This window comes from Lissotriton vulgaris, chromosome 2_1 (assembly GCF_964263255.1).
Source record: "Lissotriton vulgaris chromosome 2_1, aLisVul1.2, whole genome shotgun sequence".
Taxonomy (NCBI): Eukaryota; Metazoa; Chordata; class Amphibia; order Caudata; family Salamandridae; genus Lissotriton; species Lissotriton vulgaris.
Genome location: NC_141687.1, coordinates 150736712 through 151313427, shown reverse-complemented (window position 1 = coordinate 151313427; position 576716 = coordinate 150736712). Strand labels below are relative to the sequence as shown.

General features: G+C 45.6%; 1 protein-coding gene across 5 annotated transcripts; it reads left to right on the top strand.

Moving 5' to 3' along the window:
- Nucleotides 1–161125: 161125 nt before the first annotated feature.
- Nucleotides 161126–546761, top strand: CLIP2 (CAP-Gly domain containing linker protein 2). 5 transcript variants are annotated; one of them, XM_086954599.1, is made up of 16 exons: nucleotides 161126–161345; nucleotides 239638–240176; nucleotides 267973–268097; nucleotides 310905–311118; nucleotides 313982–314179; nucleotides 322057–322160; nucleotides 346475–346535; nucleotides 372669–372773; nucleotides 383031–383975; nucleotides 444737–444794; nucleotides 448589–448672; nucleotides 481898–482054; nucleotides 509310–509469; nucleotides 525124–525309; nucleotides 526405–526467; nucleotides 545438–546761. In XM_086954599.1, exons 1-16 carry the CDS (start codon nucleotides 161231–161233, stop codon nucleotides 545447–545449), a joined length of 3126 nt encoding a protein of 1041 aa, XP_086810725.1. In that variant the 5' UTR covers nucleotides 161126–161230; the 3' UTR covers nucleotides 545450–546761. The 5 variants fall into 5 exon arrangements, 4 of the variants coding, with proteins under 4 accessions (XP_086810725.1, XP_086810727.1, XP_086810728.1 ...); XR_015308346.1 differs by lacking the exons at nucleotides 161126–161345; nucleotides 372669–372773 and adding an exon at nucleotides 239067–239343 and having other exon boundaries at nucleotides 545438–545839; nucleotides 545941–546748; XM_086954600.1 differs by lacking the exon at nucleotides 161126–161345 and adding an exon at nucleotides 239172–239343.
- Nucleotides 546762–576716: the final 29955 nt, after the last annotated feature.

Below are 576716 nucleotides of genomic sequence, written 5' to 3'. Positions count from 1 at the left end.
TGTGCACAAATACATCCATGCCAGCCAAGACAGAGCACCCTATAAGTACCAATAAGCATTAGCTTCTACCAACATGTACTTTAAAATAACATTAAAAAGTTTTGTATTTCCCTTTAATAACATGTGAATAACTTGTGGGACGTTTACACCGGATCAACACGTGAAAATGCCCTGGGAGTTCATAGAATGTCAAGCGCGTAGTTTTTGAGCGGTATAATAAAGTTCTCATCTTGAAAACGCTCTTATAAACATGCAAACTTCTGGCCCTCAACATTTGAGTTCGCGGAGTGTCAAGCTCGAAGACTCTGAGCGTAACAATAAAGTTTTAAACTTGAAACAACTTCTGTTCCTTTAAGCTGAAAGGAATAGAAACAAACGTCATGAGGCGCGATTCACGTGACCCGCGTTTGACGTTATCTCACACCGCGGCGCCCTGGTCCGATGTTCATTCGGGCCACGGAAGTGCAAACGATAGCAAAAAAGTAAGTGGGGTAGCAAGGCGGGAGTTTTGAGAGGCAATGCGATTGGGAGTGAGAAAGTCTAAGCAACGCGGACGTTGCGGGGAGATATTAACAGATTTCTCACTAATCCAATTACAGATTGCACGGCGTGAAGGAAACCCCTGGCGTATATGCCCATGACATGTGGATAAAAAGCACATTTTGTAAGTCCCAGGAGAGGTTGTTTTTCCTTCCATGATTTTAACTAATAACGGAGCTCTCACGGGTTCTGTTACGGTTAGTCTATTATTTTAAACAGCGTGCACTGCTATTACTAATAATTTTCTTTGTATGACCTGAGGCGTGTTTTTTTTCTACTGAATAGTTTGAATACTTTGCAGCCTCAGACGAATTGCTGCGACAATTACAGTCGCCGTAAATTCACTTTTTAACTCCTCAATAACAGTCGATTTGGTGCAATATGGCAATACCAAGAAGTGAAGAAAAGTCAATTTCTTGGCAACTTAAGCACCATATATGCTTGCATGAATAGTGTGCCACCATAATGGGTGTCAGCTGGTGAAGGCAAGGGTTTGGAAACACTGCCCTGTGATTTCTGTTACATGGTATAAATGTCATCATGTGATTAATATGTCTCTTGAATTACTGCTCTGCTTCCTCCCTACAGATAGAAGGCCCCAGTAAATTACTGACCGTGCCCCCACGGGTAAATCCGTGAGTAATTCACTACAATTTTTACAATTTTTTTTTCTTCACTTTTATATCCTTCCGGTTGGGTGCGCCTTAGCGCGTGCATACCGCCGGAGGATTACATTTACGGTCCTGACGAATGCTGAGCGATTGTGGCTCTTAAGCTGAAACATGTTGACCAATTTTTCAGAGGACTAAGGATTTTCATTTTAAAAAAACATACTTGTTAGTCCCAAATTCACCTGTTTTTAACTAATGCTGGTTGGACTATTAATAAAGTAGTTGACAGTCACAACTACGCATTTTTTAAGTTTTGCACTCATTTATCACTTTTGGTTTTTCATTGCATCAACACCCAAAAGAACCAGCTCCGCTGTAAACAGGCGTAGTAGCACACTGGGAATATATTCGGTCCTTCCAGTGGGAACCCAATGATGAAGCATGTCACCACCAGGTTGGTGAGTGAAGGTTCTTTTTATAATTAACCTTTGTGTTCCTTCACCAGGTTTAGCTATTTTTGGTTTTCTTGTTTTCTCATTGGTTTTCTCATTGAATTGCCACTTGAGGTGTTTTGTATTTATCACTCTTCCGTTGTTAACAAAAGGTTTTGTAGCAGCACCAGTTTCAGACTTGATGAAGCACAACCGGCTCCCCCAGGGGGGACGCCTAATAGGGACATGTATATTAAGTATGGTATTTCTTCTATCATGTACAGCACATTATGGAATAAATATACTAGTAAGGATCCTGAGTTGCATTGGCCTGTGCATGGGTCATTTGATTTACGAAAGATTAAGTATGTGGAATAATGTATGCTTAAGCGAAAGACTAGGCAAGATATGTTTGACTGTGTACGAATGTGGGAGAAAGAAGTGCATGAACAAATGTAGTGTGAACAGGCCTTGATCGAAAAAGAACAGCGAAAGAGCATTCATGCGAAAGCATTAGAAATGAAAAATAAAGAAATTAAAGAGAGAGAAGATAGGGAACGTCATTTACAGGTAACTGTCCAATATGCTGTTCGATGACCCCTCTATCCTATCCTTAATAAACCGTAAGATGATTTCTTGTTATTAGATCTTTCACTGCCTCCGTATGTTCTCCCTCCTGCTCCTCATGATTCAGATGCGGACTCTGCTTCAGAGCAAGAGAAAGCACAGGAAACTCATTGTTGGACTTGGCCCTTCTGGCAGGTTCATCCCTAATCTTTTTGCTTTTAATCTGTGATCTGTGCGAATGATTTTCTGGTCTATGCGCACTTTTTCCCTGTGTCCCAGAGTAAAGTGCGTGCATGTAATTAGACTGGCCTGCTCTCCCATAGGAATGCATGGGGAATGTCTGTGTCCCTGGTAGTTCCTGATGCGTGGGGAGTGCATGCTCGAATTTGGTATGTGCGAGCTCGTGAGAATGAATGCTTCGCAATGGTGTATGTGGCATGAGTGTGTCATGTGTAGAAATGCCACTTCTAGGACTTGGCATATTAATGTAAAATATGCCTGCCGTGTGATTGGCTGGAGCTGACTGGTGAGCCTGGCTCCAGGAAGGCTGGATGGGTCTGCCCGGCGGTGAGTGTGAGATTAGCATGTTGATGGCTTGGGAGGAGTGCACCTGGTCCCTGATGGGCCTGGACTTTCCCCACACAATGCTGGCTCCACCCCCTGTAGTGCGACTGATGACCCTAGCCCTGCCAGTGAATGAAATGGGTGGTTGAGCTATCAAGGGTACTTCAAAACCAGCTGCGACTGGTTTCCCCCAACCCTGCACCTACGGACAAAGGGTTTTACAGTATAAGAAGGGGCTGTGTCCCCATACAATTTGTTCTGCTTTGGATCCTTGCCAGAGGAGGCTGCTGCTGTTGCTGGGGCCAGGAGGACCGCCACTTGGCTGTCTCCCTGCCTGGAGACCCGGTGTGCTGGCTCTGGGCCCAGCCTTGACCCCCTGCCTGCCTAAAAGACTTTGTGCTGGGCCTTGTGCTTGGGGAGCGCCTTCCCCTTGTCCCCAGCGCTGGGAGCGCTTTATTTTCTGCCCTTTAGCGCTGGGAGCGCTTTTGCCTGCTTGAATAGCACTGAGCGCGCTTCTCTTTGTCCTGAAGCGCTTGAGAGCGCTTTTCTTTGCTTACAGCGCTTGGGGAGCGCTCTGAGTGTCCAGCCGGTGCCCACCCGGCATTCAAGGAGTCCTGCTGCGCTCGTTATTGATTTACGAGTGCCCACCTCGTTTTATTTAATCATTTAAAGCCGGTGCCTACCCGGCATTGCCCCGTGGTATTTTTATTATTCACAAGCCGGTGCCCACCCGGCATTGCCCGTGATCACCGCCGCAGCCCAGGAGCATCGAAAACCGTTGCCGGGCCGCTGCCTAGTACGACCCGGAAGTGACTGGTGGACCGGCCAATCGCTGCGCGGCCCCAGAGGCGAACCGGAAGTCCCGCCCCCGCAGCCGAGCAGCGAAGGGAGAAGCAGCCGGCTGTGTCCCCGAGGCTCCCGGGAGGAGAGGAGCCCCGCCCGCGGCACCGAAGCAACCCGCAGGAGAGCCGGTGAGTGCCGGAGGGCTGGGGCCTCCCAAGAGAACAGAGCGGCCCCGGTTGACAGCGGGCTGCTCCACCGAGTGGGGCAGTATTCTAGTCGCGAGCCTGCGAGGCTCTCCAGAGGCATCACTTGGTTCCGAGTCCCCCGTGAGGGACTCCAACAACCCCGCATTTTTGGATTAGGAGCCCCGAGGCTCCTGGGGGCAATTTGTTTATTTAGAGCCCGAGAGGCTCCCGCCCTAATTATATTTACGAGCCCCGAGGTTCGAGGGGGCATTTGTATTAGGAGCCCCGAGGCTCCTGGGCCCCGCATTTGTTCTTTGAGCCCGAGGGGCTCCAGCCACAGTTATTGTACGGGCCCGAGAGGCTCGAGTGCCATTTTTTATTGTTTAGAGCGCTGAAGCTCTTAAGTGCCAGTATATCTGCTTTGCGAGTCCTGAGAGGCTCAAGTGTGGTCAGAGGCCCCTAGGCTCCCACCCAGTGTTCCCTCACCTGTGTTCTTGAGCCCACGTGGCTCCAACATTGGCTATCTGTGATTTACAACAGTCCAGCACTTAGTGGACAGTTGCTACGTTTAGGCTTGGTGTTCTTGGCTGCCCGCGCAGCTTCCCTGACAATTTGGACTCAGGGCATTTCAGCCCTTGCGAGGCCAGTTGGCCTGAGGGACAGTTCTAGTGTGGTGCTATGTGCACCCTGCGCATTGTAATTTACTTGTGTATGTGATTCCTGCGCAAATGTTCTACCTGCATCTCTGAATGTGTTTTAATGCCTCATGTGCAATGTGTTTCATGTTTTATCCCCTTTGCTAAGAGTGACCTGCTTAGAGGATTGTTTATGTTCCATTACCTTTGCTAAAAGTGACCTGCTTAGGTATTCTATGTTTTATCCCCTTTGCTAAGAGTGACCTGCTTAGAGGATTGTTTATGTTATTACCTTTGCTAAAAGTGACCTGCTTAGGTATTCTATGTTTTATCCCCTTAGCTAAGAGTGACCTGCTTAGAGGATTGTTAATGTTATTACCTTTGCTAAATGTGACCTGCTTAGGTGATTGTTTAGGTTTCCTTCCCTTTGCTAAAAGTGACCTGCTTAGGTGATGGTATTCCTTCCTTAGGTCCTGATGATAAGGTCCTAGTTCCCTGCGTGATTTTCCTACAGTGTTTAGGGTTGCGTAGGAGGTATTTACTCTTTACCAGTGATTACTGGTTGTGTGCTGCATTTACTATTTTGGTACTACAGTCATTATATGTTTATGTACTAAGTGTTATACCTACAAGTATTATTTCTAACAAGTGCCTACCCCTGACAGTGGTCCATGTGGCCCTGTCCTGTACATATTCCCTTGTAAATTCTGCCCGTGCCTGTTGGCACATTGTAAAGTGTGTGTGTTATCTAATGTGTTTTTACTATAATACAAAGGCTATTTTTTTATATAACCTTGTGTGGAGTTTCCTTTGTGGTGGGCCTTGGGTGTTGTTGCTGGGTGCGCGCGCAAACGCTTTACACATGGCCTCCGAGATTAGCCTTGCTGCTCGCGTCACGTTACCTAGAGGGTGAGCAGGGGTTATCTTGGTGTGTAACTCCCTTGCCCTGACTTAGGAGTGGTGGTCTCTGACTGACTTTGGTGCGAGCCCTGGCCAGCCAGGGATCCTGTTTCTAACATTGGTGGCAAGCGGTGCGGATTGGACTTGCGTTTGCGCTGTACCACTGAGGTAATTGAAATTTTTATGGTCAAGTATGTCCCCTAACGTGTACCCCACCGTCTCCATGTACGTGCTTTAAGTACATGTAATTTCCCTCCATGACCGAATATGAAGACGCAAATACATTTGCGTCCAACGTCAACATGTCCTCTTTCAGATCCACCATGAATGGATCAATAATTCAGTTCCTAACCATACCATGCCAACGTCTTTATATGGTACACTTTTACGTTTTTCCTGGCTCAGCCGAGCTAGGCCCTGATTTCTGTCTCCGAGCCCTTTCTGCCTTCTGCCTCTGAAAGCTGCAGCATGAACACGTATCCCTGACCTCTGCCTTACTTCCTGCCAAGCGAAGCGGTGCCTGGCTCAACCTGGCCTGCCTGCCAAAACCGTATTTTGCCTTCAAGTTATGTGTTCAGCCTCCTCGAAAATACATTCCTGTCTAGTGATTTAGGTAAACATCTCCCCGGCTGCAGAGCAAAGAGCAAGTCTTCCTGCCTCCATGCAAGTAATTTACAGTTCCCGTTGCCATAGTAGGCCCATGGCCCTGCACGTAGACACGTAGACACATATGCACGCACTAGCATTCAGTATAGAATATCCTCTGCCCGAGAGACCTTTTACTCCAGATAATACATCCTCCAAACATAAGATACCAGATATGTTATAGGTCCAGGTCGTTCTGACATCCCAGACTTCTGTCTCCTCTACTAGTGTTGAAGTTCTCCCCAGTTACCACATCTATGTCACGTCATGCTAGCTGCGCGCGCATCCGCACTTACTGCTGATTCTGCAACTTTCTCTATGCACCCACCCACATGTGACGATTCCTGTGACGTTCCTCTGACATGTACAGTACACGCCTCCGTGTACGCCTATTACACGCCCTCTTTCACGCCTCCTGTTACGCACATGTGTTCTTATCTTCTTCTATTTCACCTGTTACGCCTACTGTATTGGATTCAATTATGTTACTTTACTATATATAATGTGTAATGTTAATAAAACGTTGACTATCCCTTCCCGAACCCTAGTGGTGACGGAACATGATCTCCAACCTCGAGGTTTTCTAATAAACCCCGTAAAACTCAGATACCACGGACTCTGCCTCTCATTTTTATGAGCTGTCTTGTACTGATAATTATACGGAAAAACTAACCAGGTAATTTTATTTACCACATAATTTGGCACCCGAATAGGGACCCCTCCCCCACCCCACGCGCCGGCGATGCGTCGCAGGCCTTGCCCCCTGCCACAGCCGTGACGGACACCTATGCGCATCTGCAGGTTTTCCTGTATCTCCCTCAGGCCTACGGAGGTGACTGAGACTGCGGTCGACATCCAGACGAGGCGGTGAGGAGTGCGGAGGATCCCGACCAGAGCCCAGCCGAGAGCAGCAGTGTCCGAGGTATCCAGAGGCCCACCTGTTCCGATGTGACGGGGCGCATGCGTAGTAGCAGTACCAGAGTCCAGTCCAGTCCGAGGCCTTCAAGTATTGCTCCCGGTGAGTACCGTTGCTAGGGACGCATCTAGACGGGTGCATTAGTTTGTGTCCGGTCAAGACAGGTCTGGGTACACAGTCCTGGTCCGTACGTGTTCACTTAGGTGAGCGCGGTATGACGTGTCTCTTTATGGGACCGGTCTGTACTGTTTAGCAGTGCATCTAGTAAATTCAGTAATTCAGCGATTCAAGATTCAAGCCTTCTAGCATTACTCTCACGTGATTCCAAGTATTGTGTTATATGTACTAGACAGTATCTATTCGAAACGTTTTAATGTGTTTCATGTCGTGGTATGAATGACTGTTTGCTTTTCATTGCCGTGTTTATTGTATTCGAGTCAAAGTAAAGATGCCGTTATTCTCGAAATTGCGTCAGATAGGAACTAGGAAAGGGATACTCGAAGAAGCAGTGCCTGTCCCACCTAGGGACACTCCAGGATATTTTATGTACCACAAGCACGGCTTAGACGCTGTGTTGTATTTAGATTTGTGGGTGGACTACACCAAGCATTTAGAAGAGCAGTTTAGATGGCCTGTCTCAGGGACATGGGATGCCGAGTGCATCATGAGAGTAGAAGAAGCATTATGGAAAAAGAAAGCCAGACAGTCTCAAAAAGATGCCATAGAATTGTGGCGTAAAGAATCGCATAGAAGAACAGAAAAAGCACTCAGAAAAGCAGATAGAAGTAGAGAAGAGTCCGAAAAAGCCAAAGAAAAAGAGTTACTAGAAGCAGGAGAGCAGGTCAGATCAGAACAATTAGACCGTAAAAGAAATGCGCTCATTACAGGCATGTATCCAGTTCTTGCCGAGGGCCTGCCTAAGGCCAACCTGGAAGTATCCAGTAACTTGCCACCACCATTGATCCCGACTAAAGTACGTCACCATAAGACCGCAGCAGATATTTTCCTTTCTTCCTATTTAGATGATGTAGCTCCCGCATATACCAACGTACCCGTACATCCTGCTAATAATAATCCGCCACAGCGTATTCCTGCTGATCAAGCCCAAGCCACGACCCCTCCACGTCAGCATTTTCCCGCACCTGTTATCACTTCCCCTACTGTTCCCCCCCCCTAATCCTTTTTCGACAGACGCAGCCCAAGGTGCAACCCCGCTACAGCCAGGTTATGCCCATGCATCCGCCTCAGGAGGTGCCACGGGAGGCCCCTATCACACCCCGCCACAAATACAGCGACTGACAATGAGAGAATTAGCTATGCTGCGTACCCCGAAAGCGACCCCAGCCGAAAAGCTTAAAGAATATCTTACAGATTGTAGATATGATTCAGTACCTGGCAAGACAGGACCCATGATGTTAGCATCGTTACGTTTAAGACGTGTTGCAGATTTTTTGGTCACACTACCAGGAATGTCCGAACAATTAGATAGGATATATCATTTTATTCAAACAGGAGAAGGCCCTGAATGTGTTCGTGAAGCCATGGCCTATCAGAAAGTTGATACACAAGCTTTAATATTACGGTTCTTGATTAATTGTTTGATAAGAGAACGAGATCGACCAGGTTATGATCAAGAAGAAATGAATGTATTGACTAAATGGAGTCAGAATATTGCAGATTGCAAGCATGACAGAGAGAAATGTATAGAGGCCATGTCTAGAAAAATCCGTAAAGAAATAGTAGCCATACATACCCGACAAAATGCCGAAAGGACAGCCGAGTCAGACGATAAAGATTCCTCAGAGGAGGAAGAACCAGAGAATACTACAGTAACTCAAGATATAGTAGCGTATGTAGGTAGAGCGAAACCTCCTAAACAGTACCCTTTAGGTAATCCTTTTGACAGACCCGTTCGTCTAGAAAGCAAGAAACGATACCTTTCCCCGATACCAGAGCAATGTTCTCTTGAACATATTTTCCAAGTTACTGACAAAATCCTGAAAGAAAGAATAGGTTATCACGAACTCACTACCTTACGTGATCAGGAGCTAGCCCGGTCAGCAGTCCAATGGGCCGAGGATGACAGTATATATAAGGATGAACTAGTAGTGCAAACGTTTTTAAGTCTTACTCCAGAAGAACAGCGACTAGCTGGTATATATATGACCCAACATCTCATTATCCAGTATGAAAACCATCAGTCTGATCCAGGTCCCCTGTATAATCTACTACAAGACTTACTCTTGAGAAGGTGGAGAGGCCTAGGTACCGATTTAATTGATATCATTTTAGAACAACGTCACAAATATAGTACGTTCCTGACTCCATGACTTGTTTCAGTTCCACCCCCAGTCAGACAGCCATATCACCTAGACAGACAGAATCCTCTACGAGAAGTACATCCAATTCGGAAGCCAGATGATACGCTTGAACGTGTATTTGTATACACTCCTTTGACTAAAATGGAATTATTGGAAATGAAGAAAATAGTGCCTTGTCACGATAAAGACCCTGCAGGGTTCCACCGTGAATTAAAAGACATGTTACTGATGGGCGATTACACATATTCAGACATTCTTAAAATGTTAAAAGTATTATTGCCAGAAGGGATTTATGAAAAACTGAAAGAGAAGGATTGGGAGGTGGGAGATAAAAAGATTAATTGGACCGAATTAGAAGATGAAGATAAAGGACGTACCCCAGGTTTAGGTCTTGGGGATAAAACCAAAGCATTACCAGGATTGTTAGTACAAGTTTTGCCTAGATTATTGACAGTTAAAAAGGAAGATTGGGATGCAATTTCAGCCTGCAAACAGAAACCAGACGAAGACACTAGTGATTTTTATTCTAGATTCGAGAAATGTTTTATTATTAACAGTGGCCTAAAAACAAGTAGCGAGTCATTCCCACATCTTTTCGTAACCAAATTGGTTGAGAATTCCTTACCCCAGGTTAAGAACAGAGTATTGAAAGTAGAAAGTACATGGCAAGCAAATACGCCTTCCCAAATGTTACAAATGTTACAGTACCACCAGAATAGAATCAGAGAGGAACACGATCATGAACAAAGACGCATGAAAGACACTAAAATGAAAGTATTAGTTGCCCAGTCTGTTCCAGCAGATGGTCAGAAGAGGGGTAACATGCAGAACACACAGACTAGTCATCCTACAGGTCCCGTTAAAGGAAATTGCAATTATTGCAAACAGCCAGGTCATTTTATTAGTGATTGTGCCGTTCTGAAACATAATATTGCTACAGGCAAAACGAAAGAAAGACCACGTCCGCCTAGACCAGAACATGTTCAACAGAATATTCAACAGAATCCGCAACCTGCTCCACAACGTGTTCAGCAACAGACCGTAGCGGTACCACAGCCCCAGCCCATTGCCGCAACACAACACGTTACACAACAGATGTACCAGTATGCACAGTCAGAGTATCCAGATTACCAACAGTATTCATGAAACAGCCTAGAGAGGGAAGTGGGTTTGCCTCTCATCGAGATTCCTGTAGATCAAGACGGTCCTTATGTACATAGTCAGGTATTAGGAAAAGACAGAACATTTTTGATTGACACAGGGGCCAGCAGAACTACCATTAGTCATGACGAGGTTCCAGGGGCACCCCTCTCAGGCTCACAGAATGTTTCCCTTGGATTTTCAGGAAAGCCTATTGTTAATGAAGTATCGAAACCAGTTCCCTTAGCAGTTGGTCCATTGTCTCGTACTACAGATTTATTGCTTACGAAGTCATGTCCCGAAAACTTGTTAGGTATTAAAACACTGAAAGCTCTAGGAGCTGTAATATGTTGTTCTCCGGAAGGAGTGAGATTGTTTTTACGTGACTTCAAGGGTCACTATGTGTTGAGAGATTTTGATCCCCGTTTACAGAATGTACCGCAGCATTTATGGGCACAAGGTCCGACTGATGTAGGTTGTATGCATATCACACCATATCGTGTCACACTCAAGCCAGGAGTTGTTCTGCCCAGAATTCGACAATACAAATTGCCACCCGAGGCTGTAACAGCCTTATTGAAAATCATTGACGAGCTCATTGCTCACGGAGTAGTTGTAGAAACTGACTCCAATATCTGTAATTCTCCAATCATTCCGATTCTCAAACGTACTGATCCAAATGAACCTCCTGTATATCGTCTAGTGATAGACCTCAGAGAGCTTAACAAATGTATCATACCTCAGTTCCCAGTGGTCCCAGATATTTCATCCCTATTGACTGCTATTGATTCCGAAGCGGTGTTCTTCACTGTAATTGACCTGAAGAATGCCTTCTTTAGTGTTCCTATTGATCCGGAAAGCCAGTACCTTTTCGGATTCAGTTTAAATGGCCGAAGCTTTAAATTTGCACGTGCACCTCAAGGGTTCACGGAAAGTCCGAGTATCTATAGCCAAGCACTGAAAAGACAACTTGACAGTATCCACATGCCTGCTAACACTGCCCTACTTCAGTATGTCGATGATCTATTGATCACCGCTCGAAGTGAACAAGAATGTGAACAAGCATCTCTGACAGTCCTATTTTTTCTGGCCGACAAGGGACACAAAGTGTCTCCTTCGAAGCTGCAATTCTGTGTTCAGCAAGTTGTGTACCTTGGTCACTTGCTGTCCAAGAGGGGGAGACAGCTTACACCTGACCGCATCCAGTTAATTGTACATATGCCACAACCCAAGACACAAAAGGAGGTACAGGCCTTCATAGGCCTCACCTCTTACTGTAGACAATGGATCCCTCAGTACGCATATCTAGCCAAGCCACTAATACAGTTGACAACCCAGGAGGCAGCGACATCGACTGTCCTCCCTTGGACTCAGGAACATACACATGCTTTTGACGATCTGAAGAAAGCCCTATGTCAAGCACCTGTTCTAGCGACACCTTGTTACAGCAAGCCTTTTACACTTTTTGTCACAGAGCGCGAAGGTACTGCATTGTCAGTACTCACCCAAGATCAAGCAGGTTCACACAAACCATGTGCTTATTTTTCTAGTACATTAGACCCAGTAGCCCAGGCTCTGCCTGCATGCTTGAAATCAGTTGCAGCAACAGCTCTAGCAATCAGACAAAGTGATTCCATAGTATTAGGACACCAATTGACAGTACAGGTTCCACATTCCGTGGAAGTTCTTTTGAACCGAACACAGACTCAGCACTTGACTATAGCACGACTGACAGGGTATGAATTGACGTTATTCCAGCCATACATAGAAATCAGACGCTGCAACACACTGAATCCTGCTACACTTTTACCGGTAAGCACAATAGACCCCTTAGCACATGACTGTGTGGAAGTCATTAACACCATGACGAAACCCAGACAAGACTTGACAGATATCGCATTACCAGACCCAGACCTGACACTTTATGTGGATGGTTCATGTATGAGAACAAGTACAGGAGAGTTGGTGGCCTCATATGCAGTGACCACTGAAACCGAAGTCATCGAAACACATCGTATTGACACCCTGTCTGCCCAAGCAGCAGAGCTCATCGCTCTGACCCAAGCCTGTATTCGAGCCAAGAACAAGAGAGTTAACATATACACAGATTCCCGTTATGCATTCGGAGTTGTACACGACTTCGGAGTCCTCTGGCAAGAGAGAGGTTTCTTAACTTCACACGGGGCCAAGATACAGCACGGACCCCTCATTCAAGCTCTGTTAGAAGCAATACATTTGCCTACAGCCATAGCCATCATGAAGTGTAAGGCACATACGAAAGTCACAGATACCATTTCCCAGGGTAACGACCTGGCAGATCGAACAGCCAAACATACAGCTCAGACTCATACTCAGACTGAAATGACAAAGACAGTAGTTCCAACACATTGCATGACAGTTAGGGATCCTGCACTAGATGTAATTGACATACAGACACATGCTACCTCAGACGAAATTATGAAATGGACAGAACTAGGAGGGATCCAGACAGAACAGGGATGGATGACGAAGGGAAAATCCATTTGGTTTCTCCCCGACTCTATGGTTCAAGTTATCATTAACACAGCACATAATCCTGCACATTTAGGAGAGAAAGCTATGTTAGACAGTATTCAAAACCTATGGTTCAATAAGCATTTACGAGCAGCAGCAAAACAGAAAGTGCGTACTTGCATGATCTGTTGTCAGTTCAACCCAGGCAAAGGCATTCCCGTAGAGCAAGGTGGATTTCATCCTCCTGATCACCCTTTTGAAGTCCTCCAGATGGATTATATCCAGATGGACCGTTGTCGAGGATTCAAGTACGTCCTCGTAGTTGTATGTGCACTTTCCCGATGGACAGAAGCATATCCAGTCCCAGATTACACTGCCCCGACCACTGCTAAGCAATTGGTTCGTGAATTCTTCCCGAGGTATGGTTTGCCTCGTGTCGTGTATTCAGATAACGGACAGCCATTCTCGTCCGAGCTCATGAAGCAAGTTTCCCTTTTGTTAGGTTATCAGTGGAAGTTCCACTGTGTTCGGCATCCCGAAGCAGCTGGACTAGTCGAGAGACACAATCAGACTCTGAAAACACGTCTTGCCAAGGTCTGTGCAGAAAAAGGAGTAGACTGGATAGTAGCCCTTCCAGTTGCTCCCTTCTATATGCGAATGGTAGCCCATTCTAGAACAGGGCTATCCCCGTATGAGGTGGTTTTTGGCCGGCCACCGAATATGTGGGGGACGCCTCTGCCTCGTAAATTAACTGATGTTGACAGTAACATGCTGACAGATTACCTTGCTTCCTTGATGTCTGCACTACAATCATGTCGTTCACAGGTCGCAGCAGCCTTTCCAGACAACACCGAGGTGAAGCCACACAAGATCGTCCCTGGTGACTACGTGTATATACGTAATTTTGACCGGTCGAGCCCTCTGGAGCCCCGTTGGAAGGAGACGAAGATCGTTCTGATGACAACAAGGACTGCTGTGAAACTAGAGGGAAGAAAAAATTGGCTCCACTCGAGCCATGTAAAAAAGTGCTATGGACTTCCGCCAAAAACTGATTCCCAGAACTCTCACATTCCCGAGACTGATACTAAACTCCCCCTGGTAGAGAAAACTCCGTCCCAGGAGTACAAATTAAAGTTGAGGTCTAGTAAGTCAGACAGTTTAATTGTTTAAGTCCCCCCTGGGTGAAGCGGTTAGACGGGTTCCTGACATGTACAAGCTAGACCCCCATAACGAGAGAGAGAGAGACAGGAGATCAAGAAACAGAAATATTGCAAGAATCTGCGAAGCAGATGTATCGTTACTTTAATTATCATGTTCTTTTTGAGTCTTACGATTATATGCCTAAGCTATGTGTTACATGTATATCTTCCTATACAAGCACACTCTTCTTTCAATGACACTGCAGACCACACCTTTAGTGATCTGCCTCCGCACGAGCTTTCTTACCGACTTGCACTGCGTAACAATTCTTTCATCCGTATGTTACATCATTCTCACCAGACCAGCAATGCTACTAATTGCTGGGTATGTGGCCGGCTCCCTCCCTACCAGAAATTGACGGGAGTTTTGCCTCTTTTTCCTTATCCGTTTACACATAATGGTTCATGTGGTGCATGATTTACATTGATGTCCTCGTTAGACAGTAAGTCCGATGTTTCCCAAGGTAATTGGATATGGGGAGATCTGAACACAGTTATGAATAAGGCATGTTTCCCTGACAAGGAGGGTCTTCCCCAAATGACAGGTACAGATCTAGAAAACGAAGTATATGGATTAGGTAATTTTACACTTAACCTCATGATTTTAAATGTCCAGTCAGAAACTAGTTCGAACTCACCTTCAATTACAGTTTTGCCAGTGAAAGGTGACCTATGCGTTAGAAAGAATGGTTCAGTACATTTAGGACACAGCAATTGTAATACAGTTATTGAATTCAGTGATAAAGGCAAGTCTACATTCAAAGCTTCCCGACATTCCTATTTCATTTGTGGCCATACAGCTTACATACGTTTACCTCCAGACTGGGATGGTACTTGTTATATTGCATTCCTATTGCCACCTATTTTTCTAGCCCCACCTGATTACCACAGAAATTCCCATCTCATTCATGTTAGACCCAAGAGAGATCTCCCAATTGTCGATTACACTGAAACAACATGGGAACAATACACAGATTTCAATAAAGGATTCTTTCCCTATTTAGGAACTGTCTCAAACAGTAAACTGATACGCAGATTAACCAGAACCCTTGAAGCCATAGTGAATGAAACTACTTTTGCCCTAGGTAACTTAACAGAAGAGCAGTCTGCTATGAGACTTGTCGTTCTTCAAAATCGTCTCGTCCTTGACGTCATCCTGGCAGATAGGGGCGGGGCTTGTAGAGTCATCGGATCCAGTTGTTGTGTTTTCATTCCAAATAATGCACCTTCAGTATATAGAGCCATAACTCGGCTCCACAAGATTGCTAGTCAGATACACCAGAATCCAGGCACCTGGACCTGGTCCGGTTGGCTCTGGAGCGTGTTGTCCGCCTGGGGATGGAAAGTCCTATCCTTCCTTGGAATAGCCCTACTCATAGTATTCAGTTGTTGCCTATGTCTTCAATGTGGGCCAGCGATATGCGGCTTGTGCGCCACATCATGTATTCCCCGTCCAAGTCCACGTTCTCGTGCTCGAATGAAAAAAGACGAGCAAATGATTTTATATGAACAGATAGATGGACTCATGAAAATAGATATATCCTGAAGGGTCCGTAGGGGACAAGGAGGGAATGAGGTAATTGAAATTTTTATGGTCAAGTATGTCCCCTAACGTGTACCCCACCGTCTCCATGTACGTGCTTTAAGTACATGTAATTTCCCTCCATGACCGAATATGAAGACGCAAATACATTTGCGTCCAACGTCAACATGTCCTCTTTCACATCCACCATGAATGGATCAATAATTCAGTTCCTAACCATACCATGCCAACGTCTTTATATGGTACACTTTTACATTTTTCCTGGCTCTGCCGAGCTAGGCCCTGATTTCTGTCTCCGAGCCCTTTCTGCCTTCTGCCTCTGAAAGCTGCAGCATGAACACGTATCCCTGACCTCTGCCTTACTTCCTGCCAAGCGAAGCGGTGCCTGGCTCAACCTGGCCTGCCTGCCAAAACCGTATTTTGCCTTCAAGTTATCTGTTCAGCCTCCTCGAAAATACATTCCTGTCTAGTGATTTAGGTAAACATCTCCCCGGCTGCAGAGCAAAGAGCAAGTCTTCCTGCCTCCATGCAAGTAATTTACAGTTCCCGTTGCCATAGTAGGCCCATGGCCCTGCACGTAGACACGTAGACACATATGTACGCACTAGCATTCAGTATAGAATAGCCTCTGCCCGAGAGACCTTTTACTCCAGATAATACATCCTCCAAACATAAGATACCAGATATGTTATAGGTCCAGGTCGTTCTGACATCCCAGACTTCTGTCTCCTCTACTAGTGTTGAAGTTCTCCCCAGTTACCACATCTATGTCACATCATGCTAGCTGAGCGCGCATCCGCACTTACTGCTGATTCTGCAACTTTCTCTATGCACCCACCCACATGTGACGATTCCTGTGACGTTCCTCTGACATGTACAGTACACGCCTCCGTGTACGCCTATTACACGCCCTCTTTCACGCCTCCTGTTACGCACATGTGTTCTTATCTTCTTCTATTTCACCTGTTACGCCTACTGTATTGGACTCAATTATGTTACTTTACTATATATAATGTGTAATGTTAATAAAACGTTGACTATCCCTTCCCGAACCCTAGTGGTGACGGAACATGATCTCCAACCTCGAGGTTTTCTAATAAACCCCGTAAAACTCAGATACCACGGACTCTGCCTCTCATTTTTATGAGCTGTCTTGTACTGATAATTATACGGAAAAACTAACCAGGTAATTTTATTTACCACACCACAGTTGCGACAGGCCGCACTACAAAACTCTACATTTTTAGATAACCACATTTTGGGGATTATTGTTTTTTAGGTGAAGATCAGTATTGCTTCTCCTGAAAGGTGTCATTTTGTATTTTGTCCAGTACCTTGTTCCCCGCCCTGCTCCCAGAGTTTGGTACCTGTGTCGCTTGTGGTCAGGTTGAGAAAATCAGGGGTGGTAGAAACTGCCTTACCGGTTCGAGGGGAGGGTTGTGTGTGAATGAGTGGTGTGTTACACTGGACAGTGGAGTGCAAGTTCTCTGAGATAGGAATCTTGCTGAATTTTGTTAACTGTGTACTCCTGTTTAGCTCAGACCCCCAGGTTCCCTGTGTCAAACTTTTCTTGAGAACGTCCTCCAAAATGGAGCCTGCTTTTGATCTCTGTGGTCTTTTTAGGTACAGTAGATTAGAGCTGGTCAGATTCTGTGAAAAGGGAGGCATAGAGGTGAGTGAGTTGGATACTCAGTCCCAGCTTAGGGACAGCCTGATTCTGTGGCAAAAGGATCAGTGGGACCTTGAGCACAGTGAGAGAGATAGGGCCCAGGCCGCACGCCATGAGGGTGGTGAGTCTGTGGGGAGCCCTGAAGAATGTGAGTTGTATGATGATGACAGTGGATGGGCACCAGCAGATAGTGAGGACCCCATAGATAGGGAGTCCCTTGCTGGGTCCAGTGTCAGTACCAGCGCCCCATCCCTTTCCCTGTCCCCAGAAGAGTGGTTGGATAGGAAGGAAGAGAGGGAGCATCAGCTAGCAAGGGAACAGCTCATGTTATAGCATGCCCAGTCTATGGCGCAGCTGGGTGTCAAGAAACAACAACTAGAGGTCGAGAGAGCCCTAGCGTGGGAGAGGATAGAGGTGGAGAGAAGGGCCATCATCCGTGAGAGAGCAGCCCTAGAAGATAGACTCTCCCCTGCGCACAGTTGTAATTGTCTGGATTCCCCAGGGAGGGTGGAGTCCAGTGGTGGCAGCGATTTAAATATCAGTATAGACAGTCCCACTCCCAGTTCCCCGAGTCTAGTGCCTGTTTCCCCAGAAGAGGAGTTCCGGTTGAAATTCAGAGGACTTAGGAAACTGTCTCACTAGTCTTGGGAAGAGTTTGTGGATGGCTGTCAAAGTGCACTGTCTGATTATTTAGAGGTTCACATGGGAGCTGAGCTTGCCAAGCTATTTGATCTGGTTCTAAGAGAGCAGGTGCTCAGTAGTTGTTCGCCAGAGTTGCGCCAACACCTGTTGGAATTTGGGTTGACTGATCCAGACACCCTTGCAGAGGAAGCAGATCGATGGGACAGTGCGAGAGGTTCTTTAAAATCACTAGTGAGTGATTCCAACAATAGTGGGTCAAGTTTCCTCCAACCCAGCGTGGTGGAGGAGGGTGAGAGTAGCCCAGCTAGGTCCCAGTATAGTGAGGAGGGTGTAGGGGCTTACTACCTGTCTCAGTGGAGCGGGAGTGAGTGTGAGACTGAGAGTCCCCAGATGCCCGAAGCCCTGCCTAAGAGCCTGGATGGTTTCTTTAGGGAACACCAGGGTGGGGACCTAAGCTTACCTGTTAGTTCACTTGAGGGAAATCTCCTAGTGTGTGGAGGACCTGGAGCATCTGTAAGCGGAGCTTCTATGGTTGTAGAGTCTGGCAGTACTGCTCCATTGGGGAGGGTACAGAAGTCCAGCGAAAAGAGTGATTGGGGGATAGGATATGAGTCCCCAGAAGTCCTGGAGTGCCAGGCAGTGATTCCACCGAAGGTTCTAGACCGGAGGTTGGAGGTCCAGGTCCAGGGTTTGCCTTACCTGAAGGGTGGGAATACTGTAATCAGTGTCCTGACCAGTTCTTTCTCCAGAGGTACCGCCCCGGTTGGGAGGGAGCAGGACTCTGGAAGGGGGTGCAGAGGGTGGGAGAGCCCACCTCTGACCCCGGTACCACCTGAGGGGTTAAACCCTAGGTTGGGAGAATGGTGTTTAGAGGGTACCCCTCGAAGGAGGAGGAGGAACCTTAGAAGAAGAGGTAAGGGGAGGAAAGCCTTCCCTGAGACTCCTGGTCCACCTAAGGTTGTAGACCCTAGACTGGAGAACCAGTGGCAGTCTAGCCCTGTCTTGCAGACAGGAAGAGTGGAAAATGGCTATTATGTGCCAGGGGTTACTACCCCCCACTTTGTGAGTAGGCAGGAACCAGTGGCACCTGGGTGGCCTAGGGCCTGGTCCTGGCCGACGGCAGCTGGAGAATACCAGTGGGGTAGCCCAGTTAGTCCCTACCATAGTTTTAGAAAGAACCCCAGGGGTTCACCGCGGCATAAAACAGGAGGGTGTCCCTGCAGTTGCGGGCCCGCGTCCGTATTTTATCGCCCCAAGCAGGAAGCCCATCACGGTGGTGATTGGTCTGCCCTGCGTTTTGGCTGGAAGGGGGTTGTGTTGGACTTAGCCCTTCTGGCAGGTTCACCCCTAATCTTTTTGCTTTTAATCTGTGATCTGTGCGAATGATTTTCTGGTCTGTGCGCACTTTTTCCCTGTGTCCCAGAGTAAAGTGCGTGCATGTAGTTAGACTGGCCTGCTCTCCCATAGGAATGCATGGGGAATGTCTGTGTCCCTGGTAGTTCCTGATACTTGGGGAGTGCATGCTCGAATTTGGTATGTGCAAGCTCGTGAGAATGAATGCTTCGCAATGGTGTATGTGGCATGAGTGTGTCATGTGTAGAAATGCCACTTCTAGGACTTGGCATATTAATGTAAAATATGCCTGCTGTGTGATTGGCTGGAGCTGACTGGTGAGCCTGGCTCCAGGAAGGCTTGATGGGTCTGCCCGGTGGTGAGTGTCAGATTAGCATGTTGATGGCTTGGGAGGAGTGCACCTGGTCCCTGATGGGCCTGGACTTTCCCCACACAATGCTGGCTCCACCCCCTGTAGTGCGACTGATGACCCTAGCCCTGCCAGTGAATGAAATGGGTGGTTGAGCTATCAAGGGTACTTCAAAACCAGCTCCGACTGGTTTCCCCCCACCCTGCACCTACAGACAAAGGGTTTTACAGTATAAGAAGGGGCTGTGTCCCCTTACAATTTGTTCTGCTTTGGATCCTTGCCAGAGGGGGCTGCTGCTGTTGCTGGGGCCAGGAGGACCGCCACTTGGCTGTCTCCCTGCCTGGAGACCCAGTGTGCTGGCTCTGGGCCCAGCCTTGCCCCCCTGCCTGCCTAAAAGACTTTGTGCTGGACCTTGTGCTTGGGGAGCACCTTCCCCTTGTCCCCAGCGCTGGGAGCGCTTTATTTTCTGCCCTTTAGCGCTGTGAGCGCTTTTGCCTGCCTGAATAGCGCTGAGCGCGCTTCTCTTTGTCCTGAAGCGCTTGAGAGCGCTTTTCTTTGCTTACAGCGCTTGGGGAGCACTCTGATTGTCCAGCCGGTGCCCACCCGGCATTCGAGGAGTCCTGCTGCACTCGTTATTGATTTACGAGTGCCCACCTTGTTTTATTTAATCATTTAAAGCCGGTGCCCACCCGGCATTGCCCCGTGGTATTTTTATTATTCACAAGCCGGTGCCCACCCGGCATTGCCCGTGATCACCACCGCAGCCCAGGGGCATCGAAAACCTTTGCCGGGCCACTGCCTAGTACGACCCAGAAGTGACTGGTGGACCGGCCAATCGCTGCGCCCCAGAGGCAAACCGGAAGTCCCGCCCCCGCAGCCGAGTAGCGAAGGGAGAAGCAGCGGGCCGTGTCCCCGAGGCTCCCAGGAGGAGAGGAGCCCCGCCCGCGGCACCGGAGCAACCCGCAGGAGAGCCGGTGAGTGCAGGAGGGCTGGGGCCTCCCAAGAGAACAGAGCGGCCCAGGTTGATAGCGGGCCGCTCCACCGAGTGGGGCAATATTCTAGTCGCGAGCCTGCGAGGCTCTCCAGAGGCATCACTTGGTTCCGAGTCCCCCGTGAGGGACTCCAACAACCCCGCATTTTTGGATTAGGAGACCCGAGGCTCCTGGGGGCAATTTGTTTATTTAGAGCCCGAGAGGCTCCCGCCCTATTTATATTTACGAGCCCCGAGGCTCGAGGGGGCATTTGTATTAGGAGCCCCGAGGCTCCTGGGCCCCGCATTTGTTCTTTGAGCCCGAGGGGCTCCAGCCACAGTTATTGTATGGGCCCGAGAGGCTCGAGTGCCATTTTTCATTGTTTAGAGCGCTGAAGCTCTTAAGTGCCAGCATATCTGCTTTGCGAGTCCTGAGAGGCTCAAGTGTGGTCGGAAGCCCCTAGGCTCCCACCCAGTGTTACCTCACCTGTGTTCTTGAGCCCACGTGGCTCCAACGTTGGCTATCTGTGATTCACAACTGTCCAGCACTTAGTGGACAGTTGCTACGTTTAGGCTTGGTGTTCTTGGCTGCCCGCGCAGCTTCCCTGACAATTTGGACTCAGGGCATTTCAGCCCTTGCGAGGCCAGTTGGCCTGAGGGACAGTTCTAGTGTGGTGCTATGTGCACCCTGCGCATTGTAATTTACTTGTGTATGTGATTCCTGCGCAAATGTTCTACCTGCACCTCTGAATGTGTTTTAATGCCTCATGTGCAATGTGTTTCATGTTTTATCCCCTTTACTAAGAGTGACCTGCTTAGAGGATTGTTTATGTTCCATTACCTTTGCTAAAAGTGACCTGCTTAGGTATTCTATGTTTTATCCCCTTTACTAAGAGTGACCTGCTTAGAGGATTGTTTATGTTATTACCTTTGCTAAATGTGACCTGCTTAGGTGATTGTTTAGGTTTCCTTCCCTTTGCTAAAAGTGACCTGCTTAGGTGATGGTATTCCTTCCTTAGGTCCTGATGATAAGGTCCTAGGGCCCGATGTAGGTAAATCCCATTTACCGATTTCGAAATACCGAATTTTACCGATTCGGAATTTCAAAATCGGTAAATGGGATGTAGGTCCCAACATCTGGATTCGTTACCGAATCCTTAACAATTCTTTAATTACCGATTCGGTAAATACCGAATCGGTAATGCCCATTCATTCCTTTGGGCTTTGAAGCCCATAGGAATGATTAGGCATTACCGATTCGGTATTTACCGAATCGGTAATTAAAGAATTCACAAGGGTGCAGGGGGTGTCACTTTGACACCCTCTAGCACCCCCAAAACGGGCATGTGTGCAATGTGGCACACAGACATGCCCTAAGGGCACGTCTGTCTGTCACATGGCACATGTGTACATGCATAGATGTGCATGTACACAGGAATCGGTATTTTACCATGGATTTGTATTCCATGGTAAAATACCGATTCTGTAAGCCATGTGCCAATAGAAAATTGGCTACCCACATAGCATTTTCGGTAATTTTACCGAATCAGTAAATATTACCGAATCGGTAAATATTACCGATTTGGTAATTATTACAGAATCGGTACTTATTACCGATTCGGTAATAATAACGAATCGGTAAAATTACCGATTTTGTGCACCTACATCTCCCTAGCCCTTTACCGATCGGAAACGGACGAAAATCGGTATTTTTGGCCGATTCCGATCGGTAAAGGGCTACCTACATCTGGCCCCTAGTTCCCTGCGTGATTTTCCTACAGTGTTTAGGGTTGCGTAGGAGGTATTTACTCTTTACCAGTGATTACTGGTTCTGTGCTGCATTTACTATTTTGGTACTACAGTCAGTATATGTTTATGTACTAAGTGTTATACCTACAAGTATTATTTCTAACAAGTGCCTACCCCTGACAGTGGTCCATGTGGCCCTGTCCTGTACATAATCCCTTGTAAATTCTGCCCGTGCCCGTTGGCACATTGTAAAGTGTGTGTGTTATCTAATGTGTTTTTACTATAATACAAAGGCTATTTTTTTATATAACCTTGTGTGGAGTTTCCTTTGTGGTGGGCCTTGGGTTTTGTTGCTGGGTGCGCGCGAAAACGCTTTACACATCGCCTCCGAGATTAGCCTTGCTGCTCGCGTCACGTTACCTAGAGGGTGAGCAGGGGTTATCTTGGTGTGTAACTCCCTTGCCCTGACTTAGGAGTGGTGGTCTCTGACTGACTTTGGCGCGAGCCCTGGCCAGCCAGGGATCCCAATTCTAACACTCATTCTATGTTGACAGCCGAACGTGCGGCTGATCTTAGATCCGCTGCTCGCAAAGCCGTTCGTAGTACTGCGCCTGCTTCTGAACTTATAGATAACATGAAAGGATGGCAGGAAAGGGAGCAAACATATTTCACTGAGGCATTTGCCGCAGAAGTCATTGAGAGGTTTAGGAAGCATTCTGAGGAGTTGGAGCCTGATGATATAGCAAATGACTGTAAGCAAATGTGTGATGGTCTTTTTGTCTTTTCCCAGGTGGCTGACTCAATCAGACGTTTGGTTAGACTGCGTGCTGAAGCAGTCCATTTGCGAGAAGAGAAAATGGCAGCAAGCGCAGCTGCACAATCATCCTTGACCAGCGTGACACAGGTTCTGCTTCTGGAACAGATAAGACTAGGATAGTTCATGCGAAACCTATGCTGGAAGCCGCACCTTTGTATGTTCATTCTATAGGCGAGGGAACACGTGATAATAAGGATTCCGCTGATGCAACAGGTTATTTCATTTATAATTGGGTTTCCACTCTTTGGAATAGAGCGAATGTTATGGCTCTTAAAGCTGCATTGCCTGATCCGCGGAAAAATCTAGCCGCATTTTATGAAGAAGTTGAGGGAGCACTTAGCTCTTGTACTATGACTCTGCCTGATATTGATATGTTTTTCAGATTGATATTACCCCCTGATATGTGGAGAACTGTTCGTAAAGTTGATAAACGTGCAACTTTTGGGGCGATATGGAAAGACATAGAACTAATGGATGTATAAAGGGAACCCGCACAGAACCATGTGAGTTAATTTTAGATCTTCCCGCAGCTATATTAGTTAAGTTAAAGACGATCTTGTAAGCAAAAAGCAGATGAATCGGTTTCTGACTTCTTTGCGTGTTTTGAGGAGGCATTCCACGATTTTAGTGGCCAATCATTGACAGATGACACGGGCAGGCATCTGTTTGTCGATAAATATGTCGCCATCCTGTTGCCAGGAATAGCTAGTCGCCTAAAGGCCAGTGAGAGTTCATGGACTACTTTCTCTTTTGACTATGGCTCACTATTACGAACGACAGGAGTTAGCAGTGAAGGGCAATGAGGATAAGAAGACTAAGGAGTTAAAAACAAAGGTGATGTTAGCTCAGGCTTATAGTCCACCTTCTAGAGGTAAAGATAGAGGTGGACATGGGTCCTATGGTCCATCTTTTCCTCCTTATACTCGTTTGACTTTGTCTGCTGACCAATGTGCGTACTGCAGGAAATTTGGACATTGGATTGCAGATTGTCCGGCATTGGCATTGCGTGCTCAGCAATATCCACGAGGACGGGGACAAATGAGAAATCGCTCAGGGTATTCAGGGCCTAGAGAAAGCACGGATGATTGTGCTAGATTTGATGCTAATACACGTGGACAGGATGGGTTTAATACTTTTGATAGACGGAATCAATATCAAATTTGAAAGATTATGCTTATGCAGAGGACTGCCTAGGATGGGGTAAGAAATCAGTCGAAGTTCCAGTGGATCAGAAGGGTCCCTATGTTACAGCACATGTTTTGGGTTCTACTGATCAGTTTCTGGTTGATACAGGAGCTACTTGTTGCGCCTTGTCTAAACAATTGGGTCCAAGGGCTCTCCTATCTGGCTTAACCATTACATCGATAGGTTTCGACGGAACACCTTCCCTTAGCCCATTGTCACAGCCACTTGCATTTCATGTTGACAAATTTACTGCTCCATGCCCATTTTTGCTTTCTCCACACACACGGGACAATATTGTGGGTCTTGATATGCTCAAATATTTCAGGCCTACGATACGATGTTCTCCAGAAGGTGTACGTGTTATTTTGAATGACAACTACCCCGTGATTGAGAGATCTTGTCTTGTTCAAGAGGATATTTTTTTAGCTTCACTCCCTAGTACTTTGTGGGCTACTTCAGACACCGATGTAGGGCAAATGGTTATTCCACCAGTACATATTATTGTCAAGGAGGGTGCTTCATTGCCACTTTTGCCTCATTACAAAATTTCTCAAGAAGGCGAAGAAGCACTTGTATGCATGATTTAATTCAAGTGGGGTTGTGGAAGAAGTTCCTTATAACATTTGCAACAGGCCTGTTCTTCCCATTTTGAAAAAAGACACTGACACTAGGATTTACAGATTCATCATTGATTTGCGAGAAGTTAATAAGATTGTAGTACCACAATACCCCGTGGTTTCTGACATAACGCCACTTCTTACCTTAGTTCCTCCGACAGCAACTACATATACTGTGATTGACCTTAAGAATGCTTTCTTTTCGATTCCTATTCATTCTGATAGCCGATATTTGTTCGGTTTCACTTTGAATAATTGATCGTACAGATTTTGTAGAATTCCTGAAGGGTACACTGAGAGTCCTAGCATTTACAGACAAGCATTGAAAAGACAACTTGATTCTTTCACTTTGTCTGAAGGAGTGGCTCTCATACAATATGTCGATGATATCTTGTTGGCAGCCGATACGCCTGAACAGTGTGAAAAATGTATTTTCTCTTTACTTTACTTTCTTGCTTTACATTACCATAAAGTGTCACGGAAGAAATTGCAATATTGTAGACCAGGGATCTCCAAACCGGTCCTGGAGGGCCGGATCTATGCCAGATTTTTGGGATATCCCCATTGAGATACATGTAGTTATTTTAAAAATCTGGCATGGATCCGGCCCTCCAGGACTGGTTTGGAGACCCCTGTTGTAGACCGAAGGTTACCTACTTAGGTCACCTTCTTTCTAAGGAGGGACGTGCACTTACACCAGAACGCATTCAAGCAATTTTAGGCACTCCAGTGCCTGCTACTCAGAAATATGTTTGTGCATTCATTGGTCTTACTTCGTTTTGTAGGCAATGGATATTAGTTTTTTCACACATTGTTAAACCCCTGTTAGCACTTTTGACCAAAGACACTCCAATGCTCCTTCCATGGATGACTGAATGTCAGAATGTCAAAATGCTTTGCATCAGTTACGTCAAGCTCTTTGCTCTGGACCAGTGTTAGGCGCTCCAGATTACACAAAGGCTTTTACACTTTATGTACATGAGACAGATGGGTGAGCATTGTCAGTTTTAGTGCAGACACATGGTGACAAACAGCGTCCCTGTGCATATTTTTCAGCGGTTCTTTATCCTGTTGCTCGTGCATTGCCTGGGTGTTTCCGTTCAGTTGCAGCAGCAGCTGTGCCCATACGTCAGAGTGAAGGGATAGTTTTGTCACATAAACCTTTGGTGCTAGTACCCCATGAGGTCGATGCCCTTTTGAATCAGAATAAAACGCAACACTTGACTAGTGCTCATTTGACAGGATATGAATTGACACTGCTGGCCCCTCACATTACCTTGATAATGTGTGCGATTCTGAACCCAGCTACTTTGTACCATATCCAGCGACTCAGACGCAGTCTCAGGAGTCTCATGATTGTATATTCGTTACTGAGGAACAGACAGTGGGTCGCGTCGATTTGCTAGATATGCCACTTTTAGGTGTAGATGGGGAATTTTGGGTTGATGGGACTTGTTTGAAGTTACCAGATGGCACGACATCAGCTGCATATGCAATTACGACACTTCAGACAGTAGTGGAGACAGCTCGTATACCACAGAAGTCGGCTAAAGCAGCTGAGCTATTAGCGTTGACACGTGCGTGTGAACTTAGCACTAACTTGCGTGTGAACATCTATACAGATAGCCGCTATGCTTTTGGAGTGGCCCATGATTTTGGCCTACTTTGGAAGGAAAGAGGCTTTCTTACGTCCCATGGGATGCAGATAATGCACAGAGAACTAGTGCATAATCTTCTGACTGCACTGACATATCCGAAGAAAATAGCTATTGTTAAGTGTAGCACGCACAAGAAAGTGAATGATAAGACAGGACAAGGCAATGCCTTTGCAGATCGCGTAGCTCATGAGACTGCGATGTAGCGAAGTACTACATCAATGTACGTAGTGAAGTCACAAGCTGAACGTTGGCATGATGCTAGACAAGAGGTGCTAGACATACAGAGGTCTGCTTTTGTGGAAGAACTTGAGCAATGGTCTATAGAGGGAATGTTGGATGATGAGGGCTGTTGGCGAAACAAAGAAATGAATATGTGGAAACTGCCTGTAACCTATTTACTATTATACAGAACAAGGGAACCCAAAGGAATTTTAGACAGGGACCTTGGGCAATTTCATGTTATAGAGAACAGTGGTCCCTATTCAGGGTGATAGATAACCATACACTAGAATAGAATGTATGTATTTTGTCCAGCCGGACAAGAATTTATTTTCATAGTATTTTCCAAAAGTAGTATCAAATAAAACATTCAAATGACAAGTGGGCACAGCCGTGACCCACAGAACACAAGACAGAACAATGAACACAGAATTGGCCAAAAGGCAAGCCAAAATGGGTCTGTACACTTGTACTTAGTATAGACAGACAAAAATTTATCATTTAACACCGTTGCACAATGTGTTATAGCTTGAGTCTGGTGCATAGGGTGTTTGGGTGTCGACGACGTTTCGATGCCAACATTAAATTTAAGGCATCATCTTCAGGACAAACAAATAATTCATTGCTGTCTTGATAATAATGTATCACACCTTTTTAACAATTCTTTACATACAAAAAAGGAAGACGCGGAACACCTTATTGAACTACAGCAGCCATCACCCTCGTGCACTCAAAGATTCACTCCCTTTCTCTCAGTTCCTGCGCTTAAGGCGGAATTGCTATTTTAAGGAAGACTATTTCAGTGAGGCCAAGACACTAAGCCATAAGCTTAGAGCCAGAGGTTATCCACGGAAATTAGTGCGCCATTCCCTCAAACGCGCCTGGTATTGCCCTAGGGAAACCCTCCTAGAACCCAAACCTAAGAAAATGCAGGAACGCCTAATTTGTGTCACCACATTTTCACCAGCATCACATGCCATCAAAAAGAGTATAGTCAAGCACTGGCCTGTGTTAAATGCTGGCCAACTGAATCTTGAACGCCCATTGTTCGCCTTTAAAAGGGCAAAAAACATTAAAGATCATCTAGTCCGGGCAGCCCTGCCCCAAACCCCCCAAAAAACAACTATCATCGATGCATGGGGGTTACCGACTCTTACAGGCCATGTGAAATGTGGTAGCTGCATATGTTGCGATTACACTGTTGAAGGAAAAACCTTTGAGCACGGAGCAATCAAATTTGAGAGAAAATATTTTTCTAACTGTAATTCAACAAATGTTGTGTATGCAATTTTCTGTCCTTGCAAAATGATCTACGTAGGCCAGACAAGCCAGAAAATCAAGCTTAGGATCGGACAGCATCGCAGCAGAATCCGGTGTAAAACGGCGAATGCACCCCTAGTGGAGCACTTCACGGACAATGGACATACTGAGAATGATCTCAAATGGACAATTATCACAGTGATCAAACCACCCCCAAGAGGGGCAGACATTTCACAATTACTCAACAAGGAAGAGCTCCATTGGATTCTGAGAACCAATAGCATCCACAGTGGCCTCAATCGCCTTGAAGACTGGACCTCCCTTTTATAAAGATGTCCCTTTTATAAAGATGTCTCTTGTAACATGTATTCAAGTCACAAACTGTGCCACTCTGCATGTACGTGCTCGTGTAATCACAATATAAGTCACTTACTCTGCACCTTTCCTGGGCAACCCACACCACCTTAAAATGGCCGCCTCCTTCCCATCCTTTTAGTCCCTCTTCGCTTTCTGCCGATAGTGTGCCTTAACCAGTCCCTCTTCACTTTCTGCCGATAGTGTGCCTTAACCAGCTCTGCCTAGGCAAACCGGCAGTCTCCATTGAAACTCCGAAGCAGATGCGGCGATACTGCCCACACTCACTGAAGTAAGTAGCATGGCCAGATCCCTTGGACACCACTTCTTTAGCATGGCGGGTTCATGCCTAAACCCATTTTTACCCCTCTCTGCTTCCAGGTAATGCGATCGTGCATTCTCCAACAGCTGGCACACAGCACCCAACAGGACTTTCTGCCATTAAGCAAACAGAATTGGTAATTTAATTTATTCTGTTTTACACTCAATTTCCGTGTCAACTCCACCCCTTCTTAAACTTAGAAACCTACACCTCTGCTTCTTGTTCATTTAGATCCCGCTGGTGCCACCAACCCCCAAAGTCCAGATGCTGAGCGCCCTTGCGCCTATAGTGAACTGTTGATTCTCTGCCACCTTAGGTAATTTGCCTATTGCCCTCTGGGTTTACCCAGGAGAATATTTCTTTCACTCTCGCACCGCGCCGTTTTTTGTTCCTCCTGACTCACTGGGAACACCTTGCTCATGATCAGGCACTGCGCCGGTTCGTCGTCTTTTAATATGCTGACTGGTTTTATCATACTCACTTGTCTTTTCTCCGTTGAATCACTGCAATAATTCACTATGTCATGACGAAGCTGTACTAAGCACCATGAATCAGCATCAATTCAACCAACTCCTTTTTAACGTCGTCACTGCGACACGCATTTCAATCCTCACTCAGTATAAACTAGAGAAATGTCACCACTTCTGCATGAAATTCAGTCCACACTGATCACGCAAATCCAAGCACCTAAGTCACAAACATTATGCTGAAAACATGCCTAGTATATTGTTGTCAAATGTGGTTAAAATTCTTCCTTTTCATTTTTATCCCCCCTTTTTTCTCCCCTTCTTCCTTTTTTGTATGTAAAGAATTGTTAAAAAGGTGTGATACATTATTATCAAGACAGCAATGCATTATTTGTTTTTCCTGAAGATGATGCCCTAAATTTAATGTTGGCATCGAAACGTCGTCGACACCCAAACACCCTATGCACCAGACTCAAGCTATAACACATTGTGCAACGGTGTTAAATGATTAATTTTTGTCTGTCTATACTAAGTACAAGTGTACAGACCCATTTTGGCTTGCCTGTTGGCCAATTCTGTGTTCATTGTTCTGTCTTGTGTTCTGTGGGTCACGGCTGTGCCCACTTGTCATTTGAATGTTTTATTTGATACTACTTTTGGAAAATACTATGAAAATAAATTCTTGTCCGGCTGGACAAAAGACATACATTCTATTCTAGTGTATGGTTATCTATCACACTGTATTCCCCCTGAATAGGGACCACTGTTCTCTATAACATGTAACCTATTTACAGCCTATGGTTCAGATGGCACATGGGCCGGCACATGTTGGAGCTTCAGCAATAACGAAATTGCTTACGCAAGTTTGGGAGCATCCAGAAATTGCCAGCACAGCTAAGAGAATAGTACAGTCCTGATTGATCTGTTGGCAGTACAATCCTGGTAAAGGGACATGGACTCCTACAGGAGGGTTTGCTAAACCAACTGCACCTTTTGAAGTTTTGCAAATGGATTATATCCAACTTGAACGTTGCAATAACTTGAAGTATGTTCTAGTGGTGGTATGTGCCTTCAGTAAACGGATAGCGGCGTACCCTACAAAGGATAATACAGCTCTTACTACAGCAAAGGTGCTTTTAAAGGAATTCTTCCCTAGATTTGGTGTTTGCAAACTTTTGTGGAGTGACAACGGACCTCATTTTATTGGGCAAGTTGTTGAGCATGTCCTGAAAGGATTAGGGATCAAACAGAAGTCCCATGCAGCCTTCCACCCACAATCAGCAGGATTAGTGGAGAGGTATAATGCTACTTTAAAGTTGAAATTAGCGAAAATACTGGCTTCCACGTCTTTGAAATGGCCTGATGCATTACCTTTGGCATTGTTGTCCATAAGATCGGTGCCACATTCACGATCTGGGCTAACACCATATGAGGTGGTATTTGGGAGACTGATGAACATTTGGGGAGTTCCTAAGCACGTCCCATACATGATGTACCATGTGTTCTGATGATCGACTACTTAGCACAGTTGGCTGATAGTTTGATTTCTATTCATCAACAGCTTCGAGAAGCTCTTCCGGACAGATCTGCTGGTGAGGCCCACAAACTCCGGCCTGGCGACCACGTGATGGTCAAGGCCTTCGAGAGGTCGAGCAGCTTGGAGCCGAGGTGGCGAGGACCGGAGCAGGTGCTCGTAGCGACGAGGACAGCGGTTCGAGTGACGAACAGGAAGAACTGGGTCCATAGCACTCACTGCAAGCGAGTGTTGCCTACCTTGGTGGAACCTGCTGTGCTGACTGACCATCAAGAGTTTCTGGAAACAGAGAAGGGCCATGCTATCTCACCTGACAAATCTGAGGGAGTCTTCCCGGACCACACGATCTCTGGAGTATCCCGATACCAGCTAAAACCGAGGAAAGAATCTGCAGTGTTGAAAAAGACTGGTTGAGCAACCGTCCTGGGTTGGTGAAACGGAGTGCTGATGTGGCAAGGGGGGGGGATCAGTCCTACATAGTGACACCCGTCTTGACCCTTGGTGAAGAAACCAACGATTGCCCAGGACATTAGAGCTCCAACGATTGTTTCAACGACGAAGTGATCATGTCTACAATGAGATCAACTGTTGCTATGATCTGTAATAAAAAGATCATTTGGGCTGTAGGGTGTGTTGTTGCTATGGTGGTTATAGCAGTGACAACCTGGCTTGTTGAGAGGGACAGCTTTTGATGGCCACTACTCCAGTACCAGTTGAGCATCATTACTTTACGCTTCCTTACCCTGAAGAAAAGCATCGACAATCCTACCTGAACAATACGTTTATTCAGATTTTGCATCACACTCACAAAGCCACAAATACTACCAACTGTTGGGTGTGTGGGATGATACCTGCTCACCAGAAGAAAGGAGGAACACATTTTATTCCTCTTCCTTTCTTGCATAATGGTTCTTGCCAAGCTTGGTTTGCACTTTTAATTGCTTCTGGAAAGGCGGCAAGTGTGTTATCCAGATGAAGATGGTAATTCACAAGCTGAAGGAACTAAATGGGAATGGGAAGAGTACCGACCTGTGAACTTTCCATGCCATATGTTGTCCCAAATATGAGAACTATTAAGAACAATGGACCATTTGGGATTTCTGTGACCAGACCTAAAGCAGACTTATGTATAGGAAGTGTTGGGAGAATTCCATTGGGGAGAAGTGAGTGTAATGTGGTTTTGACTATTGAAGGTGCCAATAACATTAGTTTTATATCGTCACATAATACCTATTTTGTCTGTGGTAATAAGGGATATTACCATCTACCTGCTGGAGGGTCTGGAATATGCTATGTGTCTTTTTTGTTGCCCCCTGTGTTTCTGGCACCTGCATTGTATCATCGAGACTTTAAGCTGTACAACAATATCTCTAAGAACAGATATAAGTGAACAATAAGTACTGATGAGGTGGACCAGACTGACACCACCTTGCAACAATACGTTGATTTCAATTTGGGCTTGTTTTTCTTTGTGGGTGCTGCATTAAACAGTAGAAAGATAAGACGATTGACTCGTGTTGTAGAAGCTGTGACCAATCAGACAGCTATGGCACTTGGGGACATTACAGAAGGGTTGCAAGGTGCAAGGATTGTAGCACTCCAAAATTGCATGGTTGTTGATGTGGTATTAGCGGATCGAGGTGGTGCATGTCTCATCATCGGCAATAGCTGCTGTGTCTCTATTCCTGACCACTCACCTTCAGTGTTTGATGCAATCTCTGAACTGCATAAGATCACTGCTGAAATTCTGGTGTGAACCTGGGCTTCTATGGGAATTCCCAAGGGCATATTATCAAGTCCCTTATCGGCGCTTTAGCTGCAGTTTCCAGCCGCTAAAGCAGCAATAATGTTATCGCTGGTCTTGATAATATGGCCCCACATGTCTACTTTGCTAAGTACATATGCTGGTTAAAATAGTATGTGATGGTAATTTAATTTAGGTGAAAGCATTAATAATAGGCACTTACTCCAACAAATAGATATTTAAATTCTTTATTTTAAGCATTGATAAGGGTGTGTTTATTTCAAATTGATAAGTGATAAGAATAAAAAATATGCATGACACCAAAACAAATGATATAACAACTGAAATTTGATAAAATACAGGAATTGCACTAGACAAGGGGAAATGTTGCATGGATAAATATGTTAACTGATTTAAATTTGGGACTGACATTGATTTTACAGGTATTTAAAAAGTCAATGTTGCACCGTGTCTAGTGCAATTTCTACATTATGTTTCATTTCACTTATCCCAATGATGTGTAATGCATGTGTTTTAAATTTGACAATTTACGCAATTTATTTAAACACACCTTTATGGCCACTTTTTTTTTTTTTATTGATGTCCTTTTTTGTGTAAGTGCCCATTTTTTTAAGGCAGCTTGTACCAAATTTAGAAATACAATGTAATCATACAGGTGTGTTTCTTTACATTTCTTAAACGTCAACATTACACACATACACATTACATATTGGTATGCTATTGCTTGTGAAAGATTTAAAAATGCATGAGTGCAGAGCAAATGTAATCATGTAAGTCAAAAAGAAACAGGTAGAAGAGGAGGTCACCTTTGAATACGGTCAAGACAGGGTTGACTTGCTTCGTCGTCAAGCAACAGCAGGAGAGGCAGGACATGGAAGATTGGGTCCATAGCAGAAAAGGAAGTGTGAAAGTGAGAAAATGTGAGTTTCTGACTTGTATCCCATCCAATCCGCCAACTCAGGTGTGAAGGTTTTGCCGCCACAGTTACGTTGGCGGCAGTGCTTAATTTGTAAACAATTAAGTGCCAGGGCCTTCATCAGGAGGTCACAGCAGCCTACACCATCCATTGGAGTGGAGGAGTGTGACTTAATGGTTAGAGCGGCAGACCCTGATGCAGAGTTCTGGCCAGGGACCAGGGTTCGATTCCCGCCTCGGCAGGGTCTCGGGCTCAATTTCCTCGGACCTGTTAATTCTCGCCTCGGTGCCTATTCTAATCACGGGCCCCACGCTGCAACTCTGGGCAATAGCTTGCTTAGCCTCCACACCGGCCCCAACAGCGCTAAGGATGCCTGGCTTCACCCTGGGGGTGCCCAGGAGTGGACACTTCACAGGGAAAGCCAGGAGGGGTTCCACAGCGGTATGAGTATCAGCGCCAGGGAGCCGTATAGGTGACACCGCAAGGTGACGTCTGGTGACAGTGCGCTCTATAAGTACCATGGCATTTACATTTACATTGCTCCTGCCAGTGCTGCCAATGGCAGCACCATACCAGCTACCAACCATCACACTCAGACTATTCGAGGCCCCTAAAGCTAGAAAATGATCATGGGCAGCAGGTAATAGTCATTTTTAATGTATATTGAATTAGTAAACAACTGTTTCTGTACTCACTCTAAATCAGACAAGCAGTCCACCATGTGGCAGACTGTCAAAAGTGCTGGTGCTCCCAATTAAGTGCTGGTGTCGAGCACCGGAAACAAACAGCTAAAATGAAGCAATGGGTGGCGGGAAGGCACATTGTGATTGGTCCAGCAGACAAAGAGGCTGTAGTCCCTCTGACAGATGCTTTTCCCTATGGGGCAGTGGTCGCGGTTGAGAAATTCTGACGGAGACAACGGCACTCCGACGGTCCCACCAGCAACTAAATAGAGCAGGTGGACTGCCAAGTAGGTGGACGGAAAAGTGATAGCGGGACCATTACCTCCAAGACCTCAATCAGGTCCTAAGTAATTTGCCAAGAATCACAAGATGTTGACCCCCTGCACCCACAAGACTTGACCTGGTACTTCAGCTTCAAAGGCGGATGCTTTCGTTTTATTTATTGAATTCTTCTCTACTCCGATGATCACCTGGTCTGTCAGGAGCTAGGCATTTAATTGTATCCCCAGTCAGTCACCACTGATAAGCTTGGAATTGAGCCGGCAGCTATTCCATTCTATCTCCTATGCAGTTTGACTTGCACGGTACAACCTTCCCGCTGTGTTCAAATTGCAAAGGAGGCGGGGCGGACAGTGAACCTGCAATACCAGGTCCTCAGGGTTTCATATGTTTTGCTCTGTGGTCGCCATTGTGCTACAAAACACCCATGAATTCTATTTTGCGACGAAACATCCACTTGCAATGGCTCATGCCTTCCAGGTGACGCTTTTCCCGAGGTTAATTATTTTGTTATTTTAATCACCCACCCAGTAACGGGCCGCCACTAATTTTAAAGGGGCACTTTTTCTTGACATCTGAAAGTTAATTAACTTTGTTGAAACTCGGGATGGTTTATAAAGTTGGCAAATGGCTGATGTAGTACCAAGATAGTATGGCCAGATGATAAACCTACAAACACTGCGGCATTTCACAAAAAAAAGGTAGGACTATAATTTTCCATTTCCTGAGCCCCACAGAATTACTTAAAACAGAAAATTCAGACAAGGTACTTATGTAAAAAAAAAACATAAATGCTACTGTTTCACAGAGTGCCATATGTATTAATTAAATTGATTTATGAAATGGCTGCTAACTAATCCTTCAGTCTAACACACAAAAGATCTCCTCCATGTGTGCAATTTGGCATGTTCTGATTTGAGTATCATTTGCTAGGACAGAGGATGACAACCCAGGACTTTTCCCTTAATTCCGGGACACCAGGTCACCCTTTAACACTTAGTAATTATTCTTTTGGACACAAACTTTTGTTGAATATTGTGCAGAATAATTTTATACAGACTGTTGACAACTTTGTTCGATAACGTAATCCCCGTGTCTGGGTTTATTCGCGCTTCCTGAGGTTGAGCAGTGAAACCTTACTTTGTTCGAATGTTTTACCACTCCTTACTACAATTTTGGGAGATAAGAAGAGAGGCTAGGTTTAAAATGGAAGCGTATGGCCTCATGGGAACGCTTCTTTCGTGTTTCCCAGCCCCAGTAAACACGCGGACACAGAGTGAGGTAGGGGAACGTTACTTTATTCTTTTTTCCCTCAGTGCAAACTGCCTCTTCCCTCTTGCCGCTCCTCCCCTTCCGCCATGCCTGACCGGGTAACAAATCGGGACAGGCAAAATGGCTGCTTCAGGGCCTTTGATGACGTGAATTTGTGCTTTGATTTTTTAACTTTTGTAGGTTAGTGTGGTACGAAATTGTCCAATGCATGGTAACAGTTCCCTGGACATCCACGTGTAGACCCGCACTGCTGCTGGTTCTAACTTCGGTTTTGGATTCATGCTCTGGTATTCGGTGGCGCAAATGTAGTTGAGTGACTCGCCTGTGTCCAAGACGAACTTCACAAAGTGATCGCCCATTTGGATGTGTAGTCGCGGGTACTTCTTCAGTCTTTCTGGGTCCGCTACCATGCATACAAACTCATCACTGTCCTGTGAAATGTGAGTAAGCGAAGACGATTCTCTGGATGTTGACCGCTGAGATCGATATGAACCGTGTGACTGTGTATTGGATCCGGGTGAGCTTTTCGAATGGTCTCTTCGATCACATGCAGCCCGTACATGGTGACGTGACCCTGTGTTCTGTTTAGTCTGTCTCGCTTCCATGCGACGGGTCTGATACGCAGCTTCAAAATGGTTGTCTTTCCCACAGCGGTGACACTGTTGTCCAATGGCTGGACACGGACCCGTGTGAGGGTAGTCTTTGCCGCATCTATAGCATTGTGAAGGTTGTCTACTGGAATGACTGTTCTGTCTCCCTCGGCGAGGTGATTTCACACGAGGCGGTCTTGTGACTCTTCCTGATGTGTGTCGATCTGGACGACGTCTTGTTTCTGTGTGAGAGTGCACTCAGAGGGCTTGCTCCTTTCTTTCAGGTTTGCTGGGCTCCATCTTCTTCACGTGCTCCTCGGCTTGATCGTTGATGCACGTGAGTTCTTCTATCTCATCTAGCGTGTAGTGTTTCTTCAGTAGTCGACGGCGTAGTGACTCAGATTGGCATCCATCAATGATGCGCAGGCGAAGAGCGTCTTCTGTGTTGAAGTTGTCAAATTCGTAGTGGCGGGTTAAGCACTTAAGGCGGGATATAAAGTCGCCCATGGGTTCATCTTGCTCCTGAGACGCAAGGTTGAATGTGTAGCGCTCATAATCTAGATTCCGCTTGGGAAGACATTTTTTGTTCAGGGCTTCTCTCACGCTCTCATATGACGCAGCATTCGCCGGCAGTAGGTCTTTGATAATTTGTCCTATATCTTTACCTACAAGATTGCGTAAAGCAATGAGATGTCTTCGAAATCTTTGAGCCAACGCTTCCACGCAGGGCCCATACTGTTTCCGGACGTCAGTGCCAGTGGTTCAGGAGGGCGTAGATATGATACTCCCATGAGTATCGGTCCAGGTGGCAAAGCATTATGTGCTGGGCCGGGCACGGCCTGCTGCTTGGAGTCAGGGTCTGACATTGTATTGTATTGTATTGTATTGTATGTTGTTCTTGTATAGCGCAACTGCCACCCTGCGGGTATCCTGGCGCTTTGAAAAGACAGAAGACCTAGTCAGATGGAAGCGGCAAATTGAAGACTAGGTGGGAGGGCGCCGTGATTTCAGACTTTGGCAAATAGCCACATCTTTAAGCTCTTTCTGAAGCCTATCAAGGAGTCAGCTTGCCTAATGTTCTAGGGCAGCTCATTCCACAGCCGAGACGCTGCTGTGCAGAAAGCGCTACCTCCCATCCTGGATCTTCTAACTCTGATAGTAGCTGCCAGGCCTAGGCTGGAGGAGCGCAGAGACCTAGTGGGCTTATACCAGGTGAGTATTTCCTGCAGTGGAAGGGGGCCCGTACTGTGTAGCGCTCTATAGACAATGCACAGAGATTTAAATGTGACTCTATCCTTTATTGGCAGCCAGTGTAAATCTCTCAACGCCATTGTAGTAGAGGAGCCGCGGGGTCTATTGAGTGCCAGTTTGCCGCTAGAGACTGGACTCTCTGGAGCCCCTGCAAGATGTATAAAGGGGAACCCAGATATAAGGAGTTGCAGTAATCCAGTCTGGCCAGAATTACACTCCTTACCACCAGCGGTCTAGTCTCGTCGGGTAGAAGGGGCAGAATCTGTCTAAGCGCTTTTAGCAGGCCATAGCAGACACTAATTGTTTTATTATTTTGCGATACCATTTGGAGGTTTTCGTCAAACAATACTCCCAAATTCCGCACGGTCTTGACTGGGATGCAGAGATCAGCTCACGGCGAGAGCCTAATCTCGCAAGGTAATTGCTGGCTCAATTTGGCCGTTGCGCAGTAGACTACCTCCGTTTTCCCCTCATTAAATTGGAGGGAGTTTGCATTAAGCCAACCGGAAACCCTACCCATGCATTTCTGAAAGGTGTCCATGGTCACCGCATGCTTCCCTTCCAGGGAAAACACCAATTGGGTATCGTCAGCATAGTTAATCAAATCGATCCCATAAGATTTTATAATAGGGATCAGGGGCTGCAGATATATATTAAAGAGGACAGGGCTGATCGACGAGCCCTGTGGACCAGGGACTTAGGGGAAGCAAACGGTGCCAAAGTCAATACCTGTTGTCTGCCCAACAGGTAGGATTGTAGCCATTTCAAGGCCTTACCCTTCACGCCCAGTTTCTCCAGCCTACTTAGTAGGACTGCATGGCTAACCGTGTCGAATGCGGCCGACATATCCAACAACACTAGTACTGATGAGTTGCCGTTGGCGGCACGCATTCGCAGTGTGTCCATCATGGTTGCCAATGCAGTTTCTGTCCCATGGCCTGGGCGGAATCCAAACTGATCCTTATCCAATAGGCAGTTATCTGGGAGTTACATTGGGGGTTACAGCATAGTTTCAGTGACTTCCGGTGTCTGTGAGGCTCAAATGTGACTTTGGTAGGCCTTGGGGACTCCTTTAGTGTGCCGCCTGACTTCAAGATGGCCGCTGAGTTGGAGCTAAGCTAGGTCAACGCAGCACGCCTGACCTCAAAATGGCCACTGACAGGGACTTAAGCATTCATATTGCAGTCTTCACAGGTCATTTTCAAGATGTATACACACTGCAGGCTTCACAGGGGGCCTTCTCATTTAGCGTACCTCTGCCTTCATGCGCTGATCTTTTGTGTGATTAGGCTCTGTCCTCAGTGTAGACCCTTCTTCAATTACGGGTGGCTGTGCTGACTGTTGCTTGTGTTTTGTTTTTTTTGGCTGGAGCGCTCCGCTTACACTTGCGGCAGCGCGCTTCGTTTTCCACTCTGTGAGGCTTCCTTTGACAGCTCGGGCACTCCGCTTTCACTGGCAGCAGCGCGGGCTTCCTCTGCGCTCGCACGCACCTCCTAACTTTGTTCTGGCGCTCTGCTTTCACTCGCGGTAGCGCATGCTCGTTTTGGCTTGCAGAAGGTGACGGTGGAGCGGGGGACTTCGTATCCCACCCTCGTCGCCAGTTTCGTATTACCCAGTCCCAGGAAACACGCGGACACCGAGTGAGGTAGGGGAACATTACTTTATTATTTTTTTCCCTCAGTGCGAACTGCCTCTTCCCTCTTGCTGTTCCTCCCCTTCCGCCGTGCCTGACCGGGGAACAAATCGGGACAGGCAAAATGGCGACATGGCAGCTGCTTCATCAACTGCGGAAGCCGGGGCATCTTCGTTTGCATTTAATTTGATCATTCTCTTTTGCAGGAATTCTATATTGGCAAATTGCAAGCGTCGTGGCACAAAAGGGGCACTTAATGTATTTATTAGTTATCTTGAAACCTTTTCCCTCTCACAAGGAAAGCCTAAATATAAATGTGATTTTGTTTACACCAACAATATTCTTTTCTCAAATTAAACACAAATTCATGTCAGTATATGTTGAGTGTATAGGTGTGATTAAGCCCATAAACTGTGCTCCCATGAAACTGTTCTCTCCATATCAATACATAATAGTGACGTATGTATTTATTACTTCTAATAGTAGCACCAGTGGTGTAACAAAGCTCCAGGGGGCCCCTTCAGCACAGTGCCTTGGCCTAAGAGCTCCTGAGTGAGTCTGGAGGGGGCCCCCTCCATATTTGCACTGGGCACCCATCAAATTTCGTTACACCACTGAGTAGCATATTTCGACCTTTTAGGTTTTGCCTGGCCATAATGTTCTCGTTGTCTCTGTGAGGGGCATTTTTACTATAAAGGGCTTGGAGCCTGCCCATTGGGTACCATCCATTCACTTCATTGTCACTCTTCTTTGCTGCCTCCTGATTGGCTGGCACATGCTGGCTTCACTTCCTCTTCTTATATAAGAATGGACCAACTTCTGTTTGATTGAGCTTGATTAGTGTCCTTTTGCTGTCCATCCACTGCTTCCACTGTGATTCAGGTACTGTTTTCTTTATTTGTTTCTTACTCTCCCGCCTTCCCTTCTGTGTGTTGTTTCTTCCCCTCCCATGCATAGGGGAGAGGAGTTGGCCTAAGGGCTAGAGCGGTTGACCTCGAATATAGGGAACTGGGTTCCAGTCTCGGCAATGACGCTGAACATCCTGTGATTCTGGGCAAATCACTTAATCTCCCTGTGCCTCACAAAAAATAAATGTGTCCTCATGAAATGCAACTTGTTCTATGTAAAGCGCTCTGATATCCGATTCAGGTCAAGTTTACGCTATATAAAACTCTGTAAAATAAAAATGTGTTCGAACGTTGCATGTAACACTCATCCATCCCAAACATCATAAGGAACAAAAAAGCTCTATATTGCGGCCAGCACTGGCCGCTTTTTGATGCTTTTTTATAGCACTTTAAGCCATGCTACACAGCAACAATTGCCTTAACCCGGGAAGTGTATGTGACATTTTGTTAAAGAGCACGTGTCTGTTGTGACGTGCTGCCTCTCTACAAATTATACATTAAGCGCCACTTTTCAAATTGTTTTAGGTAACTCATGAGTCCTGCGTATATTTTCTCCATTGACGTTTACTGTCCAGGCACAGCTCTGATAATATAGCTATTTCCATTCTTCAATTGGATTAGTATACAATGTTCCTCATGCACTGCAAATTTATAAGAACCCATTTGATTTTTACATATCTCTTTAAATATGAGAGCACGGCTCATTTTTGTTCGTACATTTTATAATAACTTGTTGTCAGTTCCCAAGTACTGTTGCAGTATTTCTTGCAGGTTCCATGCTCCATACATTACAAGCTGTGCTCTCCCAGATTGTGTGCTAACATCGTCCCAACATTTGGCAGATTAAAACCAAAGCAGCCCTCTAAAACTCATTTTACACATACTCTAACCAACTTGAGGTGCATTAACCCACTAAGCTATCTTACAGGGTTGTTGTGATTCTATCCATATATCTAACACTTTTTCCTCAATTAAAACAAACTATTTACATAGGTCAGTGATAGCAAGGAGCATGAAGGGGGCAGCAGGGCCTAAGCCCCCACTCTGCAGATGCTGCAGGCATTCTTCGCATATCAAGCCTCATGTAGAGCACAAAGGCAATTTCTAGGTTGGATATTAGAACTGCTGTCTTTCAACCAATTCAAGTTAGCGGGTCATTGTTGAGAACTTTCCAAGTTCAAGGGTAAAACACTTGCCTGTCCACCTGCCTTTAAAATAGGTGATTCGCTTTCCAACAGTGCTTCATTATTTGCAGTTTCGACTTCCGTGCAAGAATATCAGTGCACTAGTGACACACATGCTTGAGACATTATGCACTGAACGTTAGGTATACTGTCTATTGTTTATGCACGACCAGTTGTTGAGAAACGTGCCTTATGATGAACAAAACACTGACCTATGTTAAATGTGTGACATGTTTGACATGTTTATTTACTTCTCCTGATATAAAATATTGGTGTGCAATCGCAATACGTTATTTTAATTTTTCAGGAAGTGAAATGGCTGCCACAAGAATGAAAAGGAGGCGCATAGTATAAAATAAAAAATAAATAAAAGCGCTATGACGTGGCCAGTGCTGGTTGCATCATAGCGTAAGGGAAATATATCTTTATCTGAAAGTTGTAAAAGACGTGAGGGAGAAAGAAATTGACAATATGCGGGATAGCAAGCCCAATGGAAGCAGAGGCAATATCAAAGGAGTGCGGGGGACGGCAGCACTTGACACCAGAAATACTTATGAATGCTGGGGAAACTAATTTGCACCCTAAATCTCGAATACATTCCCTCCTCGATTTTGCCAAAAACAAAGCAGGACATTAAAAAGAATTTAACAAAACATTTTTCTGCAATTATTTTCCGATTTTTTTCACTCCAACCTGCTTTGCACAGTAAGAAAGCATGGTGTGGAACACCAGATAAAGCACACAATGTAACAAGCTGAGTAATGGTATCCATTATACGTGAAGCGATTGAGACTCAGCACTCCGGGAGAACAGGTCTCCCCGTCCAGACGTGCCATAGTGTCTCCTACCCGAGGCACCAGTGGTTTCATTTTCACTCTATTACCCATTTTTATTCATCGCCGTGATCCGGGTGAACCCACACCGGTGCACGCAATCTTTCATGTGCTACAAACCGACAGCCCTGAAGAGTCACATCTTCACACGGTGTGACGAAACACGTGTCGGCTGGTTTGTCTTCTTGTACTGATCAAGTTTGAAATATAAACACATTCCACATGGAAACATGATGTTGACAGTCGTTATTTATCAACGGACACCTGTATGAACATTTGGTTCACCTAATACGTGCGCACAGGACTTTGTTTCATTACTCTATTCTACACCGCTCTGCTCTGTTAACTGCACTCTGCGCCACTGCACTGTACACCATTCTAATCTACTCTGTGCCACTGCACTCTAGGCCACTCTATTCTACTCAGAACTACTCTACTCTACGTCACTGCACTCTACTCTGCACCACACTACTCTACACCACTCAATTGTATGCTGCTCCGCTCTGGGCCACTGCGCTCTGAGCCACTCTACTCTGCACCCCTCTACCCTATGCCACAGCACTCTACTCTGCACCACTTTATGCCACTGCACTGTACTGTATGCCACTCTGCACCAATCTATGCCACAGCATTCTACTCTGCGCCACTTTAGGCCACTGCACTCTACTGTACTCTGCATCACTCTACTCTACACTTCTGCTGTCTTTGTCACTGTACTTTACTCTACACCACTGCAATCTACGTCTACACTACTACTCTCTATGCCACTCTACTGTATGCAACTCCACGTCACTGTACTCTACTCCACTGAATTCTGCACCACTCTACCATGCACAACTCTACTCCGTACCACTCTACTCTACTCTACTGCACTCTACGCCACTCTACTTTGCTTTGCACCATTCTTCTCTATGTCACTGAACTCTATGCCATTGAACTCTATGCCACTGCACTCTATGCCATTGTACTTTATGCCACTGCACTCTATGCCACTCTACTATACCTCGCACCACTCTTCTGTGTTCCACTACACTCTATGTCACTGCACTTTAACCCACTGTGCATCACTCTACTCCATGCCTGCATTCTACGCCACTCTACTCTCTACTTTGCACCACTCTAATCCACTGCAATCTACCCCAGTGCACTACATGCCACTCTACTCTGCACCACCCTACTCTATACCACTGCATTCTATGGCCCCACTCTACTCTGCACCACACTACTCTATACCACTGCATTCTATGGCCCCACTCTACTCTGCACCACACTACTCTATACCACTGCATTCTATGGCCCCACTCTACTCTGCACCACACTACTCTATACCACTGCATTCTATGGCCCCACTCTACTCTGCACCACACTACTCTATACCACTGCATTCTATGGCACCACTCTACTCTGCACCACACTACTCTATACCACTGCATTCTATGGCACCACTCTACTCTGCACCACACTACTCTATACCACTGCATTCTATGGCACCACTCTACTCTGCACCACACTACTCTATACCACTGCATTCTATGGCCCCACTCTACTCTGCACCACACTACTCTATACCACTGCATTCTATGGCCCCACTCTACTCTGCACCACACTACTCTATACCACTGCATTCTATGGCCCCACTCTACTCTGCACCACACTACTCTATACCACTGCATTCTATGGCCCCACTCTACTCTGCACCACACTACTCTATACCACTGCATTCTATGGCCCCACTCTACTCTGCACCACACTACTCTATACCACTGCATTCTATGGCCCCACTCTACTCTGCACCACACTACTCTATACCACTGCATTCTATGGCCCCACTCTACTCTGCACCACACTACTCTATACCACTGCATTCTATGGCCCCACTCTACTCTGCACCACACTACTCTATACCACTGCATTCTATGGCCCCACTCTACTCTGCACCACACTACTCTATACCACTGCATTCTATGGCCCCACTCTACTCTGCACCACACTACTCTATACCACTGCATTCTATGGCCCCACTCTACTCTGCACCACACTACTCTATACCACTGCATTCTATGGCCCCACTCTACTCTGCACCACACTACTCTATACCACTGCATTCTATGGCCCCACTCTACTCTGCACCACACTACTCTATACCACTGCATTCTATGGCCCCACTCTACTCTGCACCACACTACTCTATACCACTGCATTCTATGGCCCCACTCTACTCTGCACCACACTACTCTATACCACTGCATTCTATGGCCCCACTCTACTCTGCACCACACTACTCTATACCACTGCATTCTATGGCCCCACTCTACTCTGCACCACACTACTCTATACCACTGCATTCTATGGCCCCACTCTACTCTGCACCACACTACTCTATACCACTGCATTCTATGGCCCCACTCTACTCTGCACCACACTACTCTATACCACTGCATTCTATGGCACCACTCTACTCTGCACCACACTACTCTATGCAACACCACTCCACATAATGCCACTCTACTCCACTCCATTCAACGCCATGCCAGTCTAGTCTACTCTACTCCACTCTACGCCATTCCACTTTACTCCACTCCACTGTATGTCACTCCATTCTAGTCTACTCTTCTCCACGCCACTCCCCCCACGCTGCTGTACAACATGGCTAAAAGACATTGGAAAAGTCAATGGCATTTGTGTAGGCGAAAACTATTGACTTTGCCAATGCTTGCTTATATAATAAAGGCTGATTTTGCTCTCAGGATCAAGGGAGCTCTCTAGTAAGAATGCTTCAAACTTGAGGCTCTGTGCTTAGAACGGTCTGATGTATGGGGTCCGGTGAAACCAGCGTATGGAAGCCAGGATGTGATGTGGAGGGCGCGAAACAATGTTCAAAGCGTGCAGTGGAGATATGTTTCACATACTCACAATGGGGGCTTGGGTGGAATGCGAAACTTGGAGCTCTCCCCTTTGGGCTCTTCAAGTGGGTGGTGTGTCAAATAGCCAGGCCATGGGTTATTAGTGGAGGATCATGAGGGGTCCTTTTTCTAGGTAGGTGTTGGTGAGGTTTGCCTGCATGCAAAGATTTTAAGTATATTTTAGGCCTAGGTATAATTAGAACAATTACTGAGAGTGAGAGAGTGAAAGTGGTGGTTAAAGCGCTATTAGTTTTTAGCAGTAGCGGACCGTCCATATGGGCTGAGGGGCCACGCCCTTCACCTTTTCCTGGCAAGAAGAGAGTGTCTGTCAAGCTGAACAAAGGTCAGCCTGACAGACACTGTTCTTGTTCAGGTCAGGCAGCCAGAAGCTAGGACATGAGCTAAATGCACAAGCTCCGAGCTGAGCTTTGCCAGGCTTTCCCTGTGGGCGTGACCTCTTTCGTTTTGCAAAACTGCCTCGAGGACCTTCCCCTTATGACGAGGGGGGGCGTCACTGATTGCCTCGGACCTTGACACTACAGCTTAATGGCCTGAACTGCCCGGTGCTGAGTGTCAATCAATGATAACTCACCACAGAGTAGGCTGGGGTCAGCAGTCTCACTGACCCTATCCCACTCTGTGATGGATGAGTGACTGTGCCTTCCCTCATTTGCTGGCTTTAGGTCAGCCAGTGAGGGAAGGCAGCAGCCATGTTCTTCAGCACCGTGCGATAGAGTAGAGAAGATTGGAGTGGCATGGCATAGAATGGGGTGGAGTAGAGTGGAGTGGAGTACAGTGGCTTGGAGTGTCGCAGAGTGAAGTGACGTGGAGTGAAGTGCTGTAAGTAGGCTGGTGTAGAGGGGAGTAGAGTGCAGTTGTGTGGAGTATAGTGGTGCAGAGAAGAGTGGCATGGAGTACAGTGGCTTGGAGTGTCGCAGAGTGAAGTGACGTGGAGTGAAGTGCTGTAAGTAGGCTGGTGTAGAGGGGAGTAGAGTGCAGTTGTGTGGAGTATAGTGGTGCAGAGAAGAGTGGCATGGAGTACAGTGGCTTGGAGTGTCGCAGAGTGAAGTGACGTGGAGTGAAGTGCTGTAAGTAGGCTGGTGTAGAGGGGAGTAGAGTGCAGTTATGTGGAGTATAGTGGTGCAGAGAAGAGTGGCATGGAGTACAGTGGCTTGGAGTGTCGCAGAGTGAAGTGACGTGGAGTGAAGTGCTGTAAGTAGGCTGGTGTAGAGGGGAGTAGAGTGCAGTTGTGTGGAGTATAGTGGTGCAGAGAAGAGTGGCATGGAGTACAGTGGCTTGGAGTGTCGCAGAGTGAAGTGACGTGGAGTGAAGTGCTGTAAGTAGGCTGGTGTAGAGGGGAGTAGAGTGCAGTTGTGTGGAGTATAGTGGTGCAGAGAAGAGTGGCATGGAGTACAGTGGCTTGGAGTGTCGCAGAGTGAAGTGACGTGGAGTGAAGTGCTGTAAGTAGGCTGGTGTAGAGGGCAGCAGAGTAGAGTGCAGTTGTGTAGAGTATAGTGGTGCAGAGAAGAGTGGCATGGAGTACAGTGGCTTGGAGTGTCGCAGAGTGAAGTGACGTGGAGTGAAGTGCTGTAAGTAGGCTGGTGTAGAGGGGAGTAGAGTGCAGTTGTGTGGAGTATAGTGGTGCAGAGAAGAGTGGCATGGAGTACAGTGTTGCAGAGTAAAATAGATAGGCTTATACTACAGTGACATAGAGTCAATGTTATAGAGCAGAGTTATGTAGAGTGCAGTGGAGTAGAGTGCAGTGGTGCAGAGGAGAGTGGCATAGAGTGCTGTAGAGTAGAGTGGTGCAGAGTAGAGTTCAGTAGTGTAGAGTGCAGTGGAGTAGAGTGCAGTGGTGCAGAGGAGAGTGGCATAGAGTGCTGTAGAGCAGAGTGGTGCAGAGTAGAGTGGTAAAGAGTGCAGTAAAATAGAGTGTCATAGAGTAGAGTAGTGCACAGTACAGTAGCATAGAGTGCAGTGGTGCAGAGTAGAGTGGGTGGGGACGAGGAGCTGCATTAAACTGAAGAGGAGGCAGGGAGGGCCCAACAAGTGACACGCTCAGCCGTCGAAATGTTAATTTGAGAAGTCGTTGGGGTAAGGGGAGCGTTGTAACACCCCCGACCCCCTAGATTAACTATGATGGAGTTCAGAAGATGAACAAGCAGCAAAGATGCCTTTAAAATGTGTTTTTATCTTGTGTTTTATCATTTGTGTTCAAAAACAGAAGTCAAATGCAGTCAATGTCATCTGACAAATTGTTTCTTATTCTTTTATAAGGGTGATTGGTGTTTACTTTTCTTTCACTGGGAGGTTAGAATTTTTTTTAAAGTGAACTACCTGACAATCTGGATGACATACAGGGACTATTAAAGGAAAGGTGGTGGGATGTTGGTTTCTTTCTAACACACAACAAAATTACCTTAAAATAAAAAAGATACTGAAGCAGATAAAACTCTTCAAGTTTCAACCTAATAAATAATGCATAGAGTTGCCATGGTATGCCAAAGGTACGACCACAGTAGCCGAAGTTGTATGTTATCATAGTCAAGCAGCACAGCTGCCACATTGCCATGTTCAGTCTCAAATTCCCAGACACAATCATCTTGATGACATAGCATCTCCTGCCTAGGCATAACATCTTAAACCAACATCAGTGAAGCTTTGGCTAAGGCATAACTAAAGCTTGTCCAAGAGGAGGCAACAGGGCTCAGGTGGCCCTCCAGGGTCGCAGAGACCACTGTTACAACTGATTGGCACCGGGATGGTAAGAACAAATTGTGCCTTGGCGTATACACACACACACACGTCTCTGTGACGCACAGCTATTGGTGTTAATTGTTTCTTGCCTGAACTTATGACCTGTCATTTCACTGCTTTTTAGGTCTCCCCTAGGCAGCGCATGTGCTGCCTCGAGACATGTTGTTTCCCCTGTGTGGGCTTTGAGCACGCCCCTTGCATGCCATTTGTTCCTGTGTGTGCAGTTCAAATTCCTTTCTTTTCTTTGGCTAATTGTTCACATTTGTTCCTTCTTTCCGTGGGTGGTTATTGCCCCTGGCGACTGCCCCTGTTACATGTATTATTGCTCATTTATCTATTTCTGTTTGCTCCCTGCACTCGTTTTCTGTTTTCTTTCTTTTGCTCTTTTGATAGGTACGTGGAGAACCATCCTGGAGACTCAAACCTGGTTCCTAGTTCCAAAGTCGGCAGCTCTACATATTACACCACGTCCTCTCTGCAAAACTTGATTTTCTTTCAAAATGCCTCCTTGTGTGACCATGACTCCTGGCATGTGCAGTTTTTTCCATGTACTTTACTCGCACTGAAGAGAAAGAAGCCTCTAGTCTTGATATAAATTAACTGAAAACTGCTGATAACATAGGTCTGGTTTTCAGGAAGCATTTCCCGTAGCTGCTCACCTTCAGTAATCAACTGATATCCCTATGTGGGAAGGAACATATGTTTTCCAGAAGCATTGGTCTTTTTTGTTTACGAGGGCCTTGTTGTAACACAGCTATCTGAAAACCCCCTGGCTTCATGTTGCTGATGCTGTAACCAGAAAATGGGCTCGCTGGGGGTAATTTTGGCGCTTCATGTTAGTAATAATGCGTTGATATTACATTGACGATGAGGTGCTGTGTCAGAGTGCATCATTTGTTTACCTACTTTTGTAAATAAAACTTTGCATCTGAGAATAACCCATTGTGCCTCTGGGCACTTTCCAACATTGCTGGCAGGATAATATGGGCAGGGTTTGAGAGCAAACAAAGCTCTCATGATCTCACATTCCCCACAACAAACTGACTCCAAAAACTAGTGCGGCATGCCTCCAACAGATCCAGGTTGATTCTGTGCTCGCTCTATTGAGCTGCTCCTCTCCTCTTCCAGCCTCAGAGGGGATCACACTTCCCAGATTGTACACTCTTCCAGTCCCACAAGGCCTCACACACCCCAATGTGTTTACTACACCCAATGCAAACTATATATTCACAAGATGTTTGTTCAACTGTTGCAATGGGGCACAGGTATAATTAGCATGTCACACCGAGCGAACATATTTCCTATTGCACTGTTGTACGTGTGATTCGCAATTAAATGTTACAGCCACTTCTTCTGTGTGTTTGAAGTAGATGCCCCCGCACAGGGAGGTGGGCACATGAAATCATACAAAATAGAGCACTGGTGCCCATTTTCAGCAAATGAGGTAGCCACACCACTCTTGTAACTTATCACCCTCAGCTGGTGTGGAGGCGATGCACGACGGAATGGTGATTTTAAAGGACTGCAGTGAAAAGGGAGCTCGATGCATCCAATACCTTAAGAAGTGCTATCTTCACCCACAGAGCATGCATTACTGGGCACCATGCTGCTGGAAATATAGCATTTTGCTATGCTTATGTTAAAAGGTCTCTATCGACTAATCTGCTTAATTTCAGGAGAAATTGAGGCAACAAAAGCATGTGAAACCCGGCTACAAGTTTGTCAAAATGTTTACATTGTTTATAGTTGGTAAATCTTTTACATTTATTATGAAGTTAATTTACTGTTACTAGAAATGCCACATGCCACTCCATCTCAGCATCAGCACAGCACCACCTCCCCATCAGTGCATCACCACCAGTGCAGCACCACTTCAGTGCAGCACCACCTCAGCACCAATTCAGCATCACTTCAGCACCACCGCACCAGCTTGGCACCAGCACAGCACCACCTCTGCACCAGTGCAGTACCACCTCTCTACCAGCTTAGCACTACCTCAGCATCAGTGCAGCACCACCACCTCAGCATCTGTGCAGCACCTGCACAGCATCACTCAACACCACCTCAGCACCACCACATCATTCCTTGGCTTCACTCAACATCACCAGCACAGCACCAACTCAGTACCAGAGCAGCCCCAACACAGCATCAGAACAGCACTACCTCAGCATAAACGCAGCACTACTTCAGCATTAGAGCAGCACCACCTCAGCACCAGTGCAGTATTACCTGAGCACCAGCACAGGACCACCAACACATTACTCCACACCACCTCACTATTATTCAGCGCCACCTGAGCACAAGCACACTAAAACCTCAGCACCACCTCAGCACAGGATCAGTGCAGCACCAGCACAGCATCAGCGCAGCACCACCTCACCATCAGCACGGCACTGCATCAGCATAGCACCACTTAAGCACCACCACAGCACCATCTCAGCATCAGCACAGCACCACCTCTTCATCAGTGCACCACCACCACTGCAGCACCAACTTATCATCAGAGCAGCACCGCCTTGGCACCAGGGAAGCACCTTCTCAGCATCACTGCACCAACACCGCCTTACCTAAGTACCAGCGGGACCCCACCTCAGCAGCAACTCAGAACCAACGCAGCACCACTTCAGAATCAGCGCAGCACCACCTCAGCATCAGCGCAGCATCACCGCAGCACAGAACCAACTCAGCATCACTCAACAACATCTGAGCACCAGCTCAGCACTGCATGAGCACCAGCGTAGTACCACCACCTCAGCATGACTCAGTCACTTTTACGCATCACCTGTGCACAAACCCATGACCACCTCAGCAAGCCCTCGGTATCACTCAACACCACCTCAGCACCAGCACAGCACCACCTCAGCACCAGCACAGCACCATCTCAGCATCAGCACAGCAACACCTCAGCATCAGTGCACCAGCGCAGCCCTAACTCAGCACCAGCGTAGCCCCATCCCAGCAGAAACTCCATTCCACTTCAGAAACAGTGCAGCACCACTTCAGCACAGCATCAACTCAGCATCACTCGGCACCACCTTAGCACCAGCTCCACACCACCCAAGCACCATCGCAGCACCACCACCTGAGCAAAACTCAGCACACCACAGCAGGAAGACAGTGCCACGCGAAGGGAGGCCGAGGGACTGTATGGGGGTTGGCCCCCTTCAGCTTTCATTATGCCACAGCATGGAGCACTTTTAGTATGCATCTGAGCACTGTTATTCTCCGAACTCTAGGTTTTAGTTTTGTTTTAGGCAATATTTAAAACAAGCATTGGCGTAGGGAAAGTGTTGGGGGCAATTGTTACCACAGCTGAATTGTTCAAAGGTGGCGGTTTCCCTGTTGTTTAGGTTGTGCATCTAGCTAAAAACTATTTGTTTCAGCTTAAAGGTTTGGACTTATTGAAAAAAATGTAGAAAGATTTTAAGAAGATTAAGCATTTGTGGTCAGTGACCTTGATTTTAGGGACTGGGTCGATTCCCATGGAAATATGGATTAGGGACCTTAGAAGCAGGCAGCGAGAAATAGAGCCCGTAGGAGGGTAAATTGCAAAATGAGGAATTTCTATAGGAAGGAAAGGTTTGGTAGAGTGAGACACAGTGAAATTCTCTTTTAGGTTGAGCTCTATTTCAGGGATGATGGAGTAGTACACTTGTCCTTCATGAGCGTGGGACGTTAACTCTTGGAAAAGTGTGATGTGCTTGCAGCCCTGTTGGAAGATAAATATTGGGTGTGGAGGGAGGGACAGAAAAACTCTTTCTAGAGAGTTTTTCTGAATGGCAGGTTGGTAGGTTTTATCTGTAGGTTACTAACAGTGGTTGGTCTCACTAGGAGTCGGGCGGTCCAGCTGGGGCGAGGAAGGGTTGTGGATTTGAGGGGAGCTGTGATATTCAGAATTTAAGCACAATTTGTTTGTAAACTTTTTGGCCTAGGGTAGAAGGAGAGGTAATTACAGAGCTTGACTTAGAAGAAGGATTGCTGTGTTATTGGGGTGTTTGATAGCGGGATGTTGTACAGCATTTACTTGATGTATAGAGGTTGTCAGTCTGTAAGGCATTTGCCAGGAGTTATGTGATACACACTTTTTTCATGAAAGTGTCCTTTCTTACCCAAGAGGTGTTGTGGTTCTTTGTGTAGAGCCGTCTTGCGTGATTTCAGACACAAGGACACAGTTACTGGCCCAGAATTACTTTTTGGTCACAGGCCTAAACTCGGATTAGAGTCCAAGTCTGTACTTTTCAAGGTTATAAGTTTATCCACTAATTTGCATCTGAATATTCTTACATCATCAGTAAGCTTTATTATAGCCTTATAGCCCGCCGTAGAGTGCTATACCGGCTATTAAAGGCCCTCTCCAGCGTTAAAGGCACGAGCCAAAGGCGAGGGCCTTTAACAAGGGAGAGGGACTTTAATAGCCGTTATAGCCCAGCTACGAAGGGCTATAAGGCTATTAGAACAGTCTGCCACTAGAGGGCAGAACGTTTTAACAAAAAAAAAAAAGCCTTTTGGGAGCGTGAGGGGATAGGAATCCCCTCAAGCTCCCTGTAGCTTTTGCTCACAGCCAGAGCTGGAATTGGAATGTTGGAGCCAGGCACGGCCCGTGCAGGGCGTTATACCGGGGCGGTGACGTCAGGAAGGGGAGGGTCAGGGTGGGGGGTTGTAAAGTGCGGGAAATGGACCATTACAGGTAAGTACCGGGGGGAAAAAAACGAATTTCGTATCCCACGCTGCATCACCAAATGTGATGCAGCGGGAGCAACGAAATTCGTTTTTGTTTTTTTCGGTACTTACCTGTAATGGTCCATTTCCCGCACTTTACAACCCCCCACCCTGACCTTCCCCTTCCTGACGTCACCGCCCCGGTATAACGCCCTCCACGGGCCGTGCCTGGTTGGAGCATTGGAATGTTGGAGCTCCAGGCTTATACCAGCCATTATAAGCCCGGAACTCTCCATTGTTTTCAATGGAGCTCCCAACATTTTAATGTTCTAATCATTTTTAATTGCCATTCTTATTCGGAATTCCATTTTTGTCAGGAGAGATGTGAGGCAAACATTTTGAAAACTGCTAATTCCGTGCTAATTACCATAACATTTACATGATTCTATATATCTTGACTGGTAAAAATGTGGGGCAAAAAATGGATGATGTAACAAGGATGCTTACTGAAAACTATTCAGGCGTGTTATTGGTTTAAACAGTAAAATGAAGACATTTATCGTTCTCAGCCCTCCCTCGTAGATTCTTCGGAAGGGCAGCGACGTAAACCACAAGATAAATCACAAGTGACTGTAAAACAGCTGGAAAAATGCTCCTCCTTTCCCTGCTGCTGCCTTCTCCCGGATTCCTCTTTTGTCTCATCACTCAGAGGAGCAGTGTAGGGACCAGCAGGCGGAGCCCGGTCCCAGGCAAGGAGGCGGAGCCCGGGCCAGAACTGTCCCAGGAGGAGAGAGAGGCAGGGCCCGGCCCCTGGCACCGCACAGACTGCGAGGACTGGATCGGCTGCAGCCGGAGGACAGGGCTGCATCACCCGTGGGAATACGGCAGGACTGCATCTCGGCCTGGGGACCACGCGTGCATCCGCAGGGCGGAGGATTGGTTGCGTCTGCAGGCTGCATGCACCGCAGCCGGGGTTCAAGGCAGCATTTGTAGGGGTGCTGGCTGCATCTTTATCTGCAGGGGGCACAGACTGGCTGCATCCTCAGGGATTAGAAACCTCCTTGGCTGGAAACCGGCGCGACATAGCCTGGAGTGAATGGGCGCTCTGCATCAGTCAGACCTGGATTCTGGGGGCGCATCTTGAGGGCCGAGTGTGCGCCATCCCAGGGACTTGGATAGCAGCGGAGCTTCTTCAGGGCGTGGACGCCTGTCTGCGCCGGAAGGAGGTGGGGAGCAGCAGGCTGCGTCCCCGGGGGTGTCCGATCCGCGCTACGTTCCCTCCCCACCCTCCAGCCGGGAGGGAGTGGCTCTGGAGCAGTGGAGCGCCGGAAGCCGCCTGGATGCTGAGCATCGGATCCGAGGTGAGGCAGCAGGCGGGCAGGTGTGTCTGAGCACGGGGCGGGGAGGGAAGGTGAGGGCGCCCGTGGCCTGGCGCCTGAGAGGCTGCAACAAAGGGGAGAGCGTGGAGAGACGGAGGGTGGAGGTCGCGAGGCAGGGTGGAGCAAGAGAAGGAGGGTGGAGGAACGAAGGCAAGGACGGTGGAAGACTCAAGGTAAGGAGGGAGGGTGGAGAAAGAGAAGAACGTGGGATTTAAGCAGTGAAGGGCTAACGACGGTGTGAAGACTGATGGAGCGCAGGAGGTGGCGAGGAAGGACGGATTAAGGGAGGGATCGATCGTTACAGCACTGAGGGAAGGGCCGGGGGATGAATGGGCCATTGATGAGAGGCGAGCGGGCCACGCACGGGTGGAGCGAGGCCGAAGGAAGACACATGAATGAAGCCATTGGAGGATGATGGCAAACCAAGGAATTGCATGGACCATGGAAGCTGGAGGGACCCCGGACCAGGGAGTGGGGGACATCCAGGATGGGCGGTTGCACAGCCCCAGTGTAAGGAGGGTCGAGGACCCAAAGGAAGGGAGTTTAGATGGACTGAGTAAGGGAAGACGTAGAGCAGAAGCGAAGGGAGGGTCCGATGTAAAGGACAGTCCAGTGGGGCGATGACCAATGATGGAGGGATGAATGGACCAGTGATGGAAGGATGAATGGACCAGTGATGGAAGGATGAGGATTCCAGTGATGGAAGGATGAAGCAGAATGAATGGACCAGGGATGGAAGGATGAATTGACCAGTGATGAAAGAATGAAGAAGGATAAATGGACCAGGGATGGAAGGATGAATGGACCAGTGATGAAAGAATGAAGAAGGATAAATGGACCAGGGATGGAAGGATGAATGGACCAGTGATGGAAGGATGAAGCAGAATGAATGGACCACTGATGGAAGGATGAATTGACCAGTGATGAAAGAATGAAGAAGGATAAATGGACCAGGGATGGAAGGATGAATGGACCAGTGATGAAAGAATGAAGATGGATAAATGGACCAGGGATGGAAGGATGAATGGACCAGTGATGAAAGAATGAAGAAGGATAAATGGACCAGTGATGGAAGGATGAAGCAGAATGAATGGACCAGTGATGGAAGGATGAATGGACCAGTGATGGATGAAGCAGAATGAATGGACCAGTGATTGAAGGACGAAAGGACCAGTGATTGAAGAATGAGGATTCCTATGAAGGATGTAGGATAAGTGGAGGAGGCAGGGATATGCCATAAAAGGAAAGATGAATGACCAAAGACGGGGAGACGGCGTGACCAAGGAAAGGGAGGATGTATGTAAAAAGGAATAATGACTACGGGAGTGAGGCCTTCAGGCAAGGTAGAAATGAGGTACCAGGAGGACGGAGGCAGAAGACACCATGGGATCGAGCAATGGAGGCATCAAGGAAAAGATGTGATGCGATCATGAATACGAGGTGCATGGACCAAGATTGACTAGAGCAAGGGAAATAAAGATAGTGGTTCCAAGGGAAGAGTTGGTGGATGGACCAAGAGAAGTAATGATGGAGGGACTGAGTCAAGGCAAGATGGAGAAACTAAAGAGAAAGGAGAATGCAGGTACCATGGCTGCGTGAACCAAGGAAGGATGGAGGTGGCGGGACTGAGAGGAGAAAAGATGAAATGGGCCAAGAATTAACGACCCTGGGAAGGGGAATAGAGGGAGCATGCAAGCAGGAAGAAAGTGCCAGTCAACGGGAGGAAGAATCTACCAGGGAAGGGAGGATTACAAGAGTATGATAGGAAGGATGGAGAGAACAAGAGAGGAGCATGATGCGATTCACCGAAGAAGGACAAAAAGACCAAGGGAAGGCGATTATAGGAAGAAAAAAAGGATGATGGAGTGACCAAGAGAAGGAGGTGGATGACCACGGAAAGAAGGTGTAAAGGCCCTGGAAAGAAGAGTGGACAGAACAAGTATAGAAGGATGACCAGGTAAAGGATATAAACATGGCAAAATTGTGTAAAGGATTTTTCGGGGGGACGAAACAAAGCAAGATTTATGGACCAAGGTAAAGAGGTAACGAAAGGAAAGAAGATAGAAAGAGCAAGTGAATGAGCTGGGTTAATGAGCGAAGGCTGGTGTACCAGTCAAAGGAAAGAAGGGAATGGAATGAAGTAAAGTAGGATGGAGGGTCAAAAGGAAGGAGGAATGAGGGACCACAGGAATTCGAAAGATGGGAGCACGGGAAGGAGGAACCATACAAAGGGAAAATCGCTGTATCAAGGGAAGGAGGGTGGAGGGACCAACGCAAATATGGGGAACGGTCTAAGAAAAGAAGTATGGATGGAGATAAGGGACAGTGGATGAATGGACCAAGGGCAGAGATCAGATTGCAGCAATAGAAAGTAAAAAGAGAGGGCAAAGAAAACAGGAAAGAAGGACCAAGGAAAGAAGGGCGGATGGAAATAAGGGCAGGAGGATGTAGCAAGGAAAGGAAGAGGTAGATGACAGAGGGTCCAAGAGAAGGAGAGTGTGTGGATCAAGGGAAAGAGGATGAATCAACCAGGGTGCAGGCAAGAGTCTGGAGACTACAAAGAGCTGAAGATGGAGTTACCAAAGGAAGGAAGGCTTGGTCGATCACAGGCAGAGAGATGGTCCAAAGGATGGATTATGGAGGGACCTCCATATGGGTTAATGGGCAGGGCGAAGGGCATTGAATCACGGACAGTGAGTGAGGGAGAGAGGATTAACAGAGAGGTATGAGGGAGGGACAATGGCTGACAGAACCAAGGGAGAAAGAATTGCACGAGAAGGCAAGAAGGCTATACCCTGGGGTCCATGTGCATTTCCAGCCCAGCCCGTTTGTCAGTCTCTGAGGTTTTCATTCAGTCTTGTTGTCAATCAGTGTTTTATCCACCTACTCCCATCTTGCAATACTTATCAGTGCTGCTGATTCAGGGGGTGGGTTACGGCTTGTGCATAAGCACTACGTACTTCTGATGTGTTGGATGCATCCTGTGGAGAGGTCAAGGCCTCGGTTCAGAGCAGGAATGGACTCACCTCCCCGCCTGTGGCTTGTGTATCGCCTTCCAGCGGCTGCAGGAGGCGCTGACTCCCAGGGTACACTGCATGGCTAGCGCTGCTGGTGAAGGCGCCAGGGCTGGACACGGTGCTCAGGACTCTCTTGCGTGTGTCACGCCATTCATTTCCAGTGATGCACTCTGAGTCAAATTACACCCTGCCAGCTCCCCTGCTCTGGGCCTAGTGCCACGTGATGCCATCATCAGCCCTAGGGTCGTCTGATGTCATTTCTAGTGAAGTCATCATTGTACTAAGCGCTGACTTGAAACGTCAGCCTCTTTTCAGTCACCGCGTGTTGGCACTGAGGCTTAAGTGCTTCACTCACGAATCCGAATTCACGAAGAGAAACCGAATACCCGTTCCTGCTGTGTGCCTCGCATCGTCACCCGCTTCATGGGGGTAGTAAGCGCTATATCAATGTAATACAATACAGCACTGCACTCTTCTCACCTCACGCGCCAGCACAGGCCTTGCATTCTATCCCCTGCTACATGCTATATGTACCCATTCTCTGCTACGTGCTTTGTATGTTATCCCCTCTGTACAATCCTTGCATCACCCATTCCCTAAAGCTGCTTTACATCACACGCACAGCATGCTTCTATCCCCATTCCCATCTGCCTGCTTTATGTTTCATGCTTTACAGTCCCTATGCCCAGTGCTTGCTTTTCTTCTCATTCTCTACTACATACTTTGCATCACCCATTCACTACTGCTTACTTTTCATCCTGTCTCCTATGCATGCTTAGCATCACCCATTCACCACTGCTTGCTTTTCATCCTGTCTCCTATGCATGCTTAGCATCACCCATTCACCACTGCTTGCTTTTCATCCTGTCTCCTATGCATGCTTAGCATCACCCATTCACCACTGCTTGCTTTTCATCCTGTCTCCTATGCATGCTTAGCATCACCCATTCACCACTGCTTGCTTTTCATCCTGTCTCCTATGCATGCTTAGCATCACCCATTCACCACTGCTTGCTTTTCATCCTGTCTCCTATGCATGCTTAGCATCACCCATTCACCACTGCTTGCTTTTCATCCTGTCTCCTATGCATGCTTAGCATCACCCATTCACCACTGCTTGCTTTTCATCCTGTCTCCTATGCATGCTTAGCATCACCCATTCACCACTGCTTGCCTTTCATCCTGTCTCCTATGCATGCTTAGCATCACCCATTCACCACTGCTTGCTTTTCATCCTGTCTCCTATGCATGCTTAGCATCACCCATTCACCACTGCTTGCTTTTCATCCTGTCTCCTATGCATGCTTAGCATCACCCATTCACCACTGCTTGCTTTTCATCCTGTCTCCTATGCATGCTTAGCATCACCCATTCACCACTGCTTGCTTTTCATCCTGTCTCCTATGCATGCTTAGCATCACCCATTCACCACTGCTTGCTTTTCATCCTGTCTCCTATGCATGCTTAGCATCACTCATTCACCACTGCTTGCTTTTCATCCTGTCTCCTATGCATGCTTAGCATCACCCATTCACCACTGCTTGCTTTTCATCCTGTCTCCTATGCATGCTTAGCATCACCCATTCACCACTGCTTGCTTTTCATCCTGTCTCCTATGCATGCTTAGCATCACCCATTCACCACTGCTTGCTTTTCATCCTGTCTCCTATGCATGCTTAGCATCACCCATTCACCACTGCTTACTTTTCATCCTGTCTCCTATGCATGCTTAGCATCACCCATTCACCACTGCTTGCTTTTCATCCTGTCTCCTATGCATGCTTAGCATCACCCATTCACCACTGCTTGCTTTTCATCCTGTCTCCTATGCATGCTTAGCATCACCCATTCACCACTGCTTGCTTTTCATCCTGTCTCCTATGCATGCTTAGCATCACCCATTCACCACTGCTTGCTTTTCATCCTGTCTCCTATGCATGCTTAGCATCACTCATTCACCACTGTTTACTTTTCATACTGTCCTCACTCCATGCTTCGTATCAACCATTCACCACTGCTTGCTTGTCATCCTGTCCCTACTGCCTGCTTTGCATCAACCGCTCACCACTGCTTGCTTTTCATCCTGACCCACTGCAGGCTTGGCACCTCCATGTTCTACTGCCTGCTTTTCCTCTTGGTCTGTCCAGCATACTTTGTACCTCCACTGCCTACTGCTTATTTTGTACCCCCTTGTGTATGACCTTTGTAGTAGTGTGTGTCTGGAGGGGAAGGAAGGTATGCTGTCTGGTGTCCCCTGCAGCACTCCGCTGAGCCCCAGCTAGGTTTGCGCTCCATGAGCACCCTCACACACGGGAAGGTGGCCTTCCCGCCTCGCATGTGCCCAAACCTCGAAGCTGTGTTTAGGAATTGTGCTACATTCATGATAGGTGTAAACAGATTTCAAATATCAGAGCATGTCCTCGTGATGTGAATATACTTTCTTACAATGCGGATTCTTGCTTGAGATAAATCATGAGTTTGCCAGGATGGTGCTGGGGCTGTGTTGTCAGAGATGTAAACATAGAGCTGCTTTGGCCAGCAGTCTAATTAACATGCGAGACAGACAGACGTTTACAATGTAGACTTTTGGTGCTATCCAGCAATATTTGAACATTTTTATAGGGCCCTTGAAAATTGCAAATATGTTCTTGCAAACGCAGAATCGCTGTTAGCTGTTGTGTTTTTTTGTTCTTTGAGCACCTGCCTGTTTGCAGCTGGTAACACGCTGGCATCTGTTTTTTAGTTCTTTTATTCCTTTTAATTGCGTCTGTTTAATCGCCACATTTGTTTGATGTGGATAGTAATTTGTGTGTTGGGTGCTTCTATTTTCAGTGCACTTGGTTATTTTCGGTGTTGGGTTGCTGTTAGTTGTCGTTATCTATAAGAGTTTTCTTCCAGATTTTGGGTGGTGTATTGTAGTGGTGTTTCATAATGCTTTATATTGAGGATGAACCTGGGTAGATCCACACTTTATGAAGCTGGTCTTGGCCTGGGTGGAGTGCCAGGGATAGGGTCAAAATATTTTCTGCTTCCTTCTCAACCTGATCCTCGTTGCCCTGCACTTCTATCTCACGCTATTTCAGTGTGTGGCTGGTTGAAATGTCTGTGAGATTCTCTTCCACTTTATAATTGCCGTGTTTTGTCGTGTGTCTGTCTGGTTTAGCATTACGCTGTGGTTCACGTGGCTGAATTTTGGTTGTGGTTGGTTGACATCAACAACTCATGGTCCCATAATAGTGCCCTTTTTGATGTGGGTCCAGTATTTCTCCCTTATGTCCCGGGCTAAGGTCTTGAGGCTATCCTCCCATGTGTTTAGCTTTCAGTTCCAGTGCTGGTTGGTGTTATTGTTTCTGAAAGTTCTTTTCTAGGTTCTTGGATTTTGTGATCTATAATGTGACTGGCTGGAGTACATTTATGGTCTAATTATGAGTTGGGCTATTTCATTGGAGCTATAACTCTGGGTGAAATAACCCAATTCCTCGTTACAAGTTTGTTCTGTAAGGCCTGTATGTATGGGGTCCGAAAATACCTCACTGTTAATTTCGGGCTCTGAAAGTAGGGCCTGTAAGACTTGCTGCAGGCAGCAGCATTGCTCACTTCTTGCAGCAGTCCAGAGCGAGTAGCTAATGCCCTCACCTCACCCCTTACCACCACCAGCGGTCTTGCAGGGTCTTTCCGCCTGCAATGAGCAAGTATGCATTTTTTTCATCAGAGTGAGGAAAAACTGTTGTTAAAGCACCCAGTAAATCTAGGTTCCATCAGTTATTCACCTCTTCAGGGAAAAAAACTCGTAATGGTCGGACTTTGCTTCAGAGATACCGGCCGGCAATTTAAATGGCGACCTTCTGATATCTCTGGAGTGAAGTCCGGCCATCTTGTAATGAGCGCTTTAACCTGAAGCTGGAAGGAATCTTCAGTAACTGAAGCAGAAGTCTGGTTGGAGTTGGTTCAACTCGGTTGGCAACAAGAGGCCCTGCTCTGTGGATGCTGTTTGTGGATCTTGGTAGTTCTCGCTTCCCCCCACCCTGCGTCATGATAATGGCCCTTCCCAGCATTTCCGTTGCATTAATTCTGATTGGTTAGTGCTTATTAGTAGCCCACTCTGTCAGTCTGGAGTGTTGTACTTCGACGTGATTGATGGCTGCTTCTGAATAAACCACTGAGAGTCCTGATTAAGTACCTCAGTGCTCCAGCATGAAATGGTAGTTAATGGACCAGGAAGTGCAGAATTGGTAAATGTTTTCAATGGATGATGATGGCTTGAGAAAATCCATTGTATTAGTTCAGAAATTATACAATCAAACACCCCAGGGATGCGGTCTAATTAAAGTGTGCCCTGACTGGGATACCCTGAAGTCAATTCCTCTAAAGCCAAGTTTCAGTTATTGTTTATATTTTCTCTCTCGTCTATTTTCTTTTTACTTTCAAATTTTTATATTTTCAGCTTTACCCTACAATCTTTAAGCTTTAAACGTGTTCAGTTCTTTCTTGCTTTCTTACTTTCACAGTTTTTCAGTTTTTTTTTCTTTCTTCGTTTCTTTCTTGTTTTTATCTTTTTTTGCAGTTGCACAGTCTATGTTACATCTACTTCCAACAGTGTTCTGTTACAAAGAGGTATCTTCACTCCCAGGGCCAAAACCGGGATTGCTCCAGGTGGCATTGTAAGGGGCTGGCTGCTTTCCTACACATTTACTAAATGTTTTGATTCAGTAGGACTCTCTCAGGCCAAAAGAATGGTGTGTACAGCCAAGCAGCTGGTGTGGGTCACCATCAGGATTATGCCAAAGGAGCTTGAAATGTATTTGTTTGAGGAGTCTTTTTTCCAGCAATGTTGTAGGTAAGACTGTACGAGTGTGTGCGTGCGCGGGAACACACACACGCACACACACACACACATACACACATATTCAGTGATGAGTCGTAAGTCTTAAGAAGAAGAACTAATCAAATACTGAGTGATTTTTTTAGTTAATGGTCAAAAGGGGGACTTTCAAAGGCTGTTGACAAATGGTGAGTGCTGGCAGCTTAAGCAGGCAGGGAGTAGACCCTACTGGGGAAAAAGACCAGAATCCAGTCAGAAGGTGGTTTGGGGTGGCAAGAATGTATGGATTGGTGGATCATCATAGACTGTGGCTGTACATCAGGGGTGTATCAGGTGCCTTGACACGGGTCAGTTTCAAGACCATGGGTAATACTTTGCAAACGTTTTGTGTCTTACGGGCATGCAGTCTGTGTGCTGTTGATAGTGGTGATATGAGTGTGTCTAGGGAAATTGAAGAGGGTTTGGGTGGCGAAGTTGATGACCCCTTCCTAGGGGAGTGGTAGTGCCAGGTGGACTTGCTAAAAGGCTGTTGCAAAATATTGGTAAATGATAAGTCTAATGATGAAGACTTTGGCTCAGTGGAAGACCATACAATAAAGAAAGGGCATCTGCCATTAAGAACTTTTGGTGACTGGGTAATGTAAACATATAGCACAAAATCAATTTATTCGCTTTATTGAAACTGGCGCATAGACACTTTTACTTTCGCCAGAAGCAATTGCTTCAAACGTACGCAATTTAAATTTTTCGTAGGCACAATTTTAACATTTTGGTGACTTTGTAGCAAACACATTTCATAACATTCTGCATAAAACAAAATCATTTTTATCATACAAGTTTTTATGGGTGAATCATCCTTAAATTTATCCGATCAATTATACTGCATAATTTGTTATTACTCATGTAAAACATCTTTCTCCTTCAATGACACATCATTTCAATACTCTGTGTCCTATTCATTATTTGAACAAATACATTTCTCACTTTTGTCAAATTCCCCCTATTACTATGCAAGAGGCTCTAACTGTGGCGTGTCCTCACACATTTTCAAAGAGAACTGCATGTTAACAAAAGTCTCTTGAACACCACTTAAGGTGCAAATGACCCAGTTCATTGTATTTTAGTTCATGATTTTGTGGTCAGATAGTATTTTATGCACTCATCAGTTATCTTACCTATGCTGGGCCTTTGAACATCCGGGGTTGGACACATGAATATACGAGTCCATGATCATGTCCAGGATTCTTTATGCATTAAGACCTGTTGTCCATGCTTTACAAATGTAGAGCAATTTGAATGTATTCTCTAAAGCACACCAGAACATTTATATCCGCTTACACCTAGCATGCTTGGAATGAAGAGGAGGATTCAGGATTCATTAAAGATATTTGAGTGCCCATGAAATTAAAACAAAGTCTTGCCCATTAAATTCTTGGGCCTCACACAAACAACTGACTTTGTTACAAAACAACATTTTTGTTTGGGTTCATTGTTATTTATTAAACTACCTGCCAATCTGTTACGGACTGAAGGAATTTTTTTACGGCGCTTAGATCGAGGCTTTGTCTCTGAATGATGCTGGGACCAAGGATGCTGTGGAGCCAGAAATGTAAAATGAAAAGGGTCTTATATTCCTGTTTCTCTGGGCACTTGGTAAGAACCAAGATATTATCCCTATACCTCCTTTTCCTTTCCCATGAGTCCTTAATATTTACCTTTCATTCTAGGCCCAGAGTCTCTTTTCACAAGTATGGCAAATATTCCTTTCTGGCTCTGTTTCTTAGGTCCAGGGACCTGTATAATAGTCTTTGCCTGGCAGAAGTTCCTTCTCACACCCTTTGTAGACCTACATACGAAGTAAAAAAAATGCTTCTATAAGTTAACCTCCAGGGTCTGCTGCTCTCCTTTTTGTCTCCCTTCCTCTTCCGGGTTTACATATCCCACCTAGGGGTTGCCCCCTCCCCTTCTCTCCGTGCTCTGATTCTAATAGGGTCTGGCAAGGAAAAGGTGTGGTCCGTGACGAGTGGTGCTGGGGGTACACAGATGCATGCTGGGCAGACTCGGTGACCCTGCCCCCTTTACAACAGAGTTCCAGCCTTCCTGGGAACTGGGGATTTGAAATGGTGTCTGCTGTGTTGTGTATCTGCGTTGCTGGGCCCCAGCGGTCCTCTGTTTGCCGCAATGTACCCTACTAATTTAGTTCCCTAACCAACCTGTAGTTGCTGTCAGACCTTCCACACCAACCTGCAGCATGCCCCCATCCCAGATACATGTTCATGGCATACGCTATAACTCTACTACGATGGGGTTTCACTATTCTTGGTACTCCTTTCACTGGTTTGTTGTCTCTTCAGCGCCTCACCTTGTGACATACCCTTCCCCATTTGTACTGACAGTTAAAATGAAAAAATATGACAAACAAGATAGTTTTGCAAGGCTTCTATGGTCCACATGATTGCTAATTAGTCCTGCACCATTGCATAAGCTATATCATGTGCCAATAACTTGCAAGTAAGTGACAGCCCTGGATGTTACCCATCCTCACTCTCTTGGGATAGTACAGTCCCAAGGCCTGTACCAGAGGCATCTGCTTGGAGCCGAAAGGGTGGTGAGAAGTCTGGACAGAGCAACACAGAGAACTCTAATGTCAGATTCTGTAGAAAAACAAAAGAGGCTTCCTGGAAAGGGCCCCACTCAGTCTGGTTTGGCAGAGTGATTTTTTTAGTGGAGTAGTTATGGGCGAAGTTGAGGATTAACGTATGCAAAAATCTCAAAAATGCTCCATCGTCCTTCCTTGTCTGGGCCTGAGGTTCACTGCCAAGGGCTACTGTTTTTTTCTACTTGACACTTTAGCAGACCACTCCCTATAGTCTGTACCAAGTACTTAACTTAAAAAATTGCTTTGACACATGCAAGTTTAACAGTTAACCCCGTTTTAACCCGACCGGAAAGAACAGCTTCCATATATTGAAGAAGATTTTGCCACTCTGTGCTGAGGAAGAGTCCATCATCCAAGTATGCAGCTAAGTATTCTTGATGGGATGCCTGAATTTAGTTAATCAGTCTCTGAAATGTAGCATTCGCTCCATGGAGTATTTTAAACTGAAACAGACCCTGTGAAGTGGAGAATGCTCTTTTATGTTTATCTTCTTGTTGTAAGGGCACCTGCCAGTATCCCTTTGTCAAGTCTAATGTACTAATAAACTTGACTTTGCCCAGCCTCCCAAATAAGTCATCAACTTGGAGCATGGGGTAGGCACCAAATGAAGAGATATTATCCACCTGCCTAAAGCCTTTACAGAATCGCATAGTCCTATTTGCCTTTGGTGCCAGTACAATTAGAGAAGTCCATTCACTCTTGGAAGGTTCAATGATGTGAAGGTAAAGCATTCACTCTACTTCCTGTTGCACCACTTGCCTTCTGGCCTCTGGAATGCACTACAGACGGATACAAATGTTTACCTTGGGAGAGGTACTCATAGCCTGTTTTACCAGATGGATCTTCCCTGGAATGTTTGGCAAAACCTGCCCCACCTTCTGCATCAATTGTTCAAGATCATTTATCCTTCTCTGGCATATTAGCTCCATGAGGGCTTTTCAGGTAGCCCTTTCTCATTCAGGGAAGATGTCATCTTTTTGAGGATTATCTGTCCTCAGTATTGCCATAATGCCATTTACCGTGGTCCCTCCCATACCCTCAGTAGGTTAATATTATGTAGCTGACAATCTTTGTTCAGGATGTTGCACTTTATAGTAGACAGGCCCTTCTTTCTCGATCATCTTGTGTGGGCCATGCTGTTTTGCCAGCAACTTATTTACAGACGTCAGAAATGACACCAACACTTTGCCCCTTGGGTGTAACATGCAGAATCAAGTTCCTTGATTGTAATAGTTCTCCTGTCGATTCTGAGCCTTACAGAGATTTTCATTTGCCACTTTTCTACCTCAGGCTGTTTTTAGCTGATGAGGAGTGGGTTCACCTGTCACAGAGGTCCACTGAACAGAAAGCCAGCATCTCATGATTCTTGCAGTTATGCAGTTTCCCCAGGTTCGAAGTATACAGATTAGGTTGTATTTGAACATTAGCCGGTGATGATCCTCTCTCCACCTGTGCACAAGCACCAGCACTAAAGTCATGTAAAGGACATCCATCATCAGTTCCCCTATCTCTCCTGCTATAGGTGTCTTACTTAATAAGTCTGTTTGCAGAGAGTTACATAATTGTATCAATTTTGTCATTCAGTGTCCGAGAGCAGTCCTGCTAGAAGTGTCCATCCAGCCAAGCGTATTTGTTCCAGAAGACTTTGTATGCTTGTGTGATATACTGCTTCACTGGTAGGGTGGAGGAGTGCTTTACAAGGTAACAGGGTCCAGCTAACAAGTGACCTGGTGAACTTTGCAATAGCTGTAAAACCAGGAATACATTTGTTTGAGGTGGTGCTTGCATAGTGGTACATTATGTGAATTTGCAGTTACAGCAGTTGACACTCAATTAGAATTACACACTACTGTATAAATAGAAAATAGTGAAGGGGGTCCCAGCTTGTTGTTTTTAGGGCATCTTCATAAATTGCATTTACACGTACTGCTGTCTGTTTTGTACATACACCCACAACATGGATACACTCGTAGGGGCGATGAAGGCCAATTTACCCCGTAAAGGATGTCTTCACCACTGTTAAACTCAATGGTCCTAGTTGTGAAGTGTAGATCTTGGCAGTGACCACCATTCAGATGTTTCTAACTATAGTTATACTCTGTTTTCTTTTGTCCCAGGAAGTGTTGGCAAGAATTCAAAATGGATACCTAATTTTGAAAATGTTTGCCCCTTTTAGTGTCAATAAAAGGCCTGAATGGGTCAGGATTATGACCATGAAAATGCAGTTTGTACTTGAGGAGAAGTGTGCATGTACAAATGGGACTCGTGGAGTGGAAGTATAGAAAACAATCATTGCCAATAGATCTGGCTTGCTTTTTGAGCCCTGACTAAAGGTCTTGTTTGGTGGACAGGATACCTCATTACAAACTTTGTAGATGTCCTTTCTGCCATAATACAAGTGCATTATAGCCAATGGCATTTGAATTATATGGCAGGGGAGCACCAAATTATGCAGCAGCGTTGACTAAATTATGTGTCAAGCAAAGGCAAATTTTGCGGCATAATGCGCCACATTTTTTGATAATATTACTACATTTATTTGCATTTTTTAGGTTTCGTTGTGCCTGAGAAATCTATTATTTTAATATCAACTTAAAAGAGACTTACATCCCGCCTCCTTTCTTTCCAGGCCTTTTATTGGTTCCTATGCATGCCACTTACCTTTCCTCCATTTCTATTGGCTGTAGCATATTATCCTGCATTTACCAATGCTTGTTCCTCATCTGCTTCTCAGTTTCCCGCCACCGAAATACTGTTAACATCCGCTTTGCTGGTTCTATATTTTCATAAAGTTTGGCCTTTTACTATTTCAGCATATTTATATTACAATTTATCACCTGAGGGGTTAAGTGATTTGCATAGAATCACAGGATGTTATGCGGAGCCGACTCGAACCGGGTTCCCCAGTTATCAAATCAGCAGCTTTGGCTACTGTGCCACATACTCCCCACTCCCGTGTTATCTGTGAGGGAGCTCTTTCCTTCTCCCGGACGATGATTGATGAGAACAGCTCTTTATTCATTACATTGGCGAAACCGATGCATTACGAATGCTTGTTACACATGTAATACTGTTTGGGCAAAGGTTTCACCTCATTAGTACCAGTTTAATAACCAAGTACAGAAAAAAACAACTGTAAAATGAACATCTAATCCTGGCAACGGGCCTTCCACGGTGTCCGAACACACGTCGCCATATTTTTTGTAACGTTTGATCCGTTTAAGCTACAAACTATATATTTTTTGTTAAAATCTGCAGCAGATGATGGATTATGTGGCACATTCATAATTGTGCAAACAAAGCTGCATAATTGAATAATTCCATAGTATCACATCCGCCATACTGTAAATAAGGTCCTATGACAATAAAAACAAGCATTGGCAAAGCCAATAGGTCTGGCGTTGGCCTCCAACTTTTTTGCTTTGTCACTGTTTGTTTTGTTATGCCATGGTTTTTGTAAAATGTTACTGATGGGGAAGCTGCTGGGCCATCATCAGTCTCCAAAAATATTGGATAAGAGGAAACTGGCACTTCAGGGATCTACTTTGTGTGTGGGTGTGCTTCTTTGGAAAGGACAGAATCCCGTCACTCACAGTGAAGCTAGCCAATGGGTGAAGTGGGGGAGCCCTTGTACCCAGAATCGGACTGGGCCAGAAAAAAGGTTTGGGCACCAAAATAAAAGTAGCCCCCATTATTGAATTAGAAAATTAACAACTTGGCTCATGTTTGGAAATTGAGGCTGTTTTAAACGTCTAAAGACATGTTGTAAATGTGTTTTTGCGAGTTATGGAAGACTGCATGGATTTGAGCTTGCTGCAGTCAACGTTTGTTTTAATATCAGAGAAATTGATAGTAAAAACCGTCCCAGCAGAGCATAAAACAGGCCTACACACAGCCAAAAAACAACAGCCCACACACTGCCCTGTGAAACGGCTTATCAGGCACTTTGCGATTGCCCTATGGGACAGTGCGACCCTGCTTGCACCATGCTGTAGTGGATGTAAGAAAAATATGAATTACACAGGGGGCTTGTAGAAAGCACCTGTAAGTAAGCATATTATACATAACATTATAGCAAAATCAAAAGGACTTGGCTAATACCAGACCTAATAATGCTTGCTGGATTTAAAAATACCATATAAACTAAACTGAGGTACATGTTTCAGTCTGCTTTTGAGATGTTGAATAGTTCTTCACGTGCTGAAATCCAAGCTCTGTGTAGTAGGTGGATTGATACACCAAACAGCCAACAACATGAAGTGAGAGGGAAAAATACTCTTCTGTGCAGAGCAAAGCCCACTCTATAAACATTTTATAGAACTGGTAACAAAAGGTTTTGCTGGGAGCTGCACCGTCAGGCACGAACTGAAAGGTAAATATTTTTCTAATTTATCAGGGTTTTTCAATACCAGTACGAAAGTAGTAAAATAAGGTTGCTTGCTTTTTGAATAACGTTTTTTTATTGATCTCCTTCTAATAAGTATGTAATATTGATTGTATAATATGAGTATCTTATTGCAGCTCTGTAATTAGGTGCACTGCATGGTGAAAAATCGAAAATGTTGTCTTTAGTAGAGGAAGGTGCTAGGTTACTAATGGGTGCCCTTTTTGACTTTGGTTTGTTTTTCGTGCTAGGTTTTGTAGTTTGTTGGTTTAAGCCTGACCGGCCAAGTATCTTAGATGGTTTCAGCCTCTGAACATCCACCCATCTTCTCCCTACAGGACCATCCTACCCAGACCGTTCTTTCATAGTCTTTAGGAGTCCAAACGTAAAGGACTAGATTTGGAACCAAAAGCAGCCCTTGCAAAATTTTTCAAACCATTCACTTTCTCCCCTTTCTGTTTTTCTATCCATCCATTCTCTGTCTCTCTTCTCTCCACTCCCACTCTTTGATCTCTTTCCATCCTCTTTTTTTCTTCCACACTTTTTCCTTCTCTTCTCTCTTTTCCTCTCTTCTCTCTCTCCTCCTTTCCCTTGCTCTCTCTCCCTCTCTCCCCCATCCTATGCCTGCGTCCATAAAGTCCAATGAGCTACAGAGAGAGACGAAAGGAACCAGCAGCAGCCTTCAAACAAGCATCAGCAACGCCAGTTGGTTTGGTGCTGGCTGCCTGCCTTTTGGTCTTGTCAATGCTTGTTTTGTTTTATCATGGCCTTTGTAAAATATTATTGTTGGGGCAGCAGCTAGGCACTCCTCAATACTAAACTCAAATGTTAATTGAGTTTAGTATATTTCAAAAAGTGCTTTAGCAGTCGCAGAGTTTTCAGTGTGTGTGTATGCGTGTGTGCGTGTATATATGATAGGTGAAAATGTCAGTGTAAACATGACATTTTAAAGTAAAAACATCCTATGAAATTCACCTGTTATAATTATTTCAAGTAACTATAACTCACGCTCCAGCCATGCATTCCAACCTCCCGCTGTGCACGGCTTGAGGTTGGCTGCAGGCCCTGCACCCAACCCTTCCGCTGGCAGCCAAGTCCTGGGATCGTATAAAGGCAATGCAGATAGGCCATTTGTGACAACTCCCCCTGCAGCTGGCCAACCCCCTGCAGCCAGCCACATTCCCCTCTCCCCTGGCCTGCAAACCGTGCACGTCCAAAAGGCAAGGGGTTTCACCACAGGGCCTAACTTTCAGCTGTGCAAGATATGGGGCCTAACCCCCTTGTCCCAGCCGACCACCGCCACGCAAAGCCTTCGGCCTGTGGATTGGCTGTATGTCCTGGCCTTTGGCAGTGCACGGCTGGATGTTGGTCTCATTGTTTGTTTGATTTAATAAATGCTTGGTGACATTTTCACCTAACTATAACATTACTCTAACCTTAGTTTTTTCCATTGAATTTCTGAGGATTTTATTTTTTTATTGCAAAACATACCTAACTAAGGGTGGAACATCATTCTCTGTTGAAGTAGCCAAACTATGGAAATCGCTGCCCACAATTATAAAATTCACTAAAAACCATCTCAGCTTCAGAAGATAAGCAAAGAGCTGGCTCTTCCTTTCATGACAACTGTACACACAACAGTGTACAACAGCAGTATACTCAGACAAACTATGTGTCTCTCGGTATGGAGATGAGGTTATCGTTATACATGTGTCATTGTACATTGAACTATGCTCCCTGTTCTTAGCAGATACATTTATATAAGGGGAAAAGGGTATATCACTTCTCAACATACATGTGTATAGCAGGCTATTTCAAAATTGCTGCTTCTATGTACATTTAGGTGCATATAAAGGGGTTTATACCTGCTACTAAAACTCTAAGAAATGTCACATGCATAGATATGTATAGCTATTTGAAAACATTTGCATATATAACTACAAGATAAAGGTGTACATCAGACCATGTAAAAGATTACTGTTTCTATGTGCATGCGGATATTCATATAGAGCAGTTTACTCCACTAAAACTTTACTGTGTAATGTGCAAGGCTAATCTCAGTTTTGATATTAAAAAAAATACTCCCTTCAACCTTTGTCCTATCCCCCCTCTCTCAGCCTTATAGCGAATCTTTCTGACTATTATGAACTGCACAACATCCTTCTCATACAACCTCCTCCTTTTTAGGTTGAGCCTAGCACAGCGCGCATGCGCTGCTCTAGGAGATGACCTCTTGGAATCACTCTGGACTTCGAGCAAGCTTGTGCATGTTGTAGAGGCATTTTATTGGCCTTTGGGTGTGGCTTTCAAAAATGAAAGCACACAATTGGCCAAAGGCGGCTTTTAGTCCCACCTTTTCTTAAAATGTTGACGCCTACGACATCCACCTTGCGGTTACGAGCAGCGGCACGCAGTGTGCCATCTGTTGAGTGTTATATTTCAAAGATTGTTTTTGGTCTGCTTCGCGCGGCCGCGCTTGTGTAAACCTCCTCCGATACCCCTTCCTTCCCTCCCCCAGCTCCTTTGAGACGGGAGGAGACGAGCTTGTTTTCGTGTTGCAGGCTCTCCACACTTTCACTCGCTCGCCCTGCGCGAGTTTGATGCAGGTTCCGGCTATTGTGAGATGTTTAGTTTTAAAACCATAGAAACCATAAAGAAAGGACACATTTCTGAAAGTGTGTTACTCCTTTCTAACAAACATCGTGATATTGTGCAAACTGCTTCTCCCTGTTGCATCTTACCTTTTAACGCCTTATCCTCTCGGAGCCCGCTCCTTCTCTCAGCCCCATGCCCCCTTCACAATCTGTCCACCCATGTCTCCCTTTCTTTCAGTCTACGCTGCCTCTTACTGGCCCATTCTATCCTTTCTGACCCACTTTCTCCTTTAATTTTAAACAACGCCCCCAGGGTGGATGATGTCGAAGGAAGGAATGCTGCGCACCAAAACTAAACACATTATGTAAAACGGTACCATTTAAATGTCTGCTAAAAATGTAGCAAACAAAAGGCTTGTGATAGCAAAAAACATTGTGGCAAAGTTGAATGTCATACACTTACATACTTAGAAACCATTCAGAATGGACACATTTCTGCAAGTGTGTTACTCCTTTCTACACCCATGGTGGCGCCAAGGTACATCTTCGTCTCTCGGTGCCCACTACTTCTCTCTGCCCCTTGTCCCCTTCACACTCTGTCCTCCCATGTCTCCCTTTCTTTCAGCCTACGCTGTCCCTTACTGCCCCGTTCTCGCCTTTCCGACCCACTTTCTCCTTTAATTTTGACCAATGCCCCCAGAGTGGATGATGTTGAAAGAAGGAACGCTGCGCACCAAAAATAAAGACATTGTGTAAAATGGTACCATTTGAAGGTCTGTGTAGTAAATGTCCTCTCCACTGTTCTAGATATTTTGCCTATTGTGTTCTCTATTCTGTTCTTATTTCATAAGGGAAGAGGATGTGTAGTAAATGTCCTCTCCACTGTTCTCCTCTGGATAGACTGTACTATGACATCTGTGACATCATAGAATGCCTGGGTGACTCTCTGGCTCACAGTGTCTCTCTCTACCTGTCTGTGGCAGTTGGTCAACTCAGGCTGAGCAGCTAACAGCTGGCTCCTGGTGGGGTTTTACTTCTGTACTTATCTTGACCCATTTATCTTACTTGGAAGGAACCTACAATAAAGGATCTTAACCTACACAGTTGGACTGTGCATCTTCCTTTACCACAGTCTGCTAAAAATGTAGCAAACAAAAGGCATGTGATAGCAAAAACATTGTGGCAAAGCTGAATGTCATACACGTACGTACTTAGAAACCATTCAGAATGGACACATTTCTGCAAGTGTGTTACTCCTTTCTACACCCATAGTGGCGCCAAGGTACACTTTCCAGGCATACACTTAACTTTCACCAGCTTAACATAGGGGCGTAATATAGGCCCCTGCAGTGGGCTTCATTTAAGCTGGTATCTACATGGGCAAATATTTTTTTTTAAACTGATACTTTGTAGAAAATATATAAAGGCGCATTCTTAAAGAAACACTGAACATCCTGGCTGTTATTTCTAACAAGGCACAACTTTAAGAAGGATGTAATCACGTCCTCGGGTGCTTCCTCGCGCTTAAATTAAATTGTTGGTGTGACAACTCTTACCAGGAAGCAGACCATCGCTGCCAAGGTAACAGCAGTCAGACAAAGCACTCCTCCCCCACTCCCAAAATATGTCTCTGCAGTAAACGTTATCTCCCTTCATTTTCTCCTCACCTGCTTCCTTTTAATGTTTCCCTATCTCCCTCCCACTCACTCCTCTACAAAATATATGTTGCAAAAGCGTAAATGTTTTGGGTATGTTAATGTGCACTAACGGTTCATATCCTTAAAACGCCAATGCCAAAATCATTCAACTGTAAGGTGCCTACTATCAAAATAAAGGACACACAGCATTAAACTATGTATTTTTTTATTGTCAAATTACCAAATGCTCTTTCAAACTGCATTATCCAAATACACAGGAACAGTCCAGAAATCAAGCACAATTTACTCTACAGGAGGTCTACAAATGAGCCGCTGTTTACCAGGCGATTCTACAACATCGCCTAAACATATTGGCAAAGCCAATAGGTCTGGCAAAACACTTATAAGGTCCCAAAGGCGAGTCCCATTGGCTATGCCAATGCTTGTTATCCATGTTACCCACCTAAAAGGGAAACACGACCACCACTTACAAAAACAAAATAGAGCTTCTCCTTTCAAATCCATTACCATCAATCTGTCCCTATTCTAAACTGTACTAAATTTAACAAGAAATCAAGAGAACAATCCTAATACACAACACTTATTACTAATCTACTAACTATTGAACTCTAATTTTGGGTTCCAGAGTAGTGTGCTAATCACCACAAAGTGCTTCAATGCCTAGTCAGGAATAGGAAGCGCTATATAAATACAATTTACAATTACAATAGGTCACTTTTAACCTTTGTTTTTTCAGTGAATGTCCATATTTTTTTTTTTAACTCAAGGTAAGATTTTACCACCATACTTAACTATGCCACCTCTGAACAGTGCCGGGCCTTTGGCCGTGCACACATGAAATTGGCTGAACGACTCTTCACCCAATACCTTGAGCCCCAAGCGCACCCAGCCGCAATGGACACCAATCACCCCCCTTTTAAAAAAAAATTGCTATCCCTATTCCGTTGTGCTATCTCATTTTGGACTCCCGTTGGAGACTAAAAAGCCAGCCGTCGCTCCCTCAGGACTCTCGCAGGATCGCAGCACCATTAAAAAAACTTTTCTTTAACCCCTCCCCTGCTGGTGACGAAACCACTCCGTCATCAGCCGCGGTCGCGCTGTGCTGATGACGGAGCGGTTCCGTCACGGCCCGCTCGGAACGCCTGCGCGGCGAGGATTCCGCGCCTGCGCTGAACGTTCTATTGAGCGGGCGGGGCCGTGAAGGAACCGCTCGGTCATGAGCACAGCGCAACCGCGGCTGGTGACGGAGCGGTTCCGTCACCAGCATGCGCCCGCCGCTCTTCCGCCCCGCCCCCTTAGCCCTGCGGTGGAATAGCCGCCGCAGTGAAGGGGTTAAATTTCCCCCCCCCCTTCAAGTTCCAAGCAGTCAGGTTACCATTCCACCTTTACTTATTTTTATTTTCAGGACACAGGGACTGAGTCCCCGTGAAATTACATACTGTGGGTGTGCAACAAAGTGACTTTGGTGAGAAGCAAAGATAAACCTACCCTGAAATGGTTAAAAGGACCACCAAGTAAAGGAAAAAGTACAGCGCCCAGCCCTGCATCACTAACAATCACCAGCAAAAAGAAAATCATTCTAGACTGTTCCTTTCTTTGACGTCAGCTTGAGTTTTGAGACATTCTGACATGGTCCACTGGATGGCCCCTTCAGTGTAAATGAGATGCCACAGTTTTTAGATTCTTTCACTCCCAGGTAATGTTGAGATTGATGACCGCTTAGAGGCAATTGTTATTTTTTTTTTTTTGTCCTCATTACGCAACAGTTAAAAGTAAGGAGTTTTCAGGGACCTTTCTCAACTTCGTGGCACCCCTGAGAAAAGAGACCCCTTACGTCCGTACACTTATAAGGAGGAGGATTGTTGTATCGTAGTAGGTTGAGCTAGCCATATTTGCTACTCTTGCAAGCCTTCCTCGACATTGTTGCGATAGCGTAATCATTGGACAGTTTACAGAGGAAGTAGTGGGAAATCCAGGAATGTTACCACCATGTTACATGCACATTATATATATACAGCTCCATTTAATTCACCTCTTATGATATTCTTCCCACAAGTCCCAGAATTTATATTTTTTAGAGGCATATTTCTTATTTTTATCTAGGTTAAACACTTTCAAAACTGAAGCCAGCCATTCGTTATAAGTGGGGGGAACAGGAATTATCCATTTTACACAAATCTCCCTCCTTGCCAAAAGAATCAGTATGAAAATTAAGTTCTCTTGAGCTTTAGTAAAAGGTCTTCCTACATTCATACTTGAGACCCCAAAGATAACTAGGTCCATACTTACAGAAAGTTGTCTTCCAAATACCCCTTCTAAGGTAATACCCACTTCTTTCCAGAAGGCGTCCAGGCTGGGACAACGCCAGAACATATGTAAGTCATCAGCCATCTGTAAACCACACTTTGGGCAGCTCTTCACTGTGGCCCCGTTCAGTTTGGATAATCTTTTCGGTGTCCAGTAGGCTCTGTGTACAGTGAGCAAATGATTTCTTTTGAGAGCAGCAGACGTTACAATTGACCAGCATATGCTCATAGATACTTGCCATGCATTACTTGTATCCAGCGTCGGCAGATCTTTTCCCCAGATATTTTCTGGAATTCGGAAGTCTTCCTCCCCAGCCGAGATTAGAGCCCAGTACCAGAAGGAAATTTCTTTCAGAAATGGTTTAGACGTCTGCATCTTTATCTCCAGGGTGGTGTTACCTTTTCTAGTTTCTTTGAGGGACTTACTCCAACTCAGTAGTTGGTAATATTTGAATTTCGAAAGAGTGGAGTTTGTGCATTGAGATAATATATCCCAATCAAGAAGTTTATTTTGAAACAGGAGCTGTCCCCATTCCGTTATTCCTGCTGATCTTAGCGGTATCGCTAAACTGTCTTTAAGGCAGTCTGGTGTGATCTGAGAATCCCAGATCGGGGCCTTATCACTATAAAAGGGGATATCCACTGTAGATCTAATACAGTACCATAGTCTAGCGGCTGATTTCAGGACCTTCAATTTAATTTTTTTAAAGAACTTCGGATGACCGAATTTGTAGAGAAAGTGGCTGGTATTATTTGTTAAAATTCGTAGGAATAATGGATAGTTTTCATAAGGACCCAACAACACTCTACTACTTTTAAATTGAAAGGCCCTGCAGTATTCTAGTAAATCTGGGCTTGCTATACCTCCTTGCTCTTTAGATCTTCTTAATTTACGCCATGCGATTCTTGGTTTTTTAGAAGACCATATGAAACTGGATAGGTCTCCCTGCATCTTTTTTATCTTTTCTCTATTGAACTCGAGCGGGATAGCGTTAAAAATAAAGGTGAATTTTGGTAAGACTGCCATTTTTATGATGTTCGATTTACCCAGGAATGTTAAGGGCAGAGCTCTCCAGACCTTCAGTAACTTTTTTACCTCAATCTCTACCCTATGAAAATGTATTTGGGTAATTCTATCAATCTCCTTTACCAGATCAATACCCAGGTATCTTATTTTTTCTTTACTAAAGGGGGATACAACATTTTCATTCCAGCTTACAGTTTCAGTTTTTGTTTGATTCATCTGATAACCAGATATCCTCCCAAAGTTTATTAAGGTCTCTTCTGTTGTTTTAAGAGCCTCTTCTAGGTCTGAAGTGAAGATCATGAGGTCGTCTGCATATAAAGCAACTTTCTTGTGCCACCCTTGATAGCAAAATGGGGAGATTGAAGGGAGATTCCTAAGGTATTCTGCAATCGGCTCAATATAGAAATTAAAAAGCAGGGGGGAGAGGGGGCATCCCTGGCGTGTACCTCTACCTATTTGGATGTTGTTAGTTAGGTGACCATTAATTAGTATTTTGGCTCTGGGCGAGTTGTAAATATTTTCCACGACTTTTATGATGTTATCCCCCAGTTTAAATTTCTTTAATACCTCACTTAGGTAGGACCAGTTTACCCTGTCAAACGCTTTAGCAGCGTCAATCGTAATTATTGATAGTGGGATTTTCTCTACAATAGCGATATCAATTGCCCCGATCAACTCATGTGTCAGATCCTGAAGATGCCTTCCTGCCATGAAGCCCTTTTGATTAGAGTTTATTAGTGACCCCGCTATTTTCCCTAATCTTTTTGCCAGGATTTGAGTAAAGATCTTATAGTCACAATTTAGGATGGATATTGGGCGATAGGATTCGCATTTTTTTGGGTTTTTACCTGGTTTCAAGATAATAGAAATGGTAGCATCGTTCCATGACTCCGGGATTTTAACGTTGTTTATAAAAATCTTGTTAAATAGTATTGTTAATTGGGGAGCCAGCTTATCTTTTAGCTTTATATAGAATTCATTTGGGAGGGCATCAGGACCTGCAGCTTTTCCTCTTTTTAGTTTTTTTATCGCTTGGACAACCTCCTCTGGTTTTATTTCACTATTTAAAGTTTCTTTTTCCTCTGGGGTTAAGACTGGAATATTTTGTGCTTGTAGAAAATTGGTTATTTCCTCAATTTTTGGATTACAGTCCTCAGTGTAGAGGTTGGTAAAAAAGACCGAGAATTCTTCTTTTATTACTTTCTCTTCAAACCCATTTTGAGAGCTGTCTGTTGGATCTATACAATTTATTTTATTTCTGGCTTGGTCTGTTTTAAGCTTCCACGCGAGCATCTTCCCGCAGCCCTCTCCATACTCATAATGGGCAAGTTTACTGCTTTCCCATCTTTCCCTAATTTTGCCTTCTAGTAATGTCGATAATTTTTCCTTCAATTTGAGCCTTTCCTTAATTAAGTCTTGACTTCTTGGGGGTGAAGTGTCTATCAAGATCTGTCGGTCCAGTGCTTTTATATTCTCTTCTATTTTCTGGATCTCTTTTTTTGCGTCTCTTGATTTATGAATGGCCAAGCCACAGAGCTTGCCCCTTGTTACAGCCTTATATGCGTCCCAGACCACTTGGGGAGAAGCACTCCCATTATTGTCTTGGAAATATAGTTCTGTCTCCTGTGTAAGTTGGGCAATTGTTATGGGGTCTAGGAGGACAGAACGATCCAGAGTCCATCTCGGTATTGTTATATCGTCATTTATTTTTAGCATCATTTGGACAGCCGAGTGGTCTGAGAGATGAGCGGGAAGGTGGATCAGTTTATGAGTATTTTCTACTAGCCCCTGATCTATTAAAAAATAGTCAATTCTTGATTGTATACCAAGCTTTTTATTATTAAAGGTAAACCTGTCCTGTTTGGTGCCCTTCACATTCCATACATCAATTAGGTTTAGATCTCTTTTATATATTCCCAACCATTCCCTCATTTTAGGCAGCCTGTCCTGTTTTCCTTTTGGGAGCCGATCTGTATTTGGATTTAAAATTATATTAAAGTCTCCGCCTAGAATCACAGGAAAATTTACCGAAATCAAATGGGAGTATGATGATTGTAATGGGGTAGGATCATCTATGTTAGGGCCATAATACCCGGCTAAAATAAAGGTGTTATTAAGTATGCTAATCTTAGCTAGCGCCCATCTCCCCTTAGGGTCTGTCTCGGATGATAAGATTCTTGCCTTCAGGGATTTTTTTATGAGGATAACAACCCCTTTTGTGACGCACTGTTGGTCAGTACAAAGATAATCCTCAACCCAGTGAAGAGTTTTACTGATCTCTTCCCATTCTTTTTTAAGTAGGTGTGTTTCTTGTAAAATTAAGATTTCGCTATCGGCAGATTTTAGATATTCAAAGATTTTCCTTCTTCTGCTCTTAGTTCTTAGCCCATTAACATTCCAGGTGGTTATTTTTATATTCTTCAGGTTTTTTCCCATCTCGCTCTGTAAAGTGTGTGGCATCCATTATTAATCAATTGGTTCCTGATTATCTCCTTTGCTTTGCGATGAGGACTTTTTTTTAAATTTTTCCCTATTTTGCTCCCAACCCCCATGTGCTCCTCCCCCTCCTCCCCTCTTAAAAGTGCTGAAAACCACTTGTGGTTGTGGTTATATAAGATAAACGCAAAAAAGAAAAGAAAAAAGGAGGGATGGGGAGACACATACCCTCCCTGGGAAAGCCTCCCTTTCCTTTGGGCCTTAATTATAGCCCTCTTTGAGCCCCGTGCCTGCATTCAAAAAAGGTAATTAAGGATGCTAGTGTTGTAAGTATGTCTTAATACTAGTTTTCATTGCTTCATTTTAGGTATATACCTTCCAGAACAAGTATATTCAGGCTAGGAATGGGATTGGGATTGAATTTGAATTTGATCCCGCATCTGTACTAGAAGATTATCAACTTCTAGAGGATCTTTAATGTTATACATCTTATTCCTCCACATAATCCTGAGTGAAGCCGGGAACTTCATTTGGACTGTAGCCCCGAGTGATTTTAATTCGGGCATTTTTTGACCCAGCTCCCATTGCCTGTCTTGTGTCACTTTTGCAATGTCAGATCGGATCCTAAAAGACCAGTCATCCCTGTTGTATGCTCCACATGTTAGAGCTTCACTCAGGATCCTCTCTTTGATGTTGTAAGATCTAAAATTCACCAGAATCTTTCTTGGATTCTTTCTCTCCTTAGGTTTCCCAAAAGGATCACGGTGTACCCGCTGAATGTCATTTTCCAGGTCTAGGGTTTTACTCCATGGAAAATAATCCTCTATTAGCGATATTATAAATTTCTTTATATCTGACCCTTCTCGTCCTTCCAGCACGTTAAGAATTCTCAAGTTAGATCTTCTAGACTGATTTTCCAAGGCTTCCAGCTTTTCCTCCATACTTTTGTCCTTTGCTTTTAAGTCTCTAATATTTCGTTCTGATGCTTCCACCCTCTTAGTCAGACCCACAGCTACAGCTTCCACTGTGGAGACTCTCTCATTTAACGCCAATAACTTTGAGTCCAAAGATTCGAATCTATCATGGAGTTTGATTTGGTTTTCCTCTGATATCTTAAATCTGGATGTCATCTCTGCAAACATTTTTTCCATTAGGACCTCCATACTGTTACTAGGTTCACAGTGAGTTTTGTCAGATTTAGAGTTAATGTTAGTTATAGCTGAGAAGTTGGCGTCAGGGGATGCGGTGTTTATAGCATTCTCCAAAGCAGGAGGCATAGTTGGACAGCTAGGGATAGATACAGTTCCAGAAGAGTCTTGAGGTGTACTTATTGTTTGACTCAGGGTCTGGCTGGAAGGAGGCCTCGAGATCAGATCCTGAGATTGGATTGTCGTCTGTGGTACCTCATGATCCTGATTCTCTAACTCCCTCATTGAGATCTCTGCCAAAAAGTTGCTTGGGTCACTTATGTCCCCCGTTAGTGGCTGAGATATCACTGGTGAGGCAGGCTTTTCCATTACAGATATAGAATGGACTTTGTCCTGCACTTTAAAATAAGACCTCAAGGAGGGTGTAATTTTTGTTGCCGATTTTCTTCTCTTTTCAGCTACTTCCAGCCTCCCTTCTGGCGCTCCTTTCTTATTTAATGGTATCCCTTTATCTATTTTAGGGGCTTTACGCGAAACCCTCTTTGTGATTCGCAGAACTACAGGTTGTTTAAGAGCCAGAGGAGCTGATTTTTTGAGAAATTGCCTGTTCCTTAAGCAGTAAGTGGACTTTTCCTGCTGAACCGGATCAAGTTCAGTTTCGGGTTTAGCCGCCAGATCCGAATTATCTACTTTATCTACTATGGTGTCAATTTTACCTATAGCACTGAAACTAGCTAAAACCCGTGTCTGCTTTGATAGTTCAGGGATTACTGGGGGTGAGGAAACACAAACTGTGCTATCTTTCTGTCCCTCCACTTTTACTCCACCCAACCTCCTTATAGTGATATGTTGTAATTGTAGATGTAAGTAGTGTGGCAATATATTGCTCTCACAAGCTCCCACCAGATAATTCACCAGGAACAGGTAGTCAGGGCCGTTTAGTTTATACAGGCTTCCCAAAACTGGCATGTCAGTTACAGACAGTGTGCTATTGAACTGAGGCTAGTATATTTTAACCAATGACTCTGTGGAAGGGAAATGCGTAATTCTCCTGTTACTTTGCTGAGCCTCAGAACTGGAGAACCCCCCTGGGAAGTGTGCCCGACATCTAAACACTTCTATCCCCCCCGCCTTAACTCTAACACAGAATGAGAACCGGCTCACTGCTTTCCTGCAGTTTCGCCGCGCTTGCAGAGCAGCCTCCCACTTTCCGGCGTCTGTGTTTGTGTTGAGCGCCGAAACGCTGATGAGCAGGCTCGGTTTCCCGGTACTCGCTGCTACGACAGCGGGGGCTGGGGGAGGATCTTGGGCACGATCTTTGGGGCTGACCGGGGTCAGCATGGAGAGTTGAGACCTTATCCAGCAAAGGCAATTACACAGCAGGTAGGAAACAGGCTATTTAAAGCACTTGCGGTGCTCCGTGAAAAAGCCGAGAAAAAAAATAAAGATCCGCAATTTCCGCTAAGCTGAGTTAAGAAGCAGGACCACCGCTAAGTACTACACTTAGTACCTTTACGCTCACACTGCTGCTTGAACGACCCTCAACCAAGCAACGCTGATGCCGTCGGTAGTAGCAGCCGCTACCCGAATACTGAAAGGTACTGGATCCCACCAATTAGAAGGAAGCAGAGACGGCACACCAGGAAACCTTGCACAAAATCCCTTTATTGTGCACCCGTTAACCCAAGACGACGCGTTTCGGCGTAAGCCTTTTTCAAGTAACCGCCATTTTGTTTTTTGCCACATTTATAGTCCCACAACTATTTTTGTAAACAATAGACATACAAGAAATACTTCAAGGTAAACCATTAAAAATGAAAGATTAAATCTAACAAATTATATTTCATTGTGTCCACAATTCAACATTCATTGTAAGTAAGTTGATGTTTGTGTATCGGTGTGGGAAGTGGACGATATTTGCTTGCCCGACTGCCAAATTGCGTGGTGGTCATAATACAAGTTGACTGTGTGCCCTGCCGGGAACGTTAGCTAATTAATGTATTAAGCGACTGGGACCTACATACCCAGAGATCGAGGTAAATATTCCTCGTAATGTGTGCTATCGCTGGCATGAAAACCGCTCAGTATCATGGGATATGTAGTCTGATACAGCGGATCGGGACCTTATGGTCCCGAGAAAATATATGGGAGCTCCCTGATTTCGGATGCGTGGTGGGTAACACCAGGCAGGGCTGTGTCGTAGAGGAGAGCTCCCCTCGTGATTAGACCATCATGAGAAATAAGGCAGGGGGTCTATGGGCGGTAAAGGTCAAGGTATGAGTGCTATAATCTAGGATGAGTGTACAGTGAGAAATATCGATCCAAATGCATGTGTATATACAGTGAGAATTTAAAGAAAAACATAAAATTAAAATTAAGTGACAACCAACTCAAATTTAAATCCATTATCCTGAGTATGGGGTCATATTCCTACGTCCAGATATTAGTGCAATACATACAATTCAAACAGTGGGTATACTGCCGTACAGTCCCCCAATTCCTAGAGGCTGAGCCACCCCACTCATTGTCTTACGCATATCAAAACATAGGAAATATTATACATAAAACGTGCAATAGTGTAACTCACAAATCATTCATCACAACGCGGGTATACTTCTGCTTAGTCCTGCACAGTTCTAGGAGCCTATATGGGATGCCAATTCCTCCCCATAATTGAGTCCTTTTGGGGCCTTACTCTCCATATCAATGATTTTTCTGGACTCTCTAATCCTAAGCTGCGTTTCACGGTCCCCACCTCTGATGGTTCTAGGTATCTTATCTATTCCATAGAATCTGAGACTGCCATTATTGCTGTCATGTTTTTCCTCATAATGGCGAGCCATGGGATAATTATGGTCTTTATTCGAAATGGCACGGAGGTGCTGCAGAATCCTGATTTTAAGTGGATGCTTGGTGCTTCCCACGTACTGGAGCCCACATGGGCATTCCAGTACGTAGATGGCAAAATCAGTATTACAATTAATGGGTTGACTGATAGTACGTGTTTGGCCTGTACCCGTTTTATAGTTTTTACAGGATTTCCCATTACGGTCACATTTACAGCTCCCACATGTGGTGAAACCATTTGGGATTGGGGGCCATTTCGTATTCTTTTCCTCGTTGGGATAGCTACGAACTAGTTTATCTTTTAGGGATCGCGCCCTTCGGTACGTTATCTGTGGTCTATTGCCCACTAGTTCCCCCACTATGGGGTCCGATGTTACTATGTTCCAGTTGGCTCGCATTATTCGTTCCAAGGCCCAGGCTCCCCTACTGTAGTTAGTAATCATTCTGGGTGGATTGGGTCGGGTGCTATTCTCCAATTCTTTCCTTCTGGAGTCACTTCTAGATGTTCTAAAGAGGACTTCCTCCTGTTTCAAACCTCGGACTTTGGTCTGAGCACTGGTTAGTACCTCCTCATCATATCCCCTTTGGGTGAACCGTTCAATCATGGCCTTTTGTTCCAGATGGAAATCTTCATCAGGAAACTAAAATTGATGAAAATATATGCAACGCGCTCCAGCGAGGTTTGAAACAGGAGGAAGTCCTCTTTAGAACATCTAGAAGTGACTCCAGAAGGAAAGAATTGGAGAATAGCACCCGACCCAATCCACCCAGAATGATTACTAACTACAGTAGGGGAGCCTGGGCCTTGGAACGAATAATGCGAGCCAACTGGAACATAGTAACATCGGACCCCATAGTGGGGGAACTAGTGGGCAATAGACCACAGATAACGTACCGAAGGGCGCGATCCCTAAAAGATAAACTAGTTCGTAGCTATCCCAACGAGGAAAAGAATACGAAATGGCCCCCAATCCCAAATGGTTTCACCACATGTGGGAGCTGTAAATGTGACCGTAATGGGAAATCCTGTAAAAACTATAAAACGGGTACAGGCCAAACACGTACTATCAGTCAACCCATTAATTGTAATACTGATTTTGCCATCTACGTACTGGAATGCCCATGTGGGCTCCAGTACGTGGGAAGCACCAAGCATCCACTTAAAATCAGGATTCTGCAGCACCTCCGTGCCATTTCGAATAAAGACCATAATTATCCCATGGCTCGCCATTATGAGGAAAAACATGACAGCAATAATGGCAGTCTCAGATTCTATGGAATAGATAAGATACCTAGAACCATCAGAGGTGGGGACCGTGAAACGCAGCTTAGGATTAGAGAGTCCAGAAAAATCATTGATATGGAGAGTAAGGCCCCAAAAGGACTCAATTATGGGGAGGAATTGGCATCCCATATAGGCTCCTAGAACTGTGCAGGACTAAGCAGAAGTATACCCGCGTTGTGATGAATGATTTGTGAGTTACACTATTGCACGTTTTATGTATAATATTTCCTATGTTTTGATATGCGTAAGACAATGAGTGGGGTGGCTCAGCCTCTAGGAATTGGGGGACTGTACGGCAGTATACCCACTGTTTGAATTGTATGTATTGCACTAATATCTGGACGTAGGAATATGACCCCATACTCAGGATAATGGATTTAAATTTGAGTTGGTTGTCACTTAATTTTAATTTTATGCTTTTCTTTAAATTCTCACTGTATATACACATGCATTTGGATCGATATTTCTCACTGTACACTCATCCTAGATTATAGCACTCATACCTTGACCTTTACCGCCCATAGACCCCCTGCCTTATTTCTCATGATGGTCTAATCACGAGGGGAGCTCTCCTCTACGACACAGCCCTGCCTGGTGTTACCCACCACGCATCCGAAATCAGGGAGCTCCCATATATTTTCTCGGGACCATAAGGTCCCGATCCGCTGTATCAGACTACATATCCCATGATACTGAGCGGTTTTCATGCCAGCGATAGCACACATTACGAGGAATATTTACCTCGATCTCTGGGTATGTAGGTCCCAGTCGCTTAATACATTAATTAGCTAACGTTCCCGGCAGGGCACACAGTCAACTTGTATTATGACCACCACGCAATTTGGCAGTCGGGCAAGCAAATATCGTCCACTTCCCACACTGATACACAAACATCAACTTACTTACAATGAATGTTGAATTGTGGACACAATGAAATATAATTTGTTAGATTTAATCTTTCATTTTTAATGGTTTACCTTGAAGTATTTCTTGTATGTCTATTGTTTACAAAAATAGTTGTGGGACTATAAATGTGGCAAAAAACAAAATGGCGGTTACTTGAAAAAGGCTTACGCCGAAACGCTTCGTCTTGGGTTAACGGGTGCACAATAAAGGGATTTTGTGCAAGGTTTCCTGGTGTGCCGTCTCTGCTTCCTTTCACTTAGTACCTTTAGTACGCCGTGATTATACTGCAATACCTAGACATCATATTTTATGAGCATCCTCACCGCACAGTACCGCGCGTGGAGCTCAGGCACGGAGTTCCCGACCGGTCTCAACAGCCGGCCGCCATCTTTCCACCAAATGCCTTCTTACCCCGCTTAGAGGCAATTATTACTAATAGCCCTACTGCTAATGATAATAATAATCATAGTAAAAATAATAATTCCATCAATAATAATGGTATTATTGTTGTATATTATGCATATTCAATACACATCCGTATACCTGTATGTATAACAATATCTTATTATATAATATATGTTTTACTATATTATTATTATGCAGTGGCAGAATAATCGTCCTCCTGATAAAATGTGTGCACAGCGACAGCCATAGTGGCCTCACATCCCACTCTTTGATTCGAAACCTGTAAATCGCACTTCTCTTCATACATGAACATTGTTCATGCGCGAGCCGGGGAGGCAGCGCGAGACTCGATTATACGCGACATCGTGGTCTGTCAGATCTGCTCTGTGCACCATGTCTTGCTGTATAATTAAAAAAAGAAACAAGGCGGTGTTGTGGAGATATTCATCTTTCAAGATACTTTCTGAAATCTAATTAAGGGAAGCAGATTGCTCGACATGTGTGAACCAACAAGCAATACAAACACAGACAGCAAGGTGAGAAACTCCAGAGGAGCGGTGGGGTAATGACTGACTACCCAGTGATAGGGATGGGATGTTTTTTATGAACAAATCACAAGCAATGGCAGGGTTTTAGTATGTGTTTTTCTATTGTATCTGAAATTGTGCACCAGAGATGGGTGTGGAACCAGGACCAGTGAAACAATTCTAATTATATAGCTTGATGGATGGCGCACCGTCACTATGGGCACTTTTTTTCACACTGACTATAATCAGGGCCACTAAAAATATCTGATTATGTGGCTGTGGCATTTTCAGCATGATTATAGATTTGCCGCATTTGCCACATACACCATCATCTGCGGCATATTCTGCTGATTTGAACAAAAATACATTTTGTTTAGAGCTAAAACGGATCAAAGGTTACTAATATTGCATCAATCTGTGTTGCTGAGCAGTAGAAGACCCTATGCAAAGGTTGACTGGTCATCTTTCAGTTGCTTATTACTGTATTTAGATGTTAAACTGATACTAATGGGATGAAACCTTTGCCAAGACTGTGTTCAGTGCTTAAATTGAGCCAGCGGTTTCCAGTGCTGGGCACCAGCACATAATTCTTAATACCGGCACTTATGACAGCTTGCCACATGGTGGTGCTGTTTGTCTAATTTAGAGACAAGAACAATGTTGTAAATAAGTAAACAACAACAGTTGTTTATTAATACAATATACTTAAAAAATGACTAATACCTGCCGCCATAGCCATTTTCATAGTTTTGGGCGGCCTGGAATAGTTAGAAGTGTTACATTTATAAGAGTGTGATGGTTAATAGTTGTGATGTTACTGTGATCGGCAGTGACAATGTCTTGCAAACAAAGTTGCCTCCTGATGAGGGACCTGCCACTTTTTACAACTAAGCACTGAATGTGCTAGCATGAAAAATGACAAAAATATAAAGTAATAGTATAAAAAAATACGTGCTGCAATATGTCACGTACGTTGCCTTTTCTTACTGCATAATTTAGACAACCCTACCGTATAATTTGGTCCTTCCCTGCCACATAATTCCAGTGACCCTGACTAAAATTCACTTGTAATATGGCGAACAAGACATCTGCTGCATTTAAGTCAGAGTACTCAATCCCTCAAACTCTAAATTAACGCCCAATGTTTGGTTTACTACAATTTGCATGCGTGTACATTGCTATGGTTAATACCTGGGTCCAGCAAATGTACGCATGATCTGAACAAAATAGAGCAATGAGGAAGTTAGTGCATTAGAAAGCCAGAAGGGACACTGACTAACCAACAAAGACAGCAGCACACACACTGAAAGAGGCAGACAGGCACACTCACACTTACATATATATACAAACACATATACATCTCCAAGTACCATACCTGCACTGCCCAGTGGTAGACAAGCACAGAAATGTACAGATATGCACAAACCCAAATACATCTTCCCCTAGCACATATACATGCACACGCTAACAGAGGCAGAGATTCACACTTACAGATATACATGAACACGGATGTATGACGTTACAATGCATACTTTTACAATGTCTACCTTTACAACGCTTTTTTACACCGCAACATCCATTACAACGCATTCCATTACAACGCATACCATTACAACAAATTCTTTGAAACTACCTTTACAACGCATTCCACTACAACGCATACTACATTTACAACGCATACCATTACAACGCATAACATTACATTGCATGTAAGGTAAGTATTGGATAGTGTAGGGGTAAAAATTACTATTCTAACTCCTGGGGGTGCAACAGTAGGGTAAGCGTTGGATAGTGTAGGGGTTAAAATTACTATTCTAACTCCAGGGGGTGCAACAGTAGGGTAACTGTTGGATAGTGTAGGGGTACAAATTACTATTCTAACTCCAGGGGGTGCAACAGTAGGGTAAGTGTTGGATAGTGTAAGGGTACTATGTGTTGTAATGCTATGCGTTGTAATGGTATGCGTTGCAATGACTGCGTTGTAATGGCATGCGTTGTAGTGGTGTGCGTTGTAGTGTCATGCGTTGTAATGGTTGCGTTGAAAATGCATGCGTTGTAATGAATGTTGCGTTGTAAAAGTTTCGTTGTAATGGTAGTGCGTCTTAAAAGTTGCGTTGTAAAGGTTGTTTCCCCATGAACACATATACAACCCCATGCCACACGCACTCTGAGAGACAGACATGCTCAGACAAATCCAGATATAAATAAACACCTATGCATATGCAGCTCGCCATACCATACACACAATCTAAGAGGCAGATATGCACAATCACCGAGTTATTAATATATACAAACAGAAATAGATCTCCTCTTACCCCATGAACACTGACAAATGCAGACATATGCAGACACACAACTGCAAAAACACATATACATCTCCCCATACCATACACGCACTCACAGAAGTAGAAACATAAACACACACAAACGTACAGAAACATACACCTGCATACCCACCATATTAAGCCACATTAACCCATGAATGCTCAGAAACAGACCCACAATATTACAGAAACAAACACCATCATACTTAACATACAATATAGTACATGGGATTCTGAATTCCCTGTTTACAAAGCTGCTTCTCATTTCTTTATAATAGGCGACGTGGCACCTCAGCTGTACTAACATGTTACCGGTGAATTCTGACATCATAGTGCCTGCTGTTAGAGCCAGCAGTGGAGGATAAAGGCCGGTCAGGCCATGGCGCATAATTAAAGCCGATGTTTAAATAATGAAAACTTTTCTAGCTTTAAAGTGAGAATGCAGAAAGAAAGTATACATTCTTTTTGCAGTCCTATGATAATTATTGAAAAGTCCGAAACTTTCTGCACATTCAATCCTGTGTATTTTTTTTCCAAAAAAGTGACTTGTATTAAACTGATTATATCTTTTTGCAACAAGTATCTAACAGTTTTTTTTTAGTTGAATTTTGCACTAGAAGTTCTTTTTTTAAGTCGACCCTAGCAGCGCGCATGCGCTGCTCTGCTGGGCATGGTGTTTTCAGTATGTGGAGTTTCATTTTGCCCCTCACTGCTGAATTGGTTACGTGAGCGTTCTTCCAAAAAGCTTGCTTTAGGTGGTTTATTACCGCTATTTGTCCCACCTTCTTCTGTGTTACTCCTCCCCTGGTGTACTGGCCTATTACTGGTATCCTTCCTTTGGAATGTTTTTCCTTTGGTCTTTGCGCACTACTTCGTGCTTTGTTGCACATTGCAGCAGTCTTTTGGTGGATTCGCGCAGTGCCCACTTTATGGATTTTTGGCTTTAACATTTAAATACTCAGCGCAGCACCTGTTATGTGGTCTTATCTCTGACTTCAACATGTCATGATTTTCCCCATCCCTTAACCCCATGCCACTTCAGCCATCCCTACTTCCTTTACGTATGCATCTGTGAGGCAGCAAGAGGCCCAGGCAGGCCCTCAGCCTCGGATCACTTTCAGTTTCCATCACAGCTTTGCTCTTGGTTCAACTTGTTTCTTTAGGAGACCAGACCCCATAAAACAATATATATTGATCCGTTTACAGAGCACGGACCGTGTTTTGTGGTTGTAAATAAGGCTCTGTTTTTGCTAGAAACAAAGGGCCAGATGTAGGTGGCCCAATACCGGTCGGTAACGGCCGAAATTACCGAATTTCAGCTGTTACCGACCGGTATTTGGCATTTGGAATGTAGGTGGCATGATTGTAGGATTCGATATTTTACCGAATTGGTAATTTAAGGAATCGGTAAATTACAGAATTCTTAACATACCGATTCGGTAAATTACCGAATCCGTAATGTAGGGAGCACTCAAGTTAGTGCTTTAGTGCTGAGTTAAGGATTCGTTATTTACCACCAACTACAAGTTGGTGGTAAATATCGAAAACCTTACAAAAAGCTAACTTTTTGCTTTTACAACAGTGCGATGTGGCTGGCATACATGTAAATGTAAATGTATTTGAGCTTATATAGCGCACAGCTACCCGCAGTGGGTTTCACGGCGCTTGCTTAGGGAACCCGTCCTGGTATTCCCCTGTGAGATAACCCCGGAAGGGTATCCACAAGGTGAAAGCCAGGCATCCCGCCGCGAGGGGCCGTTGTGGAGATTAAGCAAGCTATTGCCCAGAGTCGCAGAGTGTGAACAGGTGAGTCGAGAAGGCACCGGAGCGAGAATTATCGAGTCCGTGGAATTTTTAGCCCAAGACCCGCCGAGGCGGGGACTTGAACCCTGGTCCAGGGCCGATCTCAGCTTCCGGGTCTGCCGCCTCTAACCCCTGAGCCACACTTCTCCACACATGCCAGGGCATGTATGTGTGCTACATGTGCACACATGCACAATTCAGGGGTGCAACAGGGTGTCAATGTGACACCCTGCCACCCTTGAATATGTGCCCTCTATTACCGATTCGGTATTTACTGGATCGGTAATAGTGAATGGCTTCCCATTCGTTCCTATGGTCCTCCAGGCTCATAGGAATTAATGGGAATTCCTGAATCGTTAAATACCAATTGATTCTTAATTACCGAATCCTACCGATTCGGTAAAATTTACCGAATAATTATCTACACCCATTCACCTAATCCTAAATACCGAATCGGTAAAATTCGGTATTTAAGAATAGCTAAATAGAGATTACCTACATATGGCCCAAAATGTTTTTGTTAAAATGTGCAGCTTATGCTGAAGTTGATTGTGTGTAAAGGAGGCAAAACCATAATTAAGCGATACGGCCACAGACTCGCATAATTCCATTGGCCACAAACAGATCTGTAAACCAAGGCGACTCTTGACCAAGTTACCTGCATCCAGCACCATTACAGTTTATGCGCCCATACTTTAATTGCCATTTTTTTATTAAATCCGTTTCAACCATACTTTCAGGGCATATATACCTTTTGCCCTTAAATTCACTGTCTACATTGATGTATTCACCAGTAACTCACGTTCTGAATAGCATCCCTCATCAAATATCCTCTCCATTTGCTTCCCCCCCCATCCTCATACAATTCAGTTGATCCTCTTGAAAATGTTGTCAAACATGCTTAGCGTAAAATGTACAGCACATATGATCTTCGGGCTAACGTTCTTAAGCATCTCTGGTGCATGTAGATGCAGTTCCTTGTAAAGTACCCTAAAATCTATTGGTCAAGCCGCGCTACAGAAAAAAGCTGTAAATGTTATGTTATGTTATGTTATGTTATTGGCTTTTATACCGCGCACAGCTGCCCCAGCAAAGGGGCGTCCTGGCGCCAAGAAAGGTCAACACAACATCACACAGCGCATAAAGGGAGATCAGAAACATAAGTTAAAAAAGAAAAGTTTTGATGGCATGTCTGAATTGCAGTAAATCCTCCATAGCTCGGATTTCACTGGGAAGAGAGTTCCACAGTTTGGCCGCCACTACCCTGAAGGAGCGGCCACCCATCCTGCACAGCAAAAAACGTGGAACAACAGACAAATTCTGACCCATCGATCTCAAGGATCGAGAAGGAACATAAGGGGTCAGTAAATTCGTCAAGATCGGTGGAGCCATACCTTTCAAAATTTTAAAAGCTAGGCAAAGCACCTTAAACTCGATCCGACGAGCGACAGGCAGCCAATGGAGCGATTGCAGTGCTCTAGACGTAGGGCAACGACGGGGCAATCCCAGAACCGCTCTTGCGGCCGCATTCTGCACACGTTGCAGCCGCATGAGTTCTGCCTTGTTCGCACCTGCAAGTAAGACACTGGCATAGTCTATCCTGGATAGGATCGAGGCCTGGACTACCAGCTGTCTAGTGGCGGCGTCAAAAAATTTGAGCACCGGCCTGATACCCCTAAGTATGCCAAAACAGGAGGCAGCCACCCTCTTAGTTTGGCAGATGAAGCTCAGTGTAGGGTCCAACCATACCCCGAGGTTTTTTATCTCTATGGCAGGAGAAGGTATCGTTCCTAACTCAGGGGGCCACCAGTTGTCGTTCCACCATCCAGGTTGCTTTCCCACCACCATCACCTCAGTCTTCTTTGCGTTCAGTTGGAGACAGTTTAAGTTCATCCAATTTGCCACCGCACGTAGCCCCTCACAGAAATTGCGGGCGTCCACAGCTGAGTCTCCACTTAGTGTGACCGCCAGCTGCGTGTCATCCGCATAGGACACCATTGTCAGGCCCCAGCGTTTGACTACCGCAGCCAGCGGACTCACGTATAGGTTAAAAAGAGTGGGGCTCAAGGATGAGCCCTGTGGGACTCCCAAGGTGAGCGGGTGGGAGGTGGATTTGCCAGGTGGTATCGCTACCTGAAAGGATCTGTTGGTAAGGAAGGAGCGGAACCACCCTAGCGCCGTGCCCCTAACCCCAGCTTCCACTAACCTCCGCAAAAGTATCTCGTGGGACACCGTATCGAAGGCGGCACTCAGGTCTAACAACAGGAGTGCCGCTGTTCGTCCGGTGTCCAGCACGGAGCGCAGATGTTCAACCATGTATAACAAGGCGGTCTCCGTGCTGTGGCCTGCACGAAATCCATTTTGCGTGGGATCCAGGATGTTAGCTTTGGCAAGATGGTCGGCCAGGATCCTATTCACGTGGGCTTCGGTGATTTTAGCAGGCCACGGTAGCAGAGAAATGGGGCGATAGTTTTCAGGTTTTACAGGATCTAGGGTAGGCTTTTTTAGGATGGGAGTAACTACCGCTTGCTTCCACTTGGTGGGCACCACCCCTGAAGTCAAAGACGTGTTAATAAGGGCCAGCAAGGGAGGACGACATATCGCCTGCATGTTTTTGAACTGAGTCGGAATAAGAGGATCTGCTGGGGAGCCGGATTTGATTTTTTGGCTCAATAGATCGAAACCCTCCTCAGAAAGGGGGGCCAGCAAATCCAAAGTCGGAGTATTGTCCTTTATACCGACATCCAAGTCCAATAGATGCCCGGTAGTTGGGAAGGTGCGGTAGATGGTAAGCACCTTTTGAACAAAGAAGGAGGCCAGGCTCTCACAATGAGAGTCTGTACAGATTTCAGCAGCAGAGGCCCTCTTAGTCGTCAACTCTTTTAGAACCTTAAAGATAAGTTTAGAGGGGTTAGGGCAGTCCCGGAACTCCTGCGCATAATATGCAGCACGCGTTCGGCAGACCGCTCTATGGTATGCCTTGGACCGAGTGAGATAGCAGGATTTGCTCACGGGATCATAGGCTTTTCTCCATTGCCTTTCCGCTTGCCTGCACTCTCTCTTAAGACACGCCAGAGTCTCATCATACCACGGACTATGCGCCTTAGTGCGGCACTTGGAACGAACCAAGGGGATAAGGGAGTCTAAGGCCGTTTCAATCCAAGCGCAGAAGGAGTCATACCCTCCATCGACATCCGAGAGGATAGGTAAGGGAGTCTTTCCAAGTAGAGAGTAAAACTCATCTAGTTTTAATTTACTCCACTGGCGAGAGAAAGAGGTTTTGTTCTGTGCCACAAATATAGGGTCTGCCACAGGAATAGCTGCCTTCACCAGCATATGATCAGTCCATATCAGCGGGACGGCTGGATACATAATTATATCCTCTAGGGTAGTGAAGAACGGGTCCAGTGTATGACCACCTGAATGAGTAGGGGATAGCACTTTTTGTAGGAGCTGCAAGGCTTCTAAGTCGGCTAGGCAGCTCTTAATAGCAGGTTGGGATGTACAATCAAAATGCAGATTGAGATCACCAACCACATTAAAATTAGCGCAGCCAAGCGCTTCTATGCTAATAACGTCCGGGAGAGCGGCTCTAAAGGCCGCATCGCAGCCCGGAGGCCGGTAAATTAGAAGACCTGAGAAGCTGTAGCAAGGGGAAAAAGAAATTCTAAAGCGGGCACATTCGCAGCCCAAGATTTTTAATTCTTTCCATTCGAAAGGGAAACAACGTTTCACTGCCATTGCAATGCCACCCCCTCTAGAGCCGCGGTTGAGAGTGGCCACAGTGTATTCTGGGGGAAAAGCAAGATTTAGGATCGCGATGTCAGCGTCCTGAAGCCAGGTTTCGGTGATAAAGAACACATCTGGGGAATCGTTAGTCACAATATCTAAGATCTCTGCCTGATGTTTGACCAGAGATCTGACATTTAGACTGTATATACTCACAGTATTCACCCCAGAAGCGTTATTCAGCCGGGCGGAGGCCTCTAAGGAGCGGCAGCGAGAAGAGGAGGGCAGACACCAACAGCAGTGGGAGCACCTATAAGGACCCCTTAGCGGCGATACAGGCGGAAGAGAACAGATGGGAACTTGCTTCCGTAACGCCAATAGATCTAATCTACCATACCTGACAGGAGGGGAAGCCATGGCGGAGGAGAGTACTCTGCCGCACGCCGCACTTCCTTAGCGCTGACGGTCGCAGACGGGCAGACTCTGGCTCGACTCAGGCGCGAGTCAGGCGCTACCGCTGCGCGTCACCGCTGCGCGAAGGAAGTGAGCTTTAAATGCCGCCTCACCTGGGCTCCCAACGGAGCACTAGAGCGCTGCAACAAGTGGCGCGCTGAGAACCAGCACCCCCAGTATGGCGGCCAAGCGTCACCAGTAAGGGATGTTGGGAACACAGAAAACTCCGCTCTAGAAGCGGTGGGGGGCCCAATTTATCGTGCAAGTATGTGGACAATCATTCAGCAATTAAAAACACAGGTAAGCTTTAAATAACTGAGAACCACAAAAAACGAAGAGGTTTTAAAATATCAAATAGCGCTGCACGCGAATTATGCAGAGGTCGAGGAGCGCGCTAGCAAATGCGCGTTAGACTTTCCTAAGAACGCGCTGCACTCTACGCTCGCCTTAAATGCCGCCTCACCTGGGCTCCCAACGGAGCACTAGAGCGCTGCAACAAGTGGCGCGCTGAGAACCAGCACCCCCAGTATGGCGGCCAAGCGTCACCAGTAAGGGATGTTGGGAACACAGAAAACTCCGCTCTAGAAGCGGTGGGGGGCCCAATTTATCGTGCAAGTATGTGGACAATCATTCAGCAATTAAAAACACAGGTAAGCTTTAAATAACTGAGAACCACAAAAAACGAAGAGGTTTTAAAATATCAAATAGCGCTGCACGCGAATTATGCAGAGGTCGAGGAGCGCGCTAGCAAATGCGCGTTAGACTTTCCTAAGAACGCGCTGCACTCTACGCTCGCCTTAAATGCCGCCTCACCTGGGCTCCCAACGGAGCACTAGAGCGCTGCAACAAGTGGCGCGCTGAGAACCAGCACCCCCAGTATGGCGGCCAAGCGTCACCAGTAAGGGATGTTGGGAACACAGAAAACTCCGCTCTAGAAGCGGGGGGGGGCCCAATTTATCGTGCAAGTATGTGGACAATCATTCAGCAATTAAAAACACAGGTAAGCTTTAAATAACTGAGAACCACAAAAAACGAAGAGGTTTTAAAATATCAAATAGCGCTGCACGCGAATTATGCAGAGGTCGAGGAGCGCGCTAGCAAATGCAAAATAAATAAATAAAGAACATGAAGGGTGCGGAGGGTGTAGCATGGCTTAAATGGTGGTACCGGACGTATGTGCGCCCTTGGTTAAAGGTCATGACAGGAAGTGTTACTCAAAATAGAGCATGAGAAGCACACGTGTGACAAGTGCCAGTTTAAATGTTAATGGGTAGATGGCTGACGTGGCATGCGCACATACTGCTTTACCGGTATGTATGTGGTGAAGCTGCCTAGGCTCCAATATATGCACTCAGGATGTTTGAGGATAAGCTTCAGTGTAAACTGCAAGCATGCAAATGGGCAGCATATTGGCACCTCAATCCTATAGCAAATGCTCATAAACGTCAGAAACTTGCATCAATGCCTGTGTGCATGTGCACAGAGGGAACAGTCTTTTGAGCAGTGTACCCTGACTGGAGACATTCTCTGTTTTTGTCTGTTGCAGGTCACACGTCGAGACAATATATATTTTCCTGCAATAAACCTTTTAATTACTGTCTGAAACACGTTTTAAATAATGCGTTTGTTGCTGGAAGTGTCTCTTACCTGCATTGCTTGGTACGCTGTGCTTTTACGGTAACTAAAGGCAGTTGGCGAAGGTTACACATGAATAAATCTTGTGAACCCTTCATTTGTAATGCGTCTGACAACACTTTTCACATTATTTAAAGGTGCTAGTGTTTATTTATATGTAGTTTACCTCTGTGTGCCTTTTTTAATACCTTCTTACAGGCAGAACCCAACTCTCAGCTCTTGTTGATGAAATAATACACTGTTTTAATTCCTTCCCTTACAAGTCTAAAAAAATACTTTGTGCACATTTACATTGTCATAATTGTCCATAGCTTGGTGTAGTGTGCTTCTCACAAGGCTATGCATCTGAGGACTTCACACAGCATTGGTAAATACTGCACAGATGCTGTAGTGCATTATGATATGTCACATGCAAACGATGTTTCCTTCTACTCTTTTACATTCTATGATTGGGTGCTCCCTCAAAAACCTTTCCTCCCTCTATGGTACTAAAACTTTGTATGAAAAATTGACCTTGACTTAAAACTCAAAAAGGTTTCTTTCTCCTTTCTTTCTTTTGAATGACCGTCTCTTGACAAACAGATGCTTTTTTTTGTAAAAGCGCCCCATAATGCGCTTTCACTTTGATGGCGGCTCCGCCCCTTTCTTTAGACGAGCTGAGTCTATAGAAAAGGGCGCGGCCGCCATTAAAGTGAAAGCGCAGCATGGAGCACTTTTACCAAAAAAAAGCATTTGCAATTCAATAGTTCTCGCATTTGCTAGAGTTTAAGCTTTTGGCATTGCACACATGACAATGCCTTTTATGTTTTAAAAACAACACATAAATAAAAGGTATTGTCATTTACAATGCAAATATTTCAAACTCTCGTAAAAGCTAGACCTATTGCATTGCAAATGGTTGTTTATTCTTCATGTTTGCAAATATGCTTTCTATTTCATATGAAAGAGCTACACACCAAGGATTTAAGTGGTTTATGGGAAAGATGATGATGAGACAATGTATTGCAAAGAATAAAGTAGTCCCTGATATACATGATTATAATATTGCAAATTCCCTCGGAGTTCCATAACCTTACAACCCGCTCCCAAATTTCAACATTCAGTGACATAATGAACATGGTGAACATTTTCTGTGATGGTGATTGCTCTTTGGCAGGGCCGGACTGAGAACAGAAACCGGCCCTGGCAAACTGCTCAGCTGGCCCCCCTGGGGGCAGGGGGAGTGCAGGTGAGCAGTTTGCGACGGCCGGTTTCGGACGATTTTGTTACCGGGGGCCGACATTGCCGACCCCCGTAACAAAAACGGTCCCTCAGGGGCCCAAAACCGGCCCCCACCCTAGCGGCCTACCGGGGAAACGCCCGGTGCCCGCTATGGCCAGTCCGGCACTGCTCTATGGAGTGCTGTTTGTTTCACAACTCTCAAACATGCAAATACCCTTAACCTTACTGGAAACTCACCTCTCGCAGAAAGTGTTTAATGTCCGGCATAATTCAAGCATTTACTTCCATTTAGTAAACTATTCAAGGTGAGATGTGCTTTGGAGATGCTTCTGGCGCCCTTACCTATGAATTGTGACTATTCCTTGCAAATTTTCAGAGCAAAACGAAATATCCTGTTTTTTATATGGTGCTTAATACTGAAGTGTCAGTCTTTTCCAGTGCTCCATCGTTTGGTAGATAAGGCACCATTGGTAAGATCATACAATTTAATAAAGTGGGAAATCCACATATCATCCCTTAATTTTGGGAAGCCCGTCCTCTAATAGCTAACCAGTGGCAGCTCCTCCACTAAGGCGGAGGAGGAGCGTCACTCCACTGTCAGGAGCAGCAAAGAAAGTAAAAAATATTCAATGATAATAACGGAACGTTATTATCATTTACTTTTTCCTCCTGCTGCAGCAGTGCGCGAGGGGCGGGCGGAGTCCTAGAACAATCGTGTGCACAATGACTGTTTAGTATGCCCTCTCGGGCCACCCAAAACCGTCATGAGCACTTCCCTGTTCTCCATGTAGGTTGCATTACAGCCCAATTGGAGACCATGCCCACCCCTGAATCCCCTGCTGAGCGCTGTAACAAAGGCACTCAGACCAATCACAACGCTGCATTGCAAGAACTGAAGGTGTTCGTCCATCCTATGCATTGCTAGGTAAGCTATGCAAAGTACTTTAAAGGTGATCTTTCTAGCAGCTATGAAGCTGTTTAGGGAAAATAGGTCATCAATACGTTTTTCGGAAATGTGCATTAATACATTGCATTTATTTCTCAACCTGTAAAATGCCGCACACTCTCTTTAATTGTGGTGGTTTTATGTTCCCACCCTTGAAACAAACTTACGTACACCTTGTGTGTAAATGTTTCTGAATAACAACAAAGTTCTGACTATGGTCCTATCTAGGCATATTGCTTGGAGACCACCCTCTCTTGGTAAAGCCTATGTTTACAGCCCTCACACCAAGTTTATACCAGAGGAAAAACACATTAGGAAAATTCACTATCCTAGCCAATATTCCCCAGTTTTTTTTTTGTTTTTTTTTGTTTGGAAAACCTTTATTAATACTTCAACCGGTTACAAATATGGGCCTACAACCACCGGGGCCAGCCGCTAATCAGTTTCATCACAGCAAGTCAGTTAGGACAAGACTCGGCCTCCCGGGAAGAGAATGTACCACAACTTCAATTAAAACTGGCTATAGAACATAACATGCGAGTGACAGGATTCTAAAGGCTCCATTTTACAATATAAAAATAGAAGGATCAGGTGCCATACAATATCACAAAGTCGCATAAAGGGTGGGCAAAATAGTAGGATTTCCACAATTAGATCGATCTCATTTAAGACAGTGGCGCTAAGGCATACAATTCAGGATAAACAAGCATCCAATCACAGTTCGCACCAGTTAAGCGCCCGCCCAATGATACTGAAATACTGTGAAAAGTATAGGCACAGATAAAAAAGTCGATAATTGACAGAAGAATGAACCCACTGCGCTGACCCGAAAAGGGAAGAAATGAAAGAAAAGGCAAGGAAGGATACGAAAGAGAAAAAAAAGGCCATAGAAACAATAAAGAAAAACAAAATTCCCCTCCCCCAACCCCCCACCCTGCACCCCTGCAGACGACTACGGCCTACCCCCCTATCAGCGTGCCTGTCGCCCCAAATAATTGAAACTCGAAATATAGGAAGAACAAAGAGAAAGAAAGAAGAACCAAACCCCTACCCTAAAAGTAGAAATGGAGGAGGGCTATATCATACGCATTCCCGGACTCTCCCCACCGCCTTAACTAAGAATCCCCCACAAAGCTGACACAATCGAGCAGACCACAATAGAAAAGTACACCGGAGGAAACTATAAACCCCGCCCCGGTCTCTGTTAACCTAGTAAAGCAATCCTGTTACCGATGAAACCATAGTGTGAAACCCCAAACAACAGCCTCAGCCTTGGCCCCGTCGATCAAATTTGCTGATTCCCTCCGATAAGTGGAGCCCCATCGTCAAATTGTCAAAATATATACAGAAGTTGCCGAAATATGGTCTGTTAGATGGAGAAAGGATGGCAAATCCCAAAGTAAACGGCCGGTTCCAACGATGCCCCTCCCCGACTCCAAGGCCAGGCACTGTCCCATCCGCCATCTTGATGGACCAGCTGGGAAGGGGGTGCGACACAATCCAAGACAGTTCACAGTTCCGACCAAAAGTTTCCAGAATGGGAACAGCAGTTAAATGTTCCGCCGGCTGCGAAACCAAAGATTCCGACCATATAGTTGAAACGCCGATCTCAGCATGTTCGAGCAGTTCCACTTCTGTAGGGGCAGGCACAGCTCCAAGCACCGGGTCCGAATGCACCGCTAGGGTGTCTGTCAGGAGGTGAGCTGGCCGCCGGGTCCCGGGCAACGAGTCAGGGTCCGGTCCCGACCCTCTAAGTCCATCCGCTGCCGACATCAAATTCCAGACCTGGGCCTCCATAGTCACCTGAAGTGCCTCGAGGGCTGCCAACACTGACCGCAATGACGGGCCGCACTTAGCCCGTTCCGCCGGGTTCCGCATAACGTCAGGCATAGTGATCCCCACGGAGAGTCGCCTTCCCCGGGGTAAGATTAGTCGGAGCAGGAATGAACCGTGAGGGACAGATCGTCAACATGCGTTAGTGCGCGCTAAGTCTCCAACCCAAAGGCACCGGCGATGCAAACGCTAGGCCTCCGGGTCAGGGACCCCCGCCACACCGCCTCGGGCATCACTCGTCTCCTCACCTCCGATACGGTACAAGCAGCAGATCGGCAGCAAAGCAATCCAAAAGATGTCGAAAGTGCCATGGACCGGACCCTGCCACCCTCACCGGTCCACTGTTGTTCAACTAGGACACGGCTGGACCAGCACTCGAGACCCCGGCTTCCAAACTGGGTTAGGCCTCAAATCAAACCTCGACATTACTCCACTCCACAATGTCAGAAAAGTCTCGGGATCGCTCCATCGGACTGCAAATTAGTTCATATACACGGATATGGGGCGGGAAATTAGGATAAATGACAGGATCTTCGAGCGAAAGACGGAGGTCAGCGGAGCCGGGAGACTATGCGGCCATCTTGCTTGCTGTCGTAGCTCCTCCCCCCAATATTCCCCAGTTTTAAGTATTATTTCCAGTTTAAAAAAATTCTACATATACTGACCGCGGCTGAGGACTAGCAAATTCCAATTGCAGATTAACTTTACATTTAGAAGTGCAAAGCGTTTTTGAATATGGCCCAGTGTGGTCAAAACAGTAAGGTTCATCATGGGTTTAGTGATGGACTGTTGATTTTTGGTATGACCCAGACATCGCTGATTGGGCTTTGCAAGAGTTCTTACCCTAAGACTTCCTAGGTAGCAATGCATGGGTTTTGGACCAAGTGTACTGACTTAAAACATATGAGTATTAGCCGCGCCCTGTGCAGGTAAGAGTGGTGGGTCGGATGGGGGGGGATTTCGATGATGACGAAGGAAAATTGAATAAATAATTATTTAATTCTCCCTAATCATTGTCTGTTGGAATCTCCCTCCCACCTGGCCCCACCGCTATTACCTGCTAAGGCTGCGGCTGATGAGTATCATGATTACCTATTGACGTCAGCGGAATCCGTGAGAGGAGCCAAGACTGAGATTGTTTGCAGGTGTCAGTGAGACAAACACTGGTGAATTGCTTTTTTTGTTGTTGAGAGTTTTATATAGCGCGAACTAGACCCGATACATCGGGTATCAGAGCTCTTTACATGAGTACCAGTTTTATTACAGAAGGACGCATTCATTTTTGTTAGGCACGGGGAGATTAAGTGATTTGCCCAGAATGACACTTGAGTGTACTTGCCAACAGTCTGTGACCAAAAAGAGTTAGGATACTTCGGGGTTTAAAACCACCTACTGGGGATAGCACCGGAAATGATATCACCTGACTTTAGGCCCCAGGATGACGTGACAGGAAATCGCTTCATACGAAGTGATTGATAGTCTCTGCCCAAAAAGAATGGAGCCATCAGGAGAGCCAGTGTGTTTTAACTGAGCACCATCTTTGGTGTTAACATTGTCACAGTCAGGGAGGCAATAAACCTGGGTTCTAACAATGTTTTCCTCATTCAGGCAAGATGTGTGATACTGTGAAAGGGTGTGCAAAATGTGCTCTTACGTAATAACATAACATTTTTGCAAAATTATTTATGTGAATTGCAAAACCAGCATTTAGTGCCATATTTTTGCGCAAAATCTGCATTAATTTTTTATATGAAGACGCATTTTGCATTAGGATATTACAGAATTTTACTATATGCATGCGGAAGGCCAGACAGCTGTGTGGAATTGGAGTCTGAGCTTCAACTTACAATAGGTACCCACTTATTTTATACACTTTATCAAAGAACATATGTCACACAATATACATAACTGATACATCTTCTCAAGCACAACACTATATTAAAAAGTTAGATTATTTTTAAAAACAGCGATCACGTGTTCTAAAAAATGTGAATGTGCACTTTTTAGCTGTGTATTTGCGGTACTGCTCGTACTACCAGGTGTCCTCGACTTGTTTCTTTGAAGTCTGGCATTGCTCTACTCCCTACATGACTGCCACTCTGCAAGGCCTAATCGCCTGCCTATTCTGTGCCTCAGCACTACCATATATACATATTTTCGTAAACACTTGTTCTAACAAAGCGGCCTGTAGTTTATTTATTTATTTTTATTTATAAAGTTTTATATAGCGTGAACTTGATACCGAAGGATATCAGAGCGCGTTACAATTTGAGGCAATTAAATAACTTCCCACCCTATTCCCCTATAAACCCACATCCCACTATGGAACTAAAAATGCAAAATTAGAACAACAAAATTTAATAACTATAGTTAATTTATGGAAGTGATGTGCAGACCCGTGGTTGAAATCGCATTTCTGGTGATAGTGTTCTATTCTTGCTCTGCCTATTTATATTTCTCTATTCTACAGAAGCTCACATCTACGTCTCTCTCCCCGGGACCTGGCTCCATTTTGTGTAGCCTCTCTATTCTATTACTACAGACAATTTAGGACTCTATATTTTCTTTAATACGTACATCTGCACGCCACTTTCTGCTAATCCTTGCATTGACCTGTATGGGCCTTCTTCATTTTCTGCATTCATTATAATTCAAGCCTAATGCAAAAAGTACTGACTGCTGGTGTAATAGAAATTTCACCCAGGCGTAATCCTGTACAGATCAGTTAATCTCCCTGTGTTTCATTTAGCTTATCTGCAGATTGTGGGAGCACCTACAACATAATGTGATATATTAAAAATAATAATTAGCCTTTTATTCGGGGTCTGCAGGGTGTTCACCAACGCATGTGAGATCATATTTCAGACCACTTCCTACCTACTTCGAATGCCAGCCCTTTAATTTAAACTGCTTTCTCTACAGCCAAACAAGAAATGAAAACACTTAACAGCAAAACCATCAGAGCCACATTCCTGAAACAAAACAACATCGTATAGTTTGATTTTGGCTAAAATAAACCCCTCCCTTGTGGGATTAGGTTTTGAATGGTCGGTCTTTTTTAAATTACCATTCCTGCAGTTTACCTGTCAAATGGTCCCATATCAAAAAGGACAGATCTTCTTGGGAGGTGGAAGGCTCATGTTTGCTAATTCTATGTCAGGACCGGAGGCTTCAGATTATGCTATATCTTCCTTCGCTTTATTAACATAAAGACTCCACAGCAACTTAGGAAAATATATATAACAGTGAACAAAAAATGCTTTAAGGCCTAAAGCATTTGACGGAACGTTTAACAGATCAAAAACAACAACTCCCAAGAGTCTCTTATATAATGCCAGTCCATAGTCCTTCCACTCTGTCCATCCCCGCTATAAAACCGGCCTTCTCTTCCTCTTCCTCCTCTTTCTTCGCTGCTCCCGCAGCCAGATAAGTGCTTTTCATGTTTCCTTTATGAGATTTACTGGTTGTATTGTATGTACGATCGTTGGGGACTCGCCCCATGGTGTTTCCATTTCAGAGTCCCCGGTCGCGGGAACGTTCTACCGTTCCTACGCGGTATTTCTTTCCCATTTGTGTGCGGTGACTAAGAAAGCCGCCAGGGGGCGGCCACACGTCTCGCCGACTCTTTGGCGCGCCTCCGCAGTTACAGGAGCCGCGCTGAGGAGTCTGCCTGCACAGGAGCCAGCCCTCGCGTATCCCTCTGACACCTGGTGCTCCGGGTCTGTAACCACTATTTCTGACGCCCCGCTGGGGTCTGTATTGCGGCGCTGACCACGTGAAACGCCTTCGGGCGCATTTTGTGCACCTCCTTGGTTGTGTGTGGCTTGGCGCGCTTGAGGGGTACGGAGGCTCGGTCCCGGCGAGGAGAGTCCGCGTGGTGGGGGGTCGGTGCAGCCCTACCTGCCACGTCCGTTGGCCCACAAAGTGATCGCAGTCCGTTGGTCTGCCCATACTCGAGGAATATCTCGATTAACACCCTCCTGGGTGCCTTTAGAGCTACTCCTGTGCTTCAGGATGGAAGGAGAGTACGAGGAAGAACCCTATTCCTACCTACAGGACGACGAATTCTACCAGGCGGTGGATAGCTCCATTTACCGCTGCATGACGGAGGTGGTAGGGCCTATGGAGGACCGCCTCTCCGCCCGCATTGTGGAGGAATGCGCGAAGCTTGCGTCCGCGCATGTGCCTCCGGCTCCCGAACTCCCGGGGACATCTGGCGGATTGCCGCCCGCACCGAAGAAGCCCTGCAGGGAAGGCCCGTCCTCGGAGGCCCAAGGAGTGGACAGGGGCGCGTTTGAGCGTCTCTGGGACGCCTTTTTGGCGAAGGCAACGGCTGTGCCCCCTGCCCCCTTGGCGGACCCTGGTGCTTCGGGGGACGTCTCGACAGCCCCTGCTTCCCCTGTATTCGACTCACCGGACACTGATGACGACGGGGAGGCGGTCCGCTCTTGGCTCCCGTCGTCCTCGGCCAAGGAACTGCCACGGGATGAGTCAGGCATGTTAGATCCGGACGAGATCGTCCACCCACGCTCCGCGGCTTGGACACCGGGGGAGACGGTGGCGAAATTCGTAGCAGGTCGGCTACGCAAGCCGTTGGAGAAAGAGGCAAGAGGTTGTCTGCGTGGAGAGTGCCCTCGACCAACTTTGGAGGGTAAGGTGGCCATGACTCCCGAGTTGGACACCAAAATGGCCACCTTCTTGGCGAAGTTTATGAAAGATCCCAGGAAAGGTATCGATCGGTCCTGGCGATCCTGCCAGGACAAGCTGCTGGATGCAGTGGGGCCTGCCACGAAGATCCTCGACATGGCGGAGGAGGCGAAGGCTAATGGCACCGTCATTTCCCCGGAGGTGCTTTCCAATTGGGCCCAAAGGGTTATTGTATTCCTAGGCAACGCCAATTGCGCCCTATCTACTGAACGGCGGCGTTCCCTTTTGATTAAATTGGACCCGAAGTTGGGGGATCTGGCCTCGTCGGAGGCGGGTGCAGTGGCCCAGGGAGGCCTCTTCGGCGAGCCCTTTATCAGGGAGCTGGGCAAGTTCGTGAACACGTTCACGTCGCTGGACAAGGCGCAGTCCAGCATTAAACGGGTGTTTCACCAACGTTTCTCCGGAGAGGCTGGTCGCGGTAGGGGCCGCGCGACCGGCCGTGGCCAGCAAGCCAACAATAAGGGACAAGGCTCCGGCAGAGGCCAGTACCAGACCTCGGCAAACTTTAATAACTTCTACGCCACCAGAGGGCAACGCTTCGGCGGCAGAGGGTTCAAGAAGAATTTTGGACAAGGAAATGCCTCCGGTGAGTGTACTTTGTTTAGATCAAGTTCCGATTGGAGGGAGGTTGGCAACCTTTTACGGGGAGTGGGAGTTGCTCACTGCCGACGCTTGGGTCTTGCAAACCGTACGTGGGTTCCACATAGAGTTCTACGACCAACCCACGCAAGCGGTGCCCCCACGTCCAATGGTGTTTTCAGAGTCCGACGCGCGGTTGATAGACGGAGAGGTCTCGGAACTGCTCCGCAAAGGGGCCATCCGCCTATCAACGCGCCATCCCAACGGTTTCCTCAGCAATGTCTTCTTAGTGGACAAGACAGATGGGGGCAAGAGACCTGTGATCAATCTCAAAGAATTCAACGGGTGGTTGATCTATCGACATTTCAAGATGGAGGGTATCCACCTCCTTCGAGACGTATTCCTCCCTCGGGATTGGATGGTGAGACTGGATCTCAAGGACGCCTATCTGGTCGTCCCCATCCACCCGCCGCATCGTCGCTTCCTACAGTTCCTATGGAACGACAGGGTGTTCCAGTTCCAGTTCACCGCACTGCCGTTCGGTCTGTCGTCGGCCCCCTGGTGCTTTACGAAGGTGCTCCATCCGGTGGTGGAGTTTCTCAGGGGTCAGGGGGTTCGGATGTTGGTGTACTTGGACGACATCCTCCTCATGGGGCAGTGCCCGGAGGTGTTGGCGGGCCAGCTTCGGCAGGCCGTGCACCTTCTTAAGAAACTGGGGTTCATGATCAACGGCTCCAAATCGGTTTTGGTTCCCACTCAGAAGATTACCTTCCTGGGTTTCGTGGTGGACTCGGTACAGGCGGTCTTGAGCCTGCCGGGTCGGAAAGTCACGAAAATACGACACCTGCTTCGGCAGACGATCTCCAAAGATCGCACTTCTTTGCGCCATATCGCCAAGGTGGTAGGGCTTCTGTCGTCCTCCATCCAAGCGATTTTTCCGGGGCCCCTGCACTACAGGGCGCTCCAACATCTCAAGGCTCAGCATCTACGACGTGGGATGAGCTACGATCAGTGGGTTCCTCTCACGGACGAAGTGAAGGAGGAAATGTCTTGGTGGCTGTCTGACATGGAGGGGTGGAATGGTCGGGCGATCTTCGGATCGGCCCCGGATCTAGTCATAGAGTCCGATGCCAGCAGGTCGGGCTGGGGCGCCCGGTGCGGGGATTTCTCCACCGGCGGCGCCTGGTCTTCAGAAGAACAACAATTGCATATCAACTGTTTGGAACTCCTGGCGGTCTCCTTCGCAGTCCGTTGTTGGACCAAGGATTCGGTCAAAGCCTGTGTCCTACTGCGGATGGACAACGTTTCGGCGGTTCGTTATGTGAACCATCTAGGGGGTCCTCGTTCCCGCGCTCTGGCGGATTTGGTGAAGGACTTCTGGGACTACTGCCTGTCGAGACATATAGGGGTGACGGCTGAGTACCGGCCGGGTCAGGCCAATCAAGTAGCGAATTGGCATTCCAGGCACCTCAGGGATGCCAGTCAGTGGAAACTGGATCCGGAGGTCTTCCGGTGGTTACAAACACTCAGGGGTCCTTTTTCGGTGGACCTGTTTGCGTCCCGTCTCGACCACCAGCTGCCGCGTTTTTTCAGCTGGAGGCCGGACCCTCTGGCGGAAGCCACGGATGCCTTTCTACAGGACTGGAGTCGGGAAAGACCGTTTGCGTTTCCCCCGTTCTCCATGATAGTGCGGACGGCGGCCCAAGTACGCCGCCAAGGAGCGGAGTTGGTGTTGGTTACACCGCTCTGGAGGTCTCAAGTGTGGTTTCCGGTTCTTCTGGAACTTTCTTGGGATTTTCCAATCCTACTCCCCCTGTTTCCTCTGCTCCTGACAAATCCGGATCGGGAACCGCATCCCCTCATCACGCAGAGCTCTCTCCGCCTCATGGCATGGAGGCTCTCAGGAGACGCTGGTCGCTCCCAGGCCTTTCGGGGTCTGCTGAGCACTTGCTCTCCAAAGCCTGGGCCGATAGTACGACGAAGCGCTACAGATTCGCTTGGCTTAAGTGGATGCGTTGGTGTCTACGAAGGGATTTGGATCCCTTGGTCGCGGACCTCGTTCCCGTGCTGAATTTCCTGGCTCATCTAGCCGACAAGGGCTTGGCCTACAGAACGATCAATGCGATTCGATCGGCAATTTCGGCAGGCCATGATAACATCGATGGCCACCCGGTAGGGGAACATCCTTTTGTTTGTCGGCTTCTGCGGGCTATTCGCCTCGCCTTGCCCCCTGAACCCAGGTACTCCGTCTTTTGGGACGTCAATTTGGTTCTCAACCTGTTCCTGTCCTGGCCGGCCAATTCCTACTTGTCGCTAAAGGAACTCTCGGCAAAGTTGGCCATGTTGTTATGTTTGGTTTCTTGTAGACGCGTATCTGACGTGCGCGCGCTGGATATATCTGCACGCATTTTTTCCCCGGATGGGGTTACTTTTACCGTGGGCCGACGCACCAAAACGTCGTCGCGATCCATTTCCTATCCAGCTTTTCTAGACACTCCTAAGTTGTGTGTTGTGCAATGCCTCAAAGCATACGAAGACCTGACCTTGGAATTGCGCCCCCCGGGCGAGCGTCAGTTGTTGATTGCCCTGCGGAAGCCACACAAAGCTGTCTCCTCCCCCACTATTGCTCGGTGGGTGCGTTGGGTCATGCAAGAAGCGGGCATCAATACGACTCTTTTTGGAGCACACTCTGCCAGAGGAGCCATGACCTCTAAGGCGTTTTCGGTGGGTGCTCGCTTGGAGGATCTAATGCGAGCTGCGGATTGGTCCTCGGATTCCACCTTTAAGAGGTTTTATTTTAAGCCTGTGGTGATTTGGCCCAGTTGGTGGTAAGTAAGCTTTGAACTAGCATAATCTGAAGCCTCCGGTCCTGACATAGAATCGAAATTTGCCTAGCTTATGTAACGGTAAGTTTCAATTCTATTAAGGACACGGAGGCGAGGATTATCCCACCCAGGCTACACAGTAGTTTCTCTACCCACCCGTATGGCAGTAAGTAAAGCGTTTTCCTTTACATTGTCTGTACTGTAATAGTCACTAACTGCTCCTCGCCTTATTGTTGCATTCCTGGGCCACCTCGCTTACGCTGTCCCCTTTTTTTCGACAGGCAACGAGGGTGCTAAGCAGGATCAATGAGGTGTATGCGTGATCTGCGCGAAGAAAGAGGAGGAAGAGGAAGAGAAGGCCGGTTTTATAGCGGTGATGGACAGAGTGGAAGGACTATGGACTGGCATTATATAAGAGACTCTTGGGAGTTGTTGTTTTTGATCTGTTAAACGTTCCGTCAAATGCTTTAGGCCTTAAAGCATTTTTTGTTCACTGTTATATATATTTTCCTAAGCTGCTGTGGAGTCTTTATGTTAATAAAGCGAAGGAAGATATAGCATAATCCCCGCCTCCGTGTCCTTAATAGAATTGAAACTTACCGTTACATAAGCTAGGCAAATTTCGATTCTTTTATATCGCGACTATGCTATAGAATGGATTACCGAGAATTTTTCTGCTCTTCTTCGACTGGTCTTCTACAGAAGGATAAGCATATCCCAACCGTGCTTACTATCACCTTTCTTCTCTGAACAAGCACTGGCAAAAACCGGTGGTGCTCGCCTATGGTACCTATTTGCTTTGGCAATGATTTTTCGCCTTGGGCTGTGGCGGGGGATGAGGCAACACAGAGGAAGTGAGGGAAGGTGGGCGAGAAGGATGCTGGTGGGGGAGCGAAGGACACAGGATGACAACAATGAGGAAGCACATGGACAACAGAGGTTGGGGGATGGTGAAGCATGGATAGCAGAGGATTGGCAGGTGGTGATGAAGAAGCACATGGACAACAGGGGGGATGACAGAGCACCTGGATAATGCAGGGTGCATATGGGGAAGCAAATGGCCAATAGTGGGTTTCTCGATTGGCATTGGGTTTGGGGGCTACTGCTTGCACACAGATCACTGCAGGGGATGTATTAGCTGGTGACATAGCTTACATACTATCAATGTATTGCAGAGACCCTGCTATATAAAGAGCACAGCTGACATATGCATTTGGACTATAACAAAAATATAAAAGGTTTAGATTTTGCATTTTCTCTCTATATGTATACAACTGAAGTTACTGAATTTCTAAGGTTGTAATATAGTTTGTACAAAATGTGAATTTGGTGCACACTTCTTAAATTGGGCGACATGTGAATGTAATAATAGAAGGTGTTTTCTCTACGAAAGGGTGCTGCTTCACTGAGGAAATATTAGGGACCTGTATACTGTGCACATTCTTTTTCTTAGCATCAAACCAGTGCTTAATTTGAGCCGGTGGTGTCCGGTGTTCAGCACCATCAAGTCAGAGATTTTATATATATAGCGCGCTACATACCCGGAGGGTCTCAAGGCGCTTGAAGAGGGGTGGGGAGTTACTTGTCGAATATCCAAGTTTTAAGTTGTTTTCTGAATGCTAGATGGTTCTGAGTGAGACGAAGGTGAGTGGGGAGTGAGTTCCAGGTTTTAGCTGCGAGGTAGGAGAAGGATCTACCTCCCATGGTGGTTTTATTGATGCGAGGTACGGTAGCAAGGGCTTGGTTGGAGGATCGTAGCTGGCGGGAGGGGGTGTAGAAGGAAAGTCGTGTGTTGAGGCATTCGGGTCCAAGTTCGTAAAGTGCTTTGTGTGCGTGGGTTAGGAGGCGGAAAGTAATCCTCTTATTGACGGGGAGCCAGTGGAGGTTTTTCAGGTGACTAGAGATGTGGTCTTTACGCGGGATGTCTAGTATGAGTCTGGCTGATGCGTTCTGGATGCGTTGGAGTTTTTTCTGGAGTTTTGCGGTGATACCGGCGTATAGGGTGTTTCCGTAGTCCAGGCGGCTTGTAACTAGAGAATGGGTGACCGTTTTTCTGGTGTCGGTGGGGACCCAGCGAAATGTTTTTTTGAGCATGCGAAGAATATTGAAGCAGGATGATGAAACGGCGTTGCTTGTCTGTTCATAGAGAGTGAGGAGTCCAGGATGACGCCCAGGTTCCGTGCGTGGTCCGTCGGGATGGGTGCTTTTCCGAGGGCCTCTGGCCACCAAGAGTCATCCCAGGCGGAGGGGGAGGTACCTAAGATGAGGACTTCTGTTTTTTCTGAGTTCAGTTTCAGACGGCTGTGCTTCATCCACTCGGCTACTTCTTTCATTCCTTCATGTAGGTTGGTTTTGGCGGTGTTAGGGTCTTTGGTGAGTGATAGGATCAGTTGAGTGTCATCCGCGTAGGAAATGATGTTGAGGTTGTGTTGGCGTGCGATGGCCGCGAGGGGGCTCGCTCATGTATACGTTGAAGAGGGTGGGACTGAGTGAGGACCCTTGGGGTACGCCGCAGATGACTTCAGTGGCCTCTGAGTTGAATGGTGGGAGGCGGACTCTCTGGGTTCTTCCGGTGAGGAACGAGGTGATCCATTCCAGTGCTTTTCCTTGGATTCCGATGTTTCTGAGGCGCTGTAGAAGGGTGCTATGGCAGACTGTGTCGAAGGCTGCGGAGAGGTCGAGGAGGATGAGGGCGACTGTGTCTCCATTGTCCAGTAGAGTTCGAATGTCGTCTGTTGCTGCGATGAGGGCGGTCTCCGTGCTGTGTTTGGCTCGGAAGCCGGACTGTGAGGAGTCGAGGGATTTGTTGGTTTCGAGGAAGGTGGCGAGCTGGTTGTTGACGGCTTTCTCGATGACTTTGGCCGGGAATGAAAGGAAGGGAGATGGGGCGGTAGTTTTTGAGTTCGGTGGGCTCCGCTGTGGGTTTTTTCAGAAGGGCGCTAAGTTCTGCATGTTGCCAGCTTTCTGGGAAGGTGGCGGAGTTGAGGGAACAGTTGATGACGTCTCGGAGGTGTGGTGCTATGATGGAGTCTGCTTTGTTGAAGATGTGGTGGGGGCAGGGGTCTGTGGGGGATCCTGAGTGGATGGAGTTCATCAGGCGGATGGTGTCCTCAGTGGAGATTGGGTTCCAGTCATTAAGGATATTCAAGGGGGGTGAAGGTCCTGCAGAAGGTTGGGTGGGTTGGTCTCCGGGTCGGTTGTCGAAGCTGTTGTGGATGTCTGCGATTTTGTTGTGGAAAAACGAAGCTAGGGAGTCGCAAAGGGTTTGAGAGGGTGTGATGTCGTTGGAGTTGGCTGAGGGGTTGGTGAATTCTTTGACGATGTTGAATAATTCCTTGCTGTTGTGGGCGTTGTTGTCTAGTCGGTCTTTGAATGCGGCTTTCTTAGCAGATCGGATTAGTTGGTGGTGTATGCGGGTGGCGTTTTTGAAGGCGTCCCTGGTGCTGGTGTTTGGGTCTTTTTTCCAGGCCTTCTCGAGGGAGCGGCAGAGTTTCTTCGATTTCGTAAGATCATCGTTGAACCAGGAGGCGTTTTTGCTGCCTAGTTTGATTTGACGTTTTTTCAGCGGTGCTAGGATGTCGGCGCTGTTGGATAGCCATTGGGTGAGGTTAATGGCTGCTTGGTCGGGGTTTGAGGAGTGGGCCGGGGGGTTTTGAAGAAGCGATGAGGAGATCTGGTCGATGGTGATTTTGTTCCAGTTTCTTCGCAGAGTAGGTTGAGGATGGTTGTGAGTTGTGGTCTTATTGTAGATAAAGTGTACGCAGCTGTGGTCCGTCCAGTGGAGAGTAGTGGTGTGACTGAAGGAGACATGCTTGCTGGAGGTGAAGATAGGGTTGAGTGTGTGACCTGCGATGTGGGTGGGCGTAGTGACAAGTTGTTTGAGTCCGAGGTTGGCGAGATTGTCCAGGAGGGAGGTGGCGTTGCTGTCATTCCTCTTTTCCAGGTGAAAGTTGAGGTCTCCCAGCAGGATGTATTCCTCGGAGGGGAGGGCGTGTGGGGTGATAAAGTCAGTGATAACGTCGCTGAATTGTGCCCGGGGTCCTGGAGGTCGGTAGAGGAGTGTGCCTCTGAGTGTGGTCTTGGGGTCGGTGTGGATCTGGAAGTGAAGGTGTTCGGCGTTGGTAAGGTTGACGTATGAGCTGGATGAGATGCGGATGGAGTTCTTATGGACGATGGCGATGCCTCCTCCTGTATGGTCGGTGCTGTCCTTAACAACATCGGCACTTATGACAGCCTTCCACATGATGGCACTGTTGTGTAATTTTGAGGGAAGAACAACAACAGTTGTTTATTAGTTTAATATACATTCAAAACGATGAATACATGCCGCTCAAGCCGTTCGTATAGCTTTGTAGGCCTCGAATAGCCTGAATTGTCACCCCTGTAGGAGTGTGATGATTGATATAGTTACTGAACCTGACTGCACTTGCGGGGGCAAAGGGTGGTTCAATCTGCAGTGGCCTCCTGATGAGGGCCCTGGCACCTACTTTTTTAGGTCGAGCACACCTACCCTCAATGCGTGAGCATTGAAGGTGTCTGCTTCAGACCTATTGTGGCCCGTATTTAGGAATGTGGACAGCTACCAGACGCGCGCTTTGACGAGGTCAGATTTCACCTCGGGAGCGAGCGTCTGATAGCTGCGCATGCGCGGTGCAAAGCCCTTGCTCACACACAGACACAGGCAGCCCCCACCCCTCTGCATGCACGCACGCACACACACACACACACACAGGCGCGCGCATGCACACGCAGGCATACGGCACACATACAGGCACACAATCCCCTACCTCGCATTCTCTCTCAATCACACACAGTCACGCATGCGCACACACATTCCCTCGCGTGCACACGCACACACGCGCGCACACACTCCCCCCCCCTCCCCCCAAACCCCCCCCCAGGCATACACACAGGCACGCACGCACTTCACATCAGCCCTGGGCCCCACTCACCGACTGCGCTCTTCCGGCGGGTCTCCTCACGGCGCGACGCGTCTCCTCATCTAAATCGGGGCTCCCTCAGGTCAGAGGAGCCCCGCAACAGGCGCCACACTCCTCCTTCTCCCCGGCCCCCTACTGGGGACCCGGGCTACCCCGGACGGCAGGGCGCTCCATGCGCCGGCAGCTCGCGGACCTCGGGAGGCGGGACTTCAGGTCGGCCGCGAGCGGATTGGCCGGCCGGCCAAGAGCTTCCGGGTCGCCGCGGGCAGCGCGGGGGCGCCCTATAATATTTTTGTTTTGTTGCTGGCTTGTCTAGAAAGACGCTACAACCTCGTGCAAAGCGCTGCTGCCAGCTGGTTATTAGTAAAGTAGCTGCCATGTCAGGAAAGGACTGCGGAAATGAGCTCGTGTTTTTTAACAAACTCGGCGGCATTGTAGAACTGGGGCTCAAACCTTGAATACGAAGTAAAATTGTTGTAGTAACTGAATATCTATGTTTTAGACATTTACCAAGCATTTACAATTGAAAAACTTTTTTTGCATTTTCCTGTTTTCTAATATTCACATATCATTACGTTTATTCCATTAAGCGCAACATTAACACATTCATATTCAATGCACATATCTGATTTAAGTTCTTAATTAATTCTGCTACTTATTTTACTTTACGATTTAAATTAAACATGGATTGTTTGCGCAAAAAGATCTCGGATTATTGTAAAGTCCTCATGCCGATCCCAGCGTAAGTGAGACATGGCGTCTAGAGCTGAGAGAGGAGCCTAACTGCAATCCGCGGGGAATCTTCGCCATCCTGTCTAGAAAGCATCCGGTTTTATTTTTCAAAAGAACAAGATCATTCTCCCAGCCAGTACCTTCCATGTTGAGGAACTTGTTTGGGTTTTTGTTCTGCAGGAGTTTGGAGTGAAACAGGGCTATGGCTGTCCGTATTAACGTGGCTTCGGTCTCCGTGCCTCTTTGTTATCGCAATTGCTCTGATTGGTTGGTTGTTTATTCTCGGCATCGCTTTTTGTACTTCTCCCGTTATTCCAAAAAAAAAACACAGCACTGCACAAGGACACCTTTGAATTCATTATGAGCTTTATTTGAATTCTGAGCAGCGAAAAGTACTGAATTTTAAGCCTACAAAAAAGTATAGCAACATGCCTGCTTCACATTTTTACATTTTCTCTCTTTCATTCTCCAGTTAATCCCTAAAAATGGTGCGCTACTCACTTGTTTATAGAGGGGACAGACCGCACCTCATGCAGTTTCCAGAGTATGCACCGGGTCTCAGTGGTTGGCAGGGGCTCTTCGTTTGAGCTGGCCCAATCCAAGTGCCATGAATTGGCAGATGAGGTGCTTGCTAACAAGTTTAAGCTTGTTCTCTCTGCCTTCTTCCCCCTCCCTCCCGCTGTCTCCTTCGTCCCTGTCTCTCATCCCTCTCTCTTGCACTCTCCCTCTTGTCGGCGCTCTGTCTCTATCCTCTCTCTATCTCTCTGTACCTTCTCCCTTTCTCTCCCTCTGTCTCCCCTTTCTTTTCCTCTCCATTCTCTCTTGCTGCTGAACCACCCCCTCTCCTCGGTCTCTCGGCGATGCTCCGTCTCCCTGCCTCTCTTGCCGCCCTGCCGGTCTCCTCTACAGCCGGCTGTCTTTGGCAGGTTACATGATCCTCCCCCGACAGTATTGTAATCATATACACTTGGAATTCAGAAACGCTTTCAGGGGTTTTGCTTAAGTCATAACAGTGTGCTGAATTATTTTTGTAAATGTGTGTTTTGAGAATTTGAGGGGAAGAAGCGTGTTTGCAGTGGCATAGGGCAGGAAAAAGAGCGCGTTAGCACCCAATCAAATAGGTTATCGTATGTATTGAGAGGCGCTCTCACTAACTCGCAAAGTCGATATCCCACAACTAGCAGAGGTTTCGTGCTGAAGCTGAACACAGGTTAACTTTGTTTCTTTTATTTGAGCAAACTATATGCTCATCCCACTATAATGGCAACCATCCTTCTTTCCACGTTTTTCTATATCCCCACCGAATCTGGCAATGATGACTACTTTTATGGCTCTAAATCCCGTCCTTCTTCCATGGTGTTGTTCCTTCTGCCCCCCCGCCTCAAATTCTCATCTACGCTTTCTTCATGCTCACCATGATCTTCCTCCTCTGATCACATGCGCTCTTTTAACCTTTGTTCTTCCTTCCCTCCCCCTCTCAACACGTCTTCCTTCCCTAGTTCGCCTCATCACCCCAACCCTCTGCTTGTCACCCTTTCCAAAATACCACGAGCTGCCCTGACCAACCAGGCAGGTCTCATTTGCAAAGCTCATTTTCGAGATAAAGTTAGCAATTAATTATGTTTTCACTTTTGAAAAGTGGTGACCACGCACGGACCGTGCATATTTCAGACATACAATTCAAATGAAATGGCCGCTCCCAGGTTTTAACTATATTACAGGATTAGTTTTAAAGTTTATTTTATGTCAATAAATATTTTTTCACTGAACTACAAACTACGGGTATTTTGGACCAATGGATGGAGGGTATGCATTTCTAAGGGGAGACATGGAGCGGATGGGCACCAAGGATGTCGTGTTACAATCCAGTGCATTCTGGGAGTAAAAGTGCAGAGGCATTGCGGTTCATATAACTGACCTAAATAACAGGAAAACATGGTCTATAAAAGAACATAGTTGTTAAGTTCTCAGTTTGCTTATGTGACATTTCCCTATTGGCAGAGCTTTAAGTGGGATGAAAAAACTGCGGGGTATGGTCCTGTACCTCACCTGCAATTACAAACCCAAAAAGCCTCATAGGGATCCAGACTGCTACTGAGAACCTGTTTCAGTGAACTCACTCAGCTCTGAGCTCTCCTCTCTTAATGGCGGGATACCAAATACCCCCATATCAGCCGCTCCAATCATAGTGAGATGAACGCTGAACCAAACTCCTCAGTTTTCAGCATTTCCTGATCATTATCCGAGAATAACGGTGAGCGCGCGGTTGACATCAAATCAAATGATATGGATTGACTTAATTTCCTTTTCATTTTTCTCTTCTCGAAAGGCTGTGTGTTCAAGCTCTAAGATAAGAGTTTAGTGAGGTCTGCTATCTTCCTTTGCGTGAGGAATTTCATCAGGACCGGCTTTAGCAGACAGAGATAAAGAGGTATTGTCACCAAGGCCCGCAGCTTCATCCGGCACAAGATGGCTGCTATCAAGAGAGGAAGCAATCTGAAAGTGCTACTGATTGTCTGTAATTCATAATGTTCTGAAATAACCTTTTAGTCCTCTGTCAAACATCAGGCGAGGGCCTGTAACCAGGGTGAGGGCCTTTAACAACCGGTAGAACCAGAGAAGGGCTATCGGCTATTAGAGCATCCCCCCTCTGAGGGTGTATTCTGAATTATTCAGGGAGAAGCAGAAAGGAAACATTGAATGTTGGAGCCGCAGACATGTACATCCATTGTTGGCCCTGAGCCACTCTTCAATGGAGCTCTCATCTATGCATTGTGCTAATAAGCAGTATATCAAACGGATATATGATGATACAACGCATGTTATTACAACGCATGCTTTTACATCGCATTTTTTACAACGCAAACACTTTTACAACGCATGTATTTACAACGCATGTTTTTACAACGCAGGTACCTTTACAACGCATACCATTACAACGTAAGTATTGGTAAATATATATTAATTTTATAATCGTAAATTAATTGAAAAAAATATAATTTAATGTAATTTAATTTAAATGTAATTTTAATTTATTTTTACCCTGTACCCCTGCACCCCAAAAACCCAAAACTGACCCTCAACCCCAAAAATACCCCTTTACCCAAAAACCCAAAACTGACCCTGAACCCCAAAAATACCCCTTTACCCAAAAACCCAAAACTGACCCTGAACCCCAAAAATACCCCTTTACCCAAAAACTAAAAACTGACCCTGAACCCCAAAAATACCCCTTTACCCAAAAACTAAAAACTGACCCTGAACCCCAAAAATACCCCTTTACCCAAAAACTAAAAACTGACCCTGAACCCCAAAAATACCCCTTTACCCAAAAACTAAAAACTGACCCTGAACCCCAAAAATACCCCTTTACCCTAAAACTAAAAACTGACCCTGAACCCTAAAAATACCCCTTTACCCAAAAACTAAAAACTGACCCTGAACCCCAAAAATACTCCTTTACCCAAAAACTAAAAACTGACCCTGAACCCCAAAAATACCCCTTTACCCAAAAACTAAAAACTGACCCTGAACCCTAAAAATACCCCTTTACCCAAAAACTAAAAACTGACCCTGAACCCCAAAAATACCCCTTTACCCAAAAACTAAAAACTGACCCTGAACCACAAAAATACCCCTTTACCCAAAAACTAAAAACTGACCCTGAACCCCCAAAATACCCCTTTACTCAAAAACTAAAAACTGACCCTGAACCCCAAAAATACCCCTTTACCCAAAAACCCAAAACTGACCCTGAACCCTAAAAATACCCCTTTACCCCAAACATATAACATTTAAAATATAATTATATACTTACCAATACTTACGTTGTAATGGTATGCGTTGTAAAGGTACCTGCGTTGTAAAAACATGCGTTGTAAATACATGCGTTGTAAAAGTTTTTGCGTTGTAAAAGTTCCGTTGTAATGGTATGTCGTTGTAAAAGTTGCGTTGTAAGTGATGTTTCCCTATCAAACAACGGGCAGGACTCACCAACCAGATTTGTTCTCTCCATGCACAAATTTTCTGTTTTGTTACAATGTTTTTAACCCGTTTAGCGCGTCGAACATTCCGCCCCAGTGCGGACGTTCGATCGCGCTAACGGGATTCGGACGTCCAACGGTCGTGCGCAGCACCAGCGAGGTAGTGCACGCGACGACCGTTGGACGTTCGAAGCACGGAAGGGGTTAATAGACCATTGTCAACAGTTCCTTGTTGCTGTGACGTGTTTACCGGGCTAATGTTTTCCACAACGGAGCGTGCTCTGATGTGCTGTTAGGGTTCATGACACTGCATCTTACCCATGAATTTGTGTGTTTGTAAGCTTATTTTCACATTTATTCCTAATCCTTAAAGTATTTGTTCCTGTCACTTTTATGTGTTCCTTGCTCCCATTGTATCATATTCCAAGGTGATTCTGTGTATTGGAGAGGTGTGGCTCACTGGTTAGAGGCGGCAGACCCGGAGGCTGAGAACGGCCCGGGACCAGGGTTCGATTCCCGACGCGGCAGGGTCGAGGACCAGGGTCAGCGGACTGATAATTCTCGCCTCGGTGCCCACTTTGGGCAGTGATCACACTCGGTAACTCTGGGCATTAAGCTTGCCTCATCTCTACAACGGCCCCCCACAGACGCCGGGGATGCCTGGCTTCACCTTGGAGATACCCAGCATGGGACCATCTCACAGGGAAAGCCAGGACGGGTTCCCCAGCGGTCATTCGCGCCAGGATACTCCGGTAGTAATTGAGCGCGCTACAAAACACCTTACATTTACATTTATTTATTGGGCCTTGTTCTGTATTTATTCCCTTACAGCTAAATTCTTGGTTGTGGACCTATTACTATGTGGGACTGATCATGCGACCAGTAACCAACCTGTATGAGCTGTGGAGATGGAATGCTTGTTAAGTTATTGCCTTTGTCAATAGGGTCTGATTTGCTTATCTGTGTTTTCATACCAGTAGTCTCACTGCTGTGGTACGGTGCTGAGTTGGATGTGGATATCTTTCCTCCTTATATGGCAGAACGTGACCTATCCCGCGGTCTCCCGCTGGTTCAGTGATGCTAGCCACATGTTCTAAAAGAGTGCATCTTGATTTCCACTCTCTTTCCCTCCTACATGCTGTGCCTTATTGGTGTTGTACTTTGTGCAGCTGTGGATGAAGGTGTCATGATGTGGTGTATTATGGTGAGTTACATTGTAGCAAGGTGTGGTGCAACATATTGAGGTGTTGTATGATCTAGTGTTATACAGTGGGGTACACTGTGATGTAGCATGGTATGAAGAAGGTGATGGATGGTGCAGATATGTTTGTTGTGAAGTGGTAGAGAACAGTGTAGTAAGGTGTGCTGTGGTAGGGCATGACATGATGTGCTGTGGTAGTCAGCAGTTTAGTGTGGTATATTGTAGCAAGGTACAGGTTATATGTTGCAGTGTAATATGAGAGGGTGTGTAGTGTATTATTGTGTGTTATGTGTGAATGGTGATGTCTTGTAGAAAGTGGTGTCCTGTGATGGTGTTTCATGTGTGAGGATGTGACTTTCGTAAATAAGATGGTTCATTGTGAAGCGGTCTTGGGTGTGATGTGGAAGTCTATGTTGTGGAGCAGGGATATTGTGTCATGTGGTTATTTTGTCTGGTTTATTTTATGTGTTGTGCCATGCGCTGTAGGTGTTATGATATTGAATGGGATGGTCTTTTCTGATGTGTCTAGTTGTGTGGGGTGTGAGAAGTGGTGCAGCATGTGGTGTGGTGGTGTGTGGTCATGTATGATGTAATATGGAGGGCTGTAGTCTGATATATTTTGCAATAATCTGTTTCCAGATGGTGTGGTGTACTGCACAGTGGAGAGGGAACTATAAACTGTCTTAGGGAAGATGGCTGGCAAAGTGCAGACTGCTAAGAGAAAGACAGAGTGCATCACAGTTTGCAGGATTGACTTAATTGATCCCCTGGTGTTAGCTGTTCCCTTGCACTAAGTGGCACCACCTAGAACTCCAGTTCATGGAGTCTTGATTCCAGGACAAGGACTTGACTCATGATGGCTCAGTGAGCAGTGAGTTAACTCTTGCTGCTGACATTGGCTGTGGCGTGTAGGTCATGCAATGGAATCCTGGCAAAGCCTCCATCTTTCCGAGTGACATTAAAGTGATAGTACACAATGCCCGAAGTTTGGTATAAAGCGCTATATAAAAACAAGTTGTTTCTATTTGAGGCCAAGATACCAATTAATAAATTAGAGTGGAATTTGTGCAATCAGAGAGCTGGAGAAAATTGATGATGCTTGTAGCAGACCTTCCTTTGATTGAGAAGACTGCACCAAAGACATCCAAATAATTTGTCATGTCATTGGCATTCGTATTGCACACCATCTTGCCATGATATGTACTGGCAGCGTTTCAATACAATGTGATCTAAACTCCACACTGCGCATGTAAGTCGCGTCTGAAATGTTATTACAAGACACCTAAAAACAACTTGAGACTATGTTGAGGAGGAGGGACATGATCCTCTGCCAATTGCACTTGGCCAAAAAGGCTTTGAAGGGCAACTCAAAAGAAAATATTAATTATTAATTAACTGAAGAACCTGGTATTATCTAAACAGGCCAGCATTAGCAGAAATGTTGGACGTTAGTGGTCGATTTTATTTGCGACATATGGCACATGGATCCTACCTCCGGGCATCTGATGGCAGCACCCACAAAGCCTGTAAGCTCTTCATGTCTGATGAAGAACCCATGTACAGTTCAGATGTAATGTGACTCAACACATATGAATGACCACAGTATATACAGCAAGAGACAGGACACGTCTTCAAGAGATGGGTCAAGGAGGATATGTGGCCTCGTGCCTAAGATCATGAGGTTGGAACCTTGATACAAGGTTTCTAATCCTTTTCTTCAGCCCCAGACCAAAAATCTAGAGGCCTAATTTGCAAAGGTAAATTTGTTTGGAAACACAGGTTTCCAACCAAAATGTATCTTATTTACCCAAGATAGAAATTCACAAATGTTTCCTAGCAGGTGTAAATGCATTTACTAGTGCAGATTTCTATGCCATGAATATGAAGAAATCCTCAGTAGTAAATCCCAATCAAGGGCTATGGATTGAGTATTCCTAGGCGGGGTTTGCCTTCGAAGATTGGGAAAACCCACAACATATATGCTTGTGGATGTGCACAAAGTGCACATGAACCATTTCCACCCTGGAGTAATCTTCCTCTCAGGATGGAAAGGTTAGCAGATCATCCCCAGACATTTGGGGGTCGTGGGGGGGGACTCCACGCATGGGGAATAGGAGCATTTGGGAAAGGTCTCATGAATTTCCCAGCAGAAGCTTTTCCAGCCTCTTGGAAATTTTCATGAATAGCAAAACACGGAACAATACGTCAATGTGCACATGAAAATCTCAGCCCCATCCATATTTTAACTTTGTTGCTTTACAAGTCATTGGGTGTTCATTCCTGGGCAAATTACTCCAGCTCGCGGTATCAAATGATATATAAAGGTATTGTAAAAAAAGAAATGAAAAGCGTTCACTGCTCCAGTCCTACGAAGAACCCTACGACCACCCTTGAATCCAGGCAGGCAACGTCCTGTTGAATTAATTTCATCGGTGAGGCTAGAACATTTAATATCCTAGTGGAAGCATGTAAAACACAAGTGTAATTATTTTTCTCTTTGTATTTTACAAATACTGTGTTCGCTTGTGAAGGGCAGACGTGTAAACGCTGTGACTGAGACCACAGTGCACCCCTCGCCTGCCAGCAGCATCTGTTTTGCCTCATTTCGCTCCTTCGAGAGCCTGTGTTATCTGTCATTTTTACTATCTCTGAAACAATGCGCCAGTGCTTAAAATAGATGCTTTGGTCTATGAGTGCTCTCACTTGTGAACTGCTGTGAAAGAAAGGCGAATGCCATTAACATATGTTTTTAAGAACCTTCCACCTTGTTAGTAGTCAGGCATCTATTTATGTTCTGCATGCAAACCATGACCAGAGTTTTCAAATGATTGAGTATGACCTTGCCATGCAGAACCAGCCCCTGCAAAGGGCACAGAGTTTAGGATGTCAGAAATCATGAAAGCCAAGCGGCTTTTGTGGAACCATGTTTGACAGCCGGAGCATGAAGGTCAAGCGGCTTTTGTGGAACCATGTTTGACAGCCGGAGCATGAAGGTCAAGCGGCTTTTGTGGAACCATGTTTGACAGCAAGAGAATGAAGACCAAGCAGCTTTTGTGGAACCTTGTTTGACCGCCAGGGCATGAATGGCAATCGGCTTTTGTGGAACCATGTTTGACAGCCGGAGAATGAAGGCCAAGCAGCTTTTGTGGAACCATGTTTGACAGTCGGAACATGAAAGGCCAAGCAGCTTTTGCGGAACCACGTTTGACCGCCAGAGCATGAAGGCCAAGCGGCTTTTGTGAAACCATGTTTGACAGCCGGAGCATGAAAGGCTAAGCAGCTTTTGCGGAACCATGTTTGACAGCCGGAGCATGAAAGGCCAAGCAGCTTTTGTGGAACCATGTTTGACAGCCGGAGCATGAAAGGCCAAGCAGCTTTTGTGGAACCATGTTTGACAGCCGGAGCATGGAGGCCAAGCGGCTTTTGTGGAACCATGTTTGACAGCTGGAGCATGAAAGGCCAAGCAGCTTTTGTGGAACCATCTTTGACAGCCGGTGCATGAAGGCCAAGCGGCTTTTGTGGAACCATGTTTGACAGCCGGAGCATGAAAGGCCAAGCAGCATTTGTGGAACAATGTTTGACAGCCGGAGCATGAAAGGCCAAGCAGCTTTTGTGGAACCATGTTTGACAGCCGGAGCATGAAGGCCAAGCGGCTTTTGTGGAACCACGTTTGACCGCCAGAGCATGAAGGCCAAGCGGCTTTTGTGGAACCATGTTTGACAGCAAGAGAATGAAGACCAAGCAGCTTTTGTGGAACCTTGTTTGACCGCCAGGGCATGAATGGCAATCGGCTTTTGTGGAACCATGTTTGACAGCCGGAGAATGAAGGCCAAGCAGCTTTTGTGGAACCATGTTTGACAGTCGGAACATGAAAGGCCAAGCAGCTTTTGCGGAACCACGTTTGACCGCCAGAGCATGAAGGCCAAGCGGCTTTTGTGGAACCATGTTTGACAGCCGGAGCATGAAAGGCTAAGCAGCTTTTGCGGAACCATGTTTGACAGCCGGAGCATGAAAGGCCAAGCAGCTTTTGTGGAACCATGTTTGACAGCCGGAGCATGAAAGGCCAAGCAGCTTTTGTGGAACCATGTTTGACAGCCGGAGCATGGAGGCCAAGCGGCTTTTGTGGAACCATGTTTGACAGCTGGAGCATGAAAGGCCAAGCAGCTTTTGTGGAACCATCTTTGACAGCCGGTGCATGAAGGCCAAGCGGCTTTTGTGGAACCATGTTTGTCAGCCGGAGCATGAAAGGCCAAGCAGCATTTGTGGAACAATGTTTGACAGCCGGAGCATGAAAGGCCAAGCAGCTTTTGTGGAACCATGTTTGACAGCCGGAGCATGAAAGGCCAAGCAGCTTTTGTGGAACAATGTTTGACAGCCGGAGCATGAAAGGCCAAGCAGCTTTTGTGGTACCATGTTTGACAGCCGGAGCATGAAAGGCCAAGCGGCTTTTGTGGAACCATGTTTGACAGCCAGAGAATGAAGGCCTAGCAGCTTTTGTGGAACCATGTTTGACCGACAGAGCATGAAGGCCAAGCGGCTTTTGTAGAACCATGTTTGACAGCCGGAGCATGAAAAGCAAAGCAGCTTTTGTGGAACAATGTTTGACAGCCGGAGCATGAAAGGCCAAGCAGCTTTTGTGGAACCATGTTTGACAGCCGGAGCATGAAAGGCCAAGCAGCTTTTGTGGAACCATGTTTGACAGCCGGTGCATGAAAGGACAAGCAGCTTTTGTGGAACCTTGTTTGATAGCCGGAGCATGAAGGCCAAGCAGCTATTGTGGAACCATGTTTGACAGCCAGAGAATGAAGGCCAAGCAGCTTTTGTGGCACCATGTTTGACAGCCGGAGCATGAAGGCCAAGCGGCTTTTGTGGAACCATGTTTGACAGCTGGAGCAGGAAAGGCCAAGCAGCTTTTGTGGAACCATGTTTGACAGCCGGTGCATGAAGGCCAAGCGGCTTTTGTGGAACCATGTTTGACAGCCGGAGCATGAAAGGCCAAGCAGCATTTGTGGAACAATGTTTGACAGCCGGAGCATGAAAGGCCAAGCAGCTTTTGTGGAACCATGTTTGACAGCCAGAGCATGAAAGGCCAAGCAGCTTTTGTGGAACAATGTTTGACAGCCGGAGCATGAAAGGCCAAGCAGCTTTTGTGGAACCATGTTTGACAGCCGGAGCATGAAAGGCCAAGCAGCTTTTGTGGAGCCATGTTTGACAGCCAGAGAATGAAGGCCTAGCAGCTTTTGTGGAACCACGTTTGACCGCCAGAGCATGAAGGCCAAGCGGCTTTTGTAGAACCATGTTTGACAGCCGGAGCATGAAAAGCAAAGCAGCTTTTGTGGAACAATGTTTGACAGCCGGAGCATGAAAGGCCAAGCAGCTTTTGTGGAACCATGTTTGACAGCCGGTGGATGAAAGGACAAGCAGCTTTTGTGGAACCACGTTTGACAGCCGGAGCATAAAGGCCAAGCAGCTTTTGTGGAACCATGTTTGACAGCCGGAGCATGAAGGCCAAGCAGCTTTTGTGGAACCACGTTTGACAGCCGGAGCATGAAGGCCAAGCAGCTTTTGTGGAACCACGTTTGACAGCCGGAGCATGAAGGCCAAGCAGCTTTTGTGGAACCATGTTTGACAGCCGTAGCATGAAGGCCAAGCAGCTTTTGTTGAACCATGTTTGACATCCAGGAAGCAACCCTGCTATACAGCAGCAGGGACCTCACATGCAGATTGTGTTTATGAGGTTTGACAATAGACACCTGATAAGATCATGAAAAGTGGGTTAAATTCAGAAATTTTAACCCCAAATGAATGCTAGATTCACCCGCTAGTGTAAGTGACATCGCACATTTAGTGTATGTATATGGTATTTCTATAGTACGAACATAGCCAAAAGGCGACAGAGCTTTGTACATGGTCAAAGACGCGCATAAAGTCAATGAGTAATAGGAAGGGAAGAGGTCATGTGGACGGTTAATGCATTGTGTGTAGTGTTCTATAATGAAGTGAGTCTTCAACTGTTTCCTCAATTGGAGCCAGAATCAAACAGGCATAATAGACATATTATTATGCAGCTGTTTACTGCCGTAGGCACCTCGCTTATAGACATAGTAGACAGACTATTATGCCTATACCAAGGCCTGTTATAGGCGTAAACAGACCACTGTCTCTAATATGTCCATCAAGTGTAGGCTAGGTAGTTGCCCTGTAGTACACCGAATATGTCTGTGAAGGGTACTCCTGCCATAGGCATAGTAATATGGCTATAACACATATAAATCTGCTATCCCAGTATAAAACCTGTTTCTCATTTCCTTACTACAGACAAGTTGTGACGTCTCTAGTCATCAGCAATAACGTAAGTGTCACAGCTGGTGGGTTATGAATGGGGTGGGGCCCAAAAGCACCATCCAGCACTCTGCCTTCGGCTTTGCCATCCCTCAGGCTACACGTTGACATCGCACCAAGCAGACATGCATACACACACAGTTGCAGGCACGCACATAGACATTCACGCACAAATACACGTGCTCTCAGTACACAAACTTTAAAACATGAAAACGTACCTGCGGCAGGCCCAAGACTTCTGACTTCCCATCTGTCTCCATCAGCCAGAGAGAGACCCACCCAATCCGAAGCTGGAATAGGGTTGAAGGTACCGATATAGAGATGTTTTTCCTTGTTCCAGATTCTGATAGGGTAAGAGGGCATGTGATGGACACACCCTGTAGCTCCATTATCTGACATGCTGAATGCGTAACGTTAGTGCAGCATAACAGATATGCATTGTGTATGTGTAAGGCTGGACTGTAAAAGCTCCTGCCTGACCATGCGTAATACAGCTAGTGGAGCCGTCTTCTGCTGGCAAGGTAATATTACAGCTTTTACTTGCAAACAAATGATCCGTGACATTGCTTGTTTTCATATAAAAGCCGTAATATGTCGAGCAGTCGTGGCAGGGGGGGGGGGGGGGGGGGGTAGTGAGTCAACGGCAAGGCATCCCCTAAGGGAAACTGCTACTGGTAAGTGATCAACTGTAATAATTTATTATAGTTGAACAGTGAAAAGCCAGGCCTGTTTTTCTAAAATGAACAGTGATTTATGGAAAGGAGAGGTTTATGGCTTTATTATTTGCACACTATAGTTCTTTACAGGAAAGAAAGAATCTCTCTGCATGTTATTGCTCATTCTGATATGGATCAAGAGTAAGGGGGGACTAGGAGCTTGTTATGGCCAGGGCTGGACTGGGAACAGAAACCGGCCCTGGCAAACTGCTCAGCTGGCCCCCCCTGTGGTGAGGGGGAGTGCAGCCGAGCAGTTTGCGACGGCCGGTTTCTGTCGATTTTGTTACAGGGGGCCGATATTGCCGACCCCCCCGTAACAAAAACGGGCCCCACAGGCCCAAAACCGGCCCCCACCCTAGTGGCCTACCGGGTAAACGCCCGGTGCCCACTATTGCCAGTCCGTCCCTGGTTATGGTCCAGTACTCGTGCTCCATGTAGTAATATAGAACCAAATGGTGGGTAGCTGTTCTTGTATGGACACTATTGTTGTCCACGGAGAAAGAAAAGAAGAAACAGAGGAGGCTAGGTCTAAACCTCACGGAGTGGAGACAAGCACAAATCTTGTCTCTTGTGGCCCTCACACATCCCGAGGGATGTCATGCTTCATTATTGGGCGTTGCTCCTCGTCGGGCCGGCGCTGCAGTGCTCTAGGGGTCCCCTGAAGGGTCGCTTTTGCGGAGATCTTTTGGTAATGCCGTATGATGAGTGAGGATGTGAGATTGAGGGTTCGTAAGAAAGGGTGAGTGATTGAGTAAATGATTAAAACTGGCTAGGGGATACCGAAAAAACTAGTTCAATGTGTGGGTTCCCCTGACAGTTTAAAAAACCCGTAGGTTGTGTGTTACTGCCTAGGCTGTAATGTGCCTCAGTAACTATTCGGTCGACATGTTTCACGATCTTCAGTGGTCGTAACCATCCGTGGCGCTTCCTCAGGAACAATAAAGTGGATAGGATATTCACAAGGAGGACCGCCATTCTCTCTACAGTAGGGGTCTTCACCCATTCACATTTTACACTTTTTTATCCAACTTACTAGTCCTGGATCACCTACATCAGTGGTGCACCACTCAAAGATGCTGGTCTCAGTACTGTGTCTCTGCAAAGGCCATCTCCATCCTGGCTGTCCTCCTCTCTCAAAGCAGCATTTCATTATTTCCCTTCTCCCACAATTCATCTGGATTTACTTTCTGAACCCTCACAAAGTAAGCTTCTCTATTTCCGGTCAGGCTTGAGTCGAGGTAGGAGGAGGTTGGTCATCAGAGGGAGAGAGCACAGTATCTGCTGTTCTGCTAGACAGTTGTGTTCAGGGCCGAACTGGCTGCAGCGGGCATTGGTTGTTTGCTCGGGAGGCTGAAAGGGTGGAGGCCGGTTTTGGAGCGGTGGCGGACAGTTTTGCGGCCATGCTGCAATGTCGGCCCCCAGTAACAAAAGCAGCAGTGCTGGAGGCCGGATTTGTTACGCAGCAGTGGTTCACACTTGCACACCGGCCGATCCGACCAAACTGCCAGCGCTGCTTTGGGTTCCCAGTCCAGCCCTGGTTGTATTTCAGACAAATGCTTTCCATGGTTCTTGGTGGCCTGCCATAATGCTGCATGCAAGTAGCAAACATTTTGTTGACAGACATAGATTTGTCCATGTGATCGCCGTCTAATCAAACAAAGATGCTGCCTTATTTTTACTCTGACGCAGTCACATTTAAAACGGTAAACATGGTGTGGGCATGCAGACACTATAGTTTTAAATGTACATATTGAGTTTCCTTTTAATGTCTTCATAAAACAGGAACAACTCTAAGGGGTTATGATTGGACAACTATAGTAGAATAATTATGTTAAAGCGAGTTAATGTCCAAGGTTAATCTCCTGACCTCAAAACCAACAACCAGTATCCTCTTAACTAGATTTCGGTAAAATTATAATTCTGCTTACAAGATGGCTGTGGGACATTGCCTCACGAGGGTTGGACTCTCAGAGCTGATGCAGAAATAAAGACCAAATACGACCTCTCGTGCCAAAGGGGCATTTGCTTCTTCACATCATGTACAGGAAACAAGCACTTAAGCATCAAATCCTGGAAGTCATCCAGACTACTGGCACCTGTCCAAGAGCTAAGTGAATGCTATTAAAATCGTAGCAACATTATCAGGGTATTCGTCTTTAGGAAGAGCCCGCCGACTCCAAGCGCTGAAAGTTAGCTGGAGCGTGGATGGTCAAAAGGTGACATATGTGCTTCTGCTTGTAAGGCAAACTACTAATTATGGATCGGTTCTTCAAAAACTCTTGCTTCCATGTATACGGTTTGCCTGGTAATGTAGCGGGGATTCAATTCTAGTTAAAATCAGACCAAAATCCATCTGAGTTATCATGCGGTTTAGTCATCCATAAGTATGAAACTCCAACAACATGAAACAGACTAAGAATTATTTTTACCTTTATCTCGTTGGAGCAACAGACCTGTCTTAAAACCTGATTTTTCGCTCAATATACCTTTTAAAAATTTTCTCTAAAATGTTTTTTAAATGGTCAAATTAAGATTTGTAGAAACTTTATTTTTAATTTGTGTCAAATGTATACTTTAAAAAAAATATGTTGGCAAACTGCAAGCAAACTTTATTAAATACTTCCTGGTATGAAAAAGTGAAAAATAGATCCACATTTTTATACGGTTGTCAAGTAAAATATTACAGAAAATAAGAACACAAGACAAATGCGTTTTTCAGCCAACTTGCTACAAGATGGCTCCCCTCACTCTAGCCAGTGTTTGTTGTGATAAATAGTCTCGTGCTGACCTCAGTAAGCATTTCGCTCAAAGCCCAATTTATAAGCGCCAGCCCGGTCCGCTTACCTTGTATGAGCCAGTTAAATGCATTTGTAACAGCATAGGGCGGGGTATAAGTGGAAAAAACGGTTGACATTCTTTTACTGGTGCTACTTAAAATGTACGCTGTGTTTGAGGCGTCGAAATTGCAAGTCGCGTACTTGGCTATACCCCAAGCTATCTGCTGGCAGATGCAGAAATTATTTTGCTGGGTCTAAATATGCAATTAGATTGCTGGTGATAATGCTTGTCTATGTGCGTGCTGAAAGGCTTTCTATGCAATTGAGTCATTTGGCTGCTTCAAGTTAATTGTATGGAATATTTTATTCTTGTTTGTGTGGTTTTATTCAGCAAGAATTAAATAAAGAAAAAACATTTAGTGACATTTTAAACACATTCTTGCCATAGTATTACACATTATATGTTGAGTACCACCGAAAAAGCATTTTTTGATTTGCTAATAACTTTGGTGTTGTTTGACGAATCTTCACAAAATTCTCCCCAAAAAAAGTCTATCCAGGTCAGCTCCTATCCTTAAAGTTTGGGGGGATTCGTCAAGCGGGGGCTGAGAAAAAAGGGGGGGTCACAAAACGCGTTTTACCCATGTTAATTTTCATAGGAAATTTTGAGACAGGCTACAGCACGAATTGCTGAACGGAATTACACCAAATTTTGCAAAAAGGTAGCACTTGGTTCAGAAAACGACCTTATTTTAAATGGTGTACATCCGTTCAGTAGTTTTTGAGAAATTCAAAAAATAAGAGTCAAAAAATCAATTTCCCATAGGAAATTTTAGCCAAGGATACAGCCGAACTGCTAAACAGAATTACACCAAATTTGCCAAAAAGGTAGAGCTTGGTTCAGAAAGCGACCTTATTTTAAATGGTGTACATCCGTTCAGTAGTTTTTGAGAAATTCAAAAAATAAGAGTCAAAAAATCAATTTCCCATAGGAAATTTTAGCCAAGGATACAGCCGAACTGCTAAACAGAATTACACCAAATTTGCCAAAAAGGTAGAGCTTGGTTCAGAAAGCGACTTTTTTTTTAAAAAAAAAGTGTAAATCCATTCAGTAGTTGCTGAGAAATTCAAAAAATAAAAATATTGATATCTAGAGGCGCGGTGGATCCGCACACCCTCCCGACCAAGAGCTTTATTCTATTTGGCTGTCAACACTCCAAATCAGGAAGTGTTGTCAGCCATCTTGTGACTCGTTATAACCGAGTCACAAGAAAAGAGAAAAACAAATGTGAAAAACAAGAATAGGAGCAGAGTAGAAACACCCTGACACCCTAGGCCTGCTCAGAGGGTCCCAGAAGGAGGCCCAGGGCCGAAAAACCCTTTTTTCTATAAAAAAAAAAAAAGTCGAATTTGTGCTGGGTGCGCAAGTCCGGATGAAAAATGGCACTGAAAAAAATGTGTGAGGGGCCCCAATCCCCCCCACACTGCCCGGGGACTGCCACCTCCCCGGGGCTTGATTTATGAGTTGCGGGGGCACGCAGCCCCAGGGACCGCCATCCCCGGGGCTAATTTTTAAATGTGCACCCACCCCGGGTACCGCCACCTCTGGGGACTTTATTAATTATTTGCGGGGGCACACTGCCCCTGCCTTGCCCCGGGGACCGCCACCCCCGGGGCTTTATAATGAATATAAAGTAACCTGTATGGGGGCTCAAGCCCCCCCACACGTCTCGGGGACCATAGGGAGGGGGAGCCCATCATGGCCCTGGGGACCGCCACCCCCAGGGTGGGCTCCGGCAGTGTCCCGGGGTCCCCACCCCGGGACACTGCTGTTTGCTTTGGCAGGGCGGGAGCTATGGTTTGGGTTTTGAAAGCGAGAACAGGAGACCTAGCCCACCAGGTACCTCTAGTAAGCGCCAGGGAGCTGCCTTGCAGAGAGGTGATCCAAGGCCATGCCTCCTTTTTACACACTCTGCAACACAGCTCTGTGGTGCTTACTGGAGGTAGCTGGTGAGCTAGTTGGCCCCCAGGGACCCTCAGGACTCAAGGGGACTTAATCCCTCAATTTACAACGCACAAGGGGGTGCGTTTGCACAGTGGTGCAGGGAGGGGGCGTGGCCTGATGTGACAAGTGTGCAAACGTGTCCTGTGGCGCGTTTTAAGTTGGGGAATTAAGTCCCCTTGAATCCTGAGGGTTGTTGGGGGCTAACTAGCCCATCAGTTGCAGGGACCCTCTGGATTCAAGGGGAATTAATCCCTAAAATTAAAACCTGCCAGGAGGTGCGTTTGCACAGTGGTGAAGGGAGGGGGCGGGGCCTGATGTGACATGTGTGCAATCACTCTACCAAAACCCAGCACTCATAAATTCACCATGCATTCTCCTTGCAGCACTCTAATCATCCAGTCACTACCCATGCACTCATGCAATGCCCCATGCACTAACTCATGCACTGCTACAACATCCTGAGCAGTACCCATTCAGTCCAGTCATTGCCCTGTCACTACCCATGCACTCCTCCAATCACCCAGCGAGCACCATGTACTTATCCAATCACTCCGACAAAACCCAGGCACTTATAAATTCACCATGCACTCTCCTTCCAGTACTCTAATCTTCGAGTCAGCACCCATGTACTCATGCAGTGACCCAGGCACTAACACATGCACTGCTACAATCCCCCGTGCACTACCCATGCAGACCTCTAGCCACCTTTACAGTACTGCTTCACTCCTCCAATTACCCAGGTTGTTCCCATGCACTCCAGAAATCCCTCTGTTACTACCCATGTACTCCTCCAATCACCCATCCAGCATCATGTACTTAGCCAATCACTCCGCCAAAACCCAAGCAGTTATAAAATCCCCATGCACTGTCCTTGCAGCACTCTATTCATTCAATCACTACCCATGTACTCATGCAATGACCCGGGCACTAACTCATGGCAAATACAGAGGAGGTTATGCTCATTACAGGGGTACCCCAACGCATAGTGTTTCCTAGTGTATGTAGGTGTTTTCACTGTATTCTAAGTGTCTTTTAGCATAGCACTGGCTCCGGTCCTGGTTCGTCAGAGTCAGTTACCACCAGTACCCGTCACTAAAAATTTAAGGGCACAGGAGGACTTTCTGTTCCTCTGTTGGTTCTTTCTGCACATCTCTGGCTTCTTCCTGAACTTTTCTTGGTCTTTCTGGATGTCTTTCTGCATTTGTCCTGCTTCTTGCTGTGCTTTTCTTCCTCTTTCTTCACATGTTCTAACTTTGTAGGAACAGTAAGAAATTAGCATTTTAAAAACCATTGAAATTCACTGAAAATAACCATGGATTTCAGGTACGTTATAGTTAGAAATTAGCATTCAAAAAAACATTGAAATTCACTGAAGAAAACACGTTATCGTTATAAATTAGCATTTGAAAAACCTTAGAAATTCACTGAAAAACCCATAGGTTTCAGGGACGTTATAGTTAGTTGGACATTTCACTCGTACAAAACCATAGAAACTCCCCCGTTGTAGTTAGTTCAGCTAACTATAACTCGCGCCCCTGCAATGCACTGCTGATCACTGATGACATCACTGATGACATCATCCACGTGATAATACGATGCACCTCCTCACACCCTAATATAACCTTTGATACACCCATTCTAAAATGCAGACTACCATTTTTGAAACCATAGACACACCAATACCAGTTACTACATGCCCACTCACTGATTCTTAGGTCTACGCACACATCCACTCATACACCCATACAATCACTCATACATACAGTCTCTCATCAATACAAAACTATCATATGCACTAATGCACCTATACAGACACTCACACACCGCCACTCATCCATGGAGTTACTCACACACCTAGTCAGTCATGCAAAGAGTCAATCACACTCCCATTTCCTCACCTATACAGTTATACACATACCACCTCACTTATTCAAACATATACTAACACATACTTACTCTCTTATACAATCACTGATACAAGCACACTCATCGATACAGCCACTCTCACAGTCACTGACTCTCACGTATAGTCATTTATATACTCCAAGTCTTATATACACTGCCTTTTACATCTGTAGTTACTTGGACATGTACCACTGAGACATCCAATCTCTCACCAACACACCCATACACACACTCACCAGCCCATACAGCTGTTTCTACATGCACTCTTGAACCCATACACCCCGTGACTCAACCACTCGCACATATATGCACAGAGTGAGACATCTCCCACACAGACACTCAGTCTCCCATACAAATACTCAGGCAAAAACCCATAAAGACACTCATGTAGTTACTGACCAACATATGCAGCAGCTCACCCAACAACAGACATACTGATACACACATTCAGACAGTTTAGTCACTAACTCATGCATTCAGTAAGGCACATTTAATCACTCACTTATACCATCAGTCACGCACATATTAAATTCTCCATCCAGACACTTATACACCCACTCATTCTTCAATACACCTTGACATATATATAAAACATATTTAAACTTTTGAGAAACACAGTCCCTGGATGATGTCATCAGTGATGTGATTTGAGATGTCATCAGTGATGTTATCAGTGATGCCACTGACCATGATATGAATGATGTAATATGTGACGTCATCTGCAGGGCATTGCAGGGGCGCGAGTTATATTGCTCAGTTTGGTTGGCTGGTGGAAGCAGTTGGCGTGACTGCTATACAGGGGCGGCTCCTCCACATGGGCAGAGGAGCGTCGCCCCACTGCTTTCTCGCATTTCACCTAGAACACCTCTTGTAGGCTGACAGTGATAGTTGGTCACCTTGGTTCCTAGGTAGCTGGCACAGGATGTCACTCTTTAGAAACCTTCCTCTGTTGCTCTCTTCATAGCAATATTGGGCGACAAGAGAAACTGGACTTTTTGTCTTTAGGTTCTGCTGAGAGAGTAGCCAATGCCTCTAATCACACAGAGCAAGTGACACAAGCAAACATCACCCTCCCTAGAAGAGTTTCCTTTACTCTTTTATCACCCTTTCATCCACCAATCCGTACATCTAACTTTTCACCCTTTCAGCTATACATTTCAATCTATCTATCCATCTGTCCATCCCTTCACCTTTCCACCCACCAATGAATCCACCCACAAACCCAACCATACTTTCTTCCATCTACCAGTCCAGTCATCTTTCTTTTCTCTCTACCATATATCTATATCTATAGATGTATATATCTATATATATATATTATACAGTGGCCTTTTTTGTGTTGTTAATAACTTTGGTGCTGTTTGGGGAATCTCCATGAAACTTTTCAAATAGGTGCTACATTTTAACTAGTTTGTGCATGGAAAGTTTCAGGGTGATCCATCAAGCAGGGGCAGAGAAAAAAGGGAGGGCCCCAAAACTCAAAATCACCATGCATTTTCAAAAGACTTCTTAAGACCAGTCTGCAGCAAAAACTGTGTTACAGAATTAAACCAAATTTGACAGGAAGCAAGATCTTGGTACACAGATTGTGCTTTTTGGTCATTTGGAATGCATCCGTGCAGTAGTTTTTGAGATACTAAGGTTATAAAATATAGATATCTGGACGGTTGGGTTTGATATACTCTCGCGAGATTTAAAAAAAAAATAGAGCATTCTGATTGGGCCAGGAAGCTTTTTTCCATTGGGACAATGCACTCCCGCTGGAGTCAGACTCCTGCAGGAGAAAGTACTCTGATTGGCTGTCACCAACGTGAGAAAAAAAATTCTGGCAGCCATTCTATATTTAATGAGCTCTGTTGTCTGGCTTAGCGCTTAGATATCCTAGGGATGATTCGTTTTTCATTCATTCGTTACAAGACTCTGGAACTTAGTCCCCTGTCCTGAACATGTAAAAAAATATATATAAGGTGGCTGGGTAGGCATACCCTGAGCATCTAGACCCCATTGGGGGAACCCCAACTGGGACCACCAAAAATATAATCTGCAAAAATTGCTGCGATCAGGATCGTAAAAAAACTAAATTGTGGCTGGAACCGCTTTGTTTTATTAATGGAAGGAAGGTACGCTGAAATTATTGTATATGGGGAGGTGGAATGCGCAGCCGCCCTCCCAAAGCCATCAACGACCCTGGGGATCCCCCCTACCCCCGGTCCAAAATTATTGTATATGGGGAAAGGGGATGTGCAGTTCACCCCAGGCTGTAATTATTAAATATGTGGGTGAAGGGCCACGTGGCACCTGTCCCTGAGCCATCACAGGCCCGGAGGAGCACACCCTAGGGACGAAATATATCAATTATGGGGAGGAGGCCCCAGCAACCCCCCCCCCCCTTCTTGGGCCACTAAACTCAGTAAAAGGGAGGAGCATTTTTTTATCTCCTGCCAAGTGGATGCAAACACAAAGTCTGCTGCCAGCCAGCTACAGCTTTAAAAATGTTTGATCTGTTTCTGATGCTGTACTGCTGACATTGCCCACCATAAAAGATCCTCACTATCCGAAGGAGGCCTCAGGCACCCAAGAGAGCCTGAAGCCCACTCTACTGTTCACCAAATGATTGGAGGTGGGCTGCTGAAGAATCAAGCTGGATTACTGTCAGTATTCGTGTATATTTGCTTGGCCCTTTACTCTTTACCAGAGACAGAAGCCGGCTGTCCAAGAGAATGACCGCTATATGTGCAGGCGTGATGGTGATATCTCTCCATGGTGAACACACCACTCCCTTCACTGAGCTATTATTTTTATTTGTTTAATTTTACTTCCTTGACATTGTACAATGTGACAATCCCTCATGTGGTTGACCGGCCAGCTAGTGGGGTTGTGTGAGCTTTGAGGGCTGCTTCATGTGCTCCTGGGCTAGTAATCCTGTGTCCATCTCGACAATTTAGTGTCCGCGTGCCTTCCCGGTGTCTGCAAAGTGAACACCTACAAATGTTGAAACACACTTGCCTTCCCTTGCTGGAGCTGTGAGCACTGTTTTTAGCATTTTATTTACTCTCCTTTGTACTGTTTATATGTACTAAAAACGTTATGGTCTCCAACCTTAATCACTGTCAATGAGATAAAAAGTAGCTCATTTTGAAGCGCAGATTGGGACCCTCCATTTGAGGTTCTTCAACATCAGTCGTTTGACAACTTTGTGTTTCGTATCTAACAGTGGTGGTTCAGGGTCTTTCCTTACCAGGTGTGATCCAAGTTTTGTGAAACTTTAGAACTTTGAAATATTATGTAGGGTGTTAAGCAAGTTGCCCTTGGTTCATTGCTATAGGGTGATTACCATATTTGATTTGTGATTTCAATATTTTATTTGAAATTACCGGTGTCTTCATGAGATTGCTTTTCTTATTGACGGCCACAGGATCTTTTGTGGTATTATCTTATCCCATCTAGTGTTGTGTTTAATATTGAGTTCTATATATTCTCACTATTTATATGATTGTTTTCACTGTAAGTTGATTGTTTGCCCCAGACACCCCTCTTGGGTTAAGGTGTGGCTTCTCGCCCTCGTCTACGTAGATAGTCAACAGTGGCTTAGAAGAGATCTATTTTCTTTTGCGAATGTGGAGGTCATCAAGATCTAGTGGGCGCCCACCAGCCCTGTGAGTTAGCTGGGGTCTTTGCTTCCCCAGTCCCACCCCTTCTTCCGCACCCGCCACTGGACTGCCCACCATATTGAGAGATCCATGCCCGTCTGGACGGTATTTCTGTGTCTACAATAAAACCACTGATAAAGCTGAGGCACTGAAGGGACAGCTGAATGCCAAGCAGGTGCCATGTTTTTTTGTCCACTTGACATCTTTTTTTGTTCTTCCTAAATTCCCACCTTGTGACTTTGCTTAAGAAAGACAAGCAGTCAACTCCCCTGATGAACAGAGAGTTTTCTCCTTCCATGTCAGGGATAGCGGACCAGGGCAGTGAAGATCAGAGGCTCCTGCCACGGTTACCCCACACTCCCACCAGGTCAAGGGTTTTCCGTTGATAGACCCACCTGATGGTCAACAATTGGAAACCTGGGGATTATTCCAACTCTAAATTAGACGAGGGACGGCGTATTTAGCAGGGCAGGATCACTGCATATATATGGCAGAGCCCCAATTCTGCCAAAGTCTAAATACCTCCTTGCAGAGACCTTTTAAGGCATGGGCAAGGTGGACTCTAGCCCATGGCCCTAGCCTTGCTGGAGGGCCCTTTTTGGAGTTAGCTCTGTTCTGCAGAGATTCTTCCCCTGATGACCTTGAGCAATTCGTAAACAAATTATGTTAAATACCGTTTTTAATGTGGATGATGAGTGAGAGTCTATTAGGAACATTTTGAAGAGAAATGATGTGTTTATGTTTCATGTAACAGTGATAAAAAAAATCTTTTCGATCAAAGCAGAAACTCACATATGAGAAATGGGAGGGCGTCACAGAAATGAATTGCAGTAATATTAGTGAGCTCCTGCTGTGTTAAATATTGGAAACACAAGCCACATTCCCTGAATATTAGATGTAAACACATTTAAAATGTGGACGAGGGTGCCTGTGCACTGTCAGTGACCTGCCTAAAGAGGGTATGAAAAAGCTGAAATTGGGTCATAAATTCAAATCCTTTTTGAACAGGGGCCAGACTCCGGGCCCCTAAAATATTTAAGATGTGTCTGCTCCCTTGATATCTTGATCAATGGTGTCTAGAGATCTTTTGCTTTTTTTCCTTTGAAAGAGCCCTGTGGTTCTCCATGGAAACATTTATTTTGCATAAGATCTTTCACAGCTAAAAATATTATGTTTTCATTAATATTGCACTGATGGAAAGTCAATAGCAGCTGTGTCTGTATCAGATGCAGAAAGACTGAAAAAATTGAGTGACATGATAGTTCCTGATAGAGACAGAAAGGAGCATCCATTGATGCATGGTCTGGACGCCCCATCCACAAATTCAAATGTATCTGAACTGGCTGTTAGTTTTACAGTTTGGGGCTTTCCATCGGGCCTCTTGCAGGGATCCGAGGCGATCCGCCAGAGTTCCCTCTCGCCTGCTCGTGCTATTGTGGGGTGCTCTGGCCTGCTTACAATCGCTGCCTTGTTCTGTGATTCAGAAACTACATCAGTGACTGGGTTTCTGAAATCCACTGAGACTTCCTTTGAACGAGGTCGATTAACCCAGACCAAATTTTCATATAATCCAAATTCAAATGTAAATTGATTTTATTACACAGGTCCATTTGGCCTTGTAATTAGGCCAGCAGTGGCAGCTTGTAATTCTTACCAATAGTCGGGCGGCCACAGGTGGTCACACGCACACACACACTCACTTCCACCCATCCACTCACAAATGCACACACATATTCACACCCACCCACCTACCAACAAGCACACTCACACCCAACCATTCACAAGCGCACATACTCAGACCCACCATTCACAAGTTGATACATGCACACACTTGCAATCACCCATCCACACACAATGAAATACACATGCATTCACACTTACACGCATGTACCCAAACATTAAGAAGAAGCACTTACTGGGTTGCTGCAGTGATGGCAGGACCAGTGGCTGCAGGAAAGGGGAGGAGATGGCAGCACTGGAAGGAACTGGACGCTTCTGGAGGAAAAGTAAAACTGCAAGATCTCACCGCCTCCTCTCCTTAGCTAGCCTTGTCATGGGTCAACCAATGAGAAGAGGGCCTTCCCTAACTCCTCACAAAGTGGCGTGGGGCCAGTGAGACATGCTGCCCCACTCCACTCAGTGATGAAGTTTCTTTGATAGAAATTAAGGGATGAGCACTTCAGAAATTGAACCTCAAGTACCCAGGGCAGACTCTACTGGTGGCCTTACAGAGCTTTGCTGGGCTGAAGAGGTAACTGCCCTCAGGGGCGTGAAATCTTCAGCCCAGCAAAGCATAGCTCAGCGTGCCAGGCACCTGCGCATTAGCACATGTAAAGCGCCTGGCTGCCTGACCCTGACATGGTTAGTGTCTGTCAGCCTGACCTTCAAACACTCTGACAGACACTCCTCATGCTTTGGAAAATGGAGAGAGGTGGAGCTCCACCACCCATGATGACGAGCCGCCCCGTATGTCGGGACTGCAGGAGCACCTCAAATAACATATTAAAATAAACGGAAATATTTACAAAGTTATTTGAAAGTAAGTATGATACTTAGCAATGACATGAATTATATAAATAACACCGTTACTGACCCAGGGGTAAGAGCAGGGCGTGGGTAGTCAACATGCCAACCGGAGCTTCTTTTAAGAACGGGGCCGCTCAAGTTCGCTTAGTGTGGAACCTCCCCACCACAAGCTGCCAGAAGGTGGGTTCAGTGTCAGGGGCTGGGCGGGTTGATAGTATCTGTGGCAACATTTCCACCCCACTAACAGTGAGGGAACCTCCTACCTCAGCCCCGACTGCCTATGCAGCCGCAATTCTCAACTGTAATATCTAGTGTTGACTCATTAGGGAACAGGGTTCATGTGCACCAATTTCGGAGCAGTGTTCTTTTAATGTTTAAGCTGCATCTGGAAAATTGAGATTCCTCTGATATAAATAAATTAATCATATGATTTGTCACACATATTGGCTTCATTTAGTGCAGTTGACGCTGTGATGTGGTCAATTAACGCGCTAATTTTGAATAATCGCTTTGGTGAATTGCAGCAAATACTAATCTGAAATGTGTGCTATCACTGGCATTTGTGAGCTAACAAGAGGACTCGGCATATGGCAGGCATGGGGCTAATTAGGGGCTATGAATATTACACCATGTTTTCAGTCAAATATATCTACTATGGCCTCTCCTCACAAGGGTCCTCTCTGTAATGAGGTGGATGGCTGGGAGCGGGGGGCTTGTTTATACCAGATGCTCTTTGCGACTTACTGGAAGCATTTTTGTGCCAAATGCACCGGGTGGCTTGCTGCCTTTTTCTTCATTTCCCCGGATAGTATTCCTCCTAAATATTTAATGAAGAGGGGGGCGGATGCTTGAGCTTAGAGATGAGATAAGTGTACAGATACATTCACCCTTTTACAGGTTTATTACAGAAAAAGCGAGCAGCTCAATCGAAAACCCATATGTATGAAAACTAGAGAATTGTGCCTGCCAAGTGTCAGCTTTAATGTTGGGCTTTGATTTTGTGGAAGAATACTGATGGCTCTATCAGCAGTTTTATAGAATGCACTCATTGTTTGTTCTAGCTGCAGCTGGATTGCATTGTAGAGGCCTTATCACTTTTTTTTTTAACAAATAACTCATGTACAGTGTAATGTTTTATAAATATTAGCCTTAAGGTTCCTTTCCTCCTTAGTTTAAATCCTATATTACTGTCTCTACGCTCTATCTTAATGTTTTATGATGGCTACGACCACAATCATGGCACTTAGATACACTAATGCTCTTAATATGCACCTTTCACATGTCATCAGTTACCAAGTGTAAGAACCGAATTCTGATTCCTGACATCATCCTTAGGAATGGTTTATCTTGGATCACCTCATTGCCCTAGGAACAAGTCTACACCTTCGTAGAGATCCTCTAGAGTTGAATAGCAGCACTTGTAGGACCCGCCCACTGAGCTAAATGGAGAGCTCCAAGTTATGGGTGTAAAGAGAACAATCGATGGACAGAACACGGATAATGTCAAACATTCATCCCCAGTACAGAGATCTGAGTCTGAATCCATCGCATTTATCCTCCCGATGCCATTCCAGTTTGGACCCAGGCATATGCAAATCAGTCTTGACTCTGCTCCCTATGGGAACAGTCCAGCCCGAACTGCCAGGCCAGGTCCCACCTGGACTGGAAACAAGCATCCTGGTGTAACGAAACTTGAGGGAGCCCCCCTGGAAGGTACATGGAGGGCCCCCCTCCAGACCCAATCAGGAGCTCTCCAGCCAGAGTATTATGCTGAGGGGGCTCCCTGTCGCTAGCCCCCCCTCCCTCCCCCCAGCCATGTGGGGCGTGTGTTACAGCACTGCATCCTGGCACTGGTTTTAGGGTATCACCACTCATCAGCCAGGTTAGCTTGACTCCAGTGGCATGGCAAGCATGGGACCCACGTCCATTATTTGTTTTTTAAGCTTTTGTTGCCCTAAGTGGGAAGGGTATACCCAGAAGTGGGTTCCCTGCTCACTGTGCTCCTGTATTGTTTTTTTTTACAAATTAAGCACCTTTTACCTCTACAATAAAATGCATCAGTGCAGCTGACATTGGCATTTTCAATGGAAGAGAGCTGGCTGAATGAAATGTATCGCTTGAAGGACTGAGCAGAGACAGACCCTTCTTGAGGGATGACAGTCCCAAGGTGCGAGCTGCTAGACTGCTGGTACCAGATCAGGACTGGAAAGGATTACATGGGTTCTTCAATTTCTTGTCTCTAAGGAACCGCAAAAAACATGGGCCTGGCGGAAATCTTATCTTGGCCCACCATATGCATGAGGCCACCATCGAACCTTCCTCCTAGGGACACAGCACCTCGATCTTCTGGTCTTCATCTCGATTAAGGTCTAAGGAGGGAATGCTTTCAGATCCAATGAAGTTTTGGAAGCAGCTAAATCATATTGCATCAATGGTCAGACTTACACGCAGACCCAGAGCGCTAAGAATGCTTCCTGTTCGCACTAAGAGCTCATTATTTGGACTCAAAGGTTCTCCCAGCAGTGCAGAGTTTGGAGGCTGCCACATCCCCAGAGGAACACAAGGGCATCACTCTTCAAGGTGGGAGCTGCCTTATCTGAGGTACTTACCCATGAGAGCAAAGTCAGTGCCTGCACTACAAATACTGGAACAGGGAAACCATACAACATGCTAGAAACATAGGAGGCTCTTGTGAAGTATCGGGTATCTAAAAAGATTATACCTTCCACATACTCCAAGAGAGAAGTGGCCGCTCAGTCCTTCGTATATGTATCCTCGAGTCAGAGGATGTTTAATGGAGCAGAGATGTTTCCACTCATCAGTGGCACTTCTTCTTTATGTATGGCCAATCCAGAACGTCCTCACTCTATGGCTAAACGCCAACCTTTTCCGGGGTGTACAAACTGAGAACGTGCCCTGTCTGATTGACATTTTTAGGGACACCAGATTTTCCAGAAGACTGGCAACCCCCTAACATGGGGGCAAGGGGTTGGAGTGTTTACAACTTTCTCCATATTAAAGAGTATCTTTGTTCTTGCCACTGCGTACCTCACCTCAGGAAAATTGGTAATGCCCGCCCCCTAGCATCCTGAGCATAGCACAACACCCCAGTTCCTGGTCGAGTGAAGAAAGATGCTGTGAGCTGGGGCTGAGCAGCATCCCTAAGCATGTTCTGCATGTACTGTCGTTAGCTAGTGCCTATAGCACAGCCTTGGCCAACGTCATTAGGTGGGCATATGCGCTATTACATGCGGAAGACGATTCTTTGAGAGGTCTAATAAAGCACGAAACCTTTAAGATCAGAACAAATGATTATATTTTAATGAACATGCTGCGATAGCTATGGAGTACCACAAATGGTCTATGACACTTTCATTGCCTTGGTCACGCGCACACTTATTTTGAGAACATATGACTATGCCTAAATTTTGACCTAGACATTGCACATTGTTCTCAGCTATTACAGTGTAGGTCTTTCACAGCCACTCTATAGTATAAGACATACCAAAAATATTTGAGGTTTACTCTAGAACACTGCGTTCGACGCTGCATTATTATGCTTCATTTAAGGATTTTTCTGCTAAATGCCTAAACTAAACACTTGAACGAATCAAGTGATAAGGCGGGATTGTGCAAGCTATGTAGAGGAGGAGTACAAGCTATAGACCATGTGTATATAGACCATATCTGCCCCAGTATCGCCCTGGTAGAAGCTAAGCATCGTTTTTTAAAACCTATATGTTTTACAGATATTCTATTCACAATCACTGATCTGATCGCCTTAATTAGTTCAGCTCCAAATTAATTTGTTATAATTTATATACATTTTTAAAATCTTTTTTATCAGTGTTTTAAAAATAAATGATATATATCGCTTTTACATTTACAATAATGTATTGAATTTGTAAACATTTAAATTGTTGATCTCTGAAGAGGTCTAATCAATAAGATTGTCATTGAAATATTGAGATGGAAATGAACTGCAGTTACTCCGCAGTGCTGGTGTGTCTGCCAGTCTGTAAGCCAATTACCAGACAGAGGGGCTGTGCCACGGGTGTCCTCGAAGGAGCTGCCAGCAGCCAGCCCCGGCAGCATGGACACGTTGGTAGGCCTGGCTTCCCGTGCTCTGGGTCTGCTGCTGAGCTCCACTGAGAGTCTGCGGGGGGTGGGACTTCAGCAGCACCAAATCAAGTTTGCTGTTTTCCATAACTTGCTTCATTCTCCGTAAACTCCCTCGTCCGTGCCTGATTTTTTGCCCACCCTGTCGCGTCTCCAGTATCGTGCCTACCCTTATTGATTTCCACCACTTTCATCACTTTACAGTTTGTGCCCGATTATCTACCCTCCATGTTTCTGTTTACCCCTGACACCGACTCCTGTTGGATGTCTGCAATCCTCTCATCTTTCCTCCCCTTATGCAGTTCTCCATACTCTCCTAGAAGGGGAAACAGCCATTATAACGCAACTAAAACAACGCACTACCATTACAATGAAACTTTTACAAAGCAGGATCCATTACAACGCATGCCATTACAACGCAGCTGCTATTACAACGCATGCCATTACAACGTAAGTATGGGTAACTTTTTATTTAAATTTTAACCCCTACAGCATCCAACACTTACCCTACTATTATGCCCCCCTGGAGTTAGAATAGTAATTTTAACCCCCTACACCAGAGGTATTCAAACTTTTCCAGGTTGAGCCCCCCCCAGCTGAATTCCCCCAGATGTTGGGCCCCCCCACCACCCGACCGAAACCTCGGGAATCCGGCACACCACATGATCGACTGCAACGCGCACACCACGGGCCATATCCGGCAAACAATGCTCAACACAACAAGAGTGCCTAGCAAACTGCAGGCCTGTGAGTGGGTGTGGCGAAACGACAGAGGCGTATCACACAGCTCAAAACACAATCCTCCAAGGCAAAGGAAGTCATCACAACCCTCCCCATCCATCATGTACACATTGTCATCCACCAACTCCCCCACCATTCATTCCTTCCCTCCATCTGTGCCCCATCCACATCCAAACCCCTTCAACCACTTGCAAACCCATCCACCGTCCATCCCTCCATCCATCATCTCACCCATCCATCCCTCCATCCACCCCCTCACCCATCCATACATCATCCATCCATCCATCCCTTCACCCAATCCATCCCCTCAGCAATCCATCCACTCTTCCACCCATCCATCCAACCACTCACCCCTTCACCCAAGCTATCCTCCCACTCATCCATCCACTCCTCCATTCATTCATCCATCCATCCACTCCTCCATTCATCCATCCATCCACTCCTCCATTAATCCATCCACTCTTCCACCCATCCAACCAACCACCCATCCATCCAACCACCCACCCTCTCACCCATCCAGCCATCCCCCCACCCACTCATCCATCCACCCAGTCACTCATCCGTCCACACACTCAACCCCCCACTCATCCATCCACCCACCCATCCATCCCTCCCGCTCTCCACCCTTCCCCCACTCATGCATGCACTCTCTGACCCATCCATCTCCATGCTCCTCTCCTCACCCATCTATGCACACACCTGCCCATCCACTCTGCCAATCATTCATCCATGTCCTCACTCATCCATCCATCCATCCTCCCCCTCTCTCTCCATTCCCCCCTCACCCGCCCACCCATCCCTCCATCCACCCTTCACCCATCCACCCACTCATCCATCCACTCATCCACTCATGAATCCATCCATTGACCTCTCACCCACCCCTTCACTCCTCCATACATCCCCCGTCCATCCACCCTCCTCAATCACCCATCCATCCCCACATCCACCCCTTCACTCATCCATCCATCCATTCACCCCTTCACCCATCAACACATCAATACATCCATCCATCACCTCTCTCATCCATCCACCCACCGACTCATCCACCATCCACCCCCCCCCATCCATCCATCCACCATTTCACTGATCCATCCACCATTTCACTGATCCATCCATCCCTCCACCCATCCATCTACCCTTCCAACCATACACATAGCCATCCACTCCCTTCCATCCCTCCACTCATGCATCCATCCTCTCTCCCACCATCCATCCACCCCTTCACCTATCCATCCATCCCCTCACTCATCCATCCACCCCCCCACCCATACATCCACCATGTCACCCACACATCCACCATTCCACCCATCACTCCACCCATACATCCACCACTCCACCCATACATCTATTCACCCACATGGCAACATAACGGACGTCTGGTGGCCGGCTCCACCCGACATCCCTCGCTCTCCCTCTAGCTGCCTCTGTCTCCCTCGCTCTCCTTATGTCTCCCTCCCTCACTCTCCCTCGCTCTCCCTCACTCTGCCTCCCTCGCTCTCCCTCTGTCTGCCTGTCTCCCTCCCTCGCTCTCCCTCTGTCTGCATGTCTCCCTCCCTCGCTCTCCCTCTGTCTGCATGTCTCCTTCCCTCACTCTCCCTGTCTGCCTCTGTCTCCCTCGCTCTCCCTCTGTCTGCCTCTGTCTCCCTCCCTCGCTCTCCCTCTTTCTGCCTGTCTCCCTCCCTCGCTCTCCCTCTGTCTGCCTGTCTCCCTCCCTCGCTCTCCATCGCTCTCCCTCTAGCTGCCTCTGTCTCCCTCGCTCTCCCTATGTTTCCCTCGCTCTCTCCCACTCTGCCTCCCACGCTCTTCCTCTGTCTCCCTCGCTCTCCCTCTGTCTCCCTCGCTCTCCCTTGCTCTCTCCCACTCTGCCTCCCTCGCTCTTCCTCTGTCTCCCTCGCTCTCTCTCTGTCTCCCTCGCTCTCCCTCTGTCTCCCTCGCTCTCTCCCACTCTGTCTCCCTCGCTCTTCCTCAGTCTCCCTCGCTCTCCCTCTGTCTCCCTCACTCTCCCTCACTCTGCCTCCCTCGCTCTCCCTCTGTCTGCCTGTCTCCCTCGCTCTCCCTCTGTCTGCATGTCTCCCTCCCTCACTCTCCCTCGCTCTCCCTGTCTGCCTCAGTCTCCCTCGCTCTCCCTCTGTCAGCCTCTGTCTCCCTCCCTAGCTCCTCCTCTGTCTGCCTGTCTCCCTCCCTCGCTCTCCCTCTGTCTGTCTGTCTCTGTCTCCTTCCTCCCTCCCTCTCCCTCTTCATCTCACCATGCCTGTGTGTGCCCGGGCTGACACAGCTTCTGGGCACACACGCACTCAGCCAGCCAGCCGCACCCGAGCACTTCACACCTCTTTAAGAGACCATTCGCATGCTAATGAGCTTTGTTCAGCTCTTAGGCCCCTGCAGCCCCACTCTGACGGAAATCGCCCGCCCTCACAGAGAGTCTCTGCATCGCGCTGCACAAAGGGAAGATCGGAGTGGAGCGCGCGCCCCCCCTGGGATGGTGCCGGGCCCCCCCAGGGGGGCGCGCCCCACAGTTTGAAGAACCCTGCCCTACACTATCAAACACTTACCCTACTATTACACCCCCCTGGAGTTAGAATAGTAATTTTAACCCCTACACTATCCAACACTTACACTACTATTACATTCCCATTAATAAAAAAAAAAAAAACGTACCCATACTTACGTTGGAATGGCATGCGTTGTAATAGCAGCTGCGTTGTAAGGTCATGCGTTGTAGTGGCATGCGTTGTAATGGATCCTGCGTTGTAAAAGTTTTGTTTTAATGGTATGCGTTGTGAATGTATGCGTTGTAACGTCATACATCCCCTAGAAGTCAGTTTCCTATTCCCTATATTTTCCACATCCCAAGTACATCTCATTTCCAGGCAATGTATTAATAATCTACCTGTGCGCTATATCTCAACATTTTTGGCACTTACTCCTTTTTGTGTCTTTTTTATCTCTTCAGCCCAAAAAGTGATGAGTGGGATGCTTAGATTATTCCCAGCCACTGATAACCCTTTGACTGCATTCCATTCCATCATTTTCAGCTGTGTGTACCATTAAAGCCATGGACTAAACATTTACAAATTAGTCCTGTATTTTTCCCAGAAGGGACAACAGTACATCCCGAACTGCTAGACCATGTGTCCTCTGAATGCTGCATAAACAAAGCCACCTATGCAAAATCAAATGACATTGAAAAGGCAGGCAGGGGGCTGCTCCCTAGTACTCAGTGCCTTATCACTACTTGGCAATCTCATGCCACAATCTTTGTTGATTTTGCAGCAGATATACAGCTTCTGTGGTGACATCATCTACTTAATAAACCCCTTCAAGGAACCGATGACCTCCACTCTGTACAAAATGAGTTTCTAATTATGAATTCTCAAGGCCTGCCAATTTTTAGCCAATGCATTTGGCTCTGGAGTCAATATGATTTGATTCTCTTGTCTGAGCGTAAAATACTTGATCAATCTCAGAATTTATTTTTAGAAATTAGGAAGTGATTTTAGAGAACAATACAGTGCTGCAGTTGAAAACAAAGCTGTGTCATCAAGAGCATGGAGGTGTTTCTGCTCAGACAGCACACCACCAGTTGTCTTTCATGGGCTGTGTCGTGTGTTCCTATGCCAACTACCAGAAATGAGGCCTGTGTATATTCCTCTCCATGTAAGGGAACCCAGCACCATAATTATTTATAAAGAAACCTTAGCAAAGCAAATCTGGCTTGAAGGTTGAGGTGTAAAAAGTAGCCTGCAGAACTGAAGAAACAAAATAAAGACTGGGTGCTTTCTGTATATGATGCATTTACGAAATAAAGAAGGTAATGATTCTGTGTTGAGATGTAAAATAGTCCCACATGCATTGCAGTGCTAGCACTCATTGGAGGAGTAATAATACACCAATCGGCCAATAGCACGAAGTGAGACTGCTGTAGTCCTCTGCACCCAGCCAAAGCTCATTCATTCCATGTGTATTATATAGAGTTGTAAACAATGGATTTTACAGGCAGCTGTGCTGTCAAGTCAGACCTAATGAGTCTCAAGCCGTACCCTGCCACACTTCAAAGTCAATGCACCCGTAGGGGGCTGTCAGGTGTACGTCTAGCCCTCACACACGTTTTTAAACAATAATTCACTGCAGAATTAATGCGAGCAGGCAGGTTAACTCGTTGACTGCCGTTACGAACTGCAGCATTTTAGCTGAGTATTATTTTTGCAAACAAGCAAAGCCTCACCCACCCACCTTGGGCTTAAGCTAACTTCAAAATGAGAAATTCTAAGGTGGCGTGGAACCCGCAGGGACGCGTGTTGTGTATTTCTTCTCACATGAGCTTGGGAGAGTAATGATCTTCGTTTGTATCAAAGGAGCATCTGCAAAGCCTTCTGAGAGTAGAAATATAGATCTTGCTGCAGAGGCAGCCACACCCACATCAGAATCAAGAGGTGGAAATGAGGAATGCCTGGCCTACAAGGGGGTTTCTAGAGTCAGAGGCAGTGCTTAATTTGAGCTGGGGGTTTCTGATGCTCGGTACCAGAACTTAATTGGCAGCACGAGCTCTAGCAAAAGTCCACCACATGGTGGCGCTGTCTGTTTAACTCTGAAAGGAGCACAGCAACTGTAATTATTAAGTCAATATACATTGAAAATGAATAACACCAGGCTCTCTTGCCATTAGTATAGCCTTAGTCTGTTGTCAGACTTGTAGGAGTGGTTAGTAGCTATGTTGGGCCTGTCGCTGGCAGGGCATGGATGGTGCAGGCTGCAGTGGCCTTCCGAGCAGGACCCTGGCACTTAAATTTTTACAAATTAAACACTGCAGAAAGGACCCTGAAGCTGAAGGACTGAATGCAGCATGATTCCCTCCCATCAGGCCGGCACTTCTTCAAGGCGTGGTAAGGCAGCTGTCTTACAGCGCCGCCTACTGGCAGTGTTAGATTACTGCCAAAGACTAGCAAAATTGCCCTTTTCAGAATATTTTGGAATGCTACAGCAGGCAAAATGGTACTTTGACCTCCTGCATTTTGTGAGGAATGCCTTCTCTAATCATCTTAGAACAGTTGGTTGTGTTGCATTTAGATGAATGAACAAATGTAGACTCTAAGGGCAAGATGTACTATTGACTGCTTGAAAAATACTTGTCGCAATTACAACTGGTATTTTTACGAGTAAATAATTCTCCAAAACAATCTATGTACAACTAGGCAGGCTCAGAAAATCCGGATTTAGAGTGGGTCTCAATTTGACCTACCTTGTTAATATTCACGTGCTAGCTTTCAAATTGCAACTCACACTGATTGGAGGCCATCACAGGGATGGTGGCCAGATTTTGTCAGGAAACCACAATGTATTGATTGCCTTTCAGAAAAGCAAAGTTTTTTTGTAAATGTAGCTCATTATTCTTTAAAGGAAATAGGGCTGTGTTTAATGAGAAAAGTTTATTTTTGTGTTTGTTCGACATTCGCAATTGGCCCTATGAGCACTGCCTATTTCCCAATAAGCAGTTTTTTAAAATTCACAAAGGGGAAGAGGCTACCACCCAACTTGGGAATCGTTAAAATGTAAAAGTTTTACGACCAGATTTCAGTCCCAAAACATTGATAGATATACCGATATTGTAGTTGGGAAGGGACTCCTACATCACGCCCCTCCCAGATGCTGAACCACTATCCATTCGGAATACAATTTTAGGAGTCTGAAAACCTTTCCCGACTCCTAAAATAGCATTAGTGCAAAACAAGAGCATTTTAACAGTGTAAAACACTAAACCGCAGTATTTAGAGCCCTTATAGTGCTTTGTACATCCGGCCCATAGTCCACTCACTCAACAGAGTACACTGCCTCTATGAGCTGATCAATAGCACTCAATCACACTTAACAACTCCGAAGAGCATTGGCTTACGCTCTTTGTTTAGAGCTATGAAACTAGATGTAGGCCTAAGGGGGACAAGAGAGTACGTTCCCTTCTAGAGCCACCAGTGTCTTCTGTCCAACCTCTGCCCCAGAGGTTTGTTTTACATGCGCAGAAACATGGTCGCTTCTCTCGCTACTCATGTTATTCCGTTGATGCTGGAGTTAAACTATGGATGCTTGTGTTCGGTTCAGGATGCGGGGGGGTTTCTAGGTGCTGTTGTCTACTCTGGGTGCAAGTGTTCTGCTTCAGGTGCAGGATTTCTATTAATCGTGATGGAGTTCCACTCTAGTTCTAGTCTAGCGTTTGGGGTTTCTGTTTAATGCCGGCCCTCGGCTCTTGATGTTGATTTGTTTTGCTCCTGATACGGAAATCCTTTTCTGGATCCTGACATTGTTCTCCAGAGGTTGGAATTCCACTTTGGATTCTGGAGTTTCGTAGTAGGTGCTGGAGTTCCACTCTGAATGCTGGTTTCGTCTGTGGGTGTTAGCGCCGTACTCTGGATGATGAGGTATTACTCTGGATGCTGGACTTTGGTATTTCACCCTACGTGAGCTGTTCTCTCTGGAAATTGTTGTAGTGTTCTGGTTGCTGGTGTTCTGCTCTGGAGGCTGGTGTTCCACTCTGGATATCAGTGTTTTTTTCCCCTGGATCCTGGTGTTCTTCTCTGGAAGCTGATAATCTGCTCTGGATGCTGGAAATCACTGTGTATGCAATGCCGGAGATCACTCTGAATGCAATGCTGGAGATCACTCTGTATGTGATGCTGGAGATCACTCTGGATGCTGGATTGTTTCTGTATGCTGGAATTGCTCTCTGGATGCTGGTGTTCATCCCTGGAAGCTGGTACTCTGCTCTGGATGTTGGGGATCACTGTATGCAATGCCAGAGATCACTCTGGATGCTGGAATTGTTCTCTGGATGCTGGTGTTCATCCCTGGAAGCTGGTACTCTGCTCTGGATGCTGGAGATCACTCTGTATGCAATGCCGGAGATCACTCTGTATGCGATGCAGGCGATCACTCTAGATGCGGGAATTTCTCTCTGGATGCTGGTGTTCATCCCTGGAAGCTGGTACCCTGCTCAGGAGGCTGGAGATCACTCTGTATGTGATGCCGGAGATCACTCTGTATGCAGTGCCGGAGATCACTCTGTATGCAATGCCGGAGATCACACTGGGTAATGGAATTGTTCTCTGGATGTTGGTGTTCTCATGTGGAAGCTGGTACCCTGCTCTGGATGCTGGAGATCACTCTGTATGCGATGCTGGAGATCACTCTGGATGCTGGAATTACTCACTGGATGCTGGTGTTGTGAAAGGCAGCGAGTATTTTAAAACCCTCAATGCTGCCCGGTGCTGGGTTTCACCTCTAATTCACTTTGGGTTCGCTATCAAAATAATGAGGCAAGCACTGGAAACTGGAAGAAAAGAAAAAGGTTTATTTCTCATGAGGAGATCACGTCAACTGAAGACACCGGGATATCTGAGGGAGGTGTTCTGCTCATAACTCCTTTAGCTCTTCCGTTTATACAGGTTTGACACAATGCATTTGTTTTATCAACATGGTTACGCAAGCTTGGAGTCCCCGCCCCGGGCAGGTTGCCACACAAGCCCAACAGTAATTCTCTTCCCACCCAGGTCAAATAGACAATCTTATCTTGCAGCTGGACCCTGCTTCAGGGTATTAAACATGCAAGACCGGCCAGATCTAAGAGTCCGTTCTGTTGATAAAAACAGGTCCCATTGTTAGTAAAAACAAGTCTTGCTGTTTGCAGTGCAATAAATCATGTTTGCAAGGGTCTTTTTGGTATTTGGAACCTGTTTGTGTAACTAGGTGCAGTGAGAGGTAAAGTGTCTAAGGGTTTGCCTGTAAACAGAGATGAGAGGAAAAACGAGTTTATGGCAGCAAGTGGCGCTGAGGGTTGTCGGGGCAATAGAGTTTATAGCCCCCAGCACACATACCAGGTCGGTCAGAGGGATGCTAGTAAGGGCAGGGGGAAACAAAGATGACCAACAGAGTACAAAATGGCTGCAATAGATTAAAATGACTGCAGCGTATGTGCACATAGAAATTTCCACCAGACAAGATGGCCCAGGTAATGTTCACGATTGTCATTTCGCTTTTAACTGTGTTTATCCCTGGAAGCTGGTACTCTGCTCTGGATGCTGGTGACACTCTGTATGCGATGCCGGAGATCACTCTGGATGCTGGAATTGTTCTCTGGATGCTGGTGTTCATCCCTGGAAGCTGGTACTCTGCTCTAGATGCTGGAGATCAATCTGTATGCGATGTCTGGAGATCACTCTGTATGCAATGCAGTAGATCACTCTGGATGCTGAAATTGCTCTCTGGATGCTGGTGTTCATCCCTGGAAGCTGGTACTCTGCTCTGGATGCTGGCGACACTCTGTATGTGATGTTGGAGAACACTCTGGATGCTGCATTGTTCCTGGATGCTGGAATTGTTCTCTGGATGCTGGTGTTCATCCCTGGAAGCTGGTACTCTGCTCTGGATGCTGGTGATCACTCTGTATGTGATGCTGGAGATCACTCTGTATGCTGGAATTCTTCTCTCGATGCTGGTGTTCATCTATGGAAGCTGGAGCTCACTCTGTATGCGATGCCGGAGATCACTCTGTATGCGATGCAAGAGATCATGCTGGATGCTGGAATTGTTCTCTGGAGGCTGGTGTTCTCATGTGGAAGCTGGTACTCTGCTCTGGATGCTGGAAATCATTCTGTATGCGATGCTGGACATCACTCTGGATGCTGGAATTGCTCTCTGGATGCTGATGTTCATCCCTGGAAGCTGCTACTCTGCTCTGGATGCTGGCGATCACTGTATGTGATGCCGGAGATCACTCTGGATGCTGGAATTGTTCTCTGGGTGCTGGTGTTCTCATGTGGAAGCTAGTACCCTGCTCTGGATGCTTGCGATCACTCTGTATGCGATGCAGAAGATCACTCTGGATGCTGGAATTGCACTCTGGATGCTGGTGTTCATCCCCGGAAGCTGGTAGTCTGCTCTGGATGCTAGTGTCACTCTGTATGCGATGCAGGAGATCTCTCTGGATGCTGGAATTGCTCTCTGGATGCTGGTGTTCATCCCTGGAAGCTGGTACTCCGCTCAGGATGCTGGAGATCACTCTGTATGCGATGCCTAGATCACTCTGTATGCGTTGCAGGAGATCATGCTAGATAATGGAATTGTTCTTTGGAATCTGGTGTTCTCATGTGAAAGCCGGTACCCTGCTTTGGATGCTGGAGATCCCTCTGTATGCAATGCTGGAGATCACTCTGGATGCTGGAATTGCTCTCTGGATGCTGGTGTTCATCCCTGGAAGCTGGTACTCTGCTCTGGATGCTGCCGTCAATCTGTATGTGATGCCGGAGATCACTCAGGATGCTGGAAGTGTTCTCTGGATGCTGGTGTTCATCCTTGGAAGCTGGTTCTCTGCTCTGGATGCTGGAGATCACTCTGTATGCAATGCCGGAGATCACTCTTTATGCAATGCTGGAGATCACTCTGTATGCAATGCCGGAGATCACTCTTTATGCAATGCTGAAGATCACTCTTTATGCAATGCTGAAGATCACTCTGTATGCAATGCTGGAGATCACTCTGTATGCGATGCTGGAGATCACTCTGGATGCTGGAATTGTTCTCTGGATGCTGGTGTTCATCCCTGGAAGCTGGAACTCTGCTCTGGATACTGGAGATCACTCTGGATGTGATGCTAGAGATCACTCTGTATGCGATGCAGGAGATCACACTGGATGCTGGAATTGCTCTCTGGATGCTAGTGTTCTCATGTGGAAGCTGGAACCCTGCTCTAGATGCTAGAGATCACTCTGTATGCGATGCCGGAGACCACTCTGTATGTGATGCAGGAGATCACACTGGATGCTGGAATTGCTCTCTGGATGCTAGTGTTCTCATGTGGAAGCTGGTACTCTGCTCTAGATGCTGGAGATCACTCTGTATGGGATGCCAGAGATCACTCTGGATATTGAAACTGTTCTCTGGATACTGGTGTTCATCCCTGTAAGCTGGTACTCTGCTCTGGATGCTGGTGACACTCTGTATGCGAGGACGGAGATCACTCTGGATGCTGGAATTGTTCTCTGGATGCTGGTGTTCATCCCTAGAAGCTGGTACTCTGCTCTAGATGTTGGAGATCACTCTGTATGCGATGCCGGAAATCAATCTGTATGCGATGCAGGAGATCATGCTGGATGCTGGAATTGTTCTCCGGATGCTGGTGTTCATCCCTGTAAGCTGGTACCCTGCTCTGGATGCTGGAGATCACTCTGTATGCGATGTCAGAGATCACTCTGGATGCTGGAATTGTTCTCTGGATGCTGGTGTTCATCCCTGGAAGCTGGTACTCTGCTCCGGATGCTGGTGTCACTCTGTATGTGATGCCGGAGATCACTCTGTATGCTGGAATTGTTCTCTTGTGTTCTTACCTGGAAGCTGTTACTCTGCTCTGGATGCTGGTGTCACTCTGTATGTGATGCTGGAGATCACTCTGGCTGCTGAAATTGTTCTCTAGTTGCTGGATATCACTTTGTATGAGATGCTGGAGATCACTCTGGATGCTGGAATTGTTCTCTGGTTGCTGGATATCACTCTGTATGAGATGCTGGAGATCACTCTGGATGCTGGAATTGTTCTCTGGTTGCTGGTGCTCTGCTCTGGATGCTGGAGATCACTCTGGATGCTGTAATTGTTCTATTGATGCTGGATATCATTCTGTATAAGATGCTGGATATCATTCTGTATGAGTTGCTGGAGATCACTCTGGTTGCTGGAATTGTTCTCTGGTTGCTGGTTTTCTGCTCTGGGTTCTGAAGTGGACAGCTGGGTTTAGCCCTGGGTGCTAGAGCTCACTTTGGGTGCGGTGGTTCTTTCCTGGATGTTTGGTGACGTTGCTACGCTTTGAACTGCTGTAGCTCTGATCTGGATGCAGAAGTCTGGTGAATTCCTCTCTGAATTGCTGCTGTTTTTCTCTAGATCCTTGTTTTGTACTCTGGAAGAAGCTATTGTCTTCTGGCTTTCAGCTCTTGATGCTGTGGTTTCACTCTGTTTGCTGGGGAACAGGTGCATTTTCAACTATACGTGCAGGTGTAGGTCAGGTGTGCTGCTGTGAGTCACAGAATCACTGTGTGCTAACATTTACTCCCCCAGATGGACTTTACGACCATCTTAATCTGCAAGTAGGGCCTGTCTTCCATAGTCGTAAATTCAGGGTCAGTGGTGGGAACCTGGATATTCCCTTTGGAGGGTAGTGTAGCGGGCATTTGGAACATATCAAATACCCTCAAAGTGTATTGGTTTAACAGTGCATCTGTCGCCTGATCAACTGAAAATACCTTTTGGTAGTATTTCAACTATGTTGGTTGCACTGAGTACGAATTGTGACTGGACAAACTTTGTGTACTTCCACTGAAAAGGAGTGCTTCTCTTGCAGTTTTTGCTTTGTGGCAAAGGTTGTGCTCAACGGAGCAGGCCAAATAGCTGATCAAGGCTATAGGTCTGTGCTGTATTATGAAAAGCTACGATAAAGGCAGTATACCTTGCTTATGCATGGTATATGCATTCGTAAGAGCCAGTAAGCCTTTAAGGGTGGAGTATCCTTATAATATGATAAAGTCATAGAATGCATTGGTTTTGGTGTTGATTACCCCCCGTGACAAATCCTAAGTGGTTGAAGAATTGCACTTTAAAAATCTTTGTTATGCCATTTTAGGAAGGGTTGTATATTGTTTTGCCAGACGTCATTTTGTACATGTATGTAAAGGTATTACTACTGAGAGAGAGCCTTTGGTTCCCCCAATTGTTAATTTCCTTTACTAATGAGTTTGATTGGTCAGAAGGTGTGTACTTCTGCTGGAAAAGAGTGCTTGTGTTGCACTTTTTGCCTCGTGCGAAAGCTTATGCTTACCAGAGCAGGACTCAGTTGGTTACAGGAACAAGCCACTGACCTAGACTACAGGCCTGCTTGTTTTATAATGGAAAACCATAAGACGAAGGCAGCCGCCTGACTGCGTATTGTAAAAATCGCATACGAACACTATTAGGCTTTTGAGAGGGGTTTGTCATTACACTTTCTTAAAGCTTGTAGACAGGCATTTTTTTACAGGTAATTACACTTATTACCATTATAGGGAAGGGTGTTAGTTACCCCTCCTCCACCTTTGATAAACACTTCGAGTTGAAGGTTTGCAGTGTGATAATCCTCGTTACGCCCTTTACACAAGGGTTGTCTATTGTTTTGCCAATCGTAATTTTTTATGCATTTATAATTCTATCACTGTTCCTAATGGTTGCCTTGTTATGTGCAGTCTAGAGACCTCCGTTTATTATGACAACAAGTCTTTGATGATGGCTATAGGATTGATTGGTTAATTGGAAAAAAGCATGTAAAATACCATAGGTCTGATTGGTTAATAATAAAAGGTTCCGACAAAGGCCTGACCTCCTTATTTTGAAATGCATAATGTATTAAAGCCAATATTACATAAAAAGGGTAAACCAAATGGTACTGGGGCCTGGGTGAATAATGGTGCAATGTATAGTGGCCCCATTAATTAAGGCAAAACTACGTTTTGTAGATTAGAATCATATGATTAAAGGATAATCTGCAACAATGATTATGTCAGAAGCAAATGTTATTTAATCACATTGCCACATGAAAATTATTATTTTGCATTTAGAAAATTGATAATTTCATATATACACAAGGTGCCCAGCAGGACAGAGAAATAGGGGGATGGGTGAGTGAATTTGAAGTGAGGATGGTGTTCATGGTAAAGCAGGGAAAAAAGGGTGAAATCATAAGCCATTTTACAAACAAAATCGGGCTTATACTAATAAGCCAATGCTTCATGAACTTGCATACACGTAAAAAATCCCTATGCCCCGATTGTGAAACACAATAAATACAGTCTTGTTTCAAGGGCTAGCTGCAAGCAAGAGAAATGTCGACGTTTCGACCCCGAAATCTCAACGTAGGTTGATTAACACCTTACACAGGGGTCTTCATCAGGACAGTGGTGGGGAGGAGGGCACCAAAATCCTTCAATGAGGACAATGTAGATATAGGGCCAAGTAGCTCCTACGTGTAGAGTACGACAGCAACCCTCAATAATGCGGAACAAGTGTCCCTTCTAAGCGTAAATCATAACTAATGTTCGTTTCCTAGTAAACCATAAAGCTGCTCAATAGGATTCAGTCTCAAGTATCTGCTATAGATCATGTGGATCGTGTGGAGATAAGTTCAATATAGTGTCGCGATCTTCGGTGCGCAATGCAACAAAGTAATCCCTGGAACATTCAGAGACGGCCACATCAGCGAGTAGCGACTTGAGCACCGCTTGATTACGCTTGATTACTTTGTTGCATTGAGCACCGAAGATGATTTTGGGGTCGAAACATCGACATTTCTCTTCCTTGCAGCTAGCCCTTGAAACAACAGAGACTGTATTTATTGTGTTTCACGATTGGGGCATAGTGATTTTTAACGTGTATGCAAATTCATGAAGCATTGGCTTATTACTATAAGCCCGATTTTGTTTGTAAAATGGCTTATGATTTCACCCTTTTTTCCATGCTTTTCCCATGACCACCATCCTCACTTCAAATTCACTCACCCATCCCCCTATTTCTCTGTCCTGCTGGGCACCTTTTGTATGTATGACATTATCAATTTTCTAAATGCAAAAGAATAATGTTCATGTGGCAATGTGATTAAATAAGATTTGCTTCTGACATAATCATTGTTGCAGATTATCCTTTAATCATATGATTCTAATCTACAACATTTAGTTTTTCCTTAATTACTGGGGCCACTATGTATTAAAGCCAATAGGCCTTTAATGGACGTTTGCATTACACTGTTGAAGGCTTTAAACGTATACATGCATTTTGTTACATTAATCTCACTTATTAACTTATTAAGCAAGGGTTTTGATGTTGGCTCCCCGCCTTGAATAAACGCTTTGAGGGAGAAGGTTAGTACTGTGGTGCTGCGTGTTGGATCTTGTTAAGGGGCGAAGGGTCTACCATGCCCTTGTAATAAACATAAAACAACTCTACATGCATACAAATACATACAGTCATGTTCTTTGGACCAGCCCTCTTTTTTCTATTCAAGCGTCATTCTCATTCTGCTTCTTCATGGCAGCAGACTGCATGGGGTTGAACGGGCTTCCCACACATAGGCTGGCTGAAATCCCATACCCCTCTTAGTTTTAACAAAGTAGGTAGCTACAGGAATAAAATACCCAGAGTAGACTACACTAACTTTTTTTAGAATCACCACACGCCACGCTCACTACTTCACCGCTAGGGCCTCTCACACTCACTCAAACATCGGCCATGGAATAAAAGATCTCCAACAAAGTGTAGCACTGAGTGCTACCCGTCAGGCATTGCAGCGCCGGCTTGACGCAGGAGCAGGAAGCCGATGATGACACGAAGCAATCGGTTGGGAATGTGACAGTAGCCGCAGAACCAACCTGTTGTGTGAGGTTTCCCTAATTCCGACAAGGGACACCCGCCCCTGACTTCCAGATACAACCACCTTTCAGAGAGAGGAAGATAGTCCACTCTTCATTACATATATACCACCTCCAGGGGAACTTTGTGCAATTGTTTGGAATATAGCTCATTGGGACGTGCACACTGGACCCCTATAAATATTGTCCCCTTCCTGTCCCTCTTTTGTTGTTAACTAAGCAGACTGCATGGGGGCATGATTCAGCCCAATTCTTCCATTGGCTCTATTGCCCTCTGAGTAAAGGCATTTGTCCTAATCATATGTGCACATCCGCCTGAAAATTAGTGCATTCCATTGACTAGTGCTCAATCCTTGAGATTTCCATGTTTTAACTCTTATAAGATCCCACTCAATTTGTGTGTTCTACTTTTATTGTGAGTGTCCCGCAGCTCTTCAGACAGTACTACTGGACTGGCTATTTTCTAATTGTATCATCTGTAGGGTATCCTCGTTTCATGCTTCCAAGATGGTCACCAAGTTTAGAAGCATTATGCTGGCCACCATGGCTTAGTACAGCAGTCGTGAACTATACACTTTAGTATTGGAAGATGGCTGCCCAGTGCGATGTTTACTGAGCAGCTACCATGTAACGCTATTGTGCATAGTACATTATTTTGTTACTGCTCAAAGATACCCACACCTTGCTTCTAAATATTTCAGCTGCGCTGGGATTTTAAAACAATGATACACTGTGCACAACACCATTACAAAATGATCACTCGCTAAAATATTTACTTTTCTTTTTGTATTTCAGGCATGTGCCTGCCAAGTTTAGTTGATGGCATATTTTGTTTTCTACTTTTATTATTTTACTTCTGTATGCTTGAGGGATTTTGTGTGTCTGTTTTATTGCTGATGGGTAAATAGGTAAATGCAAGAAGGAGTCAGTGGGTGGAATAGCATTCGGCTGCTAGGCTGGTGCTTAAACTCCCCAGAAGATCTTCAGCCTCCTCCGCCCTGAGAACCCTCCACTGGTTGCCCTTGCACAAAAGGATCCTATTCAAGATCCTAACCGTGGCTTTCCGGGCATTCAACCATATTGGTCCCAAGTACCTAGTCAAACGCTATCCCCACTACAACCCACACAGGACCCTGAGATCCTCCAACAACAACCTTCTAACACTAGCTAAGTTTAACCTAAAAACCAAAGGGGGTAAAACCCTTACCCACCTATCCTCCAAAGCATGGAACGCCATGCCCCAGCATCTGAGATCCCTGACAAAGGAATGCCTATTCAGGAAACAACTGAAAACATGGATCTTCAGCTTATCGGACGAGTATGTGCGGGACACCATCTAATCCTGCCTAATTCTCTCCCTTCCGCCCACCTTCCAGTTAGCGCCAGGATGCTTCTTCCGAAGCGACAGTCGCGCTTTATAAATACCGTTTCCAATTCCAATTCCAATATATGTCTGAGTGCAAAAATGAGTGAGAATGCATACATAATGGTATATTCTGTGCCTGAACTCATCAGTGACTGAAGAGACACTTTCAGTTATAAACCAGACCTCCTGGCGTTGCCAATGCTTTTTTATAGGGTGAGCTCAATCCATGAGCGCTGTACATAAAACAGGAGGCAACGTCATAGGAAATGTAGAGTTGCAGAGCACAGCTCATGGGAGCTGTAGTGTACTGCAGTACGTGGCACAGGGAGCTAAATCCTACACGTGCAGGTAAATTACCAAATTAACTTGTGCACTTGGTGTAGATGGGAGGTCAAAGTGGCCCTGGCGGAGACATCATGGCCTAGAAGTCACACCAGGTGTGGGCAGTGGACACCTAAGCCACCGAGCTATGTTGCTGCCGGATTATAAAAGAGTAGCTGCGGATTGCAGGGGCTGCGGATTGCAGGGGCTGCTCCCAGCTCTTGGGTAACGAGGGCGAGGAGCAGTGGATTGGTGGAGGGGGCTCAGGCAAGTGGTGAGAGTGCAAGTATGCATCTCCGTCGCATAGGAGTCCATGACTACGAGTATGGTGTGAGCATTTACATCACTCAAGGCAAAAGAGAAAATTGCCTCCTGCAGCATGCCAATCATTTTCTGTGCCTTTTGCAGTGATTTGGCACAACCACTAGATGGTGCTGTAATACATCCACCTCACCTTGCCTTAAGAAAAGCACCAACCCTACATAATGTGGGAGGTTGCAGGTGATCATATGTCTTTCTGTTTTTGGAGAAGTGACCCTGGGTGTGGTGGGCAGTAGGACACATCAGTACCTTTGTCTTTTGGTTAGGATTGAATGTGGATCATGAGGTGTACATTGGTAATGCAGGTAGAGTTTGGTATTTTCACATTGCCCTGTGGCTCCACTCCTCCTTCCATTGCTGGTCCCTGGGGGCAGTGCGGGGTGGGAGTGGGGTCACCTTGCACTCATATTCAATATCAATCTGAAATTCTTGCATCCGTTCACATTTTGGTGGGAGCTTACTTTTGACACATTTTGATGTCCTCGACATGTTTCGGTGCCTCATCATATTTTGCTGCCCGTGCCCTTACACTATTGGTGGTAGATTCTTTGCTGACACAGTCCTCAAAGTGTGGTGCCAGGTCCTTGCCTTTTTTCGCTTCCACTTGGAGCTGGAAATCCATCTGTACAAGCAAAACTTCATCACCGAGAAACATCACTCTATCCTTTCCACATAGTTTCACCACAGTCAAACCACTGCCTTTACCACTCAACTGTCTGTTACCTTTCCCATCTCCATTCCCCTCTACGCTAGACATTTTTGAGTTTTTAGAGTCCAGGTACTAGTCTTTCGCTCCAGAGGAGAAAGCAATGTTTGGGTCTCTGTGCATTTGAGAAATCAGCGCATATCTTAGCCTCTCCAGGGGGTAAGAGAAGTGGATGAAGAAATGCTTGGTAAATGGAGTCAACAAGTTCAGATGATGGATCATTTTCTAAATACATTGCTACTGAGAATCTTTTCAATGAATGCATTACTGGAATGCTGTCTTCTGAAAGATAATAATTTCCATTTAGAAACTGTGTAATAGAATCTAGGGGGTGCTGCAGCACCTGCAGCCCCCTCTACTTCCAGCTCCAATGGCCGTTGGCTCATGTACGCGCGTTCCATTGCTATGTGGTTAGGTTCATGCTATATAAAGAATATACATATTGCTCTATGTACAGCAGCAGTCTTCCCGTCAGAGATGCTGCTGACAACATCTCTGTTATGATTTTGATCATCTGTGTCTATAGATTTCTGTACAATGCAGTCAGTGCGCTAAGCTGCGCCTAGAGGCAGTTCTCTGTAAATGTGATTCCTACTCATTCTTCTTATCCATCTTCCTCAGGTCTACGACTATGGAGGAGCACATGCGGCACGCGGAAGTCTGATGCGGTGACCCCACCGGATATCTGCAGAGATCCACCTGCACGCTTGACCATCACATAGGCCCAACGATGCTGAAGCCGAGCGGGCTTAAGATCCCCGGAAGGGGGAGCGCCAAACACTCGAGCCCCGCAGGGCGGTCCTCATCGGGGACTGCAGCAACAGCCAACACCGCCTCCAAAGATGGTGAGTGTTGGGCAGTGGGATGCACCTTATTTATTTAAATTTAACTATTTTTGCATTTTCCAAAAGCTCAAACATTACCCAAAGGCATTAGAGTGCTTTACAATAAACAAAGAGCATTATACTTGGCCCGGATTTACAAAGTAACAGTTTACAAAAAACACAGATCATCACATAAGGCACAGAATTTCAAGTGTTCATGGGGTAGCATGCGCTGCAGCAGTGAATAGGTTGGTAACTGGTGCAATGTTCCGGGCAGGGTCTAATTGAATGGAGCTCGTGTAGCAAATCTCAAGGTCTAAGCCATAGTGGTGAGAGAGCATGTTTCCACTGGGAGAGGCTAGCTAAGGTGTCTTTAGCTACAATGCTTTTGAAGGAGAAGGGCGTTCAGCTCTGTTTTGAAGATCGCCATCAAGGTGGTGGTGCATAGGTTAGGAGTTCCATATTTTGCCGCGTTTCCTGAGAAAAACTGTGCCATGAGGCATTCCTTTAAAGGCTGGGGGTCCTGGCACCAGTAGTTTGGCATTTCACAATGGTCTAGAGTCTGTAGGTATGTTGGCCGCCAGGTAACAGGAGTGGATGTGTGTAGGACCTTATGGGTGATACATGCAGTCTTGTATATGGCCATGGATTCAATGGGCAGCCAGCGGAGAGTGACCAGCATAAGTGTGATGTTTAATTCCTTTTGCCCCCCTAGATAAAACGCACTGCCAAATGTAGATTTGATTTCAGCGGGGTCACTTGGAGTAAAATACTTAGTACTGCTTTGAAGGCAACAGTAGGCAGCAATGCACGGGGGGGGGGGGTTCTCGGTACACGTGCACTGTGGCTGCAAAAGACATGCTTTTTTTGAAGAAACATGCATACAGACAAATGTGCTAGCTAGCCACGCACGAGAGCCCCCGTTCCATAGTGTGCGTATTGTAGGAATGTATTTCCATGTTACCTGTTAAAGCGCTCCACTGCCGCGCGCCTGGGTCAACGCTGCACAAACCACTAATGGTGCATAAGTTGGCACACCTGTGTGCTGCAGGGTATGATGTCGCCGTTAGATCAGTACACACTGGAGTGGCGCGTGAGGGACCTGAAAGACTGTCCCGGGTTGGGCACAAACGCCAAAAACGATAAAGAATATTATTTTTTCTCTACACTTTGTGGCTCATATTCTTCTCACTGATCTTCTACTACTGTTGTCTCAAATATGTCTTTATTTCTTTATTTTTAACGTCAATCTTTGTAGAACTGTGCTCACTAAAGGGTGCTTTTTTAGTGAATTGCTTTTAATAGTAACTTGTTTGTGTGCTATACAATATATCGCAGGTGTTACCATTAATCCAATGTAATGGGCCTCAATGTATCGAACTTGGAAGGATGAAAGCCTGAATCGGTCTTGCCGGAATTTCAATTTCAATTCTTGTCTTGTAGGTCACACCAGATATCAGCAGAACATAGCACTTAAAGCCGACTCATTTTGACCCTTGGTGGACCTTTGGGGGGTGCTGGAGAGCAAAGATTCACAACCCTTTGTTGGTCTGGGATTGCTCTGAAGGTGGGCAAGAAGCTTGAGCCAGGCTCGAGCCAGATGCCTGGCTCTGGCTGAGTTTATGGACCTCTCGGGCCGTCGAGACCGAAACGAGCTGAGCCTTGATGTGGCCTCTGTCTGCCACTGACCTGACCCTAGAATTAATGCCCCAAGAATTAATGGCAAAGCATTAACTTTTAATGTCAAAGGAGAGAAGAATGTGGTACCCATTCAGTGGCTGAACTGCACAATGTGAAACAAGAAAACCTGCAATCAAACCCAGCGTGCCCTCTTGACCAAATTTTGTGGCCCAAACAAATATTTTATTTCACCGAGCCTCCTTTTTCTTCATTATCATATATCGGGGCACCTTAAATGTGTGAGTTCAATTTGTTTGCTGTACAAAAACCTCTTATGTTTGATTTAATAGACTGATATTGCTCCGTGGCCACGCGGCAAACTATCAGTTTTAATGTCTGCCTCTCAGTGGGATGTGACGTAATCTGAGGTGCTAAGGTGAAGCAATTCCACGTGATAAAGAACTACACTTTTTGAATTTTGAAGAGAATTTATCATATATTTACTCAATCTTTGTTGCATTTTTTACATGTAAACATTTGTATGGCTTGGCTGGTGCTCTTCGAGCTTAGTCAGGCTCTTGGCTCGGCTCTGGCCTGTTCTGCTCATGTGTTGGCTCCATCATCCTCCGTTTGCTCCTTCCACGGCCAGACATCGTGGGATACTGGCGGCCACGCGAGGACCTACCACCTGAGGTTTGTGTGAGGGGGTGGATTGTGTGGACCCTGTGTTCGAATGGAAAAGATTGTTTATGGGCGAGGAGGTGCCTGGCAAAGCACCAGGGGGTGTGGGGCGTTGGACCCATCTCTGTGGTTACCTGTGTGTATTGCTACGGCTTGTTTGCACTGCCTCCTCTGTATAAGGCTGTGAGTGTTTGCTAAACATCTCTGCTGTCTGGGGCCGCACTCTTTACACTTCCTTTGTATGGCGTAATTCATTTTTTTAGGCAGTGCCGTAGCAAGGTCAGGTGGTACCCGGGGCGGAAAATGTATTGTCATCCCTGGCTTGACAAAACGGCAAAAATATGTGTTTTAAACACATTATTGCATCTTCTCAGTGATGACACCGCGGGCAGCCAGCACCCACCTTCCTACGCCACTGTTTTTAGGGAGAAAACCCTTCTGGTGAATTCCTTTCTGTGCTTTGGCAGTGATCAGTGGTAGAAGTGGGTGGGATCGGAAGGGCACGACGTGCCTGTTGTGAATCGTTCAAGAAGTTCACGCGTGGTGTAAATCCAAGTAGTTTATTTGCAGAGATAGGACAGCTTTAACATCCACAGTCAGCAGGACATCTCCAACTGTAAATCCAAGTAGTTTATTTGCAGAGATAGGACAGCTTTAACATCCACAGTCAGCAGGACATCTCCAACTGATCATACCTATTCACCACATTCTACATTACATGCTAAACATTCTACATGACCTATGATCATTCCAAGAATGATCTAATACTAGAATATAACAGTGCCCCTAGTTTTTAAATTTGACACAGTCCGTTCCCCTACTTCTGTATTTTAAAAATGCGTCCCAAGACGGCAGGAATGGTCCGAATTTAAACAATATTGTGCGATCGTCCAGCCCTGTGCTTTGCACATTAATTATGGCGTCTACAGTGGCCACAACCTCCTCCCTCTCATCCTCTGTACCTGGGGACAGGGGCCTGGAAAGCAACACTGTAGGCGTAATTAACCAGCACTCGAAAACGGCAACCTTTGGTGGCCGCTAGAGTGCTATTTACACCTAATTTAGCGAGGAGGCCCCTGCCTGCCCCCACTCTGACCTATACAATGGTCAGATCAGGATGCATTTTAGGCATCACACTTGCCCTCGTCTGCCCTTTATTTTCGGCCTCTGATGACCCCACAAAGAAAGGAAAAGCACTCCATGTAGAATTCCTGGCAGACAATGCCCAAACCTAGGCGCTTTAAAAAACAAGCATTTACAATGCAATAGGTCTCACATTTTCTAAACTTTGACCTATTGGTATTGTAAATGACAACACCTTATTGCACGTTTTTTTAAACATACATAAAAGGCATTGTCATTTACAATGCCAATAGCTCAAAATCTCGCGAATGCAAGACCTATTGTATTGCAAATACTTGTTGAAGTTTGTTTGATAAAATCTGCAAGTTTTGGATTATGTGTTGTCGAGGTCAACTACATTACTACTCAATCCAGTTCATTTTTTCTGGCTCGTGGAAGTGTGTGATTGTGCTGGTGTGGAGATTTCCCTCATAATTATGAAAAATAATTGGCCATCTCCTGCATAATATACAGCTCTGACCGAAAACAATTTTGTTTCTAGCTCGAGCCGATGTGAGATTCGTAAAAGAAAGCACCCAATGTGATGTCGCAAAGTGTTAGACATTTTGTAAAGCTTACCCAATCAACTTTAGTTACTGATTGCAGCATTCGAATTATATTACACTGGTAATAACGAATTGAAATTTACACCCTGGCCGTATTCATTAGTGTTAAAATAACATCATGGTAAACTAATAATGTCACAGGATGCTCTGTGTTATACCACATAGTTTGTCATTTTAATTTAGACAAGTATACTTTATAACCCGGATATCCTTTACCCTTTTACGGTGCTGTATCACCATAAGTCAGATGAGTGACATCTTCTGCTGTCCTTCTGGGACACGCACTGCTTTCATATTGCATCTTTGTCACGGTTTGTGACACTCATAGTCACCCTCACTTGCTTAGGGAGACCAGCAATAGCCGGTAAATATATATACTGAAAGGTGGGCCCACCGGGGAATAATGGTAACTATTCCAGCTGCATTAGTATAAGCAATACATGCATTCTGGGATCTGTGGTGCTAACATTAGCACTGCAAATTGGGTCTTCTTGTAAGTCTGTAGCGCATGGTGTCTGAGTTTAAATATGGTGTATCCATTGGTTGTATTAAATAACGTTATAAACTGTTACTGGTCAGTCAGTAAAATGCCAAACATTCAAAAAATTGGTATGTTTTGCTCTTTTTAGCCACACCTCTGACTCCGCCCACTGTCCCAATCCTCTGGTTATTTCCGCCTCCTGGTGCTCCATCCAGTTCCCCTACTTATTTTTTCCCACTTCGACCACTGGCAGTGATTCTTTTCCTCCACTATCCTGTCAGTTGCAGGTCCCGAACAAACTTCTCTTGAGATCTGTTTTCACATGAACCCTCGACCAAGGGTGAACCCTGGCCTTTGTATTGCTGCATTCAGGGCACGAGTCGGGGTACCACGCGGGTGGACGGCATCCCCCCACTTATTTCCGAGGGTTTTTCAGGGTGGACGCCATCCACCCTGCTAAATCAAAACCGCGTCCAACATTAAAAAAACGGGAGCGCGGCGCGCACAAAGAAAATAAAGCATTTCCGGGTGGGCGAGTGGCTGGCTGAATCCTGAAGTTACCAAGCACGCCGCTGGTCACCTCACCCCTGCCATTTGTCCGTAATTTTAACCGGGCACAGCTTGCCCCCACCTCCCTTCTTGACTCCGATGCTGTATGAAAGCTCAGATCCCCAGCAGGACCCTCGAGGCACAGCGGAATGGCAACCCTCACACCTTCAGCCCTTGATGAGCTGTTAAGAGGTGCTTGAAGGTGACAGAGGGGGGGCGGCAGCTTCGGAGCAGGAGGCATCCATTCACACGCAAACAACCCTGAATGCGTCTTGTATCTGCTATTTAGAAGGGGGCTCACACACAGGGCCGGACTGGGAACTGAAAGCAGCCCTGGCAAATTTTAAGACCAGCCCCCGTCCGGCGCGTAGCAGACCAGCCCCCGTCCAGCGTGAATATTTAACTTCAATATTTAGTTTTTGCTCCCTCGTTGATTTTAAATCCCCCGTGTCTTCCCTCCTACTACCTCCTGTATGCCTCTTATGTATTTAGGCTACTATAAATTGCAGGTCTGTCTGTCTTAATCTCTCTTTATTTTAAACCATATTCCAGCAACCATTTGCTTCTCCCATGAATCATCACACCTGAGTCATAAATGTCCCACAAGTAAATGCGGAATGGGTTATTTGAGAGCACAGGACTAATCCAAATTCCCAATCGACTGACCACCTGCTGACCACTAACTTTGGGCTCTGATTGGTAGCGTGTTACTCGTCATAGAGTACTTCAGAGCCTCATCATCAGGGGTAGTACTACTCACTCTTCGATGGTTTCGTCACTGCACAGAGTTTCGTGGTAAGGCTGACTAGGAGTCTCCAGCATTAGCACACCAGGACAGCTCGGGCAGTCTGACGCCTCCACCAGGGAAGAGACTGTCGAACACCCCCACTCCAGAGACCAGCAGAGAGTGCACCCCCAGTATCCAGACGGAGAATGGGCTGTCCGACTCCTCCACCTGTGAATGACAGCTCAGGGCTGACACCTGTATCTATGTGGAGGTGCGCCGCCTGGGCACCTGTCGGTGTGCCCAGGAGCACACTGTGCGCCGCCACCACCTGTGAGGGGAGCACAATCCAGTGACTCGAACTCTGGCCCGACAGCACCTGTGGTCAGACACGCCCTAGGGTCTCCCCATCCTTCCTAGTGAAAGAGGGAGGCGGGGCCTCGCACTGCCCCCCTCATGCACTCCCACGGCCGGCATCGTGTCCCGAGCCTGCCTCTGCGTGAGAAAGAGCCGAGCAAGAGGAAAGTGAATTAACTCTTGCATCGCTGCAGGCCCCCAAGCATAGAGCTGAAGAGGGGCTGACACAGGAGACTGACCATAGATAGGCACCGAGGGCCTTTGTTTCTGTAAGGCAACGCGGCCTGTCTACGCTCGGACTGGGAGAACCCTTCACCTCCCCACGGATGTGTGGTGATTTGGGGTTCACTGCGGCACCTCAACCCCCTATGGAAGGCAGCCAAGAACTGCCCTTTTAATGACACCAACTGGCATTCCTGCCCTGATAATGACCGCACCGGGACTGTAAACGTTCGACAGATGCCCAAAGAGCTCCCATTAGCGGATAAAATGCGGAGTTATGGAATATGACCCTGAGGCAATTGGCCTTTCGTTTAATAAACCACAATAAATAACACTTCCCACAGAAATAAGGTCGACTCTGCCGGGTCTCTGTCATCCGGTGATATTTTCTGATTGCATTATAAATATTTACTTAACCTGGGAAATGCGTGTGTGCCCAGGGGCGTTTTCAGGGCCATATTGCATTTGCATTCAGGACAACACCGGACAGTGTTCGCATTTGAAGCACTATTTGTACCTTGCCTCGCTGCTCAGACTCAGTTTTGGGAAGTTTGAAATGGGAAACACGTAGGTCTAACTGACCGCTGGTATTGTGACTTCCCCTCACAGCAAGAGCAGATCAGATAGCCTTATCGATTACTGGTGAGTGGACAGGGCAATGCATATTGTGACAGTCACAGCAGGCAGAGAGCTGAATTACTTACTAGGACAGCCCTGGTTGTGCGCAAAGAATGTCAATAAAATAATATATGGCAATAAGTATCGTGGCCTAATATATCATTATAAAGATATGTCCCATTGAATGTAGATTTTCTAATATTAACTACGAAGGGGTGATGCCAGTAGTGGCTGGCAGGCAATGACACTGCCCCCTTGGTACTGCCACTGCTGCTCACGTAAGACAACCACAAGAGCCAAACATTAGTGACACGTAAATTGAAAACACCCTTTCCAGACAGCCCACTTCACGAAGAGGCCACACACACATCCATCCACACGCGCACACACACGTTCATCGACACAAGAAGCCTGAACTCCAGCCACTTCGAATCACTGTTTGTTCTAAGTCGAGTCTCCCCTCAATATGAATCGCATATCCAGACGCTGACTCCTTGCTGGCTGGGCCTAGCTAGTAAGTGTCACGTAGGGGCTGCCTAGGCCGTGGTAGGCCCGTCCGACACTATTGCCAGGCAGGCGTGCGCAGAGTTGAAATGACGGGGCTGACAGACAGTAGGAGCACTGTCGGAAGAGACGACCCGACCCCGGACGACTAGTTGGCTCACCATACCATGCAATGCAACCAGGCCTGCATGCAACAACAAACCACAAGTCCTCTGTCCTGTCCACCTCCGCTCCGTCGTCCACTGCCACCAGGGCCTGCCTGGTCAAGTTAGCGCTGGAGATTGGAGAAGCAAGCTGCTTGCTTCTTTACTTTCTCGGGGGGCTGCGCTGGGCGGGCAGAAATTCAAACTGCGTCAAAGCAACACTCACCTCACTCAGGCGACGCCGGCGCCCGTCGGACGGTCAGTGAGGTCACGGTCGGACGGTCGGTGGGCGACACAGGGGGGTCGGGCTAGGCCTAGGCGGCGCCGGGCTAGTAGCCAGCAGGACACTAGAATAAAATTAATTTATGGGCCTGGCGGGACGTGTGCGCACCGACTGGCTGCAGGCTGCTCACTCCTCTCGTCAGTCACGCGCACTAAATTGCCAATGCGCATGCGGGAGGAGGAGAAATTACACCAGCCGCACCCTAGTGAGGCGCGCAGACGCGGCAGAGGAGGGAGGGGGCAGGCATAATTCTGCGTGCTACGCACAGGCACCTCCCCCATCCTCCTCTATTCTGTATTTGTTTACTACTATTAGGCGGCTAAGTAAAGCGGTTACGGACGGGGTCCGTGGACCGTGATGGACCCGACTTAGTTACTGTGGGGGGGGGGGGGGGGGGGGGGGGGAGTGTCTTTCGTGCAGGCAGAGGCAGGCAGGCCTGCTGCCTGCAATGCAAATTATACGCGAGTGCGCACTGCCGGGCTGCCGGCCACTGCCGATTTAAAGCCTGTGACCACACGCTGTGCCGCCGCGGGGGCAAAACCGGCCCCCAGACACAAAACCGGCCCCCTTTTCGTAAAAACCGGCCCCCAAAACCCTCCAGCCGACCGGGGGATTGCCCGGTGCCCAGAAGCGCCAGTCCGGGCCTGCTCACACATTCCATTTCTACCCAGGGCCCCAAACATCCTAGACTCGGCCAGATTACACCCCCGATTACACAGAGGCAGCATCTGCTTCTCTTCACAGAGCTTAATTACTGTCACTAATTTGTAAGCAAACCTCGGTTCTTCAGACATGCATAATGTAATACAATAAAGAAATGGCACAATCGCACCCACACTGATTAACAAAGTATGGAGGACAATCAGTTCTCTTAGAGTATCTCCTGTTGTATTGTGCAGGAGGGGGCGAGAAGCCCAAGATACTAGAATACTGCATGCCCACCCCTGTGCCCACCCTGGTGGATCACGTTCCCTCTCCTGTGATGACTCCTGCTCCTGTCCCCCCATGTTGTGGCTCCAGTCCACCCCCGCCTGTGATGGCTCTTGTCCCCCCCTGCGGTGGATCCTGTCTCCGCTTTGGGTGGCTTCTGTCCCAGTCCTGGAACGGCCCCTGCAGCGAGGGTGAAGTTCTTGATGGACCTCTTCTCAAAAGGGCTCAGCTCAAAATTAATATGGAAAGGTGGGCGTGTAAGTAAGTGAAGGGATGTGTGAATGGCTGGATGAATTAGTGAAAGGGTGAATGGATGAATGAAAGATTGAATAAATGGATAATGAGAGAGGATACATGGATTGACGAGTAAGGGGAAGGATGGAGAGAAAATGTAAATAGCTGGATGTATGGGTGGAAGGGTAGCTGGGTGATTGATGAGGGGGAAGATGGATGAGGGGAAGGATGAGGGATGGAGGGGAAGGATGGATGGATGAGGGAAAGGATAAATGGATGAGGGGCAGGATGGATGGATGGATGGAGGGGAAGGATGGATGGATGGAGGGGAAGGATGGATGGATGAAGGGCAGGATAAATGGATGGGTGAGGGGAAGGATGGATGAAAGGAAGGATGGATGAGGGGAAGGATGAAGGATGGATGGATGAGGGGCAGGATAAATGGATGGGATGGATGGATGGGTGAGGGGAAGGATAATGGATGAGGAGAAGGATGGATGGATGGATGGATGGAGGGGAAGGATGGATGGATGAGGGGCAGGATACATGGATGGGATGGATGGATGGGTGAGGGGAAGGATGGATGAAAGGAAGGATGGATGAGGGGAAGGATGAAGGATGGATGGATGAGGGGCAGGATAAATGGATGGGATGGATGGATGGATGATGAGGGAAAAGGATGGATGGATGATGTGGGGAAGGATGGATGGATGATGAGGGGATGGATGGATGGATGATGAGGGGAAGGACAGATGGATGGATGGATGGATGATGGGTGGGTGAAAGGATGGATGGATGGAGAGTGGGTGAAGGGATGGATGGATGGATGATGGGTGGGTGAAAGGATGGATGGAGAGTGGGTGAAGGGATGGATGGATGGATAAGTGGGTGGGTGAAAGGATGGATGGATGATGAGTGGATGGGTGAAAGGATGGATGGATCAATGATGAGTGGGTGGATGAAAGGATGGATGGATGAGTGGGTGGGTGGATGGTGGGTGGGTGAAAGGATGGATCAGTGGATTGGATGGTGGGTGGGTGAAAGGATGGATGAGTGGGTGGGTGGATGGTGGGTGGATGATGGGGGGTAGGTGGATGAGTGAAATGATGGATGGATCGATGGATTGATAAGTGCAAGGGTGAATGAATGGACATATGAGTGAAAGGGTGGGTGTAAGGATGGATGAGTGAGTGAAAGGGAGGGTAGATGGACAAAAGGATGAATAGATGTGTGAAGGAGTGAAATGATAGATGGATGAGTGAAAGGGGCAATGGATGGATTCATGAGTGGATGAGTAGATGGATGGATGGGTGGGTGGATAGATGGATGGAAGGAAGGCTAAGTGAAAGGGTCGATGGAGAGAGAAAGGGAAGATGGATGGATGACTAAAAGAGTGGATGGGTGGAAGGATTAGTAAGTGAAAGGATGGCTGGATTGGTGAAAGGGTAAATGGCTGAATGGATGAGTGAATGGATGGATGGGATGAAGAGTGGATGGATAAGTGTACAGATGGATAGGGTGAAAGGGTGGATGGATGGATGGATAATTGAGGATGAGTGAAAGGATGGATGAGGGGATGGAAGAAGGGATGGATGAGTGAAATGATAGATGGAAGGATACATGATGGATAGGTTTTCAAATGGTTGAATATCTTTGGAAATGGCTGGGCTTACTTATATACTATTGCGCGACCTCTGATGTGTCTGTAAAACGTACCTATTGTCCTAAAGTTTTGTCCTGAATTTTGACCTCCTGTCCTGAATTTGTGTCCTGAATTTTGACCCTTTGTCCTGAATTTTTACACTCACCGTCCTGAATTTGCACCAATGCCAGTTGGTCACCCTAATTCTTTGTGCGGTAGAACCGAGGCTCTTTAACACAGCAGCATGAGAGTTACGAGAGAGAAACCTGGCAGAGTGCTGCCAAAGAGCTCTCCCACTCAGAATATTTCATTATTCAAGTGATCGTGAACAATTAAGGGTAAACTGAGATGTGGGCGAGTATTTTCAATCCGGTGGATTGCTTCTAGCAAAAGGGCAATACGAGCAGTGTGGGAGTCATAATGTCTGAAATAACAGATGAACAGAGTATCAGGCTTTAACTGTAAGTGTGCACCTTGCATTTTTTTTATCTCATGGTCACAGTGTATTATACTTGTTAATAAATGTAAATGTCGTGTTCTAGGTAGCGTAATAAATTTTATAGTTTTGATAATCACTATTGTAGTTTCTAGTATGTGCTTTTCTTCGGCTTTTTTCAACACACTAATTCTACTTTTGTTCATGGTCCCATGTTTTAGTACGCCTAACTTACAGCACTTAATGGTTTGACTAATGTAGTTGTACGCCAAACTTCATCCACATTTGGGCTGCTAATTCCTCCATACAGGGACCTTAAGTCACAGGCTTAAGTACCAAGCAGCTTCAATTGTTAAATCTTGCAATATATGCAAACGATAGATCTGCCTTACAGGCGATGTCACTTCCTGTTGTGATGTTACTTCCTGTCGTGATGTCACTTCCTGTCGTGATGTCACTTCCTGACGTGATGTCACTTCCTGCCGTGATGTCACTTCCTGTGACCACGCCTACCTTGGAGAGTCCCCCCACTTCTTTTTTTAGGACTTGTGCCCTGGCTGCATTGGACAACACGTTCACAAACTCACAACAGGGTTGTGCGCTACCCAGACTAGTTCACCACAGGGTTAGTTCTCCGATCTAAATGACACTTAATATTCCACGTTTCAGTTGTGAGTCACATTACACGAGGTCATGTTTACGTACGTGATTTGACCATTATCGCAAGATGTTGAAGCGACGCCGGGACTCGGTCCTGGTTCACCAGATCCAAAGTCAGTTGCTCTGGCCGTTAGGCCACATCTCTTCGTGCAGAGTTGTGTCTCGGTGTGTTACTCAGCATGGCCCGTGCATTGCTGCCCGGAACACCCTTGAGAGAACGGCGCCCCCGGCTCTGTATCTAAGATTTGGCCCCCCGAGAGCCTGCACGTGTGCTCTGAAAGGATGTCACTCACCATTCATGGTGAAAGCGCATTAGTGCCATGCTCACCGCATCCCTGGCGCGGGAACCTCTGCGCACCACTCGCAGCCTCTTAATTTTATTTGAAAAAATAAGGGATCGGGGCGGGTGGTGCTCTATAGAAATGTCTTCAGCCAGTTTCCGCCTGAAATAACTCATATTTTTTAGGGCTGATGAAATAAAGGCCATTTTCGGAGATCTGAAAGGAGTTATAGTAGAAAAGAATCATCATTTTTGGCATCGTTCATGTGCACGTGGGCGGGTGTCAACCGTCTGCGGTTAATGCTCTGATTCTTTCCAGTCAGGCTGGGGTTCATTCCAGGGCGGAAGTGCTTCCTGGTGTAACTGAGCCAAGGCCTCTCTGGCGGGGATTCCCGCCTATCACCACGCCTGTCACGTGACTCCCCGGGGCGGCACTACGCGTTTACCAGCAAGGATGGAGTCTGGTTGGAAAGCTGTAAACTTGTGTTCTAATCTGCACATGACCAGACGTGTGATCTGAGGAAGAACACACCGCCTTGCAGACCATCGCCCTGGTCCTGTCTTACATTCCTAATTGTGAGGGGGGGCCCCCCACCGTGCACAGCCAGTGTCATTGTCACCAACCCAATTTACGCTTTGCTCATTTTAGAATTATTACATTCTAATACCCAGGCATTTCTAACTGTTAATACCCAGGCCCCCCACCTTTTCTCCTCCACTTTGCTATCCATTGCTCTCCACTTGCCCCAGGAAGGGCTGTTTTTTCCTGCCTCCCTGTGGAGACAGACTCCCACGATTCTACTATGCTGGCGGGACTCGTTCATGGAATTAGAATGAATTTCATCACTGATTTGCATTTTGTAAGTTTAGGGGACAGTTCGGAGTCGTCCAGAGTGGTATCTCCGATATGAAGCCCCTCTTCGTGGCCCATTGTTCCCGCAGCCGAAGTTATCAGATGTGGGCCCTGTTTTCTGGGGTGCTGGGGTGCAAATGTTTAGTCATATCCAGGCCCGGCCAATTATTGGGGGTACATGCCCAGCTCGGCGCCCCCTACCTCCACCACCTCCCCAGAAGGGAGCCTGGGTGGCTCCCCCAGCAGCCCCAGAGTCTGCCCTGCCTCCTCACACTGTCCCAATCCTTCAACACCTGCCTCTCAACCTGATGTACCACTGACCCTCCTTTACCACTGACCCTCCTTTACCACTGACCCTCCTTTACCACTGACTCAGAGCTGTAAGTAATTTATAGCAGGAAAGTCCCCAAATTCGAGGATAATCCTAAAAAGTATCAAGTAATCACAAATCTGCACGGTTATTCCCAATTCTAGGGACTCAAACAAATTGCGGGGTTCAAGGGTGCAAGTGCGACCATAATCGTTGATTCAATCCCCCGTAATTTTGCCCCCCTGCACTTTAAAAACTCCCAACAGGGACTCTGTCTACTTTGGATCTAAAAGACTATTACCTTCAAGTTCCAGTGCATTCTCCACTTCACATGAGAGGAACACTGTCATCCGCCTCCAGGAATTTACAAAACTATAATCTCATTGTGGCTAGTGACAATTTGTTGTTCATAGGATCCGAGTTAGTGAGCGAACTCATGACTTCGAAAACTCAGAGTCAACACTCATGCCAGGGATTGTGTAACCTCAAACAGTAGCGCAACCCCAATCTCTTTAAAGGATACATTTCAGAGGGGCATGGCCTCTCTTGAAACATTTCAGAGGGGCATGGCCTCTCTTGATACACTTCAGAGGGGCATGGCCTCTCTTGATACACTTCAGAGGGACAAGACCTCTCTTAACACACTTCAGAGGGGCATGGCCTCTCTTGATACACTTCAGAGGGACAAGACCTCTCTTAACACACTTCAGAGGGGCATGGCCTCTCTTGATACACTTCAGAGGGACAAGACCTCTCTTAACACACTTCAGAGGGGCATGGCCTCTCTTGATACACTTCAGAGGGGCATGGCCTCTCTTGATACACTTCAGAGGGGCATGGCCTCTCTTGATACACTTCAGAGGGGCATGGCCTCTCTTGATACACTTCAGAGGGGCATGGCCTCTCTTGATACATTTCAGAGGGGCATGGCCTCTCTTGATACAATTCAGAGGGACAAGACCTCTCTTAACACACTTCAGAGGGGCATGGCCTCTCTTGATACACTTCAGAGGGACAAGACCTCTCTTAACACACTTCAGAGGGGCATGGCCTCTCTTGATACACTTCAGAGGGGCATGGCCTCTCTTGATACACTTCAGAGGGGCATGGCCTCTCTTGATACACTTCAGAGGGGCATGGCCTCTCTTGATACACTTCAGAGGGGCATGGCCTCTCTTGATACATTTCAGAGGGGCATGGCCTCTCTTGATACACTTCAGAGGGGCCTGGCCTCTCTTGATACACTTCAGAGGGGCATGGCCTCTCTTGATACATTTCAGAGGGGCATGGCCTCTCTTGATACATTTCAGAGGGGCATGGCCTCTCTTGATACACTTCAGAGGGGCATGGCCTCTCTTGATACATTTCAGAGGGGCATGGCCTCTCTTGATACATTTCAGAGGGGCATGGCCTCTCTTGATACACTTCAGAGGGGCATGGCCTCTCTTGATACACTTCAGAGGGGCATGGCCTCTCTTGATACATTTCAGAGGGGCATGGCCTCTCTTAACACACTTCAGAGGGGCATGGCCTCTCTTGATACATTTCAGAGGGGCATGGCCTCTCTTGATACGCTTCAGAGGGGCATGGCCTCTCTTGATACACTTCAGAGGGGCATGGCCTCTCTTGATACACTTCAGAGGGGCATGGCCTCTCTTGATACATTTCAGAGGGGCATGGCCTCTCTTAACACACTTCGGTGGGCAATGGCTTCTCTTGATACACTTCACAGGGGCATGACCTCTCTTCATACACTTCAGATGGCAATGGCATCTCTTGGTACACTTCAGAGGGCAATAGCCTCTCTTGGTACCCTTCCTAGGGACATGACATGTATTGCTTCACTACAGAGGGAAACTGCTTCTCTTGACACACTTCAGAGGGCAACAACCTCTCTTCGTACACTTCATAGGGCAATGGCTTTTCTTGGTACACTTCAGGGGACAATGGTCTCTCTTGGTACACTTTTGAGGGAAATGACCTCTCTTCAAACACTTAAGATGGCAATGACCTCTCTTGGTACACTCCGGAGGGAAATTACCTCTCTTCAAACATTTTAGAGGGCCATGACCTCTCTTCATACAATTCAGAGGGCATTGGCCTCTCTTCATACACTTAAGATGGCAATGACCTCTCTTGGTACACTACAGAGGGCAATGGCCTCTCTTGGTACACTACAGAGGGCAATGGCCTCTCCTGGTACACTTCAGTCAGCAATGCCTCTCTTGGTACACTACGGAGGGCAATGGCCTCTCTTGGTACACTACAGAGGGCAATGGCCTCTCCTGGTACACTTCAGTCAGCAATGCCTCTCTTGGTACACTACAGAGGGCAATGGCCTCTCCTGGTACACTTCAGTCAGCAATGCCTCTCTTGGTACACTACAGAGGGCAATGGCCTCTCTTGGTACACTACAGAGGGCAATGGCCTCTCCTGGTACACTTCAGTCAGCAATGCCTCTCTTGGTACACTACGGAGGGCAATGGCCTCTCTTGGTACACTACAGAGGGCAATGGCCTCTCCTGGTACACTTCAGTCAGCAATGCCTCTCTTGGTACACTACAGAGGGCAATGGCCTCTCTTGGTACACTACAGAGGGCAATGGCCTCTCCTGGTACACTTCAGTCAGCAATGCCTCTCTTGGTACACTACGGAGGGCAATGGCCTCTCTTGGTACACTACAGAGGGCAATGGCCTCTCCTGGTACACTTCAGTCAGCAATGCCTCTCTTGGTACACTACGGAGGGCAATGGCCTCTCTTGGTACACTACAGAGGGCAATGGCCTCTCCTGGTACACTTCAGTCAGCAATGCCTCTCTTGGTACACTACAGAGGGCAATGGCCTCTCTTGGTACACTACAGAGGGCAATGGCCTCTCCTGGTACATTTCAGTCAGCAATGCCTCTCTTGGTACACTACAGAGGGCAATGGCCTCTCTTGGTACACTACAGAGGGCAATGGCCTCTCCTGGTACACTTCAGTCAGCAATGCCTCTCTTGGTACACTACGGAGGGCAATGGCCTCTCTTGGTACACTACGGAGGGCAATGGCCTCTCCTGGTACACTTCAGTCAGCAATGCCTCTCTTGGTACACTACGGAGGGCAATGGCCTCTCTTGGTACACTACGGAGGGCAATGGCCTGGCTTAATACACTTTAGAGGGGCACGGCCTCTCTTAATGGAACTGTATCCCTCTGTTTACTCTGCTTTGACTTTGGTTCCTGGTACTGATTCTAGAATGTAAGCGGGATTCAATGCATCCACCCTTAAACCCACCTGGCCCAAAGAATAACAGATAGACCCCCTTGAAAACATTGAAGTGCCCACCTACTCTGGGAAGTAAGACAGCCGCAGCCTGGGTACAGTCAACAGTAGTACAATTAGCCGCACACCAGTCTTTTGGGAACTACATCTGGTTCCAGTGCAAGTACACTTGTATGGCCATTTTGGATGGCACAAGGTTCAAGGGCCTGTGACAAGAAACCAACCGGACGTGATCAAGAAAATCTAATAATTGGGCGGCTGATAGACCTGGGAGTACTGATATTGGCCACCGACAACAGTAAGGACAAAGCTGGGATTAATGAATCCCCTTTAGGCGAAGGGTCCGAAGGTATAAATGTGCTTATCATGGGGACCTCTGTGCTAGCAAGATGCAGTCAACAGCTCAGGACTTCCACCAGCTACTTATCTGATTTCCCAGCCCAGGGTGTGAAGTCAAACTCATTATCAAGTTATTTAATGTCAACTGCAAGGTGCACATAGGCTTTCCTGCAGCACAGATGGGGTCAGATAGGGGTCACCCTTCTCATCCTCATAACTACAGTGGGTGAATCTTGCCCAGAGCCCTAACAGCGATGTGCAGCATTAGATGCGATGCATTGACAGCTTCCTGAACAGTGTCTGGAGTCGTGCATTCCAACAAGAACTCACACCGGACTCACATACAACGCGCTCTGCACTTGGCTGGCGTGAAGGCCTCCTAAAGATGCCATCAAGCGTCTCCTTCCGCAGGTAGGCAGGGCAGGATCGTCGCTGGCCATTTACTGCAGTGCTCTGGTCAGGATGTTGGGCCAGGCTTTTTCCTAGCCGGGGGGGGAGGGGGTTGCAGTCAGTATATGCTTTTGTATTGCACAACAGTCCTCTTCTACTACAATTGCATGGAGTTATGTCCTGAATGATGAGAAATTGTGCATCTAAGTACAGGCCGGGAGACCCAGTACTTAAGCTCAGCTTTGACTAGTAGGGTCATCTGCAACCTTTGAATGTGAGGGCTCTCCCAATCCCAGAGGAGCATAAACATGCACAAATTCACATAAATCCCCAACAGGACGGATGAAAAGAATCCCAGTTACTAGGAATTGAACAGACCGTTTACCTGGGGGAGGCCACTGGACATGTCGCCCAGAAGGACACTGGTAAAGCAGCTTGTCCCTTCATTATGATCACTGATACCACCGTCATTCTCTCATAGCCCACCAGAGTGGCCATAACTACCCTCTTAAAGCGGGGTGCAATTTGGGTGCCTGCTTGACCTTGAACCTAGCTGTGGGGTCCCTAGAATGGGGTTCTCCTCTGTGACTTGCAGGATTGTCTAGAGTGAAAGCTGTCTTTCACTCCAGGAGATAATAAAAGGTCAGTGCAACAAAGCTGTCTGTAGCCATGTGGGTGACTCTGTACCAACCATGGCCATGCCTGACATCTGTAAGGCTGCCACTTGGACTACCCCACATTCTTTATTCTTCATTGGTTGGAGCTGGTGGTTTTATAAGGTCATTCTGTCTCGGTGCAGGACTGCACCAACAAAGGGTGTGTGTTGCATAACACTCTGCCATATTTTTTGTTGTGTGGATGTCACCAGATTTTTATAGCTTGCTATATATTCAAAGTTAGGCCTGTGACAAGTAAAATAGAATAAGGTGAAAAGGTGGGCGGACTACAGGGGCCTGTGGCTGGAGCCTCCAACACCAACGGAAGGTGTGGAGGGGCAGGTGTGATGGGTATGTAGAGGCAAAGATGTATATATTGATACACATATGCTTAACCTGTACAGTATTGGAGAGACGTTGTGCAAAGGGAGGGAGGGGGAGGGAAGGGTTAGGGAAGTTGGGGAACAGGGCGGGAGGTTGAAGGGGGGAATTTTCTTACAGTCAAATGAATCGCTGCTTATGATGTACTGCAATTGTTACAGCTCCTCCGGGGTCCTGTGTCTTCTATGCGATTTCTCAATAAAAAGAGTTTTGAAAAAAAAATAGAACAAGGTGATGATGTCGATGTTACTACTGGCAATCTTTAACACTCTGATTCCACATCCTCTGCGTTACAATCCTGCAAAACTCCTGTTCATGCCTCCCTGGAGGGGGCTTCTGAATATCAAAGGAGGGAGCTGTGTGCAGAAATTGAGACAATACTATGCTCGGATATTATAAGTGAGAAATTCTAAAATTAACACATTTTACTCTGAGGACAATAGCTTTGCTTGTCCAGCTGGTTGGTGAGAGCCTGCACAGTTACAACAGTGATGAGGAAACATGAATTCGGAGTAATTAATATTTTGGGGACGTAAACAGGATGCACCATCTTCCTATGCTCTGACTAGTGCATAGCAATAGGTTACTGTCATTATACATGGTACACTTTTATAGATACTGGGGCGGATTTCATAACAGGATATCTTCCCCTGGAACTGGAGGTGAACTTAAGTACCGAGGTGTTTACAGCCCAGCGCTCCTGTCTCATATGGTTTAGATTCTGCCATTTATGAGCAGACCAAGTCCCTCTTGAGACTCCATGCGACTGGCTGACCTCAACTCTGACTCATGCTTTTCTCTGATCAACAGCAGCAAGGGCAGTCAGTTACAGGAAATGGCCATTACTGCTGTGCATAACATCACAGGAAATGTACTGAAACTATTCTTGCAACCAATTGAGACTGGTGCCTGGAATCCCTGCCAAATTCCATCTGCTGCTAGGACACAAATCCAAGATGTGTAAAACCGGTTTTAGTCTTTATGGCCATAGAGCACATGCTGGTTAGTACTGCTGACAGGAAAAACATACCCGAGGCCTTATTCACGAAAGTATTTTGGAGTACCTACATTAGTACTCCTGTAATACTTTTACATGCTTTTGTGAAGTGGCCACACAACTTCTAAACTTGGAATATTTAGAGATCATTCATATAAAAGACTGCATCTTGTTGTGCTTTTGCAGTTTTGCTACTAGGTGTTGAAAGTTTCTGGCTGATTTATGCACACTTGTAGAATCAGTGGCGGCCAGTATGGCTCACGGGTGGGGGCAGGCGCGTCTCGGCGGAAGGGGATTCAGGGGGTCGCAACTCCAGGAGAGAGTGAGCATAACAAAAAAATAACTTACCTTGGCGACGGGTTCCTGCCTCTGACTTCAGGAACAAGAAGCAGACAGCCTGGCTCTCTCCCCTAAGCCAATCACAAAGCTGTAATGCAGTATTGTGATTGGTCTGAGGGCCACAACATGGCGTTCAGCCAGGAGCTGGAGGGGTGGGCATGTTCTATATGCAGGCTATAATGCAACTTGCATGGAGAATGGGTAAAGTGCGCATGGCTTGTGTGGGCGGCATGAGAGGGCCCACCAAACAGTCACTGCACACTTAAGAGTGGGCAAACCACTCCTCTCTTGCCCTCCTCCGAGAGCAGAGCAGCACACCCTCCCACAACGCAGCACAAACATAAAATGATAACTGGAAGTTATTATCATATTATGTTTTTGCTTCTCACGCTGCTTGAAAGTAGTTGGGCGAGGCCTCTCTGATATAACGGAAGAGCTGCCACTGTGTAGAATACGTCAGGCAGTACACCTGTAGTACCACTTCCCGTGCTCATAAATGTCAAGTCAAGTCAAGTCAAAGGATTTATATAGCGCGCTACATACCCAGAGGGTCTCAAGGCGCTTGAGGAAGGGAGGGGAATTACTTATTAAATATCCAAGTTTTTAGTTGCTTTCTGAATGCTGGGTGGTTCTGAGTGAGACGAAGGTGAGTGGGGAGTGAGTTCCAGGTTTTAGCAGCCAGGTAGGAGAAGGATCTACCTCCCATGGTGGTTTTATTGATGCAAGGTACGGTAGCAAGGGCTTGGTTGGAGGAGCGTAGCTGGCGGGAGGGGGTGTAGAAGGAGAGTCGTGTGTTGAGGCAATCAGGTCCAAGTTCGTAAAGTGCTTTGTGTGCGTGGGTTAGGAGGCGGAAAGTAATCCTCTTATTGAGGGGGAGCCAGTGGAGTTTTTTCAGGTGACTGGAGATGTGGTCTGTACGCGGAATGTCTAGTATGAGTCTGGCTGATGCGTTCTGGATGCGTTGGAGTTTTTTCTGGAGTTTTGCGGTGGTACCGGCGTATAGGGTGTTTCCGTAGTCCAGGCGGCTTGTGACCAGTGCATGGGTGACCGTTTTTCTGGTTTTGGTGGGGATCCAGCGAAATGTTTTTTTGAGCATGCGAAGAATATTGAAGCAAGAAGATGAGACGGCGCTGACCTGTCTGGACATCGAGAGTGAGGAGTCTAGGATGACGCCCAGGTTCCGTGCGTGATCCGTCGGGATGGGTGCTTTTCCAAGGGCCTCTGGCCACCAGGAGTCATCCCAGGCGGAGGGGGAGGTTCCTAAGATAAGGACTTCTGTTTTGTCTGAGTTAAGTTTCAGACGGCTATGCTTCATCCACTCGGCTACTTCTTTCATTGCTTCATGTAGGTTGGTTTTGGCGGTGTTAGGGTCTTTGGTGAGTGAGAGGATCAGTTGGGTGTCATCAGCGTAGGAGATGATGTTGAGGTTGTGTTGGCGTGCGATGGCTGCGAGGGGGCTCATGTATACATTGAAGAGGGTGGGGCTGAGTGAGGATCCTTGTGGTACGCCGCAGATGACTTCAGTGGCCTCTGACTTGAATGGTGGGAGGCGGACTCTCTGGGTTCTTCCGGTGAGGAACGAGGTGATACATTCCAGTGCTTTTCCTTGGATTCCGATGTTTCTGAGGCGCTGTAGGAGGGTGCTATGGCAGACTGTGTCGAAGGCTGCGGAAAGGTCGAGGAGGATGAGGGCGACTGTGTCTCCATTGTCCAGTAGAGTTCGAATGTCGTCTGTTGCGGCGATGAGGGCGGTCTCCGTGCTGTGTTTGGCTCGGAAGCCGGACTGTGAGGGGTCGAATGCTGTTATTAATCAGCCCGTTTGTGCTCACCCGCACCTGATTTTCTATTTGGGTGCAGCACCCTTGAGCCCCTCATAACAGGGGTTTGTGAGGCCATCTAGACATAGTGCTTGTTGGTAGGAATTCAACACAGAACTACATACCGAGTAACTACTCCAGAGTTTTTACTAGTGGAAAGTAAAGAAGCCCAAATAGTGTTCACTTCGTTGTTTCACCTGCACTGTATGGAACAGTGCGTGTTGCCATACTGCTCCGAAAGCGGAAATAATAGCGTCACACTTACGTCAGTAAGTAACTGGGGCGGAGGGATGCTGTAGAGAGAGGACATACTTAAGGGGGTGGTAATAGAGGGTGAGTCTGGTTCTTTGGGGGCTCTGTACCTGTAACTAAAACTCTGCACAAATAATTGTGTAAAAATGCAAGGAAATGTTTTTTTCTTTAAGTTATTGCCATTTTATGGGTGTAATATGCTAAATCTGCTTTATTTCCACGCATTATGTCAGCGGTTATGTAACCAATCACTGCTTACATTACGCTCAGCAGACCCTTCTAAATGATAGTCAGCGGGCCATTATTGTTTCTTAATGACCTGCCCTTGACACAGCAGTCACCCGGCCAGGGCACAAGTCCTAAAGGAAGAAGTGGGGGGTTGCTGACATCACGACAGGAAATGACGTCATGAAAGGTGGCTTGCACTCAGTTGCAGTTTATAGTTATCGAGCTCCCAAATATGTGGGGGGGACTCCGTCCACACGCGTGGTACCCCGACTCGAGCCCTGCACCCGGCCCTGCCTGTCCCTCCTTGCCCAAAGAACCACTCAGCTGATCGAGGATTTGAGCGGTATGAGGTAAAGCAGCAAAGTGTTGAACTCCCGCCTGCCAGCGAGCTGGGAGGTATTTTTACATCCGGAGTCTGGGAAGTGATTGTCAGATGTCAGGTTTGTGTGCTCAGCCTGACCTCGGCGGAAGCTCTGTTAATCCCCGCTTCGAATCAGCAAATGCCATTAGAATGTAAACCGGTCCAGAGAGGAGCCCCGAGTGAGTGGAGGGGTGTGTGCGGGCCTTGCTGAGGCTGGCAGTAATCACTGTGAGGGGAGGGCAGTGCGGGCCTCCCTGTGGCTGGGTGTGGTGCAGGCAGGGATGATCCGGGGATATGAAGGGCTACATGGGCAGTGCTTAATTTGTAAAAACAAAAATAAGTTCCAGGGCTCTCTTCAGGATGCCACTGCAACTTGCTTCTCCCATTGCCCTTGCCAACGCTACCAACACAGCTACTAGTGCAACACCCCAAAAGGGTATGCAACGGTTACCACGCATATTTTACAACGCGGTACCGTTACAACGCTACTTTTACCACGCAGGTCGTTACAACGAAATGCGCTGGGGGGCGCTCCAGGATAGTAAATACTTTAATTTACTATCCAACTCCTATCCCTAGAGTCCACGGGGACTAGAGTTGGAATAGTAAATTAAATAATTTACTATCCAGTGCCCCTCCACGCAAGTCGTTGTAACGACTTGCGTGGTAAAAGTAGCGTTGTAACGGTACGCGTTGTGAAAGTACGCGTGGTACCGTCATACATCCCCCCAAAAGCTATTCCCATTGCAGCAAAGATCTGCAACAGCCCCCCCCCCAAACACTTTCGGACCATCACCTCAGATCCAGAACTCTGATTGGCCCTTAAGACCTGTGCAAACAAACTCAGTGAGTGAAGGGCTGTGCATGCCTGTGTGATTGCAAGCATACAGTGTGTGTGTGTGACTGGCAGTGCATCAGTATAGCCTTAGCAGCTCTTAAGGGGGCTATGAGAGAACAGTTACATAAGCCTAAGTGACGGAATCAAAGCTTGTGAGTGAAAGGCTTCTCAAGTCAGTGTGCCGGAAATGAAACACTATGAGTGAAGGCCTGTGCTGGACTGGGGATAGCAAGGAAACACAATGAGCGAAGAGCTCTACAGGCCTCAGTGACTGGAAGCAAACAATGAATGAATCAATCAATCAATCATTTGTAAACGCACTACATACCCACGAGGGTCCCAAGGCGCTGGAGGGGGGGAGGCCGCTACTGATCGAACAGCCAGGTCTTGAGTATCCTTCGTAGGCTCAGTGGGAGGCTGTTCCATGTCTTGGCGGCGAGGTGGGAGAAGGATCTCCTACTGGTGGTTGTTCTTCGGATGCGCGGGACAGTGGCAAGTGAGAGGTTGGAGGAGCGTAGCTGGCGGTTTGGGATGTAGAAGGAGAGCCGTTTGTTGAGGTAGTCCGAGCCGGTCTTGTGGAGTGCCTTGTGTGCGTGGGTGAGGAGCTTGAAGGATATCCTCTTGTTGACGGGGAGCCAGTGCAGGTTTCTCAGGTGGGGGGTGATGTGGCTGTGGTGTGGTACGTCGAGGATCAGTCGTGCAGAGGCGTTTTGGATGCGTTGTAGTGGTTTGATGAGCTTGGTCGGGGCTCACGCGTAGAGGGCGTTTCCGTAGTCGAGTCTGCTGCTGATGAGGGCCTGGGTGACTGTCTTTCTTGTATCTGTCGAGATCCATCTGTAGATCTTGCGGAGCATGCGGAGGGTGTTGAAGCAGAAGGAGAAGACGGCATTGACTTGCTTGGTCATTGAGAGCGTTGAGTTGAGGATGATTCCCAGGTTGTGGGCTGCCCCCAGTTCCGTCAGCCACCAGGAGTTGTCCCAGGCTGAAGGGTTGGAGCCGATGACCTCCTTCTTGTCCGATTCGGCTTCAGAAGGTGGTCTTCATCCAGTCGGCGACGGCTTTCATTCCTTCGTGGAGGTTGGCTTTGGCAGTGATGGGGTCCTTGGTGAGGGAGAGGATCAGCTGAGTGTCGTCGGCGTAGGAGATTATGTTGAGGTCGTGCAGTCGGGCTACGTGTGCGAGCAGGACCATGTAACTGTTCAACAGTGTCGGGCTGAGGGAGGATCCCTGGGGTACGCCACAGATTATCTTGGAGGCTTTGGAATGGAATGGGAGGAGGTGGACACTCTGGGTACTGCCTGAGAGGAAGGAGGTGGTCCAATCCAGAGCCTTGTCTCGGATCCCTGCGGTGTGGAGGCATGCACGTAGTGTGCGGTGACAGACGGTGTCGAAGGCGGGAAAAAAGTAATGGGGTCTCGCCGTTGTCCAGCAGGGTCCTGATGTCATCAGTGGCGGCGAAGAAGGCAGCCTTGGTGCTGTGGTTGCTGCAGAACCCTGACTGGGAAGGGTTCACGGTTCTGTTTTGTTCGAGGTATCGGCTTAGCTGTCTGTTGACATGTTTCTCGATTACCTTGGCCAGGAAGGGGAGCAGAGAGATTAGCCAGAAGTTCTTGAGGTCTCTTGGTTAGCCTTAGGTTTTTTGAGTAGGGCGTTGATCTCAGCGTGTTTCCAGATCTCTGGGAAGGTCGTGGTCTTGAGTTAGAGATTGATGACGTTGCGCAGGTGGGGTGCAATGGAGCTGCTTGCTCTGTTGAAGACGTGGTGCGGGAATGGGTCTGTCGGAGAGCTGGAGTGGATAGTGCGCATGGTCTTGATTGTATAATCGATGCTCATGCTGGCCCAGGCTAGCAGGGGGTCGTGGTCGGTGGTGTGCGGAGGGTCTGTTGTGTTGCTATCTGTTGGAACTGTCTGGGTGTTGAAGCTGTCGTGGATGTCTGCTATCTTGCGATGGAAGAAGGTGGCGAGGGCGAGGGCTTGCGACGGCGGGATGTCGTTGGTGTTGGAGCTGGGGTTGGAGAGTTCCTTCACGATGTTGAAGAGCTCCTTGCTATTGTGTGCGTTGTTGTCGAGTAGGTCTTTGAAGGAGGTCCTCTTGGCCGCCCTGATGAGGTGGTGGTGGTTGGTGATGGCGTCCTTGTGTGCTGCGTGGCTGTCCGAAGTTTGTTCACTGTGCCATTTCTTCTCTAGTTTCCGGCAGGCTTGCTTGGATGCTAGGAGTTCTGGGGTGAACCAGCTGGCCCTCTTGCTGGTGTCTCTGTGTGGGTGTTTCTTCAGCGGGGCGAGGGTGTTGGCGCTGTCCTCGATCCAGCGTCTGAGGCTGTGGGAAGCGTCGTCGGTGTTAGAGGGTTTGGTGGGTGGGCTGAGAGCGAGGTTTGCGTGTAGTTGGTCTTCAGTGATTTTGCTCCAGCAGGAGCGGGGGATCTGTTGGGTGCAGTGGTGTGTGGTGGGTTTCTGGAAGGCGAAGTGGATGCTGCGGTGATCGGTCCAGAGGAGTTCAGTGGTGTGGCTGACGGAGACGTGCGGGCTTGCGGAGAGGACGGGGTCGAGCATGTCGCCGGCGGAGTGGGTGGGCGTTGTGATGAGTTTCTTCAGTCCGAGGTTGGCGAGGTTATCGATCAGGGTTGTGGAGTTGTTGTCGTTGTTGTTCTCAAGGTGAAAGTTTTTTTATTTTTTTTATTATTTTATTTATTGGCATATCAACAGGTTACAATCAATTGGCAAAAACGCTGACACCCGTATCAGAAGAATAATATTGTACCATTGTAGCATGTGTGCATTACTCGTAGCAACATCGATATCCTCTGTCTGGCATACGTTGCAATCCCCCACACATCAAGTCCCCACAGTGAAGGTAACATAAATATTATCAGTACGTATCCCTCATGCATCTCCACCCACATCCAACCCTTCAGCCCGTTGTCACAAAAAATGCAATCAGTAACATGTATAGTAGCATAACAATCAATAGTGGTAAGCATCGAATATTGTCGATACTCAAACACACACACACATCGTTGGTATCAGTCCATTTAGTATGTCAATTATGTCACCGCCCCATCGCGCTGTGGTGTGTGTTCCCGCACACTCCCCGTCTCCAAATCTGAGCGTGTGTCTCCAGAGTCACCAGTGTCCTTCACATACCTCCTATCCAGATACAATGCCCAGTAGTTCTTTGGCCGATTACGAGGGGGTAATAACTTACTGTATAATCCTGTTTGTGTGCAACAGTATAACATGTCCCGAGACCATCTGGCCAGCGTCGGGACAGCCCTCTCATCCAGGTGAGCGCTACGCAGCGCTTGGCCACAAGGAAGGCAATATCCACCAGTCTGTGAAGTTCGGGCGCAATATCTTTGGAGTATCCTAGCAATGCAAGCAGCAGTGATGGGGACATCGACAGGTCAGTGACCCTGTTCACCTCGGTGTAAACCGCGTGCCAAAAATCTGCGATCTTCGGGCAGAGCCAGGCGAGGTGTAAAAAATCTACGGATTGCGCTGTGCACCTTTCACAGTTGGGAGAATCACGCAGTCCATATCGGTACAAACGCTCAGGGGAATAGTACACCCTATTAAGGAATTTAAAATGCAATAGCCGGTGTCGGCCGTTAAGGGATACCCTCCTAACGTTACTGCAACAATATCTCCACTTGTCCTCAGGGAGATCAATCTCTAGATCCATCTGCCACGCTAATCTGGGTTTTGCGTAATGTGTGGTTTTCTCCGCCAGTGTGTCACGATAGACTCGCGATATTAGATGAGCTGGAGACTTAGCTGTGACTACATATTCGTACGCCAGTATCGTTGGAGGTTCTTCCATATCCTCCCCAAGCAAGTCCCTAAGTGCGAGCCTCACCCTATGGTACTGGAACCGAGCTAGAGGTGGAGCGCTTGGTCCGTCTCTTATGTCCACCTCTTACCATGTGCGAACCGTGACATTAAGGAATAGATCTCCCATGGTGGTTAAATTTAGTTTTGCGAGTGATGACAGGACACCCCTGTCTGTACATGGACCTAGCCATGAGCACCATTCCAGTCTGGCCCCCGGGGCATACAGAAGCGAGCAAGCCTGTGCATCCATAAGATGGTGCCAGGCGTGCGTCATTGCGTTTAAAAATTCTAATAATCCCGTACGTCGATCTCGGGGCTGAGCCATGAGTGCCGGCAACGGAGTAGGATCAGCTACTATTCCTTCAATAAGTATGTGGGGGGCGTTAGCAGGATCATGCATCCAGCCATACGTGTAGGTGCCCTGTGCAGCACGATAATATAATTCTAGATCAGGAGCATGCAGTCCCCCGTCCTCATAAGGACGTATAAGGATATCCCATGCCACTCTGGGTTGCTTCCCAGCCCAAACCAGTCGCAATACCAGAGTATGCAATTGTTTAAAAAATGCACCAGACAATACAATGGGGATATTGCTAAAAAGAAATAGGAAACGGGGGAGTACGATCATTTTCAGCAGTGCTATGCGGCCCATTAAGGAGAGAGGAAGATTAATCCATTTTTCTACATTGTCTTCCAATTTGGAGAGAGCTACACCATAATTTTCTCGTAGGACCACCTCCGCGTCCGTGTGGAGCCTTCTCAAGGTGAAAGTTCAGGTCTCCGAGGAGGATGTAGTCGGTGGAGGTCAGGGCGTGCGTGCTGATCAAGTCGGAGATGAAGTCGCTGAAATGGGGACGGGGTCAGGGGGGTCGGTAGACGAGGGTGCCTCCTAGGGTGGAGTTAGGGTCTGTGTGGATCTGGAAATGAATGTGTTCGGCGGTGCTGAGCGCGTCGTCTGTGCTAGTCGAGACCCTGATGCTGTTCTTGTGGACGATGGCGATTCCTCCTCCAACTCCATTGGTGCGGTCTCTGTGGGTGATCTTGTAGCCGTCTGGGATAGATATGGCGATGTCGGTGCGGAGGAGTCGTTAAACCAGGTCTTTGTCAGGAAGGCGGCGTCCGGTGATGTTGTGTCGAGCAGGTCCCAGAGATCGATGGCATGCTTGCGTGCCGAGCGGGTGTTCAGTAGTATGCATCGGAGGTGGTTGGGGTCTTTCTTGGCGGGTGGTTCGTCAGCTCTGAGGCTGATGTAGCTGCAGTTACAGCAGTTGAAGGGGCCGTGTGCGTTTCGGGACGGCCTTGAAGCAGCTGTGGCTCCGTCCGGAGTTGAGAGCGTGCAGAGTGCTGGAGTCCTAGTGGCGGCGGTCATTGTGGCGGGTGCGGGGGCCAGGGGTTCTGAACTGGGCTGTACAAGCCTGTATTTCTCATTCAGTCACTGTGATTTAAGGGCTGTGCAGGCCTGGAAGTGCAAAGATATACAGTGAGTGAAGGGTTGTCTAGGCCTGGGGACTGCAATCAAACTCAGCGAGTGAAGGGCTGTGCACGCCTGTGTGAGTGCAAGTATACAGTGCATGACTGGGGAGTGCAAGGAAACACAATGAACAGTTCTGGGGAGCAGATTCCGTAAGCAAAGGGCTGCCCAGGCGTGGAGAGTGCAAAAAAGACACAGTGAATTAGGTGCTGTGTGGTCCTAGTAACTGTAAATAAACACAGTAAATGAAGGGCTGTGCAGGCCTGGGAAGTGCAAACGCAGTGAGTGAAGCGCTATGGAGACCAGTGTGATTGAACAGTGACACAGTGTGTGAAGCGCTATGGAGACCAGTGTGATTGAACTGTGACACAGTGTGTGAAGCGCTATGGAGACCAGTGTGATTGAAGGCCAACACAGGGAGTGAATGCCTATAGAGACCTGTGCGACTGAAGGCCGATACAGGGAGTGAAGCATTATGGAGTCCAGTATTATTGAATGCCGACGCATTGATTGAAGCGCTATAGAGTCCACGGTGATTAGACGCCCACACAGCAGGTGAAGACCTTTGGAGTCCTGTGTGATTGAAAGCCGACACAGGGAGTCCAAACAAACATAGTGAGAAGAGGGCTGTGCATAGGAAGCGGAAGTAAACTCAGGAAGTGAGGAGCTGCATAGACATGGATTTCTGGCAACAATCACAGTGAATGAAGGGTTGTGCAGGCCTAGGTGACTCTAAGCAAATACAGTGAGAGATAGGCAGTGTACGCCTGGGTGACAAGAAGCAATAAAGAAATAAGAAATAAGGAAACAAAAAGTTTGACTGAAGGACTGCAAAGGCCTGGATTGATGGATAGTCTGTCAAGGCCCAGGTGACTGGAATCAGTCACTCAGACAAAAGCTTGAAGTATGATGGATGGTGAACAACATGCTCAGTCGATGAAATGGGTGAATAATATTTAAGTATTAATATGTTGGTGATCTGAAGCAGCGGGTAAGTGGTTTGGTGCCCTAAAAATCGCCAGAGGTATCATACCTATGTACCACTACTGCCAACTAGTGATGACACAGTATTGCACAGCATGGCAGTGTTTAGATGCAGCAAGGGGCAGGATGAAAAATCTTTGGGTCGTGAGCATCAAGATTGTTAGAGAAACCAAAAGAGGAGAGGGTCCGCAGATAGAGGGTTGGTCAGTGACCTAAAAGAGCAGACTATGTGTCACTGGAACCAAGCAACATTCGACTCAAGAGCCCCAGTCAGGGCGAAACCGGTCTTGGGTTGCTTGTGTGCGGTTCAGAGAAGACCTGGCTTGGCAGTTCAGGCTGGACTGTTTCTATTCGAGCATGGTTGAGACTCATTTGCATGTGGCTGGGTTTAATCCGAGGTGGCACTGTAGGCAAAAGAACGATGTGTTGGAATGCTACCAGAGCTATTGAAAGTATCCCCCCATCACATTTTGTGTGCTTAATTTAAAGCCATAAGTGGCCAAGGTTATGTCCAGACATGGATCCCATGCTCACTTTTCTACTGGAACTAAGCGGCAGCCGACTGAAGAGCTCCAATCAGGGCAAAACCGGTCTTGGGTTGTTTGTGTTTCGGTTCAGAGAGGACCTGGGAGCCTGGCAGTCTGAGATGGACTGTTCCTATTGGAGGCAGGACGAGACTGATTTACATATGGCTGGGTCTAATTTTAGGTGGCGTGGTGAGCAAAAGAACGATGGGTTGGAATGCTACCCCGATCGACTGTCCATCTTGTATTTGTTCCTCCCTTGGGGCATAGTCTTTTACCATCTCCCTGATTGGCTGACTTCTATGCTTCACTTTTAGGGAACTACTTTTTTCTTTTTAGTTAAGCCCTGTATGAGAGTGCATGCATTTTCCAGCTCTCTCATCTTCTCTGCCACTCAAGTGCTCCTTTTGTCCCCTATGCCTCTCTTGTGTACTTCTTACCCTTGGCATCCCCTTGCTCTCTGTGTTGTTAACTGGTCTTGCTGCAAATGTCCCCAGCTCGTAAAACTAACTCATTGACTAACCAATGCGGACCATCCCTCATGTCTGGGTGTGAAGAGAAGGAAACTCAAGAACACCTTCGAGCAGCACATAATCCTAAATGGTACATCACTTTTTCTTTCATTTGCTGAATGAGTAATCACAGACACTGCATTTCAACACTCGCTCGTAGTCAGCTGCACCCAAGTCTGCAACTCTGCTCTATACATCAAGGTGAAATTCTGCCTTTTCACCACTTTCTCCATATGCTGTTATTATTCCTGATGCTCTTGCAGAAAACAACCAAAAGACAGAAGAGCTCATTACAGTTCCCTGGAAGATAGATTCTGCATGGAGGTTTCCCTGTCTCTTTTCCTTGTTAACCAGATGTAGACAAAGCTATAATTCACCGCAGTTAATTTGTGATGAAATTGTCCTCACAGCAAGAACTCTTCAAACAACAGGGCCTATGTCTCCAATTAAAACAAACCTCAATGCCTAGTTCCAAACTGCTTGCAGCTCATATCAGCTTCTAAGTGTCTTATCACAGGGCTTCACTTCCCCTTTTACACAGATATCTTCATCCCTTGACACCACTGCTATCCTCTCAGAAGCTGAAGGTCCTTGTGACCCTGGGCAGAGGGACAGGCCAATGCTCGCTTATATCTTTTCCATTTTTCACTCTTACCTGATATCGTTTGCACTAACTCTGTGCCACAGCAATGCACTGCAATGATCACCCTGGACCGCCAGATGAAGGCTTTGGAAGGTTCACAACTTTTCCATAAATGCTCACTGCTCGTTGTACCAAGCGGGAAGCTCCGGCAATGTTAAAGTGAGCAAATGTGTGCTTATATCATATTCATAATTGCATCCTCACCGTGAACCTCTTTCAACCTTAAAACAGCTGCTGTGCAGCAAATAAGACACCTTTTTGTTCAGGCTAAGAGATAGCTTTATTTTTTGCCACCCTAATGTTTTCAAAATGTTCATTCATAAAAATACACGTTTTCATACAGTGGCTTTTGTTCAGTCCTCTTCATCCATTGGTCTGTTTAAGTGGCACTGGCCTTCACATTTTGCTTCTGCCCACCACAATATACAGCATGGAGTAATGGGTCTGCCTTCTTCAGCATTGGCTCTTTTCACTAGCTATGCAGCACATTAGCCTGGGTGCTGAAACGTCTACTGTTCTTTAACATGGAGGGAAAGTAAGCACCAAACTGCGTGATACCCCAGATATGGGAACACATGGAGAGAAATATTGCCTTTCCGAGGGAAATGGTATAGTCCAAAGCTCTGTTTTTAATATAAAAGCAAGGCCTTCGGTGGTCATATCACTGAAAATACAAGATTTGAAAAAAATATTATTGTCTACGGGTGCTCATGGAAGACAATTTCTATGGACTGGAATCTAGAGACTGCTAAAGTGATTCTGGTATTTTACTGACCTCTGCTGGTCGTTTTCTATCAAGAAAGTTAAATAGAGGCAGTTGCCAGAAAAATGAAAAAAAGAAAGTCCCTCAGTAGAAAGCACTTCTGGTATTTTGCTGACCTCTGCTTGTCATTTTCTATCAAGACAGTTAAATAGAGGCAGTTGAACAGAAAAAAGTATCCAAGCAGAAGCAGGCAAGTCCTAGGGCTGATCTCCAGAGCCCACAAAGTACATACGCATAGAAGTATATACTAAAGTATATACTAAAATATATACAAGAGGTCTCAAATGCTCGACCTAAAAAACTGCTTTATTTAAAAAGTAGTCCCAGACATGGTGGTCTGCTGACCTCGTCAGCCACCATCCCTGGGAATGCTTGCCATTCCCAATGGGGTTGCAAATTGCACTTGCCTCATGAATATTGATGAGGCATGAATTTTGCGACCCAATTGTGAATAGCTAAAAGTGTCTCCGACACTGTTGTTCATTGCATTTTGCGAGTCGCAAAGCAACGCAATTTGCGAGTTGCAAAATGTAAGGGTCATACATCGGCCCATAGTCACTTTGGGGCTGGAGCTGAGTAGGTAAAGAACTGAAAGAGCGCCCCCAGCTTCTCAGGTTGAACAAAGGTTGCCTCCCAGCTCCTTGATGGCAGGACTCAGTGATTCTAGCCATGGCTTATCTTTTACAAAAAATTGTTATCTGTGTGTTGATCTGTTAGGTTTAATGGAAGAAGACTAAGTCTAAGACTACAACTCCCAGAATACTTTAGGCTGTCAAATGAAACCTTAATATGGGTGACATGGTGCGCTGTTGACATAAAGCATGGTATTAAATCTATCTCTGACCCTATCTTTCCAATCCTGAGCTTTTGTTTACCAAGTTCATAAATCAGTGCATTCTGGGGCGTGTATATCTTTCACTTATGTAGCACTAACCTATCTACGAAGCAACAGAGCACCGAACACAGTGGGTGTTTTGCAGAGTGAATCTTTTCTGGATTTAAATGCTGTGCATTATTCTGCCATTTTGGGCGTTTTACTGCAGAAGAAGACAATGAGGATTGGTGTATGGGGGGGGACTACAGCATAAAGGGCATACTTTACAGTCAAGAGGAAAGGTGCTTGTTGAGGGCTTCAGGGGGGGTTGGATGAACATGGGGGGAGAAAGAAGTGTGAGGGCATTGTCTGGGAAAGGTTGGGAGGGGGAACTGGGAGAGTCCCTCCCTCCATTTCATCACCAACACTGTTTCCAGTCCTTTGTGTGACAACCCAATGCATTCTGGGTGTTGTGGACTGAGTGGCTTCCACTGAACGAATCAGACTTAGGTACCTGAAATCAATGATTCGTAGGTGAAAAGCCCAGGACTGGAAAAGGTTTCCGTGATAACCTGGAGCGACATAGCCACCCTAGTGGGAACACTTTGGGGTGGCCTGGCATCCAGGACAATACTGTGTGGTAAGGTATGGCTTGAAGAGTTGTCTTGAGGAGGAACTCTAGGCTTGGTTTGGTCCAGTTGAAAAACATTGGACCGACACACCCGATAGAGATGAATTGCAAGGAAAAACTTGGTGTTACTCTGTAAAACAAGTTTGTGTTGACATCCCGAGGTCTGTGTTTACATTCCTGTGGGCTGGGAGGGACCGTGGGAGAACTGACAGGCGCCCGCGGATCTGGGTCTGAGCAATGCGTTGCTCCTGGACTAGCAATGTTATGCAACTACTGGCGGTCCTAGTGGCTGTGGAGGTGTTCATGGATTTCTCAGTGGAAGAAAGGGCTCGTTGGATGTTTGCTTCCTAAAAGTAAAATTTAGATTTTTCCGCGCTGTGGTGGATTTTCCTTGGAAGCTCCTGCGCAGCCTGCCATCGCCTGTTCTGCAGGGGCAGGGATGCATTTTCGGAATTGGTCGCGTGGGAAATCACTGATGGCTCATTTTACACTTAATTTCCTGGTCATCGTGACAAATCTGTTTTGGGCCAATGTCGGCGTGAAACAGAAATCATTCATCGACCCTCCATTCACAGAGCCACTGCGAAATGTCTGCATTATTGCTGTCTATAAGCAGAAGCGCAGAATGGATGTCATGGGGCCTGGTGCAGGCAAGGGAAATTGCCCCTCTGACTGCTGCTGGTGTAGTAAAATACAATAATTGTGAGGGTACAGTGGTTCCCTTAGAGATCTGGGCCCCGGTGTACTGCACCCGCTGCACCAATGTTAGAGACGCACCCTGTCTATAAGGCATCTCGTGAGCACTGCACTTTTCTTGCAGTTTGCCAACACACATGTTAAACGGCGTCAGTGTTTCTTTTTGTATTAAACCTTTATCACTAATATACCATTTTTAATTCTTTATTTATTTATGATTTATTATCAGCAAAGGTTAAGAGTGGTAACGCACAGTCAGTGAACATTTAAAGAACCACATGTGACTTGTCAAAATATCCCAAATACAATGTTCATACAGCATAGAATAAGGGCTAAAATGTCAAAAGAGGCTCTTAATTAAGAGTGTGAACCTTAAGGACATCAGTGCACTCCACAGTGATACTCAAGGTAGGCCCGGGGGCCGCATGCGGCCCTCCTGACTTGAACATGCGGCCCCCTGGTGAACTGCGTTGAGTTTTAACGGGGTTGACCCGTAAAACTACCCGACCTGGGTCAAAATAGCAGTACGTTCACAGAGTAGTCGTGGTAGTTACTATAAGTTTAAACATGTAAGGACAAATGATACACCACAAAAACAATTCTGATTATATTCGACATAAAGAAGGATATTTAATATCATAGGTGATACATTCACAAAATGCTCTTATCAATCAAAGCATCAGTATTGCACCATGTATCAACATAAATGTAATCCTATTGAATATACTATTTATATTTACAGTGCTCATAGTCTGATAGAGGGAAAGAAGGTATTTAGGGTCGTGGGGGTGAGTAGATGAGTGAGGGACAGGGTAAAGGTATAGTGACATTAGCACTATTGCAATTATATACAATAAAACCTTCACAGCCTAGTATTGGTCCATAGTTCCCCTATATCCATAACACATAAGTACATGTTAATTAGTCTGTTCAGTTCCTATGGGTTTGGGGGTGTATGGTAGTCTACGTTTCGACCCCTGTTGAAAGGAGGGTGGCTTGTTCCTCAGTGTGGGGTCTTCGTCAGTACGCGGTTGTGTAAGGAGCACTTGTGGGAGGATGAGGCAATAGATGGATGATCCTATTGGGCACTGGATGGCTCCTGAAGATTTTTGCTCATCAACTCTTATACGGGGTAATCACTCTCCTGATGGGCGTCGCACGCGGTCAACGAAACAGGGTCTCTCTCGAGTAGAAGCTGGGACTGGCAAAGCCCTGGTGAACAGCAGCACTAGGATGCTGTTTACTCGACTCAGCACTAACATTAACACAATCTTTAGAAAATCGGCAAACATGTATGTAAAGGTTCATTGCAGTTAAAGAAAGGATGTAACTAGGGTGCCCTAAAGCAGATTACATTTAGGAATACATTCATTTTCAAAGACCTCTTGCAGTAAAAATATGTTAAAGTCTTGTCAAAATTCACAAAGTGTATTCATATCTGCCAACTTACTAATGACTTTCACAGTGTGAGATGGGGGAGGCCTTGGAGGGGGCGGGGTCTCATGCTGAGAGTTAACTAAGAGGTACTCTGCCACTCAACAAGCCCCCATTTCCCCCCCCGCCCCCAAAAAACGAAGGGACATTGAGGCTGTCGCCGATGGGATGTTTTTACACCTGTTAATGGAGTTGTCAGGTCTGGTGTATCTCATTAACACGCAGAACAGTTCCATTTTAGTAACTCAGATTATATAAGTGCATTGCGAAGTATTTTCTTTAAAAGTGATAGTTTAAAAACATGAATTTTGTAAAATTCATGCTCTCCTCTTCCCCCACACCCAGCCAACAATATCAAATAGGGAACTTAGAAGGCAAGTGAATTGTCGCATGCACTCTCTGTGTGGCCGGGGTTGCTATTATACATGGACAACATTTTAGTTTATTAAATCAAACACTAGAGAAGGGTTTGTATAGGGCACGTCCTAAAGTCATACACCTCGAGGTGCTTTTATATGTGATAATTAAGAAAAATGCATTTGTGCAATTCAATCCAGCCACTGGATGTACATGATAGCCTTCCCCTACATCCAGCTTACACCCCCCCTCTTCCCAACTAATCACAAACCTTTCCCATCTTACCCCCCGGCCACCATCCTGCTAGTATCAGTGTGGCCCTCGGTCACACCACAGACCAAACTTTTTGCCCCCAGGAGAAATGTTTGAAGGTACTCATGCTCTAGATGTACCAAATGCTAACAGAGGGAATACAGAATTCATAGACGCATGTAATTAGTCCATATCCTAAGCATAAATAGCACAGTGGACACCTCTTTGCTACACACGTCCCTTCACAATACTTAACCTGCAGTCCTGTACATGAACCCCACCCCGTCTCCAGCCAAATCCAAAACTGTGCCTAGGGTTCTGCATGGGATCCCTGGACAAAAAAGTATTTTTGAGGAGATTGGTTATTGCTGTCTGGTCTTATACATGAGCACATGACCAACTTTAAGTACCATTCCCTGAGCCAGTCGGCTCTCACAGAAAGCATCACAGACTTCCACCCCCTCAGAATGCACATCTTAGCCTCCACCAAAGCTGTTGCACACCATCCCCACCAATGTGGGATCTTCACAGGAATCTCCAGTAACTCCTATAACATTGCCCCTGGAACCAGTGAGGGGAAGTTATACGCACAGGTGGATTTAATTTCCTCATGTACGAAAAACCAGTATCGGACCAACAAATGACTTTACTAAAGAACATGTAGAGTGTCCTCCCTCATGAGCACTTCGCCAAAAGATCCAGATCAAATTAAATGGCGCATGCGCTGGGGTGTCCGGTGCCACCATGAAGGACCTCAAGACAGGTTTCAATCTTGCCTGTTTTGAACCCTTCTTTCATATGATGGTCTAGGATAGAAGTCGGCTGCTTCTCTATTTAAACTCATGAGAACCTCTACTGCTCCAGTCACCTGAGTGCAGTAGCTGTGGGGACTGAAAATAAGGAATCAATGATTGTCCCTCAAAGTCAATAGACCACCTCACTAAGTTGACTTCATGTTTTGAAAGATCTGCTCCAACAAAAACAGTCAACCTCCTAAGTTTGGTGTTCCTCCACAGGGGATCCTCTGCGTGTAAATATAGCTGAATTGTAAACAAGAATTCTATGCACTGCACGCCACCATTGCTTGTTGGAATTGAGTACAGAGTGGCACGTCCCTTCCAATCCTCTGATCTCCCCATATGGAGTTGCACTGAGATTAGACATTTTTCTTCCACCATCCAAGTAGGAACATTTCCCTTTGGATGGAATACGGTAGCTAGAAATGAGAGCCCAAGTGGCAGATAATAACATAACGTGTATTTGTAAAGCACACGTACACCCCAATGAGGTCTCTTGGCGCAGAACAGCATGTTTATTGTTACTTAACTCAATGGTACTCATTATATCGACCTCAGACAGATGGATGAAAGGCAGAGTGGACCCACCGGGATTTGAACCTGTGACCATGAGGTCGAACACTGCTGCTGTAGTGGATGCATTAGTCCACTGAGCCACCAGACCCAGGTCTGCATTTGAGGTAATTGCAGACCGCCAGGTTTAAGCACAGAGCTTAGATATTTTAAGTCTTGGTCTAGCCTCATTCCAACTAAATCGTTTGATGGCGGAATCTGTATCTCACAGTTGGGTCCTGTGGATAACTTTAGCCAGCATTCCACAAACACACTCAAACCTGGTCTCATGATTTATTTCATTTATTCAATTTAATTTTAATCACCTCCACTTTTGTGCCACGTATGTGCTTTTTAATGTTATTTTCGACTTAAGTAACCACTCTTAGAATGTTAACAAATGCATGTATCTAACACAACTTAATTAAAAACAGTAAAAGAACAGCGCTATTTTGAATGGAAAGATCGATTTAGAAAAAGTAAAATGCATTGTTTAGATAATGAACTGTTGGATGGGGTGACAAAAAGCTCCTATATTTTTACCCACCACATTCATAATCCAGGGGGGTAATAAGACTTACAAATATCAGGTGTGGTGAAGGTTTAAATCCGCCGGAATTGAGCTAAGTGCACATCCTTTGCAATTTGTGAAGTTGTAAAAGTCGAGCGCTTCAGCACTTTCACCTGGCACTAGACATTTCCAATGGATAAACTTTATGGGCGCAATCTTAATCAAGTAACAAGTCATTTTGTCTCCCAAAACCTACTTTTCTCCAAAGTTACGTTCACAACTAAAAAGTTCAATTCTCCTTATAAAAAGTAGATTTATTTATTGTTTGACATGCTTCAGGTGAGTAAGTGCATACCAGTCAGACATTTGTCGAATGGGAAAGTCTGGTCAGTGGGATAGTTTGCTTAGGATCAGGTCAGTACAAAGGTAGGAAGATGTGAACTTTGTTTTGTAGCCTTATACCACGTTTAACTGTGAAGACGGTTATATCCATATATCCATTTTCATAGGTGCTTTTATTAAGGCACCTTGCCGAAGATGGTGATTGGCTCAATGGAGTCATTTGTTAATTTGTGGGGCTGTCTTAATGTGAATGGCCCTGCCTAAATAGGGCAAGGATATGCAAAATTCTTCCCTTTTGGGTCTCCCCTTTGTTGCCACAACAATGATCCAACCATCTTTATCTTGATGAAATACTGTTCCAACCATCTATATTTTTTAAAACAAGGATATGAGATGAGAGAGATGCATAGAGCAGGAGAGACAAAGAGAGACAACAAAAAAAGTAAAATAAAAAAGAAATTAGACAATACAGTATAGGAGATTTACATTATAAATAGTGCTGCACATCTATAATTTGTCTATAAAGTTAAACTGGTAAGATAATGTCTGCAAAATAATACTGAATGGCCGAATCCATTCCATGACAATGTTTACAGTTTATTGCAACATTACAAATGACACTACAGAAACTCATGTTGTTAACATTTTGTATTGAACTAGATTAGTAGGTGATATCCTGCCACGGGGCACTTTCCTGATGTAGATCACAGGGTTCAAAGCGCCCTCTGTTATTCATTATTATCAGTCCGTCATCCATTGCTTATTGAAACACTGTTTTTGATGCAATGATTAAGCTCTCCTTTGTGCTTCCTAAAACATCAGAGTAGTGGTATTACTTGTGGAGGGAAAGTGAAAGGGTTTGATAACTTATAGCGATGAAACAATGGCCAATTTTATAGGTACAAAGAACGTTTCATGTTACAACAGAAATGATTCTTGAGCAAAGCTTGTTTGTACAAGATGCGGTGTTTGTTGAACATTCTAACTTCCGTTCAACGTTAGGTCCCAGAAGTCATCTGAATCACCCCCATTTTTCATCTCTGCCTTATGTTCATGGTTAAAGGGTTCCTCGCTTGTCCATATTAACAGGTAGGGGTTTGCTTCTAACAGTGACCCATCTATAACTCCACACTATAGTAAATTTGAGAATTCTTCTCTTTTGAACAGCTGTAGACAAAATGGATCCTGTCTATGCTGTCCTCAGAGTAGAAGCCAGTGTTATCCTTGACTTTGCCATTGTCCGCTAATGCCCTCTCCTTGAGATTGCCCAAAAACAGAAGGTGATACATGTTTCAGCTAGATTTATGTACAGTGTGAAAAACTAGGATTGAACATCTTTGGGGCACCATTAGTTTTCTGAAGTGAAATCAAGCCCCTCTAGTTGTCTTCAGATGTCTCCATAGTAACACTCCTCGCTACTTGATTTACAGCATTCTCTACGTACAGGAGGTGTTGACTCTACTTTTCTGGAAAGGGCTGGAAGTGCCTTCGTTATGGTAATGTCCGTTGGGTCCCCAGGTTTCGCCCATCTTCTTCTCCATGTTGCTGGTGTGATGCTTCAGGGACCGTCAGGACCCGGAGTGGAATATGTGTGTTCCCACCTGATCACACACTCCCAACAAAGATTGATTGATTCTGAGCGAGCTACTGGAGTGATCACAAGATGTTCTGCCAGAAGCTTTTTGCATTGATTGCTTTTAAAAATGTGGTTATTCTTTTTTCACTGTTACTTTATGCTTGTACTGGCTCTTGTGTCGTCTTTTGCCACTGGCTCTGCCGAGGTCAGGCACACCACTGTCAATAGAACGTATAAAGGTGAAATGTATACAAAAAATAGTTAAAATAGAAATTATTTGTGTATCTTCAAAATTATCATGGTGTAAAACTCAAACACAAGCTTTCTAGAAGAGACAAAATTTACGAGCACTGCATGTAGGGAGAACAGTAAGTCAGAGTGTGACATGTGGGCCTCGGAGGAAACCCACCGTAGGAAGGATCAGGGTTGGAGATGATGCTGGGGAAGTCTTGGAGGTCTTCTTCTGAAAGAAGAGTATGAAGGATTATTAGTTCAGAGAGCAGGAGGAGTGGGATTCGAGTTCTAGGGGGGCCGGGATATGGTCCTTCGGGTGCCAGAGCATCGTATGTACGCACTCTCGGGTGCTACAATCTGGTTTAAGCAAACCGAGACGTCAGGTCCACACACATTCGATAACCGTATACATATATAGACGAGACGCGTTGAATATCAAGCGCTTTCATTGGCATTAAATTCTGACCGGTGCAAAAGCGTCTCTTCATTGAGAAATGTGCCTGAATCCTCCTGTGTTGACAGAAGAGGAGTACAGAGACAGCACATCAGCTGATGGCTAGGTGTTAACGCGCGTGCACCTGCAGCCGCGCTCTCTCTTAACTGACTCCCACATGACTGGAGGGCTATTCCCAGAGCCAACCCTCTTTCAAAGTGTTTCTAGTCAGTAATTGGAATCAGACTGTGTGCTGTAGCTGGAAAGCGTGTGAGATGCCTTGGGGGGCTGTGCAGTCAATACCCCCTTGCACTTCTGCATTCTCCCTTTAAGCTTCACATGTTAAATTTAGACTTATGTTCAGCCGGAGGGGAAATTGATTGGGGGGGAGGGGTGCATCCAATTTATATTCTACATGCTGAATGGCATTTGCTAATCCCAGCCCACCTTTGATGACATGCTGAGTAACCATGGGCAAGTAATGAAGCGAGTTGACGCTGTGCTCCAGGCCTGTAAGGTGATTGCTGGGTGGTTTTTGGTAATTATGGTTGACAAAAAGCCCACCTATGATGCAGAGTAAAAAGGAAGCTTTGTTACCTTTTACATTTATACCACACAGTGCCACTGCAAGACCTTCAACACATGCAAAGCCCTTCAGTTCAGGTCAGGAGTTAATGTGAAGGCAGCAGAAGAAACAATGTCAACTGGTGGGATCAGATTTAGGAAAACCAAAAAAAGGCAATTTGGCTAAGAACAAAGAAAATCAGAATTGAGAAGAACAAAGAACAGGGTGATGGAAGTTCCCTGTGGGAGAACTTATTCTAGATTGATAGAAGAGCTAAGGAACACTCCTTCAGTCCAGAATCAAGATATTGCATTCTGATGTCTCACGCTCATTTACTCATCTTTGTGTTTATTTCTCTTTTCCTCTGGTCACTCTTTCACTCATCCTTAAAACCTGATTTCCATAGTAGTCATGCAGGGATAAAGCCAAATAAGAAATTAGCAATATGTTGAAGCATACAGATAAAGTGAAAGAAATATGAATCAGTTTACCAATATAAACTTATAATGCAGGGCCCATTTTGCAACATCACAGAATGTATCCTTTTGGAAATTGATACCGCAGCAGGAGCTTCAAGGTACATTAAGAAGAGGTTGCACTCCAAACATAACTCACAATATTGCTGCTGGTTTTATATTTAAAATGAGGCCTCTTCTTTATAAGAAGCAGCAAGCTAAAATATTCCCTTGCCATATTTTCGTCTTGCGATGCATTATTTTTTTTGGTTCAAGAACAGTTGCCATTCCAAGAAATGAAGATAAGTAAATTCAGCACTTCTTTCCAGGGGTGTGCTCTGCACGGCAGTAGTGTGAGGGGACGGGTGGCATTAAGTGCCTAGAAACTCCTTATGCTCTTCGGTGAGAGGCTTGGGCAAGTTGAGAGCAACTGTATTTGATGCATATGTAAGCACATTAGATAAGTATCCTTTGGCACACATTTACTGGATTAAAAACCGCTATCCTGATCAATGCTTATGATTATCAAAAGAGGATCCCTGAGAAAAGGAATAATTTGTTACCTGTAATCCTAGTTCTCTCTCAGAAGAATCTCCGTTGAAATCCTGAACTACCCTCTTTTCTACCAGATGAAGGAGATACATTAAGTTTTACTCTCACTTGGTACTTGGTGCATCTAAAAGAACTAGATAAACTGCCACCTGCAGGGCATGATGGGTCACTTGAGGTCAGGGTGCCTTAAAGGCGCAGCATTCTTTTGCAATTGTTTGAATGCTGTTGCATATGCAGCTAAATTGCTCTATCGTTCCCTATCATTCACTTTTAAAGAAAGAAAAAAGAGGTTGTGAAGGATATTTTAAAGAGTCATTTTTGCTTACATTCAGTGACTTTTAAAGGGCTGTTGGTTTTTTTTCTTCCATCTTTTACATGACATTTTAGGAATTGGCAAAATAGCCTGTCTTAAGGCTGCAAACAATTTATTGTGTTGTACCTCCTGGCCTTTCTGAAGTAAGGTGTAGATACGGTAAAACAATGTGACTTTGAAAGAAGTGCCCTGAGGGTCTACGCACCTGGGCGGGACTATTCTGTGCTTGTGATTATCCACGGAGATCCCTTGAGAGAGAATGGGAAAAAAAGATACAACCAGCTTCCTCGAACAATGTACACAGGATCTGGATCAACCCCCTGCATCCAATGCGACTGGCACAACCCTGCTCCCATTGAGGAAAGACTAGAGCTTAAGACAAGCCTCCTTAAGAACACTGAATCTCAACACATTACATAGGTCATCTCCTGTCTCAGAACCCACCAGTCAAAGGCACCTGCTAGAAGAGGAAGTCGGTGGGGCAGCGAGGGGAAAAAAAAAAATAAAAACTTAACTGTAGCTTTACATCTGCCACCTCTTCGCCTCTGACGATGCTCACACAGCCTTCCAGACCCACCTGCGCCAATCCAGATGCTACTGTCCTGCTGGCATTACCTAGCATGAGGGAAGCGCAGGGATTGAGTGGAGCAGGTTGGTTCCACACTCCAGCAGGACTGGAAGCCTGTGCTCCTTAGCCCTGCTGATATCTCCAAGCAACAGCCTGGAGATATTCAAGTGCGCATGTCAGTTTGGCTGTCCTAAGACTGCCGGCCGCTTGGGTGCTAGTAGAAAAACAAATATTTGCAAAGCAATAGGTCCCATAATTGCGAGAGTTTACGCTATTGCATTGCCAATAGCTTAAACTCTCGTTAATGCAAGACCTATTGTATTGCAAATGCTTGTTTATCTTTGTGTATTTTTGCCCTGGAGACACAAGACAAGGTGGTTCCCTTATACATAAACAATTAAAAGCATGATTTTCAGAAAGACATTTTAGTTGGCATGCTCAGGTTTGCTGCGAATGGCGCATTCAACTCTTTGCAAATGTGTTCTATTCACAAAGCAGTATTTCAATCCATGGATAGTGTGGAATGGAAATTACAGGGAATTTATCATGTGACTCAATTGTGTATATCCTTTTACTAGTGAGGTGACTTTCCTTCTAATAAGAAGCATATCTTAAACATTGTACTCCTGATGTTTAAATTGCTTACATCTCAAAAATGTACACCCCATGTAGCATTTCTTTTGTAAACGATATTGAGGACACAATCTTTCTGTCAGTGATATTTTTTATAACGATGGTCTGACATATAACCTTAACAAAAATGGTATAAGATATAAGCATTCTTCTCTTGCTTGCCCCCTCCTTAGGTTTATAATAATACCTAAATCTTAGGGTGAGTTTTGACATGACTTAGTCTAAGCAGCAGACCTTCAAGGAGTCTTACTTCTGGCCTGGCTTTTGTCACCAACTATTTCCATAACAGATCAACACACAATGGTGGGGTTGAACCTAATTTCACTGTGTACTATATTACGAGTTTTTCAAACTGCTTTAGGTAATGAATTTAAAATGTAAATTGTTTAACACATATTCTTTTGGGTGTAATATATGGCACTCCTGTAACAATTTTGCTTCAGATTATGCAGTAAAGTTGGACATTCCTACCTTTATATTTTACGCCTGTTTTCATTTCGAATTTTGAAGTTTTACTTTTTCTTTTATAAATGCTTATTACATTGCATTACAAATACTAGAATGCAAGTGATCTGAAAGAATTAAAGTAATAAAAATTAAAAATATCACTGTGATTCTATTCTGTTCTATTCTATTTTATTTTATTCTTATTTGTAGAGAGCATGGCTACCCCAAACGGGGTTTCCCAGCGCTAGCGGAAACAGAAAGCAAACAGAGTAGAAAACCAGAAAAGCCAGGTCGTCAGCAGCTTTCTAAATATTGCTTGGGAATTGCATAGGTGAAGATCTAGCGGAAGGGAGTCCATAGCTTTGATCCTGGAACGGCAAACGAACGCCAACTATGTCTTGCCAGTCCAACTCTGGGAATATTAGCAAGATTGTGTCTAGCGCACAGCTCTCGCCTAGATGATTAAGGGTGGACCAGTGATCGTACATATAGTGGGCCAGCATCATGCATAGCTTTATGCATTTAGCATAGTGCCTTGAGTGGAATACGTTTGGCTATCGGAAACCAGTGTAATAGTCTGAGGTGATGGGAGACGGATTCAAATGCCGGATTATGGCATAAGAGATGGGCCACCGCATTCTTTCTGGACAGTCTGAAGCTGCTAAAATTGGAAAATTAGTAGCACCCAGATATAGAACATTGCCCTAATCTAGTCTGGATGCAACCAAAGCCTGTACAGTTGTTATTTGAGTAGCAAACAGTTAGAGCCATAAAGCTTTCCATTGGAATGGCGTTGAGTAGAGTAGAGTGTGGTACATTATGGTAAAGTGGAGTGGAATAGAAAGTCGTAGAGTTGAGTGGCATAGAGTAGTGTACAGTGGATTGGCATATAGTGCAGTAGAGGAGTACAGTGGAGTAGTGTCTTATAGAGTAGAGTATATTTACTTGGGTGGACTGGCATAGAGGGAATTCTGTTTGGTGTTGTAGAGTGGAGTGGAGTGGAGTATCCTAAGGTGGTATAGTGTAAAATAGAGTGCTGTACACTGGCATTGACAGAAGTACAGTGTTATATAGTGGAGTATAGTGTGCTACAGTGGAGGGGCGTAGACTATTGTTGAGTGGAGTATAGTGTTGTTGAGAGGAGTACGGTGGATTGCCATGGAGTGGAGTTGAGTAGAGTGGAATGGCTTTGAATGGAGTAGCATATGGCGAAGTGGCACAGAGTGTTATAGGGTAGAGTGGAGTTACGTACAGTGGAGTAGCGTAGAATATAGTGTCATAGAATAGAGTGGCATATAGAGGAGTAACGTTGACTGTAGTGGCATCAAGTGGAGTGGCGTACAGTGGAATAGAGCAGAGTGGAGTGGCGCACAGGGTAGCGGCATTGAGTGGAGTGGCATACAGTGGAATAGTGTACAGTAGAGTAGAATACATTGAAATAGCGTAGAGTTGAGTGGTGTACAGTGGAATGGTGTATACTGGAGTGGCGTACCGTGAGGTGGCGTAGATTGGATTAGCAAACAGGGGAGTGACATAGAGTAGAGTAGCGTACAGTAGAATAGGGTAGAGTAGAGTGGGGTAGAGTGGATTGGTATAGAGTTAAATAGCATATAGTGAAGTGGCATAGAGTGTGGTGGAGTACAGTAGAGTTGAGTACAGAGGAGTGGCATACAGAAGACTATCATACAGTGGAGTTACAAAGAGTAGAGTGGTGTTAAGTGGAGTGTGGTACAATATAGTGGCATATAGTGGAGTAGCTTACAGTGGAATAGCGTACAGTAAAGTGGCATACAGTGGAGTAGCGTTGAGAGGAGTGGCCTACAGTGGAGGTGTGTAATGTGGAATAGTGTAGAGTGATTGGCGTACAGTGTAGTGGCATACAGTAGTTATGTAGACTGGAGTGGCGCACAATGGGGTGGAATACAATGGAATAGAATACAGTGGAGTGGTTTACAGTGTAAGTGGCGTAGAATGGAGTGTGGTAAAATGGACTGGCATAGAGTGGAGTGGCATGAAGTGGAATGGCATAGATTGGAGTGGTGTAGAGAGGACTGGCATAGAGTGGAGTGAGGTACTCTGTTGTGGCGTACAGTGGAATAGCAAAGAGTGGAGTGGCGTACAGTGGAATACTGTACAGTGGAAGCGGGTAGAGTTGATCCCTGAGCCACACTTGTGGAGAAGTGTGGCTCAGGGGTTAGAGGCGGCAGACCCAGAAGCTGAGATCGGCCCTGGACCAGGGTTCAATTCCCCGCCCCGACGGGGGTTGGGCTCAATAATTCCACGGACTCGATAATTCTCGCTCCGGTGCCTACTCGACTCATGGGTTCACACTCTGCGACTCTGGGCAATAGCTTGCTTAATCTCCACAACGGCCCCACGCGGCGGGATGCCTGGCTTTCACCTTGTGGATACCCTGCCGGGGTATCTCACAGGGGAATACCAGGAAGGGTTCCCTAAGCAAGCGCATAGATGCCTGCGATGTGGGCGATTTGCGCTATATAAATACATTTACATTTACATTGGCTACAGTGGTGTGGTGTACAGTGGAGTGGCGTACAGGGAAGTGAGTGGCAGTGTGGGGGTGTACAGTGGACTAGCATAGATGCAGTGATGTAGAGTGGAGTGGTGTACAGTGGAGTGAAATACTGTAGAGTGGAGTATTGAAGCGTGCGAGTGGGGTATAGTGTAGTGGGGTAGACTGTAGCGGTGTACATTGTAATAACGTACTGTGGAGTGGTGTAAAGTGGAGTGTTGTAGGGTGGAGTGGCGTACATTGGAATAGCGTAGAGTGAAGTGAGGCATAGTGGAGTGCCATGTAGTGTAATAGCTTAGAATGAAGTAGTGTAGAATGGAGTGTCATACAGTGGAATGGCATAAAGTGTAGTAGCATAGAGTGGAGTGGCGTAGAGTGAAGTAGCATTGAATAGAGCGGTCTATTAGTGTACAGTAGATTGTCGTAGAGTGAGTGGCATACAGTGGCGTGAAGTACAGTGGAGTAGCGTACCGTGGAGTGGTGTACACTAGAGTGGAATACTGTGTAGTGTCATAGAGCAGAATAGCATAGAATGTAGTGTCGGAGACTGGAGTAGTGTACAGTGTAATAGTGTAGACTGGAGTAGCAAAACAGTGGAGGCATAATGGGAGTGGCGTAGACTGGTGTGTCGTAGAACAGAGTGGCGTAGACAGTAATAGCATAAAGTGAACTGGGGTAGAGTGGAGTGGCATTCAGTAGACTAGCGAAGAGTGGAGTGGCATATAGTGAAGTGATGTAGAGTGGAATGGCGTAGAGTGTAATAGTGGAATGTAGTAGCTGAAACAAATGCGTGACAGTGGGTGAACGGATGTAGATGTAATGTAGTAAGGATGTAGATTATGATGAGTAAATAGTAATTTTTTGTAGTATGTGTAAATGGTGTTAGTAGTGTTAAAGTTAAAAGTGTTAAAATACTTAGTTATATATTGTGCCACGGCATGCGCGGAATATGCGGTAAGTTTGCGGTATAATGCAGTACATGCTGATGAGAAGGCAGTATATGATTTGTTAATGGCTGTACAAAACATAAAAGGCAGTCATGTTGTTTTCAGCACACTTTCGCTATGTACTGCATTCTACGTTTCGCTACGTTCTAGGTTAGGGTCTTACTATAAGTAAGCAGTACATTTTCTTGTTGTGCCCTACCTATTACCACTTTATGGAAGTGGTAATAGGTAGGGAAATGTATTAATATGTTTCTCTATATTTTTACAGCACTTTACAGAGCAGTGCTTTTTTTTTCTTAAAGCTTGTAAGTATTTTATTTATTTATTTGGCGGATATCACTGCGCTGTCTTGCATACACATGGTGGGGTATATTGGGGGCCTTCAGCTGAACATACTTGCATCATAGGAAAAAGCTGGGTTTTTCGTTTTTCCTAAAAGTTACATAGTCCTCAGTAAGACGTAGGTCTTGGGGTAATTCGTTCTAGTGTTTAGCCGCAAGGTATGGGAAGGAGCAGCCTCCTGCTCTTACTTTCTTTATACATCTGGGCCTGGCTAGTGCTTAGTGTCGTGATGTTAAGCACCTCGTGGGAACGTAGAATTCAATTTTATTCTGGAGAATTCTAGGACCAAGGTTATGCAGTGCCTTGTGCCCATGACTCAGGAGCTTAAATCTTGCTCTTTGGCGCATAGGTAGCCAGTGGAGCTCTTTCATGCATGCAAACGCTGAACTAAATCTGCTCTTTTTACACACAAGCTTAGCAGCCGCGTTTTGCAGCACTTGTGGGCGTGAGAAAATATAGTCTGCCATGCCCACATTTTTTTGTAAACCTTTTTATTGGATTTTCACATGCTACATGTCATACAGTAATCGGCTTGATCATTTCTGTAGTACAAAGTAACAATATCAGCCCTATGTCAAGGGTAGCGTAATAAGCGGACATAAAGTGGATTCGGGGGTCTGTCATGCCCACATACAGTGCACTTCCATAATCTAATCTGCTGATGAGTAATACCTGTCTAATCATCCTTCTATGTTCTAGTGGGATCCACAGAAAAAGCCTTCTTAGGAGCTCTAAAATCGCAAAACCTCTTCCACACAGAACCCGCACATGAGTCTGCATGGACACGGTGTTGTCGATGGTTATACCCAAGTTTTTTGCCAATTGTTTGGGTGCTGGAGCATCTCCCAGGGATTGTGGCCACCAAGTGGCATCCCGGATTAAATTGTCTCCTCTGAAAAGCAGTATTTCTGATTTACCTGCATTTAGCTTAAGGCAGTGTTCGGACGTCCAGGTTGCCATCTCTGAGAGGCAGGTATTTAACTTTACTTTATCATCAGCTGTGTGTCATCCGCATAGGAGCAGATGCTGAAGCCCCAGTTCCTGCTTATCAATGCCAGAGATGACACATAGGCATTAAAAAGTGTTGGACTCAAGAAGACCCCTTGGGGAACACCACAGCTGATGTTTTTTGGTTTCGAGGAGAACTGGCCCATTTGTACCATCTGAGTTCTATTCCTCAAAAAAAGCACTGAAGAGCTTTGGCGGTGATGCCCTATTCATGGAGAATTTCCAAGAGGAGATTGTGTGAGAACGCGTGGAACGCCGCCGAGAGGTCCAATAGGATCAGGGTAACAGCATTTCCTTGATCAGTCAGTGATCTTATGTCGTCTAGGAGAGTGGCCTCTGTACTGTTAGTGGCTCTAAAGCCAGTCGGAGAACAGTCCAGTAGTTTGTTAGCCTCTAGGTAGTTGGACAGTTGTCTGTTCACCAGTTTTTTTCTAAGACCTTAGAGAGGTATGGAAGCTGAGAAATGGGCCGGTAGTTCTCTGGGTTATGAACATTTGTTCCGGCTTTCTTCAGCAGAGGAGTCACTACAGCCTGTTTCCATATTTCTGTATTTAAGTATATATTTAAGTTGGTGTGTGACAGAAGGGCATATTATTGATGTGATCTGGGAAAATATGAAGTGGGGGCATGGGTCGAGAGGGGATCCTGATTTTACTTCCAGCATGGCTATCTCAATCTCTAGTTCTGTAAGAGGGGAGAAGTTGCCCATCTGTATTGTGACCTCTGGATGTGGGGGGTAGGTGTTCCCAGTTCGTGAGTTGCAGTTCTCGTTTATCCGTTGTAGTGCAATAATTTTTAGGCATTACTGCCGTGCTCTGTAGACTTTTTTTTAAAGAATGAAATACATTAAAAAAATTGAAAATACACTGTAGTACACTATATTTGTGAACTATGGTGCAGTACAGTGTATTTTCAATTTTTTATCAAATGTATTTTAATTGTTTTATAATAAGTACCCCAGTATGTCCTAGGAAGAAATACTTACCTATATCTAGGGGCCTAATGAGGACCACAGCCAAAGTGTACACCCCTTGACCAATCCCGCAAAATTTTCCATTTTTCGCCAATGTAATAATGCCATAGGTCTAAAAGGTTTGTGGAGATTCGTTAAACGGGGGCAAAGTTATTTGGGAACAAAGTTGTATAAAAAAGATGACCTACCAGGTAAGGTGAAAAGAGACGCACGCTCATCTGGTTCAAATAATAGGGCTTACAGATAAAGCCTCGCCATGCTCCTGAAACAGATTAGAGACAGTGATACCAATAAGTAGCCAGAAAGGCCCATGTCGTTGATGTGGAACGGAAGAAGAAGGCTGTTCATGCTCAGCCCATTGGGCTGGTCTGACAGATGGGCTGTTTTTATGCAATGTGTGGGCCTGTGTTATGGTTGGCTGGGCCAATTTGTGCTGTGGATTTGTCTGATATTACTACAAACATTGTCCTCAGCATAAAGAAATGTATCCCCTCATACCTTGCAAAATACCCGTACAGCGCATCTTTACAAGTTAAAAAGTAGCCTGGTTTGTAAATGTGGGCCACTATTTTAGATATCTGATTTGCCAAATGTGGCTCTTTTATTTTGGTGCCCAGGCTTATTTTTTGTCCCTGCCTTTACAACTCTGTTCTTTTAAGGCTTTGTCATCTTTTGAGACATATTCCTTTGGGACAGATTCGATACACCCTGCTCTTACTAAAAGGTCGACCTAGTTCTTCATCACTTGTTCTGCATAGCTCTGTCCCTCTGCCCACATATCTCTGTATGTACCCAAACCCAGAGCACTCTAAGACGCTGGCCATCAGTTGGCACAGGGTTTAGAAGTCTGTCCAAGATGGCCACGTCTCAGCCAGGGGCAGCCGATAGATTATCATTTTTCTTTCCTGTCACACACACTTTAGAGAAAGAAATGTAAGTCTCTTACATACACTTCAAGGATAGCTCAGCGAGTTTAACACCTGATGTTTAAACGTGCATTGATTTGTTAGAGGTGAGTTTGATGTATAGCAAAGCCTACTCACACTTTCATACTTCTGATGTCAGTAAATTGAATACCTTTTAATTGAGTAAAAATAAACCCCGTTATTTATGGGACATATAAAGACTTAGGGCCATATGTATCTAGCCTTTTTCCCATTTGCAAACGGGCCGATTCTCACAATCGGCCTGTTTGCTAATTGGAAAAAGACTTTTGGGATGTACCATCCCAAAAGTCCATCCCAAAATAGAGAATTGCAAAATTTGCGATTCTCTATTTTGCTAATGCAATTAAGAAATTGCAAATTTCGATTCCTTAAATTCAATTCTGGAAACACCAGAAAGTTGATATTTGATTGCAAATTACCACCAACTTCAAGTTGGTGGAAATTTGCGATTTTCTTTCAAAAAGCACTTTTTTTATTTTTTTTAAGTGCCATATGTCACACATACATGCCCTAATGGCATGTATGTGCGTAAAAGGTGCACACATGCATATTTCAGGGGTGCAACGGGGTGTCCTTTTGGCACCCTTGCAACCTTGAAATTGCATTCTCAATTTGCGATTCTCTAATTGGTAATCGCAAATTGAGAATGTCTTCCTATTCATTCCTATGGGTCTCCTAGCCCATAGGAATGAATGGGAAGGTATTCCTTAATTGCGAATCTCAATTTGCGATTCGCAAATAAGGAATTTGTAGGGTTCGCGAAATGTTTAGCAAATCCTACATATGTTGTATTTTGCGATTCTCTAATTGCGATTCACTAAAAATCGAAATTTTAGAATCGCAAAACTCTTTTTTGATACGTATGGCCCCAGAAGTGTAATATGCTGTAGGAAAACAGCTAGTATCCATTGATTTGATAAGGCATTGTGTTGGAATTCTGCCTGGAAACGTTGTTCTCTTATAAAGAATTTACCTTCCCCACTATGCTCATGTACTGTTCAAACGCACACGAGCCAGTCCTCTTCGGCCCCCTCAGATTGTGGCTCACTTCAAGGGCCAAATGTATGAAAATGTTTTGCATTCACAAACGGCGCAATTCAGTGAAATCAGCAGTTTGCGAATGCAAAATAGCCTTTTGTGCTGTAGGAAACGCTTTGTGGTAGCAATTTGAGGTAATCACAAAAATTGTCATTAACTAAAATTACGACTACAAATAGGGAATTGCAAATTGCGATTCCCTGAGCACCTATATGAAGCATTTTCCAAATACAATTGGTGCATTTAGGAAAATGGAATTAACATTGACTTCAAGTTGATAGTAACCTGTGCAAACTTTGAAAAATGAACAGAACCTCATTTTTCAAAGTGCAAGTAGCACACACATGCCACTTGGGCATGTGTGCGCTTTAAATGTATATCCTTTATTTGTGGTGCTTCAAAAGTGCCTTAGGCCCCGGGCACTCTTGGCTTTGCATGACTAATTTGGGATTAGCAAATAGGTAATCGCAAAGTAACCTGAAGGAAGGACTGTAGTAATATTACCTAATAGTAATTTGCTATTTACCAAATCGCTATTAGGTAATATGAAGAATCCCAAAATCTTTGGCGATTCTTTACATACATAGAATTTTGCGATTACCAAATAGCGATTCTGTGAAAAGGTCTATTTGGTAATCACAAAATCCTTATTTATTACATGTGGCCTCTAGTCTCCACGTCGCCCCACCCCCACTCCCCCATCACTCTGGATACTTCCTGCTATCTACGAACCCCAGGAGTATGGGCTGTCAATGGTGCAGCAGGTGCAGCGGCACTGAGGCAGAGGGCTGTGACGGGCCCTCTGAACCCCAGTTATTGATGTATTTTCTGCCCAACAGTAACATTTGGGCCACATTTGCTAGCATTAGGGCCCATTGGAGCCTTGCTAAGCCACTGCCCACCCCCTCTTCGTTTCAGTACCCCTTCCTCTGTACTGTAAGTGTAAGCCTGTGTGTAGGATATGAATCTGAAATTTACACGTCTATTGTTTTTAATGTATGCATCGGTATTTGGCCCCAGATGGGGAAAGCGCCAAGTGAGATTGGAGAGTGGCGTTTTTCAGCTGGTCTCGGGTTAGACCTCCAGCACGCGGAGTGTCGCAGTCAAAGAGCAGCCTGTCTGTCTCCACAATCAGAGGAAAGAAGAAAACGTCACCGGATCGAAAGCACTCAGCACTCGCACATTCCAGGAGCCCAGGCGGCGGCCCAGCTTTGGCCAGGACAAGAGATCTTTCATGAAAGAGTTCTTGCTTTCCCAAAAATGTGGCGAGGCAATGAGCAAGCTGCCGCTGGGGACTTGGCACTTTGTTCAAAAAGGTCATAAGAACTGCATTAAAATATTACATCTTTGTAGAAGCAATATACCGAGATTTAGTAGCCAGATTTGTACTTGCAGGCCACCAGAGCGGATCACTGGCTTGTAGAGAAGTAGGAATTTTCAATATAGACGAGTGGCCCTGGCCAGGGCTCTTTCAGTGGCCTTTCTAGCTGCTAACGCAGAGGAAACCAGAATATTAGATCGCCATTAGGTGCTGCGTCAAGCTTTATATCAGTAGGGTTTGCAGCAACATGGCTGTCATTTTAGTGTTCTTCGTTATGTCCACCAGAGCCCTGCGCTAAAGAGGGTGAAGGCTCTCTTTATATACCAGACAACCTGAGAATGCACATAGGGGAACACGGAAAGTCAACCCTGCTGGTACCCAACCAGTAAACTCAGGATTAAAGATAAATCTCTCAACCAGGTGCTCAGTTCCCCGAGCTGTTTAGCATCCTCATGACACTCTCTATCTATGTCTCTAACCAGTGGTATAGGTGGGAGTGCAGACTGATGCCAGGTTGGTGTAGCCCCCTTTCCATTTTAGGTGTCGCCAGAGAGACCGCATGTGCCATTGCTTGCAAGGCATTGTTAACAAAAAGGGTGGTTTGGGCCCGCTCATTGCTTACCATTTGTTGGCTTCATTGTTACTCATATATGCTAGTTACTGATTGGTCCACATGTGCCGGTTTCACTTTCTCTTTGTTTGTTTCTCTTCTCCCTTCTGTAGAGCATGGACCAAGTACTGAGATTAGTGTCTATCTGTTGCTCGCGTTGGGATGGAGTTTTTTTTTTTTTACTTTCAGCCTTGCTGGTGTACAACAAGACTTAAAAAAAAGCTTTAAACAACAGATCTCGCACAGGTGAGACGTATTAACTTTGCCAATGCTTGTTTAAAATGTTTTCCGTGATGCATAGTGGGCTCTCTGTCCCAGTGGACAGACAGATTGTGGTAAATCCGTCAATCTGCCCATCTATGGCAGAGATTAAATCAGCTCGGATAGCTGAATTCAAAGTTCTCTCCTGACCGGAACCCATTGACCACAATGAGAAAATTGCGCTCAGATAGAGGCAAGTGCTTGTCGAATCCATGATTTGGTAGACATCAGCAGTCGCCCCATCCATACTACCAATTTCTCAGCCCGGAACTGGAAGAGAGACAATCTTGTGGAACTTCAATCTATACTAGCTTCCACAGTCCCTCCGACCTCTGCCTTGGTGACCCGCCAGGCTTCTCTTCTTGAACAATGGCTGCTGTCTGCCTGCAATATTGTCGCCCCGCTGAAAACTATAAAAACCATGCGCCCCCATGACGCCCAGCGGTGGTTTACGGATCAACTAAAGCTGGATAAACTAGCTTTACGCCAGGCTGAGCGCCGCTGGAGGCGTAATTATGATCAACAACTCAAAATTGAGTTTGTGGATTGCCTGAAAGCCTATAAAAAATCTATCTTGCTGGCTAAGACACCCTAATTTTCCCTAAAAATTATGGAGTCTGCCTCTAAGGCAAAGGATATCTTCTCCATAGTAAATGAGCTCTCTCTGCCAGACCGTGTTACTCCCCAACCCCAACCGACACAAGCTCTGTGCGATTCCCTCAATTCCTATTTCTTTGACAAAATCATCACCATTAAGAAAAATATCCCCTCGCCTTCATCCTCTTCTCCTCCTCCTTTACCTGCCAAAAATCCCCGTTGTCTGGATGTTTTTCCTCCCATTTCCCTCACTGAGTTTTATTCGCTACTACACAAAGTGAGCTCCGACTCCCCCAATGATTGCTGCCCTCCCCAAATCCTTAAGGAAATCTTTCTGGCTTGCCCTGACCCTCCACTGGCACTACTTAACAACTTGTTGGCTACTGGGGTGGTCCCGCACTCCTTTAAACAGGCAGTAGTGATACCAATACTAAAAAAGACCAACGCTGACCCTACGGTCTTGAGCAACTATAGGCCCATCTCCCTTCTTCCCTATTTAGGTAAAATTCTGGAGACGTATGTCACTCGCTGCCTGAGTGCTTTTATTGAGAGCTCGTCTTTTTTAGATGCCCAGCAAGCCGGTTTCCGGCCGCTCCATTCTACCGAGGCGGTCATTGTGGCTGTGATGGATGCCTTGAGAAAGGGCGCCGACAATAACATCTCCCAGGCACTTGTCCTATTGGATTTGTCGGCGGCCTTTGACACGGTCGATCATACAATATTGATCGACCGTGTCAATAATGCCGGCATCCAGGGCGTAGCTCTCGATTGGGTCAGATCTTTTTTGGATAAGCGATCCCAGGCAGTGCACCTGTCTACCTTCTCCGCTTCTTACTCCCCCCTATCTTGCGGAGTCCCACAGGGCTCCGCCCTATCTCCTTTGTTATTTAATCTTTACATGCAGCCCCTAATAGCCTCTCTCCGCAAATCCTCGGCTACAATCTTTAATTATGCGGATGATCTGCAGCTAATTTTTCCTATTGACACTTCCCTATCCTCTTGCACTAGCTTCCAAACTACCATGCTTGATATATCGGAATGGATGTATCACAGTCAGCTTAAATTAAATCCTACTAAGACCGAGCTTGTGTTGGTAGGCGGGTCAGCCAACCCAAGGAATGCCAGCTTTTGGCCTCCCTCACTAGGGTCTCCACCTTGCCCCGTCAACTCAGTGAAGAGCCTTGGCGTAGTCATTTCTGGTGATTTATCCATGATGCCTCAGATAAATGCTGTCACGTCATCCTGCTTTTTCCATCTGCGTAGGATACGTAAGATCAGTAGGTTCCTCACCAGAGATGCACTTATACTTGTCATCATGGCTCTTGTTACGTCCAGAATTGACTTTGCCAACACTCTGTATGTGGGAATCCCTGCTTACCAGCTCCACAGGCTGCAGCTGGTGCAAAATCAGGCAGCACGCCTAGTTCACTATCAGCCTAAATACCAGCACGTTTCGCCGCTGTTGCGGAGCCTGCACTGGCTCCCGGTGGCTAAGCGTTGCACCTTTAAACTTGGTTGTACAATATTCAAAGCTCTGTATGATCAAGCTCCTGCCTTCATCTCTTCTAGTCTGAAGCGATATGTGTCCCTGAGAGATCTCTGCTCCACCTCACACAATCTTCTAGTCATTCCTAAAATCAAACGCAAAAAGCACGGTGGTCTCTGTTTTTCCTCTCTGGCCCCCAAAATCTGGAATTCCCTCCCGACTGCTTTCCGACACTGCCCTACCTATGATTGCTTTCGTAGGATGTTGAAACCCTTCCTCTTTCAGTCAGCGTTCGAGTAACCCCCGTTCCTGCCCTTCAAATTTGTTATGAGCGCCATGAAACCGTCTGGTGACCGAGCGCGGTACAAATAATTTTAACATAACATAACACATGAAATAACACACATTTCTGGCATTCTCTAAGCCTGCAGTACTCTGTGCACTGAGCCACTGCTGATTCGAAACAAGAAGAAGACATCAGCACATTGCTAAAGCACGTAAGAGCTCATAGCAATGAACTATGTACTTGACACCCCAAAGGGATGGGCAAGAAAAAAGAGGGAGTAAAAGACTAGGGTGGCAGCGTGCTGAGGAGACCCCGAGCAGAATCTGCTGAAGTACACAAGGACACTGTTCATTCACAATTTCTGAGCAATCTGACTGGTCAACACCCATCAGAATGCGCACGGTCCACATCACAGGTGAACGGTAAAGGTTTGATCGCCTTAGAGCTGATGCCACGGTGTTTGTTGCCATTAGTGCTTTACTCCGAGGCCATCATGAATCCTACTTTGCTACCTCTCACGTGCTGTAAGAGGCTCTTACATTATGTATTGTATCAGTGGGCAATGGTGCACCATGTTATGCTTGTTTTTGGCGGGAAGAATTTAAGACTGTTGTTAAATAGAGAGCCTTGATCAGGGATAGAACCATCTTTACAGGGTAATCAGAGCCTTAAGCAGGCCTGGGATGAGCCCTGACAAACTGAAAACGGACATTGAGGCAGGGCCCTGTTTGGCCCTCAATTTCTGCCCTTCATTGGCTGCTGAAGGAAAAAATGTGGAAAGTGCACCCCTCTCACACCCCCAAGGTTCAAACCAACATCAATGGAAGTCCCTTTTGTGACATGAGATGAAGCAGCGCGGTGTATTCTGTTGTTTCTCTTTGGTGCCCCAGGGCTTCAGATACTATTTCATCCCAGTTGAATAACCCAGTTATCCCTTTGCACACTTGACTCTCCAAGGTTAGCGATAGGAAACAGTGTAGGGGCCCTTATTTTTAAATTTACTGCGTCAATTGTTGTACTGCTGATGGACCAGGATCATGCGGCTGATATAAACTTTTGAATACATATCTTCTTGGCTGCTGGTGTGGATTACTCTTTGTCCAGTAAGACTCTCTTCATGCACAAAATTATTTTGCAGGTGCTGCACCCTCTGTTACATGGGCCACGCCTCCTATGGAGTACTCATAGATACGCTTCGTAGACCACACTCCTCAGAGCCCCTCCGCCACCACTGTTTCATCCCATTCAAAGCACTGGCGTAAGTAACCAGCACATACATGAGCAGTGTAGCTTCTGCACTGCTGACCTGTAACCATTACAAACATGAGCAGTGTAGCTGCTGCACTACTGCCCTGTAACCAGTACATACATGAGGAGTACCTGTAACCAGCACATACATGAACAGTGTAGCTGCTGCACTGCTGACCTGTAACCAGCACATGCATGAGCAGTGTAGCTGTTGCACTGCTGACCTTTAACCAGCACATACATGAGGAGTGTAGCAGCTGACTTGTAACGAGCAATACATGAGTAGTGTAGCTGCTGACCTGTAACCAGCACATACATGAGCAGTGTAGCTGCTGCACTGCTGCCCTGTAACCAGCACATACATGAGCAGTGTAGCTGCTGACCTGTAACGAGCACATACATGAGCAGTGTAGCTGCTGACCTGTAACCAGCACATACACGAGCAGTGTAGCTGCTGACCTGTAACCAGCACATACACGAGCAGTGTAGCTGCTGCATTGCTGACCTTGGACCACCTGCAATATTCCAGAGGATGTCGCCATTACACGCCCCGGTTCCATTTGGAGCTTGTTGTTTTGCAGCGCATATTTATCCTCCTCTGTCACCGGCAGTTGTTGGCTGCGTGGCCGCGAGGCTGCTTCTCATTGGTGGTGATGTATGAGGCCGCGCGGAGGTGGGCAGGTTCATGTTGCACCTGCAGGGCTTGGAACAGGGGAGCTGTCTGGGCTCGCGCGGGCGCTGACGGATTGGGCGCGCGGCGCACGCAGCGTGAGGGTAGAGGGTGAGCTGGGGCAGAAGAGATGATAAAATATTAATAGGCAGATATGCCTACAGGCGGACCTGTGATAAATGTGGAGCTGTTTACAGTCACGTGACAGCTTTAAATAAATAGCTGATGATTGAGCACGTGGTGAATTACACGGTAAAGGCGCTGTAAGGATTTGGCGCCTGCAGTGACGTACTTTGTTTTGTTTGTGGGTTACGCTGAATGGATGGACTTAGTTTTATACGGTGATACTCATGCATAAAATATGCATGCAAAGTACCCAACATCATGGACATTACTGACTTTAGCTAAAGGCATTCTGAAATTCTGGAAGGCACCCACATATGTTAGACATGCTTTGATTGGACACAAATGTCGCCGTGTCTTTAATGAAATGCAGGGATTGAGCTCTAGCCAAGATCTGAAAAACTATGGTCCAGAACGCGATATTTCAGACTGCAGGTTTGCAGGTGACAGCCAAGAGCGACAGAATGATGGAAGGGGAATGAGAGCGCCCCGCCCTTGTATGAAGAGGGGGAGGCGGGGCGTGCCTTCAGTTAGCCCTTGCTGGATGGATATGAATGTATTTTTGTATGCCGTGTGATGAGGGGAGGATCTCATATAGTATTGCACGTGACCAGCTCAGTAACTCAGTGCTTTATTTGTAAAATAATAAATGACAGGGTCCCAATCCAGAAGGCTACTGTAGCTTCCACCACCCATCGCCCCAGTCATTGCTGCAAAAAACAACTAGTAACCATCTCTCTCGCCTGCAAGTGTGACAGTTCAGATTATTTCAGGACCCCAAAGATAAAGGAATGCCTGGGGAGGCAGGCATAAGTAATTTTTTAATGTATATTGTATTCATAAACAACCATCGTTCTACTCAACTCTAAATTAGATGAGCAGCGCCTCCATGTGGCAGACTGTCCTAAATGCTGTGTTGACAATTAAGTGCCCGTGCTGAGCACCGAAAACCACCCCTCAAATTAAGCAGTAGCTCAGTTTATCATCTGCAGAACTTTAGGATTAAAACAAGCGAGTTTCCCTACCTGGCAAGCGCAGTTACACACAGTGCACCTCTATGGACATCAGCACTGAGTCTACCCGGAAGTACCAGGGCACGCCCTGCACACCAGACAGCCATGCACTGGGGTATGCGGGATAGGATAAAACTAAGCAAGCCCTGCCTCCAGACATCACACAATGTGCTGGGATTGACTGCTTGACAGTGACTTTTCCCAATTGGGGCACGCTGTATAATATTGCATTTTTTTTGTCTTAACCCTTGCGAGTCCAAGAGCGTTTTTTGGGTTGTTGAGTAAGTAGCTACCCGGTATGTATCATTTATACGGTTATTCATACCGACCAGGTACTAACAGTAGAAGTAAGGAGTAGGGTGGAATATATGTAGATTGAAGGTATTCAGAGGAAGATAATATAATTTTACATCTATGTCCTAAATGTGAGGGAAAATTGACAGCCAGGGCCATTCAGCCAGCCAAGTTACTTGCGTGTCATAGCACTTGGAGACCCCATATTTTGTCTCCATCTTTATCCTTTCCTATTGTTCTAAATGGTAATATCGAAGCGCAGGTACTTTCTGAACCTCATCACCTTCACGTTTTGTTTGGCAGTGTGTGAAAGTAAAAACTGTCCATTTGTCTGCCCACTCTAAACAGGGCGGACGGACAAATAGCCAAACCTTACAACTCCTGGTCCGTCGGAGGAGTATGTCAGCGGTGGAGACGGAACAGTCTGCGTCACTGGCATCCTTATGTTCCACCGGATTCTAAAAAAAAGGCAGGCAAAGCTTCAGTTTCGCACAGAAGGTACTCTGTTCCATAGACTTGAATTGGTTAAATCTCAGGGAGGCTTTGTTGATGGGATGTGTCTAATCTTGTCAGTGGCTTTTGGGTTCTGTTTGTGGGGAATCCGTAGAGACAGCTCACCGTAGGGTCAGCTGACTGCTTTAAAGTATACGTTCTATATCCAAAAGCCTTTTACCTACTGCACCATCATTAAATGGTTATTATAAGTCCAAGGTTTCTGGGAAAAGCATGGAGCGTCGCCATTTCTGTTTGCAGCCAAAGTGACATAGTGTTTTTCTTTTTTTCTGCTGGCAGGCAAAGCAAATGAAAAACACAACCTTGGTAAGTCTCAAATGTGGGTAGTGTGTGTTTGTGTGAAGGGACCAAACTAGCAAGTAGCTACTTCTCGTTTCCATAGTTACAGGGGGTCGATGCATTTGCCTTTTTGGCAACCGCCCAGCAAGTTTCACCCACAGTGACATTAGGGACGTGGAGATACAATTCTGTCAAGAGTGGAAGGAAATGTTTGCTTGTGAATTTCTTTTTTCTCATTTATGTGAAGTTCCTGTGGTACAAGCAGGGGGTTGTGGGTCCCCCAGCACTGCAGCCCGGCAGCACCAGCGTGTAACAGGGTCTCAGCAGCAGAGCTTTCAAAGCATGGGTCGCGTTTCGATGAAAAGCCGCGAGGACAAAGGCCCGGCAGAGGGAGGGCGAGTCGGTGCTTGGCTGCACCAGTTTGTCAGCGCGGGAATTCACACAATATGGGCCTTTCACGACCAGAGTTCCCAGCGTTCAAGATCTGTATAGGCGCCTGTGTTTAGGCCTCCCTAGAAAAAGATGTGTTGTAATGTCATGCAACTATCACATTTTGTGCGCGCCCCCACGTGCAAAACCCTTCCGCAAGTCAAAGCAGATCCTTATGGCGACCCCTGCTCGTGGTACTGAAAAAGGGCAAACATGGTATTTGAAAGAGTTTAGGAGTGCTACAGCAAGGACATTTCTGTTCTTCCTGGAGTGCTGAACATTCTCAGACCATCTAATTGTGCACACGTCCGCACTCCAGTGCTTAATTTGTGAAATGAGACCGGTGCCCAAACATTTACTAAGAAGCGCACTGCGGACGCTGCTGTCAACGTGCCGAATACCAAGGCTGTCTAGTCTTTATTCCACTTCATGCCTTTTTCATCTTCCCCCATACACTCCCTGCCCCTTTATCTCACTCTTCCAGGCTTATTTTCAACCCTGGAGACTCCTTTGTCACTCTCTTTTTCCATTATTGCCTCACCCACCCCAGACATGTTAGATTCCCTTTGGTACTCCAACCGTTTACTTTCATCTTCCCCTTCTATAATGATGCTCATATTCTTTATGGTGTGTAAACAGTTGCAGTGTATTACATAGTAAAACATGCTAGGTCGTAAATCATCGCAAGACATCTGTCAGTTGGATGAACCATGCCTTACACATATCGTATATGTAGATATATTGATACTATTATTGAATTATCGTGAATCATATCATTATGTGGTCATAAGTCATTTGGGTTTATTCTTTGCTCCTTCCTTTATCATCAAGTTAGTCCACCATGCGGCCGACAGCATTTTATTCAAGGTCCCATTGTTTTCAAGCGGCACAGCTTCTAGGCTTCCTCTTGAGACTGACATCCAGCGTTCATGGCTCTTTGGCTGTGCTTGGGATGCAAGTGCCGTGTCCACCGAGCTCTAACCTTTGCTGGCCTTTAGCTCCCGCCACCAAGAGTCCCTGCCGCGAGGCATCCCAAGGACCCTGTTCAAGCTGCTTTTCTTCCTGGCCTGCCATGTTATTTTTGACATTCACTGATGCTATCTCCGGCTGCCCCTAACTTGCTGACACCTCTGTCGCTGTAATGCCCACATTTTTAGGTCGAAGGCCTAAAAGGCTGCGCTTGCGCAGTCTTAGGCCGGAGACTTAATGAGTCTGAGTAGCGCCGAAGGCCCCGCCTCCGTGCCCCATCTCTCCTTCATTGGCTGGCTTCCTAAACGGAGGCCAGCCATTGGAGGAGAGATGAGTCACTCCAAACAAGCCCCGTCCTTTTCGGATTTGGGGGCGTAATTTTTGATGTTCTTTAGACAGTGACGTTGCCTGTCACTCAGAACATCAAAACCACGCCCCCAAATCGGAAAAAAATTTCGGAGTTGCTGGCGCCATTTTGGTTCACCGGTTGAGAAGTCCGCATCTCTGCTTTCCTTCCCTCCCCGGTCAATCCGGTGTAGTTCGGGGTCATATTTCCATGCCCCTGGCTCACTTCGGTTCCCTGCGATCCCCCTTCCAAGTTCCCTTCTGCCCAACCCGAGAGCATGCCCCTGGCTCACTTCTGTTCCCTGCGATCCCCCTTCCAAGTTCCCTTCTGCCCAACCCGAGAGCATGCACGGCGAGAAGCACAAGTACTGCAGCGCCGCCATTTCAGCGAGGGTGAGGAACAATTACAAGGTGAGTTCTGTGTGTCGGGAATGTAGTGACTGGGGTCGTGAAGGAGTTATTTGCAGTCTGTCTTCCGTTTTTTGTGCCTCTGTGTTCCACTGTCTGTGCTCCGGTTTGTGTGCCTCTGTGCTCCCCTGTCTGTGTTCCGGTTTGTGTGCCTCTGTGCTCCCCTGTCCGTGATCCTGTTTTTGTGTTGCTCTCCTGACCCCCCCCCCTCACCGCTGCAACTGGGCCTGGATGCCCGCCCAACCCGCCTCAACAGCCCGGAGCCCTCACATGGAGCACAGCGGGGTTCCGGGGTTTAATTAAAAAAAAAACAACGGGGGTCTCGAGCACACCACCACAAATGGGTCCGGAGCCCCCACCAGCAAAAACCCTCACAGAACCACCAGAGCTCCGCATGGAGCACAGGGGCACCTGTGGGGATTCAATTATTTTTTTTAAACCAGCGACGCTCGGGCTTTGTATTTTTTCTTTGTCCCTCTGAGACCCCAGTATTGCGGAGGTCTTTCTGCCCCTCCCGCTGCCATGAAGATGTCCGCTATGGAGGCTCGTGACCCAGGGACCGAAGCACTGGGGTCGTGAAGGAGTTATTTGCAGTCTGTCTTCCGTTTTTTGTGCCTCTGTGTTCCACTGTCTGTGCTCCGGTTTGTGTGCCTCTGTGCTCCCCTGTCTGTGTTCCGGTTTGTGTGCCTCTGTGCTCCCCTGTCCGTGATCCTGTTTTTGTGTTGCTCTCCTGACCCCCCCCCCTCACCGCTCCAACTGGGCCTGGATGCCCGCCCAACCCGCCTCAACAGCCCGGAGCCCTCACATGGAGCACAGCGGGGTTCCGGGGTTTAATTAAAAAAAAAACAACGGGGGTCTCGAGCACACCACCACAAATGGGTCCGGAGCCCCCACCAGCAAAAACCCTCACAGAACCACCAAAGCTCCGCATGGAGCACAGGGGCACCTGTGGGGATTCAATTATTTTTTTTAAACCAGCGACGCTCGGGCTTTGTATTTTTTCTTTGTCCCTCTGAGACCCCAGTATTGCGGAGATCTTTCTGTCCCTCCCACCCCCACCCCCCCCCTTCCTCCCGCTGCCATGAAGATGTCCGCTATGGAGGCTCGTGACCCAGGGACCGAAGCCACTTCATCTTTCGCCATTTTGGAATCTTTACCCGACTGGCCAGGCTCACCACATTTTGGCAGCAGCAGCTTTCAAACTCCGGCGCTGCCACCCATTCCTTCCGCTTTTGAGTGAGGAAATCCAGATCCTCATGCAGCCACTGATCTCCCAGGTCGCTCCCGCAGCCATTGATTCTCCCCGGGCCCTGCCTTTTCCTATAACCCTTTAGTCCACCCCTGTGTCTTTGTTCACCTGCTCGTTACACCCCTGGTGTGTGCCAGCTGCATGTAAACGCTGCTTCAATGCCCTCTGCACAGTTATCTGCTAAAACAATTGTTGCAACCCATGTCCATGCTCTTTAGGGGCCCCTTGCCGCAACTTTCACATTCTGTGAGCACCTTTACTTTGTGCCCCAGTGTGTATGTTTTCCCTACATCCGTCTGTGGTCTCCCCGTCTATACCAGCAGCTCCAATTTTTGCGCCAAATCCCCTGTCCTCCCTCGCTTGCTGACAGGATGTAAACGCTGCTTCAATGCCCTCTGCACAGTTATCTGCTAAAACAATTGTTGCAACCCATGTCCATGCTCTTTAGGGGCCCCTTGCCGCAACTTTCACATTCTGTGAGCACCTTTACTTTGTGCCCCAGTGTGTATGTTTTCCCTACATCCGTCTGTGGTCTCCCCGTCTATACCAGCAGCTCCAATTTTTGCGCCAAATCCCCTGTCCTCCCTCGCTTGCTGACAGGACTCTGAAGCACTACAAGGCTCAGTCACTGAATAAATAGTCGGTGACTGCAGTTGAGCTTGCTCTACGTTATCCAGCCACCTTCATGCTCGTGGTTGTTCAGAGTTTGTGTTTGCAGTTCATACTTGATGTGGTTGCACCCCCTCACAGTTTTAACATTGCTCCAGCTGCAATAACCAGTAGCGGACTTTTTTTTTCTTTTGCCTTTCACGCGGACTGTTACATTTTCACATGTGACTGCAATTATTTAATACACTGGTGCTTGTTACTTGCAGGGAGATAATTCTCGAGGTTGGGCAGGGACGAAAAGGATTTGTTTTGAAACTATTAGCATTCTGCCCCTGAGGAATCCGTGGGTGCATTGTTGTGTCTCTGTGTGTGTGGGGGGGCTTTGTGTGTGTGGGGGGGGGCTTTGTGTGTGTGGGTAGGGCTCTGTGTGTGTGGGTAGGGCTCTGTGTGTGTGGGTAGTGCTCTGTGTGTGGGTAGGGCTCTGTGTGTGTTTGGGTGGCTCTGTGTGTGTGTGGGTGCCTCTGTGTGTGTGGCTTTTTGTGTGTGTGGCTCTGTGCCCGCGAATAATCTCTAGTACTCTCTAATGCTCACCCATTGCCATTGTAAATGACAATACCATTTATTTATGTTTTTAAAAAAAATGTCATGAGCAATGCCAATAGCTCTACCTTTAATAATGCCGAGACCATTGCATTGTAAATGCTTGTTTGGTACGGTGAGTGGGACAATGATTCAGGCAACAGTGCCCCTGCTTTTTTGAGCCTACCCCAGCTCCACCCCTTGGTCCCCTATTGGCCTATTCAAAGCACAGTGGCCAATGCCGTGCATGCATTTTCCCGGGCTTCAGCCCACCAGTTTCCCGTTCTCTGGGTGGGTAAGTTACAGTCCCTTCTAGGGACCGCTTTGATTCACTGGCCCACAAATTTTCACTTTTTTTTATCCCTTTTCTGACTGACTTTCTGTCTTAATCAGGGTCAGATTTCAATGATGAAAAATAAATTCTGATCCCAAAAAAAAGAGTGACAGAGCAACCACCGGCTCAAATTAATCAGGTGCACTCACATACATCAGTGCTTTATCCTATTTCGTTAGGATTGTATTAGCATCCTCTAGGTGCCGGATATCGACATTTTGGGTGAAACAATACTATCCACTATTGGCACAGGCAATCATATCATGTTTAGGACATTTAAATGTGACCGGTATACTAGAACTGAGACATATCCCATCTGTCCCCCCCTCAGACCCATCTTCATAGTCCTCATGGTCATCACAGGCCTCCTTCGCCACTGTGGAACCGCTCATCCTCTTGTTCTTTCTTGGACCTACTGTTCCATATTGTATCTACTTCTTGGACATGCAGGGCATTTCCTACGCCTGTAGGGTCTAGAGATCCTACTGACTAGGTTGAGCATGCATTGGAGGGGCCTTATCATTCCTCATTTCCACCCCGGATGGAGCAGGCTGTGGATCAGTGAGCCACTGCGGCTCCTATGGCCACGTCAGGGTGGCAGTAGCCACGTTGCTCTTGTCTTAGAGGCGAGGTGGGTCACGCTTCACGGTTCTGAGCCGGCACTGCTGCAAAAGAACCCAGTGGGTTTAGGGAGGAGGCTGGTGGTGACTGGTGATGGGGTGGTCCCTGCTGATGTTTATTTAAGCGAAGGAGGTCCACGAACTCTCTCCCCGGCCCGCTTACCTAACAGAGGTTGAGGAGGTAGCACAAGCAGCTGGAGGCACACACACCGCAGCTGCTCGTATCGCTGAGGGGGTCACCTGTGGATTCCCAGAATCGACTGTCATCCTTGTTGCCAGGTCTCTGGGGTGGTTTGATCAAGCCTCCATGCGCCCCACTTAAGACCCTCAGGGCCACAGTCCCGGTGAGCGGGGGAAACTCAAGGTGATGGAAAACGTGTCTGCCATCTTGGCCACTGCGGCCACGCCCCTCCCCCCAGGCCATTTTATAATGTCATCTCCTCGTGGGTACAGCATTAAACACTTTTAAGACTTATACGTTTGATGGTCTAGTTTTCCTTCCCTTATTCCATCAGATATGTTATACCCCTTCTACAGTAAACTAAATCTAAAGGAAAACTAATGTAATGCAACACTTACGGATTTCTCAGCAAACTACCTTCTCCCAACGAATTCTATTCATAGGGTGTGGTTGACATAAGCCTAGAGAATCTAAAAATATACTTCTTCAGCGAGAAATAAACAGGATGGATGTGGGTGTAACATTTGCCAAAAAACCTGTCTGTACAATGTTCATTGGTCCCACCTCCACTTTTTTGTTTTGTGTACAATTTTCAATCCATTCATGTTCCATAAGTTCATGAACTGATAGTGTTACTTGTAGCAGATCGCCTCGCACACTAGGGCTGTTGACATGCTCAGGTAGCACTCACGACTCTTCAACATTTCATACCTGTATAAATATAAGGTATATCTTTCTTCCCTACAAATCAACTTGTCATCCTGTCCAGCATCTGCTCTGTACACCTAATACCAGGAACAACAATGCCCCGTCAATCATGAACCTGAATTCTGCCTTTGACCCTCCTCGCCCCCCACCATTAATGACAGGATAAGCGAATGCCTTGTCTGGCACTGAGGGGATTATGGTAGTGCATCTGGACAGGGCACTATGCGCTACAAACATGCTGCTATATATAGGTGTTCACAGTTTAATTTCAGGCAACCTCACATCTGGGCTCTTGAGATGTGATTGAGTTGTGATTTGAGATGTCATGTGCCTGGTATATGACACTGGAATTCCATATAAGAGCTGATTTGGACGAAAAGGCTTGAAAAATGTACACAAGTGTACTGAAGACTAGTAAAGTAGGCAACTGAATTGAAATTTGGACATCCAAGCCCAAAGCACTACACTGTAGTTTGGTAGGTGAGGAATAGTAAGTAGTTCACTTTTAGCACGCTTTTAAATAAATGCAACAAACAAGCTGTTCCCAGATTTTTCCAGCAGTTCTGATAATCTAGTTTTACAATTTGATATTCCCTTCTTTCCTATCATTTTGATCAACTCTATTACATCTTCCTTCTACTTCCTTTAAATCCTGCCGCCAGCATGCCCTTTCTTTCTGTGTACTACCAATGTGGCATACAGCGTGACCAAGAAAGCACTATGAAGGGGGTTATTGTCTCAAAGATATCGATCACAAAAGTGTCGTTTCTCTGTACACATAATACAAGTACAAAAATGTAGGGAAAAAATATCGGTTTGCACTGATATAAAAAAATATGTATTATGTATATATATATGTATACCGGCGATATCGAGGAGCTGCTGCCAGATGGCGGACTAGGACTTTCCTGGTGAGAGGCGTCCGCGCTGTCCTTCGCCTCCATCCTCGATGACATTTGGATATGAGGGCTTGGAAGTAGGGGACCCAAGGGCATTTGTTGCAGCACCTTCGGGGGTTATTATTTTCCCTGTGGCACATCGGATACCAACGAAATGCACGACGGGATCAGCAGTCCGAGGTAGAGGCTACTGTGACGTCATCGAAAGTATGTGCTGCAGCTGGGCCTTTCATTATTCAATGGGAGGAGCTCGATATTAACTTGAGGAAACAACCTTTCACGAACTGCGGCATCTGAAGAGGCTTGACGCCGAAACCGGTCATTCCGACTTTTGCTTAAATAAATGCCCTGAATGAACTCCGCTGTGTCCCTTCCCTTTTTCAACCGAGAGAAGATTTCTGACATATATATGTATATATGTATTTTAAATAAATAAAATCTAAATATTTTAACATATAACATTAATATAATGTAAACTAAATATGCTTAAATAATATTTACAAAAATATATAAATATTTACTCATTTATACAAACACACACACATATTTCCAAGTGTTTATGTTTATATACACATATATAATGTAAAACTATTTTCAAAAATATTATTTTTAACTTATCATTTTATAATTGTTTTTTAAATTGACCAATATAACAATTATATATATATATATATATATATATATATATATATATATATATATATATACACACACATATATAATGTATATATATATTTTACCTACAGATAAAAATAAAAAGTACAACAAATAAATTGCAACTTTAAAAAAAATCCCTATTTAATTGTACATAAAAAGAAAATAATCTATACAAATATGTCTTAATAAAAAGATATTTAAAATGTGCATAAAGTTATATACATATAAAATGTTTAAATTAAATACACAAACACATAGGGGCCGATTTCTATTCGGTAATTCAATCGTACGTCCGAGTCGAATCCGTAGCCCTTTCCGTACGACTCCTACAATTCCGTCCGAATCGCGTTGTACGATTCGTTTGAAAAATATACGATCGAATCATTGCGAACCGTACGAAAAGCAAAGGAAAATCCGTACGACACGGACTCTCACAGTGAACTGTACGAATCATAAACATGCTGTACGACCCGACAAGTGCGATCCGGACCGGGGAATGAGAACGCGATTCGTATGAAAAACGTCGCGTATGAGCGATTCGTACGGAGAGCCACACAATCACATACGCACCGTACCCCTGTAGTCATGGGGTGTACACACCGTACCCCTGCAATCATGGGTTTGTACGCACTGTACCCCTACGTACCATACCCCTACGCACTGTACCCCTGCAATCATGGGTGTACGCACCATACCCCTACACACTGTACCCCTACGTACAGTACCCCTGCAATCATGGGGTGTACGCACCGTACCTCTATGCACCGTACACTACGCACCGTACCCCTGCAATCATGGGGGGTACGCACTATACCCCTATGCACCGTACCCCGATGCACCGTACCCCTGCAATCATATGGTGTACCCACCGTACCCCTACGCACCTTACCCCTATGCACCGTACCCCTGCTATCATGGGGTGTACGCACCATAGCCCTATGCACTGTACCCCTACGCACCGTACCCCTCCAATCATGGGGTGTACGCACCGTACCCGGTGGGGGGGTCTATTTCGTACGCGGTTCGAGTCGAAATCTGCTTTTCCAGACGTTTTGAGCTCCCGTAGAAAAAGAGTCGTACGGAGTGTTGACGAGATGAATCATACTTGCTGGGTCGGAAAATGCTGCTTCGATCCGTACGGACATCGCGTACTGCGTGTTCTGAATGCGATTCGTACAGATTTTTAAGTCGGATGGTCTTTCGTACGATTCGTACGGAGAACTGCTTAGGGTCTGAATCGTACTTCATCGTACGTACGAGAACGTTTAAGGGTACGATTCTTATGGGAAATATGCTCCGTACGGCTATTTGTAAGGGATTTTACCGAATCGGAATTGGCCCCTTAATAATAATATGTATTCAAACAATATTAATAAGAGAATTAACCTATATAAGTAATAAATATACTATTCAAATTCCAATTTATACAACAGTAGAGAAAGCATTAAACTCATGAGGGTAACATTTACTATTTCAACTCCAGTCAGTGCAACAGTAGGAAAAGTATTGGACTATTATTATTATTACTCGGGGGGTAAACGTAACTATTCCCAGTCTCTGCAACAGTAGGGAAAGCGTTGTACTCCGGAGGATTAAATGTACTATTCTCACTCCAATCTGTGCAACAGGAGAGGAAGCGTTGGACTCAGGAGGGGTCAAATTTACTATTCCCACTCCAGTGGGTGAAATAGTAGGGAAAGCGTTGGAGTCAGGAAGGGTAAAATGTAATATTCCCACTCCAGTTGATGCAACAAGCGGCAAGCTTTATTTGCTTTAATAGCAGGTCACCTAGGGTCCTGGCAAGATGTGATAAATATGCCAATACTTTGAGAAATCAACTCTATCAAGCAAAAATGACAGCTCCTCAGCTGAAACAAAGACAGCCTTAATTCCATCTTTTTCCCTGCCCCCATGTAAGAACTAGGTGGGCATTATGTCTAGTACTGTAATCTATTTTGTTACTTGATTAGCCCAAGAGTTACAGTTTTATTTGCTTAAACAAGATTTTAATGGCTTGTGTACTTTAACAAGGCTGAAACAAAATAATTAAGAACATTGGAACAGCAGGATTAGGTAATTAAAGCACAAAGGCACTTTAGAACAATGGCGGGAACACTGCTGCTGCGTGTGCATTTGTTACTGGGGGCCGATTTTGCAGCACTGCTGCAAAACCTGCGCCCAGTAACAAAAACAGCCCCCACCGGCCCAAATCCTTCCGTCCCACAGGGAAAATGCCCAGTGCCCGCTACGGCCAGTCCGGCCCTGCAGAAGAAGCTTATGTCTTCCTAGCGTGCCATTTAATATCACAATTTCACCCTTTTCTCTCACCCTCGCGGTGTGACTTAGAATACAGGGCTTACAACAGAGCTCATGACCGTGCCTCATGGTGAGTACCTGGGGGGGTCATTATGATGGCGGTGAACCTGCCACTGACAGGCTGTCTGTGGCGGGTTCACCGCCATCGTGAGGCCTTTTTCCGCCCGCCATATTATGATGGTGGGCGGTACAGTGGCGGTCAGAAACACCAACCGCCACATATCCGACAGGCTCCTTGAGCCCGCCGGTGCTTTGGAGGCCCTCAGCATGTAATGCATGCCGGCGGTGCCTAGCAGCACTGTCGGTCAGATAGGGATGCTGGCTCTCCATCAGCCTTTCCATGGCAGTTCACCCGCCATGGAAAGGCTGTCGGGGATGGCCTTTAGGGGCCCGGTGTGAATGAGACATTAGTGCATCTGCCCAAAAACGCCTGAACATCACACGTGCAATGGCACACATGGCCATCACTTAGGCGCTGTTTCTCTAGGCATCACATTGAGAATCAGTCTCAAGCACCTGTCAGGCAGCCAGGTGAGAAGTGCACGAAGCAGACCGGGAGCACACAAGAAGATGAGGTGTCAGGATCCCAAGGGGTCTTCTGATGGCCAGGGTAAATCCTGCTTAAATGTAAGGAAACTCCTCCCTGTGTGCAGGGATGGGATTCCATATTCTAGCAGTAGCACTGGCTATTCTAGCAGTAGCAGCGCCCCGGCCCCCCACCCCCCAGCGCTTTGAGACCCTCACGGGTGAGTAGTGCGCTTTACAAATGTTCTGATTGATTGATTGATAGGCATTCTCAGACTTTGGCAGGAAATGGTGCTGCCAAGTGCAAGCAGGCAGTCACTGCTCTGCTGTAGGCTAGTAGTGGAAGGGTGGTAAGAGACACGCCCCATGGTACAGCTTCTCCCTTGGCTGTGGCCTGAGCAGTGCCCTGGTTTTCAGAGTATATCCAAGAGGCAGTGTGGGAAACACTGCACCATTCCACTAGCAGACTCTGGAAAGCTGTGCATGAATAACTTCCGGCACGGTGCCTGTGTGCTTCCTACCTATACCTAGCGCCACTGGAATTATGGGGTAGGGGCGCACCAAATTATGTGGCAAGGTTTACTAAATTATGCAGCAATAAAACTCACATTATATGGCGTAATGTGGCACATTTTGTTTTTGTATTACCTCGTTATTTTGGCATTTTTACACATTAACAATTTCTGAGTAAAGTTGTCACCTCATTAGTACCGCTTTGACACTCAAATACATAAATAAGGAACAGAAAGGTGACCAGTGAATCTCGGCGAAGGGACTTCCACTGTACAACAACACGTGTTGCAGCGTTTTTGGTAACTTTTGATCCGTTTAAGCTAAATATAATTTTTTTACCGAAGCCTGCTAATTATGCAGCAGACAATGGATTATGTGGCAAATGCGGTAAATCTACGAATATGTGGCAACTGTACTGGCCGTAAAACAGCACAATTCTAGTGGCCCTGCCTTTACTGAATAAAACATTTTGGTCTCTGCTGAAATGGACACCGAGTATATGGAGCACATTGACAGTGTCAAACCCATTAGCATGACCAAAGATGGGTGTTCTGACCCCTAGACAGAGTAAGGGACCTCTTCTGCCCAGAGTCTGCAGAGTCCTGCCTGGCTGGATGGCATAGGTGGTATCTATCACACGAACCAGGATGGGCTGACGGATGCCCCATAAGAGACCGCAATCTGGTTTCATAGTTAAAGGGAACCTGAGCCCCAAAACACAGGCGGGTGCTGGGAGTGAGTTTGCAAAACTAACCTTTTGCGTGGGGACCATTGTTCCTATAGGTTGAACTGATTAACCATGTTCTTTCTACCTTATTCAATATAAGTAGACCCTGTAACTTAGATCAGAGATTTCTCTTTTCACTTCTCTCAGCTGTACTGCAGCATCTGATCGGATTGGTTTTACCCTGGTTTATAAGAATGCTGTGGCAATCAGTTTTAAACAAACCCAAGCAGTGTTGGGCTTTGGCCTACTTACCAGCATCACCCTGCTGAGACACAGTTTGACATCTTAAACAAGATTTACGTCACACTGACGAGCTAAGTGGCGGCTGTTCCTTTGTCCAAATATAGTGCTTCACTGTGTCTTTCTTGAGTGAACTGCGAGCAGTCTAATGGCATACATGAAAAGGTATTCTGTAAGAAGGTCAAGGTGGAAGATCTTTTTCAGGTACCCTGTTGGTTTAGGAATGAAGGGATAGGCCTTCAGTGCCTGAGGCTTTTCAGAAGAGTCTTCATCAACTTCCAACACTCTCTCTGCCAGCTGTGCCAGCTGTGTCAGGGTCTTTACCTTTTGGTGGTACATGAAGGACCTGTCACCAGCAGGGGCGGCCCTTCCATTTAAGGGGAGGAGCGTCGCCCCACTGGTTAAAATGCCCCTCCATGCCCCAGAATTAAAACATAAATGGTAGTTGGTTCATTACCATTTCATCTTTCAAAATAACCCCATCCTGGCTCTCGCGTCAAGACGTGGTGGGGCTGCTGCTGAGTGACAGCAGGAGGGTGGCGGGGGGGCGGGGGGCTGCCTCACCACTTTAGTGTGGATGTCTTTTTGGCTGGCCGGCCTGCTACAACCAGCCAAACATGCGGCCCCCGAAACCTCTTACCCAGCTGTGTTAAGACATCTGGGTTAGAGTAAGTGCAGGGCTTCAGTGTCCTTGGGAGCAGCGAGTAAGACTGCTCCCTCCATTCAGGGTGCTGCTCTCACAGCATGAGAGCAGCACCAGGATTGGTTAAGGCACTTCTCAAGGGCTTGCGGTGCAGGAGGAAGAAGGGGTCAGACGTGACACAGGTAAGTGTATTTTATTTTTTATTTTCACCCACCAGCCATTTGCCCGCCCACCACACCCCATACATGCCAGCTGCCACTGGTCACCAGTGACATGAAAGTGCTTTTCGTTCTGCTGCGTTCCACACAGCTCTGGCGGTCTTGGGCTTGCACGTTCAAGTGACGGCTATCGGATCGTCATGGGCATTCGCATTCCGTCTGTCTGTTCCTCTCTGTGCTATTGTTGCAATGATCTGTGGCTGTCATCAGAAGGGGGTACCATGTGACACACTGACTCTCTTCAGCTGCAGAAGGGTCTCAAGGCTCTTTACTCCCAGTGGACTGCAGGCACCATCATCCTACCTCCCAGGCTGCTCTTCATAGCTGTGGATTTGTCAGCACCAGTATTTACAACTCTATGAACTGCTTCATTTTTAACTATTTTAGGTATTTTGTTAGATCTGCCGTCAGTCACAAGGTATTGATTTCAGTAAAATTATAATAAACGTACTTACAGGGACTGTCCGCCGGTCCACTTCATCCATCGGTCTGTTATTGTGTCATTAGTATTCTTTCATTCTGACCACCAAAGCTTGAAGCGATGCGTGAGCCCACTTCAGCCATTGGCTAATTTCACTGTTGGTGACTGCATCACAAGGAGCACATTCACACACAAAGTAGTTCCCTTTAGGTGTCAAGGACTACTTTGGTAATGTGGTCTTTTTGAGGCCAAACTTTACTGTCAAATTAATTGCAGGCAGCATAAGCCCTTCTCCAACTTTTAATGTCGAGCATCAGCTGGGTGGCGGAGTAGCTCGTACTGGCCATCTTCTCTACAGAAATTCATTGAGCAGGTGCCCACTCCTCTGCTGAACTACCATTACAGCTAGCATTTACAAAACCATTAGGTCTGGGTTTAATATGCTAATGTACGCAGTGTTAGGACATTTGAGTGAGTCACGCTGGTTGCAAAGTAGTCCCTCAGGCAGTTCAATACAAGCTCTCAAGTGAAGAGGGAAGGATACAACCAAACTGACAACAATATTAGATAAGAGATGGATAATCCACTGGGTTGACAAAGCCTTAAGGCATTCGCTGAAAGAGGCTGGTTGAAGAAAGCCAGTGGCTGAAATCTTCTATCTTCCTTTTCAACCCAAATAACAGACTCATATGTCCACCGCTCAAATTAATTTCATACTTCCCTATACTAATTCACCAGGAATTCTTTTTGGGTTCCAGAGTAGCATGCTACTTGCCTTCAAGCACTCTGAAGCCTCAACAGGGGTATTAAGCTCTATATAAATGCAATTCTAGTTACAATAGCTGCTACGGTCCCCTCGCCATCTGGGCTACAGCACTGCTCTTTCATTTCTGATGAGTCTGCACCCTTTTTCCATGTCTGGAGCTGCAGGCATGGCGATAAATGTCAAAGTCTCACAATGAAAAATCTGCTGGTCGGTTTCAAACCCCTGCAAGCCATTTACAAAATGGTAAAATCTGTGTCTATCAAGAAGTGTGAGTTTTGCAGCAAAAACCCTGTGCTGCTGGTCTGGACTGTCTCGAGTTACATCTGCCATGATTCATGTGTTCATGGCAGGTGTAATTCTGCCATACGGTTTGTTCATTTGCTTATTAGAAACATTTTACCTGGATTCTCGACATTTTACACTGGATTAGACTCACAGTTTAATCTGTACAAATAAATAGGTGCCGGGCCCTGATTCATTCTAGGAGCCCATCACCTGCACGGCGGAATGCCAAGGTTGCCAGATAACACCTGACCTAGTTGTAATTTAGATCCTTTCCACTTGGTACTTTCCACCTCCCCTTCTCCCTTGTGTACTTTAGAATGTTCCTACAGTTTGTTCTGAACCTTGCCTTAGAATGTTGAGAAGGTTCTTGCGAGGCAAGCAGGTTGTGGAGCAGTGGAGACGACCAATAAAGAGGCGTGGTGCAGCGGCCAGGGCTGCTGACTTCGGAGCACAGGGTTCACGGTTCGATCTTCGGCTCCGGTGGCAGCTCAGCTCGGCACCATGTTACTCTGGGCAACAGCTCACTTAATTTCCATGACGGCCCCCAGCGCCTTGAGACCGGTAAGGGTGAGTAGATCGCACTTTACAAATACGGATTTACATAAAGCCTATTTCTAGTATCCAGTTTGGAGTCAGTTTCTTCTTGGCACCCACCTACGGCACCTACTTTACAACACTGGCAACGTTTTGGCTTGTGAAAGGGGGCATGTCTGTCTGTTCTCCACTCTTTCTTCCACCATCCTACACTTCCCGTCATTTGATCTCACTCTTGGTTCGTTCCATCTCTTCTTTTTACCTTTGTTACTGGTTTCCAGTGTTTCTCTGCCACTTTCTTTCTCCCTTCTCCACCTTTCTCTGTTTTGCTCTGAGTCAAAGTCTGATGATGAAAAATTAGTGCAAATCTCCAAAACTAAGTTCTGTTGTCCACCACCTGCAACCACCAGCACCACATAAGTACATCAATCCTGTTTGTTTCCATCATGCTCAGTGTTCTACGGAAGGCCAGGTATTATTCCTGATGTTCTAGTAGCTGTTGCTTTGGTGCATTCTGTTGTATTGTCCCATCTTTGTGCCACTTTCATACCCCTCATGAATGCCTCAGAGCACTTTTCACCTTCCAAGAAGATGATTAAATAGCTGCTCTGTTTGCTAGTATTGTTGTAGCGTGATGTTCATAGCTGCATTTCAGCATGAGGTGAAAAAGGAAGTGAGGCTAATGCAGCGCATAATTTGTGCGGGTGGTTAATTGACGGTTGTCATCACCGGTGCTGTGCTTGTGACAGTCTGCCATAAGGTGGCGCTGTCTGGCTAATTTAGAGAGGCCCACAACAGTGAAATATTAATTTAATATACACTGAAGATGACTATTACCTGCCGCCTAAGCCATTTCTTCATTTTGGGGGCCGGCATTAGTCCGCATTATCGAACTTGTCGGAGTGTGATATCCGTAGTTGTGTTGTTACTATCATTGCAAACACAAACAGATGTCATTGGCAGCATGGCAGGGGCAATTTGTAGTGCAAGCTGCAGTGACCTCCTGGGGAGAACCATGGCACTAGTTTTTTTTTTTTTTTTTTTTACAAATTAAGTACTGGGATAATGCTGATGGCCAGTGGTGGGCTGCAGATGAGGCATGGAAGTGAACTGGGTATGTCCATTATTGTGTTTCATCTTCACTGATCACTCTCCCTTCTCTCGACTTGTCTACTACTTTGTCATAATATAACCCGTGGCGGGAGAACAGACCAGTATGTACACAATAGGAGCCTAAAAGAAAGTTGTTTTCAAGAGTACATCGGGCATACCTTCTGAGTTGAGTGGGGGTGGACGACAAGCCAAGCACATGCCTCCTTCCTATGGCTTGCGCCGCTTCCAGGGAAGGTGTAAGAGTCAGGCGCGGTAGCTGTAATTGCTGTGTTCCTGCAGGCCAGGCCTGCTGCCCTTCCTTCTGTATAATCATGGCTGCCAAGGTTTCAGATTGCTATGTGTGACATTTCCATAATTTCAGTGTAATTATGAGTGATATTTGAATGACTATGGTGTTGCCCATGATGATGGCTGGAGTGAATGCATAATGTCCGGGTATCCCCATTAGAAGCATTTGCATGCACCTACTCAATATATGTATGTATGTGATATTTATATAGAGAGGGCGCTGTACAGATTCCAAGGCAAAGACACAGTCCAGATGTGATCTAGAGCAGTACCTCAGTTCTAAGAGCAACAGTGGACTGTTAACGTGACGTGGACTAGGATTGGGGTGGTCCTGGTAGGTACAGGGATGTCGCCCCAGGACATTTCCATAATGAGTTATCATCGTAAAAACATTGTCATGGCTCAGCTTTCGTGGGCCAACGTTGGACATGCCATGCTGTCTTCCCGGAGACATCGGGTGCCACAGATGAAAGCAGCTTGACGCTTAGCTAAAGGCGGAGGCATTCTTTGTAGTGTGGCCTTTCTCGGCTCCCGTGAGACGGGCCATCGAGGGTCTGGCAGCATCCAGCTGCGGCGCAGGGCGGGGCAGGCGCGAATGGGAAAGGGATCCTGCCCAGATGTGCACATGCTGCAGGCACTGCCAGCGTAAAGCAGCGGTTGCCGTTGCCATGGAGATGGAGAGAGGACTAGGGAAGAGGAAGTGAGGGGGGGGCGGAGGAGGGGCGAGGTTCATATGAAGTTAATTTGCAGGCCGGGCCGGCGAGTGATGTGGCAGCGGGGATGTGCGCTTCTGCCGGCCGCCTCTCACCCCGGACGGTAGCCCCGATGGCGAGCTGGTAGTGTGCCCTCAGGCTGCTGCGCTAGCCAGCCTCCCCGGAGCACTGTTAGCCCCCGAACCCCTCAAACCCAAAGGCAATGAAAAGACCATGGAGACGGCGGCGGCACAAATGTCCAAATTGCTCAGTGTTGGGAAAGTCAAGATCACAGTTGGTAAGTTCTTTGGCAACTGTGAAAAGCTGCAGGGTGGCGATTATATTTTGTAATATTTTGTGTAGTTCCTTTTTTTAATCAACACTACTTTTGTTCCACGTCCAGTTCCATTAATTTGCCTCAGTACACAAGTCATTACTTTCTACAACTGCTGCTGGGTGTGTTGGCAGCTTGCGAGATAACCACAACCCTTGTGTTTTTGTAAATAAATAATGTGTATTTCTGCTGCTCACTTGTTCCTCTCAGGGTTCACTTCCTCTTTTCATTCTTCCCTTTTATTCTCTCCAATAACAGGATCTCCTCTGCACAAACAGAATTCGACGTCATCGCTCAGCGCTGAGAAGTCAACCTCGAAGTACACAGAAGTGGGCGACGAGTTTGTGGGAGACTTCTTGGTTGGCGAACGCGTATGGGTGAACGGGGTCAAGCCGGGTGTGATCCACTATTTGGGAGAGACGCAGTTTGCACCGGGCCAGTGGGCTGGCGTGGTACTGGATGACCTGGTTGGCAAGAACGATGGGTCGGTGGGTGGTGTGCGGTACTTCGAGTGCCAGCCTCTCCAAGGGATTTTCACGCGGCCTTCCAAGCTGACCCGGCAGCTCACCACCGAAGGCTCAGGGAGCGATGCCTTGTCTGTAGAGTCTCTGACCACCCAGAACTTGTCATTACTTTCTGGTACTGCCACTCCTCCCCTCACCACTAGGATTGTCCCTTTGAGGGATTGTGTACTCAACAGCTCCATGAAGACTGGAAATGAATCTGGATCCAACCTTTCGGACAGCGGGTCTGTGAAGAAAGGGGACAAGGACTTGCGCATGGGTGACCGTGTCTTGGTAAGTCTAGCAGAGTCACAGGAAGCCACAAATTGTATTGTTTGTTTGTAAATTGTGGATGCTTTTCTTCAAGATTACTGCTCTGTAAGTCTGCTGTTAGATGTTTATGTTTGTTTGCTATTTCGGTCTCTAAACTGTTGGATGAAGGCTCTACATGTGAAGTCAACTGAAGACTACTTTTTAGCGACAATTACCTAAGTAGTGCACCATTTGTCGATGTCCTTTTAAGTAAATCGTCAACATTACCACTTTTCTGCATAACAATGTCACTTCGCTCACGCACCCAGTTTTTGCGTCAGTTCCTCCGTTTCCTTTCTCCCTCTCTTTTCATCTTTACTTTCTTCCATCTCCCTCTGTTCCTTGATCCTCTGCCACCTTTATCCAACAAGGTCTTAGAGCAGTCAAATGTCACCAAAAGGCCGCATTTTAGTGCTGCACCTAACACTGTGATATGGAACAGCCTTTAGAGGGGTGGTAAAAAAACACAGAAAAAGGCGCATCTTGCTGTGTCTGGCCAAAGTTTCAAGCCCAATGCCTAAATCTTACTTTTCATGACCATTTAGTCCAAAGGAGCCGGTGCCATAAGATGACAGGTGGTGTCCGACTCTGTTGGCACAAACCAAGATTCCTGTTGGCATCTCTTGGTGTAGATGAGTCTGAAGCCTCTTGGTGTCACTCTGACAAGGCTCCGTGAGTTCAGCTGCAGCTGCTGACGCCTGCGTGAGACCTACATGGCAGATTCAATGAAGTCTTTAATGCTTCTGAGGTCGTTAAACTGTTCCAGTGAGTTGGACAATCACACCAGCAGTTATGTAATGCAACAGAATAGCAATAGCAATCACTATATAAAAGTTATTCTTGGGATCTTCTTTACGGACTTTTCTTTGTCCCTTGAGGTTTGTTCATGGCATGAACCTCTGGCACTGCACTCAAGAAACATGCACCTTTCATGTCTGACAATGCGATCAAGGTGAATAACCATTTTGTTTGTAAGTGGATATGTGCACTCGTGGAACCAAAATATACTGTGCTGGGCCACATCAAGTGAGTTCTTGTGAGTACTGCTAAAACTGGTGTGATACACCACGGTTGCTGCTGCAACTTCTTCCCCTGAAAGAGAAGTAGTTGAAGATATGATGCAGCCAACTGCCTCTTCACCTCCGCTTACATAGGAACGACCGCATGTGAGAGGACAGACACTGGTCATGTAAAATCATAGTGAGCAGAAATGTGAGATATTCAAGGAGCAAAGAATTGAATTAAATTCATGGAAAGTAGAACAATGATATGTGGATACTAAGCACAATGGTTAGAAATGTCATCTGAACAAAACTTTGAGGAATTCACACCAAGAAGAGTACTTAAAAATCAGCTCCAAGTGGAACAGTGAGACTTGTTGCTTGATATTAAATTCTCAACACTTAGCTCTCTATAAATGCTCTACTCCTCAAAATTATTCAATAGAAATCGGTCTCACCACCATACATACCAGTCCAAACATATCCAAGTGTGTTTCAAATATGACCTTAACCTAGGCATATTGGGCTTAAGAATCTGTACATCATGTGTGTCAGCTCTGGGAGCAAGGTCATCGCCAGAGGTCCTGACCGTCAGAGCGCGTTATCGGTGATCCTGGCCCAGAGTCTGTCAAAGCTACTCCTATCAGGGTTACTATTCATCAACGTTGCTGGCTTGATAACTCTGCCCATAAGTGTCTCTGTCCCAAAGATCATGCCAGTCACTGTCCTTGAGAGCCTGCACATCCCACCCACTGGTCCACAGGTCATGCTCCGCACCACGGCTGCTGGAAGACAGTTAGACAGCGGTACAGAAATCTGTACAAGTGCCACATCATGCATATCGATGAATTTCATGTCATTAAACAATGCCGCCCAATCAGTTATACTGTGACATTAATAAAAAATGATCATTAATTCATTTTGCTACCTTAATGAATACAGCTGCCAAGTCTTGCATTCACCCATTTCTGACATTTCTGCTTCCCTTGTGCTTATGTGTGCCATTTCAGTGTCTTATATGTAACACTTTGAGAGATATGTCCATGTAATGAGCAAAATATCTGAAATGATGCCCATTTGTGCAGTGTAATGGCCAAGAACCTACCTTAAAACAAGCTCACGAAGCAACGTGCACTATGCAAAAAGACTCAGGCTGGGCAGCAACAGTCACAGCACAATGGGAGGCTTGTCTGACATCTCAATGGCTTGTCTCTCTCTTCCCAGCTCACTACACTCAGACAAAGAAGCCGAGCTGGCTAATTCATATTTATTAGGTAGATCTTTCTGTGACCCCCTGCGATTTGGTAAATTTGTGAACTGACCTCTTTGTACATAGGTCGGTTTGCAAAATCAGATTCCATTCGCAAAAAGTCTGTGCACAATTTGCAGCCCGTTTTAGTAAGCGCGGTCTCTGTACATCACGCCGTCAGTTCTCTCGAGCAGAAGACGTCACTCCAGGTGCCTGGATACCCTCTCGGGTAATTAGTGCGCTGTACAAATCAACATAACATAAGAGATCACACTCAGAGGTGTCACTACTGTAACACATCTTGCTGACACAGACTATCTTATCTCGAGGGTAACCGTACTGTCCAGTACAGCTAGAGCGAGCCATAGGGGTCATCAACCCATCATACCTTCACTCAGATGTCAAGTAAGTAGTTGTAGAAGCGCTGGCCTGCGCGCTCGGCTGTGTTTGCTCAGCAGTTCTGTGAATGTCACACATTTGCATGACGAAAGCCAATCCGCGAGGCGATGCAGCGAAATGACCCATATGTGAGAGTCTAACACTTAATACTTGGCACTTTGCCAGGGGAGAGTGGATTATGTCTCATATGAATGTCATCCGATTGCTATTGCAGCATAAGCATGTCAAAGTAAGCTCAGTGAGCTGAGTGCTGAAATCTCTGTGTGATCTGCAGTTCGATAAGAAGCACACCTCAACCTCTGAGGCCGATAATGACAACCATTAAATTGGGTTACAGTAACACCTGTGAATTACAGCTCTTAGAAACGGCAAACCTGTGTTATTAAGTGCTAGATAAAGCTGACTGATGGCAGTGTTGGGCATTTGCTCCGGATTATGCCGCACAGAGGTCGAGGGAAGAAGAGGGGAAGGCAGTACTTTGATTGATTAATTGATTGATTGATTGATTGATTGATGAGTAAGATGTTAGAGAGGAAGATGCTTTCGTGGTGGTAGCCTTCTGGAATGGGATGTGGTGATGGGAGCAGCACACCAGGGTTGAAGAGGGCTGGATCTCGGTTTGAGGGGTGAAAAGAGTTTAAGAGTATAGAGAAGCACTGAAGTACAGGGTGAGAAAATTGACACACTAGTAATGAATCCAAAAGAGACGAAGTTAGGACAGAAGCTCTGTTATTAATATTTAGATTAATTGATTAGTTAAATAACTCTTGGTTTCATGCTATGGGATTGCTTTTGTTCAAGGAGGATGTGTTGTGTCTTCCCTCTTTGGACATTTGGACACATTAAGAGTTTGTGTTGAGTCAAGAGATCACACTTTGCTGAGTGTCTGGGCAGATTTAACTCCCCTACATGTCTAGGGTGTCACTCCGTGCAGCTTCGCCGTTGTTGATATTTACCTTTGTACAATTATATATGGATTAGGCTGTGAGTGCAAGGGGGGCAACAAAGCTTCAGGTGGGGGACAGTAAGAATTTGTGCCCACGAAAGATGTGTAGAGGTTTCTTCAACAGAGAAATGAATGAGATATTTTCAATTTGTTTGAATAAGTCCATGAGATTCATGATGTATTTATCATCCGCTTTCAACGCGGCTATACGCATACAATGCCGTTTTAGATGCTGACGTGCAGATGTGATGTAAGTTTTGACCACACTGCCCTCAGCCCCCTGTAAGCAGTATATGCAGAGTCACTGTTGGACATTCAGAGAGACGGAGCAGTTCAATTGTAATGGAAGAAACCATGATGCCCTTGCTGGGGGGCAACCTGTGTATGCACACATGCACCCCACCACTCTCACAAGGGCTGGCTTTGATCCTGGCATGTGGACTCACCTTCCCCCAAAACATGCTGTACTCTGGAAGTGATTGGTGACCCTTGTTGGCATCTGTGATAATAGCTCCTCTTGTTTCTATGTGATCACCTGCGACGCAGGGCTATCTTTGCAAAGCCCCGAGTACTAACTTGTTAAGTTTGGGAACCCTAAGGGCAGGCATTAGATCTTCTTGCTCTGTAAAGCCACGAGGGTGGATGCAGCGGGTGGCGCTACGGGACCGTGCAGTCTGGGACGTGGACCTGACAACACCCCTAGAGGATGGGGACTGGGCGCGTGATTGTGAACTCACGCAATCAGTTTCTTGCTATGCTTGATTCGAGCTAATACATTACTTTTTTACACCGCACTTACGGAACCCCCGTGACCCTTCATCACATGTCCCACGCCGGCATCGATGGCTGCCCACCCCTCGCTGTAGAACCCAGGGAGCGGGTTCCCTCTGCTTGGCCTGGGGCTGCCGAGCTGTGCAGCACTTTTGCCACCAGGTGGTGGCGCACTATGCGAGTCTCTTCCCTGTGGATGGTGATGATCCCTTGGTGTTGCTTGTTAGGATACATCACAAGGCCCAGAGGTCGTACGATGGCCTATCATTTATGCAGTTAACATTGGTGCTCTCCAGGCGTAGGGTGGCCACCACGTGGATGGGACAGAGGGCTCCAGAGGTGGCTCACTGGCGCAGGGATGTGGCGGAATGGACGCTATCTGATCTGAGGAGCACCGCATGAAGTGGGACAGGAATGGTGACAAGGTTGGGGTGGATCTCATTGAAGGGCGGGGTTTGTGTGACACGCTCTTGGGTCCCGATTCAACAGTGACAAGTGGTGTTGGTGGTGGTTCTGATGACTGTGGGTTCTTCTCTGCCTGTTACAGCTGAACAGGCTCCATGAGGAGGGTGCGGATGTGCATGTTGAGTTTTTGGCATGCAGCGACTGCCAACTGTTTTGCATTTTTATTGGCCCTGATATTGATTCGATATGTCACCGTCTGTTGTTCTCTGGATGGCAGTCTCGTGCTCCGGCAACTGTGTCCTGTACTTGTTACCTTCACCACTATAATGTGCTGTTGTATAAAAACTGAAAAATAAGGTTGAAAAAAAAAGTTTGGGAAACCTATGACTTAGAGCTTATGAGGAAAAGCGAGCCCTCCGCGGGAGGCAGGGTCAGGCAGCATCTGTCAGAGAATGCAGGGACCCAGTCGCGTCTAAGAAGGTGTTCCATGCTGAGCAGTCCCTATGCAGGCAGACGCCCTATCATACACCATGTCGTTTGATGATCACCCCCGTCTTCACCGTCTCCTGATTTGCAAGCTTTCTCCTTTCCTGCTGCTTCCCTTCTGTAATGCCTTTCAATCGTTTTTAGGTCTCGGCTAAAAGACGCGCGTAAGCGCGTCTCCGCCGAGATCTTATGTCAGCGAGTAGCAGTCCCAGGAGACAGTCCTGGCCACGCGCATCCTTCCAGGCAATTTGTAACTGGAACGCGCGCTGTGGCCAGGCGCTGTCTCCTGGGAAGCGCAAGCACCACACACGCATGCGCATACACACACACACGCGCCCATGCACGCACGCACATACATACATACAGAGACACCACCCCTGACTCATACACACGCGCGCGCACACACACAAGTGCACCGAGGCCCCCCCTCCCCCTCCCCCGCCGTCACCGTCGCGCACATACATACACACACACACACGACCATACACACACACAAGTGCACCAATCGCGCTCCAGACCCCCCTCCCACTCCCCCGCCGTCACCGTCGCGCACATACATACACACACACACACACGAGCATACACACACACAAGTGCACCAATCGCACTCCAGAACTTACCTTACCTCAGCACGCGGCGCCCAACCTCCTGCTGGCGCGGCCCCGGGGCTCTACACCGCTCACAGGAGCCCCGGGCCGCGAGACGCTACGACTCCGCCTGCCTCCTCTTCCGGTGTGAACGTGGCCCCGCCCCCGTCACAGGCGACCGTGCCTGACTTCCGGGGCGGCCGCGAGTTCAATGAAATGCAATAAATACCATAAATGCAATTGTATTCAATAGCTGATTAATAGGTTTTCCAAGCCCTCACCTAACGGTGTTTAAACAGGATTTAAATTAATGCTTACAATTCTGCCCGGAGCATCCTGCTCCTGCTTCATTCTAAGAACAAAGTTACCATAACTCCTTGCTAAGCAAAGCTCAGCAGTTGTATGCACCCGTGTTTCATCTGCCAACAATTTACATGTTTAAATTATGAATGGTTGAGTATGCAATCATCCCCTTTTGCACAACACAAATACAACACAGGCAACGTTCCAGGGATTCGCTGTTAGTTCTCAAAATGGACACTGATGAAAGACGCTTTGTTTACATCACCCATTGATTGAACTCATGCAAGAAAATCGCTTGCCGTACTGCCAAATTCTGTCTCTCTCTCGTTGAACCCGCATCAACATTTTGGATTAAAGCATACCGTGAATTCCAACAGCCCTCAAGCCAACGTGCGATAGAATGTGAACGTTTATATTCAAACATATTCAGAAGGACGCGACCACAGAGTTAAAAACAAGCATTGGAAAAGCCAATAGGTCTCGTCTACATAAGGTATTGGGTTTGTCAATGCTTGGTGGTGGTGAGTGGTGAGTGCAGAGTGGTGAGTGCAGAGTGGTGAGTGCAGAGTGGTGAGGGCAGAGTGGTGAGTGCAGAGTGGTGAGTGCAGAGTGGTGAGGGCAGAGTGGTGAGTGCAGAGTGGTGAGTGCAGAGTGGTGAGTGCAGAGTGCAGAGTGGTGAGTGCAGAGTGGTGAGTGCAGAGTGGTGAGTGCAGAGTGGTGAGTGCAGAGTGCAGAGTGGTGAGTGCAGAGTGGTGAGTGGTGAGTGCAGAGTGCAGAGTGGTGAGTGCAGAGTGGTGAGTGCAGAGTGGTGAGTGCAGAGTGGTGAGTGGTGAGTGGTGAGTGCAGAGTGGTGAGTGCAGAGTGGTGAGTGCAGAGTGGTGAGTGCAGAGTGCAGAGTGGTGAGTGGTGAGTGGTGAGTGGTGAGTGGTGAGTGGTGAGTGCAGAGTGGTGAGTGCAGAGTGGCGAGTGCAGAGTGGCGAGTGCAGAGTGGCGAGTGCAGAGTGCAGAGTGGCGAGTGGTGAGTGGTGAGTGGTGAGTGCAGAGTGGTGAGTGGTGAGTGCAGAGTGGTGAGTGCAGAGTGCAGAGTGCAGAGTGCAGAGTGGTGAGGGGTGAGTGCAGAGTGGTGAGTGCAGAGTGGTGAGTGCAGAGTGGTGAGTGGTGAGTGGTGAGTGGTGAGTGGTGAGTGCAGAGTGGTGAGTGCAGAGTGGTGAGTGCAGAGTGGCGAGTGCAGAGTGGCGAGTGCAGAGTGGCGAGTGCAGAGTGGCGAGTGCAGAGTGCAGAGTGGCGAGTGGTGAGTGCAGAGTGGTGAGTGGTGAGTGCAGAGTGGTGAGTGCAGAGTGCAGAGTGCAGAGTGGTGAGGGGTGAGTGCAGAGTGGTGAGTGCAGAGTGGTGAGTGCAGAGTGGTGAGTGGTGAGTGCAGAGTGCAGAGTGGTGAGTGCAGAGTGGTGAGTGGTGAGTGCAGAGTGGTGAGTGGTGAGTGCAGAGTGGTGAGTGCAGAGTGGTGAGTGCAGAGTGGCGAGTGCAGAGTGGCGAGTGCAGAGTGGTGAGTGCAGAGTGCAGAGTGGTGAGTGCAGAGTGGTGAGTGCAGAGTGGCGAGTGCAGAGTGGCGAGTGCAGAGTGGCGAGTGCAGAGTGGCGAGTGCAGAGTGGCGAGTGCAGAGTGGCGAGTGCAGAGTGCAGAGTGGCGAGTGCAGAGTGGCGAGTGCAGAGTGGCGAGTGTGCAGAGTGGCGAGTGTGCAGAGTGGCGAGTGTGCAGAGTGGCGAGTGTGCAGAGTGGCGAGTGTGCAGAGTGGCGAGTGTGCAGAGTGGCGAGTGTGCAGAGTGGAGAGTGTGCAGAGTGGCGAGTGTGCAGAGTGGCGAGTGTGCAGAGTGGCAAGTGTGCAGAGTGAGTGTGCAGAGTGAGTGTGCAGAGCAGTGAGTGCAGAGTGGTGAGTGTGCAGAGTGAGTGTGCAGAGCAGTGAGTGCAGAGCAAGTGTGCAGAGCATTGTGTGCTGTTGAGTGCAGAGTGCTGTGTATTGGCAATGTTAATGACAATGGCCATTTATTTTTGATTTAAAGAAAAAAAAAGAAATGTCATGAGCAATGCCAATAGCTCTACCTTTAATGATGCCGAGACCATTGCATTGCAAATGCTTGTTTTCAAAGTTATCGTCCCAATCCGAAGCATCCATCGCAGCCATTTCTGCTGACGTCCTGCAGCCTCTTCGATTCCCAGCCCGTGACACTCAATTCAGGGTGATGCTTCTCCACAACTCACTGCTCTCCCATTCCCTGTAACACCATCCTTTTAGCCCTGTACCAGATTGTGGCACCCTGACAACTGCTCTAGGAAGGGACATAGGGCCAGATATATGAGCCTGTTTTACGGTTGCAAACGCTCTGATTCAAAATTTCCGCAAAATAGTTTTTTTCTATGAATCACTTACATTTTATAAGCGGATACCATTTTTATGGATTACAACGCCTACCGATTGGCTATTTGGAAGGGGTTGTCACTTCCAAACACCGAGATGTATCAATGTTTTGCATAAAAAAATGTAAAAGTTACTAACTCCAAAGTTGGGATTGCCCCCCCATATATTTATTTATTTTTAAACTTTTATACAGCGAGAACAAGACCATGTGGCGTATCAGAGCGCTTTACAGATTGGCAGTTACGAAGGTACAGGAAGCGAAAATCAATACTCAACCAGACAAGAAACAAACATAACAGATCATAACAATCATAAGTCTTTGATAAAGACAAGTCTAATCTAATAAGTCTTAGAGCTCCCAGAGTGGTCAAGTTTTTGTGCAAGATATATTCAGGTGTTGAAATGTAAAGCTTTGTGGGTCATGCATGCAATTTTTAGAAGTATCCTGGTTATCTCAGCCCTTGTCTTCCTAGCCTAAAACTGAAATATGGAGGGAGCCGTTGTGGTGCAAATTCAGATACAATAGCTGCAGATAGCTTTGGACTGAGCTATCTGGTTATCTGTATCTGTGGTCTGTTGGAACATTTACTTAAACACTGCCCCACCTGGCTCCTTGCTCTGCTAGTCTAGTAGTGTGTGTAAAAATGCTACACCCTGCATAACAATTCGTTTTTAGGTCTGGCTTTAGCCAAGACCTCTTGATTTTACTAAAATTATATATAATATTGTTACTAATAGGGGCTCAGCCCTCTTCAAACATTGTTTTATTTTTTATTTTTTCATTCACATTTTCTACAGCATACAGCATTGAACAATAGATCATTCCACTTCACGTAGATTGGCGAATTTCAGCCCTTTCACTAGGAGCACATCCACACACAAAGTAGTTCCATTCATTGCCAGCGACTACTATGACAATCTGTGCCAGACCTATTATCTTTACCAATATTCATATAGTATAAAGTTGAAAGGCTAATCTGCACCATCGTGGCCGGTAGACCGGGCTTACCGGATAACTCATCTTAGTGTTCTGATTGGCTCCCTTACTTCTGGACCACAGGAAGGTCCTACAAGCTCAAGCAGACTGTGGATGACGCCTATCCGGTGCAAAAAATCACGCTCTTGGACCAGTTTCAGTTTATTGTTATTAGTTAATAAAAAACATCACAATACAAGTTAAATACATATAAAAGAAATCCTTTTTAAATAATAAATTTTCTTAAAAACAATGATTAATATTGGTGCAACACAGGAAAATATCTTGGACCTATTAAAATGGAATGTAATAAAATTCATTCTAGACCATTAATCCCTTTGTGCTGCTTTTTATCACCTGCATGTTTTCTTGGCCTTCTTAGGTCTTCTTAAGCCCTCAGTCATTTTCTTGAATCATTTTCCTGAACTTCTACCACTGTCTTCCCAGATCTTCGTAAGCCCTCTCCTAAAACAGAGTTCTCTGGCACTTTCTCTGAATTCATGAGGCCACTTCCTTCCCCATAAACGCATACACTGCCATTGCCATGCGCCTTGAAGTGCCCCTAAAAGAGTTATGACCCTACCTGTGTGTATATGTTTAATCACATGTTTAAGATGCACAGGAATGGCCCTACACCCTGAGGCAGAGTGTCTGTGCACAGCATGTCATCACAGTCACTGTTTCCAATTCTGGGCTATTGGTAGACAAACAAATATGTTCTGATTCATGCAACCTTAGCTCACTTCCACTGCCCTGGTTCGACTAAGGCCTCCGATTCAAACGATTTGGCTGTGAAAAGCCTTGAACTGGAAACAGCATCCGTGATAATGTAGAGAGAGTGGCTAACCGGAAGTCAGGCAGCCACCATTCCCCGCCCAAGTTCTGCATAATTATTAGTTAGAGCCTGCATTACCAGCACTGCCAGCGCCCAATACTTTTATAACTGCTCTCACATGTCCCTCTGATTCGTTTCCAATTCTTCAATCTCTTTGAAGAGCGGTGTAATTTGCACGCCATGATTTGTTTTATAATCCCTTTCTGTACTAAGATTTAAATATGCCATCTCCTGTCATAAGGCGATAGACTGATGTAATGTGCCACCTTCCTTGCCCAGCTTTAATGTATCGCCCACAAAGAAGGGGAAAAATCTGCATGAGTACCTCCTTTCTTTTATGTTGGACGAGCTCGAGACGTGCTCCAAGAACCCTCCTCTCCAAAGGAATGCATGGCCTCGTGAGGCAACCGCTCTTTCTTAAGGCAGTGTAAACATGATGGTGGCATTTTCCCAGTCAGTAAACATTAATTGCCGTTGGCATCACACAGCAGATGAGGGATGTATCTATGCGAATATTTCATGATTAGGCGGCTTTATTTCACATGTAGTAATTGTTTGAAAACCCCTTCATATGTATTGCCACATTAGCTAGATGATAATTAACAATCCCTCTTAGGATGCAACTAATTAGACATGTACATACGTTAAAAGGGTGCAAATACAGGCAAGGATTAAATACTTAGCTTCATCACAGCCTCCGGCAAAATGGCAATCGAAGAGAAGGCTCTGTTTCATGTTCAGAGGAGGCATGCGGCTATGTCTCCTCTGTTGCATGGCAGGGCATTTTAAATCTGGCGTTGTACCATTTATTTATTTTTGTTGGGAGTTTTATACAGCGCAAACTCGACCCGAAGCTATCAGGGCTCTTTACATGACCACCAGTTGGGTTACAGAAGGACACATTCATTTTGTTTGTCACGGAGAGATAGAGGGCCATATGTATCAAGCCTTTTTCCCGTTCGCAAACGGGTCGATTCTCAGAATCTGTCCATTTGCGAATGGGAAAAAACCTTTGGGGATGTATCATCCATAGAGTCCATCGCAAAATAGAGAATCGCAAAATTTGCGGTTCTCTATTTTGTGAATGCAATTAAGGAATTGCAAATTGCGATTCCTTAAATGCAATTCTGGAAGCACCAGAAATTTGCTATTAGGTCTTAAGGAATCGCAAATAACCACCAACTTCAAGTTGGTGGTAAGTTGCGATTTTCTTGAAACAAGCACTTTATTGCTTTTTAGGTCTCGCCTGAGCTTGCGCATGCGCTGCTCTGGTGAGACTTTTAGTTGCTGGGCTTCAAAAAGCCGACCACAGCTTTTTGTGAGGTGTAGAGCGTGGGGTTATACGCACAAGCGCGCGCGCCTCGCTCCACCTCTCCGTCTTGCGCTTCAACGCTCCTCACCCTCCCCACCACAGAGCGCGTCTCAGGGCTGCCCCTCTTTTTGTTGCTTGTTTTAGCTTACCGCACGCCACCTTTCCGCTCTTTTTCCTTTACTTCATTTCTGCACGCCCCCTTTCCGCTCTTTTCCCTTTACTTAAATTTTATTCCCTCCCTTCACTCCTTCTTCTTTCCCACATCTCCTTCCCCTTCTTTCAACTCCTTTCCCATCCTTTGCCTCCCGCGTCTTCTCTAATATTTCTTTCCTTGTTCTAGTCCTCTTTCCCTCGCCTCTGTTCCTTTGCCTTCCTTAGGCTTCGCCCGCCACCTTGTTCACTCTGCTCGGAGCCTCGGACGGTCTGTGGCGCGGGCCTCCCTCGCAGGGTCCGAGCTCCTGGTAAAGGAATTTGTGAGCAGCACTGTGCTCAGAATACCAATGCGATGCTGCGTTCTAGGTGCAGTGGACAGCCTCACAGGGAAGGTCCCGCTGCTCCTGGTGCAGCCTCCACCCCGGGAGGCACGAGACGCCGCTCACCACAAGGGCTTGATTTTCACAAGCATATTACTATAATCTGCTTTATTGAGCCTCGGGTGTCTCCCCCTTCCAGTCGTCTGCAGTCTAAATTATAAGGGAGATCCAGGACAACCGACAGTACGGGAAAACACAGCTTCAAGTACAGTACGGCACGTGGGAAGAAAACCAAAAGAATGCATTTTGTGATTGAGCATTTCTTGCCGCAGGTGTTGTACTATTTTATTTTTGCAATTTTATATAGCGCGGACATGGCCTGAAGGCACCAGAGCGCGTTACAGCAGTAGCATGATACAAGGGTACAGCAAATAACAGTTACAATAATAACGTTCAGGCATATGGCGGGATATAATACAAAAACTCTCTGTAAATGCGGTAATTGACACTATGAGGTAGTCGGGTCGTAAAACAATACAAGCATTGGCATAGCCAATAGGTCTCACCTTTGGGACCTTATTATTGTTTAGCCATGCAACACTTGATGTTGTTGCACCAAAGATATTGTGTTGGATAACTAAACATTTATAAGGACCCAAAGGCGAGACCTATTGGCTATGCCAATGCTTGTTTCAAAGTGCCATTTGGCGCACATACATGCCCTTAGGGCTGGCATGTATGTGCTCAAAATGTACACACATGCATATTTCAGGGGTGGAACAGAGTGTCCTTTTGGCACCCTTGCAACCTTGAAATTGCATTCTCAATTTGCGATTCTCTAATTGGTAATCACAAATTGAGAATGTCTTCCCATTCATTCCTATGGGCCTCCTAGCCCATAGGAATGAGCGGGAAGGTATTCCTTATTTGCGAATCTCAATTTGCAATTCGCAAATAAGGAATATGTAGGATTTGCAAAATTTTCAGCAAATCCTACATACAGTACATTTTGTGATTCTTTAATTGCGATTCACTAAAAATTGCAATTTGAGAATCGCAAAACTCTATTTTGATACATATGGCACGAAGTGATTTTCCCAGAATCACAGGTTGTTGAGCGTCCCTGCCGAAACTTGAACCAGGTTTCCCCATCTTCTAGGTGGGCAGCTCTAGCCGTTTCGCCACATCCTCAATGCATGTTTATCCTAGACAACTCAATAGTGATGCTCGATACTGGGAATCGCAAAGTCTCCTTTGTCATATGGTAGGGTCATGATGTCCCAGGACATTCTAGGTTGTTTCGTTGCCCGTATAAATTTAATTAAAATTGGGCATATTGTCCCAAAAACTCTTCTGTCCGTGGAATAGATATATTTGTGAAACAATACTGCAGCTGCTGTAAGAATACCATTATAACCACTGCAGTTCTAGCAGCCAAGGACAGTGGAAGAAATCGCCACCTCTCAGCTTTCTCTTGTATTTTCGCCATCACTGCTCCCACAGTATGCTTTCTTAAAACTTCACACGGTTTGCCCAAGCTAAATTAGCAATTTTTGCCGTCTCTGCACCCACAGTGTGCGTTCTTAAAACTTCACACGGATTGCATAAGCTAAATTTGCAAATTGTTCGGAAACACAATGGTTAAAACAAGCATTTGCAATGCAATAGGTCTCGCATTTGCGAGAATAGGTAAGCTATTGGCATTGTAAATGACAGTGCCTTTTATTTATCTGCTTTGATAATTAGCACACAAATAAAAGGCATTATCATTTACAATGCCAATAGCTCAAACTCTTGTGAATGCCAGACCTATTTAATTTCAAAGAACGGCCATCATTCTTCCGGGCTGTTCGGAAAGTCAAAGCGCACATGGCATGCTGAATGCTGCAGGAAAGCATGAATTGCCTGAAGTAGGAGACAGTCATTATAGAAAATAGTGCTTACAGACTAAATAAGCCATACCATGTAACAGCTGAAGTAATAGGGCCAGTCCTCATGGAAAGTTACAAATGAAGACAAGGCGGTACTAAGGAGGGACTAACAAGCCTATTAACAAATCAGAAGCCAGCATTTACAAAGGACAGTGGCACAAGCTCCAACATTGCAACACTAATAAACACATATGAAGTACTGAATATTAAGAATGTTTGTTGTTCTTGAAGAGTAAACTGTGTGGTACCAGATCTCTCTTCTTTAATAATAAAAAAAATAAAATTGGAAGTCAAAAAGCTTTTGTACTCATGCCTCTGGATAGTGGTAATGCCTTACTCCATAGCTCTCCTGCTCTACTCCACCTGGCACTCTTCGGGGGCATCGTACATCCTGCAACACGTCTCATCCAGGGGGTGAAGAAATACGATCACATCACACCTACCCTAATGGATCGTCTTTAGCTCCACTTGCCAGCCTGCATCATCTTCAAAAATATCTGCATCATTTACAAAGCCATCACAGCCAGAACCCCCCACTTATCTTTCAGACAAGCTCACCATCTGTGGTGGTTCTCAGCACATTCGCAGCCAGGACACCATCAGACTGCAAACTAAAAAGTGTAAAATAGGAAAAAACAAACAAACAGGCCTTTTCTATCTATGCACACAGGATCTGGAACAACATCCCTGTATCCTTCTGGACTGCCCAACGTTCCTCCAATATAGGAAAGAGACTTAAAAGCTTACCCCTTTAAAGAACACTACATCACTTTACGTTAACTGTCCACAACTCGGTTTCCTCTCCTATTACTCGCCAACTTTAAGATTGCCTTTGATTATGTACAGCGCTTCACTGGCTTTTGCTAGGTTCACGCTATAGAAATAGCAAATACATACATACACATTTAATTAGATTTTTTGTCAAAACCTGTTCTGAACGATGTAGCGGCCCAAAAGTAGATTTTCAGTTTTATTACAAAACTACTTAAGGAATTGAAGCCTATTACATATTTATGAATGCACATCATCATTTAAAATGAAGACATACTGTTTTAAAAATGTAGACCAACCAATTAAAATTAAATGTAGGCTAAATCATGTTACATTCTGAAAATTCATGAAGATACCATACAAATATGTTTAATGTAACATGTATGTGTATTTTGGTCCCGCCTGCTGGGGCTTCATACCATGAGTATATCTTGGTCAAAGGTAGGGAAACTAATGCCTGGACAGTCACTGATTCAATATTTAATATTACTCTGAGCCTAACTGCATTATTGCTGTAGGATTTGTCAGTTGGTGGTTTGCTTGGTGGGTCATTTGTTCGGCCTCAGGGTGCAGATTGTTGTCTGCTTGTAGTGTGCTCCGTTGGTCCTGTATCCCTTCTTAATGTGTAGATTGACTCTGTTGGCTGTGTGCTCGGGTCATGTGTTCAGTTTTAGCACAGATTATTGCTTTGTGCGTGGGTACTCACTGAGTGTGCAGAATGGTGCCTACTGGCTGTGCCCTCTGTGGGTCCTGAGTTTAGATTCAGTGTGCAGATGATTGTCTTCTGGTTGTGTTCCCACTGTCAGGGTTCTGCCTCACTGTGCAGATTGTTGTCTGCTGGTTGTGATCTCATTGTCAGAGTTCTGCCTCAGTGTGCACATTATTGTCTGCTGGTTGTTTTCTCATTGTCAGGGTTATGCTTCAGTGTGCTGATTATTGTCTGCTCACTATCTGGGTTATGCCTCAGTGTGTAGATTGTTGTCTGCTGGTTGTGTTGTCATTGCCCGGGTTCTGCCTCACTGTGCAGATTGTTGTCTGCTGGTTGTCTGCTCTTTATCTGGATTCTGCCTCAGTGTGCAGAGGATTGTCTGCTAGTTGTTTTCTCATTGGCATGTTTGTACCTCAGTGTGCAGATTGTTGTCTGCTGGTTGTCTGCTCATTGTCAGGATTCTGCCTCATTGTGCAGATGATTGTCTGATGATTGTGATCTCATTGTCAGGGTTCTGCCTCAGTGTGCTGATGATTGTCTGCTGGTTGTTAGCTCATTTGCATGGTTCTACCTCTGTGTGCAGATTGTTCTCTGCTGCTTGTCTGCTCATTGTCCGGGTTCTGCTTCAGTGTGCAGATTGTCTGATGGTTGTTTTCTCATTGTCAGGGTAATGCTTCAGTGTGCAGATGATTGTCTGCTGGTTGTCTGCTCATTGTCAGGTTCCTGCCTCATTGTGCAGATGATTGTCTGATGATTGTGATCTCATTGTCAGGGTTCTACTTAGTGTGCTGATGATTGTCTGCTGGTTGTTAGCTCTTGGCATGGGTATACCTGTCTGTGCAGATTGTTGTCTGCTGGTTGTCTGCTCATTTTTCACAGTTCTGCCTCAGTGTGCAGATGGTTGTCTGTTGGTTGTGATCTAATTGTCAGGGTTCTGCCTCAGTGTGCAGATGATTGTCTGTTGGTTGTGATCTCATTGTCAGGCTTCTGCCTTAGTGTGCAGATGATTGTCTTTTGGTTGTGATCTCATTGTCAGTGTGCAAATGTTTGTCTGCTGGTTGTGATCTCATTGTCAGGTTTCTGCCTCAGTGTGCAGATGATTGTCTGTTGGTTGTGATCTCATTGTCAGGCTTCTGCCTTAGTGTGCAGATGATTGTCTGCTGGTTGTGATCTCATTGTCAGAGTTCTGCCTCAGTGTGAAGATGATTGTCTGCTGGTTGTGATCTCAATGTGTTGTCTGATTTTGTGTGCTCAGTGTACTTTCTTCTGTTCAGTGTGCAGACTGTAGCCTGCTGCTGGTGTGTTCAGTAGCTCTAACATTCAATGTAAGATGTAGTGATGGGGTATTCTCCAAGTCTAGGCATAGCGTTCTCCCTGTCTCAGAAGCTTTCACCCTTGTCCCATAGGTTGCATGTTCCTGACAGTATCTCCTCAATAAGTTCCTCATGTGGTGCTTGTCTGGAAGTCAGTCACCTCTACAACCTTCAAGAACAGCAGAGACTTTAATTTGCCTCTTCTTTTTCATCTACTCCAGGTACCCAGATTGCTCGTTTTAGAACCTGTGCTATGTGACAGGAGCATCTTTTCAATAAAATCATATAAGTAGTCAGAAGTGTAATCACATGCCTTATGACCCCAGTCACAGTATAGGAAGTGACATCAGAGATTCTTAATGCGAATGAGCGACAGGCGACAGGAGCCATACTCCTTATTTTTTTTAAATTAAAAACAGAATTGCTGAAATCAGCAAGTGTAATACCCTTTTGACTGAAAATGTATATCGCAATCTCACCATCGTTTTGTATCAGTTTATTGCAATATGTAGGGTATATCTCAATCCTCTTTTACCATAAGGACCTAATTGCATTATGCTCACCTGACAAGCCCTGCATGCAGTGTGGGCGCTTACGACGTAAACATTAAAGGGGCCAGTTAATGAGGAGAAAAAAACTGTTCTCTTTACCCAGTGCTGCATCGATAACAATCACCAACAACAGACTTTCTATAACTTTACTTTGTTTGATTACGTCAATTTCGTCTTTGAGACCTCTTGTGCCATCATTCACCGAATAGCCCGTTAGTGAAGCAGCCATTTACAAATAGGCAATGCTCGGTCCCTTTAACTCTGCGTCCCACAGCTTCCCCGTTCCTAAACCCTTTCCCACCCCCCTACAGTACCTGCCTCCAGGAGTTCTCCTGGTTAAGTAATAGATCTACTGCTCCTTGTCATCCTGGGAGGATCCTGTCGCGAGTTGCAGAATAGTAATTAACAACCAATTACTGCAAAGTGTGCACACTCTACCGCTCGCTCCTCTTTCCGCCATTACAGTATTGAATGACGCGACCCAAGGCGCGATAACAGCACGTACGACACCAAAACACTTCACATATAGATATCACTACAAAGCAAATACAAACAATACCATTCCAAGCATCTACTCCCTCAAAGTTTAGCGGGCTACTCACCCAAAAATGCTCTCCGGGACTTTGTACGGCTATCAAGCTGGACCTAGTGGCTAGTTGTACCAATGCACCCACTGCAGAGATAAGTATATGAGCTCTGGTCATAGATTGAAATACTAGCAGTGCTTTAAATGGGCCGGTACTGTCCAGTACGGAGTACCAGCACTTTTCTTTTTTGAGAGGGAGACTACCAGCCCTTCTCAAGAGAAAATACAATACTTTTAATTGGAGAGTACCGGCACTTCTCAGAAACAAGCAGGTACTCTATACCAGAGTACCTGCAGTTAATTTTTAGGTCTCGCCTGAGCCAGCGCGCATGAGCTGCTCTGCAAGGCTTTTAGTAAGGGCTTTAAACTGGAAACAAACGCTTGTGCGTGTGCTTTTTGTTTTATCTCCCGCTATTGGCCTTTGAGTGCGTCTTTGTAAGAAAGACAACACACAATTAGCCCAAGACGGGTGCATGTCCTGCCTTCTCTGTCCCCTGGTCTTGGGTGCTCGGGAGCAAGCAGCAGCCTGGTGCCAGCTGCATACCTTGCATTCCTGGTAGTGTGCGCGTACCATGCTTGTTTAAATTGTTCCCAGCACGTTACATGTTTTTGCATGTTTACAAAACGTTGCTTTACTTTCTCCTTCCAGGATGTTGCTTCCGGGCTTTGGCTTTAGATGGACAGTGCTTGCTTGTTTTATTAATGATTTCCTGCACAGATGTGTTTTTACATGTTTTCGAAATATCTCTTTTCTTCCAGACTGTCGCGTTAGATTAACAGTGCCAGTTTGTTTAATTTTTGCTTTCCTCCCGTCGATTTCAGGTTTACTTCACTTTCCTTTAAATATACTGTGGCCATGTCACATTGGAGGAGTTATTTAGAGTAGCCAATAATTTCCCGTCCGCACTACTGTTCCTCCAATTAGAAGCATAGCAGCTGACATTGTGAAAAATAGCTACATGTTTTACTCTCATAAAGATTAAACTTGCCAATATAAAGTACTTGGCAGTGAAAGTGGAGCTTTTTCCCTTCCATTCGCCTCTTGGTTGACACCTTTCACCTCCTAGTTGCTTGCTTTCATTTTGTCGCTGCTGCCTTTCACATTGGGTTTGTCATGCTGCTGGTGTTCCACTGTCGCTCCTTAAACATCTGCAGCTACTCGTAGGTAAGTATCTGCATTGTCCCATCCAAAATTACCCACTCCTCTCACTGCCTGTTTTTTAACCTTCGCCTCACGGCACATGACACTCGTACACACATTCTTACTCCCTAGAAGGTCAGACTCTCAAAAAGCACTCTCCCCCCGCCCCCATGATTAACACACTAAACAAACAAATGCATGCACACCTCGACATAGACACAGCTAGCTCTAGCACTATAAAAAGAGAATGTTCTGAGCACAACAATTTGTGTTAGAAGCACAAAGCCGGTGATTCTGCGTAGGAGTACTCTCTGCTGCTTCAGCTTCGAACACTTTTTTTGGTGACTCTTCTTGTCCGTGATTAAGGACTTTTTCATACAGAGGTGTAAATACTTGCCCAAATGTGAACTTATTATATATGAAATACGGAGAATTTGTTATTTGGACGTGGATGTACATTTTATTAGCCCTGGCGAAGTCAGAGATGCATAAGCATCAGGACTGACGAAACACGTGTTGGCTACGGGTATATGTGATTTGAAGAGGATTCTGAATGTCAAGAATAAAGATCACCATGGATTTGGAGTATTGATTGGACTTTGATTTTGTGACACACGAATTGTTGTGCTCAGAACATTCTCTTTTTGTTTGCTATTGGACTAACCTGTTAGTTCTTTTCTGGGGGTATGAGTGGCTGTCCCTGTTCTTGGAGCACACAACATAAATAGCTTGAGCCTGACTAAAGGGAACAACTGACTACTAATTTGGGCACAAGTAGCCTTGCCACTAATCATCTTTTGGTCTAGCTAGCACTATATCCTGTGATGATGAGTAGGAAGCTGTTTTTGATAGTACTGCTTTGTGGTGCCACCAGATATTTACAAAGCATGTAAATGTATGGTCCACTGACAATAAATCACACCGATCGCATCATCTCTCCAATAGTCATGTCCTTAACTGTTCAGCCAAAAACAACTCATTGATTTCTGAGTATGTGTAAAACCATTAAGGTAACCGTATTTGTCCTGCCTACATTTCACATGCTTTACTTAATCCTAAATTTCATATAAGTGTTCGATTTTCTCCAGGGTGTTGTTATTTTCTTTTAACAGTCAGCATATATTACTCTTGTGTCCCCTTCCTCATAACTTATTTCCAATTTTCTAGTTTTCCAGCGCAGCGAGATCATACAAATAAGAATAGGGCTATGCAAATATCATCACTCAACTGCATACCCCAAAAGACTAAATTTAAAAAATCGGAATTATTTCTTTTGCAGACTCAGTTTTAAAAAATGTGGATCACTCTGCCTGTGGCAGGTAGATTATTCATGTTCAGGGCACACAGAGTGTGCGCCGTAGGGCAGATTAGCCATCCAATAGAAGCCTGGCATACCGCAAGAGCAGTAAGCAAAGCGGGGCAGCGGCCTTAGGGAAGGCTTCGATCCCCCACTGCTCCGACGTGCATAGCCTGTCTATGAGACGTGAAAGCAGAGGGCACATCGCACTCTGGGGTAAGGTTTACACAGTTTATGGCAAAAACTCCTTTAAACGATTGTTGTGTGCAGTACGGGCTTACAAGGGTTTGAAACATTAGTCTCATAAACTCATTACCGGGTTAAAACGTGACCCTATCTCCAGAACTGTCATGCCTTTTGTTATCTCTCATAATTTCATATCAATTGCCTGATTTGGTATATCATATTTTGCTATTTGCCCCTCATTCTTGACCTGATGTACCTCATAACCATATTTTGTTTGTTCTGATTTTCATTACGTTTGATATTGTGCCATGTTTAACAATACAAATGTATAGTACATTCTACCTGCCTATCCTACATGCGTTATGTACTACTGTAACATGCAACCGGTTTGTTTGTCCTTTGTCATAAAAAACAATAAGGTTTTTTAAATAAAAAAAAAGTGAAGACTATTCGGAGATAAAGGCAGGCCATGGTTGCCTGATTTGGTATATCATATTTTGCTATTTGCCCCTCATTCTTGACCTGATGTACCTCATAACCATATTTTGTTTGTTCTGATTTTCATTACGTTTGATATTGTGCCATGTATAACAATACAAATGTATAGTACATTCTACCTGCCTATCCTACATGCATTATGTGCTACTATAACATGCAACCGTTTTGTTTGTCCTTTGTCATAAAAACCAATAAAGTTTTTTAAAAATAAGAAAAAAGTGAAGACTATTCGGAGATAAATCAATACAAAAGGGGGTGGTGATGGACGGAGCGTCTTCACCAATCAAGCACTCACACCCAGTCAACAGATCTGGGTTTAATCCATCACCGTTCTTTAGCCCACTATGCCACCACAGTTCAGACATGGCCATATGCAAATCAGTCTGACCCTGTGCCTCATGGGAACAGTCCAGCCCGAACTGCCAAGCCATGCCTTCCATGACCGGATTCAAGCTTCCTAGGACCGGTTTCTGGCATTACAGCCGTCTTCAGCCAGGCTTGCTTGAATCCAGTGGCAAAGTGAGCAAGGGACTCACGTCTGAGCATACCCTGCCACACTTATGGCGAACAAAGCGGGACAAAAGGGGGTGGTGATGGACGGAGCGTCTGAACCAATCAAACACTCACACCCAGTCAACAGATCTGGGTTTTATCCATCACCGTTCTTTAACCCACTCTGCCACCCCAGTTCAGACATGGCCATATGCAATTCAGTCTGACCCTGTGCCTCATGGTTTGGTATATCATATTTTGCTATTTACCCTTCATTCTTGACCTGATGTACCTCATAACCATATTTTGTTCATTCTGATTTTCATTACGTTTGATATTGTGCCATGTATAATAATACAAATGTATAGAACATTCAACCTGCCTATCCTACATGCGTTATGTACAACTGTAACATGCTAACGTTTTGTTTGTCCTTTGTCATAAAAACCAATAACGTTTTTTAAATAAAAAAAAAGTGAAGACTATTCGGAGACAAAGGCAGGCCATGGTGCAGCTGCAGCCCATTGTTAACTGATGAAGGGCCAACGAATCACGGGTTCTCTTTGGTACATATATGAAGTCAAAGGAACTAGCATCTCTTGAGACGGTGATAGGTGGAGGAAGGAGAGGAAAATGAGCAGATCTAAACATTCACCTTCCTCTGTACCAGTTACCCTTCCCCGGGTATGTGAAAAGAGCCAGATTCACAGCACTTAGTGGATGAAGTCATGGCTAAGGCGCTGGCAGCAGGCAAAGCATTGAGAAGAGATGAAAACCAAACCACAAGAGGGAACATGAGTTCTCCTCTTCCTGTTCTGTTTCTCTAAAGGAGGCAGACCCTTTTACCAGGGGAAGGTTTATCACCTCCATGTCTGTCTTCCTCACTGCAGTCTAGTGTGAATATAAGGACTCCCTGTTAGTAATTAACGTTCCCAAAGCAGGGAAAATGCAATCGTCAATATGAGAAATCCCTAGTTACTTCCTACCAGCCCACTAACTAAGTGTTTGGGTTTCCATTGGACTGAACCATGGGAACTTTGCCAATGGTTAAAACAATGTTGCGTGTATCTTTTGTTTTTGCTTCTGTCATACTGCTTGCATCTCCCCTTTTAATAAAAGAGTATTTCTTGAGGAGATTAAAGTTTTTTTTTGATAGAAAGGCACAGCAAAGACTAACCAGTCCTGTATACTACCGTGCTTTATTGGTTGTCTCCTTCAGTAGCACAGATTCGTGTATTTCTTTTGGGCTGAATAGTTGCACTAAGCGCTTTGCTCATTGCATATCGATATTTCCTCGAAGGGTTGTCTGATATTTCAGTGGGCAGTTTCAGTGGATTGTAGGCCCTATGTGTGGTGCACTATTACAGGCAGACTGTAGACTAGTTTTATGTACAGAACATGATTAATTATTGAAGCTTGGATTGACAAATTATCAATTCACTTTTCTGATTTTGCATAATTGCTTTCATCATCTAATCTGATGTTAATATGTTCAGACTATAATATAGTACATTTAAATACTAATAGTTGATTTTATGACAAAGTGTGTCTCTATGCATTTAGAATATGTTGCTTGTGATGCTTTACATATTTTATGGAAATAGTTTAATTAATTAACAGTAAGTGACTTAACTCTGAGTAGCGTCTATCTACTTTGATCGGTTTGGTGGAGTTTGGCTTGAGGTCCACCGGGCCTGCTTCTAAATCTTCTTTTCCAGCCACAGAATCTCATCTCACTGCTCTTATGTGAGGATCACCAAGTAATTATAGCCCTTAGTCATTACTTTTATTATCTGTTTTCGTTTATTCTGATATGCTTCTCCCTGTTACTGGCAGTATTTTTATTTCCTACGAAAGTATACACGAAGAGTAAATAGCCAATAGGTCTCGCCTTTGGGACCTTATAAGTGTTTAGCTATGCAACAGTTGATGTTGTTGCACCAAGGATATTGTGCTGGATAACTAAACACTTCTAAGGTCCCAAAGGAGAGACCTATTGGCTTTCAATGCTTGTTTCCATTTCAAGCAGTGATTACTGGAGTGTCCATCCCTCCGAGGACGACAAAATGAGAAGCATTGATTTGCGCAGCAATAAACACCAGTTATGTCTGTGCTAAGATACCCATGTAGATGTGCTTTGTAATTGCAGTTCTGTTATGAAGTGCTAAACCCAATGCAGTACAACAGAAGAAAAACAATGAGACATGCCATAAGCTTTACCAGGTCACGTAAATCGAACTAGACGCTGAAGTTGTGTTCTTCAACTTCAACTTCAAACTTTGCCTACTGGTGGCGCCCTGGGCGGCGACACACTAGTATTGGCTTAATGTAGCACCGGCTCTGCTACGAACGTATAACGTCAACTTAAGCGGCACCGCCTCTGAGCCAATCCCAGCTGCAGGGAGGTGCCTTGTGTGCAAGTAAATACATGGAAGTGGCTAGAGAGAAGACACAAATGTGACGCTATCACGTCCCTTCCTTCACTCCGGACTAAGGGCCAGGCATATGGTGGTGGCAAGCCTGGCAAGACCACCCCCTAAGGAAACACCCTAATCTACTTGTGCTTTTTTATGGCTCTCCCAGATCCAGAATCCTTTTCCTTACATCCTAATATGTGTCCAAGAATGAATTTCTTTCTGCTGCACAGAGCTTTGTGAGATCGAAACCCGCCAATATACGCATTTTTGGCTTTATCTTTCTTAAATCATTAATTCACGAGTTGAAGATTTTATACCCCACTAAGTTGTGATTTTTGTAAAACGCGCTCCACTGATGTAATTCAGTATTTTTTGAGGCTTTATCGTATCAGTGTTGCAGAGTGCAGTTGAATAGAGTGCAGTGGTGTAGAGTGCAGTTGAATAGAGTGCAGTGGTGTAGAGTGCAGTTGAATAGAGTGCAGTGGTGTAGAGTGCAGTTGAATAGAGTGCAGTGGTGTAGAGTGCAGTTGAATAGAGTGCAGTGGTGTAGAGTGCAGTTGAATAGAGTGCAGTGGTGTAGAGTGCAGTTGAATAGAGTGCAGTGGTGTAGAGTGCAGTTGAATAGAGTGCAGTGGTGTAGAGTGCAGTCGAATAGAGTGGAGTGTTGTAGAGTGGAGTGGTGCAGAGTAGAGTGGAATGGAGCAGAGTGGAGTGATGTAGAGTGCAGTGGCGAAAGAGTGCTGTGGTGCATAGTATAGTGGAGTAGATTGCACTTGCATAGAGTAGAGTGATTGGTATTTAGGTCTGCACAATTGTAATCTTCACCCCATAAAACATTTTTTTCAAATTAATATGTGCGCGTGTGTTGCGGTGGATGTGTATTTGGCTGCGTGTATATTTATTTTCATTGTGTACAAGGGGTAAGGAAAGAAAGGAGGTGCCTTGAGTAAGTCATGATGCCCTTCTCTTTCCACAACAATATTTGACAGTTAAGAGCAAATTATTCTTAGCATATGCACAATACATAATCATGTTTTTTGTTTTCGGCGTTGAAGTTGTAAACAAGGATATTTATTTGATTTTTCAAATAACACATACCATTAGTTCCAATTACAGTTGTGTGATGTGTGTATGTATTTCGAATGTTAGTCTGTTGTGGTTCCAATCATGAATCTTAACATATATTAACAACTTTACTGTTTTTTAAATCTTAAATCTAACCATAATGTACGTTTTGTCAGAGAATTTGGTGGCAAACTAAATACCTAATACAAAGCATATGAGTTGCATACCTATCTACATAGGATCTGTTCCTCCAATATATGTCAATTTATAAATACATATATTCATGGCCATTATGCCATAAGGCAGTGTAAGTCACCAAGCTCTACTTAGTGGTGTTGTTAAGTTATTGCATAAAGAGTGCCCCAAGAGGCAGAATTATGCATGAAAACCTTCTCACTGTTCCTTCCTACATACGTGTATATAGGCTCACACGCAGTCATAAGTGTAAATGTGTTAAGTGCAATAAACCCACATTTTAACAGTGTATTTTTCAGTGATCCTGGATGTAGTGGAAACACAACTCTGTGGCTTAGAATTAAGTGTGGCTGTCTGGGACTACAGTCATATGACGGTATTTTCCTCTGTTATTACAGGATTGCACACTGGAGGTTTTCAAAGTCTGTAAATAGCCTCTGACCTTTACCTAGCATATTTTCTGTCCTGTCTTCCAGTTTATTGAATCTTTTCATATCATGCATGCATTCCTCGTCATATTTGACTTTGTTTTGTATATTAGGCGCATAATGTACATGCATAGCGTGCAGCTGCTGGTAAATGGTAAAACTCATTCATAAAACATTCAGTGAATGGAATGGACGTGCTCCCCACCTGAGGCAGCAGTGCAGCATAAATTATGTTTAGCAGAGTCCTAAAGCAGAGGCAAGTAATGTGCCTCAGACTAGAGTGCTCTGCAGAACGGCTGTAAATCACATCTTGCTGATGTGATAACAGCCCACAGCACATATCTGAATGTACGTAAAGCCCCCTGCCCAGGGCAGGAAGGGAGTGGCCTACATTAGCTATACTGGCATGAAAGGAAGTACAGGTAAAAGCTGCCCTATAGACCTCAACCGGCTGCACGTGTACTCACAGTAAACCCAAGAACAATGCCACGCCGACCAATTACACATCGAATGCCACGCAATAGTTTTCCACTACGCTAAAAACGCGATTTCGACCAATTTGCAATTCTTAAGATGGCGCGAAAACATTTTGATACCCTTTATCAGCCTATCAGATTTCTTGACCCATTCAAAAGTGATTGACAGGAATCACAATTTTAAGACTTGTGATTTTACTATCCAACTCAGTGGTGCTCTTTGTATCGACTTAGGAAGGATAAGAAACCTGGCTAAGGATCAGGTCCTGTGCACTGGAGATAACATTGTGTCGAATTTCATCTGCACGTTGTGTGGCGAAGAGAAACGAGTATTAATTGTGCAATTCTTGGAAGATCTAAAAAATTTTTTTTAAAAAAGGATCAAGAGCTGTTGTCCTTTAGTTGACTGTAACACCAGCACAACATTTCCAATAATGAATTCATAATTAGTGTTATAGTGAACTTAGTTTTATGAATTTAACAGTGTCCTTGACTCTCTGATTTCAGGATGCGGGATGAACCCGATGATGAATACGCAAATCTTTTGAGACACTAATTTATTGAGTGCCCAACTGTATCTGATTGAGGTGTTTCCATCTCAGTTTACTCCCACACCAATTCAAATATATGAGTTTACTCCCATATTATGCCCAGCACAATAAGTGACTCCTTCCCGTGTGGAGGGCTGGATTTGTTTTTTAAATAAATCTTATATATAAGGTGGACTGGAAAATAAATACACCTGAGGCTCTTGAGTGTAACTCCACACTAATAATATAAATGAGAGCTGGTTGAGCATCTTCCTCTGACTTAGAACTACCCAACAACAGCAGTGGTCCTTCATTTCTGAGATTTCACGTCTCCAGATTGTACCATAGTAATACACGCGGGGTCTAGCGGAACAGTCCCACAGCTCCAGAACTGGCCACCAGTGCACGTGGTATCTGCTGGCTTCGCTTCCTCTGATCCAGACTTAAATACAGCACTAGAGCAACAAACACATCAGAAGGTCTGTCAATATCCACACAGAAACAGCACCAAAAAGTATGGCCTACTTGCATTCTAGGACTTCTCATCTCAGTTTGACTTCTGATTTCTTCATTTTCCAGAGGAGGTTGAAAACTTGGCTTTTATCTCACTATTTGTTTTCTCTTGAGTTATGGAGTCTAACTGGTCTACGGTCTAGCGCCGGAATGTCCCTTCGGGATGATTGAGCACTCTACAAATACCATAAATAAATAAATAGGACACACAGATGAGATAAATATTCCTATCTGTGCTGCCTTCATCTTATGCATTCAACGCTACCATCTCCTCCACCTTCTCACCCCCTCGATTTACACCCTCCACCTCTGACTGAGCTGGTGTCCATAGTGCTGACTTTCTGGTTTTTATGTTCTCGAGCTGTTTACTATTAAGAAACAGAGCATGACTCTTTGTGATGGTTCACATTGATGTAGATCTGATATTGACCAAAACATTGCTTCGTAAATGGAAAACATTACCATATAAAATCTGCTTCCGTGTCAGGCATTTTTTCTGAGCCTCTAACCTTGTTGCCTGCAGGTTGGGGGAACGAAGACAGGAGTTGTGCGCTACGTTGGCGAGACGGATTTTGCCAAGGGGGAATGGTGCGGAGTGGAGCTTGACGAGCCTCTGGGGAAGAACGATGGAGCAGTGGCTGGGACAAGGTAATATATATACCCTGATTTAAAATAATTCATCAATATTCCAAAGATTAAGTTGCCTGTACCCTTATGCTACCTTGTGGCTGCCCTGATGGACAGTGACCTAAACCTAGTAAACACTAGACATTTAAACTCTTAAAATTACTTCATCTCCTTGTTGTTCTGCTGCATCTGTAAGTCTCAATACATTTTGTCATTGGACTGTTTTGTGCAGTCAGTCCTTTTGTGAACCCTCACCACATCCACAGAGTAATCAGCATTTTATTATTTAGAAGCGGTTGTCAAATTCATTTGTGTCAGGTTATGTTATGTTGAAATGTTATGATTATTTTATGATATTTATACAGTGTGCACCCTTTAGGCTATCATGGACCCATAGAAGTGTAACAACATGCTTGTAGTATCAGAAAGATTTGTTTGTTAAGTAAATTACATGATAAAGGCGTCGAGAAAATCTGGGTTTTAACACCAATATGAAATGCTTGGTGGTCTTTTATGGACAGAGAAAGGGAGGATGTTCCAGTATATTGCAACTTCATAAGAGAAGGGCCGACCGCCTAGACTCACCTCCTATTCGTGACTTCTTGAAGGACACACTCATTTCAAACTCCTCAAACACGCATTCAAGGCACGATAACACCTTAAGCCCCATCTACCCAGACAGTCACATCTCCTTCTATACCACCCACATACCTCCACTCTGCAGGACTCCTACTCGCACGCATTCCACGCATACACAGAAGAAGATCAGGAGGACGCGCGTTCTCTTCCATCGCTCTTAAAGGTGGAACGGCCTCCCACTCCACGTCAGAGTCTCCGTCTCTGTTCTTGAATTCTGCAAAAAGCTGAAGACCTGGCTCTTCATTGAACCAACCTACCCTAGGCAGGGCTAGGCACACACACCTGCTCACCGCCAGGATACCCCCGCGGGCGATAGTGCACTTTACAAATACACATAACATAACATCAGCAAAGAGAAGATGACGGGCGAATTTGGCTTGTAACAGTTGGACATATCAGAGCCTGAGCTTATGAAAGGCAGAGTGGACGGGTCTAAGTCTGCTCATTATTGTATGTTTGAACAAAGGAGTCTGTGTCCTGGTGCTGTGTGTGCTTCAGGGGAGGCGTCTGTCACGAGTCACCTCATAATATAGAGCACTTTTTCAAACAATAACTCGTAATGTTTCCTGCCCAATACTAGATGTCAGGAGCATGCATAGCATGTGCATCTACAGGTCTCCTTGTGGTTACCTCAGAGTGCTTTGCAGCTACCGTCTACGCAAGGTGCAAGGTGAATGGGAGAGTCCAATCGGTGAAAGGAGTGTCTCAGCCCTATATTCTTCCATCGCTACTGCTTGCGGAGTGAAGTGTTGTTCACTGCTCTCTGGAACACTTCAGTCCTCAGGTCTTTGCTGAAGCAGACATAGTTTGATTATATCCTGAGACTTGGGTTCAGCGAGTTATAGAGTCTGGGTCCCTGCACCTTGGAGTCCCAGAGAAGGTCTTCCAGGTGAGTTCCATTTGACGGCTTTTCTTAGGATGAGGTATGCCAGAGTCTCAAGTCGGTGAGCCAGGTCTTCTTTGCCCGGAGAGTCAGTGGCCCTCCTACCACAGTAAGCCTTTTCACGATACAAAGTAGGTGAACCCTTATTGTTGTGTCTAGTGGGAGCTGATCAAGGGATTTCAAGGCTGTTTTTATGTGCTTGCTCAGGTGCATCTTGACCGCTTGGTTTTGGAGCCTTTTCATTCTTGTGATGAGTTGCCTGATGAGCCCAGTGGAAATAAGATTCAAAGGTTCAAGTGAGTCATTCTCATCAGATGATAACTGTGCTTCATTCCTTTATACCAAACATCTGCATATTCTAATGGGAATCTAAATACTTTACATTTATGTAGTCTAATAGTAATCTCCTGTTTAATAGTAATTGCCTACCTCATGCAGCATCATTGAGCGAGATCTTTCCCATAAATTCTTCACTAACTTCGATTAACCACATGGAGCATCTGTAGCATCAATGATGACCTTCCGTAAAAGTCTGAAAACGTGGTTGTTCACGAACTAAACAGGGGGTTTAGGCTAGAGGAGCTATCATTATAGCACCAGGATACCGTTCAGTAACAGCGCGCTCTACAAATGTTATAAATAAATAAATAATTAAATAATGTTATACTTTGGATGCTAATTTTCTTATTCTTTATCTTTTTTTTGTTATTGATCTCCGTTTTCCACAATATCAACTCTGCTTCAAAATAATCGCCTTTTTTACATTGAGAGGTTCGTCGATGAGCTGAGAGCTTTGGCCAACGGTATGAACCAAGGCCTTTGTGTTTGTGCCTCCACCAAAGAATCCAGTATTCCCTCTTCTTGCCAACATTTTTAATCTTTGAAGTGATCTGGCAGGGCTAGAACCTATATCTCATACCATAAGTCTGTCATATATACAAGGAGCTAAACATTGAGGGCACTTTTTAAAATAATTTCGCATAGTAAACAAACATGCAGTTTTTAATGATATTGATCATACTGTGTATCAGGTCTAAAAGGACACAACATGAGTCCGCTGCAGGTCCTCTGAAGAAACCTGACTTAGAATATAGGGCCAGGAAGGAACTTGGCCCAGAGGAAGGGTCTAGATTCAGCATCATCTCCGGATCCTCTGACCACGCCTCTGTCATTACCAGCCAGATGCGGAAGAGATGTGGGACCTTTTCCAGCAGCACAAAGGAGACCAGTCAGGTTTCTCTTTGGGAAGTAGCAGAGACCTCCCAGAACCGTAGAGGATCTCTTAGGACAACTATACAGACTGCATGTTTGTGAGTCTCCCTTTCTCCTGCTCCATAGACATGTCTAGGGCATTGTACAGGGAGCGGCTGCGCTTACCATTCCAATGCAGACTCTGACCAGCCAACAGCCTACCAGCATGTACATCCCCGACACTGACTGCTGGACCAGCTTACAGTATTCAATAATAGAAGCAGCCTGCAGCCAGCCATGTGGGCCACCCCAAGGACAGCTTTGGTTCCTACAAATCAGTGTTGGACGCTATTAGGGAAAGCATTATCGTTGCCCAACTCAGTCAGGAGATTCGTCAGCACAGTGTGCGCTTCCCAGGGTGAGCAGAGGAGGCTCCAATGTTGTGCTTTCAAAATGACAGTTTAAACAGATGTTTGAGCATGATTCACCCCTGCTTGGAATGGATAGCACGCTGTTCTTTTGGCCTCAGTCAGACTCAGTGCACAGGCAATGCTGACTGTTTTAAAGATGTCATCTGCAGCCAAAAATTCCAAACTGATGTGCACAACATCTGTTCACAGCTGCACTGGGTCCCACACATATTTGTGAATAGTGGGCTGGTTTGCTTTCTGGAAACGAGAATCCACTGTATGTACCTTCAGCAGTTAGGGCTGTACATCAGTCTGCGGGTCGCAGCGGGTATTGTGAAGTTTGACAGAGGCCCACTGCTCCACACTGGTGCTTTCCAGAGGGCTGTGGCTGTCTGCGCGCCTTCCTGTTGTCCCAGATGCCATGAATTGCACTAATCCCTCGGACTGAGAATGTGCCTTCGCAGCCCTTTCTCGCTGCCAGCCTGTGCCTCTGCCAGCTGGATACCACAACATGGCTGCGTTTAGAAACAGACACAGCAGCCATGAGTCACGCTTAGGCAGGGCTTTACGGAAAAGCGGCCACTCGGTTTGTCAGTGCGGGTGAAAATAGAATGTATTACCCGGGGAACTACTGAGTTTTGACCTCTAAAACAAAGCATGTTTTTTATGTTAAATCCTTCGATTGCTACAGCGCAGATGCCGAAGACGCGAAAGCCCCGATTGTAGTTTTCTGATGTGCACTTTCAATGCTCTTCCTTTACGCACGGTTATTGGCTCCTAGCAGGAGTGACGTCACGCGCCCTTTGACGCATGAAAACCTCACAGAATTGACCTCCTGGGCCACTCACCTGCAGCCCCTCATATAGCCTCCTATTGGCTGCTGAGAGCCCGAGAGAAGGTGTGATAACTACAAAAAGTAGTGGTTTCTGTTCATGCAACAAGAGCAATGCCAGGAGTACCGGTGGGCACGCGCCACCCTTAGCTTTGCTCCAGTGCTTACTTTGGAAAAAAAGAATTGCAGGTGCTAAAAAGTTTGCCAAGGAGGCCACAGCTCACTTCTTCGTCCCCACTTTCAACACACTCACTGCCTCAGTCTCTATCTTCTAACCTTGATCTATTGTCTGTCCCCTACGTCTTTGCTCTAAGAGTCTATCTTCTCACCTCTCTAATTGTTTTCTATCATCTTTGTCACACCTGGTGTGCTACCTTATTCCCTGCTTATCTGATTTGCCCTCTATTCATTCTAGCCCTGCCCTTTTTAGGTCTCGCCTGTCGATGCGCATGCGCATCGAGCAAGCGAGAGTATTGCGACTTATCCACTCTTTATCCACACTGCAAGGAATCGTGGCGATTCCTTGCAGTGCCCGTGACTTTTAAGGTCAATGCGCATGCGCATTGAGCTTATGCGCATGCGCATTGACCTTAAAAGCGCGTGCGCGTGCACGTCCGTCTTTGTTTACCCGCTCCGCCCCCTCCCCTTCCCGCCGTGTCGCATTTCTCCTCCCCCTCCCCTCTCTTCCTTCCGTCTAACGCCGTCTAACTTCCTTCCGCGTAACACCGCCGCAACGGTCACATCACTCGTCTCACTGGTTCTTCTCCTGTAAACATGGCTGTTAATCTTGGCTGGATGGGATAAGGAAGATGGCCCTTTGCTTGAAATCAACTGCGGCAGCATAGCCTGCTTTCCAGCCTGCCTCAGCCACTCTCAGGCCCCAACCCCTTGCCCCTCCCAGCTCCGACTCCTGTCCAGGTCTTACTCTCCACTCTCACTTCCCTTTTTTCCACATCTGTGCTTCCCTCCCTCCCCCTCGGTCTGAATCAGACCAGGCTGGATTATTTGCCACCCCCTCTCCCCCCAGAAACCGACAAAGGGTTGTTCTCCCACAGCGTGTGTCCAACTCTACAGCTGCCAGACAGAGCCATGCCACAATTTCATGGAATCCGGGGGTCAGAGGTAAGCGGAGAGCTTCAGATCGCACTCTACTAGTAAACGCCAAATAACACGGTACCCCGCAACACTAAACAGCCACCAGCCCAGGCACAATACCACTGCTATAGCGCACCAAAAATTAACATACTGTGCTACACTAGCAAGCCCTGGCTCACTTACATGAACGCAACACTAATCATCCACCTAAATGCGTGAAACACCACTAGTCACTATAAAACAATTAAAAACAAACAGTGGTGAGAGCAGCAGCAGAAAAAGTACACTTGCCCTAAACATGATCCAGCTCAAACCACCAAATATGAGACTCTGGTCTGTGATAGAATCCTGGAGATAACCAACCCCTTGCCCCTCCCAGCTCCGACTCCTGTCCAGGTCTTACTCTCCACTCTCACTTCCCTTTTTTCCACATCTGTGCTTCCCTCCCTCCCCCTCGGTCTGAATCAGACCAGGCTGGATTATTTGCCACCCCCTCCCCCCCAGAAACCGACAAAGGGTTGTTCTCCCACAGCGTGTGTCCAACTCTACAGCTGCCAGACAGAGCCATGCCACAATTTCATGGAATCCGGGGGTCAGAGGTAAGCGGAGAGCTTCAGATCGCACTCTACTAGTAAACGCCAAATAACACGGTACCCCGCAACACTAAACAGCCACCAGCCCAGGCACAATACCACTGCTATAGCGCACCAAAAATTAACATACTGTGCTACACTAGCAAGCCCTGGCTCACTTACATGAACGCAACACTAATCATCCACCTAAATGCGTGAAACACCACTAGTCACTATAAAACAATTAAAAACAAACAGTGGTGAGAGCAGCAGCAGAAAAAGTACACTTGCCCTAAACATGATCCAGCTCAAACCACCAAATATGAGACTCTGGTCTGTGATAGAATCCTGGAGATAACCGATCTCGGACAGTGATAAAAAGGTCTAACTAATGGCAAAAAGTTCAGTATGCAAATCTGTACACCATGGACTACCAGAGCACAGTATACATTGTATCACAGCACATGACTTCACTTTTTTATTTAAGTACATTTTGTATCACGGGGAGGTTCTACATGTGACTTTATTCAATAGTAGTTTACTGAAAGGATGATACAGAAAGGAAGTGGCAGACTTTATTTTCACATACGAGTAAGTTTTGTTTCAGGGAAGAGAGGCCACGAGCGCCTTATCCACGCAAAGAAAAAGTCTAAGCAGGGCCTAGCTCACGATACATAGTATTTCTACAGAAGACAAACAAATCTCTCTTCTCTACACGCATTGCGAGATAAAGTTTCTTCTGTAAAATAAAGACCATCCTCTGTAAACCATAGGTATGGTAATTACTCCTGAACAATTTTCTCAGTTATGTCAAATGATGTAACATTCTTCTTTTTGCAGCCTAACCAGAATATAAAAGTGACGATCATGTGACTCGCATACAATTGTTGACCTTTTCCCCTCAAACTCACCCTAACTTCCTTCCTTTTATTACTCTCTCTTTCAACATCTCTTCCAACCTTCCTCCATAAATAATTCCTTCAGATTCACCCTTCCTTAATTTTTCTCTCCGTATTCCCTCATTCCTCTCTTTCTCACTGACCTCCTTAATCCTCTTATTAAAGACTAGAATCTTTTAGGTTATATATATAAGGTAACAAAAATACTCATTACATTTTTTAAGCCACACTTCTCTACAACATAGCTTAAAAACATTGGCAAAGCCAATAGCTCTGGCTAAACAATTATAAAAGGTACAAAGGTGAGACCTGTTGGCTATGCCAATGCTTGCTTTTATCTACTTCAAATGTCGGGTTTCTGTCCTGAAAATATGCTACAACTTTCACGTCTTTAACTAGCATGCACTCAACCCTCTGGAAAATAGCAAATGCCCTCACCAATCTTAACGGCATGCTTTTGTATCAAAAGGTTCCTCAGGGGGGTCCAAATTCTTGAGGAACTCTATCTGCAGCTACTTGCTCTACATATCGAAAACAAAGAGGCTGCTCTTGTGGTTACCAATATGTGTACAGTGTTTTACAGTGGGTAGCAATTCATCCAGATGTTTCAGCTAAGGTCAAGTAACTCCACAAACATTCTTAACAAGCTACTTGGCTTGTGCTGCAAAATAAAAGGTTTCGGTCTGAATCAGACCAGGCTGGATTATTTGCCACCCCCTCCCCCCCCAGAAACCGACAAAGGGTTGTTCTCCCACAGCGTGTGTCCAACTCTACAGCTGCCAGACAGAGCCATGCCACAATTTCATGGAATCCGGGGGTCAGAGGTAAGCGGAGAGCTTCAGATCGCACTCTACTAGTAAACGCCAAATAACACGGTACCCCGCAACACTAAACAGCCACCAGCCCAGGCACAATACCACTGCTATAGCGCACCAAAAATTAACATACTGTGCTACACTAGCAAGCCCTGGCTCACTTAGATGAACGCAACACTAATCATCCACCTAAATGCGTGAAACACCACTAGTCACTATAAAACAATTAAAAACAAACAGTGGTGAGAGCAGCAGCAGAAAAAGTACACTTGCCCTAAAAATGATCCAGCTCAAACCACCAAATATGAGACTCTGGTCTGTGATAGAATCCTGGAGATAACCGATCTCGGACAGTGATAAAAAGGTCTAACTAATGGCAAAAAGTTCAGTATGCAAATCTGTACACCATGGACTACCAGAGCACAGTATACATTGTATCACAGCACATGACTTCACACCCCCGCTCCGCCCCCTCCCCTGCCTGCCGCGTCGCATTTGTCAAAACTGGTGAGTCTATGTCTGTGACAGGAGGAGCCACGTCGTCTGTGTGTCTTTGTACCCACAGGTGTCCAGAAGTTTGGCCATGTTGCTTTTATGTCCTCGGAACCAAGGCCTGCTTCGATTCAGAGATGCTCGATCCCAAGTGTTTCTTCGGAGCCAATGCGGGGTTAAAGTTTGTTTGGTAGCTTTCGGTGCCGATGTGGCACGGTGGGGAAAGTGTTTGCAAGATTTTCTTGGCACGTGAGTGAGCGCAACACTTCAAAGTCAGTCACATCAGCAGATGTTACGGGCACCCGGAGCTCACAGCCACTCTCTCTGCCTGCCCGCTCTCCACTCCATCAGGCAGCCAGCTTCAGGAGAGCAATCTGCGGGGTGCCGCCATTTTGTATAGGGTAAAGGCTCAGGCGCCAGCATCTAAAAGTTATATTTAAACAGCCCCCTCTCGCAGCAATTGTGTACTTGCAATGTGTAGATCTGGCGCTCGAGGCAGCGCGGTCCGCCAGCCCCAGGCACCTTTGCGTGCTTTGGTTCGTTCTCCGCAGTTTCCCACAGCTGCGGCCTTCAGTCTCGCTTTCCGCCTCGGGCTCGATTTTAGCAGCGAGATAATGGTGCTCGGCTGCGGCTGGTTCAGTGTCTCCCAATCGGGTCCCACCTTCCTCCGGATCTCGCCCAGCGGGACACTTTTCGCTCCGTTGTTTTTCGTTCGTGTGGCCACCAAAGCTTACCCCACCGTGTAGAGTGAACAGCACGCCAGTTACAGCTTGTATTGCAGGATAAATTAAGAGGATTAATCCCCCGGTCGGCGGAGCTCGCTCACATGGCGGCCATCTCGCAGCTCGGCTAGCCACGCCCCCCCCAATGAATCCCCGAACTTAGTGGAGAAAAAGTGAATCACCCTCACACCCTCAACCCTTCACCCTCAACCTCTCACTCACCCTCACTCACCCTCACTCACCCTCAACACCTCAGCCTCACCCTCACTCACCCTCACTCACCCTCAACCCCTCACACTCACTCACCCTCACCCTCACTCACCCTCAACTCCTCACCCTCACTCACCCTCACCCTCACCCACACTCACCCTCCCTCAACCCCTCACCCTCACTCACCCTCAACCCCTCACCCTCACCCTCAAACCTTCACCCTCAACCCCTCACTCACCCTCACTCTCACTCACCCTCACTCAGCCTCAACTACTCTCACTCACCCTCAGCCCCTCGCCCTAACTCACCCTCACTCACCCTCAACACCTCACTCACCCTCACCCTCACTCACCCTCAACCTCAACCCCTCACCCTCAACCTCAACCCCTCACCCTCACTCACCCTCACTCTCACTCACCCTCAACCCCTCACCCTCACTCACCCTCACTCATCCTCAACCCCTCACCCTCACTCACCCTCACCCACCCTCACCCTCAACCCCTCACCCTCACACAGTGCAATAGGTCTCAGACCATTTCAGTTAGAGCTTTAAGAAATGTTTATGGCTTTTTTTATTTGTAATTCTTTAGCATTGGCTACAGGAAACAAAAATGCTAAACATTTACAAAAAAAACCCATAAACAATTCTAAAAGCACTAACTCTAATGGTGCGAGACCTATTGCATTTCCAATGCTTGTTCCTCTTCACTTTTATCCATGCTCTGCTCTCTCTCCCCTCGATCTTGGCTCTTAACAACCACTCTTTTAGCAGTGATTAGCTGTGTCTCCATTTTGTCATTTGTCTGCTTTTTTTTATATGTTAACCAGTGCAGTATAACAGGGTTATTTGCAGAACTGGCAGCTGCTCGAGCACAGCAGGTTATGTCACTACTAGTGCTGCCTGTAATTAGTAGGTCCAGGGATGGCGACGGCATTGGCATCCACTGCTCAGCTTGCTGTAACACTGCCTTCTACAGCACAGGCGTTGTCCCCAGCCGTAATGCTGCCAATACCGGTAAGTATGGCTGTGGTGCCTACTGGACTCATGCACGCTCAGCAATTACCATGCTAGGGTGCAGCGCACAGATTCTACAGGTGACGCCATGGCGCACAAAAGTTGTGTTGGGCCAAAGCAGCATCGAGCACATTGAGGATAGCAGCAATGCAGGGCTGCAGGATATGCTACTCTGGCTACACAGCAAGTGGAAAGTCCACACTTACTTTCGTTTATTCTTCCTCAAGAGCCCTCACTCCCAAGTTCCAAATGCGCTCTTGCAGCTTCCTTGCCTCAACTCCGTCTTGAGCCTGCCTCCAGCTACAATTATCCAATGGTAGGCTTAGGCTCAGGCAGTGGCATGGTGCAGCAGGCTCTGGGAATAGAATGCAAGACATAGGTTGTTGATGACTTCTTGGATTTGTGATTGGCGAGATGACATCATCACTAACCTGGTGTTACACAATCATGCCTGTCTGGACAGGTGTATGCTGGCCTGTCTATGAACATTGCCAGCCAGAAACCATGCAATGTATGTTATGCAATGTATGTAATTCTTTTTATTTTGAATTTGAACAATTAATATTGAGACCACCACCTGCAGGGTCAGAAATTTAAGCCCGGCCCTGTGAAAGAAGTGCAGGTGCTTAGCACCTGAAAGCTCCTACTCAAATTAAGCACTTCTTTGCTCTTGCAGCATGAAATGAACTGCTGTCGTATCCTTGATTGCTCTTACTGACTTTGTCATTTTTTGGAAGTCATTAATAAAAGCTCTTGACCATGAAGGTTGCAAATGTATAAAGATGTGATATTGAATAAACTGCGACCTTTTAAGGCACCAAAAGCACGTTGTCAGTGGTGATTTAAGGTTTATCAGGAACGCAGTTTAGTTGGAAGCGGGAAGGAAAGTGGGGGGGCGATTTGCCACCTGGAGGGGGTTAAACGCCATGTGAACTATCCTTGGGTAAGCAGGAAAGCGAGTGCTTCCCCAAACTCTCAGTGAGGTGAGGGAACCGGGAGCTGGGTGGATATGCAATGCAGTTATTAGGTCGAGCCTAGCGCAGAGCACATGTGCTGCTCTATGGGAGGCTTTTTAGAGCACTCCAAACTTCCCCGAAACTTCTCCATGTGGGTCTGACAACTCCCACACATTCTATTGGCCTTTGCGTGTGGCTTTCAATAATGAAAGCACGTAAGTGGCCAAAGGCAGGTGCATGTCCCACCTCTTCTCTAAATGTTCACTCCCACAGCCTTCGGGTCTCGGGAGCGAGCAGCGGCGCGCAGGATGAAGCTGCATTCCTCTCTCATCGTGGCTCATGCTACTAATTAAACACAACACAGTCGCTTTCACTTTCGCGGCCGCGCTTGTTTTTTTCAACATCAACTGTGTTTTCAGACCCCTCCCGCCTTCCCAAAACACCCTGGTAAAGCGCCTTTATTTATTTAACATCACAAGCGCTTTCAGACCCCTCCCGCCTCCCAACACAGCATGGCGAAGCGCCTTTATTTATTTAATATTACCGTCACTTTCACTTTGGCCCCGTCTGCTTAGAGAGGTTAGATGTTAAGTCTGAGTCTAAGGTAAATTTCAGAAATAAGGTGGGGCAAATACACATGTTTGGTGTGGGTTATGTAATGTCAGGCTATTATGTTCAACTGTTTGCTGATTTATGGCAGACTGGACTGAGGTCTTGTGGAGGGTTACTCGATTAATCTGGGGTTGAGGGAGGGAAAAGTCTTGTACTCATTTCAAACCATAAGATGCCCACTTTCGTTCATTTGATTTGTACCCTTCTTAAGTATTCTAAGGCAATAATCAAAATGAATATTTTTATATAGCTTTTAATTTTGAGCTTCTGTTTCTGTGTGCTGCAAATATGTGTTTTATATTACCCAATTGTGTACTCCATTTTCCCGACCTCTTACGGATATAAGGCTAAACAAGGCTCTAGACTAAAATCTCATACTAATTGCCCCCTATCTGGGAAACATCTGAAACACACACACTGCAGAACCTCCAGTTATTAATGTCTGCTAAGCCTCCTAGACTTTCATTCTCTCTGCCATGCTAGTTCCATTAAGATACCTCAGTGGGTTAATATGTCTACTGCAGATACTCATGTGCCAAACTTCAGCTTATTAAGGTACGTAATAATCCTAGTTGTTATTGAAACACTGTAAATAAATAGCAATCATGTCATTTAGTAATTCTGCCTCTCTGATATGAATTGGTTTCAGGTCTTTACAAGTGTGTCAATGCCTTATGTATTGCGACCAAAGAGTGCACTCACGTGGAAAATGATGCACAGCACTGGCAAACCTCTTTGCTCAAAAAGTGTCATTTTGTGAAATGTATTTCTAATTTCATGAAAAATATTAAGCTGTTTTGCATACTCATAGGGAATCGTAAAAAAGCATGTTTTCTCTTTAACCCTCCTGGCAAGTTTTGCCCATAGTTCACAAAACTGCAGATACTCTGCTGGAATGTATAGGAGCATGGACAAGTGAAGTGTGTGACCAGTAGTCATCATTTCAAGGTCTTTAATTCACAATGTTTAGGTCCTGATCCAAGCTCAGGAACCTCTGTGAAATATTTCAAACCTGCTGCAAACAGGTCTGTTGAGTTCCACCTGCACCATGGAGAGGTGTGGCGCCGCGGCCAGTGTGACTGACTCCGGAATCTGGGGATCACGGTTCGATCCCTAGGGCCGGTGGCAGATTAGCCCAGCACCATGTGACTCTGGGTAATAGCTTGCTTAAACTTCCCGACGGCCCCAGCTCCTAGAGACCCTAACGGGTTATGGTTCGCGCTTTACAAATGTGCACCTATGCACCAGTTGTTTCTTATTTAATGTACAATCTCACTACATAAAAACCATTGGACGATGTACACTTTTCTTCCTTAAATAATAACTTTACTGCTACAAAAAAAGGAAAAAAACATTTTCATTTAAAAAGCCAATAGCTCTAACTTCCACAAATGCGAGACCTATTACATTGCAAATGCTTGTTTATGGCAAATCCACCTTGTTGGACAGCTCATAATTGCATCCTGAATTACTTGACTTAATCTTCTCTGTCTTGTTATCACGTCTTCTCCTTTGTACAAGAGTGGCACTTGATACCAGAGGTAATATAATGTTTGCACATCACGTGAACAACATCACACGTTCTGATAACATGCAGGTGCTGTAGTGTAGTTCCTATTTTCCCAATAGGCTCTGCGAATTGGAATAACATAAACGATAGTTTAGACGTAGGACTAAGGTCGACTAGGTCTCTATTGAATATGTTAGACTTAATTTAGGTTTGCCAGCTAGCTCAGAGGTCGCTAGAAACTTTATCGAATGAACAGGGAGGAGTGAACTTCCCTGTTCAGACAAGAAGGGATTCAGCTTCTGACAACCGCATAAACATGACAACTTTGCTCCCCCAGAATAAGGAGTATATCTCCAGAGTCGTGTGAAAACAATAGATAGCTATTTCACTCAGTCAATTGTGCATACTTAGTTTCACCAGAGTGCAGAGAAATAGAGAGACGGGCGTTTTCAATAAAAGGTGTTATTTATTGAGCAGTCTTCTTTCTCATGCAAGAGAAATGAATTGCCACAATTGCAATACTTGTTATAAAATAAAGTGCGTACAGTAAAAAGAGTATTATGAAATAATACTGTAAAAGCATTGATATGGTTTCTGAGCCATATGATACTTAAAAGGTATAAAATATATACAGTTACATACAATGATAATAGTTTGACTAAACGTACTCAACTGGTGCTTCTAAATACGCCTACCCCGGTGTACCTAACCTAAACCTAGTACGTGGGAGGGAGTAAATGAGCTGCAGTTTAAGTTAAGTTAGTTTTAGCCAAGAATCTGACTCAAGAATTCTCTACGGGTCTATTCAGCTCCGTACCTTGGTCTTAGAATGGAGGAGGTCAGGTCTTGTATCTCGCTCTCAGGGCTCGATCTCCCAGTAACCCGCAAGGGTGACTGGAAACACTGGAGCTGGATTTTCTCGGCAGGAGAAAAAGACAGCGTCTTTCTCAGTGCGTCAAATGGGAGGGACGGCTTCCTTCGGCACTCGCATCAGCTGGGCTTCGGATAAGTAGATAGCCGCTCTGCTCCACACCACCGTGTATTGCTTAAGGCAAACACTGGTATATTTATACCTGGAAGTTGCCGTGTTTGACGTAAGGTTGGACATAAGACGTCAATAAAAGATGTCACTAAGAACTGGCCGTTCTTTCAGTGCTCGCAGGAGTTCTAGGACAAACAAAAGCATGGGGAATTCCCAGGTTGCTGGAGGTTTGGTTTGTTGAAAGAACTCGTTGTGCTCTCTAGGAGTCTAAGGAAGTAGCCTTGCCGTATTTGGTTTGCATTGGCTATTACTAAATATGGATTTGATTCTTATGCCTTTATAAGGGTATGATTTGTTATAACCACACAAGGGCATAAATCGGGAATATTTAATTAGGGTCATGGATAAGATCACAACACCCACTCCACGTACAATGTCCATCATTACTAAATACTAAGCAATATATAAACATATAGGTAAGCATGTGTTTTTCAGCCCACCCCAAAATACATCAAATGCATTTGAAATGGTATAGATACACGAAAAACGAGTATTATACTGTACGCTTTCAAGCAGTGGTATCATTCAGATAATGTAAATATAAATATCAGCTGAACGAATTGCGAAAATTGCATTTCTGAAATGGCTCTTAATACAGAAGAGAAGGTCGAGACCATTTCATCACATATTTATACAATATTGTAAGTGTGCTAGAGGCTGATTCAAAATATTGTCTGTAGAGTCTCTAGGAATAGAAGCTCTGTTCTCTAAGAATAGTTCTACTTTAAGCAGAGTATCTTCTGCCAAAGAAAAGTAAATATTTTGAAAGTTGGGAAAAATGTTGCTTTCAAGGGAAAAAATAGTTCCAAGTGTTTTCAGCAGTGTTGTTTATAAAAACTGAAGGCCGAATTCAGAGTTCAGGGAACGCTGTGTTATCGCTATTTCAATTGTTATTCTCATTGTTAGGAGAGAACATTACCTCAGATAGACCAGCAAAAAACGCGTCTACCACAGTAGGTGAAAGTTGGGCTAACTCTGAAAAGGTTGAAATAGTGCATATATGAGATGCATTGCCATCATCGGTGTCTAGATCAGCAATGTTCACAGAAGGTTGTACCTGTGTGCTGCCGCTTTCATCTCGTACTTCACCGCCACCTGATCATAATGGTGAAGTCTCAACGAATGCTGTCCTCAGAATCGGTAGCCGCTGGGGACAACACGTTGCGTGAGTCGTTACCGGACAAAGCAAAGCGTCGACATACATTGGTACTGTTGATGGCAGTGTAAGACAGACGTCTAACACGCATTCTTCTCCGCATAGCAGACATCGAAGCACAGGTAAGATGCAATTTTGCCAGATCGGTCTGAATGAAAGAAACCAGGTTGTATTCAGATCTCTTAGCCGGGCCAATCCGAGGATTTTAGTGATACGGTCTCGGTATCTTATTGCTAGGATCGTTTCTTCCATCGTAGCCTGAGTTTTGTCTGTGACTTGGCTTGCCATATCGGAGCAGAAGGAACAAAAATAAAATTCCTGCTACTAGTCCCAAAATAAGAGGCAGGCCACCGAAAAGAGAGTGCACAAAATTCGGGAAGATGTCCAGAACCGTTTCAAAAGGTATTAACAGTCCTGAAAATATTGTCTTAAATACATGTCCGATGCCACTGGTCTCTGACATGTTTAAAATTTGGCTTAACATTTCTACGAAATGCACTGGCAGTTTGTCGATAATAGGGTATGTATCTCTGCCGCTGTCCTTGCAGCTTGAAGGTCATACGTCTCTTTGGACGAGGTTAAAGGCACAGTTGTCTGTAAAAGAATAGACTTCATTCTGTTTAAAGTATCAATTCGAATAGAAGAGATATTCACAGAAGGCCACAATGCCGCCTCCATGTCTGGATTGCTGTTTGGATACAATACTTGCATACAACAAATAACCCTGGAAGTAACACTTACGAGATAGGGTTTTCCTGGCATCATGCCACAACAGCTGTGGTCACTTAATATAACGTAGCTACCGTTGGAAAGATGTCTGAAAAATGGCTCTATCTGTGTAGCCGGGGTACCGTGCAGATGACATGAAAGGTTTTTTCATGAACCTTTGCAAGATCCATGCTTATACCTTCGCATAGGAGTGTACCGCTCAGTGATGTTTTACAATTAGTACCACTAAGAAATACCTCTTTCTTGCCCCCACTCCAACATCTATGTGTAAAAGGTAAATTCCAGGTTGATTTGATGTATTCTTTACCCAACCTTTCATACAGGCCTGCTGGTATATACTCTTATAGAATCAACAAACCAAGGAGCCGGACAGTATGACTTATTAGCAACAAATGCCCATGGGGAAAGGCTGGGTCCTGTCCCTGACCGGCCTGGACCACTCTTATAGAATCAACAAACCAAGGAGCCGGACAGTATGACTTATTAGCAACAAATGCCCACGGACAGTATGACTTATTAGCAACAAATGCCCACGGACAGTATGACTTATTAGCAACAAATGTCCACGGACAGTATGACTTATTAGCAACAAATGCCCATCGGACAGTATGACTTATTAGCAACAAATGCCCATCGGACAGTATGACTTATTAGCAACAAATGCCCATCGGACAGTATGACCTATTAGCAACAAATGCCCATCGGACAGTATGACTTATTAGCAACAAATGCCCAGGTATATACTCTTAGCAGTATTGAAACTGAAAAGTCGTTATCGGGATTGTAATGGTGCCATGTATTATCCATTCAATGACAGGTCTTTCTGACATTGTCAATGGTAGTCTCTCAAGTTTTTCAATGCTTAGCACCGTATAGTCTGCTCCTTTCTGTGCCAACGAGATTTGTCTATCAGTAAGGTTAAAGATAGAAAATAATAACGTTATGTTGATTAGACGCCATGGCACGTGACCTGAACGCAGGTTTTGTAACGTCCAGCCTAGCTGTACAATAGAACGCAATTGGGACTGACCATGTTGTAACATTATCATATCCTGTTCTATTATATCAATAGTAGATGATACAATGCTGTCCAGTGAATAGATTCTGGAGGACAGAGTCGTTAACCCATTGTCCACTACAGAAAGCGTTTTTTCCAAATTAATACGATCAATTTCTCGTATTTTTTCAGCAGTTTCAATTTGATTTAATTTCCAAGCTTCATTGTATGCTGCGTATATACCGGCGTATATGAAACGTTTTTGACGCTGTTTGCGAGGTCCCAGTAGGAAATCTCGCAAGTCAGCACCTTCTTTAAGTAAAGTTAAGTGTTGCTTAATTGTTGGAAGTGTGGATCTCTGTAGCCACTCGAGGCATAGTTTTCCTACACTGTATGTTGTAACTATCCCTGGATGTTGTTTCTGGGAATATCTTGGGTCTGGCCTGTTCTGTTTGAATCCCCCGTATTTTGTTCAGGAATCTATCATGACAGTTATTAGTGTCTGTGGGCCAGATCAACCATTTGTTCCAGTTAGGAAGTGTTCTGTTTTGTTTTAAAATATAGGCCACGTCTAACCCCTCATCTGTAGTGGTGTTTCTATCAGGCATTGGCTTTGGTATAGACGGGTTGTTTAAATCTTTTATCGTGGCTAAACCAAGACAGGTTGTTTGCTGAATTGTGTCATTCAGGAACATTATTTATTCTGGGATCATGTAGGCCATGAACAACGCTTCTACACCTTGTACCTGCCATTTTTTTGTTCCCCAGATGGTTTTTGTCTCAATGTTGTTTTTCCAAAATTCAAAACCAAATGAAGACATTTTCTCATAAAATTTTTCAGAATAAATCAGTTTAGTGTTTGTCAACATGTTTTTCACTCCTGTCTTATTTAACATTGTAAAATAGAATGTTTCAGGATCAGTGACATTAAACCCCGAGAAGTATGGGAATTTCTCATAAAATGTTTTTGAGCTGCCTTTTGGCGGGGTTGACAATGTTCCTATTGATTATAACTGAAAGTATTTCTAGGATTTGCAGATTTATGCAGATAATGATGCCCAAAGTGGTTGAAACAGTACATTTCTTCATAATTCGACGAACCCTGTAAATAATCATGTGCTGTAAATTTTGCTGACATTTCTAAAACTGACATCATATTATTAATATTTTCGAAGTCCCAATCATCAGAGAAACTACTAGGTGATACAAAGTCAGTTAAAGAAATCTTAAATTGGTGTGGATATTTCAAAAGCTCAACTGGGCCATACATTTCATAGTCAGTTTTGTCCCATGCTATACCACCAGGTATAGGGATGGCTGTGATGTTCACTGATGACAGTTCTCTTTTTTTGATGTGTGATGATCTGTGTGGTTTCAGGACCAAGTTGATGTTCTGGCTTGCTGTGTCCATTGTACTATATTTTCCATCAATAAATCTACCCAAACTTAAAACCAAGATGAGCCGTAGAAGGAGGAAAAGTACGCCTAACACAATCCATATTTTAATCCATTGTAAAGTTAGATATGTTTCTCTGAGTTGTTGAAAGAGTTCTGTGATTTTTTCTTTGAATGTTTTTGTTACTGGCTTGTCTCCATGTTCGCTTGGATCATCGGAAAAGTCATCAAAGTTGATAAAGTAGCCTGATGCAGTTCTGTCAATTGGTGGGATTGCTTCCGGATTTCCATTGATCTTTGCATTTTCTTTTGTTACATTTGTATAGTCCGAGGCTACATCGTTGTAGACTGGTGTTTCTTGTTGAACTGTTGCAATTTGGGTTTCAAGAGGCACAAGTTCCATGGCTTTGTTGCATAGTCCTTTTTTAATTACTGCAGGTTTGTCAAATGTGATTAATCTCTCAGTTTGAACCTCTTGGATTGTAGCAAGATTTGGTCTTCTGCTATTTCTTGGGAGTCCACTGGGCCTACTACTTGTTATTGGCCACATGACTGTGGTTTCACCAGGTCGATTGATACAATTCGGTTCTCCTTTTTTCCAGCAAGGGGCGGTAGTACAACTGATCTTGTTCCGCTGACAGCTAAGACAGGTACTGCTTTTCTGTAAGAAGGCCCAAATTCCTTCTTCACCGCGATATTTTCTCTGACCAGATCCCCAATCTTTGGAATCCAGACGGGTCTTGCTGGGACAGGTGGTTTTTCTTCAGAGGTTGTTGGCTTTAGCTTTTCGTTACTCAGACTTTTTCTTGCTTCATTTAAGTCCTGTAAAACAGCCAAACGATCTTTGATATCAAAGGCTTTTTGTTGCACCACTGAAGTCTGACAATCCAAGTCCTGAATGATCATTCTGGTACCAAATAAAAGTTCATACGGACTGATACCTCCTGAAGAATTTCTTGGCATATTATTAAGACTACGTTGGACACTTATTAGATGTTTGACCCACCCATCACCCAAACCTAATACCCTCGCTGTTATAGATTGCTTTATGTCCCGGTTTTTTCTCTCCACTACCACATTTCCCTCGGGATGGAATGGTCTAGAATACCGCAATGCAATGCCCATGCTGGCCATGGCCTCCTTGTAAGCCTGAGAGCTAAACGCAGGACCCTGGTCAGAATGTAGCATGCCAATTACGTATGTGCCGATAAAGAATCGCAAATCTTTTATAACAGTTCTGGCGTCAGCCGAGCGCTGGGGCCACATCCAAATGAATCTTGTCTTAATTTTTATGGGACCGCATTTGTCCGGTCGGACGTTTGCGCATAGATAGCCTGATGCTGTCTAATAGTGGTGTCTGGGCTGGTGTCTGGTCCGGTTCACAACTGTGATCTCTGTTGCAGTCCTCACAATTCATTGCAAATTTATACATTTCTACGCCCATCCCCGGCCACCAGTATTGTGATTGTAATTCTATTAGAGATTTCAGGATCTCTTGGTGCCTCAGACCCAATCTCATGTGTGCTTCTTGTATCAAGAAGACTCTCCCGTTCGTGTTTGGAATTACTCTATCCCCTACTCCAGGGATTTGAGCAAACGGAACGGAGTTTGCATCAATTATGTATGTATTGCCGAGTGGATAGTTTAGAGGTAACGCCGCATAATTGCCTTCCATTGAGGCATTTACAGCAAGCAGCGTTTCACCATCTATTTGTTTTTTCGTACGCTTTTTTGTAGCTACGGAAGCCGAGTGATCAGCTGCCGCTGTGGCTCTGTCAGCCAATGAATTCCCTGCAACGTGAACGCCATCACGTTGAAGACTCTGCGTATGTATCACGTGAGTCTTTTGTAGTTCTTTCTGCAAAACAACTACTTGGTCCCATAGTTTTTTATGCTTTATTGTGGCACCTGTCTCATCTTTGTAACCATTTTTTTTCCAGGTCTGCATGGAATTATTGTAAGATAGGACGCAGTAATGCAAATCACACACTATTAGTGTCTGGAATTCGCGATCAGCATTTTCAAGTGCCATCTTTAGAGATCTTATTTCAGCTCGCTGAGCTGTACAGTTTCTGAGAGATTCAGTTTTAGTGACCATTGAGCTGAATTTACCTAGGCGCCAGCGACCTTTAACAATCGCACACGCTGCATTGTTAATCTGTTTTCCCACAATGTAATGTTGTGCAAATCTGTCCGTGTAGATTACACAGGTGTACTGTTCTAGAGGCAGAATTTCGATCGGCAGAGGACATTCATTTTCATATTCCAGATATTCTAGTTTTTTCATTTTCGGATCAAATGCGTGTGTCACGTCTTCTGTTGCAAGAGAAGTTTCCTATTTTATCCATTTTGGATCTAGAGCTTTAGCATTAGGATTGCCTGGTATTATTACGGCCTCAAGGGCTGATACTGCTGTTAAAACAGATATCCTCTTCCCTTGGGCTAGGGCTCTTTCTTTTGCTACAGCAGTTTGAACCGCAGTTAGAATTTTTTCAGTTGAACTGAATTTCATTTCAGCTTGTGTGTACAAATGTGAATTGTAAGCTATTGGTACCGTTTCTCCCTCATTAGAGGTCAGGTATGTGAATCTGCATCTTCCTGGGATGACTCGGATTACAAGGTGGAGTTCATTTGCGCGTGTTTGCAGTTTTGTTTTAGTTAACATATCTATCTGTAATGATCTTACAATTTCTGTGTGTTTTTGAGTCCAATTAATTGGTTTAAAATCAGGTTTTATTAGTTCGTAGAGAGGTTTAACCCTCTCTGCATAATTTAGAATGTATGTTCTTCCGAAATTCAGGAAACCTGGTTTTGATTGTAAGTTTTTCAGCGTTTTTGGAGCTTGGAGTACTGCACACTTCTCTAAGAAGTTGTCTGCCAGGCTTTTGCCTTCACTTGATAATTCATATCCTAAAAATAAGAAAGTTAGATGGGCAATTCGTGATTTTTTAAAGTTAAATTTGTACCCTTCAGCTGTGAACCCAAGAATTATGGTGTTCACTCTTTTCAAGTGAGTCTCCAGGTCATCGTCTGTAAGATAGATGTCATCGACATAAGATAATGCCTCATCATCATACATTTGTAGTAACTCTGTTACCCTTGCTGAAAATAATCCGGGGCTGTTCTTGAATCCCTGTGGGAGATGACAAAATTGTTTTTGGGTCCCCATACTGGAGAAAGCGGTCAAATATCTGCTTTCATGTGCTATGTTTTGACAGAAGAAACCATTTGAAATATCTAATGTTGTTTTATATTTTTTGCGCACGATGTTATTCATTAGTGCTGCACTGTGTGAATTTTGCACTGCAAAAGTTTTACAGCAGGAGTTTAGATGTCTGTAGTCCAAAACTAGAAGATATGAATCGTCTGGCTTGGAGACGGGAAACAAAGGATTGTTCACTTGTGAGGTGCATGTTTCAATCACCCCCTGATATTCAAGTTGTTCTAAAATTTCTTTTACTTGTTTTTTAGCTTCTTGCTTAACAGGATACTGCCTCTGTGCAGTAGGTTGATTTTTTAACTGGATTTTATGGTGAGGAGAATCCTCATCCCATCCTTCATGATTTTTATTTAATGCAAGGGCTTGGGCCACTGCCCATTTTCTAGCAAGTGTGTATTTTTTATGAATTGGAATGTGATTTGAGAAGGCAGGCATAATCATTTCTTCACCATGTGGGCACTCCCTGACAAACTCTGGTGGCCAGTCTTTCTCTGCTAGAAGGATATCATAGCCTTTAGATAGATTCTCCCAAAAGAGACTTTTTATTTTCCTAGTTTTATCTCCCTCTATACGTAATGTTATTTCATATAGTTTATGGGGCATGCTCAATCGGGTGTCTGCAGTTTCCACTTGAAAGTATTAATTCGTGTCCACTGTCTCCAGAAGATTCCTCAGGATCTTGCGAGCTATGCTCACTTCTGCTGCGCTGTCTAGCATTGTCTGGGCCCACTCTCCGTTTTTCAGTTGTGTCCTCAGAATTCTCTGCATGTTTTATTTTAATACTCGCTACCTTCTTTCTTGGAAATTGTAATTTTTTACTTTGATGAGCAGGTTCCCTGTCTTTGGACTTGACATGCTCTTCTTTGCGTTCTGACCGTCCTCTTCTTTCCAATATCTTTGATGAAGTCTGAAAAGATCGAGAGAAACGTGTATCAATATTTTGATATCTGTCAGGTTTTCTCAAATTGTCCCTATTTCTAAGGTTGTATCTTTTTTCAGAGGGCTCCCTTTGGGGAGACTTGCCCCCCCCCCCGTTCTGGAGATTTATCTCTTCCTCTGGTCTGAAACAGTTTTTCTCTCTGGTCTGAAACAGTTTTTCTCTGGGAGTGGTTTGTTTGTTACCCTCCCACTTCTTATTTTGAGAATTGAGATTATTTTTAATAAAAGTTTTTTGAGGATTTTCAATTAGTTGATTTAGTAGGTAGGTTGTACCATCAATTGTTAATTGAACTAAATCCCTATATGCTCTTGTTAATTCTTTTATTTTAACTAAGAGTTCTTCGCTTGACATTTCTTTAATGTCGGGATCTGGTGTGTAGCTGGCTAGAACCGGCCATGTGGCTCCTGGTCTACCTAGTGGACCGAGCCTGGTAATGTGATTTTTATGTTTTAGAGCGCCATTACACCAGAGCAGGTGCTCTTGGTATGTTAGTGGAATTTCATCTTCCTCGAAAGGAGAGTATTACGCTGGAGATTCCGCTATTTTGTAGTAGTGGAATTCATGTGTTATAGCATTTGCTGCTGGAAAATTTATCCAAGAATAGAATACCTCTGTCTGCCGAAATTCATGTGCCTCTACCACAAATATGACTGTACCACCTCTTGATGATACTCCATTTTCTATAAGTTTTATAGTTATGGTTTTTCTTATATTTACCGGGATGAGTATTGCATCCAGGTCGTTATCTCGGACAAGTGTGTGTCGTCCGCTGCGAGTTGAACTGCCAAAGCAGCTCTCTCCCTTTCGTACTCACTCTCTGTCATTTTACTGACCGAATGTTTTGCAGAGCAATTTTTGAGGAAACAAAGATTAGGTGCACAATATTTTGGAACACTGTATCCTTCAACGTTGACTATACCGTAAACTAATACATAGGATTCTCATCCTACTAAGTTTCGGCGGATATTTTAACCTTTCACCCACTCCAGACGTCTATTGGAGTTTTTACGGGAAAAAGGGGTCTGTGTGAAAAAGCAAGACTGAGTTACTCTAGCATCTTGCGTTAGATTATCGCCTTACCAAACGTTGGGCGCCATGTAGTGTAGTTCCTATTTTCCGAATAGGTTCTTCGCATTGGAATAACATAAACGATAGTTTAGACGTAGGACTGCGGTCGACTAGGTCTCTATTGAATATGTTAGACTTAATTTAGGTTAATTTAGGTCGTGTGAAAACAATAGATAGCTATTTCACTCAGTAAATTGTGCATACTTAGTTTCACCAGAGTGCAGAGAAATAGAGAGACGGGCGTTTTCAATAAAAGGTGTTATTTATTGATTTATTGAGCCGTCTTCTTTCTCATGCAAGAGAAATGAATTGCCACAATTGCAATACTTGTTGTAAAGTAAAGTGCGTACAGTAAAAGGAGTATTATGAAATAATACTGTAAAAGCATTGATATGGTTTCTGAGCCATATGATACTTAAAAGGTATAAAATATATACAGTTACATACAATGATAATAGTTTGACTAAACGTACTCAACTTGTGCTTCTAAATACGCCTACCCCAGTGTATCTAACCTAAGCCTAGTACGTGGGAGGGAGTAAATGAGGTGCAGTTTAAGTTAAGTTAGTTTTAGCCAAGAATCTGACTCAAGAATTCTCTAAGTGTCTAATCAGCTCCGTACCTTGGTCTTAGAATGGAGGAGGTCTTGTATTTCGCTCTCAGGACTCGATCTCCCAGTAATCTGCAAGGGTGACTGGAAACACTGGAGCTGGATTTTCTCTGCAGGAGAAAAAGACAGCGTCTTTCTCAGTGCGTCAAATGGGAGGGACGGCTTCCTTCGGCACTCGCATCAGCTGGGCTTCGGATAAGTAGATAGCCGCTCTGCTCCACACCACCGTGTCTTGCTTAAGGCAAACGCTGGTATATTTATACCTGGAAGGTGCCGTGTTTGACGTAAGGTTGAACATAAGATGTCAATAAAAGATGTCACTAAGAACTGGCCGTTCTTTCAGTGCTCGCAGGAGTTCTAGGACAAATCCAAACAAAAGCATGGGGAATTCCCAGGTTGCTGGAGGTTTGGTTTGTTGAAAGAACTCGTTGTGCTCTCTAGGAGTCTAAGGAAGTAGCCTTGCCGTATTTGGTTTGCATTGGCTATTACTAAATATGGATTTGATTCTTATGCCTTTATAAGGGTATGATTTGTTATAACCACACAAGGGCATAAATCGCGAATATTTAATTAAGGTCCTAGATAAGATCACAACAGTGCACTTACAGGTTGATAATGACTCTCAACAAGGTAAGGTTATATCTCTGCCCACTGAAGGTCAACAACAATAGTGGATGGGATTGTAGTTATAATAGTAGATGAGACAGAGGTCAAATCGCTCCTTGCGTTGAAGAACCTGCTTCTTAATTCTGTGTGTAACCTGTACGCCAAAGGTTTGAATCCCTGTTAGGTTTGGTGTAGTATTAATAAAGTGCTACGGACACCCCAGCCGGGTTCTTGGCTCTTTGTCACTAAAACAAGCATAAACATAACCTATGCTAAACACAACCTGTGCGTTGGTTGCAAAGACACAGGTTTTTTAGGATTTTCTGAAATGATTAGTCAGGAGTACAGGCTGAAAGGAGTTGGGAGTTCAAGAAAATGAGGGGGGGTGTTCTATTTTATATACACTGTTGTGATATGTGGAGGCAGAGTTAAAAATAGTAAATTGATACTTACCCTTATATTCTTACCTTAAAATTCACAGTGGTAGCCGAGAGCCTTGATTTAATATTTTTGTAGGTCAATGTGTAAAACTCATTATATTGTTGTGCAACAAGTGGGGCCTTTCACCAAGAAGGAACACCTGCTCTTTCATTTTATCTAGAGTCATAGAACAACAAGTATAACTGTATGGTCCCAGGGCCGAGTGCTAACAAGAACATAACAGTAAATCATATCCTTCAGAAAAACGGAGGAGAGGCCAAACATGCACACATTACATAAGCATTTACAGGAAGTTAATGCATGGTTTGGTACAGGGCTGCAAAATGGTTAAATATGTTAGCCCTCCAAATAAGGGGGCCAGAAATATGGGACCATTTATAACTGATGTGCAAGGTACCTGGAAATACCAAAGTAGTGAAAACAGAAAACAGTGTAGAAAAGGCAGGTCTACATTGTTCTCATTAGTTGTAGTTGGTAAAGCTAACAGGAGATCACCACTGTGAATTTGGGGAGGTATGGTCAGGTTGATGTAAAGCATTATCCCCAGATTCCTTACCATCTTCACAGTGCTTAATTTAAGCCTGTGATGTCCAGTGCTCGGCATCCGCATTTAATTGGCAACACCGGCACTTATGGCAGTCTGCCACATGGTGGCGCTGTTTGTTTTATTTAGAGATGAGCACAACAGAAGTTGTTTACTAATTCAATATGAATTAAAATGACTAATCCCTGCCACCCAAGCGACTCATAGCTTTGGGGGCCTAGAATAGTCTGAAGTTCCACAGTTGAAGGAGTGTGATATCCGTAGGTGTGTTTGTACTGTCACCAGCAGCGCAGGCCGGAGCAATGGGTGGTGTAAGCTGCAGAGGCCTCCTGACAACAACTCCTTGCACTTATTGTTTGACAAATTAAGTACTGCTTCTTCACCAGAGTGGGACAAGTTCTGTAGTTCTAGGTGCAAAAGTTGTAGCTCCACAGCTGGGTCCTGCCACCACCAACCATTACTTTAGTCTTATCCCCTCCCCCAAGATTTGACCAGGAGAGAAAGATAAAATGACAATAAACCTAGTTTATTTTCATTTTACTGTTCAATTGTTGCCACTGTTGGTGGGGTTGTGGGGGAGGGGCGGTGCCTCTCCGCCATAGTGGAGGAGCCGCCGCTGCTATTCACCCACAAGCAAGTGAGGTGCAAACCTTATAAACCCAGCCATGGTATAAGCTCTGTTGAAACTCTACAACTGCGGAGAAATTGACAGGAATAAATAATTATGTATTAAACCGTCTTATATGGGCTCTGATATCCACCCAAGAGAGGTGCTACCCCAGTCCAATAAAGTGGATGGAGTTAATGTACCAAAGAGAGAATAGGAGACAGAGAATCAAGGAATGATGTCAGAGAGGTGAAACTGGGCTGGTTTTTTAACCCTAGCCCACTTCGAGACCCTAAGAAGCCAAAACAGGGAAGACACTAAAGGAAGTCGATGTTCACCTCTCGCTAGCTGTCCTGAAGGGAAAGCAGACTAGGAATGCAGATGTGCACTGCTTGAGACCAGGTTTTGTATAGTAAAACATTTCTAGAGTCACATGCTGTGCATTATTCCGCCATCTAGTAGCTAGGTCAGTATTTCTTTTTTTTATTTGTTTTCATGCATGTTGTTGAACTCCATTTGGTGTTATGTCCTTTCGTTTGTACTGGCAGATGGAAGCCCTTGAATGTGGCCGCCATCTTCAGATAATTTTTTCTGGTGTTGGGCCTGGAAGCAAAACAAAGGAGTTCCGCTTTTGGGTCTGGAAGCAAAACTGAGGATTTGAGAGGATCAGAGAGTTTGATCAATGGATCGCTGAAGGAAAGATTAAATGACTGAGGAAGAGTTACGAAAACATGAAAAACTTGAGGTTAAATTCCAAAATGATAGTTTTTTACCCAAAAAACACAGCTGGAGAGATGACTGTATCGGAGAAGGTGCCACCAGGTACTCATGGCCATCGAGGTAGATGGAGAACACTCCCTTTAGATTTTGTCCAAGATGCCATCACATATTTACACAAAAGGATTCCTACAGGATTCCTGCAACCTGTGCCTACCAAAGGACTGTAGCGCCGAGCGCTGAAAAAAATCATTGACCTAGAGAGGCTGCAAGTAGTGAAGATGGTATAAATAAATACCAGCAGATAACACACATGCAGAAAGGTTGAGATAGTAGCATGTTTATAATATGCACATTAGACCTTGACATTGGTCAGGCAGACCACATAGGTTATTTGTAGAGTGGTATTAGGGATCAACTGCTTTGCACCTGAAGAAAATCCTTGGGGAAGGCTTTGAAACATGTAGACCAGGGAGGAAACAGCCCATTATAGCATACATTCCTCCTTTCCTCTTTTTACTAATACTAGCTACAGGGAGTAATAAAATATAGTTTCCACGCAGCCAGGTATTTTTTAACTTATTTCATTGCTTCTGACCCTTCCACTCTCACACCAACACATACAATCACCTTACTAACAAGTGCTCCCACGTCTCCGTTGGTCGCAGCATGCCCCATCCCGTTGCGGGGCGAGAAGAACCCGACGATGAAGCATGCCACCAAGGGACCTTTTGGTGGGTGAGGGTTACTTTAACACAACATATTGTTTTCCTATTTATCCTTAGCAAAACCTATTGTTTGCTAACACTCACTTTAGAACAGTTACTGGAAGAATAGCATTTTCTATTTCTGAAGGATGGACTTTCTTTGTTTTTTTCTCAAAGCAGCCATAGACACAGCACATACATTGAGATGGCAGATGTGCATGGGGACAATATTAAGGAGGCATGCCTGGCTCTGAGTCTCAAGTCAGAAATATAGGCCTCAGTCAGAAATATGCCCCTCAAGGTGGACCACCTGTTTGGCTCTACAGTGGATGAGGCCCTGCAACACATAAAAAAGAACACTGAAACAGCAAAGTCAATGGGAGACTTGGTATTCCCTGGGTCTTTTAAGAGAGCACTGCAATAACTAGAAGTCCATCGAACACAAGCGTTTTCCAGCCAACCACCTCCCAAACATCCTTCACTCAAGCAAGCAGCCAACATAGTGCAGTACACCACAGCAGCCCTTTCAGGGCAGAATAAAGGAATGAGGATATACCCTGAAAGTCACATACTCCATAGCAAAGTGACTCAGTCAAGCTGCAACTACAGCACAAAACACCAGTGGGGAACAAAATAAGGGGATACCTCCACAAATGGGAAGCGGGCAATCATCTCAGATTAATGTATGCTGAATGTTATAGGATACAGATATTGTATCAAATTGCCCAAAAACCACCAAAAGAGCACCAAGATCAAAGAATCACATCAGGGAGGGATTATCCAGCCTGCAGCAACAAGTAACAGAACCTTTGTTAAAACAAGCCATTGAATAGGCCAATAAACGAGAGATCAACCAAGGGGTATTCTCGGGGTACTTTCTGTTACCAAAACCAGGATCAGTCCTATAATCGGTATTAGCCTGCTCGCTGCTAAAGGGATACATTAAGACGCACTGGTTAATGATGACTACGCTACAAGAGGTCATATGGCTTCTAAAGAAAGGGGACTACATGGCCACCATAGACTTCAGGGATGCCTCCCTGCACATACCGATGACTCTCAAGCACAAGACATTCCTCAGATTCACTACAGACAATGTACTTTATCAGTTCAAGGTATTACCCTATGGGGTAAATCAACACTCAGGGTCTTCACAAAGTGTATGGTTGTAGTAGCAGCACATTAAGGATGTCTGGATGACTGGTTGGTAAATGTGAACTAGCAAGCCCAATGCCAGAAGAACATTCAGACAGTGATAACAATCCACAAGCTGGGCTTCTCCATAAATGGAAAAGATTCATTGTTAGGCCTGGAGCAAGAGAAAGTGTTCCTTAGCACAACACTAAACTTGAAAGAGGCAAAGGCGCTCCCAGTCCCTACGAGAGCCCTAGCATTGAGCAAGCAAACATCCCTGTACCAGAAGGGGCAGTCTCTGACAGTGAGAACAGTAGTGATATTAATGGGCATGCTGGCGTCCTGTGTAGCACTCATTTAACATCCCAGATTACACATGAGCCCGACCCAAGAATGGTTACAGAACAAATGATCGCAGGCCACCAGGAATGGGTAGGATCTAATGGTTGTTACGCAGGCAGGAAGGAAAGAAATGCAATGGTGGAAAATGAAAATTACCATAGACAGACTCATCAAATTAAAAACTCCCTCAGTGACCGTTACCACGGATGCGCAGGGTGGAGATTACATATTCGAAAACTGAAAATCAGAGGTTCGCGGAGCCAAATGGAGGCTGTGAAGCACATAAAAGCGTTGGACTTAAGACAGTCTAAACTGGCCTAGGACATCTGTAGCTGAGTCATGCAGAGACACAGAACACTGATAGCTGTACATCTGCGTGGTGTACAAAACATAGAGACAGACAGGCTAAGCAGGCAATACTTGCCTTGCAAGATTATGAATTGAAACTGCAAGTGCTGCACAAAATGCTGAAACTTCACATTCTGATATACTCTGTAAAGTTGGGCCCTAGGCCCACATGGTGGAAGGAATCATGACACAGGACACCAGTTAGGGGATAGCAGATCTGGCCTAGAGCACGTGCGCTCAGGGTCTTTTATTACCAGCGTCACCTGACCCAGTGACGTCTGTGGTGGGTGGGTGTTTAGTGTAGGGTTACACTGCAACAACTAGAATGTGTCCTGGCAGGACACTACATTCCTCCCCAACTTTAATGAAAGGAAAAAGCGAAAGTCCAACCTGCAAGAAAACAGAACAATGACATTTGATAGCCCCAACAGATCTTCTTCAGGCGATCAGCTGGGAGAATGTTGAAAGTTCCAAAACTATAAAATCAGTCAGATGAGCTTCACCTCGGCGGTGTACTTCAGATCATCCGTGTCTTGCTGTGTTGACGCTTATATACAGTGTTCATCACTTGGAGCATTGGGAGCAGGATGGGTGTGACCCTTGAGGGGTCTCGCAGGTGTTCCAAGTCCAGTGGATGACAACGCTTGTTGGTTGTAGGAGACGACTATGTCACGAGGGGTCTTTCTTTGGATTTGCTGATCTTGATGCCTTCACATCTCTGTCCGGCCAAGTAACTTCCGACTTGCCTTCCTTGCCAGACTCCTCTCTCACTGGAGCCTCGAAGACTGGCCTCTCCTGCTTGGACTCTTCTCTCACTAGAGACGCTGGGAGGACCCTCTTGCCGGACACGATGGGACCGGGTGGACCGTGCGGGCTTCGCATGAGCCGCGCAAAGGCGTCGCTGCCGAACTGCCAACGGACTCACCGCCAAGTCTCTCATGATGTCCTCGGGGGTGTTGATGTCATCCGCCAGGATGGTCTTGCCGTTAGGACATGGGTTCAGTGTCTTCAACAGACCGTTTCTCGGTGCCAGGTGATTACCTGGGGCCTTCATGCTTCCTGTTGCCTGTCGTGGAGCTGCCGCTGCTGCACCTCTCCCATCCGGATTCCTCTCTCACAGGATATGCGGCCGAGGCCCTTGTCCCCTGGACCGCCACTTGATCGCGTTGGCTGTACGGGTCGCTGCCGAACTTCGGACATGGCCACAGTCGAGTCTTGTGTAGTCCACAAGGGTGGATTGTCTAGTGCTCGGGTATGCTCTGCTTCGGCAAGCTTCAGGTTCACGGGGCACCCATGCAGTTCTTCAGTGGTTGGTCTCCTCGAATGCAGGTTGTAGGGATTACTGGGATCCACACGGATGTTGCGATGCTCCTTGGACAGCACCGATGTTCCTGTGTGCTGTGGTTCTCTCTCCTCCTCTGTGGAGTGATGTTGTGTTACTCCATTCCTTCTCTCCGTTCACTTTCTCGACGCGGTCAGGTCTTCTCTCTTGCTTTCTCATGCTAACCAGGATTCTCCATGTAGCGGGCCCTCTACATGTCGTCCCCGTGGTCTTGTCCATGTGGTAGGACACTGTCTTCACTTGGCTTGGAGACTAGACCTGTCGTCGTATCTTCTCTGTTGCTGCTTTTCTTTCCTTGGTGACCATACTGGGTGGTCGGTTTTCATCTTGGGCATGAGTTGTCATGCTGTGCTGTTTTCTTTGTGGTCGCTACTCACTGTCACTGTGTTTTGGCGTTGGCGCGCTTTGTCTGCGCGGAGGAGGGTTGCGTCACCGCTCCTGGTGCAACTCTGGTGCATGCTGCCATGTGTGCTGACGATGGCGCTCCGGTTGCTGCGAGACATCGCTGTCTCTGTTGGGGACCTTTGTGTGCTGTCCCGTGGCGTTGGCGTGTCGCTGTGTAGCGTCACTTTGGCGCTCTTGATTCCTGGCACGTTCCGGCGCAGTGCTGCGCAGTCCTGGCGTGCGGGTGTGGAGTTCTTCGACGCCTGTTGCGAGTCGTTGGGTACTTGCTGCTTTGGCTGTTGTCAGGGACTTGCTGCTTTGGACCATTGGCGGGAGTGGTTGATGCAGCGGTGAACACCTGTGGCCACAAGGCGTCGCTGCTCTCTCCGTCGTTTGATCTCGGCGCTCGTTTTCCCTGGACGTTCTTCTAGTGCTTGGCAGGCGTTTCCTCCAGACGTTCTGTCAGTGCTTGGATGCTTGGTGAGGCGTTCGTGCCTCTTTCCCACGTCGCGCTGGAAGTGGCATCTGCAGACCTTTTGCTGGTGTGTGTGGGTGTCTTCTGCGTGGTTGCGCACTTACTTGCTGCTTGTAAGTAGATTCTCCTTGTGCTATTGCGCAGTTACTTTGTGCGTCTGTTTTCTGGGTGCACTACTGTGCTTCAGTGGAGGTGCCCTGATTCTCTTGCTGTGGGTCGCCGCAGCCTGAGATTGCTTCTGTGGCAGAATGCTGGTGGCTCTTGACACTGTGCATAGCTACAGTCCTAGGGTGACTGACTTTGTGCAATGCTTGTTGCAGTTCCTTGTTAATGCAGGTGCACTTTTCCTTCTGGCCACTGGGTGGCAGTGATGCCTGCTTTCTCCTTGCTCACGACTGTCTTCCCTTGTTGGGCACTCTATTGTCTCCCCTCTCGGTGCACAGGGGGCTGGAGCTGCTGCCTTCCAGGTAAGTCCGAGCCCTTTATTTGTTTACTGGTGGGGGGCAGGAGGCATAGGCATAGGCATGTGTAGGGCACTGCTCCGATTGCTCACAGGGAGGGGCACATGGTTTGATGCTTGCCGGGTGCACCGGCACTTTCATTGGATATCCCTGGGGCACATTTGAACTCGGCAGCGCTGGTTGTTCCTGTTGCTCTCCCCTCGCTGCAGGCCCCTTCAGGTCCCGGGCTGAGGAAGGGGGGGTGCTTTGATGGCCGCGGGCAGTCTCTTGTGGCTCTCCCCGCCGCCGTAGCCTTACTTTCTTCACGCGGTGCGGTGGGGGAGGGGGTCGACGTCCGCTGGTTAGGCTGCACAGAGGGGGTTTTCAATGCTCGTACCTGCTGCGGGTAGGGCGCTATTCTTCCTCGCTTCTCTCTCTCCCGCAGCCGCTTCAATTGCAGCACGGCTGTGACCGGAGACACTGGGCCCCTTATGGGGCTGCACACACTTCGCGGCGGCCGGCGGTGCTGTAGTCCGGCCCCGCTTTCTCCCTGTTGAAGGCTCCGTGTGTTGGGCAGGGCTCCACTTTGTTTGCTTGGCGCCCGTTAGCTCTCTGCACGCTGCGGGCACTTCCTTTGAACATTCACCCCGCCGCCTTCACTCACACACGCGGCGGGGCAGGGGACGCCTCAGGCAGGCCGCGGGTGGGCTCCGCTGGTACTGCTTTCATAATGTTCATTGGGGGGCACACTCACGCCCGGCGAGGCGCGCTGGTCATGCGGGTGGGCTCCGCTTCGGTTACTAAGCGCCTGGCAGCTCCCCTCGCGCTGCGGGCGCTTTCCGGCAGTCTTTCACCCCTCCGCCGCACTTCACACACGCGGCGGGGGAAGGGCGCTGCAGGCAGGCTGCGGGTGGGCTCCGCGAGTCCTGCTTATACTTTGGGCATTGTTCATGGACGTCCCTTCACCCCTGGGGCTCACCTTCGGCCGGCGGGCCTGATGCTTTGTCGCGGTCGTGACGGGTGGGCTCCGTCCGGCCGGTGCACCTCTCCGGTGGGGGTCTCCGCCTCGCGGCCGTCGCAGGTGGGCACTGGGCGGTCCGCTCGGCACCGGTGGGTCACTGTGTTGCGGCCGATGCGGGTAGGCTCCGCACGGCTCTCTCTTCGCCCCAGGCAGGGGCTCAGTCGCGGCCGACGCGGGTAGGCTCCGGTCGGTCCGCTCTTGAAGGCTGGTGCGGTGGGCCTCACGGTCGCTGCAGGCTGCGGGGCTCCGACGTGCCCACCGGCTTCTCGGCGCTGCTGCGCCCTGCTACAGGGGGTGCCCTGCAGGCGGGCAGCTCTCTCCCCCTTTTCTCAGGATGTTTTGGCAGTGGCACGCGTGGCTTCACTACCGGCCTCGTCGCCAATGTAAAGTTGGGCCCTAGGCCCACATGGTGGAAGGAATCATGACACAGGACACCAGTTAGGGGATAGCAGATCTGGCCTAGAGCACGTGCGCTCAGGGTCTTTTATTACCAGCGTCACCTGACCCAGTGACGTCTGTGGTGGGTGGGTGTTTAGTGTAGGGTTACACTGCAACAACTAGAATGTGTCCTGGCAGGACACTACATACTCGTCACCAGTCCCTGGGGAATGTCTGATCAATAGTCTAGTCATGAAATTTGCATTACTTTTCTTCTAATAGCTCTGATACCATCAGTGATAAAGAAGTGGAAGCAGTCACCAATGTCTCTGATCTTAATAGCAGTACAATGGCAAGACAAACGTGGGTCTCAGACCTACTGGAGGTCTCGCTGGTGCTATACTAAAGCTGTCGCTCTCACAAGACCTACAGCCAGTGCAGGAGAAACATATGCCTCCTGGAGCCAGCCACTCTCAACCTGGCAGCTTTCTCTTGAAGACTTAGAATTCAGACACCTGGGTCTCCCACAGAGAAGCACTGAGGGCCAGAGGGAAACCAGAACACCAAGCACAAGAAAGCCTTATACTGCAAAGTGGAACAGATATGTTCACTGATGCGACAGGGCAGGGGTCATTGACAATAGCACACAGGACAGTACAGGCATTAGGTACCTGACTTACTTGCTATATGATATCCTCTCCTACATGTCACTTAAGGTCCATCCTGCAGCCATGGTGTCATACACCTGGGAGCACATAGAGAGCGGCTTCTTCACTACACGAGTCGTTAAAAGTTTCTTAAAGGGAGGAAAGTGGACAGGACCACCATGGCCAGCACTCGCAACCATGAAGTATCTAAGCATGGTGCTCACACATCTAATGAATGAACCCTTTGAGCCAATGCAAAAGGTAGGACTCAAATACTTAACGCTATAACAGCTTCCTTGAGAGGCATCACATCTCTGGTAGAGTCAGTGAGCTGCAATCTCTCACGAGACAGGAACCCCGCTTTTCAGGTACACAAGAACAGTGTGGTTATGAGAGCAAACCTACGGTCCTTCCCCAAGGTAATCTCACACTTCCATGTTACCCAAGCTATCCAGCTGCCAGGTTTCTTCCAGCAGCTGAAGGCACGCACAGCAAGAGCATTGCACATATTAGATTGATGTAGGGCTGTCATTTACGGCCTTCAGGGAATTAAAGGAATCCGAAAAAGGAGCCAGTTTTTTATTTCCTTTGCACCAGCAAACAGAGACTTAGGACTGTCCAAGGAGACCATTGCAAAATGGATAGTACAGACAATCCAAACATGCTACAAAAAACAGAAGTGGGACTACAGGAGAAACTGAGAGGCCACTCCACGAGGAATGTTTGCTATCACAAACTCATTTTAACCCAACCTGCCAAAGGAAAGGGATTTCACTACAAAATCAACGCCCCGCATGTGAATCCAGAAAAGACGCTGCAAAACGAAATGGTTACCTATACGAGAAGTTTTGAAATTTGAAGAATTTTTTGTTTCTTCACTGAAATAGAGTGTTTTTAGCTAAAATAATTGATGGACTTGAATACAGAAAAAGCAGGAAGCCGTAGGACTGAAGTGGCCACAAGGAGAATCTGAAGATGGCGATCACACTTAGGGGCGTTTGGGAGTACTTCTACCATCACAAGGGGAAGGTCATGCCACCAAGTAGTGCTCAACGATTTCCACTTCAAAAAGAAAGAATTGTGGATCCAACCATCAGATTGTGGAATAATGCACAGCATGTGAATCCAGAACATTTCCAAGCTGCAAAACTACAACTACAGTTTTAATGACCAATTAGTGATGAGACTCCCTCGAATGTCCAATCCTCCAGGGTCAAATGGCCTGAGAAATTAGGGCACTTCTGTAGAGGTTACAGCTAACCAGACCCACACTAGGTAGAGCCCCTTAGTAAGTATGTTCAGAGCACCAATGGGAAAACTGCAGATCCAGTCCAAAATGGAAAAAGAAAGTGCAACAAAAATAATGAAAGAAAAAAGACTACATGAAGGAGAGGCAGGAAGCAAGTAGTAATCGTAGAAAGCAGATCCAGAATGCTGATAGTGATCCAAAATTAAAAAATATGGTGCACAAAAAAGAAAAGAATTGGAAAGATAAAGACATTCTTTATGGTCACAGGACACCCGAGTTATTTGCAATACCCATAAAATGTAAAGTTGCAGTTACCCCTCTCGTATTTCAAGTGGATGTATGACGTTACCACGCATACTTTAACAACGCATACCATTACAACGCAATTTTTTTTGCATTTAAAATTATATACTTACCTATACTTACGTTGTAATGGCATGCATTGTAATAGCATCTGTGATGTAATGTCATGTTATGCGTTGTAAAGGCATTCGTTGTAAAGGACCCTGCGTTGTAGTGGTTGCGTTGTAAAAGTAGTCCGTTGTAATAGTTGCGTTGTAACGGTTGTTTCCCATTTCAAGTAGGCACGCAGAAAGTTATGTAAAATGCATTAAACTAAGTTCACTGTGTTTTAACACATTTTTTTAAACTTGGTTAAATTTGCAAAGGAAGAAATTGCCGTAAACTAAACGCAGTCATTATACCTTCATGAAGTGAAGATGTGCACTCCATCCACTCTTGCTGGCAAAAACTAAAACTTTTCCTGCCTCTAATTTTTAAGCATGATTACTCTGTGCTTAATTTGAGCCGGTGGTTTCTGGTGCTTGGCACCGGCACTTAATTCTCAACACTAGGACTTATGATAGGCTGCCACATGGAGGCGCTGTATATCTAATTTAGAGATGAGTTGTTCATTTGTTCAATATACAGCAAAAATGACTAATACCTGCCACCCAAGTCATTCTTATAGCATTGGGGGCATGGAATAGACTGAATTGCCGCACTTGTAGGAGTGTGAGGGTTAGTAGTTATGTTCGTACTAACACTGGCAGGGGCAATAGGTGTCGTTAGCTGCAGCTGCCTCCTGACGAGGGCCTTGGCACATATTTTTTATTTTATTTTACAAATTAAGCACTGTGTTTATTATCCTTTCGCTTTCAAAATATCTAAAACTGACAGATGCCTACGAGGATGTAACACAACGGGTACATACGCTGTGGGGAGAAACAGCATTTACAACGTGAGCTGAGCCATGCGTGCCGTTTCAATGCAAGCGAAACAGTACTTGCCTGAACTACACTTATGCCTTAACCACACATATGCATGGTTAAAAAAAAAGAGTACTGCGATTTGCCTCAAAATTTGTCTCCTGCCGCATAATTTAATGAACCCTGCCGCATAATTAGCTGCTCTACTGGCCCATAATTCCAGTGGCCCTGGCTGAAGGTCCTAAGACTGCGTATGCCTGTGATATCAGAGATTATACCCTGTTATAAAGTACATATAGGTCATGAGGGAATTTCCTTTCGCTAATGTTTGTCTCTTCCCCTCTACTCCTTGACCTTAAAGTAATCTTGAGAGGGGGTCCCCATCCTTATCTATTTGGTCCAAAGACTGCGAACATCAGTGCAGTAACAATGAGCTCCAGTAGGCCAGGTCCCTGAGGGTGGAGCTACAGAATAGCACACTTGAATCAGGGTTCAGCGGTGTCATGACTACCCACACCGTCAATTGGCTGTAGCGAGTCATCCAGCGACATATTGCTGTTACTTGAAGGAACAATTTAGATGCAACCACTGCGAGGCAGGAGAGAGATACACGCCCAGCTTCTTTGCGTGACAGTCTCCGTCCTTGCGGGGATGCGGCGGCATGACCTAAACATCGTCACCCTAACCCGAGAAGCGTGACATTTGGCAGGGCCGAGGGGTAACAGGTTTCTAAGAGTGACCCTGGACTGTTACTGCATCAAGATGTGGTGTCCTTTCAATAGTGTCATCGTCTCTTTCCTAATTTGGAGCAGGGTTCATAGGGCCGAGTTACATTACTAGCCTCGATGGTTCATCGCATCAGTACCGAAACAGCACAGGTGTCTTCCGATGTTTCTTCCTGCAATGGAGCCCTCTGGTGGCAAGTCCGAAGAGACATTCTTGGACTAAGGACAAGCTGCCTTCATACCCAGTGTAAAGAAAGCATACCTTAGAATCGATACAGGCAGCTACAAATAGCAAACCTCGCGGTGAAGTGGGCGCAGTCTCCCGTGGAGCAGGTGTGATTCACTGCGCAACAGTAAACGGAAGGTCCTGGAAAGACAATCCTGACCCCAGCTCGGTGTGCTTTCCGCCTTTCCAGGGACAGGGCTGCCATGGCAACGCGACCTGAAGCGTCACTGCCGGCGCCGGCGACAGAGCCACAGGGCAGCCGGTGCAGGAAGAGACTGACAGAATATGATATCGGGAGCTGATTTTAAATGGATTCACGAATTAAATTATGGGATGCAAGATGAGACAGGAAGTGTTAATAATGTATGACAAACTGCAAGTGACATTGTTGTGCTAAGGACATTAAGACATCGAGATTGTGTCTATCCGATGTGTTGGGTTGAAAGCCCCCTGAATGCTTGGTAAAGATATGCCGTTCCTCCTGTAGCCATATTCTGACTACCTTATATATATTTTTTCTTGTGCACTCCGTAATTATGCAGGCCCACTGGATGACGTTTTGGTGATATCAGCTCGACACCAGCTTTTTATTTAGAGTGTCCTCAAGTCATGCTAATCAGTGACTGGTGGTGGTGGCAGAACCACTTTCGGTCCAGGCGCACCGATAGTTGTGGTTTCTTGTGGTTAGGTTGGCTATTTCTATCTCGGGCATACTATCAAGGCCTTTCCTGCCTCCTCTTCCCTCCTGAAACCTGTGCACCTGGTGGAAGGTGGAAGCACAACACCCACTTTCCTTTGTCCAGAGTAGGATTCATCTGCCTGGTGGAGAGGTGTGGTGCTGCGGCTAGGACAGCTGACTTCAGAGCACAGGGTTTATGGTTCGATCCCCGGCTCCGGCAGCACCATGTGACTCTGGACCATAGGTCACTTAATATCCATGATGGCCCCCAGTGCCTTGAGACCCGTAAGGGTGAGGAGTTTGTGCTTTACAAATACACATTTAAAACTCCCCAATGTTCCAGCTCCATTGTCCACCTTCCATGGTCAGGGCCGGACTGGGAACCACAACCGCCCCTGGCAAAGGGCTTGGCCGCCCCCATCTCCATTCGGGGGGGATGGAGGTGCCGCCGAGCTCTTTGCCGGGGCCGGTTTTCGGCCGATTTAAAAATGGCCCTGTAACAAAAACGGTCCCAAGGGGCCCAAAACCGGCCCCCACCCGTGCGGCCCACCGGGGGATTGCCCGGTGCCTGCTATGGCCAGTCCAGCCCTGTCCATGGTGCTGGGAGCAAAAGCAGAGCGGAGTATGAGACCCACACGCTTCACACCTTGGACCAGAGAGGACTGGGCCCTGAGACGCCTGTACGGGATACTGCACATTACCAAATGTAAGCCGGAAGAGGATGCAGTGCTCCTGTCATTAGATGCCCATATGGCATTCGATAGTATTGCATGGCCGTACCTCTTTGCATTGTTGTAGCATTTTAGTTTCAGTCCTAGGTTTTGTGCTTGGGTTCGGCTCCTCTATATGAACCCTCTGGCCAAGGTGAGGGTGAGCGGAGTGGTGTCTAGACAGGTGGCGCTCTACAAGGATACGAGACAGGGGTCTCAGCTCTCTCCCATGCTCTTCGCTATTGCGTTGGAGCCCCTGGCGGCATGGGCCAGAGGAGACCCACTGATAAGAATCTCTTTGGGGGCGGGGATGGGAGGACGCAATATATTTATGTGCTACGAAGCACTGGTCCTCAATAAATCACATACTCCATATATTCCAGTCATTCAGTAGTTATTCCGGCTGTCAAATACATTTGGTTAAGTCCGTCGTATTTGTACTGCCCAGAGATACGCCGACCCTGCCGGCCTGTGGGAGAGCTCTCTCAGTTAAACACACATTTAAATATGTAGGCATTATGGTCTCCATTGCCAAATTTATGACCTTTAATTTATTTCCCCAGCTGTACAGGTTACGTAGGGATGTTTCGCATTGAAGAACATTACCACTCTCATTGATGAGGAGAGTGGCCCTTTTTAAAATGATGGTGCTTTCGTGCCTACAATACGTCTTTCAGAAAGCCCCATACAAGATACCTCTAGACTTTTTTCGTAGGGTTGACACTGAAATAAGGAAGCTCTTGTGGAACGGGGGAAACTCAAGGATAGCTCTTCACAAGCTACAGCGAAAAGTGTTTGACAGAGGACTGGCTGCCCGAGGATGCTTGTTTCTAGTCCAGGGAAGACCTTACCTGGCAGTTCGGGCTGGACAGTTCCCATGAGGAGCAGGGTCAAGACTGATTTGCATATGGCTGGGTCCCAAATGGGGTGGTGAAGTGAGCAAAAGAACGATGGATTTAACCCAGATCTCTTGACTGGGGGTGGGTGTTTGAAAAGTTTCAGCACTCTGTCCATCATCTTGTTGTTGTGTTTCTTAATTCTTGCAATGCCATTCTTCAGTCATTCAATGTCATGAAAAAACATATTCATGCATATTGTTGTCTGTGCACTGGTGAAAACTGATTACCTGGTGCTACGTGTAGAGAGTGATGGTTATTAGTGTGAGAAGGGAGTCCTGGGGTCAGTGCATGTGGCAGGGATTGAATTAGACCTGGTGGAGTCTCCTTGCACCAGTAGAGCTCTGTTCTTCAGGGAGGGTGGCAAATGCTTATAGGCCATTTCAGGATGGGCGGGATATAATCGGTTTTGAGAGTGCTAGGAAATAGTCCTTGGTTTAGTGTTGATAATGTTCACTAGAAGTGCCAAGACTTCCTCAGAAATCTCCTTCACAGATGGGTAATGGTCTCAGCGTGGCATGTGGCTTGAGGGATTGAAGGGGCACTACCAAGTCATCAGCAAAGAGACCGACAAACGTGGAACACGTGGGAGTGAAGTGTTGCTGTAGTTTGTTAATAATGTCCTTGAAATTTTGATTATATCAAACAGGTCCTTGCTTCTTCTGAACGATTCACTGATGATGGTTTTGTGTCGGCCATGGCGTTGTCTGCTCAGCCATCATCCTGTTGACCGCAGTCATAACTCATTCTGCACATAGCCGCTGCCCACACTGTTGCAGAGCTTCAAAGCTTTCCCCTGTCTGCCTCCTGCAGTTGTCACATTGCATGTCCACCCTACACATCGCCTGTCCCTCAGCTATCACACTGCCCTCTCCATGCATCAGCTTGTCTGTACTTGCAGCTATCTCGCTTCGTGCCTCGTCTATTACCTTGTTTGCTATCTCAGCTATCACATGGTCTGTCCAACCTTCACCTTGTCTGCCTCTGCAGCTGTCATTGCCTCATACATCATCTTGTCTGCCTTCTCAGCTCTCACACCGTTGCCTCTCCATCACTTTGCTTACCATCTCAATTACCTGTCTGCCAAGCACATTGCCATTTATGTCACTCTGTCTGTCCCCAAGAGTTCCCTCCATCTGCCAGGTACATCATCCTCTATATCTCCATGGACCACCTTCTGTCTCTGCCCCTAGTGATTTTCGACTCTGCTCAGTCGTCACTGAATCTGCGTCCTCACCCTAACCCTGTATAACAGTTACCCACCTGTCTTCCCCATCCATCACACTCTCCCCTCAGTCACGATGTTCGCCCCCCACAGTTGTCTCCATCACTGCCTACTAGCCATCACATCCTCTTACCTTGTCCCCACCAATCATCACTGTCTCTGCCTCCCAGCCATTGCAGTCTGTCCTCCAACCGTCATTCTCTGCACTCCTCCCTCCGGTCCTGCCTAGCCAACACCTGGCCACCACTATTCTGTCCCAGTTATCAGTATCTCTCCTATTCCATTAACTATTTGCTCCCTAACCCTGGCTGTGATGCCAAGATGGCCCAGACAGTAAGAGTGACTCTCCATGGGACTGATGAATTAGACAGAAGGGGGGCACACCTTAGAATTCATTTATCTCTCAACACCAACGCATCTGGATCTATTTGTTTTTCCATTTGTACTCCTATTGCCTTTGAAAAGTTTCAGGGAATATTGCAAGCGTGAAAAAAACGTGTCAGCAAAGGTTCTAATAATGTGCAGGTAAATAAAACAAGAACATTATGATAGATTTGTTCTGCATTCTACCTTTAAAAAAAAAAAAAAAGACAAGAGGTTTTTGTGTTTTAGGGCCAGTTGTATGATGGTTTTTAGCGTACACAAACGGTTCTTAGACCCGTTTGAGCATGGTAAAAACCATGAGCCCATGTACAAAAAGTATTTTGCGACTCGCAAAATACTGTTTTGCGACTCGGTATTTGGATGGGGCGTTCCCATCCAAATAGCGATTCCATAGCCATGTAGGAATGTTTTGCGACTGCTATTGCTGTAGCAAAACACTCCCAAATGACCACCTACTTCAAGAAGGTGGTAATGCGTTCGCAAACGGGAAGGGGCTAACAGGGGACCCCTTACCCATTGCAAATGCATGCAAAATTATTTTTTAAGGGCAGGCAATGGTTCCAAGGACCACTGCCTGCCCTTAAAAAAAGAAACGAAAACGTTTCATATTTTGTTTTTTAATGCATCTCGTTTTCCTTGAAGGGAAATGGGCTGCAGGCCACCGTCCCTGGCAGGGCCAGACATTCCAAATGGGGTCGCAAAATGCGAGTGGCTCATTAATATTCGTGAGCCTTGCATTTTGCGACCCCATTGGAAATCGCAAACAGTGTCCAAGACACTGTTGTACATTCCAAATAGCGAGTCGCAAAAGCGATGCAATTTTCGAGTCGCTATTTGGCAGATCGCACATCTGGCTCTTAGCTACTAACTAGGCAGGTGCAATTAAGTGGCAGTAAAAACGCAAAAACATACATTTCCAAGTCAATTAAGAGTCGAGTGTAAATCCCTTTCGAGGTTGAGATTTCAGCACTAAACACATACATCATTTGTATTTCTGATGGGCAAGTATCAGATGCAGGTCATCCAAAGGCCTCTGCAACTCCTTGAATTTCTTAGCCATCAACCTCTCTGGCACCAGATACATCTTCTTACCCGTCATCTCAGCCTCCTAGCCTTCATTCCGTACCCTGCAATTAGCAATCTGTCCACCATCCATCACTGTTTGTGGAAACCCTCACCATTACTTCCCCCGTCATCACTTACTACCTTCTAGATATCACACACGCGTCCCATAGCCTTTGCGCTCTCTGCCTGGTTCCACCCACGTCCTATCTCCTAGGCGTTGCGCTTCCTAACCCACTGCCACAAAGAATGTTTCTGATCCTCAAGCTACCCTCCTGAAGATAGTGCCCTTCATGTATTCCATTTCTTTTTCCTTTTCAGGTATTTTCAGTGTCCACCAAAGTTTGGCCTCTTTGCACCGATCCACAAAGTGATCCGAATTGGATTCCCTTCAACCAGTCCAGCCAAAGCCAAGAAGAGCAAGCGAATGGCCATGGGAGTGTCCGCGCTCACTCACAGCCCCAGCAGCTCCTCCATCAGCTCTGTCAGCTCAGTGGCATCGTCAGTGGGCGGTCGGCCCAGCCGGAGTGGGCTAGTGAGTGAACATTCAATATTACTCAAGCCTCGAACATTGCACATTCCCTCTGCTCCTTGTTCTTCGGTGTAGATATTGTGATTTAGACCAATGGTTCCTCCCTTGAAGATATGGTGAGGTCCCCAAACAATACCCACAATGTGACTGCCAGTCTGAGCACTCAAACAAACCACCTCACCAGAGCCAAGGGCCTAAACCCCCCACCTCATCCCACACACATTTGAATGGTAAGGTGTTCATCAGTTGCAGGGGCTGCATTGCTAAGCCCTTGGTTCATCTAGATGCAGATACAGGTTGCTATGTGATACGTGAAAGGCTGTGACGCAATGCTAGACATTTGGGGTACAAGATGTTGATATGTGATAGGAAATCCACACTCACTCCAATAAAAGTAAGTGTTTATTACAAAATCATAGAGATGCGTGCTGCATTGTGTATTGTTAACACACATCGTAATGAGTCAAATTGGCAGAAATCTGGCACTTGGCAGGCAATTTGTTTCAACCAAACGTCGGCCAATGTTAGAGAAAAAGAAAAATAAAGGGGCAAAATGAAATTATGACAAAGATTAGGCAAACAAGGATATTATTTAAAAGGCTTCCTACGAAGGTTAAAGTAAGACAGAAATCCTGTTTGACAGCATCCCTGCAACCCCAATCTTGAAAGGCGATCCCTTACGTACACAGTGCACTCCAGGTAATACCCACTGCACATGGTTCAAATGGCTGGCTGACAGTCCTATGTGTGATTATTAATCACAGGATAGGACATAGAGGGTATTAACTTACATTAGACAGTGTTGCAATACTACAATGGCAAGAAGTGGAATGGACCGAGACCACATATGACCCCTTTCAGGACTTCCCTACCGACATCTCTTAGCTGTCTGTTGTCGACAGACCTGTTATGCACCATACGTAAACTTACAGTGAACTTTGGGCCAGCCCATTGCTTACCATTGCTTGACTTTCTTGTTAATATTCATGTACTTGATGTTTATTTGATGGCTTTTCATCTTCTTTTTATGTGTGTCCTTCCTTTGAAAATTAGCTTATTCACCAACCTTTTGATTAAATCCCTTAAATCCTTCTAGTGCCTGTATTCAAAGAACTACTTCATTCTTTTAGGCGCACGCATGCATGGTAACACCCATGTGCGCTTACTTTGGGCCTGATTACAAGATTTAGCTTTTTGGAAGTGGGCAGCACACCACCACCATGCTCCTCCACCGCCAAAACTCACTGTCGTCCGCCCATCAGATTACGAGTATTTCTGTGGTGTAGCGCTTGGGCGGCATGGTGGTCCCACGGCAGTGCAGTTTAAAGGCTCACAGTGAGCCTTAAATTGCACCGCCGTGGGACCACGAGTGCACGTTCCTGTACAAGAAGGAAAGCACCATATTGTGCATTCCTTCCCATGCAGGAACTGGGGGTGAAAGCTACAGGGGGCCACAACATGCACCCTTGTGCGCAGGGGCAAGAGCCTCTCCGCAGCAGTCTCATGCAGGAAGAACCTCATGAGACTGCTGGCAGTGATGAAAGTCGTAATATGCTTATTGCTTAGCGATGCTTCATGGCACCACTAAGCAGATTTTGTTGTGGTGCAATGGTGGTCCTACTGCCATAGGTGTAATTCGGTGGTCGGACTGCTGGTGCAGCGGTGGCCAGACCGCCACAGTGAGCTTGGCGGTCCTCGGACCACCAAACTGATAATCAGCCCCTTTATCACACTGGGCCGCAGTAGCATCATGACCCATATGCGCACATTTGTCATGATCCATGCTTGCTCAAATGTCATTGTATTTTACTTTTTAGAGACGCTGCAGCATCGGTAAGAAATACTTCTTTTTGCTGATGTTAAATAAACTCCTCACAGAATGTTGGCAGAACAATAAGTTAATAAATAGAAGAGCCCTATTAGCCTTGCCAACGTTTTTTCCACATGTCCATGCCATTCCCATTACTTGGCTGGTGTAGAATGGAGACTTTCAATTGCCCACCAAGCAGTACAACCCCAGTCACAATCAGCAAGACTGATGCAGTAAAAGTGCTGAATGTTTTTTCATATTTTCACTCAGGATGATCCTAATTAATTCTGTGGCTTTAATTTTTGGGGTACACAGGGAAACATTGCCAGTTCTCAGCAGGAGGGTGTGTTCACAATTACACCATGTGGGTTAGTTGAGCAGAGCCAGACCACTGCACTGGTTATGAGTTTATGAGTACCCTGGCCATACTACTAAAAGCAGCCGGACCAGACTCTTCATCAGTTCTGGTCTGTGTCGGCGCCATGATGCTCCTTGGAGTGACAGTCGCGCGGTATAAAAATCAACTTACATTACATTACATTACATTACATTATGGGGTAACAACACCATTTTCTTTTCTGTCAAGCCTCTCTACTCTGGCTTCGGAGTTGAGGTCAGTAGGGTAGGGATGAGGAATACGGTTAAGACATGGAGTAGAAGACCGTATTCTGGCTACCTCTTTGAATACTTGCTCTGGTGTCAAGTCTAGCATTACATTTCCCCCCAAATAACATAAAACACTTACTAATATCTATCTAATGACTAACAAAGGTGAACATTGGACCACTTGCTGAAACGTGATTTATCCAAAACTGAGTTCTTGCCGATCAACAAAACATCCGCCAACTACCTGGTCAAGGATGTCTCTCACAAATCTCAGTCCATGGCATCTCTCCAGCCCTAATCCAACAAAACATAACCCTCCTACTTTACACTAGAACATAGCTTCACTGCTCCACCTAGTACCAGTCCTAAATACAAATATATTGAAAGTAAGCATGTGATGCCGAGTGATTGTGTATGGAAGCCAATCAGTGTGCTCAATGCTTCATCTAGTTGACAGAGACCTCGTCCCGCTATGCCCGGAAGATCTCTGGCACGACGGCCCTGCAGGAAGCACTGAAGGAGAAGCAGCAGCACATCGAACAGCTTCTAGCCGAGCGAGACTTGGAGCGAGCAGAGGTTGCCAAGGCCACGAGCCACATCTGTGAGGTGGAAAAGGAGCTTTCCATCCTGAGAGCCCAGCATGAACAGGTGAGCTTGGTTAACCTAAGGCATACGCAGCATAAGTAGATGTGCGGGCATCCCAAAGACCGTAGCATGAACAGGTGAGCTTGTTTAGCCTAAGACATGAGCAGCATTAGTAAGTGTGTGTGGGCATCCCAAAGACCGTAGCATGAACAGGTGAGCTTGTTTCGCCTAAGGCATACGCAGCATAAGTAGGTGGGTGTGCATCCCAAAGACCATTGCATGAACAGGTGAGCTTGTTTCGCCTAAGGCATACGCAGCATAAGTAGGTGTGCGAGCATCCCAAAGAGCATAGCATGAACAGGTGAGCTTGTTTAGCCTAAGGCATTCGCAGCATAAGTAGGTGTGCGGGCATCCCAAACAGCATAGCATGAACAGGTGAGCTTGTTTAGCCTAAGGCACACACAACATAAGTAGGTGTGTGTGCATCCCAAAGACCATTGCATGAACAGGTGAGCTTGTTTCGCCTAAGGCATACGCAGCATAAGTAGGTGTGTGGGCATCCCAAAGACCGTAGCATGAACAGGTGAGCATGTTTTGCCTAAAGCATACTCAGCATAAGTAGGTGTGTGGGCATCCCAAAGACCGTAGCATGAACAGGTGAGCTTGTTTCGCCTAAGGCATACGCAGCATAAGTAGGTGTGTGTGCATCCCAAAGACCATTGCATGAACAGGTGAGCTTGTTTCGCCTAAGGCATACGCAGCATAAGTAGGTGTGCGGGCATCCCAAGGAGCATAGCATGAACAGGTGAGCTTGTTTAGCCTAAGGCATACGCAGCATAAGTAGGTGTGCGGGCATCCCAAACAGCATAGCATGAACAGGTGAGCTTGTTTAGCCTAAGGCACACACAGCATAAGTAGGTGTGTGGGCAACCCAAAGACCGTAGCATGAACAGGTGAGCTTGTTTAGCCTAAGGCATACACAGCATAAGTAGGTGTGTTGGCATCCCAAAGACCGTAGCATGAACAGGTGAGCTTGTTTAGTCTAAGGCATAAGCAGAATAAGTAGGTGTGCTGCCATCCCAAAGACCATTGCATGAACAGGTGAGCTTGTTTCCCCTAAGGCAAACGCAGCATAAGTAGGTGTGCGGGCATCCCAAAGAGCATAGCAGGAACAGGTGAGCTTGTTTAGCCTAAGGCATACGCAGCATAAGTAGGTGTGCGGGCATACCAAAGAGCATAGCATGAACAGGTGAGCTTGTTTAGTCTAAGGCACACACAGCATAAGTAGGTGTGTGGGCATCCCAAAGACCGTAGCATGAACAGGTGAGCTTGTCTAGCCTAAGGCATACGCAGCATAAGTAGGTGTGTGAACATCCCAAAGACCGTAGCATGAACAGGTGAGCTTCTTTAGTCTAAGGCATAAGCAGAATAAGTAGGTGTGCTGCCATCCCAAAGACTGCTGCATGAACAGGTGAGCTTGTTTCGCCTAAGGCATACGCAGCATAAGTAGGTGTGTGGGCATCCCAAAGACCGTAGTATGAACAGGTGAGTTTCTTTAGTCTAAGGCATAAGCAGAATAAGTAGGTGTGCTGCCATCCCAAAGACCGTTGCATGAACAGGTGAGCTTGTTTCGCCTAAGGCATACGCAGCATAAGTAGGTATGCGGGCATCCCAAAGACCATTGCATGAACAGGTGAGCTTGTTTCGCCTAAGGCATACGCAGCATAAGTAGGTGTGCGGGCATCCCAAAGACCGTAGCATGAACAGTTGAGCTTGTTTAGCCTAAGACATGAGCAGCATTAGTAAGTGTGCAGGCATCCCGAAGACCATAGCATGAACAGGTGAGCTTGTTTCGCCTAAGGCATACGCAGCATAAGTAGGTGTGTGTGCATCCCAAAGACCATTGCATGAACAGGGGAGCTTGTTTCGCCTAAGGCATACGCAGCATAAGTAAGTGTGCGGGCATCCCAAAGAGCATAGCATGAACAGGTGAGCTTGTTTAGCCTAAGGCATACGCAGCATAAGTTGGTGTGTGGGCATTCCAAAGACCGTAGCATGAACAGGTGAGCTTGTTTAGTCTAAGGCATAAGCAGAATAAGTAGGTGTGCTGCCATCCCAAAGACCATTGCATGAACAGGTGAGCTTGTTTCGCCTAAGGCATACGCAGCATAAGTAGGTGTGCAGGCATCCCAAAGAGCATAGCATGAACAGGTGAGCTTGTTTAGCCTAAGGCATACGCAGCATAAGTAGGTGTGCGGGCATTCCAAAGAGCATAGCATGAACAGGTGAGCTTGTTTAGCCTAAGGCACACACAGCATAAGTAAATGTGTGGGCATCCCAAAGACCGTAGCATGAACAGGTGAGCTTGTTTAGCCTAAGGCATACGCAGCATAAGTAGGTGTGTGGACATCCCAAAGACCGTAGCATGAACAGGTGAGCTTCTTTAGTCTAAGGCATAAGCAGAATAAGTAGGTGTGCTGCCATCCCAAAGACCGTTGCATGAACAGGTGAGCTTGTTTCGCCTAAGGCATACGCAGCATAAGTAGGTGTGTGGGCATCCCAAAGACCGTAGTATGAACAGGTGAGCTTCTTTAGTCTAAGGCATAAGCAGAATAAGTAGGTGTGCTGCCATCCCAAAGACCGTTGCATGAACAGGTGAGCTTGTTTCGCCTAAGGCTTACGCAGCATAAGTAGGTATGCGGGCATCCCAAAGACCATTGCATGAACAGGTGAGATTGCTATCTTAAGAACACAGTATGAACAGGTGGGCTAGCATCTGGAGGATGCAGCATGATTAGCTGAGGTTATTATTCCAAAGATACATTACGAACGGGTGAGCTTACTGTCTTAAGTCCACAGCAGGAATAGGTTAAATGACGTTCCAAGGACATAGCATGAACAGGTGAGATTTGTGTCTTGAGAGCAAGGCATGACTAGATGAGCATATCCTTCTCAAGATACACCGTGAAAAGACAAGCTTGCTTTCTTAAGGAAACAGCATGCACAGGTGACCTAGTGTCCAGAGGACTCAGCACTAATGAGATACAGCATGGACAGGTGACCTAGTGTCCAGAGGGCTCAGCACTAATGAGATACAGCATGGACAGGTGACCTAGTGTCCATAGGACTCAGCACTAATGAGATACAGCATGCACAGGTGACCTAGTGTCCATAGGACTCAGCACTAATGAGATACAGCATGCACAGGTGACCTAGTGTCCATAGGACTCAGCACTAATGAGATACAGCATGCACAGGTGACCTAGTGTCCATAGGACTCAGCACTAATGAGATACAGCATGCGCAGGTGACCTAGTGTCCATAGGACTCAGCACTAATGAGATACAGCATGGACAGGTGACCTAGTGTCCGGAGGACTCAGCACTAATGAGATACAGCATGGACAGTGACCTAGTGTCCAGAGGGCTCAACACTAATGAGATACAGCATGCACAGGTGGCCTAGTGTCCAGAGGGCTCAGCACTAATGAGATACAGCATGCACATGTGACCTAGTGTCCAGAGGGCTCAGCACTAATGAGATACAGCATGGACAGGTGACCTAGTGTCCAGAGGGCTCAGCACTAATGAGAAAGAGCATGCACAGGTGACCTAGTGTACAGAGGACTCGGCACTAATGAGATACAGCATGGACAGTGATCTAGTGTCCAGAGTGCTCAGCACTAATGAGATACAACATGTGCAGGTGACCTAGTGTCCAGAGGTCTCAGCACTAATGAGATACAGCATGGACAGGTGACCTAGTGTCCAGAGGACTCAGCACTAATGAGATACAGCATGCACAGTGGCCTAGTGTCCAGAGTGCTCAGCACTAATGAGATACAGCATGCACAGTGACCTAATGTCCAGAGGACTCAGCACTAATGAGATACAGCATGGACAGGTGACCTAGTGTCCAGAGGACTCAGCACTAATGAGATACAGCATGCGCAGGTGACCTAGTGTCCAGAGGACTCAGCACTAATGAGATACAGCATGGACAGCGACCTAGTGTCCAGAGTACTCAGCACTAATGAGATACAGCATGCGCAGGTGACCTAGTGTCCAGAGGACTCAGCACTAATGAGATACAGCATGGACAGGTGACCTAGTGTCCAGAGGACTCAGCACTAATGAGATACAGCATGGACAGGTGACCTAGTGTCCAGAGGACTCGGCACTAATGAGATACAGCATGGACAGGTGACCTAGTGTCCAGAGGACTCGGCACTAATGAGATACAACATGGACAGGTGAATTAGTGTCCAGAGGGCTCAGCACTAATGAGATACAGCATGGACAGGTGACCTAGTGTCCAGAGGACTCAGAACTAATGAGATACAGCATGGACAGGTGACCTAGTGTCCAAAGGACTCAGCACTAATGAGATACAGCATGCACAGGTGACCTAGTGTCCAGAGGACTCGGCACTAATGAGATACAGCATGGACAGGTGACCTAGTGTCCAGAGGACTCGGCACTAATGAGATACAGCATGGACAGGTGACCTAGTGTCCAGAGGACTCGGCACTAATGAGATACAGCATGCACAGTGACCTAGTGTCCAGAGTGCTCAGCACTAGTGAGATACAGCATGCAAAGGTGACCTAGTGTCCAGAGGACACGGCACTAATGAGACACAGCATGCACAGGTGCTCTAGTGTCCAGAGAACTCAGCACTAATGAGATACAGCCTGGACAGGTGACCTAGTGTCCAGAGGACTCAGCACTAATGAGATACAGCATGGACAGCGACCTAGTGTCCAGAGTACTCAGCACTAATGAGATACAGCATGCGCAGGTGACCTAGTGTCCAGAGGACTCAGCACTAATGAGATACAGCATGGACAGGTGACCTAGTGTCCGGAGGACTCAGCACTAATGAGATACAGCATGGACAGTGACCTAGTGTCCAGAGGGCTCAGCACTAATGAGATACAGCATGCACAGGTGACCTAGTGTCCAGAGGGCTCAGCACTAATGAGATACAGCATGGACAGGTGACCTAGTGTCCAGAGGGCTCAGCACTAATGAGATACAGCATGCACAGGTGACCTAGTGTACAGAGGACTCAGCACTAATGAGATACAGCATGGACAGTGACCTAGTGTCCAGAGTGCTCAGCACTAATGAGATACAATATGCGCAGGTGACCTAGTGTCCAGAGGACTCAGCACTAATGAGATACAGCATGGACAGGTGACCTAGTGTCCATAGGACTCAGCACTAATGAGATACAGCATGGACAGGTGACCTAGTGTCCGGAGGACTCAGCACTAATGAGATACAGCATGGACAGCAACCTAGTGTCCAGAGCACTCAGCACTAATGAGATACAACATGCGCAGGTGACCTAGTGTCCAGAGGACTCAGCACTAATGAGATACAGCATGGACAGGTGACCTAGTGTCCAGAGGACTCAGCACTAATGAGATACAGCATGGACAGGTGACCTAGTGTCCAGAGGACTCGGCACTAATGACATACAGCATGGACAGGTGACCTAGTGTCCAGAGGGCTCAGCACTAATGAGATACAGCATGCACAGGTGACCTAGTGTCCAGAGGACTCGGCACTAATGAGATACAGCATGCGCAGGTGACCTAGTGTCCAGAGGACTCAGCACTAATGAGATACAGCATGGACAGGTGACCTAGTGTCCAAAGGACTCAGCACTAATGAGATACAGCATGCACAGTGACCTAATGTCCAGAGGGCTCAGCACTAATGAGATACAGCATGGACAGGTGACCTAGTGTCCAGAGGACTCAGCACTAATGAGATACAGCATGGACAGGTGACCTAGTGTCCAGAGGACTCGGCACTAATGAGATACAGCATGGACAGGTGACCTAGAGTCCAGAGGACTCGGCACTAATGAGATACAGCATGCACAGTGACCTAGTGTCCAGAGCGCTCAGCACTAGTGAGATACAGCATGCAAAGGTGACCTAGTGTCCAGAGGACTCAGCACTAATGAGATACAGCATGCAAAGGTGACCTAGTGTCCAGAGGACTCGGCACTAATGACATACAGCATGGACAGGTGACCTAATGTCCAGAGGACTCAGCACTAATGGGATACAGCCTGGAAAGGTGACCGAGTGTCCAGAGGACTTGGCACTAATGAGATACAGCATGCACAGTGACCTAGTGTCCAGAGGACTCGGCACTAATGAGATACAGCATGGACAGGTGACCTAGTGTCCAGAGGACTCGGCACTAATGAGATACAGCATGGACAGGTGACCTAGTGTCCAGAGGACTCAGCACTAATGAGATACAGCATGGACAGGTGACCTAGTGTCCAGAGGACTCAGCACTAATGGGATACAGCCTGGAAAGGTGACTGAGTGTCCAGAGGACTTGGCACTAATGAGATACAGCATGCACAGTGACCTAGTGTCCAGAGGACTCGGCACTAATGAGATACAGCATGGACAGTGACCTAGTGTCCAGAGGGAGATACAGCATGGACAGTGACCTAGTGTCCAGAGGGCTCAGCACTAATGAGATACAGCATGGACAGTGACCTAGTGTCCAGAGGGCTCAGCACTAATGAGATACAGCATGGACAGGTGACCTAGTGTCCAGAGGGCTCAGCACTAATGAGATACAGCATGCACAGTGACCTAGTGTCCAGAGGGCTCAGCACTAATGAGATACAGCATGGACAGGTGACCTAGTGTCCAGAGGGCTCAGCACTAATGAGATACAGCATGCACAGTGACCTAGTGTCCAGAGGGCTCAGCACTAATGAGCTACAGCATGGACAGGTGACCTAGTGTCCAGAGGGCTCAGCACTAATGAGATACAGCATGCGCAGGTGACCTAGTGTCCAGAGGACTCAGCACTAATGGGATACAGCCTGGAAAGGTGACTGAGTGTCCAGAGGACTTGGCACTAATGAGATACAGCATGCACAGTGACCTAGTGTCCAGAGGACTCGGCACTAATGAGATACAGCATGGACAGTGACCTAGTGTCCAGAGGGAGATACAGCATGGACAGTGACCTAGTGTCCAGAGGGCTCAGCACTAATGAGATACAGCATGGACAGGTGACCTAGTGTCCAGAGGACTCAGCACTAATGGGATACAGCCTGGAAAGGTGACTGAGTGTCCAGAGGACTTGGCACTAATGAGATACAGCATGCACAGTGACCTAGTGTCCAGAGGACTCGGCACTAATGAGATACAGCATGGACAGTGACCTAGTGTCCAGAGGGAGATACAGCATGGACAGTGACCTAGTGTCCAGAGGGCTCAGCACTAATGAGATACAGCATGGACAGTGACCTAGTGTCCAGAGGGCTCAGCACTAATGAGATACAGCATGGACAGGTGACCTAGTGTCCAGAGGGCTCAGCACTAATGAGATACAGCATGCACAGTGACCTAGTGTCCAGAGGGCTCAGCACTAATGAGCTACAGCATGGACAGGTGACCTAGTGTCCAGAGGGCTCAGCACTAATGAGATACAGCATGCACAGGTAGGCTGGCATGCTGGGGGCTCAGCATTAGATGTGAGCCTTATATTCTAAGGACGCAGCACAAACAGGTGGTCTGAGAACACAGCATGAATAGGTACACTTGACAGCATGCTGTGCTGACAGCATAGCAGAACAGTTTATCAACCATCATGTGCAGATGAGTGGTTTAGTGGAATAAGCATGAGCCAGCCTGAAAAGCATCCTAAGGACTCAGCACAGGAAGGTGAAACCAATAGATGCATCTTGCAAAAGACATTGACATTGCCGTACAGGGTACCTCCTGTGTCAGTAAGGCCATCAGATGTACCAGAATGTTTGTAAGAATATGCAGAGGCATGTTTGTGGAATGATCTTAGCAAACAACGGTCCATAATGAGGCCAGTGAGAGCTAGCAATTACACTTCCATCTGCTCGGTGGAGCTAACCCTGCTTTAATGCTTTACTTGCAGTACGTCAGCGAAACAGACGGAAATCTGCAGCGGGCTCGGGCGATGGTGGATGGCACACACAAGGAAAAGCTGGAGCTGCTCAACCAGTTGGAGGAAGAGAAAAGGTAATCCCTCTGAGGCCAACAATTCTATAACTTCACAGGTGCCATCTATGTAACTTGGAGATGTGTCTGTTGTCAAGGTACCTATATGTAGATTTAACACTAGCTAACCTATATTAACTTTACCTTCAGGAGATTTGTGTAGCGGATGTTCTGGCCATTTTTTTGTAGCACAATATTTCAGACTCAATATTCTACGGTTTCCCTGCTGTGGGTCTTACAGCACCATTATGAAACATAAAGCAATGTGTTGTAAACGATTAAACAACACAGGAACTATAAATTGAAGCAGGACTATCACAGGATATGACTGTTGGTGTTTGGCCGGGAATCAAGCAACCATAATTCTAATTACGTCCCAGTATTCTCCGTTGGCTTTATCCATTTCCCCAGTGCCAGCCTGCTCTTGTATACACGCCTGGTTGCCTTATCTTCGAGTTGTGGTTTGCAGTGCGCTTTCACTCTTATCTTTAGCATCAAACTGTCTTGCCTTCCTGTGTGAAATCTTCATCTCTTTGCATCTGAGGGAATGCAGATTATGGCACACTGGCAGTGTCATAACAGGAAGCATCTGCTTGGTGTAGAACGTATTCACAGAAATGCCTTTTTTATGAAGCATAGGATTAAGTTCTCCTGAAGACTATTCAGTTTGCTGCATGCACTGTACATGTCAACCCACTCACTCTCTCACTCACACTTGGTCACTCACTCATTCACTTACTACTCACGCATTCACAAACTCCTCACTCACTGCTTATTCACTTCGCCAATGACCCCGTAGCTTGATAAAAAGTGCTTTCACGTTGGGTTCTTAATGGCAAGTTTTATGCAGATCTGGAAAGTGATGGGTGGGCATTGGGTGATGGGCAAGACAAATTTGGGGTCATAAAACTGCCATATGCAACTTTTATTCCCATTGGATTCTTTACTCCTTGAGACAGAATAATAGAATTTCACCATATTTAGTTGAATGAAGGTAGAACTTTACTGAAGGAAGTGCCTTTGCTTCGTTTGGTATACATCTATTTAGTAGTTGTCAGGTCAATTCTGCATGAGCATATGCTAGTACAGGGGTCTCCAACCTTTTCTGTAAGGAGAGCGACTTCTGAGCAGTGAAAATCATCATGAGCTACTGAAGGTCATGTGACACGCACATTGTTACCAGGCACCCACTCACCCAGTTTCTTTGACTTCAAAACTAATTTCCATGGAGCCTGATACTATGGTTTGAGCCAAATACTGTGACTGGGAGTACTAGGATAGGGCTGCCATGTGCGTCAGTGAGTGCATGGTCTTTGGTGATGTATGAACATGTGTGGGAATGAATGGGATATATGTGGATGGTTGGCTGAGAGCCTGTGTAGTATGTACTTGTGGCACAGGAAATACCTTTCGCCATATGTGGCAGTGTCACATGTACAACACAAACATACAACTTAAAAAAATGGGATACATTTAAAGTGCTTTAAATTTTTCTGCAAAAATGTTCATAATTAGGAAAAAAAATTCTGCACTTGTAACATTATTCTGCACTTTAAATTTCTCCCATTTAAAAAAGATGGCCGTATTTTTCAGCTACAAATATGGCATTGTGTCTACCAGCCACTGGGTGCAAGATGCCTACTGTGTGTAAATGTGACACTGAAATAGGAGAAAGTTATACCGAAGAGTTGACTTTATGTTTATATGCATTACATAAATCTCCTTATTTTTATTTTCTACCATGTCAAAACATCTTTACAAACAACAGACATAGTGGCCTGTAGACATAGTGCCATATTGCCATATTTATAATAGGAAAATAGTCATTTGATTAAACATTAGGATTTAATTGGTTTACATTTAAAGTAGAGAAAACATGAAGACAGAGGGGCATATTATCAAGCCTGTGCGCTAAAATTATTGCCGCTTTATCGGCCGAAAACGGCTGATAAAGCGGCGATAATGGGCTTGATAATATGCTCTGTGGAATTCCAATCGAAGCCCATGTTAGATGTCTTCACACCTAACATGTGCTTCGATTGGAATTCCATAGAGCATATTATCAAGCCCATTATCGCCGCATTATCGGCCGTTTTCGGCCGATAAAGCGGCGATAATTTAAGCGCACAGGCTTGATAATATGCCCCAATGTTTCATAGATACATTTTACTTCACTTTACATTTCTCCCATTAAAGGAGAAAAAAATGCTGTATTTTTTTTTTTAAATATGGCACTGTGCCTACCAGCCACTGGGAGCAAGATGCCTGCTCTTTGTAAACGTGACATTTTTAGGAGGGAGAAAATGAAAATGAAAATGAAGAGTTAACTTAATCATTAACGTACATCTTCATTTTAATTTTCTCTCATTTAAAGGCATTCGAAATATCATTTTGTTCTTATACTCCAATATTAAGTTGAGAAGACTGTTTTTTAAAGAGTTAAATGCCCCAGTGCTTTAGTACTGAACCTCTGTGAACCCACATGGGCCCTGAATCTGAGTGTAACACTGCTCATTATCAGGCTCTGCTATCTGCAGCCTGATAAAAATGTAAAATAAACATATCCTTTCCTTAACTTTAAAAGGAAAATGCAGCAATCATTTATTGGATTTCTTAGTTAAAAATGAACTTAGGGCTGGGAGCTAATCTGCAGGGTTCGGTGAGACCTGCACTAGCACATGATCGGTTGCCTACGAGACCTTTGTGTTCAATAATGGGATGGGAACCCTCCCATTGCTTACCATTCTTTGGCATCATTGACTCCCTTATTTGCTGCCATGTGATTGGGCAGCACTTGCCATATATCACTTTTTTCTTTCTGTGGTGCAGAGACCAAGCACAAATTTATTTGGTTTTATCAGTCCCTCCGCTGTTCATCTGCTGCTGTGAGTCAGGTACTATTTATTTTATCCTTCCCACCCCTGTCTGTTTTCCTTTTATCCCTCCCTTCCACCCTGTCTGTTTTCCTTTTGTCCCTCCCTTCCACCCTGTCTGTTTTGCTTTTATCCATTCATTCCCCCTCTGTCCGTTTTGGTTGTATCCCTGCCTGCCACCCAGTCCATTTTACTTTTATTAATCTCTCCCACCCCTGTCCGCTTTGCTTTTATCCCTCCCACCCCTGTCTGCTTTGCTTTTATCCCTCCCACCCCTGTCCGCTTTGCTTTTATCCCTCCCACCCCTGTCCGCTTTGCTTTTATCCCTCCCACCCCTGTCCGCTTTGCTTTTATCCCTCCCACCCCTGTCCGCTTTGCTTTTATCCTTCCCACCCCTGTCTGTTTTCCTTTTGCCCCTCCCTTCCACCCTGTCTGTTTTGCTTTTATCCCTTCCTTCCACCTCTGTCCGTTTTGCTTGTATCCCTGCCTGCCACCCCCGTCCATTTTACTTTTATTAATCCCTCCCACCCCTGTCCGCTTTGCTTTTATCCCTCCCACCCCTGTCCGCTTTGCTTTTATCCCTCCCACCCCTGTCCGCTTTGCTTTTATCCCTCCCACCCCTATCCGCTTTGCTTTTAACCTTCCCACCCCTGTCTGTTTTCCTTTTACCCCTCCCTTCCAGCCTGTCTGTTTTGCTTTTATCCCTTCCTTCCACCTCTGTCCATTTTGATTGTATCCCTGCCTGCCACCCCGTCCATTTTACTTTTATTAATCCCTCCCACCCCTGTCCGCTTTGCTTTTATCCCTCCCACCCCTGTCCGCTTTGCTTTTATCCCTCCCACCCCTGTCCACTTTGCTTTTATCCCTCCCACCCCTGTCCGCTTTGCTTTTGTCCCTCCCACCCCTGTCCGCTTTGCTTTTATCCTTCCCACCTCTGTCTGTTTTCCTTTTGCCCCTCCCTTCCACCCTGTCTGTTTTGCTTTTATCCCTTCCTTCCACCTCTGTCCATTTTGCTTGTATCCCTGCCTGCCACCCCCGTCCATTTTACTTTTATTAATCCCTCCCACCCCTATCCGCTTTGCTTTTATCCCTCCCGCCCTTGTCCGTTTTACATTTATCCCTCCCTCCCACCCACACATCGTTCTGCTTTTACCCTGACTCTCCAACCTACCCACCCATCCCTGTTTCTTCTGCCAATGCTTGTTATCTTTGCATTGCTGCTCTTTATGGTGCCAGTATTGTAAGAACCTCAGGGCACCGTTAAGGTTGTGAAGCAGCTTGTGGGTGTTTTAATACAACTGTTTTGTTTTCACTCACATTGTTACATAATGGATTACTTTCACTGCCATCCTGACTTAATCTGAGCTGAGAAGCTTTGAAAGGGCCGTGCTCGGCCGGGAGAACATGGCAGGTTAAGAAAATGTAATCAGAACAGGTGGTTGTGCTTGACAAGCAGCTAACTCGGGGCAAAATACAGATTTTTCAGCTGGAAACGGGTTGTAGATACGTTTGGGTACAGCAACGTTGTTACAATTTGGAAATGGTAGCGCTTTATGCGGGGCTGGTTATATGCACTTCTGCTACAAGGCATGTCTGTCTGTTTCCTACTTCGGGAAGAGGTATTGATTACGCGTTTAGCCTTCTTGATCTCGCCAAATATTGTTGTCGTTTTAATAACAAAATGCTTTTTTCATAGTTGCGGATTTTTGGCCGTCGTTTGGGCTCTATGTGTATTTTGTTATGTTTGTGGGCTCTGTTGGAACAGCCATGCCTGCGTGTTTCCCATTCATGGGTTTGACTGATGCTATATGCTTAGCCGAGTTTGCCCTTTATTTATCTGGGGACCGCCTGTCATGTCTTTGTTTTATTATAAAACAGCGCAAGACTTAAAAATGCCTATAATTTGGTAGCATGGAAAAGCGAAGTGTTGTCTTTGGTCATTTAATAAAGGTCCCCCGCAACGAATGGTCACATATTTGCAATGGCCTCCCTAAGGAAATTATAGCTCATCCAGAGATGGGCGCCGTATTTTTTCACATCTAGCAAGAGTCCTCAATTGCATATTTACTGCTCAGCATAGCCCGACTGCCTCTCCACTGTTTGTTCATTTCGTCATCTCATCTATGCCACATGTTCCATTTAGTGGATGATGTAGTGTCCTGCTGGACACAGTCTAGTTGTTCTTATGATGCAACCTACACTTTACACCCACCTACCACTGGTGTCACGAGTCAGGTGACCCAGTCAATAAAGGGGGCGGAGCGCACATGCTCTTGGCCCATTAACTAGCAGAGTATCCTGGTTGCCGTGTCTCCATGCTTTAGCTTAATGAAGGCCTAGGGCCCGACACGACAGATGACAGCACCGAGCGCAGCACGACTCTGAGTGAACCACACCATAATGTGTGCAGCGCTCCATGTCCCTGGTTTTTAAGATGTTAAAATAAATGCACTGGCTTTCTTTGTAGCGCTGCCTGGGCAGAGCGGCAATTCGCTAAGTAACAGCTAAATTGGCTAAAAATGCAGACCTATTACTTTTGTGAATGCAGTCATTATGCATCAACTCTGTACTTATGCATGCACTTGTACATCGATTCATCTAGTCATTAACTTATTGTTGCACTTACCCATACAGAATACCACACCCAAATTCAACAGTAAATGAAGGCATTTCAGCTATTGGCCAAAAATATTGGCTTTGCCAATGCTTGTGTAAAAAAAAAAAAGGCCCAACATATTGGCTTTGCCAATGCCTGCTGACAACTTTGGTATTAAAAGGATGCTCTGGTTGGGCATGAAAAGGTTAAAATTTAAAACTATCTTGAACTTTGATTTTGCAGATCCTCCGCAGAATTTACCATAAATTCGCAAATCCAGCTCATAAATAAAGGTGCATTCATTGCAGATTTGTGAATCCACTGTCAGATTTGAGTTATAATTGGATGGCCATCAATTAACATTTCTGTTATAGCCAAATATTCAATGTTCACATACATATATATATATGTATATATACATATACATATACATATATCTAGTTATATCTATCTATCTATCTACATCCGTGTGTGTGTGTGTGTGTATATATATCCAATTACTATTGCGACCTCATACCTAACATATAGTGGAAAATGTTAGACTGGGAGGGAGTCAAATTTACTAACCTCACTCTAAGCTAAATCACATTTGGGAAAGTGTTGGAATTTGAATGTTGTAACTAGTCACACAAAATTCAAATGCACAGTCTACTAAAAATAATACTTTGGAGGAACCCTTTTTACTTTATTAGAAAAAATAAATTAATTTCAAATGATAAATTGTAAAGGATTAACAAAACAAATACATTCAACCTCTTTTAATTAATTATTAATATAATTTTAAATAAATGTATTTAAATGGTTAAAACACATACACCAAAAATCTATAACACAAAAAAGATATTTGTTGCAATGATCAAATTAAAACAAAATTACATTTATTTTGATAATCAATTTTATTGGCATTTTTGGAAAAACAAAGAAAAACAGCAGCAACAACATAGACGTAGTACCATTCAGTCACAGTAAATAATGCAATATAGTTACAAGAGATTCCCCCAATCTGTTCGTATGGATTCTGCTTCCACCCGTACGGCGGAACAAAATTAATTAAATGCAAGTTTGGGAAAATAAAAAAAAACATATTACAACAGCATCATATTTTCCACCCAAAAAAATATACGTTAGTGAAATAAATGTATTTCTAAGTACATTTTACAAATAAAACAAACATTTTAACCTAAATATCAAGAAACAAAAATTGTTTAGGAAAACGTTATTATTACCCATCTGTGGACGGAGAGGCTGTGTATGGGTGCAGTGAGGAGCAAACAGCTGTGAAGCATTGCTGTCGGCGGCCGAATTGGGGGACACATGTAGAAAGTTTAAAAAACATAGACTCAGTCTGGGGGAGACAAGTGGCAGGATTGCTGCGGACTGCAGCACCCAGCGATGCACGTGCGGCACAGATTCAATCAGGGGCAAAACTACAGCTGAAGAGCGCTACTGGAGATACAATACGGTCGCCCCCAGGGTATTATAGGTGTGACGCAGAGCGAGAGTACCCCAGATTATGGTGAATAGAACAAAAGAAAACACCCTGCCTAGGGATATAATGGCCCTAACTGGAGGGTCCAACAGATATATAAAAAGGGGTGATTAACCTAGAAGTTGACACTGCACACAACAAACACAAGGTCAATCCAAGTAGACTCTACAGAACATATTAGAAAAATATATGTTTTTATTTTTTTTGAGGTTACAAAAATATAAAAAGTGAATTGTGCTTTAGTTTCACGTGATACATTTAGAGCATAAAAAAGAAATACACTGATATGGGGACAACAGCGGAAGGGGAAATAGTACTACATTAAGACCTACCCAGTACCAGCCACACTTCAACCACACTATCACACTTACTTATATGTATTCTCACTCTATCTCATATTCTACCATTCAACTTTCATTCTTCCATTCATCCTTCTAATCCTGGCGTGTGCAACACATAGATGGTGAGTATGTTGCATGGATCGGGATGTTAGTCCAGGCAGATGGCTTTTACTACGGGTCCTGATGTAATTAGGACAAAGAACCGTATTCCTGGAGACACAAGCCGACGCGCGTTTCGGTGACAGGCCGATGAGGCCACACCTTCGTCAGGGCTAGGGGCAGTATACTGGGAGGGACACAAGTATAAAATCTGTATATTTTTCTATTAGGGGGAACCACAGGCGTATGGTTGGATCTGCTGCACTGGGAGGCTAATATTTTTAACTTTCATTGACTGGACTCCAGAAATATTGATCCTGAAACGTCTTGAGATAATGAACTCAAGTGATAGCAGGAACAGGCTAAATTTTCAGGCACAGGGGGTTAATAATTTCCAGACCACTCCCTGGATATGTCACTAATCAAGAGGCAATATCCAGCGAGATTCTGATCGAGAGCAGGACGATTTGAGAGGCGATATCCGGGTTCTATATTTCCGATGGTTTAGGACGGCACGCTGCAATCAGTTAAAGTTTCGGGAAAGCCGGTGCGCACATCAGTACTGTATTTTCTACCACACTGAAGGATGGGTCGCTCAAATTCCTTCCAAGAGTAGACAAGCGTTTTTCAATAGAGTTCCGCCGACTTCTCCACTCGGCTTACTGCCCCGAAGGAAGACGGGTCGGTGAGGTGCCTTCAAAACGAGGACCGTCTTCTTCAAATGGGGTTCCGCCGACTGCACCGGTCGGCCTGCTACGGGAGACAGAAGTGTGGCTGGTACTGGGTAGGTCTTAATGTAGTACTATTTCCCCTTCTGCTGTTGTCCCCATATCAGTGTATGTCTTTTTTATGCTCTAAATGTATCACGTGAAACTAAAGCACAATTCACTTTTTATATTTTTGTTACCTCAAAAAAAATAAAAACATATATTTTTCTAATATGTTCTGTAGAGTCTACTTGGATTGACCTTGTGTTTGTTGTGTGCAGTGTCAACTTCTAGGTTAATCACCCCTTTTTATATATCTGTTGGACCCTCCAGTTAGGGCCATTATATCCCTAGGCAGGGTGTTTTCTTTTGTTCTATTCACAGTTGTTTTCCCCCCTATGGCCTGCCTATATCTTTAAGTAACCCACGGGGAACCCCCTTCTTTTGTTCATACCCCAGATTATGGAGCTGTGGGTTGAGTGTGGGGACCCCCAGTTGGTGTCTGTTAATTGCCCCCTATACAAACAGCCACATCATTTGTGCCTAAGAGCAGCAGCAGTAAGGAGCGGCTGCGGAGCAGACAATGAGCGGCAAGGGGTCCCGCACGAACCAGCAGGGCAAGCTGGATAAGTTTGCCTACACTAAGGACTTCCCCCGTTACCAGAACGTAAAGGGCCAGGAGCTAAAGGCACGGAAGAGGAGGATGGCTCCAAGGTGATGCTAGATGATGTAATGGCGGCCTTATGTAATGGTTTCAGGCTTGTTCCGCAGGAGCGTCAGGAACTTGGAGAGTAGTCCTCAGTCGTCCCCTACGGCCCTCCGACTCTATCAGACTCTAGAGTATCGGATGGCACGCCAGGGGAAAACAGGGAAACAAAACCAAGAAAGGTTGGGGAAGAAGATAGCAGATCCTAAATGTTGCACCTCAGCGTGGATTCTGGATGAGGAGGCAGGCTGTAAGGGAAGGATAAGGTTACAACCTATACTCTACTCCAAGCTTGTGTATATCTCCAATACATATGTGTCACCTACCACAGTAATAGTCGGAGCTTTGGAATAGCAATGGTGGGTAATTCTGGTGTTGACTCCCTGTGCAATAAAAAGACATAGATTATAACATTCTACCCCAAATTTATGTTAGTATGTATAAGAAGATATTCTGTAAATCTCACCACGCTGTTTTGAGGAATGCTTGGCTTGTACCTCACCCTATTCCAAGTTATAATGTGCTTGCACGAGTCTTTCGTCTGACGTATGTACAAAGTGTAATCTGCCAAAAGTGTCACAACCTTGTTACATCCATCAATAACCACAAACAAGAATATAAGAAAGGCAGCGCTACGCGCTGTTACCGTGATTTTGATAGCTGAGAAGCACAACACACCAAACACTGGTCCACGCAAGTGCCCCAAAAGAAGGATTATAGCAAACTGCCAAAGGGAAGGCTGAAGAGGGTGGTTCACCCAACGGGGGACATCTCCGGCCAGTGAACCTGATACGAATGTGCAGTAAGCAGCACCCGGCCGGGCGACGGGGAAAGACCCGGCCGCCGGGCGGAGCACCAGGATAGGGGAAAAAAGAAATGATGCGAACGAACACGAATTACAGCAAACGTGTTCTAAGGAAGCCTCGAAGGAATCACCAAGTGCCCCAAACAAAACGCGGTAAATTAGAACCGCCAGAGATTGTATGGGAAACGGTGGAGCAGATCACCGGCACGTAGGATGGAACGCTCAGGGCCGGAAACACCAGAAACAAAACCGGAAGTCAGGCAAACGCCACAGGGACGGAAGAACAGGAAGTGAGCCAAACGCTAGAACGCAAAGCGGCGTTCTGGTGAATCGGTGTGCCTTAAATAGAAACCAAGACAACCAGCGTTTAAAGGAACACCAGGCGCCTCGATTGGGACCTCGGGGCATGACACCTTACACTAGGTACAGACCACGGACGGCTCCATTTCGACGGATGTCACGTTCCTGCGAGCGGATTTTTAAAAAAGGTGGAACAGGTGACGACGTCTCTCACTAAAGATACTACGCTTTTGATCAAGAAAGTAACACAATTGGAGGCCGACAACAAGCGTATGGCGGCAAGGCTGGACGACCAAGAAGGACGCTCCCGCCGAAATGATGTTTGAATTACGGGGTTTCCAGAGCCTGAAGGGGGCCCGCTATGGACCTCTACATCAAAGAACTCATAAAGGGCCGACTGCAGCCTAAAGGACTCTCTGCCTTCTTTTCCGTGGAACGGGCGCATAGGGTACCAGGTAGCAGGCCGAAACCTGAAGCTCCACCAAGACCGGTACTGGCCCGCATATTCAACCTCCGGGATAGAGATGCCATATGATCTCCTTCTTCCCGGACTATAAGGCGACAGTCGCCGCACGCCGCAGAAGTTTCTTTGAGGTCAAAAAGGCACTGAGAGCCCGTGAGCTACTGTATTCCATGCTCTTTCCGGCAAAACTCCGTGTGGTGGCAGATGGCAAAACTTGGTTTTTTGAAACGCTGGAAGAGGCCCACGACTGGCTTGAGGGATGGCGACCGGGGTAGAGGTCCGGACGAGCACAAAGGAGACGACGACGGCTTGGGAGAGAAGGTGATCCTGATGACTTTGAATAAGGAGAGGAAGAGGCAGAACAACTGAATAAGGACTCCGGAGAGTGAGATCTTCTGGGACTACCCATTCCAAATAAGGAGGGTACAAACTGCTGTGTGTTCTGGCCCACCTCAATATTGTGAATACGATGAAAGTATTGATGGCTAAAGACTCTGGGGTAGGGGGAAGAAGTGGTCTTCCTCGGACTTCCCGCTCCTGAACATGCAAGTAGCGTATCGGGGATTGGGTTCTAAGCACTCTGCTGAGTTGGGGTGGCGGGCAGTTTTGGGTCCGCATGGCAAATTGGTAATTTTATTGTTATGTATGGAGATGGTTATACAATACTAGCTCACACAGTGAAGCACTCACATTCAATTATGGGACAAGTCACTAGCTTTAATAGGTCCGCTGGGCATAGAAATGGGAGACAAAACGCAGGTTGAATCAGCTGTGGGCCCCAACACCACGGTACCATCCCTTTCCATACTCACGTGGAATGTACGAGGCCTGGGTGATAAAATAAAGCGTGGTCTAGCTCTGCACTGCAACAAAAGGGGTGGCCCAGCAGTGGTACTTCTGCAGGAGACACATCTCACAGGCACGTCAAGCAAAGCAATGGACAGGTGGGGAAATAAAATGATGGTACATTCCGAATTCACGTCTGGCTCCAGAGGGGTGGGGATATTGGTAAAGAAGCAGTTCCCTTTGATAATAAAAGAAGTTAAGTCCGATGGGTCAGGGAGATTCACCGCCATAGTTACACAGTGGGAGGGGAGGCCCTTAAATATAGTGTCGGTCTACATCCCCCCAGCATTGCACGAGGTGGCCTTCCCGGATCTAAGTGTGTTCTTACTTGGGTTACCGGCGGGGGAGCTGCTTATTGGTGGAGACTTTAACGCGGTTTCGAATGACTCCCTAGATAGGTTCCCTCTGAGGGTGGGTGCCTTGGGAGTATCGCGACTGGGGAGTTTTATGGACGCAATGGGCCGTACAGATTTTATGGAGAAGACACCACCCCACAGACCGCCAATTCACATATCACTCCAGTGTCCATAATAGCCTAACACGAATAGACAGTTTCCTGGGTTCGCTGGGTAGCCTTCAAAATGATTACACTATAGAAATTAGACCCCGGGGCATCTTCGATCATTACCCACTGCTGCTCAGATATACCTATCACCACCAGAAGCGGCGCCGGATCTATCCGATACGCCCTGGTTATTTACAAATTCCCAAGGTCAGAAGAGCGCTCAAGAAGGCAACGAGCCATTACTTTCAACAAAAATTCGGGATCCGTTGCTTTCTCCACCACTCTCTGGGAAGCGTTTAAGACAATCATCAGAGGACAGGCCATAGCTTCCATCACAGCACAGAAACGGGAGGGGCAGCTGGAACTGCAGAATCTAGAGTCCGAAATGCACATTGCAGAGGCCCAACACACTAGAGACCCAACCCCTGACACATCCCACAACTTGCCCCTTAAGCAGCGACACCATAGAGAACACTCAACAAAAATGACCAGACAGCAGCTGGCAGCCACGCGACAAAAAGTATATGACATCGGCAACAAGGCCAGGAAGTTACTGGCGTGGCTAGATAAGCAGGAGAAGAGTGATAGATGGATAGCACAGCTTTGCACATGGGGGGATAACCATCAACGGATCCGCACACAATAGTGCACACACTGGCGCAACACTTTCAGACAGTATACTCGTCGGACTCGGCGATGTCAGTAGAGGAGGCTCTGACTTATGTGCAAGACCTCGCCATGCCCAAGACCGCTCGTGTCTGCCCATGTATTGTGTACAGTGAGTAGCAACAATTTTTGAACTAGTATTACTACTCTCCTGGAACCTAAAGTGTACCCAGCGTGTGCGAGCATCTTAAATCACCATCTGTCCATTGCCTTACAAGTAGTGCCCACCAAGTGCATTTCCTGGAGGAGCACAGCATCCAGGAAGTGACGTTAATGTATTACAGTACAACGCCATGCTTGATTTTGTCTCCCTGCCGTTAACATTCTAGTACAGAAAACGCGCCATTCTCTCCTCAGGTGCCATAAGCGTAAATTAATCATGACCATAGTGATCCTTCCCACAACTCCCGATGTGCCCCTCCGGCAGGATAGTCTGTTTCTGATGCACCATTACACAACAGAGCCATCTTCGGGTTGTAGCACCCAAAACAGAGCCACAAAGAAGTGTGAGTAGTCTGCACTTGGCTATCAACAGCCACATCATCGTGATCAGGAAGAAAGACAAAAGGGTGTCCTCTTCTAAATGACCACAATCTAAACAACAAGGAATGCAGCCCCACCCTTCACCCCCACTATCTACCAAATGGCATTATTTAGACTAATCTGCAGCCCTTGGCTGCAAAAGGTGAATGTGTCTCTCCTCTTCTCTACTTCAGTGTCTGGTTCCCTCCCTACAGTCAAATGAATTTCAGTAATACACTTCTACAATCTGCGAAAGTGACCCCTTCTCCATCTTGTGCACATGAACACGTCAGGGATCTCCAAAATCGAGCCTGCAGACTGGTTCGCTTAGACACACACTATGTGTAAAATTCGCAGATGATACACATTAATACAACCCCACATGCACTAGCATGTTTGCACAAGTATCCTCGTTAGCTTGTGGCAGTGGAACATTACACCGGTGGGCGGGTAAGCCACCACTCCCAGGACCCAGGTAAAAAGTGCTGGGTATACTATAGGATTACTAAAAGAAGGTATGCTGCCACTACCTCTCTGCCTAATAGAACCTGTGACAGGGACAGACGTCCACTGTCACATGGAGTGCATGTTTGATGTACCCCTCTAGGTCCACGACAGGTGTCTTCATGTCAAGGAACATGCCTAAGACTTCATGCGCATGCTAGATTAGCATGATCCTGGGGAGAGAAATCCAAAAAACATGAGGGCAGGATACCTGCCTGTGCACCCTCAAGGGAACATTCCATTCCTAGCATTGACAAAAAACACATTGAAATACAAATTAGGAAATTATAATATTAAGAAAGTAACTGCTAACAGAGCATTACGGAAGATGTGCAACAAATGAACAGATAAACAACCAGCACCAGAATGCACTCGGCGGGTATCATTGACCATGCTTTACAAACAGCCAGACTTCTTGTATGCAGCCAACTAATATAAAATATATATGAGTGTAGATTTATATACACACACAAAAGCACATGGTATAGATGTTTTACTGTGAACTGTGTCCAGAGCTGGGAGGATGCTGATGTAATTAGAAATTCCTTACTGTTTAGAGTGTGGGTGGCTTGTTCACATAACTTCATATATACACACTCTAATATGCCACGCTTCATCTTTAATCTCCCATATGCTTTGACATTAATCTTAAGGGCTGTTTATTCATACTTGCACTAAACTCAGACCCAGAGTCACCAAACACTGTCAGTTCAGATCATCCTTAGGCTTAGCAACCACATCCTGACAGCGAGATGGCTTGTGAATTCTAAACTCAGCCCTTCAGCCGGTGGGTCCTGTTATTGTCTAATCGGAGCAGTTGAAATCGACATTGTGGGTTTAATGCGGTAGCTGTAGTCATGTTTACTAGTTCATGATGAACTTAGCCTACCTTCAGTGTAGGATTCATCACATGTTCTCCAGACAGCCTGGGGGTCTGCTGAAAAAGAGCATTGACTCACTATCTACACACTGGTTGGACATCCAAAGAAACTGCTACATTCTTTATTTATTTATTTTTATTAATAGTGCTCTCAGACATGCAGTTCACATAATGCAAAAGTTAAAAACAAGGATCATAAACACATTCAATCATTATGCAGTTAAAGATGTATAAAAGGCAGTGGGATTGAGGAACAGTCAGAGTTAGATAGTGTAAGAGAGACCTTCAAATATTAGTAACTAAGGGCATCATTACGGACAAAGTCCGCCCGCCACCGTAACGGTATGCGAGACCGTCCGCCAGGGGTGCGGCGGTCCTGTACCTGCAATTATGATACCACTGTAGCGGTGGCATCCCTTACTCCCAGCATTGTGCATTGGCATGCATAAGGTGGCAGGCACTGCGCGGTGCCTGCCACCTTTTCCATGGTAATGAAGGGGGGTACCATAGGTACCCTCCCATGTGCACCACCCATCCCCCAACATCCTGGGGGCCCGCTACAAGCCCTCAACAGCGAAGACCTCATGCGTTTCCAACGCCACGATGGAAAGGCTCTTCTCCCCCCTCATCGTAATATGGATGGCGGTCTCGACACCGCCACCATGTTGTTGCAGTTTTCCACCCGGGCGACGTGTCAACCGGCGGAAAAGCAGCAGGCGGTCTTTACGTCCGCCGCGGACCCCTCAGCCATCCTAATGTGGCAGGGGGTTAATTGCCTGTTCTCCTCCCCTAGACTTGAGATCACTCCGATCCCAGGCCTAGCTAATACTGTCTCTCTCTTCAGTCTTAACCCTCTTGTGTTGTATTTATTTGTGTGTATTTTCTAGTCCTTCATGGCAGAAAAGGACACCTTAGCCTTTTCTGAAGACCATCTAAAAGATCTCTTGAGCAACCCACCGGTTTTTTCCTCAGTGACCCTCAGTGTCTCGGCCACTTCGCAGAACGAGACAGATAAATTACTCAGGTTGAGAAAAAAACAGATCAGAACAGACCTACATGGTCATTTTCTCTTGCAACATTTAAGGGAAGGCACGATCCCGGGTGGTCTCCAAATTAAGAACATCCCAGTCATCTTTACGGAAGACCCCATATTTAAAAAAGGTTTCAGTCAAATAGAAACGAAATGCAGTAGGGACCTTATGGTCCTTACTGTCGAGACTGCTGTTAGAATTTCCAGACAAGAACTTGAACAAATAGCCCAACTTGAGTCGGAGATCCTTGGCAATCCTGCGATAGTTGACGCCAAGGCTTTAATAGAGAAAGTTACCAAAGAGATACAAGACTTCAAAGACTATAGTGTGACCCAGAAAACCAATCAGTTCGAAAAGGATAAAAAGAACTTCTCCCTTGAAAACGTTTATCCCTTTTTACAAACTGATTTTTACACCAAACCAGATTCTAGGCGCTTCTTATCAGGGAACAGGGGTAGATCACGCAATCAGTTTATAACTTTCTCAGACACTTCATCTTCAGGTGGAGAAAGTGACAACAGTGGGAATAGTGGCAATAGTGGCCAGAACAGAAACCGAAAATGGAATCGGAACCAACAACAACAACAGACCAATGCCCAAAATCCTTTTTTAGGGAGAGGCCAAACACGCCAGAGAGCGAAAGTCCAATGGGAAATGAGAACCAGGCGTCAGCACTACCAGAATTAGTATCACCCATTTTTAACCTGTCACCTAAAATACTAACTGTAGCAGAAGAGAGCGTTCTTTCCAAGGGACTCTCTTTTGTACCTTCTAAACGCACTGACTTTACCCGAATGAAGACTGAGTTCATCGAGTTTTGCCGCAAATTAAGACTGGCTACCTTCTTTTCTGATAATCCAAGTACCGCCACTCCGGAAGTTACGGGGCTCCGTAACAAATCAGGTTTTTGTCCTCCAGGGCATAAAATTCCCAAGGAGATACTAGTCTTTGAAAAAACTGTACTATCTGCTATCTCGGCCATGGAATCACAAAAATCATTTGTGAAGTTCAACACTTCACTAGAAGAAAAGAAAGCTCTCACAGAGTTAAGGAATGATCCCACTATCACTATAAAGCAAGCCGATAAGGGCGGAGCTATAGTGATGTGGGACACTGCCAACTATAATGAGGAAGTTCTCAGACAACTGAACGATCAAGAATGTTACAAGAAAATTCAGAAAGATCCTACATCTGAATTACAGAACCATTTGTTCTCTATCATCAAGGAAGGCTATGACCAGGGCTTTGTAGGCCCCAAAGAACTGGATTTCTTGCAGAAGAAACACCCTAAGACACCCTTATTTTATATCTTGCCAAAGATACATAAGGATGCCAATAAACCCCCGGGAAGACCCATTGTAGCAGGCTGCAATTCACTATTGGAGCCTGTCGCCAAATATGTAGATGTGTTCTTGAAAGAGTTCATGAGCTTAGTAAAATCGTATCTTCAAGACACGACGGACTTTATCAATAAACTTGAGCCCGTAGAATTTTGTAAGGACAGGGACATAATGGTCACCCTTGATGTCAATGCCCTTTACACCCAGATACCTCAGGATGAAGCCATAGCAGTCCTGACACATTTTTTGGAGCTAAGAACACAACCAGTACAGGTTCCGACCAAATTTTTGATCAATCTGGCATCCTTTGCCTTAAAAAAGAATTATTTTTGTTTTGGGAATGAATTCTACTACCAAATAAAAGGTGTAGCCATGGGATGTCCCTTTGCCCCTGAATTGGCTATTCTTTTTATGGCCCTCTACGAGGACACTTTCATTTATAACAACAACCCCTTTAAGGATCTCATTGGAGCGTGGCTACGCTTCATTGACGATGTTTTTATGGTATGGAAGGGCACCGAGACAGAACTGGATAGCTTTTACAACTGGCTGAACGCACGCACAAGGGATATAAAATTCAGCATATCTTCGTCCAGAGAAAAAATAGCTTTTTTGGACGTTGAGGTCTTTCCCAATGAAGGAAAATTATCTACATCGCTCTTTGTGAAGCCAACAGATAGGAATAAAGCCCTCCTGTTTTCGAGCAATCACCCTAGGAGTCTACGGGAGAACCTACCCCTGGGGCAGTTCCTTCGGATCCGAAGGAACTGTGCCCGCAATGAGGATTACAAACACCATGCAAGCAACCTAGTGACCAAGCTATGTGATCGTGGCTATCCCAGAAAACTGGTCTCAAACTGTATGAAAAGAGCTAGGTGGACTCCGAGGGAGACCCTATTGGAGAGACGCATTAAGCCTAAACTTAAACGCCAAGTGTGTGTGACCACGTTCTGTCCCAACGCCAACCAGTTAAAGAAGGTGATAAATCAGAACTGGCACCTCGTAAAAAATCTTGAGGAATGCCTAAGGGAACCCCCCCTGTTTGCTTTCAAAAAAGATAAAAGCATTGCCAATTTTGTGGTAAGAGCAGCCATCCCCAAACCAACCCCCCCCACCATCAGACAAATGATGGGACTCAATCCGATCACAGGGCACCACAAATGTGGCACCTGTGTATGCTGCGAATCCACGATAGAGGGATCTCTGTTCCAGCACAGAGGTATCTCATGGAAACACGAAACCCACAGCAATTGTAAATCTAAATACGTAGTCTACGGAATCCTGTGCCCCTGTGGACTCCTGTACATCGGGAAAACCAATCAAGAGGCAAGACAAAGGATTTCTCAGCACAAATCCAGATTAAAAAATCGGGTCGAAACAGCTCCATTGGTAAATCACTGGAACAGATTGGGGCACCAGATCAAGGACTTGCAATGGACAATAATTTCCAAGGTTGAGCGCGACCCCAGAGGAGGTGACTGGGATGCCAGACTCTCCAAAAGGGAAGCACTCTTAATTGTGAAGTTCAACACGGCCGTGACTGGCCTTAATGAACTATCAGAACTATATAAACTCTGATGTCCCTGGCTATCCGCTGTCCTCCATAGTCCGCCTTACTTGATGTCACCCTTCATAAAAAAAGCAAGCTGTCCTCAATACCTGGGTTGCACACGTCTCAGTACCACCACCCCCCTGTCAATTGCCTTTCCCAGCGCCCCTGCGCCAGAGAGTAGTGTCCCGTGTACCCTTGCCAGCCTTCCGCGCATGCGCCATAGATTAGCGCCGCTTCGGGACCTCGCTACATTAACGGCCCCTCCTTTGGACTCGCCATCCACTGCGCATGCGCGAAGGATCAGCGCTACGGAGACGCCGACCGACTCGAGGTTACCAATCTCCTCAGGTTTGTTAAATTTCCCCCGCTAGGAGTAACTTTCTACTTGTTACATCCCCACGCTCAAGCACCTTGGTGAATCTCTTTTTATCAACTCTTCCCCAGGAGTTCTTAAAACATTCCAGCATCCGTCCTAATTCAAAGTGAGACGCCGTGCTGTCTGAGCATCAAGCTCCACCGATAGAGGTAGGAGTTGTATAATTACCTAGACAGTTACCCAAAACCTCCTAGGAGGCGTTCAATTCCTTATGTTCCGCCCTTTTACCTCCCTAGATACTTCTCACCCCGTCGGTTCCACCTAGAGTTCCCCATCCTTGAAAATATCCACCCGGCCCGTTGGTAAAAACAAGGTAAGAACTTGCCCAGCTGAGAGCATTTTCTGGCTACTTGCTCTGCATCTAGGCTAACCGTTGCCCTTCACCCCCCAGTGTAACTTCGCCACCCCCCAGTGAGCGCGACCGCCTGCATCCCAGTGTTCTACACCCGTGAAGTGGCCTTGCAGACCAGTAGGGTAAGCTGAGTGAGAGAATGGGTTCCATTGCTTATAATTTCCCGCTAGTGGTCTTGTCATCTAAGATATTCCATTTTTCTTTTTAGATAAACTCCATGGCCCTGATGAGAGTCCCTTCATTGTATAGGACTCGAAACGCGTAGGCCCCTTGCAGAGTGCTGCTCTCCTTAAACTGCAAATTCAAACAACTGTGAATTCCGATACCCTGAACATGTATATATACAATGTGTGACATCATCTAAGTTGTTGATGATTAATTTCCAATTTTTGTATATATGTATAGATATATGATACATCACAGATGAATATTGTATGAGCAGCCTTTGTTTCTTTGTCTTTCTTTTTCTAATTTTTTTTTTTTCCAATTTTTGTCTCGTCATTTTTCTTTGTAATCATTCTGAAATTTTGTGTACATATGGATGCCTGATTTTGTATGCTTGTGATATGGATGACTAGGTGAATGAGTGCTGTATAAATATTGGTGTAGTTTTGTAAAAAATGTACTAAAGTGTTTAAAAATTCCCTTTTGAAAATAATTGAATAAACTGCTATTAACTAGCAACAACGTAGGTTGGAATCTGTTTTTCTAACTTATGAACAAAACCTTCAGGTTAAATCAACATCTCAGTTCTGGCATATCTTTTGGTCTATTATGTTTAAATGCTCAGCCTAACTGATGTAGAGCAAACTCTCCTTTGTTCTTTGAGGGGGTTATTCATGGCAGGATGGCAGGCAGATCCGCCCGCCATCCTAATGGGCCTCTAAGTCTGTGAGGTCAAAGAGGATTCACCATTTGTTCAATTTGAGTTATATATAGTCTTTCTTCTCATCTAACTTGTTGTCTGTTACCTCAACTACAACTGTGGATGGGGTTCTTCCGGTCCTTTGGGCCCCTCAAGTTGATTGCAGCTTCTTTTTTGTATACAGTGGGTTCGTTTGTTAATTTTATAGCTTTTCTTTAAAAAGTCCTCAAAAAAAGAGGTGACTCCGAGGAATGTCCGTATTCTATTACAATATTAGCAAAACCTTGTATATATTGTTTGTAATGCCACTCTGTGGCATCAGGAGACATTGGCTAAACATAACAATTCCTGATTACAGACTAAGCTTATTCTTACTGCTTTATCTCTCAGAATAGGGATGGGGGTCAACATGGGCATGCCAATTTAACCTATCAAGTAGGTTTTCAAATGTTATCTTTGTTGTTGTTATTTTCCGTTTTCTATTACAGCTGGAACGTTGCATCTAAAAGCATATAACATAAAAATGGCTAACAAAGCAGACAGTGGGATGGGAGGTGTTAAGAATAGGAACTGGAGGACAAGGGCTCAGTTTAGACTCATAATTTAATATGGGGTTGCTGGTTAGCAGGAATAATATTCCTTTACTAATAAACTCTATAGATTCTTATAAATGTTGAGTTCTGAGGTCAGCCTGTAGTTAGGGAGTAGGGAGGTCCAGGTAGAAGTTCAGTTGAATCTAAAGGTATGTCTGTTGGTCCTGTTTTATATTTTTTTATTTTAGGCTTTGAAGATAGGACACTTTTTCAGATTTTGGATGCCTTTTAGATTGAAGGAAATTGCTTGTAGTTAGAATCGACCAAATATCTAGAATGCTCAATGAAAGATGCTCCTTATATTTAAACCTGTTCTCAGTGGAAGCCACTGCAGTTGCTTCACAAAGCATGTGGACAGTACTTGCATGTCCTAATAGTTTAGCGTTTTTACATAGCTTTTTGTACCACAGTATAAGAGGTTGGCACAGAGAACAATGGTTTAACTAGCTGAAACATGAAAAGTACCAATTGCTTAAAATACTGCAATATACTAAGTTTGTCTGTCTTAAATAGCCTGCTTTCAATAGTAGACATATCTTTGTCCTCAGTGTTCACCTGGCATTTATCATGTATAGTGATGTTTCATGCCTGATGTGTCTACATGCTACTGTCACTTGTCACCATACCATCCGTGATCTCTTGCCTTTCATGCACTCTTTCCAGGATAGAGTCATACCCTGATCATTAACTGTCTCATTTCTTCCAAGCCCTTATCATCTAGGGTCCCCTGCGTTCCATGTCATTATCATCTGTGATCCGTTGTCCTCAATGTTACTGTCATCAGTGAATAGCTGTCATCCATGTCATTATCATCTGTGATCTCCTGCCTTCCATGTCACTATCTTCTGTGTCTCATGTGTCCCATGTCCTTAACATCCTTCATTCCTTGTATTTCATGTCCTTATGTTCTGTGGTCTTCTATCGTCCCTGCACGTATCATCTAGGCTTCCATGTTTTTCTTGCCCTTATGTACGGTTCCCTATATTCTATATGCATATCATTTGTTGTCTCCTGTTTTCCATGTTCTTATCACCCGTGATTTCCTGTCTACCATGACCTTATCATCCATGATCCCGTGTCTTCTATGGTCTTTCATGTACTTATACAAATTTGGTCCCATACCTTCTATATTCTTATCCTCTGTGATCTCCTGATTTACAAGTCTTTACCATCTGTGATTCCTTTTTTCCATGTTCTTATCTGTTCTCCCGTCTTCCATCTCCTTGACATCTGTGTTCCCATGTTCTCCACGTCCTTATCATCTGTGGTTCCATGTATTCCATGTCCTTATTATATATGTTCTCATGTCATCCATACCTTAACAGCTGTGTTTCATGACCCCCATGCCTTTTTCTTCTGCGATCCCATGCTTTCCATACTCTTATTTTTCATGTTCTTATCCCCTGTCTTCCATGCCCTTACTGCCTGTGCTATCCTGTGATTTCATGGTTTCAGTAGACTTCTCATTTGCAGCCTGCTAATGTGCTCATACTCTAACTACTTGTAGTTAGCGCACACCACCCACTCTCGTGTCTTCAGTGCTTACTAATGTGCCATCTAGTGTCTTCTAAGTCCACGTCATCTTCGGACTAGTGTCTTCGTAATCTTCAGGCTGGCCCTTATTATATACCGGCTATTTTCTTTAGTTCCTTTCTATCTGCAAAGTATTCTCCGGCATGATCCCTCTCGTCCAAACTTCTATAAGGGCAAGTAGTAAATCTCCCAATCATGTCACCTCAATGCACGATTGAGTTTATATCAAACGTAGAGGCCATTGACACAGTGATGCTTGTGAAGTTCAACTGATTGGATTAACTCTGAGAGCATTTACATGTAAGGCTGGAGAGGGGAAGCCTAATTGGTATCATGCAAATCTTGGGGAGAGGGGACAACCAGCGAAGACGTTCTGTTCTGTGTGCCTTACCTTTATCTTGTTGACTGTGATTAGACAAGAGGGGCGGAACACATTCAAGGCCAATGCTACCCCTCTGGCCAACTTAATCATTGAGTTCAATATGTTTAAGATTAATTCTGCTAAGATAGATTTTGCAAGCGTAGATTATAGGTGCATCTGGAACTCTCATGCAAAGCACCTTTTCAAATGTATTGGTCTTTAGCCGAGTGTGTTTAAAGGAATCTAATAGATTGAACTTGTAGAGTGGGCACAGACTTTCTCTCTACATGTGAATAAAAATGGCAAATGTAAGTTTAATTGTATTTATATAGCACTTTCTACCCTGACGAGGCGTTGTGGTGGTTTTCGGCGAGTAGAACGCTTCTCTGGAACCCAAAAGGATAAGTGGTGGATTAGTATAGGGAAACATGAGTTCATTTGAGTAGTGGGCATGTGAGTATGTTAGGTGGATTACATAGGATAATGGAGGGATAGAAGAGGGAAGAGTCTACTTGGGAGATCATAGTAGTAAGATGAGGTTTGAGATGAGTGAAAAGGAAAGCTGGAGGAGGGAAGAATCTCTAGAAAGGGGTTAGGGAGATCATAGTAGTAAAATGAGGTTTGGGATGAGTCAAAGGAGGGATACATGCGGGAAGAATTTAGAAAGGGTTATTTTGGAGATTATAGTAGTAGAATGAGGTTTGGGAAGTCGTGGATTAGCGAGAGTGAAACTTTTTTTCTTTCTTTGACAGAAGTAGTAACTATATAGATACAAGTCTACATAGAAAGGGTATAAATGTATGAGGATGATAATTTTGCTTTGCTAGGAGCAGGACCAGGTCAAGGATTTTAGTATAAGGCCTCTGGAGTTTTGAGCGAGGGAGTAAGCCTAGCAGTACCTCCTTGTGGGTATTCATCAGCTTTCGGCCCATCGTGTTGGGTAATAATTCGAGAGTTAACAACCCAGTAAGTATAAAGTGATGGACAAACCCAAAGGTTGTGGAGCAGGTCTGTGTTGGAAGTGAACTACAGGAACATGTAGGTGCAGCTCCTGGGAACGTTGTATTAATTTTGGCAGGTTTAAGGTAGGCCTGAAACTGGACATTAAATTGGATGTATCTGAAGCAGGAAATTAGAAATACTTTGTGGGCATACTCTAGCACATTGGCCCAGTCAGATTCATGTAGTGACTTAGTCAGATCCGCCTTCCAGGCGGTCCGAAGAGCAGCCCTGGATCTATTTTCCTGTTGTAGAAAAGCACTGCAAAACCATTTTATCAATTTGCCACGTGTTCCTTTATCTAGTGTCCAATATTTTTCATGCGGTTGAGGTACCAGGTGAAGAATGAAGTAGAGGGTGTTAAGTGTTTGCCTAAATTGCGTGTACTTGAAAAATTGACCCGGGAGAAAATTGTATATGCCTTAAGTGTTTACCAGTGACAAATAAATCCCACCAAGTTATGAGTACCACAGCCTGTCATAGGGGGAGCTGTCCTGGACGCAATTAATCTGTATGAGTAAAGAGGACGAGGAAGGGGATAGGCAGGGCACATTAGTAAGCTTACGGGTTCTGGCAGGGCAACATAAGACCGTACGGAACAGCCCAGCAGGTCTTTGATCAGAACAAGTGATGGGCAATAATTAATAATGCAGCAGTCCATTCTTAAAGTCATTAAGGGGAAATCCGGTTTCATGCAGGGAATGCCCGGGAAAGCAGCGAGCCACCCAATGGAGCTGCACAGTTAAGTAATAACGAACACTGGGCTACCTTATTACACTTAATAAGTGATAACCTCAGTTTGGGAACTGATAGAGAAATGCTTCTTCCACTCATTTGAATTGCAATTGAAAATCATCTTTAAAGGTAAATTCGGATTTTAAGTTACTAATCTGGAAATGCCACTTATAGAAAGTTCAAAAACAAGCAAGTGATGGTGCCAGTCGAAGAAGCTGTGATATGACTTTCAATGTACCATGCCTGATGACGCCCATTGGCCAGCAGCAGTTTCACGCTGTCTCTTCTGATTGCAGGAAGGTGGAAGACCTGCAGTTCCGAGTAGAAGAAGAATCCATTACAAAGGGTGATCTTGAGGTAAGGCCTGCCTCTGCCTGCTCTCTCCTTGGGGGATCCATTGTTGGATATGCCTCTGGTTGCATCCTTTTTTACCCTGGGAATTCATTCTGGCTAGAGATTGCTTTGTTGGGAGGGAAGATGCCTTAAGGTGAATGCCTCACACATCTAAACCAAAGGAATTTGTTGGCAGTTGAGGAATGTTACAACAGTGTATTATATAAAGCAAAACCTTACACCCAGAAGGGTACCACCTACCATGTAAGATTGACATATGGCAAGACATTCTGTAGTTAATGTAGAAGAACAGGATGGATTGTATACTATAATATAAATAGCCCAATGTACAACTTGTAATTTACTTTTTTATACTTATTTATTTTAATTTTATATATTCCTCTGGGACCTACTGAAAAATCAAATGTTTCTAGGTTCTTAACTAAGCGTAATTATAAAAAGCAAGCTGAAAAGATACATATACACTGTCTGTCACAGTGATAGCTGAAACAATAAATTGTGACAGCTTCTTCAAAGCTCTTGAGGGAAGGTTTATTTTTATGCGTTGAGTGGATGGATGGTTTCCACTTCCATGGGTCTATCACTGAGGATCAGCTGCCACCTTTCAACTGCAGCAGAGTTTTCAGAATCTTCACAAGCCATAGAATAGATGATCTCGGACTTCTGGAAGTGCAGACTCTAATGACGTCCTGTTGCATATACTGTGGGTCTAAACTGTTGAATCACGTATAGGCCAGACACAAAGCTTTTGTCTCGATCCACTTCTCCGCAACCAGTGAGGATCTAAGACCTTCAAGGACGTACTCTGACTTCTTGAGGGGGGCTGAATCGTTTTGCACTAATGTGGTCTGGCAAGTTGATCTTGGGGAGACGGCCTAATGTGGCTTGACCAATATTGAGTTTAACATTTACAAATGCCACAATAATAATTCGGTGGTGTGTCCTCACAATATGGGGATTGTTTGACTTAATTTCTTAAGGTCTATGTGAGAATTTGTTGCAAACATATTTTTAAGAATTCTGATGTTACATCAAGCAGCATATTTGTCTCTTTTGGTACTGTGTCTATTTCAGGTGGGTTGACATCCAGCATCCCAAAGCTGGAGAGTACCAGAGGCAGATACTGCAGGGGCAGGAGGCGAGGAGCTCTCCTTCCAGAGCTGGCGGGATATTGGACATATTAAAAACCAGAACTACATGGGCAGGGGGTGGGAGCAGCTCAAGGAACAGCGAGACAGACGAGCAAAACAAACACAATATCACTCACTAGGTGTGAGATGTAGGCTTTGGCACACAGTCACACTCAGTGGATGTGAGTCTCACTTTTTTTGAGCACTCACTCATGACTTGTGCATATCACTTCTTGGAGCACATTCTCATCCATTTCCTTTTGTATCCCTCCCCTCCCCACCCTTAGTACACAGGTACACTATTTTAGTGTGGCACCCAATCCTTGGAGTACAGTCTCAATAAGTGGGTCTCACAGGGTCTCCCATCAGGTGTGAGTCTCACTTTTTAAAGCCTGTTTTGCTCATTGAGTGTGTGTTTCATGACTTACTATCAATCATTCAAAGGGAACCGCACCCCAAGGTTCACCATGGCCAAATCAACTCCAGCAGCCTCTCCACCGAGCTAGCCTCCCTCTATTTAGTTGGTAACAGTATATTTTGTATGTATAGCTCCCCACACAGAATGCACTCTGCTTCTGAGTACTGCAATAATAGAATATACAATTACCTAAATACATGGTAATTATGTTATCAACTTAGGAAGGATGAAAGGGTAAGTCAGCCCTAAAAGTATTTGTGTTTCACATGTGTCAAACATTCCTCTGCATGGAGCACTCAATTGGCGGCCAGCTCATTGACCTCAGATTAACTATTCCAGCAAATGCCATGAACACAGAAGTACGGTTCTAATGCATTCCCAATATTTAACAAGTTTTGGCAAAACCAATGTGTGGCTTGCAGTTTGTATCTTGACAGAAACTGTTTTTTAAAAAAGCCTACTGTACTTTAAAAACAAAACAAAATTGATTGCTTTTTAGGGCACCCATGAGCTAAAATGTATAGTGTGATGACTAAGTACATTTTTGAGATGTAAAATAGTCCCTCACATAGCAGAGTAGCATGGGGTGAGGGAGAAGTACTCCCCTGGACGGAGCGAAAGCCCACTTTATATATGTTTTAAAAAGTTAATACCAATATGTTGGTTGACAGCTGTGCTGTCAAGTCAGATCTATAAATCCCACATATTGAATATGATGGACACAAGTCATCTATTTAAATATTATTATTATTATTATTATTATTATTGCAGTTTTATGTAGCGCGTAGTTACCTTGGGGCATCCCAGCGCTTTTTAGAACAGAAGGTAATGGTCGTGGACACTCAAGGACAGCAGTTGGCAAAAAGATAAGTTTTCAACTGCTTGCGAAAACGAAGGAGGCCAGTTTCAGCACGCAAACTTAAGGGGAGTGAATTCCAGAGCACGGCAACATTCACAGAAAATCTTCTTCTATCATAGTGCAGGTCGATATTTTGCATTTTTTATTAGGTCTCACCCAAGACAGCGCATGCACTATTTGTTGCATGACATATTTGTATCTTACAGTGGGTTTAGAGCCCACCCATTGTTTACCATTGGTTGGCCTCATTGTTACTCTCATTTGCTGGATTCTTATTCAATAGCAGTATGTACTTTCATTCCTCTTCTTGTGTTTGTTCCACCCCTGGAGCATGGACGCATTTGTATGTCCTACCACCGCTCACTTTTTTAGGCGCTACTTTTGTCTTTTTATTGAAGCACTCTATGAGAATCATGTTTTTTTATGCTGTCTTCCTCGTGTGCTTCTCCTCCTGCCGTGCTCTGTGTTTCTCAGTAGCCCCTGTGTGCTTTTCTCCCACCACGTTACCTTCCTGACTATGTGCTCACTCCTTGCCAGCTCCACGTTGCTGTCTTTTGCACGTTAGATCCCCCCACCTACGCCCTCATGTTGTTTCCCCACCTGCTCCCCCATGTGGCTACTGCTCCTCTTCCCACGTGTTGCTCCTGCCCCCACCAGTGCAGCCCATGTTTCTTCTGACCGCGTTGCTTCCCCTGACCCCTTTAAAATACTACTCTCCACTGACGCCCCGTCTTGCTTTCATCCCTCGTAGCCCACGTTGCTTCTGCTCTTTTGCGCTTCCCCCAGGTTTGCTTCCCTCACCCACTTTGAAAAAAAGAACGCTTTTGCATGTTTTTTTTCCTTTTAATTTTAGATCCAACTAGGATCGGTAACTAAAAAAGAAAACAAAGCATCCATGCAATTTTGTAGGTGCATACAAGTGTTTTGCACGTGCCTACAAATTGTTGCGGCCTGTCTCTGCAAAGGTTTTTCTTTTAACATTCCTTAGCCATGCATCAGAGCATCGACGATCGGGGAACCTGTGCTGCATGGCTTAAACCATTGGCAAACCATTGGCTCTCAAAGGCGATCCCTATTGGCTTTGCCAATGCTTGTTCCAATTTATTCTCCTTTCTTCCTTTGCAGCGCAGATGCAACTGCGCCTCAGTGAAAAGCTCTCATGCAGCAAATCTTCTGAATTGCCCGGTCAGGTCTCCTACTATCTGGGCTCAGCGACTCTCGGCCTTCTGAAGCCTGGTACTTTCTAAGAGAGAAAAAACTGTTTCCACCAGAGCAGATATTAGGAACATCGTTCTGGAATCAGAGAACCCAAGTTTGTATCCTTGAATCATCCATCTTCTGGCAGGAAAAGTCAGTGTGAGATTCACCTGTCCATGAAGTAGAAGACATTGACAGGTACAAAAGGTTGATTATCTCTTACCACAGGTCCATGTTAGATTCTGGGACAACTCTTACTGAGAATCTAATATCCTTAATATAATATTGGCAAAGCTCGCTTTAGGAAGCTAGTGCAGTACTGAAAATATTCAATCACTGTTAAATCCTGGCTGTAAGCTGTATGAAATTGCTTCCTCTCGGCTTCCAGTATAAATTCACCCCTTATCATGGGATATGCAACCCGGGAGAAGAGCGAATATGTTTATGCTTGTAAATGAAGCAGATCTATTTTACGCTGACGCAGGAATTTTTCATTTCGTACTCCAACGTGGCTGTACATTACTGGAAGAGGGGGGCCGCAGGCAAGAGTCTCCGGCTCATTGAGCATTCATTACTGCATTAATGCTGGATCATTGGAATCAAACGAGAGGCTGCAGATAGCGGAGTCTGCCCTGTGCGCTGCTTCTGGCCCTGTCCTGGGAGCAGCCGTGCAGCATTAAGCTTATTATGAGGCCATGATCCTATGATGCAAGCTCTCTGGCCCTTAGCAGATGGAACTATGTACTTGTGGAAACAAACACCACATTCACAGCTAAAACGCAGTGAAGAACATTGCATGCGTGCAAGTATTATGCTGTGTTTACTGGTGCAGAGGACTATCCAGTTTCATGTTGTATGAAATTTACAATAGGTGCGACAATGAGCATATTAGTGCTGGTGGATGCTGTCATACGTCCTAGGCTAAGTATCTTTAGTGCTGATGCTATGTATTCTTGATTAGGTCTCCTGCTTCCAAGTCTCATCATTGATAATATAATCTGCATGGACTCAAAAGGTCAAGTTGCCATATTGCATAGTGCTGTCCAAGGCGCTATGCTGCCAAGTCAGTTAAATGTTGATATATGCGTATTTACCCCATGCTTGATATCCCATGTTGATATATTACGCTAGAGATCTCATATTTTCCGGTATCTTGCTGCCAATATATTCTGTCATTAATCCAATACTGCAAAGTCACTTCATTTCCAGTATATACTGATCCCATGATGTCATGGCTCTTCATTGCTAGTATAGTCTATCATCAATACCATTGATTGCTGGCATACTCGGCCATAGACCTCATGCTGCCACATCTCTTCGCTCCTGGTATATTCTAACATCTGAAAGAAACACATTAGTTAGATTCCTTACCTTAGAATATCCCCAGGGGTCAGACTGGATCCGGAAAGTTTTTCGTCAGCAGTACCCCTGCGCGTCGGTAGGCGTCATCTGTGGCTCTGCGTCCGTCGTCGGCATCGTGATCGCCGGGATGACGTCATCGGAGTACTTCTTTTTTCCGTGCCAGCAATCGCAGATTCGGGAAGAGCTAGTACCCTTAGTCACTTTTTGACTAACTTTTTGGTCTATTTTGACTAACTCCTGGTGCCGGTAGGGATGTCTGAATTTAAACCGTGCGATGCCTGTCACTGTCTGATGTCGGTGACTGACCCCCACCGCCTGTGTCTCTACTGTCTCGGGGCCACCACGAAGACAAGTCGTGCCCGAGTGCCGGGCCTTGACCTCGAAAGCTAGGCGGGAGCGGTCCAGTAAGCTTCTTGAGCTCCGGCAGTCAGCTCCGTGCCGCTCGAGGTCCCGGTCGAGGAGGAAGTCGAGGGACCGGTCGCGGAGCCGCAGCCATCACCGCTCGTCGAGCCATCACCACTCGTCGGGCTCTAAGTCCTCCGGTAAGTCGAGGCATGGAAAGAAGAAGTCGAAGAGGCAACACCGCTTTTGTGACTCCCCTCGCCAGTCGCGCGACTCGGCCAAGGGTTCGGGTGGCAACACCCAAGCGGCTCCTCCGGAGCCGCAGGAGTCGTGTCCAGCCCCACACCCTCCGGTCCCTGGGCTTAATGCGACTTAGGGCAAGATTCGAGATTTCCTCGTGGCCATGAGGACTCTCTTTCCGCCGTCGAGGCCTGTCGGTGCGCCTTTGGGCCCCGCGGATCCGACTGGGGGTCCTAGCCTGCCGGCGGCTTCGGCCCTGGCGTCGTTGGTGACTTCGGTCCCAGCGCCGCAGGACCCACCGGGATCCAGGCCTGGGTCTCGGTCGACAGCAGTTAAACTCACGACTCCTCTGCTGGCGCCGACCCCTACGGTGCCATTCCCGTCGCCGTCCTCAGACGACGCCGTCCCCGGTTTCAGCCCCGGTTCGGGTCCGACGTCAGAGCGGCGCTGCTCGGCGCCGTCTCCGACATCGATGGGTGAGGCCTTCACCTGCCACCCGGCTCCGTCCTTTATGCCTTTCTATCAGGACACGGATGAAGGGGAGGACTGGGAGGGGTCTGAGGACCCTCTGGAACAGCAGTGCCAGTTAAGTCAGGACTGGGCAGATGAGCTGGGGAAGGCCAGTGATCTTAACACCTCACCGGACACTGGTTTCATCTCTCCTCTCTCCATGGCTACGGAGGAGGGTGCTACATATAGCGTGGTGTTGTGCAAGGCAGCCAAGGCCTTGGCTCTTGAGCTACCTGCTGCGGCTGTGAGGACTAATCTCCTCAGCGAGGTGCTTCAACCGCCAGTAAGCTCTTCAGAGCCTAAGCTGCCATTCAATGAGGCCCTCACCGACGTTCTGATGGGTCCAGGGCACTTGGTCCAGGCCCTCCACAGTGCCCCCTGTGGATCTGAATGTGGCCCGACACCACCACCCGGCTACGGGCGACCCCTGCTTTCTGTCCGTACATCCCACCACCGAGAGTCTAGTGATCCAGCCTCTATGTCCCAGACCGCATTTCCGTCCACTTCCCCCGATCGGGAATCCAAAGGGCTTGACCAGTTTGGGAAGAAACTGTTCTCAGTTAGCTTGGGGTTGCGGTCTATTAACACTGCATGCCTTTTGGGCCGTTACACCCACTCTCTGTGGGATGCGGTTGCGGACGGGCTGCCTCAGTGTCTGTAAGAGGCCCGGACATGGCTCGCTCAGGCTCTTGCTGAGGGGCGAGATGCGGCACAATATTCCATCAGATGTGGACTTGATACCACAGACTCACTGGGCAGAGCGATTTCCACGACGATGGTGAGCTGTCGCCACGCCTGGCTGAGGTCTCCAAATTTTTCGGGGGATGTCCAGAACACGCTCATGGACATGCCGTTCGATGGCCGTCGCCTTTTTGGCAACAAGGCAGACCGTGTGCTTGAGCGTTTCAAGGACTCCAGGGCTACAGCCAATTCCTTGGGCCTGTCGGGCCAGCGCCAGCAGACTTCTGCTTTTCGTCCCTTTCGTGGCCAAGGTAGGGGCATCCCCACACGTTCGTGCAGCCACAGGCCGCAGAACCAACCTCAACACGGTCGCGGACGTGCTAACCGCCGTGGCAGTGCAGGGGGACAGCGGCCCGGTCAGTCCACATCCACCACCGCAGCATCCGCCTCAAGTTCCAGTGGGCACAGCATCAGGCAACCTAGTCCGTGCTTTCAGGCCCATTCAACGCCAGTGGGGGGCAGGGTTTGCCATCACCTCCTCCACTGGCATTCATCACTTCGGACAGGTGAGTGCTGCAAATTGTCTGAAGGTGCTACCCCCTCCCTTTCGAGTCGACCCCTCCAGCCATGCCACCGCAGTACCACTGTATGTCGGGGGATCACATGTGACTTCTGCAGGAGGAAGTTACGGCCCTCTTGGCCAAGGGGGCCATCGAGTGCGTTCCTGGGCCAGAAGTGGGACGTGGTTGCTACTCCCACTACTTTCTGGTTCCCAAGAAGGGCAAAGGGGGCCTGCGCCCTATCTTGGACTTCCGGAGCGTGAGTGGCTTCCTCCGGAAGGAGAAGTTCAAGATACTGACTTTAGCTCAGTCCTGGCTGCCCTGGACCTTGGAGACTGGATGGTTGCGTTGGACTTACAGGATGCATATTTCCACATCCCTGTCCTGCCAGCCCACCGGCGCTACCCGCGGTTCACAGTAGGCCATGAGCACTTTCAGTTTACCGTGCTCCTCGTCAACCTCACCACCCCCCTTCGGGTGTTCACAAAAGTGATGGCGGTGGTCGCAGCTCATCTGCACAGATTAGACGTTCCAGTCTTCCCCTATCTCGACGACTGGTTGTTGAAGGCGGGCTCGCCCCAGACATTTGTCTCCCACCTCCAGACTACAGCCGATCTCCTGCACTCGCTGGGGTTCTCCATCAACATGCCAAAGTCACACCTGGGCCCCTCTCAGAAGCTCCTCTTCATCGGAGCGGTTCTGGACTCGGATTCGGGATATTCAGGCTCTGATTCCGATCTTTCGGCCTTTATCCCGAGTTACAGTCAGGCTGACGCTGTGGCTCCTGGGGCTGATGGCCTCCTGCATCCAGCTGGTACATCACGCCAGGTGGCAACAGCAGGCTCTGAAGTGGGACCTAAAGTTCCAGTGGGCACAGCATCAGGGCAACCTGTCCGACCACGTCCTGATCTCAGAGGGCACTACGAATCAGCTGCAGTGGTGGCTCACGGACCGCGATTGGGTCAGTGGCAGATTCATCTCCCTTCCCCAACCAGAGCACACAGTGGTGATGGATGCGTCCCTCCTGAGATGGGGGGGCCACATGAGAGGGGTGGAGATCAGAGGCCCATATCAATCTTGCACTGAAGGCATTCCTTCCCTCTGTCCGGGGAAGTGTAGTGCAGGTGTTCACAGACAACACCACCGCCATGTGGTACTGCAACAAACAAGGCAGGGTGGGTTCGTGGACCCTTTGTCAGGAAGCTCTGCGCCTCTGGACATGGCTGGAACACCAGGGCTTCATCTGGTGGTTCAACACCTGGCAGGTTCCCCGAACACAAGGGCGTACGAACTCAGCCGCCGGTGCATGATGGATCACGAGTGGCGTCTGAACTTGGACGTGGCGCAAGGTCTCTTTAAGCAGTGGGAAGAGCCTTGGTTAGGTCTATTCGCCACCGAAGAGAACGCGCAATGTCATCAGTTCTGTGCGTTGGAATTTCCAAGACGGCACTCGCTCTGCGATGCTTTTTGTCACAAGTGGAGTTGCGGTCTGTTGTACGCCTTTCCGCCTATACCACTTCTGCCCAGAGTGCTGAAGTAGATCAGGCGCGATCGGGCCCAAGTCATCCTTGTGGCTCAGGACTGGGCACGAAGATACTGGTATCCCGAGATACTCAGTATGTCAGTCGATCCCGCGATTCGTCTGCCTCATCAGGAGGACCTTGTGTCGCAGCAACAGGGGACAGTCCTCCACCTGAACCTGTCCAGTCTCCACCTACATGCATGGGGATTGAGCGGCGACAGTTGAGGCCATTTGACTTGATGTCCTGAAGTCTGTGATGTAATTCTGGCAGCCAAGTATCCCTCCACAAAAACAGTATACGCCTGCAGGTGGAACAAAAATGTGGCATGGTGCACAGCAAAGGCTGTGGATCCCCTTTCCGCCCCTCTTTCTGAGGTTCTTCTCTTTCTTCTTTCTCTGGCCCAGCAGAACTCTGCTCTGGGCACCATCAAGGAATATCTTTCAGCTGTTTCCGCCTTCTTGAGGCTTCCTGAGAGTGGCGGTGTGTCCATTGGGGTCGTTGGGGCGTTGCCCCCCCGATGACCATCACGAAGTTGCCACCAGCTTCCATGGAACTGAGAAACAAAGTCTTGTTGTGATGATTCTATCACCACAACAGTGTTTTTTTATTTGATTTCGGATGCGTTCCCTGCAGGCCGCTGCCGGGACACGCCTGACTGCAGGCGGACGCGGACAGCGATGAGGGGGGCGGGGCTGTGGCAGCTCTGCTTGAGTGACAGACTCAGCGCGGCTGCAGCAGTGGTGCGCATGTCCATTTTTGGGCTGGTCATTTTAATGGCCAGCCTGGACATGCGCACACTACTGCCTTCCCACAGAGCGACTGGTGAGAGAGAGGGACAGGGTGCTTTGCTTTGGACGGGGCAGTAATTAACCCTGCTCTTAGCCAATCCTGGCACTGCAAGCAGCGTCAGGTTTGGCTAAGACACCGCGCTGACTGAGCCTTTGGGCAGGCTTGCCACAGATTGGGTTCCACACGTGGGTGGTGCACTGCCGCACTGGTATGGCCAATCACTGTGGCTATTTGAGATGCCTTGCTGTAGTGATTGCCCATTTCGTTCCTGGTACTTTGCAGCGCAGCAGTCACATCGCCGCGCCACCACACGACACCACACAGACGACGGACAGAGTCGACCTCGGGCCGGTGTCTTCACTGCTGCTTGTGGTGGTTGGCTCGTGTGTATCGTGAGGTGAATTGTGTGGTGCCACTTTAGAAGGTGCGAATATTGGCCGGTCCTTGCTTTAGAAGTGAATGTCTTCTTTTGTCACTGTCCACTCTCTTGCTTGTCCCGAGTCATGGAGGTAGTAATTCGAGGAAGGTACTTTTTTCTTTTTTTTTGTTGCTGTCCCCCACACCCCCAACCTTCCACCTTGATTGCCGGCCGTGACTGAACATGGGCCTTGTTGTCAGTGTGCCTGCTTCCCAGTGGGGGATGTAGATGTGCGCGTCAACTCCTCGATCTGCAAGTGTAAAGGGTGCCAAGTTCGGATGTGTGTTATCTTTGGTTTTTGTTTGTTGCACCAGTCTGCATTCTTCTGTGCCTCTGTTCATGGGTGCCTGTTTGTGTGTGGTTTCGTTTTGTGGGTCCTTGTTTTCGTCCGTGGAGTTTGGCACAAACCGGGCATGTGTATATTTGGGTACAGAAATGAAAACGGAGCAGTTTGGAGCCTTCTGTCTTTCTGCAGTGTTGTGTAGAGGTCTGTGAGCTGTCTCCCGTATGGGAAGTTCAACAACTGTGGGATTGGAGGTGCATGCGGTGCGCAGGTGTATTCTGTGTTTTTCAGCACAAAGAGATGGAGAATATGCCTGGCGTTTATTGTGTGATGGGCAATGGGGCTGGACCGAGATTTGTGGGGTGTTCAGTCGAGGCGGACAGTTTTGGGGTGCACTTTGCCTAGGGTGGCTTGCTCCTGGACCGCCAGATGCGGGGAGTTGAGTGACAATTGAAGAACTTTTCCTTGCTCTTACCAAACCATGTGGTGGATGGACAAGCAAACACAGAGAGGCAGACTCCAGTGGGGAGAGGTGGCAGGGGCATCATGTTGGCGGTGGTCGGAGCACGTGTGAGCTCTCTCTCTGCCTTCTCCCTCTTGGATGTCACATTCCTTCTTCCCTTTGGAGGGTGGGGTGCTGACAGGTGCTCTATTTGTGGTGGGGGTCACGGGTGAGGTGGGACGGGTGGATGGGCGCCCGTCTTCGAACTGTGGCTGGGCTGGAAGCGTTTTTCTGGCTGATTGATGGAACCACTTGAAGGTACACATTTGTTCTTTTTCAGATGCATTGTAAGGGACCTACCAGCTATGATGTAAAGTGTGAGCTTTTGAAGATGGTTACCTAAAAACGGGGTTTCCTTAAGACACATATTTGTTCTTTTTGAGGGGTATTGTAAGGGAGCTGCCAGTTAAGGTGTGTGAAGTGTGTGCTTTTGAAGGACCGTGGCATTATAAACGGAACTGCACTTACTGAGTGCAGTCTGCAGAGAATCTATATTTTGGAGACACTTTTTATCTTGAAACTTTTTGTGTGTTCTGTAGCGGCCTATTTTATAATGTGTGCAATGCAAGTTCGAAGCTTTTTATGATGTACGGTGGTTATACTAAATGCGCAATTACCCACATTGTTGTCATGTGAAATCTCCTTGTTGATGTCATGGCTACACTCACAGCTGCATTGGTAACCTTCTTGCTTTCTCACATTTGCTTGAAAATGAAACATTTGCCCGCTCTTTTTTCGAAGTTTTCTCGGTTGTTTGCCACATTGAACTCAGCCACAGCTTTTGCGCCGCACCATGTTTAAATGTCACCAGCCGCCACTGCTTCCTGATCAGCCTTCTCTTTTCAAGTCCCCTATTGTGAATAGATTCTTGAAAGGCATCACACATATGTTCCCTCCTGTTCCTTTCGTGATGCCTCAGTTGGACTTGAACCTTGCTCTCACTTATCTGATGTGTGCTCCCTTTGAGCCACTTCATAATTGTCCTCTTCGTCTTCTGATGCTCAAAACTGCTTTCCTGGTTGCTATCACCCTGCCAGAAGAGTGAGTGAGCTCCAGGCTCTTTCCTCTAAACCTCCTTTCCTTGCAGTCCATCCCTACAAGGTTGTTCTGAGGACTCGTCCTTCTTTTCTGCCCAAGGTTGTTACTGCCTTTCACATCGGCCAGTCCATTACCTTGCCCACCTTATTTCCGCCTCCGCATCCCTTAAAAGAGGAAGAGAGGCTCCATAGTCTGGACCCAAAACATGCCTCTTCTTTTACCTCAACCGCACACAACAGTTCCGGGTGGACGACCAACTCTTTGTTGGCTACGTGGGCGCTAAGAAGGGACGGGCGGTGCACAAGCGGACCATCTCTCGGTGGGTCGTTTTGTGCATCAAGGTCTGTTATTCCTTGGCTAAAAAGGAGCCTCCTGTGGGGCTGCATGCTCATTCTACTCGGGCCATAGCGACTACTACTGCCCTGGATCGGGGAGTCCCTTTGCAGGACATTTGTCAGGCAGCTACGTGGGCTTCGCTGCACACGTTTGCCAAGCACTACTGTCTGGACAGCCAAGTCCGGAGAGACGGCTTCTTTGGCCGTTCGGTTCTCCAGGACTTCCTGGTGTGATCTTGGTTCGCAGGGCCACCACCGGGGTTGGTATTGCTGGGGTATCTATTCTAAGGTAAGGAATCTAACTAACGTGTTTCTTTCAGATGCCCAAGTTACTTACCTTCGGTAACGATATATCTGTAATAAACATTAGTTAGTTAGATTCCTTACCACCCCACCCATCCTCCCTGTTCTGTGAACCGATATCTAGGGTTAAGGTATCTCCCTTTGAGGGCCCTAGTTTCATGGCCCCAGTGTCGGTTTCTGCGTGGCTCTGCGTTCCTGGCGCGGAAAGCTATGTATAGAACTGACGTCAGCGCGCGAGGGCGGCGTCTAAGTACTCTGACGACGTCATCCCGGCGATCAGGACACCGACGACGGACGCGGAGCCGCAGACGACGCCTACTGACGAGCAGGGGTACTGCTGACGAAAAACTTTCCAGATCCAGTCTGACGCCTAGGGATATTCTAAGGTAAGGAATCTAACTAACTAATGTTTCTTACAGATATATCGTTACCGAAGGTAAGTAGCTTGTGCAACGATCCCATTCATTTCTGGCATAAACTGCCATAGATCCCATGCAGCCGCAGCTCTTAATTGCTAGTATAGTCCATCCTCAATCCCATTCATTGCTGGCAAACTCTGCCATAGATCCCATGCTGCCATGGCTCTTCACTGCTGGTATAGTTGATCATCGATCCCATTCATTGCTGGCATACTCTGCCATAGATCTCATGCTGCAGCATCTCTTCATTTCTGGTTTAGTCTATAATCGATCCCATTCATTGCTGGCATACTCTACCATAGATCCCATGCTGCTGCGGCTCTTCATTTCTGGTTTAGTCTAACATCGATCCCATTCATTGCTGGCATACTCTGCCATAGATCTCATGCTGCAGCATCTCTTCATTGCTGGTTTAGTCTATCATCAATCCCATTCATTGCTGGCATACTCTGCCATAGATCCCATGCTGCTGCGGCTCTTCATTGTTGGTTTAGTCTATCATCGATCCCATTCATTGCTGGCATACTCTGCCATAGATCCCATGCTGCTGCGGCTCTTCCTTGTTGGTTTAGTCCATCATCGATACCATTCATTGCTGGCATACTCTGCCATAGATCTCATGCTGCAACATCTTTCCATTGTTGGTTTAGTCTATCATCGATACCATTAATTGCTGGGATACTCTGCCATAGATCCCAAGCTGCTGCAGCTCTTCATTGTTGGTGTAGTCTATCATCGATCCCATTCATTGCTGGCATACTCTGCCATAGATCCCATGCTGCTGCAGCTCTTCATTTGTGGTTTAGTCTGTCATCGATCCCATTCATTGCTCATACTCTGCCATAGATCCCATGCTGCTGCAGCTCTTCATTGTTGGTTTAGTCTATCATCGATCCCATTCATTGCTCATACTCTGCCTTAGATCCCATGCTGCTGCGGCTCTTCATTGTTGGTTTAGGCTATCATCGATCCCATTCATTGCTGGCATACTCTGCCATAGATCCCATGCTGCTGCGGCTCTTCGTTGTTGGTTTAGTCTATCATCGATCCCATTCATTGCTGGCATACTCTGACATAGATCCCATGCTGTTGTGGCTCTTCGTTGTTGGTTTAGTCTATCATCGATTCCATTCATTGCTGGCAAACTCAGCCATATATCCCATGCTGCCATGGCTCTTCACTGCTTGTATAATCTGTCATTGATCCCAATCCTCGCTTGCATACTCTGCTATAGATCCCATGCTGCTGCGGCTCTTCATTGTTGGTTTAGTCTATCATCGATCCCATTCATTGCTGGCATACTCTGCCATAGAGCCCATGCTGCTGCGGCTCTTAGTTGTTGGCTTAGTGCTGCCAAGTCACTTACTTGTTGATATATGAGTATATACCCCATGCTTGATATCCCATGCTTTAAGGGCCCAATTTATAATTAAGCAGTCGGCCGTCCTTGCCCAGGGCGACGGACTAATTGACTCCGTCACCCTGCTAGAGGTCTCGACTGCCAAATTAAGAAATGTCCGTTAAGGCTGCTCATGTGAATGCATTAACATTTTGTCATATGGCTTGGTCAAATCTGACTGAGCTATACGACCAAGTTTCCACAGTTTTATTTATTTTCAAAAACAAAACCCCAAAATAGCATTTTGTTTCTAAAAATAAAAAAAAATCCCTCCCTCTCCATGGGAGACAACTTACATGGCGAGGGGAGCATTTTTGGTCTTTTACTGCCCCATACCATTAGGGTTTTTCTGGTGTTGATGGGCAGTAAAAATATAGTTATATGTCCACCCATGCAAATTCGGTAGGCGGACATATAGCCAAATCTCTGATGGCCCTTATTACATCAGGCCGTCTGGGTTGTTCGGCCACGGTAGGGACGAAGTAGTCTCCACTGTGGCTAATCAATGGCCAGCCTGTTTCTGAATTCAGTGGGCATACCATTAAGTTGGCATTCAGCATACTCCGTCGCCATTGCAACAGAGTATGCTTACAATCAACATATAAATTGGGCCTTAAGTCAGTTGAGCACTTTGGTGCCCCTGTGATTGCTGCTGTGGATGTTGTACCTTGACTTAACTACCAGTGTAGGTTGCCACAAATCCCGGGCATGCTTTAAGTCACTTCACTGCTTTTAAATGCAACTATGGATCTCATGTTTTAAGTCACTTCAGTGCCTCTGTATGACATCATTGATCCCGTTCTTTAGTTCACTCCAGTGTCCTAAATCGCTTTCTATCCCTCCGCTATCCTTCTGAATCCAAATAACTGACTAACATATCCACCACTCAAATTACTTTCATATTTCAGTATACTAATTCAACACTTATCCTTAATGGGTTCTAGAATAGCGTGCTACTAGCCGAAAAAGCACTGTGACGCCTTGTATGGGGTAGTAAGAGATATATAAATGCAATTACAATACAATACAATACTACTCATGCTTTGTCACTTTAATGCCTCCTATTGCTGCCATACATGCTGTGCTTTTACTTCAGTAGATTTGTATACTGCCTTAAATTAAGCCACTTATGTGCCTGTATATGACATTCTGAATCCCATGCAGTAAGTGACTTTAGTGTCTCTCTACATATAATAGATCTAGTGCTTTAAGTCACTTAAGTGCCTGTGTATGCCCCTCTGGGCCCTATGATTTAAGTTACTTTGTTGCCTCTGTACAATATGATAAATCCCATGCTTCTAGTCACTTTGTTGCCTGTATAAGCTGCCACAGATCCCGTGCTTTAAGCACTTCAGTACCTATTTATACAGCTGTGGATCCCATTTCCTCAGTACAATATCATACATAAGTTGCTATCCATCTTGTGCTTTAAGTCTTTTGTTTATCACAGATCTCATGCTGTAAATCACCTCATTGTCTGTGTAGTTTATCACAGATCTCATGCTGCAAGTCACCTCAGTGCCGTGTACTTTATCACAGATCTCATGCTATAACTTACCTCATTGTCTGTGTAGTTTATCACATATCTCATGCTGTAAACCACCTCAGTGCCGTGTACTTTATCACAGATCTCATGCTGTAAGTCACCTCAGTGTCTGTGTAGTTTATCACAGATCTCATGTTGTAACCACCTCAGTGCCTGTGTAGTTTATCACAGATCTCATGCTGTAAATAAATCGCCTCAGTGTCTGTGTAGTTTATCACAGATATCATATTGTAAATCACCTCATTGTCTATGTAGTTTATCACAGATATCATATTGTAAATCACCTCAGTGCCTGTGTAGTTTATCACAGATCTCATGCTGTAAATCACCTTAGTGTCTGTGTATTTTATCTCAGATATCATACTGTAAATCACCTCAGTGCCTGTGTAGTTTATGAAAGTTCTCATACTGTAAGTCACTTCAGTGCCTGTGTGGTTTATCACAGATCCCATGCTGAAAGTCACCTTCATGCCTGTGAGTTTATTAAAGAATCTATGCTGTAAGAAGTCATTTCTTTGCCTGTGTAAGCTTTTAGGCTGGCAAAGATCTTGTGCTTTCGGTCAATTCTAACAGTTTAAGTGAAATTTCCACTCCCACAGTGTTCATTTTGAACTGGAGTTCCACTTATGGCCACTTCCTTCTCACTGAAGGACGCGAGAGAGGCTCCTCTTGGTAGTTACACAGCCTAAACCAAAATCTGTGTCTGATCTGCTCAAATCTATGATTGGGAGGAGATATATGATTTATCCCTCCTTTTTAGAAAGAACACTTAAGTCTCATAATTCAGGAGTAATTTAGGGGTGTAAGAAAAAGATATAAATTATTGTGTCTCCTTTGGTCATGGTGGGGCTATTAATTGTCAACGAGCAATTAAGATTTTAAACAAACGTGTGGAGGTCCAATTCAGAACAGTGCCTTTTGAAAAGTCGAAATGTACTCGCATAGTAGGTACATTTTCTACTTTACAGGTATTCAAAAAGGGTTTCAGTGGCATTCCTGGCAAGCTGAGACTGTTGCAAATTACCAGGAGTACATTTGTATGAATTTGCATAAACAGAATTGTACTTCTGTACATTTCCACATGCAAAAATATGACATTGCATTTGCACTTTTTAACTTTTTTTGTTTCTCCACCTGGGTAGTAAATTTTCATGTGCGAAGTGCCATGTTTACACCCACATCCATTTTCTAGAGCAGTGCTTTTTAGGTCTCGCTGAGCCAGCGTGCATGCGCTGCTCAGAGAGACATTTAGTAGGTGAGTTTTCAAAGTGCTACTGGCTGGCCTAGCGCTGGCGTTCACGCACGCAGCCTCCATCTGTCTCCACCGTCACGGGTCATTAAGTTGCTTGTTTTTATTTCCTGTGCTTTCCCCTCTCCCTCTGTCCGATCACTTTCACGGCGATCACTTTCACTTTTGCCGCTTGCCTACCTTCTCCCCCTCCCTCCCTCCCTCTTTATTCTTGCAATTGAACCACAAGCAAACGGACTGTAATATTCACCTCACTACGGGTTTGTTACCTGACGAGTTGTGTTCCATGCCTCGTAAATCTTTCTGTCCCAAACTACTGCCTAAATTATCTTGTGCATTTTCCACATTTAAAAAAAAATCTATTTACCACTCGGTGTGCCAGCAGAATTTGTTTCCATTGTCTCACATACCCAACATTGAATTAAGATACTGGTTTAATTTTACAACAATAAAAATGTTCCTCGCATTTTTGTGTACGGCCTCGTGTTAATCAAAAAGTCACATCGCTTTCCAGACATATTTTCCAGAAGAAACTGCAAATCATTATGTTTAACACATTTGCATTTCTATCCGAGGCCTACGGCCTGACAAGGAGAGTATAAAAGCATTTCTTCGTTTCTTCTTTTAGTTCGCTCCTCTCACGCTTGAGCTAGATTGCTAGAAGACACCACAGCGATGGGCCGGTTAAAAGCAACCTTTCAGGAACGGCAGTTTAGAAGTATTATAGGGACGTATTGTCACACTCTCTCTAACACACTCTCTCGCACGCAAACTTTTTTACACTCTCTAACACACACTTTTTCACACTCTTACACACACACACACACTTTTTCACACTCACACACACACACTTTTTCACACTTCCACACATACACACACACTTTTTCACGCTCTCGCACACACTCTTTCTCACACTCACACTTTCTCAGACTCGCACACACGCACTTTTTCACATTCTCTCACACACTTTCTCTCACACACACACTTTCTCACACACACACACAATTTCTCTCACACACACACACACTTATAAAGTGAAGTAAGAGTCACATTGGAGAACACTTAATGCAGAGGTTTTGTTTCATCTCGTGGACCAACTCTAATGCCTCCTACTTTTGTTTTAGGCTTGATCTAGGACAAGTCTTGAGGTGGATTGTGCACGGCCTGAATCTATATTTAACACAGTTGTTAAATCTTTCTGTTGCCTCAGGGCATACCTGTGTGAAAGAGACAAGCATTGGCATAGCCAATAGGTCTCGCCTTTGGGACCTTAAAGTGTTTAGCCATGCAGAAGTTGATGTTGTTGCACCAAGGATATTGTGCTGCATAGCTAAATACTTATAAGGTCCCAAAGGCGAGACCTATTGGCTATGCGCATGCTTGTTCCTTTTAACCCTGAAAATGAATGTCTTATCCTTGATACAAATCTATGTGAGTTTTAAAGTGGGATACTACCTGCAAGCACTTTGTAAATACCCACTAACTTGATGTATTGAGGATGTTCAGCAGTCTTTAAATGTAGATCCACTTTGAAATGCTCACAGACTTGCCCCTAACACCACATTTGCTCTCACGGAAATTTCACCTCATTGGTGGATATTCCACATAAGTCTCATTTATTAATCATGAATATAAAAGCAGGTTAGTATAAAAATTATATTTATCAACAGGAAAGCTTTTGTTGGGCCAAACCGAACATTGACATAAAACATGTTTCTATGGGCTGCTACTGTTAATACTCATCAAGATAAAATATTGTCTGACAGGACCACCTTATTTATAATAATAACTCTGGGACTTATTTAGGCTGGACTGTGTTCCACCGGAACAACAGAGGATGTACTTAGGTGAACATATATCATTATAGGTAAAATATGAAAGCTCCTGGGAAAGTACAAGAGCACAATGATTAAACTGTAAAATAAATCACACTGGTAACAGGGTAGTATCAAAGAGCCATTGTTTACACAGGGCGTGGCCTAACGTCGATGGACTGAGTAGCTCAAAACAGAGCTCCTCGCGGCGAGCATGATCCAGCGACATCCCGACCCCCCACAGAACTGTGGGGGCTCCAATTGGGGGCTGAACTGTGTTGAAGGGGGGCTCGAGCGATCAGTGGGTGCTTGCCAGCTCTGCTGCCTGGAATCCATTATGACCAGCTTGTGTTCCCGAGCCCCAAGATGGTGGAGCCCAGGAGATCCGAAAGAGCGTGGCGTAGGAAGCCAGCACACTCTGAGAACCGAAAGCTGGGCTACCTCAAGACTAGGAACTGGTGAATCCGGACGGCGCAGAGAAATGCTGAAGCAGTGACGGCAGTACAGATAGGTTGCCTGGCCTGACCTTCACCCAAACGCAGACGAGGAGGTGAGCCGTGGACTTGAAGCGACCGACCGCGCGGCGAGACGCTGCTGCTGGAGCGAGCCGCTGGGTGGGGGCAACTGAGCCGGCCTGGGCCTCCTGGAAATCGGGCGCAGGGGAAAAATAATGAGGGGCGGCCCTGAACTGCTGCGGACAGCGCTGAGGCACCAGTGAGCCTGCAGGGACCTGGAGGGTGGTGAGCAGCCAATAACTGACTGTTGTGGACTCACCGCTAATGCCGTACGACCATTGGTGCACAGACCTATACAGAGACAGGGATTGGCAGCCAGCGCTGGCCCGGCACCTGAAATCGAGCTGAGACGGGACCGACCCCCGGGCAGGTGGAAGCGCGAGAAGCCGGCCGCGAGGAACCGCTTGCTGAGCGGCGGTTGTTGTTAGCGCAAGGAGGAGAGGCCCCTATTACACGCAGAGAAGGCTTGGTGGCGGGGGAGGACTGCACTGCATGCACCTACGCCACTCTTGTACAGCCCCTGATCAGAGACGAAGGCGGGTTGCCATGGGGTGATGAGTAGGGGCCCCTGCCTGTGCGAGGAGGAAGACTGGGCCTTCCAGTCTCGTGCAGGCGACTGAGGCCCCTGCTTGATGTGATCTGGGGGAGAGGTCCTGGGCCGTGGACTCCCTGCAGTATCGGCCCACCTAGCACACCTACGGATAGAGGCCTGACTCGAAACTTGAGAGGAAAACTTGAGGTGAGACTCTCACATTGCCCTGGGGGAGTGGCTACTGGGCGCAATGCTGACTGGAAAAACGGGAATTCACCTTTCTGAGGGGGACCAGAATGAGTTTCTGACCAGGAGGGGGCCTGTGCGGCTAGACAGCGCTTCCTGACTAGGTAGTGCGGACCTTTTCAGACTGCCACCCTGAGGGAGCTAGGGCTTGGAGAGCTGGGCCATCTCTAGCCTGTGGGGGCCAGAAAATAGGAGAGCAAAGTGAACAAGGCAGGACGACGGCGTCCTCGTCAGGTGCAGGGCTGCGGGGTGCCCTCGCACGATCAGTGCAGTGGCCAGCTATCGGACCCCACAACAGGCTAGCAGGTCCCAGAGCGAACCTGAGAAAGATCCTGTGTGCAGCACGGACAGTGACGGCGGAGAGCTTTGCCTGTTTAAAGCTGCGCAGGCCCTGCATCGGGACGCCCAGAGCGGAAGTAGCCTCCATGACGTACTTATTGACTGGGGACTTGGAACTCCGCTTCATTGACCCCATCAGAGCACGTACTTGACGCTGAACCCTCAGAAACACTGGGCAAGCCCGCTAAACGAAGACTTAGACCAGCCCAAGAAATCGACACCGGCAACATCTGGAGCAGCTGCGCCAACAACCTCGGAGGCTGGCGCCGCACGGGCGCTCCAGGATATACTCCACACTATTATGGCCTCTAGAGAGGCCCTGGAACACAAAATTGATACAATCAGCACAGATCTCAACCTGTTGATGGATGACCACAGGAAGCTAGCGGCAAAGGTGTCCGGCAATGAACGCACATTAGCAGATATTTCTCTGGCTATAGCTGCAATGAAGAAGCAGCTGGAGATTGTAGAGGTTAAGGTGTGGACACTTGAAACGAGGGTGGAGGCGCTGAAAAACACTCCCGCCACAATAACATTCTGATCATAAGCCTTCCCGAGAAAATTAAAGGAGCAAACGCAGCGCAATACCTGGAGGAGTGGTTATGCACAAGTTGGACCCTGAGGGTTTCACGGTTTTCTAAGCCCTTGGGAGAGCTCACAGAGATCCAGCCAGACTTCCACCTCCAGGGGCTCTTCCGCGACCCATGATTGTGCGGCTCCTGCACGATAGGGATTGGGACTCAATCCTAGCAATGGCCCTCAAGAAAGGGACCTGAAGGTAGCTAATGTAACGGTGCAGATCTTCCCGGACTTCTCAAAAGAGGTCCAACAACAGAGGGCATCCTACCAAGAGGTTGAAAAGAAATTGCAGCAGCTGGATCTTTAGTACTCCATGGTCTTCCCGGCGAGGCTGAGAGTGGTGTCCTCGGACGGTGTGCGATTCTTTCAGACACCGCAAGAAACGTAGGACTGGGTGAACCAAGGCCCAGCACGAAGGATCGTGAGCGAGAGTGCCTGCGCAGAACTTCCAGACATGTACGTCACCTACACGAAGTAACAGTAACATCTCGGGCTGAGCCTAGATTAGAATGGCAAAGAGCGATGACAGTAGTGGCACAAATAAGCGGGGGCCAGATAGAACAGGATACATCAGAACAAGAGTTGCTCCACCAGGACTCTGAGCCAGACCCGGAATTGCATACTTCCTGGATGTCAAGCTTGGAGATGCCTAGGATCACACCGCGCACTGCAGATTATATAACTGAACTCGTATACCTACATGTTGGCTTAAGGGGCTTGCCGACAGGTGATTTGACAGTAGCGAGTAAATGTACCTGTCGTAGTTTCACAAAGTTCATAACACATTCAAATACCATGGACCAGTAAAATGCTGCGTGTGGATTTTTACCCATTCAGCCTGTTTAAAAGCTAGGAACTTGCACAAATCTGGTCTTTTTAGCTTTTTACTTTAGTGTTAGATGGTAAATTATATAGAAGAATATCTGCAGGCGTTATCATGATGAGCAGATTTTCCATCATGAATCTATTATAGACTGACATGCTGTGCATACTCCTGACAGCTATTGGATGAATCAGGAGTAGATTTAAAGGTTTTGAAGAAAGATGTTATAGTACTTACAACAGGATTGTCTATAATCAGACTTCCTTTGATGGTGATCGTGACCTCTGAAGCTCCTCCTATTTGATACCATCTTACATGTTTATGTCTGTATACACATTTGGTTCAGAATCCGGCAGGACAGAGATTGTGGCTTCTAAGACACCCCTGGAATATTTGTGTCTGATGACTGCAAATCAGTGGCTTGTGGCTGCTGTGGAAAGACTGTAGGCACTAAGGCATAGTTGTGCATTTAGAGTCAGGTCATTTTATTATGAAATGCTTATTTATTCTCTGTTATATTCTAAATTCTGCCACGTACAATCATACATTGATAACTGGACATGTGCACTGCAGGAGATGAAAATGTACTGGCAACAAAATATGTGAAGTAGTTCTGTCTCATCAGTGTGGACAGTCGACCTTTAGCCCTAGAGTGGGTAAAGGAAGAGAAACCAAATCTTAATTCAGCATCTCTAAGCTAAAAAGAAAGGCCTTAAATAAGAAGGTCCAAGGAGAGATTCTCTCTGGTGTTCTTTCAAGCCTGTAGTCTTCAAGGATGCAACAAAAAAGAGTACCTCCTTTAAGAAGGCAGCTACTGAATGGTGTTGCAATATATGTCAAAGCCCAAGCAGGCATCATCAAACAAAACAACTTTCTAGAAGGACTAGGTAAAGAGAACTGTTTTTGTCTCTACGGTGGATGGCTCCTTTGTTCTTTCATTGATGTCAATACGGTAAAAGACTACATTTGTGACTACTGTATGTTCATTGGCAAGATTAACAGAGTATTTTATTTACTCATAATAATGAGTATTGACATCAATGAAAGAACAACGGGTGTATGCCACTGTTGCGGTGGCAGACATTAACTTGTGGTCATCTGTATTTGTCGTAATATTGCTACCGCAGTAAATGAGGCGCATGGTGAATGTGTGGATAGGAAAATCGAAGTTACAGCCTTCTCATCCAGTAATAAGAAATTAACAACTTAGGAGTAACCGATTTTAAGCACTAAATATTCGAACAAGCAGCTATTCTGTATTGTAGCTTTTTTGAGTGAGCTATAAATCAATTGCTTAATTTTTGTGATTAGATATTTCTGTTGTAAAGCAAACTCGTCTGTGTGCTGACAATAAATAGTTGTTGACTGTACTAACTGAATGTGAGCATCTTAGGTCTTTCATAGACTGTCTCTGCTAGCCATCCTAACATCATGATCACAGCGCTGCTCAGTAACGCACTCAAATTGGACGGTCTTTAACACCCTTCCTGCTGACTACCAGCCAGATCTTATCCCTTCAGTCTAATCCCCTCGTTCATAATGACTTTAATCAGTGGTGAATCTATTACACCACTTTAGAAGATCATGAAAATGTGCCATACCCAAGGAATTTTCCACATACCATTCTTGTAAATGATCAGTGAGAAGGCGGGTCCATCCAGCTGCCAAACATGATCAATTACAACACAGTACTTCAAGACTGGTCATCTGGATTCAGGCTACGATTTATCAAAGAGATGGTAAATATTCAAGTAACTAATGGTAAATTCAGGGTTTTAAGTGGGATGAAAAAACCGGGGGGTCTCTCATAGAGGCGTGGCCGATGTAATTAAGGGCGTGGCTAAAAACACTTAAGTTAAAAATCTGTACTTAGCATAGTGTGCTGCCCCACTGGTATTTTGGTGCGTCTGCCTATTCATCCAGATATATAACACAACAAGTAATATTACACCTACAACAAGCCAGGACTATTGGCTTTGTTAAAGGTTGTAAACTGCACAAGATACATAAGCTACAACTATGACTTTGTTGTACATATTATTGAAAATGATTCAGCTCTTGTGGCCGAGGTTGTGGCGTAAGGCTAGAGCTGCCGACTTTTGAACTGAGAAAGCAGGTTCAAGCCTAACGTCCACTCAACATTTTGTGATTCGAAAAATGAATATGTCCTTCTGTAAGATAACTACTGCTCGTGTAAAACCTCCAAGTTTGCACAACATAAAACTGACAAACGAGACTCTTCGAAGTTACGTCAAAAGCAGTGACTTGTTTTTCTATTACAGTTACTTTTTTCTTTTTCTTCACCCTGAGGGTAAAAATGGGGAGCCCGAAAGGGACCCGTCTCGGCACCTGACCGTGGTCTCCTCATCCTGCAAATCCTGTCTGCAACCTTATACTGTCAGTCACTAAGCCCAACTCAACATCCTTGTCTTAAACATTTTTGAACTCAAGAATATATCCAATGAATCCAGAAGAGTTTCTCCAGGTACAAGCTTGTCTCCTAAGCCTTTGGCATTCTCCAACGCTCTATCTACATGCTCTTGAACGTCAATATGGAGCCTCTCGGTGGACAAGAATTTTAAGATCCAGGAGAATGTTGACAATACTTAGTTCTACCTGTAGTCCTCCTCTATGCATTATATTGGATTCTTGAAGGATTGCCATGCCATAAGTTAAACCTAGATATTTAAACCAAGGTATAGAAGACTTCCCTCATACGCAGTCCTATGAAGATATAACTTGTGTTCATCACCAGTTATGGCAAACTACACGTGCAGAGTTGGTCAACAGAGATGAACGTTGATAGATTTGTAATTCATCATGCTAGCCAAATCCCACAACCTCTACATATGGACCCAAATTCAGGTTCACTGAATGCAAGATTAGAATCACTTACAACAAACTCCTTCTATTCTTTGTTGAGGACTGGCACTTCAGAACTTTCTTCCACATTCTGGTCCTGTCCCGTCTCACTGGAGGCAGTTCCATTAAAGCTGATATGCCAGAGGCACACCATGCACCACTGAAGAGCTTCCTTCATGATGTGACTGCAATTCGACTGCTCACAGGTCTCTGAAAGGTACAATAGCACCACCCCTATAATCACCGAGCTCATCCAAACCCTCAGTCCACTCACATCACCTTACACATCTACTGCAACATCTACAAGATGGATGACTCAGCATCTCAGGCTTCCAGGCAAGTAAGATCAATATTTACAGTGGGTCTCTCAACATCTACAGCAGCATCAGGCTAGACCTGAGATATAAAAATGTAGGAAGGAGTCAAAGAGATAAGGATTATTTTCCTACTACACACATGTCATTCTAACCCCATACAGATTCAGCAGGCACACTCCCTCCCCCATCTCTGAAAGTAGCTACAGACCTATCTCTTCAAATAATACCCAGCAGTTATCAGATATCTTTGAAGAGAACTGTCGCTTTCTCTCAATTTTTCTCGTTGTCCCCATACCTTTCTTACAACCTTCTCTTGCTTTTCTTTTATTATGGCCCTTTCATTTTCCACCAGTCTCTGCACAATGCTAAGATGCTTAACAGGTAGGATCCCCTTAATAAGCACCAAATACATGCATGCATTAGCAATCATTAAAGAGAATCAAATTTCCTCTTATTGAAGTCAACAGTTGATTAAGAAGAGGACCTGTGTTATTCATTGTTCAAACTTGATTCTTAGTACGTTCAACGCTAAGGCCTACTCTTTTGTAGGATTGCACTTATTTCTAGTTATATAAATAATGTTGGACGAAGACTGATTTTCAGTAGGACAGGTGATTTATAGGGACTGTCATGGGGAGGTGGCACATTTCAAATGGTAGGGAGGGGTGTTCAAAGGTTTGCGCAAATTGAGGCATCAACTACAAAAAAGAAAATCATGTTCCATCTTATTGCTGAGCCTTTGGGGTGCGCAGCACCTTTCTTTGTGGACTTTGTCATTCATGATGGTTTGAACTGGATTCCTGGTATTGAGAAGTAAAACTTGGCTGACCATTGTTTTTGTAGTTCGAATTTACGTCTGTGTTTTACGAACGATCCCAGAAACAGCGTTTAGTAACCCTCTCTCCTTTTGTCTCCTTTCATTTGAACTGCCTGTTTTGTGTGTAGACCTGAGATGATGTTGCAGTCTCTTCTCTGTTTTCTGATCTCTTTTCCCCTATGTGCACAGACTCAGACGCAGTTGGAGCATGCCCGCATTCGGGAGCTCGAGCAAAACCTGCTGTTTGAAAAGGCAAATGCCACAAAGCTTCTAAAAGAACTAGAGGACAACATGGTAAATGGCGAGTCGTGCCCTCAGCCTCCGGAACCGGTTGCCTGCCTACTGCTTTCATGCCCGAGCCTTGTCTTTTTAGGTTTTGAGTTGCCATTTTTGTTGCTCATTTTTTAGCACTTTTTGGCTGCTATGATTTTTACTTTGCATTCACTCCTTAAAAGAGGAGCACCTTATACTTTACCCTGCTTCCTGTGGTGGCTTTTATTTATTAATCTTGCATTTCGCTCACGGGTCGTGACATTATCCATTTCCACTCTTCATGGCATGAATCTGCAGAAATGTGTATTGTCAAACAAGTGCGCAACAACCCGAGGTTTTCTCAATTCAGTTGGTGTACAGCTGTGAATTGAGATACAAATTGCTATCTACAGACCACACTTCTACATCAAAGCACTTAGGTGAGAAGGTATTCTGAACCAGGTAGCACCAAGAAGTTCTATCTATGGTATTGATAACTTTAGACCACCAACTCACATATGTACACCCGACCGATTAACACACACATGTAGGCACACACCAGAAATACAAGAATACATACACACACACACAACGTACAGATGCTCGTATGCAGACACTAACATCCTGATGTAGAGTTTTCCAGATGAGTCACCACGTCACAAAGTTGACAGATATCCTGTCTGCGTTATAACATGTGTCATGGGATGTAATACAGTTGTAATAAGGCGCACGGGATATCCATCACGTTTTTGATGGAATAGCCTGCCTGCCAAATGTTTAATCAGGCATAAACATATCCGAAATGCAGCATATATCTATTACATTTGCAATATTCATGCAGATAAAACACACCAGATGTGCAGGTACTCTCACAAATTTCAAGACATACACAAAACATCCTTGCTCAAGTTCATGCGCATGCATGCTCAAGATAAGTGCCAGTGTGCGAGCGCACACAGACAGGCAGACATGCATGCACGCCTCCTCATTTACTCACATACAGTAAGCAAGCAATTACTCACAAGTTCAGATATGCACTGCAAGCAGAGATTCCAAATAAACACACATAACCACACACTAGATATGCGTGCGTGTGAATACACACATATGCACACATGCCAAACACACAGCCTCACTCACGAAGATAAGAAACAAACATGCACACACAAATATACAGACGTACATACATACCATGCATTCAATGTCTAACAAACACAAGCACATGCATACACTCACACACACAGATGCACAGGCCATCAGCAGACAGACAGACACCATGCACAAACACACCAGACCTAAATTGATGCATATGCGCACATGCAAAGACGCCTTAGATATCAAGCATTCATATGCTAGTATATACACACACATATCAGATATGCAAGCAGACACATGCACATGCATGTATGCACACCACAAATAACTGACATATTCTCTAACATAGACTTGCACACACTTTTCATTTCAATCGTCATACACACACACACTTACCTTCCTTTGCTCCTGTCTGACTAAATGTGGCTATTGTTTTAGGGACAAAATATAATTCTAGAGCAGAACATTTCTAGTAACTATCCCCAAGTAAGTTTCCTTCTCACCTAAGGCGAGGGAGACATGTGCACAACGTACGTTTAATGCAACATTCACTCCATATTTACCTGTGTAGATTGTGTTGATCTTTCTGAATTTGACCTTTACGAGTCACAGAGCCTATATTTGACTTGTTACTGGGAGCAGCATCTCTGCAGCTTCGACACCTTGACATTTCCATTTATATCATTCTAGGGGGTGAAACTGTGCTAATGAATTTAACATTTCCTCTGTGCATGTTACTGGACATCATTAGTTCATTGATTTTAGAGTCATATTCATTGAGCGTGATCCACCATCATATAACATTTCCAAGGTATTGTGAAGTATAGCTGGACATATTTTCTTCTGGAGAGGGGCCCAAAGAGATACTTTTATTAGTTTCCAACTACTTGTGCCGAAAAGAGTACCCGCCTTTTCAAAGTACCCCATCCTCTAGTCTAGATATCATGCAGCATCTTAGAAGTCAGAAATATGTGCCCATATTTAGAGTTTTCTGGTCGAACCATTATTAAAAAGTTCATTGATACCCAGAAAGAATTGGTAATGTATGACTGCCTCACAAAGTCATTATCAACAGAATATTTTTACTTTAGTTATTCACTGCTCTGATGTGAGAGAAGTGAAAAACTAAAGTGTGGTTTACGATGTCAAACTATTTTAAAGAAAAGCCCTCTAATCTGGCTTTGCTGGCTGATGTTAAAGGAGGCCTAGCTCCACCTACGACAAAATGTCATAGCCTCTTAAAAGAAAATGCATTTTATCCTCAAGACATGCACAGAAGAAACAAGGAAACAGCAATTAATTTTAAATACAAAATGTAAAAAATGTCAAATGTTTTACTAACATCTCAAAAGGGTGAATAATTTAAAATGAAAAAGCTGCTGTTTCTAAAAATGTAAATATTACTTCATTATACATTTTATACCTTAAACAGATACAACAAAAGCGTGTTGTTGATTACTGTATAGTGCACTAACGCATAACATAAACTTGTCGATAGCTACTTGTCAATAAGACTGATATTTTTTACCTCAAGGTTCTGTGTGACTTGATAGACAAGTCAAGCTTAAGTCTCATTTTCTCTTGGAAGCCATTTGGCTGACAGCTGCTAGTCTAGAATTCTACAGTTCTGCTGGTTTTCAGAGGTACTTGTGTAAAGACACAAATAGGCTCAACGTAAACTGCATTATACCAGCAACCTTGCATAAATTGTATTTTGCCTCTTAGTGTTGTCTCCATGTTCAGATCAATGAGTGGGTCATCATTTAGCAACAAATGCCCTCTAAATTACACATGAAGAACAAGTTACTTACCTTCGTTAACAATCTATCTGTAATAGAATTAGGTTAGTTATAGATTTCTTACCTTAAAATTACCTTCAGGTGACTTTCTGGATCCGGAGAATATTTTCTTAGCAGTACCCCTGTGCGTTGGTAGGTGGCGTCAGTCAACTCTGCATCCTTCGTCGGGGTCGTGTTCGCCGGGATAACGTTGCAGTGACTATATAGCCGCTGCCCCTAAGCGCTGAAGTTAGTTTTGAGACGACTTTCCATGCTAGAAGCACTGACCACTGGTGTGCTAAAACTAGGGCCCTGCAAGGGAGTCCCTGTCCCTAGAAGTCAGTTCAGAGAGCAGGGAGGATGGGTGGGGCGGTAAGGAATCTATAACTAACCTATGTCTCTTACTTAAACATCGTTACCAAAGATAAGTAACTTGTTTATCTGAAAGAGACAGTTAGATATAGATTCCTTACCTTAGAATATATATCCAAGCAATACCATCCCTGGAGGAGGGACTGCGATCAAGTTCACACCAGAAAGTCCTGGAGGACAGAACAGGCAAAATAGCCGTCCCTGCGGACTTGGGTGTCCAGGCAGTAATGTCTGGTGAACGTGTGCAAGGATGCCTACATGGCTGCCTGACAGATGTCAAGGAGTGGAACTCCACGTGCAAGAGCAGTGGTGGCATCCGTAGCTTTGGTGGAATGAGCTCAGAGCCCCACTGGAGGTTCCTTTTTTGCAAAAGCGAAACAGATTTTAATACAAAGGACAAATCATCTAGAAATGGTACGCGTTTGAACCGTCCCACCTTTCTAGGCACCCACATAACCAAAGAAGTGTTGATCATCCACCCGGAAATCTTTTGTGTGATCAAGGTAGAAGGACAGCGCACATTTAGGGTCCAGACGGTGGAGTCTCTCCTCAACCTTGGAGGGGCGCTAAGAAGAAAGAGCTTGAAGCTCACTCACCCTGCAAGCAGAGGTGATGGCAACAAGGAAAGCTCTCTTCAGAGTGAGGAACCTAAGAGTTGTGAAGAGGCTCGAAGGGGGCGCACATAAGATAAGTTAAGATGAGGTTCAAGTCCCACTGGGGCATTACGAAAGGAGATTGAGGAAAGAGATGAGTAATGCCCTTAAAGAATCTATTTACAATAGGGGACTTGAATAAAGACGGCTGTTCTGGTAGCCGAAGAAAAGCAGAGATGGCCGCAAGATAGCCTTTAAGAGTGCCCAGGGCAGAGCCCTGCTGGGCCAAAGATAGTGTATACAAAAGAACCTCAGACAGAGGGGCAGAAGGGGATTCACAGCCTTTGCTGTGCACCATGCCACAGATTTATTCAATTGACAGGCATATACCGTTTTAGTGGAAGGACACCTTACTGCCAAGATGACATTACAGACTTCGAATGGAAGGTCATAAGCTGTCAACTATGGCTGCTCAATCTCCACGCAAGGAGGGGGAGGCTGGACAGGTTCAAGTGAAGGACCCTCCCCTGCTGCTGCGACTGAAGATCCTCTCGAAGAGGCATTCTGAATGTAGGATCGATGGCCATGCTCAGGAGCTCGGGGTACCAGACTCTTCGTGCCCAGTCCGGGGCCACAAGAATAATTTGGGCCCGGTCACTCTTGATCTTCTTCAACACTGGCGGAAAGGCGTACAGGAGGTCACATTTCCACTCGCAACGAAAAGTGTCTCAGAGTGAGTGCTGCCTTGGAAACACCAAGTTGGCAGAATTGCTGACATTGCACATTCTCTTCAGTGGCGAACAGATCTAACCAAGACTCTCCTCACTGCTGAAAGAGACCTTGGACCACCTCCAAGTGTAAAGCCCATTCGTAATCTACCAGGCACCAGCAGCTGAGTTCGTCCGCCATGGCGTTCAGAGAACTTGCCAGGTGTTGAACCACCAGGGTCATGCTCTGATTTTCCAGCCATGTCCAGAGACGAAGAGCCTCTTGACATAGGGTCCATGAACCCACCCCGCCCTGATTGTTGCAGTACCACCTGGCGGTGTAGTTTCCCTGAACACCTGCACCAGATTCTCCTTTAGAGAGGGAAGGAATGTCTTCTGTGCCAGGCGGATCACCTGGAGCTCCAGAAGGATACTCCAGAAGGATGATATAGAATCCAGTCTCCACCGGAGACCAGACTCCTCTGATATCCACCTCTGCCAGATGGCCGCCGCATCCCAGGAGTGACGCATCTGTCACCACTGTAACATCTGGTTGGGGAACAGGAGGGATCTGCCTCTGACCAAAGCTTGGTTTGTTAGCCACGACTGCATTGTTGTGCAGTCCTCTGTCCGATATCTGGACATAGTCAGAAATATTCTTCTGATGCTGCATCCACAGGAACTTTAGGTACCACTGCAGAGCCTGCATATCCCATCTGGCATGATCTACCAGTAGGATGAAGGAGGCCATGAGGTCCAACAGCCTCAGGTTCATTCGCAACGAAATCTGGGATAGAGGCTGAAACATCGGTATCATAGCCCAATTATCCTGGACTCGTTGCTCGAGAGGATAGGCCCGAAACTGCACTGTTTTCAGAACAGCTCTGAGAAAGGGACCGTCTGGGAGGGAGTCAGGTTTGACTCCGGCACGTTGATAGTGAACCCCAGCAAATGCAGGAGGTCTGCCGTAGTCTGGAGGTGGGAGATAACAGCCTGGGGCGAGCCGCCTTCAACAGCCAGTTGTCGAGATAGGGGAAGACTGGTACCCCTAATTTGCGGTGAACTGAAAATGCTCGTGACCTCCCGTGAACTGCAGGTAACGTCTGTGGTCTGGCAGGATGGGGATGTGAAAATAGGCGTCCTGCAAGTCCAGCGCCACCATCTAGTCTCCAGGTTCGAGGGCAGACAGGACCTGAGCCAAGGTTCCCATTTTGAACTTCTCCTTCCGGAGGTAGCGGTTGAGGGTCCTGAGGTCCAGGATAGGACACAGGCCTTTGTCCTTCTTGGGCACCAGAAAGTAGCGGGAGTAGGAACCATGACCTACTTCTGGCGTAGGAACCCTCTCGATAGCTCCCTTGGCCAAGAGAGCTGAGACTTCTTGGCGGAGAAGCACCAAATGATCCTCCGACATACGGTCGAGGATAGTCTTGAAGGGAAGGGTGTAGCCCCTTTGGACTTTCTCCAAAACCCACATGTCCGACGTGATGTTTTGCCAGTGGGGGAGGTCATGGTGTATCCTGCCACCCGCTGGCATTTGGTGGCCCTCAAGGGTCGGACTACGTAGGTTTGGAGGCCGCTGCAGGGGGAAAAGAGTGGACTGGCCCACCAGCCGGCTCCCAAACCCACATCGCTGGGTCCCACATCTTCGGCCACAAAGAGGCTGGGCAGCTTGCGTGAACTGGTGGCTGGACTGGGCCAGACGAGGTGGGGCGCCCCTTCCTCAGCCACAGAAGGGGTGAAAAGTAGACTGAGGTGGGCGGGATGATGCTGCAAGGCCCAAGGATCTGCTGCAGCTCGAGAATCCTTAAAGTGATCCAGCGCCGAGTCTGCCTTGTCGCCAAAAAGGCAACGGCCATCAAAGGGCATGTCCAGCAAAGTTGACAGGACATCCCCCGAAATGCCAGACATCCTCAGTCAGGCGTAGTGCCGAAGGGCTACCAACGTAGCAATTGTTCTGCCTAGTGATTCAGTGGTATCCAATCCACATCTTATTGTGAATTTTGCTGTGACTCTCCCATCCGCCACTGCCTGGGACAGGACGGCCCGGGCCTCTACTGGGCACTGAGGCAGCACCTCAGCAACCATATTAATGATGGTATGGGAGTATCTGCCCAAGAGGCACGCTGTATTCATGGACTGCAGTGCCAAGCTGGAGGAAGAAAATGTGTGCTTCCCAAGATGATCAAGCTTCTTGGATTCGCTATCTGGAAGAGCAGAAGGGAATGCGCCCTTGATGATGAGGCTTGGACTACCAAGCTCTTGTGGGAAGGGTGTTAGTTGAGGAAAACTGGGTCGCCCAGAGCTGGGCAGTGGCGGCGGGTAATCGTCCATTCCACAGGAGCCCCTGTGCTGGACTTGGACCAGGTGCCCAGAAGGACGTCAGTGAGGGCTTCATTGAATGGCAAAAGGGGTTCGGAGGAGGTTGCCACCGGTTGAAGCACCTCTGTCAGGAGGTTAGTCCTGACTGCCACTGAAGGGAGCTCCAGGCTCAGGGTCTCAGCTGCCCTTCACACCACCACAGCATAAGACGCTCTCTCCTCCGTAGCCATGGTAGGGGGAGAAAGCATGCCAAGGTCTGGGGAAGTATCCAGACCACTGGTGTCAACCAGGTCCTCTATCCTGCCCGGCTCTTCAAGCTGGTCTGTTAAAGGGTCAGGTGACCCCTCCCAATCCTCATCACTACCTTCTGGCCCATAGGGAAACCTCACCACCTCCTGGTCCATAGGGAACACCAATGATGAAAAGGGAAACAAAAGTACCCTCCGGCGTTGGTCGACCTCGATCCGACTCCGGTTCCATCACAGGGGTGAGGTTAGAGATGGCGTCGGTCAGGGGTACGACTGGCGCCGGGGGCGTTGTCGCCGGTATCGGCACCGGGAAAGGTCGTCCGTCGTCGTTCCAGATCCAGGCCTGGATCCTCACGTATCCTCTGGTGTTCCTGCCCAGAGCCACCGGCATCAAAGTCCAGGACCCTCAACTGGCTCCGTAGGGCCCGAAGGCATGCAGGCGGAGTCGGGCTTCCCAAAGATAGAGTGGAGGGCTTCGTAAAATACACAAAGCTGGGCAGGGGATGTTTTGGCTCCTGGAAATGGAGGGAGGTGCAGAGTCGTCCCAGACGTAGGCACCGGAGACACATCCTTTGAGCGACGGCACTCTGGGTCCCACGTCGTGTTAGCCGACTGACGGGGAGAAGGCGAAGAGTGCTGGTGCTTCTTCGCCTTCTTCTTGTGCTTTGATTTACCAGAAGACTTGGAGGACTTGGAGTGTGTTGCGGTGTGGAGGCTCCGCAACTGGTCTCGAGACCTTCCTCTCGAGACTGACCGAGAATGACGCAGAGCCGACTGTAGGGCCTCCAAGAGCTTTCGGGTCCGCTCCCACAAAGACCTTGGATTCATGGCCCGGCAGTCGGAGCACGACTTGATCGTGGTTGCACTCCAGACAACAGAGGCACACGTGGTACGGATCCGTCACAGTCATCCGTCTATAACAGGCGTCGCAGGGCTTGAAACCGGTCCGACGTTAGGATATCCCTAACAAACCAGGAGCTGAAGACTCAAAAAAGAAGTTGACAAAAGTTGAAAAAAAGCTTAGTCAAAAAGAGACTAAAGGGGTAGCTCGCTCTGGATTCACACTAGTCTGGCGCGAAAAAAGAAAGAACTGACATCAGCGTGAAGGGGCGGCGTCTAAATAGGCACTGCGATGTCATCCTGGCGAACACGATGACAGACGCGGAGTCGAGCAACGCCACCTACCAACGCGCACGGGTACTGCTAAAAAAGAATTCTCCAGATCCAGTCAGACACCTGGGGGTAATTCTAAGGTAAGTAATCTATAACTAACTGTCTCTATCAGATTTATATTTTAAGATTGACTTCTGATATCATTATAAGGGTTTTCAAATATATGAAAAGAGAACTGAGTCAGCAGCTGGAAGTGTAAATGTTTTGGGCTTTATCTGCTGTTGGCTCTGAAGCATCGTCTAAACTCTTGTGAAAATATAATCAGTGCGAGTGATCCACCGGGCCAATTCTGCCTCAGCCCCTCAGCGTCTCTTTAAACTTGCCAATCCTGTTGCTTCTTGGATGGCATGGAGACCCCTGACGAGAAAGCCCATGATTGTCATGTAACATGCATTTACAGGTACTGCCAGAGGTGGCAACTGCTGAAATATCCTGGAGATTCAGAACAGGCCATGAAATCCTTATTTCTACTTTCTTCATGCACTTAAAGATCTTGACCTACCTGGGATACCTCAGATGTCTAGTAATACAGGCTGCTAACAAAATTAAGCATTAGTACCCACTGCTCGGAGGGCCTTAACTACTATTAATTGCCTGCCCACAGGTATGTGCCTGAGCTGAAGGCGAGAGTGCATAATGAGGGGAAGTAAAGTAAATAGTTTTTAAAGCCTAAGTATGTGGGCAATGAGGTTATTGGCTCTAATCCCCATATTCTCAAATTAAAATAGACCAATGGGTAACTGCCCCTGTCTGCTCTAGGTCTCTGCTGCATGCTCTCACTGAACTTAGAATGCAAGTAAGCCTGTAGGGGCCTACAGAGGAGGATGGCGATGACAGAGCACAAGTAGGCACTGTTGTCGACATACTTTCAGGCAACCCGCCACTTAATCGGGCGGGCAGACCGTGAGTTTGGCAGAGAGGGTATTTTGTCACCGTTGTAACAGAGTAACCTCTCCACCAATCTCTAAATCACCTCCTAGGTTCTTAGTGCCATTATTATAAGCAATCCGATTGCTGAGCAAACTCAGGATTCTATTCAAGGTGCTAATAATAAGAAATAAATTAAGCCATATTCCTATATAACTCTTGCAGCCTCACATTTGCAGTTTCCTATCGCTGTAGTAGGCAGGTCTTACTACTACCCATCTCAGTAAAGCTCAACTTATCAACCTCAAAAGGATGGAAGTATGGCCTGGTGCTGGCAGAGACCTTAACACGTGACTCGCAGGCTGGAGTGTGAGCCCAGCAGTGAATGACTGTATTCTGTCGTCCACAGGACTTTGCCATATTTTAAAAAAAGCAAGATGTTCTTGAATTTGTATTTGATTGCTTGTAACAGCAAAAGTGAACTTTTGGTTGGGTATTTTTAAGGTCTCTAATAAAAAGCTCTCTCTTACATTTTATTGTATGCAGTCATATATACAGGCCCTGCCTGGTGATCCACTTTTTGAACAATAGGGTTTTCACCTACAGACACTTCTGGAGCAACGACTTTACTCCTTCTACGTCTTCTATTCAGAACCATGGTTAATACCTTCTGATTAAAAACAGGGTTACCAATGTCACTGTGTTTTATCTTAAAATATACCAGCTGCCCTCACAAAGCCAGGCCTCCACCAAAAAATGTATGCACCGTAAATCATCATGACTGACAATCTGCTAAAATTCATCTAGTTCTTTTGTTGCTAACACACCTAAACTAATGCATGTCAAGTATGTTTTTCACTGAAACACGTAGACTTGGGAATACCAAGGTACAGATGTGATATTATAAAGAAAATATAAACTGATTTAAATTCCTCATGCCATTTTCAATAAATGGAAATCGAATTACATACTGTAAAAAATATAAGGATATCAAAATGTGAAAAATATATGTTGCCTAATATATCTTTGCAAATCTAAATCAACTTTTCTGGGCAGGTTTCCATTTTACTGCTTTACATATCAAGCTCAAAAGACACTTGTGCATTGGAAAGAAAAGAAACTCATTTTGACATTTGTGTTTTTTTAGTTGACAACAGTAGCAGAGAAGTCAAGAATCGTTCAATTGGAAGAGGAATTGAGCCTGCGGCGGGTTGAGATCGAAGATCTTCAGCAGTGTCTTAGGAACACCAATCTGTCCGAGATCCCGGAACACAACCTTGGACTGCAGACAGAGGCCCTTCGCTTGAGAGACCAGCTGCTGTCCGTCAGCAAGGATCACCAGTCTGAGGTCGTCCAGCAAAGGGAGAAATATGAGAATACACTAAAGAAACAGCAACAAGATCTGGATAAGCTGAGAGCGACCAATGAGAAATACACCCAGGAAATCACTGAACTGAAAAAGAAGCTTGAGCAGGCCACGAAGGAGAACATGGGGATGATGGACAACTGGAAGTTCAAGTTGGACAGCTTGGTGACTGATCACCAGAAATCTTTGGAGGATCTTAAGGGCTCCCTGAACACAAGCCCAGACTCCCAAGAGAAGGAGATGGTTGAGTTGAGGGCAACACTAGAGAGTAGCAAATTGGAACATCAGCTGGAGCTTGAGAGCTTAAAAGCCAAGCACGATATTGAGATGGCAGTTCACATTAAAGAGAAAGAGACCCTAAAGGTGAAACTGCAAGAAGCCATGGATGCAGCAGAGGAAATTAACAACAACTGGAAGACGCAAGTGGAAGCAAAGAGTAATCAACACCTGATAGAGCTCCAAGACACCAAGGACAAATACCGAGATGCATCATTAAGGATTCATGAGCTTGAAAAGCTCACAAGTGAATACAAGGACCAGGCGCAAGCTATTTCTTTCCTGAAAGAGAAAATTACTCTGGCTGAGAAAAAAGCACTTGACTATGAGGCCCTCCAGAAGGCAGAAGCTCAGAGCAAGCATGAGGTTCAGCGACTTCAGGAGAAGGTCCTGGTCTTGGAAAACAAGCTGCAATCCATGGAGTCTCCCCATGTGCCTCAACATGCCAACGTAAGTATCTCACACTTTATATTCACATTGCTCTATCATGCAGGCGTCTATTTTCTAGAATAAAATTAATTCAGAAGAGGTAGTTGTGGCTTAATCTGAATTCATTCAGTCAGAAAAGCACACAGTTTGTCTCAATAGGCATGCAATCTAATTTATAACCCCATTTTGTTCTTTGCATATCTTATGTTATTTTTTGTGTGTACTCTAAGTAAAAACACTAAATGAAGGGAACTAAAATAATAATGATATTAAACAAAACGTTCTTATATTCAGTCCTTCCCTAACTCACCTCAAGCACAACAATTTGATGTTACAGTACCTTTGTAAATGTATCTCAGGTCCTCATATTAATCAGTTGTGAACTGATACTGTATCTTTTTTTTCTGTTTTGTGCACACTTGTCAGCCAGTTTTTTTCGAAGAAAATGCTCTCTCGAAGACCTTTTTTTAAATTATCTGGTATAAATCAGTTGTGAACTGACTATGTCTACCTTTTTTTGTCATGTGCACACTTGTGAGTCAGTCTTTAAAGATTATAATTTACATTTATCGAAGAGTATGAATATGGTGATCATCACTGCATTTCTGTTTCAAATTGTAGTAAACATGCCTACCCCTTTGGAATCACAAAAGTTGAAATATTTGTTCAAGAGGGTCTGTGGCAATTAGGAGGGCGGGAAGAGAGGATATTCTAATTTTGATGCAAATTCACCTATAAAGGTTTTAATTTGCTTTTGCTTGGAGATCAATGGAGGTCACCATCTGATGCGTTTTGATGTGAAGAACATGTCTCTGTGCTTTCATTTGAAGCAGACGCTTTAAGTTAAATGCATTTGTTTTCTAGTTTGCTGTGTAAATCAAGTGTGTTAACTTTCATCTGGTGATTTTTAACTTATAACCACCCAATTTCAAATTGACTTCTCGCATTCGACCATTGTTCAGCCCTGTAGAAGATCCGTTTATTGGGCCAAAACACTGCTTTAGTACACGCAGACTGTAGCAGCATAAAACAGTCATGCATATGTACGTCTGGCAACCTGTTGTGAAACAACCTCATTTCTCTGTTGTGGCTCCATGTAATTATATCTACAGTGTAGCATCTCTATTCACGTTTTGTTACTTGCAAAATATATCTTTTTCATGCCAAATATTTTTTACACCCTTTCAAGTCTTAGGCCTGATTGAGATGTTTGCGGACGGGTTACTCCGTCACAACAGTGACGGATATCCCGTCCGGAATATAAATCCCATTACAGCCTATGACTATGGGATTTATATTTCGGCGGACGGGATATTTGTAACCGTTGTGACAGAGTATCCCATCCGCCAACATCTAATTCAGGCCCTACAGCTACTATAAGTTCAACCACAGTCTCTGGTAAGAAGTTCACATTAGAGTAATACGCTTGCTTCTATTTTTGTTCCATGGTTCATGTGAAATACTTGGGACACCTTCAGGCTACTGTACCATACCTTTTTTTAAATCTGCAATTTTAAATCACACCATTTCATAGAAGTTTCTTGGCGTTGACCCTCTCAAAGCCAAATTGCTGAGATTAGGTGTCTTATCATTTTTTTTCTGATGTGGAGTTGTTGAATCCTATACAGAGTGTGGCCTTTTTTAAGGCTTTTCCTCGAGTTGAGTGGTTGTAGACTGCATGGTAAAGAATAGACTATTTCACTGGATTGCCTTTTCATTGAATTTGTTTTATATCTATACTTTTGCCTTGTATTGGTGTGTTTTTTTTAGGACCAGAGTGATAAATTGTTTGTTTTTTAAACCCATATGTCATTCTGGCCATTGTCATTTGTCACGTCTGAAGTTTCCTTCCTGTTGTAGCATTTCAGTTATGCTTTCAGTTTCAAGAAAGGAAGTTGTTTCTTCCACTCTGATATAAAGAACCTGCAGCCCAACTATATGCATTTTACTATTCCAGTTCAAATGTATCCATTTTAAATTGTAACATCAGAGTTATACAAAAATGCATACTAACCCTGCACCACCCCCTTCAAAATACTTGCTTTCAGTGAAAGCGTTTTCAGAAACATGGGCTCATAATACATTCTCTAAATTATTAAGAGAAACTAAATTTTATAGACAGGTGAGCGGAAAGTATACTATTTGTAGTGTGCTATAAGAACAAAATTCCTATCATCTTCAACTTCCCAGTTTCAAAAGTAACTCTTAAAGAAGGAGGCTTTCGGCAGGCATGGGGATACTGACAGACGCCCACAAGTGCCACCGCTTTCCTCAAGACGGATTCCCGCACTTTGAGTTTTCAAGATACGTAAAACACCATTGCGATTCCATCAGTTGGTGGCAGAATATATATACTCTCTATGAATGTACAGCACAGAGACAAGCTTCAAAGCTACGGTTACAGTTAATTAACGCATTGCAGATCCACAGGTTCTTGGGCAGGATTGTGGACATACACACAGCAAGACCCTACCAACACCAAGAGGGAGCAGTCAGCCCCCCCCCTGCGCGCTGAAGGACCTGCCTTGCCCCATAAACCTCCAATTTCTCCTCCCCTGTATGCGCCCCAAGCTGTGTGAAAAATTGACCCTTGTCACTCTCTTTTACCTGCACTGAACAGGAAGCAGATGGGAGCGGGGTCGCTGGGGGTTGGGGGCGCAGGTGGCGGGGCAAATAGGGCATCCGAGGCAGAGATGGCAGGTGTCAGGCAGCTACCATGCTAAATGGTCTTGTATCACAAGTGGGGGACCGTCATGAGACCGATTTCCAAGATTACCACCCCCCACAATAAAGACATAACCTTCAAATGATACCACACAGACAACTGTACTGGCGTTAGAGAAATGTCTACATTTTCAGGCCGTATTTATTAGACCTCATAAAAACAACATTAAAATTCATCAGTTGTCTTAATACTGCATATCATTTCTGTATACTTAAAATAGAACATTAATCTAGAATTTTTTTACTTTAACCAACATTTTTTCCCATTCCATCAGGAGTCATGATTGACCACCCCACGGTTCCTCAATGCATCATTTACAGAGCACACTCTCCACCCTTGTAAGCTGTGAGGACTAGGACCAACCGAAGACCTGGCCCCTAGAAAGAACCATGCCAGACCAACCCAATGAAGGGACACCCTCTGGCACCCAATCGGGGCGATGCAGCTGGGCAACCGGGCCATACCTTGGCCCCCTGGCGTGGCCAGCATCCCCCCCCCTCTCACGAGGTGCACAGGCCCGGACTGGCCGTTGAGGGCACGGTTCTGGTTCCCAGTCCGGCCGTGGAGGTGCATTACGGGGTACCTTCCAGGGCCAGGGCCAATTGCAGTAGCAGATGCCCTCTGCCCTTCACCAGTGACCATGTCACCCCTGCCCCGGTTATTCAAAAAATCAACAATCTCTTGAATCCGCCTGAACTTAATTTGTGATGCCCCACGTTGGCAACCCGCTTTTTGGTCAAAAACATGACTCCTTAACCGCCACAGGAATAGTGGTTTACCGACCAACTATTACTCCTCCTAAGTGTGGCTACCTAGAGCTGTGAGAAATGCTGCATCGCGAAGGCCACCAAATTTTCCACAAAAAGTTCATTACCTTGACCAGACAAGTGGACCACGTCCTCGTGAAAAGATGCTTCCCCCCGCAGGGAACCATGTGAAATTGTCTTTAAACGTGTTGTGTTCAATAATTGTTTCACTCTGCTGTTCAAATGCCTGACAGATTCATTCAAGCCCTTCACAGACACCAAATTTCCTAACTCTCCTTGAAGAGAAGATGCTATAGTTGCATCTGGGAACCTCTTAGCCAACCAAGCGATTTCAACCAGTCGTGCTCACCGGCGGGAAGTAAGCCACCAAGATGCAGCCACCGTCGGCTGCTGGCCCCAACCGGTCAATACTGGCCCCCACCTGTCTTAAGGGCCTTTGAGGTGAGTGCTGAGACCCTCTGCCCATTCTCTTAACATCATTTATACTACTCTCTGCTGACACATTCAGACCATTATTCCCTGCAATGTTGAGTTGCCATTTGACCAGTATTTTACCTGTCTGGCCCGTATTTTCATGACAAGAGAAGCCAAAACTGAGGAGAAGCATTAAAACACGGTATCCTTAGGTCTGGTGTTAGCCAAGACCTTCTGATTTGAGTGACGTCATGCTGTCCTTTCATAAACAGGTCATCCACACACAAAGTCAGTCAGTCAGTCAGTCAGTCAAGAGGTCTTTATTTCGATTTGTATCATAAATGACAAATATACATCGAGCATAAAGTACATTTCATAATTATTAAAAAAATGTTTTTTTTTAAAAACCATAAATACTGTACACATTAAAACCTGAGATAAAAGAGTTTTGAATATCACACCGAAAAGACACATGACTCAATACATAAGAAAGAGAACAACTCTTAAAAGGAAAGTGTTTAAGACATCATCTAACCCACAAACATTACTTAAAATATGACTCAAGGACTCAGATTCCGTTATCTTAAAGACCAGGCCCAGCTAGCGAACTTTGACACACCAATGACAATATAGGCGGAAGTATCCGATTTCAATATCCTACATGCAGTACTTGCAGATCTAGTGCCCAATGAACAACATACAGGTCTTAACCAGACTCGTCTGGGTAGTGAGTACATTGGACAACAAAATAAGAAGTGATCAATAGTTTCTACTTCCTTTAGACAAAAGGGGCATTTATCACTACTTTCTGGATTCCAAGAGTGTGTTAACCCACGTAGGGGGAGTGAGCCCACTCTCAGTTGGTGATACAATTTTCGATCGAGTGGTTTAGTTATAATGTCCCAGTAGTCTTCATAGCTCAGAACTTCCTTGTTAACTAGGAAGGCCGAGGTCATAGAGGACCCCCACACAGTAGATAGTCTCTTCTCCTTGATCCTTCTCCAATACAATTCTTTGAAGATTTTCTTGGGTGGGAAATTTGCACTGGCTGGATCTACCCACAGAGCCTCCAATCCCATATCCAGCAATGGCGATCTAACAGCGGATAACCAGGGAACCCTAGAAGCCCCCTGTAATCCCTTTAACTCCAAAGTGGCCTCGGCATACATGGACAGTTCCGGTGTAGTCCACCAGCGCCGCCAGAACGCCAGTGGTCTATACCGTACCACATCCTCTATCAGGTTACATCCCAAGTCAAACAATAGAGGGAGGCAAGGAGTAGATTGGGGCAGACCTATAGCTGTTCTGAGGAATTTGTTCTGTGCCACCTTCAGTCTAGATAAGTCGCAAAAGCCCCACAGTTCAGCTCCGTATAAAATAGAAGGTAAAAGTTTTGAGCCATAAATTTTAATCAGTGGGGCCAGGGGTTTAGTAAGTGAGCTGGAATGCTCCTTCAGTAAAGCCCCTCCAAGCTGGGCATGTTTAAGGGACAAGAGGTCAAGCTGAGGTTTCCAGCTTAGATTTTCGCTCAGGGTGACACCCAAGTATTTAAAGACCTCTGTTTGATCCAGGATAACCCCACTCATTTTAACCTTGGATTTAACAGCTCTGGGGCCCCGAAGGACCATAAATTTGGTCTTTCCAACATTCACCTCTAGCTCATGTTCGCTGCAAAAAAGCTCAAAACGGGACAAAGCAAGCTGTAAGCCCTGCCTCGTTTTAGAAATTATGAGCGTGTCATCAGCGAACATGAGCAAGGGTACTTTCATACCGGCAAGGGAGGGCGCATCGGTCGGGAAGTTAGAAAAATAGTTTGTCACCCCATTAATAAACAGGGAGAACAGGGTGGTTGCTAATACGCAGCCCTGTCTAATCCCTTTAGCGACCGCAAATCTATCTGTCACCTCTCTCGACTTGCCCCATCTCACTTTGGCATAGGTATTCGCTTGTAGGTTCATACGTAATGCCACTTGCTCTCTTGGCATGCCCAACTCCAGTAAGACTTCCCACAGCTTAGACCTGGGTACTAGGTCGAAAGCAGACCTGAGATCCACAAAGGCCGCAAAAAGTAGGCCCCCCCAATAGTACCACTTTCCAGTATAAAAGCATAAACCTAAATACCTGTTCAATGGTCCCCATATGCGGGCGAATGCCTGCCTGTAATGGCGATAGAATATCAAAATCCGACATCCAACACAGAATACGGTCCAAGAGAAAGCGTGCCACAATTTTTTGAACCACATCGATAAGGCTAATTGGTGGATTGTTAGCCGGAGCGGAGCGGTCGCCTTTCTTATAAATTGGGAAGATCTCAGCACCCAACCATGAATCGGGAACCCCTGCTCCTTTCGCAAGGGCATTAGCAATATTGTCAGGTAAGGGACCCAAAGGTCGTGGTCCTGTTTAAAGATGTCCTCCGGAATAGAATCAGGACCCGGTGCCCACCCGCGTAGCTAGGGGGGGGCGGGGGGGCGGTCCGCCCCAGGCGGCACCTTTTTTGAGGCGGCCGGCACTCACTCCTGGACTGAGGAGGCCCGGCCGAAGGCCGAAGGCAAGCCCGTGCGTTGCGGCCGCGGTCGCGGATGTAGAACAACACTGACACCTGTTTGAGTCACGGTGACTGTGACAGCCATCCAGCCAGCTCTTCTCTGCTTTATCTGCGTACAATTGAATAAATAAATCATCATGTCGGTGGGTTCCGAACTTCCGAAATTGAATAAATCACGTCAATTACGTCATAGCTGTGTATGTTGGGGGCCCCCACCTCCCAGCCTCGCTCACAGGGCCGTCAATCAGTGGTAGCGTGCGCGGTGCGCTGCGTGCGCGCAGCCGCAACCAATGACGGCCCTGTAACAGCCCTCTCGCCGCCGCGTAAACCAGCCAACGCTGCGCGCTCACCTCACTGCCCCTCCCGTCGTGTCGAAGAGTGTGGAGACGACCACCACCATTCTTTTTGCCTGGCCTGGCCCTGCTCAGCTGCCATGTGTGTTGCTCAGCTTTACAGTACTCAGTACTGTCTCTCTGTATGTGGGCTGTGGCTGCGGGCGGCCGGCACTCAGCGCGACGACAGAGACAGACCTAAAATAATTCATTGAGGTGAGACTGGAGAGAGTCGGGTCGGAGTCGAGTCCAGCCAGATGGGGGCCCGGGGCAGACATACCAGGGTGGTGGGGCTATGATGCATAGCTCGCTGCCAAGGTTTCAAATCGCTATGTGTGACTTCATAATTTCATTGTAATTATTATGATGAGTGATGTTACGAATGACCATTAATCCACTTCATCTTAATGCAATCAAAAGAAAAACCTGAGGCCTGTTGTGTCAAAGATCCTTTATTTGACTTTACTTGGTCTCTAGAATTTGATTTCGTGCCATCACCAATGTAGGCGGGCACAATCTTTTATTTGAACTAATTTTCAGAAAGTGGCCTCATTGTTGAGTATTTCAAGCTGTCTCTTATTGATCCAAGCCATCTGTCGATGGCATATTTAAATATGCTGTTAATAACATGTACAAACCCTTTAGGCAGTATACAGTTGCAAAATTCAAATTAAGTTTGGACTAAAGAAATTTGATTATCTGACATACTATTGTGTATCCTTGCCTGGCTCCTAATGAAGGATCACGTTATTTTTCAGATTATATGTATCATCTGAAAAGCATTTAGTAGATTGAAAGGCAGAAATTACACAAGTCTGTTAGAACTTTGGGTTCGTCCACAGGCCCTAAATTCATCTGTTCCAAGTAGGCATGTTCTTCGTTGGGTGGAAGGATGCTGAGAGTGATAGGTGTCGACCTTTGGATTGCTTTACGCATTGACCTGGGGCACACAACATATTTTTATTGGTTTAAAAAGAAATTGAAATTGTAGTTATTGAATTTTGGCACTTGATTGGTATGTATGTTTTTTTGCTACGATTTTTTTAAAAGTTTTTGTAATTTTTATCGAATCGTGAATATCGATTATTTTTTTGTTTTTGATTTTTTTAATGTATGCTCAGACCTTTATGTTCGCCTTAAAGCTGAACTTATTGCGGCAATGTTCTATGCTCTCGAATAAAACTGCTACTAATGTCCTACTACCACACATATGGAACTACATTCTACTTTGTGGCAATAGCCACAGATTACATTCAGTTTGGGTGGGAATGTACTGGCATGATTGCTTGCTGTGGCACAGCAGAGCCATTGCAGTTTTTCATGTGTTTGATTCCTGTGGTGTATGCGCTCTGGCTACTTATTGATATGTAAATAGTTGCTTGATATTATTTATATTTAGATGAATTACGTTTCTGACTTGTACTTGCTTGGAAGCGGAATGGTGAAACTAGATGATGGCTCTGTTTAGCTTCTAGTGAACAGATGCTCAGGTAATGTAAAACATAATGATAGTAGGCTCCTCACCAAAGGTCAGGTGCAGTGGACAGTGGATATGCAAATGAGGATGCCATACTGTTAGATGGATAAAAAGTAAGACACACACACACATGCCTTTGGCGATCAGCATTTCTGTGCGCTGGGCAAAGGTTGTTCAGAATAACTCCGTTTTCAATCAGGATAAACATGTTCCACAGCTTTGTCCCTGGAACCGCCTTGTTTTAGTCTCTTGAAGGTTTTGGTGAATGATCTAAGGTGTTTTAACTAATCTGGGGTTCCAGGTTATGGTCTAAAGAGGAGAAGATTTGGTCTTGTAAGGACTCCACGCAAAACTGGGCGTGGGGGAATTTGATAGGAGAGAAGCATACAGGAGAGAGCAGAAAGCGAGCTAAGAGAAACAGAGAGCGTGGGAGGGTGGGGATTTGGAGACCTGGAAAACACATGCATTGTCATGGATTTCTTAAAGACATCTTTCAAGTGCTCACCGTCCTTCCCCCCCCCCCCCCCCCCCCTCCGGGGGCGGCAATCTGAGGGGTAGCCCCGGGCGCCACAAGCTCTAGCTACGCCCCTGCCGGTGCCTTACCACTCGGTATAGCCTTTAAGACCTCACACAAAGTAGTTTCATCTGTGCTAGGGATTACTTTGGCAATGTGTGCTTTGGCCTTTGTGAGACCAAAATAATATTTTTGCTTTTAGCCAATGCTCTTTTTTTTTAGATTGATAAAGGCCCCGCAGCTTCCCAGCAATAAAGTTTTGCATTAACCCGCGACTGAGAGGGGATTAGACGGGTTCATGACTAGAGAACAACCAGTCTACAAGGCACACGAAAATATGGCGAACATGGACGGACTATAGAGGAAACAGCATTACGAGCCGAATGCCGGGCCCCGGGGAAAGCAGAGTCGCAGACTAGTCTTTCCCCGGGGTCTTTCGCGCAGGGGATAGTCCAGGCAGGGGAAGGGGAGGAGCTAGGGGGTGGGTACTTAAGCGCGGGGGAGGAAGGGATCTTCCTCTTTTCCGCGCCTGGCACCATCGGGAGGGAGCTCGAAAAGACCGCCCACCCACCCGGCAGTTAGAGGTGGTTCTTGGGTTGGCTTTGTTGTGTTGCCAGTTTAGGCCAGAGCTGCGGTAGGCAGGTTCCGAAGGGATAGGGGGTCAAGAGCGGGCATACCCATCCCTTGGGGGGGGAGACTTGGTCAGGACGGATCGAAGTTGGTTTGAAGTTGGCAATGGCTGGGGGCTGGAAGGGTGATTGACGGCAAGTGGAGGGTGTTTGGAGCCGCTAGGGCTCAGTATTGACATGAATGATTGAAACGAATGGGGGGGATGTATGAGTGGGGTGTTTTCTGTTATTGTTTACTGTTCTATTGTTATGCGCAGTTCTGGTCTAATAAATGGCCTTTTACGCCTATAACTGCGTGGTCTGTTTATTGCGCGAGTTCCCACACCACGAACACCGACAATGCAGTCCGAACATACATGGTTTGGGGGCTGAAACCCACAACCCGTGCACAAATTACATATGCAAAGGCTGGGGCGTGGGGTAGGGAATCAGGGTGGGAGAGTTGGAGAACATGGCAACTCTGTTGCATTGTTGATATGCTGTATCTTGTTACAGCTACTACCAAAAACAATAAAACGTGTTATAAAAAAGTTTTGCATGAACCATGATAAAACAAGCATTGACAAAGCCAAAAGGTTGACAGCCAACGCCCGATCGATTGCCTTTGCCCTCGATATATAAACTGAAAACAACACAAACGAGATGAAAGCGAGTCAGAATAATTTTAATGATGTCGTCACTATTCCTAATGGCTTTAGAGAAAACAGATGAAGAACTGATTTTTAAAAAATAGAGACTCTTACACAAACGTATACAGTTGCCAACTCCTGACACTCCCTGAGAACAACAGCACGTGCAAACTGCTGTATTTTTCTCAGGGAAAGTTGACAACAACTCTACTACTATATCATGTGATCCTCCCACTCCAACGCCCCCCTTCCAGGCATTTCCCAGAACACCCCACTCTATGAATCGTATGTTGCTGAAACACCTCTTTTCGGCGTCTGAAAAGCACAAATCAACACTCTGCTGCCACCTACTGTCAGACACCCGTCATTGAATGCCCTGACTGCCGTGAAATGAACAAAACTCTGGATTTAATTTTCCACACTCGTAACTATCACTACAAGCACCAAGCAAAATTATCTGGAGGAACAAAACAATACACAGTTTCTCAAACACCCACATAATTATAATCGAAATCAAAGTAATAATTGCAATGCTGCAACAAACATACCTATAAATAGTTCAGAAACACAAGTAAAAGTATAAAAAGTACAGAGCACAGCAAGATGCTGTTTCAGATGTTTAGAAATAGGTGGCGGGCAGTGTCGGAGTGGCTTATAGGGCACTCAGCCAGTGCCTCATGGGCTGGTCTAACAAGCCAGTGTGTGGGGCATTTTTTGGCTGCCAATAGGCACATTGCCTGCAGCAAGCCCAGCCAAATGCATACTCTCTCCCTTACGGTAACTGTATTTATGTGGCGTTTACTACCCCTGACGAGGCATCGAAGCGCTTTCCTTGCAAAACACCTATACAGCATGTCTTAAGTTCAAAACTGACTCCGATTTGCAAACGTGGGCCCCCACTTTAGCTCTGTTATTCGCTAAAGGGGAGGGACACTTTTATTTTGATGCCAGGACGACACTGGTGGGACCAAAAATAAGACAGACAGTTTCCCAATGAAGACAGTAATGTAAACAACAGCACGTGCTTCCATTCGTTGCCTCCCTTGGTTTTCAGTCCACTATTCTATGCATGTATTTCAAATATAGTCAGAATGGGCCAACATGTGCTTTAAAAGGTGGCCACGCTCGGGTAAGAAGACCAAAGTTATATAGGCCTTCCAAATAAAAGGCCTTGGTTCTAGGAGTTGATGTGTTGCCTTAAGTAGGAAAAATCTATCGCCAGCACCCTAATATATTTATGCAGTGCTACAACAATTGTATTTGCGCTTCAGTTTAACTCTATAATGTCATTTTGAATTAATGTCTTGCTCTGCATATTGTTTAGTGTGGCACAATTCTGATTTTCCGTTTATTGCATTTCAAAAGGGCAGTGTTCTTTCCATTTTCCATTCAGATATATTTTCTTGGTTCCTTTTGTAGGCATTGCTAAGGGAAAGATACTAGGACGTTTTTTCCCCAAAATTAAGAGAAGCAAAAATCAGAACAAGAGAGGAGTGGTGGCTCTTTTATGGCGGTGTGACGCTGCTCATACCTAGGTCATGGCTAGGAGAAGCTGTGTCCAAATGTAAATGTGCTGTTCGCTGTTAAAACCATTGCCTCTGTGATGGGGAGTCAGCCAGAAGCAGGAAGCTTACACCAAAGACCTATTAGATAATGCGCAGGTCACAGATTAGCAAAGGCTTTGTGCAGGGAGCCCGGAAGGCTAATGATAAAGAAGATAATTTGAAAAGATTAAGGCGCCCTCAAGATGTCATTAGTATCAGGCAAATCACAGTGGTGTTAAGAGTCTGCTCGCATTTACGGTAATTATCGAACATGTCACACTTGTTAACCATGAAAGCGCTGGTGCACGTATGCTACACGTGCCCTTCTGTTGCAAGTCTCAACGCCTTTTAAAATGTACGAAGCACACTGCATTTTTCGGATGATACGCTGTTAAGCCACAATATGGATGCTGCCTCAGCAGCGCGTGCTGGTGGTGTCCACTCCTTCTTAATTAATACCCAAATTACTAACGCCGTGCTGAAAGAAGGTGCAAGTTAAATCAGTGCAGGTTGGATCACTTCCATTTGGCGCAGTCCGTGGTGCCTTCGGGATGACGGGCCTCTCCAATTTCCTGGCATCATAAAATGGCAGAACGTTGCCATTTTGACAAAGATGCGAACGATGCCTCTTTGTTTTGCTTTATGGATCTAACCGAGGAAGACATGTTCTCGCCGTCTCTGAGCACAAGGCTACGTGGCTGCACCGGCATCAGGACTATTCATGAGGGGAGTTAGCTACGGATTCTTGTAATGGCGTTCTTTGGCTAACACCAGCATAGCATACGCCCCTCTATTATAATTAAGGCTCCCTGTTTTCCATTTTTACGGATTTTACAGATAAATACAGACAGAAAACAATGGGCTTTCTGTCTGCATTAATTTTTTTAAATGGATAAATACAGAAAATTTGCTTCTTTTAAGTGACCTTTCGTGCTGTCTTTCATGAATTATAGCCCAACAGCTGAGCAGATGGACAGCATGGGAAATTAAAAAACAGGATACAATGTCTTTAACCCGTTGCGTGCTAATGACGAGCTGAGCTCGTCATGAGGCATGGTTGAGCTGCACTCATGACGAGCTGAGCTCGCCACGGCCGTTGGAACGTTGCACACATGGATAATTTCCCCGCTGTGCTGAACGTTCGAAAAACGGGTGCGGCAGTAACAAGCTCAGCTCGTCATGAGTGCAGCTCCGCTGTGCCTCATGACGAGCTGAGCTCGTCACCAGCACGGTGGCGCCACGCGCGGCCCCCCTCCCCCGCACAGGAGGTGAAATACCCCCTCAGGGAAGGGGGTAAATAACTGCATTTTCCAACATACATTTGTGGTATAATGCTAATATTTGCCAGTGTATGTACTGTTATGTAATATTTGGCAACTTAAATAGCTAAAATACAACAGACATCAAAGTATGAGTGCGCATCTATCATTTAAATAAATATGGAAATGTACAGTTTTACACCTACATTTATATGCAAAACACAAAATAAATATGAAAAACAAAACCTGTGCACACACAATATAAATAATCACAATTAATATCTTATTAGTGTTCTTTGAAGCAATGAAGAAGGGCAGTCGGTATATGTTGCACTTGTATTTATTACGCCAGCCGACACGTGCTTCATTGGAGTGGAGTACACTCCAAATCTTCAGGGCTAAATCCTAATGGATAGGGTAGTTAATCCCCCACAACTGGTGATAATTCCGACCTAGTCAGGGTGTCGGTAGATTGTTCAGTGAAATGGCCAGGAGAGTCCAGGTGCGCTGTGACGTTAATCCAAAATGAATGGTCTTATGGCGTTAGTAGGCCAGGACAGCCATGCACCCATCGCCAGACGTAGTACGCCGTTAGGAGCAGCGGGACAGCTCATGAGGGAACTATCCGGAACACAGCTCCCATTGAGGCAGCGGTTCCCGTTTTGACAAGTCACAAGACCAATTTTGTGAGATCAAGTTACATAATTACTATCGGACACTTGGACAGCTTTTTCACATTTTGTTCAACCAACAATCAGCAGTTCCGCCCTCATCTGTCCTGGCCTACTAACGGCACAAGACCATTCATTTTGGACTAACGCCACAGCTCACCTGGACTCTCCTGGCCATATCACTGAACAATCTACCGACACCCTGACTGGGGCGTAATTACCACCAGTCGTGGGGGATTAACTACCCTCTCCATTAGCATTTAGCCCTGAAGATTTGGAGTGTACTCCACCCCAATGAAACACATGTCGGCTGGAGCAATAAATACAAGTGCAACATATACCGACTGCCCTTCTTCATTGCTTCAAAGAACACTAATAAGATATTAATTGTGATTATTTATATTGTGTGTGCACAGGTTTTGTTTTTCAAGTTGTAGATGTATGCCCGGTAATGCATTGTCAAGGAGTTGTTAGGATCACCCCTTTCCGAGTAGCACCACATTAACCGAACGAGTCTAACTAACCCAGCCAATCATCCAGTGGAGCGCAACTATTCCCTTTAACTAAGTGCCCTTGTCATGGTAAAAACAAAATAAATATGGATAAATACAGATGAAATGACCCAATAATAAATATGGATAAATACAGACGGAAATGTTACAAAAATAAATACCATATAACCGGGAGCCCTAATTATAATTCACCCCAATAGTGTTGTTTGAATGGGATTGTGCCTCTTTAGACAGCGAATACTATTAAAAGGGGACCATGGACCCATTCTATGTCTTTCAACCACTCACCTGTAGTAGCCCCTTCTCCTTATCCAATGCTTAATTTACATTTAGAAAAAACCTGCAGAGGCCCAAAGTTTGTCTTGGGGGCCTTACCGACAAACGCTGCCGACTATGAAGGCTCCCTAGTCTTGATTCCATCGATTGACTCTTCCACTGGCAAAAATTAATCTCTGTCCTCTCCCAACACAAATAATATACCCCCACTGCACTATCCATCTAATTGGCATCTACACTTGTGGAACTCATATGGGTTTTTGCAGCACAAATCTATTCTGGATTAGCATACAGTGCATTATAGTACAATCTAGTGGTTGGCTCTGGATCAGTCTATTTTCTCTTCACTTTTTTTACTTGGGTGTCAGCATTGACCACTTGGTGCTCTGAAACAGAAAGGGGTGGGAGCACACTGCTTCACCTCCCAGCACAGTTCTCCCCTTAGCATTATGGTAAATGCAGTGCATGTTACATGCTTACTTGAAATTTTACTGGAGTATTTCACCAAAGTTGGTGCAGGTTAGCTCTGTAAATCTCTAGACACGTGTTTCTGGCTATCATCCGTCATCAGTGGAGATAAAAACAAATTTAATCTGGACTTGCTGAGCAGGCTGCCACAATCCTTTCAGGTCTCAGTACCTCTCACAGGCACACAGGTGCATCTCCACAAGCTTTTCAGCTCAAGGGAGCCTTTTCAAACAGAAAGGGGTGAGAGCACACTGCTTCATCTCCCAGCACAGTTCGCCCCTTAGCATTATGGTAAATGCAGTTCACCGTACATGCTTACTTGAAATTTTACTGGAGTATTCCACCAAAGTTGGTGCAGGTTAGTGCTGTAAATCTCTACATACGTGTTTCAGGATATCATCCGTCATCAGTAGAGATCAAAACAAATTTAATCTGGGGTTGCTGAGCAGGCTGCCACAATCCTTTGAGGTCTCAGTACCTCGCGCAGGTGCATCTCCACAAGTGTCTCAGCTCAATGCCCCAAGGGAGCCTTTTCAAACAAAAAGGGCTGGGAGCACACTGCTGACCTCACAGCACAGTTTGCCCCATAGCATTCTGGTACATGCAGTTCATGGTACATGCTTACTTGAAATTTTACTGGAGTATTCCACCAAAGTTGGTGCTGGTTAGTGCTGTAAATCTCTAGACACATGTTTCTGGATATCATCCGTCATCAGTAGAGATAAAAACTAATTTAATCTGGGGTTGCTGAGCAGGCTGCCACAATCCCTCAGGTCTCAGTACCTCTCACAGGCGCACAGATGCATCTCCACAAGCTCGTCAGCTCAATGGCTCAAGGGAGCCTTTTCAAACAAAAAGGGGTGGGAGCACACCACTACACCTCCCAGCACAGTTCGCCCCTTAGCATTATGGTAAATGCAGTTCATCGTACATGCTTACTTGAAATTTTACTGGAGTATTCCACCAAAGTTGGTGCAGGTTAGTGCTGTAAATCTCTAGACACGTGTTTCTGGATATCATCCGTCATCTGTAGAGGTAAAAACTAATTGAATCTATCTGGGGTTGCTGAGCAGGCTTCAGCAATCTTTCAGGTCTCAGTACATCTCACCCCTTCCTGTTTGAAAAGGTTCCCTTGAGCCATTGAGCTGACGAACTTGTGGAGTTGCAACTCAGCAACCCCAGATTAAATTAGCAATAGTAAGTTACGCAAGTGGTGTAATAGGTGGAAGTTTCTTCCAAACATCAGTCATTAAGAGATTTTTGGAATGTGCAAAGAGCCTGGCACCAATGGGATGAGCACCCACACCAATGTGGAACCTTCTTGACATTAAAGACGCCCTTTTTGGTGGCTCTCAAGTCCCTACCACGAGTGAGCGAAATGGAAACACTCACAGTGCAAAAGCCTTATCTAGAAATCCACAAAGACAGAGTGGTAATGTGAACAAATCCTCACTTCCTTCCAAAGGAGGTCTCATCCTTCCACATATAACAAACCATACAGCTACTAGTTTTTTCCAGCAAACAAAATCTTGAGCAGATCAAGCTTTTCACACTCTAGGCTTCAGAAGAGACATTATGTATTACATACAGGAAGAAAAACTATCAGGAAGAGAAAACATTTTTGTTTCATTTGCTTGGACCTCAAAAGGCTCACCAGTAAGCAAAGAGGCTAGCAAGATGGATAGTCCAGAGTCTGGACTCCAGACAATACAAAAATTTGATACGGTAGCAGGAGTTATCAAGGAAAGAAAACCAAGAACACAGTCCACAAAAACAGAAGGGAGCTACACTAGCCTTCATCACTGATACTTCCATTACTGACATTTGTGGTGTGGTCGCATGGTCCTCCACACACTCCTTTACCAAACACTATTGTGTAGAAATCCAGGCACACAAGAAAGTTCAGGTGGGAAAGAAAGTACTAAAAACCCTGTTCTCAAATACAAACTCATTGTGACCCAACCTCCCAAGAGGACTCAAGCCCTTACAAAGTCAATGCACAGCATGTGAATTCGGAAAAAATTCACTTTGCAAAACAAAATGATAATTTACCTGTAGGATTAGTTTTGGAGTATGAAGAATTTTCTGGATTCACATGCAATCCTTCCTCCTCCTCACAAGATGAGAAATATTTACTGTGGGGGAGAGGATGGAAGACTTTATACCAAGGGAAGAAGTCACAGCAGCTCGCGAATAGTTTTTAAGAAATGGAAACCATGCAGTGGGACTTCAAGGGAGTACACTATTGTCATTTAAGGACTGGTTGACTCTGACTCCCACGTAAAATAAAAAGAAAAGAAAATCAAAAGAGTCTAACCCAGACTCAACCAACAGATGGCAGAATAATGCTCCCCAAACTCTTAAGCTTGCATCTGTCTCTAAAACAAAGCTCGTAGCACAACCAAAAATGGCACAGCAATTTCACACCTGTATATTTTCCAACCACCAAAGCAATTCCTCCCTTGCTTCTGAACTCAGTAATATCCTGTCTCCATACCAAAACCCATTCTTCAGTGCTTCTCCTTTCAACCTTTGCAAAGCACAATAATGTCATGTTCATATACAAATTGCTTGGATGGAGGAAGATAACAGTCCAATAATACGAGCCAGATCTTTTAGGATTAAAGCATTCTTTTTCAAAACTTGAGAAATCTCTTTCCTTATCAGCTTCATTTTTCCCTCTGGAAGTTCCAAAAAGCAACCTGCCAGTATTTATCGGGAACCCTTAAAATTCCAAACTCTGAGTGAGCAACAAAATAGATTTTCCCCTGTTCACTATAAATCCTAACTGCTCCATCATGCCCTTTACAGTTTGAAATCTCTCATCAAATCGTTTATGTTTTGGGACATAATTAAAATGTCATCTAAATATTCAATCAAACGTATTCCTCTCTCCTGCAAATAAGCTGCCACTACTCTCATCACCTTGGTAAAACACCACGGTGCTGATGAAAGTCCGAACAGGAGGGACTGAAACTGATACAACTGAGCTCTCCAACGAAACTGTAAATATTTTTGACTCCCTTTCTCCATTGGAATAGTGAAAGACACATCCTTTAAATCTAATTCCACTAACTAGTCATTTTTTAACAACAAATCCCTGAGACAATGTATGCCTTCCATCTTTAAATGACTGTATACTAAATATTTGTTCAATTCCCTGAAAATGATCACTGGTCTCCATCCTTTGTCCTTTTTCACCAAAGGAAATCGTACTAACAAAGAATTTCTCTGACACTTACAAGCATAGGATTGCTCCGTTTTGAAGCATTGCCTCTATCTCTAAGTCTACTATTGTTAGTAATTTGTCTACTACAGGTAATTCTCTTGGCTCTTTCTTTGGAATTGGCTGACTCAAAAACTCGATCATATAAACTTTGACTGTCTGCAATACCCAGCGACCCTGAGTTAATTTCTCCCATTGACTTATAAAATCCCTCAAATGACCCATTGCTCTTCCTAGGGTTGAACTAATATTAATCTCCATACTCACCATGGATTCCAGTAGATTGTCCTCGGCTACGGAAAAAAACGGCCTATACTCGTCCTTCCGGTTCTTCCTTGATTCGGTAAGAAAACCTGCGTGGTCTGAAATCCTCTCCCTCTGTATTGAGAGTAGTACTGAGACCTTTGCATGCCCCGGCTAGTATTGGGTCCCCTTCTTCTGGGCCGCCAAAAATTCCACTTTCAAATACCTTCCTCATATTTGGCTGAGCCTTATCCAAAGCTGGAAAAGGGGTTATTTGCGCAGACTTTTAACTAGCCCTTCTCCAAGAGTAACCCTTTAGCATCTTTGCTGGGTTCTCTCTGCGCCATATCTCCTAACTTAGGGCGTTTCTTCATAAGAAGTGCTTTTCTTATCTCTGTAAGCTATCTAGTATTAGCATTTCCCAGTAGCACCACAGCCCTCTGGCTCCAACCTTTCTGCAGCTCTAAATCAATAGGCATTTCATTTGCATGTGTATCCTCAACCATATCCATAATACCAGCAATAGGCCCCATCACATTCAAGACCTTGTCTTGACAGATCTTTAATGTATGCTATAGACCCGTTCTTGGATCCCTACCTAGTTTAAATTGAAAACAAATTAGTCACATTCTTCTCCTTGCAGATCTAAAATGTGCTCATCCCACTCTTTTTTATTTTTAGTTCTTGTACTTCCATTAGCCACAAGGCTTTCATCTCTTTTTGTGCCTCGATGGACACCTTTCCTTTGTCTATGCCAATCTATGCATCCCTCCAAGGGCACCTCTCTTCCTGATGGAATTTAAACCACTTTTCCCTCTTTTAGTCATAACTAAGTCCTCCACATGTTTCGTTTTTTTCAATCTCTTTCGCTTATACTTACTGATTTGTCATCCTCCTCGGACAACGAAAAAAAATCCTCAGCTGAATCCATTCCAATCCTTCTCCTCTAACGTAATATATTAGTCGCAGACTCCTGAACCTTACTCTTCATCTCCTGCTGAATTATCCTTCCAACCATATCCTCATCCATTAGGGATGCATCCGTACCCCCACTACTGCCTTGTTCAGCTTCCATTATAAAATTCAACCTTTCAAAATTTTTCTTAAATGTTAATATCTTTCACCTCAAAATTCTGATGCAAACTTTCCAAATCACATCCCAAAAACTCAGTGCCTCTCTTCTCCTGAACTAGCATGAAGAAACAAGCATTTGCAATGCAATAGGTCTCGTATTAGGAAAGTTTGAGCTATTGGTATTGTAAATGACATTTTTTTTATTTATGTGTTGGTTTTGTAAATAGCCAAATAATTAGCTTTGTCATTTACAATGCCAATACTTTTACCTTTTGCAAATGTGACACCTATAGCATTTGTAACGCAACATGTTTTGTATTTACGTGATTTATCAAAGCACCGTGCAAGCTTTCACGCAGCTGACTTCCAGGCGGGTGACACTGACGTCATCCGTCGACATCCCTTGCTCGTCTCTTCCATCCAATAACACCGCCTGGACAGCTCTGCTTTGAAAAGTGTCCAGGGCCCAGGCATAATGTGATTTATAACCTCTGCAATTTCATCATAGTCAATGACCTCTGTGATGTCACTTTCTGTAAATGCCATCAGGGACAAAGGTCATGTGATGTGATGCATGAGATTATGAGTGGTCAAGGAGCGGGTGTTACCAATCTCTCGCTCTCCCTGTGATTTTGGTGGAATAACGTCACTGACTTGATCTGAATCATGTGACCTTTGACCTGTATAGGCACTTTTAGGTCTCGCCTGTCGATGCGCATGCGCATCGAGCAAGCGAGAGTATTGCGACTTATCCACTCTTTATCCACACTGCAAGGAATCGTGGCGATTCCTTGCAGTGCCCGTGACTTTTAAGGTCAATGCGCATGCGCATTGAGCTTATGCGCATGCGCATTGACCTTAAAAGCGCGTGCGCGTGCACGTCCGTCTTTGTTTACCCGCTCCGCCCCCTCCCCTTCCCGCCGTGTGTACCCCTGGCCGCCATGCAGTAACGCCGTACACATCAGTCTGTGTGCTCTGACACCCATGCCAACCCCTGTCTTCCAGATTCCCGCAGCCTGGACCTCATGCTGGAACCGGTATACTCATCCTCCAGCCGCCCTTTTCTACCCTCGCAGCCGGTTTGGATTTTTCACCGTTACTACGGTAAGAGCACTTCTCTGCCTTCCATTTCCCTCGTTTCTGTTCTTGCACACCGGCTTATCTGCTACCTCGAGCTGCACACCACTCGGACTACTTTCAGTGTCTTGATCACTGGTAAGCCACATACCCCTGGCCGCCATGCAGTAACGCCGTACACATCAGTCTGTGTGCTCTGACACCCATGCCAACCCCTGTCTTCCAGATTCCCGCAGCCTGGACCTCATGCTGGAACCGGTATACTCATCCTCCAGCCGCCCTTTTCTACCCTCGCAGCCGGTTTGGATTTTTCACCGTTACTACGGTAAGAGCACTTCTCTGCCTTCCATTTCCCTCGTTTCTGTTCTTGCACACCGGCTTCTTCACGTCCTCCCCCAGATTTCTCTTCCGATACAAGTTTTACACAGGTAATTTTCACGACATCTCCCTGGTACGAGCGGGACTAGTTCCCCTTTCTTCTTCTTTCTTTCCCTCCCTCGGACTCCCCCATGTCTCAATATCTCGTCTCTTTTTCTATTTTTTTACCTGTCATACTCTCGACATTGTTTGATGCCAATTCGTACCAGGCAAGTGTCTTTTAAAATTCTCTCGCACAGCCTCAAGTGAAATGTTTCGTTAATGGGATACAACATTGACTGTATTACTTGTGCTTTTTTCATTGACATCCTGCTGTGACTAGTCTTTGGGCCATTATTTCACTATACATTTCCAGAGCCTACAGCCATACCGGGACTACTCTCCAACAGTTGCAAATATCTGAGGCCTTTCCTCAGTCTTACCACGTGTAATATGTCGCGGCATGTTTACCTCACATGTACCGCTGCATTTGCCCACTTCTGTTTTAAGTCGGTCACCGGACACGGACAATTATTATGCATTGCCACTGAGCACCTCTGAGTCGTTGTTTGGTTTCGCATTTTTACACTGCTTTTGTCTTTGCCTTTTTTGTCTTCTCTTATGGTGATTCTCCCCCCCCCCCCCTCCCCCCTTCCCCCCCTCCTCAATCAGCGGCTCAATAATCGTGTTTCTGATCTCGTGCATTTAGAGCATATGTCATTCTTCTCTCGTGTTGGGATTCTTGTACCTCGCAAGCGTTAGCTATTATATGACGCAACAGTTCACTGCACATTTGCATGCATATTTCGTCTTCTCTTAGGGTGAGCCTGAACACTGGAAATTTCACCAGAATTTTCAGATATCGTGGCAATTGTACATAGTCCGACTTTTATCTGCAGAGACCTTGACACAATCCGATATCACACAAAGCACTTTGGGTTAGACTTCTGTTTTTTCTGATGTCACTATAAACATGCTTTCACAGTATTATAGGGTCTCCACGCTCTATCAGGTGCCTTTTTACTCCTTCACATCACCCGCCTTGTGTTCAGCCTTTAGTTTGCCTGACTTTTCTATGTTTTTATTTGTACCCTTTTTAGGTCTCGCCTGTCGATGCGCATCGAGCAAGCGAGACTATGGGGGCTTATCCACTCTTTGTCCAACTTGCAAGGAATCGTGGCGATTCCTTGCAGTGCCCGTGACTTTTAAGCTCAATGCGCATGCGCATTGAGCTTAAAAGCGCGTGCACATGCCCCCAGCCGCCTGCCTTGCCTACTCTCCCGCCCCCTCACCTCTTGATTGCACGGCCGCTAGGCCGTGCCTCCCCTACTCTCCTCCTCCTACTCTTGATCTTCACTATTTCTTATATGCTCTTCACATGTTTTACTTTTACACATGGCTTATGTAAACACCACTTCTCCTGGTTCCTTATCAAGACTCTGATGTCCGTTTACCAATTTAAAATGGCGGCCGTTTTTTCATTTTTTGTTTTACTAAATTGAGAACTATGATGCTGGCCAGCCTCTTTTTGTTCTTTGGTCAAGTGATAATCGGCAAACAATTCTATCAGATAGCGGCCCTCACTCACCCTCACCCACCCTAACGCTCACACCCCCTAACGCTCACACCCCCTAACACTCACACCCGCCTAACAGTCACCCCCTAACACTCACCCCTCACACCCTCACCCCTCACACCTTCACCCCTCACACCCTCACACTCACTCCCTCAACACCCCACCCTCACCCCCTCACCCCCCTCACCCCCTCACCCCCCTCATCCCCCTCATTCACCCTCACACACCCTCTCACACGCCCCCTCACTCACGCTATCACACACCCCCTCACTGACCCTCTCACACCCGCTCACCCTCACTCTCCCTCACCCCCTCACACACCCTCACCCCCTCACCCCCTCACCCCCCTCACCCCCCTCACCCCCCTCACCCCCCTCACCCCCTTCACCCCCCTCACCCTCACCCCCCTCACCCTCACCCTCACACCCCTCACCCTCACACCCCTCACCCTCACACCCCTCACCCTCACACCCCTCACCCTCACACCCCTCACCCTCACACCACTCACCCTCACACCACACACCCTCACACCACTCACCCTCACACCACTCACCCTCACACCACTCAGTGCTACAACACATATGGTGTTACAATAGGTGTCACATTTGCGAAACATAAAACTATTGGCATTGTAAATAACAAAGCAATTATTTTCGCAATTTTAAAAACAAGCACATTAATAAAAAAGTGCCCTTTACAATACCAATAGCTCAAACTTTCCTAATGCAACACCTATTGCAGTGCTATGCTTCTCTCCCCTGCTGCACTCTCCTGCTCTCTAGAGATGTGGCCTAACGACAATAGCTGCCATCTAAGTCACGTAAATACTAAACATGTTGCATTCCAAATGCTATAGGTGTCACATTTATTTATTAAATTAACTATTTAGAAAAAACAACACATAAATAAAAAACAAAAAAATAAATAACACCTATAGCTCAAACTTTACTACTGCGAGACCTATTGCATTTCCAATGCTTGTTTGCATCCTGCCTGTGGTACATCGTCTTGCATAGAACTTTCCCGAGTTCACTGGTTCCAGGCATCATATTAGTGGTTACTCTTCATTAAAAAAAATCACTCATTTGTTCTTGGTTGATAAGGAGATTGCATATTTTATTTATGAATCGTATAAGGCACCCGCTATAAACCTAATCACCTTTAGGTACAGGTCAAGGTGCTTAAATGGAGAGATGGGGTCTTTATTAAGAGATGGGTGAGTTCTTTGGTGTAGGGATGGCTGAATACACAGTTTCGGAGTATCCACAGATAGAGACCTCTTCTAGGAAATCTTGACCTGTAGAAGACGCTGGTGGGAATCACGCGCGCTTTGAGGTTACATGTTGGGCAGTATCATTGTGGTCGGAGACGGCCATCTGAAGGATGAATATTATTATGGGTAATAGTGAGAATGGGGTGTCCTTTCATGATATGCATGTTGGAGGGAAGGACGCTTAAAAACAGCATAAATGTCTGATTAAGAGCACAGCTCCGTTTGACCCCTCTCTTTTGTGAAAGGGCCACGCGCATCGTGTCCACCTGCCGCCCGGGTCACTGGCCCTTGGGAGTTAAAGATAACATGGGTCCAGATGTCTCAGCTAAACATATCGACCGCAAACTAAACCAGGTTTAAAAAGAACAGCGTTTGGGTGGCTTTTCTTTCACCTATAATCGCATACCTTAAATAGTGTCCGGTAAAGAAGGTGGAAAAAGACTCTTCCCTTTGCCCACGTTTGTGCTACAACCGACTGTGCTAGGTCTGCCACAACCATTAAGGGTTCAGCTGTAATTTGTGATTTTTTTTTCATTATAAAGGTATTTGTAAGTGCCCTCTGATAATTAACCTCTTGCAGGTCGTAAAAGACCGCTTCATAATTAACGCCTCCGTGTTTATTATTTGTAACTTATGTTGTTTTAAATGGAGCAGTAGAAGCAAGTCTGGAATAAAAAATAAAAGACCCGAAGGAACCCGCTTTGCGTGAGAGAGTTGTGTTGCATCTAAATCTTCAAACACTAAGCTGGATTCTAAAACTATGATTTTCTGCATTGACGCTGCTTGAGCTCTCAAGAAGTAGGCCTTCCACATTTTGCAGTAGACTAATATGGTTTAACCAGAGAGAAAAAAACATAACTAACAAATCGCTTGGCATCGTCCGGTCAAGGGCGTCACTATAGCCAGTTTAATGTGCACAGAAGCTCCTGCCTCACACATTTCCGAAAGAGTAATGGCATACCAAGCAGCTCTGATGTCGTTTGCCAAAATTAATGTTCGAGTGGCATTCATCTACTGAGGCGCTGAAAGGCGCCCCTGGGGCTCTCATGCCAGTATTCTGCTCGCATGGTTCGCTTGTGCTCTCTATTTAGATTAAGCATGTTCTGAGCATTATTCGTACCACAGGACGCCATACCGCTGTCGGTGGTTTTAAGTTTGGCACGTCCCGGCTCTTAACATTTTAACAATAGGTGGATACTGGGGCCAGAATAACCGCTTCTTTCTCCTGCCGCTCTACGACTTCCTTTAGCCCCCGGCTGCAGTAACAGGGCGGCCTGGCAAGTAAGGACACGGCCCTGCAGCCTGCCAGCCACCGACGAGCTGGCTACCTGCCCGACCTGCGATCAGACGCTGTGTTTCCGTCCCAGGCAGCTGCCAAACACGGAAGAGGATCGGCCTCCAGAGCCCAGTCCTGGGCACTGGTGGCACCCATTGGAGCAGAAATGTGCCCACCTGCGTCCACCCCAGTCCCAAGCCGAGGTCCCAACACCAACTAGCCAAGTCAACCCGTTCAAAAGCGACTGACGCCCTGAAGCACCGCGCAGAGATGCAGAAACCCGAGTTTGCCGTTGTTGAGCACCACTATACAACCCTCTCCCAAAACAGCATGACACAACTGCACGGCCCTCCCCCATCCTCGCTCCCCCTGCACCGCTAAGGGCACTGCAAAAAGCCGGCACCGCTCGCATCGCAGAGCCACACGATCCCAACCCCCAAAATAAACGCCGCGCCGCTGCACCGGGATATTCCTGCCCGACCGTCACCACGGGGGAGATGAGCAAGAGGGTGGTGTGGTGGAGCCAGACAGGGGAGGGCACTGCAGTCTGGAGTTAAAAGGCAAAAAATGAAAGGGTTCTGAGCGTTAAAGCAGATTTAAGCATAAGCCGGAGTTCTGAACAACTGATGACTATTTAAAAAAATGCTTAAATAACGAAATAAATGAATACCGCAAATCACCGCCGTCACTCTGCCGGCCTGCGAACAGGAAGTCAGGCAGGCCGGCGCGACAACAGGAAACAGGAAGTAGGAGGGCGGGAGCCTACCCCGCCTCCCACGGAAGAGCCGCGATTGGACGGAGCCGTGCCGAAGGAGGGAAGAAGAGTCCTGCTGCCGGGTCCTGCAGCTGAGGAGAGCCGCCGCACGAAGGAAGCCGGTGAGTGGGTTGCTGACGGGGGGGGGGAAGCCTGTGCGCGCGCGAGTGTGGGAGGGGGGAAGCATGTGCGCGCGCGAGTGCGGGCGGGCTTTGTATGTATGTGTGCGTGCGTGTGACTGTGGGGGAGGGGGGTGTGTGTGAGCGAGTGTCTGTGTGCCTGTATGTGTGTGCCTGCGTGTGAATGCGCTCGCCTGTGTGTGCGTGCGTGCATGCAGAGGGGTGGGGGCTGCCTGCCTGCGTCTGTGTGAGCAAGGGCTGTGAGTTACTCTGCGCATGCGCGGGTCGCTGCGCATGCGCGGGTCAGACGCGCGCTCCCGCGGTGAAAACTGCGAAGGAAGACGCTCGTGACAGTTTGGTGTCCACATTCCTAAATACGGGCCACAATAGGTCTGAAGCAGACACCCTCAATGCTCACGCATTGAGCGTTAGGTCTGCTCGACCTAAAAACTACCCGTTTAGAAAAACAACTATTTATTGAACCGACGTAACTCACATCGCGCTGTCTCATTCCTTAAATTCAACTGAACTTGGCCAAAACCAGGATCTTGCAGATTTCTCACGAGATCTCCCAAGCGTCCAGCCTGCGTTACAGCTTGTACAGAAAGGAAAAACGTCTCCTCGTTAAGCGATAGCAGATCGCCCGGTTTCCAGCAAAGGGGAGAACCGCACGCGAGGAGATAAGCGTTATCGCTCGAACCGAACAAAACGTCTCTCTGTGAAACTGAGCGTGCGGTATGAATCAATGCATTTGTTCAGTCCTGAAAATAAACACTGCACGCGCTATGATCGTTTAAGATCAATTCATTTTTAAAATTCCTCTAAACATACCAAATTAAAATACTGATGATAATCGGAATCAGCCCTTATTAAATAAAAAACAACAAACAAATATAAAATATATATGTTTAATCTGTTAAAAATTATTTCAATAGCTCGCACACTTACCTAAAAAAATATATTTCTTCTAACATTCTGAGTTAATATGCTTTATAAATTAGAACCGCACACACATCCCAATACTAAGACTATTTACTAAAACCTAGTTTACAATTATAAGAATATAAACAATAGGAGCAGCATTAAAAAGAGGAGGAGAGTTTTGAGAGGAAATTATTTATGGACAGCAGTGTTCTAATTCTATATTTTGTTACTTGTGTTCTTTAAAGGTGGCATTAAAAGAAATGTATGCATAATGGTAGCCAAAAACAATCAACATTGTCATGCGTTGATATCTCTGTTAACATCTATTATCCCGTGCTGTAGGAACATCAGAGGAGGATTCAGGGTTAGCAAGACTTTGTGAAGACATGTCAACATTTATGTCAGTGTCAGTGTAAGACTCATAAAAGAGAGGATCCTCTTCAAGAGCAGTGCGTGTACTGTTGGTTATTTGCTACTGCGCATCAGAAGTCGGAACCAGTCTGCTCCTATTCCACCATCTCTTTCCATGTAATAAGACAGCGTTCTTTCCAACAAGCTGAATCTTAAAAGGAGAAGTGCAAATAGGTTCTCCCTTCCCCACTATGACAGGTTTCTTGATGAGGACGTAGTTGCCTGTAACAAATTCTCTCTCAGAGGCATATTTGGAAACATTATTATTATATTATTTAGCATTTGTAGAGCGCATAACTACCCTGAGGCATCCCAGCGCTAGCGGCCAAACAAGGGATGGAGGATTACAGTGTCAAGGAGAGTAATGGGCTATAGGAAAGAGTGTTGTAAAAGCCAAGTCTTGAGGAGTTTTCAGAAGGGAAAGTAATGGGGTTCCATTCGGAGGTGTAAGGGCATTGTGTTCCAGAGTCTGGCCACATTGTAAGTAAAGGATCTTCCTCCGCTTCTTACTCTCCTGATTTTGGGAATGACTGCAAGGTTGAGGTGGGCCGAGCGAAAGCACCTCCCAGGGCGATGGAGGGTGATGAGAGAGTTGTTAATGGCTGGGCCCTTTCCCCATATGGACCTATGGGCTATACGCAGTGCCTTAAGGTGTATTCTTCACAGAACAGGTAGCCAATGTAAAGTCTTCAATGCTTTTTTGGCTGACTGTTTTTTTGGGATCCCCTGCAACAATCTGGTGGCCCAATTCTGTGCGACTTGAAGCTTCCTTATTGCTGCTTTGCGTGCGCCTAGATAAAGGGAGTTTCCATAGTCCAAACATCATAGGTCTAGGGCCTGTATCAGAATCCTTCTTGCAGTCATAGGAAGAAGTGGAAGAATCTTTCAAGGTAATCTAATGGTGCCATAACAGGCCCCTGTTACTCTCACTGTTTGCTATTCAAACTTGAGGGAGGTATCCAACCAAACGCCCAAGCTTTTGATTTTGGTCTTGGGGATTGTGGCCGGACCCAGGCAGTTGGGCCATATCTGTTTGAGATCCATGCTGGAGGAGTTGCCCAGAAACATAAGTTATGTTTTTCCTCCATTTAACTTGAGGCATGAGTATTCCATCCAGTCGGCTACTTTCTCCAGACAGATTTCAAAGTCAGAAGGGAAGCTTGGGGAACCATTGAGAGCAATTACTAGCTGAGTATCATCAGCATAGGTGATGATTTTTATCCCATCTGGCGAGATGTCAGCAAGTGGTCGCTTGTACACATTAAACAATGTGGGACTCAGGGAAGATTCCTGTGGTACTCCGCAGCTGATTTTCAGGCTTCTGGAGGTGGACTCCCCTGAAAAAACCTGTCCAGTTCTCTCATCTAGATATGAATGGATCCAGGCAGTCGCCTCCCCCGAGACACCCAACCATCTAAATCTCTCTAGTAAGATGTTAAAATTAACTGTGTCGAAGGCTGAGCTCAAGTCTAGGTGGATAATGGCCACTGTTCCTCATTGATCAAGGATCATCTTAGATTCCTCAACTGCTGCCAGTAGTGCTGTTTCAGTTCCATGCTTCGGGCGGAAGCCTGTTTGGGTGGAATGCAGGAGGTCATGAGTTTCTAGGAAGGCTGAGATGATCGAGTTCACATGTTTTTCTAGGATTTTAGCTATCACTGGAAGCATTGATATAGTTCGATAATTGCCTGGGTCATCAGGGTGTAAGATAGATTTTTTGAGAAGAGCCTTCACCATAGCATGTTTCCATGGTCTAGGAACTAGACCCGAAGTGATAGATGAATTTCTCATTTCCAACATTGGAGTATTGTATTTCCGGCTCTGAGTAGGATGCGAGGGGGGCTGGATCACAAGGGGAGCCTGATTTAATTTGTGAGAGAAGGACTGACAGCTTTGCCAGATCCATAGGGGGGAATTCCTTGAGTACATGGTCAAAACATATAAGTGACTTATGCGTCTGTGTGAGATCGCTTGGGCGAGGTGAACTGGGAAAAGCAGTGTATACGTTTTTGATATTGCCTGAGAAAAAATCTGTCAGTTCATTGCACCGCTCTAGAGAGGCCTCAGGGGATAGTCCGGATATTGGGAGCTCTAAAAGATCCTTGGCGTCGCATGACATTTTTCTAGACGAGTTAACATCTGCGTTGATAATATCTTTGTATTAGGAAGCTTGTGCAATTTTTATTTCAGTTTGGTAGTGCCCTATAGCTTCCCTATATTTTTGTTTACTCATACAATTATAGTCTGTCCTCCATTTCCTCTCCAGTTTTTTTACATGCATGTTTGAGTAAACGTAGTTTGGGAGAGTACCAAAGGGACTGTTTCTCTCTTACTGTATGGCATGATTTAGCTGGAGCGATCCGGTCCAGTGCAGCCTCAATCCAGCTAGTAAAAGTTTCTGCAGCTACGGTTAAATTTCAGTTGTTTTTGGGTTTAATATTTCCAAGAGCGGTGATCCAGTCATCTTTAGGGAGTTTTTTCCAGTGCTGGACTCTCTTATTAGTGATCTTATTGGGGAGGGGAATTAATATAGAAAGGGATCAGGAAATGATCGAGGGAAGGGGAATGGGGTTACCCACCAATAAATTGTTATTATTGGTGAAAACTGGGTCTAGTGTATGATCTTGTTTGTGTGTAGGGCCTGAACTTTTTGAAGAAGTTGAATCGCTAATAGGTCCTGCATAAGGTGAAAGGCCTCGGACATTTTAAGGTCATGAAAGTAAAGCTTGAGATCCCCAAGAAGTAGAATAATGGGGAATGCTCCTACCAACATGGCTGCTACCTCAGGGAGTGGTTTGAGGAATTGTCCACCAGCACCAGGCGGGCAGTAAATGAGAACTCCGGAAAAGGAGAGGATGGTGGATGGCGAGATTGGAAAAAAAAGATTCTCACTGTCCACAATAATATTGGGTTTGACACGACATTTAGAAAGCTTTTATATATTATTGAAATACCTCCACCTTTCTTTTTATCGCGATCTTTCCGCTGCATGCTTTAGCTACTAGGGAGTGTTTGTTATGTTATGTTATGTTATGTTATTAGGGTTCTTCTATAGCGCAACGGCTACTCCAGTAGGAGTGTCCCGGCGCTTTAGCGAAGAGGTCCTTTAAGAAGAGGAAACATAACTGCAGAATAAAAGGAACAGCGAAGTTAACTGGTAAACAGCCAGGTTTTTAATGCCTTTCTGAACGACATCAGACTAGGGGCCTGTCTGAGAGAAATGGGAAGCTCATTCCAGGCACGCGGGGCCAGGTAATGAAAAGAGCGCCCCCCTTGTCTGGTTCGCTTGATGGTTGGAACAACCATTTTAGACAAGGAGGCAGATCGCAAAGTTCTGCTCGGCTTGTAAAGAGCAAGGCGCTTCCTAATGTACCTAGGGCCTGAGTCATGAAGGGCCTTGTAGGTCAGCGTCAGGCTTTTAAAGAGAGCCCTCTTGGCTATAGGAAGCCAGTGCAGTTCCTTCAACAAGTCAGAAGCACTAGCTCGTCTAGGGAGTCCATAAATAGCCCTGGCAGCTGAATTTTGGACTACTTGAAGTCTCCTCACGAGATATTTAGGGAGTCCTAGATAGAGGGCATTTGCATAGTCCAAACGCGACCCGACAAGTGCTTGGACAATGACCCTTCGATGGTTCATAGAAATCAAGGGGAGGAATTTCCTGAGCATCCGCAGGATCCCGAAACATTTCCCCGAAAGACAGGATATTTGAGGCCCAAAGGTTAACTCATTGTCAACAATGATACCTAGATTTTTAGCCTTGGTACTTGCATTAACCGGTGGAAACAGGTCTTGTGGCCACCAACTTTTCCAGTTTGGTTCAGAGACACATCCAAAAAAAAGCAGCTCCGATTTATCGGAGTTGCATTTTAAGCCGTGTCTTTTGAACCAATCAAAGACTGCTTCTAGGCAGCCTCTGATGCGGATCCCATCGAACACCTCATTCTTGTCGTATGTGAACAAGAGCTGGGTGTCGTCAGCGTAAGACACGATCTGAGCGCCGAACGACTCCGCAACCTCTGCAAGGGGGGCCAGAAAGATGTTAAAGAGCAGGGGGCTAAGAATAGACCCCTGAGGGACCCCCACTTCCAGAGTTGCCATAGCTGCGGAGTGAGGTGGCGCCCAGATCGTTTGTCGACGGCTAGCTAGAAATGATTTGAGCCAGTTCCACACCGTCCCCCGGAGACCACAATCCCAGAGTCGAATTAGGAGGGTATCATGGGGAACGGTGTCGAACGCCGCCGACAGGTCCAACATGACCAACATGGCCTTTCCTCCAGTATCCAAGACCTCTCTGATGGCAGTGGTGACTTCAAGTAGCGCGGTCTCTGTGCTGTAATTCGCACGAAACCCAGATTGAGTGGGGTGCAACAGATTGTTATTCTCGATGAAGTCAGAGATAGATCTGTGCACATGTCTTTCCGCCACCTTTGCCAGAGCAGGGAGGAGAGAAATAGGCCTGTAGTTGGCATGTATGATGGGATCCAAAGCTGGTTTTTTTATGAGTGGAAGGATGAGAGCACTCTTCCAAGCCTGAGGGACTACGCCAGAAGACAATGAGGAATTAAGAATGGAATTGATGGGGCCATTTAGCACAGGGGCTATTTTGTTAAGGCAAGAGACCGGGCAAGGATCTAGAGGAGAGCCCGACTTCAAGCTTGTCAGATGGTCTAATGAAGCAGCAAGGCTCAGCTGCGGGAATTCCCAGAGGGTGGGTTGTGAAGAGGAGAGGGCACCAAGAGCAGCATCCTGAGGCTGTTTTGAGTAAATGGCAAGAGAGGCTTGAATAGATGTTATTTTATCTACAAAATAATGTGCCAGTTCAGTCAGCCAAGGTTCTGAGTGAGACTGAGCAGAGATGCCTAGGGACGGAGAAGTAAAATCCTTGACAATTTTAAAGAGTTCCTTACAGGAGTTTTCAGATTCGTCTATCCGACGTTCAAGATAGGATTTTTTTCCACTCCAAATCATCTTGTGGTAAGATCTAGTTAAGTTTTTAAATTTTTCTTTCTCAAGAGGATTGTAGTCTTTCCTCCAGGCTCTTTCTGCTCTCTTGCAGTTTTGACGGGCTTCTCTAAGCTGAGATGTGAACCAAGGAGCAGAAGGACGTTTGTTTCCGGGTTTAGCGGCTTTCTCAGGCACGAGATCCGCCAGTATAGTCGTGAGCCAGTCAGTGTAATGAGCTAGATCGATTTCCACATTACCTGACAAGGTGCAGGGTGAACATGACATGGCCTGTAGTAGCATCTCATTAGAGAGCAGATGAAAAGGCCTGGAAAGTCGTTTAGCAGAGGTAGTGGGATTTGGTCTTGGGGGAGGGGTACTTAATAGGAAAAAGGAGATTAAGTAATGTTCCGACCATAATACTGGCTGAGGAGCAAGTACATTAATAGGGACGGTGGAAAAAACTTGGTCCAGAGTATGGCCCTTATTATGCGTGGGATCATGAATGAAAGGTGTAAGTCCTAATGCTGTTGTGACCTCCATGAGTTTCATTGTGTCAGGATTTGTGGCCTCATCCATGTGTATGTTTAGGTCGCCTAAAAGTAAACAATGTTCTGATTTAAGACATGGGACAGAAAGTGCTACCTGTAATTCATCCAGGAAAGAACCTAAGGGACCGGGAGTTCTATATACGAGAATGCCGGTACATGCCTGGTGGGGAGACAAATGAAGTGTGAAGCCGAGCGCCTCGGTGTCCTGAATATTGTCTATCGGGAAGGTAGTGCAGTGTAGCTGGTTGTTAACTATGATAGCCACACCACCACCATTGTTTGCACCAGGTCTGGTTCGGATTCTGCGTGAAGCCAGGTTTCGGTCAAGGAAAGTACATCTGGAGCCTCCTCTTCCAAGAGCATCTTCAGCTCAAGGGAGTGTTTAGGAAAGGATTGACAGTTTAAAAGAAACATTTTGAATATGAGGGGGGTTAAGGTTCTAGTGGAGTCACCAAAGGCAAGCTGAGGGTGAATGTGCAATGGGTACAATGCTGCTCCTCCTTATGTGGAGGCATTGAGTGACAGCATTTCGCTTTGCAGGGGTTTCTTAACTTTAATAATTGGGCGCATTAATAGGCTATTATACTTATGCTTTGAGGGGCAGCCAATTAGAATTGAGTGCGTGATCGGGACGATGCGCGTATCCTACGAGGCCAATCCTCGCACAATCCACGGATCCACCGCGCCCACAAATATATATAAATGACTTTAACCGTAATTTTCAAAGAAACTACTGAACAGATTGACACCAGATAAGCGAAAGGCACAAGTCGGAACTGAGGACTACCTCTCTGCCAAATTTGTGTTAATTCCGTTCATCCATTCGGCTAAAGATCCAATGGGAAATTGCATGGGAAAAACACGTTTAGGGACCCCCCTTTTATTTCAGGCCCCGCTTCACCAATCACCCCCAAACTTTCAGGGAAGTAGCGGAACTGAGCTGGCCAAAAGTTTGGAAAATTTCAAGAAGAATCATCAATCGACGCAAACGTTTTTGCAAATAGAATGTTGCGGGTAGGGCGGAGGAGCAGCATTTTGCAAACACAATAAATACACAGACACAGATAGATAGTTGAAGTGGCTATAGGCACGTGTGCTCAACTCCATTTTATTATGTTGTTGTTGGTAAGAAGTAGAATAGTAAACATTATATCATGCACAGATATTTAATCATAAACGGTTTATGACTTCTGTTGTACAAAGGTAGGAGCATTGCATGTGAAATAATACACAGAAGTTTCTATTGTAAAGCGTTTATGAGTTGTGGTGGACTGACGTAGGGGCGGTTTGTGTGGAGCCTGCGATGATGCGTGGTTCAGGCAGACCGCACTGGTAAAAATGTGTTTTGACTATTGAATTTTGCCTTAACAAGAGCACATGGCGATTATTTACGGTGTACTGAGTTAGTGGTACGTCTGGTGTTTATCGTGTGCTCACCCTGCGATGATGCGTGGTCTGAACGGGCTGCACTGAAATCATTCACTGTTCCATACTGGAGTATATGAACTTTGAGGGGGTAAAAAAAACTATCATCGATGGTTATCAATTGCTGTAAAAACTAGGTGTACTGATCGCTCCTCATAACAAATTACACGATTCCTCTTTACGCAGTGCATTGTAACGTTCACAAATTGGGGACGTATGTCTGGTGGCGATGTTGAGGGTGATACCAAGTACCCAGAGGTACTTGGTATTGCTGGTGGTGGAGGTACATTTTGGTACATTTTGGCGCAAACTTGTACATTGTTTATCATAGTTCACATGATGCAGCTATTGAAGGTGCTTGCACATACTAGCAGTGCAACAGCACTATTTTTTTCTCTGCTTTAAATAAATCGAGGCTGAATTTAATGCTGTCTGTAGAGCTTATGCAGCACTGATATCAAGCGGTAAATTCTTTTGATCGCAGTGTACATTTGAAAACAGAATTCACTACAGTCATTGAGGAATTTTTTTTGTGGCATCCTTTAAGAAAATAATCTTTGCCATACATAAATCAAGGATATATTGAATGCTGTTCGTAGTGTAGACGGAAACTGAATGCAAGTTGTGAACCCTGTAGTACGCAGTGTAGATTTAAGGCAGTAGTCGACACAAAGATCGAAGCATTCTATTTTGTCACAGAATCTGAGGACACAGTACAATTGTGTCTGCCTTAAATAAATCAAGGCTGGATTCAATTCTGTCCGTAGTGTTGATGCAAAGCTGAATTGAAGTTGAGAACCCTGTAGTAAGCAGTGTAGATTGAAGGCAGTAGTCGACACAAAGATCGATGAATGCAAAGCTGAATTCAACTGGTTTCAAGTTGTCAACTCTACTGACCGCAGAATAGATTGTAGGCACTTCTCAGCACAGATACTGAAGACAAATTTAGATCCAAATTTGAATTCAAGTTGTGAACCCTGCTGTCCGCGGTGTCGATGGAAACCACTAGTCAATACAGACATAAGTCTGCGGTGCTGTGGCGCTGAGTTCGCAATCGGCCTGTATCAAGGAGGCACGCAGTCTCTTCTCTTTGCAGAAGTGAGCCATGCCCCAGGCGTAGTCTTATTATTTATAGTCGTACGTTGACGTTGTTTACGTTGGACTAGCCCACTCCGCTTCTGTTTCAAAGGAGGGGGAACACAGCTACATGACCGAAATATTCCCTAGTGTCCGAGATAATATGGTTGCGTCCACTATTCAGTACACTACAAGTACCAATGGTATATGTACACACTGAAAAGTTTTTGATTTTTATAGTGAATTGTGTATAGTATTTCACCGGTAGTCTTAGCGTTGTGTACATTATTGTTAATGTTCGAGTTTTTTCCCTTATACATACTTGGTTGCCACATCTTTGTAGATTGAGCTAGTGTGCTGTTAAGGGGATATATTATTTTGGAAAGGTCCGTTGTCCTGTTTTGCGTTGTCTCTGAGGGAGTAGAGGGGAGGGGTCCGTGGGGGTGGTTGTAGTGGTGTAGTGGAGCTGAGTATTGTGATTTTGTTGGGTGTCGGAAGTATATAATTACAATCTCTGAAGCATATTGCTCTTTAAACATGGGTGTGAGTTTGATGTAATTCACTTAGTGCATGTTCGACGTTCTTACAGTAGTTAAATGTTGATTTTAATTTGTTATTGGTAAGTGGAACTATTGCCTGATTTTTTACGTAGCATTGCAGATTTGGTTTGTGGTTGAAAATGTGGGGAAGTGGTCAACATAATAAGTAGAAATTGTCATTTTAAAAACCTTTGAAATTCACTGAAAAAAACATAGGTTTCAAGCAGGTTATAGTTAGGAATTATCAATAAAAAAACCTTCGAAATTAACTGAAAAAATCATAGGTTTCAGGCAGGTTATAGTTAGGAATTAGCATTTAAAAAACCTTAGAAATTCACTGAAAAAAAGATAGGTTTTAGGAATGTTATAGTTAACTGGACATTTCACTCATACAAAACCATTGAAATTCCTCTGTTATAGTTAGTTGTACTAACTGTAACTAACTGTAACTCTGGCGCCCGCAATCCACTGGTGATGATGCCACATATTACATCATTCATGACATGGCCAGTGACATCACTGATGACATCTCAAATGACATCCCTGATGACATCACTGAGGACATCATCCAGTGAATGTGGTTTGGATCCATATTTAAATATGTATTATATATATAGCAAGCTGCATTGAAGAATGAGTGGATGTATAAGTGTCTAGAAGGACGATTTAGTAGCAGTGTGATTGACTATTTACTTGACTAATTTATAGTGTCTCACTAAATATATTGGATGTAGGATATTGCAACGCAAGGAATTGCCATGCATGCCTTTACCAGGCATTTTTACAATGCATGCCTTACCACTCATATGCCTTTACCACGCAGGTAAGTATAACTATGGTAAGTCATAAATTTATATATATATCTATATATAAGTAGTTATAGTTAGGACCGAGTTACCATAGGAAAATTGCAACATTCTATTCCTAATAACTTTGACGCCAATTGACGAATCTTCGCGAAATTTTCAAAACTAATTCTTTGTTGATATCAGCTCCTATGTTGAAAGTTTGGGGGTGATTAGTTAAGGGGGGCCGAAAAAGTTGTTTTCTCCATGTTCAGTTCCATAGGAAACTTTAGACAAGGCTACAGGTCGAACGGGTGAACGGAATAACCCCAAATTTGGCAGGGAGAAGGGTCTTGGTCTAGGAAGCACGTTTTTTGTTTATTTGGTGTAAATGCGTTCAGTAGTTTTTGAGAAATATGGAAATTTACAGATATCGATCATTGGGAATTCTGCCATCTGATTGGCTGAGGTGTTACGAGCACAAGCTTGCTGCTTATAGGCTGTGAGTGGTGCGAGCTGTTGCAACTAGGAAGTGTTGGCCGCCATTTTGTGGAAGCGAGTAAGGGGAAAAAGGGTGAAAAAAGTGGAAAATAGGAGGGTAGGAGCGCGGTAGGGTGTTTAGGGTGTGCAATAGATGGGTTGCAAAGCGAAGTATTCACTCCTATCGGTGTGAAATTGGTGGGTTAAGAAAATTAAGGGAGGTATTGCCTAGAGTCTGTTGCTGCTAAGGTGAGCTGGTGCGGGACTCGGGTATTAGAGCGTGAGCTCAAATTGTGTGTCTTATGCTGTGAAGTCATGTGCCATGGCCGCTGCACTACACCTGTGGAAGTATTGTCAGCATGTGTTTATTCCTACTAGGAGGAACTACTGACCCGTACTGGTCTGAAAGTCCTGAGGTACGGAAAATTTGTGAGGTATTGTCTAGAGTCTCATGGTACTAAGCTTAGCTGCTGCTGGACTCGGGCATGAAAACGTGAGCCTAAACTGTGTGTGCTTTGCTGTGAAGTCATGTTTTCCAGCCACTGTGCCATTCCTGTCCAAGTAGTGTGAGCATGTCGTTATAGCTACATGGACGAACTTTTGTTTCGAACATTGTAGCTTGTGTATGATGCTTTGGGGGTGTTATAGAGGGAGTGCGAAGTGCTTGTATCAAATCAATTTGGTATTTGTTAAGTGCAAACTACTCACTTCTATGGGTCTGATTGCGCTGGGGGCGTAAGCTGAGCTGCTGATGGACTTTGGGTAAAGCCATTGAACTACTGACCCATGCGTGGTACGGAAATTAAGGGAGGTATTGCCTAGAGTGTCATGCTGCTAAATTGAGCTGCTGCTGGACTCAGGGATGAAAGCGTGAGCCCAATGTGTGTGTCCTATGCTGTGAAATCATGTGCTCTGGGCGCTGTGCTACACGTGTTCAACTTGTATATGGTGCTTAGGCGGTGTTGTATAGGGAGTGCGAAGGTAAATAATACGGTATTTGTAAAGTGCAAACTACTGACCCCTATGGGTGAATAGAGCAGGGGATCAAAGCTAGAGGTCTGTGCTGCAAAAGTGAGATGGTCTGGCCGCTGCGCCTTAGCTGTGTGGAGGATATATTTTGGCGAGGGTCCGGGAGTTGCTGCTATCTGGCCTTAAAATAGCGGGCCTAAGTTGTACGTTACAGGGTGGCTCTAAAAAGTGCCCTTGTGTTCATTAGTTGGAGCTACATATAAGTGCGGATGCACAGCTTCAAATTATTCAGGAAAACTCGGTTTCCCTGATCTGTGAAGTGTACTTCATCACTTCTGTAGACATACGCCATATCAAAACATATATTGTTGTTGTAGATGGCGCCCATTTTTTGGTCTGTGAGGTATGCAGACATAGCTTTGTTGACTTTCTTCCGAGATTTTTCAGTCTGAGGAAAAAATTGTTTGGACCATTTCCACTTCTGTCTTTGGCAAATATTGGAATATACAAAGACAGTTTGAGGAAAAAGTAACATCAATTGCTCAAAAGTGTCCTTCATAAACATTTCCAAACCTACCCCAGTCAATATGCCTAGGTTGTTTCCACCACAGTGCACAATCACGAGGTCAGGGTGTTGGAGATGCAAACAAGTTTTAACCAAAGGCAACAATTTGTGCCATTTCATTCCTCTCTATCCAAACCATTTAATGTCCACATTTTGTAAACCGAGGTCTAAGTCAATACGTCTTTGTTCTGCATACCTCTTGCACCAGAAAACATAGCTATGTCCTACGATCCACACTAACATTTTGAAGGTATGACTGGAAGGTATTGAAAGATGTCTGTAGCTCATGTAGTTCCTTAGTAGAATAAGAGGTATGTTTAAAGATGGGGAACTAGTTTCTTTCACATAAAAAACGTTACCTGATTGGTAGATCAAAAGCATTGTTTTTTAAAAGTAGGGTGCACATTCATTTTGTGGAAAAGCATCTTTGTGATTGGTTAAGTAAAAGCAGTTTGAACGGGGAGTCCATATTATAGGATAACATTTGATCAACTCAACCACACCTGCTACTTGCATTTGGAATGCAGAGTTCAAACTTAAAACAATCGTGAACTTTTAACCTGCACGTGCCGTTAAATGTTCGAGAAAATGTTGCAAAAAAATATTGTTAGGTTTAAAAAAAATTGCTGAACTTTTAACCTCCACGTGAAGTAGAATGTTCTAGAAAGTGTGTTGATAGAATACATGGCATTTCTTATATGTGTACTTGAATATTAAAAAAACTCTTTATATGGAAAATTAGAAAGACAGTAATAGAGAGAAGTTTTGAAAGCTAAAAGAGTCAAGGAACTATTCTAATTTGTTCTTTATTACCTACTGGCGGTTGCCAGTAGGTAGTTATAGAGTTAGGACCGAGTTTCCATAGGAAGATCATTTTTTGTTTTGCTTATAACTTTGGCGTCATTTGAAGAATCTTCATGAAATTTTGAAAACTAATTCTTTGTTCATATCAGCTCCTATGTTGAAAGTGTGGGGGTGATCCGTCAAGGGGGGGGGGTGAGATAAAAGGGGGTTCCAAAACGTGTTTTCTCCATGTTAATTTCCATAGGAAACTTTAGACAAGGCTTCAGGTCGAACGGGTGAACGGAATTACCCCAAATTTGGCAGGGAGAAGGGGTTTGGTGTAGAAAGCACGCTTCTGTTTATTTGGTCTAAATCCGTTCAGTAGTTTTTGAAAAATATCGAAATGTACAGATATCGATATCTGGGAATTCTGCCATCTGATTGGCTGAGGCCTGACGCGCAGGAGCTTGCTGCTTATTGCATTTTGTGATTCCGTTGCAGCGAGTAAGGGGAAAAATGGGCGAAAAAAGTAGGAAAGGGGTGTAGAAGTGTAGAAGCACTGTAAGCTTTGTTGGGGATTGCAAAGCGAAGTAGTCACTGTTACCGGTCTGAAAGTACGGTGTTGCTCAAAGTGACATGGTGCTGATATGATATGGTGCTACACCCGGATATGAAACCGAGAGCCTAAACCGTGAGGTCATTTCTGTAAAGTGATGTGGTCTGGTCTTTGTAGCATACATGTGCAAGTAGTGTTAGAAGGCGTTTATACCATACAAAGAGTGGGAAGCGAACTACTGACCGCTATTGTGTGTTTATAGTATAACGGAAGCGGGAAGCGAAGTACTCACGCCTACCGGTGTGAAGACTTGGGGATGAAACCGCTGTGATTGCTGTAAAGAGATGGGCTCTGGGCGTTATAGTATACATGTCAAGTAGTGTTAGTAGGTGTTTATACCATACAGGGAGTGGGAAGCGTACTACTGACTGGTACCGTGCGTTTATACTATCCCGGAAGTTGGAAGCGAAGTACTCATGAGCAGGGAACATCAAGTCCCACAATTCATTGCATTAGGCCGGCTAAGATACACACACGTGATTGGTAGTTGAAAGTAAAAACTCCCATATACTTCGGGTCAATCACGCAGAGGTTTTCCAAGAAAATGGCGACCTACGTTTGAGGATTGTAAACATCGAGCAGTGCCACAATTTTTTGCCGGGTGAGTACCTGGCTCAGGAAGGAATTAATATTGCCCCACATATAATTTAAGAACAGCAGCTAAATAACCAATACATACGTATATTTCCAGATGACTGAGGCTTAAAGAAAATAAGTACGAAGAACGAAAGAGCGGCGGTTTGAAAACGCTGTCAAAGCAAGGTATGCTTCGGTATCACGGAGACCGCGAGCTACAATGTTGCAGCCCCGTTTTTACAAATGTTACATTGTCACTTCTTTTTGTTATAGAAAAGGGATACGAAGTGTTCAATGAAAGGTCTTTGAGAAGCTAATCCGCCTGGATTTAGCGCAACCAAATACAGTTATTTATCGCACATCTTAAAGCTAATGGTGCACGTATTCTTTATTAAAAGTAAAAAAAACTAAGCAATGGCATGCTTCTTTTACAGGGGTATTAACGGCTTCATAAGGCTCACATAAGCATCGAAATATACATCGCTCAGGAAGGTAGGACTCCATAAACAGAGCACCACAGTTGGAATTTAATCATTATCCATAGTAAATCAATACATTTGACACTTACTATTGTCCTTAGGAAACTGGGAGGTCCTCAATTCAAGATCTATACTACATTAGTAAGAATCTGCACTTTGAGAGAGCGTGTCCATGTCATTTCAGGTACAACGACTTAGATTTAGGCATTTAGAGATAGAGAATGTGTAGAGTGGGATAGTTTTTAATATTTACTTTTCGTCATAAACAGTCCATTACAGATAAGAATGATACAGCCCTGATGAGAGTCCTGAGAGGAAACACCAGTACTCGAAACGTGTCGGCATAGTGGCTAAGACATTGAATTTGAATTTTTTTCACTGTACAATTGAGGGATTCAAAAGAAAAATGTTTTCCTTGTTCAAACTTTATTGATTATTTCAAGGGAATTATTGTACAATGAAGAGATTCAAAAGACAAAATGTTTCTTTTTTGGATTGAATAGTGCAATTTGAGAGTTGCAAGATTATTGTTGTTGTTTGATGACAATAATTATTCACAATTATTGTTTTTATGGTTTAGGATATTGTCCTTTAGAGCACAATCACTTTATCTTTTTGACTTTTTGTTTTCAAATGTGTAATAAAATGTTTTGAGATGTTGTTGGCATATTGGCTAAATAGGCTAAGACATTGAATTTGAATTTTTTTCACTGTACAATTGAGGGATTCAAAAGAAGAATGTTTTCCTTGTTCAAATTTTATTGATTATTTCAAGGGAATTATTGTACAATCAAGAGATTCAAAAGACAAACTGTTTTTCTTGTTTGGATTGAATAGTGCAATTTGAGAGTTGCAAGATTATTGTTGTTGTTTTATGACAATATTTATTCACAATTATTGTTTGTACGGTTTAGGATATTGTCCTTTAGAGCACGATTACTTTATCTTTTTGACTTTTTGTTTTCAAATGGATAATGAAATGTTTTGAGATGTTGTGAAATATTGATTTTTTTTTATTCTCTGCACACTAATGTAGGAGAGTTAAAACAAATCATATAAAGTAAAAAGGATATAAATAAATATACCGAGATAAACAGAAGCAAGGTGTTTGTCTTTTACCATAAAAGATTAAGTCTTTTTTTGAGAGTAATAGTGAGGTGTAGGCCATTTCCCCAGAGATTATACTGGTGTGAAGAGTCAGGGATGAAACCAAGCTGATTGGTGTAAATTGATGGGCTCTGTAGGATACTAGCCGCTACAGTATAAGTGTGTAAGTAGTGTTAGTATGTATTTACAGTATATAGGGAGTCGGAAGCGAACTACTCACCCCTACTGGTGTGAAGACTCCAGGATTAAACCGTGAGCCTAAATTGTGAGCTCATTTCTGTGAAGTGATGTGCTCTGGACGCTGTAGCATACCTGTGGAAGTAGTGTTAGTTTGGGTTTATACAATATAGGGAGTGGGAAGTGAAATACTTACCTCTAACGGTCTACAGACTCGTGGATGAAACCATGAGCTCATTGCTGTAAAATCATGTGCTCTGTGTAGTATTCCAATGTAAGTCATAGTAGAATGTTAGTATGTAATTCTACTAGAATCTAAGTATTTAATGTTAGAATGTAGGGATGTCATGAGGGGAACCTTGCAGAGTCTGTACACGGTACTGGGGAAGACGGTTGCTTTGCTGTCTGCTCCTGTTGGTGGCTGTTTCCGGTGTCTTGTTTTCCTGTAATAAATGTACTTATTGGATCCACTGCTGTCTGCCTCTTCACTACATACATTTGGTGAGGAGTGGGAGAAGGTAAAAAGAAGGCACCACTCACCAATATTTCAAAATTGCTTGTGTTGTGCTGAAGACCCGTTTTCTTCATGTAGCTGTTTCTACTCATGCCAGGGTCGTTGGCTCATTGAACTATGTCATCCTACTTCTGGTAGGATTTATATTTTTTGATTTTGCGCTTCGTCTGCTTCTTCACTACTTTCTGGTCGCTGTACTACATGTGTTTATGTAGTGTTAGTATGTGTTTATACTAACAAATGCATCATGGTCCTAGGGAGGGCGACCTCTCAGGCGCAGCTGATGCAATGTTCCGGGGTGTGCATTTGCCGTACATTTTTTACAGAAGGCTGGTGCATGGCTTCCACCCTGTGATAGCAAATCCTTGTTTGACTACTTAAAGCGAGAGGAGGAAAACCTTGTATCTCTTTAATAGAGGGGATGCAGATAATAAAAATGGAGAGAAAAAAGAAACAAAAAAAAAAGCGGGGTCTGACTCGTTCATTTAAATGAAGCTCCTGGGAGGTAATGTTCCGTGGCCAATCCAATTATTATATTGCAGGGTCTCTGTAGGACTGGGGATCTTAATGTCACATGTAAATTAGGCGTGGAAGGCACATAGACGTTTCGCAGACCTCCATCTTCCCAGGTATTGTTTACTAATTGTTCTGGGTTCGAGGCCAACTGAAGTCCGGGGATCGCCACACTCCGGGGCTTTATTTAAATATGCAGGGTGGGCCTCGGCAGTCCCTGAAGCCTCAGTGGTCCTAGGCAGTGCCTTATTGGTTCTGTAATCACACGAGCAGTACTCATAGTGTTATAAAGTGATGCACTCCTAGAACTCTTGCAGTTTTAGAATTACCCAGGCTTCATTTGTGTAATAGTCAGTTAGATTATGTTTGGTAGGTGCAATGTAATATTAGAAGGGTTTGCCCTTATAATATCCTATAAACAGATGATTTTCACAATAAACTATAGACAAGTGTTGTCAGAAAAAGAAGACCTATACCCTCAGATATTTCTTTGAAAAAAAGTAATCTTTATTAAAACACAAATAAATAGAAACGTAGGTTTATTAGTACAAATAGTATAATATTAAAAAAGTAGTTGGACTCCAGTGGAAGCAGCGTAGAAAACCTGCAAGACAAAAATGAAACATAAGTATGTGTGCTATGTGGAAGAGGTACAGAAAGGTAGTCCAAATGAAAGACGATAGTGAGAATGGGAGGGAGTGGGTGGAAGGGAGGAGGGGAGGGAGAGTCAAAAGAAGAGAGGGAGGAGGAGACAGAGTGTCGGCCTACAGCACCCAGCCCTTAGTGTTTACCTAGGAGGCTGGGGTCCGCGAGAAAGAGTGTAGTCCAGCAAGTCCTTAAAATGAAACACATGAGGCCAGAGATTAGGGGCCATATTATCAAGAAACAGAGATAACATTATTGCCACTTTAGCGGCAGGAAACTGCTGCTAAAGCGGTGATAAGGGGCTTGATATTATGCTCTTGTGAATTCCCATAGAAGCCCAGGTTCTGGTGTGAACCTGGGCTTCCATGGAAATTCACAAGGGCATATTATCAGGCCCATTATCGCCGCTTTAGCGGCAGTTTCCTGCCTCTAAAGCGGCGATAATGTTATCGTTGTTCTTTGATAATATGGTGCTACATCATTAGCACAGGGAAATGGCTTGCCTGCACCTGTGCACCCAGGGTGCTGCTGCCCAGCCCCTTCCCCCGCACTGTGCTAATTTGTAGGTCCTGCACACTGAGGCTTCACTGCTCAACTGTCACCACCAGTGTGTCCTACGCCGTATTGTGAAAGCTCCGAGCCTGTAGGAGACGAGGTCTCCCGTCGGGCCGGTGTCTTGATGCCACAATGGAAGGTGTCAGAATGCCCAGGGCATCATTGCGGGGTGAGCTCCGCTCCGCCCTTCTTGAGATTATCAATTGAATGTCTGAAAAGGGAGAAATAATTTAATGGTGGAAACGTTTCGAGGTAAATGAAGGTTTATTTCAAGCTTGATAGAAAACAGGAGTTGAGTGCATCCTTCGTTTTTGAAGTACGATCTACCAACTGTTAGTGGTAATCGTGGTTCAAAGAGGAGTTTGAGTGCTCAAGAATTCACAAGGTTAAATAATAATACATTTGAAGAATCGTTTTTACCCACTTACTGGGTCTCGGCGGCGGGGGAACCACCCAAGTCTTCCATAACCTCCTTATATAGAAAAAGGAGACACAGGAGCCTTCGTCCACAGGAGGAACCAAGTTTTATTCGAATAGCCCGGGCTATGGAACAGAGTCCTAAGCTCGTCGGAGACAAGACAGAGGAGGCTGCTGCTTCACTCCGCAGCTTAAAGGCCTTATATAACACATTTCCCACCTTAAGAAACCAGTTTGGGTGGGGGCCTTGCACCCCGAGTCAAAATGCAGTTTTTCATTCTTTGTTCAGACAGGGCGTTGCTGCAACAGATGGTATAAAATATTACGGACAGGTCTTGCAAAACAGGATATGTACGTGAGAGAACAGACAGATCTTGAACAACAGGATATGTGAAAGAGACAAGTTCTGGGACGATGGCGTGGCCAAGTCTTGCGAAATAGGGTGGATGTGTGCAGGAGTTCAGTCCGAGGGTGGTGAGGCCAATTCTTTGTTCCCTTTTTCAAAATTGGATCAACCACAAAGAGCAAGAAGGGCAGGGTGGTCGTGACAGTTTAGAGTTTCATCAGACATCAGCAGAAACGGCCAGGAGGGACGTGCAGAGGTGTTTGACAAACTCACTACAGTGCCCTAAAAGCCAACGCCACGTGTCTGTAGGGCAGCGCTGACCGCTGGCTTAGGCCTACAGTTTAAATGAGACAGATGTGACTGAATGAGGTCAGAGATCACATCATTACGCACAGCAACATCGCTTTTTCGCACTTGTGCACTCAGGGTGAAGCACCCCACCCCTCCCGCAGCACCGCGCTCAACAGGTGTCTGTAGGGTAGCGCTGCCCGCTGGCTCAGGCCTACAGTACGATCCAGCAGGTCTTTAAAATGAGACAGAGATGAGACTGAATCAGGTCAGAGATCACATCATTACGCACAGTGTCATCGTATGTTCCCAGCTGCGCAGCCAGGGTGATGCATCCCACCCCTCCCGCCGCACTACGCTCAATTGGAGGCCCTGTGCACCCAGGCCGCTCTGCTTACCTGCTATCATTGTTGTGTGAAATGCAAAAACAGTTGATGGACAGAATGCAGAACAATGTCATACATTCACCCCAGTACAGAGATCTGGGCCTAAATCCATCGTTGTTTTGCTCACCATGCCATTCCAGTTTGAACCCAGCCATATGCAAATCGGTCCTGACCCTGTGCCCCACGGGAACAGTCCAGTCCGAACTGCCAAGCCAGGTCCTCCCTGGACTGGAAACAAGCATCCAAGGACCGGTTTCGGGCTTTTAGCCCTCATCAGCCTGGATAGCTTGATTCTAGTGACATGGAGAGCACGGACCTCATGTCTGAGCATACCCGTTTCGCACAACAACATCGTTTGTTCCCAGCTGTGCAGCCAGGGTGATGCACCCCGCCCCTCCCGCTGCAACAAGCTCAATTGGAGGCGCTGCACACCCAGGCCCCTCTGCTTACCTACTGTCATTGTTGTGTGAGCAAACACTACGGGTAGCAGTGCTCACAAGTCAGATAGAGTGTTGATTGCAAGATGGTGTAGACCTCTTGGATCCCTTTAGAAGACGACGGACAGTAGGGCTCACAATTTAGAGCCCGTGTTGATTGCGAGGATGGTGTACACCTCATGGATCCTTTTTTTTTATTGCGCATTGTGAAATGCGAGGTGGATGCGGCCATATCATCTGAGGCAGTGTGGAAGAAGAGGGACGCGTGGCATCGTGGTTATCCTATTTCTACGTACGCAAAGTGGGCTGGGCTTGCGTACAGGCCAGGCCAGCGTAGGGGTGTGAATAATTATTCCGGGGACCTGGGCATTGTTCAGTTCCTGCCTGGCAGGAAGTGTACTTATGTGTGTTTTTTTTGTAGTTTTGAACTCTCAGAGTGTGGAATTTACATTAGTGTAGCATGTGTCGGGAGGGCGGCAACTATCGCTAATGAGATGGTGTTTGAAAAGATTGAATGGTCACCATCACGTCGTCAAGATTGTGGATATGCGCAGACACGTATGTCAATGGTGTGCGTTATTATTGAAAGCGTTGCTATTGCAAAGAGTACACATATGAATGTGCTCGGATGGAGGGAGGATCAGCAGTGAGGCTACGTCATACACAGTGATAACACTCATTACAGTCAAGTAATACATGTCAAATGTGAATGTGAAAGTCTCACATATAACACACTAGTATATTGGTAAAGCCTGTCAACAGAGCGTGCAGCAAAGAAATCTACACATTGCTATTTACTGTTTGTCACATGTGATCTAGGATGTGAACTGTGCTTGTGGCTCCTGATACTTCTTAGAGCCACGAATACCCAGGCCGAAAGGGAGCACAATAATGTGCACACACACACACACAGCAGGGGCGTCGTGTAACACATATTTGTTTTTAGGTTTCGCGTGGCGTACTGCTCACATTCGCAGTCGAGCTCACAAGATTTTATGTCTCAGAGTGAACTTCACTAGCGAGGTTTAAGCCCCACCCCTCTTCTCCATTGGCTGGCCTACTAAACAGTGGCCAGCCATTGGAAAAGAGGTCCTAGTGACGTTCTTCTTTCTCTTTAAGCCCTGTCCATTTCAGATTGGGTTCCTTGACTTACTGCTGAAGTAAAAGGTTTCTTATCTTCTTTATGGGTCCAGATGGCCCCATAAAGGAAATAAGAAACTTTTTACCCCAGCAGGAAGTCGGGCTCCCAGTCTGAAAGGGACAGGGCTAAAAGCAAACCGCAGCTCCCACCATCCGCCTCTCCCACAAAGAGGAAGGCAGCCTGCGAAAGTCAGCCTACCTCTCCGGTGCCAGTTATGTTGACTAAGCAGGCAGATAGTTTGAGATGCTATTTACAATTCTGAGGCTTCGCCCAAAGGGGATTATTTTTCTGCGATCTGATCAATCTTTTCTGTGGGTCAGATAGAATTCACTGTCATGGACTATGAAACCTCATTAACAGCAAGGCTCAAATAAGAGGAAAGCTAAATATAACTCTGTCTGGATCTGGTTTAAGCTAAACAATCACCCTTGGCTGTTAGAATGCACGGATGCCCTTACATTAATAAATGTATGAATGGGCGATGTAATGGAAGCGCCGAGTGCTCATGCCTGGCGCTGGCAGGCGTCATGTCGGTCCTCCGGCCGGCAGGGGTCTGCAGAGAGAAGGCAGGGCTCTGCCTTTTCTCACTGCTCTCAATGAATGCAGAGCCTGCAGGCAGGCAGAGACAGAGGAGGAGGAAGAGGGGGGCAGCGGAGCTGGGACAGAGCCCGGGGGATGCGGCAGCCAGTTAACAGGTACAGACTGGGCAGGGGACAGGCGTTGCGGGGATCTATATACTGGGCGGGGAGAAGAGGTGGGCTCTTTGTGCCCCCCTCAGTTTCTTACCACTGTTCATTGCCCCATGGGACAACCCCTCTACTGCCCTTCCAGCGCAACGCAGCACCTACCTCTCGCTGCACATCCACCTCCTACCTCAGAGGACACTCACACCAGCACAGCCTTTGACCCCACTGCTAACATGTCCAATTGCTTCCCCTCTCCGCCACAACACAGCCCCCATCTCACACCTGCCTCCAAACTCTTCTTTACCGACCTCTGTGTCCTGTCGCTACTTTTGCTGCCATACCCTCCAACCCTCAGACCCTCCTCTTTCATCAGCCCAGGTCCTACCTTCTCTCTTACAGCTCCTGCTTACATCATTACCCACGCGGCCCCATCCCCCTACCTGCCATGTGTGCAGCCATCATCCACCACCTTGCCATGCGCCCATGTTTGCTCCGCTTCCCTCTGCTCCTATCTGCCCACCCTTCTCTACCACACCATGATTGCTCCAGACACCTCATCTTACACATCTTCTCCATACATGTTGGTCCCTTCCCAATCTTTCTCAATACCGGCCCTTAATGTAATGTCTTCATCATTGGTATTTGGTTGTACCATAATATGCATATTATATGGGTATTTACAGCAGCCACCCCTCCTCCCTTTCCCAGATCGCCTTTGCTCTCCTATAACGTTCTCTAAAATCGCCTCTTCATCATCTGTCCAGTTCTGCTGCCTCTTCCCGTCACTCACGTTCTCCGGTTTCCTTTTCCACGCACTTGTCCTCGTTTCTACTCGTCCTTGCCTTCTCATTTCTTCTGCCCCCCTCTTTCCATTTTCCCATTGCCTTCTCTTCACGCCTCTAGAGGCTCGTTCGTATGTGCGATCCGGACATGTGGTCCAAGAGGTGGCAGGTCACGTTCAGTACAACCAGTGGCAAAGCCGTGACCTTTGGGCACAGCGCTCATACACAGCAGTGTGTGACCTGCCCCCGAGGTGAGGGTTAAAGGTCAGCAAGTAGGATAGACCTGTTAGGTAGTTGTACCGGATGGCCTCTTTGTTTGTAAAGAATGAGCTATAGATGGTTGGGAGGTGTAGTATACAGAATGTCAAGTGATTGTGATTGCATTTATATAGCGCCTACTACCCTGATGAGGCGTTGATTTGCGTTGCTGTTGTGCCCACATATGGGGTTGGTCACATCTGGTGCATTGCAGTCTGCAGGCCCCACTGTCTCTACTTGGGGAGCATCGGAGCACTGTGCCTAAGTTCTGAGTGCTACATCTGGAGTAATGTGCACAGATCCAAGAGCCACAGCTGGAGTTTTTGTGTGCAGGTCTTTTGAAACATCTGGAATCATGTGTCCGGTTCTGCAAACCCCATATCCAGAATGATAAAGGATAAATAGAAGACCGGGCAGTAACCTGACAAGTTATCCAGTTTAACCTATAGTGAGAACCAAAGATCTGCACCTGAAAGCATTGGGAGAGAATCGTCTATTTCTTCTCAACCCCCTCTATACACTCAGATCTCTGACTGTGTTACACGCATCCATCGTGATGATGAACTCAACCAAAACAGAAAATACCAATTTTTCTGCCACGTCAGCGCCTGCCTCTCTACCCCTCCCTTATACACCCCTCTGGGATCCTTCCTTCCCACACCCACAGCTAGAAACCTTTTATGCACATGAAAGCATTCACAGCATTCACATTTACATTTACATTTACAGCCCTGCAGCCATATTGACATTCACAATTTCGATGCACTCCTTCACATCCAGCGAGCCAAGACACTGACTGATGACTTTACTTGGCCTTTGAACGTAACTGTTTATAAGCCTTCCAGTGGGTCTTACCCATTTTTCTTTCACCCTATTAGGCAAGATATTAATCTTGCTCAAAAGGGCCCTTGATAAACTTCTCAAACTCACTCCTACTTCCCAACTACCGCCACCAGCCACCCTTACTGTCAGCTAAGACTAGGTTTAAGGTGTTATGTCTGTTCTTTAAAGCAGGTTATATCCTAACTAGTAATGTACACTAAACAAACCTTAATCTTAAATTTGCGCCCAATCCTCCCCCTGCATCTTCAGATTCTAGTCCTTCCATTTACTACTGCACTGGAACTTTCTCCTAGTTAAAGTTGAGTTTACCATTCACTCTTCTAATCCCTTTCAAGACAGCTTTCAATGGTCAACCTCGTGTTGCTTGAATCCTAATTAGTAACCACAGCTCATCCATCCATCTGCAGCCGGGAATGGGAGTCCAGCAAAGAGGGGTGTGCATGGTACCTCGAAGGTGGTGGGTGCAAGGGCATCAGGATCTCCGTCTGCATCGGTGCAGCTACAACCAATCTCGGGGCAGCCCCCTTTGTTTCACACTTCCCATTGTCCAGTGCGTTAGTGAGGGGCCTGCCACTAGCGACCATGTTGCGCTGATTACAAGTATCTTATTCCCCTTATGTTTTTGCCTTTTCTAGTTTATAGCCCCTGGGTGTGCGCTCGATATTTGGGTGTCGTCCGCATGTGTTCTGTGTATTATGAAAGGTGGAAGGCGCTATTGAATAACCTTTAATCTTCACTCGCAGCGCATTGACGTAACCCGGTTTCCTGGTAAATGACATTACTTTTATAACAGTGATGGATTTCCAAGTTTCCTCAATTTCTTTTTGTGCGGACGGATGCTGGGCAATGCTGGCACTAGGCAATGCCTGCACTAGGCAATGCTGACACTGGCCAATGCTGGCGTCTGGCTCGACTGACGTCTTGTTACTCGCGCCCAATCACGCACACGTGTTGCACTTCCAACGTGTGTCTTGCTTGACACAGGAACGGGAACTTTGTGGGAGATCGATAGAATCCCCCTCTTCAGCCCTCACACCTCTAAAAAGAAAGAATAGCATTGCAGTCCAAGCACTAACCGGGCGTTACCAGTAGCTGGTCAGAATTCATTTGTTTGCCTTCAGACACTCAGCAGTCTGGAAGTACTTCGGTGTCTGAGTAAAGAATGAACCCACTTTGATATGTTTTGTATACACTAGATTGGCTCTTGGTTAAGGAGACGGCAGCATGTCAAAAGCCCTCGGGTACATAAGAGCTTAAGTGGCAGTGACCCGCAGCCGGGTGTCACCACCTTCACTTAAAATACACACCCCTGTTTGCCGCAGCACTCCTTTTACTCGCATGTCCTTTATTTATTACACTTAAAACATCAAGGTCATTTGCAAATTAAAAGACAATTTCTTTTTTTTTGCACTTGAAAACACAATATTTCTTTACCTGCATATGTTGTAATTTAGCACTATGCCATGAAAACACATCAATAGGGACAGCAGCGTGAGAGAGACAGCAGCTTGAGAGAGACAGCAGTGTGAGAGAGACAGCAGTGCGAGAGACATTTTATTTATGTTTTGTTTTTTGAAACATAAATAAAACACAGTGTGATTTACAATGTCTATAGCTCAAACTTGCGTCAATACACGACCTATTGCATTGAAAATGCAATTGGTCTCGCATTTGCGAGAGATTAAGCTATTGGCATTGGAAATGACAATGCCATTTTATTTATCTGTTTTCAAAACCAACACATAAATAAAAATTATGTCATTTTTCAATATGCCAATAGCTCTAAGTTTTGCAAAGGCGAGACCCTTGCATTGTAAATGCTTGTTTGATGTATAGTTTGAGATGCGATCACACGTGGAAGGCTAATGTACAGACCATAAATATTGATCAAGATGATCGTTGCATGTTGTGTGTAGTATAAGATATGTGTGCACTGCAAAAAAACTTTAAAAAAAAAGCTCTCTAAGCAGAAGTGTCACATTCAGTACAACCAGTGGCAAAGCCGTGACCTTTGGGCACAGCGCTCATACACCGCAGTGTATGACCTGCCCCCCAAGTGAGGGTTAAAGTCGGCAAGTAGGATAGACCTGTTACGTAGTTGTACCGGATGGCAGCGTCGGATTGGTAAGGCGGGCATTCGGGCAATGCCCGAGGGGCCAGTATCCGAAGTTCCAGCTGCGGGCTGCTTTTTGAGCAGCCTGGGGGCCGATTTGGGCAGTTTCTGCGTTGTTCGATGCCGTCAACAGCCCAGTGGGTGCCTGAGTGGCCTTTCTGGAGGTAGATGTGCATCCATTACATCCCTTTCCTCAACTGCCAAGGTGTCACTCCCTTTCTCTCGCTGGGTCGGCCAATTAATGTATGCACATTGAGCGGTGCAGGGGCCCTGAGCAAAAGTGGCCTCACTTGTTTTCAGGTGTTTTTCACCAGTGTAAACTAATCAGTGCATTTTTTACCCCCTCCTCCCTTTTAATAAAATTTCACCGAAGCGGTGTTTTGCGGACAGGCAATATGCAAATGTGGGCCGCTTTTTTTAGCATGCCCGGGATGATTTTTTACCCCAATCCAACCCTGCCGGATGGCCTCCTTGTTTGTAAGGAATGTGCTATAGATGGTTGGGAGGTGTAGGATACAGGATGTTAAGCGATTGTGATTGCATTTATAGAGCGCCTACTACCCCGTAGAGAGAATGAGTAAGATGGGTGGGGTCGTCCAACTGTTACAATGGGAAATGTTACGAAGCAATCAAATGCATTTTTTTAAGGTCACATGGCAATCGCGCACCGAGCGTGCAAGGAGGCCGCACCCAACGTGATTTTGACAAAATATATTTATCATATTATAAGTTTATTACAGTTAGAAATATATAAATGTTTTATTATTGCTTGTTCTCATATACTGTTTAAAGGTATTTAAATATACTTTTGTGACACTATATGTCTGTGACGTAACAGAGGGCCTGGCAGCGTGTACATGTCGCACATGCAGCGCGCGCGGCCCCATGCGTACATGACGTAACGTGTGACTTGGTACTGTGTACCCGTCGGATACCAAAGTAGCAGCTGGGGTGACTTCTTGCGTATATGATGTTACGCGGGATGCGGTGCCACGAAGCCGTCGGATACGAAATGGCATCATTTACGAGTTTAGCAACATGGCGGATATGATTCAAGTGGTGATGGAGCTTGGTACACTACCGGTATGGGAGTGCAGTTTTCTCCGGAAAAAAATAAACATATAAGTATTTTTTTGGGAAGATATAAAACATTACATAATTTTTAAAGTTAAGAAAAAAGAAGTATAATTAAGTTCCAAAATAATTTTAAAAAAATTGAAAAAATATAGGCTTTAGGAACATTAAAATATGAAATTAACATTTAGAAAACCTTTGAAATTCACTGGAAAAAACCATAGGTTTCAGGCACATTATAGTTAGGAATTAGCATTTAAAAAACCTTAGAAATTCACAAATAAAACCATAGGTTTCAGGGACGTTATAGTTAGTTGGACATTTGACTCATATAAAACCAGAGAAATTAGCCTGTTATAGTTAGTTGAGCTAACTACAACTTGCGCGCCCTCAATGCACTGCTGATGATGTCACATATTACATCACTCATGTCATGGTCAGTGACATCACTGATGACATCTCAAATGACATCACTGATGACATCACTCATGACCTCATCCACGTGACAATCTGATGCACATACTGATGCTCTAATATAAACTTTGATACACCCATTCTAAAATGCTGACTACTATTTTTGAAACCGTACACAGAAGAATGCCATATACTACAAAACACTCACTATTTTCTAGGTCTACACACACATCCAGTCACTTATACTTGTAGTTACTCATCCATACAGGACTATAATATGCGCTCAGACATCTATACATGCACTCACACTCTGCCACTCATCCATAGAGTTACTCACACACCTAGTCAGTAAAGCAAAGAATCAATCACATACCCATTTAGTCATGTTTACAGTTATACACACCAAGTTCCTTATTTTTAGACATACCACATGCCTTATTTATACAGATACTAACACATATTTACTGTCTTATACAATCACTGATAGAAGCAGACATTTATTTATACACTCAATCTTCAAATAACTTACTCTCATGTATAGTCATTAATATACTCCAACACTCACATCTAGTGCCTTAAAACATATGTAGTTACTAGCAGATATACCACTGAGACATTTATTCATTCACCAACATACCCATAGACACACCAACTCACCCAAACAGCCCTACGCAGATGCACTTTTTAATCCATACAACCGCTGAATCACCCACTCAGACATCTATACAGAGACTCATACATCCCCCGCGCACCCACCCACACAGACACTCAGGGACCCATACAGATACTCAGATAACAAATCAATAACCTATATAGACACTCATGTAGCTATTCAGCAACCCATGCAGTTGCTTACACACCAACGGAGAAACTAATACAGACTTTTACACAGTTTAGTCACTAACCCATGCATTCAGTAAGACATGTACAATTACTCACTTATATAGTCAGTCACGCACCTACTAAATAATCCCTTTAGGCACTTGTAAATGCATTCATTCTTCAATACACCTTGGCATATATATATAAAACATATTTAACCCTTACAGAAACACACGTTCACTGGATGATGTCATGAGTGATGTCATCAGTGATGTCACTGACCATGACACTGACCATGTCACAGGTAAGTGGTGGGCTAGTTGACCCCCAGGAACCCTCAGGACTCAAGGGGACTTAATTCCCCAATTTACAACGCACCAGGGGGTGCGTTTACGCATTGGTGCTGGGAGGGGGCATGGGCTGATGTAACAAGTGTGCAAGCGGGCCCTGTGGCGTGTTTTAAGTTGGGGAATTAAGTCCCCTTGAATCCTGAGGGTCCCTAAGGGCCAACTAACCCACCAGGTACGTCCAGTAAATGCCACAGAGTTGCATTGCAGAGATGTGTAAAATGGGGCATGGCCTCGGACCACCTCTCTGCAACTCAGCTCTGTGGTGCTTACTGGAGGTACATGGTGGGCTAGTTGGACCCAGGGACTCTGAGGATTCAAGGGGACTTAATCCACTAATTTAAAACGTGCCATGGGGTGCCGTTGCACAGTGGTAAAGGGAGCGGGCAGGGTAGAGGTGACGGGTGCAAACACGCCCTGTGGCGCATTTGAAGTTGGGAAATTAAGTCCTCTTTAATCCGGAGGGCCCCTGGGGGCCAACTAGGCCACCAGGTACCTCCAGTAAGTTCCACAAGCCTGCGTTGCAGAGAGATGGTCCAGCCATGCCCCTTTTTACACCTCTGTGCAACGCAGCTCTGTGGCGCTTATTTGAGGTACTTAGTGGGCTAGTTGGACCAGTGGTGAAGGGAGGTGATGGGGCCTGAGATGACGTGTGCAAACACACCATGTGGCGCGTTTTAAGTTGGGGAAATATTTCCCCTTCAATCCTGAGGGCCCCAACTAGCCCACCAGGTGCTTCCAGTAAGCGCCACTGCGCTGCGTTGCAGAGAGGTGGTCCAGGACGTGCCTCTTTTTACACCTCTCTGCCACGCAGCTCTGTGGCTCTAACTGGAGATACCTGGTGGGCTAGTTGGACCCAAGGGACACTCAGGATTCAAGGGGACTTTATCCCACAAAAATTAAAAAGGCCACAGGGCGTATTTGCACCTCAGGCCTCACCCCTCCCTTCACCAGTGTGCAAACGCGCCATGTGGCGTGTTTTAAGAGGTAGTTTTAATCCCCTGCCCTATTATGTACTAGGGTCTTAGAGAGGAGGCCATGGTAATCACGGGTACCCCAACGCATAGTGTTCCCTAGTGTATGTAGGTGTTTTCACTGTATTATAAGTGTCTTTTAGCATAGCACTGGCTCTAGGCCTGGTTAGTCAGAGACAGTTACCAGCAGTACCCATTTGAAAAAGTTGAGTGTACAGGATGATTTTGCAACAAGGCCTCTTTCTGCTCCTCTGTTTGTTCTTTCTGCACGTCTTGCTTCTTCCTGCACTTTTCTTCATGTTGGATGACTTCTGTTGCTTCATTCTGCATTTCTTTTTCTTCTTTCTGTGCGTTTTTTCTTCTTTCTTCACATGTCCTACCTCGGTAGGCATAGTTAGAAACTAGCATTTAAAAAACCTTAGTAGTTCACTTAAAAAACGATAGGTTTCAGGCACGTTATAGTTCGGAATTAGCATTTAAAAAACCTTTGAAATTCACTGAAAAAAGCATAGGTTTCAGGCACATTATAGTTAGAAATTAGCATTTAAAAAACCTTTGAAATTCGCAGAAAAAACAATAGGTTTCAGGCACGTTATAGTTAAAAATTAGAATTTTAAAAACCTTAGAAAGTCAGTGAAAAAACCATAGGTTTCAGGGGCGGTATAGTTAGTTGGACATTTCACTCGTAAAAAACCATAGAAATTCCCCTGTTATAGTTAGTTCAGCTAACTATAACTTGCGCACCCCCAATGGACTGCTGCTGACGTCAGCTATTACATTGTATACCAGTATGGACCTTATGCAGGGGATGGAAACAGTGTAATGGTTTCTTGACACTAATCCTATTAACCAGGCCGAACACAATGTAATGCTACTGGAGTTTGTCCAATTCTGTCTGAGTAATAACTTCTTCCTCTTTCAGGAACAATTCTTCAGGCAAATCCGTGGAACCACAATGGGCACCTGCTTCGCCCCCAGCTACGGGAACCTTTTCATTGGCTGGTGGGAGGACCAGGTGGCCTAGACGGATGGGAACACGGATTGGACCCGTAGGGTTATGAGTTGGTCAAGGTTTATTGGTGATCTTTTTTATTGTCTATAAAGGCACGGAAGAATCAGCCAGGGCATACATTCAGATCCTCAACGACAATAATTTTAACCTCAAATTTTCAGGAGAAATTAGCACGGAAATGGTGAATTTCCTAGACTTGAAGGTTTTCCCTGCAGGGGGCAGACTGTGCACGTCTTTGCACAGAAAACCAACCGCAGGGAATTCCGTTTTACACGCTAAAAGTTGCCATCCGGAAAAAAACGATTGGTAGCATACCAAATGGTGAACTTTTAAGGATCAAGAGAAATTGTGCAAGGGGCGTGTAACTTTCAGGTGGCTGCAAAGGAAGCAGTGAAGGTTTGAGGTGAGAGGATACAGTAGGGCCATTCTAGAGAAAGCAAAATCAAAAGTGGACAAGATTCAAAGGTAAGAACTAAGGGTGTCAGGCTAACCTAACACTAAGAAAGAGAAAGTAAAAAAGTACAAAGGTGACACCTTGAGGATGATAACTAACGACTCCAGTGATGCTATGAATATCAGGCGGATTTTTGCTAATAATTGGCATATCCTGAAGTCGGACCCAATAACAGGTAAGGATTTACCAAGGGCGACCCTTCTTAATTATAGAAGAGCAAGATCCTTACGGAGTAGTCTGGTACAGAGCCACTGCGAACAGAAAAGAAAAGTGTCCCAATTTGGGATGTTGGCAGGGTTCTACCCATGTCTTAAGTGTAGGGCCTGCAAGCACAGCCGAAAAGTGTTACAATATCAGATATCAGGCTTTAAAGAACCGATTAAGATCAAAAGCCTGATGAACTGTAACACTAGCCACACGGTATACTGTTTGGTGTGTCCGTGTGGCTTGCGTTACATAGGAAGTACAATCCACCCCACCAAAATAAGAATTTTGGAACATCTCAGGGCCATATAAAATAGAGACCCCACATACCCAGTGGCCAGTCATTTCGAGCAATTTCATGACAGCAACAGAGATCTTTTGAGCTTTTTCTGTATCGATCAAGTGCCCCTGAATGTGAGAGGAGGGAATAAACTCCTACAGCTACGCAGATCAGAGTCGCTGCACATCATTGAAAATCAGACCAAAAGGCCACGTGGCCTAAATAGTGGTGAGGAGATGGCCGTACATCTGTAATGCTCCACGTATATTAATATTAATATTGCATAAATGCTCGTAATTGATCTTCATTAGGGATTCCGAACAGTCACCAGTACCTGATTGCATAAACAATACACGTGCAAAAATATTTGCTGATGTAAAATAAGGCCCAAAGAGGGCAAATAATCTTTTGCGTATACTTGTAGCCTGTGGGTTTCTGCCCATCCAGGGCGTTATGTTTTACTTTGCGTAATGTTCAGTCACACGTGGAATTTATAACAGTAGATGTATGCTGTACATGATGTGGTTTGACTTTTGCCTTACTACTTTGTATGTTTAGTAATGGCCGACACCTTTGCGAATGGAAGCTGGGTGTCCTTTTGTTTTTGTTTATGTTTCATGCACTGTACTACATAAACTTTCCTCATGGCGGCGCCGGACACTATTGAGAAAGGCGGCAAGCCGAAACGCGTCTGGAGGTGTATTTCAAACCCAAATAAAATGAAGGGTTTACTACGTTCCTGAGAGTGCTTTTTGCAGTATTTGCGAGTGAGCATTGGATTTGTTTGATCCGCGCAGAGTCTGTCACCGCGCTTCACAGCACCCAATCGAGAGTGAAAGGAGTTAATGGCGGACAGCGGAGGAGCATAATATATATATATATATATATTATATATATATATATATATATATATATATATATATATATATATATATATGTATTCACTGAAAAAAACATAGGTTTCACACCAGTTATAGTTAGCTGGACATTTTACTCATACAAAACTATTGAAATTCCCCCGTTATAGTTAGTTGTACTCACTATAACTCGCGCGCCCGCAATCCACTGCTGATAATGTCACATATTACATCATTCATGACATGGTCAGTGACATCACTGATGACATCTCAAATGACATCACTGATGACATCATCCATGTGACAATCAAATACACCTCATCACACACTAGTATAATCTTTCATCACTTACTGTAAAATAGAAAGTGCCATATTTGAAACCATTGACACACCAATAGAAATTTCTCAACACCCACTCAGTTATTCATACAACTATACACACATCTAATCACTTACCTATAGATTCAGTGTTATATGCAGTGAATAATCAACAGAACACTATCAAATATACTTATACGCCTATTTCAACATTACACACCAGCACACATTGTATTCACTTATAAAGACATCCTTCTGACTTATGCAAACAATTGATTATACTTACATTTACTCACCTACACACTTATACAAACAGCACTTCATCTATTTATATAGATAGTAACTTACACTTAGTGTGTTATAAAATCACTATTACAAGTATACAGTTATCCATATAGTGACTCATACAATCACTAAGTCTTAGGCACACTTAATTAGATATAACTGTCACATACACTGCCTTTTTTTTCAAGTTTAATGGAGATGTACCATTGAGAGAAATATTTCATCACCACCACACCGATAAACATAGACACTCACTGAAACAACTGTTATAACATGTAATCTTAACCTCATATACCTACTGAATGAACTTTTCACACACTTTTTGGCAATCACACCCCCCCCCCCACCAAACCACATAGACATTCATTTACCCATACAAATAATCAGTTAAGAAACCAATAACAAATATAGTCTTTAACATAGCAATTAAGACAAAGCAATAAAGACTTTCATACAGTTTAGTAACTACACATTATATATAGTGAGACTCTACAAATTAGTCAAGGAAACAATCAATGACACTGTTACTAAATCCACCATCCATACATTTATATTTATATATCCACTCATTCTTCAATGCAAAGTAGTGTATTTATAATACATATTTAAATATCAAAGCAAACCACATTCACTGGATGATGTCATCAGTGATGTCATCAGTGATGTCATTTGAGATGTCATCAGTGATGTCATCAGTGATGTCACTGACCATGTCATGAATGATGTAATATGTGACATTACTTCGCAGCAAGAAATGCCTTGAGATTAACGTGTGTTTTAACAGAAGCCTTATAATAGGTAATGCCAGCTCTCCTCATGTATAGAAACAACTCTTTCTGATGTTCCTTGCACCACGTGCTGTAAAAGTTCATGTTATCAACATATTCTGGGTCTTTGGAATCCCAAATTTCAATACCTTCACCTTTCTTTAACTGGCAAGTGGTTCATGTATATATAATGAATAGTTGTCTTGCTGGTAGGTTTGTCAGGCTTAACAAATAGGATGCTGTTTCTCAATATCCTGTGTCCATATTTTCTGAAAACTAAACCATTATTTCAAGCCGGGAACGATTACACCAAAAGAGATTAGGTTTGTCCTTCTCCAGAGTTAACGATTACCTGGAATCAGACAGTCTGAACAGCAGCAGGGGCATCTTAGTCAATGGTATAAAGCAGGTAGGAGACTGTGATTTTCCAGTAATTAACTGTTCACTGTTTATCTAGTCTGAAATAAAGGTATTAAACCTGTTTCTAAGGTTTCTAAATTTTGGGTACTGAATCATGCGACGATAAAGTGATTTGCCTACAACTGAATAAAATGACTAAATTGGTAAGGTGAGACCAGATTTCAGATCTCCGAAATGAATGTTTCACACAAGACTATAGTGTGATATACATGAACAATTAAAAATATGGGGGGGGAGGGTGTGTGTGTATATGTATTTGTACACACACTCACTGTTCGGTTATGTGTTTAAAATCAAAACAATTGACGTTTTAATGTTGGTTGATGCATACCGAACCCTTCTAGCTACTGTTGCATTAGGCACATTGTTTTTTCTCCTGACTTGGATTTTAAACCCACGTTGAATAGGTTAATGAATCACATACACTGTATGTATGATCTCTTAATGCTTGTATTTAGTTACAAAAAATGTGTTTATTCTTTCAGATGATCAACACTAATGACATTTCCGAAGAAAAGATGAAAATGAAACAGACAATGGAAGGTAGTCTTCTCTGAGTTACTTTCACGCGCAACTTTTAAGAAACATACTCTGTTTATCAAGTGTCTCATCCGGTGCCACTTCTTATCAAGGCCACTTCATCCTTCTGTCCAGATACAGTTAGTCCATACAATGCTTTTAACCCGGACTCCTCTGTTTCCCTTTTATATCACCGTGCTTCCCACCACCATCACCATCTAGTCATGCTTTCAATCTACATTTTCAGCCAAACCAAGTTGTTCCTGGTCATTCTCGCTCTATATAACCAGCAGGAACCCACCCAACAGGCATCTTTTATGCATGTAAACATGTTCAACCAGATTCCACTTACAATCTACATTATTAACCATACCCAGCAACATCCTACAGATAGTACACCGTCCCATATATACCAAGCCACTCCCCATAGGAACTTCAACCCACAACAAATGGTAAATTATGTGACTCTTCCCTCACAACATTCTCTCGGCTCATCTCTACCACAACCATCCAAAAACCCATTAATTTCCTCTTACTACCTTATTTATCCAGTCATTGTCAATATCTTCATACCTTGTTACCTGGCAATGCCGTAGTTAAATACTAGACAAGGAGATAATCAGTCCTACTGCCCTCGGCCCTCGTTTAGAAGGCAGTAGAAATGCAGCTGAATGGTAAAAAGGTTGAACATATTTACCATCTGATGTATTTCGCCAATCATTTTATAATTACCATACAATCTCACAGTAATACCATCACTAAGTGCCACCAGCTTTGGATGTGTGAATTACAGACTGTACCCTCCTGGTCATAAATTATTCAAAATCTTTTCTGAAAAAAGCCTAACTGGCCTGTAGTAACGTTACCACTACTGTAGTAGTTTACATCAAGATTTCAATAAGGTTAATGATAAAATATTCCTCAATAGTCAACAGCAAAACTAACTATTGAATCACAGCAAGGTTTACAAATCTTAAAATATATAAATGCACGTATAGAATTGATCCTAAAAAGGGTTTTGAGATGTATCAACTTGATAAGAGCACCTAACTCCAGGAAAGGCACAAAATCTAAATTGCCAGATTAAATTGTGCCCCTAGCTCCACTCCCTTCGCCATTAACTAATGCCCTCAAGAGCGTGTCCTGGCTATAGCGTACTTGAACTGTAGGCAGCTAAATGAAAAAATCCCAGTGTTGGAGTGAAAATCAGCACTGTTAACTAAAGGTTTACAGATGAAGATCTCTGCTTAATTTGAATAGGTATTTGCCAAGACACATCTCGGAGCTAATTTTACATCACCAAACTTAATGTGCCCGCATTCACAAATACACTACTTGTGCATCAGCCAGATAGTTGTACCTTTTGCATGAAACAACAGCTGCTGCAGAGTAGCATCAAAAATTAATGTAGAAAAAGAAAGTGGATGAGGTCATAGAAAAGTCAGATTGTGTATGTCTGTGAAGGAGCCTCAGGATTAGCCAAGAATAGTATTTAAGTCTAAACACCCAATTTACAGATTTTGCCCTTTGGGATATCTTGTTAGCTCTTTTGAAAGGTCAATGGGCCTTTGTCCCCGTATTAGAATTGCAGAATGGAAATGAAACGTGAGCATAAACTATGCATATATCATCAACTTTTAGAATATTTATGCTCTCAGTCAATGGTGAAAGGTTGGTGAGGTTTCAACACCTTTAATTATATTAAAGATTTAGGGCCCGATGTAGGTAATTCCGATTTACATACTCTTAAATACCTAATCATACCGATTCGGTATTTAAGAGTAGGTAAATTGGAAGGAGGCAGATGTAGGTAATTTTTATTTAACAATTACCGAATCTGTAAGATTCGGTATTTACCGATTCGGTAAATACCGAATCGGTATTTCCCATTGATTCCTATGGCCTTGAAGCCCATAGAAATCAATGGGAAATACCGATTCGGTATTTATCGAATCGGTAATACCGATTCCTGCAAGGGGGAACGGGGTGTCACTTTGACACCCTGTAGCACCCCAATTCCAGGCTTGTGTGCCATGTGGCATGGCACAGGTGTACATGCACATCGGATTGGGTGGAAAATACCGACTCCTAAAGGGCCTGTGGCACTCTTTGAAGTGACAGCTACATCTGGATTTACAGAATCGGTAAATATACCGATTCGGTATTATACCGAAACAGTAAATTTACAGATTCAGTAAATTTACAGAATCGGTAAAAAATAGGCCCCCTACATTGGAAAAGGCATTTACCGGTCGGTAACAGACAAATTCGGCCGTTACCGACCCGTAAATGCCTACCTACATCGGGCCCTTAGTATTGCTTTTGTCATCTTCATTCCGATTAGTCGGTTTACAGAAATATCGATAAAAGATTGATTAGAGACAGCACTAATAAAATACAAAGTGTTACATAAAGGAAAATTGTCACTAAGCTTAGAATGAAGTGTTCTTTTTGAAAAAGAGCAAGATTTGAAATATATGAGAAGCACTTCACATAAAGAGTCATTCTGTAAACACAGCCGAAATTCCCTACAGCTGCAGTAGCAACCATCAAAAGTAAAAGGATCTTTGCAGTAGCATTGGCCAGGGAAAAGGGTCTTTGGAGAAAAGAAGTCACCTATAGCAGTAGCTGTAGGCAACAGAGTAAAGAATCATCTCTCCAGTAGAATAGTCGCAAGGCAGGGAAAGAGTCTGGATCTCTCAGTCTCGCATCAGGAACTCCTACACCTAGCTAGGAACTCTCTTTATCATAAAATCACACATAATAAATCTAACTTTAGTAGACGTTAACTCCTTCTATCCAATGGTAGCTACTCATCCAATGCTTCTCCTCCTGATTCCCACAGTGAACTTTCACGCCAATGTAGTGTAAAACATTGTTTCATGACTTTGTTGCAAGGAGGAAAGTTCTAATGCGAACTTTCCTAGCTAAGCTAAAAATATGTGCTCTACATTCATTGTGAATAGAAAGCAAATTGCATATGATGGGGAAGACTAGCAATAATATTCTGAGAAGCATTCATAAAAATGTTTACTTAAGCAGTCACAGCAAAGCGAATTGTATTAAGGTGAGTGAACTAAGATGGTGTGATGAAACCAAGGAAACATAAGTTTGAAGTCAGCAAATTCTTAAGCAAGCTGCTGATGCTAGGCTAAATGCTCTAAATAAGCATCTATTAAGTCGTGAGCAAGAGTCGAGAGAAAAAGGATTTGAGGCCTAACTAAAAGTGCACATTTCAGAATGATAGCTTAATACAACAAGTCTTTTTAGATATATTATTCCATTTCTTACAAGCAAAAGCATTTCGCCTGCATATTAATTATTAATGAAATATTTTGTTAATTATACATTAGAAGGATTCTTTCACGTTATAAAACAGGCACATTTTGTCTACGTGTCATTTTCTATGTGAAATCCCCCCAGCGCCTTGAGACCCTACGGGTATGTAGCGCGCTTTATAAGTGTCACTGATTGAAATCATTTTCTGCAGCAGTTTAAATACATTCCAAAGTGCTATTCTAACATGGTCTGCAAGTCTAAATACGATATTTTAAGTACTTTCTTCTAACTGTTTCAGGGGGAGAAGATGCCATGCAAGGGTGACTCAGACAATGTGGGAAAGTTAACTCTAGGAGGTTGGTGGGTAAGGTTAGGAAGGCAAATGTGGGTGAACATGGCAATAAAGGTGCTTGTTGGTTGAGGGTCTGGCAGTGATATAGAGTCTGTACGGGAGTCTGGTAGAAGTTTGGTTAAAATAGGTATTATAATTAAATGGCATTCTGGAAAATCATGATTACATTCAATCTTTTCTTTGAAAGATCTGCAGGCCAAGCTGAGCAAAAGGGAAAAAGAGATTGCATCCTTGTCATCCCACGTCGACACCCTGAGGGCACAAATTACGGGTGAGTTCAAACAGTGTTTTATTATTGGAGAGTATTTTCTAACAATGTATTATCAAGCTAAATCGATTCCCCAATCCTGTCTGCCAAGGCACAAATTGTAGCTGATTGTTCGAAGAAAGCAGATCAAAGGTAGGTAGGTGTACATGATTAGAAGTATTGGATTTAAGGGTGTTAAAAAAATGAGACAAGGTATGCAGAGAAACTATAAAGAAATAGAATGACCCATAGGGCAAATGTATCATGAAGTAGAAGGAAGCATGACGTTAATGTATGCATGATGAGAAACATGGAAAAGTATTAAAAGGAAAGGAAGGCAGTACGAGAAATGTAAGTAGGAGGGGGAGGCAAAGAGAAAGCTGAATGAGCAGGTGGCGGTGGAGGGATTTTAATCTGACAGTCCTCCACCTAACTTAACTTGCTTATATGATATGAAGAAGAAAGTGAATTCAGAAATTTGAGTCTGCTGGAAGCAATAAACAGTAATTCGAAAAGGGTTGTCTTTAGAGACAGGAAAGGCTATAAAAACTTTCCTGTTTTAGCTGCTTTTATGTTTTTCATTCTCCTGTTGTGTTATGTTCTACCTTGTCTCTGCGCCGGGACGCTCCTTGGCTGGAGTATCTGTGCGCATAATAAATTAATATAACATAACATAACATAACAAAGAAGAATAAAAGAAAATACTGTAATTTTGCTATATTGATTTGAATGTATTCTTGTTTCCCCTTGTTAAAAGAATTATAAAGCCCCTCTCAATTGTTGCTTTCAGCTAACGCATATCTAAATCTTCCTTTTGCATAATTGAGCATGATCTTCAAGGGGTTCTGGTGACATCCTAAACCACAAGTTTGAATGCCGAGTGGATTTTTATTGTCACCAGTACAATGAGATGGCAATACAGGACCATATTACATGTTATCCATTATGTATTTTTATGGTGCATGTTCATTTTAGGGATAGTTAGCTTGAAAAATCAGTTTTCTTCAAAATGCAGCTCATAATGGACACTGGTCAGAATTGGAATTTTTAGGCTTTGTTTACCGTTCATGAATAAATTGGTGATAAAACAATCTGCTATGGTGAAGTTAGTGGATATATGTGATTCTGTAGCCTGAAAGTTTACCACAATATAAAACATGTAATACTTTTGCCACATAATATGCCACAAACATTGCAAACTTTAAAGATTTTGCCCAATATTTTGTTTGTAAACTGTCAGAATTATTGGCTGATCTAATTAGTAATTTCTACAATTTTGTTATTTAAATATAATCAGTGATGTCATGAATGTTGTTATTTAGCACCATGAGTGATGTAATTTGTGAGATCAATGGAGGTCATGATGGGGGTGCGGGTTATAGAGAGAGAAAGAGTGTATAATTATGAATATGTGAGAGTTTCCATTGAAAAACTATTTTTCTATTCCTTAAGAACGTTGGTTCTGTCAATTTGGGTTGTGCATGGCAGGTTTCATGCCTACACATCAAGCAGTGGCCAAAATACAGGGGAGTAATAAAAAGGACATTTCGAGTTTTAACTCCTGCACAATTCATTTCTCTCCACTAAAGAAAAACAGCTGAGCGGAATTACACCATACAGGCAAGAAAGTAGAACTTTACTCAGTCAAACTAGTCTTCATTCAGCCGAAGCTATAAAAAACCAAATATCAAGAAAAACATAATACAGTAAAAATGCTGGTGCATATATGACAGTGGTGAACACTTTTAGAAACTCAGATACGTAGAAAGAGAACAATATAGTACAAAAACAGCTAAAAAACGAAATTCCATTTGATAAATACGGGACGCCAAAACAAATATAAAAATTAGGTTTGTGGTAAATACAAGCATCCATTTAAAAATACTATCATTAACCCCAGACCGATAATAGCAAGACTCTTCAACTTCAGGGATCGAGACGCCATCTTACAGGCGGCGAGGAACTCGCCCCCCATCAAGATACAGAACGCGACACTTGCATTCTTTCCTGATTACACGGCCGAGGTTGCACGGAGGAGGAGAACCTTCTTTGAAGTAAAAAAAGAACTGAGAGCCAGAGAAATCCCATACTCTATGCTTTTCCCAGCCAAGCTTCGAGTCGTAGCTGACAACAAGACTTGGTTCTTTGATTCCCCGGAAACGGCGAGGGACTGGCTGGAGGGATGGAGGTCAGCGGGCCTCCCTCGTCGCTCCAACAGACATAATAAACACCGTGCTACAGGCTCCCGACAGGACTCGCAAACCAACGACGAAGATACAGAACTCCAGTCCCCGATGGCCGAACATCAAGAGGACAGTGCAGACGGAGAACAATGAAACACGGCAATTATTTGTGGAACCGATGGAGAAAGAAAAACTGCAAGGCCGCCATGGACACTGGGCGGAAGGGCCTCCGCAGCTGAGGAAGGGAGCCGCTGACCACGGAGAAACCTTCACCCCAGCGAGCAAGTACTATGTTATGGGTTGGGATCAAGCACTCTGCTAAGTTTGGGGGGCGGGCAGTTTGGAGTCCGTTGAGCAGGGGGGCAGGGAGGGGGGGATTTGGGGGGGGGAAGGGGTTCTGGTTCTTAGTTTTTACACAGGGTCATGTTAGCTACGATAGGGCACACACACACAGAATGGTGAGGTTACGATACACGGGCCTCCTGGTCCTCCACGCACGGAAGTCATCCATCCACATACCCGGCCATGGTGGGGAAGGGCACTGACATAGGGCAGGTGGCCCCACTGCGCCTCATGTCCTGGAACGTGAGGGGGTTGGGTGATAAAATTAAGCGAGGCCTGGTCCTACAAAGCATTAGAAGATTGAACCCCGCCCTGGTCCTGCTACAAGAAACGCACCTCACCGGCACGGCCACAAAGGCCCTAGACAGGAAAGGCTATAGTATGCTAGTCCATTCTGAGTTCACGAAGGGATCCCGGGGCACCGGGATATTGATTCACCGTTCCTCCAGGTTTATAACCCAATCAACGGCAGTTGACACACAAGGACGCTTCGCAGCGGCACATGGGCAGTGGGAGGGAAAACCGCTCAACGTGGTGTCGGTGTATGTTCCGCCGGCGCTACACACCATAGCCTTCCCGGAACTGGGGAAATTCTTACTAGGCCTTCCAGAAGGGGACCTGATATTGGGTGGGGATTTCAATGCAGTGGCACAAGACTCCCTAGACCGGCACCCAACGCGTACACAAACACCGGGGCACTCCAAACTACTTGACTTCATGGAAGCGCAGGGCTTAGTGGACATATGGAGGCGACTCCACCCAAACGATCGGCAGTACACATACTACTCGGCAGTCCACGATAGCCTATCGCGGATTGACTATTTCTTGACGTTGGGAGGGGGTCCCCTTGCCTTCACTGATTCCCAGATTAAACCACGGGGAGTCTCCGACCATTCCCCGCTGACGCTGACACTGTCCAACCAGGAACGGGCGTACAGGCGAGCTTACCCCATCTACCCGGGTTACCTCAGGGAACCAGGTATAGCTAAGGCTTTGAAAAGAACCACACGATCCTACCTCGCCGAGAATGTGGGATCAGTGGATTCGCCTACAATCCTGTGGGAAGCCTACAAAACAGTACTCCGCGGACAGGCGATTTCAGTGATCACGCAGCACAAACACACACAACGTCAGGAACTGAGGGGCCTAGAGGACCAGCTAGACAAGGCAACACAGGAACACGAAAGTAATCCGACTGGGGATGCCAAGCATGCGCTCCAGCTGGCTCAGCAGCATCACACTGGCTTTCTGCGTCGCAGAGTGAAAGACAATATGTCAGCGACTGCGAGCAGGGTGTATGACGTGGGCGACAAAGCCGGGAGGCTTCTGGCGTGGCTGGAGAAGGCGCGGGGGGGTCAAAGGGCCATACTCCAACTGAAGGACCCTAGTGGTGAAACACAGTCCAGCCCGGCGCGGATAGTGGAACTCCTGGCAGACCATTTCCACTCCGTGTACTCCCCTGACTATATGGTCACACGAGACTTGGCAGAGAGATCTCTCATAGGGGTACCGGTCCGCACCCTCTCCCCAGACCAACGGGATGAGCTTGAATCCGATCTGACGGCGGAAGAAATACAAATGGCCATATCCGCGCTACACCCGGGGAAGGCGCTGGGCCCCAATGGTGTACCGATAGAGTGGTACAAAACCATGTCCGAAACGTTGTCCGCACCATTACTCGATATGTTCCGGGAGTGTCGGGTGCAAGGCCGATTGCCTCCTGACCAACGCACGGCCACAATTGTCGCGATACCTAAGCCCGGCAAGCCCCCTGAGGAATGCGGATCATACCGCCCGATTTCCCTCCTTAACGCCGAAAGTAAAATACTTGCGAAACTATTGGCCACCAGGTTGATGTCCCACCTAACACATCTAATACACCCTGACCAGTCAGGCTTCATGCCACACCGGAGCACGGCGCTGAACCTGAGGCGGCTGCATGGAGTGCTGGCCCGCGCCCCGCAGCTGGAGGAACCGGCAGCGGTACTGTCACTGGACGCCAAAATGGCGTTTGACATGGTGGAGTGGCGCTATCTCTTTGCGGTCCTGGAACACATGGGTTTCGGCCCGACGTTCATATCGTGGGTCAGACTACTATACACCGAACCCGTGGCGCGGGTAACCGCGAACGGACATATTTCTAGAGAGTTTCCGCTGGCGAGGGGCACGAGACAAGGATGCCCACTCTCGCCGCTACTGTTCGCCCTAGTGCTGGAACCCCTGGCCACGATTATCAGAACCACCCAACTGCTGAAAGGCATACAGTGGGGAGGCGGATGGGAGGATAGGATATCCCTGTACGCAGACGACATGCTCGTCTACCTCACGGACCTCGTGAACAGTATCCCGGTACTATTGGCACTGTGCGAACGCCACGGTGCGGCTTCGGGATACAAAATCAACTGGTCCAAGTCCGTCCTCTATATGATACAGGGCGAACTTCCAGCCCTGCCGGAAGATTGCCAACTGCTCATAGAACGTTTCTCCTTTAAATACCTAGGGATACGGATAACGATGGACCACTCCACCTTCCTTGAACTAAATCTTAAGCCCCAGCTGGACAGACTAAAATCAGATGTGCGCCACTGGAAAACTCTCCCCTTAACACTCCTAGGCAGAGCTGCGCTCTTCAAAATGATGGCGCTACCCCGCTTCCTCTATGTTTTAGAGAATACGCCAGCGACGATCCCCGTAACATTCTTCCGCCAGGTGTCGGCACAACTGTCCGGCCTTCTGTGGGGAGACAAACCAGCCAGGGTGGCGCAGGTGAAATTAACCAGGGATTGGTATAGTGGGGGGATAGCCCTCCCCAACCTCGAACTGTACTACTGGGCCTCACACCTCAAGGTGATCAACCAGTGGGTCCATGCAGCACAGGACGATCCCGCGTATGAGGCAGATCGACGCCAACTGGGTACGTCCACCCTCCTAGCCCCACTTTACAACAAAGGCATAGCAAGGAAGTTGGAGGGACCCACCAAACACACAGTAGCCATCTGGCACAAAGCGCAAAGACGGCTGGCATGGGAGGGAGTGATTACTAAACTTACGCCACTATGGGATACCAAAGCCCTCGGTAACCTGCGCAGTTCAAAAGGGTTTGAACAATGGGACACCATCGGGATTTCTACGGTGGGCGACCTGTGGACGAGGGACGGCGTGCTCTCCTTTGCGACCCTAAGGGAGCAATACAACCTTGAGGTGACAGAAACATATAGATACATACAAATTAGACACGCACTCTTGTCAGTGATGGACCCAGGCATGACACCCCCGGAATCGGCTCCGTTAGAGGACCGGTTACTCACGGACTACATGGAGTCCAGCGCAACCTCCCTCACCTACCGCAAACTGCTGAACAATCTGCCGGATCCCCTCGGAAAACTGAAGGAATATTGGGAAGACGAGGTTGGGGACCTGGACGAGGCAGACTGGAACGCAGCTCTGGCATCTCCCAGGGAGGCAGGTGTTTCCACCCGATTCAGATTGGTCCAATTTAAAATACTCCACAGGGTCTACTACACCCGCACGACACTACACAAAATACACAGAGCAGACCACCCGCACTGCCTGAGAAATTGTGGGGAGGAGGGTACACTGTTCCACACTATCTGGACCTGTCCAACCATACAGAACTATTGGAGGTGTGTAACTCGCACGATCGGCCAAACCCTCCAGAACCCGTTCACTCCCGATCCTAGAGTCTGCCTCCTAAATGTGTGGGGCCCGACAGACCTGTCACTTCATGCGAAGAGTTGGGTGGTCATTGGTGTAATGATGGCAAAGCGTGATATTGCAAAAAACTGGGGGGCACGGGAGGCGCCAACACTGGCGCAGTGGTGCAGAAACATGGATGTGCTTATGGTGACAGAAAGGGCTGTGTATCAACAAAGACTTAATCCACGCAAATGGAATAGAATTTGGACACCGTGGAACACATATAGGGGGGACATTTGTGAGCCTCTTCCTGAGGAGGAGGATGAGGACAGCTCTGGGGACGAGGTGGATCTGGAGTAGTGGGGGGGAGGGAGGGAGGGAACCCAGGCAAGGGACCTGCCACAAAGACTTGGGCACCACAACCCAGGCAAGAATGTAAGAGCTATTAAGGGCCCCATGGCCACACCAATGTTATACTGGACTACTGTGCCGGATCGTGAACTTTGACCCTTGAAGTAGCAAGTTTTAAGTTGGGGGGGGTAAAATGTAAAAGTTGCTCTATTGATCGGTGGCAGCTGAATGTTGAGGCTGCCCAGCTGAATGTATAACTGTCGTTTTATACCTTGTGCTAGCAACAACAAAAATAAAACTTTAAAAAAAAAAAAAAATACTATCATACGGTTTCATGCAATGGAATTATAAAGTATTTTAAAATCAAGTAGTATATTGTGCACATAAAATATTTAAAGTCATCCAGAAGTCTCATACCTTTTCCTCATATTAAAAGCTGATCTGATAAAATTTAACATGGCATAACCTAGTTCTTGGGACCCTAACGACTGCATGAATATTAACCCATCCTTGTAGTGTGTCAGTTTTGACACGCGGAATAACAGGCTTAAGAAAGAGTGCCTCGGCCCTGAGTACAGAGTGCAAAACAAGGTAAGGTGACTAGCGCATTGCGTCAAGATGACTTCATACCCACAGGGTGGTAAGTCCTGTTTATTATATAATATAATAAATATATAATATAAACCCCAGGCATCAACTTTGTGCCGGCAGGAGTAGGATATGGGAATGGGCGTCCTGCAAGTCCAACACTACCATCCATTCTCCCCGTTCCAGGGCAGACAGTACCTGAGCAAGAGTGAGCATCCTGAACTTCTCTTTTCTGAGGAAGTAGTTGAGGGCTCGATAGTCAAGAATAAGAAGAAGGCCTCCATCCTTTTTGGGAACTAGAAAATAGCGGAATTAGCAACCACAGCCTACTACTGGCCCGGGAACCCTCTCTATTGTTCCCTTGGCCAATAGAGTCTTGACTTCCTCTCCAAGCAAAGCAAGGTGATCTTCCGTCCTTCGTATGTTGAAGGCATGGAAGGAGGGGTAGTCTGGAAGGGGAGGGAGTAATCCCTTCGGACTATTTGCAATACCCACCTGTCTGAGGTGATGTCCCGCCAGAGGTGGAGGTGACAGCATATCCTGCCACCAACTGGACGCCCATGATCTTGGAGGATCAGACTTTGAAGGTTTGGAAGTGGTGGAAGGAGAGGAGATTGTGGCCTGCCGTGACTTTTGGCCGCCAGACCCACCGGGTCGGGCCAAACCGTGCCCACGGCAGCGCAGAGGTTGCAGGACTTGCATGGTCCTCTGGCTAGGATAGTGCTGGTGTGGTTGAAAACCCCTTCTATAGGAGCGAAAGGCGGATGCAGGACAGGATTTTACAGAGAGTCCCAAGGACTTGGCTATAGCCCACGGCTCCTTGAAGCGCTCCAAAGCTGCGTCTGTCCTGTCTCCGAAGAGACAAGAGGCATCAAAGGACATGTCTATCAGGTTTGCTTGGATACCCCTGAGAAGCCAGATGCTTTCAGCCAGGTGTGACACCTAACGACCACTGTTGAGGAAATCGCTCTGCCCAGCCCGACTGTTGTTTCAAGACCACATCGTATAGTACACATTGCTGCATCCCTCCCATTTACAACAGCTTGGGAGAGTACAGTCGGGGCCTCCTCCGGACTTGTGGCAGCACTTGCACGACCGTCTCCCACATGGAATGAGAGTAACTGCCCAATAGGCATGCAGTGTGTACTTATCACAATGCTAGGCTGGTGGAAGATTTTTTTTTTCTTTCCCAAGCTATCCTGCCTCTTGGATTGCCCATCTGGGGGTTGCAGAAGGGAACGCACCATTGGAAGTAGAGGCTTGAGCCACCAAGCTCTCGGGGTTGGGTGAGAGATAAAGAAAGCCAGGTCGGCAGGTACAGTGCGGAGGTGGCGGGCGATTGTTCTATTCACAGAGCCCCTGTGCTGGGTTTGGACCAGGTCCCCAGAAGAACAGTGGTCAAGCCTCATTAAATTCCGAGGTAGAGACACCAGACTGCAGTACTTATGTTAAGACATTGGTCTTGACTGCCACACCATGGCAAAGGAAGGTCCCTCCTCCGTGGCCTGGTTAGGAGGGTAAAGCATGCCAGGCATCACACAGTTCCTCATACCAGTCTATTTCTTCTGTGTAAGATGGGACTTTCAAGGGATCCAGCATCCCTCCCAAATCCTCCTCCAATCCTAGCCCTTCCAAATTAGACTGAGGATACGACATAGAGCCAAAAGGCTCAGTCTGTGCCAGTCTCGGCATCGGTGAGCACCTGACCAGATACAGGGCGTCGGGGACAGGATTGGGGCTAGGTTGGCTGGCGCCCACCGGCGACGCCATTCCCATTCTTGTTCCTGACAACACAGAGCTGGGTCTCTGCGTCAAATGTGGTGTCAGGGAAGGTCGAATGGGTGCGACAAACGCTTGTCCAGATCCGGGAACAGATTCATGAGGATCTTTAGGGGCCGGGACCAGAGCCGTCGGTGCGAATACCAGAGGAGTGCCTTCTGCTGAGACTGCGAGGTCTGACGGTGCGCCGGAAGGGAAAGGCCGCCCAAATATGGCGCACATGGCATCATAATACTCTTTTAACTGGGGTGGGAGTGCTCAAGGCCCTGGAAAGGGAGGGAAACACAAAGCCAACACAAGCACCCACTCCTCGGAGTGGGGCCTTGAACGCCAAGACTCCCCTGTCTCGTCGGATAACAGATGGGGCAAAGTCAAAGTATGCTACGACTTCTTGTGTTTGATCCCCCAGAGCGTTGCATGGACATTCCTCTAGACCGAGAACGGGAGCGGGAATGAGATGTCTGTAACCGACATGTTGCGGTGACAGAGCTATACGGTTTGACCCCGAGGTCATTTTGGACATCCTACACACCAAGTAAAAGTCTACAAAAAGTAAAAAAAAGTTGGTCAAAAAATTACAAGGGGTATCTCTCCAACTGATCTGCGCTGACTGGCATGGAAAGAAAATAACTGCGATGAGATGGCGCCGTCGAGGATGTCGCAATGACAAACTTGATGCCATACGACGTCACGCAGAGTTGACCGATGCCACCTCCCGGTGTGTAGGGGTACTGCTAAGGAAAATCTTCCGGATCCAGCCTGACGCCTGGTAGTTCACTGGTCAGGCATCTGTGGCTAGAAGTCTCTATCGGATTGCATATAATAAATTGGGAACAGGCTTATTTTCCATACGTGGCAAATCCTTTCCTCTTTCCCCCAGGAATTTGTTAATCCCATTGGTATACAGCATAGGAATGGGGCCAGGATCCATCCCGGCCTGACAACCCTTGAGGAACTAATGTGGGAATAGCACTCTCCCTTGGGGCCATAAAGTACTATTATCGTAAGGTCTTGATGTAGTCGTCTGATAAGTCTTAGCAGTTAAGACTCCACTCCCATTTTACCCATCAATTCCGACAGCTTGGAGTGGTTTACAAGGAGAAAGGCACTTGATAAGTCAATAAATGACAAGTGCACTGAAACTTTTTTTGCCTTGCTATACTTCCCTACTATTAATTAGGGATTAAGGCATTGCTCAATTGTTCCCATGCCGAACTGTACTTCTGAAAGGGCATTATTTGCCAGGGCCCATTCTTCAAGGCAGGACTTTAAGATGCTACGTAAAATCTTGGTGCTGGAACCTATTAAGGAGATTACAAGTTGGCTGGGACCAGTCTCCATTTTTTTAAATACAGGTACTACAGTGGGAGTCTTCCAGGACTCCGGAATGTGCCCTTGGACTATTTATCTGAACACATTTGTAAGTAATTAGGCCCATAGATAACTATATGGTTTAAGTATTTCTGCTGGGAACCCATCAGGGACTGGGGCCTTTCCTGGGATGCACTTTTTAATGGGTCTAATTACCTAATGTACTTCAAAAGGACTATGAAGATCACAGTCTCCTAAGCTGGGGTATAGTGGCATTCTGGTGGTATGGGCGGTCTGCTGTTAAGAAGATTTCAGTGAAATGGGATACCCTTGGTTACATCTGGATATTGGGAGCATCAGGCTCCCTAAAGGAAGGCCTATTGACCACTTCCCAGAATTTTGAACTGTCCCTCAATTCCCCAGAACTTTACTGAAGTACATGCCTTTGCTTGGTGTAAATCTGCTCAGTTTTTCAAGAAATTAGCATTTAAAACAAATGTACAACCCCAAACAGACGTATACTGTTAACCACACTGCAAGGGTTCCCAAACTCCAGAGTGGGGTCCATAAATGTTGCACAATAAACAAAAATTAAATCATATTAAAAAATTAAGAAAAAGCGCCCTGCAGCCAACTCCTGCTGCAAATTCCTACCGACCGGGTTGGATGAGTGCCCTGTTGCACAGATCTGAAAACCATGAATAGAAGGGGGCTTCCGCCTTTGATGGGGTGGTCAAACGGTCTGAGCCATGTGACAAACCCTGCCACACACATTAAAAGGGCATAAGCACCATAGCCAGTTGCCAAAGGCCACCCTCAGCGGGGTTTGATAGTCTGCAGCGACCTGTTCCCTGAGCTTAGCTAATGGCAATGGCTCTGTGGTTATGATCAAAAGCCTGTGCATGATGGGTGTGACCAAAGGCTGTGTACAGCGGCCATAGGGTGTGAGTCAATTAAAGGACACGGCCATAGGCAGCACAGGTTGGACTCTCACACAACATCTGCACAACTACTGCTGGATGTTATATATGAAGGAAAAACTGAAATATACAGGAAAAAACAAGGTTAAAGTGAAGATGTACTTTGCTTAACATATGTTTAAAAAAAACTTCAGGAATTCATTAAAAAAAATACAGTCAAAGTGCACTTAACGTTACAAACAAAACCTAAAAGAGCTACAATTAATCAGTTATGTTTAGGTAAACTAACCACAGCTTGTACCCTAGTCATGCTCTGCTCATGACCTCACATATGAATTCATAGATGACCTGCTAAATGTCATCATTGATAACAGTTAAAAGACATTTCAGAGAACATATACACTGGAAAAATGTGAGCTATAAATGATGTCATTTAAAATGTCATCACTGAAAAAACAAAGGTTACAGGGAAATTATAGTTGGGTTCAGATTTTACACACACAAAACCATATAAATTCAGCAGTTATAGTCATGGTCATCTCAAGTAACTATAACTCGTGCCCCCGCCATGCACAGTTTTATCATCAATAAATTCACTGCAAATGTTGCAGTGATATTATCAATGAAGCGATAGGAGATGTAATGAGTGATGTAATGTTTGAGATAATTAGTAGTGCATGACGAGGGAGCGAGTTATAGTTAGAAAAACACAAAAAGAGTAGAACAGGTCAAAGGGTGGTGTGTGACTATATCAGTGACTATGGTACAGCAGGCTGCATATGCGGACCAGTGTTGTCGGGAGTTATTGGAAAACAAAAAGCTATTATCAATCCCATCAGACCACCCTTTCGGTGGATTATACGTCATGTGGGAGTTGCTGATCAATCCGTGTCTTGGCCGGCCATAAAGTGCCAGTTTGGAGTTGGATGTCAGAAAAAAAGCCATGATGTTTGCCAAAACAGTGGACAAGATGGTGTGCAGTGCTGAAGTGGTGGTGATAGATAAAATTGACTACACTGGCTCTAAAACCATGTGTATACAGAAAACCGTGTGTCAAGAGATAAAAACCGCGCCAGGTAGTATGACTACCTTGTGGCGCTTGTGTATTACGGTCAACATGTTTCTGCCAAAGGGGAATTTCCCCGGCATTCTTCAGGACCTGTTACTGTGAATAAGCTACTGCAACTGTAACTACAAATGTCACATTAGATGAAAAAATGGCGATAAGTTTACTGGTAGAAGGATACACATCCACCAGGAACCTTAGTGGTTAGACGTCCACTGATGGTAAAGAAGCATTTCTTCTTCCTATCAATAAAACAAAAGGATGTTGGATAACAACACTGAATAACACAGACACAACCAACTGCACTCAGAGAGACAGTATAGACAGAACACCTGCATGAATAATTGACATTCTGCATGAATAAAATGGGCATAATAGCCACATCACTTAGAGGCATTTCCTCACAGTGATACTCACCCAGCATTGTGTGGGTGAAGACCTCACCTCACCCGGCAACCGCTCGGGAGCATGAGGCCCCGCTCTGTGGTGTAGAAAAAAGACACAATGAGCTCACTACTCTATCGTGTCCAAGCCAATTGCTCTACACACAAACCCAACGAACTTGTGCTCGGTACCTAGCTATTCCACTGAGGTCCACACACAGCTAAATGCCCCACTTGTTAATTAAAGCATAGTATACAAAGTGCAAACACTGAAGAGTTCCTCTAGAACATCTTGTGATGGTATTGAAGAGAGTCCATGGGGACACTCACCTGTCCGTCGGTACCTCCTTCGTGGAGCCAAGCGGTAGTGGAGGCACTCATCGGGCCGTCATCTGCTCTTAAATAACCGCCAGCCGAAAGGGGCGTACGTTCACTAGACGCTGGAAGATAACACATCATGTATACCCTTTGACCTGTTCTACTCTTTTTGTGTTTTTCTGATTACTGGGGAGCGAGCAGACAGGTCGGTAAATATTCCCTTTTGACCCTCCACACATCCTGTTGTTTTTTGAGCGAGTTATAGTTACCTTATTGCCCAAGTTACAGTGACTTGAGATAACTATACCTATAACTGTTGGATTTCTATGGCTTTGAGTAAGTGAAATTAGAACCTCACTATAATGGCCCGCTTCTGCTGGGTTCTGTGATGTAAAGGCAACAGGGTTGTGCCAGTGTACTACTGCTAGTCTTGCAAAGTCCTCCACAACTTTCTTACCACTGCTTTCATAAGGCCCTTATGTCTGAAGCAACAGGCGGTGTGAGTGAAGGGGTTCAAAGCAGTGTGAAGTTGGAGTGGATATATGGGCACCTGACATAGCATGCAGTTGTTTGTGGGGGGAAATGGTTAGCAATCCTTCTCTTCACCCGTATCTGCAATGTCAAAGACGTTGTGCCCCAGTGCTCTCTGTTGATCTCCTGCATTGCAACATTGTCAGCAGGCCAGACTTGTAAGAGGTTTGTGGGGCACTAATAGTGCTAGGACCAGGACCAACAGAACACCAGAACCAACTTTGCTACTTTGGTATTGTAAGGCTCTTCCACTTTAACATCTTGCCAAACCCTTCCAGAGCCATACACTGTCATGCTTCTTGGTTCCTTATTCTATGTCTTGGCTGTCAGTATGCAGCCAGCCAGGAGCCCAAGAACGGAGGTGGATGATGGAGCGTGGGAAGGCCAGCACACTCGGACATTGCTCCATCAGTCACCTCATACACCCAAATGGTGTTTTGATGAATTATCATTTCCTTAAATCAGCAAGGCAGATATTTTATTACTCAGAACCTCAGTCTACCATAGCAGCAGGCATGTACTTTGCTCAAACAAAAAAAACAAAAACAAAAAACTTTTATCATTTACAATGCCAATAGCTCTAACTGGGAGACCTATTGCATCGCAAATGTTTGTTTCAACTGGTGTCTGGATTAGCGAATCCACAGCGGATTTGCACAGGGGTCATGCTGATCACCACGGTTGATCCCCGGATGCTCGTGCAAGAAAAATAAAACGTTTTAGGACAATTGCTTGCCCATGAAGGGTCCCTCACAGACCCCTCCATCGGTCATCAATCCTGATACCTTATATTCTTTTTAGATTTTATTTCCCCCCCATGAACCGTGTCCGCATTGACAAAATGGCAGCCGCAACTTCTCTCTGAGGTTGCGGCCAGCCAATCATGGCATTGTTGTTGGAACGTGGATCCTCCATGGAATACCCACATGTCTAGATATATATACATCTTTTTTTCTTTAATAACTCCAAAACTACTGAGCAGATTAGCACCAAATTACAAAAAGCACTCTTTCATCTATACATTTCTGCCAAATCTAATTCCGTTCAGCGGTTTGGGCTGTAGTCGTGTCTAAAACCCCTATGTGAAATTGCATGGGGATAAAGTGTTTTGGGACTCCCCCTTTTTCTCGGCCTCTGCTTGACGAATCATCCCACAACTTTCTAGACAGCAACTGACATGAGTTACACACCTGTTTTGAAAATGTTCCTAATATTTGTCAAACATAAGTAAAGTTATTAGCAAAACCAGGCCCTATGACTACCTACAAGCGACTGCCAGTAGGTAATATTTATAAATATTTCCGTTCATGAAGAACTCAAAACACACCATCGCTCCACAGTCCTTATAAGTGTGACTGTGTGGTCCATGTCAGTCATATGGCATCTCCAGCAGATGAAGGAGAGGACGGGGTCAGAGCTGCTGACTTTTGGAGCTGGGTAAACAGGTTTGAGTTTAGGCGTCGGCTAAACATCCTATGTTCCTGGGCAAATCACTTAATCTCCCCGTGCCTAGCAAAAAATGAATGTATGCTTTTGTAAGGTAACTGGTGCTCATGGAAAGCGCTCCAATAACTTTGGGTCAAGTATGCGCTGTCTAACACTGCAAACAAAAAAGTGTTTAGGGTGCTTACCTGATCATAGCACTGCGAAAAATGGCTGTTTTTATTTAGATTGATATATCCTGGTGGACATGGCCAGTGCTGTTGAAAGAAGCATAGAGTAACAGCCCATCTATGTAAAAGTATATTTTTGTTACAAACAAAAAATTGAGTATTACCTTTCAGGGACCTATGATTTAGCAGCATGCAATTTGATGAACAAGCACAAGCAAGGAGAATGATGGGAGCATTGGGGCAACATTAACATGAGGGCCACAATATCTAATACAGAAATGTATTCAGTCTGGATTTGGCATGGAAGGTCAGAATGTGGGTAGCCTCTCTACCCCCAGACCGTATTTTAAAATCAAGTAATATATTGTGCATGTGGGCTTTGGGTATGGGCGGACCGGAATAACAGGCGTGGAGGCCTTATGTAGTGAGCTATGTCTTAGCTGTTTTTATTATCATACACAGATGTGGGGTTTGTAGGGGTACAGGCAACAAAGGATTGAAGAGGAAAGGTCCTTGAAGGTAGTCGTCAGGGAGGAATAATCCGGGATGAGCTTGCGTGGTACGTCTTCTTCTTCCAGACTTGGGGATCCGGTGGCCCTCGGAGTTAAAGAGAGACAAAATAGGGCAGTTTAGACCTCGTTGTTGGATTCTGACCGTTGACACCAACACCCGGTTTGTGATGGGATAAAGGAGAGAGTGAGGAGGGATCGGAAGGGTCGAAGACGGAAGGGAATACAAGCGAGAAAGGCAGAGGGTGAAATTAGTGAGGGATACGGTGTGGGAATTCTCTATGTACAGTGTCTCGGGGAGTGTGCATATATACAGTGCTCCTAGGAGTGCTATACGGTGAGGGGATGGCCTATATACACTACTATACAAGTCGACCTGAAGTTCAGGAGACAGGGTACTCACATGCCCCGCCGCAACTCTTCTCCGAGTTGCGGCCGCTCTCCAGCCACCTCCTGGGGACTCCACCAGTCCTCGCTCCAGATCTCTTCCTCCTCGCCTCCGGTCTTCGCCTCTCCTTGGTCTCCGCTATCTCCGTCCACCGCCTCCAGTTCTTGGTATGCTGTCTCCTGCCACGAGTCCGCCGTCAAGAACTCTGCTCCTTCTCCGCGGCGTCCTTTTCCGGGTTCCGGTCCGGGACCATAGGCGGGACTTCCGGGGTCAGCGACAGGTACTTCCGGTTTGTCGTCACTCGTATTCGATTCCTGCATGGAAAGAGAAAGGGGAGTATGCCGGGTTGCCAGGGACGCGGTGGGATCATCATCGGAGCCCAGAGAGTCGGTACTGAGCCATCGCCCAATAGAGGTAGGGGAAGGGTCCGTTCCACATCCCTTTCCCCTAGCCATCTTTCTACTAGGGTTTGTTGGGGGTGGGTAACGAGACAAGTAGTCGGCATTTCCCTGCTCCACCCCTTTCCGATGTAGTGTTTTAAATCTGTAGGGCTGAAGAGTAAGGAACCATCGTAGAACACGGTCATTGTGTCCTTTGTTTCTTGCCATCCATTCTAATGGAGCATGGTCCGTATATAAGGTGAATTCGCGTCCGTCCAGGTAATATCGAAGGCTTTCTACGGCCCATTTAATAGCCAAGGCCTCTTTTTCGATTACTGCATAATTCCGCTCCCGGGGAAAGAGTTTCCGACTAAGGTAGAGGATTGGTCTCTCGTTACCGTCTCTGTCTTTCTGGGACAGTATGGCCCCTATACCCTGGTCTGAAGCATCCGTTTGAAGGATAAACGCCTTGGTGTAGTCGGGACTAACTAGAACGGGTTCGGAAACCAGAGACTGCTTCAGTTGGCTGAAGGCTTGAAGCAATTCCGGGGTTGGATGGCGTAGGACCTCTTCAGCTTTTGTGGACTTTTTGAGGAGATCTGTTAAGGGAGCAGCTGTCTGTGAGAAGCGGGGAATGAACCTCCTGTAGTAGCCCAGGAGGCCCAGAAAAGCCCTTAGTTCCTTCCGTGTTTGTGGAAAGGGGATGGATTGTATGGCATCTATTTTTTTGTTTTGTGGTCTGATGACACCCTCGCCCAGGAGGAACCCCAGATATTTTACGGTTTGAGCGGCCAGTGTGGTCTTGGAGGGATTAATGGTAAAGCCATGGCTTCCCAGCGAGTTAATGACTTCTTGTAAGTGATGTAGGTGTTGGGCCCAATTGTCGCTATATATGATAATGTCATCCAGGTATGCCCCGGCGTATTGGGAATGAGGTTGTAGGACCTGATTCATGGCCCTCTGGAAGGTGGCGGGGGCACCGTGAAGGCCAAAGGGCATTACCTTAAATTGAAACAGGCCATCCGGGGTTGAAAAGGCTGTTTTCTTTTTGTCCTCTGTGCGGAGGGGGATTTGCCAATAGCCCTTACATAGGTCAAGGGTACTGATGAACTTGGCCTTGCCTATGCGTTCTACCATTTCATCTACCCTGGGTAACGGGTATGTATCAAAACAGGAGATTTTGTTGACCTCCCGGAAGTCTATGCAAAACCGTACCGAGCCATCCGGCTTCGGTACCAAAACAATAGGGGAATTCCAGTGACTGATGGACGGTTCGATGATGCCCATATTCAGCATCATGTCGGTCTCTTCCTTGATCACCGTCCTTCGAGCCTCTGGAACTCGATATGGCCGTTGTCTCACGGTTTTTCCAGGTTCAGTCCGAATACAATGTTCTATGACCGAGGTATGACCTGGTAAGGAGGAAAACACCTGCTGAAGGGAGGTCAAGGCAGTACGTAGGTCTTCTCTTTGGGGTTCCCGCAAGTCGGGATCAAAACAGACCTCATAAGGGAGGACTGTTGGGGTAGCGAGACTGGATAGAACAGGTCGGGGTCCTTCCCATCGTTTTAGGAGATTTATATGGTAAATCTGGGTGACCCCTCGTTGAGGATCTAACTCTATTTCATAGGTCACAGGGGTTACCTGTCGTAGGACTTCAAAAGGGCCCTGCCACTGACCCAGAAGTTTATGGTCTGAGGATGGCAGAAGGAGAAGTACCAGATCACCCGGGTTGAAGGAACGGGACCTAGTTCCCTTGTCATATTGACGCTTTTGAGAGGCCTGTGCCGTCAGCAGATTCTGACGCACGATTTCTCTTATTTGTCCCAAGTGAGTTTTTAGGTTAGCAACATATTCCGGGAGGGGTTTGGTGCGATCAGGTTCGGCCTCCCAGGCTTCTTTTGCCATGTCCAACAGGGTTCGGGGAGCCCTCCCATATAAAAGTTCGTAGGGGGAGAAACCAGTGCTACTTTGGACCTTGCATCGGATTGCAAACAAGGCTAGGGGTAACATCTCTTCCCATCTTTTGCTTTCGAGGGCCAGTAGTTTCTTTAGCGTGGTTTTCAGGGTGGCATTATAGCGTTCGACTAGGCCATCGGTCTGGGGGTGGTAAGCAGAGGTCCTTATCTGTTTTACACCAAGCTGTGAACATACCTGTTTCATAAGGGAGGAGACAAAGGGGGTCCCTTGATCCGTTAGGATCTCTCGGGGAAAACCTACTCGTGAAAATATTGAAATAAGGGCTTTTGCAATGTTCTGGGTTGTAGGTTGGCGTAGGGCCACTGCTTCAGGAAAACGAGTGGCATAGTCGACCAAGACCATGGCGTATCGACACCCACTTCTAGAAGGAAGCAGAGGACCTATAAGATCCATGCCGACCCGACTAAAGGGAACGTCTATGAGGGGCATAGGCTGGAGGGGTACTCGGGGAGGGCGATATCGGCTGTTTTTCTGGCAGACGGGACATTCCTGGCAGTATCGTTTTATCTGCTGGTAGACCCCCGGCCAATAGAACCGGTCTAGGATGGATTGTCCCGTTTTTACATCGCCAAAATGTCCCCCTAATAGGTGGCTGTGGGCCAGGAACAACACTTTCTCCTGAAAGGGGCCGGGGATTAACAACTGTGAGGCTTGCTGAGGGCTGCCCTTTCTGTACAATAGTCCATTCCGTTTATAGAAGTAGGGACCTACTTGAAGAGGGTCTTCATTATCCAGAGCCCGGTTCCAGGCATTCTGTAATGTGGGGTCTTCCTGCTGAGCCGCCCGGAACTCCCTATCAGTTTCCCAGGGATGGTCGTTCACTTGAATGGGGTATGCGGTAGTGTGATTTCTTTTCTCCTTCTTCTTTTGGCTCTTGGTTTTGTAGGGTTTACCCGGCATTTCCGTACTGTTACCGGTTTGGGGAAACGGTGCTTCTGCCCACCATTTCTCAAGTGAGTCTGTTGTTTTCTGGAGGAGGTGAGGGAGTCCGCTGTAGTCGCTGCCCAGAATTATTTGTTCCGGTAAATTGGGTACCAGGCCTACGTTCAGAAGGCTTCCTTGGTCTGCATGATGTTGTACCCGTACCCTGGCGGTGGGATAAGTCTTGGTGTCGCCGTGTACGCATTGGATGGCAACTGTACCGGTCATTGGTCCTATGCGAGTCGGCAGCTCCTGAGGGCGCAATACGCTTTGCCGGCAACCGGAATCAGCCAGAGCGCTTAATGGTTGTCCGTCAATCCTCACCGGACAGTGAAAACGAGGTGGTTCCATCTCCGGGGTGTCACATACTAGATTTCTAACCAGCCACACCTCCATGGGTTCTTCTTTCTGGGGGCATACTCTGGCGATGTGACCGTAACCCCCACAATGATAGCACTGGGGTCCTGGGGTCGGTTGTCGTGGTAGGACTGGGTATGGAAAAAGGGGAGTCGGTTCTGGTTTTCTAGGTAGTGAAGGTCTTTGGGCTCTGATGTGATTGGGGTGATGGCTTCGGGTTGGGTGTTCATCCTTTATCCTCGGAGTCTCCTGGGCACGACTGAAAGCGCTGGCGATTTCCACGGCTGATTCCAGCGTCAGGCGGGCGTGCTGGCGTACCCACTTCTGCGTGGAGGGGTGTAAGGAAGCCAAAAATTGCTCCAAATATATTTTAGCCAAAATATCGTCTTTGGAGGAGGTGGCGGGCTTCAGCCAGCGATTAGCCAAATCCTGGATACGGAAGGAGAGAGCCCTGGGGTTTTCTTGTGGCCCTTCCTTCGCTTGTCTGAGGCGTATCCTATAAGTTTCCTCGTCGATTCCTAGCCGCTCTAGAATACATGCCTTTATATCAGCATACGGGGTCTGTCCCTGGATGTTGGCCTGCTGGTAGGCCGCCTGTAACTCTCCGGTAAGCAAAGGACCCAAATAGTGACCCCAGCGGTCGGCTGGCCAAGCAGCAGCGTGGGACAGACGTTCAAAGTTTGTAAAGAAAAAGTCCGGATCTTCGCCTGGGACATACTTTTGTAAGACCACCGACGGAAGGGAGGTAACGGGCCTCTGTTGTCCCAACACGTCAGTTAGTTTTCCTAGGGCCTGGTCTTGTGCCGTGCCTTGACCTTTCAGGACATCGTGTAGTTGCCCACGATCCTCTTCGGCTGTCTTTAGGAATTGTTCCATGAGCTTTCCCATCTGCTCCTGGCATTCGGCCAGCTTCTTTACCGCCGCCTCCATGCTTCCGGTGTATCCCACTTCTGACACCACCTGTGGGCTTTGGGTATGGGCGGACCGGAATAACAGGCGTGGAGGCCTTATGTAGTGAGCTATGTCTTAGCTGTTTTTATTATCATACACAGATGTGGGGTTTGTAGGGGTACAGGCAACAAAGGATTGAAGAGGAAAGGTCCTTGAAGGTAGTCGTCAGGGAGGAATAATCCGGGATGAGCTTGCGTGGTACGTCTTCTTCTTCCAGACTTGGGGATCCGGTGGCCCTCGGAGTTAAAGAGAGACAAAATAGGGCAGTTTAGACCTCGTTGTTGGATTCTGACCGTTGACACCAACACCCGGTTTGTGATGGAATAAAGGAGAGAGTGAGGAGGGATCGGAAGGGTCGAAGACGGAAGGGAATACAAGCGAGAAAGGCAGAGGGTGAAATTAGTGAGGGATACGGTGTGGGAATTCTCTATGTACAGTGTCTCGGGGAGTGTGCATATATACAGTGCTCCTAGGAGTGCTATACGGTGAGGGGATGGCCTATATACACTACTATACAAGTCGACCTGAAGTTCAGGAGACAGGGTACTCACATGCCCCGCCGCAACTCTTCTCCGAGTTGCGGCCGCTCTCCAGCCACCTCCTGGGGACTCCACCAGTCCTCGCTCCAGATCTCTTCCTCCTCGCCTCCGGTCTTCGCCTCTCCTTGGTCTCCGCTATCTCCGTCCACCGCCTCCAGTTCTTGGTATGCTGTCTCCTGCCACGAGTCCGCCGTCAAGAACTCTGCTCCTTCTCCGCGGCGTCCTTTTCCGGGTTCCGGTCCGGGACCATAGGCGGGACTTCCGGGGTCAGCGACAGGTACTTCCGGTTTGTCGTCACTCGTATTCGATTCCTGCATGGAAAGAGAAAGGGGAGTATGCCGGGTTGCCAGGGACGCGGTGGGATCATCATCGGAGCCCAGAGAGTCGGTACTGAGCCATCGCCCAATAGAGGTAGGGGAAGGGTCCGTTCCACAGTGCACATAAAATATTTAAAGTCATCCAGAAGTCTCATACCTTTTCCTAATATTAAAAGCTGATCTGATAAAATTTAACATGGCATAACCTAGTTCTTGGGACCCTAACAACTGCATGAATATCAACCCATCCTTGTAGCGTGTCAGTTTTGACACGCGGAATAACAGGCTTAAGAAAGAGTGCCTCGGCCCTGAGTACACAGTGCAAAACAAGGTAAGGTGACTAGTACATTGCGTCAAGATGACTTCATACCCACAGGGTGGTAAGTCTTGTTTAATATATAATATAATAAATATATAATATAAACCCCAGGCATCGACTATGTGCCGGCAGGAGTGGGATATGGGAATGGGCGTCCTGCAAGTCCAACACTACCATCCATTCTCCCCGTTCCAGGGCAGAAAGTACCTGAGCAAGAGTGAGCATCCTGAACTTCTCTTTTCTGAGGAAGTAGTTGAGGGCTCGAGAGTCAAGAATAAGACGAAGGCCTCCATCCTTTTTGGGAACTAGAAAATAGCGGAATTAGCAACCACAGCCTATTACTGGCCCAGGAACCCTCTCTATCGTTCCCTTGGCCAATAGAGTCTTGACTTCCTCTCCAAGCAAAGCAAGGAGATCTTCCGCCCTTCGTATGTTGAAGGCATGGAAGGAGGGGTAGTCTGGAAGGGGAGGGAGTAATCCCTTCAGACTATTTGCAAAACCCACCTGTCTGAGGTGATGTCCCGCCAGAGGTGGAGGTGACAGCATATCCTGCCACCAACTGGACTCCCATGATCTTGGAGGATCAGACTTTGAAGGTTTGGAAGTGGTGGAAGGAGAGGAGATTGTGGCCTGCCGTGACTTTTGGCCGCCAGACAAACCGGGGCGGGCCAAACCGTGCCCATGGCAGCGCAGAGGCTGCAGGACTTGCATGGTCCTCTGGCTAGGATAATACTGGTGTGGTTGGAAATCCCTTCTGTAGGAGCGAAAGGCGGATGCAGGACAGGATGTTACAGAGAGTCCCAAGGACTTGGCTATAGCCCACGGCTCCTTGAAGCGCTCCAGAGCTGCGTCTGTCCTGTCTCCGAAGAGACAAGAGGCATCAAAGGACATGTCTATCAGGTTTGCTTGGATACCCCTGAGAAGCCAGATGCTTTCAGCCAGGTGTGACACCTAACGGCCACTGTTGAGGAAATCGCTCTGCCCAGCAAGACTGTTGTTTCAAGGCCACATCGTATAGTACACATTGCTGCATCCCTCCCATTTACAACAGCTTGGGAGAGTACAGTCGGGGCCTCCTCCGGACTTGTGGCAGCACTTGCACGACCGTCTCTCACATGGAATGAGAGTAACGGCCCAATAGGCATGCAGTGTGTACTTATCACAATGCTAGGCGGGTGGAAGAATTCTTTTGTTCTTTCCCAAGCTATCCTGCCTCTTGGATTGCCCATCTGGGGGGTGCAGAAGGGAACGCACCATGGGAAGTAGAGGCTTGAGCCACCAAGCTCTCGGGGTTGGGTGAGAGATAAAGAAAGCCAGGTCGGCAGGTACAGTGCGGAGGTGGCGGGCGATTGTTCTATTCACAGAGCCCCTGTGCTGAGTTTGGACCAGGTCCCCAGAAGAACAGCGGTCAAGCCTCATTAAATTCCGAGGTAGAGACACCAGACTGCAGTACCTATGTTAAGACATTGGTCTTGACTGCCACACCATGGCAAAGGAAGGTCCCTCCTCCGTGGCCTGGTTAGGAGGGTAAAGCATGCCAGGCATCACACAGTTCCTCATACCAGTCTATTTCTTCTGTGTAAGATGGGACTTTCAAGGGATCCTGCATCCCTCCCAAATCCTCCTCCAATCCTAGCCCTTCCTAATTAGACTGAGGATATGACATAGAGCCAAAAGGCTCAGTCTGTGCCAGTCTCGGCATCGGTGATCACCTGACCAGATACAGGGCGTCGGGACAGGATTGGAGCTAGGTTGGCTGGCGCCCACCGGCGACGCCAGTCCCATTCTTGTCCCTGACAACACAGAGCTGGGTCTCTGCGTCAAATGTGGTGTCAGGAAAGGTCGAATGGGTGCGACAAACGCTTGTCCAGATCCGGGGCCACCCTCAGCGGGGTTTGATAGTCTGCAGCGACCTGTTCCCAGAGCTTAGCTAATGGCCAGGCTCTGTGGTTATGATCAAAAGCCTGTGCATGATGGATGTGACCAAAGGCTGTGTACAGCGGCCATAGGGTGTGAGTCAATTAAAGGACACAGCCATAGGCAGCACAGGTTGGACTCTCGCACAACGTCTGCACAACTACTGCTGGATGTTGTACATGAAGGAAAAACTGAAATAAACAGAAAAAACAAGGTTAAAGTGAAGATGTAGTTTGTTTAACATATGTTTAAAAAAAACTTCAGGAATTCATTTAAAAAACACAGTGAACGTGCACTTAACTTTACAAACAAAACCTAAAAGAGCTACAATTAATCAGTTATGTTTAGGTAAACTAACCACAGCTTGTACCCTAGTCATGCTCTGCTCATGACCTCGCATATGAATTCATAGATGACCTGTTAAATGTCATCATTGATAACAGTTAAAAGACATTTCAGAGAACATATACACTGGAAAAATGTGAGCTATAAATGATGCCATTTAATTGTCATCACTGAAAAAACAAAGGTTACAGGGAAATTATAGTTGGGTTCAGATTTTACACACACTAAACCATATAAATTCAGCAGTTATAGTCATGGTCATCTCACGTAACTATAACTCGTGCCCCCGCCATGCACAGTTTTATCATCAATAAATTCACTGCAAATGTTGCAGTGATATTATCAATGATGAGATAGGAGATGTAATGAGTGATGTAATGTTTGAGATATTTAGTAGTGCATGACGAGGGAGCGAGTTATAGTTACCTTATTGCCCAAGTTACAGTGACTTGAGATAACTATACCTATGGCTTTGAGTAAGTGAAATTAGAACCTAACTTTAATGGCCCGCTTCTGCTGGGTTCTGTGATGTAAAGGCAACAGGGTTGTGCCAGTGTACTACTGCTAGTCTTGCAAAGTCCTCCACAACTTTCTTACCGCTGCTTTCATAAGGCCCTTATGTCTGAAGCAACAGGCGGTGTGAGTGAAGGGGTTCAAAGCAGTGTGAAGTTGGAGTGGATATATGGGCACCTGACATAGCATGCAGTTGTTTGTGGGGGGAAATGGTGAGCAATCCTTCTCTTCACTCGTATCTGCAATGTCGAAGACGTTGTTCCCCAGTGCTCTCTGTTGATCTCCTGCATTGCAACATTGTCAGCAGGCCAGACTTGTAAGAGGTTTGTGGGGCACTAATAGTGCTAGGACCAGGACCAACAGAACACCAGAACCAACTTTGCTACTTTGGTATTGTAAGGCTCTTCCACTTTAACATCTTGCCAAACCCTTCCAGAGCCATACACTGTCATGCTTCTTGGTTCCTTATTCTATGTCTTGGCTGTCAGTATGCCGCCAGCCAGGAGCCCAAGAACGGAGGTGGATGATGGAGCGCGGGAAGGCCAGCACACTCGGACATTGCTCCATCAGTCACCTCATACACCCAAATGGTGTTTTGATGAATTATCATTTCCTTAAATCAGCAAGGCAGATATTTTATTACTCAGAACCTCAGTCTACCATAGCAGCAGGCATGTACTTTGCTCAAACAAAAAAAACAAAAACAAAAAACTTTTATCATTTACAATGCCAATAGCTCTAACTGGGAGACCTATTGCATCGCAAATGTTTGTTTCAACTGGTGTCTGGATTAGCGAATCCACAGCGGATTTGCACAGGGGTCATGCTGATCACCACGGTTGATCCCCGGATCCTCGTGCAAGAAAAATAAAACGTTTTAGGACAATTGCTTGCCCATGAAGGGTCCCTCACAGACCCCTCCATCGGTCCTCAATCCTGATACCTTATATTCTTTTTAGATTTTATTTCCCCCCCATGAACCGTGTCCCAATTGACAAAATGGCAGCCGCAACTTCTCTCTGAGGTTGCGGCCAGCCAATCATGGCATTGTTGTTGGAACGTGGATCCTCCATGGAATACCCACATGTCTAGATATATATACATCTTTTTTTCTTTAATAACTCCAAAACTACTGAGCAGATTTGCACCAAATTACAAAAAGCACTCTTTCATCTATACATTTCTGCCAAATCTAATTCCGTTCAGCGGTTTGGGCTGTAGTCGTGTCTAAAACCCCTATGTGAAATTGCATGGGGATAAAGTGTTTTGGGACTCCCCCTTTTTCTCGGCCTCTGCTTGACGAATCATCCCACAACTTTCTAGACAGCAACTGACATGAGTTACACACCTGTTTTGAAAATGTTCCTAATATCTGTCAAACATAGGTGAAGTTATTAGCAAAACCAGGCCCTATGACTACCTACAAGCGACTGCCAGTAGGTAATATTTATAAATATTTCCGTTCATGAAGAACTCAAAACACACCATCGCTCCGCAGTCCTTATAAGTGTGACTGTGTGGTCCATGTCAGTCATATGGGATCTCCAGCAGATGAAGGAGAGGATGGGGTCAGAGCTGCTGACTTTGGAGCTGGGTAAACAGGTTTGAGTTTAGGCGTCGGCTAAACATCCTATGTTCCTGGGCAAATCACTTAATCTCCCCGTGCCTACCAAAAAATGAATGTATGCTTTTGTAAGGTAACTGGTGCTCATGGAAAGCGCTCCAATAACTTTGGGTCAAGTATGCGCTGTCTAACACTGCAAACAAAAAAGTGTTTAGGGTGCTTACCTGATCATAGCACTGCGAAAAATGGTTGTTTTTATTTAGATTGATATATCCTGGTGGACATGGCCAGTGCTGTTGAAAGAAGCGTAGAGTAACAGCCCATCTATGTAAAAGTATATTTTTGTTACAAACAAAAAATTTAGTATTCCCTTTCAGGGACCTATGATTTAGTAGCATCCAATTTGATGAACCAGCACAAGCAAGGAGAAAGATGGGAGCATTTGGGGCAACATTCACACGAGGGCCACAATATCTAATACAGAAATGTATTCAGTCTGGATTTGGCATGGAAGGTCAGGATGTGGGTAGCCTCTCTACCCCCCAGACCCTAGGAGTCGATACCCAAATAGGGAGAGGCAATTTGCTGCCCTCACCTCTTCTTCGCAAAATGCATAACCAAGGTATTTTCTCAATATAAAATACTTTGAAATCGCATATCTGGCGCAATGACATTTATAGTCATTCGACAAGAAGATGAGACGAGGAGATCAAGTAACTCATTAGTGTTGAACTGGAGGACCTTAGTGTTTGTGAAACAGGCTGTAAAATTCAGTGGTTCCACAAGATTTAGAGAATTAGATGTCAGCCAGAGAGGGCGCATAACAAATACCTGAAAGATATGTGTTGCAGCTTTTTATTTCTTTGAAAGGGTTGTATTATCTCAGCATTTTTCTCCACAAACAAATCACAGTTTAAAGGAACTCACGTACTTTATATTTAAATCTCAAGCTCTTTACAGTTTGATCTGCTAATTATCGCTCAGTGACTAAGGGGCGCTACTTGGAGAGAAAGAGTAAAGCCAGCCTGCCAGTAGAAAAGCAAACATTTTCACCAGAAATAGCAGAGGCGCTAAAGAAATTGCAAAACAGTGTGGCATGAAGTTGCTCACATTATAGATCGTGAAAATATGTTCTCATGCGTTGTTAGTAGAATTTCTGAGGCTGCTCAGAGTACTGAACTGAGAGGGGAAGTATGCACTCACCTTGAGATGTCTGGGAGAGTGGGTGAGATAACTATCCTCATCTGTTGTTGGTGAATGGTAGTTGTCTTGACTCGTTTTGGAATGCTGAAGTGATATACAAGTGTTGAGAGAACATACACTGATGAAAGATGTGTCCACATATCCTTTTCTATCTCCCTAAATGTTTTGTGTAAAAGTGTTGAATATCACAGCAGTGGAGAGTCTCATCTAACCATTAACAGGAAACACCCACTAAAAGCACGCCGTTTGTGGTATATGTAGCTATAGATACACATGCTGTGCATACTCCTGCCATCTAGAGTTGCAAGTTGTTTTTCTTTAAAAAAGCATTTTAAGTCACGAGGACTAGTGAGTCCACCTATTACTGGTATTGCGCAAACGCATCAGCCCTATTGTTAGATTGTTTTTGCCACAAACAGATGCTTACAAAGCAAGTAACATTTTCTGTACTCGGCATGTAGATACACATGTGTTGCATTCTATTATTTCCCTTCTGTGATGTTCCTGATTATATATTTATTTCCTTGTTGGAACTAGAACCTGGCTCCTGCGTGAGCCTCCCCGGTTCTATGTTCCAGATTCCCTGTTTGGCAGTTTGATCCTGCTCTCCTCCTTCCTGGATGCTCTGTGCCTTTCTCTTCACGTATTAAACCCTTTTATTGGATTTCAACGCCTTGATTCATACTTTACAAATTGGCGACGATTGGAGAACCTGAGGAACATTTCTGCAGCATTACAAGGCACAGGTGCGAAATATTCCTCTTCAAAAAAACGAACCGGCCTACCTCTTCGTTTTCTACATTTTCGGACCGCTGTTTAAAAAGTTATCTACTTAAGCGTCCGATCGCCAGCTTCCTGGTATGTACTCTTCAGATTTTATGAATTTTCTACGTTTCTTCTAATTTGCCGAGATCTGCCACTGCCGTTACCATAGCCACCATTTCTTCGACGACGTCACGCGCTTCTGGTTGCCATAACAACCAACCAGCATTCTTTCAGCCAACGCAGCGCGCTCAACGCGTCACCTTGTTTTTAACGCTGATGCGCCTTGTTTTCTTCTTGCCCCACGTCACAAAGCAGCGTTCAGAGCCTCGTAGTGTCGGCCCTGTATGACGCCAGTCTTGCTTTCTGCGCAGTGAGGTGTAAGAAGAAGTCCGCGCTAGCGGAAGCTGGGAGCGTTTGAGCTGGGAGCGTTTGATACTTGACACGCTTCAGCTGGGAGCGTTTATATCTGACACGCTTCTGCTGTCCTTGTTTCTGAACTAAACGGCAGCTATCCTGTTCTTCTCTGTACCTCAACACACTCGGCAAGCAACTTCTCTACAAACTGGTTGGTACTTTGGCATTGTAAGATTCGTATTTAATCTACCTTCAGGAAAGACTCATGTCTTCAAAATTTTACTAGACTGTGAAACCTTTGCTCTACTTAACTTTTAGCAACATTTCACGTTTTTTGGACATCAACTTCATTTAAATTTTCTCATTTTTGACATCTTACATTTTTTTCTTTGGAAAACAATTGCTATTTGTGTTATTTTTGAGACTATTCATTACTGTTTTAAGACTTACTTACACTATTCTATAATATATAGTTAATACATTTAGTTAGTGTAACCATACTATTTTACCATGCAATTTGATCCTCCTAGCAAGTTTCTACAGACTAAAGGTGAACCATCTATTCCCTGGTCACGATGGAAAGAAGAGTTTATTACCTATTTAAAGGCCATTGATGGTGAACGTATGTCTGCTGAAAGGAAAAAAAATATTCTTCTCCACTGTTTAGGTTCAGAGGGTCAAAATGTATTCAGAACTCTTCCACCTATGCGTTCTGGAGGTGATCACAATGTTTATGATGAAGCATTGTTACGTATTGAAAATAGATTCAATACGTAACAATGCTTCATCATAAACATTGTGATCACCTCCAGAACGCATAGGTGGAAGAGTTCTGAATACATTTTGACCCTCTGAACCTAAACAGTGGAGAAAAATATTTTTTTTCCTTTCAGCAGACATACGTTCACCATCAATGGCCTTTAAATAGGTAATAAACTCTTCTTTCCATCGTGACCACGGAATAGATGGATCTGAATCTTCCAGGAATGTCTGTGATCTCGAGAAAGACCTCCCTTTGCTATTTCCTCAAGTTTTTTCTGAGAAACTTGGCAAACTTAGAGGTTTTTCCCATAGGATCAAAGTTAAAAACGGTGCCATCCCAGTCAAACAAAAGTTGAGGGGTGTACCCATCAGTATAAGAGCTGAACTCAAGATCTTATTGGACGACATGATCCTTGGAGGTGTCTTTGAGGAAGTGGAGTCCTCTGAATGGGTTTCGCCCATCGTTTTGGCTCAAAAACCCGATAAAAGTATCAGGTTATGTGTGGACCTAAGGGCTCTCAATGCCAACTTGATCACTGATTGTCACCCTCTCCCTAATATAAACGAAATGGTATGTTTGTTGGATGGTGCTTGCATTTTTTCTACCCTTGATTTGCGTTCCGCTTATCACCAAATCGAATTGACTGATGATGCAAAGCATTTTACCGCTTTCATCACTCCGTTTGGCCTTTTTCAATTCAAGCGGATGCCTTTTGGCCTAGCCTCCGCCGCTTCGGTGTTTCAGAGGGCCATGCACCATATTTTTAAAGAGGTTAGCTCCTTCGTAAAGTGTTTCCAGGATGATATCCTCATTTTTTCAAAGAATGTGGATGATCATCGTCTCCACCTTAAGGATGTGTGCAACAAGTTATGTGATGCTGGTCTTACCCTCAAATTTAACAAGTGTAAATTATTTTGTAAGAGTGTCGAATACTTGGGTCACACCTTGTCTGCTGACGGTGTTGTTCCCAAGCGTTCCCTTGTTGATGCCATTGTAAAAGCCCCTTCTCCTGATAACAAGGAGAAATTGCTTTCCTTTGCCGGCTTATGCGAGTACTATAGTAAGTTCATTCGCAATTTCGCCACGAAAATGGAACCCCTCAGGGAGCTTACCATGAAGTCCTCAGACTTTGTGTGGTCGGAAAGACAGGAGTCTGCCTTTTCTTCTATCAAAGAAGATATCATCAATGCTCCCACTTTGAGATCCTTCTCTCTTAACAAGAAGTGCATTATCACCGTGGATGCCAGTTGTTATGGCCTTGGAGCTGTGTTAGGTCAGGTTTCTGGCAAAGAAGAATGGTGTGTTGCCTTTGCATCTAGGACCCTATCTCTCACTGAGAGGAGGTATGCGGTCATCGAAAGGGAGTTGTTAGCCTGCACATGGGCTGTGGAGCATTTTCGCAATTATGTTTGGGGCAACAGATTCATTCTTAAAACTGACCACAAGCCCTTGGTTGGAATTTTGTCTCCTGGGGGAGGTTGGAACTCAACTGCTCGCATTGCACGCTTATCTTCAAAGTTGCAGGAGTATGATTTTGAGGTTTTGTATGTTCCTGGTAGGAGTAATGTCACGGCGGATTTCCTCTCCAGGTTGCCTTGCCCTGATGTTGGTTCCAACCCAGATAATCGTGAAATTGATATTGTTTCTGTGGTCAATGACTATGTTTCTAGTGATTTCAGGGGTATCTCTGAGATTGACTGGATGTCGGAAGTTGAGAAAGATCCTATTTTCTCATTTATTTTTGACTGTTTGGAAAAAGGTTGGCCCAAGGATAAATCTGTGTTACCTGAATTTGCCCCTTTTTGTCAAGTTTCGTCTGAGATTGAGGCTGTGGGTAGGATTTTGTTTAAGGCTGGGAAAATGATTCCTCCTGCTTCTTTGTACAACAAGATTCTTTCTTTGGCCCATAGGTCTCATATTGGGATGTCCTCTATGAAACGTCTCATTAGGACCAACTTTTGGTGGCCAGGCCTTGACAAGATGGTAGACAGAACTGTCCGTGACTGTGTGGATTGTGTCAATAGTGATAAGATGCTTAAGGTGTCTTCTGCCCCCCTAAGTCCTGTTCCTTGGCCTGATCATCCCTGGCAAAAACTAGCTTTTGACATCTCTGGTCCTTTTCATCGCCTTCCTGAGTGTGCTCGTTTTGCTTTGGTTTTAGTTGACTACCACACCAAATGGCCGGAAGTTAAATTTGTCTCCTGTGCCACCACCTCAGTTATTATTTCCTTCCTTAGGGAAGTTTTCGCTAGAGAGGGTTCTCCTGAAATCCTTGTTACTGATAACGGCGTCCAACTTGTCTCCCAAGACATGGAGGATTTTCTTGTTTCCTGTGGCATCAAGCATCACACTACCTCATTGTATGAACCTAGGGAAAATGGCCAGGTTGAGAGGTTCAATCGTGTCCTTAAAAATGCTGTGGAGCTTGCTTGTTCTTCGGGAGAGTCTTGGAAGGATGTGGTAAGGGAAAGACTCTGGATGTATCGCATCACCCCACATGCTGTCACGGAGGTCAGTCCTTTCCAACTTCTAAGAGGGAGAGCTCCTAGTTCCGATATCTGTCCTTGGTGGGTTAAGAAGCTAGATGTTAAGGTTGATCACTTGGATATTTCGCAAGTGGCCAATCGTGTTGTAACCAAGCAGAACACTATGAAAACTTTGTTTGACCGCAAAATGAATGTGAGAGTTCCTGATTTTGTTGTGGGTGAGTGGGTCAAGATCAAGAAACCTGGGTTCACTCTCAAAGGTCTCTCTAAGTTCAGCAATCCCATTAAGATTGTTAAAGTTTTCAGAAACTCTGTCATTACTCAAGATGGCAGAGCCTGGAACATTAGAAAGGTTGCCAAGTGTAAGCCTGTTCCTCCTGGTCCTGTTCAGATACTTCCTCATGACAAATGTTCTGCTCAGAGTCCTACTCATCATGACAGTAACAACGTTCCACATTCTCAGTCTGTGGCTCATAGAGTCAAAACCAATGCCAGACCTGTTGTTTTACCTTCTAGGTTCCTGTCCTAATGTTTCACTTCTCTGTACAGCTCTGCTTGTTTTATAGGAGGGAGATGTGTTGCATTCTATTATTTCCCTTCTGTGATGTTCCTGATTATATATTTATTTCCTTGTTGGAACTAGAACCTGGCTCCTGCGTGAGCCTCCCTGGTTCTATGTTCCAGATTCCCTGTTTGGCAGTTTGATCCTGCTCTCCTCCTTCCTGGATGCTCTGTGCCTTTCTCTTCACGTATTAAACCCTTTTATTGGATTTCAACGCCTTGATTCATACTTTACAACATGCTGTGCAGGCAGTTCTCCCACACGTGGTGGTTAGCCTGAGGATGTTGCAGAGGACTGAAAAAGTGTGAGAAGAACAGCCTGACCAAGTTAGCTTCTTGGCAAGCTAAACCATCCATACACTAATGTTTTGTAAATGCGTGTGGAGTAGACCACGTAGCTGCCTGGCACATGTCAGCTATAGGAATGTTACTCAAGAAATCCATAGAAGCTCCTTTTATACAGGCTTAGTGAGGCCTGGGAGGGATAGGAAAAGGTATTTTTGTTTAGCATAACATGTTTGTCTGCATGTGACCAGCCAGCGCCTTTATATGATTTTGAGAAAGAGACAAAGAGCTGTTGTGTTTTATGGAAGGGCTTTGCGTTTTAATATAATACATAGGCATCCTTTTGATATCTAATGTCTGAAGAGATCATTTTGCTACTGAATCCAGATGCAGGAAGAACACAGTTCTATAGTGTGATTCAGGTGAAAAAGACCACCCGAGGCAGGAATTTGACGTTTGTCCTGAGGACTACCCTTTCATGATGTCCTTGGAAAAAAGGCTCTTGCAGGGTAAGAGCTTTTATCTCATTAACATCCCTGAGAGAAGTAATGGCTACTAGGAAGGGTACTTTCCATGAGAGAAACTATAAAAGACAAGAGCAAAGGAGGTAACAAATGATGTTTTGGACTGTTGCTGTTAGACGATGATCATTTTCAGAGTTAATCATTCACCACTGGAAACAACAGTTGCTGAACAGCAAAGCCTAAAAGTAATCAAATAATAATTTAACTTGTGTACATAAATTTCTTGATTGATTATGTTTGCATTTTCTTATTTTTTCCCCCATTAGGAATGGAAAATAAATGTAAAGCCAGTGATAAGAAGGTTGATAGCCTATCAAAAGATAAGAAGAGGCTGGAAACTGAACTGGAGGCTCTGTCTAGGAAAACACATGACGCATCTGGTCAGTTAGTCCTGATAAGCCAAGAACTCATCAAAAAGGAACGGTAAGTAATGGTGCAATGTCTACTGATTGTTCACAAGTGGCTGGACATCATTTCAGCCAACCTCCTCTTTTTTTTACTACATTTTCTTTTTTCTTCTAGTGCAGGGTTCTCCAACAGGTAGCTACTGGTATCTCTAAAGCTATCTGTGAATAGCTCCGCTGTGTATCCAAACTTAGTAAATGAAAGCTTTTCTTTGGTTGAATTAGGCATAATATATGGCTATTTTCAGAACTGATGAGCTAATGTTTGCATAAAAAAATATTTAAGACTGATTTCTAAATGGTTATTTACACAACGCTGGGAAGTCGTGTTAATGTTGGTCTTTCTTGGGTCAGGGGAGATTGCGCATATGACTGCTATGACAAGCAGAGGCATTCAAAATTAAAATCAATAAAAATTTTTGAGGGGGAGGAAAATTGCCGGTGACCTTGCCTGATGCACCTGATTGTTACTGCTAGTAATCCTACATGCAGTGGCCACTAACATAATCTTGGCTGAAGTGATCACTGTTGAAACACCGATCATTTTTGCTAGTAGCTGAGCATAACTTTTAATTCACAAAAGTAGCTCTTATTATAGAAAAGGTTGGCGATCTCTGCACTAGTGTGTTCTGAGTTAGTGACCTCGCGTTGCTCTCACTGTTAATAATGGGATTCGGTTTAGTCTAGTCCAGTGAAGTTTAGATGAATCAAAGAGCTTTCATTGTGTTTAATGCCCTTCACAAGGGCATTAAACACAATACATACACATACATACATATACATATCTAACCACATGACAAAAACTTGTTACTTTTGGAAAAAACATATCTAATGTGGAGGTGGCAGAATTCCCTCTCTGAGGAAGTGCAAGGCGTCCTTGGGGAGATAATTTCTTTCATAAATACAATACTGAGCTCCTTATTTTCCTAAAATCCCGCTTCCGCTTATCAGATTTAAAAGTGAAGTTCCATTTCTTCGAAATGTGCAAATATATATTCTTGAATAACATGCTTCTGGGCCTTATTGAATCTTGAAAATTAGCACGCTTATTCCGAGCTCCTAGATGTTTTAAACAATTGCAAAGGAAAATCCGTATTTGATTATAAATGGACAATACATTGATGGTCATATATATATATATAAATAACAATACTTTATAGCATTGGAATACATGAGTGTGACACAATTAAAAATACATGATTAGGGTTTTACAACCCCCTATTTTCCAAGAAGAAAGTTTCCGATAGAAAACAGCCTGATCACTTCCCCTTGTAAACCTTCGTGGTCACTTTCCTCATCGTACTTCAAAATTGCAAGCATGAAAGTATTCTCAGAACTTTTATTTTTACAAGAGCGTTAGATGATGATCTATATTAGTCTAATAGGTATGTATATAATAACCACAACTGTAATGACTGCATTTATTGATTTGAATATGTTCATGCGCCGTGGTCGAAAGACTTTCCTATACCATATCTGGAAGCCATTCGGTTCAAATCTGGGACACTTTACATTTCATGTAATTTATTTTCTTTTTTTTACACTTTCCATAATGATGTGTATGTGCTCATTTATGCAAAGAGAAGTTTTGAAATGAACAACCTTCCCCCCCCACCCCACCCCACCCCCACTCCCTTTGGCCGTTAAGAGATCATTAAAAGGCATTCTATTTTGAATCAGAATTTTGGCGCAGGCATCCAACTTTTCTGTCACAAATCCTAAAGCTATTGTCGCGAATCCTAAAGCTATTGCAGGAGAGTTAGCTATCTCATCTCAAATTTCTGTATTTCTTCTTCTATAAGGCAACAGTTATTCCATACATGGTAATTAAAGCTGAAAAGTGCCTTAAAGTAGTTGACACTCTCTACCTCTTCTTCGATCTGAAGGATAAGCGTCAAAGTGGCTTAAAGAAGGAACAATGTATCCTCAATAAGGGGTCCCAGTCCAATCCAAGGGCAGCCAAGGGTAGGCTCAAGATCTTCAAATAAAATATACATGACCTCTTAATAACTGATGGGTGCTCGAATTAAATGAATACAGTCTCCTACATCAACAGACATCTGCATGCAAACCTTGCAAGAAGAAGAAGGACTGTGTGTCTGTACTTCTCCAGCAACAGCATGTAGGAGTTACCCTTATAGGCAGGGTGGGGCTTCGTGCAAGGGAAGGTTCAATACAGTTTGGTCTTGGGATAATTCTACATTCTGCACAGAGCCGGTCTGGCCATAGCGGGCACCAGGCGTTTCCCCGGTGAGCCGCCAAGGTGGGAGCCGTTTTTGTTACCGAAGGGCGGCAATATCGGCCCCTCTGAAACAAAGTCAGCCGAAACCGGTCCTCTCACACAGCTCAGCTACTACCCGCCACCCACCAGGGGGGCGACCGAGCAGTTTGCCAAGGCCGGTTTCGGTTCCCAGTCCGGCCCTGATTCGGCAGCAAAAATATATTTCACCACTAACAGGATGTTCAAATCACAAATAAAGATAGCAGGCCCAACCCACACAACAATCTGGTATTCAGAAGCAGGAGGTCTCTCAGTTCAGACAGAGGTAGTATTGAGGAGAGGCTGAAGCTGCCACATCTTGTGGCGGTGGTCATACAGGAAATAAAGCTTAACATCAAGAACTTGACCCACAGGTCGCAGGACGACGACATTTAACAGCTGTGTCTGTGATGAGCAGGAGGGATAAGTTACTTACCTGTAATCCTAGTTACTCCAGTATTGGAACTTTCATAGATTCACATGCCTGAATCATTCCTCGTCGTCGAGACGGGAGTCTCCGGTATATAAAAAAGCAGTGCTTAGTAGTATAGCAAACTGAAAAGAGACCTAGTCCCATTTCCCTTTTGCAACCCATTTCCTTTGTTATGTAAAAAATGCCCACACTTTTCCCTGAACCAATCAGAGCTCCTCACCCTCTAGAACACTCCTGAGAGAACCTTCTGCCCCTCAGATTTTTCTCCCGCACGTTGTGCTAGGGAGTCTCCTTTAAACTCTGCTCAAACTCTTTACTTTTACAGTATTTTGACTTAGATTTGAGGTTTTTCATCTACCATGTCTGAGAAGGAGAAGAAAGTATTATTTAGAGCTTGTTCCACCTGCTCTAAGAAGAGGCTTTATACAGATGACCCTCACAATGACTGCATCTACTGCCTCTATCCAGACCATAAGGCAGCAGATTGTAAGGTATGTCGTACCTTTTCGAATAAGACCTTGAGAGATCGTGAGGGAAGGCTACTGCTCTGGCTTCAGAAGGTTAAGGCCAGGAAGGAGATCCTCTCAAGTGAGAGTGAAGAGGAATCTGAGCGTCAAGAGATCTCAGAAGAAAAGTAGATCTCCTCAGACACATTCCTCAGGGGAAAGACCTGAGAAGGCCCCAAAAAAGACCACTCCAGGGTCTTCAGGGCGCAGTCCCTCAAAATCCTCTTCAGTCTCAGCTAAGGGGAAGAAGGGTTCTGCTTGTGAGGTGAAACTAGTGAAATCCGCCTCAGATCCACCACAATCACCTCAGAAAATCAAGATTACCATCCAACGGTATTATTCTACGCCTTCTGAGGAGAAGGGTACTGTTTCAGCACCGTCGACGGGACCGTCGACAAAAAAGGGATCATCGACGACGACAAAAACACCTCCGCCGTCGACGAAGAAAGATAATGTTAAGCTGGTGAGAAAGCACCGTCGCCGGCGATTCCGTCAACGGCGGCGTCGATGAGGACTATGCCGACGACGGCAGCGTCGACGAGGACTATGACGTCGACGAGGACAGCGTCGACGCTGACTACAACGTCCATGATGGCATCGACGACGATGACTTGGTCGACGACGGCGATGGGAATCTCGTCGACGAGGGAAAAAACACCAGAAAAAAGGTTGCTGCCTCGGAAAAAACCTCTAACACCAGAGGTTACATCTCCGAGCAAGGTCTCCCCATTGTTGCCGTCTCACCTGCTGGAGGAGGAAGATTCAGAAGAGGAAGATGACGAGTATGGAATTGCCAGTAGCCCTTCGCAACTGCAGGTCAAGTACCAGGAGGAGGATTCTGAGGAGGAATATGGGGGTTATCAGGAACAACCCCAGAAACAGCACCGATTTTGCCAACAGCAACGCGGGGAGATGACAAGTGTGCCATCCTCTTTGGGATTATAGGAAGAGATACCAAGCGACTCCAGTCGCTCAACAGGCCCCAGAGGTTATTCCACGATCGGTACCAGGGACACCGGTTCATAGGAGAGAGATTTTGTGGGAACCTACTGCTAGGTCTCCACCGCCGACGGCACACCACGATTCATCGGATGACGATCATGAGGATGGGGAAATTGCAGACACAAGTGCAGAATGGCATGACTATATCACCCCCTCACCGTCTACTCCTCCACAGAGACCAGTATATTCTCCACCGGAGGACATTGGTGGATTTCATAATTTAATGGAAAGAGCCACTAAGAGATTTGCACTGACCATGACAGAGGAGAAGACGGAATGTTTTTTATACGACTTCAAGGATTCGTATCGGAAATCTGTGCGATCCCTGCCTATAGTGTCGATTAAAGGTCATGGAAGGAGTAAAGGTCATGGAGACGCCAGCGACCGTAACGCCGGTTCTGGCCAGACTAGATAAAAAGTATAAGGCGCCTATTGATGCTCCTACTTGCCTTTTGGGTCATCCCAAACCGGATTCTGTTATTACTCAGGCGGCACAACAGAAATCCAGGAACCCATTTGCTCTGATTGCAACACCTCCAGACAAAGAGGGCAGAAGGTTGGCTAATGCGGGAAAAAGGTTTTCCTTAATGTCAGCTCTGCTAGTGAGAGCTGCTAATGCCCTCGCTATCTTGGGAAGGTATGACAGGCAGGTGTGACCTGTCTCCATACATTAACCAGGTGCCGGAACCAGAGAAGCAGGAGGCGAAGAAGATTCTCATGGAAGGGGAGAAGACTTCACCCGAAGTCATAGACTGCGCTATGGATATAGCGACCACGGCGTTTAGATCCTTGGGAGGAGCGGCGGTCCTACGCAGGCAAGGATGGCTGCGAGCAACAGCGTTTAGGCCGGAGGTGCAAAACAAGATTTGAGACCTCCCTTTCAATGGAGAAGAGTTATTTGGGAAGCATATTGATGATACTCTGCAGAGTATCAAGAAGGATACGGATACGGCAAAGGCTCTGGGAACACTGCAATACAGGAAAAACCCTTTTCGTGGCTCCAGGGGTAGAGGACAGTCCTCGTATAGAGGAAGATACCAACAAGGGAGATATTCTTCTTATCCGTCCTCATCGCAGCCTTACCGTCAACAGTACAGCCAGCGTCAATCAGGAGGATATACAAAATCAACTCCAAGAGGACGGGGTGGCCGGGGAAAGGACAACACCCGTCTACAATGACAACCTCCATCTTCCGGCTCTGTCAGATGCTCCCCTGGGTGGAAAGATTGCTCACTATCTTCACAATTGGCGGAAAATAACAACGGACCAATGGGTCCTCAAAATAGTTCAATTCGGTCATACCCTAGAATTTCTTCAAGCGCCCCCTTGTCCGCCACCGATACACCAGAGAGCCAACCTTCTGCATCAACTCCGGCAGGAGATTCGGACAATGCTCCGAAAGGGAGCAATAGAACAGGTACCGAAAGCCCAGGAAAACAAGGGGTTTTACACCCGTTTTTTTCTTATCAAGAAAAACAAGCTACAGTGGCGCCCCATTCTGGATCTCAGATCCTTAAACACCTATCTCAAGAACCAATCTTTCAGGATGGTGTCTCTGCAGGACATCCTTCCGTTATTAAACCCAGGAGATCATATGACCACATTGGACCTACAAGACGCGTATTTCCACATGCCGATACATCCTGCACACAGACAGTACCTTCGGTTCTGGGTAGCCGGAAGACATTACCAATTCAGGGTACTGCCATTCGGCTTGAAGTCAGCTCCAAGAGTTTTCACGAAATGCCTTGCCAGAGCGTCAACACAGGCCTGCATAGACTTATTCGCCAATCTAGTATTGACTCTACACGAGGGAAAGTCGAACCGCCACCCAGCAAAAGTGATCACATTTCTGGGGGCAAAATTGGACACGGAATGCAACAAAGCGTTTCCCTCCGAGGAAAGGCAACTGAGGATTGTGTCCATCTTCCAAGACTTTGTAAAAAGAAAGTCTCTTTCAGTCCGCAGGTACAAATCCTTGCTAGGCACGATGTCATCTCGTATTCCCCTGGTACCTGCAGGCTAAGGATGAGACCATGGCAAGAGCAGATCAATCTCCAATGGCGTCAAGCGGAGGGATCCTTCGACGATACAATATGGGTGACACCAGTGATAGTACAGGCAGCAAAGTGGTGGACACAAAAAGCAAATGTGTCTCAAGGACGAACGTTTCTGGCAAGAGCCGCTCCTTAGAAGGATGGGGAGCTTTCCTTCAGGACTTTCAAGTCAGCGGTCGTAGGAGCAGCAATTATACATAAATCTGCTGGAGCTCAGAGCGATCCGCTTGGCATTACTGGCGTTTCTACCAAGGATAAGAGGTTCGCCGGTGTTGGTAAGAACAGACAACACTACGGCGATGCATTATGTGAACAAGCAAGGGGGAACGAGATCTCTCTCCCTGTCTCAGGAAGCCCAGGAGATATGGGAATGGGCTCTTCGGCAAGGAATATCATTGGCAGCAGAACACCTCCCGGGGGATCAAAACGTCAAGGCGGATACTCTCAGCAGCCTTAAATCGTCCTGCCACGAATGGGAGCTAGACCAGGGGATCCTGGGCAGCGTCTTTCGAAGATGGGGAACACCGATAGTGGACCTCTTCGCTACAAAGGAAAACAGAAAATGCCAGTACTTCGCAAGATGGCTTCCCCAGAAGGGGTCTTGGGGGAATGCGTTTTCCATGGCATGGTCCGGCATCTTTGCCTAGGTTTTCCTCCAATTCCTCTTCTCCCCCGCATACTGGTGAAGATCAAGAAAGAGCCGTGCAGACTGATCCTAGTAGCCCCGTGGTAGCCCAGACAACACTGGTTCACGGAACTGCTGCTGCTGTCGGAGGACCGTCCAATTCGGTTGCGTCCAATTCCATCGCTTCTGACATTGTCCAAGGGGCAGGTGGTCCATCCGGACCCGAAATCCTTGCGATTAGCAGCCTTTCTCCTGAACACTGTGAGCTTAGCCATCTGAACATCTCACACGAATGTAGGGAGATCCTGTCCAAGGCCAGAACGGAGAGTACCAACAAAACCTAGAGGATGAAATGGAAGAGGTTTTGTCTGTGGTGTAAGAGGCATAATGTTCACCCGCTTACAGCTGCACCTCATCAAATTATACCTTACAATCTGCTATTGGCAAAGTCAGGATTAGCACACGCCTCCATCAAGATGCATTTGGCTGCGTTATCCCGCTACAGGAGGTCATTGTGAGGCCCATCCTTATGGTCATCAGGGATTATCAAACAGTTTATGAAGGGGATATTCATGGTCTTTCCTCCAATAAAGCCTCCACCACCATTATGGAATCTGAATATTGTACTCTCTCAATTGATGAAACCACCATTTGAACCGATACACAGGGCAGACCTGAAGTTCTTGTCCTGGAAAGTGGCTCTTCTCATTGCATTGACTTCAGTGAGAAGAGTAGGGGAACTACAAGCGCTCACGATTCAGGAGCCTTTCTTACAGTTTCAGGAGGATAGAATGATTCTCAGGACAAACCCGAAGTTCATTCCGAAGGTGCCAACTGATTTTCATTTGAACGAACCGTTGGTGTTGAAACGTTTCTTTCCTCTTCTGTCAACAGCAGCAGAACGAGTATTGCACTCGTTGGACGTTCAGAGATGTATGAAATTTTACTTGAAAGAAACTAAGGCTTTTCGCAAGTCTTCTCAGTTATTAGTCACTTTCAGCGCACCCAGGAAAGGTTTCCCGCTGTCAAAGAGGGGAATTGCCAGATGGATTTCCAGTGCGATTGTCTACTTTCATCAAGCTGCTGGAAAGCCTTTGAATGCACGAGTTCGTGCCCATTCCACGAGGGCGGTGGCCACATCCACTGCACTGTTTGGAGGAGTGCCAATCCAGGATATATGCAGAGCAGCGACCTGGGCATCTACGCACACCTTCACCAGGCACTTCTGCTTGGAGACAGCTGCAGAATCGGATGCGGCGGTGGGAGAGGCGGTACTGCGAAATATCATCCAGTAACGGTAAGCCTTTTTTACATCCCTCCATCTGTTTCAGTGACGCTGACAACCCAATGAGAGAGCTGACTGGCGCATGCTCCAGGCGTGAAGCCAACGTGGTTGCAGGACGCCTGGTGCATGCTCCTTCACGGCTCTCGTGAAGACTTTTCATATCAGCTTGTTAAATAAACAAGCTGATAAGAAATGTCTTCACGACAGACGCAGAGCAGGCAAGCCAGTCCAACTCGGAGACCAAGGGCGTTGTTAGGATTAGGTCCCCAGTCCTCTCTCGTTGACCATGTCCAATAACATCACATGACACACCAGTAGCATAAAAAGGAGTCCTACCCTTATGTCTATGCTTGTTATTGCTAACCTGTGGGTTCCTGCATCCTGGCTCCGGAGTTTCCTGTTGTTGGTTGCTGTCTTTTCACGGGCTCGTGGAAAGAAGAAGAGAATTCCCTATTCCCTTTATATTTGCCTTTTTTGTCCCGTATCCTGATATTTTTTCCTTGTCCTGGTGCCTCGTTTTTGGGTTTATACCTTATTGTTGATACCTCCCCTTGTCCCCGTTTGGGTCCCCTGTAGCTAGTAGTTAGTTAGTGTCCTGTTTATTTTTGTCCCTTTCCCCTCGTTATTGTTTTGTTTTCAAACCAAGCGCAAGTGGGATCCATTTCTGCTAACAGGGGCTCCTGTTGGCAGAGCGCCGGTGCACGCCGCTCTCCTTTCACGGAGACGCGGAGATAATCAGTATTTACTCGCGCCGCAGCGCGATCCCTGGCCGCTTTTGCGCTTCCCGTCCACCTCGTTTTAGGTGGACGTGACGTTTTGGGCCGTTCCGCGAGAGGAACCCGGCTGGGTTTCCTCTTTCCTTTTGCTAGCGCAATAACGCGGAAGAGGCTCTCCTTCTTGGATTTGTTGTGTGTCCCTTTCCCCGAACCTCACTAACAGGGGTTTTTTGTACATACCCTTGCCTTAGGTGTGTGTTTTTTACCCTGTAAAGATATTACTCGCCCACGCCCAAAACACCCTTATTATTCATTTATCAACTCCTTGAAGCCAAGCCTGCTCACGCTTATGGTAAGTGTGTGTGATGTTGTTTGTTGGATATGGATATATGCCTTAGAGGTAAGACTGGGGACTGAAACATAACTGTGGGGTGTATTTGTTTTTTCTCTTTCTGCAGGAGCAGAAGAAGGAGGCGGGTGTTCCTTTTGGTGCCAAGTTACATGGGTGGAAGGTGTGGTTGCCTTATAATTTTCCACCCCCTTTTCTGAGTCAGCAGCTTTCTCATCTGTGACTGTCAGAGAGTGGCTGGTGAGTCTGATAAGTGGATTGGACATATCCTCGTTCCTGCAGTGTGTGGGTTGGGCAGGAGTCCAACAGAATAACAAGCCCACGTTAAACTACACTGCCTGAACTTGGATGGACGTTGAAGGAGGGGCCATGGCTGGGGCTGAAGCCCCCTCCATGATTGATATAATGGGTGCCCTTGCTGCCTTACAGGCCCAAGTACAAGAATTGAGATAGGAGAATGTGGGTTTGAGACAAGAGCTGGTTGCAGTAAGAGCACAGGCACAGGCCCAGCCTAGAGCCCAAAATCCTGTAATACAGCCGGCTACGTTCCAGTATGGGGGGGCGGGACAGAGCAACCCTGGAGGAAGTACCCCTGTAGCTATCACTGTAAACTCCCCCGTTCCTGTTCCCCTGGCTCCGCCTGAAAGATTTTATGGGGACAGTGGGAAGTATGGGATGTTTATGAACCAGTGTCAGTTACACTTTATGTGTCGACCTGGTGCTTTCCCTGATGATGCCGCGAAGGTAGCCTTTACTCTTTCGTATCTGGCTGGTACGGCTGCCCAGTGGGCCATCCCCTTAGTGGAAGGGAATGATCAGGTACTGAGGGATTACAATGCATTCAAAGAACTGATGAGGGGATTGTTTGCCAAGCATGCTTTCATGCAAGCTAGTGATTCAGAATTACTGAAACTACGACAGGGTCGACAGGATCTTTTGACATATATAGCGTCTTTTAATCGTTTGATTGCAGAGACACATTGGCCGGCCGATAAGCGGACATCCTTGTTTTACCAGGGTCTTAATGATGAATTGAAGGACGTGGTTTCACAAGTGGTGGACCCCCCTGAGGAGTGCGCCGCATTTATAGATCTAGTTGTCAAATTGAATCACAGGCTATCAGAGCGCCGTGGGGATCGTGGTCGTTTTCAGGTTTCGCGAGGGAACTTTGTAAGGACTGAAGTGAAACCGCAACCTGGCGAAGCAAAGCCAGAACCTATGGAAATAGGAGGGATCAGGGGGCCCCTTACGCCCGAGGAAAGAAAGAGACGGAGGGATCAGAACTTATGCCTCTATTGTGGACAAGGAGGACACTTTGCAAGAGAGTGTCCCGTTAAACCGTCTGGATCTGGTTTTGGTAAAAAGGTGGCATATGTACAGGTGGAAAGGCGACCCCTAACGGTGCATAGAAGAGAACAGTATGAGGTGTTGGGAGCAGTGGATATGGCGCCCAGACATTTTGTGATTTCGGCACAGTTGCTGTTGGCAGAAGGTAAAAGGGTGCCTGTTTCGGTGTTGTTGGACTCAGGGGCCACTGGCAATTTCATTGACATCTCCCTAGCAGAGAAATTAGGTGTGCCTTGCCAGTATAAGAAACAGCCAGAGCCGGTACGCGCGATAGACGGGACTGATTTGTCGTCTGGGTGTATTACTAGGCAAACTATGCCGTTGCGGTTGTTATGTGACAATGGACATTCGGAGTGCGTGGTTTTCGATCTGATAGACGCGCCTTCTTTTGGCCTAGTACTGGGGGTGCCTTGGCTCCAAGAACACAATCCCAGGATTGATTGGGTACTACGGCTTGTCACGCTTGATTCGCATTATTGTTTGAAACATTGCTATAGCGAGGCCAGCGACAAGGTCCCTCCCTTGTACTGTGCGGCCACAGAGGAGAACGGGGTTCCAAAACAGTATCTGGAATACGCCGATGTGTTTGACAAGGGTCGTGCTCAGAGTTTGCCTCCTCATCGGTCTTTTGACTGTAGGATAGACTTAGTGGAGGGGATTCCATTGCCTAGTAGTAGAGTGTATGCTCTGTCAGAACCAGAGGAAAGACATCTCAAAGAATATCTGGATGAGATGTTGGAGCTAGGTTTTATTCGTCCTTCGTCCTCTCCTGTTTCTTCAGCCATCTTTTTCATCCCAAAGAAGGAAGGCACTCTGAGGGCCTGTGTGGACTATCGGACATTAAACAAGGCCACTGTTAAAAACCGGTACCCTCTTCCGCTCATCCCCGTGTTGCTGGATCAGCTCCGCAAGGCCACGGTATTCTCTAAATTGGACTTGCGTGGAGCATATCATCTGATCAGGGTGCGACCCGGTGATGAGTGGAAGACGGCTTTTAAAACGAAACATGGGTTATTTGAATACTGTGTGATGCAGTTCGGCTTGTGTAACGCACCGGCGGCGTTCCAGTATTTTATAAACGAAGTCCTGAGCGAACATCTGGATAAGACAGTAATAGTTTATTTGGATGACATCCTTATCTTCTCTGAGACCAGTGCTGACCATCATGCCCATGTCCAACAAGTGCTACAGAAACTACGAGAACATCGGCTTTATGCCAAGCTTGAAAAGTGTCAGTTTGATGCTAGGGAGGTGGAGTTTTTGGGTTTCCTCATCTCCTCTGAAGGGATACGAATGGACCCGAAAAAGATACAAGCTATATTAACCTGGCCGGTGCCTACTACGGTGAAGCACATACAGGTACTTTTAGGGTTTGCCAATTTCTACCGACGCTTTATCTCCCACTTTTCAGACATTGTGGCACCAATGACCCGCCTGTTGAGAAAAGGGATTTCATTTGAGTGGTCCCCGGAGGCCCAGAATGCCTTTCGGTTATTGTTGGAAACCTTTACAACCGCTCCAGTACTGGCTCACCCAGATCCGGCGTTTCCCTTCTTTGTGGAAACGGATGCTTCCGCAAGTGCTGTAGGTGGTGTCTTGTCCCAGAGGGAGGGGGGCACGGGGGATATGCACCCTATCGCCTACTTTTCAAAAACATTGCTGCCGGCCGAATGTAATTACACGGTGGCTGAGAGGGAATTACTGGCAGTAAAATTGTCCTTCGAAGAATGGCGCCATTATCTGTGGGGGGCCCGGCATACAGTTACAATCTACACAGATCACAAGAATCTGGAGTTCTTCAGATCAGCCAGGGCCTTGACACCCAGACAAATGCGATGGGTCTTGTTTTTCAATGAATACGATTTTATTATCACATACAGACCTGCCGCTCAACAGATTAAATCAGACGCCTTGTCCCGGATTCATGTTGATCCAGAGGAGGTAAAGGCAGGGAAGGAAAACAGGCCTATGCTGGATAGCAGGAGGATTGTGGGAGTAGTATCGGTGGAAGAATTCGCTTTGACTATTAAAGATCTGTTGCGCAATATGGATGTGGCCCCTTGGTTACAATTGCCACAGGTGGTACTCAGAGACGGGTTGTTGTATCAGGGGGAGAGGTTGTTCGTTCCTCCCGAGTTGAGACAAAAGGTAGTGGAGTGGTGTCACTCATCCTCTTTAGTTGTGCACCCGGGTATCGGGAAGACCAAGGAGTTGTGTCTGAGGTGGTTTTGGTGGGACACGGTAGCCCAGGATATCCATAAATATGTGACAGCTTGCCCTGTATGTGCCATCAATAAACCCTCACACAGTAAGCCCTCGGGCCTTTTGCAGCCGTTGGCAGTGCCCCCTTCTCCTTGGCACACCATTAGCATGGATTTTGTCACAGACCTTCCCTTGGTTTCCGGTTTTACCGCAATAATGGTGGTGGTAGACTTATTTACCAAGATGGCTCACTTTCTGCCACTTCGAAACATTCCCACAGCAAAGGAAATGGCATGGGAGTTTTTGGTCTCAATAGTACGGTTACATGGGTTGCCCACAGCCATCATATCAGACAGGGGGGCGCAGTTTGTGTCTCATTTCTGGAGGGAGCTCTGTCTGGTGCTCAAGATGGATATACGTTTGTCATCTGCGTACCATCCCCAGTCAGATGGGCAGACAGAACGCACCAACCAGACGATGGAACAGTTTTTGAGATGCTTGACTACGTCCCTTTCGTGTGATTGGGTGAGGGCCTTGCCCATAGCGGAATTCGCATATAACAACAGTGTACACTCGGCCTTGGGCATGTCACCTTTTTTTTGTTCTATGAGATTTCATCCCAGAGCCCTCGCCATCCAACCCACTGGGCATGTGCCAGCCATTGATGAAGTCAGTAAACGGTTTGGAGACATCTGGGAGGTGGCTAGGTGCAGCTTACAGGACGCCAAGGCAGCTATGAAGGTGCAGGCGGACCGACATAGAGTCCCAGCTCCGGGGTATAAAGTGGGTGACCAAGTATGGTTGGTGTCCCGTAATTTAAGACTACAGGGTTCTCGTAAGCTACAGCCCCGGTATGTAGGCCCTTTTCCAGTGGTCCAGGTCATCAACCCTGTGGCAATGAAGCTGTTATTGCCCTCGGACTATAAAATCCACCCAGTGTTCCACACTTCCTTGCTGAAGCCCTTCATCCCATCAGATCAGCTCTTACCTCCTCCTGCCCCCGTATTAGTGGATGGCGAAGAGGAGTTTGAAGTGCAGGCCATTCTTGATTCCAGAAGAAGGAGGGGTAGGCTGTATTGCCTGGTAGACTGGAAGGGGTATGCCCCGGAGGATAGGACATGGGAACCGGCTGGAGGAGTGCATGCGCCTCGGCTGGTGAGAATATTCCACAGGCAGCATCCCCGAAAACCCCGACCGGTGGGGAGGGTTGTCGGGGGGGGTACTGTTAGGATTAGGTCCCCAGTCCTCTCTCGTTGACCATGTCCAATAACATCACATGACACACCAGTAGCATAAAAAGGAGTCCTACCCTTATGTCTATGCTTGTTATTGCTAACCTGTGGGTTCCTGCATCCTGGCTCCGGAGTTTCCTGTTGTTGGTTGCTGTCTTTTCACGGGCTCGTGGAAAGAAGAAGAGAATTCCCTATTCCCTTTATATTTGCCTTTTTTGTCCCGTATCCTGATATTTTTTCCTTGTCCTGGTGCCTCGTTTTTGGGTTTATATCTTATTGTTGATACCTCCCCTTGTCCCCGTTTGGGTCCCCTGTAGCTAGTAGTTAGTTAGTGTCCTGTTTATTTTTGTCCCTTTCCCCTCGTTATTGTTTTGTTTTAAAACCAAGCGCAAGTGGGATCCATTTCTGCTAACAGGGGCTCCTGTTGGCAGAGCGCCGGTGCACGCCGCTCTCCTTTCACGGAGACGCGGAGATAATCAGTATTTACTCGCGCCGCAGCGCGATCCCTGGCCGCTTTTGCGCTTCCCGTCCACCTCGTTTTAGGTGGACGTGACGTTTTGGGCCGTTCCGCGAGAGGAACCCGGCTGGGTTTCCTCTTTCCTTTTGCTAGCGCAATAACGCGGAAGAGGCTCTCCTTCTTGGATTTGTTGTGTGTCCCTTTCCCCGAACCTCACTAACAGGGGTTTTTTGTACATACCCTTGCCTTAGGTGTGTGTTTTTTACCCTGTAAAGATATTACTCGCCCACGCCCAAAACACCCTTATTATTCATTTATCAACTCCTTGAAGCCAAGCCTGCTCACGCTTATGGTAAGTGTGTATGATGTTGTTTGTTGGATATGGATATATGCCTTAGAGGTAAGACTGGGGACTGAAACATAACTGTGGGGTGTATTTGTTGTTTCTCTTTCTGCAGGAGCAGAAGAAGGAGGCGGGTGTTCCTTTTGGTGCCAAGTTACATGGGTGGAAGGTGTGGTTGCCTTATAATTTTCCACCCCCTTTTCTGAGTCAGCAGCTTTCTCATCTGTGCCTGTCAGAGAGTGGCTGGTGAGTCGGATAAGTGGATTGGACATATCCTCGTTCCTGCAGTGTGTGGGTTGGGCAGGAGTCCAACAGGCGTGAACAGAAAACCCTCATGTTCGAGGCATGTGGGCTGCTGAATTCATATGTGTGCATAGATCGCCGCCTAGTGTTGGGTCCAGATGATTGCACCTTGCTGTCCTGGAAGAGTCTTCGAAGTATCACGAGATAGGTGACTCCTCCCCTGGACTACAGTGGGCATGAGCATCTTCTCCATCCTCAGATTGTTTTTTTCCGCCATTGGGTTCGGATGTTATTCCTATACTCCAACTTCGGAATCGAAACAAAACTTTTATAAAGGCCAAAAGGCCATCGACTTCGACGGTATTGTTCTCGCTCGGTACTTCTTGACTCGATCAAGCTTTCCATCTCGAACCGGTCGTCGACAATGGCCGCTGGGCCTTTTCAACGCCACTTGGGCCTGCTGTCGATGGAAAGGAGCCCGTTCAAAAGGTGCCCACAATGCCACTCCAAGTTCCCGCATACTGACAAGCACTCAGTATGCAACAAGTGCCTTTCTCCAGACCATAAGGAAGAAACCTGCCCAGCCTGTGCCCAATTCCGGTAGAAGAAAACCATACGGATTTGACGGGCCGCTAGGCAAGAGATGCAGCGACAGGCACCGGAACCGGATAACATCTTCGATGATGACCAAGAACTTCCAGAAGCTCCAGATTCGGACCTAGAGATCTTCACTCGGACTCCGACGACGAAATCCCCCGGGGCAAATCGTGAGTACACTGCCCCTGACACCGATTACCCCGTTACCGAAGGCTCCGGTCGAGGCATCGCCAAAAGGCCTTAGCCAAGATCCAAGAAAACATTTGCCAGCCCGCTGTCCGGCTCGGCTCCGAAACCGAAACCTAAGCCTTCAGAGACCCCAGGGCCATGTAACGTAATCCCAAAGAAGGTTCCAGAGCCCAAAAAGGTCGTCGACCCGAAGGGCGTCGACCCGAAGAAGGCCGTACAGCCTAAAGATGTCGACCCAAAGTAAACGGTCGACCCGAAGAACGCCGTACAGCCTAAAGGCGTCGACCCAAATAAAACCGTCGACCCGAAGAAGGCCGTCGAGCCGAAGGGCGCGGACCCTAAAGAGGCCGTCGAGCCAAAGAAGTCAGCTGTGCCGAAAGTCGCCGAACGGAAGAAGGTCGCCGACGGAAAGGGTGCTGTATCGAAGCCTGTAATCCGGCCGGAGAAGGCTATCGAACCAAAAACAAGCGCTCCGAAAACACCAGTCGATCCCAAAAAAGCCATCGACTCGGCAAAGGACAGTCAACCTAAAAACCTGTCGAGCACAAGAAACATGTTGAATGTGGGACACCCCCGCGCCGCACGGCCACCAGCTGCTGCGTGTGTTCCCCTCTGCCTGCCTTCTGCCTCGCCGCCGGCCTCGCTGACGCCGTGGTCGCTCCCCTCTGGTTTCCCAGTTGTTTTGCCCTAAATTTGTGCTTGTCTGTTTCTGCCGTCTGCTCGCGTATTTTGCTGTTTTTCCTTGTTTTGCCCTAAATTTGTGCTTGTCTGTTTCTGCCGTCTGCTCGCGTATTTTGCTGTTTTTCCTTGTTTTGCCCGTAATTTGTGCTTGTCTGTTTCTGCCGTCTGCTCGCGTATTTTGCCGTTTTTATTTGTTTTGCCCTAAATTTGTGCCTGTTAATTTCTTTGTATCCCCTGTGCCGTGTCCTGTTTCCTTCCTGATTGGCCGCCTACCTCGCCGCCCTCCGCTCTCGCTTCCCGCCACCGACATTGGCCCCGCCCCTTTTTCTCTTCTGTTCCCTCCCCGCTCCCGCCTCCCAGCTGCTCCGCCCACCCGCGCACTTCGCCTTAAATGGCGACCGTGCGGACGCGCAGCGGTCACGCGCAGCGGGCGCGCCGATTGTGCGCCGAAGGCGCGCCAAAGGTAAGCCCGTCTACGCCCGTCCGCGACCGGATCGCGACCAGCGCCAGGACCCCTGGCCCACGAAGACCCCGACCGACCCGCCTGACGTACTCCGCCGCCACCCTCACCGCTCTCAACACCGGCCGACTCCCAGGATGCCATCAAGCCTCTCCACGACGTACCCACGGACCCTTCAGCTGCCACGCCTGCAAGTTCACCTGCATCCGGACCTGCCTCGCACCAGCACCCACCAAGCCGAACACCAGCAGTACCCACCTCAAGTGCATCCTGCTCAACACCCGCTCCATCCACAGACATGCCATCGAACTCTGGAACCTCCTCGACACCACAGCTCCAGACGTTGCCTTCCTCACGGAGACCTGGATGAACGCCTCTTCAGCTCCCGACATCGCCATCGCCATCCCAGAGGGCTACAAGATCGTCCGGAGGGACCGAAACGCCAACCAGATGGGAGGAGGCATCGCCATCATCCACAGGAGCACCATCCGTCTCACGACCAGCACCGACAACTCCCTGACCACCGCCGAACACCTGCATTTCCAGATCCACACCAACCCGAACACCACCCTCAGAGGCACCCTGATCTACCGACCCCCTGGACCACGCACACAATTCAGCGAGGACATCGCCGACTTCGTCAGCCCGCATGCCCTCCCCTCCGCTGACTACATCCTCCTGGGAGACCTCAACTTCCATCTGGAGAACAACAACGACCGCAACACCAGCACCCTGCTCGACAACCTCACCAACCTGGGACTCAAGCAACTGGTGTCCACCCCCACCCACCTCGCCGGACACACACTCGACGCTGTCTTCTCATCCAGCAAGGACATCAACTTCAGCCACACCACAGAGCTTCAATGGACGGACCACAGCTGCGTCCACTTCACCTTCAAGAAAACAACGACCCACCACCACCAGCAACAGACCGCCCGCAGAAGCTGGAGCAAGATCACAGCAGACCAGCTCGCCACCTCCCTGAGCCAGCACCCTCCTGCCAGCTCAGCGAACCCCAGCCAGGCCGCCGACAACCTCACGAAGTGGATCAGCAACTGCGCGGACGAACTCGCCCCACTGAGGACCCCGCCCAGCAGACCCGGCAGCAAGAAAGCCCCATGGTTCACCGACGAACTCAAGAGCTCCAAGAAGAACTGCCGAGCCCTCGAGAAAGTCTGGAGAAGGGAACCGACACCGGACAACAGGACCTCCTTCAAACTTGCCACCCGGAAACACCACCAGCTGATCCGCGCCGCCAAGAAAACAGCATTCAAGGACCGGTTGGACAACAACGCACACAACTGCAAGGAACTCTTCAACATCGTCAAAGAGCTTTCCAACCCCAGCGCAGGAAACAACGACATCACCCCATCGCAAGACCTCTGCAACTCCCTGGCTTCATACTTCCACAACAAGATCGCGGACATACACAACAGCTTCAACAACCAACCAACGCACACCATGACCGAACAACCACCCCCCACCACCACCCTCCACGCCTGGACCCCGATCAGCACCGAAGACACCATCCGCACGATGAACTCCATCCACTCCGGATCACCGACCGACCCCTGCCCTCACCACGTCTTCAACAAAGCCGACGCTGTCATCGCACCCCACCTGCGAGACATCATCAACACATCCCTCGACACCACCATCTTCCCCGAGAGCTGGAAACACGCCGAACTCAGCGCCCTACTCAAGAAACCAACAGCGGACCCCACCGACCTCAAGAATTACCGCCCCATCTCGCTCCTCCCGTTTCCAGCCAAAGTCATCGAGAAGACCGTCAACAAGCAGATGGCCGCTTTCCTCGAGACGAACGGATCCCTCGACCCCTCACAGTCCGGCTTCCGAGCCAACCACAGCACCGAGACCGCCCTCATCGCCGCCACCGACGACATCCGAGCCCTGATGGACAATGGAGAAACAGCGGCCCTCATCCTCCTAGACCTCTCCGCGGCATTCGACACGGTCTGCCACCGCACCCTAGTACGGCGCCTCAGCAACGTCGGAATCCAGGACAAGGCGCTGGAGTGGATCACCTCCTTCCTCGACGGGAGAACACAGAGAGTCCGCCTACCACCGTACAAGTCAGAGGCCACCGAAGTCATCTGCGGCGTCCCCCAAGGATCATCTCTGAGCCCCACCCTCTTCAACGTCTACATGAGCCCCCTCGCGGCCATCGTACGCAAACACAACCTCAGCATAATCTCCTACGCCGACGACACCCAGCTGATCCTCTCCCTGACCAACGACCCCGCCGCCGCCAGAGCCAACCTGCACGAAGGGATGAAAGAGGTAGCCGAGTGGATGACGACCAGCCGCCTGAAACTGAACTCGGACAAGACGGAGGTCCTCATCCTGGGCTCCTCTCCCTCCGCCTGGGACGACTCCTGGTGGCCTCCCGCCCTGGGCACCGCACCCAAACCGACAGACCATGCACGCAACCTGGGCTTCATCCTGGACTCCTCCCTCTCCATGACCAGGCAAGTCAACAACGTCTCCTCGGCATGCTTCAACATCCTACGCATGCTACGGAAGATCTTCTGGTGGATCCCCACCGAGACCAGGAAGACCGTCACCCAGGCCCTCGTCACCAGCCGACTGGACTACGGCAACGCCCTCTACGCCGGGACCACCGCCAAGCTCCAGAAGAGACTCCAGCGGATCCAGAACGCCTCAGCCAGACTCATCCTCGACATCCCACGAACCAGCCACATCTCCGGACATCTGCGAGACCTTCACTGGCTCCCCGTCAACAAAAGAATCACCTTCCGCCTCCTCACCCACGCACACAAAGCCCTACACGACCAAGGCCCGAGCTACCTCAACAGCCGAGTCAACTTCTACGCTCCCAACCGCCACCTCCGATCAGCCAACCACGCCCTCGCCGCCGTCCCCCGCATCCGAAGAGCGACTACAGGAGGAAGGTCCTTCTCCCACCTGGCCGCCAAGACCTGGAACTCCCTCCCGACCGACCTACGCCTGACCCAAGACCACCTCTCCTTCAGGAAGAAGCTGAAGACCTGGCTGTTCGAGCAGTAGCGGCTCCCCCCCCCCCAGCGCCTTGAGACCCCACGGGTATGTAGCGCGCTTTATAAGTGTCACTGATTGATTGATTGAATCGAAAGACCCGGTCGACCCAAAATCACTCGTCGACCCAAAGAAAGGGCCCGAGCCGAAGAAGAGCAATAAGGCACCAAAAGTCGTCGAAACAGAAGGTGTTATCGACCCAAAGCCAAAAAAGTCAAAGACCCAACCAGGGACAGTGGAGGAAGAACTCTTCCATCCAGATCCACCAAATGACCAGGCAAAAATATATATTAATCCTGAGACTGGTAAAGTCACAATCCTGCACAGGGAGAAGAGGCCACTGGACACAGACTCTCATTCCCTCATTCCACTAAAGAAGAAGGACTTTGGGACTACTCCCTCTAGACCCTTCATTCCTTTCTATCCCACTATGACTACTACACCTTTTGCTCCTTACTCTCCTTCTCACTATGGGGACAATGAGGGAAACACAGGGGAGGATCCACAGCATGATTATGATTATCCAGAGGATCCTAACCCTCAAGATGAACCATGGGGGGAGCCAACTGACCCATATGACACCCATCCCATCCCTGAAGTCTCCTCATTCCCAACTAAGCCATCACCTACTGACGACACCATTGTTTTCAACCAACTAATAGACAGGGCAGCGCAGTACCACAACGTAGATATGCACAATGACCCTGTAGAAGAAGACTTCTTATTTGACACCTTCCCCACTTCAGAGAAAAGCGTCAGAACACTTCCTATGCTAAAAGGAGTGGTAAAACACACGCCTGATATATTTAAAGATACAGCCAGGGCACGCGTAATCAATCCCAGGATTGAGAAGAAGTATAGAGCAGCCCCTACAGACCCTACTTACATCAGAGGTCAGTTACCATTAGACTCACTGGTAGTGGCTATGGCACGCAAAAGGCGCAACTCACAGACAACAGGGGAGACTCCTCCTCCTGATAAAGAGTCAAAAATACTAGAGGCTTCAGGTAAAAGGGTAGCATCACAGGCCTTCAATTCATGGAAAATTGCGAATACACAAGCTCTGCTAGCTCGTTACGACAGGGCGCACTATGACCAGCTTGAAAGCTTAATGCAACACCTGCCTGAGCCTTTTAAAGCCCAAGCTAATGACCTCATACAGGAGGGAAAATTTATTACAAACGCCTCCATCAAATGTGCGCTTGACGCAGCCGACACCGCAGCCAGGTCTATTAACACTAGCGTTTTACTACGACGACATGCATGGCTGCGTATTTCGGGCTTTAAAAACGAGGAGCAGTCAACCATTCTTAACCAGCCAGTCAATCAAGACTTCCTTTTTGGCCCCGCAGTCGACACCATTTTAGATAAAATAAAAAAAGACACAGAAACTGCAAAATCAATGGGTGCATTGCAGTTTCAGCAACACAGAGGTTCCTTTCAACGCTCCTCATACAGAGCAGCTAAACGAGGCAATACTTCACAGACCTCATCTTCATACAAAGGCAACACCCAAGGTTCCTTTAACAAAAACTCCCAACAGAGGAGGTTATAGGGGCAACAATAACAAGGGAAGAGGAAGTGGAGGCAATAACACCAGAGCCTCCACTGCCACAAAACAGTGACTTCATCACGCTACCTCCAGACCACCTAACACCGGACGGAGGCAGACTCCAACAATTCCTACCTGTCTGGAACGTAATTACCACGGACAGGTGGGTGAGACAAATTATCTAGTATGGTTATTGCCTAGAACTCACTTCTACCCCACCAAACATACCACCCAGACACCGTCTTATGTCCAAAGAACCCATCACCCTGCTACAACAAGAGGTGAAATGCGTGCTGGAAAAGGGGGCCATAGAGCCAGTCCCTTTCCAACACCAAGGGACAGGGGTATACTCCCTATACTTCCTTATTCCCAATAAGGACCAATATTGGACCTCAGACCCCTAAATCAATACATACTGTTGGAGTACTTCCATATGATCACACTACAGCAAGTGCTCCTGTTGCTACAGCAAGGAGACTTTCTGGCAACATTGGACCTCAAGAACGCGTATTTTCACATACCCATCCATCCGGCTCACAGGAAATATCTCAGGTTTACAATAGAAGGTCAGCACTACTAATTCAAGGTTCTCCTCTTTGGGGTGACCACTTCTCCAAGAGTGTTTACAAAATGCTTAGCCACAATAGCTGCACATCTCAGGAGGCAACACATCCATGTGTTCCCATACCTAGACGATTGGCTCATACAAGAAAAATTGTACCAACAGTGTGCAAAAGACTTCTCAAACACTCCAGCTGCTACACAGCCTAGGGTTTTCCATAAACTACCCAAAATCGCATCTACAAGCGTCCCACATACAACAATATCTGGGAGCGACTATAGATACCTCAGTGGCAAAGGCATACCCAAACTCAGCGAGGATAGCCAGCATGCAGATGCTCATTCGCAAATTTCTGCCACAACACTCTCTTCCAGCTCGAGTCTTCATGCAGCTCATAGGCATGATGGCCTCCTGCATATTCATTGTCCCCCATGCCAGTCTTCAAATGCGTCCATTGCAAGAATGCCTAGCACGCCAGTGGAACCAGGCTCAAGGACAACTTAAAGACCTAGTGTTGGTAGACAGTCGCGCTCACAACTCTTTGCAGTGGTGGAACCCACAAAACCTTTCCAAGGGGCGACTGTGGCAACAGTCACTCACACTGATCCTAGTTGCTCCAACATGGGCGAGACAGCCATGGTACACAACGTTCCTGGAACTTTCAGTAGTTCCTCATCAAAGGCTGCGCCTCGCACCCCATCTTCTAACTCAGAACCATGGAGAAATCAGACACCCAGATCCCAATCAGATGAACCTAGCGATCTAGCTCCTGAAGTCATAGAATTTGGATACCTTAACTTGCCTCCAGACTGTATGAACATCATTAAAGAGGCAAGGTGACCTACTACGAGAGCATGCTATGCAGCTAAATGAAAGAGATGTGTTATTTACTGCAACAATAACCAAATCAACCCTTTAGACGCTTCCATACAGAACATTATATGTTACCTGCTGCATCTTCCAATATGCAACCTAGCGTACTCTTCCATAAGACTACACCCAGCGGCTATAGCAGCATACCTTCAAAACAGGCAACACCTTTCACTGTTTAGAGTACCAGCAATAAAAGCTTTTATGGAGGGTCTTCAAAGAGTGATCCCTCCAAGACACCCACCTTCCCCAGTCTGGAATCTAAACATAGTACTTAGCAGCCTTATGGGACCTCCTTTCGAACCTCTACACTCATGCGAACTGCAATTCTTAACGTGGAAGGTGGCATTCTTAATTGCCATTACCTCACTCAGGCGAGTTAGCGAGTTACAAGCACTAACCATTCAGGAACCCTTCATGCAATAACCCTAAGTTTATGCCAAAGGTCATATCCAACTTCCATATTAATCAATCAATAGAACTGCCAGTGTTCTTCCAAAATCCACAGTCAGTAGCTGAAAGAGCCCTACACACACTGGATGTAAAGAGAGCTCTGCTTTATTATCTGGACAGAACGAAATCATTTAGGAAAACAAAACAATTATTTGTTGCTTTTTCACCACAACATAAAGGAAATCCAATATCAAAGTCAGGAATAGCCATATGGATCGTTAAATGCATTCAAATTTGCTATCAAAAGGCTAAACGCACTTTAACTGTCCCCCCGAGAGCACACTCTACGCAAAAAATGGGGGCATCCATGGCTTTCCTAGGAAATATTCCTCTTGAAGACATATGTAGAGCAGCCATATGGACTACCATACACACCTTCACAAAACACTACTGTGTAGACGTGCAAGCAAAGCAGCAAGCTACTGTAGGCCATGCTGTCCTCAAAACTCTTTTTCAAACTGCTGCAGCTGGCACAGGTAACCACCGCTAGAGGAGATACTGCTATTCAGTCTATGCACAGATATGAATTCAGCAGCCCACATGCCTCGAACGGAATATGCTACTTACCAGTATGCATCTGTTCTTGGCATGTAGGGCTGCTGACATTCATATCACCCGCCCTCCTCCCCGGTGCCTGTAGCAGCTGCAGCATTATCTTTTGCATGGCCATCTCTTACTTTACTATCTCCATCTCTGCCACAATGGCGAAAAACAATCTGAGGATGTCCATGCGCACTGTAGTCCAGGGGAGGAGTCACCTATCTCGTGATACTTCGAAGACTCTTCCAGGACAACAAGGTGCAATCACCCGGACCCAACACTAGGCGATCTATGCACAGATATGAATGTTAGCAGCCCTACATGCCAAGAACAGATGCATACTGGTAAGTAGCATATTCCTTCCAATGGCAGGCCACCGTTTACCATAAACGGTGATGCTGGACAATGGAAATGAGGGGCGGGGCTTAAAGCCCTTTCCTGAAAGTCCTCTCCTACAAAATCTCTCGCAGAGGAGGAGCAGCGCTTTGCGCTGCAACGCACGCAAGACCGAAAAAAAACACTGTCTAAGGTACCAAGCCATTCCCAATAAGATAACACCTGGGAGACAGTTATAGGGCGGAGCAACTTACATAACTCTTTCAGAAGAAAGGTGTCTTGGCATCAGATATTTAATTTCCAAGGTATCGCACTCGGGGAAGGCTGAATTGCACTGTTTCCTCTGAAGTCCAAATCCATAGCTCAGTGTCCTTGATGGTTTCCTGTATCTTTTAAACACCCAGTTTGCAGAGGTTGTGCTGGCTACCCTGAAACAAAACAACGAATTTCAGCGTGGAAACTCAGATTCTTAGAGCTGTACGGCACAATCGTCCATAGTTTCTTAAAGATATTTGCAAAAATTATATACACAGATCAGCGATGTGGAGATGTCACATGAACTATGCTTTCAAAAGTGCACATTTGGGTGCAGATCGTTGTGAGTCAACGGAGCTAACCCCTGGATCAATCTTTCTTTAGATTTAAGAAAGAGCATATTTAGTGTTTATAAGAGAATTAAAGATATTTTACATTAAACTAGCAGAGCATGGTCTATTCAGATAAAGCAGGGAACTGTTATCATGTATTTGTGATTTCTAACTTCATGGGCTTTGTTCTTTCAGCCACTTTATCAAGGGCGGCAATTTTGTCCCTCAATGTTATTGAAACTCCTTTTTGAAGACAACAGTTTTTGGTTTGGTTCACAGTGTATGTTTTTTGTATAGTAAAATTTTCTATTTAAGTTAAAACTCCTATCAAAACTAAAACAAAACTAAAAGGTCCATTATGTACGACCCATGAGATTTATAATCCCAGTGGCGCCTGTAACTTCTGTTATCACTCCATCAGTATTACCCACCCAAGTGTAATGATTCCGACATTGCCTCTGAAAAGCAGTCTCTGACACTCCTGCAAACTGTGTTTAATTCAGCAGCAAGGCATAATTCAAATGTTAAGTATTTGAGGTTGCATGCCTGGTCCACCGTGCCGTTTATCTTAAACAACCAGCATATATAACAAAAAGCTGCCACTTTTACTTTCAAGTGTTATTCATGTGTTTTAGGGATGACAATTTGTAACTATGCCATGGCAGTGAAATAAACGTGGCCCAATTACATGTGTTATTTAGAGCAATTGTACTAAGAAACTCACATTTACATATTTACTATTACAGTGCAAATGTCAAATTCCAATGTATAACTACTGTAGATAGAAACTGGCATGGGGAAAAACACTACCTACAACATCCAAGAGTGAATGTTACAATTACTTTACACATGGAAATAGCTCTCTTAATAGTCAGAAGGCCTCTTCAATGTGAATTCAACTTACTGCACACATTTAACCCCTTGCTTTGTGGCTTTAGTTAAATACTCTTTCTAATCAAATGATAATTAGCATGATGTAAGGTATATATGTAGATGTGCAGTGTGTTATATTTTATTTCTTATCATTTTTTGGGAGGGGTATCAAGACCGACTTGAGGATTCGCGTCTCATAATTGATGGTCCCTCCTCACACTGAACAATGGTGATAAAATGTATATAACTATGCTTCTGCATATATACTATGAATATCTGGTTCGTCCCCGAATACACCTCTATACCCTTTTGAAGAAAGATTTGTACTACAGTAAACTTCGAGATAAATACAACAGGAATGTGCTCTTCTTTCAATGAGTTCCATAGCATTGGCCTTAAACTGACAAGAAATAGCCAATGTAGAACATTTTTAGGTCAAGCCTAGAGGCAGTGCGCATACGCTGCTCTATGAGGCATGCTGTATTAGAGTATGCACTTGAAGCCCACTCACTCTCCGCCCATATTTGTCATTGGATTGTGTCATTGTCCTTCATAAATGTTAGCTTCTGATTATAAATAGGCTCGAAGGTCACTCCTTGGTACCCCCTTGTCTTCATCTGTTACCTCCCATAACGACTGGACCTTTTACTTGACTTGTTACAAGGTCAGTGTTACAAGTCGGTGAGCACTATTTTATTTATTGACTAATAGGGACAATGGCGGCTGCTTCTTGTATTTGCAGCGCGCCAACACAGGACAATGGCGGACACTTTTCGTACGGAGCGCAATGCCGCTCTAACTTTAAAAGCGGCTGCCCCCCACCCCCACAGCACTCACAGTACAATGGCAATGCATTTATTTTATTATTATCACTTTTAAGATGAACGCGGCCCCTGTTTCAGGGACACCGCACTTTTTTTCAGCTTTTATTTATTTATTTAATCATCTTGAATGCTGAGTGCGGCATCCGCTTCAGGGACACCTCGCTCCGTTTCATTATTATTATTTTTTTACTTTAATGTTGAGCGCAGCGCCCGCTTCAGGGTCCCCGCGCTCTGTTTCATTTTTCTTTTTTTTCAAACTTTAATGGTCAGCGCGGGGACCTCTTCAGGGACACCACGCTTTGTTTCTTCTTTTTTTGTAAACTTTATTGGTGAGCACGCCGTCCGCTTCACAGACACCGCGCTCCACTATACAATGGGTCTCACTTTTGCCAAACTTTGACCTATTGGTATTGTAAATGACAATGCTTTTAATGTTATAAAAGGCATTGCCATTTACAATGCCAATAGCTCAAAATCTCTCAATTGCAAGAACAATTGCCTTGTAAATGCTTGTTAATGTTTTGGGACAGGCAGCATGTTGTTGTTTGTGTCATTTGGTTTCTTGTAGAAGAAGTGTGTGAAGGAGTTAATTTAGAGCCACGTTATTGGCATCTTAATTGTATAGCTATTTCTTTTTATCCATTCTCCCCTTGACAGGAGCCTGAACGAGCTTCGCTCATTGCTTCTGGAGGCCAATCGGCACTCTCCAGGCCCTGAGCGGGACCTGAGTCGAGAGGTGTATAAAGCAGAGTGGCGGACAAAAGAGCAGAAGTTAAAAGAAGATATCAAGGTGCTGCGAGACAAACTGATTGTGTTGGTAAGTGCCCAATATTTTTGGTAAGTGCCCAATACAATCTTGCACAGAACAACCACAGCCTGTTCTAAGGTTATAGAACCTTTGTATAAGTGCCACACTGCTGATAAGTGGAATGTTTTGGACAATTTGTATGGTGAAAATAACTTGGGATAGTGATCTAGGCAGTCTAGTAACTAACATTATGTTTTATTTTGATGGATACAGTACATTAGGGAACACTAAGGAGAACATTAGCTAGCTTGACTTAGCAAATGATACATTTTTAGAAAAGAGAGAAATAAGGCTGTGATGACAGCAATCAGGTACCTACCATGCTTTTGGAGTTTGTGTGTGTAAATGAGCATGTGTGTATTCAAAAAGAATTTTTTAAATCAGTTAATTTAACCTTTAACCAATGTCAATGACATTTTGTGATTGCATGAGTACACGACACAGGACCAAAATACCTGAACAGCCTCATACACTTTTACCAACCCACCAGACACCTACTCTCACTCTCGCTTGCACCACTCCCTGCAAAAGCAAAACAGTAGGTTTCTCATTCTTCTACATCGTACCTGTTAGAAATTGGGTATCCAGTTGGCAGAGGTAAGGACCATGTCAAAGTACAGACCACAATCCTAGTTAGGGTAAGTCACAACACAATCCTAAATTATCCTGTGCTCACCCTCTGGTAGCTTGGCACAGAGCAGGCAGGCTTAAATTAGAAGGCAATGTGTAAAGTATTTGTGCAATACCCCATACAACGACACAGTAAATACACCACAAAAAGACTCCAAAACAGTTTAGAAAAATAGAGAATATTTATCTGAGTAAAGCAAGACCAAAGCAATCAAAACCCATCAGATAGAATCGAAATATTGAATGTTGTAGAAATAAATGCCACGAAGCGCTCAGAAGCAGGTAACACTAAAAAGGTTACTTCAGGTCGCGAGGGGCTGGTGCAAATCCAAAGTTCAGGCAGACTGTGACGGACTGCGGGTCGGCTACAGGGATGCACTTGGACCCGCGGAAACCATCACCTTGGATCTTGGGGCGCAGTCTGCGCAGCAAGGTTTTACGCCGTCCGGCGTCAGAGCTGAGAGTCTGTGTGGCAAGGCTTTGCGCCGTTCGGCGTCGGTTAACAAGAGCTGTCAGCTGTGCGGTGAGGCTTTGCATTGCTTCACGTCGGATTTGGCAGTAACTCAGCTTCAGAGCCCACTTCTGAGACCCAGAACTTGGAAGGGGGCCTTAGGCAATGGTAGGACAGAAGGCAGAGTCCAGCAACACCAGCAGAACTGCAGGAAGTCTTTGGAGATCACTTTGGAGGGAAGGCAGAGTCCAGGTCTCCTTCCAGCCGAGTCAGGGAGTAGCAGGCAGTTCTTCCAGAAAAGCAGTCCAGTTGCGTCCGTTGAGCAGCACCCCAGTCCACTGACAGAGATTCAGTTCGAAATCCAGAAGTATCTGATTTGGGAGGTCAGAGACCCAGTATTTACATCCAAATGTATGTATGTATGTATTTTAATGCTTATTAAGCGCAGCTGTCACCCAGCGGGTATCCTGGCGCTGAGATCAGTTCCACCATCAGTTCTACAATTTATTCTGCTCTAGGGAAGAGAAAGGTTTTAAGGTCCTTTTTAAATAGAATCAAATTTTGACTGCTCCTCAGTGTTAGAGGTAGAGTGTTCCACATTGTGGCGGCCGTAAAACTGAAGGTGCGGCCGCCCATTCTCACTCTGTTTATTCTTGGGATTTTCACTAAGAACGCTGAGGCGGATCTCAGAGGTCTGGCAGCCTGATACCACGAAAAGAGATTTTGCAATGGTATTGGTCCTTGACCATGCAGTGCTCCAAAAACCAGGCACAAAGCCTTATAGGAGATCCTCTGCTGGACCGGTAACCAATGTAAGATTGCCAGGGCTCCGGCAGAAGAAGCCGAGCGAGGCAGGGATAGGGCTAGTTTAGCCGCCATGTTTTGAACCCTCTGTAATTTATGGATCAAAACCTTTGGGGCTCCTAGAAGTAGTGCGTTGCAGTAGTCTAACCTACTGAGGATGGTACTACGCACTACTTCTACTCTGGCTTCCCGCGGGAGAAGCGGCAGTATCTTCCGTAGAGCACGGAGCAGGCCCATACATGTCCCAACAGTCCTGTTCACCGAGACGTCCAATTGCAGGTTCGACTCGAACATGACTCCCAGATTGCGGGCCGAGTCTGCTGCCTCCACCGAGCCTGGAATGGAGCTAGGCCAAAAGTCTTCCGGCAATGGGCGAGGGAGTCGGTCAGAAGAGCAGTGCAATATCTCCGTCTTTGCGCCATTGAATTGGAGTGAATTGGCGTGCAACCACTCTGCTGTGGCCGACATACACTGATGGAAGGTGTCCCTCGACACTGCCTCTGAACCCTCAAAAGAAAAAATCAATTGGGTATCATCGGCATAGTTGATGACTTGAATACCGAAAGATCTTATAAGTTGTATCAGGGGGCGGAGGTACAGATTAAAAAGAATCGGACTTATCGCCGAACCCTGGGGGACACCCTGGTTCACCTGGCGTATGGCAGAGCGGAACGGTGGTAATGTTACTGCCTGTTGTCTGTTATCCAGATATGATGATAACCAGGCTAGTGCTGAGCCCGTTATTCCCGCATTACCGAGACGGCCCAGAAAGACCTCATGGTTCACCGTGTCGAACGCGGCCGACATGTCAAGCAGTACTAAAAATGCTGACTTGTCCCTGTCGACACGCGTTCGCAGATCATTCAACACGGTAACCAGAGCGGTCTCAGTACCGTGGCCCGGTCTGAAGCCAAATTGAGCTACATCCAGACTGGAGTTGGATTCCAGGAAGTTGGCCAAGGCTCTCGTAACCCACTTCTCTAAGATCTTTATCGCGAATGGTAGCAGCGAAATAGGCCTATAATTGGCTGGGCAGAGGGGGTCCAAAGTAGCCTTTTTTAGCAAAGGTGTTACAATAGCCAATTTCCAGCAGTCTGGTACAGATGCAGTAGCTAACGATTGGCAACAGATTGAGTGGAGCGGGGGAAACAGCTCGCCCTGAAAGGCCTTCCAGATCTTGTGCGGCATGAGATCAAGAGGAGAGCCAGATGTGCCCTTGATCTAGGAGAAAACTTCAGGGAGTGGTTTTGAAGTGCACGAGCACCCCTTTCAAGCCAGTCCTGTCTGCCAGGTTATTTATGGGGATCACCTGCCATTCGGGAGGGGTCAGTTCATTACTCCTTGATATCCTGGTGTGAGCTCCCTTTCCTCCTGTCTGTCAAGGCCGGCCATCAGAATGCTGATTTATGCAGAGGGTTGTTCTGCCACCCCTGGCCTTCCTGGGTTTATGATTGTTGGGGAGGAATGCACAAATTAGATCTGTCACCACCGTCCAGATGGGTATTGGAGACAGACTGGAGATCACATAGAGCAAAGTAAAGAGCAGAAAAATGCCCGCTGATTGAAAGTGGCATTTATACACTAGTAGTGTTATATCCAACCAGCAAACTGCACTTATCACTACTATTCCACCCATACAATACATGATAAAGCAACTCCCCTGGGATGAGGACTCACCCCTTAGAAGCTCTTAATGGAATTCCCAATGCTAGTCTGAGGGGAGGAGGCCTCACTATAATGAAAAAACAACTAGGCTGTTTTCACTACCAGGTCATATAAAACATACAAGCACATGCCTTCCCCTTGCTTTGATAGCACCCTTCCCTCTGAGTTGATAAGGGCCGTCCTTAGGAGTGACTTATATGTAATAAAAGGGGGGTTCAGTGCTTGGTAAGTAGTTTCATATGCCGAATCACAGTGACAGTGAACTGCACGCGCAGGGCCTGCCATGGCAAGCCTGATGCTGCGGGCCCACTCTTAGCATTTAATTTACAGGCCCGTGTACCTGTAGTGCACGTTACTAGGGACCTATAAGTTAATTAAATATGCCAATTGGGTACAATCCAATGTTACCATGATTTAGGGAAGAAAGCACAAGCACTTTAGCATTGATTAGCAGCGCTAAAGTGCGCAGAGTCCTAGAGCCATCAAAAATGGGTACAAAAAATGGGGGGAGGCAGGTGAAAAAGGTTGGGGGAAAAGACCCTCCCAAGGCTGTCAGGTCTAAGCATCCAAGACATGACACAACCTCCCTCAACATATCAGAGCCTCCTCCTCACTTTTTTAGTTCTGCAAGAAACTCAAGACCTAGACAGAAGCACCTTGGGGATTATAGCCCTACTCATCTGCCCAAGCTCCTGTATACCTTGTTGGGTGATTATTTCGCTATACAAATCAACATAACATAACAAAACATAACATGACCATGATAATGTCACATAACAATGCATTAGTTGGCTTTGGCTACATAATCCCTTACCTTCTACATGGTCTACAGTTCTAACAACAAGGTCCGTTTCTATCTCAAATGTTCAAAATGAATGATGCATAAGGAATACAATGCAGCTGTGGATATCTTTCAAATATTAAATGGTCACATCCTACCCACTGTATTACAGAATTTGGACTGTCTCTTAGATATATTGATATGCCTAAAGTACTCAGTCTCATGGTGGCTGGAGAAACTGATTTTGTCGAATTTATCTGACTTGGGAAACAAGCAGTAGGTGGACCAGTCCATTTTTTTTATTTCACGGCTGACGTCACAAATACCACAACAATCTTCATATTTTGTTTCTTTATGTATCGTACCTCTGGCCATTGGTCATTTGAGGTAACAAAAAAAAGTGGTAGACTTAAGGATTTCTGTAGGCTGATGAAAATGCTTGAATGTTCCCCAAAAAACATTGCATTTGACATTGAGCCCATTCTTATAGAAATCTAGCACCTACCGCATAATAGCTGTGAAAGTGTTGGACGTATCTCAGTACCAGAAGATGTTCATTCTTTTGTGCTTTACGCCCTTTCCTAGAAGCTTCCCCACGTGGTCGGTATCTTCAGATTCATTTTTTGCGCCGTTGGGTTTGAAGCTTTGCTGACGGTTCTCCAGTCACCCGATTTAAAGTTTATCAAGACGTCACATCGAGGGAACAACAGAAAATGTCCATGGAAAGCACACCTTTTCAATTCTGTCCGAAGTGGCATCACAAGTTTGCACAAAAAGATAACCACCTTTGCCTTCAAATAGACCATAGTAGTGACAACTGTGAGGCCTGCACAGACTTCAACCCAAAGACCTTAAAGGCCAGAGACAAGCAGGTAAGCAAACTATGCCAAGCAAAGACAGAAGGAGTCTCCGTCGCGGAGAGACTTGGGGTTGTCGAGCAAGGAGGAAGACAGTATCACTGAAGGAGGAGAGAGCTCAGATGCTGAATTCAAGGTATCGATGTCGAAGAAAACATTGAACACCTAAAACATTCACAGGTAATGTTGAAAAATCAGATTGGTGGCAAGACTCAATCAATAAAGTCAAAAACACAAAAAGGTGCCTCAGTGTCGAAAATCTTGCTGACCGAAACTCAATAGCAGGACCTCCAGACTGATTCACAAGAGGAGAGGATATATACTTAGTCAACGAGGCCTTCACCTCTAGACAACATCAGCATCTATAACTAGCTCGGAAAAAGAGCTCCAGATAAGTATGGTGTACAACTTGAGGAAGGAACATTTCAATCATGTTTTATTTTATTTGAGACATTACTACCATCCCAAATTAGGAGTCAATACCTACCCATGCTCCCTATCATACTGGACATACAGGTCAGTAACACCTAGGACTGAACAGAAATATGAACACTCTTCAAAGGGCCCTCCTTATGTTTGAGGGACTGTACCAGCAGACTCTATTATTGCTGTCATGGGAAGAAAGAGGGCAAAGGTCCCCACTGCCTCCTAACCACTTCTGGATAAAGAAAGTAAGAAGATGGACCTGGTGGGAAGAACATTTGAAAGGGGAGCTGTGAAAAAATGGCAGATATCCAATTCTAATGTCCTGCACAACAGGTATGCATATCAGCACTGGGAGGAGATGGCAGAGCTGAAGAAACATCTGCCTGAGCTATGCCAGAGAAGAGCAGCGCCACTCACAAAAGAAGGGAAAAATATTGCCAACACCTTAAAATCTGTACTAGAGGCTGCAGACACAGCACGTAGATAGATGATGGTGGGGACCACTCTAAGAATACATGCCTGGCTAAGGATGTAGGGCTTCAAAAATTAGATCCAAGCAAACATCATTAAGACCCCTTTCAATGGAGAACCAGTCTTTGGCAATGCAGTTGATGAAACCCTGCAGCAACTTAAAAAGGAAATGACAGTCAAATTAATGGGAGCCCTGCAGTTCAGGAGGCATCTATGGTGATAAACGAAACCTACAAGGAGGCCAGTAGGTAGAGGGAGCTTCCAAGGTACCACCACACACCACAAGTTTTTCAAGGTATAAGCCAAACACAAATGGCTACTCAACAATGGCAGTACCAGACACCACTGCGTCAACCCTTATGGGGACGAGCAACAGTAAGACTGTAGCCACAAAGAGGGGTGGCCGGACCAACCAGTAAGAGACTCAAAACACCAACGTACACACTCACAACACTGGTGGGGGGAGGATAGGAGTCTTGCTCCAGGAGTAAAGAAAGGTCACTTCAGACAAGTGGATATTCAACATCATCAAGTACAGATATTGCATAGAACTAGTCAAGGAGCCACCAGTAATGGGACCAAAGGGTGTAGTTACACAAAGGAAGAAAAAAACAGACTGCTAGAAGAACAAAAAGAATTACTACAAAACAGGGCAATAGAGAGAGTGCCCAAAAAAAGAGATCAACCGGGGGAACAACTACATATTTTTTAATACCAAAGCGAGATGGATTTCTACGTCCTATACTGGACCTCCGTTTCGTAAACAAGTTCATAACGACACAAAAATTCGAAATGACGACGCTACAAGATACCTACCCATCCCGATGAATGACAAGCATAAAAAATTATTGCTCTTCGTTGTAGACCTGAAGGCAATATCCATTCAAAGTGCTTGCAGCACATCCAAGAAGACAAGGGATACACGTATATCCTTACCTAGACTACTGGCTGGTAAAAGCAAACTCATTACACAAGTGCAGAAACCACATAAATACATTGATATCGACATTCTACAAGCCAGGATTTTTAATAAACAGTGAAAAAACATCAACCAATCCAGAACAGAAAAGCTCTTCCGGGGAACAAGGATCAACTAAACAGAAGCAAAGGGATACCCTTATGAGAAGAGGATAGTATTGTTGCTGCATGAAGCTCACGAATACCAGATGGGTTAGTCTCTGACAGCAAAGACTGTGGGGAAGATGCTGGGAAAAATGGCCTCCTGCATACCTAAAATACCATATGCATGGCTACATATGAGACCAATTCAGGAATGGGTCCAAAGTCAATGGTCACAAGCCATGGAGAGTTGGGAAGATCTAGTGGTTGTCATGCAAAGAGTACAGGAGGCAATAGCGTGGCGGAACAAAACAAATATAGCAACTGGAAGACCCTTCATTCTCTCCAACTCCAAAAGTAATCATTACCACGGACGCTTCGCGTATGGGGTGGGGAGCTCATATGGTAAAACTCAAAATCATAGGAATCTGAAGAATAAAGGAAGCAGTACAATACATAAATGTATTGGAACTGAAAACTGTGTTACTAGCCTTAAAAGCCTTTCAGAATCAGCTGTGGGTAAAATCAGTACTAATACAAACAGATAATACAAACATGGTCTATCTCAACAAGCATGGAATAACAAAATCCTTCTTACTTTGAAAACGAGTTCAAGAAATCTGTCTGTTGGCCAACCAGAAACAACTATATCAACAATACATCTACCCTTAAAAGACAGTGTGGAAGCGGAAAAGCTGAGCAGACAAGCATCCACCTCAAACAAGTGGGAACTAAATTAGACAGTATTCAAACAGATCTTCAGAATATGAGGAAAACCAGAAATAGACCTTTTCGCAACACCAGAGAACGCAAAATGCTAGTCTTTCGAAACCAGACATCCACAGCAACACCATTTGGGGAATGCTCTGTCGATAACCTGTTCAGAGAGATTTGCTTACACATTTCCCTGATCTACCTGTTATCATTGGTAATCAACAAATGCAGACAATTACAGATGACACTAATACTCCTTGCCCCACAGTGGGCAAGACAAACCTGGTTCTCAGACCTAATAGAGATAGCTCAGAACAATGTGAATAAACTACCAGGGTTACCATGGAAAGAGGGGAGAATTCTACACCCAGAACCCAATGTCCTGAGTTTAGCAGCTTGGCTCCTAAAGACAAAGAGTTCAGACATCTAGAACTTCTGGAGAGCACAATGGCAGCCCTCTAGACAACAACTTAAATCATGCATTCTTAAAAATACATTTGGCAGCAATAGTGGTCTACACAAGAGGTCACATAGGTGTCTTCAATTCCCCGGTAATAAAAATATTCCCAGAGGGATCAAAAAGAATAGCCAGACCCAGAATTGCACTAACACTTAAATGTTGTGCTAACTCTACTGATAAGGAAACCCTTTGAGCCACTTCGCAGGGCCTCTTTAAAATTGGTCACATTTAAATCTGCGTTTTTATTCACAATGACATCTCTCAGAAGAGCTAGTGAGTCGCAAGCGCTCACTATCCAAGAACCATACATACAAATGCACAAAGACAGGATAGTCATGAAGACAGACCCACATTTCCTACCAAAGGTCATATCACATTTTCACATAAACCAGACAATCCTAGTTTCTTCCAAAAGCCAAAGACTCAAGCTGAAATAGACCTACAAAACAAAATCAATCAGGAAAGAAAAACAACTCTTTGTGTCTTTGGCAGACAGTATCAAGGGGAAACTAGGTCCCAAAAACACCATCACAAGGTGGATTACTCAGACAATCCAGATGTGTCACACAACAGCTGGCATACAAGTACTTATCAAGCCAAGAGCACACTCTACACTTATTAAAAGAGCTACAATAGCCTTCATGGCAAATATCCAGTTGTATGACATATGCATTGCAGCCACTTGGCCAATCAGTGCACACGTTCACAAAACACTACTGCATTGACTTACAGATGTACAAGGAAGCGGAAGTGGGACAGCGAGCACTGATGCATTTATTTACAAGCTCAAACTCATCTCCAACCCAGCCACCACAAGGATAAGGAAAATAAATGCAACAAAATCAATGCACAGCATGTGAATCCAGAAAAGATTCACACTGCCAAACAAAATGGTTTCTTACCTGAAGGACTAGTTTTGCAGTGTGAAGAACTTTCTGAATTTTCAGGTGACTCACCCCACTCCCCAAGAGATGAGGGAGCAGAAGTGAAAAAAAAAACTGAAACATATACTAAAGAAAAAAAGAATCTGAAGATGGCAACCACACGTGGAAGCTTCCAGGGAGGGGAGTATGACGTCAGGAGAGGCTGGATTAGGCACCAAATGGTGGTACAGTCAATGCCCAGGCCCCCAAAAAAAGAAAGAGAGAAAAGGGACTAACACAAAGGATAATTTAGGACCCAACCACTAGATAGGCTTTTGGTTCTGGTACAGGTTTTGGCTTCGGCACGGGTGCCGAAGTGTCCTTGTCTTTGGGCACCGAAGGGTTTTTTATTTTCGGTGCCAACGAGTCCTTCGGTGTTGAAGGATGTTTCGGTGCCAATGGAGGAGGTGTAACTGGCACATGGTGTTTCTTTGGTGCCGAGGCACCGGAAGGCGTATTCTTTTTCCTCGGAGCCGGGCCCGAAGGCGGGGCGTTAGAGGGCAAATTTCGGTCTCAACTGGGCCCCATGGGCGGAGTGCTGACCGTCGCCTTTTGTTTGGGTAATGTCTGTCGTGCAGGGGCAGATGTACTCGCGGGTTGTCGAGAAGGAATCGAATAGTCCGAATCCTATGCCCCCAATATAATCTGGAGATCAGGCGAGTCCTCCTCTGCACCGTGTGGAGCCTCGTCCTCAGAGATATCTTCGATTGGATATTCGTCCTCAGAGACGTCTTCTTCGACGATCTCCTCTTCAAAGATGGCCTCCGGTGCTGGTGCTGATCTCCTCATTTTGTGTCGATGGGCCCTCCGATCCCGGATGGGTTTCTTCGATCGAAAGGAGGCACAGGCTGTGCAGGTCGACTCGTCGTGTTCTGGCCAGAGACAGAGGTTGCAAACCTCGTGATGGTCGCTTTGAGGGAATTTTGCTCGACATACTGGGCATCTCTTGAATGGAGTTCTGTCCATGAGGCGTAGGCCGCACAGCACCGATGGGCCCAACGGCCCACGTCGATGCACCGGATTGTAGCTGGTGATGTCGAAAGTCTATTCGATGGCGAAAGAAGTTTGTTTGAAGTTTCTCACTTCCAAAAAAGCAGAAAAAAGTATTTTCTAGCCGGAGCGGAAAACTTTCATCCGAACCCAGTGGCGGAAAAAAACCAATCTGAGGATGGAGTCGATGACCATGCACAGTATTGTCCAAGGGAGGAGTCACCTATCTCGTGACTACAAAGACTTCTTCCAAGAAGACAACAACCTACAATCATCCGAGCCCAGCACCAGGTGGCGATCTATTGCTAAATGTAGGATCTGCAGCTCACATGCCTCGAACATAACATTATCCGTTCGAGGCATGTGTGCTGTAGATAACCATGCTTTACATAGACTATAAAGCAGTATACTCCCAAAGCGGTGGCTAACCTGTAGATGTTGCAGTTGTTTGAAATAGTGTTTTTAGTACTGCTTGTCCTAGATTAGCCTGTTGATGTGCTAACACATCTACACAATAGTGTTTGGTAAATGTGTGTGGTGTAAACAATGTAGCTGCTTTACCTATGTCAGCTAGAGGGATGTTGCCTAAAAGGCCACTGACACCCCTATATTGCAAGTGGAATGCGCTCTATGGGGTATGGTTAAAGTTCTTTTAGCTTTAATATAGCAAGTTAGAATGCATTTCACAATCCATCTGGCAATACCAGATTTTGAAATAGGATTGCCCTTGTGGGGTGGAGCAAATGCTACAAGCAGTTGTTTTGTGAAAGTCTTTTGTTCTATCTAATATTAAAAGGCAAGCTTGTAAAGCGCATGGTTACACCCACTGGTGTGTCCCCATCCTGAGGCACAGACTCGTCAGATGTAAGGGGCGGGAGCAGGAAAGGAGGGCTCTATGCATGGAAGAGCCAGGTTTCCAATTTCTTCTGGAAGAGTAACTTTAATGATTCAGCACGTAGGAAGAGAGGAAATGCATTTCAGTGCTTAGAGGCCAAATAGCTGAAGGAACGGGCTCCCATTCTGGCTTATTTAACTTTTGGGTTCTTAACCAAATAGTTTCCGGTCAATCTAAGACGACTATTTGGAGTCAAGGGAGTGAGCAGATTGTGTAAATTGCTAGGCCCTTTCCCCTGCAAGATGTGGTGGTTAATACACAAGGTTTTGAAGAGTATTCTCTCCTTAAGTGGTAGCCATTGTGGGGCAGAGAGAGCTTTCCTGGTAGAGGTACTCCTGGAAAGCTTCAGGACAAGGCGGGCAGCCGCGTTCTGAATGCATTGAAGCCTATGAAGGCATTTGTTAGTAGCTCTTAGGTATAGAGGATTTCCATAGTCCAGGTGGGATGTTACTAACGCATGGACTAGGGTTTTCCTGCCTGAAATGGGAAGCCCATCCAGAGTTTTCCGTAGTCCCCTCAAAACTCTGAAGCACTTCCCTGCCACCTTTTTGGTGTGAGCCTCAAAGGAGAAATTGGAGTCTAACCACACACCCAAGTTTTTAACCTTATTACTTGGGTATGGCGTGGGGCCCAGTATTTGTGGCCACCATGCCGATGACAAGATAGGGGGAGATTTTCCAACCACTAGACTCTCTGTTTTGCTGCCATTTAATTTTAGGCAGTTATTAGTCATCCAAGATGATAAGTCCCGTAGGCAGGCAGCAAAATTTGTTCCAGCTGCCTCGGATGTCTGTGACAGCGAGACCACCAGTTGCTTGTTGTCTGCATATGGCACAACAGTGACTCTATGCCTTTCTATAATTTTTACGAGGGGGCTAAATAAAGATTAAAAAGAGTGGGGCTCAGTAGGGATAACGCAATACTTTTGGAGTATCTATGTAGTATAGTAAAGCTCTCTTAACATCAAGCATGTGATGAGCACGTTCTGCTATAGAATCAGGTTAAGGAAAGGAAACTGGTAACTCAGCCAAATGGTTTATATGAAAAGCAGAAACTACATTGGGAATGAATTTTGGGTTGGCACAGAGAACTATCCTATCTTTATGTAGCTGAAAGAAAGGTTCTTCTAATGTTAATGCCTGTAGCTCACCAGCTCTCCTCAGTGATGTGATAGCATTGAGGAATGCAACTTCCCATGAGAGGAACTGTAAAGGGCACTTGTGTACTGGTTCAAAAGGTGGATCCATATGCCTTGTGAGAACAATATGGAGATTCCATACTGGGACCGGGGGAATCCTTTTTAAGCCTTCCATGAAAGCCTTGATTACTGGGACTCTGAATAGTGACAAATGTTGTCTACTTTGTAAGTATGCAGCTGCTGCTGCAAGGTGCAAATGAGTAGACTTGTAAGCCAGACCTGTTTGTTGCAAATGAAACAAGTAACAAATAATGTTTTGTAAAGAAGCATCTAAAGGATTGATTTTGTTGTTATTGCAATATACAGCAAATCTTTTCCATTTCGCGGCATAGCAAGCTCTGGTTGTAGGCTTTCTTCCTTCTTTTAGAATATTCGTACAGTCTGGTGGCAAATTTAAGTAACCAAACTCTATGACTTCAGGAGCTAGCTCGCTAAATTCAGTTGTTTGCGATTTGGATATCTGATTTCTATATGGCTCTGTGTGAGGAGACTGGAGTTTAGGGGTAATTTCTCCTGTGGAACTAGTGACAGCTCTAACAGGGTGGTGTACCATGGTTGACAAGCCCATGTGGGAGCTACCAGAATTAGTATGAGAGATGTTTGTCTGAGTTTCCGAACCACCCACGGAATGAGCGGGAGAGGCAGAAAAGTATATGCAGATGTTCCTGACCAGTTCATCCATAGAGCATTGCCCTTTGATAGTAGGTGTGGGTATCTGGAGCCGAAGTTTAGGGAATTTGTGTTTTCGGCTGTGACAAATAGATCTATTTGTGGAAACCCCAACTGTCGGAAGTAAGGAAGGAGGACTTGAGGGTGAGGTTCCCACTCGTGAATTTGTTGTTTTCTCCTGCTGAGGTTATCAGCATTTTGATGTTTTCTCCTGGGAGATGTTCTGCCAGAAAATAAATCTTGTGATGGATCGCCCAATTCCAAATGGCTTGAGCTAGTGTTGACAGTTGAAAAGAGTGCGTCCCCCCTTGCTTCTGCCCATAATACATTGTTGTCATATTGCTTTTAGTGCTAGGAAAATAGCTAATAACTCTAGATAGTTCATGTGGAGAGTCCTGTGCTTGTTGCTCCACATGACTTGTATTGTGTAATTTTTTAGATGAGCCCCCCAACCTGTCAGAGATACGTCTGCTGTGAGCACGATTTGTAAAACAGGGTTGATGAAATGTCGGCCTACTGATAGGTTCCACCACTGCAGAGAGTGATGGGTTCGGCCATCTACCAACGCTAGATCGGTCAATAGACCCTGTGATCGATTCCACTGATGTGCTAAGCATTCCTGTAGGGGGAGCATATGAAGCCTCACATGGGGTACAATTGCGATGCAGGACGCCATCATTCCGAGTAATTGCATGAACACTCTGGCTGCTAATGCTTGGTTGAATTGTAACTGTAGAATGGTAGCTTGAATGCTGTGTATTCTGGCTACATTGGGGGAGGCAAGAGTTTTGACTTTGTTTATAGAGTAGCTCCAAAATAAGACTGCATCTGTGATGGATGCAGGTCAGATTTTTGTGCATTGATGGTAAATTCATTGTGATCTGTGTTTGTTGCAGACAGTTCTGGTAAGTGCTGGCTTTGATGAGCCAGTCATCTAGATAGGGTAAGACGTGAATTTGTAGTCTTCTGAGATGCGCAGCAACCACTGTCAGACATTTGGTAAAAACTCTGGACGCTGTAGTCACTCCGAATGGAAGAACCTTGAACTGGTAATGCTTGCCTGCTATCACAAATCTGAGGTATTTGCAATGAGCCGGATGAACTGGAACATGAAAATATGTGTCTTTTAAATCTAGAATAGACATAAAGTCTGCTTTTTGTAAAAGTGGGAGCACCTGTTGGAAGTGTCACCATGTAAAAATGCTCCGACAGTATGTAGTGGTTTAGCTATCTCAGATCTAAAATAGGTCTTAGGTAACCGTCCTTTTTGGGGAAAAGAAAATATAGAGAGTAATCCCTGATCCATGGTACTGTATGGGAACTGGCTCTGTTGCCTCTTTTAGTAAGAGGGACTGGACCTCTTGTTTTAGCAAGTGTATGTGTTCTGAAGATAACTTGTAAGATTGTGGTGGAATGTTAGGGGGATTGCTGGTAAGCTCTAGGCAATAACCATGTTGGATAATTCCAAGAACCTATTTGTCTGATGTTATAGATTGCCAAATGGGGAGAAATTGGTGAAGTCTTCCCCGACAGGTGTGGTATAATCAGGGGGAAGTGTAGGTAAGTCACTGTTGGTTGGGGGAAGCGGAATTACACAGTGTGTTGCCCTTACCACTACTTTTGAAGTTGTTGTCCCTATAACCTCCTCGAAAATTAGTTTTATGTTAACAAGGGCCCTCATCAATAAAGTTGTATAAAAACAATAACAAAACATGGATTGAAAAGCCAAAAGGCTTGCGTACAATGCCAGACCTATTGGTTTTGCAAATGGGTGGTTGTTTTTGCCACTGCAACTGACATGTCTGTACTTAAGGGAGAACCTGAACAGGCTGCAGCCTACTGACTGCTGGTCTCTTTGGCAGTGCTGGGAATGTTTGGGTTGAGTGTAGATGAGAAGTGGAACAGTTTTGCCGATTACTGAGCAGCTAGCCAGTGCTATGTGGACTGGAAAGACAGCAAGGGGTCTGGGTTCATCTTTAGACACTTATGTGGTCAATTCTGACCCGAGCCACTGGATGCCAGCTGTTTGGCATTAAGCGAGTAGACCTACAAGCAGATAAACTATTGTTACTCTGCTCAGCTGCGGCAGCCACTTGCTGTGTGTACCGTCCTGTAAGTACAAGTATTGTAGATGATTGGATCAATTTTGCAGTATGAATTGATTGAATCCATTGGATTCACAATTCATTTAGTAATTAATGTGCACTACATCTTAAAGGGTTTGCAGTGTAGAGAAGAGTGACAGTTCTCTTTGGCCAGTGCTGCATCTCTAACTATCTGCTGGGGCTTTTAAGATCACTCACCGAATGACTCATTTAAACAGGCCTCCTGGCACCATGAATATTTACCCATTGAGTCCAGTTGTCCTTGTTATAAGGACCCCACCTGCTTAGAGTAAGCCATTTCTAAATGCTGCACTCTGATAACAATAAGGTTTTTTGTTAAAATTAAAACAGCAATATACAGTGCCTGCTAGCAATTTCCAAACCTATATTAATAAGTTCAGGACACTTCCTAATTTAGTTCAGATTCAAATAAAACCAAGTGTTTTTTATATACGAGTCACTCGTTGAAGTTGTAGATTCTGATTGTTAACAATAGCCCCAGTTGACAGTAGTCCCCAGCTTGCTGGAGGTTCACCAGCACACTAATTTGTATTTCTTCATTCAGGATAAAGAGCGTTCAGTACTGGATCAAAGGCGTTACTCATTAATCGACCCGTCCTCAGAGTCAGAGGTCCTCCGGCTGCAGCATCGACTGGTTAGCACAGAAGATGCCCTGCGTAGCGCTATGGAGCAGAGCCAGCAGATGGACAAACTGATGGAGGCCATGAGGTGCACGCCGGACAAGTCACAGGTATGGGACATGCAGGCAAACTGCTCCAAATATCACAGTCTCATGGAGGCCATGTGGTGCATGCTGGACTAGTCCCAATATCAATTTATTGATCTAAAAAATTCAGATGGCGTCAATTGTCAGTTCTTTTCTGACCCATTAAAAATATACAGCGCAAAATACATCCGCCTACACCAGGCCGGACTGAGAGTCCCAAACAGTAGTCTGATTGCCCATACTGGAACAAACAGACACATATAACAACACAGCTACTCTCCATTAGCTGACAAGATACAGTGTGATGACACTTACTGTAACAAATACAAACAAAAGCAGAACAAATAAAAGGTATCTCCGTAAGATGTGTGTGTTTTATATCGCACGTTCACCATGAAGGTTATCGTCACACTAAATTACACATGTTTATTGTTACCCAACTCAATGGTAATCATTTTATTGACCTCAGAAGATTGAAAGGCTTAATGGGTGCACCGCAATCAAAATCTGTATCCACAAGGTCAAACACAGATCCCTACAGTGTATGCACTTGTCCACTGAGCCAACAGACCTGGAATCACTTTTATGTGGTGTTGACAGGCAATACATATTTGCATTCACTTTTGGGCTGTTCTACAATTCATATGTGGCAAAGCTAGAAACAATACCTTTTGAAAGATTTTGAAAGTGTTGTCTGTGTGTGGGGAACCCTAATTTCTGTTGGGTTGATGTTATAAAGATCCATTCCACAGAGGGCTGTGGTCGGTGCTAAACAAAAACAAGATAATATTTTCAAGTCCTGGCACTGAATACAGGGTTTATAGTAACCATTTATTAAACTCATATATATATATTATTTTAAATGTTCAAACACAATCTCCACATTATTACAAGAACGAACCTGTGGTCTACACCATTATGCCAACTTTTTTAATGTACTCCTTCGTTTGTCAAAGTTTGTGGTACCTGTATTCAGTTCTTTTGACCTGGTTGATGTTTGGTGACATTTGCAAGCCTATGTATTATCTCCCGTTGAGGCTCGCTCAGAAAAGCTTTTAAAATGTTTGCCCATGTGAATACTGAATAATGTTTCTCACATGTAAACATGCTTTGTGATAGATCTCTGCAAACTCTGGTTCAGCCAATGGGATTCATCAACAAGATAACCCTTCAAAACAGGAGGTAAGAAAGTAAACTCCACATCTCCTTCAGGGAATTAAATCGTTTGGTTCTTTGGTTATTGACATGTGTGTATGCCATGCAAAGATATCTGCTTCAAATGTTCCTGGTGATGTGATACTGTCTTATATGATTCAACCAGTGATGGTGACCGATAAGCAAGTGTTAATTTGGCTATTCTTTTTCATATAGAAATATTCAGTGATTATATGTTGCCGGTGGCGGCCAACTGCAATTATTTTTGGAAACTGTCACTTATTTTTCTGCATTATATATTTACTGAGTTCAAGAGAGGGAACAGCATACAGATCGGAAAGATGGAGGAAAAGAAAGATAGTAAAACCATTACACAGGGAGAAAGCAGGGACCTCCACAAGTGAGATAACTAGGAGAGGGGGTATCTGGTAGTTGGTAAAAAAGCATGAGGTGGATTCAAGACTACAAAGCCTTTGTATTGGTTTAAGTGCATCAGCTGCAGGCTTCTGAGCAGCACTGCGATCACCAATATCACAATTTACATTTTAAGCAGTGGAAAAATTGCCAGCTCGAAATGGAATAGGATGACAGCCTGCTTTGGCATCAAGTTAGTAATAATTTTCCTCTAGTACCCCGAATACGAAACGATGGGTTGAAGTAAATCTCTGCTTTTTGGAGTTCTAACTCGGAAATAGAACATTACAAGCGGTATTCATTGGCACATTTGACATTCTCACACCTGTCGAAATTATTTTTGTCGTTATTTTAAAGGAAATGTCTGTCATATTCAGTCTAGTGGCAATTCATATCCTTTTCTGTCACCCAAACAACTGTACAATTATTTCGAACACTGGTCAAATTCCATACAAATTTAAATATAATGCAGCTGTTGCCAATATGTTTAATCTCTCAAGATGACAGGCTACATGCTGCCTGGTGTCTCCTCATTTGCTTGAGTATTTAACCAACTTTGGTGTAGTCATCAATGATAAAACAAAACTATCATTAACATGATTTATTTTTAGCACAAATAATTCTAAGTGTCCCTTTTATAAATAATTTCCCTAATAATTTAACTGTTTGCGTGTTTTTAGAAAGAAAACATAATCCCCAGGATTATCACATTTTAGGAAGAGAATTCAACAAGCTATATATACTCTAGAATAAATATGATCTCATAATGTGATAGGATCCTTCTTTTTTATTGAATATTGAATGCCTCAAACTTTTCAGAGAGTGTTTTTGGAACTTTTGATTTCCAGAAGCAACATCTGAAACGTCTAATAGAAGAAGCAAGAAGGATGAGCTGGGTGTCATCGACGTAGGATACTATGCTGAGTCCGTGCTGCTGACGATGCCGGCGAGGGGAGCGAGGGGGGCCATGTAGATGTCGAAGAGCGTGGGAGCTGAGCGATGATCCTTGCGGTACTCCACAGTTGATCTCTGTGGGTTCGGAGTGGAAGGGTGGAAGTCTGATTCTTTGGGTTCTGCCGGTGAGGAAGCAGCGGAGCCAGTCAAGGTGCGGTTCCCTATGTCGGCATCGTGGAGTCTGGCGGTGAGCGTTCGGTGGGAGACAGTGTAGAAGGGTGCGGAGAGGTCGAGAATGATCAGGACGTACAAATTTGTTCTTGAGTCCATCAGTTTTTATCGATGGCACTGGGAGATGGGCAACATCCTTATTGGTGTTAAAGAGATCCCCAAGAAGTTCCTCTCTGTTATCCACAAAGTTCTACAGCCTTTACAAATTCAATCTTATCTGGGTGTGACTCTCAACACTCACACAAGTCTAGCCTCTCCCAGTGCTGCCAGAAGTCTCAATATTGGAATTGGAATTGGAATCGGTATTTATAAAGCGCGACTGTCGCTTCGGAAGAAGCATCCTGGCGCTGACTGGAAGGTGTGCAGGAGGATGAAATTAGGCAGGATTAGATGGTGTCCCGCACATACTCGTAAGATAGGCTGAAGATCCATGTTTTCAGTTGTTTCCTGAATTGGCTTTCCTTGGTCAGGGATCTCAGATGCTGGGGCATGGCGTTCCATGCTTTGGAGGATAGGTGGGTAAGAGTTTTACCCCCTTTGGTTTTCAGGTTGAACTTGGCTAGTGTTAGTAGGTTGTTGTTGGAGGATCTCAGGGTCCTATGTGGGTTGTAGTGGGGATAGCGTTTGATTAGGTACTTGGGGCCAGTGTGGTTGAATGCCCGAAAAGCAACGGTTAGGATCTTGAATAAAAAAAGAAACTCTGCCGCTCCCTCGAGAAGGCCTGGAAAAAAGACCCAACCACCAGCACCAAAGACGCCTTCAAAAACGCCACCCGCATACACCACCAACTGATACGAAATGCCAAGAAAGCCGCTTTCAAGGACCGACTAGATAACAACGTCCACAACAGCAAGGAACTATTCAACATCGTCAAGGAATTTACCAACCCCTCAGCCAACTCCAACGACATCACCCCCTCTCAAGCCCTCTGCGACTCCCTAGCCTCATTCTTCCACAACAAAATTGCAGACATCCACAACAGCTTCGACAACCAACCCGAAGACCAACCCACCCATCCCCCTGCAGAACCCCCACCCCCCTTGAACACCTTCAATGACTGGAAGCCAATCTCCACTGAGGACACCATCCGTCTGATGAACTCTATCCACTCAGGATCCCCGACAGACCCATGCCCTCACCACATCTTTAACAAAGCTAACTCCATCATAGCACCGCACCTCCGAGACGTCATCAACTGCTCCCTCGACTCCGCAACTTTCCCGGAAAGCTGGAAACATGCCGAACTCAGCGCCCTCCTGAAGAAACCCACAGCTGACCCCACCGAACTCAAAAACTACCGCCCCATCTCACTCCTTCCATTCCCGGCCAAAGTCATCGAGAAAACGGTCAACAACCAGCTTGCCGCCTTCCTCGAAACAAACAAATCCCTCGACTCTTCACAATCCGGCTTCCGTGCCAAGCACAGCACTGAAACAGCCCTCATCGCAGCAACAGACGACATTCGAACTCTCCTGGACAATGGAGACACAGTCGCCCTCATCCTCCTTGACCTCTCCGCAGCCTTCGACACAGTCTGCCATAGCACCCTTCTACAGCGCCTCAGAAACATCGGAATACAAGGAAAAGCACTGGAATGGATCACCTCGTTCCTCACCGGAAGAACCCAGAGAGTCCGCCTCCCACCATTCATCTCAGAGGCCACTGAAGTCATCTGCGGCGTACCCCAAGGGTCCTCACTCAGTCCCACCCTTTTCAACGTATACATGAGCCCCCTCGCGGCCATCGCACGCCAACACAACCTCAACATCATCTCCTACGCGGATGACACTCAACTGATCCTATCACTCACCAATGACCCTAGCACCGCCAAAACTAACCTACACGAAGGAATGAAAGAAGTAGCCGAATGGATGAAACACAGTCGTCTGAAACTGAACTCAGATAAAACAGAAGTCCTTATCTTAGGTTCCTCCCCCTCTGCCTGGGACGACTCTTGGTGGCCAGAAGCCCTTGGGAAAGCACCCATCCCGACGGACCACGCACGGAACCTGGGCGTCATCCTGGATTCCTCACTTTCGATGAACAGACAAGTCAACGCCGTCTCTTCATCCTGCTTCAACATTCTTCGCATGCTCAAAAAAACATTTCGCTGGATCCCCACCGAAACTAGGAAAACGGTCACCCACGCTCTGGTCACGAGCCGACTGGACTACGGAAACACCCTCTACGCCGGTACTACCGCTAAACTCCAGAAAAAACTCCAACGAATCCAGAACGCTTCAGCCAGGCTCATATTAGACATCCCGCGTAAAGAACATATCTCTGATCACCTGAAAAACCTCCACTGGCTCCCCGTCAATAAGAGGATCACCTTCAGGCTCCTAACCCACGCACACAAAGCACTCTACGAAATCAGACCCGAATGCCTCAACACACGACTGTCCTTCTACACCCCCTCCCGCCAGCTACGATCATCCAACCAAGCCCTTGCCACTGTACCTCGCATCAACAAAACCACCATGGGAGGTAGATCCTTCTCCTACCTGGCAGCTAAAACATGGAACTCACTTCCTACTTACCTTCGCCTTACTCAGAACCACCTAGCATTCAGAAAGCAACTTAAAACGTGGATATTTGACAAGTAACCCCCCTCCCCTCTTCAAGCGCCTTGAGACCCTATGGGTACGTAGCGCGCTATATAAATTTTTTGACTTGACTTGACTTGATCCTTTTGTGCAAGGGCAACCAGTGGAGGGTTCTTAGGGCGGTGGAGGCTGAAGATCTTCTGGGGAGTTTAAGCACCAGCCTAGCAGCCGAGTGCTGGACACTCTGTAGTTTTTTCAGTGTGGCTTTTTTCACACCTGCCAGGAGGCCATTACAGTAATCTATGCGCGATAGGATTAGCGCCACGGTTACCGTCTTTCTGGCTTCAATTGGTAGGACATCAAATTTTTTTTTGAGGGATTTAATGATTCCGAAGCAGCTTCCTGCCACTGTCCTGACATGCTGGTCAAAGGACAGGTCAGTATCAAAGGTGACTCCGAGGTTTCTTGCAGTAACGACGGTCTGGGGGGGGGCTGTGGAGTCCTCTGGCCACCAGAGATGGGGACAAAAGTTGACGTTTTTCCCCATGGGGAGGATCTCTGTCTTCCCTGTGTTACACTTGAGATGGTTGGTTTCCATCCACAGGAAAACATCTTTCAGGCAGTTTGTTACATTTTGTTCGGCAGTCGTGGAGTTCTCCTCAAGCGGGACTATGAGTTGGGTATCGTCGGCATAGGATGTAACAGTGATACCGTATGATTCGATCAGAGAGATAAGGGGTATAAGGTAGACGTTAAAGAGCAAAGGGCTTAAAATAGAACCCTGTGGGACTCCTGATCGAATCTTTTTCTCTACAGAGCTGAAAGGTCCTAGTTTAATGGATTGTGATCTTTCGGAAAGGAAAGATATTATCCAATCCAATGCCAGGTCAGAGATACCAATGTCCCTAAGTCTGTCTAGGAGTATGAGGTGGGAGATTGTGTCGAACGCTGCCGTGAGGTCCAACAAAATCAGTACGGCGTTTTTCCTTTGATCTTGGAGAAGTTTTATGGAGTCAGTCAACTCAATCAAGGCTGTTTCTGTTGAGTGCTGTGCACGGAATCCTGATTGTTGGGGGTGGAGGATATTATTTGTTTCCAGATGGGTTTTGAGTTCCCTGTAGACTATTTGTTCTGTGATTTTACCCAAGACTGGGAGGAGGGAGATAGGGCGGAGGTTGGTCAGGTCCGAAGGGGGTTTATTTGGTTTTTTCATTATACCAGTACTGAGGGAGGTGTTCACTATTTCATTTATGATAGGATTGACAGTGTCAATCAGTTGATGCAGGATACTAGGAGGGCAGGAATCGGAGGGGGCGCCTGACTTGCATGCTAGAATGACTTCCTTGGATTGTGCAAGGGTGACCTGTGAAAAGGTCTTTAGGTGAGCCGTGGTGTTTTCTTCATGTTCCTGTCTGGAGGGGGACTGGGAACGTTGGTATGGGGGGGAAGTCCTTCTGAATAAGGTTGATTTTCTCTTCAAAGAAATCTGCTATTTTGTCGCAGAGATCTTGAGAGGGAGGTATTTCAGACTGTAAGGCTGTAGGATGGGTGAAGGATTTCACTATTGCAAACAGGGTTTTTTGCTTTTGTTTGGCCTCACTAATGGTTCTGGTGTAGAATTCTTTTTTGGCGTTTTTTATAGTAGTGTGGTAGCTTTTCCTTAGTTGGACGTATGAGTTTCTGTCCGTGCTATCATATGTTTTTCGCCATTTGCGTTCTCCTTTTTTGCAAAGCAGGTGAGCCTTGGCTACTTCTGGTGTAAACCAGGGGGCCTTAGTTTTAGTTTTTGTTTTTGTACCTGTTTTCCTGATGCGTTTGGGTGGGGCACGGATTTTAATTTCGTGAGATATCCAGTTGTGGAAGGATTGGGAGTCTTGTTCCATGTTTCCAGTCATGTTGGGGATCTGGGTCTCAAGGGTAGGATTGAGTTTAAAGGCTTCTTCTACATTTTTCCAGTTGACCTGGTTCTCTGAAGATAAGCAAGGTTTAATTGCGTTTATATACTGGGGGGTTCTGATGAGGAATGGGATCAGATTGTGGTCGGTCCAGATTTGTGGGACTGGGGTGTGGGTTTCTAGAGAGGGGAGGTTGGTACAGACCCCGTCTAAGGTGTGTCCTGCTAGGTGGGTGGGTTGCTTAACCTTTTGTTGGAGTTTAAAAATCTCCAATGTTTGGTGGAAGTTAAGTGTCTGTGCATCCTCTGTGGAATCGAGGTGCAGGTTAAAATCACCCAGCAGGGTGACATGCGGGTATCTGATTAGGAGTTGACCGAGGGTGTCACTGAGGGAATCTCAAAATTTGGTGGCGGTACCTGGTGGACGATAGATAAGTCCTCCTGAGAATGAGGTGGACTCATTGAGTTTGATGGAGAATCCGAGGGATTCGGTTCCTTTTAGTGAGTCGAGGGTGAAGGTATGGCATTTGAAGGAGTTGCGTAGTAGCAAGGCTACTCCTCCGCCTCGTCCTTTAAGTCTGTCTTGCCTGAATATGGAGTATCCTTGTGGAAGAGCAGTGGCTAGGTCAGGGTTACTGTTGTTCGTAAGCCAAGTCTCAGAAGACAGTCAAGGTTTTGATTCAAACTCTGTCATTACAGTTTCAGGCCAATCAAACCTTAACAGCCAAAACCTTTATGCAACTGTTAGAATGATGGTACACAAAGGTGGTGGTGATGGACGGAGCATCTGAATCAATCAAACACACTGGATTCAAGCAAGCCGGGCTGAAGACGGCTGGAATGCCAGAAACCGGTCCTCGGAAGCTTGTTTCCGGTCCAGGGAAGACATAGCTTGGCAGTTCGGGGTGGACTGTTCCCATGAGGCACAGATTCAGACTGATTTGCATATCGCCATGTCTGAACTGGGGTGGCAGAGTGGGCTAAAGAACAGTGATGGATTAAACCCAGATCTTTTGACTAGGTGTGAGTGTTTGATTGATTCAGATGCTCCGTCCATCACCACCCCCTTTTGTACCGCTTTTGGCCACCATAAGTGTGGCAGGGTATGCTCTGACGTGAGTCCCTTGCTCACTTTGCCCCTGGATTCAAGCAATCCGGGCTGAAGACGGCTGGAATGCCAGAAACCGGTCCTCGGAAGCTTGTTTCCGGTCCAGGGAAGACATGGCTTGGCAGTTCGGGCTGGACTGTTCCCATGGGGCACAGGGTCAGACTGATTTGCATATAGCCATGTCTGAACTGGGGTGGCAGAGTGGGCTAAAGAACGGTGATGGATTAAACCCAGATCTTTTGACTGGGTGTGAGTGTTTGATTAATTCAGATGCTCCGTCCATCACCACCCACTTTTGTACCACTGTTAGAATGATGGCGTCATGCATCACTATAGTGCCTCACGCAAGACTACACATGAATCCTCTACAAAAATGCTTAGCAAGTCATTGGAATCCGTCACAGGGTCAATTAACATATCTAGTGTTGGAAGACAGCCGCACCCATCGCTCTCTGCAGTGGTGGAACCCACAAAGAGTATCAAAAGGTCAGTCCTTCATCGACCCAGTTCCACAGATCGTGCTAACAGCTGACGCATCTCTCACAGGTTGGGGTGCCCATCTCCACAATTACACAATTCATGGTCTCTGGGACAACCAGCACAAACGTCTCACATCAACTATCTAGAGCTTCTAGCAGTATTTCTAGTGCTGAACGCTTTTCAGTCCGCACAGACAACACAACAGCCATGTACTATATACAAAAAAAGGGGAGACATATTATCTCCAGCTGTCACACCTCTCTCAGACCATCTGGAACAAGCCAATTCATCACAGAATTCATCTTCTGGCAGAACACCTACCAGGAGTCAACAATCAAATTTATGACCTCCTCAGCAGAAGGAGGCAGCAAATACATGAGTGGGAACTTCATCCCCAAGTTCCCCTTCCATACTTTCAACAATGGGGATTCCCACAAATAGATATGTATGCCACTGTGGACAACGCAAAATGCCCAAACTTTGATTCCAGGTTCCCACACTCTCGCTCCAAAGGCAATGTCTTATGGATCAACTAGTCAAAGATATTTGCCTATGCTTTTCTGCCTCTCCCACTCCTTCCGTTTCTGGTTCGAAAGCTCAGGCAAACATCGCTCACACTAATTTTGGTAGATCCCACTTGGGCCCGTAAACCATGGGACACCACACTTTTGGAACTCTCAGTAGTTCTGCATCAACAGTTGTACCTCAATTCCAGGCTTCTCCGTGGAGAAATCAGACACCAAACCTCAAGGAGCTCAACTTAGCAATTTGGCTCCTGAAGCCATTGAGTTTGGATACTTACATTTGCCACCAAACTGTATGACTGTAGGAAGTGAAATCATTTCTCCAAATAAAAGAATTATCAAAAAAATAGTTGAAAAGAAGTTAGATTTATTCCATAGAGAAGACCCACGACTGAACACATCAGGAACTGCCACAGGACTGAAAGATGCATCTTTACCATTCTAGAATGTAGAATGTAGAATACATAGACACAGAGCAACATGCCTACCACAAAGAAGCACACTCTCTACACCCCCCTCCCTATAATATATAATACACAGAAAGTAAAAAAAACAACAACAAAAAACAACAAATTTAATAATAAACAAAATCATTAGAACGGACAGGATTCCTAATGCGAGAACTACATCTAATAGTTGCATGATCTCCGGAATCTCCAACAGAATTTTGTACATTTTCAACATTTGCATGAACAACATTGTTAGAATCACCCTCCCCAACATTTACAGTTGAATGAGAAGAAACACAATGCTCAATATTGCTCCTCTGAGGAATAACCTCAAAATCAAACCAACTTGAAACAGTTTGTTTGACAGATCTTTCATGAATTATGTTTGCTTGTTCTTCAGATATTTTAATAACAGCATTTCTATTCCACCAACCACGATCCTGTAACATCACAGCCATTTCTGAAACTTTCAAAACTTTAACAGGCATAGAAAATTTTGATTCTCCCTTAGTAATTCTTATAGGTTTCTTTATGATTACCCAGTCACCAGGAGACAACGAAGTAACTTTAACATGTTTTCTTAAATCAAAATTCTTCTTATATGCAGCTTGTTTACTCTCAACCTGATTTCTAACTTTGTTTAAATCTACAATCGGACTTTCATCTCCTACTTTACTTTTTAACCAAGCAGGATTAAGCAATGAAATTGGCTTTCCTCCTCTAAGCAATAAATAGGGAGAAACCCCCGTGGTAGAATGGGGAGCAGTATTATAACTCCACACTTTCTGACAAAGATACTTGCACACATCTAGATTATTAGAAACAGCGGTTTGGATACCATCCTTTAGCAACCGGTTAGCCCTTTCCACCAGACCATTTGAAGAAGGACTGTACAAAGGTACCAAAACATGTTTGACTGAAACTTCACCCAAAAAATTCTCAAACTCACAAGAGACAAAATGATATCCATTGTCCGTCACAATTTCCACTGGTAAACCTTCAACCATGAATAAGCGTTGCAAAAAATTAATCACAGAACCAGAATCAGGCCTCTTAACAAACGAAAAATAGAGCCATTTTGAAAAGGAATCAATGACCACAATCAAATACCTATTTTCAGAACTAAGCAAATTAAAAGGACCTGAAAAATCCAAGCCCAATTTTTGCCAAGGACCAGAAGGCCAATCGACAGGACATAAAGGTGAAGTAGACCGGCGCCAACGTTTATCTGAACACAAACATTCAGGACATTTATTCACAAAATCCTTAACTTGTCCATCGATGCCAGGCCACCAGTACGTATACTTAATCTTCCAGACTGTACTTGAAGTACCTAAATGCCCATCATGAGCAAATGAAATGATCTTTGGACGAATACCCACAGGAGGAACTATTTTGGCTTCCCTAACCAAAATATTGTCTACAGCAGACAAATCTGCTGCAACCTGCGCAAAACATCTATCTTGCATTGACATACTCCTATCACAAGGCCAACCATGTACCAAAAATCTCTTAACCCTTTGAAGACAAAGATCATTTTTATCTCAGTCAACCAGTCATTTTCAGAAATATTACTAGATTGTGTCAGATCACCTATGTTAAAAACAACATCAAAATCATTACCTTTCACATCAGATGTAGTGTCTGTTACATCCAAAGGAATACGAGACAAACAGTCCGCCCTAACATTCTTTCCGCCTGGAATATAATTAATGTCAAAATTATATTCCTGTAACCTAGCTAACAATCGGACTAACCGGGAAAAAGCTCTATTAGAAAAACTATCCCCTAGCATATAAATCAGAGGCTTATGATCAGTAAAAAGTTTAAATCTAGAACCCCAAATATACATGAACTTTTCAACTGCCCAACAACATGCTAAAGCCTCTCGTTCTATTGTGCTATAATTGGATTCAGCACTATTTAAAACTCTAGAAGCAAAAGCTATAGTATATTCTTGTCCATCAAGAACAATACAGCCCCTAATCCCTTAGAACTAGCATCCACTGTGACCATAGCAGGCTGACCATGAGAGAATGCCCTAATAGCTGGTGCTTCCAAAATCAACTTCTTAACATTAATAAAAGCCTCTTTCGTATTAGTAGACCAAATGTATTTAGCATTTAGAGGCTGTACAATCAAAGCATAACTCTGTACAAAACTAGCGTAATATTCACTCAAACACAGAAATGCCCTCAAAGCATCCTTATCTTGCAGTCTAGGAGCATCTTTGATGGCATTGATAAGACAGTTTGGGTTTTATACCATGCATAGAAATATTATGACCCAAGTAATCTACATCTTGAGTAATAAACTTACATTTGTTTTTATTTACAGTCATGCCAACACTCTCAAGCTTTTGCAAAACCTGTTCCAGAAGATTGTAATGAGATTCTAAAGTAACAGAATGAACCAAAATATCATCCTGAAACGCTTGTATGCCGTCAATATTAGAAAATAACTGATCCATAAGGCGTTGGAACACACTGGCAGCGGACGCAAGTCCGAATGGCAAGCGTTTGTACATATAGATTCTAAACGGAGAAATGAAAGTGGTTAAATGTTGGGAATCTTTAGCTAAGGGAATCTGATGGTAGGCAGATTTCAAGACAATAGTTGTAAAATATCTGCTACCACCTAAATTCGCGAACATTTCCTGAATTCTTGGCAAAGGATGGCAATCAATAAGGATATTACGGTTCAGTGCCCTCAAATCAGCACAGATACGAATCTCGCCTGAACTCTTACGTGCTACGACACTAGCAGAAACCCACTCAGATGATTCTACAGGCGTAATAATGTCTTGAGAACACAAGTCTGAAAGCATTTTTTTAAGATCATCACGAGCAGATAATGGAATGGGTCTACATTTCTGAACAACAGGAACTGCGTTCTCCTTAAGAACAATGCTGTGCTGAAAACAATTAACTAATCCAACTTTATCAGAGAACACTGGGGCATATTTACTTAGTAACTCTGATAAAATAGGGTTATCAGTAGTTATAGGAACCTTATCCAAAGCAGAGAGGATTGGAAGCTCACCCAAAACAACTGGATCTGCATGCCCGGGTTTCAGCATAATTCCCAACTTCGCCTGATCCTGCCAGCCCAATATGTCACGACCTTTAACAGCTCCATATACTTTTGTAAAAATTTGTCTACCTCTGAAATTAATAGAATCCGCAAAATAACCACACATAGTGATATTGAATTCACCAAATGCCTTTGGATTCACATCAGTAGGCTTCAGTAAGACATTGCTCCAAAATTTTTCGAAGGTTCTTAGATCCAAGATGGTGATTGGAGAACCCAAATCGGCCATAACATTGATATTGATTACTACAATCAACATATTGCACATATTGCTGGTTAGAGTGAGAAGCCTTCTCTGTTTCCTGATTGGCTTCTATTAGCCAAGGCCTGTTTGCTCCGATCAAGAAGCTGACTCCGCCTTCAACTAGAGTCTACATGGGACAGCTCGTGAGTGGCTCCTGGTCATCGTCGCCTAGTCCACGCTGCTGAAGAGACAAGCTCCACGACATCACCTGTTGGCACCCGACAACGCCTGGTTCCTTCCTGGTTCCACGCCGGTCCCTGGCTAGTGACTGTGAACATTGTCCCCTCTGCTTTCAGGTCTTCACCACTTCAGATCCACCCTTGGATCCACCGGAACTCTTCACATCAGGTCGCCTGCAGCATCAACACTACAAGGCTCCATCTGAACTCCTGCAGAATCCCGACACACTTTGGCTCCACTGCACCGGCTTCCTGTGGGTGAGGTAACGCTGGCACTCCGGTGCCCCCGAGTAGTTTAACTCTCCTAGTGTCCAGATTCCAAAGGGTTAAGTTCTAGACTGACCGGAAGACTTCCTACCTTCACCTTTAACACTTTTACGCATCCATTGATTTCAATGTGAACTGCTTCTAACTTTGCGCACCGCAAACCAGATCCTGTGGGCCTCCTAGTTCCTAATTTGTGTTAGTACAGCATAGCCCCAGCGATTCCCAAGGCCCTAGGCCTTACTTCCTTTCGACTCGTGGTACTTATACCACTTGTTTAGTATATGGTTTTAGGGGCCACCTGGGCCTATCCATATTTGTGCAACTTTTGTATACTTATCAATTGAATTGTTTTAACGTGTTTGCTTCTGTGCTCATAAAGAGTTCAGGGGACTATTTGTACTAATAAATACATATATATTTTGAATATATATCCTGTGTGGTGTCCTTTCACTTGGTGTTCAAGGGGGTTACATATGGTCCTGCGTGGCTTGCATTAGCCAAGGCCTGTTTGCTCCGATCAAGAAGCCGACTCCGCCATCAACTAGAGTCTACGTGGGACAGCTCGTGAGTGGCTCCTGGTCGTCGTCAACGTCGCCTAGTCCTCGCTGCTGAAGAGACAAGCTCCACGACATCACCTGTTGGCACCCGACAACGCCTGGTTCCTTCCTGGTTTCACGCCGGTCACTGGCTAGTGACTGTGAACATTGTCCCCTCTGCTTTCAGGTCTTCACCACTTCAGATCCACCCTTGGATCCACTGGAACTCTTCACATCAGGTCGCCTGCAGCATCAACACTCCAAGGCTCCATCTGAACTCCTGCAGAATCCCGACACACTTTGGCTCCACTGAACCCGCTTCCTGTGGGTTAGGTAACGCTGGCACTCCGGTGCCCCCGAGTAGTTTAACTCGCCTAGTGTCCAGATTCCAAAGGGTTAAGTTCTAGACTGACCGGAAGACTTCCTACCTTCACCTTTAACACTTTTACGCATCCATTGATTTCAATGTGAACTGCTAACTTTGCGCACTGCAAACCAGATCCTGTGGCCTCCTAGTTCCTAACTTGTGTTAGTACAGCATAGCCCCAGCGATTCCCAAGGCCCTAGGCCTTACTTCCTTTCGACCTTACCACTTCTTTAGTATATGGTTTTAGGGGCCACCCGGGCCTATCCATATTTGTGAAACTTTTGTATACTTAGCAATTGAATTGTTTTAACGTGTTTGCTTCTGTGCTCATAAAGAGTTCAGGGGACTATTTGTACTAATAAATACATATATATTTTGAATATATATCCTGTGTGTTGTCCTTTCACTTGGTGTTCAAGGGGCTTACATATGGTAATACAGCTGGCTTCACATGCCAAAAGAGTTTAGCCTAAGACTGCTTTGTCCACGCTACCACTAGGATAGCTGGTCTATAAGGTTGACTTACAACCAATCACCATAAGGGTTGTTTGGACTGATACAAGGTGGTCACTAGAACTAGTGAACATCATATATCAGGCCAACTTCTCACAATGTGTGCTTATCACGGAAGTATAAGCACTAGCAATGGAGAAACGAGGTAGATGCTTTAAACGATGAAGCTGTGAAATATGGAGATATTTCCTTGGATTCCTCCCAAATAACTTTGTCCGCACTAAAAAACGGCAATCATAAGCTTGAGTCCCTCTGAAAACACGATCTCCACAGCACCCAAGCAGCAAAATGCATCCAAAATGCCTCCTTGGCGTGACCTCCACGCTCAAACGTGACGTGATGACAAGGTAGCTTGACCTTCTACCAGTACGTCACAGCAGAGGAAGGAAGACGGAAGCGTCAATGGTGGAATGCAAAGCATGCAGAGAGAGATTCTTTACTCACGAAGGCTGACACGCTGATGATGGAATGGAGAGAACACAGGAGGAGATTCTTAGCTCAAGGAAAAATCGTTGGGCACAAGGCAAGTCTTTTAAATGTCGCACAAAGTCAATTAACGTGATGAAATATGCGGAGGATGGTGAAAGTTCACAGAAATATCCCCAGACACATGGATGTGTCTAAACACAGAATTTACGGCACTCTAGTGTTCATCAAAACGAAAAGAACACTAATATCGGAACGATTTTGGTGGTTAGACTCTAGTTAGCATATGAAATAAAAATGAAGCTAACGCCGGAGTAAAAACCAGTATGAATCCGATAATAATAAAATGAAACAGTACCTTAGAAGATTGCGAGTAAATAGTTGAAATTAGTGTCCCTGAAGCATTTTCATAAATAATGTCCATCCAAAGTCGTTGGATCTTTAAAACGTCGCCAATAAATGTAGGAAGTGAAATCGTTTCTCCAAATAAAAGAATTATCCAAAAATTGTTGAAAAGAAGTTAGATTTATTCCATAGAGAAGACCCATGACTGAACACATCAGGAACTGCCAGAGGACTGAAAGATGCATCTTAACCATTCTAGAATGTAGAATACATAGACACAGAGCAACATGCCTACCATAAAGAAGTGCACTCTCTACAATGACTATTTTAAAAGAAGTAAGAAAGCTCACTACGGAGCTAGTTATGCATCAAAATGAAACGATTTGTCATCTATTGTAATAACAACAACATTAATCCTCTAGATTCTTCTGTCCAAAACATTGTTTGTTACCTTCTGCAACTACAGCAAACTAATCTAGCTTCCACATCTATTCGATTGCACCTTGCATCAGTGGCTGCATATTTGCAAAACAGACAGCATTTATCTTGTTCAAAGTCCCTGTGATTAGAGTAATACCACCCAGAATATCTCTGGCAATAGTATGGAATCTCAACATTATACTTACAAGACTCATGGGTCCACCCTTTGAACCATTACACAGTTGTCCTTTACAGTTCCTTTCATTGAAGGTTGCCTTCCTCATTGCAATCACTTCATTTAGGAGAGTTGGTGAGCCACAGTCCATTAACCTTAGAAGAACCCTTCTTTCAACTTCATAAAGATAGAGTAGTTCTTCGCACCAACCCAAAATTCATACCTAAAGTAGTTTCTCCTTTACATCTTAACCAATCAGTTGAGTTACCTGTGTTCTTCCCTCCATTTAGGAGAGTTGGTGAGCTACAGGAATTAACCTTAGAAGAACCCTTCTTTCAGCTTCATAAAGATAGAGTAGTTCTTCGCACCAACCCAAAATTCATACCTAAAGTTGTTTCTGCTTTCCATCTTAACCAATCAGTTGAGTTACATGTGTTCTTCCCTCAACCTGATTCTGTAGCAGAACAAGCTCTTCACACACTTGATGTCAGCAGAGCGCTATGATATCGACAGGACAAAGATTTTCGTAAAACAAAGCAACTGTTTGTCACAATTGCACCACCTCACAAGGGTAATCCAATCTCTAAATCTGGGATTTCACGATGGATTGTTAAATGCATTCACATTTGCTATGTAAAAGCTAAAATAACTTTATGTATTCCCCCAGAACGCATTCCACTCGCAAAATAGGGGCATATGTATCTTTTTTAGGTAACATTCCTATAGCTGACATCTGTAAAGCAGCAACATGGTATACACCACACACATTTACCAAACAATATTGTGTGGATATGTTAGCATGCCAACAATCAATGTAGGGCAAGCAGTGCTAAATACACTTTTTCAGACAATTGCAGCATCTACTGGTTAGCCACAGCTTTAGGAGAATACTGCTATATAGTCTATGCAAAGCATGTGTATCTATAGCACACGTGCCTCGAACAGATTATGTTACTTACCCAGTAAGCATTGTTTCTTGGCATGTAGAGCTGTAGATTCACGTGCGCCCTCCCACCTCCCGGACACCTGTAGTTGTTGCAGTTCTCATTATTTACATTACAAATGCATGGACATCTCTTTACTACACTCACTCCATTCTCACCCTCTTATGGGAAAACTAACAGTGGAGTTGATGCCCATGTGCATTATCACCGAAAGGAGGAGTCGCCAAACCTCTTGACTGGAAAGACTACTTTGAAGAAAAACAACCTGCAAACATCCAGACCCAACACTAGATGGCAGGATAATGCAAAGCATGTGAATCTAGAGCTCTGCATGCCAAGAATAGATGACATAACATAATCCTTTTTTGCATGTACCCACATATTACAATCAATTCAACTCACCATAGCTGTGGTTTCAGTGCATATAGTAGTTTTGTGTAGACTGCGTGAACCACGAGAGGCACTGCTCATGGCGCGTTTTGCTAAATAGTCTGCCTGCTTTTGGTTGTGCTGGCTGTGCTGTTCTTTCATTTCCTTCTTGTGCATTTCGACCACCATGATGTAGTGCTATTTAAATAAAAAATATTTATATCTGCCCATTGTTCATTTGGGATAACAACTTATTCATCAATGTATGTTACATTTCAGCCAACATCTTGTGTATGTTTAGTATTTTTTATGTATCTGTTGTTATTCGTAGCCTGTTACTCTTAACTCTTTTGTTATTATTCGCTAAGAATAACAACAGATGCACGTACAAAATGCTAAACATATACAAGTTGCTGGCTGAAATGTACCATACATTAATGATGATTAGGGACAAGATTACGAATGAGTTTACAGCTCAGCTGTCTGCAACAGTGACTCGGCTTTAGGTAAGCTCCCTTCAACCATTGGCTTTTTTGTGCCAGTCCCCCTTCAGCCATTGCTTAAAAACCGTATAAATTACATCGTGACTCAGCCCAGATGAGTAGATATCTCTCCCACAGCAGGCTGTTTAATGCATTATCCCATCTCTTAGCAAGTGGTTCCATTTTAATAATTGAGAGTAAATTACATGTAAAGATTACACTCACATGTTTTGTTACATTCACTTCTTTAGCTGTAATATGTACTGTATACATAATCTATGTTTCATATAATTTTTTTAATTGGGAGGCATATGGGTTCACTTTACAGCAAAACAAATAAACTTCTTAGGATGCCAAAAGACAAAGAATGTAATGGTTGCCATTGGTGTTATTAGCAACCACATGTGGTCACTGGGCCACTGAAATATAAATTTAGCTTACTCAGTGGCTTTGGCTAAGCGAAAGGGTCTGGATTATACTGTAAATGCAAGTCATTCCCATTGGCTTTGCCAGTGCTTCGTTCTGTTATGTTAATGTAGCTTAGTGTAGTGTAACCTGAAAAAGTTATCCTGGCACTAAGGTTAGAAGGCTAGTAAGTAATGAACAACATTGTGTACAAAGCTTTCCAAACGGCAGTTGCTGTTGTATAATTGCAAAGAGACAGGCTGAGATTCCAAAGCTCAGGTGTTTTGATCAAAAAGACTGAGCTGCCTAATCTAACGCACAGGAATTTGGGAACAAGGATCAAATGGACACAAGAGAACACCAGCTTACAAGCTAGAAGATTATAGTGAAACGTATTTTGCAAATAGAGGACACGAAATGCACAATGAACCAGCTAAAGGGAGTTAAAAGTCACCTTTTAAGCAATAGGCATCCAAAAAGTATTCAGTGCAGCTGAAGCAGTAGACAACCAAAGCCACTATAAAGGCACTCCCATGGCAGCATTCTCAATGTGTTGAAAACGTTTTAACTGCCCAGGTAACGAGCTAAGAAATAAGGAATTACATTAGCCCACTGGCTAAGAATTATCACCTGAACCATTCATGGGCAAGCTTGTAGCAGCAGAAAGGGAGAATTGTGTGCAGTAAATTCAGAAAAGGAGAAGCAAGTGGCAGAAAGAAAGATTGACTTGACTGGGCAAGGAAAGCTCGTCATTGAAAGTCCAAATAGTGCACTCCTGCCAACGAAGCTGGCACGATTACCAAGGAGGCTGGCCGTAAACCAGGGGGGTGGACTAGAGGAAAGTCATGACCAGGGAAAAACAGAATCTCTGTCTTATCCCCATTATATTTTAAAGAATTGTTTACTAGCCAACAGGCAATTGCCAACATGCATTCTTCAAATAAGACGTGGATCAGGATGTCTATGGAATCAGGGTGTCTATGGATATTAAAACTGCGCGTCATCCGCAATGCTCATGAATTTGACCCCAAAAGAACTAGCAAGCTAGGCCATTGTGAAAAAGCCCTGCTTCCAAGAATGGTTGTTTGCTAGTTTTCCAGTGCCGTATGGTCTTCCCCTGCCACCAAAAAGGGTTCTTCCAAGTTTTCCTCACAGGACTTGTACCACAAAGACACTTCCTCATCTTTCCTTTGATGGTTCTGCTACCAAGATCCTACTCTTTTTAAATGGTCCAAGTTCACCCTACCAGGCCTACTGAGCCCTAAGCAGTGCTAACTACTATCGCAGCATAAGGCTGAGACGTGTTTTTTGGGGTTTGAACTAGTTTGAAACCGTCACACTTAATGAGAACTGTACCAAAATCCACAATATCCAGGGATCTCGGACACCAGGAACTCAATCTACAATATCAAGGGATCACGGACACTAGGAACCCACACGTAAACCTTATATGCAGGTGCAGCCTTGGGGGTGTTGTGCTGGCAGGTAAACCAGAAGCCCAATGGGTAACACATTTCCCCCAATTTGTTGAAAGTATGTGATAGTGTTTAAATCACTGCATTTCCCTGCATTTACTATTTTTACCACGATTGCAATAGTCTAGAAAAAGGCTAAACATCAATACTATCATTTATGAATAATAAAATAACACCAAGACCTTACTTTTTAACACAGTGTATCTTCTATTTCCAGGAAAAGCACTGACATCGAGAGAAAAGAGAAGGGGCTCAGGATGTTGGCTCCTGCGCACAGACAAGAAAAGGAACCGCGCCTGGACTAGGAACCGACGCCCCGCTTCTCTTACAAACTTACACAGTATTTTTTGCTCTAGGACAGTATTGCTGAGGCACTGACAGATGTAACTAGGATAATCCCTGTCCCCCTCAAAGGCGCCCTTGGCATACACCGATGCAGAACGAAAGGGCAGAGGTCTGCCGATACATGGCATTATTACTTTGGAGATCCTTCATTTTCTAGATCTGTCTCCTACAAGATGGCCTGGTCGAACTGAAGAAGGAGAACTTTCAGCGCTGTTCTTCAAAGCAAGGTCACCTCTGTCTACCACAGTCAATGGCCCTCTGGCAGAGGGTTTCAGTGGGGGCTCCAGCAAAGTCTCATGAGCATATGCTCCCAACACCTCAAGCAAGGTCACCTCTGTCTACCACAGTCAATGGCCCTCTGGCAGAGGGTTTCAGTGGGGGCTCCAGCAAAGTCTCATGAGCATATGCTCCCAACACCTCAGACATAGAAACTTGGAAACTCCTAAAACGGAAGAAAATGCTCTCAAAACCTGAACACAGAAACTTTGAGAGCACTATGGCAGAAGCATATGCTATCAACACTGCGATGTAGAATCTTTGAGAGTCACACGGCTGAAGACTGCAGAGTACAGGGAAATACATTTGAAAGTACTGTAGGTCAAGAGAATACTATGTGAGATGCTCATCAACTGAATTGATTTCTTAGTTGGTTCCATAACTCCTAGTCTCCCAGTGCAGCAGTAGGTTGTCTGTTGTGCAGTAAAACAATAGCATTTGAGTGCCCCGGGCACAAAAGTGCTATGAGTTTTGGTGTTAGGAACAATGTAGCATCACCCTCATGTTAGACGTGAAGATGTCAGCTGGATTACCATACACACACGTGGCCTTGTGCAGATAGGTGCAGTGGATGGCAGCTGGGAAATTAAAGGAAACTGGCACCACTCAACGGTGGGAAGAAGTACTGTTGGAAGGAAGTTAGCTGGCACCCCCCTGTTTCCCCACAATGCATTAATACACACGGCGTTCTTGAAGAATGCAGCCTTGCTTCTCTTGTAAGAAAGCTCACAAGGTCAATGCACCTGCTACAAACATTTAGGTGCAAATCGAAGGTTACATTATCAAATCCCAGAGTGTTGCATCTTTCAGAGGTTGATATATTAGCTACCAATGCATAGGGTACATGTAACACCTGTTTTAAAAAACGGTGCTCTGAGGCTCAGGCAATAAAGTGCTTCGTAAATGCTTTGATGTAATTGAATATACCTTCTTCATTTCATTATGCTGCATTTATATTCTGGCTCAGTCGGCACTACGTGATTATACCTTAATGTGTACAGTTTGCCACGGGAGTTAGCTCAATCAGAAGCTTTCAAACATGCCTCACTCTTATTCTCTCGATAATGAAAATGAAACATTACTCATGATAAGGATACTGGTGTTTGAGCATTACAGCTGGCATATTATCGGTTGAAATGAAAGGTGATATCTTATACTAGGTGTAAAAAAAGCTGCATTGGCACTATTTGCTCATGTCTTGTAAATAATTCTAAAAAACTCCATCAGAGTAGAACATGTTGCTGAATTACTGATGGTTTAGGAATGAGCCAGCGTGCTTGCTTATACTATAACCTTCCGCTCACTGAGAAATAGGTATAAGCTCACCAAATGACTCCTTCTACCTAGAGAATGCTCAAGTCTGTCACTTTCATTTAACAAAATGCACAACAAGGAATTACAGAAGGCAGGTCTTTGTCTATGCGCCCTGGATTTGGAACAGCCTCCCTACCAACATATCCTGTACCTTCTCCAACTCAGAAGAAAGCTGAAGGCCCATGTCTTCAAGATACTCACCCCACCACACACATACTAGAAATCAGCTATTACCTTCTGTAAATGACCTATATTTACATCCCTGGCCATCTGTTTTGTTCAGCCCTCTGTTGTGTTTCAGCTACGTACTCACTAAACCAACATCTTCAACTTCTTGTGTACTTGCATTCACTTCACAAGCTAATGCATGAAGGGAATTATAGTCTTGGTTCATATCTGTAGGAATCCATTGGAATAAAATGAAAGGTTCCAATAATTTATGAAGGAAAGTCCAGCCCTGTAGCACCACAACCCCATCAACAAGGGGGTCAACTTATTTCCTGCAATGATAACTACATGAGTTAACAACAGTCAGAGTTCATTTTTGAGTGACCAGTACAAGATCTACAGAACTACCACAGACACAATTTGCAAATGTGGTTCAAAGTGTTTACAACATTTGAAAAAGTTATCATGCTTTCAATTGCTTTAAGATAAATATCACATGCTGGTTGTAAACATGAATGAGACTTGGGTTTAAGTGACTACTGAGTACCTGCTGTAGCAACTTACATACCATACATGTGCAAGAAATAGAGTGTTAAACAAAACTTTCCTTTTGAAGCCCAAGTGCAGATAACAGGAAATGCTCTCATTTCAAGATGGCTGCCTTATTTGTAAATGATATTGGGAAGTTATATTGGCACTTGCTTTTAATTTGCCCTTTTGTGTTGCAGCACTACATCAGTGACAAATGGCATCACTGTACCTTCCCATTCAATTCATTATGGGGGTGAAATCCTTACAGAGTGTTTACAGGACTAGTAGGTGGAATGCAGATTGACATGAGCAATACATGTTTTCTACTGAATGTTGCGGTACAGATGTTTCCCTATTTTTACTCACTGTATAGGGTTCACTACTCGTGAATAATACCGCCAAGTTGCATTTGACAAAAGCAGAATTATTCCAAATTTGTACATGACACACATAGGTAGTTAAACGTTTAGATTATCAGTCTTCAAAATAATAGGCCCATCTCATTAAAAATAGATATTAATTAGATTTGCGTTAAAGAACATTGCTATTAAAATTGTGGCAAGTGATGTTGTATAGATTGCGGCAGTGGGTATGCAGCACAAGGCTATCCTTTTGAACTAGAAACTCTATCCCAATTCCTCATGTAAAAGCAGGATGTACTAGCAGCTACTGTGTGGCAGAAGACTATGATCTTTATTTAGAGTTTGGAGAATGAAATTCTTCACCACAAACACCACGGATGACCCGTCTGTCATATTAGAAGTGCTCTATAGCCTATAGCCCTTGTAATATAGCAGATAGGATATCCACCACATTTTGACTGAGTAGTCCACCCGCCAAACTCTAAATAATGCACAATAATCGCAGGTGGTGAAGTGGCAAACTGTTTCCACGGTCTCTACATAATTTGTTTGGTACCATTATCACTTTTTTGGGAAATAAAATAACACATTCGGGTGCTTTTGAAGGACTATCCCCCACATGCATCAAAATATTTTGGAATCGCAAACGGTGCGATTCCTTAAAATCGTCCGTTTGCGATTCCAAAATAGCTTTTTGGAATGCATCATTCAATTTTAGAATTTGCATCATTTTTGCGATTTCTAAAATTGCACTTGCTTTTAAGAAATCGCAAATATGAGATTTCTTAAAAGCAATGCATGAATATTTTTCAAATTGCGAATTCGCAATTAGGGGGTTAAATTTACCGAGTGGTTGAACCACTCGGTAAATTTGGAAAAAGGTGTAAAAATGCTTAAAAATGCTTTTTTTAAGCAGTCATGTTACGGACACACATGTCCTTAGGACATGTGTGTGTGTAACATGATGCGAAAAATAAATTTCAGGGGTGCAGAGGGGGGTCCTTTGGACCCCCCCTGCACCCATGAAATGCATTAACAAATTGCGATTTTCAAAATGAAAATCGCAATTTGTTAAAGCCTTCCCATTGATCCCTATGGGCCTTTTGGCCCATAGGAAACAATGGGAAGTGCGAATTCGCACTTTGGAATTCGCATAATATTTGAGAATCGGTCAAAATTGCGATTTTTACCAATTCTCAAATATTTTGCAAAAATGTACATGCATCCCATTTTGCATTTCCTAATTTGCGATTCCCTAAAAATCGCAAATTAGGAAGTGCAAAATGAAACAATGATGCATGTGGGGGCTAGTGTTAACATGAGAGGTAGAGGTTATCTCTGTAAAACGGAATTTTGAGACAAAGTGTTGTTTAGCACCTATATTGCCAAATTTGATCCCATGAGACCTCAGTTGTAATTCTGGCTTCACCATCTGGCTTACACTGAGTGATCCTGAACAAACCACACAATGCCTGTATTCCTCAGTTCTTTAAAAACTTTTATACCCTAGAAAAACACCTAATCAGTAGTATTAACCACTACACTTAAAAAGAAAACTGGTCCTATGCATTTATCAGAATATAATGTACTACTTCCATGTATCAAAATATATTTTGGATCACTCTGCCATGTATTATTTGTATCTAAATATGTGTTACCAATATGTGTTAAAAAGTTTTGCTGAAGCCTCAACTCCTCAATGAAGGCTGCCTTGTTGCACATTTTTTGAATACTGCTCAGTTTTATATGCTATAACGTAAGCAATGGCATCATCACTCCGCGATGGAATGTTGGTCACCAAGTTTAGTGGGAAAATGATCCTTTTACCCTAAATTGTATGGGAACAATAACTACGGAACTGCAGTTTAAACTGTTGACCGCGGCGCAAATTCCGCCGCGGTGCGGGCAGTCTAATTAGTGGGCGCGGTTCGGACGGCCCCTGGCTATCCTCCGCACATGCCCACCGTCCCATGGGATGGTCGGGGCATCCGCAGCACTGAAGGGATTAAGATCCAGCAACAATATTGTTAATCAAAAAAGGCATAAAGGCACAAAAACGTAACAAAAAAACAAGTTACTTACCTGTACACTGTGGTACTCCAGTATAAATATACTTCATAGATTCACATGCTTTACTCATCCCCATCGTCATGGTAGGAGTCTTACAGTATTAGTTCTAAGCAGTGCATAGAAAAGCATTTAGAACAATAGGTAAAATGAAGTGACATTGTAAACCAATTTACGCTGTTTTAAAAGAATCACATTTCAACCAATCATAGAGCAGCCCCTGAACCTCTGTTCCCCTGCAGGGAGGAGGTGGGAATAGCCACCACTTAGCATAAAGAACCAAACCATTCTCAAACATGTCAGGCATCAGATTTTTTATTTCAAAACATGAACTTTCTTAAACATAAAAGAGCAATGTTTTTATAGTATTAAATACCTTTTTACCTTATTTAAAAAGACAACATGAAACAGCTTGTCTAACTGCTGAATCAGCTTTCCGATATGCATCCAAATAATAACGTTTGAAGGTATGAACAATGGACCAAGTTGCTGCAATGAAAATGACTTTATACATTGAATGTGCCTTCTCTTTTATAGTCAATGGCCTTTTTGCTTTATTTTGCAGTAGGTAATAGCAGCTGAAATCCAGCAAGCTGTACTGCCTTGAGACAGCGTGCAATCCTTACAAGATGGGCAAATGCTATGAATAGTTGATTGGACTTCATAAAAGTCTTTGTCCTTTCAATATAAGATTTTAGACATCTTTTGACATCCAAGGAATGAAAAGGTTTTTCAACTGCATTAGAAGGGTTCTTGAAAAAGATTTCCAAGACAGTTGCTTCATTCAAATAAAAGAAGTTGTAATCTTTGGAATGAATTTTGGGTTGGTTCTACCCTATCATCTTTAAATTGTAAGAATGGTTCTTTAAAAGCTTGAATCACACTTATACTTCGAGCTGAAGTGAGTGCTAGGACAAGGGTCACTTTCCATGACAAATATCTTAATTCTGCTTTATGAATAGGTTCAAACGGGCTTCTTATCAATTGCGAAAGGACCATGTTCAATTGCCAAGTCACAGGTGGCATTTTTTATGTGGAAAAAACCCTGAAGAGAACTTTTATAAATTCTTTGACAAGTCTATTAGACCATAGAGAGACCTCATTTGTTGCTCTACAAAACCTTGAGATTACGGCAGAGTGAACTTTAATTGAATGATGAGCTAGACCCGTTTAGTGATTGTATCCTCAGATGAACGTTCTGTCCCTTGTTTATTGATGGAAGATTTGGAGTCGGCTTGAGGGGAATATGAGGACATCGTAGTCGGAGAAGAAGCTCTGCCAGCTTTGTCACGCAGAAGCTATTAGAATTAAATGGCACGGTTCCTGTCTGATTTTCCGAAGGACCCTTGGGTATCAGAGAAGAAGAGTGAAGGCTATCAGACATGCGTCCCCTAAAGAATGGCTCTGGTGAAACCTGCTTGCGAACATTGGGCATTTCTTGTTCTGAAGAGTTGTGAAGAGAGCTATATTTGGAGTTCCCTATTGCCGGAAGATTTGTAATACTTGCTGATTTAGTTCCCATTTGTGACACTTTTTCATAGCTCTGCTGAGCAAATCGGCACATTTCTTTTCTACTTCTGGTACATGTTTCACTCATAAAGTAAAGTTGTGAAGGTGGATCCATTTCCAAATCTTTTGAGCTTCATTTTCCTTGATTGTTTTCCTCTTTGCTTGTCTGGATAAAACATGGTAGTGATATTGTCTGTACGTACCGGAACTGCAGAATTCCTTATCCTGGTAAGAAACAATTAGGGACCTAAAAACAATACCTTCAATTCCATCGACTGATGTGCAATTGGACCTCTTGAGATGTCTATTTGGCATGAACCTCTAGATCTTTAAGGTGTGCCCCCATCCTTCCAAGGAAGTTCAACTATGGAACGATCTGCCACTTTTTCTAAGAACTGATACAAGCCTGTTATGTTTTAGGACAAACTTAAAGACATGGCTTTTACCTCGGCAAAGGACGGCTGTAGCTAAGTAGCCCTAGTTGTAACCTTCTAACAGAGGTTCTTTATGCTGATAAGTTATCAGCACAAAGAAGCCCTTTGGGTGATAGTTGCGGTCTACAAATGAATAATAATAATAATAAAGAAGCGTCTGTTGTCACTGTAACGTAAGGAAGAGTAGGAATGAATGGTAGAGCAGGAGAAATGTTGTGTTCTTTCTCCCCCCATGTCATCACTAACTACATGCTCAGCGTAATGTGGATTATACAGTTCCGTGAACTCGAACACATTGCACGTCTAATTGCTGCTGCTTACTCAAGGGTAGCCAGTAATTTTGAATCAATGTGATGTAAGAGGGCATCATTCCGACCATTGATTTGTAGATCTGAACAGAAGTGAAGTTCTTTTTTGACAGGGATTAATCGCTGAATTAATTCCTTTGTGGGATAGGCTGTAAAATTTGTAGTATCCAAAATCTTTCCCAAGAATGTTGACAATCTGGACAACATTAGGGAAGACTTTTCCTTGTATAGCTTGAGGCCTACATTCCTGAATAATCTAAGACAGGACATTGTAGATCTTCTTGCAGAGGGCGGAATGACTAACCTTTGATAAACCAGTAATCTAAATATGGACGTACCTGATGACCACTTGCGCCATGCACTTTATAACAATTCTGGTAGCAGACCGGAGTTCTAAAGACCTTCAATTTGCAATGGCAAGACAGTCTGTTTTTTGGGAACTTTCCTCCACAGCCCTGGCACTCTTTTTGGCCAGAAGAGTCCCCCTTACCTACTCCCGAGGGCCAACCCACGACAAATTTAGGGATCTGGTTTGATGAGACGCTGAGCTTCAGCCCTCAGATTAAGAAGCTAACTGGTCTGTGCTTTGGCATTTTGAAATCATTAAACACGTTTTTTCCACTTCCCCCTATCTCGGCAAGGGAAACTGTTACCCGTGCTCTGATAACCTCGCACCTTGATTACGCGAATGCCATGTACATTGGTCTGCCCTACTATTTACTAAACAAGCTTCAGGTAATGCAGAATGCTGCAGCCAGAACTACTCTTTTTTTTTTTTTTTACTAAATCATTTTTTTTTTGTTTACATTTTTTTATTGAAAACAGCAGACCGTGTGCACACAAGGACATCACAGTAGGACTGACAGAATTCCGAATTTGGACAGTGCTTGACATCATTTATACATTACATAGCTTCGGCACCTCCTGTACTTTGACGCATTTCCAATTCTACTGTCGGGGACACCACAATATCTCCTCTGTACTTATTCCAGTTTGACCACTTTCGGTCCCACTTTTTGGGACACCCCCGTGCTATAAACACTTCCGTTTCCGCCAGCACACATCTATCCAACTCTTTCGCCCATAAATGTATACTCGGTATGGTAGCTCCACCCCAACCTATCGCTATTTCCCTTTTAACCAGGGTGAAACCCAACGTCACAAATTGCTTTTCTACTTCCGTCAGGTCAGATGCCTCCCAAATATATAACAAACCCAGTTGTGGCGTTACACTCAACTCCTTATGTAGGGCGTTATGCATGTGTTCGGTGGCTCCCTCCCATAAGACCCGCAACCCCGGGCAGCTCCACAGCATATGGCAAAACATGGCCTGTTGGCCGCATCCCCTAAGGCAGATATTGTCCGCCCGCGAGCCCACCTTCACCAAAGTCTACCATGTCATATACGAGCAGTGCAGTATTCAGAGCTGAATCAGCCTGAACCTTTGTGTGTTAGTCACCTCCCTAGGCGACATCAGGGCCTCTTGCCAGTCTTCGTCACTAATCACCCCCAAATCGTCTTGCCATCGCTCCCTAAGTTTTGGGAAGGTATCCGGAAGTTTATTACATAATTTCTTGTATGTAAGTGAAATAGCTTTCGAGTCCAGTGGTCCATCTAACAGCCTGTCTTCGAGTGGGTAAGAATCTGGAATGTCTGTGAAAGATGAGAAGGCCCCTTTAAGAGCATGGCGTATCTGCAGGTACCTATACATCTCCACCTGAGCTAGTTGGTGCTGTTTCTGGAGTTCCTCAAATGTAAGTATTTTCCCCTTTTGAACCAAATCTTTTACCACCGAGATCCCTATGAGGTCCCACTTATCGAACCCGGGCTGATAACACAACATACCCAATTTTTGCGCACTCCAAAGTGGAGCAACCTTAGTCAGGACGCCTGCCCATCCCAGCCGCAAGTTCACTGTCCGCCATACCTGTAGCCTGTGTACGGTGGGCCCAAAAACAGTTTCTTGTTCTTCCTGTGGCTAACATATAGGGCCCCGATATATCCGGAGCGATCCGTTTGGTATCGGTCAAGCGCATACGCGGGAGCCCCCGGGGGGCGGTATAGCCATCTATTGACAGTCACTAGCTGTGCTGCCCAATAATAGAGTTGCAGGTCTGGGAGTGCAATACCTGCGTCATACCAACTCTTCGTGAGCTTCTTTAATGCCACCCTTGGGGCTCTCCCATCCCACAGAAGTGTACGGACCTCCCCCTCTAACATTGTGAGGTATGAATCTGGGACTTTGTGCGGACAATTTTGAAGAACATACTAAATCATTTTTATTGGCATTTTTGAAAAAGTACACTACATTAGCATCAATATCATTTAGAATGTATGTCATCCATTTAACTTCTTGTCATGAAATAGAATTACATCATATTGAGCGCCCCCCCTGAACGGTTCTACAATTGGTAATGTTGATGTGGATTGATAGATAAGGCGAATTCTGTGTTCCCGCAAGGAATTTTGCGATCTGTACTGTAAGTCGGGCTATGCTCTCATTGTCAACCCTATGCTAAAAGTAGTGGCGAGTGCCAGCTAATGATGTAAACTGAGACATACTAGGGAAACATAACTGGGATACACAGTGTCATATATTGCACCACTTGGTATGGGCCGCCTGATTACTGCATTATGGCTAGGTCTCTGACTATGCATGCACAGAGGGGAGTGTCTTGGATTGTCGCATGAAGAGTAATGCACGTATTGCCCATGCTTGGCCGTCAGCCTTGACCCACAGAGCATCTATTCTACCTGAGGACTACTCTGAGTTGCCGCAGTGCTCACCTGTACCACGGGGGCGCGGATATTAATTATTATTTATTTTGAGTATTTATAGAGCGCAACTGATACCTTGCAGGCTTCCTGGCGCTGGAGAATACTCTGCTGAGGATAGACCGGAGTAACTAGCAGGCGGGCAGATTTAGGGGAATAGCCAGGTCTTGATGCGTTTTCTAAATGGAAGAAGTTGTGAGATCTGGCGTATGTCAATGGGCAGACTGTTCCATAATTTGGCCGCTGCGACCCTGAAGGTTCTGGCTTTGTTGAATCTGGGCACCTTTACCAGACAGGCCGAGGATGATCGTAAGTCTCTGGTGGGAGTGTACCACAGAAACAAAGCTTGCAGGGGTCTGGGCCCGAGTCCGTGCAGACCCTTAAAGACAATGCAGAGGGACTTGAAAGCCACACGCTGCTTGAAGGGTAGCCAATGTAGCTCGGCCAGGGCTGCTGTGGCCGAAGACCTTCTCGTCCAGCCAAGAGCCAGCTTGGCGGCGGCAGATTGAATTCGTTGAAGTCGGTCCAGCAGCGTGACTGGAGACTCAAGGAGCAGGGCGTTACAATAGTCAAGGCGACTGAGAATCGTACACCTGACTATCAACGCCCGGGCTTGTGCAGGGAGAAGTGGCATGATTTTTCGCAGGGAGCGTAGCAGGGCTGTGCAGATCCCCACTGTTTTTGCTACCTGGGTTTCCATACTCAGCTTGTTATTGAGCATGGCTCCCAGGTTGCGGACCGAGGAGACTGGCAGAGGTTTGTCTTTTGTCTCTGGAGGCCAGAATTCACTCGGAAACTGGCGGGGTATATTGGTGCCAGCGCAGAACAGAACCTCTGTTTTGGAGGAGTTGAATTGGAGGGAGTTTCTGTGGAGCCACCCAGCCGTCTCTCTTAAGCAGTCGTGGAAGGTGGTTAAAGGGATGGAATCTTCTCCTTCCCAGGAGAGAATGAGCTGCGAGTCATCAGTGTAGTTGATTGTTTTTATCCTAAAAGACTTAATTAACGTGATCAGCGGTATGAGGTACACGTTAAAAAGGATGGGGCTGATGGAGGAGCCCTGGGGAACTCCCTGGGGCACGGGTGCGAAGGTGGATTGGAAGGGGGGGAGGGAGACAGCCTGTCTCCTGTCCCGCAGGTAGGAGTGAAACCAAAGCAGCGCTGTGCCATCCACACCTGCATCACCGAGTCTCTGCAGCAGCGTACTGTGGTTGACCGTATCGAATGCGGCAGACAGGTCCAGCAGTATCAATGCTACTGACTGGCCCCTGTCTGCACGCATGCGAAGGTCCTCCATGGCTGTCAAGACCGCTGTTTCGGTGCCGTGGGCAGGACGGAATCCGAACTGGTGATCGTCTAAGAAGTTGTTCTGTTCTAGGTGACTGGAGAGGCAAGAGCTGACCCATCGTTCAGCGACTTTCGCTGGAAATGGCAGTAGGGAGATGGGTCGGTAGTTAGATAGACAATCTGGGCTCAGGGAGGGTTTTTTTAGGAGTGGGGTGACAAGCGCCTGTTTCCACGAGGTTGGGACATAACCACAGCGCAAGGACTGGTTGCATATTTGGCGCATGGTGCCGAAAAGTTCAGTTCCAAAACTTTTCCAAATTTTTGGAGGCAGGGGGTCGAGCGGGGAACCCGAGGTGATTCCAAGCGCCAGTCTTTCAAACTCGGAAACCGGGATAGGGGGGAATTCCTGTAATCTAGCCGTCAGGCCGGAGCCTAGAGGCATCAAGTTTTGAGAGCTGGTGCTGGCTCCCTGGATGTTGGGGCCTCCCAGAGAGGGGAGGGTCTTCAGGTTTTGAATGATGGTGTTTATTTTATTGATGAAGAATGCTGCGAGATTATCACAAAGGGCTTGGGTGGGGGGCTGCGTTGAAGTGACACAGTCTGGATGGGTTAAGTTTTTAAGTATCTGGAAAATACTTTTCGAACTATTGGTGGCGTTGGTAATGGTGGAACAGTAAGAGTTGGCCTTATTTTGGGCAATGGCAGTTTTGTACGCCCGGGTTGCACCGGAGTCCCATACCCTGGGACTCTGGTGCAACTGATGTTTCCTGCACAATTGAATGGAGCAGCATAGCTCACGGCATAGATATAGGATGCTTGTGGGCTCCCTTGACCTCTTCAGACCGGAGTACCTCTTCCTCTGCTGTGCACCACTTCTTGACTGCTCCCACCCATGCCCCTAGGGGAGGACCCTACGGCGCAATCCAATGCATCGCTATGCACCGCTTGGCCAGAAGGAGCACCAGGGATGCAAAACGCATCTCAAATTTCATACTCTTGCAGCGTTTGCTAATGCCCAGGGCGCAGGCCTCCCATGTTTGTATGTCCGGGAGCCCCGTGACTGCAAGGAGGGCGGCGTAGATTTTGGCCCAATAGACGCGGAGCGCTGGACAGTCCCAAAACATGTGTTTAAAACAGGCGTTAGGTTCTGGGCATCTGGGGCAAGTGAAGGATGCATCTGAATAATATTGCTGAAGCTTTTCAGGGGTGAGGTATGCGCGGTGCAGAATGTACAAATGTATGTTTTTGAAGCGATAGTTGCAGGACACCTTTTTAGGGAATTCTAGGGCACAAGTCCCTTCTTTGTCATATAGCAGTCTGTGGAATTCAGTTTCCCATTTTTCCCGGAGGGGTGCAAGGGTGGGGGAGTTAAGGGCTTGTATCGCTTTGTATATCCAGGTGATCAGGTGTCGTCCAAGGCCCATCTGTAATAGGGCATGAATTACCAGGTGTGTAGGCAGCCAGAACTCTTCTTAACCCCTTCGATGCTGATGACGATCTGCACTGGCTGCCGGTGAAAGAGAGGGTGATGTTTAAATCCCTGGTTATGGCACACACAGCTCTCTATGAGCTGGACCCTGTATACCTGAGAAAGTGGTTTAGGTTCCAAATATCCTTTCCTAGCAGCTCCGTTCTGTCCTGTTGCTTTTGGCTCACACTCAAGGTTCCGCCTTAAAAGGGTGGGCGGCAGCTCCCTTGCTTATAGGGCAGCTGTGACCTGGAACCAACTCCCGCTGGACTTCCATGGCATTCAGAATCCTAAAATCTTTAGGAAGAGGTGGAAGACCTTCCTTTTTATCTAGTCTGCTAATATCTCTTCTGCTCCCATCCTCAATGTGCACAAAGTATGGGGCACAAACAACAGCTTCTCTGTATCAAAAAAATAGTAAATAATGCTGCCAAACACCAAGCCTGGTTGCTGGATAAAGCAGCACTTGCAAAGAAGAAACCCGGATGGATGGTCTTATCCTCATATGGGGTCCGGTCGTCGCAGCCAAATCTCATACATCATATATCTCCAACAATACAGCACTTACTGCTTTTGACTGGACTGGGAGCTTTTTGCTCAAAAGTCCCAACATGGAAACAAACATGGCCGACTACCCTGTGCTGACTCTGCAAAAATGCGGAAGAGTCAGTTTTACACTTCTTGTGCATTCGTCCAGCCATCAGACAATGGAGACGGCACTCCCTAATTCCAGCCCTTCGATCTCTTCGGATAAGATCATGCCGACCTGCTCTGATGGTATTACTAAATAGTGAGTCGTTACACCTTTTATGCAGGACAACAAAGTTTTTGCAACAAGTCAGCAAACTGCTACAAACCACATCGAATTCACCTTGCTGACTACAGATTATAAACTTGCGGCTGCTCTAAACTGCATTGTGCAACTCTATAATCAACGAAAAAGAGGAGAGAGGACGTCTTGCTCATTTTTGCACATAGATCTATCTTTATTGTTTTAGAAGTAAACATGCACTTTTCCTTATTTTAAGATTGTTACATGAATTCACACTTTTGCACATTAATTCCAGTCTCGCAGCATAGTGTATGTTCATTAATAATTGAAACCAAGGACAGTGGACATTTGCTATACACTCGTAAACAATGTGTTTCTCCACGGATTTTAGACGTCACATGTATACTGCCTCATTTTAAGATCGGTGTTTGTGTTTAAAATTGAATTTATTAGCAGGGACACTCTTAATTCTGAATGGTAATCTTTATACATCTAATTTTAGCCCTGTGGCAGATCCAAAGTCCACTGAGCATCCTTGCAATCTTTTTTAAATGAGGTCAGTGAACACTTTGCACATTTGGCATACAAATGCGCCGTATTGGTTCTCAGGTGTAACATGCTCAACGTCCCATTTTAAGAAGGTCGAATGAATTTGTAATTTTGTTCATTAAATGCTTGTCTTGACGCAGTTACAATATGGCGCAGTGTGTGTACGCATCCACCAAAAGCGATGACAGCAGGCAGTTCGCACACAGCTGTATACAGACCGCAGATTGCTTTAGCCAAAAGATGTATAAAGTCTTATATAAGATATTTGCTTGAAAATATTTCCGTTTCGGGCCGTACCACACCATCCGTTGTTTCAAAATGTTGTGGAATACCACAATATAAGGAACACAACTCATGTGATGCTAAGCAAGTTCAAAGTGTAAATAAGAATGTAGATGTACTTGGTGCATTTTATTCTAAATATTTAAGTTTCGGGCCGTACCACACCATCCGTCGTTTCAAAATGTTATGGAATACCACAACATAAGGAACACAACTCATGTGATGCTAAGCAAGTTCAAAGTGTAAATAAGAATGTACTTGTACTTGGTGCATATTATTCTAAATTATAATGGTTTTAATTAACTACACAATGAAGTCGTTTTTATCTTTTCCCCACTGGGCTCGCGCCGGGACACTCTTTTGAGTAGCTGTGTGCGTTACAAATCCCGTAAACATCCTGCCACCTCTGACCTTAAGTAATTTCGATGTTTCACATGTATGGGAATGTGGAAGTATGCATCTAGGAGATCTAGTGATATCATATTATCCCTCCATGTTCAGTACCTGCAAAAGACAATGATAAAAGAGAAAAACACACTTCCCTCTAACGTCTGGCCGCCGCCTCTTCTCCACCATCTTCCTGTTTCCTGCAGTCCTATCCGGCAGCAGGAAGCACCCGGGCTCTCAAGCTCCCTTGAGCCAATCACAATGCTGCAATGTAGCGTTGTGGTTGTTCTGAGGGACGTGGTTCGGCGCTCAGGTGGGGTATGGTAGGTTGGCCATTTTTCCACACCAAGCTGTGTAGAGCAGCCTGGTGGGGAAGACACAAAGTGAGCATGACTGTTTGGCCGGCCCAAGAGGGAAATAGGAAAACGAAAATGATAATAACAGTAGTTATCATTTTATTTTTCATTTTGTTCAATGGGGCGACGCTCCTCCTTAGCGTACGAGCTGCCACTGTGTGAGAGGTAATGTTGACACCTTGCTCGGGGATGTCAGTTCTGGACACATTGACCGGAATCTCCCTGTTAATTTATCAATATAGTGTCTTTTTGCAAAGTTGATGGTGCCAATGACAAAGAGGTTTTTGCTTTCACTATGACAACTTGCAGTTGAGATTGTGTCAATTTTGCCATGGAGAATAAAGAGCTCATCAACGATATCGCTGTCAACGGCTTTGTTGACGAAGACGTCGTCAGTGTCTTTAAAGAGGAGGAGGTTGTTGTTGTCGTCCACCTCATAGGCATAGTTGATGCAATAGTCATTGTTATCGCTGCCGTTGACGAGCCACCCGGTACCTATTTACTTGCAACGGCAGATCAGTAGTTGATTGGATTTTGCCAGAAGACGATTCCTTAAAAGGTGTGTTGGTTAAAATGTTATTTTCGAAGGTGTTAAATGAGAGGGAGGTGAAATAGAAACCGCCTTGCTTGATACCTTATCAGCAGGTGCTGATTTTGTTATGTGATTTTACCTTCTTTGATATTTCCTCATGTGAGATACTGTCCACATTTTCCTGCTTTCTGGTAGGCAAAGCTGGGCTCTGACCTTCATCACCATAAGTGGGATCCTCCAAGGTCCTTTCTTCTTTAACCACAGAAATAGTCTTGTCTCTATCCTACAGAGTTTAGCAGAAAAGGTCCTGAAATGTTTACAAATCACAGGTTTCTGATGAGGAGGTAAGCAGCAGAGGCATTCTTTGAGGTTCCTCTGAAAATAGTCTTGGTTTTCTACAAGAATTGCAAGGTATAAACTATAAAACATTTTTAACTCCTCTGGCATGGAATTTTAGTTAGGGAAATGTAGCTGGTGTTACCTCAAAACTGCCGGAAAAGTCCAGTTTGAAAAATTCTCTAAGAGAAAGGTTAAACGTTGAATTAAACACTGTAGACTGAGCAGAGGTCAGGGAGACTCCCTTAGACAGGACATGCGGTTAGAAATCTGAAATATAGTGGCCCTGCAGGGGATGATTGGATTCAGGGCTGCTCTCTGATTGGCTGAAAATTGGTTCTTTGAAAACAATGTGAATTGGTTAAAAACGTCACTTCATTTGACCTATTATTCCTAATGCTTCTCTATGCACTGCTGATAACTAATGGAACTCCCAACATGATGACAAGGTAGATTCAAGCATATGAATCCATGAAAGATTAAATACTGGAGAATAGTGGGTGACCTTGATGTGTTTGCTGTGCGACTCTAAATGCCAAAAAGCACCACAATGGAAGGCAGGGTGAACATAATAAAAATAAATCAAAGACCTGGGACTAGAGGAGCAGGTGACACTAAAAGAGAAAAACTGGGTATCAGTGAGGAACACACAGGTGGGAGCAGGTTGGCTAGTCGCATTGAGGTGGGGAGTTGAGCAGAGGAAACATCATATCAGTATCCACCGTTCTCTTTTCAAGAAACTGTATCAAGCACTTTTCCATGCATTTCAGGACCATAATTAAAACGTTAATACCACCCATTCTAGCGTCATAGTAATCATACAAAAGCATCTCTTAGAGACTAAAATACAGAACTTCTTCTATAGCACCAAATGTTCAACAGCTTTGTATAATGAGACTCTACCAATGTAGCTATTTTAATGTTTTATGGCATCCTTGCCTCAAGATTTAGTTTTTTTACAAGAATAAGTTTCTGACCTGTGTGTTCCTCCTGGAGCTTCATGCCCCCCCACTCCCCGACAACACATGCCCCAACATATCTGAACTGTTTCTCCCCACGTTGTTTTGTTCTGTCATTGTTTTCTGTTGACTTATTTAAGATGAATTTATGCTTATTTATCCACAAAATATTTTATTAGTAATATATTTATATTTGTATACAAAAAAGTGTGCAAATTTTTTTATGCTAAAGTCTAGTGTTTATTCTTCCTATTGAACTCTTTGTGTTGTAACTATTATTTTGGATTTACGGTATTCAAATTCAGTGTTTGGGTTCTTGGAATTCTGAAGATTAAAAGTATAGCATCAGACTGCCACACACCTTTTATCCACTTCTACTTCTACTGAGGAGTGCCATTTGTGGAGCACGGGACAGCAGAAAAAACATTTAAAGACACATTATGTGAGCAAGCAAAAGGAGAAATGCACAAAGACTCTGACACATGAAAATAAATGCCTTAACTCATTCGCAATGCATGCATTTCTGTACTGTCCGAATGGTATGGGAAATTGAGTTCGGCAGCTGTCTAAAACTCAGAACAATTTTGGGGAAAAAAAGTATTTATGAGTACCGGACATAGTACTACAGGGGTACTGTTTTGTGCACTCTTTGATGGCTTTGTTAAGTGCCAGAACATACAACTCTTGATTAGTAAAAGTGGAAAGTTAGCACAGTTGTTTCTATCTCTACTAACTGTATTGCCAAAATATTCTCATTTTTCACCCTTTTTAAATGTTTTGGGACAAATTCACAAAGGCACGTGAGTGTATTAGAGGGGTACTACATTCCGTACTCAAATGTTGCCTTTGTATATAGACCCTGTGAAAGAAGCAGCCGAAGAAATGCAAAATATGAAAAATACAGGTCTTCCATTTCAGGACTCAGTGCAGCACGTTTCATGGAGGGTCCAATCAGCATCGTCTTTTCGGCTCACATTGCTCTGTATAAGATATATAGCCCTCTGCATCAGGCATGCATGCCCCGTGACATACCTTTCTGCAAAGTTACAACAGTCGGTCTGCCTTAGCTGGTAAGAGGTCTAGATGCCTGCTGAGAAGCTATAGGTCTATCCTGCAAGTGGCAGGAGTGTATCATGTTATGACTAAGTCTGCCTTTCATCTTTCCAAGGCTGATAAAATAAGAACAACCGGATTTGGCAATCTCATGAGTGATAATTAATTATACCATGTCGATTTTTCTACATATGATCAATAACTTGATTAGGATCAGCTATTTTTAGTGCTTGCATGGTACTTCCCCACTCAGGGAATGCTAGAAGCGCTCTGCACACAATCAGAATCATTCTGTATGGGAAGAGGCAAGCTACTGAAGTGCCACAGAGGGACAAGTTCAACTAGCAGGTAAAAAGCAACTAAACGCAAAAAAACATACAGGTGCAGTTGTGTGGATTTGTTTTGTCTGAATCTGTGTATTCTTCACCTCACTTCAGATTTATTTGTTAAGAACTGATTCAAGGCTCATGCTTTTACTATAAATCTGCACATTTTGTTAGCTTTGAAATAAGGAGAGGGGTGCAGCGCACGCCATACCGTTCCAGAGTGCTGTGAAAGAAAACGTCAGGAGGTCCTTGTTCTGTCAGGCTTTCTATCAATCAATCAGGGGTTTATAAAGCACACTACTCACCCTTGAGGGTCTCAAGGCTTTGGTCCTCTTAGAAACTTTAACATCTGACAAAAAGAGGTCTCCTTACAGGGAATCGTAAAGAGTATTAATATGTGAGACATCAGTGCCCTCTTGTGACTATTTTGGAGATTTGCTTGTTCTTTACTTTTTTGCATTTGTAGGTTTTACATTAGCCAAGACCATTTGTTTTAACTAAAATTATACATGAGATAAAGTAATCCCTGTTGTACATTATAAGGATACTGCAAGTCACGGAGGCGTTCTGTAGCCTTATAAAGGAATGAGGCCAAAGGCCAAGTTCCTTTATAAGGTAATGGAACTCCAAGGTAACTTGCAATATCCTTTTAACGTATATCAGTTGCTACTTTATTCCTTATAATACATGGTAACAGCATCACTGTTCATACAAAAATCCTTGGTGTGTTTTCACAAAAGACAGAATGGTTACAAACACAGAGATTTAAAGCAGAAACTGTACTGTGAAATTAAACACATCAAAAATCAGTTAGTACTTTGTTTTAAAGTTATTACAGGTGACTAGAAATGTCATAACTCAACTGTAATAAGAAAATTAGACACAGCTTCATACAGCGATTGGAGACTCCCATGTATTATGTGCAAAATATACTTACTCATTGAGGTTGTCAGCTAATTTTCTTCATCCATTGGCCTGTTGATTTGATTTGATTTAAACATTTATATAGCGCACAACTGCCTGAAGGGGTCTAGGCGCTCATACCGGATGGATAGTAAAATGTTACCAAGCAATCTAGGGACTGAAGGTTAATTTACAAAAAGCCAAGTTTTTAGAGCTCTTCTAAAGGCCAAAATTGTTGGACAATTCTTTTTCACACCAGGAAGCACGTACCAGGTTTTAACAGTCCCTAACATGAAGCTTCTTCCCCTCCAGCAAGCTCTCTTGACTCAGGGAGTTTGTAGAGTTTGCAGTGAGCCGACCTCAGATTTCTAGTTGGATATATAAGATTTCAATTGCTTTTTCAAAACGTCAGGGCCCATCCATGGACTGTCTTGGAGGCTAGACATGGGACTTTGAATATAATTCTCTTGTCCACAGGGAGCCAATGCAGATCTTCAAATTATGCGAGACCGGCTGGAATTTCGGGATATCCAGCAGCAATCTGGCAGCTGCATTTTGATGCCATTGTAGCTTTTGAATTTGCTGCTTTTGGATCCCTACATACAGCGCATTTCCATAGTCCACTTTGGACAATGTCAGTGCTGTCACTAGGATTTTTACTGACTCCGATGGAATGAAGGGGCAGATTTTTCTAATCATCTTCTGGATGAAAAAGATTGAGGAAGAGAGGGAACTTATCTGATATTTGAAGGTCAATTTATCATCAAAGATAACGCCTATATTTTTAGCCTTATTTACCCGAGTTGGGGTGTCTCCTAGGCAGGTCGGCCACCATCTGAGTGTCCAGAAGTTGGTATCTGAGCCCAATATGAGGACCTCAGTCTTTCCACCATTCAGCTTCAGGCAGTTCAGACTCCTTCATTGATGTACTTGAGACATACAGAGATTATTAAGTCATTCATATTTTTTGTCCACCAATTACAGCATTCAGTATGGGGCCATCTGTCAGCCCACTTCATCCACAGACTATCTTCTCTTTGAGTGATGGTATTTTGCCCTTTGACAAAGATCACATCTACACACAAAGTAGATTCCTTCAGTCCCTTGGACTCCTATGACAATGTGTGCTTATTAAGACCCAAACGTTTTTTTTTGCTTTTAGCAAGGTTTTTTTTTATTTTTGAATGATAGCTGCCTGGCAGCTTTCCCGACAATAAAGATTTGGAAAAACCATGACAAAACAAGCCTTGTTAAAGCCAAGAGGCTGCCAGCCAATGTTAGACATATTGGGGCATACCAGACAGAACCTCGTTACAATTAACGCTGTTTTAGCAGCAGGAAACTGCCTCTAAAACGGCGATAATGGGCTTGCTAATATGCGTTATAGAATTCCAATAAAAGCCCAGGTTAGATGTCACACGTCTGGTATAGTAAGATTATGCAAGTAAAAAGTAGAAAACAGTGATATAACTATTAAAACTACAGTAAACACAGACCATGAATGTAAAACTGTTCCCTGTGTGACTGTGAACAACAAATGTTACGAGCTCCTCCCTACTAATAGTGGTAATCAAGATGTGCATTAAAATATTGAAAATGTCAAGAGGTCCGGTCTCGGAGGATGCGGTTTCAAAAGCCGGCCCCATTTACCGGGTGATTTTTTCTATTTTGGGGTATAAGAGAGGGGGAAAAGGGTGAGCACTGCAGGGGCGGCTTTAAAAGAAAGCTGTTCCTATTGACAGGGTTATTTCATTTTCAGCCTGAAGCGACTGAAAGCGTAAAAAGTGAAGTTTTATTAGAATTAACCCCAACCCCCCCCCCCCCCCCCCCCAATTATCCTTTGTAATAGGTTTAGTGGTATGTATCCCATACATTAGGAAATAAGAGGTGGGGGGTATAGAGTCTAAATTAAGGGTCATAAATCGTTTAGTATTGCAAAGGAAATAATAGGTACTTATCTTATGAGCAGCAGCAACAAAGAAGGAAGATGGCTTCAAGTGGGGGGACTTTATAGTGTCTTAGAGTGTTACTTAAGTTCTATATTCTTCAATTGTTGCTGCTGGGGGCCATAATTCCATTACAGGTAAAAAATCCTCTTTTCTGACTGAATCGAATTACAAGTTTTCAGATTTTACTGCACTCAAAGTACCAAGTGTGGGGAAAATGGGGCATAGATGGAACTCATGGCTGGAAAATAGCCTGGTGATGGGGAAAACAAGAAGACGGGTTCAGCAGTTCCACATGCTGCATGTTATTTCCGATTACAGTGCCATTAACTTAGAACTGCATGATAATGGCTGGATGGTACCACACAGTACTGCTAATACCAAATGTGAAACCTGCAATCAACCCTGTAGTCTTTTGAGCCGCTTTGAGGCACCTCTGCATTTCTGTTTTTTTTCAGAACCTCAATTAAGGAAACTCGTTCCTCTAAAAACAGTTTATACATTTAATTTTCAGAGGGAAGTAGGTCAGAGCAACTATGAATCCATGTTTGTCTTTGAGCTGGAACCATAGCCGTAATCTATATAGTCAAACTCTGATGTGTTCATTGTTTCACTTTGCATCATGCAGAGACCGCAGTAAGTTGGAGAAGCAAACCAAAATTGAATAAAGCCTATACAAAGTGCAAACCGATGTGGAGTTGACAGATTACTATCCTTTAGAAATTAAGGAACATAGTAAATGTATAAACTTTGCCAAGTTATATTTTACAGCAGAAAGTAAACTGTGCTAATGCAGACTATCGATTACTAATTACTCTAGTTATGATTCATGCTACTAAGTACTTTTGTGCTCAAGGAAAACAAGTTGTTGAAATGTAAAAAAAATATGGGCTTTTGTGCAGGTAAAAGACACTCTAACAAGAAAATGAATAAGTTATGACATTTACACTTCAAGTGTAGTGACATAGTATTTTGGCTACTGTAATCAGATCTGCTATTGGTGATTTGAGCAACACTGACAATAATAGTCTAGCTTTTTATCATTTAACCACATGGTGGTTGGATTCAAGATTTCAAGCTGGGCAATGTAGAACCTGTAAAAATGTGCAAAGACATTCCCTTTGTTTAATTATGCAAATTGCAAAAGAAATTTTGAAATTTGAAGATAAAGTTTCTTGTAAAAATGAATTGCGTTGATGTCTTGTCAAACAGCTGGTTTTATGGGTTCCATCTTCCGCAGTCAAAATATCCACACAAAGTTCATTGCTTTAGCACATAGGAAAGGTTTGACTTCATTTTGCAAACTTTATGCAGGGAATTGAACCCTGTTCCTACCCCAGTAACTTCTTCCATCACCTTCCTCTGCACCTTTAAACAGCTAAAAGAAGAGTTGGTTTATCTATTCAAGTTCTTTTTTAAAAAAAAGCACATACACAACAACGTGATTAATTGCTACTGTTCACAAATACTTCTAGCTGACCTCTTACAAGACTTCACAAAAAGTAACATACTTTCTGATTAATTAAGCCTAGTTTTTGTTGCCTTTTATTCTAACACTAAAATTTGAGGTGGAAGTAAAATCTGTAAGCTACACTTGAGAAAAAAACACTTTGCAATCAGTGTTTTGGGAAATAATTTATGAGCCATTTAATACTTTAGAAAAAACGATGTAAACACTTTTTTCCTAAAAAGAAAAATAATAATGTATTTTGCAAAAATGGAACATACTAAATTTCTGATAACTATTCAAAACTGTTCACATAATTTGAAAAAGTCTGTGGAAGTCTTGAAATGTTGTATACCTTTAATTCTAATATAACAAAGCTTAGTTGGACCCCACAAATGCACCAAGCAACGTTTTTAGAAAGGATGTCGCTGTGCTCAGTTCAATATTTGTTTTGATACCTGTTGCATTGTAAAAATGGACTGGACTTAATGGATGAGCTGGGAATAATCTGGGGTGTAATTTCTTCTCAAAGGAAAGCTAAAATCCAGCTTGTTCTGTGCGACAAAATACTGCCCCAGACGTGGATCTAATTTCAGTTGAGGAAAATAGTTTATATTTATGCAAATTCTAAAATAGTCTTACTGTTCATAGTCAACTTTGTCTACTCCACACCCTGGGGTAGGAAATGCTGTTAGTATTAAGAAAGAGGTGATACTTCACAAGTAAAGCCTTGACCTAGGAGTACCGTTGAGATCACAAAACAGAGAAATGATTACATGTTGAAAATCAACATTAAAAAACAAAGCTTTAACACATCACTGACAATATAGGTCATATCATTGGATTTGGCAATGTTGTAATCTTAAACCACCCTAACAGTTAGAAAATCATGAATGTATTTAGCCTATAAACTTGTCAAAGTTGTATTTTAGGAGTTTAGAAAAGGTACCGCAGTGTGAAAATGAAAACGCAGGCAATCTCAATTACAGTTTTCTAGAAGCTTGGTTTTTTTTTTGCACTGAGATTTTGTTATTCCAATAAAAGCGATCCCATGTCCAATGGTTATTTTATTTGGTTATTTTACCTTTCGCTGTAAAATGTTGTATACAATGTTGAGGCTTTTATGTGTAACTATCTACAATGTTACATGTTCATCCTGAAACATAAGCCTCACATGCTGGCTTGTTTTCGTATTTTCGACTCATACAGACAATAAAACTTGTAGGTTAAGTCGGCCGTCTTGGTCTTATGTCCAGTGCTTTATATTCTAGTGTTTAGGTTTGTGCTCTGCTCCAGGCTCTGGAAATAGACAGGTTACTGACTCCCCATCAAGTGGCCTCCATACATGTAGAAGGAAGCATCGTCTTTGCATCACGTTCATAGACGTTGTCTTTGGTTCATGCCTAACGGCAGCAATCTTCGGGAAGCTACAGTACTTTACTACTTAACAAGAAAAAACATTGCATAAAGTATGCAGTAAATGGGGCAATAAGTAACACTTAAAATGATATGGTTTCGATAGGTAAGGTTAATGTATTCATAGAATTGCACCGCAGTTTATAAATAAATAAATGAATAAATGAAAGGGGTTTATTAAGGATAGCATCCTCTTCTTTCTGGAAAATAGCGATTCAGAGGGTTTTTTTCTAAAAGAACAATGTTTTTGAATGCAATAAAAAGTTTTTAGAGCTTATTTTTTTAACTTTGAATTTTAACATGAAAACGGGAAATCTGAAGTGTGTGTGGGCAGTGCTGAGTCCCCTGAATAAAGGCTTCATCTGTCAGGTTCAATGTAGTATTATTTTACAAGTGGTTTGCTTCTTCATTTGTATGTATGGGTGAAATATATAGGGTAACATTTTTTGGGGAGTTATTAAACGAACCTTTAAAATATGTGCGTTACACATTTGACAAAACAGCTCACTCACTGTGTTTAATTAACTGCTTACTTTTGAAAAAATGGAGAGCAATTTTTTAAACTTTTTTGCATCATTAGAAAAGATTTTTAACACTTAAGACTTGGATATCAACTGCTGTTCAAATAGGAAGTCAGGCGCAATGTTTGTACCAGAGTCTGTAATATAACAGGGGGACATACTGCGCATTCTGGAGTTTTTGCCTGGTCAATTTCACCCGGTACAACTGAACCTTGGCAACGAACAGTCAAGGTGTGGAAAAAGGAAATGGGTGCAAACTTCATACTCCGCAAATAGTAAACCTTAACACAGTTGGGGGTAGATATACTAAGATTTTACACCATTGACGTAGACCGGCGCCAAATCATTTTTGCATTTGCATTCTGCTTTGCATTACTAAGCGCCAAGGGGGCGTCGCTTAGGGGGAGCATGGGCGTTCCCATGCAACCGCCCAAGGTTTCTCACGCTAAATTCAATGTACTAAACAAAGTAAACAGGGTTTAGCATGAGTAAACTGCGCCCTTTTAAAGTAGGCGCAAGGAAGGGAAATTGCTTTCATTTCTCCTTCCTTTTCTGACTTTGCATGTGTGCACTTAACAGTCAGCCGCGGCCCATGCAGGTAAGGGCAGTGGGGCAATGGGGCCGGATAGGAGGGGATTTTGACAGACAATGAGGGAATATGAAATTAATAATAAATTTTCCCATTTCATCGTCTGTCGAAATCCCCCCTCACCCAGCCCCACCGGCCCACCGCTCTTACCTGCACAGGCAGCGTCTATTTACAGCACACATACAAAGTGGAAAAAGGCTTCAAGTTAGTCTAAGCATAGGATTTTGTACCGGAAGGGTTACCTTCCAGTACAAAATCTATGCTAGACTCACTGAGACACCATTGCACATGGCGCAAATATGTCGTACAGCAGCTGATTTCAGCACTGGAGCAAGGAAGAGGGGAGGAGAGTGACTTATTTTAGTAAATTGGGCGCTCTCCTCCTCTCTCCTTTTTGCGCAGCGCAGCATTTGCGGCTGCTGCAGTGCGAGACATGAAAACATAGTAAATCTCCCCCTTAGTATTTTCTTGATATGCAATTTGCACCCAGTAGGCCACCCAATTATCAGACCTTCTCCTGTAGAACTAAGTCGCTGAAGATAACTGTTTTCTGAAGTCAGCTTAATGTACTTTTTAGGTTAGAACGTGTAACGGTGCTTGCAGCATTCATGGCACACATATTGTTAGCTATACATAATGATGTAAATAATTAATTTACTCTCTTAATTTCTATGCAGGTAAGTACTTAATCAATAATAACTCAATCGGAAAGAAGGAAAACAGAGTCCGTGGTGTAAGAGTTTCTAAGGGTTTTATTCCTCATAAAGGAATCAGGATATCATGTTCTGACCACCACACAGGGTGTCAGAAGGGATAGATGAGCGCGCCGTCGTTTATTGACAATACATAGCTTATATACTTGATTTACATCATTATGTTCAATGTAAGAGGCGTAACAGCTGAGAGAAGACAAGATAACAGTATACACGTGGTGCTAGTACATCATCAAGAGGCGTAAACTAGGCGTGAACTAGGGTGTGTGCTAGAAAACGTCACTGATAGGTGACGCAAGTGGGTGGCACCAAGGGGTGGTGCTAACAGAATGTTGCAATGTCAGCAGAAATCGGAAGCTTGGATGCGCGCGCAGCTGCATGACGTGTGATAGACGGGGTGCAGGGGACTTGACATTTACACTGACGGAAAGAGACAGAAGTCTGGCATGTCAGATCAACTTGTGCTTCTATCATATCTGATATCTGATGTTTAGGAACTGAGCTATCTGGGCAGAAAAGGTCTCTAGAGCAGAAGCTATTCTATACTTGCTGTGAGTGCGTGTATAAGCGCCTGAGTGTCTGTATGAGAAGCGTGGGGGCATGGGGCCTTCCATGGAAGCATGGCAACAGAGGCTATGAATTACTTGCATAAAGACAGGTCGGCCCTTTAGCCCTGTAGTAGAGGAAGGATGTTTACTGAAGCTAGCAGGCTGGAATGTATCTTCGGGGAGGAAAACAGATAACTCGAAGGTTATAGTCAATCTTGGCAGGCAGCAGGCTGAGCTGAGCACGGAGGGCCGCGCTAGAAGTAAGTCAGAGTTCACGGGTACGGGGGCTGCTTGGGCAGAGGCCCTCGCAGTCAGAAGCCAGAAAAGAGGCTCGGTGGCAGAGATTCAGGGCCTACTTTCAGCCAGGCTGAAAGACGTAGGAGTACACTTCAAAAAGACGTTGGCATAGCATACTTAGGAACGGACCATCAAACCCATTCATGGTGGGTCTGAAAGAGGACAAGTTAACGTTGGACGCAAATGTATTTGCGTCTTCATAGCTGATACAGGAGGGAAGTTACATGCACTTTTAACTCGTACATGGAGTCGGTGGGGTACTCGCTAGGGAACACAACATGACCATAGAATTTATATTACCTCATTCCCTCCTTGTTCCCTACGGACCCTTCATGATATGTCGATCCTCATAAATCGATCGGTTTGTTCTTGTAACATTATATGTTCGTCTTTCTTTCTTTGACTGTTTGAAAGACAACTGGAATGCTCAATGCAGGATGTGGCACACAGTCCACATATCGCTGGCCCACACTGCAGGCATAGGCAACAACTGAATACTATAACAAGACCAATGCCTAGGAAGGATAAGATCTTCCATCCCCAAGCCGTTAACGTAGTCCAGAACCAACCGGACCAAGTCCAGGTGCCTGGATTCTGATGTATCTGATTTGCAATTTTATGTAAACGGGTGATAGCTTGATAGACAGATGGTGCATTTTGTGGAATGAAAACACAGCAACTTGACCCGATGACCTTACAGGCTCCACCTCTATCTGCCAAGATGACGTCAATCACGAGACGATTTTGAAGGACAACAGTCCGTATAGCAGACTGCTCCTCTGTTAAGTTACCTAGAGCGGAGGCAGTTTCGTTCACTACTGTTTCAAGTGTTCTCGTTAATCTGCGTATTAATTTACTGTTTTGGACAGGTCCTAGGAAGAAAAAGAATCCTTTATTGAAATCAGTGTACTGTTCCCATGCCGTTTCTGTGTAGTCGACAAGGGGAATATCTCTTTTGGGTCTATTCGGTGCTAGATTCGTATTTCTATGGTAATCAGGAGGAGCTAGGAAAACAGGTGGCAGAAGGAATGCAATGTAACAGGTACCATCCCAATCTGGAGGCAAACGTATGTATGCGGTATGACCACAAACAAAGTAGGAATGACTGATAGCTTTAAAGGACGATTTACCATGGTCACTGAACTCGACCACAGTAGTGCATTTACTATGACCTACGTGTACTGAACCTTTCTTGCTAACACATAATTCACCTGTGACTGGTAGTACTAACATATGGGGCAGAACTGGAGCAGTTTCAGATTCAACAGTGAGGATCATAAGGCTGATTGTGTAATTACCTAATCCATATACTTCATTTTCTAGATCAGTTCCTATTCGAGTGGGAAGTCCTTCTTTATCCGGATAACAGACGTTGAGCAGGACTAAGTTCAAGTTTCCCCAAACCCAGCCCCCATCGAAAACAGCAATATCAGGATCTAAAGAATTAATTAATTTAAACCATGCTCCACAGGAGCCATTGTGAGTGAATGGGTACGGAAAGAGGGGCAGAGCTCCCTTGTAATTCTGGTAGGGAGGGAGTCGGCCACATATCCAACAGTCTGTAGCATTATTTGTCTGATGGGAATGGTGTAACATACTAATAAATGTATTGTTGCGCAGCGCAAGTCTGTAAGATAGTTCATGTGCAGGAAGTTCACTAAAAGTGTGTTCAGCAGAGACATTGTAAGCAGATTGTTCACGCCTGAAAATAGGCCAGTACATAGGAAGCAGAATGCTGGCAATAATAATTAGAATACTCAGAATAAACATGATTATTAGTGTCACTATGCAGTGACTACGAAGTGATTTGCAATATGTTCTTCTCTTTTCCTCTCTCTCTCTAACTCGATCTAGGGGATACATGTCAGAAACTATTTAACCGATTCACCTAGGGGAGGACTTAAACAATTAAACTGTCTGACTTGCTAGATCGAAGCTTCATTCGGTAAAGTTCTTGAGGAGTCTTTTCTCTTTTAGGCACAGTAACGTCTTGTGCTTCGACACAGTCTTTGGTGGGGGTGGACGAGTCAGAGTCCTGTTTCAGTCCGTTTTTTAGTTCATTGCATAGTTTGATGTGACTCGTGTGGACCCACCCCTTTCTCCCCTCGATTTTCACGGCGGTCCTAGTGGTAAGCAGAACGGTCTTTGGAGACTTCCAGCGGGGCTCCAGCGGACTTTTCCGGTCGAAATTCCGGACGACTACCAGGTCACCTGGGCGGACCTCATGCGCCTTTACATCGGTGTTGTCAGGGAAGGCTGCGGCAACCTGTGAACGACATGATTGGAGTGCAGACATCAAGGAGGCAAGGTAATCTGTCAACATGTTACAATCAATATCAGTGATCTTTTTCGGAACGGGCGTCCCCCACATATTCGGCGGTCTGCCAAAGACCACTTCGTACGGGGATAGCCCTGATCTCGAGTGGGCGACCATCCTCATGTAGAATAGTGCCACGGGCAGGGCGACTATCCAGTCGACCCCTTTTTCCTGACAGATCTTGGCAAGACGGATTTTTAGTGTCTGATTATGCCTTTCTACAAGGCCAGCTGCTTCGGGATGTCGGACACAGTGGAACCTCCACTGATATCCTAGCAAGAGGGAAACTTGTCTCATCAGCTCGGACGAGAACGGCTGTCCGTTGTCTGAATACACGACACGGGGCAAACCGTACCGTGGGAAGAATTCACGAACCAACTGTCTGGCAGTGGTCGGAGCAGTGTAGTCTGGGACTGGGTATGCTTCGGTCCAGCGGGACAGAGCACAAACAATTACAAGGACATACTTAAATCCTCTACAGCTATTCATCTGGATATAATCCATCTGGAGGACTTCAAAAGGGTGATCGGGAGGATGAAATCCACCTTGCTCAACAGGGACGCTTTTACCTGGATTGAACTGACAACAGATCATGCAAGTACGCACTTTCTGTTTTGCTGCTGCTCGTAAGTGTTTGTTGTACCAGAGATTCTGTAAACTGTCTAACATGGCTTTCTCTCCAAGATGGGCAGGACTATGTGCTGTATTTATCATGACTTGAACCATTGAGTCGGGGAGAAACCATATAGATTTTCCCTTCGTCACCCAACCTTGATCTGTCTGAATCCCTCCTAGTTCAGTCCATTTCTTTATCTCCTCTGGAGTAGCATGTGTCTGGATATCAATTACATCTAGGGTGGGATCTCTAACTGCCATACACTGGGTCTGGACTATTGTCTTTGTCACATCAGTAGTCTGGGTGTGAGTCAGTGCTGTATGTTTTGCTGTCTGGTCTGCCAGGTCGTTACCCTGGGAAACGGAATCTGTGACTTTGGTATGTGCCTTACATTTCATGACTGATATGCCCGAGGGCAAATGTATTGCTTCTAACAGTGCTTGAATGAGGGGGCCATGTTGTATCTTGGCCCCATGAGAAGTCAGAAAACCTCGTTCTTGCCAGAGGACTCCGAAGTCGTGTACAACTCCGAAGGCATAGCGGGAATCTGTGTATATGTTAACATTTCTGTTCTTGGCTAGAATACAGGCTCGAGTCAGAGCGATGAGCTCTGCTGCTTGAGCAGACAGGGTGTCAATACGATGTGTTTCTTTAATTTCAGTTTCAGTGGTCACGGCGTACGCGGCCACTAATTCTCCTGTACTTGTTCTCATGCATGAACCGTCCACATAAAGTGTCAGGTCTGGATTTGTCAATGGGACATCTGTTAAGTCTCGTCTAGGCTTAGTTACTGCATTAATTATTTCTATACAATCATGCGGAGCTGGATCTGTCATAACTGTAGGTAACAGTGTTGCGGGGTTCAGGATGCTGCAACGTCTGATTTCTATGTGTGGCTGGAATAGTGTTAATTCATAACCTGTCAGTCGTGCTATAGTTAAGTGTTGAGTCTGGGTTCTGTTTAACAAAACCTCTACAGAATGTGGTACTTGAACTGTTAACTGATGACCTAAAACAATTGAATCACTTTGTCTTATTGCTAACGCTGTTGCTGCTACTGACTTTAAGCACGCAGGGAGTGCTTGAGCTACTGAATCCAATGTACTAGAAAAATAAGCACAAGGCTTATGTGAACCTGCTTGGTCTTGAGTGAGGACAGACAACGCTGTGCCATCACGTTCTGTAACAAAAAGTGTAAACGGTTTGCTGTAACATGGTGTCGCTAAAACTGGTGCTTGGCATAAAGCTTTCTTTAATTCTTCAAAAGCTTGTGTGTGTTCCTGAGTCCAAGGGAGGACAGTCGAAGTCGCTGCCTCCTGTGTCGTTAACTGGATGAGTGGTTTAGCTAGAAATGCATACTGGGGAATCCATTGTCTGCAGTACGAGGTGAGGCCTATGAAGGCCCGCACTTCCTTTTGTGTCTTGGGTTGCGGCATGTTCACAATTAACTGAATGCGATCGGGAGTGAGCTGTCTCCCCACTTTGGACAGCAAGTGACCCAAGTACACAACTTGCTGAACACAGAATTGTAGCTTCGAAGGAGACACCTTGTGTCCCTTGTCGGCCAGGAAATGTAAAACTGTCAGTGATGCTTTTTCACATTCGGGCTCACTTCGTGCGGTGATCAGCAGATCATCGACGTATTGTAGTAAAGCGGTGTTAACTGGCATTTCAATACAATCTAGTTGTCTTTTCAGTGCTTGACTATAGATGCTGGGGCTTTCTGTGAATCCTTGAGGTGCGCGCGAAAATTTGAAACTGCGTCCATTTAAACAGAATCCGAAGAGATA

Excerpts from the sequence above, each read along its gene's own strand:
- CLIP2 (XM_086954599.1), top strand. The coding sequence starts at position 161,231 with ATGCTGAAGCCGAGCGGGCTTAAGATCCCCGGAAGGGGGAGCGCCAAA. Across the intron at positions 322,161-346,474 it reads CAGTTGGAGGAAGAGAAAAG|GAAGGTGGAAGACCTGCAGT; the intron begins GTAATCCCTCTG and ends TTCTGATTGCAG. Across the intron at positions 383,976-444,736 it reads ATGTGCCTCAACATGCCAAC|ATGATCAACACTAATGACAT; the intron begins GTAAGTATCTCA and ends TTATTCTTTCAG.